The sequence below is a fragment of the Oryx dammah genome, unplaced genomic scaffold (genome assembly GCF_014754425.2).
Source record: "Oryx dammah isolate SB20612 unplaced genomic scaffold, SCBI_Odam_1.1 HiC_scaffold_3, whole genome shotgun sequence".
NCBI classification, from domain to species: domain Eukaryota; kingdom Metazoa; phylum Chordata; class Mammalia; order Artiodactyla; family Bovidae; genus Oryx; species Oryx dammah.
Window position 1 is genome coordinate 10,223,895 of NW_024070187.1, and position 576,716 is coordinate 10,800,610.

Here is a 576,716-nt window from a genome sequence, read left to right on the forward strand (position 1 = left end):
ATAATGCTGTTGCTTTAGCTTCAAGGATTGCTTATACACAAATTGGATAAAAAATTTATCAACAACTTTTACTTGTAATCAGTTCATACCAACTACGCTTGTCACCAGAGCTAAGGATACAAATCTTCCTCCATGTTTTAATGTCATGGCTTTGTGGTCAAAATCACTCTATTTCATACAGCTTCAATAACTGAAATTACTCTGATAAAGTAGAATTCTTTATTGACTTGTGAAATAGAAATATATCAATGGGATAAAATCCTTGAGTAATTTTAAAATGTTATTTTCATTTCTGTATATGTCAGATATATTTTTATTTTTGTTTATGTCTAAACTTGGATAAATACAAAGACGTTATTAGTATGAGAAAACTCCATAAAATGGAAAAAACTTCAATCAGCTTTTAAAATTTATTTCCCTTTGTTTCTCAGTAGTGTTTAGCTTGTTGTTTAATAATAATTACTTTATTAAGATGTTATTGAACTGTTTAGCTGCAATGTATTTATCCATTTTGCATTTTGATGTAAATCACTATGGAAATTCTTGAATTGATCTTCTAATGAATCTTTGCCTTCCAAAAATTCTTAAAGGGTATTTAAGTAATTCCTTGAGTCTTTGAAGATTTTCAAACTACAAATTTTTCTTTAGCATACTTTTAGCCTGTGCACCTGAAAAAATAACTGACACACAATCCATAGTCTATTAATGACAGTATTGTTAGGTTAGGAAATAACAGGTACATAGTCTTTGTAATTTACCAGATTTTTTTCCTATCCTCTACTTAGCATATGCCTAGAGTGTGCTGACCACCTAAACCTTTTGCAGCATAATAACATTAGTAACACTGAATCCATTGCAGCATAATGAAAGGGTCACTGATACTGCCCCAGCAATTCTAGCAGAATTCTTTCTCACCAAAACACAAATATCCCAGAATAGAACTTTGAACCTGAGAAGAGCCTGAAATTCTGTACTCTAGCCTATAAGGGGTCTTGGGCCAAACTGTCATCCACACATTTTATTCCATTAAATTAAATGGTGGAGACTAAATAAAATAGAAACAATAAGAGCCTGAAGAATTAGATAGCCTGGAATGAAGAAATACACTTGAAAGAACTCTATCTTTATCTTGTATGTATTTGGATAAAGAAGTTCAAGAACTTTACATAAAGTAAATAAATACAATTTATATTTTATGAGTTAATATGAGTCAGTAGAGAACAGAAAGCAGGTAATCCTCATCTTATACTGCCAAATAGAAAATGAGACAAAGAGACAACTTTTGTCCATGCTGGGAACAGAACTTCTCCATAATAATTCAGTAATTTACTTCAACGAAACCATTTATACACTAAACACACACACATATGCCTACTCATTTTTTTCTTCTACCATTTGTTATGATCTAAAACATTATCATTAATTTCAGGAATACATAGGTCACTAGGATTTCAAGTTTCCTCCTGCTCATGGCTGGCCTGTGTTGAGTTCATAACTCATGCTTGACTGGCACACACTTACCGCAGAAAACCGTATCTTGAACTTTCCTTTTTTCACCCAATAGAATCTTTGGGTACAGTGTCCTAGCTGCAAAGTGGAATTTTACTCTCGAATTTCATAGGAAATAGTCCAACTGTACAATGAAAGATTATGCAAATCCTCCAGGAGCACCTAATCAATCACCCTGGTGTGAGAGGAATGCAGCTGATCGCTGAATTAGCTACTGTTGGAATGTATTCATGTGTAACATCCCCCTGACTGGATGACATCACAACAGCTCCAGGTCCTTGAAAGTCTTGAGGATGATTAGCTGAAGGAATTGGCTGTTTCTGCCAATCATAAACCGGCTGCCTTTCTAGTTCTGGAGATGTAAGAGAAAGAGGGAGGGAGGGAAAGACCGACTCCAGCTAAACAAGAAGCAGAGCAGCAGTAGCAAGAGTGGAGCGGAGCAGCTGGTATTCTGGTGATTAAATAGTTCTCATAGCCTTTTTGCTGTACTCGGTCCGCTCCCTGGTGTAATTCTCGTGTCCAAGGAGGAAGCTGCATTTTAACGGTGTGCTGAACAGAGGTTTGAATCATTCCAGCTGGCTGCTTGTTTTGAAAAGGACAATGTGTGTATAAATAAAAAGAGACTGCTGGAAGAGTTCAGATACTAGGACTGGAGCTAAAGAGTGCTCTCGGAATATTAAAGCAGATTGTATGAACTGAAAGCTCCTTCTAATTAACCTGGAGCCCAAGGAACCTGAAACACTGGATATCTCATTTTCTAACTCGGGATAAATTCAAGTTAGGAAAAGAGAAAAAAAAATGAAATGCTTCTCTAGGTAAGTTATTGCTTAATTTGTTGCAATGGAGGCGTGTGCATTAAATGAATATATGTTGCTTAGCTATGTAAACAAGTTGAACACAATAAAGTTTTATTTGTGAAAGATTTATGTAGATTTATGTAGTTTTAAACCAAATGCAGTTTCCCTTTTCAACATATGTGCTCTTACCTGTTATTATAAAGTTATATTTGCACTGTAAAGGTAAAATACAGTCCTGCCTAAAAAAAGACAGAACTTGAAATATTGTAAACTATTGCCAGAATATTTGCATAATAAAGACCCCACTTGATAACAGTTTTAGCCTTTTCATATTGAAATGCAAATATTTCAAACTTAACAGCTGAACTGTGGAGTTATAAATGTTTCCCTGAGAAGTATTACTGATAACATGGCATTCAAATTACTCAAGATGGGAACTCCTCTCTTTGGGACCTGAGATTTATGGTCACGTTCTGTCCTAATGGTCTGCTTTAGAGAAACAGCTGTCACAGACATTTGAAATTGTATGATGCAGCCATAAATTGCTTTTAAAGAAATAGATGCTTTTCTACTAGGTCCTATTAGGAAAGAAAAATAAATTCTTATTAGAACAATATATGCCATATGCTATAAGCACAGATTCCCAGGAGGATAAAACCAGCTTTATGTTATACCTGTAAATACCTTCAAATTCCTCATGCACAGAATAAATTGAAATATAAGAGATATTACTTAAAGTATGACTTTCATTCATCTCTTCCAAAATCTTTGATTAGAGAAAGCTAAATATAAATAGAAACTTAAACTTGTATTTTCCTTATAATTTGTCCTCATTTATAAGATGCTGTATTTTTCAGAGTTACTGTCAAGAGTATTTTCAAGTGATATTATATTTTGTTATGATAGGTTGTACTGTGAGTTCTAATATAACTCTAGAAAAGTTTCAATAGTTTATACTTTATTATGTGTTTTTCAAACTCACCTTTTCTTGCTTTCATAGTTTAGTTTATCAGAATATTTTTCATCAACTTAAGATCATAAATGTTTTAAAGTAAATTGCATACAAAGTCATTGATATGTTGCCTTAATTATTTTAGGTATTCAGTTTCTCACCAACTTTATGATTCAAATTCTTTGAGTTTCTTTACACAAATGGAAATACATGAAGACAAAAGTTGTAATTGCCTGGATCTCTCCAAAATTAGGAGGCAGTTTTTTTTCCCATAAAGGTTTAAAAAGACTTTTTTATGTCAGAATAATAATTTAAATTTCTTCTATTAAAATATTCCTGCTAGCTATAGCCAGGTGCCAAGTAGATGCTATGTTGGTCATGGCTTTTTCATGAAACAGATGTGTGTAGAGAATGTAAAGTCTACTGACTAGAAGAGTCTAAGTCTTCAACTGGAATTCATAAAAAATGAGTGATTAGTAAGCAAAATGTATTTGCCATGTACCTTTATCTCTATGCAAAAATGAGAATTTAACATACTTTAATGCCTGCTGTGACTATTGATATTATTATAATAAGGAATCTTGTGAATATGTGTCTTATGCTGATCAATATTACATAGCACCTACATTGACAGAAGTCTCATGATAAGCTAACGGAGATTTCTGAAAATTGCACACTAAGCAGAATCATCCATTTTTATCCATTCTTAATGGCAGTTGGTCAGCGCTAAGATTGATGCTTAGAATATCTTTTGAAAAAATTATATATATGAATTATTAACTATAACTTGAAATTCACCCTTAGAGGGAAAATATTAATGCAATTTAGAAACTCAGGTGTCATTCTTAAATACAAAAGGTAAAACTTCATAAGGATTTTAATATTTGTTTTCCTTTCCATAAACTTGAAAATGTGTGTAAGTTGCATTTTGTTTTCTCCATCTGAAGTTATTATCTAAGTAATGTGTCCATTTAGATGATTTTCCTTAAATACCAAAAAATAGTCAATGGAGACTATTTATATATAAATACATAAAATCGTTATTTGGCATTTCTATATTTGATAGCCAAAATAGAAATACATGTTTATATATGTATGCAAATCAAAGGACAGTCTTTTGTATCTGAATATTCAAACTATTGTACCTATTCTTTTCTCCTCCCTCAAAAAAAAAAAAAATCATTCTTAAAAATTGTAGTCTCTTAGTTCAAATCTAAGTGCTAACCTTACTCCTTAAAAATGCTAGATAAATGCTTCTAAGTCAGTAAAATATTTGTACCCAGTAAGTCTTAGGTTTATATGATTATCTAGCAGATTCTGTTTGAGTGGGAAAGGTTTATTTTAAGAATAAAATCCAAAATTCAAACTTTCTGTGTTTCATATAGTAGCATCTACTCAGGGAGAAGAACAGACAAACATTTAGCATGCCTTGATCAAACTAGAAGATTCTAGCTGGTGCAGCCTCCCCAGATTTGGAAAGCAGCTGGAGAAACTTATAAAATAAAGCTAGAATATCAGTCCTGGCTGGAAGCCAAGGCAGAGAAGCTGTGCACCCAGAAGGTTAATTATTTCTGGGCTGAAATTCATTGATAATGCATTATGCTTAAAATCTAGCCTGAAGTGTTACTTTTTTTTCTCTACTAAAAACTTTGGGATATTTAAAGAACAAATATATTTTCTGAGTAGAGTAAAATTTTCAAATAACAAAGTTATCTTCTTTGTTAAAGGTTGCTCTCATGAAAAATGTAAACAGTCTAGCTGAAACTCCTATAAAATGTAGTTGATACTCAGGAGCAGGAAGAGAAATAAAGATGAGATGCCTTGTCTCCCCATTGTCTTGGGGATGACAGAGTGGTCAGAAATATCACATTTGGATACATGTCAAAAGCAGTGTGAGATTTTCTGAAAGTAACTGGCCTAGTAAGATTTACAGTAGAAGTAGACTTACTAAAACTGTGGTAACATGCATCTTGTGAAGCTAGACAGCAGAGAGAAAGTTAACTGTCATTCATTATGTATTCCAAATCACTAGGAAAAAGGGAAACCATGTTGTCTGTTGATTTATTTTAAGTTTATGAAGTGAGAAAAAATGGGTCAGGTGGCAGACATAATGCTGTTGCCTTCAGCCATCAGGGAATAACATTTAGTCAACCTTTTCTTTAACACTTCAGGAAACTTTCAGCTATACTGTTACAGAGTGTCAAATGCACTCTTTTTAGAAGTTATTTTCAGCAGTCTTCAGAACTTAGAGGTGTCAATTGCAATGTAGAACTTTCATAAATACAGTCTTATTTCCAAGTTTCTTTATCTCAGTTTTCTAAGGAATGCTATCACATTCTAGAGTTGACAAATCTAAAATTTCTTTTGGAATAATATTGAATTGATAACAGGTTTCCCTCAATCCAAAATAGTCTGATAATGAAACCCAAACATATCAATGGTTTCTAGTATTTCAAGACAAGTAGATTTAAAAAAAAAAAGTAAATAGTAACTTATTCTACATTCCTACTGGTGAACATGTTTGCTGGTATAAATTGATGTATTTATTTCATATGTCTTTTTATAATTTGTCTATGTCCATTTATAATCCATATAATTCAGGTCATGACATAGATTATAACAAAATAGCATGTATATAACAAACTAAATATTGGCTTTCAAAGTCACTCATTGAGGAAATTTTCATATTTAGATGACCTTAAAAATATTACCTCAAGAGATATATTTGACACTCTATGAATTCTAAATGATAATCATGATTAGTTAATTGGAATTAAGGAAATGAGAAAAAAAAATCAAAGAGTTAAAAAGTACTGAATACTTGGGAACTTAATTTGGTGATATACTCAAAGTATCTGAGAAAACAAAACTAATGACTCTATTAAGTTCTAGAACAGAAACTTCTGTGCCAAACTCAATTTCTAGACTTCTTAGAAATAAATGTTTGAAATACTTGTAGCTTTCAGTAATAAGGCAACTTTTAATAAGCTAACACACATGTGCAGACACACAACAAAGAGTTCTTTTTTTCCCCGGATTAAAAGAATTTCCTCCATTTTGGAGCTTCCACCATCAGATAAACTTGAGTTGTACTTTATTTCAAGCAGTTAACCTCCTCATTAAAAGTCGTTAATTGTTTTCCACCATATTCTTATGGAATTTGAAAGCTGGGCAGGTTCAGTGTATTCAAACAAAAGGTAAATATAGAAATGTTTCCTTAATCTCTTTTCACTCACCTTGTTCTTTTCTTCTTTCCCTTTCTTCCTCTCTTTTTCTGTTCCTTCCTCCCTATTCTTTCCTTCCTCCCACCCTCTCTCCATCCCTTCTTTCCTTTCTTCTCTTCCCCATTTCCTCCTTTCTTTTGTCTTTGTTTTTGCCACTTCAGCTTAAAGGCTCTCTCGCAAACTTGAGGAGCACACCACTCATGTTTAGTACAATAGCTATTGCTTATCTAATGGCCAAGTCTGAACACAGGAATGGGTAGAAAAATGCACAGAAAAGGGGGGTAAAGATCATTAAACCATAAAAGGTGAGATAGGATGAGAAATTCATGTCAGAGAAGTAGTTATGTCAACTTTAAAATATTGACTACCATCCTACCTATGAATTTTCATTTAGTTGGCTAAGTTCTTTAAGTAGAATCCTTTGCTCCTTTTCTATATACTTCCTTTTCATTGTCAGTGGATTTTGTTTTTTATGCAGCAAATGCAGCTTAGTGGCAAAAATAAAATAATAATAAATGTAAATAATCCTTATACTGGTATTTTAAACTCCCATAAATCATTTTTATATTTAATAGTTTAAGCATAGTAACATTCATATTCAGCCTAAAGGCCGACTGCCATACTAATGGAAGAAAAAGAGAGAAGGGAAAGCTATTTTGCACATTAAGATGCTTTGGCTTGACTCCATTCCTGAATCAAAAATTCAATTGTAGACTGCTGTTCCACAGAATTTGTCATATTTTATCAGACATCTCAAAAGAGTTCTTCTTGATGTACTGAATAGTCTTTCACGCCTACATAAAAATAATTTAAACCTCAGATATAAATATAGCAACACTAAAGATTAATACAAGAAAGGAAACAGATGCAGAGATGCATATGCTCCTGTGAACGCATATAAAAGTCCCAAATCTATTCATTACTCTAAAGTGCAAATGGATAATTAGAATCAGAATTGAATTTCATTTGTTTCACAACCAATCTTTCACTAATAGTTATGTCAATGCACTTGAGATTTCACATACTGTAATATGTAAAATTAAACACAGACAATCATTTAAAAATTACACTTATTAATCCATTTCAAGTATGATGGCTCCTGATATCTGTTTGTGAAGCTACTTTCCTTGGAATAAGGCACTTTTTGAATAAACACAAAAAAGATCACCAAATCAGTCAAACAAAGTTGAACTCAATTTAGTACTTAGATTGTTCTGTTTCTCCATCTAGACATATTTTTCACTTTAAACAGAAAAAATAGCACATCATTTTTATTCAGTGATGTTCATAGTGATAACCATAATAAATATTCTCTCTTATTTTCAATATGTGCCAGATATCATTCAAGATACTAGGGTGAACAAAACAACTCTTAGAAGGCTTGTATTCTGGTGGGAGAAAGCAGGCGTTAAACAAATAAGATGCTATGGGCTATTAAGTACTATAAAGATGAATAAATCAAGGTGGTGGTTTAAAGAGTATAAGTGAAAGCTATAGAACTGGTCAGGAAATACCTTTCTGATGAATTGATACTCAGAAAGCCTATTGAAAAGTTACATGCCAAACTGAGAATATTACTCCATCTTGTAGAAACATGCAATGAGGAGTAACAACTTCTTGTAATATGCAAGCTGCCAAGCTGAATTTGGACTCTACCTGATGATTATTATCCTTGGTTCTGTGAAATTGTCTGGTAAAGCTTAGGACACAGCATACTATTTAGTGTTATTTTCTTTGGAAAATAGACCAATCAATTTTAGAAAATGTAATTTTCAACTTCTTCTCTTCACACTTACAAAGAGTTTAAAAGTAGTATGTGAATAAAAGATCTCAGATTATTGTATTTTTTCCTATAGACTGAAAGTGAGTTCTATTATTGAAATGTTAGCAGCAGCAGAACTGATCGCCTATCTTATTCTCACAAATGGGTGGGTGTAAGAACCAATATTCTTAATCATTACTCACTTGACTGGAACAATGGACTTAACATAATGAAATTACAGAGGGGTAAATGTAATTATTGAATTTTTTAAAACATTTCATCAGTTACAAATGTACTTCAAACAAGAACCCAAAATATAATAAGGCTAATACAATGCTAATGCAAACTTAAAATGCATTAGCAGAATCACAGCATCAGGAGCAAGGAAACAGTGACCCTGGTTAGCACAGGTCTGACATCGTTTACCTGTTCGCCAGTCTCTGGTTCCTCTGAGCTTCCTTTTCCCCGGGGTAAAACCATTGACTCTACTTCACTCTCACAGTTAGATCACAATACCTCTATCTTGTGGTATAATTACTCTGTGTTTATCAGTGCCCGTCCTGTAACCAATAATTTTAATGGCTAAGAGAGTGCCTGACCTGTAGGAGATAGCAAGGGTTTGATAAATGTAAAAGGTGAGGTGGCATCTGGGAAGCATGTCTTGTGAACAATAGTTGAAGAAACAATGATATTTAAGGGGAAAGGACTATGGAGAAACACTACAGTTACCTTTATATATTGCAGGGTATTTTCCTTAATGGAAAGGGGATTGGTTTCTGTGCAATGTTAGAAAAAACTGTACATTCTGGAAATCTGTGAAATTTGCAGTCAATCAAAGCAATCAACGCAGGTTGGAGCACCACTTATCCAGAAGACTTCCATGAAAGGAATGTCTGCCGAGAGTAGGAGATAAATGGTAGCTACCAAGGTGTCTAGTGTTTTACATTGTGTAACTACAAGGAGTGTGGATGAAGGCTTTCATGAACATTCTACCCACCTAAAACCCCACTCTAGCATTTGGTTAGAAGACTGGTCAACAGCATTCAAGTAAATAATGATTACTTACAGTTACATAGAAGAAATATATGTATTAATCAGAAATATGCCCTAAAGCATAAGACCAACTTTTTATAAAAAGTTCATTTTATAAAGTGTGTAAGTCCTCAAAGAAAACATGATAAATTTCTTAATTAAGCAAAGAATTGAGTTTTAAAAATTTAAATATATTGGTTTTAATTCTCTGTTGAGCCAGTCCAAGAAAGAAAATATTTAAAGATTAGATGCATGAGTAAGAAAGATATTTCTGGCTTCTATGAACTTCTACATGATAAGGAATATAGAGACTATTTGACTTGACTGTGAAGTGTAAGCCTTTCTAGAGAAGAGCTGCAGTCATATAAACAAATATGAATTGATTTAAAGATGAGATGGCATCATAGCATAGTAGAAGCCAGGAGGTAATGTTAAATTCCACCAAAGCTAAATTAGAATTTTGTAACATAACCACGAAAAAGCAAATTAACCCTTCTGCACCTCAGATTCATGATCTGAAAATGGCAATAGTAATTATACTTCATAGAATTGCTGGGAAAGTTAAACGTGACAATATACATAAAGTTCCTAGTACAATGTTGGAAACAAGACAGGTGTTAAATTAATAGAATTAAGTATTAGTTACATGCATCAATAATCTGACTTTGGCCTGCAATATAACATTCTGTACTGATTTAAAGAAACTCCTGAGTGATGAGTATTGACTGATTCCAGTCTTCTTCATTTGGAGGTAATGATCTAAATCACATTTTGCACTGTCTTTACTGTATTTTTATCACATATGTGAACATTAATAACATTAAATCTAACTTTCACTAACATTTTAATCTGACTCATCACAGTTTTGAAAATTAATTCACATTCAAATATCTTAAGGAAACCAGACCATAAGCAGAAGAAAAAACTGTCAGTAAAAGATGCCAAATAGTTTATCTTAATTCTTAATTTTCTGGCATGCTGAAGTAAGGAAAAACATGGGGTTGGAAGAACACAAGAAGGCAAAGGTTCAGAAACTGAAACTGGATAGGACTAAAACAAATACAAATGTTACTTCATTTGCAATTTTCTCTAGTAAAACACTAAAAAATATTTCATGTGGTCTATATTGACAAATTGTCTAGAATTATCACAAAAGTTATTTATAAATGGTTTTAAAAGATGCTAGGCACTGAACCAAAATAATTTACTCTGGAAGCCTATTTGGCAAAAAAAAAAAAAAAAAAATACTGGGAGATTATAAAATGTAAGACACTTTATTCATTATCAGAATATATCTGGGGGGGAAAGGATTGGGAAAATGAAACTTGTTTTACATGTGGAAATCAGGTAAACATGTGAAAATTATGCTGTTATGTAATTTTATCCATTTGTTTCCTTGTTATTTATTGAAAAGTTTAACCAACTGCAAAGCAGGCTTTGAGGTGGGCAGAGGGTTCATTATCAACACCCCTGGAGTTCCACAATGAGAAATACGAGAGTGCTTGGTAACTACCATCCTGTTCCTACTCATGGCAGAAATTCTTCCCACAGAATCCTTTTAATAGTGGGTTGAGGTACTCTATATCACTAATGTTGACCCAGACTGAGAATAAAAAGATATAAATGATATTTTAACTTTTACCACAAATGTGTCAGTATCTTAAATTGTCCCATGGTTTTCACATTTAGAGCAAGACCATTTCACTCGACTATTCTTTTCTCCCAAGATATTTTGAAGATCAGCAAAATATTTGACATTTTATAATCTACCAGTATTTTTTTTAATCAAATAGGTTTCCTAAGTGAATTATTTTGGAATAGTGTCTATCATCCTTTTAAAGCATTCATAAGTATCATTCGTTATAATTCTAGATTCTACTCATCAAGTATTAAAATAGGAGCATCTCAAAAAATGTTGCCTCTGACAAGTAGCAAAATGCTTGACATCATTCCAAAGCTCTTCTCATGAGTTTTTCTCATGTTTTTTTCTAAACTTTGAGAATTGTGTATCCTGAATCAGTTTAGGGTGGGAGTATGAAATTTTATATGGGGTATATTTATCTGTGACCAGTCATGTTGTTTCTGCTGATGGCCACACTGGTGTTTTATTCTGCAGTATCTAAAAGTTAAAATTACATAAGCTATAAAGCAACTAAATAAAAAATAGGCACAAATCACTAGTGAAACTGAATGAAGCATGTCTTCCTTTGGCAAAGTACTGTCAGTGGTTTCATGTTGTATAAGATTAAGAATGCTGGGAAGTAAGAGATCTAAGTAAAAGGTAGATAGAAATCCTCAGTTCAGTTCAGTCGCTCAGTCGTGTCCGACTCTTTGTGACCCCATGAAACGCAGCATGCCAGGCCTCCCTGTCCATCACCAGTTCCTGGAGTTCACTCAAACTCATGTCCATCGAGTCAGTGATGCCATCCAGCCATCTCATCCTTGGTCGTCCCCTTCTCCTCCTGCCCCCAATCCCTCCCAGCATCAGAGTCTCTTCCAATGAGTCAACTCTTTGCATGAGGTGGCCAAAGTACTGGAGTTTCAGCTTTAGCATCATACCTTCCAAAGAAATCCCAGGACTGATCTCCTTTAGAATGGACTGGTTGGATCTCCTTGCAGTCCAAGGGACTCTCAAGAGTCTTCTCCAACACCACAGTTCAAAAGCATCAATTTTTTGGCACTCAGCCTTCTTCACAGTCCAACTCTCAGATCTATACATGACCACTGGGAAAACCATAGCCTTGACTAGACGGACCTTTGTTGGCAAAGTAATGTCTCTGCTTTTGAATATGCTATCTAGGTTGGACATAACTTTTCTTCCAAGGAGTAAGCGTCTTTTAATTTCATGGCTGCAGTCACCATCTGCAGTGATTTTGGAGCCCCCAAAAATAAAGTCTGACACTGTTTCCACTGTTTCCCCATCTATTTTCCATGAAGTGATGAGACCAGATGCCATGATCTTCGTTTTCTGAATGTTGAACTTTAAGCCAACTTTTTCACTCTCCTCTTTCACTTTCATCAAGAGGCTTTTTAGTTCCTCTTCACTTTCTGCCATAAGGGTGGTGTCATCTGCATATCTGAGGTTATTGATATTTCTCCTGGCAATCTTGATTCCATCTTGTGCTTCTTCCAGTCCAGCATTTCTCATGATGTACTCTGCATATAAGTTAAATAAGCAGGGTGACAATATACAGCCTTGACGTACTCCTTTTGCTATTTGCAACCAGTCTGTTGTTCCATATTCAGTTAGGAAATAATTTATCAAAAAAAAAAAAAAAAAACACCTCATTTTCATTTCCATAAAGTACTTTGTAAGTCCTGTTTGTGACACTGAAATTCTGCTTCTTGGTATTTAGAGTATGGATGAAGAACAGTGGTGATGGAGGAGGAGATATAGAATTGATCAGAAAATGTGGGTTCATGTGAGTTGTGTGACATTGGACAACTCTCTTCACTTTCCTGTGCACTAACTTCTCCATTCATTCATTATTTGAGTTTTTTAAAATAATAATTGAAATGTATAGTTGTTTATATACAGAATAGAGAATGTCTATTGGAAGAGTTTATTTGTCATTACAAGCAGCTTAAAGTAAGTAGTAGGGAATTTTACAGAGATAATATCCTGATGGTGTGATAACATAATAAAAAACAAACCTACTAGAACTTCCCATAAACTAGATAATACACTTTAGTTATATTGCCCTAAAACAATACATTTTCTCCAGACATTTATGTATTGAGCCTCTAGATGAGAAACTCAGTGGTACACAAGTGACTGTTGAAGTGAATTTTAAGAGATAGTAACCTTTTGTTACTTCTGCTGTAGTCAAATTCTGCTCATAATGATATAGTAATACCTCAGTTCAAAAGAAGAATAATTAAAATATTAAAATTGTAGCTTCTAAGAGGCTCTGGATTTTAGTGTAACTTGTGAACATAAGTATAATGCTATCACTAACACATTAAAGTCACAAATAACAAGCCAGTTGATGTAAAAGTTTAAATAACTTGCAGTTTAATAAATTCCTTAGTGATTTACTGAAATTAAACTTTGATACTAAATACTAGACAATTTTTTCTCTCTCCTATGTTCATTCATAGATCAAAAAGTACCCTTCTATAGTATAACTTCATCCATTCATCTTTATATCTTATAGTTCCCTTGCCTATAAGAATATGAGAACTAAGTGAGCATTTTATGTTTCATGCTTCCATGATTGTCTTCTGAGATAGTTAACAAGGATGCAGATCAGTACTAAATATAATATCATTATTTAGGGAATAATTATTGAGCTAACCCAAAGCAGTTATAAGTGGATGGCAATCATTTTACTACTGCTGGATGTAAGTTGATATTTAATTAAATACATTTTAATTAATGTATAAGGAAATTAATACACTATTGAAACTCTAAAGGCAAAATCGATCATGTCATTCTCCTGCCTGGTCCTGGATCTTATTTTTCTCCTCTGTTTCAAATCTCTTTCCGCCCCCCTAAAAATCCAAATCCTCTCATTCTTCAATGATTAGAACAATTTACTTCCCTCTCTAAGTCCTCTTGTAATAACTTCAATTCACTGAACTCTCTCCTTTTTCTAAAACCTCATAGCACACCCTTAAGAGTTCTCACTTGGCAACAAATTTTGTATTCCTATTAATTCTTTCACTTGCTTTTTACTTGCAGCTATTCTAAACTTGTTCATAACCTACGTCCTTCTTAACTCTTAATTTAATCTTCTACTTGACTTTATGCTACTAGACATTTTGCTCAGGTCACTAAAGTGAAGTGAAGTCGCCCAGTCGTGTCTGACTCTTTGTGACCCCATGGAGTAGTAGTAGCCTACCAGGCTGCTCCCTCCATGGGATTCTCCAGGCAAGAGTACTGGAGTGGGTTGCCATTTCCTTCTCCAGGTCACTAAAGTGAAGGTCAATTTTCAACTGTATTCTTGACTCACATGTAGTATTCCGTTTTTGATCAGACACATTTTTGTCCGATTGATTGTAGCTTTCATGGTTTTATTCATCTAACCATAGTTCAAACAATATCAAAAACTTTAATGGTATACATCTATTATTTTATTCTGTATACTATTCCTTAAGTCTTTCACTCAATATCATGGCTTTTTCTACCCTTTAAGCTACCATTCCAACACAGACCTTAAATTTTGTTATGATACATTCAGCGGGTGGACATTCCTTTTGACTATTTCACAGGGATTTCTAAAAGAATGTGTTGCAGTCCACTCATTTTCTCTTGACACATCTTCTCTGCTTCCATATAATTTTTTACTTTTCCTATTATCATTCTTACATTTTTTTGCAACTGCCTTCTTACTCAAATGTGTCATGGAATAGACTTCCATTGCTTTTGAAAAGAGGCAGTGTTTATCAGATGAAAAATATAACTGGTACTTGGTAAACATTCAGTAAACATTGAATGAATGAATGAATGTGCAAACCTGAAGTGCTTTATTTTTTCCCTCTACCACCAACTCCTGACATTTCTGTTTCTTATGTGAAAGAATAAAAACAATTTATATGAGAATATTCACAACATTGCCCCTGCAAAAAACAGTGTAAAACATTCACCCTTCCCATGTTCCCCCAAAGAGAAGGCTAACTTGCCTTCTGAGTGTGAGGTTAATTGGTTAATATAATAAGGTCTTAAAGAAAACAGATAAGAGAAGGAAAGAAAATAATAATGAGTCAGATGGCAAAATGGGAATTTTGTCATTTGAAGATTTTCAGAGTACCTTTGGAGTACAGGGAAGTTGAAAGGAAAACCAACATTTTAGAAGTATCATTTCATTTTACAAATTATAATTTTTTGATGCTGTTTGGAAAATGTCAGTGAAGAACATGATTTCTTTTAGATAGTTCCTGTGACTCTCATTTTGTGCTCCTTAAATTCATCTGACTGTGGTACCCACATGGAGCTACAAATTTATAGGAGCTAGAAAATGATATATAAATGTTGTGAAGCTGCTTACACTTTTTTTAAAAAAGTAGAGCTTGTAGAGAAGCAGAAGTAATCAGAAAGTATACAGAATTCTCATAAATCTTCTCCTTCAAAATTGTAGTTATTGTTAGTCTCTCAGTCATGTCTGACTCTTTGTGACTCCATGGACTGTAGCCTGCCAGGCTCCTCTTTCCATGGGATTCTCCAGGCAAGAACACTGGAGTCGGCTGGCATTTCCTTCTCCAGAACACGCATACATAAACTCAGCATCCCTCACTACCAATATTCCTTATAACTGATTAACCTACGCTGCCACATGATTGTCATCTAAGTCTGTAGTTTACATTAGGGTTCATTCTTGGGGTTGCACATTCTCTGCAGTCTGACAGATGTATAATACCGATGTGTCAGTGCTTAGAGATCCAGGCGTTCCAACTATTCATCTGCCCTTGCTTCTTCCCCAAGCTGGCAGCCATTGGTCCTTCTAGTGTCTGAACAGTCTTGCCTTTTCCAGAATGGCAGATGGTTGGAATCATGCCATGTGTAGCCTTTTCTGATTGGTTTCTTTCACTTAGTAACATGCATTTAAGATTTATCAATATATTTTTACTGTTTAACACCTCAGTTCTTTTTAACACAGAATGCATGCTTAGTCGCTCAATCGTGTCTAACTCTCTGTGAACCTTTGGACTGTAGTGGACTGTAGCCTGCCAGCCTCCTCTGTCCATGGGATTTCCCAGGCAAGAATACTGGAGTGGGTTGCCATTTGCTTCTCCAGGGGATCTTCCCAATCCAGGGATAGAACCTCAGTCTCCTATGGCTCCTGCGTTGCAGGTGGATTTTTTACCATTTGATCCACTGGGAAGAGCCTTAACACAGACCAATAGTCCATTATCCCATCATTGGATCTGTACCAAAGTTTAATTATCCTTTCACTTACTGGAGGACATCTTGGTTGTTTCCAAGTTTTGGAGACTATAAATAAAGCTGCTCTAATCAATTGTATGAAAATATTTTGTGAGTGTAAGTTTTCAACTCTTTAGTGCAAGGATCTCAATTGCTGGATCATATAAGATTATGTTTAGTTTTGTAAGAAACTGTCACTTGGTCTTCCAAACTGGCTGTACCATTTTTCATTCCCACCAGCAATGAATGAGAGCTCCTGTGGCTCCACATCCTCTTCAGCTTTGGTGTTGTCATTGTTCTAAATTTTAGCCATTCTAATAGGTGGTATCTCATTGCTATTTTAATTTGCAATTCCCTAATAATATATAATGCAGATTATCTTTTCATGTTTATTTGCCATCTGTATATTTTCTTTGGTCATATGTCTGTTCCAATTTTTGGCTCATTTTTAAATCAGCTTATTAAATTCCTTATTGTGGAGTTTTAAGAGTTTTTCATATAATTTGGATGTGTGCCTGCATGCTAAGTCGCTTCAGTCATATCCAACTCTTTGCCATACCATAGACTGTAGCCTGCCAGGCTCCTCTGTCCCTGGGGATTCTTCAGGCGAGAATACTGGATTGGGTTGCCATGCCCTCCTCCAGGGGATCTTCCAGATCCAGGGATCAAACCCACATCTCTTGTGGCTCCTGCACTGCAGGCAGATTCTTTACCACTGAACCACCAGGGAAGCCCATATTTTGGGTAACAATCCTTTATCAGATACTTCTGTTGTAAATATTTTCCCCCAGTCTGTAGCTTGTCTTTTCAATCTCTTGACAATGTCTTTTGACAGAGAAGCTTTTTTCTTTCTTTTAATGAAGTCCAACTTACTAATTCTTTCATTCATTGATCAAGCCTTTGGTGTTGTACCTAAAAAATCCTTAGCCAAGCCAAAGTCATCTTGATTTTCCCTTATGTTATCTTCCAGGAATTGCAAGTTTCTTTTTTTTCTTTAATTTGCAATTAGGTTTCTGATTCATTTAGTGTTAATTTTAGGGAATGGAGTAATATCTGAGTATTTATTATATTTTTTTAACATGTGAATGTCCACTTGTTCCAATATCGTATATTGAAAAAAACTATCCTTTCTTCATTGAATTGCCTTTACTCTTTGTCAGTGACCGTGGACTATCTTTGTGTAGGTTTATTTTTAGGTTCTCTATTCTATTCCATTGATCTGTGTATCTATTATTTTGCCAATACCACACTCTCTTGATTACTGTAGCTGTATAGTAATTCTTAATGTTTCTTAGTGTCAGTCCTGAAACCTTGTTCTGCTTTGGTGTTGTGTTGGCAGCTCTGAGTCTTGCTTTCCATATAAACTTTGCCTGCTATTTTTAAAAATACCTATTTATTTATTTATTTATTTTAGTACTTGGTCTTTGTCTCTTTGTTTCCAAAACGAGAGATGAAATAGAGTAGCTGTTATGAGCATGAACTTGCCGAGTTAAGATTCTAGCTTTGCCACTTTCTAGTCACATTGCCCTTAAGCACACTGCTTAAATCAAGCATTTCTCCTTTGTAAAATAGAGTTGTGATATCTGCCTTCTAGATTTATTGTGATGATTGAATGAAATGTTATTAATAAGGTATATCACATGGTGCCTGGCATAGAGTAAGTCCTTCCTTAGCCATGATGTGCTTCTATATAGGATTGAGACTAATTCTCCACCTTCTCCTCTGTTTTGTTGTTTTAAAGTTCTCCTTTGGCATCCCCACCCCACTGTTTTAAGTATTTAACTGTTGCTTCATGACTTTTTATTCTTTTTCATTATAGCTCATTATTAATGTAGAATATGGAGAAGGCAATGACAACCCACTCCAGTACTCTTGCCTGGAAAATCCCATGGGTGGAGGAGCCTGGTAGACTTCAGTCCATGGGGTCACTAAGAGTCGGACACAACTGAAGTGACTTAGCAGCAGCAGCAGCAACAGCAGATGTAGAATATAATTCCCTGTGCTATAGAGTAAATCCTTGTTGTTTTGCTATTTCCATTTTCCAATGTCTTCATCTGAACTATTGTAATCAATTTTTAATTGATTTCTCCTTTCATGGCTTCAGTCTGTCCTCCTACTCCCTGAAAAAAATTTTAAATATCATTTTCCTTGTCAGTCTTGAAATTAAAGTTTTTCAATAATTGTCCAACTTTCAAGGCAATTGTAAATCTGTAACATTTTGAATAAGATCTTTTTCATCTTCTGGTACCTACTCATCTTATCAACAGAATTACCAGAGAACATATTTAGAAAACATCAAGAAGGCCAGTGGGGTTGTTGAGAGTTCAGAGAAAGAGAAGTGGTACCAAGTTAGAGCTGTAGAGACCACTATGAAATTTACTGTGGGAGCTGATCAGAAGAGGGGCCTAATGTGATGTAACTTGTAAAATGATTCCTCTGGCCAAAAAAAAAAAAAAAAAGACTGATATGGGGAAAAGGCAGAGGCAGAAATCAATTAGATATAATGATAATATGGATTAGAGTGACAGCAAAGAAAATTTTAAGATTGTTCAGATTCTAGCCATATTTTACAGGTAGAGCCAATAGATTGAAAATCTAATGAGTCTGATGGGAAAGAAAGTCAACTAATCCCAGTGTGTGCTTGTGCGTATACACGTGTGTGTGTCCCTAAGCAAATAAAATAATGCATCTATCATTTACATATCTGGGGAAACAGTGAGAGGAATCCGTTTGGGGTTCAGAAAAGTATCAGGGAACTGGATTTGGTCTTTTTCAAAGAATTTTTATCAGAGTATAGTTAATTTAAAATGTTGTGTTAGCTTCTGATGTATGTATAATGTATCTACTCTTTTTTAGATTCTTTTCCTGTATAGGTCATTACAGAGTATTGAGAAGAGTTCCTTATGCTATATAGTCAGTCAGTTCAGTTGCTCAGTCATGTCTGACTCTTTGCGACCCCATGGACTGCAGCACGCTGGGCCTCTTTGCCCATCACCAACACCCGGAGTTTACTCAGACTCATGTCCATTGAGTCCGTGATGCCATCCAACCATCTCTTCCTCTGTTGTCCCCTTCTCCTGCCTTTAATCTTTCCCAGCATCAGGATCTTTTCAAATAAGTCAGTTCTTACCATCAGGTGGCCGAAGTATTGAAATTTCAACTTCAGCATCAGTCCTTCCAATGAATATTCAGGACTGATTTCCTTTAGGATGGACTGGTTTGATCTCCTTGCAGTCCAAGGGACTCTCAAGAGTCGTCTCTGACATGACAGTTCAAAAGCGTCAATTCTTCAGTGCTCAGCTTTCTTTATAGTCCAACTCTCACATCCATACATGACTACTGGAAAAACCATAGCCTTGACTAGATGGACCTTTGTTGGCAAAGTAATGTGTCTGCTGTTTAATAAGCTGTCTAGGTTGGTCATAACTTTTCTTCCAAGGAGCAAGCATCTTTTAATTTCATGGCTGCAGTCACCATCTGCAGTGATTGTGGAGTCCAAAAAAATAAATCTGTCACTGTTTCCCCATCTATTCACCATGACATGATGGGACCAGAAGCCATGATCTTAGTTTTCTGAATGTTGAGTTTTAGTCAACTTTTTCTCTCTCCTCTTTCACTTTCTTCAAGAGGCTTTTTAGTTCTTCTTCACTTTCTGCAATAAAGGTGGTGTCATCTGCATATCTGAGGTTATTAACATTTCTCCCAGCAAACTTGATTCCAGCTTGTGCTTCATCCAACCCAGCATTTCTCATGATGTACTCTGCATATAAGTTAAATAAGTAGGGTGACAATATACAGCCTTGACGTACTCCTTTTCCTATTTGGAACCAGTCTGTTGTTCCATGTCCAGTTCTAACTGTTGCTTCCTGACCTGCATACAGTTTTCTCAGGAAGCAGGCCAGGTGGTTTGGTATTCCCACCTCTTTCAGAATTATCCAGTTTATTGTGATCCACACAGTCAAAGGCTTTGGCATAGTCAATAAAGCAGAAATAAATGTTTTTCTGGGACTCTCTTGCTTTTTCTATGATCCAATGGATGTTGGCAATTTGATCTCTGGTTCTTCTGCCTTTTCTAAATCCAGTTTGAATATCTGGAAGTTCATGGTTCATGTACTGTTGAAGCTTGGCTTGGAGAATTTTGAGCATTACTTTACTAGCGTGTGAGATGAGTGCAATTGTGCGGTAGTTTGAGCATTCTTTGGCATTGCCTTTCTTTGGGATTGGAATGAAGACAGACCTTTTCCAGTCCTGTGGCCACAGCTGAGTTTTCCAAATTTGCTGGCATATTGCGTGCAGCAGTATCACAGCATCATCTTTCAAGATTTGAAATAGCTCAACTGGAATTCAAATGAGTATATCTTTCTTTTCCTCCTTTGCCTTTTGCTTCTCTTCTTGTCTCACCTATTTGTAAGGCCACTTCAGACAACCATTTTGCCTTTTTGTATTTCTTTTTCTTGGGGATGGTCTTGATGTCTGCCTCTGTACAATGTCACAAACCTCCGTCCATAGTTCTTCAGGCACTCTGTCTATCAGATCTAATCCCTTAAATGTATTTGTCACTTCCACTGTATAATTGTAAGGGATTTGATTTAGGTCATACCTGAATGGTCTCATGGTTTTCCCTACATTCTATATAGTAGGTCCTTGTAGTTTGGTCTTATTCTAGTTTGAGATGTAAAGTAGATTTCCAAGTAGAAATACCAACAAGTGATTGAACACACAAATAGAAGCAAGCAAAAGATTTACCTAGAGATAAAAATTTTCTTCAGCTTCTAAATAGTGTTTAAAATCATAAAACAGTGTGAGGTCACCAAGGAAATGAAGGTAAATAGAAATGAGATCAAGTTCAAGGACTAAGCTCTAGGGTACTCCACATTTCAAGGAGAAATGAGAAGGAACCAGAAAATGTGACAAAGAACTTATAGAAAACACAAAATGTTTGATTTCCTAAAAGTTGGATAAAGATAGTTTGTGTGGATGAGGAGCTAGTCAGTAATAAGTGTTTTAGTTTGCTTGTTTGTGGTTGTTCAGTCGTTAAGTCATGCCTGACTCTTTTGCGACCCCATGGACTGTAACCCACCAGCCTCCTCTGTCCATGGGAATTGCCAGGCAAGAATACGGGAGTGGATGGCCATTTCCTCCTACAAGGATCTTCCCAACACGTGGATGGAATGCCCGCCTCCTGCTTTGCAGGTGGATTCCTTACTGGTAAGCCACAAGGGAAGCCCCACATTAGTTTGTTCAATTCAGTTCAGTCCAGTCGCTCAGTCGTGTCCGACTCTTTGCGACCCCATGAATCGCAGCACGCCGGGCCTCCCTGTCCATCACCAACTCCTGGAGTTCACTCAGACTCACGTCCATCGAGTCTGTGATGTCATCCAGCCATCTCATCCTCGGTCATCCCCTTCTCCTCCTGCCCCCAATCCCTGCCAGCATCAGAGTCTTTTCCAATGAGTCAACTCTTCGCATGAGGTGTCCAAAGTACTGGAGTTTCAGCTTTAGCATCATTCCTTCCAAAGAAACCCCAGGGTTGATCTCCTTCAGAATGGACTGGTTGGATCCCCTAGCAGTCCAAGAGACTCTCAAGAGTCTTCTCCAACACCACAGTTCAAAAGCATCAATTCTTTGGTGCGCAGCTTTCTTCACAGTCCAACTCTCATATCCATGCATGGCTACTGGAAAAACCATAGCCTTGACTAGACAGACCTTAGTCAGCAAAGTCCTGTCTCTGCTTTTGAATATGCTATCTAGGTTGGTCATAACTTTCCTTCCAAAGAGTAAGTGTCTTCTAATTTCATGGCTGCAATCACCATCTGCCATGATTGTGGAGCCCCCCAAAATAAAGTCTGCCACTGTTTCCCCATCTATTTCCCATGAAGTCATGGGACCAGATGCCATGATCTTTGTTTTCTGAATGTTGAGCTTTAAGCCAACTTTTTCACTCTCCTCTTTCACTTTCATCAGGAAGCTTTTTAAATCCTCTTCACTTTCTGCCATAAGGGTGGTGTCATTTGCACATCTGAGGTTATTGATATTTCTCCTGGCAATCTTGATTCCAGCTTGTGCTTCTTCCAGCCCAGTTATACAGCCTTGACGTACTCCTTTTCCTATTTGGAACCAGTCTGTTTTTCCATGTCCAGTTCTAACTGTTGCTTCCTGACCTTCATACAGGTTTCTCAGGAAGCAGGTCAGGTGGTCTGGCATTCCCATCTCTTTCAGAATTTTCCAGTTTATTGTGAACCACACAGTCAGTTTGTTAGGGCTACCATAATAAGGACTTCCCCAGTGGTTCAGCTGTAAAGAATCTGCCTGCAATGCTGGAGATGCAGATTCCATCCCTGAGTTGGGAAGATCCCCTGGAGGAGGGCATGGCAAGCCACTCCAGTATTTTTGCCTGGAGAACCCCATGGACAGAGGAGCCTGGCAGACGACAGTCCATAAAGTAGCAAAGAGTCGGACACGACTGACAATGACTGAGCACGCACACCATAATAAAGTTTCACAAAATGAGTAGCTTAAACAATAGACATTTATTGGTTCACACTTCTAGGGGCTGGAAGTTTGAGATCAAGGTGTCAGCAGAGCTGTGCATCGCTGAAGGCCCTAGGGAAGGAGATGTTCCAGGTCTCTCCTGGCTTCAGGCAGTTCCTGACTTGTAGCAGCATAATTTCAGTGTTCACACGACATTCTCCACTTGCATGTATCTGGGTTCTGCTGATTGCTGATTGCTCATTTCTCAGTTCCTAAGTCCTGTTGGACTCTTTGTGATTCCATGGACTACAGCCACCAGGCTCCTCTGTCCATGGGATTTTCCAGGCAAGAATACTGGAGTGGGTTGCCGTTTCCTTCTCCAGGGCATCTTCCCCACCTATGGACTGAACTCACATCGCCTGCATTGGCAGGCAGATTCTTTACCACTGAGCAACCTAGGAAGACCTGTGTTGTGTTGATTTTCTTCTTTTTATAATTTGTCCTTTTATCAGTCAGATGGGCTTAGGGGTCTGCCTTAGTACAGTATGACTTCATTTTAACTGATTATATCTGTAATAATCTTATTTCCAAATAAGTTCACATTTTGAGGTAGTAGGGGCTAAGACTTCGACATACCAGTGTGGAGACACAAATCCACCTACAGGAGCAACTCTCAACTTTGTCATAACATTTCATTCTTTTTTATAGATAGTTTAATTTATAAATACTTTGTTTTGAATCTTTATGCTTTATATTCATGAATTATATTTCCTGTAATTTCCTTTTTATATTATCCCTTCATCAGTTACTGCTATCTAGAAAAAGAGTCAGACAAGACTTGGCAACTAACCAAAAACAGGTTATGTTAGCCTAATACAATGAGGTTGACAGGTATTATTCTTTTTTTATTTTTTTCATTTATTTGACAAAAGATTGTGTACAATTTGTATTATTGATTTCTTAAAACTTTGATTGGACCTTATGGTGAAGGAATCAGTGACTCGAGTGTTCTTTGTGGGAATATTTTTGACTATTCAAATTATTGCATTTTGCTGTATTCATTTAAAGCTTCTTATAAAGCACATTTTCTCAAAAGTTCATTTAATTAAATTCCTTTAAAAGTATTTTTTAAAAGTCATAAATAATGTTCTCATATCTTTTCAATGTCTGAAGGAAAAGTTACTTTCTCTTTCTCATCCCTGTAGCTTATAAGTGATTTATCTCCTTTTAATGTTTGTCAAATTTGTCAGCCTTCTGAAAAGAATCAGGTTTTAGATATTTTTACTGTATTTTTTGGAGAAGAGAATGGCAACCAACTCCTGCATTCTTGCCTGGAGAATCCCATGGACAGTGGAGTATGGCGGGGCTACAGTCCATGGGGTCACAAAGAGTCAGACACGACTGAGTGACTAACACAAACATTGTATTTTTATCTGATTTTATTCAGCCCATTTTGTTATGTCTTTTCTTCTACCATCTTTGTTATTATTTTATTATTTTCTAGCTTCTTGAGAAGACTGTTTGCTCATACTTTTATGAGTACCTGCTTCTAAGATTCTAAATTTGTCTATTATAATAGCTTAATACACAAATTTTCATATGTGTTATTTTGGATATAATTTGTAACATAATGTATATATTCATTTTTTCTTTGCCTTAAGTTATTTAGAATTATGTTTCTTAGATTTCTAATATATGAGAATTTTCTAGTTGTTTGCTATTAGTCTGTAGATTAATTACATCATGGTTATAGTACATTTCTATATGGTGTTTAGTTCTTTGAAATTTATTGAGACTTTCTTTAGGACTCAGTGTGATTAATTTCTGTAAATGTAAGATCAATATGCATTTTACAGCTGTTGACTATGATAGTTTAAGTATGTCTTTTAGATGAAATTTGTTAATTCTGTTTATTAGTATTCTTTAACCTTACTAATCCTCTGTCTGATTTTTCAATGAGTTCTTGGCATATGTCATAAATTCATTCTCTATAATTGGACATTTGTAAATGATAGCTTGTAGTTCTGCTTATTTCTACTTTATATATTTAAGATCATGATATTAGATGCACATAAATTTAAATTTAATGACTTCTAGTAAACTGAACTTTTTACTGTTTTAAAGTGATCTCTGTACCTCTAGTAACTCTTTTGCCTTATATCTAAATTTCTGATATTTATATAGCTTTATTAGTTTTCTTTTAATTAAAATATTTCTGATGTATCTTTTTTCAGATGTTTACTTTCACACATTCTTTCATGTGTCACTTTTAAATAACATATATTTGGATTTGTGAGCTTTTCCAAGTCAGCCTGCCAATCTTGTTCTTAAAAGATAATTTAGTTTATTTATATTTAATGTGATTATCAGGGCTTCCCTGGTGGCTCAGTGGTAAAAGAATCTGCCTGCAGTGCAAGAAACACAGGAGATGAGGGTTTGATCCCTGGGTAAGGGAAGATCCTCTGGAGGAATGCATGGCAAGCTACTCCAGTAATTTTGCCTGGAGAATCCCATGGACAGAGGAGTCTGACGGGCTGTATCCCAGAGAGTCCCAAGTAGTTAGACACAACTGAAGTGACTGAGCATGCAATTTGATTAGTAACATAAACTGACCTAAATATTTTTTGTTTTGCATTAGTCACACCTATTCAGGGGTTTTTTTCCCCCCACTTATTCTTTTTAATTAAGTATTTTTTCTAGCACTTCTTTATTTCTCCTCTACTATTCCTGGAGATATACATTCTGTATTGGTTTCATTAGAAATCAAAATATGCTTTCTTAACAATGTCTTAAGTCAGTTAATATCATGACCTTAATACAGGGTTCTTAGAACATTTTACTCCATTTACTCCCTTCTGACTTCTATTGGTTCTATTGATCTTATTTATTTCAATTGTCTCTGATTTTGTTTTCAATCCCATGAAAATTTATTATTATCATTTCAGATTTTAAGGTCACTTAGTTTAACTTACATTTTATCAATTATTTTATCTTCATTCTGTTCAACAGTTTGAACTCTTCATATGTTTAAAAAGTTCATGATCATAGAAGTTTCAACTTCTTCACATTAGATATCAGATAATTATTTCCCAGCCTCTCTCACAGCCAAGGCAGGGACATGCCAACTGAAAGTGTGTGGAACAGATTCCCCATAGGTTAGGGTGTCTTCATCTCTATCCATGATCCAGAGACACCAACAACAGCAGTTCATAGAGAACTGCCCAGACCTTAATCTTGACAGTGATGTTGCTGATTATGCAATATTTGGTCTGTGGCCACTTTTCCAAAACAGACTTTTATGATTTGCATTGTGCATGCATTGTGCATGTGTGGCCTTGACTATGACTTGAACTGAATGATGTGACTAAATCTAATTAAGAACTTTTTTTTAATTTCATTTTCAATCATCTTGATGTTTGCATTCCAATTTTAGTTTGTAAGCTATGTTACCATCTGATTCAATACTCATTTATGATATATTCTGTGATACTGAACATCATTTCTTAGTCTCTATACTTTAACAAATTTTAATGACTAATTTATGGAAATAACTGGGAAAGTCTCGAAACGTGAACAGAAACAAATTTTGTTCTATGTTTGTACATATTACTCAAGATGATTAATTTCATTGTATGGACAACCTCCTAATGATTCAATGTCTTTCAAATCATCAGCAACTATATACGAACAGGTATCTTTTACTGATTCTCAAGTAAATGATAAATTACAATGAAAACACATAATATAATTCTAAGATATAACTGGTATCACTAGAAGTTGGTATCTAGAAATCCTTTCAAATAAATCACAATTCCATTTTAAACAGAAATTGGGACCACAATTTTAAATTGTTTTGAATAAATTCTTATGTTTTATATTTCCACATAGAACTGAAAAGTAAAGTAAATTGGGAGATGACCTAAATCATTATATTCACATTTCTCTTTTGTATTTAAGTTTTGATTACCATTTATCTTATGTTATTTAGTTACTCTTAAGATTATTAAAAAGAGATAATCATTTAAGCAGATTCAAATCTTCAGAAATCATGTTTTTGGAGTCCAATGGAATTATGGCACAAACAAGATTACATAGTAGAAGAATGTAAAACTGAATGGTAACTCTATTTCACACAAAAACGTATAGCATTCTACCCATTTAAGAAATAAAATTTGTATATCCTAAAGAAAATGTTAGTTGGAAACAAGATGTGGCAAAATTTGTTTTATACATCTTTGAATTACAGACATTATAATTTTGTTCCCTAAGTAAAAGATTTAGATCTTAAAAGTTTGCAAAAATTAGTAAGATGTTAAGAACAGGTGATATTTCATTTATCTTTATCTTTGGTACAACAGCAAAAAATACATTTAATGAAAAAACAGAAATAAGAATTTGGAAATGGAATCATATAAGCAATATAATATTGGTTGTTTTTATTTCAAGTATGAATTAACTAAATGTATTTGGCATAGAAATGTGACATAATTGGTATTTTAATCTTAAGAATCACTAATGTTTCTCCAATGTCAACAGCAAAATGCTTGTCCTGAAAGCAGTTACCTGTGCACTCTGTAATCAGCTACTTAGCATTTCAGCTGTCAACAGAGAGGAAGAGCTGTGATTCTATTTTTATAATAAAAGCAAGAACACATCGCCCTCTAGTGTTGGAAATGATAGAAGATTCAAGTTTAGAAATAAGAAATAATGCATTTAAAAAAACAAATGTCTTATTTTTCCCTTTTCAAGTAAATGTAATATACTAATATTTAAGTTACATCTTGAATCCTAGGAAAACAAATGGCAAACATAACTGATTAACTTATTTGTATGGCCTGTGTTATAAAAAAGGTTAACTAGATTGAGAATAAATTCTTAATATTTTACTTTTTAAATTATATTACATTTTATTATAGTTGTAAGCTTTATGAAAGATGAATTATAATGCTTTATCTCCTAGTATTTATAGTAACTTTACTTGTGTTATAAAAATTAGTTGAAATATTCTTTTAATTGTTAAAAATGTAACGAACACGTGGAAATAGAAAAATAAACAGCTAAGTTTCTTTAGGTTCCCAAGGACAAAACTGAAGCTCAGACTTTTTCTCCCATCCCACAGGTTTCTGGAGAAGATAGCATTTGAGTTATTCCTTGGGGTAGAGAAAAAAGTTAACATATGCAAAATGTGAAAAAGTTGTTGTTTCATATAAGTGACAAAGTCACTTTGCTTGACCAAACTCTAAGCAGGCTTCTGAACCTTCTCCCAGGTTTGCATTTTCTTGCAAAATCTAGTTTTAGCCAGAATCCTGATAACTCAATCTAATCAGACTCCCCACCCTCAATATTTGATCACTCTCAATGTCCAATCAGGTTCCTTATCCTCTACCATACCACAGACAAAGGCTGATAACCCTAGCCTGTCTTCAACAAGAATGCTGTTAGGTAGTTTTAGCTGAAATCTCCCTTACGTATAGTTTCCTTTTCGTAATTTTCCATCCACTGATCTCGACCGTGATCCTTGACAATGAATTCTTGTGTGTGTGTGTGTGTGTGTGTGTGTGTGTATGTGTGTATGTGTGTGTGTGCCTAGTCACATTTGACTCTTTGCAGTCCCATGGACTGTAGCTCACCAGGCTCCTCTGTCCATGGAATTTTCCAGGCAAGAATACTGGTGTGAATTACCATTTCCTACCTCAGAGGATCTTCCCCAACCAGGGATCGAAACTGCATCTATTGCATTGGCAGGCAGATTCTTTACCACTGTGCCACCTGGGAAGCCCAAATTCTTAGTTGCCCATACTGTATTTGGAGTTGAGCCCATCTCTCTGCCCATTGCAGTGGTGCCTATACCTGTCACAGCAGTCCTAAATAAAGTCGGCCTGGCCACCTTGAAGTGTCACTGAATAGTTTTTGCCAACAGGGTGGTCTACAATGTGCTGAAGATTCCATTCTGAATAAATTTACAGTCCCTGCTTCATGGAAATTCATGCATAATTAAACTGAAACTTGTATAAACTAACTTTTGCAAGGCATGGGAGGGAGACTGATTTTCTTGACATGGGTTTATCTAAACTCAACTTTTAAAAGCGAAATAGAGCTGGTCAAACTTAGAAATAGGAAAGACAACATTGGTCATCCGGTACTGCAAATGATTCAAGATGTAAAGAGCAGGAATAACAAGATGAAAGAATTTTGCAAGAGAAAACTTTCAGAAAGTTTGGCTCTAAAGGTGGAGAGAAAAATTAAGACAGTTGCTAGGGCTGGGGTGGGAGGGTAACTGTGATAGAAAATTATATGAAGATGAGAGTGATCCAGATTTGTGAAGAAAATTATGTCTGTAATGCAGCCATGAAATTAAAAGACACTTACTCCTTAGAAGGAAAGTTATGACTAACATAGATAACATATTAAAAAGCAGAGACATTACTTTGCCAACAAAGGTCCATGTAGTCAAGGCTATGGTTTTTCCAGTGGTCATGTATGGATGTGAGAGTTGGACTGTGAAGAAAGCTGAGCACCGAAGAACTGATGCTTTTGAACTGTGGTGTTGGAGAAGACTCTTGCGAGTCCCTTGGACTGCAAGGAGATCTAACCAGTCCATCCTAAAGGAGATCAGTCCTGTGTATTCTTTGGAAGGACTGATGCTGAAGCTGAAACTCCAGTACTTTGGCCACCTCATGCGAAGAGTTGACTCATTGGAAAAGACTCTGATGCTGGGAGGGATTGGGGGCAGGAGAAGGGGATGACAGAGGCTGAGATGGCATCACCAACTTGATGGACATGAGTTTGGGTAAACTCCAGGAGTTGGTGTTGGACAGGAAGGGCTGGCGTGCTGCGATTCATGGGGTCACAAAGAGTTGGACACGACTGAGCAACTGAACTGAACTGAACTGAATCTTTCAAATAAACACAGGCCAGGCAGATAGACTTAAATTAGTGAACAAATGTTGGCAACTAAAGCCATTCAGATATTAAAATATTGTAATTACCAGACAGAATATATGCAAATGCTATTTATAATGAATTACTAAAATGATTATCAGTTTTCAACTATATTATCAGAAAAGAGAGGTTGAAGTTCTAGAAAATAGGTAGGGGCAAAAGAAAAAAAATAATAATAACTTTGTAAGAGATATACATTTTCCACAGAACCAGGAAGCAAGTAAGCAAAATGATTCTTACATTTGGAAAACATTGATGGGAGTTAGTTTGGTTTCCTGGGTGATGTTTAGGTAATGTATCCCTGACTTTCTACTTTCTTTGTAGCATAAATTGGGCCTTCCCTGGTAGCTGAGCTGGTAAAGAATCTGCATGCAATGCAGGAGACCCTGTTTCAATTCCTGGGTCGGGAAGATCCCCTGGAGAAGGGATAGGCTAAACACTCCAGTTTTCTTTGGCTTCCCTGGTGGCCCAGATGATAAAGAATTGGCTCTCAATGCAGGAGACCCGGATTCAATTCCTGGCTTGGGAAGATCCCCATGGAAAAGGAGCCTGGCGGGCTACAGTTCATGGGGTCACAAATAGTTGGACAGGACTGAGTGACTAAGCACACTGTAAACTGAGGAATTAGGTGGTGAGTCTACTTGGCTTACAAAGTTACTGAAATCATCACAATATTATAAATTAGGGGAATGGAATTGAAAAAAAAAAGATGGGTATTAGAAGAATTTCTCAATCATGTTTCCCATTTATTATAACAACTTAAGCTATAATTTTAACTTAAAAGCTAAAATAAAAATTGTTTCTCGTCTAATCACAATTTATAGAAAAGGAGCCTACTTTTGAGAGAAAATTTAAGATTATATCTAAATAAACATACCATGACATTGTATTTCTTTAGTCTTCTTTTGTAGCGCCCATATAAATCGTTTAAATGGTGAGAAAATAAAGTGGAGACAGGAAATGGAAATCCTGTTACATTAGATTGGCTGATTAGTGGCCCCCCTCTTCACATTTAATCCATTAGCACAAGTTTTAAATCCACTGTTTTAAAAAATAAATATCAATGTATGGCAAAACCAATACAGAATTGTAAAGTAAAATAAAAAATAAATTAATTAATTAATGAAAAATAAATAAATAAATAAAGACATTAGAAGTGAAAGGAAAATAGTAAAGAAAAGAAATGAAAAACAGATGAAAGCAAAAGTCAGGCAGGTGTGTTTATTTCTTTACTGATGAGATGATATAGAGCTGAATTTGAAGATACCTGACTACTTGAAAAATAGACTGTTTTTAATAAAATAATTCTTTTTTGGCGTTAGTTAATTGATCACTTAGCCCTGTTTCTTTTTTATTTGATTAAATTAATTTATTTTCATCTGCGCTGGGTCTTGCGCAATCTTTCTCTAGTGTCAGGGAGCAAGTGCTGCTCTCTAGTTGCAGTCAGTGTATTGGCTTCTCATTGCAGCGGCTTCTCTTGTTGTGGAGCACAGGCTCCGGGCTTCAATAGCTACAGCTTGCAGGCTTTAGAGCACAAACTCAGTGGTGGTGCCTAGTTGCCCTGCAGTATGTGGAATCTCTCCTGACCAGAGATCGAACCCACAACCTGTGCATTGGCAGGCGAATTCTCAACCTCTGGACCACCAGAGAAGTCCAAAAAAATAGTAGGCTCTTGATAAAAGTTGGTAGATTTTTGTGTTGAATGCATGTTGGATGAATGCCTTTGCTTCTTACCTTACAGAGAAAACAGGAGGATATCCAAAACTGAATTGATTTTTTGCCTTTCCAGTCCTAGTTTTATTTTAAATGTCTGATTATAAATATTAGGGTTGCCATGGTGGCTCAGATTGTAAAGAATGTGCCTGCATTGCAGAAGATCCACATTTGATCCTTGGATTGGGAAGATCCCCTGGAGAAGGTAATGGCAACCCACTACAGTATTCTTGCCTGGAGACCCCAAATATAGACCAAAATGAGACAGATGACACAGATCTATCCAAAGTCATCCCAAGTTTCTAAGGGAGTTGTCTGGATTTTCGGAGCCTTTAGGAAAGATACAGGCATGCCAGAACTGTTTAATTCTGTTTAATCCTGGACCATACTGGAGATACTATTAAAAGCAAAAATCAATCATGAAATTTTGAATATAAATATGAAACAGAGTTTTACATAATGATTACATACTCACCCCACTTGGTCACAAATAGCATTTCTGCTACTATATCTAGAAATCTTCTATGGCAAATCCAAATAAATATACACTTAATATTTTCCTTCTTCTCAAAGTTCCTATGTTTTTCTAATAAATAAAATAAATATAAATACATATTTGCAATTTGACTTTAATACAAATAGATTTTTCTTTTAGAAAAATTGCATTGTTTCTCTGCTTTAGAAAACAAGTCCTAGGAAAATGGTAAATAAGCACTATATATATATCTAGGAAATGGTGAGAAATCACTGGACATTTGCTATTTACTGAGTTGCTTTCATAAGCTTTTGAAGTGTGAATGTAACTGATAGCTCAGAGCTATGTACCTAGTATAATATAATGTTAGAATATAATACAGTGGTAGTAATAGTATCATTACATTTGAAATTACACTTTTAGGAGTTTTAGGTGATAAAAATGCACACTTTGAGGATTAAAGTAAGTGTATATCATTGAACTCAAGAAAATATGAAATGTCTAAAAGTTAGGTAATAGTCAACTGGTTATTTACAAGGGTAGAAAATATCTTTATTGTAGAAAAGGATAAAATAAACATGCTTCTTTGATTCTGATTAAATATAATAGTTACTCATCACTTTGTACACTCGTCTGAAAAGTTATGTATGAAGCTATGGTTGTTACCAAAAATAATGTCATAATATTTTGTGTCCTGGATGCTGAAAAGAGTACCAAGTGACCAAAGTATCTGCTATCAATCAGTTCGTAGTCTCAAGTTTGGTTAAATCAATAATGGATACTTTCAGGAATCACTTGGAATCATAAGAGACTATTTTCATCTTCAGCTAAAACCTCTGTGTTATTTATAAAATCAGGTTAAATAATTTGGATTAGTTGTTCCTTCCCAAGTAGTGTTACTCAAAACCTTTTGACCCTGACTCAGAATAGAAAATAATCTTACATCGGGATCCAGAACACTCTAACACACACACACACACACACAACCCCCCCACACAAGACACACACACACCCCCAACAACAAACATTTCTTAAAGCACTACTTATCTTTACCCCTGAAGTATATCTGTATTTCTATTCTGATCTATTTCATTTTTCTTTATGTAGTGCTGACCTATACTTTGGAAAAAAAAAAAGAATATCTCTCTTGGAATATGATTACAAATTTTGGAATTCCCCTCTAGAGAGTGAAAGTGCAATTAATAAATATATTTGAATAAATTGTTAAATGTTTACATAACATAGTTTTTAATTAAAGACACTTCTGTATATGAAATATAAGCTGTTTATTATAATCTTAAGGGTCAAACAAAAATCTCATGAAACATGTAGAAATGAGGTATTTGATAAAATATGTTTCCCCCACTATATATCATGAAAAATCAAAAGGGATCAAATTATTGCAATTCTTATGTCATCACAACTTACAATACAGCTTCTTTTGAACTGATCTACTAATAATTCACTTCTAGACATTTTCTGCATTTGCATTAGATATTTTTAACTTTGAATATATGAATTTTTAAAGTTTAAATAAAACTTGCTGATGTCTGAAATTACTTCATTATGGTAACTGCTAAGGTTTTGGTTTCATCTGACTTAATTTTGATTTTTCTTAACAAGTGCTATGGTGAGAAAATGGAACTCTAGCATCACAAATCATGATGTAGCTCAGTCTTTTTCTGATACCCTCTAAATCTCAGTTTCTTCATTTAAAAAATAGATTAATAATGGCTAAACAGGCCATTGAATGCCAAGAATGTAGAATAATGACTGGCAAACAGCAGCTTCTCATGAAATGCCAGTAAATATTTTCTCCTTTTTTTCAATTTCAGCTGAACTTTGAGTCTCTTTGAAGATCTCATCAGATCACCTTCAAGAAAGAAATAATCACGTGTACAATCATTGCTAATCCTAGCCCCTAACTTACTTCTGAATTTCCTTCTTGCCAAAATTCACAGTGACTACAGTAGTACCTGCAGTCGCTTTGTTTGCTGATTTCTCCGCTGCTACCAGAGATTAGTAAAAATTTACGATAATTGAGGACCTGTTGGGAAATGGATTTTGCAGACTGTATTTTAGAAAATCTATAAACACAGTGTGGAAATGAGTCAAAGAGTGATTTAAAAATAGATACACAAAACAGTAATTTCTTCATAATATCCAATTTTAAAAGAGAAGGAAATTCTGATAGATATTTGGTAGATATTCCACTACTATTGATGTGGTAAGTCACACTTGGAAGATTAGAAGTTTAAGAAAAAGGAGGAAAGAAAGGAAGAACGAGAACAAAGAAAGCAGCACCTATAAACCTCCCCCACCCTTTTTTTTTCCCCTCACCAAAATATGTATAGGAATCACATAGCTGGAATTTTGGGATAGATTGTTGCCAAAACAATGAGAAGGTCTCCCTCTCCAAATTTTTAACAATAGACTTATTCGGAAATGTAAAAGGCAGATTTAGCAGAATTGGGATCAAAACCTATTTAACTTGCTTGGTGTGGTGCTTAAGGAAATAGTGCTTCACAGATGCAATTACTCAGTTATCCACATGTGTCCATTCATATTGTAAGGAAAGTTCAACATCATGGTAGAAAGGAAAGAGGCAGAATGCCCCTGTGAGCCTGTTTGTTGCTAACTGGCCTCAGATTCATCCTTCACAATGCATTGTATTAAGGTAAAGTTAAAATTTTAGCCTATCACCTAGACTCCTTCATAAAACACTCTGTGTAATTTTGGATTTTTGGAGCAGCATTTTAATGGCTTCACTATTATCCTTAAAAGAATATTAATTTTATATGATTCATTTAACATATGTATGTCTCTCAGGTGTTCCTCAGGCATTGTCTTTTTTTTTTTTCTTTTTAAGGGTCATGATACCAGATAGGTGTATAGAAAACCTACGTTTCCTGCTGTGTGTTTCTCTTTTACTCTAATACTACCATCACACTTATAATACTTCTGATACAAGGTATGTGAGGTTTTTATCCCCATACCAAGCAGTGCTTTGAGTGTGACACTCGCTGGGTATGTGTGCTAAGTCGCTTCAGTCATGTCCAAGTCTTTGCCACCCTATGGACTGTAGCCTGCCTTGCTCCTCCATCCATAGAGATTCTCCGGGGAAGAATACTGGAGAGGGTTGCCATGACCTCCTACAGGGGGTCTTCCCAACTCAGGGATGGAACCCGCATCTCTTATGTCTCCTGCATTAGCAGGGGTGTTCTTTACCACTAGCCGCATCTGGGAAGCCCAGGACACTAGCTAGTGTCCTACAATTCAAATTGGACTCTAACTGGAGTTAGCACAGACCCCATAGGTTAGGTAGGAATCAGTCCCATAAGACTGCTCCTCAACTCGTATCCAGTTACAAGTCCTGCCTCTGTCCTACTTGGCTATACATCAGAGGTTCCCAGGACACCCCCACTTTGGCTTTGATTACTTACTAGAACAACTGAGAGAACTCAAGGAAACACCTACTTAATTTTACTCATTTATTATATAATGAAGGATACAGTTGAAGAGCTAGATGAAGTGATACATAGGTGAGGGCTGCACGGTCCTGAGGGTGAAGCTGAATCTAACCTCTGTATCCTGACACTGAATCAAATCTCAGAGACAGAGTTTTGGGTGAAGTGGAAAAGAATAGCTTTATTGCTTTGCCAGGAAAAGTGAAGAGGGATGTAGGGTACAGTGGGCTAATGTCCTCAAAACTCTGTGTCCTTACTTGGAGAGGGTAGTGAGAAGTTTTACTGTAATGAGTAAATGTTTCCAAAGAGAGTGGTCAGCTCATGGACATTCTTTTGACTGGTTGGTGTTGAGGCAAATAGGAGACAGCATCATCAATCTAATGGTTCCAATCAGTCTGTTGGCAGCATGCTTTTTGGCAGCATGCCTTCATTAACCCTTAACTTCTCCCATCTGGTGGGGTTTTAGTACCTGCAAAAGAGTTTAAAGATAATGCTGTGTATATCCATTGATGTAAAACAGGGCCTTGCCCCAGGGTTGCACTCCTGTTTCTCTTGACTCTTTGTTTTCTCCATGGTCCTGTATCCCCTCCCTTCCTTAATTAACAACTGCTTGAGCCTGCCCATTAGAACCCAGGGAAAGTCATGGAGTCAGAATGAAGCCTATTTCTTCTAATCAAATAAATACACGAATGCTTTTCTGCCAAGAGCTCCACAGGGTCCTGCTTGGTATTGCATCACTAGAACAAAAGACACTCATATCACCCAGGAAATTACAAGGAATTTAGGAGTTCTGTGCCAGAACCTAGGGGGAGAGGTCAATATATATTCCTGGAACTTAGGGTGGACCATCCCCTAATTTGCCAAAGTGGCATATTGATTGAAAGTGTTAGTTGCTCAGTGGTGTCTGATTCTTTGTAACCCCATGGATTGTAGCTCGCCAGCCTCCTTTGTCCCTGGAATTCTCCAGGCAAGAATATTGGGATCTTCCCGACCCAAGGATCAAACCCAGGTCTCTGGCATTGTGGACAGATTCTTTACCGCTTGAGCCACAAGGGAAGCCCCAGATTAGGAATCTGACTGCCAGTGCAGGAGACACAGGAGGCATGGGTTCAGTCCCTGGGTTCAATCCCTGGAGTAGTAAATGGCAACTCATCCCAGTATTCCTACCTGGAAACCTCCATGGACAGAATCTTGGTGGGCTGCAGTCTATGGGGTCACAAAGAGTTGGACACAACTGAGCATATTGATTTTTTGGAATTAAGTTACTTAAGAAATAACAGTACAAGAACACTCTACCTCTCCATTGTCTCCAGAAATTAGGAAGTAATCCCATGTGAAAGGTATCCTCCTTGCCCCAGGAGGTAGGGAGATATCCTTATCACCAGAGATTGGAAATTCAGGGTGGAGAAAGCTATGTAAACTGCTTAAATTCTTCCCTAAATAGTACCCAAGAGGTTTCTTTGTCTTGTCAATTCTTCTCAAATATATTGTTCTTTGCCTAAAAGCTGCATGCTTTGTTCACTTATTAGGTCCTGTATCTATGAGACCTCCATACATGTGAAAGTAAATTTGATTTTCTCCTGCTTTTTTTCCCCGCATTTTGATTAGTCCAGCCAAAAGAACCAAGTGGGCTAGGTTGGAGATTTTTCCCCCTCCCAGATATATACACTTTGTTTCTTTGGCATCCCAAACAATACCATACCATTTCTTTTCTCAGGCATAGAACATGAGTAAATTTCTTTGTTATATCATATTCTGTTGTCCAGTCTTCCTCACCTTCACTGGTGAATCTTTTCTATGGAAGAATGAACAAGTGGATTGAATGAGAAATATAACTCATTTGATAAACAGACACATAAGTGCAGAGTCAAACACACACACACAGTGGTGGTAATATGCATCTATCATTCTTCTAACTCTGAACATATTAATGTTAAATAAATGTCACATTTAAATTTTATTCTTTTGGATGGCAGATTCTGGTCCCATATGCTTTTTTATTTTGTTTTCTTTTTTACTATTGCATATTAGAATGAGCTGTTCTAATATGCAAAACTGAAATCTCATCCTTTGTATATTCAAACATAAATGCCACATTTTTGATGTCAGAATAGATAAGGATTTAACAAATATTAAGTTGTTACACACTTTGTTTCTTTTCAAATACCTGATTAAATGTATTCTGAAAATACTAAGCAAACCATCAAATTATATAATTAGATTTCTACTTTTGTGGGGTGATGCAAGGTGGAGGTGGGATTGCAACAGATTCTGTTTCTGTAAGTAGATGTTTTAATCAAATACTTGAATTTGGAGAAGTCTGGGGAAAATATGATAAAGACTGCATAATTTTCTTTGGCACATTTCAAATCTCTTTTAATATTTATTTTATACAATTTAATTAGATTTTTATTTTTAGAATTTACCTTATGAACATTTTCAGATAAACATAAAAGTATATGGTAGACCATACCATAATAGTTTTATATATTTTATATCAAACCTAATAAAATATCACTGTATTTTACTTCTTTTCGGTAAAATATAATTTAATTTGTTCAAAGGGAGCAAAACTTTAAAACAATTGAAAGCTTTTGGGGGAATCAAATAGTCACTTAAAAATTATATTTGATAACAGCATATTAGTAAGTCCCGGCATATGGTATTAATTTTCCTTTAAAGTGAATTTGAAATCAGTGGGAAGATTTTTAAAATTGATTCACTCTTTCAAGGGGAGAAATCATGTCTATTTATATATTTGGAATCTGAAAAATAAAAATGTTGGTAGAAATTTAAATTTTTTAAGTTGTTAGCTTTTGAAATTGTTTAAATATTTTTCCAAAATCCGAGGCCTATTATTTTTTAACTTGTTGATTTTTTAAATTTAAATTACTAAGTAGGGAAAAATGTATTTGAGAACATAAAAACATAAAATGGAAGAAATGATATATGTGTAATCATTTAATCTAACAATCTTCCAAAAATCTAATCTCTAATAATCTAGTAATAAATAATATGCATAATTATTCAGTTTATTCAAATAAACAATTTTAAAAATAAACAATTTTAAAAATAAACAAAAAGTTTACAAAGAGATGAATTGTACAGCTCATATTATAAACAGGCTAGTTTGTTCTTTATGACATAGTACATCAATAATACACAACTTACAGTATATGTATCACAAATTAAAAACATAATAAAAACACAAAAATTATAATGGAAAATTATATCCAGTGTGGTGAAACAGTTTGGGAAAATTTTTTTTTAATGCTTTGTATGTATTATTTAAGGCAATGCCAAAGAATGCTCAAACTAGCGCACAGTTGCACTCACCTCACACTCTAGTGAAGTAATGCTGAAAATTCTCCAAGTCAGGCATCAGCAATACGTGAACCGTGAACTTCCAGATGTTCAAGCTGGTTTTAGAAAAGGCAGAGGAACCAGAGATCAAATTGCCAACATCCAGTGGATCATGGAAAAAGCAAGAGAGTTCCAGGAAAACATCTATTTCTGCTTTATTGACTATACCAAAGCCTTTGACTCTGTGGATCACAGTAAACTGTGGAAAATTCTGAGAGAGATGGGAATACCAGACCACCCGACCTGCCTCTTGAGAAACATATATGCAGGTCAGTAAGCAATAGTTAGAACTGGACATGGAACAACAGACTGGTTCCAAATAGGAAAAGGAGTACGTCAAGGCTTTATATTGTCCCCCTGCTTATTTAACTTATATGCAGAGTACATCATGAGAAACACTGGGCTGGAAGAAGCACAAGCTGGAATCAAGATTGCCGGGAGAAATATCAATAACCTCAGATATGCAGATGACACCACCCTTATGGCAGAAAGTGAAGAGGAGCTAAAAAGCCTCTTGATGAAAGTGAAAGAGGAGAGTGAAAAAGTTGGCTTAAAGCTCAACATTCAGAAAACGAAGATCATGGCATCTGGTCCCATCACTTCATGGGAAATAGATGGGGAAACAGTGGAAACAGTGGCAGACTTTAGTTTGGGGGGCTCCAAAATCACTGCAGATGGTGACTGCAGCCATGAAATTAAAAGATGCTTACTCCTTGGAAGGAAAGTTATGACCAACCTAGATAGCATATTAAAAAGCAGAGACATTACTTTGCCAACAAAGGTCCATGTAGTCAAGGCTATGGTTTTTCCAGTGGTCATGTATGGATGTGAGAGTTGGACTGTGAAGAAAGCTGAGCACCGAAGAACTGATGCTTTTGAACTGTGGTGTTGGAGAAGACTCTTGCGAGTCCCTTGGACTGCAAGGAGATACAACCAGTCCATCCTAAAGGAGATCAGTCCTGCATGTTCATTGGAAGGACTGATGCTGAAGCTGAAACTCCAATATTTTGGCCACCTCATGCGAAGGATTGACTCATTGGAAAAGACCTTGATGCTGGGAGGGATTGGGGGCAGGAGGAGAAGGGGATGACAGAGGATGAGATATGGATGGATGGCATCACCGACTCAATGGACATGGGTTAGGGTGAACTCCGGGAGTTGGTGATGGACAGGGCAGCCTGGTGTGCTGTGATTCATGGGGTTGCAAAGAGTCGGACACGACTGAACAATTGAACTGAACTGAACTGATGTATTATTTTTCTTTTGAATGATAGAAAGCAATTTGTTGGATAAAAGTTAATAATGGAAAACAGTTTTAATTCTGATAACAGATATCCACCAGATTTAGGAATATGCTCTGAGAAAAGCATGTCACGATGTTTCTTCTCACCTAGAAGATGCTTCTGGCCTCTTTCATTAGAAAGCTCTGAAGATCCTGTTCCCATTTTGTTCTTTGTACCGTTGCTTCTCTGTCACTTTTCTTCTAATAATGGAGAAAAAGAAATACTTTATTTTGGTTGTTTTGCTGAAGAGGGCCAAGGGTCTCCCTGTATCTTCAGAAAAGAATATTTCTAAAGGGAAAATCCCATAATTATTGTTTATTTGAGACAAAATCATTCTCTTACTTTATAATCCATATACCTAAGTACATACTTAAAAGCATGCTCCAGTGCTCTAAACCCATGCAGATACATGATTTCTTAATTCTATAAGTATATAGTGTTTACCAGAAAGTTGCATGGTATGATCATTATACACTAAAGCTTTTTTCTTACCCTTTTTTTTTGAGATGACTAGTTTGAAAAATGATCTCAATCTGTGTTTCTGTATATTGATATATGGCAATCAAATAGGTAAAATCAAATAGGGTTTTATATTGTTGAGGACATGAAAAATCAACTGCAATCTATGTAGTAAAATAAATATGGTTTTGGCAAAATCAAATAGGGTTTTATATTGTTGAGGACATCAAAAATCAACTACAATCTATGTAGTAAAATCTAGACTGTAAACCTTAGGCTATTAATATTTTAACGTATGAACACACTAAAATCATCTTTGATATGTATATTTCTTATATATCAGCATAGGTATACACACAAATACTTAGATTACTATTTTTGTGTTAGTCACTATATTTTTTCTCTTTTTCAGGTAATGTTTCAAGTACTCTACAGCAATCTTTGGTATTGGACATATTCAAAATCTCTTCAACTTTTTCTTTCCTGGTTCACTGTTCTACTGCTTTAACTTGCTTGAGATCCCATCACACATTTTACGTGGTTTGCAATGGTTACATGAACATTTGGGAAGTGGCATTTGTACCATCTCGTACTTTATTCATGATGGCACTTTAGGAAAGTAGTTTGGAAAAAGCTTCCAAAGCCGCATTTTAAAAAAATGAATCTTATTGTGAAGCTTCGGAGAAGTTTTCGAACACTGATTGTTCTCTTAGTTACCTTTTGCTTGGTGAGCATTGTCATCTCTGCCTATTTCCTCTACTCTGGCTATAAACAGGAAATGACACTTATTGAGACTACTGCAGAAGCAGGATGTACTGATGTTAAAATCCTACCTTACCGGTCAATGGAGCTGAAGACAGTTAAACCTATTGATACATCCAAAACTGACCCTATTGTCCTGCTGTTTGTGGAGAGCCAATACTCTCAACTTGGGCAAGATATTATTGCTATCTTGGAGTCCAGCCGATTTCAGCACCACATGGTCATTGCCCCTGGCAAGGGAGATATACCTCCTCTAACAGACAATGGCAAAGGGAAATATATTTTAGTTATTTATGAAAATATTCTGAAGTATGTCAGCATGGACTCATGGAATCGAGAGCTCTTAGAAAAATACTGTGTGGAATACAGTGTTAGTATAATTGGTTTTCATAAAGCCAATGAAAATAGCTCACCAAGTACACAATTAAAAGGTTTTCCATTAAACCTTTTCAATAATCTAGCTCTAAAGGACTGTTTCATCAACCCTCATTCTCCTTTGCTGCATATTACCAAAGCCCCCAAAGTTGAGAAAGGTCCTCTTCCTGGGGAAGACTGGACAATTTTCCAATATAATCATTCAACCTACCAGCCTGTGCTTTTAACTGAATTACAGACAGAAAAATCCCTTTCATCCTTGTCTGGCAAACAACTCTATGCGACGGTGATTCAGGATCTGGGTCTGCATGATGGAATTCAGCGAGTTCTTTTTGGCAACAACTTAAACTTTTGGCTGCACAAGCTCATCTTCATAGATGCCATCTCCTTCCTGTCAGGGAAGAGGCTGACCTTGTCTTTGGACAGGTATATCCTTGTGGACATTGATGATATCTTTGTTGGGAAGGAAGGAACAAGGATGAATGTCAAAGATGTGAAGGTAAGAACATTTACAAATAGCATCATTATTTTTCTTTCACTAACTCTGTGGTATTGATAAAATATCATTTTGAATATTTTAGATTCCAAATTGCTCAAAAATTTAAGATGCAGTAAGTCTGACAGAAAGTAAACATTAAAAAAAAAAAAAAAACAAAACCTTGAACTAAACCTTAACCATGCCTCCATTCCTTACACACTCCTGAATGCTTCTGAGGGGCATAAAACTCAAATACCCCAAAGTTTCTTTGATCTTAATCACTTGGTCTCTTAGGCTTTGCCTGTTGGAGCTAGTACCCCATAGAACAGCCTTCTTTATTCCACACATGTTGCACTTTGTAGCAATGAGATGAATACAGTCATGAAAATCCATCACTGGATGGATTCTCCCGCCCTACGTGGGTTTGACAAAGCTGCTTGAAATATAAGATCGAGAAGCAGTCCAAGTCTTTTCTATAACAAGTGTGCTTAGCACTTGCCTATATGAAGTGTTCATATACTTGTAAATATAGATATGAAAAAAAATAGTTTTATAGGGAATGTGGTATTAAACTTAGCTTCAGGAGGCTACCCTCTATTATCACATCACTTTAGGTAACAGTGTTATTGGGAGTACTTCTAAATTATGGTCAAGTTGACTGCAGTATAACAAATTCACCCTGTGATTGCTATCAGATAAAGAAAAAGCCAAACATATTTTACTAGTTTGAGCAAATAATTCTGAGAAAAATTCCTTTTTTTTTATTATCTTGATTCAATATTCTCATTTGTGCCTATCTTGTTTTATATATAATTAAATTCATTCTGTGAGCAAATGATTTTAGCAAACATAAACAAAAATAATAGAGCACAGCTTAGAATAATAAACTAACTAGAGATTGTTAAGATCATGTCATCTTTTTTTGAATTTCTGCTACTAGGCGTTTTATCCTTCAAAGATGAAACCTCAATACTACTTCAAAATAACAGCTAATACTTTATGACCATTATAATGAAATATCTTACTTTGGACATTGTTATAAAGAGATTAAGTGATCCCTCTTGAATCCTAGCTAAATTTTCTGTTTGGGGGTTTTTTGTTTTTTGTGTTTTTTTTTTTTTACATTTTGAGTCTTTACTATGTCTTTTAGTTAGTATAAATTCTACTTTTATTTTAAGTTTAAAATCATAAACTTAAGGCAAGTTCATGTAGTGCAAATAGTTTTCTGAGTGATTCCTTTTCTGAAATCCTGAAAACATTTTCCTAATTTTAATCTAATAAGCTATATGAATTGAAAAACTTCTTTATAACTCTTAACAAATTTTCAGCTCTAATTCAACTATATCACTTATTCTCAATAGAAAAACAGATAGCTGTTTACCACTGCTCATATAATTTTCAAGGATTACTGATGACTTTTTGAGTGACATAACCCGAAACAAAATAACAGAATACTGAAATTTGACAAAGTCTGGACAATGCCACAGGCAGATAATCATACAGTGTGTATAACTGTGCATTTGTTTACTATTTTTATGTCCTACATACACATACACTCACACTCACAAGTGCCCAGGGTAAGTGTCACTTTGAAGAAAATGCTCTTTTTTGCCCCTTTGGGTGTTGTATCTGGTTCTCTCTCAGAACAATTAATCGAAGAATATCAGAAACTTGATTGGGACTGAAGTAACATGTTGGGTTACTTATAAGTCAATAAGGAAATGCTGTCTTTCAATATAAAAGTGATACTTTTACTCTTGGGCATTTGATTTCTTCTTTGACTATTATTTTTTGGGTAAAAATGATTTTGTGGCAAATAATCTTGAACTGTCTGTAGAAAAGTTCTGCATTATCCCAGTTACACACTATTATGTGAGGAGAAGTCCATTCTCCCTGAAAATCTCTAAATTTTCCAGAGCGAGGGTATTGGCTGGCTGGTGAGATTTTTCTATATTATTCCAAATTTGAGAGTAGAGCTCTTCTGTTCCTCCACAGGACAGTCTGAGGAAAGCTGGAGGGTTTCGTTTGAAAACTGTTGGTTATGTGTGTGATAGGAGCCTCCCCAGCCACTCTCACAATTAAACTGGGGCATAAAGCTGGGAGTAATTAAGAGCAAATTCAAACACAGCCTTGTCTGTAGCACCACCTCACTCTATGGACAAAAAAATATATTAGCATATTATTATTTCAGCCATTTTTCTCATTTTGAGATAGAGATTCTGGATCAAACTGCTGAAGAGTTAGTATTTTTATGGCATAGAATTTGGTGCAGTGAAAACAATCAGGTTTTTCAGTCTATATTCTTTCTACTAAATGGTTCCGCCAGATAAACTACATAAACTAGGTAAACTACAGTATATCTAGTTGTTGTTCTTTAGAAATTTGCATTTCATTGTGCCCTTATCTGACCAAAGTCACTGCTGCTGCTGCTGCTAAGTCACTTCAGTCACTGAGATAGAAATTAATATGTCCTTTTCTCAGGCAAGCAAAATCAAGCTAAGACAGTTAGAGTAACTGTCATCTGATTGTTAATAAAATTTCATCTAAAAAATAAAAAACTCAAGATATCAGATAAATTTAATGTATAGAAACTTCCAGAAACTAATTGTATTTCTGAAGATTGTGAAATATTACCTATGGATGAAGTCAGAAAATATTGTCATGGTTTGTTTGTATATGGTCCTCAAGGCAATCACAAAGCACTTCCTGTAAATCTAAAGCACTCTTGGCACGCTGACCTTAGGCTTTAGAGGATGATGTCTTATACACTTGAATTTATTGTTTCTTGCTTATGTTTAGTTTCACTTAACGTGGGTCTCCTACATTTCAGGCAGACTCTACCATCTGAGCCATCAGGAAACCCCTTAATTGTGTGTAGATAATGTTCATTACCAAAGTGATATCAGTTAGATGATAATGCAGTTTTTAGAGAAAGGTAAAATAATAAAGGGCCATTCTGATTATTAAACATTTAATTTTCAGTCTTCTTGCAGCCCGCTAACCGATTTCTATGAATATTTTATCCTTGGTTATAAGTGAAGTGAAAGTGAAGTCGCTCAGTCGTGTCCAACTCTTTGCGACCCCATGGACACTAGGCTCCTCCATCCATGGGATTTTCCAGGCAAGAGTACTGGAGTGGGTTGCCGTTTCCTTCTCCAGGGAACTTCCGCTTGATCTTAGTGGCTCAGATGGTAAAGCGTCTGCCTGCAATGCGGGAGACCTGGGTTCGATCCCTGGGTTGGGAAGATCTCCTGGAGAAGGAAATGGCAACCCACTCCAGTACTCTTGCCTGGAGAATCCCACGGACGGAGGAGCCTGGTAGGCAGAGTCACAAAGAGTTGGACACGACTGAGCGACTTCACTTTCATCCTTGGTTATAACACTTGATATAATCATAGAAGGGCTTCCCAGATGGCACTGGTGGTAAAGAACTGGTCTGCCAATGCAAGAGACGTAAGAAATGTGGGTTTGATCCCTTGGTTGGGAAGATTCCCTGGAGAAGGACATGGCAACCCACTACAGTATTCTTGCCAAAAGAATCCCATGGACAGAGGAGCCTGGAGGGCTACAGTCCATTGGATTGCAAAGAGTCAGACAAGTGAAGTGAAATGAAGTGAAATAAGTCGCTCAGTCCTGTCTGACTCTTTGCGACCCCATGGGCTATACAGTCCATGGATTTCTCCAGGCCAGAATACTGGAATGGGTAGCCTTTCCCTTCGCCCGGGTATCTTCCCAACCCAGGGACTGGACCTAGGTCTCCCACATTGCAGGCAGATTCTTTTCCAGCTGAGCCACAAGGGACGCCCAAGAATACTGTAGGGGGTAGCCTATCCCTTCTCTAGCAGATCTTCTTGACCCAGGAATCAAACCCGGATCTCCTGCATTGCAGGTGGATTCTTTACCAACTGAGCTATCAGGGAAGCCCAGATAAAACTGAAGCAAATTAGCGCACACACATACCCATAGAAATTTGAGAGAACTGAGAAGATATGATCTTTTTTCATAGTTTCCTTAAGACAGAATAATTGCTCTTTCTTGATGCAGGTTTTTAAAATCATGAACATGGTGAATATAGGCTTTCACACTGGCAACAAAATGAAACTTATTATTGATGCTACCAATAGTTCTGTTGCTTTCATCAATTCTGTTGACCTGACATTATTTTCTCTGTTGGCAAGCAAACGTCATTATTAGCATTTTTATGTCTTTACATTTATTGAGAAAATGCATCCATTTAGTCACTGGATATTTACTGTATATAAGTTCTAAGTTCAGTCATGTCCGACTTTTTGCTACCCCATGGACTGCAGCACACCAGGCCTCCCTGTCCATCACCAACTCAATAGAGGTCATGTCTATTGAGTTGGTGATGCCACCCAACCATCTCATCCTCTGTCGCCCACTTCTCCTCCCACCTTCGATATTTCCAAGCATCAGGGTCTTTTCCAATGAGTCAGTTGGCCTCAGGTGGCCAAAATATTGGAGTTTCAGCTTCAGTATCAGTCTTTCCAATGAATGTTCAGGACTGATTTCCTTTAGGATTGACTGGTTGTATCTCCTTGCAGTCCAAAGGACTCTCAAGAGCCTTCTCCAACACCACAGTTCAAAAGCATCAATTCTTCGGTGCTCAGCTTTCCTTATAGCCCAACTGTCACACCCATACATGGCTACTGGAGTATATTTAAGAAATTATCAGCCTGAGAAATCCAAATTTATTTTAAAGTCACATGTGATCCAGCTCAATTTACCTTTACAACATATTTGTTCTTGCTACTTCTCAATATACACTATTTGTTAGGCTAGTCCACTGTCTCTTCCTCCGCTGTGGATTGCTTATGTTTAGTTTTCACCTGGAGAAGGCAATGGCAACCCACTCCAGTACTCTTGCCTGGAAAATCCCATGGACGGAGGAGCCTGGTAGGCTGCGGTCCATGGGGTCGCTATGAGTCGGGCACCACTGAGCGACTTCACTTTCACTTTTCACTTTCATGCATTGGAGAAGTAAATGGCAACCCACTCCAGTGTTCTTGCCTGGAGAATCCCAGGGATGGGGGAGCCTGGTGGGCTGCCGTCTATGGAGTCGCACAGAGTCAGACACGACTGAAGCGACTTAGCAGCAGCAGCAGTTTTCACCTCTTTTCACAGCTTCTAAGCCTTGACTAAAATACTTTCCGTGAATCTACCCATATTTCAAAAGGTATCTCAAGTGCAACTTCTCTTTTTTACATAATTATTATTTTTTATTTGATTAATTAATTAATTTGGCTGTGCTAGATCTCCGTTGCTGGCTTTCCTCCTGTTGTGGCAAGTGGGGGCTGCTCTGTAGTTGTGGAGCATGGGCTTCTCCCTCCAGTGCCCCCCTTGGTGTGGAGCACAGGCTCCAGGGCACCTGGGCTTCGGTAGTTGTGTTAGGCAGGCTCAGTAGTGGCAGCTCCCAGGCTCTAGAGCACAGGCTTAAGAGGTGTGGCGCACAGGCTTAGTTGTTCCCTGGCATGTGGGATCCTCTCAGACTGGGGTCAAACTCCTGTCCCCTACATTAGCCGGTGGGTTTTTTACCACTGAGCCACCAGGAAAGTCCCTCAAGTTCCACTGCTTTTGAGAAGGTGACACACGGTCTAATGACCCCAGCAGATGGTGACCTTAAGCTGAAACTGAGTCCCTGAAAAATCAACTATCCTTAACTGTCACTTAGCACTTTTGTGTACATGAGTCAACTCCAAAATTAGGTGGTGAAGCAATTTTTCTGATACATCTAATTATGTCCCAACATACATAAGAGGAAACCTTAGACATAATATAAAAAATATTATACTGACAATTATTATACTGTTTTTTAATTGATAAGTACAGAACTAATTAGTCTCAGAACTGACTTACTATTTAAGACCTTAAAAAACAATAATTTAAGGATAGATATGAGCTTTGTCTCTAAACAAGTTATATGTATATTTTTAATGAGAGACAAAACTAGTGGAAAAAAAAAATCTCTGTTGTAAACCTGAAGTCCAAAATAAGTGGTTAATAGGCTGATTCATTTTACTTTTTCCCCCACATAATGCTTTTAATAGATCTGTACCTAGACTGTTGTTAAAGTTTGATCCAGATAAACCAATTTACTAATGTCTTAATTTAGATTTTTTACACATTTAAATGACTATCTATTTCTTACATTGAAAACCCTATGTTGAAAGATTTATAGCACAAAGGTAATAAATTGTGCAAATTGAATGACTAAAATGGAGAAGTTAAATTAATAGATATAAAGGAACCACTTAATAGAGGGTCTTGAAGTTCAGGGAAATGAGTTTTGATTAGTTCCAATACCTACTTGAAAGCCCTCTTTCAATAAGAAAATGACCTCATAAAAATATTTGAGGTTTCCATTATTAATGTAAATATCTAAATAAAATCCTAGTTCAAACTTTTGTAAGAATTACCATGTTTAACAGAAGGCAGATTACTATGAGTAGGAAAGAAGAAATCTATACTAGAATTTGAAACTTTTGTTATTGCTTTTAATAAGGGTTAGATGAGATGCAGAAAAAAGAATCCCATGATACCTAAAGAAGTGATGTAAGAAAATAGAAAATTATTGATATTATGAACATCTACACAGATTATGAGGGGGCTATATTAGTAATTGAAAAGATTAGCTTACTAACATTCAACTAACATTGAAATGAGTTTGTTATATTTGACAATAGAAAAGCATTTTTAAAAGAATCCTTGATAACTTTAGAGTCACATTTATAAAGAGGAGGCTGAAAGAAAATGTTGGTATGTGGTAGATGGAATCCAGATATGATACATCATCAGGCAGTATAAGTTTAGCAAAGCAGAACAGTCTAGACAGCAGGAACTGGGTCGATGGCCCATCGGAATCAAGCAAGCATCATTTCAAAGTTCCTGGGCATTTTCTAGGCAGATGAGTCAGTGTGCACTCAGCAAGTGTAGCATCAGACCTAGGCAGTGGCTCAGGCAGATCAGGGCAGGCAGTTCTCAAGATACTTCATGGCAAGAATGAGTGGGTCAGGGTTTGTGGGCATGTCTTCTTTCTGAAAAACAAAACAAAACAAAACAAAACAAAAAAACCACATAGGCCCAGGCATAGAGGAAGCGTGGGGTTTGACATCATGGAGTTTAGCAGAGAGCATGACAGAGACCTCGGAAGGCAGCAGCTCAGTCACAACAACAGTCCTCTAACACAGAGAGGGCCCACTAGCAAGACGTGTGAAGCTGCAGCCCTGACACACTCAGACTCTAAATCTCCAGGGAAGAACTCCATTTAGAACTTACTTAAGATTCCCAGGTGCAAAAAAGTCGATGTACTATTCGAAGACACTCAGTTAGCTCAAAAGGAAAAGCGGATACTATCAAAGGTTTATAATAGGAATGGTCCATTTTCTATATGAACATAGAGAAAATTACTGTCAAGTCAAATGTTTTATTTTATTTATTTATTTTTCAGCTGGGTACTTTTCTATTTTGTTTTTTAAAATGCTTATACAGCTTTTTAAAGTTTACTTTCCCTTTACAAGAATTACAAAATTTTGTTTCTGTTCCCCATGTTGTACAGTGCATCATGGAGCCTACCTTATAACCAACAGTTTATACCTCCCACTCCCCACCGTTATTTTCCCTCACTCCCCTCCCCACTGTAAACCACTAATTTGTTCTCTCTATCTGTATCTGCTTCTTTATTTTATATTCATGTTTGTTGTATATTTTAGATTCCACATATACATGATAACATAAAGTATCTGTCTTTTTCTGACTAATTTCAATTATCATAATACCATCCAAGTCCATTCACGTTGCTGCAAATGGAAAAATTCCATTCTCTCTTGTGGCTGAGTAGTTTCCCACTGTGTGTATGTGTCTATATATATATACACATCACATCTACTTTATTTATTCATCTGTTGATAGACATCTAGGACATTTAGGTAGCTTCCATATCTTGGAAGTTGTAAATAATGCTGCTATGAATATTAAAAAAAAGAAAGTGAAATCGTTCAGTCGTGTCTGACTCTTGCGACCCCATGGACTTCAGCCTACCAGGCTCCTCTGTCCTTGGAATTTTCCAGGCAAGAGTATTGGAGTGGGTTGTCATTGCCTTCTCCAGGGGATCTTCCTGATCCAGGGATCAAACCTGGGTCTCCTGCATTGGAGGCAGACACTTTACTGTCTGAGATGCATTTAAAATGTTTTTGTAAGTAGAGTTTGGCTTGACTGGAAAGAGAAGCTACCTATGAATATTTTGGCAAAGTCAATAATGACTTGAGTACTCTCAGAAGAAGGCAGCCACTGTATAGTATATATGTAATAATAATTTTTCTTCCTTCATTTAAAATCTCAATATAAATATCCTACATTTTTTTTTCTTCTGAATCCTTTCAAGTGGCCATACATTTAACTTTGTCAATGGAAGGAAATATTCCAAAAAAAATTCCTTTATGGAAACAAATAGGGTATGTCTCCACTTAAAAAAGAAATCACCCCAATTATGTAAAAGTACATATTTAAATGATACGAATGAAAAAGAGATAACAATATACACCAGTAATATCTCTTCAAAATTGAGTATTCAATTAAACACACTTGCAGTTTGTATATTACCTTAATACACTCTAATTCAGTGCTCACAGCATTTATTTCTCACCCATGAGCTCTGTATATTATTCTTCATTATAGAATTTACACAAATATGTGAAATATCTGGCTCTTGATTTCAGTAGTATAAGTAAGACATTCGTAATTATCAACATTACAAGGCAAAATACAATATATGCCATGACAAAATTACTATGGACAATGAGAACAAAGAAAGAGCAACAATATTTCTTCTAGGAATTAGGGAGATTTCTTGGAGGAGGTGACACTTGAGTCTTCTGTGATGGTTTGACAGAACTGTAGCAAATCAAGATGGGGAAGTAGATTCGTGGCCAGTAGGTCAGCCCAAGCTAAGATATGGCTGAGACTATCAGGACAAATGGCATGTTGCTTGTGTTAGTTGGATGATAAAGTAAATAAGAAATAGTAGTGGAACTAAATGCTGAAGATTTTTTTGTGGCCATAATATGGAGCTCTCTGGGCAGGATGCCATTTGAATCATTGAAGATTTTAAGCCAGAAAGTGACAGGATCAGATCTAGGGTTGGAGAAAAATATATTATTTGAGTCAGGGAGATGCTTTTGAGAAGATCTGTAAAAGAGCCAATTACAACAAGACGGACATAATAATTATTATGCATGTTTTAAAATAGCATTTATTTAAGATATTAAAAGACACTGAGCACTGGGCTAATCATTAACAGGCAGTATATCATTTAACGGGGGCTTCCCTGGTAGCTCAGAGGTAAAGAATCCACATGCAGTGTAGAAGATGCAAGAGACGCGAGTTGGATTCCTGGGTAGGGAAGATCTCCTGGAGTAGGAGATGGCAACCCACTTCAAAATTCTTGCTGGGAAATCCCATGGACAGAGGAGCCTGGCAGGCTTCTGTCCTTGGGGTCACAAAGAGTTGGACACCTCTGGGCAACTGAGCACAAAGCACATATCATTTAATAAAACAACATTGAGAAGAAATATTTTGTATATTTTCTGAATGAATAAAATGAGGCTTAGTAGTATCAATACTCATCTACCTAATAAGTAGCAGAGCAAACACAGACTATTTTGTCCTGAACGTTAAAGCTTCCTTTTAGAATCCAATGCCTTGTTTGGGTTTCATTCTGGGCATCTATTCTTACTAGTCAACCTTGAACATGTTTGAAAACTTATCCAGTTCTCAAATTGCAGATCTGTGTAAACAATGTAAACCAACACAGTTCTCAGAGTTGTCATGAGCACTGAATGAGATAAGAATGGGAAAGTTGCTAGGACAGAGCTTGGCTGGTTAGATTGACACAGCTTGGTGACAGTCAGGATAAAAAGGGGAGAATGGGAGAGACCATGAAGAATTGACAGGTCTTGGACACCTGATCAATGAAGGAGCAGAAAAGAAGGTGCAAATGGGTTTTAGCCTGGGTGTGTCCATAAACATGCAGAATTGGACAGAGGAAATGGTGCTAGGAAGATGAGGAGTTTGGTTTAAGGTCTAGTGACTTAACATGAGACATTCAGATATGAGTCCCCTCAACCTCTCACTTGGTACGGGGAAGAAAGCCTAAAACAGTAAATATTGGTAGTCCTCAGAAAAATTAAAAGAATGCCTAACTGGAAACAACACTGTTCATGCAGCAGAGAAAGCACAATCTTTCATTGGGAATTTGGTGTTTTGAAATTGTTTTTTTCTTATTTATGAACCTTTGATTAACAAGAATTGCAATAGGATCCCCTCCTAACTTGATTGTGACATGTACCAAATGATGCTGTCTCATAAATATCCCTCATAAACATATCATGTGCAATGGTATGTAGGAGTTGAATATTAAATGAACAAAGAAGCTAAAGCTTCATTTTTAGTTATTGTACCCAGAAATTATAGTCTACTCAGAGCATTTTATTTATTTTTTACATATTTATTTTCTTGGTGACTCATTTATTGTGTACATGGCTCTTTTTTGTTAGAAACAAGGCTTTTAGAAGCATACTTTCATTTAAACCTACTTTCAGCATATCAATTATCATTACTTTAAAAAGCATATTAAAAAAAAGATTTACTACCAAGTATAATAATTTTCCGTTTAGGATATTTTTTAAGCTTTTCATATATAAATTCAATTTTAATTTAAAATTAGACATGTCCCAAATTCATTCACACTCAAAACAAGCTAGATCGTAATGGATCTAACACTAACTTGAGTGTTCATTTTGTTAGTTCACAGTGTAAAATAATTACTGAGCAGAGAGCAGTCTCTTGACACACCAGGAAAGTACACAATTACAGTCCATCCAGCTCCATTTTGATGCTTCAGATGTAACAACTGTCTCCATGGGAAAGAGGAGATGTTAGAAAATACTTTGGTGAGGGCAACCAAGCTGGACACCTCCCAACAAAGTAGAAAACAACCTCTATTAGAGCCCTTCAATCTTATGGTTAATGCCTTAAAAGCCCCAGAGGTAAACACAGGGAATGTTTCCTGATTAGTTTTATATATTTTGTCATTTTCTGTGATTATCTAAATAGTGATTAATTAATTAGCTGATTAATTGGTTCAGAGTATAATAAGCCACTTTAGCCTAGGCCACAGTGCTGTTAATAATAATCACTGAAATATACTACAAATGGTTTTATATCTGAAGAGTGACTGACAAGAAAAACTTGCTCCTTTTATACTCCCGGTAGAAATACTCAGTACATTTGGAAATATATCAAATTATCATGGAGAAGAGCACCTTGGTTATAAAGTCTTGTAGCAGGTAGAATATATTATTGTTGTTGTTGTTGTTGTTATTATTCAGATAACAGGTTAAGCTGTTAAGGCAGTCACAGGCATTGTGTTTTATTTTCATTCAACCCATCACTTTTTATGAATACTCTGAGTTTTGCTCTCTAGCTCTTTGCTGGGATTGATAATTTCTACCCACTACTCTTTTAAAAATTCTTCTTTTAATTGAAATATAGTTGACATATAATATGTGAGTTTCAGGTATACTACCTTGTGATTTGATATTTGCATGCTTTACAAAATGATCACCACAATAGGTCTAGTAACCATCATTAAAGTTATGCTTTGCTGTGGTACACAAGCTTTTTATTGAAGTGGCTTCCCTTCTTGTGCAGTGTGTACTCCAGGCACACAAGTTCAGTAGTTTTGGTACACAGGCTTAGTTACTCTGCAATATAAGGGATCTTCCTGGACTAGCAATTGAACCTGTGTCCCCTGCATTGGCAGGTGGATTCTTAACCACTGGACCACCACAGGGAAGTCCTCACATATTCTTAAAATGTGACATTCCAAAATCTTATTTCAGTATGAAAAATGAAAGTTGCTTAGCCATATCCTGCCAAGCTCCTCTCTCCATGGAGTTTTCCAGGCCAGAATACTGGAGTGGGTAGCTGTTCCCTTCTTCAGGGGATCTTCCCAAAGGGATTGAACACTGGTCTCCGGCATTGCAGGTGGATTCTTTACCAGCTGAGCCACCAGGGAAGCTCAAGAATACTGGAGTGTGTAGCCTATTCCTTCTCCAGCAGATCTACCCAACCCAGGGATTGAACCAGGGTCTCCTGCATTATAGGCAGATTTTTTACCAGCTGAGCTACACTCAACTGAAAATCACTTAAAATGCTAACTTAAAGGATAAAATTTGCTCACTTTGTTTATAAGTTATAGTTTGCCTAATTTGTTTAATTATTTTAATGAATTCTTGCCTTTATACATGCTGTATTTGATGTACAATTAAAGGAAAAGTAACATTTTGAGGGTCTGAGGAAACATGTTCATATGAAATATTGCTTCTGGGAAAAAAAAAAAAAACAAAACGTATTAGTCCTTGTCACACAAAATCCCAAATATATACTAGCCCCTGAAACAATATTTAATAGTATATAAGATGGACCCTCACGATTTGTTCTCTGTTTCTCCCCACAATCAAGACATAAAATTTATTTATCTTTTTAAGTATAAATGTATTTATTTTAATTGGAGGTTAATTACTTTACACTATTGTATTGGTTTTGCCATACATCAACATGAATCCGCCACAGGTATACACGTGTTCCCCATCCTGAACCCCCGTCCCTCCTCCTTCCCTGTACCATCCCTCTGGGTCATCCCAGCGCACCAGCCCCAGGCATCCTGTATCCTGCATCGAACCTGGACTGGCGATTCATTTCATATATGATATTATACATGTTTCAATGCCATTCTCCCAAATCATCCCACCCTCTGCCTCTCCCTCTCCCACAGAGTCCAAAAGACTGTTCTATACATCTGTGTCTCTTTTGCTGTCTCACATACAGGGTTATTGTTACCATCTTTCTAAATTCCATATATATGTGTTAGTACACTGTATTGGTGTTTTTCTTTCTGGCTTACTTCACTCTGTATAATTGGCTCCAGTTTCATACACCTCATTAGAACTGATTCAATTGTATTCTTTTTAATGGCTGAGTAATACTCCATTGTGTATATGTACCACAGCTTTCTTATCCATTCATCTGCTGATGGACATCTAGGTTGCTTCCATGTCCTGGCTATTATAAATAGTGCTGCGATGAACACTGGGGTACATGTGTTTCTTTCATTTCTGGTTTCCTCAGTGTGTATGCCCAGGAGTGGGATTGCTGGGTCATAAGGCAGTTCTATTTCCAGTGTTTTAAGGAATCTCCACACTGTTCTCCATAGTGGCTGTACTAGTTTGCATTCCCACCAACAGTGTAAGAGGGTTCCCTTTTCTCCACACCCTCTCCAGCATTTATTGCTTGTAGACTTTTGGATCACAGCCAGTCTGACTGATGTGAAATGGTACCTCATTGTGGTTTTGATTTGCATTTTTCTGATAATGAGTGATGTGGCGCATCTTTTCATGTGTTTGTTAGCCATCTGTACGTCTTCTTTGGAGAAATGTTTCTTCAATATCCACAAATCAATCAATGTAATATACCACATTAACAAATTGAAAAATAAAAGCCATATGATCATCTCAATAGATGCAGAGAAAGCCTTTGACAAAATTCAACATCCATTTATGATAAAAACTCTCCAGAAAGCAGGAATAGAAGGAACATACCTCAACATAATAAAAGCTATGTATGACAAACCCACAGCAAACATTATCCTCAATGGTGAAAAATTGAAAGCATTTCCCCTAAAATCAGGAACAAGGTGCCCACTCTCACCACTACTATTCAACATAGTTTTGGAAGTTTTGGCCACAGCAATCAGAGCAGAAAAAGAAATAAAAGGAATCCAAATTGGAAAAGAAGTAAAACTCTCACTGTTTGCAGATGACGTGATCCTCTACATAGAAAACCCTAAAGACTCCACCAGAAAATTACTAAAGCTAATCAATGAATATAGTAAAGTTGCAGGATGTAAAATCAACACACAGAAATCCCTTGCATTCCTATACTCTAATAATGAGAAAATAGAGAAATTAAGGACACAATTCCATTCACCATTGCAATGAAAAGAATAAAATAGTTAGGAATATATCTACCTAAGTAAACTAAAGAAAACTATAAAACACCAGTGAAAGAAATCAAAGAGGACACTAATAGATGGAGAAATATACTATGTTCATGGATCAGAAGAATCATTATAGTGAAAATGAGTATACTACCCAAAGCAATTTATAGATTCAATGCAATCCCTATCAAGCTACCAAAGGTATTTTTCACAGAGCTAGAACAAATAATTTCACAATTTGTATGGAAATACAAAAAACCTCAAATAGCCAAAGCAATCTTGAGAAAGAAGAATGGAACTGGAGGAATCAGCCTGCCTGACTTCAGGCTCTACTACAAAGCCACAGTCATCAAGACAGTATGGTACTGGCACAAAGACAGAAATATAGATCAATGGAACAAAATAGAAAGCCCAGAGATAAATCCACACACCTATCGACACCTTATCTTTGACAAAGGAGGCAATCTCTTTAACAAGTGGTGCTGGGAAGACTGGTCAACCATTTGTAAAAGAATGAAACTAGAACACTTTCTAACATCCTACACAAAAATAAACTCAAAATGGATTAAAGAGCTAAATGTAAGACCAGAAACTATAAAACTCTTAGAGGAGAACATAGGCAAAACACTCTCCGACATAAATCACAGCAGGATCCTCTATGACCCACCTCCCAGAATATTGGAAATAAAAGCAAAAATGAACAAATGGGACCTAATTAAACTTAAAAGCTTCTGCACAACAAAGGAAACTATAAGCAAGGTGAAAAGACAGCCTTTAGAATGGGAAAAAAATAACAGCAAATGAAGCAACTGACAAACAACTAATCTCAAAAATATACAAGCAACTTATGCAGCTCAATTCCAGAAAAATAAATGGCTCAATCAAAAAATGGGCCAAAGAACTAAAAGACATAAAATTTAAATTATCAGATGTGTTTCAAATATTACATTTCTATCCCATTTGAGTACTTTAAATAAAATTCTAGTTTCTGTTGCATAACTAATATGTAAATTTTGTTTTTAAATTTATCAGACTGTTGGTAATAGTTTGCGTAATTGCAATTAAAGCTTTTATGATGCTTAAAAACTGCATCCTTGACTTCTCAAAGTACACACTTTGTATTTTCACAGTGTAAAGAAGTTACAGTAATATAATGGAAATACCATAAATTGTTCTCTCTTTCAAAAAGTTATACTAAATTAAGACATAAGAATGTCCCTACTGAGAAGTGTTTATTTTGATTTTTTTTTTTTCAAATGGCACAAATAAAGAAATGACCTAGCAAATTCTGCAGAATGAAATAGGAAGACATTGCTCGACAACTGTGCAGCAACATTCTGGAATATAAGTGAATTTCATTTGAATGATTTGTGTACCAAAATAGCCACTGTTACTGTATCATGTTTGTTATTTTTATTGGAGAAGACTCTTGAGAGTCCCTTGGACTGCAAGGAGATCCAACCAGTCCATTCTAAAGTCCTGGGTTTTCTTTGGAAGGACTGATGCTGAGGCTGAAACTCCAATACTTTGGCCACCTCATGCAAAGAGCTGACTCATTGGAAAAGACTCTGATGCTGGGAGGGATTGGGGGCAGGAGGAGAAGGGGACGACAGAGGATGAGATGACTGGATGGCATTACTGACTCGATGGACGTGAGTTTGAGTGAACTCCGGGAGTTGGTGATGGACAGGGAGGCCTGGCGTGCTGCGATTCATGGAGTTGCAAAGAGTCGGACACGACTGAGTGATTGAACTGAACTGAACTGAACTGAACAAGCAAATTTGTAGGATATAAACAACAAAGAAAAATTTTTTAAGGAAATAAGGAATAAGTATGAAAGAAACATCTGACGGAAGACAAGAGCACTTGAAATAACAGAATTTTAGAGGCTTAGTGGGAATAACTCACGGAGAAGGCAATGGCACCCCACTCCAGTACTCTTGCCTGGAAAATCCCATGGATGGAGGAGCCTGGTAGGCTGCAGTCCATGGGGTCACTAAGAGTTGGACACGACTGAGCGACTTCACTTTCACTTTTCACTTTCATGCATTGGAGAAGGAAATGGCAACCCACTCCGGTATTCTTGCCTGGAGAATCCCAGGGACAGGGGAGCCTGGTGGGCTGCCGCTTATGGGGTTGCACAGAGTCGGACATGACTGAAGCGACTTAGCAGCAGCAGCAGCAGCAGTGGGAATAACTCAAGAAAAGACAAGCCAAATAGCTTCTATACTGAAGCTTTAGAGCGAACTAATCTAATAAGGCTGAGTTCTAGGAACTGTTATAAAAGTTTGAAGATTTCTTGTGACTGCTCCTTATGCGCCTTTGTAGAATTTGTTTTCTTGGTTAGTTAAAATCTTAGAAAACTTCGAAATGTTTGTGACTGATTTGCATGCTGGCTCAGACAGTAAAGAATCTGCCTGGAGTTCAGGAGGCCCAGATTCAATCCCCAGGTTGGGAAGAACCCCTGGAGAAGGGAATGGCTACCCACTCCAGTATTCTTGCCTGGAGAATCCCATTAACAGAGGAGTCTAGTGGGCTACTAGTCCATGGGGTCTCAAAGAGTCAGACACAACTGAGCAACTAACACTTTCATTTTTTCGCTTTTCAGAGAGTAAAATAACTATTGGAATGTACCTTTATTTAAAAAAAGAAATTTGGATGAAACACAAAGTAGTGCTAAGTTAGAAAAAGTGGTAAAAGGAGAGAGGGTCTATTTAAAAGTTCTCTTTAGGAGAGTTTATAAGGAAAATCACTGAACTCTAGAGGTTAATAATGTTGTCTATCACTTTGACATTCTTCCAGGGCTGTCTTTGGTCTCTGCATATATGTATTTGTTCTCAGCTCATTGGAAAGCCAAATGAATCTCTCTGTAATTCTCATTGTGAATTAGCACATTCATATATAGTCACATGTGTACCATATGGAACCCCTTCCCTAATGAAGGTAATATAAGGTTTGATAAAGTGAAATAATACTACAGATGTCTGGATGTCCATAGGTATGTGGTTGGGGTTCTGTGAGCAAAGGGGTAAATATGTTTATTTTCTAAGATTATATTTGTCATTTCATACCCAGCTTAATATCACTTCCAATTAATTTCTGATCTCTTCACTTTGATGATGATCAGTTCTTACTGTACTTATTGTTGTAATTAAAAGTCAATTGATTTTTTTTTTTGATTGTTGGGGAGAGGCACTTTGGACTGTTCTCATCATTATACTATTAAGGTTTATTTAATATTATTAAGGTTTTAATAATTTTCTGTTCAGTGCTATGTGCTAATACAAAAAATATATAAATTCTTAGTTCTTGGCCTCAAAAAATCCAATTTTGAGTGTGTACATGTGTGCAACTTAGAGAACTTTGCATAGTGCTGGCTACTCATCTGTTCTGACTCAATGAATCAATTTTTAAAATAAAAAAGCACAATTAACTTTTGCTACCTGCTTAGTTTATGTAATTTAATTGCAAGTCTTTCTTATTGCTTTACTTAAGAAAAAGTTTGGAGTTCCTGTGGAGTATAATTTCATTTTGTATCATTACTACTGAAAAAGGGATTTGAAAGAGATGTTGAAACTGAAACTGCTTCAGAATATGCTACATTTAAACACTGCTGCACTTACCTCAAAGCTGGAGAAATCAGTTCAAAGCTCTGTGTTCTGCTATAGAGAAGCACATCTGCATTTCAATGTTTTAAAATGTAAAAAAAAAGAAAAAAAGATAAAAGAAATAGGTGGTGTGCATTGAGAGGGGGTAAAGTTAAACTATGTTTTAAAATCTCAGAACAAAGTAGTAAAATTTAACAGGAAAGCAAAAAGAATTGTTTCCTATATTGGAAGCAGAACATAGAAAAGATGTATATGTACATAAAACTAGGATAACTAGCTCATTCAAACTTAAAAAGCAGTTATATAATACTTAGCATAGCTTGAAAAACCTTGTTGTAGTAACAAAGCCATCACAAAAACATTGTCAAATATATTGTTTTCCCATTTGCAATGGTATTAATAATGTTGCTCTGCTATTCAAATGCAAGTGAACAAAAAAATAAAGAGAGCAATAATACAGTTTAATATCATTAATGTTATTCAAGCAGTTAAAAAATGTTCTGTTCATCAGTGACAGTGATGGCTCAGGTGAATCAACACTATGAAGAGATGAAAGTATTTCTATGCACAGTAAGGAGGAAAAAAAGAAGGTGTGAAGGGGACCCTGAATATATATTTATTTATATATGAATGCATACATGTGTATACATATAAAAACATACACAGTGAAAACACACCTGTGTTTGTGCGTATATATGGAGTACTGTAAAAAACATTAGGCAGCTGGATAAACAGGAATCTCACATCTGAATCCTGTCCATTCTGGTGTGTGTGTGTGTGTGTGTGTGTGTGTGCGCGCGCGCGAGCGTTTAAATTTGTGTATATATCTGTGTAGCTATGAAGAAAATTTCTACTCACATGAAACATAGCTGTACCTATTCATTCAAGCAATTGATATGTTGTCAGCCAAAGTAATAGCCTTATAGGACTAAACTGAAAAGTTTAAAAGTTTATGCAAAATGTAAACTGCACAACTATATGCAGATTTTTTTTAGAAATAAAACATGATTGGATTTGAAAAATTTGAAATTTCTCCAAGATGTCTTATAATTTAAGCACATTGTATTTAATTTGCTTGTATCACTTGACTGAAAAAGAAAAAGAAATGAAATAATAGAGATGCCACAGTAATGAAAGGGATTGATGTGTTAGAATGGACATTTTAACAATGAAGCAATAGGTTAAAAACCAACAATAATAAAAAGTAACTTTTCTTACTACTGATTCTATGCAAAGTATTATTCTTAGTATTCTACAGATTTTAATTCAGATCCTCAAAACAATCTGAGTCATGGGTGCTTCTATTACTCCATTTTACAGAATTAACAGAAATGGTTTGAGTGTAAAAAATGTGTTCAGAGTTACATAACCGGCAATTAGGAAAGTTATTTGAATTCTAGAAGTCTAAATTCCTACTACTCCTAATATATACTACAATGCCTCTTAATATTGACTTTTGATCTTGAAATTTTCCATTGGTCTTTATATTTACAATTGTTTGCTCTTCTCTGTATAGTTTTATTTGAACAAATATTTTGTAATTAGACTGTCCTTATTAAAAGATCCTAGTAATCCTAGTAAATAAAAATTTAAGATAGAAGTTTTAATTCATAATTTGTTCCTTGGCCAAACTCATCTAATACATTTCTATATTTTAACATATGATGTTGCTGCTGCTAAGTCACTTCAGTCATGTCCGACTCTGTGTGACCCCATAGACGGCAGGCCACCAGGCTCCCCCGTCCCTGGGATTCTCCAGGCAAGAACACTGGAGTGGGTTGCCATTTCCTTCTCTTTAATGATAGTGAAGCTTAAATTAAAAATTATTAGATATAATTTGATCTATTAAATTCCTCCATTATGAGCATTAGATTTTGATAAATCATCCAAACACACATATTATATGTGCATATGTGTTTGTATATTTAATCACATTCATAAAAGTAATTTTTTCCAAACATCTAGATATTTGTCTCTTTATAGCTATTCTGTTCAATTCTTACCATGTAATACTAGAAAGAAGAAAAGCTTTTTAGAAATGTATTTTATTTACCTCAAGCCTATTTTCTTATCTACATAGATATTACTATTAATGGTTTGCTTGGCGTTGGCTATATTTTTACTTTAGTGATCAAACAATAAGTTAATAAAAGTGTTTGTTTAAAACATCAGATATGCAGAATGATCCTGGGTCTTGAAAACACAATTTAATGAAATATGTTAGGTAAAGTTGCAAGAGTTGTTTCATTCAATTTTTCAGCATTTTAAATCTTCAGTGTATTATTGCCAATTTGATTTTTTTAAATGGAGTTGGAAGTTAAGGAGTTTGTAGGAAAACAGGAGCTTTATACCCTAGCTCTTCCATCTTAGGAATTTTGGTCTTATTAAATATTATCCAACTACCAATACTAGTATATAAAGTAAACTACTAATACTAGGATATGAAGTAAAATATTGAAAATATTTTATATGTATATTTATATATGAGCTGATTTGTATACACAGAGAGTCATAGATGATACGGAAAACAGATTATTTTAAAATATCAGAATATTTGTATTTTTTTTTTAATTTGGCTGAAAAAAAACACAAAGTCCAAATTTTTTAATGGATATGGGGTATATTTTTTAGTCTCTCAGCTAAAATTGCTTCTTCTTGCCTTACATGGGTTTATAATTTTCATATCAAAATTTGGATATTCCATTAGATAAGAACTTAAAAATCATTTTAACTAATCAAAAATATGTAAGAGGTGTGTGTGTGTGTGCACGCATATGTACCTGTGTGTATCCTCCCAGTCTTATAGTGCTTGTTAACTATGTAACTTCTTTAAGAATATGAGCAGGACATATCAGCTCCATAAAGCAAGTTTCTGATAGTTTTGTTAAATATGGTTTATCAGTACGTCAACCTCTTTATGTGTGCTTTAAAATTTTTGTAAACTTCCAATAAATAACAAAATATGAAATAGTATATCCTAATGAAATAGCAATAATGCAGAAATATGCCAGAATTATCTGGTGTCTGGCAATGACTGCCAGTTGTAGAGTTAACATTATGTAAGAGATGGTACTCTCTATAGAACTGGCTTAGCCATGATGAGATTCAAGAGAAGCTGAATTCAATCAATAAAATGTATTAATGAAATTCTTACTGCAATCAAAGTGCAATTTTATATGATTTGGGCAAGAATATACAGTAGCTTCTGGAAATTTTGAATAAGATCTATGGTCTGCTAGAGGTAACACGTATATGAAAATAATTGCAATGTGTTATATAATATGACAAAAGAAAGATATAAATAAAAGATGAATTGTAGCTACTAGAATGATGAATTGTGATGAAGATAATCAGAAAAAAATTTTAGAGAGGAGGTGGTATTGAACCAGACTATTAATGATTTAAGAGAACGCCAGCAATCAGAGAATAGGCCAGACAAAAATAATTTCTCAGGGAAATTCTGAGATGGGATGGTATATTTATCTGATGTGGCTGGATCTTATATTTGTGTAGAAAAGATGAAATGGAAAATAAAAAGCTATTTTAGTATTATTTTATGTTGTGTCACAAAGGACACAATGAGTTTAGGCTTCATTCTGCAGCACAATGAAGAACCATTGGGTGTTTTTTTTTTTGGTGTTTTTTTTTTTGTTTTTTTTTATGTTTCAAGAAGGACCAATTGAAGTTCTGACTTAAACAGTGTAGGATAAGCGGGAGGACTTGAGGCAGGAGACAAGCCCCCAGAGACATGGCTCAGGGAATTGTGGCAATGAATTAGGCAGACAATAATAAGACCTGAATTAACCCTATGTCAGTGGAACTAGACAGGAGAAATGGATACAGGGGAAATCCCACAGATAAACATTTAGTACTCTAGAAGAAGGGTAACAGAGGTGGGCATCTCTAAGGAATAGAAGAGAAGAAACATTTAAAAATTAGTCTAAGGATTGAACTAGGGTCTTTTAAATGTTGGATATGCCATCAAGAGAGAGAAGAAACTCAGCATGCATTTTGGGGTCACAATTAGGAAGACAGCTGGAATAATAACCAAGATAAGAAACATACTGAAAGTGAAAGTGAAAGTGAAGTCGTGTCCGACTCTTTGTGACCCCGTGGACTGTAGCCCACCAGGCTCCTCCTTCCATGGAGTTCTCCAGGCAAGAATACTGGAGTGGGTTGCCATTTCCTTCTCCAGGGGATCTTCCCAAGAAACATACTACTGTTTATAAAATAAAAAGACAGTGAAATGTTGAAAAAAGTTAGGTAAGTCTCATGAAGATGCTGGGTATTGATCAAATTGTTCAAGAAAAGTAAAAGGAGAGAAGAAAAGGCTGTCTGTGGAAATTCAATGGGAAAGAAGGATTAAAGAATGATTTTGAAGTCCTTAAGGGGAAGCATTTAAAGTCACAAATTAAATTAGCTAAAGTAAGCTGTGTCTTTAAGTTTATTTGGATTTGCCCACACAAACCTAGGGAAAGAAGTCATGGGGATTTGCCAGGACAAATTTTCAAGGACAGTTGTGGTAAATTGAAGCAGGAAATCATATTCGCATGGAGTTATATCCTGAGATGAATTCAAGCAGGAAAGCAAGGAGACATGCTATTTCAGTGAGGTGTTGATTATGTCCAAGTGGTCACGTAAGAATGGAGAGGAAGAGGTAAACCTGAGATATTTGATGGACAAATCTGCTGAAGCTGGTGACTTGAATCTATGGAACAAAGAGAGGGGAACCATGAGTATCACTTTAAGTTTACATTATGAAATGAGGAAGTGAGGAGGAGATAGTTCCATTGACAAAATTAGGATCGTGGGAGGAAAATCCAGTTTGAGAAGATTTCAATCTAAGCAAGTAGATATGAAGACAAAAAATTCTGAAGAAAATATTTGTCTAGTACCATATTTATAAGTTAACCGAAAGGAAAAAGGAAATAAAAAAAGCTTAGAAAAGCATCTCATGATGGCTTTCCTATTGTTTATTAATAAAGTCAAAATTTATATTTTGAATATGTACATTGTGATTGGTATTTTATATTTCCTCTAATCTCAATATTTTCAAACTGGCTATCATTATACTTAGATTGTTTTCAGGATTTGTGTTAAAATCTGTAGAACACTAAGAATAATGCTGTTTTGTACAGTTGTTATTTAGCTGCTAAATGGTGTCCAACTCTTTTTAACCCTATGGACTGTAGGTCCCCAGGCTCCTCTATCCATGGGATTTTTCCATCAAGAATACTGGAGGGGGTTGCCATTTCCTTCTCCAAGGGCTCTTCCTGACCCAGGGATCTCTTGCTTCTCTTGCATTGGCAGTCAGATTCTTTACCACTGAGTCATGAGGGAAGTCCAGGTTTTTGCACAGAGTAGGTAGTAAATATTAAATAATCTGCTTAAAGCCACAGAGTGAGTGAGTAACAGAGAAACAGAACTGAGCATTCTGTCTCTATATCCTTATTCCCTTTAACACTGCTATATTTCCCTTGATTTTCTCTGAAAACCCTGTAGACAGAACACTTATTTATAACAGATTTTAATGGAGATGTCTGGTTACATAGGAACCAAGACCATACTACAACACTACATGTTAATAACAAGAAGAGTTAGAGTTCAGTACTGCACATCAACTTTTAAAAATCGTTTAGCCACTTCCATATCTGACAATTTCTGACTGACGTTTTCCTGCTAATCCCTCATGGATCTCTATATTGCTAAGACTCTTTCTTTCTCCCCTCCTCCACCCTCTCTCCCTCTTCACCTCCCTCTCCTTTCCCTCTGCCTTCTCATCCCCATCCTCCTCGTCCCCTCTTTTTCCTCCTCCTCCTCTGCTTCTCTTTCTCTTTCCTTCTTTAACCTGCTTAATATTCACCCAAGACTGCCAAACTGATATAATCTTTTATTCAGAACAACTTCAACAACTCTTTGTTCAGCTACTTCTTTCCTTTCAATCCATGCCCTTGGACAGTTAGCACCTCCATTAATGGATTTGCTAACCAAGGACAGCTTATTCCAGAGAAAAGCAATCTCTCTTTCTTACAAGCAGAAGAAGCATCAGCCTCTGAGGTTAAATACTATGGATTTAGTTATACATATATAAGTTACCTTGGTTGAAGTAACTATTAATACAATGCAGTACACTAATACTCTTCCCATTTAGCAATATATTAATACAAAATGTCAACACTTGCTTTGACAAACTTCTCATTTAGCAATACCTATTTATATACATGGGCTTCCCAGGTGATTCAGTGTTAAAAGTATCCACCTGCCAATGCAGAAGGCCTGGGTTCAATCCCTGGTCGGGAAGATCCTTCGGAGAATGAAATGGAAACCCACTCTAGTATTCTTGCCTGGGAAATCCCATGGACAGAGGAGACTGGCAGGCTACATAGGGTCTCAAAGAGTCAGACATGGCTTAACAACTAAACAACAACAAATGCATATACACGAAGCCCTTCCTACTAGGCAAAATGTCATTGGCCATAGTCTGTTTGTCTGATGCTCTTCAACTTTATATTTTTCTCAGACTTAGATCACCAGCAGGTTATGAGGCATAGTTTCCAAACAACTGACATGATAATGTAATTTGGTCTGATCATTATTAGTAATAGCAGTTTCAAGAATAATAGCCTACGATGTTGTAATCCAGATGTTAAGTCTAAAATAATACTTGATGTGGAAATATTTATCGTACATTTTGTTTCAAGTTTTTTTTTTTTTAAAGAAACACTCTCCTTTATTAACAAGTGTGTATGGAGGGGGAGAAAAAAGACTATATATAAGTATTAAGTTAGGGTATTAAAATAATTTAAAGAATGTGTAACTATACCTATACTAATATGGAACTGCAAGACAATTCTATCTTATTTAAGTCAAAGTCTTTAGGGAAATAAATACTGCCTGAAATATGTAATCGATGAGGACTACAATTCCAGTTAAATTGAAATTTTAATTTCTGAAGATAATTTTGCTATAAATATGGATGTGTATGAGGATATGCATGAGAGTAAGAAAAAGGAAGAATAAAAACACACACAAAAGTCAAAATAGTGCTGCTTTTTCTTACAGGAATTTGTTGTTGCTACTTATTGTTGTTGTTAGGACTTACTACAGCTTAGCTTTTGAAACTAAAATCTGATGAAAAGCATCCAGAAACATGGATATCTTTTTCTGTAATTTAAATTTCTTGGAGAATAATTAGCCTTTGGAAATAAAGAAATCATGTTAAGACCCACGGTTTTGAAAGTCTATAAACCATGCTTAAATCATAGAATAAATATTTATTTATTGTGAAATATATTGTGAATATATTGTGAAAGCAGCATTCTATCATAGACTGGGCAAAGGGAATCTGATTCTAAGTTTATTTCCTATGGCCAATAAAATGGTCCTTCAGAATGCTTTATGAAACTACAAATCACTTGAGCTGCTCCCTGGTTGAAAAACTTAAAATTAAATTGAAAAGAAACTCCAAGACAAATCAACGGTTTTTTTTAAACTAAGTTAGTGTTCTTTGGAAGGAATGATGCTAAAGCTGAAACTCCAGTACTTTGGCGACTTCATGCAAAGAGTTAACCCACTGGAAAAGACTCTGATGCTGGGAGGGATTGGGGGCAGGAGGAAAAGGGGACGACAGAGGATGAGATGGCTGGATGGCATCACAGACTCGATGGACGTGAGTTTGAGTGAACTCTGGGAGTTGGTGATGCACAGGGAGGCCTGGCATGCTGCAATTCATGGGACCAAAAAGAATCGGACACTACTGAGCGACTGAACTAACTGAACTAACTCTGTCAACATCACCATCACCCTTAGAAGCTTACAACTAATATAGAAGCCTATAGGGGAGCTTTATAATTTTTAAAAGTATAAGCTAATACTATAATTTTAATGCAATTTACTATGAGTTGTACTATTAGCCATGTCTCTTTTAATGTTTTCCAAATTAGAATGTTTTACAAGTGCCTTTAAAGAAACACACTTATAAACAACAGTGATAATTTAAAACATTTTTATAATATAATAGATATTTAACATTAAACTAAATGTAACCTTGGAGTTTGGATGCAAATATAACTCCCCCAAATCCACAGTTTATATAAAAGCCAAGTTAACTAATGGTCAGTATTAAAATGAACATTAATGTAATGTGACGGAAGACCTTATTGCTTTAATATTTCTCACAAAGTGAGTAATATGAGCAGTGTGAATATGGTACCATCTGCTATGCAGGGACTCATGTAAGTTCAGCATGCTCAGACTTTGTCTTGGCATCAAGAACTCATTTGTGCATCTTCTTGGTGTTTACTTGGTGTCACCCTACCACCTACGTATTAATTATCCCTGTGTCCTCTCTTATTAACCTATGGAATCAAATAAGTATTACTTCGCACAAATTACATTAGACATTCAAATTAGGCATTAACATAACCAGTACTAGACCATAAATTGGAAAGTTAAACAAGTTTACAAAATCTGTTTGGATTCAAGAATTGAAATGAATGACAACTTAAATTCAGAATAAGCTCATTTTCATTTTGGTTTATTTCCAAATTAAAAGAAAACAGAATAAAAGGATTTATACAAGTTAATAATGTAGGCATATCATTGCAGATGTTTACTCATGGTCAAGTGTGGACTTTACAATAGACAACATAACTTTAATGGAATAAGGAGCTCTCCAAGTCAAAGGTGATAAATATTAGTTTGAATGGATGAAAAGTTGAATGAAGTACTCTATCCTGAGTTTGGGTTTTCTGACTTTTACAAAACAATTGGCCAAGGGGTAGGGACCATAACAAGAATAAAGGACTTAAAATTTCCAGTTAATAGTAACATATGAGGAAATTTTTGATATGTAATGGTCAAGTGTACACAATAAGGCTCATAACAGACCATTGATTGCCCTAACTGTTGCTCTCGGTCAGTGGTCTACAAAGGGGCTGGGTACACCCCACTGGAATGCCAAGAGGAAACAGAGTTTCAGCCTTTTAGGTTTTATCTCACCTTTCTAACAATCATATTTTGTAGTATATCTGTATAAATTCATAGAAAATGAAAAAGTTGGCAATCATATTTGTATTTAATATTAAACATGATATATTTTAAGAATATCACTGAAATAATACACAAAATCTTGTATTATGTATAAGACAGACCTTGTATTAGTTCAGTTGCTCAGTCATGTCTGACTCTTTGCGACCCCATGGACTGCAGCACACCAGGCCTCCCTGTCCATCACCAACTCCTGGAGTTTACTCAAACTCATGTCCATTGACTCGGTGATGCCATCCAAACATCTCATCCTCTGTTGTACCTTTCTCCTCCCACCTTCAATCTTTCCCAGCATCAGGGTCTTTTCCACTGAGTCAGTTCTTTGCATCAGGTGGCCAAGCTATTAGAGTTTCAGCTTCAGCATCAGTCCTTCCAATGAATATTTAGGACTGATTTCTTTTAGGATGGACTGGTTGGATCTCCTTGCAGTCCAAGGGACTCTCAAGAGTCTTCTCCAACACCACAGTTCAAAAGTATCAGTTCTTCGGTGCTCAGCTTTCTTCACAGTCCAAATCTCACATCCATACATGACTACTGGAAAAACCGTAGCTTTGACTAGACGGACCTTTGTTGTCAAAGTAATGTCTCTGCTTTTGAATATTGGTTATAACTTTCCTTCCAAGGAGTAAGTGGTTTTTAATTTCATGGCTGCAATAATCATCTGCAGTGATTTTGGAGCCCACAAAAATAAAATCTGCCACGATTTCCACTGTTTCCCCATCTATTTCCACTGAAGTAATGGGACCGTATGCCATGATCTTAGATATCTGAATATTGAGCTTTGAGCCAACTTTTTCACTCTCCTCTTTCACTTTCATCAAGAGGCTCTTTAGTTCTTCTTCACTTTCTACCATAAGGGTGGTGTCACCTGCATTTCTGAGGTTATTGATATTTCTCCTGCAACCTTGATTCCAGCTTGTGTTTCTTCCAGTCCAGCGTTTCTCATGATGTACTCTGCATATAAGTTAAATAAGCAGGGTGACAATATACAGCCTTGACGTACTCCTTTTCCTATTTGGAACCAGTCTGTTGTTCCATGTCCAGTTCTAACTGTTGCTTCCTGACCTGCATACAGATTTCTCAAGAAGCAGGTTAAGTGCTCTGGTATTCCCATCTCTCTCAGAATTTTCCACAGTTTATTGTGATCCACACAGTCAAAGGCTTTGGCATAGTCAATGAAGCAGAAATAGATGTTTTTCTGGAAGTCTCTTCCTTTTTCCATGATCCAGCGGATGTTGGCAATTTGATCTCTGGTTCCTCTGCCTTTTCTAAAACCAGCTTGAACATCAGGAAGTTCACGGTTCACATATTGTTGAAGCCTGGCTTGGAGAATTTTGAGCATTACTTTACTAGCGTGTGAGATGAGTGCAATTGTGTGGTAGTTTGAGCATTCTTTGGCATTGCCTTTCTTTGGGATTGGAATGAAAACTGACCTTTTCCAGTCCTGTGGCTACTGCTGAGTTTTCCAAATTTGCTGGCATATTGAGTGCAACACTTTCACAGCATCATCTTTCAGGTTTTGCAATAGCTCCACTGGAATTCCATCACCTCCACTAGCTTTGTTCATAGTGATGCTTTCTAAGGCCCACTTGACTTCACATTCCAGGATGTGTGGCTCTAGATGAGTGATCACACCATTGTGATTATCTGGGTCTTGAATGTCTTTTTTGTACAGTTCTTCTGTGTTTTCTGCCACCTCTTCTTAATATCTTCTGCTTCTGTTAGGTCCAGACCATTTCTGTCCTTTATCGAGCCCATCTTTGCATGAAATGTTCCCTTGGTATCTCTAATTTTCTTGAAGACATCTCTAGTCTTTCCCATTCTGTTGTTTTCCTCTATTTCTTTGCATTGATCCCTGAAGAAAGGCTTTCTTATCTTTTCCTGCTATTCTTTGGAACTCTGCATTCAGATGATTATATCTTCCCTTTCCTCTTTTGCTTTTTGCTTCTCTTCTTTTCACAGCTATTATTAAGGCCTCCCCAGACATCCATTTTGCTTTTTTGCATTTCTTTTCCATGGGGATGGTCTTGATCCCTGTCTCCTGTACAATGTCACGAACCTCATTCCATAGTTCATCAGGCACTCTATCTATCAGATCTAGGCCCTTCAATCTATTTCTCACTTCCACTGTATAATTTTAAGGGATTTGATTGAGGTCATACCTGAATGATCTAGCGGTTTTCCCTACTTTCTTCTGCATATTGGCCCCAGGTAAATAACACAGGAAGGGAACAAAGCTCTGCCCATCAAGAGCAAATTGGATTAAAGATTTACTGATCATGGTGTTGCCCATCAGCAAAAGACCCAGTTTGCCCCTCAGTCAGTCTCTCCCATCTGGAAGCTTCCATAATCCTCTTATCCTTCTCCATCAGAGGGCAGATAGACTGAAAACAAAAATCATAGATAACTAGCCAATCTGATCACATGGAACACAGTCTTGTCTAACTAAATGAAACTAGGAGCCATGCCGTGTAGGGCCATCCAAGATGGATGAGTCATGGTGGAGAGTTCTGACAAAACGTGGTCCACAAGAGAAGGGAATTGCAAACCATGTCAGTCTTCTTGTCTTGAGAACCCCATGAACTGTATGAAAAGGCAAAAAGATAGAACACTGAAAGATAAACTCCCCAGGTCAAGGTGCCAATATGCTACCTGAGATCATTGGAGAAGTAACTCCAGAAAGAATGATGAGACAGATCCAAAGCAAAAACAGCACCCACTTGTGGATATGATTGGTGATGAAAGTAAAGTCCATGCTGTAAAGAGCAACATTGCATAGGAACCTGGAATGTTATGTCCATGAATCAAGGCAAATTGGAAGTGATCAAACAGGAGATGGCAAGAGTGAACACTGACATTTTAGGAATGGTTCTATGAAGACCTATAAGACCTTCTAAAACTAACACCCAAAAAAGATGTCCTTTTCATTACAGGGGACCGGAAAGCAAAAGTAGGAAGTAAAGAAAGGCCTGGAGTAACAGGCAAATTTGGCTTTGGGGTACAGAATGAAGCAGAGCAAAGGCTAAATAGAGTTTTGCCAAGAGAATGCACTGGTCATAGCAAACACTCTCTTCTAACAACACAAGAGAACTTGTATGGTCACTAGAATAAATCCAATGATTCCAGTTTCAAAAATACCACCTTAGATAAATACACCAAATCACAAAGAAAAGTAAGTCAATGACTTTATGCCTGGCATTCCTTTTTCACTTAGTAGAACTCACATGCAAGTGTGTGATGCCAGTGATTTCCTGCCTCACACTAGATATGAGAGGTTCTATTTCTTTGTCTTGCTCTCCTATGATTCTTATAGTAAAAGAAACCATCTTTGTTTTATCTCTTCATGCTCTTTCATATCTGTTTAGATACTTATTTAAATATTGTAAATATTTGTTTACTATTAAATATTATAGATCTTTATAATAATTTTGGGGTTTTTTTTTCCCTTTCAGAAAACTCGTAGTGACTTATTAGCATTGATAAATTCAGCAGGTAACACATATAGAGATTTCACTAGATACAAGACTCTTGACTGAGAGCTAGTATGATTAGTAACCATTGTGTTTCATAGCTGACATAACTAAACAAAGATATTTTAGATGGTAAAGCAGATAGCCCTCATTGTCAGAGGGACAGTATCATGTTCATACATGAGTGGATACAGGAAGCTATTGAACCAGCATGGTGTTGATTAAAAAGATGAGATGTTCAGAAGCGGTTTGGAAGAGACCACATTATCTAGATTCATATTCCCTCACTCTCTTCATCTGTCTCTTTTACTTTGCTTGACAGTATAAGTGCATGCTAGACAGTACTAATTATTATGACAGCAGTTTTGATAAATAGTACACCTGGTTTTTGCATTCCCAGGAAAATGTTCATGTCCTTGAGTATCATTTTGCATGTGACCATGTTTATTATGCAAGTGTCAGAGTTATTCAAGCATATTAGTAAAGTATTCTGGGAGTACAGAAGACTGAGAATTTAATAGTCAGAGAAGAGTATGGCATGGAAATAGAGACAAAATTAGATCTTAGAGAATAATACAATGTAGAGTGCTGAGACAATTACCTCATTAGTTTTTCCAGCTTTCCAGATACAGTTGGCACATAACATTAAGTATAAAGCATACAATATGTTGATCTGATACATATTGCAAAATGACTACCACCATTCTCATAATTTTTAAAGAATAAGACTATGCATTGAGTATGGTTTCCTGAAATTCCACTGCTAATTCTTTACTGGTGGTTAGAATATTCTTCTCTGGTTACTATCTAGATTTCCCTATAAGTCAGACAACAGAAGTTTTATTTACATTGCCTGTATCATCTACAACTGCTGCTCACTGGCACTACGAGAGATGTGTTTCTCATTCAGTTTTACTTTTAGACAATATATTAACTTCCCATAACATGATGGATCTTCTGTTTATTGATGATTCAGCATATTCTGGCCACCGTGATTTTTCCACTGGGCTCTGCTACTGCTAAGTCACTTCAGTCATGTCCAAGTCTATGTGACCCCATAGACGGCAGCCCACCAGGCTCCCTCGCCCCTGGGATTCTCCAGGCAAGAACACTGGAGTGGGTTGCCATTTCCTTCTCCAACGTATGAAAGTGAAAAGTGAAAGTGAAGTCGCTCTGTCATGTCCAACCCTTAGCGACCCCATGGACCACAGCCCACCAGGCTCCTCCGTCCATGGGATTTTCCAGGCAAGAGTACTTGAGTGGGGTGCCATTGCCTTCTCCCCACTGGGCTCTAGTATGGAATAAATAGGCTTGTGTGTGTGTATGTTAGCCAGTTGGTCATGTCTGACTCTTTGCAACCCCATGAACTGTAGTCTGCCAGGCTCTTCTGTCCGTGGAATTCTCCAGGCCAGGATACTGTAGAGAGTAGCCTATCTCAACTCCAGGGGATCTTCCCAACCTAGAGATCGAACCCAGGTCTCCCACATTGCAGGCAGATTCTTTGCCATCTGAGCCACCTGAGAAGCCCTTATAAGCAATCATCATTTCTTTAAGTAATAGTGACATTTGACATAAAATATTCTTGTTTTTTAACTTCATTTACATCTGTACTTAACTTCAGCATTTACTATGCAGCTTTTCTATACTAGGAATCATGACAAATTTCAAAGTGATTGTCATTCTTTCTTAAATGCCTGTCTCTGGTAGGTTCTTAAAAGTCAAGCTAAGTGGGTTAGAATGAAGCTGATAATGCTGCGTGATAATGCTGCGCAATGTTTATAGGATCCACTAAATATTTGTTTGAATGAATGAAAAGGTGAATGAAGTACTGTATCCTGGCAAAATTCTAGGATGAAAATTTATGTCTATTCCTTTTCTCTATGTGTTTTCTGAGAGGAGTTGGGTAAAAACTTTAAAGGGGATCAAATGCTATTTCAACCTGATTGCCTATTGACAGAGTTAGTTTACAAAACAACCACAGACAACTCTGGTTTTAAAAGAAAGCCTGGAGATGGAAAAGTATTTAGGTTTAGAGTCATGTGAATTTTAAGTCAATCCTTCAGTGTTTGGTAAGCTGGAGACCAGTTTTCACATAAAATTTGCAGGAATATATGCTTTATATGTATTTATGTAAACAGTGTGTAAAGGCTTTGAATTTTAAACTTTTGTGGGATACATTTAAAACTAAACAAAATCATAAAGGCAAGAAAGAATTTAATAAAACTAGAAAATATACATACATAATACTGTCTTGGGGTGGAAAGAAAATATAGGAAACCAGGGAACAACTCCTAGGTCAGTAAATTCTTGCAATTCTAAAAAAGAATTCTGTCTATAAAATGTGTTTAGCTTGAAATTACAAAAGAACAGTCTTATTTAGGTAAGTTCAGAAGTACTTAGAACAATTTTACTAAAATGCTTGCAATCTAAATAAAATGCCGTATGTCACTCTATGAAACCATTTTCCACTGATTAGTCAGAGGATTTGCTTCTGGAATAGCATTTTCTACATTACAAATTCATAATATTTTCCTGTTTGAAGGAGACTTTATATTATCAAGGCATGTATAACCTACTTATTTCTATAGTCATAAGAATTTAATGTAGTGTAACATCTGACATCTCACATTTTCAAATTGTGACTAATAACAGTCCTTTTAGAGGGAAACATGCAAACATAGACTATGAATCTTTTATGACCCTCACAAACTGTGCAAGTCTCCTCCCAGTAGTAGCTGCTATGATTCATGGACACAATAACCAAGCATGATTAGGGTTTACAAAGTATTATTCTACTCAGTTCACTGTTGACAATGAAAACAAAGTTTCCCATAAAATGACATCATTATTTCTTTGAAAACTAAAAGCACTCTTCTAAAGCATGGCCATAACCATAAGTATCACAAATATTTCTGGGCAGTCTCTGAAGTATTTCATTCCATTAAAAACCAACAGACATGTTCTCAACAGTGGTGTGTGGGGGAGGGGGCGGAGGTTGCTTCATTTTCAAAGTAATATATGCCAAATTAGCAGGTATAATTTATGATTAACTATACTCTTAGCTGTTTACAGTGTTTGGAAGGTCATTTTGCAGTATTTATAATTAATGCCTTCAGAAAATGTTTAATTGTGGTGACATATTTACATGTTTGAGTACTGTGGCTACCCAGGGCACAGACATAAGAACAGATCCATCTATTATCAACAGGATCTTTCCTGTATATGGGAGAATAAAACTTTAAGAAATCATTTCATTTGTATTCTGATAGAAGGGAAAAATGTGAACTCTAGAGTTAGTAGGACTATCTAACATGGAAACAAGATATTGAAAAAAAGTCACTTTTGGAGGGATGGAAAAAAATTAATGAACTCGATAATCAGGAAAGTCATATCTTGGTCCTAGTCTTGATAGAATTTTAGGCAAAATTCTCTCATTTAAGGTCACCGGATCTCAGCATCTTCACCGGTAAAATAACAATTTACTAGAGGTGGTGTAATGAGCTAAAGCCTCCTACATGTTAATACATGTCATATGGATGTAACAGAGTATAAAGTATTTTTATAAAACTTCAATTTTAAACTTCCTCCTCTCATGCCATCACCTCATATTTTTTTCTCTATTAAACAAATTCCAACAGTAATTTTACTTTTGTACACCTCCTCATACACATGTTCTCATTTCCCAGTTAATTCACTGCAGGTTAAATTCCTTTTTATACACCCTTCAACCTCTGGCCATAACTCAGGGCAAAGCTCTAGCCCTGTTTAAAATTAACTGTCCTTTTACTCCACTAATGACGCTAACTGTGAAAGTTCATTGGAGAAAAACACACAAACACATTGCTGTTTTTCTTGTTGTTCAGTCGCTAAGTCATATCCAACTGTTTGCAACCTTATGGAATACAGCAGGCCAGGCTCTTCTGTCCTCCACTATCTCCCAGAGTTTGCTCAGATTCATGTCCATTGGTTAGTGATGCTCTCTAAACTACTCATCATCTGCTGCCTACTCCTTTTGCTTCAGTCTTTCCCAGCATCAGGGTCATTCCCAATGAGTCAGTTCTTCGAATCAGGTGGCCAAAGTATTGGAATTTCAGCTTCTGCATCAGTGCTTCCAATGAATATTGAGGATTGATTTCCTTTAGGATTGACTGGTTTGATCTCCCTGCAGTCCAAGGGACTCTGAAGAATCTTCTCCAGCACCACACTGCTGATTTAATTGCTTACTTCTTACCTTAAAAAGGAGCTTAGTCATGTACACAGTACTCTAGCGCTAGGATTTTCCAAACAGCTAGCTGGTGTGCAAATCATAGGACACAAGGACATTTCTAGCAGTAGTTTTATGCTAACCAGTTGCAAAATCCTAACAGTTCAGCAGTGGCCACAGGACTGGAAAAGGTCAGTTTTCATTCCAATTCCAAAGAAGGCAATGCAAAAGAAGGCTCAAACTACTGCACAAGTGCACTCATTTCACATGCTGGTAAAGTAATGCTCAAAATTCTCCAAGCCAGGCTTCAACAGTATGTGGACCATGAACTTCCTGATGTTCAAGCTGGTTTTAGAAAAGGCCGAGGAACCAGAGATCAAATTGCCAACATTCGCTGGATCATGGAAAAAGCAAGAGAGTTCCAGAAAAACATCTATTTCTGCTTTATTGACTATGCCAAAGCCTTTGACTGTGTGGATCACAATAAACTGTGGAAAATTCTGAAAGAGATGGGAATAACACACCACCTGACCTGCCTCTTGAGAAATCTGTATGCAGGTCAGGAAGCAACAGTTAGAACTGGACATGGAACAACAGACTGGTTCCAAGTAGGAAAAGGAGTCCATCAAGGCTGTATATTGTCACCCTGTTTATTTAACTTATATGCAGAGTACATCATGAGAAATGCTGGACTGGAAGAAACACAAGCTGGAATCAAGATTGCCAGGAGAAATATCAATAACCTCAGATATGCAGATGACACCACCCTTATGGCAGAAAGTGAAGAGGAACTAAAAAGCCTCTTGATGAAAGTGAAAGAGGAGGGCGAAAAAGTTGGCTTAAAGCTCAACATTCAGAAAACGAAGACCATGGCATCTGGTCCCATCACTCCATGGCAAATAGATGGGGAAACAGTGGAAACAGTGTCAGACTTTATTTCTGTGGGCTCCAAAATCACTGCAGATGATGATTGCAGCCATGAAATTAAAAGACGCTTACTCCTTGGAAGAAAAGTTATGACCAACCTAGATAGTATATTCAAAAGCAGAGACATTACTTTGCCGACTAAGGTCTGGCTAGTCAAGGCTATGGTTTTTCCTGTGGTCATGTATGGATGTGAGAGTTGGACTGTGAAGAAGGCTGAGCACTGAAGAACTGATGCTTTTGAACTGTGGTGTTGGAGAAGACTCTTGAGAGTCCCTTGGACTGCAAGGAGATCCAACCAGTCCATTCTGAAGAGATCAGCCCTGGAATTTCTTTGGAAGGAATGATGCTAAAGCTGAAGCTCCAGTACTTGGGCCACCTCATGCAAAGAGTTGACTCATTGGAAAAGACTCATTGGAAATCCCTCGCTGGGAGGGATTGGGGGCAGGAGGAGAAGGGGACAGAGGATGAGATGGCTGGATGGCATCACGGACTCGATGGACGTGAGTCTGAGTGAACTCCGGGAGATGGTGATGAACAGGGAGGCCTGGCGTGCTGTGATTCATGGGGTCACAAAGAGTCGGACATGACTGAGTGACTGAACTGAACTGAATTGAACTGAACAGTCCTATGCCCTCCTTCCTGTACTTGATTTTCATGAGAAGGCACCAGAGGTCCTAACAGCTTACTGGTCTTCTTTTCTACTCTCCCTTGCATAATGGTCTTTTTTTCCGATTTGTAAAAGAAAGACAACCTAAAGTATTTTTTTTTATCAAGTTAAATTTTGCCATAGTGCATTTCTAAGTTACAAAAGAAATAGTTTCAAAATTTGAGTGTTGATAGAATATACTAACTAAAGATGAGGCAACAAACCATGTTTCAAGTCAAGTGGTTCTAATTATTGCTTTCAACAAAGGTAACTGATCTTTGAACATCCTCAGTCATTCGGGGGGTAAGGGAGAACACACAGTAAGCATAAAGAAAGTCCCTTTTAACATTCAAAAGAATCATTACTTGTTTATTTATTGTTTATTTTTCTCCTAAAATTTTGATTCCACTCAATTTATTAAATAAAAATTATTATCCTAATGTAATTAATGTAGGGAAATATTTTGTTGTTCACACTCTTACATAACTTTTAACAATATGTAGTAACTTGAAATTTTGTAATGAGTTCTACTTCCTTTTTCTGTAAAATTCTAAGCTTTAAAAAAGTTCTTCTGGATTGAATTTCAGGTATTATCATTAGTAAGAGTTTGATTAAGCTTCAGTGATCTTACAAACTTCTAAAGGAACTAGTAAGCATAACATATTTAATTTGAATTCCCTAGTGGCTCAGATGATAAAGAATCCTCTTGCAATGCGGGAGACCTGGATTCAGTCCCTGGGTTGGGAAGATCCCCTGGAGGAGGACGTGGCAACCCACTCCAGGATTCTTGCCTGGAGAATCCCATGGACAGAGGAGCCTGGTGGGCTACAGTCCATGGGGTTGCAAAGAATCAGACATGACTGAGTGAGTGACTAAGCAGCAGTTTGTCTTAAGGATGTTGATGAGGCCTATTTTTAAGAGCTTATATTTCCCTGAATGGATTTATTTAGAAAAAAAAGATTAGGTCAATATCAGTTCTCTTTCTATATTTTCTTTATACAAATGCTTGGGGGTAGATCTTCATAACCAGACTTGTCAATAAGGTTCCTATTTGACCTAGATTATAGTTCCTCTAAAAGGAAACAGCTGTGAGTCATTAGCAGGCAGCACGTTGACAGTTGAAGGATGGATGTACCTTCTGATAAAGGTGATTTGGACAAGAACCAACAGACCCACTACAACTATCCATAACACCCGATACTTTGCCATTTCAAGTATGAGTAGCTCAACATGGAGTTCACTGCTCACAGACTTTGCTCGAACTATTCTCCCATCTCTCTCCCTCTCTCTACTAGACAAGACTCATCACATCCCCACTTGCTATTTTATCTCCATCTTAAACCAAAATAAAGTAACCAACAAAAGTACTATAGGCAGGGAAGGCACATCCATATCAGGAACATGTGTCATTTATGCAAGGAGGACCAAAAGAGATCTCAAGGGAAGGTAGGGCCCAGTTACTCAATGTCAGTCTCTATAGCCGAGAAGGTCAGCCAGTCAGTAATAGAGACCTAGAACAGCCTTGTGAGTGGGCTCCCTGAATAGTTTTCCTACCTAAAAGCACACCCATGCCTTTCATAGATTATTCCCATGGAAGTCACTAGAGGAAGGTGAGTTGCTCTAAGAAGTCTACACTCACTTAAAATAGTCTCCTAGGGGTAGAATTGTGGTATTCCAGGTGGCACAATGGTAAAGAATCTACCTGCCAATGCAGGAGACTCAAGAGATGCAGGTTTGACCCCTGGGTTGGCAAGAAACTCGGGTAGGAAATGGCGACCCACTCCAGTATTCTTGCCTGGAAATTTCTATGGGCAGATGAGCCTGACAGGCTGTACACAGTCCATGGGGTCACAAAGAGTTGGACAGGATTAAGCACCCATGCAGGAGCAGTATCAGCAAAAGATCATTTTAAATTAAATTAACAGGTGAAGGTTTTGTAAATAACAGTTTGGATGATTTTGAACTTCAAATCCAGTAGCATATCTATTAGCTTATGATTCCAAATTCTTCCACCACCCAAGCAAATTTTCCCTACTGTCTAAGCAAATTTCCATGCTCCTTTAAGAATAGTTGATTTTCACATTACCCTTAGACTTCTTATGTAAAAACCTAGGGTCTTGTTTATGTGAGTTTCTCTTACTAGACCTCATCAGAGGTTTTTTTATGAATTAGAATTGCCAAGTTGTAGGGAAAGCACATGTTGACCTTTATAATTTGTGCCAAATTGTTTTCCAAAATGATTCTACCAATTCACATTCCCACTGCTACCGCTACTGCTATGTCGCTTCAGTCGTGTCCGACTCTGTGCGACTCCATAGACGACAGCCCACCAGGCTTCCCCGTCCCTGGGATTCTTCAGGCAAGAACACTGGAGTGAGTTGCCATTTCCTTATCCAATGCATGAAAGTAAAAAGTGAAAGTGAAGTCACTCAATCGTGTCTGACTCTTAGCGACCTCATGGACTACAGCCTACCAGGCTCCTCCATCCATGGATTTTCCAGGCAAGAGTACTGGAGTGGGGTGCCATTGCCTTCTCCCTGAAAGTGAAAGTGAAGTCACTCAGTCGTGTCTGACTCTTTGCAACCCCGTGGACTGTAGCCCTCCAGGCTCCTCCGTCCATGGGATTCTCCAGGCAAGAATACTGGAGGGGGTTGCCATTTCCTTCTCCAGGGGATCTTCCTGACCCAGGGATTGAACCCAGGTCTCCCCCGTTTCAGGCAGACACTTTAACCCTGGTGGCCTTCTCCCTAAGAGAATATAAAAGTTCCCACTGCTTCACATTCTTTACAGTATTAACATTCCCAGAACTTAATTCTCCCTCATCTAGAGGGTATGAAATGGCATCCATTGTGATCTAACTTGAATTTCCATGATTACTAATGTGTTCAAACATCTTTTCATATGTTTATTAGCCATGTCTGTGAAATTGCCTAGTCACTTGTTTTTGTCTCATTTTACTTGCTTATTTTATCTGTTTGTCCTTAAACATTCATGCATAATTATGCGGTATTATTCATCTAATAACTCCAATATCTGATATTCTAAGTGGTCAAAATCTGTTTTCTTTTCTGTTTTTTCTTCCTTTCTGCTGACTTTTACTCAGTGTGACTTATTTCCTTATATGTGTGAAACATTTGACATTGAGTTGAACCTATGAAAATATGTAGGGCCGAAACTTGAGGGGGCTTCTCGTCAGAGATGATTTGAGTTTTCTCCTGCTACTAAATCAGTATTTATAATTCATTTGGAATATTTTGGGTCTTATCAATGACCCTGATTTAATAGGCAATCTCCATCTGACCCCCCACCATGCCATGACTGCAAGATTTGCTATGTTTCCCTGTGGGACACCCACATGGGCATTTGCCTTAATGGAAAATGTACCAATACCCTCTCTACTCACTAGTTTCCTCCTTATTGCTCCCTGCTCATGGTTCAGCTTATAGTTTTGTGTGTATTTATTTTTCCTAAATCTTCACTCTTTCTTCTGTTAATTTTAGTTAGCATATCAATATGAAACATATATGCTGCTGTAATATATTCCAAATCTTGTAATTTGTCTGGCAATATCTGCAGAATATTTAGCCCACTTACTATCAGACAGAGATAAAAACTCCAGATTGGTTTCTGCCTGTACTTCAGATCAGATTCTTTCAAACTGTGGGACAGAATAAAAACTTTAGTTCACCACCCAGATAATCATGATGGTGTGATCACCAACCTAGAGCCAGACATTCTGGAATGAAAAGTCGAGTGGGCCTTCGGAAGCATCACTATGAACAAAGCTAGTGGCTGCTACTGCTGCTAAGTTGCTTCAGTCGTGTTCAACTCTGTGTGACCCCATAGATGGCAGCCCATGAGGCTCCCCCATCCCTGGGATTCTGTGCTAAGTTGCTTCAGTCGTGTCTGACTCTGTGAAACCCTATGGACAGCAGCCCTCCAGGTTCCTCTGTCCACGGGATTCTCCAGGCAAGAATACTGGAGTGGGTTGTCATTTCCTAGGTGATGGAATTCCAGTTAAAGTATTTCAAATCCTAAAAGATGATGCTGTGAAAGTGCTGCACTCAATATGCCAGCAAATTTGGAAAACTCAGCAGAGGCCACAGGACTGGAAAATGTCAGCTTTCATTCCAATTTCAAAGAAGGGCAATGCCAAAGAATGCTCAAACTACCACACAATTGCACTCATCTCACATGGTAGTAATGATCAAAATTCTCCAAGCCAGGTTTCAACACTATGTGAACCATAAATTTCCAGATGTTCAAGCTGGTTTTAAAAAGGCAGAGGGACCAGAGATCAAATTGCCAATATCTATTGGATCATCAAGAAAACAAGAGAGTTCCAGGAAAATATCTATTTCTGCTTTATTGATTATGCCAAAGCCTTTGACTGTGTGGACCACAACAAACTCTGGAAAATTCTTAAAGAGATGAGAATACCAGACCACCTGACCTGCCTCTTGAGAAATCTGTATGCAGGTCAGGATGCAGCAGTTAGAACTGGACATGGAACAACAGACTGGTTCCAAATTGGGAAAGGAGTACATCAAGGCTGTGTATTGTCACCCTGCTTATTTAACTTATATGCAGAGTATATCATGAGAAACATTGGGCTGGATGAAGCACAAGTTGGAGTCAAGATTGCCGGAGAAATATCAATCACCTCAGATATGCAGATGACACCACCCTTATGGCAGAAAGTGAAGAGGAGCTAAAGAATCTCTTGATGAAAGTGAAACAGGAGAGTGAAAAAGTTGGCTTAAAATTCAACATTTAGAAAACAAAGATCATGACATCCGGTCCCATCACTTCATGGCAAATAGATGGGGAAACAGTGGAAACAGTGGCAGACTTTATTTTTTTGGACTCCAAAATCACTGCAGAAGATGACTGCAGCCATGAAATTGAAAGACGCTTACTCCTTGGAAAGAAAGTTGTGGCCAATCTAGATAGCATATTAAAAAGCAGAGACATTACTTTGACAACAAAGGTCCATGTAGCCAAGGCTATGGTTTTCCCAGTAGTCATGTATGGACGTGAGAGTTGGACTATAAAGAAAGCTGAGTGCCGAAGAATTGATGCTTTTGAACTGTGGTGTTGGAGAAGACTCTTAAGAATCCCTTGGACTGCAAGGTGATCCAACCAGTCCACCCTAAAGGAAATCAGTCCTGAATATTCATTGGAAAAACTGATGTCTAAGCTGAAACTCCAATACTTTGGGCACGTGATACAAAGAGCTGACTCATTTGAAAAGACCGTGATGCTGGAAAAGATTGAAGGCAGGAGGTGAAGGGGATGATAGAGGATGAGACGGCTGGATGGCCGTACCGACTCAATGGACATGAGTTTGAGTAAACTCTGGGAGTTGGTAACGGACAGGGAATCCTTGCGTGCTGCAGTCCATGTGGTTGTGAAGAGTCGAACACAACTGAGCTACTAAACTGAATTGAATTGAAGCAAGAGACATCAAATATAGAAAGCAAATTATTATTTTAAACATATTAAAACTTTATCAGTATAAACTTTATCAGTATAAACTTTATCAGTATAATGTCATTAAAACTTTATACTGTCATAAAATGTAATTTTTTGGTGGGGGGGTCATGGTAAAAAGTTTAAAAGTCACTACTCTAAGCTACCTTCAAAAGCACTCCTGCAATATCTTATTAGACCCTTCAAAATGTACTTTCTCTCTCCACAGATATATAGTGTTTTGATTACGTTATTCATGTAATACTTCATGTAGTCAACTTTTTAACGATATCCCTTCTTTATTTCACTTATTCAATATGTATATGATTAATAATGTGTGCCAAGCAGTAAGCTTTCTTGGGAATCTTATTTAACTCAGAACAAAATAACAGATTATTATTTTCCAGCCTGGATGGGAGGGGATTTGAGGAAGAATGGATACATATATATGGTATGGCTGAGTCCCTTTGCTGTCCACCTGAAACTATCACAACATTGCTAATTAGATATACTCCAATATAAAATTAAAAGTTAAAATAATAAATTATTTACCCATTTTGTAAATGTGGAAATTGATGTGCTAACAGACGCTGGGCAGTTTATTTCAGTAGTTGATTCAGGGTCTAATCCAGATCTCTCATACTAAAAACCTATGTTCTTCACATTATCATGCTGCCTTTATGAAACTCTAAGCAGTGGTTTTTCACTTCCTTTTTTTTTTTTGGTAAAAGGTATGACCCCTGATGAACACATGTATATTACCAATACTCATGAATTTATCTTATATAGATTATATTATATAGATATTATTTAAATTTAATTATATATGTATATATATATGAAATGAATAACTCCTGATGAGCTAGATGTAGACATAATATTTTATTTCCTCCATTCAATAAAATATGTGAAAATGAAAATACACTTTAGTGATAACTTTGAATCACATTTAGGTTGTTTTTAAAATGTGCATCACTCATTGGAATTTTGTTTTGATTTTTAGCTATAATTTTGTTTCTACCTTGCCTTGATTTTTAAATTGATAGAATGTCTCTGGTTTCCTCTTGGTCAGAGTCTGAACAAAGATTAGGTACTGTTTTTAATGTGTAAGCAGCATGTGTAGTGGTTAAACAAGTAAATCGGTATTTCCCAAACTTTGTACCTAAGCTCCTGGGGAATGCAGTAAACGCCCAAGAGTGTCCCAAGACCTTCAACTATTGGAGAGAAACACAGGGGCAGCTGTCAGGTACCACACATGCTGTTAAGTTCAGGAAGCCAAATATGTAATAATGGAACTGTAAGATATTTCTTTTGGCCTAGGAATACCATGAAATAAATTAGTAAGACACTAAAAATGCTGTGAATGGAAAAAATTGGGGAACCTCTGACACAGAATCTGAAACCACCCTCTCTATGGTAGACTCACAAGTCTACCAGTGCTAAACATGTCCAGCATATAATGAGTACTATAAACTGTTTGTTAAATAAATTTAATAAGTAAATCATTTTCTCTCTAGCACCACCCTCAGATGTTGGCAAACAACAGGTACTTAATATTTGATGGCAATGACAATGAATAAATGAGTGAATAAGATTTTTCACAGTAAGTCATCTCTTCATAAGGAAAAACATTACCACCTTTTTCTTTTTAATTTCTCAAGTTATTTCCACAAATATTGAGGGGTGGAGTCTTTGCTGAGTGTATGCTGAGAAACTTCAAACCTATAGGCAGGGACTCAGACAACTCACAAGTATATAATGTGATTTGTCAGAAAAAAATAAAAGAAAAACACCAAATTCTATTGATAATGATCAGGAACATCCTTGGAGTGAAAAGGAGATAGCTATCAAAGCTCTGTGATTAAATTAACTTCAAAACAAGACATGTAATATTTTCCCTTTGCACTCATATTTCAGTGATACACTTTTTTATTCAGAGGTAATCCTTCTCAGAGAATGCCATTAGCCAGCCTGTCGACACAGAGCTAACCAGAAACCACCTAGTACTGTATTTAATATTGAAGATTTTTAAAACCTGTTTGAATTTCCCTTCAGTGATCTGGGAGAGTTCTTCTGGAAGGCTGAGATACTTGATAAATAATTATATATTTAAAAAAAATTATATTTAGTAAATAATAGATGCCTGGATGGCATCACCAACTCGATGGACATGAGTTTGACTGAACTCCGGGAGCTGGTGATGGACAGGGAGGCCTGGTGTGCTGTGATTCATGGGGTCGCAAAGAGTCAGACACAACTGAGCAACTGAACTGAACTGAACTGAATGATACCCAAGTAAAAAAGCAATCATTCATTAAATATTTTTGTCTAAAAGCTATTTTGTCTAAAAACTACTAACATTTTCTGTGCTTTCTATAAATTGAGAATTGGCTCTAGAGACTAGATGAGACTGAGGCTCAATATTTAAATAAAACTCCATCACAAAGGGAATTGTCTTCTTTCATCAGGAGACATATAATATCTGGTTGTCTCTATTTGGTTTTCAGTTCAGTTCAGTCACTCAGTCATGTCCAACTCTCCACGACCCCATGAATCACAGCATGCCAGGCCTCCCTGTCCATCACCAACTCCCGGAGTTTACCCAAATTTACATCCATCGAGTCGGTGAAGCCATCCAGCCATCTCATCCTCTGTCATCCCTTTTTCCTCCTGCCCCCAATCCCTCCCAGCATCAGAGTCTTTTCCGATATGTCAGCTCTTCGCATGAGGTGGCCAAAGTGTTGGAGTTTCAACCTCAGCATCAGTCCTTCCAATGAACATCCAGGACTGGTCTCCTTTAGGATGGACTAGTTGGATCTCCTTGCAGTCCAAGAGACTGTCAAGAGTCTTCTCCAACACCACAGTTCAAAAGCATCTACTCTTTGGCACTCAGCTTTCTTCACAGTCCAACTCTCACATCCATACATGACCACTGGAAAAACCATAGCCTTGACTAGACAGACCTTTGTTGGCAAAGTAATGTCTCTGCTTTTGAATATGCTATCCAGGTTGGTCATAACTTTCCTTCCTTTAGCAACCATTAATGATCAATGCCTAGATCTGTTAATTTATTAATAATTATGAAATGGTGATATTATAATTCCTTCTCTTTTCATTATCTAGGGTACCTCTTCAAAGAGAAATTTCATTATTTGGATATTCATGGTACAGTTCATAAAGCAAAGGTGAAGTAAATGCTAGTTTGTTTTTTAACCCTCAAGTTTTCAAAAGGGTGTGTGTGTTATTCACTGAGTCATGTCCATCTCTTTGCCACCCCATGGACTATATAGCCCTGCCAGGCTCCTCTATCCTTGGAATTCTCCAGGCAAGAACACTGGAGTGGGCAGCCATACCCTTCTCCAGGGGAGCTTCCCAACACAGGATCGAACCCTGTCTCCTGTATCACAGGCAGACTCTTTCCCATTCTGAGCCACCAGGATGTTGGTTAACTGGCATTCTCCAACTGTGAATAATTATTTGCTTTTTGTTTTTTCTATCCTTATGAGCTATATAAGCTGTATAAATATATACATGTATATATTTAAATCCATTGACAATGTTCTTATTCATTATTGATACTCAAATTATTCCCACTTGATTTGCAAGAAACAGTTCAATTCACTATGTAGTTCAATTCACTATGTAGTTTAATAAGATGTTCCAGCTTCATCTTTTTCATTTTCTGGTCTAGAGCTGGATCCAACTATTTTGCCATAAAGCCCTGGTTCTTGTAAGACATATTGCATGGCCACCAACAATGCCTAAAGATGCTTATTGTTTTCATATAAAAAACATCCATTTAAGTGTCATACTCAAGCTCATGACACAAACTGGACCACAAAGTTGCATTTCTGTCTTTCATGTATATCTCATTTCTCCAGTGCTGAGAAGTGTTTCATGACACTGCGGATACTTGAAGAGGATAACTGACTTATTTCCCATATTTCACAATAACAACTGAACATTCCTGAGATAATAATACTAGTGATATTATTGATAACACAGATTTTTTTGTACTTCCTTTAGTTCTTAAGGTATCTTCCAGTAGAAAAGTATAGAAAATTACTTTGATTAAAAGCTTCATGGCTAATACCCTACTGTACACTTAACATACACTAGTGTGACGCTTACTCCTTGGAAGGAACATTATGACCAACCTGGATAGCATATTCAAAAGCAGAGACATTACTTTGCCAACAAAGGTCCGTCTAGTCAAGGCTATGGTTTTTCCAGTGGTCATGTATGGATGTGAGAGTTGGACTGTGAAGAAAGCTGAGCACCAAAGAATTGATGCTTTTGAACTGTAGTGTTGGAGAAGATTCTTGAGAGTCCCTTGGACTGGAAGGAGATCCAACCAGTCCTTTCTAAAGGAGATCAGTCTTGGGTGTTCTTTGGAAGGAATGATGCTAAAGCTGAAACTCCAGTACTTTGGCCACCTCGTGTGAAGAGTTGACTCATTGGAAAAGACTCTGATGCTGGGAGGGATTTTAGGGCAGGAGGAGAAGGGAATGACAGAGGATGAGATGGCTGGATGGCATCACCGACTCGATGGACATGAGTTTGAGTGAACTCTGGGAGTTGGTGATGGACAGGGAGGCCTGGCGTGCTGCGATTCACGGGGTCGCAAAGAGTCAGACATGACTGAGCGACAGAAATGAACTGAACTGAAGTGTGATCTAGTTGGATTCACATTTATCTTCAATTCTTTCATCTTTAAAAAATATTAATGGAATGCTTTTTAAAATTATATTAAATTGCTATATGTTTCCAAAGAAAAGATCACCAAACAAGGTATATTCAAAGAAGTCTAGCTTTTAGATCTGTCTTTCATTCTATTCCATCAATCCCAAGTAGGTTACCTTTTCAAAACCTGGCTTTGACTTATCCTTTTATTTTTTTTATTTTAAGTGACACATATGTACTACTCATATGCCCCTCTTTCCTTAGATACATGATACTAAACACTACAAGCTTTTCTCTACATTGATATTTCTTTTTTCCTTAATAAAAAGAAATTGGAGGTCAGTTCATAGTAGTATAGTGAGATATACAGCACAGTATTAAACTTAGGATCATTGGGCATTGTGAATACATTTTCTTTTAATAGATGAATTAAGCCATTTATATTTATTGATTAATCGATATGGATGACTTTGGTTTTGTTATATTATGCAGATATGTGTGCATACACACACACACACACACATTTTGTATCAATGTGTTTGCCCTGCTTTCATTCCTTGCTTAATTTAGATTCTGCTATTAATAGTTTTTTTCCGCCTCAGTATAGAATTTGTCCACTGTGGAAGCTGCCATTATTAGTTATAAGGTTCATATGGCCAGATCTCTCTAATTACTGCAAGTATTCAGTGTTTCCTTGACTCATCTGTGGAAGATATGTCTGTTCTCAGGTTTTTCCTATACCCTCTTGCTCCCTTTCACTTCCTCCTCTACAGATGCTGCAACTACATTAATCTTTTACCTGAAGGCAGTTTGATCCTACACACTCATTTTGTGGGTTTCATTGGGAATACCTGTTCACCTACTTCTGTTTTAGATGCAGTCTGTAGTTTCTAGTTTCCCTATATTTTTATGTCTGTGGGATATTCAGAGAGGTGTGCTGCTGCATGTTCCCATAGTATTTCTTATAATTTAATTTTTAAAGGGGAAAAGTCACACATTTAAAAAATAGGGCTTCCCTGGTGTCTCAGTGGTAAAGAATCTGCCTGCCAATGCAGGAGACACAGGTCTCATCCCTGGGTCATGAAGATTCCCTGGAGTAGGAAATGGTAACCCATTCCAGTATTGTTGCCTGGAAAATTCCATGGACAGAGGAGCCTGCCAAGCTAAAATCCATGGGAACACAAAGAGTTGGACATGACTGAGCTACTGAGCATGCACACATGCTTAATAACAGGTTATTTAATGCTTTGAAAATAAATGATCATAAGTCTTTATAAGAAGATACAATATTGATATTAGAGATGGGATATTTCAGGATATTTCATTTGTTGAATGTTAAATTTAATAAATGGATTTTAAGTTCTTGGACTCTTTTTTCAGACCTAGGTTTGCTTCTCTGGCTTTCTTTTTGCCGAACATCAGAGAAATTTATGACTTCTTTGGTGTCATTCATCACCTCTACTTTTGCATAGGGTTCCTTTTTCCATTGTCTTATCCTTTCCCCAGTTTTCCTCTTTGTGTTGTCTCTGAAGTTAAAGACAAATCAAACTATAACGATTTTTCTCGCGAATAACCACATAAACAAGACACAGGATAGCAAAAGAAAAAAGGAACGTTAGAGAGGTTATTGGACTTCTAAAATTTATTGTAGATGTTCCTGTTTATAGTTTCTCACTCTTTTATGAAATGGTATAGAAAAGCCCACTTGAGTACATTCAGCCACTAAACAAATATTAATTGAACAGGTATAATGTGTCAGGCACTGTGCTTGATTCTAGGTGCACAAAATGTACAATTCATTCTACCTACATGAGGTTTTGACTTCTGATTTTACCCTTACTTTCTGATTTGCTTCAGATGCAAAGTCAAAATATGTATTTAATATAGAAGTCACCTGTGAAATTAACTGAATTTCCCATCTTTGATGGCACATCTATTCCAAAGATATTCTCCCATCCTCTAGTTGACCCCTTCAGATATTTCCTCATAAATTTATTTCTTCTAATTTAAATGTAGGGTTCTGAAGCTGGCATAATATTGATGGTTTATTTTGTTGAATACCTGAATCAGTAATGATGATTCAGAACTGGCACCAGCTGGAATTACTAGGATCCTAAATTTAACTTTCAGCATTAGCTATTTATTAAGAGTTATTTAAACCAATTATTTATCCCTTAATTCAAAAGATATTTTTTAACACATGTGATGTGATGTTCCAGACACTAAATTTAGCTCTAGAGATATTTAAAAACTCCCTGATCAAAAAGAACATTCTGGAGAAAAAAGCATATAGTTCAGTCACTCAGTCATGTCCGACTCTTTGAGACCCCATGAATCACAGCACGCCAGGCCTCCCTGTCCATCACCATCTCCCGGAGTTCACTCAAACTCACATCCATCTAGTCAGTGATGCCACCCAGCCATCTCATCCTCTGTCGTCCCTTTCTCCTCCTGTCCCCAATCCCTCCCAGCATCAGAGTCTTTTCCAATGAGTCAACTCTTCACATGAGGTGGCCAAAGTACTGTAGTATCAACTTTAGCATCATTCCCTCCAAAGAACACCCAGGGCTGATCTCTTTTAGAATGGACTGGTTGGATCTCCTTCCAGTCCAAGGGACTCTCAAGAGTCTTCTCCAACACCACAGCTCAAAAACATCAACTCTTCGACACTCAGCCTTCTTCACAGTCCAACTCTTGCATCCATACATGACCACTGGAAAAACCATAGCCTTGACTAAACGGACCTTGTTGGCAAGGTAATGTCTCTGCTTTTGAATATGCTATCTAGGTTGGTCATAACTTTTCTCCCAAGGAGTAAGCGTCTTTTAATTTCATGCAGAGAAATTTTGCCTGAACAAGTTCCAGTTTTTGACTTTATGATATTTCTTCACAAAATGCACACAAAAGAAAATCATAAAATCAAAAACCAGAACTTGTTCAGGCAAGATTTCTCTGCATAAAGACTGCGCTAGTGAAAATTCAGAGCAAACTTCTAAGTTGGAAAGAAGAAAATAAACACTTGGGCAAAATTATATGTATATAGAGAATATTTGGAGAGTAGCCAAGATAGCAGACTAGGAAGACTAAGATTACCTTTTCATTGTACAACTATTTACAAAGGAATTATCCTTGAGAACTACCATAAGTGTAGCAGAAAAAATTTCCCACAACTAAAGGTGTAAAGAAGGAACCAAAATGAGAAAACTAGAAAGGGCAGACATGTGGTGTGGTCAAGACCCACATCCACAGCCACACAGGCCTAGGGTTGGCACTAGCCATGGGACCCCCAGGTCCCATATCTAGCTGCAACAGGACCAGGCTCTGCATACTATAGCCAGCAGTCGACTCATGAGGCAGGCCTTGGTAGCCATCCAAAACAGGGATTAGTCTCACCTATTAAAGTGCCTACTCTAGCCAGTCCAGCCAAAGAAGGGCACTCTCAGCTAACATAGGGGGCACTCCTAGATCATCTAACTCTGATTACAAGAGGAATGTTCCAGTGGACCACAGAGGACATCTTTCTACGTAAGACCACTTCTCCAAGATCAAGGAATGTAACCCAGTTACCTAGTATAAGAATTAGACAAAATGAAGTGACTAAGGAATATGTTCTAAAAGAAACAATAAGATAAAACCTCAAAAGAAGAATTAAACAGAATAAAGATATACAGAGTAGAGATATATGCATATAGTCAAAGCAAAGTTCCCTCCAGTAGTCATAAATCGATGCGAGAGTTGAGACATAAAGAAGGCTGAGCACCAAAGAATTGATGCTTCCGAACTATGCCACTGGAGAATATTCTTGGCAGTCCCTTGGACTACAAGGAGATCAAACCAATGAATCCTAAAGGAAATCAGCTCAGTTCAGTTCAGTCACTCAGTCATGTCCGACTCTTTGCACCCCATGAATCGCAGCACGCCAGGCCTCCCTGTTCATTACCATCTCCCGGAGTTCACTCAGACTCATGTCCATCAAGTCAGTGATGCCATCCAGCCATCTCATCCTCAGTCGTCCCATTCTCCTCCTGCCCCCAATCCCTCCCAGCATCTGAGTCTTTTCCAATAAGTCAACTCTTCGCATGAGGTGGCCAAAGTACTGGAGTTTCAGCTTTAGCATCATTCCTTCCAAGAATTCCCAGGGCTGATCTCCTTCAGAATGGACTGGTTGGATCTCCTTGCAGTCCAAGGGACTCTCAAGAGTCTTCTCCAACACCACAGTTCAAAAGCATCAATTCTTCGGCACTCAGCCCTCTTCACAGTCCAACTCTCACATCCATACATGACCACAGGAAAAACCATAGCCTTGACTAGACAGACCTTAGTTGGCCAAGTAATGTCTCTGCTTTTAAATATACTATCTAGGTTGGTCATAACTTTTCTTCCAAGGAGTAAGCGTCTTTTAATTTCATGCCTGCAATCACCATCTGCAGTGATTTTGGAGCCCCAAAAAATAAAGTCTGACACTGTTTCCACTGTTTCCCCATCTATTTGCCATGGAGTGATGGGACCGGATGCCAGGATCTTCATTTTCTGAATGTTGAGCTTTAAGCCAACTTTTTAAATCTCCTCTTTCACTTTCATCAAGAGGTTTTTTAGCACCTCTTCACTTTCTGCCATAAGGGTGGTGTCATCTGCACATCTGAGGTGATTGATATTTCTCCCGGCAGTCTTGATTCCAGCTTGTGTTTCTTCCAGTCCAACGTTTCTCATGATGTACTCTGCATAGAAGTTAAATAAGCAAGGTGACAATATACAGCCTTGACACACTCCTTTTCCTATTTGGAACCAGTCTGTTGTTCCATGACCAGTTCTAACTGTTGCTTCCGGACCTGCATACAGATTTCTCAAGAGGCAGGGTAAGTGGTCTGGTATTCCCATCTCTTTCAGAATTTTCCACAGTTTATTGTGATCCACACAGTCAAAGGCTTTGGCATAGTCAATAAAGCAGAAATAGATGTTTTTCTGGAACTCTCTTGCTTTTCCCATGATCCAGCAGATGTTGGCAATTTGATCTCTGGTTCCTCTGCTTTTTCTAAAACCAGCTTGAATATCAGGGAGTTCATGGTTCACGTATTGCTGAAGCCTGGATTGGAGAATTTTGAGCATTACTTTACCAGCATGTGAAATGAGTGCAATTGTGCAGTAGTTTGAGCATTCTTTGGCACTGCCGTTCTTTGGAATTGGAATGAAAACTGATCTTTTCCAGGCCTGTGGCCACTGCTGAGTTTTCCAAATTTGCTGGCATATTGAGTGTAGCACCTTCACAGCATCATCTTTCAGGATTTGAAAGAGCTCAACTGGAATTCCATCACCTCCACTAGCTTTGTTCAGAGTGATGCTTTCTAAGGCCCACTTGTCTTCACTTTCCACAATGTCTGGCTCTAGATTAGTGATCACACCATCGTGATTATCTGGGTCATGAAGATCTTTTTTGTACAGTTCTTCCGTGTATTCTTGCCACCTCTTCTTAATATCTTCTGCTTCTGTTAGGTCCAAACCATTTCTGTCCTTTATTGAGCCCATCTTTGCATGAAATGTTCCCTTGGTATCTCTAATATTCTTGAAGACATCTCTAGTCTTTCCCATTCTGTTGTTTTCCTTTATTTCTTTGCATTGATCGCTGAAGAAGGCTTTCTTATCTCTTCTTGCTATTCTTTGGAACTCTGTATTCAGATGATTATATCTTTCCTTTTCTCTTTTGATTTTCGCCTCTCTTCTCTTCACAGATATTTGTAAGGCCTCCCCAGACAGCCATTTTGCTTTTTTGCATTTCTTTTCCATGGGGATGGTCTTGATCCCTGTCTCCTGTACAATGTCACGAACCTCATTCCATAGTTCATCAGGCACTCTATCTATCAGATCTAGGCCCTTCAATCTATTTCTCACTTCCAGTGTATAATCATAAGGGATTTGATTGAGGTCATACCTGAATGGTCTAGCAGTTTTCCCTACTTTCTTCAATTTAAGTCTGAATTTGGCAATAAGGAGTTCATTATCTGAGCCACAGTCAGATTCTGGTCTTGTTTTTGTTGACTGTATAGAGCTTCTCCATCTTTGGCTGCATAAAATACAATCAATCTGATTTCGGTGTTAACCATCTGGTGATGTCCATGTGTACAGTCTTCTCTTGTGTTGTTGGAAGAGGGTGTTTGCTATGACCAGTGCATTTTCTTGGCAAAACTCTATTAGTCTTTGCCCTGCTTCATTCCACATTCCAAGGCCAAATTTGCCTGTTACTCCAGGTGTTTCTTCACTTCCTACTTTTGCATTCCAGTCCCCTATAATGAAAAGGACATCTTTTTTGGGTGTTAGTTCTAAAAGGTCTTGTAGGTCTTCATAAAACCATTCAACTACAGCTTCTTCAGCATTACTGGCTGGGGCATAGGTTTGGATAACTGTGATATTGAATGATTTACCTTGGAGACGAACAGAGATCATTCTGTCGTTTTTGAGACTGTATCCAAGTACTGCATTTCGGACTCTTTTGTTGACCATGATGGCTACTCCATTTCTTCTGAGGGATTCCTGCCCACAGTAGTAGATATAATGGTCATGAGTTAAATTCACCCATTCCAGTCCATTTTAGTTCGCTGATTCCTAGAATGTCGATGTTCACCCTTGCCATCTCTTGTTTGACCACTTCCAATTTGCCTTGATTTATGGACCTGACATTCCAGGTTCCTGTGCAATATTGCTCTTTACAGCATCGGATCTTGCTTCTATCACCAGTCACGTCCACAACTGGGTATTGTTTTTGCTTTGGCTCCATCCCTTCATTCTTTCTGGAGTTATTTCTCCACTGATCTCCAGTAGCATATTGTGCACCTACTGACCTGGGGAGTTCATCTTTCAATGTCCTATCATTTTGCCTTTTCATACTGTTCATGGGGTTCTGAAGGCAAGAATACTGAAGTGGTTTGCCATTCCCTTCTCCAGTGGACCACATTCTGTCAGACCTCTCCACCATGACCCACCTGTCTTGAGTTGCCCCGCAGGCATGGCTTGGTTTCATTGAGTTAGACAAGGCTGTGGTCCTAGTGTAATTAGATTGACTAGTTTTCTGTGAGTATGGTTTCAGTGTGTCTGTCCTCTGATGCCCTCTTGCAACACCTACCATCTTACTTGGGTTTCTCTTACTTTGGGTGTGGGGTATCTCTTCATGGCTGCTCCTTACCTTGGATGAGGGGTATCTCCTTACCGCCACCGTTCCTGACCTTCAACGTGAGATAGCTCCTCTAGGCCTTCCTGTGCCTGCTCAGCCACTGCTCCTCGGGTTGCTCCTGCCGGCCCCCGGCCCTGGCCTCGGGCATGTGTGGCTCTTCCCAGCTGCCTTCCCCAGCCTCGGGCCTGGGGTGGCTCCTCAGGGTCACCGCCCCTGGCCTCAGGTGTGAGGTGGCTTCTCCCAGCCGCCCCTGACCTCGGATGTGGGGTTTCTCCTCCCGGCACCACTGACCTCTGACGCAGGGTAGCTCCTCTCGGCTGCCGCCCCTAACCTCAGATGCGGGGTGGCTCCTCCTGGCCGTTCCTGTGCTGTCACAGCCTGGCACTCTGGGCCGCTGTCCCTGATTTCGGACGTGGGGTAGCTCTTGGCCGTGCTTAGTGCACTGGCCCACCGCCGCTGCCTGCGCTTAGTGCGCCGGTGTCAATATATATGTAAATGCATATATACACACACATAACAGTAGTAAGGAAAACCAAAAATTTTGTTACTGCTGAGGATTCACATGATGTATAGATAGATACTTTAAAAGATAAAATTACATCTTTTTCATCTTGCTATAGATTTACGAACTCAACTCTTGATCCATAGATTATCAATTTGTAAGTTCAATTCCAAATTCAAAAGTCACCCATATCTTCTGCTCTTTGGTAGTACATTTTGCTTATTCACCTTGACTTGTCTTACTTGGACTCTATTTCCACGGGTCACTAATCTCTAGCAGTGTTCACGGTGTTACATATTACTCTTGCCTCTCCATCTTTTTCTCTTTCCGGAAGGCTCATTAATGACCACCATCCTTTGAAAAGAAAAATAACCTTCGGCCACAACCTTGTTGATCTTAATTAAATCATTCTGTTTCTCTTCATGAAAGCACTTGTAACATATACATTCTCCATATTCCCCTTACCTTTGTCTCTCTCTTAAAATACAACATAACTTACTAAGTGAGAGCATAAAAAGTTCCTTCCTCTCACATATTATTGAAGTTTTATTCTTATATTTAACTAACTTTTGTTTCATACTTAGCATCTTCCATTTGCTGATGAAAATATAACTATGAAAATAAATATAAAAATATTATATAATTGTGCTCCTTATTTAACATCAAAATAATGTTTGATAAATTTTGTTACTATTGAATAAGGTACTATTTGCCTGTGGGATTTCCCAGACAAGAATATTGCAGTGTGTTGCCATTTCCTTCTTTAGGGGATCTTTCTGACCCAGAGATTGAATCTGTATCTCCAGCATTACAGGCAGATTCTTTACTGAGTGAGTCACCTGGGAATCCCAGAGAAATACCTAGTTTATATTAAATCTGTATTTAAAAGCTAATAGTGTACAGCTATAAACTATTGTGAACAGAGATGTTTTATATTTAAACAACAAGAAGATAAACAGAAAGATCATAGTTTCTTTTAATCTTGTGTTGTAAATATTTGTTAAAGAAAAAGCTCTGTTAAGAAATATTATGTGGTAGTCAACTTAGAGGAGAAAATTTTCTAACCAGATGAAACATTTTTCTCCTTTGAGAAGTAAGATTTTTGAAATAAGAAACACAGTTAACATTTACATTTGTATTAATTCTGTGTTCCCCACTACCTGTTAAAACTATGTCTTAATAAACAATCAAAGAAAGCAGTCTAACTAGTCATTTACTTGAATCTTTGTTTCCAAAGATAATTACTCAAAAGCTTTACAGTCCCAATTATCTTGGTTTTGCATGCAGTGGCGTAAGATAAATCCAAGTTATGGTCTCATTGTCTTTCTGTATCCTTACTGGTAATGACATTTCCATGGTAAGTAGAATTCTGTAACTGACTTTCATGGAATGAGTTAGATTTTTTGACACATCCTTGGTATGCAGCTGACAAAGGAGGAATTAAGCAAGGAGTCAGGAATCAACACATTACTTCTATACCCATATGTGACTTATATTCACTGTGTTTAAACATTTACAATGTACCTATCTATATGTGGGATGTTCTTACTCCTTAACTGGTAGTTATCTTAAAACCAAAACCACTATATATTGTATTTTAAATAACATGGCATGTATTTTCACCTCTAAATTTAATGGTGACTACAAGTTATATTTCCAGAATGAGTTATTCAGTTCAGTTCAGTTCAGTCGCTCAGTCGTGTCTGACTCTTTGCGACCCCATGAATCACAGCACGCCAGACCTCCCTGTCCATCACCAACTCCCGGAGTTCACTCAGACTCACGTCCATCGAGTCAGTGATGCCATCCAGCCATCTCATCCTCTGTCGTCCCCTTCTCCTCCTGCCCCCAATCCCTCCCAGCATCAGAGTCTTTTCCAATGAGTCAACTCTTTGCATCAGGTGGCCAGAGTACTGGAGTTTCAGCTTCAGCATCATTCCTTCCAAAAAAATCCCAGGGCTGATCTCCTTCAGAATGGACTGGTTGGATCTCCTGGCAGTCCAAGGGACTCTCAAGAATCTTCTCCAACTCCACAGTTCAAAAGCATCAATTTTTCGGCACCCAGCCTTCTTCACAGTCCAACTCTCACATCCATACATGACCACTGGAAAAACCATAGCCTTGACTAGATGAACCTTAGTCGGCAAAGTAATGTCTCTGCTTTTGAATATGCTATCTAGGTTGGTCATAACTTTTCTTCCAAGGAGTAAGAGTCTTTTAATTTCATGGCTACAGAGTTATTTAGTAGCCTTCAAACAAATTATATGTGCCTTTTGCTTACCTCTTCTGTGTCCTTTGTCCACACAATTCCTGCCATTCTCTTTCCTTGTATTATCTTATTTTGAGGAACCAGCACGAATACTTTGACCATGTGGACTTTACTCACTCTTTCAGTTACATTTGTGTCTTCCCAATTCATAGCCTTTGTTTTCTGTTTGTTTTTGTATCGTAAAATGAAATACTATCAAATGAAATTTACTTTCTTCTATTTTGCATATTTCTATTGTTTAAGTTAGACACAATCTTGTTTTTATCACAAATATGCAAGTACCTTAGTGGTGTGGACTCTGACTTAAGGAGGTATTAAAGAACCAGGTATAGGAATAACAAGGAGCAGGCCATTTCCCATTTCTGTCACTGTCATTTTAAAATCTGATATGGGGAAAAGAAAACATATTAAACCAGGAAGGGATCTAATTTCTTACTTATTGGGACTGAATTTCTTTCAGTTGCTGAGAACTAAACTGTTGTAACATTGAAAAAGTGAACAAGAAAGTTATAAGTTATACTGGAGATATCACTGGGGTTTAGAGAAACAAGACACAGTAGAGAGGGGGCGATGACGTTGCTAGGGAACTAGTTACATTTGGTACAATTGCTTAACAATTCCTTACCAAGCATGATATCAAGATTTCTAAGCATTCTTGTAATCCTTTTTCTGAATTATCTATTTTATCTAATGTTTCTCCGTTAGATGGTGAGGTCAGTAATTATCATATTATAGTACTGTCCTCAAATGAACACGACACAGTTTTATATTCATCCTCAGTAACATGCTCTTCACTTTGTCTTATAGACATCTTCTGAGTTTTGCAATCTTTGGAGAATTCTCCACCCAACAGAATTTGTTTTTCTTACCTTGCTCTAAAATGTTCATTATTTACAAAGGTATGATCAGAATTATGTTTTTGGCATCCTCCATTCATCTCCTTTGAGGGTTTGTGTGTATGTGTGTGTCTGACCATGAGATAACAATAAAATCTACTTTGTTATTTTTTTTTCTCAAAAACATGACTCCTCTATAAAAATTCTCTTTTTCTCTATTAAACAGTGCAGGAAGTTTTAATAGTTATGTGGTTACTATGACTTAAAGTTTCTGTCAAGATGACATTACATACAAGCTTTTTTGTGCAGAGCAGATTTAAGTTCAAACTAGCAGGTTTTCTTGTTATATCTTCTTTCTGAGTAAGACAATCGTCTATAAATTCCATTAAAGATTTATTAGATGCTCAGCATTAACAGAATAAAAATTACAAAATGTAATTCATGTAAATGCTGCTTCTGATCAAACCATATTTTGTACATTTTCATATTGCAATTTGTGTTAGGAAAATGTCCCTGATATCCTGTGACTTGGTAGTTTCCATCATATTTTGGCAAATGTATCATTTCTAGTTCTCTCTTCATTTATAGGCATTCAAAGTTTATACTTTCAAATTTCTAGTTTATGAATTTTTACACAAGAATACTCCTTCTTCACTGTCTCTCTTCATTATATAACATAAAAGAGTAATGGAAATGAAACCACTCAAAAATATGTTGACTTTTTTTGTTTTAAAAGGAAAAAATTAAACTAGACTTACTTTATGCTCTTCTGAGTTCCTCAGAAAATTATGCCCCACTTCTAACTATACACTTCCACACTCCATGTTCCCTGCAACGCTTATTTGATTATGAACTGTCTTTCCTGCCTTCTCAACTTTCCTACAGAACACGTTTATCTTGTCTTCAGTGAAAACTGGAGCTCTTACAGACACTGCATTCTCTGCAGCTAAAAAGAGACTGGTCTAACTGAGAATTTGGCATTTTCCTGAGGCTTTACTGCTCCTCGTCCAGAATGAACATTTGGGTTGTTTCTGTATCCTCTTTGGAGCATCAGACCAATTGGCCACATAGACCTCAGCCCGTACCCCTGTCATCTGACAACCTCCTAATCACGGATGGAAAACCATGCTCTCAGAGTCCCTTTTCCCACTTAGCTTTCCCACATCTTCACCTACTACTTCGGCTTTGTTTGTCTTGGAGAATTTCTTAGCCCATGATCCCCATGTTTCTTCTGTCACACATACATAACAAAACTCTGAGTTTAATCAATATGAAAATCTGTGTTCTCTACCATTATGAATAATAAGTTTTATGAGCAAATATTTTTCTGAGTTTTGATCTCTCTAATATAATGCTTCTCATACATAAAACATACCTCTATATGCATGTGCCCTCCTTTTCCCCCTAAAATATCAGATGAAGAAGTGCCCCTCTTCCTGGTTAATACCAGCTCCTCAATCTATGCCCTTAATCCCATCACATTCTCTCCTGGAATCTTGGCTTATCAATGAATATCTTTGGTCCCTATGTTTTCAAGCGGTCCTCTCTAAGGCATTCTTTGTTACAGCCTATTAACAACTCCATACTTGCTTATCCTAGAAACCCTTCTTTGAACGCTCATGCCTTTCTGGTTGCTGCTGATATTTTTTCTTTTCCTTCTTACTGGCGTATTTGTAAACAGTAGTCCACTCTCACTTTTAACACTTCCTTTTATCACATATGTGCCAGTATCTTATATGTGACATGTGTCTTTCCAGATCTGAGCTGACCTATATGGGTTATATCACTGAACTACCTTCTTCTACAGCTTCCAATTGAGTTTTGCCAATATGAAACACATGCAAAAGCTTGAAAAAAGGAAACTGAGGTAAAACTATCCCTTTCCCTGTGGGGATGCTGCACTCTGCTTTAGTGTCTTGACCAAAACCCTCACCTCTCTCAGGTGGTCCCTCTACGTAGAAACATTTTTGTCTTTGATCTGGTGAGCACTCCCTCCTCATGACCTCATGACCAGTAAGGTCTGGAAGTGGCAATGAAGCCTTGTGTTTAGGTTCTTAGATATTATATTATCCTTTGTGCTTTTTCCTGCTCCCCATCCTCATTTTTATAAATCACTCCTTTGTAAAATTCCCCTTTAGTCATCTTAATTTTAATGAGGCATGCTTTCTGCAAGCATCTTCACTAATAAATATTATGTTCATTTCTCACCCAATGTACTCTGGCTCCTAGTAAAAGTCTGTAATGCAGTTTTTCTTGCTAAATGTTCTAAGTACCTCTTAATTTCTAATTAGTCTTTTTTCATTTTTATTTTATTGACACTGACACTATATATAGGGATACTTCCTGCAACTTGGTCTATCCAGAAATTCATAGATACAGTAGTCTTTTGTTTTCCTTGTAGCTTTGTGGCTCCCAGCAGTTCCAGCTCAGGCCATTGCTATTTTTATTCTGTAACTTCAGATTTCCAAGGTTGATCAATAGAGTTTCAGTACACATATACACTAATGTATTTTAAATCAATAACTGTGCCCACAAGTCTGTCCGGAGATTCAGATTTTTAATACTAAACCACTTGTTAGGCCCTACCCCTTGGCAGTTCCTTTCCAAAGTGTACCCACAACTCAACCCTTTAAATGATTTTCATCCTGCACTTTTAAAATCATTTTTCTTTATAGCAAGTTCATCCAACCAGATATTGCTGCTAAAGGTTCTGAGAGCCATGACTGATCCTCTCTATCACCTCTAACATCTAATCAGGACTTACTACTGATTATACCTCCTAAATATCCCCTGGAATTTATGCCCTCCTATCTTTCTCTACTACAAGTGCATTCATATAAATCACTGAGATAATAATTTCTTCCGCCCTGGTTATTGTGAGGAGTCAGTGGGTTGATATATGTGGAACTCTTATAACAGAGCCTACTAAAAAAGTTAAATGCTCAAAAATAGTGCTTTAACATAATGGTAAACTTTACATTTCCAACAAGATGTAATAGACATGAAATCACAAAATCAGATCACAGGATGTGAAGGGTTTACAAAGAAAAGAGTCAGAAACTGTGTCCATGATACTTAAACCTTCTCACTCACTAAAAGACTATAAAAAAGATCAAGAGATCAATTTGAGAAAAATTCTTTTAAAAGATCTTGTGAAGTCTCATTCTTCTCCCTAGGAGAAGGTGGCATGTACGTTACTCTCTTTTTCATGTCAAACACACAGAGATTGCACTTCAAGGAGACAACTCAGAGAGCTTAATATGTTTTACCTACAGTTTTGAGACATATCATTCTCAGCCAGAAATCTAGAAATCAATCCATGAGCTGAAAAACTGCTTTGGTGGAGAAGTTAAGTGAAAGCAGGGCTTCGTTTTTCATCACAGATGGCAAAGGATCTATGTATGCTTCAAAGGGAGCAAATGTAAGACTCAGGGTCAGAAACAGGAGTCAGTTGACTTTAAGTCCTGCCCAAGAGGAACTTCTGAAAATATATGTAGACTCCAGCATAGTATGGAGCTGCCCACCTGTGAAACTCACTGAAAAGGAGTGGCCAACAGGGAAATTAAATCCCACACGATGCAGAAATGCAATCTGATAATTCACTGTATTCACAGTACTGGAAACATTCAAGTGAAGTTGCTCAGTCGTGTCTGCCTCTTTGTGACCCCATGGACTGTAGCTTGCCAGGCTCCCCTGCCCATGAGATTTTCCAGGCAAGAATACTGGAGTGGGTTGCCATTTCCTTCTCCAATATTCAAAGAACCTATGAAAACACCCCAAAAGAGAAGGGGTCAGCTAGGTTACCTCTTTTCCCTACTGTCCTTCCTTTGAACCAGTCTGTGAGTTAAAGAGCAACTAAGGAAAATGGGGGAGTCAGCAAAGAAAGCAGATGCTGACTACACCTTCCTTTCAAAGGCAGGTTGTAGAGTGAGGAAGGGAGAGAAGGGAGAAGTCTTATTTGACATAATGATTAATTTGTATTTAATGTGATTAACATTTCCATCTACCTACTTTTAATTTCCGAGTGAATGAACCTGTGAGGAAGCAGGACTGGTTACTATTTAAAATTGAGTAGAAAAGTCTGAAGCCTGCTCAAGTGTTCTTTGTAGTGCAGAGGAACACTACACTTTATTGTATGCACTCAAAAGGACAGTTTTCTTGCCAAAACTCTATTAGCCTTTGCCCTGCTTCATTCTGTACCCCAGGGCCAAATTTGCCTGTTACTCCAGGTGTTTCTTGACTTCCTACTTTTGCATTCCAGTCCCTTATGATGAAAAGGGCATCTTTCGGGGGTGTTAGTTCTAGAAGGTCTTGTAGGTCTTCATAGAACCGTTCAAATTCAGCTTCTTAGCATTACTGGTCAGGGCATAGACTTGGGTTACAGTGATATTGAATGGTTTGCCTTGGAAACAAACAGAGATCATTCTGTCATTTTTGAGATTGCATCCAAGTACTGCATTTCAGATTCTTTTCTTGACTATGATGGCTACTCCATTTCTTCTAAGGGATTCTTGCCCACAGTAGTAGATATAATGGTCATCTGTGTTAAATTCACCCATTCCAGTCCATTTTAGTTCACTGATTCCTAAAATGTCAACATTCACTCTTGCCATCTCCTGTTTGACCACTTCCAATTTGCCTTGATTCATGGACCTAACATTCCAGGTTCCTATGTAATATTGCTCTTTACAGCATCAGACTTTGCTTTCCTCACCAATCATATCCATAAGTGGGTGTTGCTTTTGCTTTGGCTCCATCTCTTCATTCTTTCTGGAGTTATTTCCCCACTGATCTCCAGTAGCATATTGGGCACCTACCAACCTGGGGAGTTCGTCTTTCAATGTCCTATCTTTTTGCCTTTTCATACTGTTCAAGGGGTTCTCAAGACAAGAATATTGAAGTGCTTTGCCAATCCTTTCTAAAGTGGATCATGTTTTGTCAGAACTCTGCACCATGACCCATCTGTCTTGGGTGGCCCTACACAGCATGGCTCATAGTTTTATTGAGTTAGACAAGGCTGTGGTCCATGTGATCACATTGGTTAGTTTTCTGTGACTGTGGTTTTCAGTCTGCCCTCTGATGGAGAAGGATAAGAGGCTTATGGAAGCTTCCTGATTGGAGAGACTGACTGAGGGGGAAACTGAGTCTTCTTCTGATGGGCGGGGTCATGCTCAGTAAATTTTTAATCCAATTTTCTGGGGATGGGTGGAGCTGTGTTCCCTCCCAGTTATTTACCTGGGGCCAAACTATGGTGGAAGTAATGAAGATACTGGCGAGTTCCTTCAAAAGGTCCCATGCTGTACTGCTACACTCAGTGCCCCCACCAATCCACACCTCTGCTGAAGACTCCTTGCCACTCCCAAGCAAGTCTTGGTCAGTGTCTTGTGGGGTCATTGCTCCATTCTCCTGGATCCTGGCGTGCACAAGGTTCTGTTTGTGCCCTCCAAGAATCTGTTTGGCTCTATACATGGATATCACCATATGGTCAATCCAGAAATCAAATTAATTATATTCTTTTCAGCCAAAGATGGAGAAGCTCTAGACAATCAGCAAAAACAAAACTGGGAGCTGACTCTGGCTCAGGTCATGAACTCCTTATTGCCAAATTCAGACTTAAATGGAAAAAAGTAGGGAAAAACACTAGACCATTTAGGTATGACCTAAATCAAATCCCTTATTATACAGTGGAAGTAAGAAATAGGTTCAAGGGATTAGATCTGATAGACAAAGGGCTGAAGAATTATGAATGGAGGTTCATGACATTGTACAGGAGACAGTGATCAAGACCATCCTCAAGAAAAAGAAATGCAAAAAAATAAAAATTACTATCTGAGGAGGCCTGACAAATAGCTGAGAAAAGAGGAGAAGCAAAGGAGAAAAGGAAAGATATACCCATTTGAATGTAGAGTTCCAAACAATAGCAAGGAGAGATAAGAAAATCTTCTTCAGTGATCAGTGCAAAGAAATAGGGGAAAACAGTGGAATGGGAAAGACTAGAGACCTCTTCAAGAAAATTAGAGATATGAAGGGAACATTTCATGTAAAGATGGGCACATAAAAGGACAAAAATTGTAAGGACCTAACACAAGCAGAAGATATTAAGAAAAGGTGGCAAGAATACACAGAAGAACTATACAAAAAAGATCTTCATGACCCAGATAGTCACAATGGTATGATCACTCACCTAGAGCCACACATCCTGGAATGTGAAGTCAAGTGGGCCTTAGAAAGCATCACTATGAACAAAGCTAGTGGAGGTGATGGAATTCCAGTTGAGCTATTTTAAATCTTAAAAGATGATGCTGTGAAAGTGCTGCACTCAATATTTCAGCAAATTTGGAAAACTCAGAAGTGACTTCACGCCTGGAAAAGGTCAGTTTTCATTCCCATTCCAAAGAAAGGCAATGCCAAAGAATGCTCAAACTACCACACAATTGCACTCATCTCATTCACTAGTAAAGTAATGCTCAAAATTCCCCAAGCCAGGCTTCAACAGTACATGAACCGCCATCTTCCAGATGTTCAAGCTAGATTTAGAAAAGGCAAAGGAATGAGAGATCAAATTGCCAACATCCACTGGATCATCTAAAAAGAAAGAGAGTTCCAGAAAAACATCTATTTCTGCTTTATTGACTATGCCAAAGCCTTTGACTGTGTGGATCACAACAAACTGGAAAATTCTGAAAGAGATAGGAATACCAGACCACCTGATCTGCTTCTTGAGAAATCTGTATGCAGGTCAGGAAGAAGCAGTTAGAACTGGACATGGGACAACAGACTGGTTCCAGATAAGAAAAGGAGTGTGTCCAGGCTGTATATTGTCACCCCGCTTCTTTAACTTATATGCAGAGTACATCATGAGAAACACTGGGCTGGAGGAAGCACAAGCTGGAATCAAGATTGCCGGGAGAAATATCAATAACCTCAGATATACAGAAGACACCACCGTTATGGCAGAAAGTGAAGAAGTACTAAAAAGCCTCTTGATGAAAGTGAAAGAGGAGGTTGAAAAAGTTGGCTTAAATCTGAACATTCAGAAAACTAAGATCATGAATGGCGTCTGGCCCCATCACTTAATGGCAAATAGATGGGGAAATAGTGGAAACAGTGAGAGACTTTATTTTTTGGCTCCAAAATCACTGCAGATGGTGATTGCAGCCATCAAATTAAAAGACGCTTACTTCCTGGGGAAAAAGTTGTGACCAACCTCGACAGCATATTAAAATACAGAGACATTACTTTGACAGCAAAGGTCTGTCTAGTCAAGGCTATGGTATTTCCAGTAGTCATGTATGGATGTGAGAGTTGGGCTCCAAAGAAAGCTGAGCACCGAAGAACTGATGCTTTTGAACTGTAGTGTTTGAGAAGACTCTTGAGAGTCCCTTGGACTGCAAGGAGATCCAACCAGTCCATCCTAAAGGAACTCAGCCCTGAATATTCATTGGAAAGACTGATGCTGAAGCTGAAACGCCAATAGTTTGGCCAACTGATGTGAAAAACTGACTCATTTGGAAAGACCCTGATGCTGGGAAAGATTGAAGGCAGGATGGGAAGGGGACAAAAGAGGATGAAATGGTTGGATGGCATCACTGACTCAATGGACATAAGTCTGAGTGAACTCCGGGAGTTGGTGATGGACAGGGAGGCCTGTCATGCTGCGGTTCATGGAGTTGCAAAGAGTTGGACACAACTGAGCGACTGAATTGAGCTGACTGAAAAGGACAGTGGAAGACAAAATAAATTAGAGTTTGGGTTATGTCACAAAGTTTTCACTCTGATTCTCTGGGCGTTAGCGCCCATTATTGTTTCCATTATGACTGTTAATGAGGGTGGTTACTATCTTCCCTTCTTAAAATTGTAACAGCTTCCTGATTTGGCACACTGGTGATGAATCTGCCTACAAGCAGGAGATGAGGATTTGATCCCTTCCTTAGGACGACCCCCTGGAGAAGGATATGGCAACCCCTCCAGTAGTCCTGTCTGGAAAATTTCATGGGCAGAGGATCCTGGTGGGCTACAGTCTATGAGATCACAAAGAATTGGACATGACTGAGTGACTTAGCACGTTGGACACCTACATTGCTGATAATGTAGGATCCAGGAATAGTTGTCAGTGAAAATAAGAATTTGGCTGATTGAATGAATATTGAGACATAAAAAAGAAATAAAAAGAGGAAATGGTTTTGAAGGGAGAGCTTCACCTTATTTTTAATATTATTGATTGACATATAAAATTTGTATTGTACTTAACAGTAAGCTTAATAATCATTTTATAAATTCTTTATTATGTTTGATCCCCAATTGATTTTATAACCATTCTGAATTTTGAAACCTTAAAATAAATAACACATCTGCCACAAACGCCACTTAATTTTGGTTCCTGATGATTATGTAAAACTCTGCCCAGGGTACTAATTGATAATGGAAGGTTTATAGTCCATCTTGCAATTACTCACAAATCACTTATTGAAGAGAATACTATGGAAATACTTTTTAGTAATTTTGATTGAGTTCTTTCATTTTTATCCATTTGTGAAAAAATAAAGTCAAAATAATGAGCTGAGATTATTTACAAATAAAATTTTAAAATATGCAGTTAAAAACTCAGTTGTGTCTGACTGTTTGTGACCCCATCAACTATATAGTCCATGGAATTCTCCAGGCCAGAATACTTTAGTGGGTAGCCTTTCCCTTCTCCAGGGGATATTCCCAACCCAGGAATTGAACCAGTGTCTCCTGCATTGCAGGCAGATTCTTTACCAACTAAGCTGTCAGGGTAGCGTTAGTTAAAAACTCATCAGCCTCCATATTATTAATATTGAAAAGGAGATTTCATATAGAAAATTTATATAACATTTTTCCATATCGTACTGAGGATTTCAACTCTGTCTTCTATGAAGAAATCTGCTACACATCATACTAGTTAACATGGCAAAATTTCTGCTGCCCATGCACAAATGCAAATATTGCAGTTTGGGTTAAAGATACTTGGAAATCAGTATATTGAGAGTAGGATTGGTCGTTGCTCTCAATGGCTATCATTTTTCTATTTTTGAAAAGAAATCAGATGGTAAAGTGTCTGCCTGCGATGCAGGAGACCTGGATTCTCTTCCTGGGTCGGGAAGATCCTCTGGAGAAGGAAATGGCAATCCACTCCAGCACTCCTGCATGGAAAATCCCACGGACGGAGGAGCCTGATAGACTACAGTCCATGGGGTCGCAAAGAGTCGGCATGACTGAGAGACTTCAATTTCCTTTATAGTTATCAATTTTAAATGTTTAGGGTACAGTAGTGTTTAATGACAGACATATGCATGCTTCAACAGCATTGTAACATCTTAAAAAATAATTAGATCTTGAGTAAAATATTTATTGTTTTTCAAACACATATATCCAACCCCCTACTACCAACCCATGATTTCATAAATTTATTAATATAATAGATATACATTAAATTTTCTTCTCCAATATTTTTGTGGAAAAAAAAGTCTCTAAATATTGTAACCAACAAATATATGATACTCTCCACTCCCTACTCTGTCCAAAAGATTATGAATGGGCTATGAAGTTGGACACCGGGAGACTTTGCTTTAATTCTGGATAATCTCTCATCTAAAAAGTTTGAGAAGCACTGCTCTAGACAATAATTTTATGAATGATTGCTTTGTTATGACTAAGTAATCAAGACTTTCTATGATATAGTTAGCACATTTTTACACTGGATTCACCTCCTGTCATCTGAATGTTTTACTATACATTCCTTTTGAAAATAAAATAGAATTTTTTCAAAGAAGTGAATTTGATGGCAAGGGAAAATCAAATCCATACCCCCACCCATTGTTGCCCACACTAACCTTTTCTGTAAGATTTTACTAAGTGTAGTAAGATGATACTGGGAATTTAACTGTGTTTAGGGAAAGAAGGAATTGGCTAAGCAAGGAGTGTTCTGGAGAACAGAGTACTGTATGCAGCAATGTTCCATGAAGAAAAAAAATCTATTATGTGGCTGTTATTTGGGTGATGTGTTTGGTGGATAAAATGAAGAAAAATATATATGTTGAATAAAAATGAAGAGTAACTGAGTTCCGTAGCATTCAAAAGTGACATTAATCAAAAGAAAATATTTTGTAAGATATATAAGGTATTCTTACTTTTTTGGTAGAAGCATGTTGAAACTTTAAAAAAACAATTTGCTTTATTAAATAGTGCATTCTCCCTTAGTAACAATTAGTAATACTCGATGACTTTTTAGTGTTTATTCTGTTTGAGTGACCTAATTGTAATTGAAGCCATTTTACAGTTAAGCCTCAAATAACTAAACAAGCAATAAAAATTATTTCAAAGCATAATAAATACCTACTTTTTGTTAAAGAAAAACTATTTCTTAATTTTAAGATCTTTCAGGTTTTTCAAAAATTGCTCTGAAGTCTGATTCTGACCATTAACAATACTTTTTTTGTATATTTGAAAGTTACTAAGAGATTAGATTTTAAAAGTTCTCATCACAAGAAAGAAAAATTGTAACGATGTGAGGTGATGATATTAACTAAACATATTTTGGTAAACACTTTGCAATATATGTATATCAAGTCATTATTTTGTACACTTTAACACTGTTATATGTCAGTTTTATCTCAATAAATCTGGAAAAACTAAACAGAGAAACAGATTAATAAGATATAGAGATAAGGAGATTGATTTATTATAAGGAATTGGATCACATGATTATGGGAGGCTGAGCAGTATCATTATCTGAAGACTCTGGAGGGCTGATGGTGTAAGATCCAGTTTGAAAGCTGGCAGACTCAAGATCCAGAAAGTACTGACTGTTCCTTTTAGTCTAGAGGCAGGGAGAGACTGATACCCCAACTCAAATAGTCAGACAGGAAGAATCTCCTCTTCCTTTTTTCTTATTCAGATCTTCAACTGATTAAAGGAAGCTAACTCCTAATAGGGAAGACAGTCTACTTTACTCTGTCTACCAACTCAACTCTCATTCAAAAATACCCTCAAAGGCACACCTAGGATAATATCTGAACAAATGCCTGGGTGCCCTGTGGCCTAGTCAAGTTGAGATATAAAATTAACATGGAATTTCAGTTAATTGAGTTATTCATTCAATAAATATTTGAGACTCTACACTAAATGTGGTAAGGTGTAAGCAGATACAAATATTGTGGGCTATTCTTAACTCCAATTGAAAATATAATACATTAATAATATACTTATTGCAGAACGTTACCAAGTGGTTTAAATTATAAATTCAAGGCAGATTGCCCTTAAGCACAGTCCACATGACAACATTGTTTGTTCAGAGCTGAGGAGTTAAGGAGGTCATGGTGACATTGCTTAGGCATAGAGGAGGAAACAATATTTTTAATAGGCTTTGAATTATAGATCCAACTTGAATATGTGAAAATGAAGGATAAGCTGAATGTCATTTCCCAAGGAGAATGGAATACAGATTATGTACATAGAAAATTTCCTCATTTAAACTTCATTTAATATTGTTTGGAGTTGGGCTGCATAAGGAAAACTCTGGCAAGTAGGCTGGGAAAATAATGTGGGAGACATATTTTAGAGAATTTTGTATGCCAGACAATAGCATTTGAATAAACTTTGGTAGATAATATGTAGCCACTGAATATTTTTGAATGGGCTAAGGTTGACAGTGATCTAGTATTGGGTTAATAAGAGTCTGAAGTAGTTAGAGGCAATGAAAAGATTTTTTAAATGGATCATGAAAAGAAAACTCTTAAAGACACAGTGGGCAGATGTTGAGAGACTGGAGCATGACCTTGATATTTTTAGCCTTGGATAAAGCATTAGAAATGATTGTAGCATTAGAGGAAATCAGAAAACTGGAAGGGGTATGATTTTGAAATGGAGATGAATTTTAGATATATTAAACTTGAGGTGATGGAAGGCACTGGACTTGAGAGATTCCCTGGGTAACTGGCAAGTGCACTGTGACAGGAAAAAACGTTCCAGGCCGGACGTGTGTTTAAAAGATGTGTGTAATGTGGTGATAATTAGAATAACTTTACTTTTAAAGTATTTAAATTTTACAGGAGTGAAAATAGTATTCTACTTTGAAAGTTAAGGAAAGCCAATGCAATAGAAAAAACAATAGGGGTAGTAATAGAAGAGATTTACCATATCCAATACCATACAAAGACAGGGAAAGAATTTTTTAAATGTGATCAAAGAAAGTAAAGACAGAGGAAAAGATCTATTCTGTAGCTGTGTGTGTGTGTGTGTGTGTGTGTGTGTGTGTGCTCAGTCACATCTGACTTTTTGCAATCCCGTGGGCTGGAACACTCCAGGGTCCTCTGTCTATAGAATTTTCCAGGCAAAAATATTGGAGTGGGTTGCCACTTCCTACCCCAGGGGGGATCATCTCAACCCAGGGATTGAACCTGGGTATCCTGCATGGCAGGTAGATTCTTTACCAGTGTGCCACCTAGATTTTATTAATAGCAACTGTGTTGATTTTTTAAAATATTACCATTAAAATGAAATTAAAAATTAAGTTTAAATTATGATTTTTAAAATCTGGGCCATATTTAAAGTCTTCATTGAATTTGTTACAATATTGCTTCTGCTTTATGTGTTGGTGTTTTGGCCACGAGGCACATGGAATCTTAGTTTCTCAACCAGTGATTGAACCTGCACCCCTGCATTGGAAGGCAGAGCTGTAAACACTGGACCAGCAGGGAAGTCCCTGTGGTGAATTTCTGATAATGCTAATTCTCGCTAAACTATTGGAAGGAAAAGAGTGGCTTATTTTCTAAAGACTTTGCTAGTAAAAGGACAGGCTTCCTTGGTGGCTCAGCAGTGAAGAAGCCACATGCCAGTGCAGGAGACACAGGTTCAATCCCTGGTCCAGAAGATGCCCTGGAGAAAGAAATGACAACCCACTCCAGTATTCTTGCCTTAGAAATTGAATAGAGGAGCCTGTGGGCTAGAGTCCATGAGTCCATGACTCACTAAGAGTCAGACACGACTTAGTGACTAAACAACGATAAAAACACCATTAAAAGAACAAATGGAATAATACTGAGGGAGCAAGACAGTTTTGGCGTCTTCTTTGCCAGGGTAGAGAAATTCTTCTATTATTTACACATTTAATAATAGTTTTGGAAAATACAAAATAAAACACAAGTTAAAGGTAGGAAATTCCAATAGTTCATTATTTATTGAAGTGCTCGATAAATTCACAAACTAATAAGGTTAATTATGATATTGAAAATATATCTGAGTCAACATTTATATTATAGGAATCATCAGTTCAGTTCAGTCGCTCAGTCATGTCCGACTCTTTGCGACCCCATGAATCCCAGCACGCCAGGCCTCCCTGTCCATCACCAACTCCCGGAGTTCACTCAGACTCACGTCCATCGAGTCAGTGATGCCATCCAGCCATCTCATTCTCTGTCGTCCCCTTCTCCTCCTGCCCCCAATCTCTCCCAGAATCAGAGTCTTTTCCAATGAGTCAACTCTTTGCATGAGGTGGCCCAAGCACTGGAGCTTCAGCTTTAGCATCATTCCTCCCAAAGAAATTCCAGGGCTGATCTCCTTCAGAATGGACTGGTTGGATCTCCTTGCAGTCCAAGGGACCCTCAAGAGTCTTCTCCAACACCACAGTTCAAAAGCATCAATTCTTTGGCGCTCAGCCTTCTTCACAGTACAACTCTCACATCCATACATGACCACTGGAAAAATCATAGCCTTGACTAGATAGATGGACCTTAGTCGGCAAAGTAATGTCTCTGCTTTTGAATATGCTATCTAGATTGGCCATAACTTTTCTTCCAAGGAGTAAGAGTCTTTTAATTTCATGGCTGCAGTCACCATCTGCAGTGATTTTGGAGCCCCCCAAAATAAAGTCCGACACTGTTTCCACTGTTTCCCCATCTATTTCCCATGAAGTGATAGGACGAGATGCCAGGATCTTTGTTTTCTGAATGTTGAGCTTTAAGCCAACTTTTTCAATCTCCTCTTTCACTTTCTTCAAGAGGCTTTTTAGTTCCTCTTCACTCTCTGCCATAAGGGTGGTGTCATCTGCATATCTGAGGTTATTGATATTTCTCCCGGCAATTTTGATTCCAGCTTGTGTTTTTTCCAGTCCAGCACTTGACGGACTCCTTTTCCTATTTGGAACCAGTCTGTTGTTCCATGTCCAGTTCTAACTGTTGCTTCCTGGCCTGCATACAGATTTCTCAAGAGGCAGGTTAAGTGCTCTGGTATTCCCATCTCTTTCAGAATTTTCCACAGTTGATTGTGATCCATTATGTCAAAGGCTTTGGCATAGTCAACAAAGCAGAAATAGATGTTTTTCTGGAACTCTCTTGCTTTTTCCATGATCCAGCAGAGGTTGACAGTTTGATCTCTGGTTCCTCTGCCATTTCTAAAACCAGCTTGAACATCAGGGAGTTCACCGTTCATGTATTGCTGAAGTCTGGATTGGAGAATTTTGAGCATTACTTTACTAGCATGTGAGATGAGTGCAATTGTGCGGTACTTTGAGCATTCTTTTGCATTGTCTTTCTTTGGAATTGGAATGAAAACTGACCTTTTCCAGTCCTGTGGCCACTGCTGAGTTTTCCAAATTTGCTGACATATTAAGTGCAGCACCTTCGCAGCATCATCTTTCAGGATTTGAAACTGCTCAACTGGAATTCCATCACCTCCACTAGCTTTGTTCATAGTGATGCTTTCTAAGGCCCACTTGACTTCACATTCCAAGGTGTCTGGCTCTAGATTATTGATCACACCATTGTGATTATCTGGGTTGTGAAGATCCTTTTTGTACAGTTCTTCCGTGTATTCTTGCCACCTCTTCTTAATGTCTTCTGCTTCTGTTAGGTCCAGACCATTTCTGTCCTTTATCGAGCCCATCTTTGCATGAAATGTTCCCTTGGTATCTCTAATTTTCTTGAAGACATCTCTAGTCTTTCCCATTCTGTTGTTTTCCTCTATTTCTTTGCATTGATCGCTGAAGAAGGCTTTCTTATCTCTTCTTGCTATTCTCTGGAACTCTGTATTCAGATGCATATATCTTTCCTTTCCTCCTTTGCTTTTCACCTCTCTTCTTTTCACAGCTATTTGTAAGGCTTCCCCAGACAGCCATTTTACATTTTTGCATTTCTTTTCCATGGGGATGGTCTTGATCCCTGTCTCCTATACAATGTCACGAACCTCATTCCATAGTTCATCAGGCACTCTATCTATCAGATCTAGGCCCTTAAATCTATTTCTCACTTCCACTGTATAATCATAAGGGATTTGATTTAGGTCATATCTGAATGGTCTAGCAGTTTTCCCTACTTTCTTCAATTTAAGTCTGAATTTGGCAATAAGGAGTTCATTATCTGAGCCACAGTCAGCTCCCAGTCTTGTTTTTGTTGACTGTACAGAGCTTCTCCATCTTTGGCTGCAAAGAATATAATCAATCTGATTTTGGTGTTGACCATCTGGTGATGTCCATGTGTAGAGTCTTCTTGTGTTGTTGGAAGAGGGTGTTTGCTATGACCAGTGCATTTTCTTGGCAGAACTCTATTAGTCTTTGCCCTGCTTCATTCTGCATTCCAAGGCCAAATTTGCCTGTTACTCCAGGTGTTTCTTGACTTCCCACTTTTGCATTCCAGTCCCCTATAATGAAAAGGACATCTTTTTTGGGTGTTAGTTCTAAAAGATCTTGTAGGTCTTCATAAAACTGTTCAAATTCAGTTTCTTCAGCGTTACTGGTTGGGGCACAGACTTGGATAACTGTGATATTGAATGGTTTGCCCTGGAGACGAACAGAGATCATTCTGTCGTTTTTGAGATTGCATCCAAGTACTGCATTTTGGACTCTTTTGTTGACCATGATGGCTACTCCATTTCTTCTGAGGGATTCGTGCCCACAGTAGTAGACGTAATGGTCATCTGAGTTAAATTCACCCATTCCAGTCCATTTTAGTTCGCTGATTCCTAGAATGTTGACGTTCACCCTTGCCATCTCTTGTTTGACCACTTCCAATTTGCCTTGATTCATGGACCTGACATTCCAGGTTCCTATGCAATATTGCTCTTTACAGCATCGGATCTTGCTTCTATCACCAGTCACGTCCACAACTGGGTATTGTTTTTGCTTTGGCTCCATCCCTTCATTCTTTCTGGAGTCATTTCTCCACTGATCTCCAGTAGCATATTGGGCACCTAATGACCTGGGGAGTTCCTCTTTTGGTATCCTATCATTTTGCCTTTTCCTACTGTTCATGGGGTTCTCAAGGCAAGAATACTGAAGTGGCTTGCCATTCCCTTCTCCAGTGGACCACATTCTGTAATAGATGTTATTTTTATATTATATTCTTTACATTAAAAGTCATAGGGCAAGCACTCACTCCGAAATGAAAAGTTTATTTTACTTAATTTGGATGAAGAAAATCCAGTAAGAAAAGATAGCAAGTCAGGTCACAATCTATGGTGTTGGGATTATAGTTTTATTTTGCAACCATCAAGTATTAGCACCATTGATTTAAAGTGACATTGAACCATAACATCAGGTAGTGAAAATTTAAGATGCTGGTTCAATTTCCCATCAGATAACCCAGCCATTTATAAATGAAAGCTCCTATATATCAGTAATAGATATAAAAACAGGATGGTTTACTGGTTGTAAAAAATAGTCTCAGGAATACCTAGCTTTAATAGGCATAATATCTAGATTGTAAAACTGATAAATTATCATTTGTTTTATGATGATAGCAGTGATGGTTAGAACCAATAGTTGCTTTCTTATTGGTTTGTATTTTTTGTTTTATTTTGTTCCCTGAAATAATGGATTAGTTCTAAGACTCCAGTACTCATTCTTGGTGGTCATTAAATCCCCCTTTCACTTTATCCACTTCACCTCTGCCACACACACACACACACAAACCTTCTCTCCTTCATTTTGCTATTTATGTATACTATTTGTAAAGTCTTTTATGAATTATTACAATTCTATTACATTTAATAAACTACATTTTTGAGTGTAGACATGTAAAATTTACACTGGACAATGTATCTGTAACACTATTTATGTAGGATCTTATAATATTAACAATGAATTATGTTATTTCTTATTTCTGTTCTTAGTGATTGGATTCCATACAAAATAGTTCTGTTGCCTTAGGGAGATATATTGACTATTAAATAAAGCAAGTTTTGCATTTCTTCAGAAAGATAAAATATTTTAAAATATTTTGATGGGTGCTATATTGTTTTGTGATTTTCAGATGGGCAGATCTTAAAGAAATAGATTTTTATTATTTATATATTCCTATTTCTATTATACATTAATACTTCCCTTAAAAAAGGTTTGTGTAAGTTGACAGCAATAGGTCTTACAAGAAATGTCAGTTCATAAAGCTATCAATCATTTTAGAAAAGCAAGTATATACATGAAGATTATAGCATTAATAAAAGTGATGATCTGAACCTGTTATAAAAGTAGAAAATTTGATGGTGCATAAAGTATAATGAAAGGTTAAGAAATAGACGTGAATGGAGTATCTGAAGCAATAAGTGATAAGACTTTTCCTAGAGTGTAGAAATATAGATAAGTACCAGAATGGCATGACAGCTGTGAAGTGAGGCTAAGGTAACTGTTTAGTGTACAGCAGACGTGTAACACAGAGATGAATAGAAAGTATTCAACAGACAAGTCATGTAGCGGGATAAGATAAGCACATTGTATCTGACTATTAAGCTTCTGAAGGCAAACTGAATGTAAATAACACGGATGATTTTATCATTGCCCCATTTTTTTTCCCCCTTCAACTTGTAAAAGCCCCATATTGTGGTGATTGTGGGAAAGGAAAAGCATTAGATTGCATAAGAAAATTAAACTCTCATCAATGGGAAAAAAACTACCACATAGGCTTTGATGATCATTTTGTATTATTTAGTTCTGAGTCAGTGATAAACTTCAGCATTTTATTTGATCAAGTGTTTGCAGAATAGTTGCTGGATTTTTGTAAGCAATGATTCATTTTTTGTTTTAATTGAACAAAATGAAGCTTCACTTTTAGAAATAGCTTGGAAGAAATTAGTGTTGTGTTTGAAAGAATGAAGAACTTATATGGTAACTATCTTTCATATCACCTGAAATTCCAAGTCTATATTCAGTCAACCATTTAAGATATTGAGGTCACAAGGAGCCATTTGACAAAATGAAATGCCAAATATAAAGAGATCTATCTTATTTCAAGTGGAGCAACAGAAGAATGAGAATAAGGAAGGCAAAATAAGATATATTGGCTGAAAAGATTCCCAAATTACTGAAAGATATTAACTTCATGTTTAAAAAATTAGGCTTTTAAACAAGAAATGAATACCAAAATAAATAAGTAAATAAAACAAAAGGAAAAAACCTCACTTAGACACATTGTGGCCAAGCTACTGAAAACCAAAGTAAAAGAGCATACCTGTAGGGGACCAGCTATACAAATTATATTGACGTATCAAAAATAAGAGACTTGAAGAATATTTGAAAGACATCTTTAAAATAATTAATAAAATCTGTGTATTAGTCTACTTGGGCTGCTGTAACAGATTACCATAAATTGGACGGCTAAAGCAACAGAGATTTATTTCTCTTAGTTCTAGAAGCTGGGAATTTCAAGATCAAGGTGAAGGCTCATTCAGTTCCTGGTGAGACCTTTCTCCCTAGCTTGTAGAAAGCTGCCTTCTTGGTATGTGCTCACACACCCTTTCCTAGGTGCATGTAAGCAGAGTGATCTCCCTTCCTCTTATTCAGGCCACTAATATCATAAGAGAGCCCCACTTTCATGACCTAATCTCAACTTTATTATCTCCCGAAGGCAATGGCACTCCACTCCAGTACTCTTGCCTGGAGAATTCCAGGCAAGAAGGAAAATTCCATCAGATCTTAAAGCTCATGGGTGCAGGAGCCTGGAAGGCTGTAGTCCATGGGGTCGCTGAGGGTCGGACACGACTGAGCAACTTCACTTTCACTTTTCACTTTCCTGCATTGGAGAAGGAAATGGCAACCCACTCCAGTGTTCTTGCCTGGAGAATCCCAGGGCCGGGGGAGCCTGGTGTGCTGCCGTCTATGGGGTCGCACAGAGTTGGACACGACTGAAGTGACTTAGCAGCAGCAAAGGCCACATGTCCAAATACTATCACATTGGGGGTAAAAGCTTCAACTTATGAACTTTGAGAGACATAGCATTCAGTCCATTGTTCCCTGTGCTTCACAAAATTCATGTCCTTCTCACATGGAAATACATTCATTCTACCCCAAGAGCACCCAAAATCTTAACTCACTGGGAGCAGTAACTCTAAAGTCTGAAATCAAAGTTTTATCTGAATATCATCCAGATCAGACATGGTGAAACTTGAGATCCAGTTCATCCTAAGGCAAAGTCCCTCTCCAGCACTGAACCTTTAAAACTAGGTAAGTTATGTCTTTCTAAAATAGAATGATGGGAGGGCATAGGATAGACATTCCTATTTCAAAATGGAGAAACAGATAAAAAGGAAAGGGCAATGGGTCCCAAACAGCTACAAAACCTAGCAAGGAAAATTCCATCAGATCTTAAAGCTCAAGAATAGTCCCCTTTATAGTGTCTTCAATAGCTGGTCTAGAGAAAGCTAAGTATCTACATGCAAAAGACTTCATCAGAATCAGCCTTAATGTCCATGTTTCTAGTATTTACATAAAAAATCTTCCAGTTTCTACCCATTACCCAGTTGCAAAGCTGCTTATATATTTAGGTATTCATTACAGTAGCACTCCATTTCTCAACAACAAAATCTGTATTAGTCACTCAGGCTGCTATAGCAAAATATTGTAGATGGTATATAAGCATCAAATTTATTACTCATAGTTCTGGAAGCTGGGAACCCCAAGATCAAGGTGCTGGCTGATTTGGCTCCCAATTTGCAGACAGCTGACCTCTCACTATGTCCTAACATGCCTTCCCCTCACTGTACAAATACAAAAATCTCTCTACCCACTAATCCCACTGTGAAGGCCCCACCACTACCTAATCGAACTCTAATGACCTCCCAAAGGCCACATGTTCAAATACCATCTCATTGGGACTTAGGGCTTTAACATATGAATTAGCTGAGGAGCAAACATTCAGTCCATAAAAAGCTGAGTTCTGTACCCTATAAACATATCCTTTAAAAATTAAGATAAAAAATGTTTGAGACAGAATTAAAAACTGAAAGGGCTTGTTTCCAATACATATTGGTAAAGAATCTGCCTTCTAATGAGGATTTGATCCCTGGGTTGGGAAGATGCCCTGGAGTGGAGAATGACAACCCACTCCAGCATTCTTGCTGGGAAAATCTCATGGACAGAGCATGGCAGGCTACAGTCCATGGAGTCATGAAGAGTCACACACGACTTAATATCTAAACAAGAATCAGATGCCACTGAGCATCTACATATAACCTATGAGAAGTGCTAAAATGATGTTTCTGAATATAAAGTGAAATATCATATAAAAGTCAGTATTAGCAGGGAGCAATTAAGAACACCAAAAAGAGGTAAATATCTGGGTTAATATAATTGACACCTTTGTCTTTATTTTCCATACCACATAGTTTAAATTTTTAAAAGCCTATTAATTGTATAAAGTGACAAAATTGCAATATATTTTAGATTTCAGAGCATATGTATAAGTAAAATATATGCCAACAAGAGTACAAAGAAAGAATTTACAGTGTTGTAAGGCTTTCACATTGTCAGTGAAGTAGTGTATTATTTGAATATAGACTGTAATGCTTTAAAGATATATAGTAATATTTAAAGCAATCTTTTAGAAATGGCTGTAGTTAAAGTCAATAGAAGGGAATTAATAGACCATCAAATCTTCAATTTACCCAAAAGAATGCATAAAACTAAGAATAAAGAACACGTAAACCATAAGAGAGAAATTTAAAAAAAAAAGAAAGAAAGAAACAATGAGATGGTTGGTGTAAAAAGTAACAATATCAGTAATTATTTAAATGTAAGTGACTCAGACTCCAATTAAAAGACAGATTATAATATTGACAAATGTAAGGTCCAACTCATTTTAAATATAAATGGTGAAATTAAACAGATAGAAAAATTAGAAGCATGGAAGTGTGAAGTAAAGAAAGTCAATTTATCTAAGTTAATAACAGACAATAAACTTCAGAATAAATGGTGTTTTCAGATATAAACAGTGATTTCCATAATAATAAAAGGACAGATTCATCAAGAAAATGGCATACAAACCACAACCTGAGTTGTGAAATACACTATGACCTTATTGTTAAAAGCAATAGTAAAATATTCTTTTTACTCTTTGTGACCCCATGGACTGTAGCCTACTAGGCTCCTCTGTCCATGGGATTTTCCAGGCAAGAATACTGGAGTGGGTTGCCGTTTCTTTCTCCAATAGTAAAATACACCCATTCATAATTATAGATAGATATTTTAACACTCCTCTCTCAATACTTGACAGAAAAATTAAATAAAAATTTAGCAGTGATGCAGAAGATTTGGACGGTGGTAACAATGGAAGTGCGATAATTGATACCTTTGAAACACTATACTGAACAACTATACGATATTCATTCTTCTTAAGAACACATACACCATTCACTAAAGTATACTATATACTGAGCCATAAAAAATTCTTTCTACAAATATCAGAGAATCAAAATAAAAATGCACTGTTTTAGTTTAAGCACAAAGGAATTCAATAAGAAATCAACAAAAAGATATATGGAAAATTCTCAAATATTTTTAAGTTAAATAGCTTGCTTCTATATAACCCCATGAGTCAAAGAAAAAAAAAATCACAGAAGAAATATAATATTTAAATTGAATGGTCACAAAAATACTACATATCTAAATATGTGGGTTACAGCTAAGCAGTGCTTAGATGGAAATTAGTAGCTTTAAAACCTATATTAGGAACTAAGAAAAGTGTAAATGAATATTTTTCCAGCTTAAAAACTTAGAAAAAGGAAAGAGAAAATTAAACTCAAAGTAAATAGAATTGAAAAAATAGTTAAAAATAAGAGCAGAAATTAAATAGAAATAAGAAGTAAGATAAAATTAACAAAGTAGTATTGACTATCTGTGGAGATGGAAATGGCAATCCACTCCAGGATTCTTGCCTAGAGAATCCTGTGGACAGAGGAGCCTGGTGGGCTGCTGTCCATGGGGTTGCACAGAGTCAGACACGACTGAAGCAACTTAGCATGCATGCATGCATTGACTATCTGAAAAGATTAATAAAACTGATAAATCTCTTGCAAGACTGACCAAAAAAAGAGTGGGGGGGATTAACATTAGGAGTGAAATAAGGATTATCATTACAGAGCATAAAATGTTAAAAGGATAATTATAAACAGCTCTGTAACAATAAATTTTAAAACTTGGATGAAATGGAAAAATCCCCTGGAAAGACAACTTACCATTTGTGACACAATAAATAAGTACAAAATATATAAATTCTAATTGTAAAATGAAATGTGATATATCTATACATTGAAATACTAGTAAATAAAAGTAATGAAACTACATGTTTCCATTGATATAAAATCTTGGGATAGGGTGGCAGGTTAATTTAAAGAGTCATGAAGGAACATTTAAGGCGACAACAATGTCACTAGTGAACTCATTACACTAAAATCATTGAATTGTACATTTAAAATAGTTGTTAGTTTGTACTGTGAATTATACCTCAATACATGTATTTTTTTTTTAATACAAAATTTACGGTAGGGCAATAGAGATAGGATGATATTTCTCCAAAGGGAGGAATTAACTGAAAAGGGACTCAAGAGATCTCAATGCAGAATAAATGTTTTATATCTTGTTTGAGCTAGTGCTTACCTAGTTATCTTCAATTACACAAAATTCATTAGACTGAGCATTTAAGATCCATGCATTTCATTTCATTTAAATTATTTCTCAGTAGAAGCCTAACCTAAAAAATAGCAATTTCAGGAAATCTCTTACTTTTTCGTGTTAGTTTTCAGAACCAGAACTGAAGATCATAGCACAAAAAGTTTTATAATCATCAGTATGTCTTAAAGTACACTGGACTGTAAATATATATTAGAACTCTTTATATTGTGATTCCTCATATCCTTACCTTCTACTTCACCAGTAAGTCATGTCCTTCTCTTGTTTTTATGTAGGGAATTGATTTAAAAATTATTCCCTCCTTTATCTTTGTCCATTTATCAATAGGTTCTTAATATGTATGGATCATTTATTTGTTTTTTAATTTTTATTAACAAGGTTAATCAACTATGCTCCAATATTAATATAAAATAAAACTTAGTTTTGAGTGTACAGCACAGTAATTCAGTTATACATACATGTGTATCTACTCTTTTTCAAATTCTTTTTCCATTTAGGCAATTACACAATATTAAGCAGTGTTCCCTATGCTATACAGTAGGTCCTTGTTGGTTATCTATTTTAAATATAGCAGTGTATACAATGGCGCCCCACTCCAGTACTCTTGCCTGGAAAATCCCATGGGCGGAGGAGCCTGGGAGGCTGCAGTCCATGGGGTCGCTAAGAGTCGAACACGACTGAGCGACTTCACTTTCACTTTTCACTTTCATGCACTGGAGAAGGAAATGACAACCCACTCCAGTGTTCTTGCTTGGAGAATCCCAGGGACGGGGGAGCCTGGTGGGCTGCCGTCTATGGGGTCGCACAGGGTCGGACATGACTGAAGCGACTTAATAGTAGTAGTAGTAGTAATAGTAATAGTGTATACATGTCAATCATTGCTTGTTGATATCTATAAGAATTAGAAGCTGGGACATCATATCTTACACTCGCTTTTAAAGTGAAAAAAAAAAAAAGATCTACACCCTTATGGAGGCAATTCATTAAATTAAAAAAGTAATAAAATGATATTACTTTAGATAAAAAATATAATGTGCCCTAGTACAGTGACACAGCAGAGTAAGTCATCTCACAGGGTGAAAGGAAGACAGGAGGAAAATATACTAGAACTCTATTATCTTGAAGAGTTAATACTAGTTTGGTCTCCATACAAATATTTTAATTAAGAGATTTTGGAGATGAAAGTCCAGCTGCAAGTCTTCCCCTAACTGAGTTCTCTCTCTTGTTTAATTATCTGTATTCAATGAAATAGTTCTCAAGATTTTGAAGAGAGCACATCATATTACCAACACTGTCCTATATATCAATGACTCATTTGTCCAGAGTAGATATTTTAGAAGAAAGTGAGTGGTTAATTCAGTGAATTTTATGAGGAGTTTTTCCCCTAGGAATCCTTACTGGAAGGTTACTCCAGTAAATTATTTAGTAAAGCACTGAAAGAACAAAGAAATGGCTGTGATCTCCTCTCAAAACATTGGATGCTCCGCAGTTTATGGGAGGGCTAATAGGCAAATTGTTTTCTGTACCTCAGAAAACACAGTATACCATCTGACATCCTTATGTGTGACTGCAAGTGTATGCAGTTGCTTGCGGCAAGAATAATAGCAATCCACTGTGTTAACACTAGTATGTACGTGACAATATTTTGGGTCAGTATTATAAAGTAAGCATTTTAGGGCTTCCCTTGTGGCTCAGCTGGTAAAGAATCTGCCTGCAATGAAGAAGACCTGGGTTTGATCCCTGGGTTGGGGAGATCCCCTGGAGAAGGGAAAGGCTACCCACTCCAGTATTCTGGCCTAGAGAATTCCATGGACTATAGTCCATGGGGTAGCAAAGAGTCGGACATGACTGAGTGACTTTCACTTTCATTTTTACTTCCATAAAGCTGCCTATGTCTCTCAAAGACAATCACATAATGTAACTGTCACTTACTATTGCCAAATATATGGAGAAGATAAATTGAGGCAAATGCAACAGTCAAGATTACTATCTAAACTTTTAGTTGAAATCTTGGAAACATCTTGAGTAAAAGATGAGTCTAGGTAAAGGAAAAATCTAAAATATTAAACTTACAGAACTAGACTTAAACAATGAATTTATTCATTGGAGAATCACAAAATCATCTTATGACCTCTTATTAGACATTTGCAACTATATTTATATGGCAATAAGGAAAAGACAAATAGTATACTTAGACATAAAAGTTTTTATTGTGCCCTCTTGAAATATATTACGTCTTATATGTGCATGATGGAAATTCTATAGTTAAGATCTCCTCATCCATCCAGAAAGATCAATCAGAGTTTATATCTCTGAGGCTATTTCAAGGCCGACTCTGAGATTCTTTTCTGGGTCAGAAACCCTGAAAAAGCCTGTGTGCATGCTAAGTCACTTCAGTCATGTCCAGCTCTTTGCGACCTCATGGACTGTAGCCCACCGGGTTCCTCTGTCCACGGGATTCTCCAGGCAAGAATTCTGGAGTGAATTGCCATGCCAGCCTCTAGGGGAATTTCCCAATCCAGGGATTGGCAGGCAGGTTCCTTACCACTAGCACCACCTGAGAAGCCCTCTAGAAAGGCCTACTAAGTTCAAAATATACTCAGCACATATTTATTTAAAAGCAAATAAAAGGAGTGTAACTGAATTATTCTTTTAAGGTAATATAGCACCAAACACATAATAGGTATTCAGTGAATGTTCATAGAGTTAGTGATGAATTAAAACTTTAAACTATTAAATTTTAAGAATTGTATTAAAGATAAGAAATTTAAAGTTGCTTTAATAAGGATTTGATTTAAAAGAATCAAATCCTTATTAAAAGTAGAGGGAAAATTCCCCCATTATGGTAAGACTGAAAAATATTCAGCCTTGTAAATTCAACTGTATTTCAGTTTGATCATGTGAAAATTCAATTTGTTACAGCTTCATTTTCCTGTAAAAGAGGTTAAACTACTTTTCACTTTTTTTCCAGTCCCTAATTTAGAGACAATCCTAGGAACTTTTTGCTCAGTTAGCCCAGAAAAGGATGAAATATTAAGTACTGTGGAAATACCATACTCAAAACCAATGCATCTGTTACAGTAGAATAACTTCCTATTAAATGTTCAAATGGTGCTGTAATTTGGGGTTGACTGAGAAGGGGTGGCTACTGTGACAAACAGCAAGATGAAGATACATATATACCAACTCCATGCTTGAGGCCAGCTTAATTTACAGAATGACAGATAAGTCATTTGTCGGCTACAGCTCAGAACGCTTATTGTATTCATTGCACATAGTGCGCCCAAAGCTTAGGGGTTGCAGAATAAAGTATTGTGGAGTGCCAGCTGCAAAAGTAATCAGCAAAATCCCTTTACTCCCAAAGGAATGAAAACTGAATTGTGCTATTTGGAAGACTATACCTTTTCTAGATCTCTGCTGAAGAATCTCATATATTTACTGTTTTGACTATAAGTAATGCAGATTTAAAGCCAAAATGTCTATCAGCATTGAATGATGATCATGATAAAGCACCTCCAATTCTTTTTGTTTGTTTTAATGGGCTATGACATCGTGTAGTGTGTGTGTGCATGTATGCTCCGCTGCTTCAGTCACATCTGACTTTTTGCAACCCCATGCACTACAGCCAACCAGTCTCCTCTGTACATTGGGATTCTCCAGGCATGAAAACTGGAGTGGGTTGCCATGCCCACCCCCAAGGGCTGTTTCTGACCCAGGATCTTCCTGACCCATATTTTAACCATCATTGTCTCTCACGGAATCCTGCATTGCAGGCAGATTCTTTGCCTCTGAGCCACCAGGGAAGCCCCATGGCATTGTGTTAATACAAATGAGTAATTTTCCACTGTTTCTATTTTTAAATTGAATTTATTTATTTTTAGCTACTTAATTTAAAAAATTAAAATTTAGGAGATTACATTTTATAGAAATAGGCAAAGGGCAGGACATTTATTCAGTGTTGAGAAGTAAAGGCAGCTATAGGTCAGTGAGTAATCTAAAAGCAGATTCTTGCTATAATGGGCTGCCCAGTTGTCAGGGACTTACACAGACTCAGATCGACTCATCAGTCAACCATACTGACCATGTAAACACATAAAATCCATTAAAAATTTTTGTGCTTCATTTATAAAATGATTATAAATAATTAACATTTATTAAATCCATCTACCCATTTTATAATACTCCATTTACATCATTGTATAATAGCCTCACAAATTTAAGGTAGAAGTGATCTATTTATTATTTTTTGCATGTTTGTATGATCTCTAGTTTTTAAAAAATTAATCATACTCATGTATAGCTGATTAACAAGGTTGTCTTAGTTTCATGTGTACAGCAAAGTAATTCAGTATGAAACACAGTTCTAACCCTGCAGGAATTTGTAATATTATATACACACAAGACTAATACATTAGTGAAAAAAGTAGTGAAAACACTTATAAAGATGTAACTAAATTCTAATATAGGGCTCCAGTAAAAGTTACATAATATACAGACCTGTTCTTTGGCAATCAAATGGGATCACTATGGTTATTTTAAGTAAAATCAATTGATTGGAAGACATATGTATTATTAGAAAGCTGAGAAAAAAGTGGTTTTCAAAACAGAGAGCAAGACAGCCCTAATAGTCTAGGTGGGGGAAATTAATGGCCATACTCTACAGCATTGCTTAAATAAGTCAGTCAGCTCTAACCATCTGTCTTTGGGTCACTCCACTGAATAATTAAAATCCTGGAAGAGAGAGTCTGGCTGGTCTAGTTTGTGTGCATGCTCACTCCTTAGATAAAGCAGGCCAGGCATTAAGAATCCCACTATGATGTCGAGCAATGGAGGAAAATTAAGGTACTAGTACAGGGGAAATGAATAATTAGCAAGGAAAATAAAAATGACCACTTTAAGGAGAAAATTACCATGGGTTCCCTGGTGGCTCAGACAGTAAAGAATCTGGCTGCAGTGCAAGAGACCTGGCTTCAGTCCCTGGGTTGGGAAGATCCACTGGAGGAGGGCAAGGCTACCCACTCCAGTATTCTTGCCTGGAGAATCCGCATGGGCAGAAGAGTCTGGTGGGCTATAGTCCATGGGATTCCAAAGAGGCGTACATTACTGAGTGACTAAGCACAGCACAAAAGATTTCAATGAAGGCTTCAGGAAAGATGTAGATCTTGAAAGACAGGATTTGAATAGTTGAATGCAAAAACTTTTGCACAAGGGAAAGACTTTGCATAAAAACTAGCACCATACCAAGATTTTGTACAATACAGATAGAGTTTTAAATTTCTGCTTTAAGGAATTTGGCAGATGTTTGGTTTTACTTTATTTTGTTTTAAAAATGATTGGAAAAAAAAAGATTGGCAATCCACTGGGAATGATGTTTAAACAGAGTTCTCACTGCATACATGGAAAGGAGCTAAAACATTTTAAAATCCTTTATATCTTTGTGATTTATCATTATGAGTTGATTAATGGAGATATTTGATTCCTTAGCAGACTCCTAAGAAGCATATAGTCTCATGAGGCACTATACAAGAAAAAAGAAAGATTAAATTCCTGGGAAATCAAGGAATTTGTTAAAATAAATATACTTGATTTTCCTACATTGTCTATACTTTATGTCAATTAACTTTACCCTCATTTTATCATTATTTTGACTTGGCATATTAGTCAAATAAATTCCCACTAAATGTAAGATGATCTAGCTGTCATGATATTTTAGAAGTGAATTGGATTGATAAACTATAGCCTTAAAGCAATTATAAAATTTGCTATTTTAAAACATAATTTTAACATTTCACATTGTTGCATTACAATATAGAATAACAGATGTTCATGACTATTGATGAAAAAGTCAAAAGTGTATACTTAATTATGTTTTTTTAATATATTCTAGAAAGATGGAAATATTGCCAGTTAAACTAAGATGGCAAAATGAGGATTTTAACTGCAGATCTTTTAATTAATAACTTCTCCCCTTCTACCAAGAGTCTTCCAATACATGTGAATTACGAGTTTATTCAATCTCTTGTTGGAACTGTGAGGTAATATGTACTTCCTAACTGTCTTTACCATGATGATTCCTTCCCTACTGTAGCCCAAACTTCAGAATAATCTTCCTGGAAAACTATGTGCTTACCTGTTGCCTAGAAAATAACTCCCAACATCTTAGCAAGAAGAGAAAAGAAAGGACACTCAGAATATTTTATCATTCCACGAACACACCATGACCTTTGATAATTTCTGTCCTTTTGGCATGCATTTTTTATGCTTTAAATCTTCTCCATTTAGCAGAATCAGGAATCCAGTAGGTTTAGTTCAGTGAATGGACATCCAGAAAAACAATTGTGATGAGTGTTTTATTATAATAATGTCAATCACTTATCTCTCTGTCTTTCTCTCTCTCTCTTTTTTTTTTTTTTTGACTGCACCGGGTCTTAGTTGTGGCATATGGGACCTTTAGCTGCAGCATGTGTTACTCTTGGTTGTAGCATGTGGGATCTAGTTCCCCAGCCAGGGATCAAACTAGAGTCTTAGCCACTGGACCATGATCACTCATCTTTATTGAGTGCTTTCTGTTTGCCAGGAAGCAATTGTAAATACTTTCTATGTAACACCTCAACTATGGCTCACAAGAAGCTATTGTGTAGATACAAATATTAGTCCCATTTTACAGATGATGGAAGTAAGAGGTGAGCTAAGATCCAAATGGTCATACTACAACTACTTAGCAAGCCAGGATTCAAAATTCAGAGATTCTGCAAGTGCTCTGAAGCGATACCACCTATGATTAAATCCAGGCTTCTGACTCATACCAGCTGTTTGACTTTAAGTGATATATTATACTTAACCTCTCTGAGCCACAGATTCGTCATCTATAACATGCAGTAACAGTAACATATACCCAGTTGGTATAGATTAAATGAGTTAATATGTATATATTAATAGTACTTAGCACAGTGCTTACTAAATATAGGTTAGTTTTTATTACCTATTATAATTTGAAAAGCACATTTACAAAAATGAGCAAGTGATTAAATATCTTGGTGAAGCATAAAACTGTCATTAATATGTTAATCTATCCATTCATATGCATACATGCATTTAAGTACTCAGTACAAACCAGAAACTGTGTTTTTCATTGATAATATAGCAATAAAGAAAATAGACATTGACTCTGCTTTCATGAAGCTTCTTCTCTCAATCTTTCATGGTTGTTAACAAGAATTAAGCAAGATACATTCTCAATGTGCCCTAGGAAGCATCACTAATAACAGAACTAGTGGAGGTGATGGAATTCAGTTGAGCTATTTCAAATCCTAAAAGATGATGCTGTAAAAGTGCTGCACTCAATATGCCAGCAAATTTGGAAAACTCAGCAGTGGCTACAAGACTGGAAAAGGTCAGTTTTCATCCCAATCCCAAAGAAAGACAATGCCAAAGAATGTTCAAACTGCCTCACAGTTGCACTCATTTCACACACTAGCCAAGTAAGGCTCAAAATTCTCCAAGCCAGGCCTCAGCAGTACGTGAACTATGAACTTCCAGATGTTCAAGCTGGATTTAGAAAAAGCAAAGAAGCCAGAGATCAAATTGCCAACATCCATTGGATCATAGAAAAAGCAAAAGAGTTCCAGAAAAATATCTGCTGCTAAGTCACTTCAGTCGTGTCCAACTCTGTGCGACCCCATAGATGGCAGCCCACCAGGCTCTGCCATCCCTGGGATTCTCTGGGCAAGAACACTGGAGTGGGTTGCCATTTCCTTCTCCAGTGCATGAAAGTGAAAAGTGAAAGTGAAGTCACTCAGTCGTGTCCGACTCTTTGCAACCCCATGGACTATAGCCTACCAAGCTCCCCCATCCATGGGATTTTCCAGGCAATCTACTTCTGCTTTATTGACTATGCCAAAGCCTTTGACTGTGTGGACCACAACAAACTCTGGAGAATTCTGAAAGAGATGGGAATACCAGACCGCCTGACCTGCCTCCTGAGAAATCTGTATGCAGGTCAAGAAGCAACATTCAGAACTGGAAGTGGGACAACAGATTGGTTCCAAATAGGGAAAGGAAACATCAAAGCTGTATATTGTCTCCCTGCTTATTTAACTTATATGCAGAGTATATCATGCGAAATGCCAGGCTGGATGAAGCACAAGCTGGAATCAAGATTGCTGGGAGAAATATCAATAACCTCAGATATGCAGATGACAGCACCCTTATGGCAGAAAGTGAAGAGGAACTAAAAAGCCTCTTGATGAAAGTGAAAGAGGATAGTGAAAAAGTTGACTTAAAGCTCAACATTCAGAAAACTAAGATCATGGTGTCTGGTCCCATCACTTCATGGGAAATAGATGGGGAAACAGTGGAAGACTTTATTTTTCTAGGCTCCAAAATCACTGCAGATGGTGATTGCAGCCATGAAATTAAAAGACGCTTGCTCCTTGGAAGGAAAGTTATGACCAACCTAGACAGCATATTAAAAAGCAGAGACATTATTTTGCCAACAAAGGTCCATCTAGTGAAGATTACGGTTTTTCCTATAGTCATGTATGGACGTGAGAGTTGGACTACAAAGAAAGCTGAGCACCGAAGAACTGAAGGTTTTGAATTGTGGTGTTGGAGAAGACTTGAGAGTCCCTTGAACAGCAAGGAGATCCAACCAGTCCATCCTAAAGGAGACCAGTCCTGGGTGTTCTTTGGAAGGAATGGTGTTGAACCTGAAACTCCAATAGTTTGGTCACCTGATGTGAAGCACTGACTCATTTGAAAAGACCCTGATGCTGGAAAAGATTGAAAGCAGGAGGAGAAAGGGACCACAGAGGATGTGATGGTCAGATGGCATCACCAATGCGATGGACATTAGTTTGATTAAACTCCGGGAGTTAGCAATGGACAGGGAGGCCTGGCGTGCTGCAGTCCATGGAGTTGCAAAGAGTCAGAAATGACTGAGCAACTCAACTGAACTGAACTGATCTCTAGCTAGACAGCATGTTAAAAAGCATAGACATTACTTGATCAACAAAGGTCCATTTAGTCAAAGCTATGGTTTTTCCAGTAGTTATGTTTGGATGTGAAAGTTGGACTGTAAAGAAAGCTAAGTGCCAAAGATCTGATTCTTTTGTATTGTGGTGTTAGAGAAGACTCTTGAGAGTCCCTTGGACTGCAAGAAGATCCAACCAGTCCATCCTCAAGGAAATGAGTCCTGAATATTCATTAGAAGGACTGATGCTGAAGCTCCAATACTTTGGCCACCCGATGCGAAGAACTGATTCACTGGAAAAGACCCTGATGCTGGAAAAGATTGAAGGCAGGAAGAGAAGGGGACAACAGAGGATGAAATGGTTGGATGGCATCACCGACACGATGGACATCAGTTTGAGTAAGCTCCGGGAGTTGGTGATGGACAGGGAAGCCTGGCTTGCTGCAGTCCATGGGGTCACAAAGAGTCAAACACTACTGAGTGACTGAACTGAATTGATCATTCTCAACTTCATCCAAAGATTAGGCCTACAAGGGAGGGAACAGCAAATCTTGTCTTGTTATGAAGCTTTGTGGTTGAAGTGACTCATCTGAGAAAGGAAAACCCAATTTAAATCCAAGGCTTAAAGCAGATCTTTTAAGCCAGTAAGAGACCCTCCACCAAAGGGCAAAATATACATCATGGGGCAGAAATCACAGCAAACAGAGGCAAGACCACAAAACACTCTATTGATTAAGTCTGGGGTTAAGTTAAAAAAAGGTCTGATTGCAAAGCTATAGTCAGACCACAAAATTTCCTCTATCAGCAGTGTCACTTTGATGATATATCTGAGAGCAATGAGGCTTAGAAGCCTGAATTCTAGCACTTATGTTATGAGGCTGCTTTTAATTCTTGCCCATAGCATGCTTTCTTTTAGAAACGTCTTTTCCCTGAGGCCTTGGTCAGGGGAATGAGGTATGCCCTACTCTAGAGTATCTGCTACCCAAGGAATGTTAATGGAGTTGCACAATATGAGCCATAACCTTCAGGTCTCTGCACTCTGGAGAATCCATTTTCAACTTGGATTCTAAGCTGGAAGTGATTCTTTACATTAAAACAGGTTTCAAAAAACCTCTCTCATAACCACAATATGCCAGGAAAATATCTCCAGCAAAGATTCTACATACAAGATGTTCATTTGGGGGATAGGCAGAGAAAACAGCAGTATGAAACAGCCATTCTTGCATTTAGTAAAGCAAACACTAAGTTTTGTGAACAGTTGCAAGAATTCTAAGACTAGAGAACATGACAGGGAAGCAGGCAAGGGATAAGAGCCTCGAATGGAAATTATTAATCCTCAAACCCTGTTGGTACAGAAATCCAGTCCAAAGCAGAATGATTCCATTAGCCACACTACTTAAGTTATCATCAGCAGAGAAAAACCAGCGATGACAATCACAAGGTCCTGTAGATGCTCACATATCGTAGACTACATATAATTTCCAATATAGAGTGTCATTTCCAACAAATCCTTTAATCCTCTTCAAAAGGATGCAAGTATAAAACCCCTAGAACCAGGGAAATGGTACTTCTCTATTAAAATCAGGATTTTGATGGTTCGAGAGGGCAAAAAGAAAGATCACTTACATAATTCTTCCAAAGTGAGTCATATTTCTCTCTGGATATATTGAGAAATCTAATGGTGTATTCAGTTCAGTGCCATCCAATAGCTGCTGTGTTTGTACTATGGACAGCTCACCGTGCATGTTTGTTTACATAAGAAATATGAAGATAAATAAGATTAAGTTCCTCTGTCCAAGTCCTTGCTATCATGTACGAAATTAAGGAGAGACCCCCAAAAACTACAAGACTGAATCATTGGCATAGCTTTCTTCAGATGTAATGTTATGCCTATATATTCAGATTACTTGTAAATGGAGGTAGGTATTATTTTTACGTACGGGAAAATTAGTCACCAAAAAAATTAGAATGGTGACATATTTCATACCCTTAAAGAGCTGATTATATGAATTTTTGATAATATTATCACCTATTTTACAAATATATATTTCCTTAAGAAACTTGGAAAGCCTATCTTCCTTTTTCACATTTGTTCTGTCTCCATCTATATTAATGACTAAATAGGCTAGGAGAAGTGGAATGAAAATAAAATGGAAAAAGAAAGTCCCTCTGAATGAAGATATAGGAAACACATCATGAAAATTTTAGATTTATATGTTTATTTAACAGATAAGTAATTTTTATACTAGTTAGAGCTGTAGTGAAAGTGAAAAGTACCCCCACATGCACAGAAGCTCGGAAGTTGGAAAAAAGATCATCTTTGCTAAGCAAGGAGTGATTTTGAAACAAGCTGGGACCTGGAAACCTTTCTGCAGTGCTGAGATGCTTGCTTCTGGATGAAAGTCTGCTCCAGCAACAAAATACAAAGGAACTATATGGGACTAAAAATAACTGTATGCATTAGCAATTGGGGTCAATTCTGGACAAAGGATACAAAAAGGCCAAAAAAAAAAAAAAACAACTTCCACTTCTGAAGTTGGGAGCAGAAACAGGGTGTTACAAACAAACGCAGGGTATCGTGCATTTTCCCTGCACTCAACATCACCTAAGTGAGCAAAACACCTAAGTCACACCTCTGGTCTGACCCCTGGATACATCCGCACCCTTACCCCACATATAGAACCAGCTCACCATCCCTTTGGAGAGTGAGCAGGGGAAGCTGTGACTTGGTTTTGCTCCCTTCTACAGCCACAGGAGTTCCAGTAAAGCTTTAATAGATTTCTTGTCTAGCCTCTAGTCAATTTCTATTGATTGGTGAAGGCCAATATATTGTCACCCTGCTTATTTAACTTATATGCAGAGTACATCATGAGAAACACTGGGCTGGAAGAAGCACAAGCTGGAATCAAGATTGCTGGGAGAAATATCAATAACCTCAGATATGCAGATGACACCACCCTTATGGCAGAAAGTGAAGAGGAACTAAAAAGCCTCTTGATGAAAGTGAAAGAGGAGACTGAAAAAGTTGGCTTAAAGCTCAACATTCAGAAAACTAAGATCATGGTGTCTGGTCCCATCACTTCATGGGAAATAGATGGGGAAATAGTGGAAACAGTGTCAGACTTTATTTTTGGGGGCTCCAAAATCACTGCAGATGGTGATTGCAGCCATGAAATTAAAAGACACTTACTCCTTGGAAGGAAAGTTAAGACCAACCTAGACAGCATACTCAAAAGCAGAGACATTACTTTGCCAACAAAGATCCGTCTAGTCAAGGCTATGGTTTTTCCAGTGGTCATGTATGGATGTGAGATTTGGACTGTGAAGAAAGCTGAGCACTGAAGAATTGATGCTTTTGAACTGTGGTGTTGGAGAAGACTCTTGTGAGTCCCTTGGACTGCAAGGAGATCCAACCAGTCCATTCTGAAGGAAATCAGCCCTGGGATTTCTTTGGAAGGAATGATGCTAGAGCTGAAACTCCAGTACTTTGGCTACCTCATGAGAAGAGTTGACTCACTGGAAAAGACTCTGATGCTGGGAGGGATTGGGGGCAGGAGGAGAAGGGGACGACAGAGGATGAGATGGCTTGATGGCATCACTGACTCGATGGACACGAGTTTGAGTGAACTCCGGGAGATGGTGATGGACAAGGAGGGCTGCGATTCATGGGGTCGCAAAGAGTTGGACACGACTGAGCAACAGAATTGAACTGAACTGAACTGAAGAGCCCTGGTGGGTATCAATATCATCAGACTGGATTGATAAAGAAATGTGAGGAAATGTAAAAGTTATACAGGACTCCTTCTAGGGTCCCTACATTCAAACTAAGGACTGCAAGGGCAGTTGAGGCAGCTGCCCCATGGAAACCCAAAATGCCTGCTCAGTTGAACAGGAACACGGATTGTTAAGAATGCGTTGAAGTGAAAACAAGTCCCTATTTCTTCTAAATATGGCTTTCTGGTTTTTTTTTTTTTTTTTTTTGGTTTGTTTGTTTCCCCCCCCATTTTAGTCTATTAGGCCACCTGTGAACACACGAAAGGGTTCTCCAGATCATTTTCTAATTTAGCCTGAATGAAGAATCTCACACTGGCAAGTGATTTGTGTTCTCAATTTAAACCAGTGTACGCTGAATGAAAACTGGATTTTTAATATTGGCCATGTTTAAATAACTTAAGATTGTTGTAATAAAAACAGGGGATGTTTATTTCATTCTAGGCTGATCACCTTTCTGACAGGTTCAGGAGGTACAGCAAGTGTCTCTATAGCTGAGACAGAACTTTGGAAACAGAACTAAGAGATGAAGATTCAGCTCTGAGAATGCCTCTTGCATGTTATTTGTGTTTGTGTCCTTAAGGTGCAAAGGTGTTTTCTGACACAGCAATATGGAGTTAGACATGAATAAGCTGGCATAGTAGAAAGATGAGGGATCAGAAAACAGCATCCCGATCTCTAAGATGAACTTCCTGTAAGAACTTAAGAAATCTTATTATCTGAGTTTTCTATTTCTCCATACATAAAAAATATATGCACAAGGCAGGTTTTCATGATTTGCATCATTAATGACACGACATGCTCACAGCCTCAGTAGTGTCCAAGTCTTTCGCAACCCCATGGATTGTAGCCCACCAGGCTCCTCCGGCAAGAATACTGGAGTGGGTTGCCATTTCCTCCTGCAGGAGATCTTCATTAATTCTTCAAGGTACATCTTTTTATTTCTGTTTTAAGGATGGGAAAACCAAGGTTCAAAAATTTACTGTTAGTTGGCAACTCAAGTTTCTGCTTTAAATCTTTACTTCATTATAATTTTAACACATCAAAAAACCAATAGAAGTTTTTTTTTATGGTAACAAAATAGATTTTAAAATATTATTATTATAGAGAAATTATAAAAGATATTTGTAAAAATCAGATGTACAATATCAATATAGGAAGCAAACAGAAACCAAGGTATTCCGATTAAGATGAATGATTAGGAAGACAATTTTGGAGAATTGAAATAAAATTTGCACAGAAATGTCAGGATTATTTTATATCTTTTAGTCTCCGATCATATATGGTGGCCTAGAAGAAATGTATTGGACCACACAAAATAATGTCTTGTCTACACATGTGTTTAATGTAGACACTCAAATTAACATTGTATTTCAATGTCAGAATTTCAGTAGTGTAATGACAATAGCTATATATAAGAGCGGTCAAAATACTTTCATTTTTATTACTTCTAAGAAAAAATAGCAGAGGTATCAGTTTATTGAAAGTGAATCAGTAATATAAATGATTATGAATCAAATCTTTTAATTCAAATGAAAATATGTTAATATATCATTGTAAGCATTTCATATACTGATTCCAGCTTCACAGTTCCTGTAACAGTGATGAGATAGCTTCTGGCTTCATCTGATTATATCATTAAACACCATTTCATAACTGTATAACTTCCTGCCCAGTTTAGAGGAAATTAGAAAAGAATGAGAAATAATAACTTAAATGCTTCTTTGAGATTCTAGGACAGGAACTGTGTGAATTATAGCAAACAGTTCAGCATACATTTCAGTCCTAAATTTATACTTCTGGTACCACTTCAATGATCCATAATGGTTACAAATCAGAGAGAATGTCAGAGACATCTTGAAATGACCTCTTCCAAGAAAAGCAGGTAATTTATTCAGAGATTTTTTTCTGCTGCTGCTCAAAAAGTCTATTGAGACTTTTATGGTTTTCTCTATTCAGTGCGGTGTTTTCCTGGTTAGTTAATCATTAATACCTACTTGGTTCTAGCTTGTTGATTAATTAAGATTAAAAAAAATGAAAACCATTTTTTTTTTAACTCTAAGGGTTTTATTTTTCACAAGATCTAAATGTTCTTCAAGTTGCAGTATTATTCTTATTGTATCATCTGATTATCTAACCCAACAGGCTCAAATACCTAGCTGTATACAGTGACTCAGAAACTGAAGAAAACATGTGTACCTTTGGACATGACCCTCTATTCATTTCAACCAACTGACAGTAATTGCAACTCCACTGGAAATGTCTTCACCCTAGAGGTGTGAAATGTGAGCACCTACCTCCCAGTAATTGATCTCCATTGATTCCAAATACTGTCATCATTCATTCACTGCATATTTATTGAGCACTTTATGTTTCAGGTACTGTTTTAGCCCCATGGAATATATCAGGGTATAAAGACAGAAAGCTTCTCTACCCTCATTTGAGTGTCGGGGAGAGTTAACATAACTAAGTAAATGTAGACTAGGATAGGTGTACTGAGTGAGGTTTGGAGGAGGATATATTAGTAAATACCACAGTCAATGTTGTTTTAGGGGATATTAGATGGAAATCTTGAAAGAGGTCCCAGAATTAACTGTCAGTATTACTCCAACAAACCAAGGATCCTGTTTATCTGTGTGAAATCAAGAAAATCATTGTCAGCCAAGGAAGATCTATTCAAAATAAATAATTACATGAAATAATGGAATATAACTCCCATTACATTTGAAATGCAAATTATACTGAAATCTTGCCAAGAGTTCCCTTCCAAGAAAGAGAGACTGGGTCACAGTTCTTTTGTTTTGTCTTTAAACAATGTCATCAGATTGATTTCATAAAGTTATAATCTATCATATACTGAAAATGAACATTTTAGAAGAGAGGAAGGAATTTACTAACATATTCCAAAAAGAAATTAAGCTACAGCTGACACAGCAGCCCAACACAGTGAAAGATATCGCATTGAAGACTGATAGAAAAAAGGAGGTTTGAGTTAATGCCAAATAACTCCAGTATATCCGTGTACATTTGATTTTGTGGAACTAACATAATCTCACACATTCTGGAAACTGCGTGGCTCAGATACATTCTTTGTTGTCTTATAACAACAATTTGTGTTTATTGAAATCTTGAAATGTACCACACATTTTTCACATATAGGAGTATTGTATGTTACTTCAATTATTCCTCCTAACATGTCTACCAAGTGGGAAGTTAAGAAACAGAGGCATAAGTGATGTAAGTGGTAGAGCTTGTTTTGAGTGCATACTGACTACTCCGGCTTCCCTGGTGGCTCAGGCAGTAAAGAATCTACCTGCAACGGAGGAGACCCAGGCTCAATCCTTTGGTCAGGAAGACCCCCTGGAGAAAGGAATGGCTACCCACTCTAGTATTCTCGCCTGGAGAACTCCATGACGGAGGAGCCTGGGGAGAGGGGGAGGGGCCTACAGTGCCTGGAATCACAAAGAGCCGGACATGACTGGGCGACTAACAGTTTCATTTTCATACCGACTCCTGATTTCTTAACCGCAGTGTGACCTTAACTCCTATAAGAAGTTTACAAACACTACTCCAGTGTGGATGAATACAAGGCAATTCATTGGCATTTGGCAAAAAAAAGTACTAAGACACTGATTGATAGTCATCTAAAAGAAAGAAAGTTCAGTCAGTCAGTTCAGTCGCTCAGTCGTGTCCGACTCTTTGTGACCCCATGAATCGCAGCACGCCAGGCCTCCCTGTCCATCACCAACTCCCGGAGTTCACCCAGACTCACGTCCAAAGAAAGAAAGATTTGACCTAAAGTATGATTTTGTAGAGATGAACCCTGATGCCCCACTAGGCTGAATCTCAGACAGCGTCCTATCTTAGACCATATGCACAGCATCCTTGGAGGAGAAAGGGAGTGAGTGATACAGTGAACAGCTTTGACAGTAGCAACCTCCCTGCTACTTCAGTTCCAGTCTTTTGTTACATATTGTTTATGAAGTCACATAAAGGCATTTACAGACATGTATGCCCTGGTTTGACTATATTAACCCTCCCAGAGGAAGCGAGTAGTTTGAACACTCTTCCTAGGAATAGACTGCCTTTTAAACATAATACCAGGAACTCAAGCACAAATGAATAGCAAGAAGATGGCACAGCCAACAGTACTCTCACTTTCTGGATACATGCTTTGTCTGTCAAGTCACATTACAGGTTTCAAGCCAGGATCTCTAATCAGATCTGACTTGTTCAGTCACATTTCTTTCAGTTAAGACATTATAATTTTTGTTTGCACCAGAAAAAGGTATTATGCTGTTAACAAATAGAATAAAACATTGAAAATAATGTTCATTTCCTCATTTCTATTTTGCATATTTTATAAAGTACATAAATAATTACAGGAGTATAAGTATTTGATTTATAGATATAAATATTCATGTATTAAGGACATTGGAGAAGGAAATGGCAACCCACTCCAGTATTCTTGCCTGGAGAATCCCAGGGATGGGGGAGCCTGGTGGGCTGTCGTCTCTGGGGTCGCACAGAGTCGGACACTACTGAAGCGACTTAGCAGCAGCAGCAGCAGCAAGGACATAATCTCAAAATATTTACTGACAGTTGTGAGGCCACAGATCTAGATCAAAACAATTATCATTACAAACGGAATGAATTTTTATTATAAGATTAACATTAATTTACATCTGTATTAACATGCAAATTAGTAGACATTAAGTGTCCATACTTACCAACTTTCGAATAATGTCCTTAAATGTCTGAATGAATCTTACTGTTTCAAGGTTACTTTTAACCCTGAGTTTTTTCTGTCCTTTTATAAGTGATTAAATTTGGGACATATGCATGCATTTCTCAAGTAAGTAATATGTTTAATTCATCTTCAGATCATTTTAACTCAAAATACTTAACACTCCATTGGTGTCACCATCCACACCAGTTATTTCCTTTACCTTCAATATCATTCTGTGAGTGGGCTTCCCCTGTCTTCTCAGACACTCAGGCTCAAAGATTTCTCTATTTCCTCTCTATTTCTTAGCATAGAAGACAACCGACAGGTCCTATGTTTTCTTCCTCTGGAAGGCACTCCATTCGTCTCTTCCTTTGCATTTGTGGCTAACACCACACTAAAGCTCTTAAAATATTACTTTAATAACCTCTGTTTTGCTGGTTTCCCCTGTCATGCCCAAATCCCATCTAACAGCCAGGATTGATCTGTCCACACTTGCCAGTTTATTCTAACTTTAAAGATTACAGTTTTTTGAAGAGGGCTTATTTCCAACCCTCTTCAAAAAACCATCCTGAAGTCAAATTTTCCCATCTGGCTCACAAAACTCTCTGCCTCAACTGCCTTATCCTGCACCCTTTGGCCTGCTCATTCTGTATTTTGCCTGTTGTCCTGGTTTAAGACAATACTGTCAAGCCTCTTTTTGAATATTCATAGCACTTTGCTGATAAAATTCTTATGACATTTTTCCTTCTTTTTATAATTACTCAGGTACATCTTTTCCTTCACACTGATTATCCTTGAGGATAATCACACAATTAAAAAAAAAAGAAAAGAATCTTACCAACTTCTAGCACTTTTACATGCTGATACTCAAAATTAATATTTGATGAGCAAAAGTAGTATAAAATAATGCAATATTTTCCTAGTTATTTAGAATGGACTTTAACATATTTCATTACTGTATAGGCCCTAATTACTGTTTACATTTGTCTGTGGGATTGATTTTGAATAACATCCTCTTCGGCCGAACCCACCTGCCAATTTAGGAGACACAGGTTCCATCCCTGGGTAAGGAAGATCCCTGGAAAAGGGAATGGCAACCCACTCCACTGTTCTTGCCTGCGAGATCTCATAGACAGAGGAGCCTGGTAGGCTATAGTCCATAGGGTCAGAAAGAGTGAGACACAACTGAAGGGACTTAGCAATAACACAGGCCCTAATATTCTCTATTTTTCATTGATCAGTGTATTTGACAGAATATTAGCTAACAGAAAGCCACTATGCATGTGGAAGCTACTTAGGGATATGTACAAAGAGGTAAAGGAAATTTGGCAGTATGTCATTTTATGGAAAAGTAAAGTATATGCTGGGTCAGGAAGATCCCCTGAAGGAGGGCATGGCAACCCACTCCAGTATTCCTTCCTGGAGAATCCCGTGGACAGAAGAGCATGAATGGCCACAGTCCATGGTGTTGCAAAGGGTCAGATATGATTGATCAACTGAATAACAACAAAAGTATATTCTCACAGCCAGATATTCAAACTGTGTTATGCCATTTAATTCACATATCTCTAAAATCTGAGAAGGGGAGAAGAAAGATACAATTTACAAAAAATATGATAATGAATAATTCACCTTTGCATGCTCTCTCTCACCTTTCTTAGATTTTTTTTTCCTTTTTTGTACACTAGGTCAGATATGACAGTTTCTTCAAAGATCTGCTTTAAACTCACTTAATGAAATCTCTTCTGATTAACATTATACTGCATGATTTTTTAATTTGGATTCACTGAGTACTTACATCTAGATGCTTCTACTGCAGTAACAAAACATTTTGGCAAACCCAATAACATTCTTTACATGCTGCCTTTTTCCAGCTTTATTTCATTTTGTTTGTTCAATAGAAGATTGCTTCTCTTGGATATAGTGACAATTACTTTTATTTATTTTGGTTCCTGCTAAAACCAAGGAACTGTTTCAAGTACATACTAAGTACTACATTTGTACAAGTTTCTTTGACTGGGAATAAGAATATAATTTTTAACAGGTAAGATACTATATATAAAAAAGGTCAGTACATTCTTTTGGGGCTTACACAAATGTATCTGAACAATTCAGCATCAATCTCTGAACCAAATAGCAAAGTTAAATATGGCTTTCAAAAATGAAACAGATAAAGGATCACAAAGGATTGCTTTGTTGTTGTTCTGTCACGAAATCATGTCTGACTCTTTGTGATCCCATAGATGGCAGCACACAAGGCTTCTCTGCCCTTCACTATCTCTCAGAGTTTGCTCAACTTCATGCCCATTGAGTCAGTGATACCATCCAACCATCTCATCCTGTGTCGTCCCTTTCTCCTTCTGCCTTCAATCTTTCCCAGCATTAGGGTCTTTTTCCAATAAATCGGTTCTTTGCATCAGGTGGCCAAAGTATTGGAGCTTCAGCTTCAGTATCAGTCCTTCCAATGAATATTCAAGGTTAATTTCCTTTAGGATTGACTGATTTGATCTCCTTGCCAATAAACAGTGTCCCTGTCAAGATATGGAATGTAGTTGACCATGTATGAATCATAAAAAGAAAAAAAAAAAACAAGAATTACTAATCTACTTTTACCTACTGAATTGAAGTAGTACAACAAAAATCAGAGGAGCAGTGTCCTTATGGAAGTTCACTTTAAGAACGAGGATTTTCACTTTAAATAACTAGAGAACTCCTAAGCAGATGATATCCTTGATGAGTGCACAGCTTTCCAGAATTCACATACAACTTGTATAGGTGATTGCCTCCATCACTTGGTTCTGAAAACAGGAGCTGGAATGTAAATTAAAAGATTATTTTAAAATTTTTCCTCTGTTAAGAAAGACGTAAAGTACCCATAAATTATCCAACAAAAAACAGATCTAAAAGTCAGCAGAATAGGTATCCCCTGGAAGACATCATCATAACAACTTGGAATTAATGCTGGGACAGAGCTACTTTCAATTGTCTTATCCTTCCCCTGCTCCCACTACATCTAAAACTGGTCTTCTTTAAATCAGACACAATAGCTTGGAGGTTAGAGGGCAAAGAAACAACTAATAAGTTTGCATCTTATTCTATTCTTATCAGATAAGGAAAAAATATGAAGAATTGCATTACTTAGTCAGGTTACTGTCAAAATAAATGAGTCTTAAACCTTTCAAATTGGGTGCAGTTTAGTAGTGGACCCAGATGAAATTCCTCTATCCAAAACACCTCTAGATTCTTAGCCTGTCAATAAGAGTAATGAGCAAAAAAAGATTTTTTAAACTTTCAACTAAATTGTCTAAAAAAATATGAATGCTTTGCAATTTGAGTCTCATTTCTTTGAGATTCCAATAACATACTATCTATAGCACATCATGAAACTGTTATAATTATATAACATTAATTTAAGTACTATTTTGTTTACTTAAGTTTTGACTCCTTCCCATGAAACATTAAATTCTGAAACTAAAGTGGCCATTTTAAGTAGAATATATGTGGTTCAGTGGTAAAGAATCCACCTGCTACTGCAGAAGAACCAGGTTCAATCCAGGAAGATTCCCTGGAGAAGAAAATGGCAACCCACTCCAGTATTCTTGCCTGGAAAATACCGTGGACAAAGGAACCTGGTGGGCTGCAGTCCACGGGTTTCCAAAGAAATGAACATGACTTAGGGACTAAACAATAACAATAATATGTGACTCAGCTAAACTATTCATAGTTGAGCTAACTATCAAAAGTAGATAATGCCACACGTGGAACAGTAGCCATAGGCACTATGAGGAACAAGAGATTTGGAAACATAAGATTCAGATTTCAGAGCCTGGTTGTGTCCCATCATTTTTCAGATGAGTTGCTAACCTCAGCTGTGAAATAAAATATTATAATACCTAGAATTATTTTAAACATTAAGTGAACTAGTATATGACAATATTTCAAAAAATTTTAAATTCTCAACAAACATTATTCATAGTATAACAATATGGTATAATATTTTCTCAATTAAAAAAAAAAGCTTTTGGAGTAAGCCTTCATTTTTAAAATTCTATTTTTTTCCAAATCTAAGCTTTCCCCTCTGCATATTTGGAAAAAGCCAAAGCAAAGAAATTGTCAATGGCAAAATTTATAGCCAATTTTACTGTCTCTCATAACTGGGTATTTGGGGCTTTGTAGTTAATATACATTAATATTTATTGCATAACTTTCCAGCACATAATTGACCACCTTGGATTTCATTTAAGCATATTTAGACAAAAAGCATAAAATTATGTTTAAAGATATATATACAGTAATTTCTTATAATCAACAATAATATAGAACTTTAAGCTCCATTAAAACAAGGAATGGTTCCTATGTTATCTCCTTCCCATCTCATTTACTCTAGTCCAATTCACAGTGCTATATACATAAAAGATGCTCAAGAAAATCTGATGTGACTTTATGAATTGAATCCATTTAGCAAATAAATTTTATTTCAAGCATTATCTATTAAAGAAAAAATTGGTAAGCCGGACTTCAGTAAAATTCAAAACTTCTGATATCTTCTATGGGCTTCCCTGGTGGCTCAGCTGGTAAAGAATCCACCTGCAATACAGGGTACCTGGGTTCCATCTCTGGGTTGGGAACATCTCCTGGAGAAGGAATCAGCTACCCACTCCAGTATTCTGGCCTGGAGAATTCCATGGACTGTATAGTCCCTGGGGTCGCAAAGACTCAATGTCTTCTACAAAAGATACCATTAAGAGAATGGAAAGACGAATCAGAGAAAATATTTATAAAACATATCTAATAAAGGACTTGCATCCAAATATATAAAGGACTGTAAAAACTCAACAAGAAAACAAGCAACCCAAATGAAAATGGGCCAAAGAACTGAATAGATACCTCACCAAAGAACATAAAAAGATGGCAAAGTATATGAAAGGCATTTGGCAGTGTATGTCTGTTTTTGCTGTTTAGTTGCTAAGTTGTGTCCAACTCTTTGCAACCCCACAGACTACTGTCCTTCACTATCTTCCGGAGTTTGCCATGAGTCCACTGTTATGTCCTTTGAGTCGATAATGCCATCCAACCCTCTCCTCCTCTGTTGCCCCCTTAAACTGCTATCCTCAGTCCTTCCCAGCATCAGGGTCTTTTCCAATGAGTCGACTCTTAGCATCAGGTGGCCAAAGTATTGGAGATTCAGCTTCAGCATCAGTCCTTCCAGTGAATATTCAGGGTTGATTTCCTTTAGGATTGATTGGTTTTACCTTCTTGCAGTCAAAGGAACTCTTGAGTCCTCCAGCACCACAATTCGAAAGCATCAATTCTTCGGTGTTCAGTCTTCTTTACAGTCTAAGTCTCAAGTCTATACATTACCAGTGGAAAAACCATAGCTTTGCCTATACAGAAGTTTGTTGGCAAAGGTCCATATAGTCAAAGCATATGTCATTAGAAAATTTCTCATTAAAACAATTAAAATCCACTACCATACCTATTAGAATGACCAAAGCCAAAGTACTGACATTACCAAATGCTGGGGAAGATGTAGAGCACCAAGAGCTTTCAATCATTGCCTATGGGAATGCAAAATGGTAAGTCACTTTGGAAGAAAATTTGGCAGCTCCTTATTTCCCTGGTGGCTCAGACAGTAAAGCATCTGTCTACAATGCGGGAGATCTGGGTTCGATCCCTGGGTTGGGAAGATCCCCTGAGAAGGAAATGGCAATCCACACCAGTACTATTGCCTGGAAAATTCAGTGGACAGGGGAGCCTGGTAAGCTATAGTCCATGGGGTCACAAAGAGTTGGACACGACTGAGCGACTTCACTTCACTTCTGTAAGATTAAACATTCTCATACCCCATACTATCCAGCAGTTTCACTCCTTGGTATTTACTCAAATGATTTGAAAACATGTCCACACAAAAACCTGCACATAATTATTTATAGCCACTTTATTCATAATTGCCCAAATTTGGAAGTAACCAAGATGGCCCTTCAAAAGGTCAATGGATAAACAATATTTGTATATCCAGACAGTGGAATATTATTCAGCAATAAAAACATATGAGCTATGAGCCACAAAAAGACATGGAGTAGTCTTAAATGCTTATTGCTAAGTGAGAAAAACCAATCTGGAAAGGCTACATACTATGTAATTTCAATTAAATGATACCCTAGAAAGGGGAAAACTATGGAAACAGTAAAAACATCAGTGATTGCCAGGAGAGGAAAGGGAAGAATAAATGGAATACAGGGGATTTTTAGGAAAGTGAAACTATTCTCCATGAAATGAAATGGTGGATTCTTGACATTCTATGTTTGTCAAAACCCACAGAATTTACAATGCAATGAAGGAATCCTAACGTAAACTATGGACTTTTGTTAATAATAATGTATCAGTCTTAATTTATCCATTGTAACAAATGAGTGTTCTGCAAGCAGATATAGGGAAAAGGATGTATATGGGAATTTTTGCTAATTTTTTTCTGTAAACCTAAAACTGTTTTTTAAAAAAAAAAAGTGTGACTCTCATAGCCAAAAGGAGCTTAAGGAAATATGTATCTAAATGTAATGTGGTATCCTGAAGCAGAAACAGGATATTAAGGAAAAAGTGAGAATATGAATAAAGTATGCTGCTAAGTCACTTCAGTCGTGTCTGACTCTGTGCGACCCCATAGACGGCAGCCCACCAGGCTCCGCCGTCCCTGGGATTCTCCAGGCAAGAACACTGGAGTGGGTTGCCATTTCCTTCTCCAATGCATGAAAGTGAAAAGTGAAAGTGAAGTCACTCAGTCATGTCTGACTCTTAGCAACCCCATGGACTGCAGCCTACCAGGCTCCTCCGTCCATGGGATTTTCCAGGCAAGAGTACTGGAGTGGGGTGCCATTGCCTTCTCCAGAATAAAGTATAGACTTTAGTTAATAATAAGGTATCCATATTGGCTCATTAATTGTGACAAATGTACCACCCTAATAAAAGATCCCATAGGTATTGGTATATATGAAATCTCTGTACCATCTCTGCAATTTTTTTATAAATCTAAAAAAATTCTAAAATAAGTTTATTGAAGAAAAATATTTATGGGTCATATACTCTTGAGTCAGGAACAACGTTTAGAAACATAAAAAGGAACACAATAGATTTCATGCATAAATGTAGTTATGGAAATCATATGTTTAAATTAAAAAATATATTATCATTGAAGATTTAGGTATTAATTAGGAAGTCATGTACAAGATTAAAATCATTTCCATGTGTGGATGTATGTGCTGTCAGAGCAAAATGAAAATGTTTTTCATTTTAATCTAACCACACTACTTGTTAAGTGCAAAGGTTCCATGTAATTGTTATGCTCTAATCTCTTATTTTGGTTCAAATTAAAATTTACATAAGTAGCAAGTTGTTCCTACTATCTGCTATGACAGGACTATATATTATTTAAATTTACCTTCCCCAGTGGTTAGAGATATGCATTGCCTGCAAATACAAATAACAACTGACATTCCTAGGAATTTCACAGTTTAGCAGCTAAATTGCCTCTGCTTATACATATTCTTATACCTCATGCTAAGCAGCAGCAGCAGCATACATATTCTTATACCTCATGCTAAGCCCACATATCCTATACATTATTAAAAATAGTTCCCCCCAAATACTGACTTGCTTTTGCTTCACAATCTGTGATAAAATATTTGAGATTAGTTTTTCTAGTCCCAATGAAAATGCCATGTTTTCTCTCAACTTCCTAACTCATTCCTCATGCAAAAGACAAATCTTGCTCCTACAGCCCTATTGATCCAGGTGGCCCTTTTGGTTAGGAGTAAAGCCTCTTTAATTACTTTGGCTGACTTTCATTTTTTACAGAGTCTTAGGCACATTAACTGTCGTGCTGTAGAGTTCTCATTTGTCTGAAATTTAAATGCGCCTTAGTCTCCAGAGATTGATTGACTGTCTATATTCTTGAGAAACCACCTCCTGCCCAGTCTATATTAACTCTGCACAGCTTAGAAATCTGAAAGAGCCATCTCTCAGCTTCTCCTAGGGTTTGATAACCTCTTCCCTTTCCTTCACCAGAGGTGTTTTGACCTTTAATTAAAAGGAAAATTTGTTGTCTTCCTTTTAGAAGACAGCAAATAATGAACTCATTAAAATGAGGTTAGTGTTCAGGCCTTAGAGCAATAAGAGTTGAAGTCTCATTAGCAGCTAACAATGCAGAACACAGCACATAAATAAGCCTAATATGGCACAGCAAAATGCCTCAGTGCACTAAATTTGAGCAGAATCAAATGTTTACCATCAGTGATGTCTAGGGCATGAAGTTTTAATGCACTTAATAAAGGAAAGCAAATTGCTTCCTATTAGCCTTGAAATGTTACCACAGAAATGGCCCCAAAAAGTATATTATGTAAATGTAGGATATGTTAGTAATTAACAAGGATATTGTAGAAAAATACCTGTCTTACATAATAGAGGCAGCAATTAGAAAGAATAAAGATGGCTCAAAATCTCTAAAGGTAATTCTAGAGATTAATGTAAAATAATGCAGGATGTGAGAGTAAAAATTTTTTTAAGAGGCTTTATCTCATTCATGGCCCAAGGTGAGAGATATTTGCAGTGTCAAACTAGAGAGTTGGTTAATAAAATGAAGCATTCCTGTAGTTGATTAAATATATTTTAGGAAAGAGATTCCTTAAGAACTTATTTTAAAGAGTTAACTACACTGAATTTATAGAAGTTAAGAAGAATTATTTCAACAAATTCTAATATTTGGTTAAATTTTTTTCTTATAATGCTAAAGGAGTCATAATTAGTAAAATAAGAATTAAGTTTTATTGAGCTTTATTTCAGCAGTTCAGAGAATGGAATGAAAGTATAAATCCTGTTTAATATCTGATATCTCTACCACAATATTTACATAGAATGGTAATGATACGCTTTTCAGTTTACATTGTTTCAGATTCCTTATATAAACCTAGTTAAACATGTTTAAATATATTTTCTCTGCTTTTTTTTTGTCTTTTGGGTTTTTTTTCTTATATTTTAATTTTACTTTCAGAGATAAATTTATTACAGCAGGAAGAGTGAACATCTGCATATTTGTATCTTATATTTTTACATAAAGATTTTTTTATACTGCAACATTTCTTAATTTACTTTTTTAAAATCAGAAGATAATTGCTTTATAACATGTGTTGGTTTCTACCATACAACCACACAATCAGTCATAACTATATATATACATATATATATTTCCCATCCCTCATGAGCCTCCCTCACACCCCATCCCCATCCCACCCATTTTGAAACACAAAGCACAGAGCATCAGGCTGAGCTCCCTGTGCTATACAGCAGCTTCCCACTAGCTATCTATTTTACACGTGTGTGCATGCTAAATTGTGTCAGTCATGCTGGACTCTGCGACCCTGTGGACTATAGCCCACCAGGTTCCTCTGTCCGTAGGATTTTCCAGGCAAGAATACTAGAGTGGATTGTCATGCCTTCCCCCAGGGGATTTTCCCAAGTAGGGATCTAACTGTGTCTCTTGTGTCTCCAGCATTGGCAGGCGGGTTCTTTACCACCAGCACCAACTGGGAAGCCCTCTAGTTTACCTTCTCAATTTGTCCCACCCTCTCCTCCTCCCACTGTGTCTATGAATCTGTTCTCCACATCTGCCTCTCTAGCATATATCTAATATTCATCTTTTAAAAAAAATACTTAGAGCAGTATTTTTACCTTATAATTCACTCCAATATTTTTTCCCAAAATATTTGAAAAAAGCATGCCTTAAGTCTATACTTTTGGTGCTCTGATGAAAACACAAAGAAAACATGTTATTTAACAACAAAAAATAATAGATTAGGAACACCTGCTTTCTGTAGATAAAGCCAGCTCACTAAATGATACTCTGGGGATGTTGACGAGATACTTCACTACCTGAGAATAAATTGGTTGCTAATTTCCATTGTTTATCTGATACACAAAATAGGAGAACAAACGCAGGAGTCATCATGCACCACATCCAATTCTCTTATGACCTGTGGTCAATTCATCATCTGATATTTAAAGTCCTAAATATCTTCAAACTACATCCGAAATCTTAACCACTTTCCTCTTACATTGCCACCAACTCCGATACACTTTTTTCTCAATGAGCATAGTTCCTTCTTCTAAATGTCTTCTTCCATCCATGTCCTCCTTGACGCAACTAATTCTTCATACGATCACCAGAGTTTAAGACGTGATGAACATAATATCTCTGCTTGATCAAAATTCTCCAATGGCTTCTTAGTACTGTCATCCTACTGCACCATTATTTTACTGTTTACTATCTGTCTCACCCACTTGAATATGAACTCATAAAGAAAGGACTTTGTTTTGTTCAAAAACCAAATCTCTAGTATGTATGACAGCTGGAATATATTAGCTACTCAAATATTTCTTAATAAGTAAATACAATAACATATTTCACTTATTTGAGAGTCCTCAAAATTAAATTACAGACAAATTCCTTATAAAAATATACTGTGAAAGGCAGATAATGTCAATCATAGAACTTTAAAGAATATCATTTACATAAAAGATATTTTGAATGTTGCCTTCTTTTGTTGGGAAATGAGAACTGGACAGAAAATTTTACCATTAATACATTTTTGTTTTTGTCAGTCTCCTTTATGAATACCTCACTAGCTTTCCTTTATTTACTGAGAAGTGGAGTTGGTAGACTAGTAGGTGTTTATCAGATGATGTCAAGACTGTTTTGTTAAGAATCTGAATTGTAATTAGACTTTAAATAGAATTGAGCTTGAGGATGTGACAACATCTCACAAGAGCTTTCAATTTTCAAAACTCTTAAGTTTTGTTAGAGGGAGGGAGAGACTTGCTAAAAGATGATTTGTCTGCCAATATAGGAAATATCCACCTTAAAATAATTATACCATGAGTTACGATACACTTAGGTTATAAACAAATCTAAGTAAATAATGACATGTGTATTTCACACTTATTTAAAAAAAAAAACACACACAAATAGATATATCTTTTCCTTACTGGCATTATATTGAGAAGATTCTACTACATATGAATTTAAACAATAAAGGAGATTTAATGCCTCAAATGTATGTAAGTTGACACATGACTTGATACTTAGCTTTTGGAAATGATTTTTTGACATGCATTTAAAAATGTATGTATTTGAATATATATTTGCAAAATATTAACCTATGTAGTCCATGAAAAATTTCCAAAAAGTTTATGGAATTGATCATGAAAATTTTAAATAATCTAGATTTATTCAGATATGGTAAAATAACATGAAAATAAAACACAGAAATGCTTTCACCCATGGACTATGTACTTATTTGCATAATTTTTAAAGGAGCACATTATGTTAGCAAGACCTAGGAGACTGCTTTGAAGATAGAAGTTGTTTGATAAATGCTTGCTGAAGTACAGTTACTTATAAAGTTTTTTGTATTTCCTTAAATCTTTTTGGTGGTTACAAATAGATGTGTTTATTTACAAATAATTTTTTCTCATTTCACCTGTTCAAATAAAGTAACTACTAAATTTATGCTATTACAATGAATAAATGAAAAACTAACTCTAGGTTCAATTCTATTATCTGCAATAACCTTTTACTGCTTGTTTTCTAAGCCATCCAGGGAATGTCCTTGAATTTTTTAATTTGACATTTCTGTCCTTTTATCCAAATATGTTAATATTCTGAAATAATGATACTTTTTAAAAGTTAAGCAAATAAGTTATCATGCACTTAAAAGAGTAGACCCTGATAATAAATAATAAATTTGCTAATAAATGTAGTGGGTTTATTCATCTATATCTAAACTATGTATTCTAAAATAGATATCCTTATTCAGAAGGACAGTGAGAGACTATTTTCTTGGGCTCCTAAATCACTGCAGGTGATGACTGCAGAGAGGGTGGGATGATTTGGGAGAATGGCACTGAAACATGTATAATATCATATATGAAATGAATCGCCAGCCCAGGTTCGATGCAGGATACAGGATGCTTGGGGCTGGTGCACTGGGATGACCCAGAGAGATGGTATGGGGAAGGAGGTGGGAGGGGGATTCACAGGATGGGGAACACATCTACACCCGTGGCAGATTCATGTTGATATATGGCAAAACCAATACAATATTGTAAAGTAATTAGCCTCCAATTAAAATAAATAAATTTATATTCAAAAATAAATAAATAAAACACGCTTACTCCTTGGAAGGAAAGCTATGACCAACCTAGAGAGCACATTAAAAAGTATAGACATCACTTTGTTGACAAAGGTCCATATAGTCAAGCTATATTTTTTCCAGTAGTCATGTGCAGATGTGAGAGCTGAGTCATAAAGAAGGTTGAGTGATAAATAACTGATGCTTTTGAACTGTGGAGTTGGAGAAGACTCTTGTGAGTCCCTTGGACTGAAAGGAGATCAAGCCTGTCAATCCTAAAGGAAATCAGTCCTGAATATTCATTGGAAGGACTGATGCTGAAGCTGAAACTCCAGTACTTTGGCCACCTGATGCAAAGAGCTGTCTCATTGGAAAAGACCCTAATGCTGGCAAAGATTGAAGGCAGGAAAAGAAAGGGACGACAGAGGATGAGACGGTTTGATGGCATCACCCACTCGGTGGGCATTAGTTTGAGCAAGCTCCAGGAGTTGGCAAGCAGCTGGGAAGCCTGATGTGCTGCAGTCCATGGGGTCACAAAGAGTCAGATATGACTGAGTGACTGAACTGACTATTCAGAAAGAAAACAAATATATTTACTGTGGGACATAAAAAATATATATGTGTGTATATATATACTTCATATGCCACCTAATCTACACACGTTATGCAATTTTTTGGTAGCCAATACAGTCAGTGATTTATCTTTGTTCAAATCATTTATAGCATATCAATCTGCTGAATCATTACTGCACACATCTATTTTCACCTTTAAAATCTTGCTCTGCCCCAGTGGTTACGTCAGTTGAGAAGATTACTTCCTTTTAAATTAGTAACAGAAAGTCAGTAAAAATTTAAAATGTATGATTTTCAAGTACAATCTTAATGAAATAACTCTAGAAATAGGAAAAGCTTGATACTGGAAAGACTTACTGATTTTCACTGGAAGTTTATTTGTATTTTGAATAGAGAACAACTGAGTGAAATCAAAGGAAAGATGAGAAGAGACTATACCTTTCTAAGAAAAAGTGGATACAAACCTGCAGACAACTTGATGCTCTTAGTCATGTATCCCTTGCTCCTGTGGGACATGAATGATGGAAATTGACAAGAAAGTTATTTTTTTTGTTTGTTTTTTATTTTGAATGAAATGTCTATAGAGACAAAAATGGTTGATTCCAGGAAATTTTTAGGAGAATTATTATAGGACCAACATGCCTGCCAAAGCTGTGGCAGGAAGCCTGTCTCCAAGACCCTAAAAATCTATCACAGAGTTCAAATGTTTTCAAGGTGCATCCATGAAAGAATGGGGAATTATATAAAACTGAGAATAGAAAGTACACCTTCTGTGCTCAAGAAACACTTGGAAATTGTTACAATTTTTAGTGAAAGAATGATATGATATAATATGGTTAGTAAGTGAATACCTTGCAAGTGGTCAAGCAGATGGCAAGAATGGACATTGACATTTTAGCAATCAATGAACTAAAATGGGTGGGAAGGAGCGAATTTAATTCAGATGAGCATTATATTACTACTGTGGGCAAGAATCCCTTAGAGGAAATGGAGTAGCCCCCATAGTCATCAAAAGAGTCTGAAATGCAGTGAGTGCAGTCTCAAAGATGACAGAATGATTCCAGTTTGTTCCAAGGCAAAACATTCAAAATCTCAGTAATCTTGCAGCTGAAGATGGAGAAGCTCTGTACCTTTCAGCAAAAACAAGACCTGGGGCTGATTGTGGCTCAGATCATGAGCTCCTTATTGCAAAATTCAAACTTAAATTGGAGAATGGCCACTAGGCCATTCAGATATAACCTAAATCAAATCCCTTATGATTTTACAGTGAAAGTAATGAATAGATTCAAAGGATTAGATCTGGTAGACCGAGTGTTTGGAAAACTATGAACAGAGGTTTGTAACATTGTACAGAAGGTGGTAACCAACCCATCCCCAAGAAAAAGAAATTCAAGAAAGCAAAGTGGCTATCTTAGGAGCCTTTACAAAAAATGAGAAAAGAAGAGAAGTGAAAGGATAATCACTGTGGTATGGTAACTCACCTAGAGTCAGACATCCTAGAGTGTGAAATTAAGTGGGCCTTAGAAAGCATTACTACAAATAAAGCTACTAGAGGTGATGGAATTCCAGCTGAGCTATTTAAACTACTAAAATATGACAGTGTTAAAGTGCTGCACACAATACATCAACAAATTTGGAAAATTCAGCGGTAGCCACAGAACTGTAAAATGTCAGTGTTCATTCCAATCCCAAAGAAGGGCAATGCCAAAGAATCTTCAAACTACCATACAGTTGTGTTCATTTCACATGCTACTAAGTTTATGCTCAAAATCCTTCAAGCTAGGCTTCAGTAGTATGTGAACTAAGAATTTCCAGATATACAAGCTGGGTCTAGAAAAGGCAGAAGAACCAGAGATCATGTTACCAACATTCGTTGGATCATAGAAAAAGCAAGAGAATTTCAGACAAATTCTGCTTCACTGACTACACTAAAACCTTTGACTGTGTGGATCACAACAACATGTGAAAAATTCTTAGAGATGGGAATACCAGACCACCTTACCTGTCTCCTGAAAAACCTGTATGCAAGTCAAGAAGCAACAGTTAGAACTGGACATGGAACAATGGACTGATTTCAAATTGGGAAAGGAGTACATCAAGGCTGTACGGCCACCCTGCTTATTAACTTCTTTCAGAGTGAAGTGAAAGTAGCTCAGTCATGTCTGACCCTTTGCAACCCCATGGACTGTCCATGGAATTCTCCAGGCCAGAATACTGGAGTGGGTAGCCTTTACCTTCTCCAGGGGATCTTCCCAACCCAGAGATCAAACCCAGGTCTCCTGCTTTGCAGGCAGATTTATCAGCTGAGCCGCAAGGGAAGCCCAAGAACACTGGAGTGGGTAGCCTATCCCTTCTCCAGGAATCCAACCAGGGTCTCCCACATTGCAAGCAGATTCTTTACCAATTGAGCAATCAGGGAAGCCCTTCTATTCACAGTACACCATGCCAAATGCCAGGCTGGGTGAATCACAAGCTGGAATCAATATTGCCAGGAGAAATAGCACCAATGTCAGATATGCAAAAGATACCACTCTAATGGCAGAACGTGAAGAAGAACTGAAGAACCTCTTGGTGAGGTTGAGAGAGGGAAGTGAAAAAGCTGGCTTGAAACTCAGCATTCAAAAAAACTAAGATCATGACATTGGTCTCATCACTTCCTGGCAAATAGATGGGGAAAAAGTGGAGGCAGTGACAGATTTTATTTTCTTGGGCTCCATTTTCACAATGGGTGGGGACTGATGCCGTGAATTTAAAAGGTGCTTGCTCCTTGGAAGGAAAACTATGACAAACCTAAACAGTACATTAAAAAGTATAGACATTACTTCGCCAACAAAAGTTCGTATAGTCAAAGCATAGTCAAAGTTATGGTTTTTCCAGTAGTATTGAAGCCTCTGGAGAGTCCTTTGGACAGCAAGGAGATCAAACCAATCAATCCTAAAGGATATCAACATTGAATATTCATTGTAATGACTGATGCTGAAGCTCCAACATTCTGGCCACCTAATGTCAAGAGCCAGCTCATTGGAAAAGACCCTGATGCTGGAAAAGATTGAAGGCAGGAGGAGAAAGGGGTGACAGAGGATGAGATGTTTAGATGGCATCACCAACTCAATGCACATGAGTTTGAGAAAACTTTGAGAGATACTGAAGGACAGAGGAGCCTGGGGTACTGCAGTACATGGGTCACAAAGAGTTGAACACAACTTAGTGACTGAACAACAACAAAAGTGAGTACCTTGGCGCTGAAGATTTCCAATTGCATGTGAAAAGAGAATTTTTCTGGAAATGAAATTAGGTAAGTCAGTTACAATGCCAGACGACAATTACTGAATATCTGTATTGTGCCAAAAACTGTTATAAGAGCCCTCAAACTTGCACTGAATGATGAGAGATTAAAGAATTCAAATGGAGATTGTGAACAAAGATAGAGCATGATTCCTAAGGAAGAATGCCAATATCGACCTTGATTAAGACAGCTGCTTTAGAGGCTTGCATTTTTAAGGCCTAATATATAAAATGAGAATTTTGATCTTGAAATAAAACATAATTTTGGTAATGAAAACAATTAATAGTTGATTTTAATCATTTTTCATCAAGATGCTCCAAGAAGTAACATCATATTTATCTAAAGGGGAATTGCTCTTTCTAAGTATATTTACACAGTTTCATAATACTAAGAAATTGATTTTGTTCTGAAGCTCTTGTGGGATAACAAATCCTGGAATAATGGAAAAGAACTCTTTTTCTACAGAATGCACACAGATAGTTAATGCAATTATATAACTTAGTACATGTGCAGAACACATTTCTTATAAAATCACAGCTATTATATTTTGCAACTTGCATTGGATACTAAATAGGAAGCTGTGTTTGATCAAGGCTATCATGACCTCAGGAAACACCTCTACCTACAAAGTATTAACCACCTGTTTAATGTTTTTTTCCTAAGACTGTAGCTTAATATTAGGTAGGTAAGAATGTGCATTGCTGGCAAATAGTTTGGGGGGAAAGGTAAGATAAGTCAGGTACAAAATGTTTCCTACTATAGTCTTTAGCATGTTAATGTGAATTGAGAACTTCCTAAGAGATATAGCTTCCCAGCTGGTGCTTGTGGTAAAGAAATCCACTTGCCAATGCAGATAGATGTGGGTTCAATCCCTGGGTTGGGAAGATTTCCCTTGAGGAGGGCACAGCAACCCTCTCCAGCATTCTTGCCTGGAGAATCCCATGGATAGAGGAGCCTGTAGGGCTACAGTCCATGGGGTCTCAAACAGTTGGACATGACTGAAGCAACTCAGCATGCAAGAGATATATAATAGAGTGTTTCCCAAACATTTTGAACATGGAATTACCTTTCATGGAATTATTAAATTTTACAGACCTAGTGACCCACTGATCACCGTTTGGAAATATGTAATCAGGAACTCTTGTTTCACTGGTTGTTGGCTGTTCTGCAATAAAATCATCCATGATAACCCACTATTGAAGGCAGCCTAAGCTTTAACACTTCAAGGACCCCAGGCTAGCTCTGAAGGTAATGATTCTGTCTCTGCATCAGTGCAGACATAGCAGAACAAAGCATATAAAGTAGGCTCTCCAAAACAGAAGTCAGGATTATGCAGGGTGATTCAAATTACATATTAAAAGTTTCAACCTAACACAGAGAGAATTGGGGTCCAGTTTTGAATCTCTGGAAATATTTTCATTTCTAAACGACTTTGCTCCCATCCTCACCATCCTCTAGGGAAAACCGCTAGACCATTCAGGTATGACCTAAATCCAATCTCTTATGATTATACAGTGGAAGTGAGAAATAGATTTAAGGGACTAGATCTGATAGATAGAGTACCTGATGAACTATGGAATGAGGTTCGTGACATTGTACAGGAGACAGGGATCAAGACTATCCCCATGGAGAAGAAATGCAAAAAAGCAAAATGGCTGTCTGAGGAGACCTTACAAATAGCTGTGAAAAGAAAAGAAAGGAAAGATACAAGCATCTGAATCCAGAGTTCCAGAGAATAACAAGAAGAGATAAGAAAGCCTTCTTCAGTGATCAATGCAAAGAAATAGAGGAAAAGAACAGAATGGGAAAGACTGGAGATCTCTTCAAGAAAATTAGAGATACCAAGGGAACATTTCATGCAAAGATGGGCTTGATAAAGGACAGAAATGGTCTGGACTTAACAGAAGCAGAAGATATTAAGAAGAGGTGGCAAGGATACACAGAAGAACTGTACAAAAAAGATCTTCACTACCCAGATAATCACAATGGTGTGATCACTCATCTAGAGCCAGACATCCTGGAATGTGAAGTCAAGTGGGCCTTAGAAAGCATCTCTATGAACAAAGCTAGTGGAGGTGATGGAATTCCAGCTGAGCTGTTTCAAATCCTGAAAGATGATGCTGTGAAAGGGCAGCATTCAATATGCCAGCAAATTTGGAAAACTCAGCAGTGGCCACAGGACTGGAAAAGGTCAGTTTTCATTCCAGTTCCAAAGAAAGGCAATGCCAGAGAATGCTCAAACTACCACACAATTGCACTCATCTCACATTCTAGTAAAGTAATGCTCAAAATTATCCAAGCCAGGCTTCAGCAATACATGAACCGTGAATTTCCTGATGTTCAAGCTGGTTTTAGAAAAGGCAGAGGAACCAGAGCTCAAATTGCAAACATCCTCTGGATCATGGAGAAAGCAAGAGAGTTCCAGAAAAACATCTATTTCTGCTTTATTGACTATGCCAAAGACTTTGACTATGTGGATCACAATAAACTGTGGAAAGTTCTGAAAGAGATGGAAATACCAGACCACCTGACCTGCCTCTTGAGAAATCTGTATGCAGGTCAGGAAGCAGCAATTAGAACTGGACATGGAACAACAGACTAGTTCCAAATAGGAAAAGGAGTGTGTCAAGGCTGTATATTGTCACCCTGCTTATTTAACTTATATGCAGAGTACATCATGAGAAATGCTGTACTGGAAGAAACACAAGCTGGAATCAAGATTGCCGGGAGAAATATCAATAACCTCAGATATGCAGATGACACCATCCTTATGGCAGAAAGTGAAGAGGAACTAAAAAGCCTCTTGATGAAAGTGAAACAGGAGAGTGAAAAAGTTGGCCTAAAGCTCAACATTCAGAAAATGAAGATCATGGCATCCAGTCCCATCACTTCATGGGAAATAGATGGGGAAACAGTGGAAACAGTGTCAGACTTTATTTTTCTGGGCTCCAAAATCACTGCAGATGGTGACTGCAGCCATGAAATTAAAAAACGCTTACTCCTTGGAAGAAAAGTTATGACCAACCTAGATAATATATTCAAAAGCAGAGACATTACTTTGCCAACAAAGGTCCATCTAGTCAAGGCTATGGTTTTTCCTGTGGTCATGTATGGATGTGAGAGTTGGACTGTGAAGAAGGCTGTGTGCCGATGAATTGATGCTTTTGAAGTGTGGTGTTGGAGAAGACTGTTGAGAGTCCCTTGGACTGCAAGGAGATCCAACCAGTCCATTCTGAAGGAGATCAGCCCTGGGATTTCTTTGGAAGGAATGATGCTAAAGCTGAAGCTCCAGTACTTTGGCCACCTCATGATAAGAGTTGACTCATTGGAAAAGACTCTGATGCTGGGAGGGATTGGGGGCAGGAGGAGAAGGGGTGACTCGATGGACGTGAGTCTGAGTGAACTCCGAGAGTTGGTGATGGACAGGAAGGGCTGGCGTGCTGCGATTCATGGGGTCACAACAAGTCGGACATGACTGAGTGATTGAACTGAACTGAACTCAACTCAAAAGAGGCCTGACGTTGTTTTGTTGTTCATGTGTGTGTTTCTCTCAGCTCTCTGATTCCTTAGATTCCTGAAGCTATCTTTCAGTCATTGGGCTTACAATAACCAGTTTCATTCTACATCCCAAAAGAAGCGCCTAATATAAAATAGTTCTATCTCACTATTCTTTTATCATTTACTTAAACACTTCAGCCTACTGCAAAGAAGACAGTTATTCTTGCCATTACTCTATAAAATCCTTTGAAATAATCATACTATATAAACCATGTATTCTGTTATACATGTATCTTTTTACAAATCAAAGATTCTTTTAGGCCATTATGGAGACTTAGGACCAAAGCAATGGAAAAAATTAAATAATATAATCGAAGGGGAGACTTAAAAGAACTAATAAAGGAAAAACCCAGAAGTTCAAGAGGTAATATCTTAAGGGTCTTACAAATACATGTGTAATTTGAATTTATTTATTTGATTCAAAATCCCAATCAATTAGGTAGAACATGAAAAATATGGAAACAGAAATACAGAGAGCAGGGCATACTCACAGTCTATGATGACCTTGTGGACTGAACCTGAGAATAGTGTTGGAAGAGAAACTGGAGCAGTATTTTACCACCTTTATGAAATTTTTCTGATTCCAGGGAGACAACCAGAGAGCTAATAAAAGAGCAGAAGCAGAAATTATCTCATATACTTCCAGACTGGACTGAAGTCAGTGCCTTAGAATCCTGTGGACACAAATATACTAGATACTGATGACATTCCCCCAATGATCAAAGTATAGGGCACAAGACAAATTCAACCACAGTCACTGGAAAGGGAGTGCGAGCCACATGGAGTACTTTGCTGACACAATCAAATAAAATCTACAATATTCTAAATGCACTTCAAGTTTAATGATTTATATCACTTTCATTGGGTTCTTTAATAATCAGGCAAAAAATGCAAACTCTTCACATACATGACATGAATTAATATTATTTTACAAGGTCAAACCAGTTTTCAAATTTGTCCTTCCCTTTGCCTATATCTTTTAATCAGTATCAATGTTTAACCTTCTGGTATCCAAAAAGCACTCCTGGTATGTTGAGACCACTCCCCTATTAATACATAAACGTCTTGTGCATATTGGTACCTATATGCTATGTGTATTTGAAAGCAATGATGACATAGGACTTTAAACTCTGTTTTTCATACTAGGGATGATTGGGGAAGAAATGTGTAATGTAGCCATGGAAGTATTGATTTTTCCCTCAAAACTTTTCTCAACTTTTCCCTCACCTCCCTGAATGTCAGAATGCTGAATCATTAATGAAATCACTCCACCTCACTTCCCACATCAGTTCATCAATAATTATACTATTTACCTGTTTCCATGCCCAGTACCACCAGTAGAAGTCATGCCTGTGTATTCTCTCTTACTGGAACTACTGCAAAAGCCTCCTGAATGATTTCCCTATTTTCTTTACAGTTTTCCTATGATTCCTTCACACCAAGGAGCCAGGGGAACCAATTTAAACTGTAAATCATATGCTAGGTGAGGTGAAGTAGAGTGTGTATTAATAAATAATAATTAATAAATTTTAAAAATGCAGGTCCACTATTGTAGTTTCAATAATAGCATATACTATTTTAGCATATTATAATAATATAACAATAGAATATACTATATAACATTTGAAAAACTAAGATTATGGCACCTTGTCTCATCAATTCATGGTAAGTAGATGGGGAAACAATGGAAACAGTGACAGATTTTATTTTCTTGGGCTCCAAAATCACTGCAGACAGTGACTGCAGCTATAATATTAAAAAGACGCTTGCTCTTTGGAAGGAAAGCTATGTCCAACCTAGATAGCACATTAAAAAGTACAGACATCACTTTGCTGACAAAGGTCCATATAGTCAAACTATGTTTTTTCCAGTAGTCATGTGCAGATGTGAGAGCTGGGTCATAAAGAAGGCTGAGTGCTGAAGAACTGAGGCTTTTGAACTGTGTAGTTGGATAAGATTCTTGAGAGTCCCTTGGACTGAAAGGAGATCAAGCCTGTCAATCCTAAAGGAAATCAGTCCTGAATATTCATTGGAAGGACTGATGGTGAAGCTGAAACTCCAATACTTTGGCCACCTGATGCAAAGAAACTAACTCATTGGAAAAGACTCTGATGCTGGGAAATACTGAAAGCAAGAGAAGAAAGTTACGACAGAGGATGAGATGGTTTGATGGCATCACCCACTCGGTGGACATTAGTTTGGGAAACCTCTGGGAGATAGTGAAGGATAGGGAAGCCTGGCATGCTGCAGTTCATGGGGTTGAAAAGAGTGGGACATGACTTAGCTACTGAACAACAATAATAATTGTTTTAGCATTAAAAATAAAAAAATCAATTAAATAATTATTTGATTAATTTACCATGTGTTTGTGTGTCTAAAAAGAATGATAACAATACACAAAGTAGTTTTGTCTGTCAGACACTTTCTGTCTCCATAATCTGAGGTAGCTTATTTAGGCTCTTTGTAACTTACTTTTCCCACTTGTAAAATAGAGTTAATAAAAGAATCATGGAGAGACTTGTAGAGATATTTCAAGTGGAGTGCTTCTCATAGTACCTAATAGTACCTTACATATAGTAAGTGCTCAATGATACTAGTTATTGTTGTCATCATTCTCCACTGTGTCCTTAGTATCTAGAAGAATGCCTAAAACAAGAATCAGGGGTCCAATATCAATACTGTTTGAATGGATACATGAGTGAAAAACAGCACAAGGAGGTAGCAAGCCAGAGTTTCAGATTCCTGGCTTCCTGGAGACTTAAGTAAAAGAAGATAGACGGTAGTGGAACACTTAGATGGTGGGCAGAAAGCAACAGGATAATTGCTCTGCAACAGTATGGTGTTTTTCTACCTGGCCAGTTGTTCTTCAAATTGATTCTGATTTCAGCAGAAGGATCCCCAAACCCCAAACCTTTTTCCCCATAAGAAACCCCCACAGCTCTTCATTATCAGAAGACTGCATTTATTCTTCCTTAATTAACTCACCCATTCCACAATCAGAGATAATCTGCCCCACATAAAATTATTTAGAAGACTCAACACATTGGTATAAAGTTTTGTCACAACATAAATTATATCAGACAGTTTTCCTCTTTGAGTAGCAATAAGGGTTTATCAGGAAAAGGAAGAGAATAGATTTCTGAGGGAATGGAGGATTTCTCTTAAGGGGAAAAGAGACGAGCAAGAACCGAGGCGCAAACCGCCAATGACGAACTTCAAAAGCTTCATATTTTAACCCCAGGTCAGACCTATCCATCTTCATTTGTACATTGACAAATAGTCTCTTGCACAAAAGTTCATGAAATTCTGAGTCTGTTTCAACCTGGGTGGCCACACAGACTTACTCTAGTGAGACCTGAAGTTAAAGTTAGACCAAATGTTTAGGCAAACTTGCTCAATTTGGGCACTCTTGCTTTGTTACCTGGTTGGACCATTTAAAATTTCCATGAAGCATTTCCCTCTTGGAAAATAGTATAGATGTAACCTCTCTGATCCAACATCAAGATCGTATAAGGATAAATGTGCTAGGTTGTTCAGTTGTGTCCGACTTTGTGACCCCATGGTCTGTAGTCCACCAGGCTCCTCTGTCCATGGAATACAAGCAAGAATACTGGAGTGGGTTACTATTTCCTACTCCAGGGGATCTTCCCGACTCAGGGACTGAACCCATGTCTCTTATATCTCCTGCAAGCTGATTCTTTACCACTGCGACATCTGGGAAGCCATGTAAGTATAAATAGGACCCCATCTTGATTTACTGAATGTAGTAAAAGACTGTCCAAGGAAGACAAAAACTATCACTCTTTGGTATTTGATTTGAAATTGTGGAAGTATGTATATAGTCATGACTTATTAATTATGTACATGTAGGGAAAGAGTTCAATTCAGATCAGTCGTTCAGTCATATCCGACTCTTTGTGACCCCATGAACCGCAGCATTCCAGGCCTCCCTGTCCATCACCAACTCCCAGAGTTTATCCAAACTCATGTCCATTGAGTCAGTGATGCCATCTAACCATCTCATCCTCTGCAGTCCAAGGGACTCTCAAGAGTCTTTTCCAACACCACAGTTCAAAAGCATCAATTCTTTGGCACTCAGCTTTCTTTATAATCCAACTCTCACATCCATAAATTACTACTGGAAAAGCCATAGCTTTGACTAGATGGACCTTTGTTGGCAAAGTAATGTCTCTGATTTTTAATGTACTATCTAGGTTGGTGGTAACTTTCCTTCCAAGGAGTAAGTGTCTTTTAATTTCATGGCTGCAGTCACCATCTGCAGTGATTTTGGAGCCCAGAAAAATAAAGTCAGCAACGGTTTCCCCATCTATTTGCCATGAAGTGATGGGACCAGATGCCATGATCTTAGTTTTCTTAATGTTGGGCTTTAAGCCAACTTTTCCCTCTCCTCTTTCACTTTCATCAAGAGGCTTTTTAGTTCCTCTTCACTTTCTGCCATAAGGGTGGTGTCATCTGCACATCTGAGATTATTGATATTCCAGCTTGTGCTTCATCCAGCCCAGAGTTTCTCATGATGTACTCTGCATATAAGTTAAATAAGCAGAGTGACAATATACAGCTTTGATGTACTCCTTTTCCTAATTGGAACCAATCTGTTGTTCCATGTCCAGTTCTAACTGTTGCTTCCTGACCTGCATATAGGTTTCTCAAGAGGCAGGTCAGGTGGTCAGTATTCCCATCTCTTTCAGAATTTTCCACAGTTTATTGTGATCCACACAGTCAAAGGCTTTGGCATAGTCAATAAAGCAGAAATAGATGTTTTTCTGGAACTCTCTTGCTTTTTCAATGATCCAATAGCGTTAGCTTGATGGTAAACAATCTGAATGTCAGAATGGCTTAAAATGTATGCAGTATACCTTGAAATTAATATGAACAGTGCACTAACAATATTTTCTGAAGTTCCTTGATGGATATAATCTCTAGTTTGAAGCTATAAGAATCACCGTTATAAACACAGATTCCTAGGCTCCATTCTATTCTCCAATTCAGAATACCCAGAAAATGGGCCTGGGAGGAGCATCCTGGTGATTCATTTAATTTCTTATGGGTGAGCTGGAAACAATTGCTTGACCTTCCTTAAGAACCAACAAGGATCTATAATAAAATACATGTCCTTGAGTCCCATCATAGGCAGATTAAATCAATAATTCTTCAAGTGGGTGCACAGAATTGACAATTTTAGCAGTCTCCTCTAGAAAATATTATGTGTGATGAAGTTTGAAAAACATTGGTCTCTTCATTATTGTGCAGTAAGACAAAGTTGTACTTGCTTTATTAAACACTGAGGAACTCATTAGAAAAATATTAAATCAATGCAAAGTATAAGTATGTTTATTAAAATAATGAATTTTTGCTTTTACTTAAATGTTATATATTTATTCTCTTTAGTATCCAAATGACTTAGTGAGTCCTTCATGAATAATGCAAGGAAAACCTTCAAAGCAGTTAATATATATTTTTATGACTTAGAAAATATTAAAATAACTAAAGTTTATTATCTAAACATTTAATATATTTTATTTTACATATACTTTTAAAAGTTAATCAAATTTGTCCACAAACTATTTTGATAAAATTAATATGTATAAAGCCGTATATTATTTTCTATATTTTATTATTTGATTTTTATTTCAAATTGAGATATATTATTTCTAGTCCATTAACAAGTTTTCCTAAATTAAGAATTTTTTTGCTTTATTATATTTTATTTATTCATAATTTTATATTTATATTTTTCCTGTCTGATATTTCCTGATATTTTACACTTTTCCTGTATTTTAATCCTTTATTTTCCTACATTTCTTCTTTAATTTTCATGATTTAACACTTTTTTCTTATACATTTATTTCTGACTTTTTTTTAAGTTATATCCATTTTATACATATTAATTTATTTGTTTTACTTTTTTTTATCATTGAAAGACATAAAACCATTCTTTCCTTGAATTTTTAAATTCAAACAACATTTAGTTACAATGAAATAGGAAATCCTGAATTTTAGAATTTTCTTCTTTTTATCCATTTGTTTTGTTTTTGCTTATAGAAATTGTTATTTTACTCCAAATTAATCAAGATTACATATTGGGAGGTTGTGACTAGACAACTCGAATTCTATTAGAAATGGAAAAGTCTGTCAAATTCTTCATATAGCTGGTTAGCTCCAGTGGAAGAAAATCCATCTGCCCTTGCCTGTCTTACTACACAATTTACAATTTAAGATTATAAGACATCCATGTTATAAATGTGTGAAATACAGAATCCTATCTATCTCATGTAATGGTATGGCCCATGAGCCATTTTTATCATTTTACCATCAGAAAAAAATGTTTGTAATAAAAATAAATGAAACTAACTCAGTAGGTTGCTGTATATTAATATAGATTTTTATTACATGTTAAATGCCTTCCACATAAATGAAAATATATTTAGCAACATGGCATATGCACAATGAGCAGTAAATGAAAATGATACAAGTCTGAAGAAGAACACTTTAGCTTAGCACTTTGTATGCCTTATACAATGTAATCTTCATAATAATTGTGTGAAACAAGTGTTAAGCACGATCTCATTTCACAGATAAGGGAAAAGATAATAAGAAGTGAAATGACCAACAAAGCTGAGTCGCTAATTGAATGGCTTCCCTGACCACAAGGGTGAAGTGCATTGCTATCTTTGGGATGTTAGCATGGCTGCACAGTGTAAAATAGAATAGAGGAAGGTGGGAAAACCATTAGCAGTCTATAGTGTTTTAAAGCCCAAGAAAAAGACATGTAGGTCTGCTTAAAGTTGGTGGCACACTTACTGGGGAAAAAAATAGATCATTTGAACTTTTTTAGATGGCCCCTAGGAAAGTGTCAAGTGGGCCCACTTCTTCAGTCTGAATTAAATGTCTTACTGCATCTGTCACAACACACTCTAGATTTCTTTTGGAGCTCTTACGATTTGTAATTTTGCATTTGAGGGATCCTCTAGTTTATATCGCTCTCCCTCTCAGTAAAGCCCAAGGTGACAGAGGCTATGCTTACCAAACCCCACACTGTATGCATCTAGAATAAATATTTACTGAATTTAAGAATGGATGGCGGATTAGTAAAAATGGAATAAAGAATGATTTCAAGAACAGAGGTGGAGTGGATGGGGATACAGTTGTGAGAACAGGGGAAGGAAGAACTTAATAAACTTAAATTTTGAAAAAAAAAAAAAACTATTTCAAGGTATAGAAGCTCAGGGATTGTACATTGAATCAAACAAGAAACACAGAAGAAAAAAAAAATCCTCCTAATAAAAAAAGATGCATGATTTTAAAAAAAATTTTAAAACTATATTCCAGAGTATATGCCAATAAGCTCAATTATTTATTTTTAATTCTATTTTTTATTTTCATATACAAATTGTTTTTTGGGGAAACTTTTAAAACCTAGTTACACTAGTATGTCTATTTTTTTTTTCCTTTTTCTATTTAGCTGATGATATTTAAATAAGATTAGCCAGGATTATACCCAGTATAACTGTAATCTTGGATAACCAGGAACCATACAGCTTATCAACCTTGTAATTCTCTTTTTTCTTTATAAATTTGTAGGAAAGCTCTCTTAACTCTTGGGGGAATAAAAAATAAAGTTCACCCATGCTCAAAAGAAATTGTCTAAACCTCTACTCTTTTTTACCTTAAAAGATGGATAGGAGTAACCAAAAAACGATCTTAGTTATATCTCTAGTTGGAAAAAGTTTCTCACTTACATCAGAAGAAAATAAACTCCCTTTTTAAAATTCATTAAAAAAACTGAAAAAGCATTCTGAATCAATAATCAAATTACAATGCCCAAGGATATGAACTCTGAATTATACTACATATGTTGACATAGAAATAATAGCAGTAGAATGATTGGCAGAAATTTTACAGGACTAAGTCTGACTCAAAGATTATTGTCCAGATGTTCTTATCCTGTCTACAAGCAAGAAACTGACCTCTAATAATTCCAGAATGAGAAGTTAGGAAACATTTTCCCATGTTTAGAGAGTATTTCTTTATGTAATTACTGATTTCCTACCTCTCCTTTCCTTGTTCATATCTCAAGGTCTGTAATTAACATCCCATAAAATATAAATTTCCCTTTAATTTGTAAAATAAAAATCCAAGCTTTCAACTCAATAAGTATGCCTTAAAAATGACAGGAGAGGTTGCACAGTTAAATAAAATACTCAATTGGAACTCAAACTAAAGTTATCTTCCTATCCCTTACCAACAAATACAGAACCTGTCTATATCCAACCACTCTGAAAAAATTTCCCCAAGGAAAAGAAGTATAATAATCTAAAATTCAAGAAATGTCTCACATAGAAATGAAAAATGATTTCAGTGCTGTGTGGTTAGAGAATTGCCTCTCAGCAATTTATAATATGCTTAAGACTTAACTGCTTCATAATTTGGTAAACTTCAATAAAAATAATAACAAAAGTGATTATAATACCTGGAATATGAATAGCACATAACAGTAGCTATCAAAACCCCAAACAGCAGCAAAGACCACATTATTTTGTTTCATTCATGCATACGCATTTGAAAAAGAAGCATCCCAAAAGCTTCATATTTAATTTTCTAAAATCATGTTAATTTCTTATTTATTTCAGGCATTACTAGAGACTCAAAATTTACTGCGCACTCAGGTTGCAAATTTTACCTTCAACCTTGGATTTTCAGGGAAGTTTTACCACACAGGTAAGAAGGAGCTTTGTGTTCTCAGGCAGCTACATATAAATAGGAGAGAGAATTTTTAATGTTTCAAAAGTAGGAGAAATAGAATATTCAGATTGATTATGGGAAAAACTTGGGTGCATTATGAGTAGCCAAATCCAAAATCAATGAGACTTGTTTACTTTGGCAAATACTGTTGGAGTCAGGGCAAAACAGAAAGAGAAATGACTTAGTCAACTCAGTGAAAGAAACTGTAACCATTGTTCTAACTGTGTCTATGCATCCTGTGAAACATAGAGACGATGGCAATGAAGAGGATGACAATGAGATGATAATGATAATAATAACAATGCACAGTGTTTTAAAATTGTAGGACAACCTAGGAACACATATTTTTAGTATTTTTTTTTCTTTGGAAAACATATAGTGGTAAAAGAGGAATTTTAGCTTCAAAGAAATTTAATAGATCTTAAGAGTCATCTTGCTTAATTTATTGTCCCTTCAGGATTTTCCTTAAAAATATTACAATGATTTGGCCAACATGCACTAAAACCATCACATTCAAACTTGTATTTCTTACCACATCTATCCAATCACAGTTTCATTTCTTGTCAGTCTCAGCCTTTAAACAAATCCTCAAAATGTGATTGGTGCTCATGGACTACTCCATGTTCTGCTATTTTTCACCTCTTTACTCATTTTACCTCCAGAATTTGACTCTTATTTTCTGAATAGCAGCATTATAATGGCAGGTACTAATTTGGAGAAAACTATGTGAGTGAAAGTGGTTGTCTTAATGGCACAAAATGGTGTCTTAGGGTTTGTATTAGGGCAATGCCTACTATCTGCTACTATTTCTGCATCTTTGGTGAAAGCTAAATGCTTTGCTTAGGGCTTTCCATTGTTGTTACTTCAGAGTATTGTAGTAAAAACATTTCACAGTATTCTCTACGCATGCAATTTATTGACTCATTAAAAGTATCCCATGCAAAGGTAGTCTTTAATTATCATAAATTCAGTTCATTTACCCAAAGAGCTTTTTAATGTTCACCAAAGAGGCTCAGGAGGTTTATTAGAATATTGAAGCCGCAGTGTCATATTGGCTTTTCTTTAATGCTTTTTTCCTCCTGCTTTGAAACATGTAAATCTGTTTAAAGTAATAGAAGGAAAATTGGTATTTAGAACAGTTAATAAATGAAATCACTGCATATTTTAAAAGGATATCTTGCAGTAAAAGATTTGGGTCATCCCATCTACACAGCAAAAGCAATTCTAGCTTACAATTTTGAAAATAGACATGGTTTTATAAACGTTTTTCAAAACCCCCTCAAAAAATGAGTCCAGACCTACGAATCACTGATTATGAAGTTATAAAGCAGATAACTCTAAAGACTATATCTACTGATGCTGGGGAAAAACATGGGATTATTTGGAGTTCACACACAAACAATACTATTTTGTCTTAAACAGCCGTATAAGAAAAGTAAAAGGCATTCTTCTGGCTGAAATATATCTGGATAACTGCACCAGCTTTTATTCACTTTTCATATTCAAATCTACTAAGCCAGTCAGACGTTTGCAGACTTAATATTGACAGCAAGTTATAACACTTCCCTTTTCTTTTTTATAATCCTGAGCATGTACATTACACATCCCACTAGGAAATGAACACACTAGTTAATATCACAGGGACACTTGCTGGAGGAAGAAACCAAACAATAATTTAAAAAAAGATATTTTAATTATATCTCTTAATTGGACCTTATTGACAATTTATGTTGGTACTGACCTAATAAAAATAATGGAAGAAACACTATTCTGATATGCTCTGTGATAATGTGCTTTACCGATTCTGCAATATATATTTGTAAGTTCTGGAAGCTTAATTAACTTCACATAAATATGAAGCTTTATTTGATTGGCTACATTATGTGTAGAATCATTGAAATGCATCCATGACATTTTCCAAGGGTACAATCATGCTATATTAAGTACTTATTTATTCATTTGAGGATATCAAGGTTTCTTCCAGGTTGGAGTTAAATATTGATAGTATTCACTTTCGCTAGGGCATGCCTCTTCCCTATCTAGTCGCTTCCTATATGAAGGTTTAACTATCAGGAGCTTAACAAATCAGAAAAGTTCTTTCCCTATCTATACATTTGATTGTGACAGGTAACCATGAAAAGCTGGCCTTGTCACAATCACCGTCTCAGATTCTGCCAGAATGATCTGATTTTCCAATGCCTGAAAATGCTGATTGATGAGTTTCATTGTTTTGAAGACACTTAATCACATATGCCTAGGGTAATAAAGATAGATCCTGTATTCCTAGACTGCTTCACTTATTTGTATTTTCCATGTATTCTTTCCTGTTCAGTTTCTCTGTCCTTCACATGCTGAAAACAGTCTCGCCCAAAAAGCACATTCCTAAAAGTCATTCACTCATGGGTGCCAAATTGAAAGAGGAAGGACATTCTGCGGATTGAAAGTAAAAAAAAAAAAAATAATAATAATAATAAAAGCATGGAGTTCAGATATAATCTTTTAGTCTGGAAATATTTTAAAGCATGATTGGAATTGCACAATGAAAGCTCAATTGAAAAATGGAGACGTTACAGGATCAAGATGACTTGTAGGGATGGAGAGCTAAAAATATTTTTTGTAGGGCAGGATTTCTGCTGACAATCATTACCAGTTTTTGTAATTGACAATAAATTGAATATGACACAAACAATTACCTTGTGTATAATATTTTCAAACTGGATAAATACATGTCTTTTCCATGAGAGTTCATTTTTATATGTATAAACAAAACAGAACCTATAAAAAACTAACTTTTAAATATAAAAGTAAAAAAGTGTTACATTCATTCTCTTTTGTTTGCTTTTGTTTTACTTTATAATGTATTGCTTCAAAGACTAGACATTGGAAACAACCTGCTTTTGTTTAAATCTAGGTTCTGACATTATACTAGCTATGTGAACATAAACAGGTTCAATGCCTGCATCTCCAAAATGGGAATAATAATATCTCTTATATAGAACAGTACATAGCATGTCATGATATGCAAACATTTTTATTACTAAGTATTTTTATATAAGAATCAAATATTATTTAAAAATAGTGAATTATTCACATGGCTCTGTTTTCCAATTTTAGAACTATAGATAGCTTTTAATCAGTTTTAATCATCAAACAATTCTTTTTATTTAGTATATTTAAGTTTAATTTATTCTATACTCACCTATATGGAAGTGTGCCAGATTCAATACATGAAGAAAGTTAGAAACCTCTTCTGCCATTACAGAATTACAATATTTCACATATAATATAAGACAAACATTTATGCAAAACTGATAAGATTCTCCTTATGGAAACTAATCTACAGCCCAGAGCTTGCTAAACATATTCTTATTTGGCAGACTAAAAAACTTTCAGAGGCATGCTCTTATCATATAACACAAATACTCCAAAAGCAGAAACAAAGAAATGAGTGCATAAATATTTTACTTCTGAATTAAACACTTTTATCTTCTGGGAATCAGGAAAGTAAAATGAGATAAATTTTAAATGAGAATAAAAATTCCATATTTTTAAATTAACAATGATGAAGATTGAATCTCATCAGGTTAGAGGTTCAGTTCAGTTCAGTTCAGTTCAGTTCAGTTCAGTTCAGTTCAATCGCTCAGTCGTGTCCGACTCTTTGCGACCCCATGAATCGCAGCACGCCAGGCCTCCCTGTCCATCACCAACTCCCGGAGTTCACTCAGACTCACGTCCATCGAGTCCGTGATGCCATCCAGCCATCTCATCCTCTGTCGTCCCCTTCTTCTCCTGCCCCCAATCCCTCCCAGCATCAGAGTCTTTCCAGTGAGTCAACTCTTTGCATGAGGTGGCCAAAGTACTGGAGTTTCAGCTTTAGCATCATTCCTTCCAAAAAGGGTCCATTTGAACACAGACACCTGAACAGACTAGAATTTGTGCTCAGTAGTCATGCGGAGAAGGCAATGGCACCCCACTCCAGTACTCTTGCCTGGAAAACCCCATGGACGGAGGAGCTTGGTAGGTTGCAGTCCACGGGGTCGCGAAGAGTCAGACCCGACTGAGCGACTTCACTTTCACTTTTTACTTTCATGCATTGGAGAAGGAAATGGCAACCCACTCCAGTGTTCTTGCCTAGAGAATCCCAGGGATGGCGGAGCCTGGTGGGCTGCCGTTTATGGGGTTGCAGAGAGTCGGACACGACTGAAGCGACTTAGCAGCAGCAGCAGCAGCAGCAGTCATGTATGAACTATAAATTATATTCTCACATGTAATTTAATCATATGTTAGGTATCAAAAAATAAGTATTTACAAACGAGTCAAAAATTTAATATTTTCATTTAGCTGGATTCAAAAACATTTGAAATTCTTCTTTGATCCCTCAGCATGACTTGATATCATATTTTTCATTAAGCAATTCTAAAGTCATCAGCTTGCCTTATGTGGCTTTGAATTATATGACTTGTATAAAAGAAGAGAAAGGCTGATGGGAAATTACTCCATGGAGTGAAAAACAAAGAGGTTTTAAACACCACTCCTGATATTGTGGGGAGTGCTTACAAATTACCACACTTTCTGGTATAAAAATTACCAAGATTTTATGATCAGTCATGCATCTGTTTATATCAGTAGTCAGAAAAATTATCTTTAAATTTGAGTAATTGACCTCTTTCCTGGTCAAGTATGCATTACACACTTCCTGCTGCTTCCAATAACCATCTGTGGAGTTTAAAGTGAATGTAGGCTTTTCTCAGACATTCTATATTCAAAGCACAACAAAACTGTGGGAGAACTGTCAATTCATTCATCTCATGTGACATACAGTAGCTCTTTCTAATCTATGCCCTAGTCTGCTAAATTATGACCACGAGAAACACTTGGTCTATATTAAAAACACTTCATACTTAAAATCCGTCTGAGGGAGTGACAAAATTCTTTACATTTGGATTTCAATATTTGAAATTCTTAATATATTAACAAAGCCAGTGAATTGTAAGTCCATAATACTAATAATTTTGGCTCAAGTTAACAAAATTAAGAATTTTTGTCTGCTTATCTTATTCATAGAACTTTATCACTTTCAAAACTTCTATTTCTTTACTTTGTATATAGTAGCAACTATTATAGTAGTAATAGTGCCAATTAAACTAGTTGGTCTTTACACCTTTTGAGAATTATGGATTATAAGATATATACCAAGAATAACACATACATATAAATACACACAAAAGTTGACATGCACTTAAGCCAATATATGAAGTTTCTAAAATTCAGTGACTATATATTAATATAGACTGAAGTAAAGTTTTCTCTTATTTAACTTCCTGGGGAAGTAGCATGATACAATGCAAGTTAAAAGGATCCAGTTTCAGACTTCAGGAATTTGATAATCTAGGCAAGGCAATATTTTTAAGAATGTGTGAAAATATGCAACTTTAGAACACCACAGGCATAAACCAGTACATACTATTTTTAAGAAGAAAGCAATCTTAATATTTATGAATCAACAATTCACAATGTTAAGCGCTTTAATAAATTGACCTCATTGATTCTTCACAAGAGCCCATAAGACAGATTTTTATACCTCCATTTTAAACCAGGAAACTAAGACTCAAACAAATTAACTTATACAAGATCACATAGCCAAGGATACACTTTAACAAATATATGCTTTAACCATCTCATGGCACTCCATGATTCGTGCTGTCTTTACTACAAGACACTTGAAAAGGTATATTCAAAGAAGACTCTTTAAAAAATTCCTTTAATACTTTGTAAAGTAAACAATATAAAATCATCATAAAACATATTCCAATTTGAAGAAAAAAATTATCCAAATAAATCCACCTCACACTGTAAGCCAGGATTTGTTACTTTGCTTGTTTAGTTAAGTATCCAGAGACCATATAGGAATCAAGTATGTTATTGATTCAGAATATTTTAAAATGGAACTGAATATTATAAAATTGTACAAAAATTGTGATTTCATGCCATGAAAATGTCCCTGGATTGCTGTAACATGGTGAATTTCCTTGGAACTAACTTGCTGATGTTGTTTTCCTTCTCTTATTTCCCCCTCTTGTATGACAAATGGCTTTTTCTATGTGTTAGGCATTGTTAACAAATTTTCCTAATAGAGGATGAAAAATTAATCCTAGTTTTAAATTCTCAATTCGAGTTTCTATTGTGTTAATTGATTTAGTTTACATTTTATTAAATTATTATATAAAATGAGAAATATTTATGTTTATAATGGTAATTCTAAAATATAGGGACACAAACATATTTATACAGTAAGATCTCAACTTTTAAAAAAATAAGTAGGAAAAGAGTCAATGAAAAATACAAAAATGCTTCTACTGGTTAGTTCCAACCATGAGTTTTGGTTTTGGTTTTGGTTTTGTTTCTGAGTTTTATAAATCATTGTCTATGCTTTCTGCCTGTCTTCAATAAGAGTATATTTTATAATTTAAAAATTAACAGACAAAAGCATTTAAATTTAAAATTATTCAGTTCAATATTAGGCTTATATGCATAAATATTTTTAAGAGTAAAAAGAATTATCTTTTATCCAGTTTCCCCTGTGCATCCAATAAAGGAGAGAATTAATAGTTGATAAATTTAAAACAAAAATAAACAGACTAAAACTTGCTCTGTTTTTTAATGTTGTTGTTACCACCATATGCTAACAAATCTAAACAATGTCAGTGATAAAATATCCCTAAAATCTAAATGTAAACAACATCTGCACTTAGCCCTTCCCACCCCAACCCCTAATCCCACTGCCTCTGATGTAATTTAGGCTATGGTCATTTCTCTTTTATTAAAACAACACAAAATTGGATTTAGGTATCAGTAGCAAGAAGAATAATCTGACAAACGTAACCTTTAAGCTAATACAAATTTTTCACTTAAGCCATTTTTTATATGTTTTCCAGGGACTGAAGAGGAGGATGAGGGAGATGACCTTTTGCTTGGGTCTGTGGATGAGTTCTGGTGGTTTCCTCACATGTGGAGTCATATGCAGCCCCACCTCTTCCACAATGAGTCATCTTTAGTTGAGCAGATGATTCTCAACAAGGAATTTGCACTGGTGAGTACATTTTATTGAAGTATTTTTCAGACTATGAATTGCGATATATTATGGACTGTAAAATCAGCTTATTGGGTTTAATCCAATAGAAATAGAATAGAACAGAAAATACAAGAGTGTGCCACAAGTGTTAGGGCTTCTCAGTGGAGCCACGGATAAGAATCCACCTGCCAATGCAGGAGACACTAGAGACGCAGGTTTGATCCCTGGGTTGGGAAGATCCCCTGAAGGAGGGCATGGCCACCTACTTCAGTATGCTTGTCTGGAGAATTCCATGGACAGAGGAACCTGGCAAGCTACAGTCCATAGGGTTGCAAAGACTTGCACACAACTGAAACAATATATGCCACCATAAATGTTAAGTGTACATACTGCTTTGTATTATTTTGTTTCAGGCATGTGTGTGTACATACATATGTATTGGGTCATGATGTGCTATAAAATGTATTCAAAAAATTAAGTCATTGTCAGAAAGTTACCATCTCCTGCTTTCTGAAGGTGTTATACTATGAATAGGGAAAAAAGCACTTTCTCCATTGTATTCCTTGTTCTTGTTCAGTTGCTAATTCGTGTCCAAATCTTTGTGACTCCATGGACTGCAGCACACTTCCCTGCCCTTCGCTATCTCCCAGAGTTTGCTCAAACTCATGTTCATTAAGTCAGTGATGCCATCCATGGGATTCTCCAGGCAAGAATACTGGAGTAGGTAGTCATTCCGTCTCGAGGGGATCTTCTCAACACAGACATTGAACCCGCATCTCTTGCATTCCTGCATTGGCAGGCAGGTTCTTTACAACTGTACCACCTAAGTCAGATTTTTTTTGTATTCTAGTATATAATAACTGTCCCCTCAGAAAGTATCTGTTGCAAGGGTGAATAAATCAGTTCAGTTCAGTCACTCAGTCATGTCCGACCCTTTGAGACCCCATGGACTGCAGCACGCCAGGCCTCCTTGTCCATCACCACCTCCCAGAGTTTACCCAAATTCATGCCCATTGAGTCAGTGATGCCATCCAGCCAACTCATCCTCTGTCGTCCCCTTTTCCTGCTGCCTTCAATCTTTCCCAGCATAAGGATCTTTTCAAATGAGTCAGCTCTTCACATCAGGTAGCCAAAGTATTGGAGTTTCAGTTTCAACATCGATCCTTCCAATGAACACTCAGAATGATCTCCTTTAGGATGGACTGGTTGGGTCTCCTTACAGTCCAAGGGACTCTCAAGAGTCTTCCCCAACACCACAGTTCAAAAGCATCAATTCTTTGGTGCTCAGCTTTCTTTATAGTTCAACACGGACATACATACATGACCACTGGAAAAACCATAGCCTTGCATAGACAGACCTTTGTTGGCAAAGTAATGTCTCTGCTTTTGAATATGCTGTCTAGGTTGGTCATAACTTTCCTTCCAAGGAGTAAGTGTCCTTTAATTTCATGGCTGCAATCAATCTGCAGTGATTTTGGAGCCCAAAAAGATAAAGTCCACCACTATTTCCCCATCTGTTTGCCGTGAAGTGATGGGACCAGATGCCATGATCTTCGTTTTCTGAATGTTGAGCTCTAAGCCAACTTCTTCACTCTCCTCTTTGAGTTTCTTCAAGAGGTTCTTTAGTTCCTCTTCACTTTCTGCCATAAGGGTGGTATCATGAGGTTATTGATATTTCTCCTGGCAATCTTGATTCCAGCTTGTGTGTCTTCCAGCCCAGCATTTCTCATGGTGTACTCTGCATATAAGTTAAATAAGCAGGGTGACAATATACACCCTTGACGTACTCCTTTTCCTGTTTGGAACCAGTCTGTTGTTCCATGTCCAGTTCTAACTGTTGCTTTCTGACCTGCATACAGATTTCTCAAGAAGCAGGTCAGATGGTCTGATATTGCCATTGCTTTCTGAATTTTCCACAGTTTATTGTGATCCACACAGTCAAAGGCTTTGGCATATCCAATAAAGCGGTAATATATGTTTTTCTGAAACTGTCTTGCTTTTTCGATGAATAAATAGATAAATTGAGTCCCTAGAACAATGACTCTAGACCAGTGATTCTCAAACCAAGCATGTATCTTTTTCACTTAGAAGACTTTTTAAAACACATATGCTGGGATTTCTGGTTCAGTAGATTGTCAAACAGGCCTGAGAATTTGCATTTCTGACACATTTACACAGGATGCCCTTGCTGCTGGAACTGCACTTTGAGAACCATTGCTCTGAACTAGGAGTTGGGCTACTATGGCCAATGAGCCATATTTGGCCTGTTACTTGCTTTATATTGTTCTGAGCTAAGATAATTTTTTGGGGTTTTTTGAATTTATGTTTTAAAATGAAAAACAGAGAGAATAATATTCTGTGACATAAACATTACATACAACTCAGTGTTTTAGTGTCTATAAATAAAGTGTGATAGGAGTAGCACCACAGTCTTCTCTTTATACATTGTCGGCAGCTGCTTCTTCATTGCAATGGGAGAGTTGGGTACCGCCAAAAGAGATTGGATGTCCTACAAAGTCCACCTCAAATAATTACTATCTGGACCTTTACTGAGAAAGTTTGCCCACCTCTGTACTAGATAGGAAGTAAATCATCTATCCTTTTAACAATCTACTGAAAGAAATTGTTTTCCCAGAAAAACACTCAGAAGCATATTCTCACATCTTCACACAGTGTGGCAGATGGTCATAAGGGGTATGTGAATCCCCCAAAGGCCTCCATCTTAAGGTCGGTTCTTTTTTTTTTTAATAAATAGTTTATTTGCACTGTGTAATTGCTGATAGATATTTTTTTTTTAAGTCAGATTGGGAGGCACAAACCCAAGGCCTTATAAGTACTAAAATATTTTATAACATTATGCCTAATTATGTTAGTAGATCACCCTTCTTTCCATCTCTAAATCCCAAGACTTATGTCAGATCTGAACGTAGGATCCTCACTAGTAATTGTGGGAGCATAAAAAGCAGTTAAGATAATGGACTCAAGACTGCGTTTGAATCCTGACCTTCCATCAATGGCTCTTTGAACTTGAACAAAAATTACTTAACCTCTGTGTCTCAGTTTCCCCATCTGTAAAAATGAGAATAATCATGACAACCACCTCATAGGACCACTTTGTGGATATGGATAATGTACTTAGAGAGCATACAATCAGCATTCAATGGTTATTAATCAATTATGATCTTTCTAAATCCAGACAATAATGTGGTTATATCTTATTTAAAAAAAAAACACAAATATTGTTCAAAATATGGATTTACAAAAGTTTGATCCTCACTTACTTTTGAGGAATGTCTAAAAAATTTTGTGCTGCTTCATAACATTGGAAAATTAAGTAAATATTCCTTTTTCAAAAGTAAACTTACCTTGAGTAAGCATGCTGAATTTTCTCAGAGCAGTTACCTTGAAAATAAACTGTATTTATCATTTGGCTTGAACCTCCCCTTGCCTCATTCTCCCTCTGAAGCCTTGCTTTTTAGGCATGTAGATTATATTTCATAATGGTTGATTTCACCTGTTTGTGTAAATTTTTTAAAGCCTTGCTGAGAGCACTGGGAAAGACTCAGATGTAATTGGTTTATAATGAAATGTTGAAAGCTATTTAGAGTCCATTCAGTACACTTATATTTGTTTAGTCAGTGTGATTAGAAACTGAACTGAAGCCTATAAGTATACTTTGTAAGAAAAAATCTTATTATAGTTTGCATAATCAAAATATAATAACTAAAGTGAAGTCTGTTAAACACACATTCGGAAATGACATTGTTCTTTTCCTTCTGATGTTGAGCTCAATAAAACTAATCAGGATTCTTCAAGGGGTGACATTAGAACCCCAGCTTTAACTGTAAACATAGGATGACAATATGTGTGTTGTCCAGAGAGTCAGGAAGCATATTTCTTTCTTATTGAATTATTATCTTTCTATATCCAGATGACACTTCAAAACCCTCACTATTGAGATGGGATAGGATAGTGAAAAGCATTATATTGGCAGGCTAAATTTTATCCTTGACTATTAGAAACATGTTCTAATACATCTGGCACCTCATTTAATGTCTTCATGCCTCTGTTTCCTCCCCTGAAATGGTAATGATTCCCTTTTACACTCTCTAAACTACAGAGATTTTAGATAATTAATTTATATCAACTCATCTGCCAACCAAAAGCACAGGACCAGATAATCCACTGATCAATTCCAATTCTAAAATTCTGTGATCGTTGATGATATTGGTCTACAAATTTGGAATGAACATCTTGAAATACTCATCTAGCTACAATCGAAGCAATTATGGAAAAGGATTTTCAAACTAAAAGACCAATTTATATTGAAAAACACCCAAAGTGTTTAAATCTCTTTTTAGTTCCATCCTGACATCACTCCTTGGTTTGACCTTGGCTGGCAGAGGGGTGCTGTGCTTTTATCAGTGAAAAGCACAACTGTTCTCACAACATTTACAAAAATGATTCACATAACATATTAATAGCTTCATATTGATATTTTAAAAATTGTTAAACAATCAAACAAAATGTTTCATTTGTAGATTTTCTCCGAATTGTTTCTGGATAGAGTTTATTTTCTGTTGCAATATGTCTAAAAATCATGAGAAAAACATATTACAAGACTGTTTCTTTACTATTTAATTGTGTAAGAAGAACTATTATTACTGTAAAGCACCATCATTTCTTAATTCACACACACTTGAGTCAGCAGTGTGAATATTTGTGTGTGGGGGCAATGACTTGTATGTCTATGTTGAGTCCCTGACCACATGTGTACGTAGTGTGTGTGTGTGTGTGCATTTTTATATATATGCATGTTTAATCCATGAACTTATATGCCATGTGAGTGTGTACAATAATGTGTATGTTTTTATAGAAGGTGTTAGTCTATTGATTAGCACAGGCAACCCAAATATGGTCACTGTAAGATACGAGTAAGGCAGTAGGGTGGGAGAAATAATTTGGATTCTTTTTTTTTTCTTTTTACTAAATCATACATTTTGCTGTCACTAGATAGAAATACAGATAGAAATAACACTTTGAAGATGGCAACAAAAAATTAAGGCTAAAGAGAATAAGAATATTCAGCTAATATTAAACTACTTGATGAAAAAGTTACCAAAAAATCATTCCTGACTTAACCCACATCTCCTTCTCAAAGGAGAGAGAGAATAGCCATAGCATAATCCTGAATTATTTATTTCATTCCACAATAGATTTGTGGGGAAAAAGTAAGAAATGATGGTTTGTTGTTGGAAGTTTTGTATATATATATTCATTAAAATTTCCAAATGAGAGGAGCTTTTTCATTTACTAACAGTAGCAGACTGAAAATATCCTGAAGGGAAAAAAGAACACTTTTCCTCCTCAATGGTGACTTTTCAAAAATGATGTTTTCTTTTTGACATTTTATCAAACAGTTAGAAACTTTATTCATAAGTAAATAAGTAAAAGATTCTAGAAATAAAGGCACAGGTTTTTTTAATCTGCTTTTAAAACACTACATGTATTTCTGAACTCTATATAACTTGTTTTCATAAGACACAATATTCCTGATATGAAAAATTCTGACGCTAAAATAGTTCTCATAAAAAACCTAAATTCATCAAAAAGCAAATGTGAACAATTGGTAAGTTTCGCAGTGACCTGCACATAAAATCAGCTATGTAGAAATTTCAAGTAAAAAATAAAAGGTATGTGATAGTGGAATTAATGGCACAATTAAATAAAACAGAGACTGTGCTGCCTTTCATTAGCTGCTAAACCTGTGTGTTTACTAAATGATGCAATATATAGCCTTATGCTAAGTCACTTCAGTCCTGACTCTGCAACCCTATGAACTGTAGCCCACCAGGCTTCTCTGTCCTTGGGATTCTCCAGGCAAGAATAATGGAGAGGGATGCCATGCCCTCCTCCAGGGGGTCTCTCTGACTCAGGGATCGACCCAGGGTCTCTTAGGTCTCTTGCACTGGGAGGCGGGTTCTTTACCACTAGTGACACCCGGGAAGCCCCAGTGCTGTATAGCAAATACCAGATGTCAAAAAACTCTGATAATTACAACTGATAGGGTATATCAAAAGCGGGAAATGTAGAGAAGGTAATAATATTTAATCAAAAGTAAAACTGTAAACAAACATTGATTTGATGAAAGTTTTTGTTTTTGTTTTGTGGTTGTGTTTAGTCGCTAAGCCATGCCTGAGCCTTTTGCGATGCCTTGGGGACAGCAGTATGCCAGGTTGGTCTGTCCATGGCTTTTCCAGGCAAGAATACTGGAGTGGGTTGCCTTTTCTCCTCCAGGGGATCTTCCTGACCCAGGGATCAACCCTGCCTCTGGTGCATTGGCAGGAAGGTTCTTTCCATTGAGCCACCAAGAAAGCCCTGATGAAAGTTTACTGTGGAGGAAATAGTATATTTGTAGGTTCAGTGATGTATAAGGCAGTCTGTATACCCAGCAGAGTAGACACATGAGTATGGATTTAGATGAAATATAAAGAAGCAAAGCATCTAGGCATAGAAAAGTTTGAAATATTTTCAGCAATTGCATGAGTTCTTGAGGGATCCTGCAGAAATACATACCCATGTGGTACGAATATCCAAGTGAAATATTTCTAATTACTAATGTAATTGGGTGTATTTGTTATCCTTTGCTTCTCAACAAATTAGCCAAAAACTTAACAATTTAAAACAATGCACATTGATACCAAACAGTTTGTGTGGGTCAGAAAGTTGAATATGACTTAACAAGATCCTAAAGTTCAGGATCTCTCAAGAGATTTCAACCAAAGTGCCAGCTTGGGCAACAGTCATTTCGAAGCTCAACTAGAAGGTGGACCAGCTTTGAAGCTCATTCACGTGGTTGTTGATAAGACTTAGGGCCTCATGGGCTTTCAGGCTGTGGACCTGAGTATCTCCGTTGCTACCTGGTTCCACGCTCAGTTCCTCACCATAAGGGCTCCTCAGAGGGAACTCACAACAAGCAGGTTGTTTGGTTATTTGTGTTCTTTGAATTTCCATAAGAATTGTAGGATCAGATTATCAATCTCTGCACAATGGCCAGCTGGAATTTCAATAAGGGTAGCATCAAAGCCATGGATCGACTTGGGAAATACTCTCATCTTAACAATATTAACTCTTCAAACAGGCTGTTTTTCCATTTACTTAGATGGTCTTTAATTTCTTTCAACAATATCTTATATTTTCAGGGCATATGTTTTGCGCTTCTTTTATTAAAAATATTTCTACTTGTATTCTTTTTAATGCTGTTGTAAATGGACTTTTTATTAATTTCATTTCACATTGTTCATTTTTATGTGTAGAAGTACAATTGTTTTTTGTATATGGATCTTGTAACTTTCAAATTTGCTGCACTCACTTGTTAGTTCAAGAGGTTTTTTAAATGGATTCCTCTGGATAGTCTATATGCAAGCTCATGTTATATCTTTACTTCTTCTCTAGTCTAGATACAGTTTATTTTATTTTATTGTCTAATTTCCCTGACTAGAACTTGCAATATAATTTTGAATAGAAATGGTAAGAGCAGATATCCTTGTCTTATTCCTGATTTAGGAGGAAAAATCCAGTCCTTCACCATTAATCATGATGCTTGTGGACTTTTGAAGATAGCCATTATCAAACTGAAGTGTCTATCTATTCCTACTCAGCTGAGTATTTTTATTATAAAAGGCTGTTGGATTTGTCACATTTTTTTAATGTCTATTCAATTGATTGTGTTTTTTTCCCTTTTTTATTGTGATTATATATTACATTAATAGATTTTTAGATTTTAAACCAACTTTACATGCTTGTGATAAATCTCAGTTGGCCACAGTGCATGCTTGACATATGTTGTTGAATTTAACTGCTTAGTATTTTGTTGAAGATTTTGCATCTATATTCTTAAGGATATTCTTCAGTAGCTTTCTTTTACTATGAAATCTTTGTCTGGTTTTGGTGTTAAGGCAATACCCATATATACTGATGCACTTAACAGTGTGCCACATCTCTCTGAGATTTTATTCAATTTTAATTATTTTTTCCCTCTCTGTTCTTCAGATTGCATAATCTCAATGTATCTTTAAGTTCCTGGATCTTTCCTGTGCTAACTCTTCTGTTGAAATTCTTTAATAAACTTTTTATTTTAGTAATTGTACTTTTCAATTCCAGAATTTCCACTTGATTCTTTTTTATTATTTATATCTTTTTATTGACATGCTCTGTTGAATGAATCGTTGTCATCACACATTTCTTTACATGTGCAAGTATGACTTGTTTCAGTTCTTAGAATACATCTGAAATCATTGTCTGCTATGTCTGGCATCTGAGCCCTTTGACAGCAGTTTGCATTGCTTACTTTACTTTGCTCTCTATGGGTCACACTTTCCAGTTTCTTTGCGTATCTTGTAATTTTCTGCTTAAAACTAGATATTTGGTTTGGTGACTCTGGTTTTGACCCCAAGGTTCTACTCTTCCTTCAAGTCACCCCTGATCTCATTCCCTCTAGGCTCAGGGGTTCTGGAATTTGGAGGAGCTTTCCCTACCTCCCATTCTCTACACCACATACACATACTTAAGAACAAACTAGAAAGGTATGGGTCAAAGAATATTTTAGTGACTTCATCTTTTGTTAATTCAAAAGTTATCCTTGCCGGTACTGAAAAGAAGTTGAGGAGAGAGAAGAAAAGTCTTGCCTTTGTCTCTTCTACCTAAAGGTAAATTGTCTACGTTCTAATCTTATCTTCCACTTCCCCTTTTCCTTGCTCCTTAAGGATGAGACCACTTTTATTTTACTGCTTTTATGATACAGTTCAATCTGTGTAATCCACTATCTTAATTCTCCATACCAAAGCTACCATCCTACTTTTAAATTTAAGCCTTGTGATAGAAATGCAGCTATAATTGTTGATAATTTCCCCTGATAAGCTAGAATTTCTAGACTAGGTTTCCAAATTAAAACCCACAGTATTTTTGAAAATAATTTTTTGTATCAGTATTTAATCCTAAAGCAGGCAAAATGCATATATTTTTAAGTTTGAAAAAAGCATTAAATAAGAAAATCAAATATTAATGGCATTTCCTTGGAAGACAGAACAAATGTTTAGTAAATGGAATATTTGTATAATCTTGAATATATTTATTTAATTATACTTATTGGAAACCTGTAATGAGCAAAATGGTGTCAGACAGAAGAAAATATTAAAAATCACAGTGGGAAGTTTATAGAACACCAGCCAGCAAGCTTGAGGCTCATTATATGAGACATTTAAATGATTTTGTTACTGAATATAGAACATTTATTTATAGATGGCATTTTCCAACTGTTTAAAAGTATTTCCATATATCTATGTGGTCAGTAGAGATATCCTTTCATCATTATGCCTATATATTGTTTTTGCTTTTTATATTATGTATGCATATATTTCTCATATATTGTTCAGAAGTATCATTCACTCCATCACTAATTCCTTTCCTGTGATGGTATTGCCTGTCACAATCCACAATCCTTTGTGCCTTCCTGTTAATACTCTTGTGTTTTATTTTATAATAAAAGTGAATAAAACTTTGTGTGAAAAAATTGCATACTTGTAGATTCAACCTTTAACATATGCTGTATCAAGATGGAATATTGTGTACAGTGTGAGCTATTCATTTGTCACTGAAAATCTTCAGCATTTGAGTGCTTTACTGTTTTGACCATTTCAGAGAGTAACCTTTTAAAATATATAACTTACCATTTTTAAATTGATAAATGTGTACTAAGTACTATGCCACATGTTTCATGATGGCTAAAAGTTTTCATGTTGATTCAGATTATTTTACTATACTCTGTTCTTGCTGTGTTCTGAGAGTCAACTGCAAGTATGTGGATTGTTTGTTCCTAAACTATGTTCATAGAGTTTTTTGAATTCATGTGTCTACTTTTTCTAGTTTTCCAGTCTGTGGTTTGGAATATCAGTAGCTTTCTCTTCTAGCCATTGTCATACTATCTGGGTCTAGCAGCCAGGTTGCCATTTCAATAAAATGAAGTGGTCAAACTAGATGACCCCTGAAGCCCTGATGTCTCTAAAATCATACGAACGTGGATTGCCCTGAGCTTCAAAATCAGAGTAGGCTTCTTAGGCTTGCTTCTCAAGTAAAAATGAAAGCTCTTAATTTCACAAATGAAGAAACTGAGTTCATACATGCCATGTACTTGGTCGCACAGAGAATCCACATTCTGCCTTGGAGTGCCTAATTCAATGCTCTTTCAATTGCGCCACATAGCAACCCAAGCAAGAGCTGATGATTGTGGGAGAACCAGACAGTATCTCTCAAAGGCAAAATAAACCAATTTGTGTGCCCAGTTTTCCTAATGGCTTTTTGTTAATCATGCCTGTGTGCTGTGGGTGCTAAGTTGCTTCAGTCGTGTCCGACTCTTTGTGACTCTATGGACTATACCCCGCCAGGCTCCTCTGTCTATGGGATTCTCCAGGCAAGAATCCTGGAGTGGGTTGCCATGCCCTCCTCCAAAGGATCTTTCTGACCAAGGTAATAAGTGTGACTTCTGCAAAGTTGAATAATTGTTGAAGAACCCAGACCTATCTCCTGTGTTGAGAGTAGATGTTATTATATAAAATTTCAAAGATTAATATGGAAATTTTAGTGTATTAATGGCATAATGACCAATGTATTGCATAACAAGCAAAAATATTTTGACTTCTCTCTCAGCTACCTGTGACAGCAGGTAGGTTTTTTTACTCATTACCATTGGATGATACTATTTAATAAAATTCTAGTTCGTTTGTAAAAAGAGCCGCTAAGATTCCCAATTTCTGTTTTCACCAAACCTATGACATAAAGAAAAGGAAAACTTTTCACCAGGAAATTCGAATTGGTTTTTCCCTAGCTATTAATATTCATACTGCTGAGTAATGGATTGAGAGAAAAGGAGTGGCTTTTCTTGTCATGGTCAGTCCTTGATTTGCCAGGGTAGTATTGACAGGTAGATGAAAGAATTTCCCCTAGGCAGAAAATTTCTGCAATACAGATTCATCTATTTGATATTTTTAGTAGAGGGCACCATTAGAAACCCCCATCCCCCATATTCTTATCTTAGCTGCAACATTTTTTTCTGTAAAATGACTATTTTTTCCCGAACATGTTTAAATTCAAAGGAATAAACACCAGCTATAAAATACACTTTAATACTGAGCAGCAATGATTGAAGGAAAATGAGCTATTTATATATTACTCAGATATATTAACATGAATCTATCAAGGTTTACATCTGTCTGTTCTGAGTATCTTGTTATCATTATTTTTAGTAACTAGAAAATCTTAAATGTCATTCTTTCTGCTTTATGGTTTTTATGTATTTAAATATTTTAAGATTAACTAGAGGAACTCCAATTCTTTTCAGCTGCTAGTACATATATTAATTGCAACAAAGATTTCCCCTAGGAGGTAAGCTGATAACTGTTTAAAGTAGTTGTTAATATTTAATTTACTTGCTTTAAGGTAAACACATATTTCCTCTAAATATTAAGTTTTATTTATAAAATACAGAGCAATAAACTGTCCACAAAATACAAAAGAAAAATTCACATTCCTCTGAAGAAAACAAAAAGTTGGTTATTTTTATACATAAACATCTTTTATGACATGAGTTTACCCATGTGTTTAGCTTCAGATATATCTTGGTTCAAATTGTATGTCTGCCAATTACTAGATGTGTGTCCTTAGCAAATGACTGAAAATTCCTGTGCATTAATTTTCAACATGTAAAATGGGGATGATAATAGTTTCTACCTCATAGGTTTCTATGAGGATTAGATGATGTGTGTACATATTCATATGTGTATAATGCTAAGCTAAGTGCTTGGCACATAAGTGTTTCAAAAAGTGTTTGTCATCATCACCATCATCGTTGTTGTTGTTTAGTCGCTGAGTAGTGTCCAATTCTTTGCAACCCCATGGACTGTAGCCCGCCAGGCTTCTCCATCCATAAGATTTTCCAGGCAAGAATACTGGATTAGGTTGTCATTTCCTTCTCCGGGGGATCATCCTGACTCAGGGATTAAACCCAGGTCTCCTGCATTGCAGGCAGACTCTGCCTTCTGAGCTACCAGGGAAGCTGGAAAGTGTATCAAATTTGAATCATAATGATGGACAGTATTTCTTGAATCCCTAATTAACGCACATCTAAACCTGCTGTACCCTTAGAAATAATGAAATTTGTGGAACACAGAATACATTTAACTCTTGCCCTTATGAATCTCCAAAAGGAGCACAAATAGTTGAAGAAAGGAAGAAAAAATTGATTTGATGTCAGAAGAGGTTTGAGTTGGGAATTAAGAGAAAATGAGATTGTGTGGTTCTTGTGGGGCCAGAATATGCAGGAGCTTTTCCCCCTGGATTTGAGGGTCTCAGGAACCGTAACTCCAGCTGTACTGATCACTTTTGCTTAGAATGCTATCTTTTGACATTCCAACTCTCCAGATTCTCATATCACCTCCCCTAATTAATGTATCCTAATTTACTGCCCTCCTGTAACCTCCTAGATCAGGACTCTTATGTGCCTTTTGTACATAAGATTAGGAAGTGGCCTGCTTAGCAACAAGACAGTGAGAATTCTTATTTCTTCATTCTCATTTCAGGGTACAGATGTCTTTAGTACTTGATCATCACTTCTAAATGCATACTCAGTACCCAGTTTTACACTGTTCCTAGTGAATAAAGCCAAAGTGTGATAGTGGAGCCAAAATGTCTAGCTAGAGGGATGACTTTTCAGCTTTTTATTTAAGGTAGAGAGCATTTGCTATCGTTCTGGCCAATTAGATGCAAGACTATGCTGTTGTATGAAACTTCCAGGAAAGCAGGTGAGATATGGTTGATGTCTGCCCTTTTGCACTCTGCCTTTGTTCCTTTCTCTTGCCTAGTATATTGTCTTATTGGCTGGAAATGACACATCCATCTTAAAACTATGAAGGAAAGGCCAAGAGAATCAGAGACCTCACTTCTGGCATTCTTGAACTTCTGAACCAACCACTTATCTCCAGATTTCCAATTACTCAAGAAAAATAAGCTGCTTCTTCTTCTTTTTTTTAATCCATTGTTTTTTGTTTTCATTTTTGTTTTTCTGATACAAAGTTTGACCATTTCCTATCCAATGCTTTTCCATTGCATTTTTTCTCATAAGTCATTTTTAGATTTGCCTACATCCACATTGCCTCCATTTCTAAAACTTGTACACCCTTCAAAGGAATATTCATATAAAATGCCCTAAATAAGCCTTGGCTTCCCTAGTGGCTCAGTGGTAAAAGAATCCACCTGCAATGCAGGAGCTGCAGAGACTCAGGTTTGATCCCTGAGTCAGAAAGATCCCCTGGAAGAGAACATGGCAACCCACTCCAGTATTCTTGCCTGGAGAATCCCGTGGACAGAGGAGCTTGACGGGCTACAGTCTATAGGCTTGCAAAGAGTCAGACATGACTAAGCAACTTAGCATGCACGCACACAAACATGGCCTAACAGTTTTTAAGAAGTGTTGATGGTGAAAATTTTATGCTAATTATCAATCAATTATTAGGTAACAGTTCTGTGAGTGAATTTTTAGAATATTCAATAATACCATAATTATATTTCACTGATAAATTTTCATTTTTTGCCTCAATAACCAAAGTTGTTTGCAATTAAGTGATTATGAGCTAATCAAAATCTGAAATTTTTAAGATTTTTTCAAAAATTTAACTCCACTCTACTGAGCATACCCTATTCAGACTGAATAATCCATCAAAAGCATTAATTAACATGTGTTTTTCTCTTTTGTTTTTTCAATTTGAAAAATTCATTCAGCTCAATAGGTTTTTTTTGTTGTTGTTATTTTTTTTATTTTTATCTATAGTGGTTGAATGTTTTCATCATTCTGTGATTACCTCTTGAGAGTCAACACTTCAGATCCCTGCAGTCATTTCTCAGTATCCTGACTAATATGAGAATATGAGAAATTGTTTTCAAACATGTTGACAGTGGAAAGAGTTAAAGCCAGTTATTAATACATGAGAATTGGAGTGCTTGACTGAAATTGTTTTGAGATGAAAACTGCATTGATACTTTGATTTCCAAATAGGATGCTACTTTAACATGAGGATAAGAAAATGGAAATATAATACTTGGTATGACAACATGTCTACAGAAAACTGGTAATTTAATCATCTTTATAGGCAGTTACGTAAGTGATCATGATTTGCTTTTTTATTATATAGGCACCATTTGTTAACATAAACTTACTTTTTGTTTGATGAAATTTATTTAACAGGCTCATAAAGTTTCCACAAAATTGGAAACAATCACAGATGGAAATTAGTTTAACTCTTAGAGAAGGTACATAATGTCACAGAAGGACAAAATGTAATGATACCCTGTATTTTGGAGATGGGGGAAGAAATTTACAACCAGAGGAACGTCTCATTCTCATACCAAATGTTTAAAGCATTTTTCCATAAATGCATTAAGCTGACATTAGGCAAAAAATGACTCCTAAGGGAAATTTCAGCATGACTCAAAAATAATATTAGAAATAAATCCCATTGCTCAGAGAAAGTAATAGTTTATGCAAATATATTTCTGCAAAGTGATATGCTTAAGTTAATGATTCCAAATCATCAGCCATATAATTGTGGAAACATCCAAAAATTAGGAAATGTGTACAAAATTTTAAAATAAGGGACATTCCAGCCAGCTTCAAAAAGAACAAGTTGCTCTTCTCAACTTGTCTAACACACACACACACACACACACACACACACACACACACACACGCACCATAGGCATTTCCCTTAAACCAGTGCTTTATTTCAGGAACATAGATAAGCAGGTAGATTTTCTTTCTTTTTTTTTTTAATTTATTTTTTATAGAAGGATAATTGCTTTACAGATTTCTTCTGTTTTCTGTCAAACTTCAATATGAATTAGCCATAGGTATACATATATCCCCTCCATTTTGAACCTCCCTCCCATCTCTCTCCTCATCCCACCCCTCTAGGTTGATACAGAGCTCCTATTTGAGTTTCCTGAGCCATACAGCAAATTCCCATTGGCTATCTATTTTACATATGGTAATATAAGTTTCCATGTCACTCTCTCCATACATCTCACCCTCTTCTCCCTTCTCCCCATGTCCAGAAGTCTTTTCTCTAAGTCTCTTTCTCCATTGCTGCCCTGTAAATAAGTTCTTCAGTACTATTTTTCTAGATTCCATATGTATGTGTTAGAACACAATATTTATCTTTCTCTTTCTGATTCATTCTGTATAACAGGTTCTAGGTTCATCCACCTCATCAGAACTGACTCAAGTATGTTCCTTTTTATGGCTGAGTAATATTCCATTGTATATATATACCACAACTTCTCTATCCATTCATCTGTTGATGGACATCTAGGTTGCTTCCATGTTCTAGCTATTGTAAATAGTGCTGCAATGAATAATGGGATACATGTGTCTTTTTAAATTTTGGTTTCCTCAGGGTATATGCCTAGCAGTGGGATTGCTGGGTCATATGGTTTATTTATTCCTAGTTTTTTAAGGAATCTCTGTACCGTCTTCCATAGTGGCTGTATCAATTTACACTCCCGCCAACAGTGCAAGAGTGTTCCCTTTTCTCCACATCCATTCTACCATTTATTGTTAGTAGAATTTTTGATGAAGGCCATCCTAACAGGGTATGAAATGGATCTCGCATTTTAGTTTTTATTTGCATTGATTATATTCTTTGCAGCCAAAGATGGAGAAGCTCTATACAGTTAACAAAAAAAGCCCAGGAGCTGACTGTGGCTCAGATCATGAACTCCTTATTACCAAATTCAGACTTAAATTGAAGAAAGTAGAGAAAACCACTAGAACACTCAGGTATGACCTAAATCAAATCCCTTATGATTATACAGTGGAAGTGAGAATAGATTTAAGGGCCTAGATCTGATAGATAGAGTGCCTGATGAACTATGGAATGAGGTTCGTGACATTGTACAGGAGACAGGGATCAAGACCATCCCCATGGAAAAGAAATGCAAAAAAGCAAAATGGCTATCTGGGAAGGCATACAAATACCTGTGAAAAGAAGCAAAAAGCAAAGGAGAAAAGGAAAGATATAAGCATCTGAATGCAGAGTTCCAAAGAATAGCAAGAAGAGATAAGAAAGCCTTCTTCAGTGAGCAACGCAAAGAAATAGAGGAAAACAACAGAATGGGAAAGTTGAGAGATCTCTTCAAGAAAATTAGAGATACCAAGGGAACATTTCATGTAAAGATGGGCTCGATAAAGGACAGAAATGGTATGGACCTAACAGAAGCAGAAGATATTAAGAAGTGGCAAGAATACACAGAACTGTACCAAAAAGATCTTCATGACCCAGATAATCACGATGGTGTGATCACTCACCCAGAGCCAGACATCCTGGAATGTGAAGTCAAGTGGGCCTTAGAAAGCATCAATACGAACAAAGCTAGTGGAGGTGATAGAATTCCAGTTGAGCTATTTCAAATCCTGAAAGATGATGCTATGAAAGTGCTGCACTCTATATGTGAGCAAATTTGGAAAACTCAGCAGTGGCCACAGGCCTGGAAAAGGTTAGTTTTCATTCCAATCCCAAAGAAAGGCAATGCCAAAGAATGCTCAAACTACTGCACAATTGCACTCATCTCACATGCTAATATAGTAATGCTCAAAATTCTCCAAGCCAGGCTTTAGCAATACATGAACCGTGAACTTCCAGATGTTCAAGCTGGTTTTTGAAAAGGCAGAGGAACCAGAGCTCAAATTACCAACATCGCTGGATCATCAAAAAAGCAAGAGAGTTCCAGAAAAACATCTATTTCTGCTTTATTGACTATGCCAAAGACTTTGACTGTGTGGATCACAATAAACTGTGGAAAATTCGAAAAGAGATGGGAATGCCAGACCACCTGACCTGCCTCTTGAGAAATCTATATGCAGGTCAGGAAGCAACAGTTAGAACTGGACATGGAACAACAGACTGGTTCCAAATAGAAAAAAAGAGTACGTCAGGGCTGTATATTGTCGCCCTGATTATTTAACTTAAATGCAGAGTATATCATGAGAAACGCTGGACTGGAAGAAGCACAAGCTGGAATCAAGATTGCCGGGAGAAATATCAATAACCTCAGATATGCAGATGACACCACCCTTATGGAAGAAAGTGAAGAAGAACTAAAGAGCCCTCTTGATGAAAGTGAAAGAGGAGAGTGAAAAAGTTGACTTAAAGCTCAACATTGAGAAAACGAAGATCATGGTATCCAGTCCCACCACTTCATGGGAAATAGATGGGGAAACAGTGGAAACAGTGTCAGACTTTATTTTGGGGGGCTCCAAAATCACTGCAGATGGTGACTGCAGCCATGAAATTAAAAGATGCTTACTCCTTGGAAGAAAAGTTATGACCAACCTAGATAGGATATTCAAAAGCAGAGACATTATTTTGCCAACTAAGGTCCGTCTAGTCAAGGCTATGGTTTTTCCTGTGGTCGTGTATGGATGTGAGGGTCGGACTGTGAAGAAAGCTGAGCACTGAAGAATTGATGCTTTTGACCTGTGGTGTTGGAGAAGAATCTTGAGAGTCCCTTGGACTGCAAGGAGATCCAACCAGTCCATTCTGAGGAGATCAGCCCTGGGATTTCTTTGGAAGGACTGATGCTAAAGCTGAAACTCCAGTACTTTGGCCACCTCATGCGAAGAGTTGACTCATTGGAAGACTCTGATGCTGGGAGGGATTGGGGGCAGGAGAAGAAGGGGACAACAGAGGATGAGATAGCTGGATGGCATCACTGACTCGATGAACGTGAGTCTGAGTGAACTCCGGGAGTTGGTGATGGACAGGGAGGCCTGGCCTGCTGCGATTCTTGGAGTCGCAAAGAGTCAGACATGACTGAGCGACTGAACTGAACTGAATAAAGAGCAATGTTGAGTCCGAAAGTCTGTTCTTTACATCTGTGTCTCTTTTGCTGTCTCGCATATAGGGTTATCATTACCATCTTTCTAAATTCCATAGATATGTGTTAGTATACTGTATTGGTGTTTTCTTTCTGGCTTACTTCACTCTGTATAATCGGCTCCAGTTTCATCTGGGTGGTGGGAGGGGGGTTCACGGTTGGGAACTCATGTACACCTGTGGTGGATTCATGTCAATGTATGGCAAAACCAATACTGTATTGTAAAGTAAAAAAATAAAATTTAAAAAAATTAAAAATTAAAAAAAAAGCAATGTTGAGCATCTTTTCCTGTGTTTGTAGTCATATGTATGTCTTCTTTGGAGAAATGTCTGTTTAGGTCTTTTTCCCATTTCGGACTGTGTTGTTTGTTTTTCTGGCATAGAGTTGTATGAGCTGCTTGTATATTTTAAAAATAAATCCTTTGTCAGTTATTTCACTTGTTATTATTTTCTCCCATTCTGAGGGTTGTCTTTTCACCTTGCTTATAGTTTCCTTTGTTGTGCAAAAGGTTTTAAGTTTAATCTTTGTTTACTTTTGTTTTTGTTTCCATTACTCTAGGAGGTGGGTCATAAAGGGTCTTATTTTGATTTATGTCATCTGCGAGTGATCTGCCTATGTTTTCCTCTATAAGTTTTTCTGGTCTTGTATTTAGATCTGTAATCCATTTTGAGTTTATCTTTGTGCATGGTGTTAAGAAGTGTTCTAATTTCATTCTTTTACATGGAGCTGTCCAGTTTCCCCAGCACCATTTATTGAAGATGCTGCCTTTGCCCCATTGTATATTATTTCCTCCTGTGTCAAAAGTAGGTACTTATAGTTGCATGGGTTTGTTTCTGGGCTTTCTATCTTGTTCCTTTGGTCTATATTTCTGTTTTTGTGCCAGTACCATACTGCCTTGATGACTGTGGCTTTGTAGTATAATCTAAAGTCATGAAGGTTGAATCTTGTAGCTCCATTCTTCTTTCTCAAGACTGCTTTGGCTATTTGGGGTCTTTTGTGTTTCCATATGAAATGTGAAATTTTTTGCTCTAGTTCTGTGAAAAATGCTATTGGTAATTTGATAGGGATTGCATTTAATCTGTAGATTGTGTTTGGCAGTATAGTCATTTTCACAATATTGATTCTTCCCACCAGGAACATGGAATATCTTTCCATCTGATAATGTCATCTTTGATTTCTTTCATTAGTGTCTGATAATTTTCTGTGTACACATATTTTGTCTCCTTAGGTAAGTATATTCCTAGATATTTAATACTTTTTGTTGCAATGATGAATGGGATTGATTCCTTAATTTCTCTTTCTGATTTTTCACTGTTAAAGTATAAAGAAATGCAAGTGAGTTCTGTGTATTGATTTTGTATCCTGCAACTTTGCTAAATTCACTGATTAGCTCTAGTAATTTTCTGATACTATATTTAAGGATATCTATGTACAGTATCATGTTATCTGCAAACAGTGAGAGCTTTACTTCTTTTCCAATCCAGATTCCTTTTATTTATTTTTCTTCTCTGATTACTGTAGCTAGAACTTCCAGAACCATGTTGAATAATAGTGGTGAAAGTGGACACCCTTGTATTTTTCCTGATCTTAGGGGGAATGCTTTCAGTTTTTCACCATTGAGAATAGTGTTTGCTGTAGGCTTATCATATATGGCCTTTACTGTGTTGAGGTAGGTTCCTCCTATGCCCATTTTTTGAAGAGTTTTAACCATAAATGGATGCTGAATTTTTCAAAGGCTTTTTCTGCATCTGTTGAGATGATCATATGATTTTTATCTTTTGATTTGTTAATATGGTATATCACATTGATTGATTTGCATATATTGAAGAATCTTTGCCTCCCTAGAATAAGCCCAACTTAGTCATGGTGTATGAGCTTTTGGATGTGTTGCTGAATTCTGTTTACTAAAATTTTGTTGATGTATGGCAAAACCAATACAGTATTGTAAAGTAAAATAATAAATTAAAATAAAATAAACTTTTGTTGAGGGCATTTGTATCTATGTTCATCAGTGATATTGGCCTTTAGTTTTCATTTTTTGTGTTGTCTTTGCCTGATTTTTGGATCAGGATGATGGTGGCCTCATAGAATGGGTTTGGAAGTGTTCCTTCCTCTGCAATTTTTGAAAGAGTTTTAGAAGGATAGGCATTAGCTCTTCTCTACATGTTTGATAGAATTCTGAGAAGCTATCTGGTCCTGGGTTTTCGTTTGATGGGAGACTTTTTTTAATCACAGCTTCAATTTCAGTGCTTGAAATAGGGTTGTTCATAATTTCTATTTCTTCCTGGTTCAGTCTTGGAAGATTGAACTTTTCTAAGAATCTTTCCATTTCTTCCAGGTTATCCATTTCATTACCATATAGTTGTTCATAATGAAAGTGAAAGTTAAAATTGCTCAGTCATGTCTGACTTTTTGTGACCCCATGGAATAGTCCATGGAGTTCTCCAGGCCAGAATACTGGAGTGAGTAGCCTTTCCCTTCTCCAGGGAATCTTCCCAACCCAGGGAAGTTCTTCCCAAACCTTCCCAAATCGAGGTCTCCCACATTGCAGGTGGATTCTTTACCAGTTGAGCCACCAGGGAAGCCCATTGTTCATACTTGTCTCTTATAATCTTTTGTATCTGCCTTATCCATTGTTATTTCTCCTTCATTTCTAATTTTACTGATTTGACTCATCTCTCTTTTTTGCTCTGTAAGTCTGGCTAAAGGTTTATCAATTTTGTTTATATTTTCAAAGAACCAACTTTTAGTTTTATTAATCTTTACATTGTTTCACTTCTTTTTCATTTATTTCTGCTCAGATCTTTATGATTTCTTTCATTCTACTAATTTTGGGAGGGTTTTGTTTCTCTTTCCCGTTGTGTAAGGGGTAAAGTTAGGTTTCTCTTTGATGTTTTCTCTTGTTCCTTGAGGTAGGATTGTATTGCTATAAACTTCCCTCTTAGAACTGCTTTTGCTGCATCCCATAGGTTTTGAGTTGTCATGTTTTCATTGTCATTTGTTTCTAGACATTTTTTTATTTCCCTTTTGATTTCTTCAGTAACCTGTTGGTTATTTAGAAACGTGTTGTTTAATCTCCATGTGTTCGTTTTTCTTACAGTTTTTTTTTTTTTTTTTCGTGTAATTGGTATCTAATCTCATAGCATTATAGTCAGAGTAGATACTTGATATGATTTCAATTTTCTTAAATTTACTGAGATTTCATTTGTGACCCAAGATGTGGTCTATCCTGGAAAATGTTCCATGTACACCTGAGAAGAAGATGTATTCTTCTGAATTTGAATGGAATGTCCTCAAGATATCAGTGAGATCCATCTTATCTAATGTATCATTTAAGACTTTTGTTTCCTTATTAATTTTCTGTTTTGATCATCTGTCCACTGGTGTGAGTGGATTGTGAAAGTCGCCTACTCTTACTGTTTTACTGTCAATTTCTCCTTTTATGTCTGTCAGGGTTTGTCTTATGTATTGAGGTGCTCCTATGTTGGGTGCATCAGTTCATTTCAGTCACTCAGTCATGTCTGACCCTCTGCAATCCCATTGACTACAGCACAGCAGGCCTCCCTGTCCATCGTCAACTCCCAGAGTCTACTCAAACTCATGTCCATTGAGTCGGTGATGCCATCCAACCATCTCATCCTCTGTCATCCCTTTCTCCTCCTGCCTTCAATCTTTCCCAGCATCAGAGTCTTTTCAAATGAGTCACTTTTTCACATCAGGTGGCCAAAGTATTGGAGTTTCAGCTTCAGCATCAGTCCTTCCAATGAATATTCAGGACTGATTACCTTTAGGATTGACTGCTTGGATCTCCTTGCAGTCCAAGGAACTCTCAAGAGTCTTCTCTAACACCACAGTTCAAAAACATCTATACTTCAGTGCTCAGCTTTCTTTATAGTCCAACTCTCACATCCAAACATGACTACTGGAAAAACCATAGCTTTGACTAGACAAATCTTTGTTGGCAAAGTAATGTATCTGCTGTTTAATATGCTGTCTAGGTTAGTCATAACTTTTCTTCCAAGGAGCAAGCATCTTTTAATCTCATGGCTGCAGTCACCATCTGCAGTGATTTTGCATAGTACAATTGTTTTGTCTTCCTCTTGGATTGATCCCTTGATCATTATGTAGTGTCCTTCTTTATCTCTTGTAATCTTCTTTATTTTAAGATCTATTTTGTTTGATCTTAAGATTGTTACTTGAGCTTTCTTTTCCTTTGCATTTGCATGGAATATATTTTTCCATCCTCTCACTTTCAGTCTATATGTGTCTTGAGGTTTGAAGTGGTTTTCTTGTAGACAGCATATATATGGGTCTTGTTTTTATATCTAATCAGCCAGTCTGTTCTTTTGGTGGGAGCTTTAATCCATTTACAGTTAAAATAATTATTGATATATATGTTCCTATTGTTATTTTCTTAATTGTTTGGGATTGATTTTGTAGATTTTTTTTCTTCTCTTGTATTTCTTGACTATATAGTTCCCTTTACCATTTATTGTAAAGCTGGTTTGGTGGTACTGAATTCTCTTAACTTTTGATTTTTTGAAAAGCTTTTTATTTCTCCATCAGTTTTGAATGAGATCCTTGATGGGTACAGTAATCTTGATTGTAGATTTTTCCCTCTCAGTACTTTAAATATATCCTGCCATTACCTTCGGCCTGCAGAGTTTCTGCTGAAAGATCAGCTGTTAAGCTTATTGGGTTTCCCTTGCATGTTACTTGTTGCTTCTCCCTTTCTGCTTTTAACATTCTTTCTTTGTGCTTAGTCTTGGTTAGTTTGATTACTATGTGTCTTGGTGTGTTTCTCTTTGGGTTTATCCCATATGGGACTCTTTGTGCCTCTTGGACTTGATTGACTATTTCCTTTTCTGTGTTGGGGAAATGTTCATCTATGATCTCTTCAAAAATTTTCTCATACCCTTTCTTTATCTCTTCTTCCTCTGGGACCCCTATAATTCAAATATTGGTGTGTTTGATATTGTCCTAGAGGCCTCTGAGACTATCCTCAGCTCTTTTCATTCTTTTTACTTTATTCTGATCTTCAGAAGTTATTTCCATCATTTTATCTTCCAGCTCACTGATTTGTTCTTCTGCTTAGATATTCTGTTACTGATTCCTTCTATAGTATTTTTAATTTCAGTAATTGTGTTGTTTGTCTCTGTATGTTTATTCTTTAATTCTTCTAGGTCTTTGTTAATTGATTTTTGCATTTTCTCCATTTTGTTTTCAAGGTTTTTTTTTTTTTTTTATCATCTTTACTGTCATTATTCTGAATTCTTTTTCAGGTAGTTTGCCTACTTACTCTTCATTTATTTGGATTTTGGTGTTTCTAGTTTGTTCCTTCATTTATGTAGTATTTCTCTGCCTTTTCATTATTTTTTTTAACTTATTGTGTTTGAGTTCTCCTTTTCCCAGACTTCAAGGTTGAATTCTCTCTTCCTTTTGGGTTTTGCCCTCCTGAGGTTGGTCCAGTGGTTTGTGTAAGCTTCTTATAGGGTGAGGTTTGTGCTGAGTTTTGTTTGTTTGCTTTTCCTCTGATAGGCAAGGCTGAGTGAGGTGGTAATCCTGTCTACTGATGATTGGGTTTGTATTTTTGTTTTGTTTGTTGTTTGGAGGAGGTGTCCTGCACAGGGTGTTACTGGTGGTTGGGTGATGCTGGGTCTTGTATTCAAGTGGTTCTTTTGTGTGAATTCTCATTATTTGATACTCCCTAGGGTTAGTTCTCTGGTAGTCTAGGGTCTTGGAGTCAGTGCTCCCACTCCAAAGGCTCAGGGCTTAATCTCTCAATAGTTGCCAGTCCAACAAGCAAAACTAACCACCTGTTCCACATCAGGGGCCAGAAGGACTCTAGAGAATTTGGCATCTCAATCAGGACTTATATCCCCTCCTTCTCATTCTCACACAGAGCAAGAGCGTAGCCAAGAAGGACCAAACTTAAGATGTGCAGTAGTGCATCTGATGTCTAATGTAGGCCTTCCTGCTGCAGAGAGTTTCAGGAGGAGCAGTGAAATGTGAAGCAGTCAGTCTGAATAAGAAACAAAGTCCAAGGATGGCTAGACGTGCTTTCCCAGTACTTGTGGCAGCTTGGGGATACCCAGTTTTTGTGGAAACAGGATTGCCCAGATGGAGCAGGAACCACCCTGATTTTCTTTATTTAATATATACTGTGCATAGATACTTGAGGTGCTAAGAATAGATATATCTGGCAAGATAAATTAGTTATGTTATTACTTGAGATAAAATTATAAATGAACATGTGAAAATTCTTGCATTAAACAGAATTATTTTGAGTACTTTCTTTTTCTCATTTCTGCTTATAGTGACTGTGGAAATGATATCATAATGGGATGGATAATGCTATTGTTGTTTCCATATCACTCAACACATTTACAAAGATTTAGTGTTATTTCTTCCAGGTTAAAAGCACCGTTCCATGTTCTAAATATTTAATATCCAGTGTCACTTCTCTTGTCACTGAGTTACTTCTAGAACTAGATCTTGCCATGCAAACAGAGGCAATAACTAATAGAAAGGTACTAAAAGGCAGTCCTGGCATTTCTGGAGATAACCTGATAACACGTCTTTGCCGCCCCTAACCCTTCACAGGTCTTTGCTTTCCTCTTTCTTCAGCTTTGCTCAATAATCAACTCCTTTACACTTCTTGGTTCATCAAACTCCCTTACCAAGTCTCAACTCAGTTTAAATCCAAATCTCTACCTAGTCCATACCCATACTCCTGAAAGTGAATGTGGCTGGGACTAACACTGGACAGTTCTCACTTTACGAGGACTGCAGACCTCACGTGGATCCTCAGGGCTGCCCAGAAGTTAAGTAGCAACTTTGTTCACAGCCTTACTCTCTGGACCACTCTTTCATACCTTCTCTTTCTGTAAATATACACATCTTGCCCCATCCTCACTCTCAACTGCTGAGCTTCTTATTTCACTGAAAAAAATATATATACATCAATCGGTTGAAAGAGAACTTCTACTTGGCCCCATTACTACAGCTACTACTTCAATGTGAGGATAGCAAAATGGAAATATAGGTTTGATTTTCATTTGCAACATGTCAACCTGTGTAGACAGAAAACAAACGTAAAGATTGTAATAGTCTTCATAGCTAGTGACTCTGGTTGTGATAATTATTTACTACATTTTTTTTGATTATACAGATATATCACTTATTACCATAAATTGTGTTAACATGACTTAAATATACACTGTGGCCTGGCATCCAGAGCTTGTGGGGCGCTCGATCCAGCCCTCCATTCAAGAGCCTCTGCTACGACCCCCCACATTTCAGCCAGCGGGAGCTCATTCCCACGTGGTGGGCAGTGCCTGTAGCCTGTGATGTGTCAGACCTGCAGATCCCGGGTGAGTCAGTCACTCAGTGCTGGGAGATCCCTACCTGCATGCATGCTGCTGCCTCGTTGAGGGCAGGCACGGTGTCTTCCAGCATCTTCCTGGCTCCTGGACTGGGCCCAGTGACCGCCCCACAAAGGTGCTTACCTTGAAAGGCCAGTGGGCGGAGGTGGCATCTACCTTGCCAGTCACTTTGATGGGATCCCGTGCAACATGTACCTGCCATCTCAGGGGACGTGGCACACACACCAGTTGTTTCTTTATGGACCATGCCTTCTGCCTGCTGAAGACAGGCGCATCCTCGCCCTACTGCAACCTCACTCCCAGGGAAGCTGGTGAAGTCCAGGTACTCAGACATCACCACTGAATTCAAGGAGATGCAGGTGGATGCCCTGCTGGAGGCTGGCTTCCACCAGGAAGACACCTAGACACAGGTCACAGCCAACTGCCTCAATGAGCCTTCTGGAAAATGATCCTGCCCTGGACACCAAGCACTAAAGCCACCGGGCTCAGCCGCCCAGCTGCCCACACAGCCCTGGGGACCCCAAGCTTCAGGTACAGACAAACCCCATGCCCCCACTCAGAGCCTTTGTGACCAGGAGTACAGGCTCTGGCCTCTCAGCCCAGGTCCAGACCCACACCAGCTGCTCGAGGTCAGTAAGCTTCCCTAACCTTCTCTGCAACTGGATTATCACTGCCTTCCTCCCAGGGTCTTGAGGATGATACATATATATACACATTTTATATATATATATATATATATATATATATAATGTGTATATATGTATATACATTATGTACATATGTAATGTATGTATATATGTACATACATTACATATGTGTATATATTATATATATACACATTATATATACATATATGTAATATAATTGTATATGTGTATTATATGTGTGTGTGTGTGTGCGTATGTATGTATATACACATAACTCAGGCAACTCCTGCTCTTCTAAAGCATTTACCTTTCTATAAACATGCAGTTATTTTTCTCATCTTCAGAAAGTTCTGTGCTTATGTCATTTCTCCCTCCAACTCCAGCCCCATTTCTTGATCCTTCATTTTAGCAAAACTTCTTAAAATATTTGATATACTCACTGTTGCCATTTCACCTCCCTTATTCTCTCTTAAATCCACTCTGGCTTGCTTGCTCCTCACCACTCCATCAGGTCTTCTCTATTCGGGTTCCCTAAAGGGCACTGAGTCTTAAACCCAATGGGCAGTTCCTAGTTCTCACTGTAAATTCCTGATGTCCCTCCCGTCTTGCTTGCAGTAGTCATTCTGAGTGTATTTCCTGGATTTGTTCTATTTTCTCCGGTTTCTTGATGTTAATCTGTCCCAAAGATTTATCCCTAGGCCTCCTCTTCTGTCAGCATGCTCAATCTGTTGGTGATCTTAGTGAGTTTTATAACTTTAAATAAAATCTATACCTCACCAAACTTAGGTCTCCAGCAGAACTCCTCTAAACACTAGATGTATTTATTTGACTGACTTCCTACCTGGCACATCCAACTGAATGTCTAATCCCAAACATGTGTCCTGTCTTTCTCCCCCTCACCTGTTTGATTTCTAAACTTTGCAGTCTTGCTTGATGGGAATTCCATCCTTCCAGTTAAGCACCTTCTCTCATGTTTCACATTCAATCTATCACAATTTCCACGGCTCCACCTTCACAATATATCCGGAATAAAAATTACTTCTCAGCAGTTACATTGTCCCCACCCCATTCCATGCTATTCTTATCTCTCACTTAGATTGTTATACAAACCTACTAACTGGTTCCTACCTGCCTCCTTACTTCCTTTCAGTCAACTCTCAACATAGCAGCCTGAAGAATTTTGTTTTTAATGATGGTCTAGATTATCTGTCTCTCAAAAATTCCCAGTAACTCCTCCTCTCATTCAAGATAAATAAACATCACCATCCCCATTGTGGCATATTAAGGATTACATGCTCTGCACCCATTCCTTCTTGTCAGCGATACTGTGTCATGCAACTTCTGTAAAAGCATATTCAGTGTGAATGGTGCCCCCTGGAGTTGTTCAGTAAAGAACTTACAGCAATGAGGCCTATTGACATCATCTCTTGCTACTCTCCCCCTTTGCTCATGCTGCTCCAAATATAATTGAGTTCTTATTCTTCCTCAAAAATACATGATGGGCTTTCAACTCAGAGCAATATAGGCATGTACTGTCCCTTCTGCCTGGAATGATCTTCCCCAGGTTACCTGTATGGCTTAATCTCTCACAACTTTTGACCTGGACTCAGAATACTACCTTCTCCATGAAACCCTCAATGAATAATCTATTTATTATAATGTTGCCACCCATACCCTTTGATTCCTCTTCTTTTCTCTGCTGTGTTTTATCTCCACAGCTCTTCCTACCTGGTACATTCAATTGAATGGATGTACCATTCATGTACTGCTCAGTCATGTCTGACTTTTAGTGGTGCTATGGACTGTAGCCTGCCAGACTCCTCTGTCCATGGGATTCTCCAGGCAAGAATACTGGAGTGGGTTGCCGTGCCCTCCTCCAGGGCATCTTCCCAACCCAGAGACTGAACCCAGGTCTCCCACATGCAGGCGGATTCTTTACCTTTTGAGCCACCAGGGAAGCTCTTAGCTCCTTCTAATATAATATGTATGCTCTGTGTGTAGTAAGTTGCTTGAATAATGTCCAACTCTTTGTGACCCTGTGGACTGTAGCCTGCCAGGCTCCTCTGTCCATGGGTGGAGAATACTGGAGTGGCTTGCCATGCCTTCCCGTAGGGGATTTTCCCAACCCAAGGGCTGAACCCGCATCTCTTATATATCTTGCATCGGCAGGCAGTTTCTTTACCCTAGCATCACCTTAAAAAAAAAAAAAAAAAGTGAAGTCGCTCAGTCATGTCCAACTCTTAGCGACCCCATGGACTGCAGCCCACCAGGCTCTTCCATCCATGGGATTTTCCAGGCAAGAGTACTGGAGTGGGGTGCCATTGCCTTCTCCCAGCACCACCTTGGAAGCCCTAATATAATATACAGTTTACCAACTTGTTTATGATCTTGTTCTTACCCCACTAAAATATAAGCTTCCTGCTGGCAGAGATTTCCATTTGCTCATTGCTATATCCTCTGTAACTAAAATGGCTCTAATACATAATAATAAATAATAAATATATGTTGAATAATTAGCAATAAGTGGGAATTCTGAGCACAAAAAGTTAGCAGTGAAAGTGCCTAATCAACTACATTTTATACAGTGTGAATGAAGACTTACTTAGTTTTCCTGTTAGTCATCTTTAAGCAGCTAAGAGATCTTTAGCAGGTCAAGAATACTAAAGACATGTGTCTCAATTGCCCAAAATAGCTCACTTAGAATTGGAAATTTCACACTATAGAAGCAACGCCATTGCTGTGCTATTTCTTTTTCAAAAGAAAAATCCATTTGTAATACAGAGCTCTCCAGAGATTTGTCACCATTTACTAGGCTTCACTCCAAAAAGTGTCAGGACTGACCCAGCCAATTTCCAGGGTCACGCAGTCATTTCTTTTATCACTTATGAAAACAGAAGACAATTTCAGTACCCAAAACACAGTGCAAAAAATCAATGATCCTAGAATCATTCTCAAAGTTGACAATGTGATTCCAATTCCTTATTAAAAGGAAAAATAGATAATGAGATCTGTTTTCTTTGGCACTATTGGCACTCCATAGAAGTTGTGTAATTAGGAGGACAAATCAATAATTTACATTCGAAAGGGTATTGTTAAATGCATTGTCTCTTTACTATGAGTATATTCATTTATGCTTTACAAGTATATTCATTTATGTAATCATCATTTCATTTATTTTTCTTTTATATTCATTTATTAAATATCTGTGATGAATGTATTTAATACAAATTTTTATTTGCTATTTTCTTTAAAAAATATTTATAAAACAAGCATGCTGCTAAGAGTGGGCATATTAAACCATCCTAAAATGTGTTAGGTCTGGTTTCATAATAATAGGGAAAAATGCCTTTTGTCTGACTCTTCTCCTCTCTGTATCAGGACCTCCATCTATTGTTCAGGTTTCTCTTCAGCTATTGTGATCGATAGAGGGAATGTCCCTGGTATGTCCATGAATCCAGATCTCCCCAATCCCATTTTTCTCCTTTTCTCCTCTCTATGGTGTACCAGGTCTTCTAAAAAGTACCTACCAATGATGACAACAAAATTGTTCTTTCTAGCTCTTGTGTTGTGCCTGTAGATATTTTGGCCCATATATTAGGATGTAGTTATCCTATGAAAGGGTATTCCTTTTTTTTTTTTTTTTAATTAAATTTATTTATTTATTTTTAATTTTTACTTTACAATTCTGTATTGGTTTTGGCATAGATGCTGGCACAAAGGTGCTTGTAAGTCGTCAACATTAATACATTAGAGCAATGTTATTTCATTATGATATGGTTTCACCGTGGAGTTAATCTGTGACATTTATTATTTAAAGACTGATCGCATGTCGGTCAGTCTGGTGGCCTCATCCTGCAGTGGTATAACTCAGGGTGTCAGTTCTGGCCAAACATTAAGGTCAGGTTTAGGTGGTGAAGGCATCTAGCCACAAGTCCAGTGGTCAGTGACACAGCCCTGACTCATCAGCTTTGCAGAAGAGAATTCCCACAAAGACTGAAGGTACTGAAATAAGTAAAGTGCTTATTAGAATGAAAAGAGTACAGTTATTTGCACAGGCACAGAGGCAGGCTCAGAGACTGAGTCACGCCCTTGTGGTGATTTGAATCACTTTTATGGGGCATTTCTTCCAGGTTTCCTTTGGCTAATCATTTTTATTTTCCTGGTTCTGAATCTATATTTGGTATATCTCAGGAACCTCCCATGTGTGTACTCATGTCTTAACCAAGATGGATTCTAATGAAGAGGCATATGGGTGGTTGACATCACTTATCAAGAGGTGACACTCCCTCCCTTTTTTACCTCCAAGGAGCCTTTCTGCACATGTGTAACCCAGGAGGTCTCCTCGACTTCAAGAATGAGGATTATGTGGTCTTTTATCTCTTACCTGGGCAGGGCCCAGCCTCTTCCAGCATCCTGCTTTTATAGAGTTTCTGCTATTATGGAGATTTTGTCCACAGGGGAGAAACTGTTCAGCCTGGGGCCCATCTATTTCCTGCCTCGAGACAAGTCTCCTAGTTATTTTCTTTGTACACTAATCACTGGCTGATCAACATAAGATTTAATGTTTTTGTTGTTCAGTTGCTAAGTCGTATCTGATTCTTTTGAGACTCTATGGGCTATAGCTCACCAGGCTCCTCTGTCTATGAGATTTCCCAAGCAAGAGTACTGGAGTAGATTGCCATGCCCTCCTCCAGGGGATCTTCCTGACCCAGGGACCGGACTTGCACCTCCTGCCTTGGCAGGTTGATTCTTTACCACTGAGCCACCAGGGAAGCCCAGGAATTAATAATCATATATGATAGTAACCAGCTAGACAAATAAATGTTTCTCATGTATTAATGAATTTTCTTGAAGATAAATCATTCAATACTTTAGCAAACTCTCTCCACTGACATCTCACCTGAACCCCTTAAACCTTTTCTATTTATTAGAAAGGGGAAAGACCACCTGTATCAGTCAGATTTCCATGACAGACGCAGAAGCCATTTGGAGCTTTTTTAAACAAAGAGAGTTTTTATTCAGCAATTCAAGATTCAAGTACTTCCAAAACTTTGGAAAGGCTGATGGAGCAGATTCTAGGCTGTACTCCTCCTCTGGGACTTGCAGAGCCAGACAGCACTGGCTCCCTAGGGGAGCAATCGTTTCTAAAGTTGCTACTGGAGCTCTGACAGAAGTGTAAGTTTTCACTGCTCCCCTGCAAATGGGCACCAAATTCTGCTTCAGAAAGGATCTTCCATACCAGCAACAGGAGCCAGGAGCTGCCAGGCTTTAGCATCTGTCCACCTACTGCCTTCTGACATCTTTTCTAAGTACTTCTGGTTGACTGAAACTTGTTTGCATCAAAAATGATAGCTGCAGAGTTTGGAAAGTGTATAATTTTGCTTTATAACCCTTCCAAGTGAAAATAGTGGTAGGAGTTCTGATTCAGAAATATATTTATATTAAAATCAGTTCCCTATTGTCAGTAAAATGCTTCTAGACATTACCTGGGAGTGGGGAGAAAGGGTCACAGTAGTAGTAACTGAGTAGAAAAGCAGAAGCAATGAGTTTAGAGGACTTGGGTACAGTTCTAGCTCTGACGGTTGTAGACATGAGCAGGTTATTTGCCTTCCCTGAGCTTCGGTTTCCATATATGATAATAACATCCAGGCTACCTTACAGGGAAATTATGAGGGTAATGCTAGACACGAATGTAAAAACACTTCATAAATATCAGATACTAAGCAGTTACAAGCAGATATGATCAGTAGGAAGGACTAATGTAAAGTTAAATGAGATCATGTTGATTACTGTTAGGTATTTGGCGCTAAATATATTTTATTTTATTCTAGTTTTTGAAAACTGATAACCCTCTTTTTTAATGGTCTATAAATTACCCCATTATCTCATTTTCAAGTCAACTGGGAATTTAACATAAATGGAAAATTAGATCAAGTTAAGCTCCCCATCATTATTTGTGATGTCATGTCATATTATGATATCATAGAACTACTAGATCCTTTAAAAGACATGGTTTTAATAAATAATAAAATAATTTACTCTGTCATTTGTATTTCTAATTTTGTAATCTCAAATGTTTCCTATATTCACATTAGAAAATATTTCAAATTTTTAAATTTTTGTGATCTTGTGAAAATATATTTAGTTCACTTTTTAGTTGACCAAGTCACTGTGAAGTATGTTTTAAGCTCTAGACGGTAAAGAATGAAGGTTTCTACAGCAAGCCCCTTGATAACAGAAAAAAAGCGTTACTAGGGAATTACTTTTCATTTTGCGTTATCATTTAGATGGAAAAAGTATAAACCCATAATTATCTAATGTGATTTACTATTTTGATTGAGCTCCCGTTGTCAGTGTGATAAGATGACTTTATGAGCAGTAGAACATTAAGCCCCCAGAAATCAATAGATATAATAAAATCCTTTTACTGTCCCTTCCTTCCTACTCACCAAATCAATTGCTTTTTACCTTCTGATTTTTTTCATGAAAGTTCTACAATTCATTTTACTACCTGTCAAAAGTGAAATGTCTGTTATTGTTTTTTTGTTTTTTTTTTTGCTGAAGAGATACACTTGTTTAATATTTCAATTCTTTCATGATTTTATTTTCTATCTCATTGCTTCTAGAAGATTCACATACTTATCTAGTGTTCTGAGTCCAAAATTTGGAATAAAGTATTGAAGTGAAAATGAAAGTGAAAGTTGCTCAGTTGTGTCCGACTCTTTGCGACCGCATGGACTATACAGTCCATGGAATTCTTCAGGGAAGATTACTGGTGTGGGTAGCCTTTCCCTTCTCCAAGGGGTCTTCCCAACCCAGGGATCGAATCCAAGTCTACTGCATTGCGGGTGGATTCTTTACCAGCTGAGCCACAAAGGAAGCCCAAGAATACTGGAGTTAGTAGCCTATCCCTTCTCCATCAGATCTTCCCAACACAGGAATTGAACCAGGGTCTCCTGTGTTGCAGGCGGATTCTTTACCAGCTGTGCTACTAGAAGTGATAAAAATGAGGACTAACAAAGTGATTGGTAAAGATGTTAGAATTCATGCCTTGTTGACTTTGTTATTCTTTTAATCATGGAACAAGACTAATACAAAACTTTATGAATCACTTGAAAGAATAATAAGAATATAATAGGTTGTCATCCCCTTTTTTTGTAAATCAGAACTACTTCTCTCAGCACCAGTCACACAACTCTTATTTACCAGACAGAGAGATTTGAACACACTTGATCTTAGACTTCTCTCATGAGAAAGTTTGTTTTTATGTCATACTCAGTGCATTCACATTGGGACTGCTGCATGATACTGATCCTCAGAAGGCTCTGGGACCATTCACTGAGCAACGTGGAACTAACCAGAGAGATCTAAGGCTTTTGTCAGTACATGTTCCCCACTGAGTGTCAGCATAAAAGTAGTTACCTTTTCCTTATGGTAGTTTCCTAGTAGTTTTATAACTAGACTTTGCCAACCTTACTTTATATTGAAAACATAAGCTCCTGGAAGAAGTATTTTTCTTCTGCATGCACAAAGAAATGAATTTTCCCCAGTACCTAGCCAAAGACTCCAGCTCATTTTACAGCATTGATTTCATAGTTCAGTTTTTCTATGGAGCCATTTATTGTAATAGATGTTAGAAAACACATACTCCTAGTGAAAGAGTGGTGAATCTGGCTGTACAGTGAGGGCCAGACTGTGAAAAGAAGAATGAAGGAGACTTGCAAAATCTTTAGGGCCTATCTTCTGAACTGAATGTGGCGTTGACTTAGGCATTATAGACACGTGATCCATTCACTACTTGCTTATTATGCCACACTGAATTCTTTCCCTGTTCTGTCTATCATATAATAGAAAATATATGTGGCAATTGTCAAGTCAACACTTTTTTTGTGTTCTGTTTTTTGATTCAGTCAGCCTTCATGTATTACTGATTATTGTCATTTATACCCTCAGTTGATGAGATTCAACCCTTCAAGGGTTTTAAAGCAGATAAGCATTTAAAGGGAGAATTACAAAGAAGCAGAAATTAGAAGACTACAGGCCAATATCATGTAGCTTACAATATAATACCATCCATCTACAATTTTCTCATATTATTGTTTTAAATTTATCCTTCTTTTCCTTTAGAGTTCACTGTTTACCCAAGACAAGCATCTCATAGTAAACAGTAGGTTTTATAAAAATAAATTGAGCTGCTAAGTTCCAAAACCAATCTTCACTTTTCCTTTACCCACTGTATCCACAACATCACTGACTCTCATATGGCATTTTTTCATAGGCTTTTAATCTGACCACCAACAATCTAGGTTAGGTCCTCACGTTCCCTCTAAACTGTACCATTGCAATAGCTTTCAATGCACAGGCTTGATTTACATCTTCCTCGCTTCTGGTTCATCTTCTCATGTTGTCACTATGTCCTGCTTCCTAAGACATAGAGCAGTCACGACCCTCCATGATCACAGATCTTCCTTGTCTGTGCCATTCAAATCCATTAATTCCCAGTCCCTGATGTTAACAGTAAAAGCTCATCACATTATTGTACATACTTACCTTTTAGGTTGTCTTCAACATCATAGACACACACACCCTACATTGTGCTATACCATCTCTTAGTTGGGCAACTTACACATGTGCCATTTTTTTTGTTGTTGTTCTTTTCTGAGTAAAGGCCATGTCTTTTTGCTATCTTCCTCCCAAACTTTCTGTATTCAAAATTCAGAAATAATTTTAGCTTCCCAGCTGACAGAGAACCCATCTGCTAATTCAGGAGATGCAGTTTCAGTCCTTGGGTCAGGAAGATCCACTGGAGTAGGAAATGGCAACCTACTCCAATATTCCTGCCTGGAAAATTCCATGGAGAGAGAAATTCAGCAGGCTCCAGTTCATGGATTTGCAAATAGTCAGACATGACTGAGCAACATGCCCAACGAATTTAGTATGATTATCATAAGATCATGAGTTACTGAAGGACGAAAATGCCATCCTATTAGTTTTTATGTATTTCATCCTTCACATAGAATTCAATATATCCTAAATAGGTACTTGTGGAAATGATTTTAATTAAATTCAACTGACCACATGGCATATGACGTCATTCTGGCTTTCTTTTAGGAACATGGAATACCTATCAACATGGGCTATGCAGTGGCACCACATCACTCAGGGGTCTACCCAGTTCATATTCAGCTGTATGCAGCTTGGAAGAAGGTCTGGGGTATTCAGGTCACCAGCACTGAAGAGTATCCACATTTGAAACCTGCACGATACCGAAAGGGCTTCATTCACAATAGCATCATGGTGAGTATGTATTGTTGTGTGTATCGAAGGCTCTCAGTACCTACATGTGGAATGAAGACAAAATCTAACTTCCAAAAAATTCTTTTACATGAGTATCATAAATCCCTTGCACACCATGATGGTCACACATTAATATACTGCTTGGCTATAGACTTGCTTTTTAAGCTGTGAGGTAGTTTTGGCAAATTTGAGACAAGCTCAAAATGTTGGAAGCAGGTTTCATGTAGGTCATCCCCTGCAGTTTCTGGATTTGTCTAGGGACCTTATACTTCTGGGGAATTTCTCTAGGTCCATTTGTTTAGCTGGTTCTATTTAGAGTTTTCTAGGCAAAATGTAGGTTCATAAATCAAGAAAACACCTCTCAAATCACTACACTATCAACAGACAGAATCTAACAAATAGTATCCGAGAGCTAAATTTATCCACTCAGTTTATTTTCAGTTTCAGACACTGAAGAATATCTGAGGATAACAGTTTCTCATTATTTTCTTCCTAGCATATTATAAAAATGAAGGTATATATTTTATTTTCAAATATATTAATTGCAAAATAATAATTTGATGGAAGGATGATGCATATGTTCCTATAAATGAAAATAAAACCAAAAGTATATCAGATGGGAATTTATAATTATTCATGAGAATGAAAAAACATTGTCTTGTTTTGCTTTGTGATAAAATAGCTCATCTTAAAACATCCATCCCCACATCCAGTGCCTTAGGTCATGTTCTCATCACTGGTTGCCAAGATCATAAGAAAGGTTTACAACTGTTCTCTCTCCTTTAAATATTTACACCTTTTCAACCCATTATTCAGGTTACTGCTAGAATCATCTGCCTATCTATCTTTCTACCCAGTAAGTATCTAAAACCAAAGAAAAAGTAATAGTACACATGTTAACAGAGATAATACTTAACATTCATTAATCATAAAACTTTATTTTTTTATTGTAAATTGGTACTAGAGGACCTAAAGAAGCCTCAGATTTAATGGATCTATTGAAAATGCAACTAAAGGTATTGATGTCCATAGAAATCCAGCAGATATTAAAAGTTTTACCCTGATATAAATGCAGATCAGGGTGAAAGCAGTTTTTCCTTAATTGAGTAGTGTGACCATTTGACATATTATTAAATAGAAACATTCCTTTAAGTCAGCACTATGTATTTTCATTTACTTTGGTTTTAATAAAAGCTATTATGAAAATTAAGCAAGGAATAAATAGTTATTCCGTGCAATTGAATACATGTCCTCAACCCCATTAGATTATAAGTAGTTTATTATTCAATAAAAAGGTTTTGGAATAAAATTACCTATTTGCTTTCTCTGTTGAACATTCTGAGTTACAACAGAATTAACCACAAGACATGCCAGAAGCAATCATTAGATACTTTGACTATTACTGGGATTAAAACTTTAATTCAGAGTAGTAAAAACAAAACAGAGTGGTGAGGCTGATGAAAACTCATTGTTTTGAATCTCAGAGCCTGAGGACTCTGAGATTTAAGTACATGTAAACTGTATTTCCAAATCAAGGGAAAAAGTGGTCTAATACCATGAAAAATGTAACCTTGGAGAATCTCTATATTTGAATTAAATTAACCCTAAGAAGCCTTTTTTTTTTAACCAGTTCTGTAATATAACTCACCTGGTAGGTGAAATTTACAGGCATGAATGAAAATGTTGTAACATATATGCCCTATGACTTTGATTGGGCAGCTCTCTTAATATTTACATTATTACACCAGTGTCAACTCTTGATTACAGTAAGATTATGGCTTTATCCACTGGGAAACTCCAATAGAAATGATAATGTGCAGACTCTGAAGTCATGACACAGCAATGGAACTTTTAATCAAGTCATGTCAATATGCTGCTTTTTCTTTTTCCTCAGGTCCTCCCTCGACAGACCTGTGGGTTGTTCACACACACTATTTTCTACAAAGAGTATCCAGGAGGCCCCCAAGAATTGGATAAAAGTATCAGAGGAGGTGAACTTTTCCTCACAATCCTTCTAAACCCAGTAAGTATCCTATATATGCTTTTCACGATAACATCAGACCTTTCAAATATATGTTTCATTTTGTTTCTGTTGTCAACCTTCTCACAAGAGTAGATGGTAAATACTAAAGAGAAATTAGACTACATCTCCAAATTACTAAATTCCCTTGAAAAGAAAGTGAAAGAAAGTGAAGTCGCTCAGTCGTGTCCGACTCTTTGCAACCCGTGGACTGTAGCCCACCAAGCTCCTCCATCCATGGGATTCTCCAGGCAAGAATACTGGAGAGGGTTGCCATTTCCTTCTCCAGGGGATCTTCCCGATCCAGGGATTGAATCCAGGTCTCTCACATTGCAGGCAGACGCTTTAACCTCTGCACCACCAAGGAAGCCCTAAAAAATTCCCTTAATAAAGGTCAATCCAGAAAAGCACAGATTTGTGAAGATCCATGTGTTGACTATAACAATTAAATGTAAGATAATATCTCAATGTTGGCTCTTATACTTGAATTCTAGTAAAGACATATATACAGTTGTCTAGCAAGAGATATTGGTTCAAGTGAGTTCGATCTCTGGTTCTCAAAGAAACTCAGGAGAAGGAAATGGCAACCCACTCCTGTATTATTGCCAGGAACATTCTGTGGACAGAGGAACCTGGCGGGCTACAGTCCACGCGGTCACAAAGAGTCAGACATGACTGAGTACAGCCAAAAACATTCACAATACGGTGGTGTGTATTTTGTCTGTAAGTTGAATCTGCTTCTAGCTCAAGTAGTAGTATGTCTATCAGTAGACATACATATTGCCATCTCTAAAAATGATCACAATGAAAAGCTGCATTGAAAATACCCAGTGTGTGTGTTAGTCCCTCAGTTATGTCTGACACCTTGTCACCCCATGGACTGTAGCACTCCAAGCTCCTCTGCCCATATAATTCTCCAGGCAAGAATACTGGAGTGGGTTGCCCTTTCCTTCTACATGAAAATACGTAACTAAGCATTATCTTTAAATACTAGGGTCATCTGAGGTGCTTTTTTTTTTTAATATTCATTAATTTTATTTGGAATCAAAGCTAGAAAATTTGTCCCCTTTAATTGTGCCCTTTGATTATTTACAGTTTTTCAATTTTATTTCCAGTTATGTGTGGAAAAGTATAGCAATATGGGAATATATTGTCAGTAGATAATGTTGCAATTACTTCAGCTTTTTCAATTTTTTCCCTTAAGGATTCCATTTCTGAGGTTTTAGAGAGGCATGTCCTTTTTTTTTACATCCCGCTGCACACAAGACAATGTGAAATAGTGAGTTGTATGCTGTGTCTAACTTGTTTTGGTAAGAAATTTTCATACTGAGAGAAAATGATTCATGCTTTAAACAAAACTAGGGTTCAGGTGTCTCTGGTGAAGCTCCAGGTATGTTTAAATAAATTTAGATAATATATATGCTACTTGTAATCCATGAAGAAAGGAAATAAAAACCTATGTTGTGTATAGATGAAAACTCATAAATTGGGTTGAAAGTGAAAGTGAAGTCACTCAGTCGTGTCCGACTCTTTGCGACCCCATGGACTGTAGCCTGCCAGGCTCCTCTCTCCATGGGATTCTCCAGGCAATAGTACTGGAGTGGGTTGCCATTTCCTTCTCCAGGGGATCTTCCTGACCCAGGGATCGAAGCCGGGCCTTCCAGATTCCGGGCAGATGCTTTAACCCCTGAGCCACCAGGGGGAAATGGGGGCAAAAATGCATGTTGTTATTCAGTCACTAAGTTGTGTCTGACTCTTTGAGACCCCATAGACTACAGCACTCCAGGCTTCCCTGTTCTTCACCATCTACTAGAGTCTGCTCAGATTCATGTCTGTTGAGTTGGTGATGCTATCTGTTGCCCTCCTCTTTACCCTTCAGTGTTTCTTAGAATCGGGATCTTTTCTAATGAGTCAGCTCTTCCCATAAGGTGACCAAAGTATTAGAACTTCAACTTCAGCATCTGTCCTTCCAATGAACATTTAGGGTTGATTTCCTTTAGGACTGACTGGTTTGATTGCCTTGCAGTCCAAGGGACTCTGAAGAATCTTCTCTAACAACACAGTTCAGAAGCATCAATTCTTTGGCACTCAGCCTTCTTTATGGTCCAACTCTCACATCCATATATGACTACTGGAACCACCATAGCTTTGACTAGATGGACCTTTGTGGACAAAGTGATGCCTCTGCTTTTTAATACCCTATCTAGATTTGTCACAGCTTTCCTTCCAAGGAGCACGCATCTTTTAATTTCATGACTGCAGTCACTGTATGCTGTGATTTTGGAGCATACTTCCACTTTTTCTTCTTCTATTTGCCATGTATGATTGGGCCAGATGCCATGATCTTTCTTTTTGAATGTTTTAAGTTTTTAGCCAGCTTTTTCACCCTCCTCTTTCATCCTTATCAAGAGCTTCTTTAGTTTTTTGTCACTTTCTGCTGTCATAGTGGTATCATCTGCATATCTGAGGTTGTTGATATTTCTCCTGGCAAACTTGATTCCAGATTGTGAGTCATCCAGCCTGGCATTTCACATGACGTACTCTGCATAGAAATTAAATAAGCAAGGTGACAATATACAGCCTTGATGTACTCTTTTCCCAATTTGGAAACAGTTGTTCTATGTCCAATTCAAACTGTTGCCTCTCGACCCACATACGTGTTTCTCAGGAGGCAGGTAAGATGGTCTGATATTCCCATCTCTTTAAGAATTTTCCAGTTTGTTGTGATCCACACAATGAGAAGCTTTAGCATAATCAGTGAAGCAGTAGTAGGTGTTTTTCTCTGAAATTCCCTTGCTTTCTCTATGATGCAATGAATGTTGGTAATTTGATCTCTGGTTTCTCTGTGTTTTGTACATCTGAAAGTTCTTAGTTTGTGTACTGCTGAAGCCTAGCTTGAAGGACTTTGAGTATGGGGAATGAGTGTTTTATCTGAGTATGAGTAATCAACAAACTTCTTCAAACTGCAGGACTATTAAAAACAAAACAGAACTGTCTTTTTTGTTGGGGTTCCACTAAACTAGGGAATAGCTTGGATGCTCTACGATTTTAGTAAGAAATTCTGTTTCTCAGAACTTGTTTGCTCTCCTGTAAGACAAACTTATAAACTATACAATCATCAGTGTTCCTCAAAAGTATTCCTTTTGGATATTCCATTTTGTATGTGTTTAATTCAAGCTCACTAAGACTTAAAAGAATCAATAACATCACAAATAATTTTTGAGAGTTGATATATACATGTGAATGTGAATGAAAGCAAATATGAGAAATCTCTTTACTCCTTCCCTCGTTAATTGAGAATTTGATCTTCATAGAAGTAAGGATCACATCTTCATACTCTTTTCACTTTGGGGCTACACTCCCAACCCCAAATCTGCCCTTGTCCTCTCTTCAGGGGAAGGGATAAGCATCAGAACAATGAATCCCTCCCATAAACCTCTAGCCCCAAGGTCTGATTTTTACTGATATTCATGACCTGGGTGCCCATTGGGCTACTTGCCATTAAAGAGATGGATTTATAACTCTGCTTTTCAAAAACTTTGAACTTACATTGCATATATAGCATCATTCAGAGACTAACAGTTGGCCCTTGACGGCAGTAGAGAACACACCTGCCAGTGCCGGAGACCCAAGACCTGGGTTCGATCCCTGAGTCAGGAAGATCCCCTGAACAAGGAAACAGCAACCTACTCCAATCTTTTTTCCTGGAGAATCCCATGGACAGAGGAGCCTGGCAGGCTACAGTCCATGGGGTCACAAAGAGTCAGACACAACTGAAGTGATTTAGCATGCAAGCATGCATAAATCATTACTCAGAAGGTAATAGTTGGTCCTTTAAATAAGATGGAAGACTATTTGGCACTTATACCTGTAGCACTTGCTATAAACTGACAAAATAACACTAACCTCACTTAAAAAGCTAATCATTACCAACCAAAGTTATTTTAATTGCAGGAGAAATAGAACAATGGAAGAGGGGAGTTTTCAGGAGATTTCTAGAATCCAGTAACAAACTGTATTTAATCATTGTGAACTAATGGTGATCTGAAAGTAGGATTCATGAGTAAAGGCAAGAAACCCAGACAGACAAAGAAGCAGCAGCAATGTTAGAGATGATTAACAGTGTGAATAATATGTCATTCTATGTTCAGTGATATGAAGCTTGGATCAGACAAATAGCAGTCCACAAAGATATGGGAGTAAGGAATAATGCTGCTCAAAACATGAACAGTGTAGTCATAGGCAATCCAAGTAGATGCTACTCAGCTCTCTAGGGAGACACACTGTGGGTGGCATTTGACAGAAACCAGATTAAAAAAAAAAAAACAGGCTTTAGTTCTAGAGCTGCATAAGCAGCATTTATCAGATATACTAATCAGAGTTCTTCAAAGAAACAGAACTAAGAGGATGGGTGGAGAGAGATTTCTTACAAAGAATTTGCTCATGTGATTATGGACGTTGACGAGTCTCCAAATCTACAGTGAACAAGCTAGAGTCCCAGGGGAGCTGATGGTATAGTTTTAGTAGAAGTTCTCTAGCCTGAGAACCAGAACAGCTGATGGTATAGTTCTAGCCCCAAAGTCGACAGGATTGAGACCCAGGAAAACCAGTGTTTCACTTCAGGTTTTTTGGCAGGTTAAAAAAAAAAAGTTATCAGTTCAAAGGCAATAGGGCAGAAGAAATTGCTTTTTATTCACAGAAGAGACTTTTCATTCTATTTGGCCTTCAGCAAATTAGATCAGACCCATCCACCTTATCTGCTTCACTCAGTTAACCAGTTTGGCTGTTAATCTCATCCGAAAGCATTCTCATGGACACACCCAGAATAATGTTTGAGCTGAGTAACTTGTGGTCCAGTCAAGTTGGTACAAAATTAACCATCACACCAAATGAGGAAATTAAGATGGAAACAGACAGGAAGGGAGTGAAATAAAATGGGAAACAAAGGAAGAGGGAATGAAGAGATGAATGAAGTAAAGATACTGTAAGCTTGGAGTTTTTGTAGCTGTGTCCTGTTATGAATAGAGAGGCACCAAAGTGATGCATTTCATGCAAAGATGAGCACAATAAAGGACAGAAATGGTATGGACCTAACAGAAGCAGAAAATATTAAGAAGAGGTGGCAAGAATACCCAGAACTACACAAAAAAGAACTTCATGACCCAGACTACCACGAGGATGTGATTACTCACCTAGAGCCAGACATCCTGGAATGTGAAGTCAAGTGGGCCTTAGAAAGCATCACTACAAACAAAGTTAGGGGAGGTGATGGAATTCCAGCTGAGCTATTTCAAATCTTAAAAGATGATGCTATGAAAGTGCTGCACTCAATATGACAGCAAATTTAGAAAACTCAGTAGGGGCCACAGGACTGGAAAAGGTCAGTTTTCATTCCAATCCCAAAGAAAGGCAATGCCAAAGAATGCTCAGACTACCGCACAATTTATCTCACATGCTAGCAAAGGAATGCTCAAAATTCTCCAAACCAGGCTTCAAGAATATATGAACATGTCAATCTATGCCAAAACCAATACAGAATTGTAAAGTAAAAATTACAAATAAATAAATAAGTAAATTTAAAAAAAAGAATAAAAAAAAAAAATACATGAACTGTGAACTTCCAGATGTTCAAGCTGGATTTAGAAAAGGCAGAGGAACCAGAGATCAAATTGCCAACCATTGGATCATCAAAAAAGCAAGAGAGTTCCAGAAAAACATCTGCTTCTGATTTATTGACTATGCCAAGGCTTTGTGTGGATCACAACAAACTGTGGAACATTCTTCAAGAGATGGGAATGCCAGACCACCTGATCTGCCTCTTGAGAAATCTGTATGCAGGTCAGGAAGCAACAGTTAGAACTGGACATAGAACAACAGACTGGTTCCAAATTGGGAAAGGATTCCGTCAAGGCTGTATACTGTCACCCTGCTTATTTAACTTATATGCAGAGTACATCATGTGAAATGCCGAGCTGGATGAAGCACAAGCTGGAATCAAGGTTGCCTGAAGAAATATCAATAACTGCAGATATGCAGATGGCACCACCCTTATGGCAACAAGCAAAGAAGCACTAAAGAGCCTCTTGATGATAATGAAAGAGAAGAGTGAAAATGTTGGCTTAAACTCAGCATTCAGAAAACTAAGATCATGGCATCTGGTCCCATCACTTGATGGCAAATCAATGGGGCAACAATGGAAACGGTGACAGACTTTATTTTGGGGGGCTCCAAAATCACTGCAGATGGTGACTACAGCCATGAATTTGAAAGATGCTTGCTCCTTGGAAGAAAAACTATGGCCAACCTCAGATCAATTCAGTTCAGTCACTCAGTTGTGTCTGACTCTTTGCGACCCCATGAACCGCAGCAGGCCAAGGCTCCCTGTCCATCACCAACTCCCAGAGTCCACCCAAATCTATGTCCATTGTGTTGGTGATGCCATCCAACCATCTCATCCTCCATCGTCCCCTTCTCCTCCCGCCCTCAATCTTTCCCAGCATCAGGGTCTTTTCCAATGAGTCAGCTCTTCACATCAGGTGGCCAAAGTATTGGAGTTTCAGCTTTAGCATCAGTCCTTCCGATGAACACCCAGGATTGATCTCCTTTAGAATGGACTGGTTGGATCTCCTTGCAGTTCAAGGGACTCTCAAGAGTCTTCTCCAACACCACAGTTCAAAAGCATCAATTCTTCTGTGCTCAGCTTTCCTAGAGGCATTGCTTTACTGACAAAGTTCCATCTAGTCAAAGCTATGGTTTTACCAGTAGTCATGTATGGATGTGAGAGTTGGACTATAAAGAAAGCTGAGTGCTGAAGAATTGATGTTTTCAACTGTGGTGTTGGAGAAGACTCTTGAGAGTCCCTTGGACTGCAAGGAGATCCAACCTGTCCATATTAAAGGAAATCAATCCTGAATATTCATTGGAAGGACTGATGCTGAAGCTGAAGCTCCAAGCTCCAATACTTTGGCCACCTGATGTGAAGAACTGACTCATTTGAAAAGACCCTGTTGTTGGGAAATTTGAAGGCTGGAGGAGAAGGGGACAACAGGATGAGATGGTTGGATTGTATCACGGACCTGATGGACATGAGTTTGAGTAGGCTCCGGGATTTGGTGATGGATAGGGAGGCCTGGGGTGCTGCAGTCAATGGGTCGCAAAGAGTTGGACATGAATGAGTGACTGAACTGAACTGAGAGTTGATCTGCTATCTTCACAGACATCCAAAAAATAAGTACTGAGACTGCTTGATTAATGGCTATTTTAAGTTAGGTGGTTTCAGCAAGACTGGCAAAGGAGCCTTCTGGGAGGAAAATAAGGGAAGAAGAAAACAGAAAAAAAGTAATACTGATATCCAGTCTTCTCCTCTGGTCTCTCCTTTTTCTCTAATTTCACTTAATTCTTTGTCAGAGTAAAAAGTATCTCCTTTTTCATCAAAACCACGATGAAGAAAAAAAGCCTATAAATTCATTGATGTGAAAGTATGTTTTCAACATGAGTTCATTAATATGTTGACTCTAAAGACTATTTATATCCTCACAGAGCCTGTTCCCAAAGGAGAGTTCTATGACTGCATTTTTTTTATGTATCAAAGTCCCTTAGGGAGACATGATTTCAGTAGAAAGCATCAACATCCATGAAATCATAGAGAAAGATGATTACTTCTACCTACTGTTTCAACTGATGTTGAACATGGAAAACCAATGTCTTTGGGGCTTTTAAGTAAGATAAGTGATCATAGTGTTAGTACAAACTCTAAAGATTTAAGATCAATCTCACTTTATTTCATTTTTCAATAATGACCTATACTTTCACATCCTGGAAATACTATAAACATCTTATATTGTGGCATCTCTCTTGCATAGTGATTTTCTCTGAGGATTTGTAAATGATCCATAGATTTTTGTCCTTAGCGTTGGGTTTTCAGTATATTAATGAATGGATGGATAAGGATAAGATAGTTGATACAAAGGTGGCAGTGATGGTAAATACATCAGATGATAATGTTAATACCTAGTATAGATAGCACAGTGAAGTAACAGACCAAATCTAGCAAGATGAAATTTAACAGGCAATAATAAAAAGCCCCAAAATTACTTTCAAAGAAAATGGTGCATAAATTCCAGCATTATTTAAGTATAAATATTATATAAATATAGATTAAATCTGCCAGTAAATTGTATGGACTGCCTCATTACATATTTGATTTCTTGTCATTGAAGCTGTATAAACAAAAAATTTGTAAGAATGTCAAATCTATTAGTTTTAATATCTCATCTGATGCTAAAACTGTGTAATTCTGTTCTTATCCAGTTAGACATAGGTATATATTTTTCATTATAAAACATAAAATATATGAAGTTGGTTAATTTTACATACTGCAAACCAGCACTACATATTTAGTTATAATAGGGTCAGAGGAAAAAAGAAATGGTAATTTATCAACATGTAAAAGAATTAATAATCAACCCTGAATATTCATTGGAGGGACTTATGCTGAAGCTGAAGCTCCAATACTTTGGCCACCTGATGCAAAGAGTTGACCATTTGGAGAAGACCCTGATGCTGGGAAAGATTGATGGTAGGAGGAGAGGCGGGCAACAAAGGATGAGATGCTTGGATAGCATCACTGACTCAATGGACATGAGTTTGAGCAAACTCAGGGAGATAGTGAAGGACAGGGAAGCCTGGTGTGCTCCAGTCCATGAGGCTGTAGAGAATTGGACACAACTTAGTGAAACAACATCAATAAGAATTAAGGGTTTCCCTGGTGTTTCAGCGGAGAAGGAAATGGCAACCCACTCCAGTGTTCTTGCCTGGAGAATCCCAGGGATGGAGGAGCCTGGTGGGCTGCCATCTATGGGGTCGCACAGAGTCGGACACGACTGAAGCCACTTAGCAGCAGCAGGAGCAGCAGCAGCAGCTGGTGTTTCAATGGTGAAGAATGCTGCCAATAATGCAAGAGATATGGGTTTGATCCCTGAATCAGGAAAATCCCCTGGAGAAGGAAATGGCAACCCACTCCAACATTCTTGTCTGGAAAATCCCATTGACAGAGGAGTCTGGCGAGCTACCGTCTGTGGGGTCACAAAGAGTTGAACACAACTTAATAACTAAACAAAAACAATAGCATAAGAATTAAAAAATTATGTAAAATAAGAAGATATTCAGTGGCAGATGTATTGAAGGAAGTAGAAGAGGAAATTTCTATCATCAGTATCCTGAAAGAAATATTACTGCCAGATTTAGCAGATCATTTGAACTGATCGAATAGTTTCTGGATTCATTTGTATGTACATATCCTATGAGGATAATAAAAGCTGGGAAGGTATATGAGGGAATATCCTGGAATTTCCCTCTCTAGAGTACTTTAAAATAGAATCAATAGCTATAGAGTTCTTATTGCCTTGAGGAATGGGACTGGATTAAATATCTTGAAAAGTTCTACCTACTTGTTTGTTTGTGTTGTTTTTCCTGGTTTATAACTTTCACAGCTCTGTTCTGCAGTCAAAAAGGCATGAACCACACCAAGACTATCGTAGCTGCTTTCTCTGTCTGGCTTCCACTTTAGGAATTCACGTTATTTTGTGTTTCCCTTCTCTAGAACAGACCTGTATATATTCCGTGCTCAAAAATCTCTAATATTTGTCTTTATGCATGTTCAATGGTTTTTTTAATTTCATTTTGATTCTAGCTGCCATGTTGTTCTCATAGTTTTACACATTTTAAAATGTCATTTTTTTTCTAATACACCACAAAGCAGAAAATGGAAATTGGAATATATTTTTACATCTTGACTCATATATAAACTCCTGTTATTATTTCACATTGGATCTTTTGATTCAGCAAACTGCAAGAATTGGGGTTTTTTGATTTCCTTAGATACCAACTTGTTTTGCCCAGATTAATGTAAAAAATTGAAAATTAAATGACTTGAAAACTGTTTGAATGGCATTTCAAAAGAATAGCTAAGCATCTGTCCACTTAACATTCAGACAACTTTCTCCTTTTTTTTTTTTTTTTAGATTCCATCATGACCTCATCACATATTGATATTTGCCTGCACTGTCCCACACTTGTCAAATGCTAACATGTATTTCCCTAGTGCCGAATTCTTCCTGCATTTTCAATATAATCTTTGTACAGGCAGGAAGAAATATAATTTAATCATGTATGAGGTGAAACAGCTTACACCAGGTAACCCACTATCATTCAAGTCAAGACACTACCCTATAAAATATGCAACAATTGACTGTAGTAGAGGAAGTCTGGAGTCTTATCAGTTGCTGTCACCACTAACTATAAAGTTTAAAATGAATATGCCTTGCTGGATTTAATATTTTTTCTAACTCATTTTAATTTTGTGCTCCACAAAGAACAATATGAAAATAGAATTTTCTAAGTTTTCTTGACAGATATATCTAAATATTCTCTGATTCTAGAAGGCTTTAAAATGGCAATATTGTAGCCATGAAATTCATTACATTGTCCAGAGTCCAGAGCAGTGCCTAGACTTACTAACCTTTGTCTGTTTTTGGCCAGTTGCAAATCCAGGTGAACAAAAAAATATGAGCCTGAAAGAATGGTGTACTTGCAATTGACAGTAGAGTATAATGAAACTGCAATGATATACTTCCCCACTACTGCCTCCTGAACCTTCACACACCTAGGCTAGCTAATGAGCTTTTCTTTCTTGTGTATACCAATCTCCAAATTCATGGAATCTAATAGCAGGTGCAGTACATTATGAATTAGTGCTTGCTTTTCAGATAGATTAAAGACAGCTGCAAGGCTTAGGAAAGCATCAGCATGAACTAAGCTGAACTAAGCTTTAAGTTCTTTTAAATCCTAAAATAATATGGAAGTGGATATGTAAGATAATTCACAGAAACATATGCAGCACAGCAAAATAAAATGCACAAAATATCCACATCTTTTTTAAAGAAAATTATAAAGAATTACAGATTACTAATACTCAAATATTCTTTGATAATTTTTATTTCCTATGAATGCTGTGCTTAATAGAAAATTGTAACCATCAGATATTTCATGTAGAACAAAGCAAATGCATATTCCAAGTGGTAAAGAACTGCACCTGGGCGTCCCTGGTGGCTCAGCAATAAAGAAATCCGCCTGCAATGCCAGAGTTGCAGGAGACACAGGTTCGATCCCTGGGTCAGGAAGATCCCCTAGAGGAGGGCAAGGCAACTTACTCCAGTATTCTTGCCTGGAGAATCCCATGGACAGAGGAGCTTGGTGGGCTATAGTCCATAGGGTCTCAAAGAGTCGAACACAACTGAAGAGACTTGGCACACACACAAAGAACCCACTTGCCAATGCAGAAGACACGGGTTCGATCCCTGGATCAGAGAAGATTCCCTGGAGGAGGGAATGGCAACCCACTCCCTTGTTCTTGCCTGGAGAATCCTATGGCCAGAGGAGCTTGGCAGGCTACAGTCCATAGGGTCACGAAGAGTCAGACACAATCAAAGCAACTTAGCACACACGAACATAAAATGCACTTCTTTACAAAATAATATGTTAATATTTCTAACTCAGGATCATGGAAGATATTGACATATGTTCCAGCAGTGTTTATTAAAGGATAATAAATTAACTTCTAACTGCTCTACTACAGTGAAATGTGCCTCTTATCTGGGCAGGAACTTTTGAAGCAATTAATGGTATTGGAGCTCTGAGGCTTTAGAGCCTGGGAGAACTGCCTCCAACTGTGAGAAGAATGGACTCCTGTAGAGTATATAGATTGTGGAAAATTCTATTTCCACTTACTGAAAGACCTACAGTAACCTCTTTTTTCCCCTTTACCTGTGTTTTGTTTGGCTTTTCTTTTTTTTTTTTTGTTAACTTAAAGATTTGCAAGACTAACTTTTACAAAAGGACATGAATCATCACTTCTGCAATGATTCACACTCACAGTAGGAATGTTGCAGAATATGGAGTCAACTAATATCCATGGCTTCACTACAGATAATACTGTTTTATTTTGTTTTTGTCTACATTGAAAATCAGAATCAGAGTTAGTATAACGTTTTTTGCTTTCTCCCAGTTTGGGAATAGTGCAGGTTTTGTTTTATTTATTTTTTTTTTTTTTTGCAGTCAAATTTACTTAGCAGTTAGTATTTCAGAATGTAAAGTTTGCCACCACAAAAGACCAGAATAGTTTGTATCCTAGCCCTGAACTCTGTCTTCTCATCAAATGAGAGAAAGGCTGCTATTATTGTGTAGACATTCATCTTTCTATACCAGTGGTTCCTACAGGTGCTGATGGGATACAATTTACATTCTAATATATTTCTAGATCATGAACAAATCCATAAAATTGCACTGTTTTTTTTTTTTCAATTCTGTTTCCCTAGAAAAAGAAATGAAAGCAGCATTATTTTATTGTGGGAAGTCTGTTTCACCTTGTGTAACTGGATAATTTTCCCAAAGCATGTTATGAAAGATTGTGGAATAGCTCTTTCACATAAATAAATTTTCAACAGCAAAAAATACAACCTCCTGTTTATGTAAATGTTAGTCGATAGATTTCTCCTCTCTATTTTGAGGCTTACAATATATAAGTATTGCATACATAATGTTCTTAATAAGTAAAGATTCTTTGAAAGCAAAATCAGTGAATTCGTGGTTGTCAAAAATAAATCGCTCTGTATTAGTGTTTATATGATTTGGTGGCTAGTGAGATAATAAGAAACTAGGTGCATTCTGTGGGAGCCCACAGAATTAATACTGATTTATGTGTGTGTGGGGTGGGTTTTTTTTTTTTTTTGGTTTGTGAGTTTTCACCCCACCATTTATTCTCTCTTCTCCTCCACAAATTATATAACACCTAGATATTTCAGTGTCTTGTTTCTTTCTTTAATATTTACTTATTTTTAAAATTTGAAGTACACTGAAGAAAGACCATCACTAAATTTGTTAAATGTTTCTTTGAGATTCATAAACTCTCAAATGTATTAATTGTTGATAAAAAATAATTGGGAATGTGGTGCTTAATTTATGGTGAGTTGTTAGGATGTCATCAGTTGCTTAGAGTGTTAAACCTCGGCTACTATTTTCTATTTGATTTTTTCAAGGAGATCTTTGTGTTGTGTTCACCATAAAGCAGTTCTGTTGTGTGGATATTGATATGTGTGTATAACTCCATCAAGGAAGGCCTGGGAATCCTGTCCAGAGGAGTTGGTATTTGAGCTAAGCACTGTAGGGACTCACAGATGAATGAGCTAGTGAGGTAGAAATAGGGGATGGGAGTTTGCAGCAGTAGAGGGGAAAGATGTACAGGGTCACAGAGGGTAAAATGCTCATGGCAAGTTTGGGAGCTATAAATGTTTGCATTTTGCAAGAGTACAAAATGAAGGTAAAGTCATTAAGAGTAAGTAAATAAAATTATGGAAGTTTTTGTATGACATGTCACAAAAGAAGAGGAAAGGAATTCAAACAAGGAAGTAATAGACCCAAATAATATTTTGATTTATAGTTCTGGCTGACAGGTTAGGGCCTTCATACACACTCCTTCTAATGTCTACAGTACTTTTCTATTCCCATTACTCTCGACTTCACCTCACTGTTTTCCCTCAGACTCTATCTCTAATTTCTCTTCCTCACCTGGATCCCCTTACAGGTCAACTCTCACTGCTACGTGTATATATAATATATACAAAGAGCCACGTGTGTACTACTGCTCACAGTGGTAAATATCTTTATATTTAGTGAATGTCGTCTCCCTCACCTGTGCTGAATGTACCCTCAGGAACAAGTATTCCCTCAACAGATACCTGTTCAATAAGACAATAAGTAAAAATTATATCATCAGACTACCTGTGTCGACTGCATGCCATCATTTCACATGAATTGTTAAAACTGCTTCAGAAGAAAAGGGAAAGGAAAGGAGAAAGAAGGAATACAAAAAGGAACGGGGAAAAGAAATGAGAGCAGAGGGCAAATGTAGAAGAAAGAGAAGGAAAAAGAAGAGTCAAGGATGGAAAGATGAGGAAGCTAGTTCTCTCTCTTTTTATAAAATCAGATGGACAGCAGGAATGTAAATGTATTAACCAAGCTCAGAAATTCTTGTTTTATTTTTCCTGGCTGGCTAAATACTGAAGAAAAAGTTGTATAGTTTCTCTGTGCTTCAGAATTTCTCTGTCCGTAAATGAAATGAGGAAACTAATGTTGGTTCCTTTAGAGAGAGTATGAGATGGGACAAAAACTAGTGTTTGGATTTTTTTTTTTCAGAGAAAATGTAAATAATTTGGACATAATTCTTATTTGAGAAAGTAGAAGTATATATCACTTTTATTATCAAATATATTTGAGGAGTGTTAGCAAACTGCAGACCCTGAGTTTATTTAAAGTGTGAATTTTGCTTGATTGTTTCTCCCTCCTAGAACTCGTAAATCATGTGATAAATGCATTCTCTTTTACAAAGGTATTTATTTTATTATAGGCTTCACTTCTGAAAATGTTCTTGATTGTCACTGTATTGTGCTTTCTGAGCTATTTTTAAACCATAAAATATCTATCATTATTCTTTATTCCAGTGAAGCAAACTGTGTCATCAAATGCGGTGCTTGCTTGGTTGGTCAGGACTATTTTGTTTTTGTTTTTTTAATTTGATTTGTTGCCTACCAAAGTACCTCAGATGTTTTTGCCAAAGGTTTTTGTTTTTGTTGCTGGTGTTTGCTGATTTTAAGGCCTTTGGTTTATTTATTTTTTTATTAATAAGGAGCTCTGCTAGAAACACTAGGTCCATACTTTCATATACTTTATGTTCCAGCACTGACTGTTGTGCTCAGATGAGAAGTATTGTAGAATTATAACAATCTCTGTGTTTAGTACATAAAATTAATGATATGAAAAATGGAAGACCTTCCCATATGAAACATAATTACAGATAATTTAGATGAATGAGTTGAACTTATTAGAAGAAAGAAAACCCAAACCCACAAACCAAATGCAAAACTCTAGACTGACTTTCATTACAAATTACAATGGGAAGATGCTTTTCATGTCTGCCAGCATTGATCCTATAGATCTGTCTTCACTGGACTTCACACCTAACAAAACAGTCAGTGTTATTACCTCTCAGTGATAACATTAACTAAAACGAGAGAAGGATCCAAGAGATTTACTCATCATGAAAGACTGTGTTTTTCAGAACAGAACAGAGTTCATGGGGAGTTTAGCCTTGTATGAAAATTACTAGCTTAAGCAATGTAAAAGATAAGATATCAAGCATGAAGTGTTTCCCTGATTTACGGTTGTCACTTTTAACCCAATTTAAGGTATCCAATAATGCCATTCAAAGTATAAAGTGTAAGTAGCAGAATTGTGCTCCTTCTTGAAGCTGTTATTATAGCCACTTAAACTTTTTTTCACACACAGGTACACCTTCAAATCAAATGTGAATAAAAGATGTGACTTGAAAATTGCCTTTCTCTTGCAATTTCTTTTCAGAAGTCCATTCTGTAGTTCACTTAAGTAACTTGCTCAAGCAATCAGATCGATACAGGCTGCGATGTTATGATCATAAACACAAAGATTTTAGGAATTATGAGCTATTTAAAGAAATAAGAAAAGAAACTTTAAGCACATCATAATGCCCCAAATTGGAATCATTTTCTATTCCATCTTTTGCTGAATACACCTTAAAAAAAATATGCTATAGCTTATAATGATTCTTGAATCTTTAGTAATTTAGATTTTATAAAAAGACAACCATTCATAGGAAGTACAGTGATAGTGACTTACAGTGTGAGGAGTTATTAACTCAATCTAATGATTGACTTTGGAAATGGTTTTGTAGAGAGCAGGCATATTCCCAAGTAACATCAGGAGACATTTGTTTTTCACTTTGATGCTCACTGTAGGTTCTGTTGTATATCTGTTGAATGACCAAATCTATCAATATATACCATCAATTCCACTTTCAAAAAACTGAAAGTGACAAAATTTGAAAGTTGCTTAGTCGTGTCCAACTCTTTGCAACCCCATGGACTATACAGTCCACAGAATTCTCCAGGCCAGAATACTGGAATGGGTAGCCTTTCCCTTCTCCAGGGGATCTTCCCCACCTGGGGACTGAATTCAGGTCTCTCACATTGCAGGTGGATTCTTTACCAGCTGAGCCACAAGGGAAGCCCAAGAATACTGGAGTGGGTAGCCTATCCTTTCTCCAGGGGATCTTCCTGACCCAGGAATCGAACCAGGGTCTCCTGCATTGCAGGTGGATTCTTTCCCAACTGAGTTATCAGGGAAGCCCTCTACTTTCAAAGTATGTTCCAATTAGTGCTTTTCTCTCCACTTCCCAGTGATGGCCCCCTTATCTCTCCTCCAGAGAACTGTTACCATTCTGGCCACCAACTCTGTTATTCCCAAGGGCAGTCAGAATGATATTGTTAAATCCAATACAGCCCATGTTGTGGTCATTCTTAAACCCCTTCAATGGCTTCTCACTTAATCTCAGAATAAAATTCAAACTCTGGTCCATGACGTGGCTTTCTGCTGGCTTCTCTGCATTGATCAAGTTCCACTCATGCCACACCATGCTTGTTTCCACACAGTCCTTTAAAGATGCCAAGATCATTTGCCCTTCAGGGCTTTTGTGCTTCCATCCTTTTGCTTCTAATGGGTTACTTCCAGGAATTTGTTAACCTTGATTTCTCCTGCCCCTCATGTCTCAGGTCAAAAGTCACCACCTCAAAGAGCGGTAGTCTGGCCTTTTTTGCAGTCATTGTCTGTGACTTGTCTGTCTTACTTTTTCATCTTTTAGTTTCATGGCTGCAGTCACCATCCACAGTGATTTTGGAGAAGAGGAACATAAAAGCTGTCACTGTTTCCACATTTTACCCCTCTATTTGCCATGAAGTAGTGGTACTGGATGGGCAAACAGTGGCAGACTTTATTTTTGGGGGCTCCAAAATCACTGCAGATGGTGATTGCAGCCATGAAATTAAAAGACACTTACTCCTGGGAAGGAAAGTTATGACCAACCTAGGCAGCGTATTAAAAAGCAGAGACATTACTTTGTCAACAAAGGTCCATCTAGTGAAGGCTATGGTTTTTCCAGTAGTCATGTTTGGTTGTGAGAGTTTGATAAGAAAGCTGAGTGCTAAAAAATTGATGCTTTTGAACTGTGGTGTTGGAGAAGACTCTTGAGAGTCCCTTGGGCTGCAAAGAGACCCAACCAGTCCATCCTAAAGGAGATCAGTCCTGGGTGTTCATTGGAAGGACTGATGTTGAAGCTGAAACTCTAATACTTTGGCCCCCTGATGCAAAGAGCTGACTCGTTTGAAAAGACTCTGATGCTGGGAAAGATTGAGAGCAGGAGGAGAAGGGGACAATAGAGAATGAGATGGTTGGATGACATCACTGACTCGATGGACATGGGTTTGGGTAGACTCCAGGAGTTGTTGATGGACAGGGAGGCCTGGTGTGCTGTGGTTCATGGGGTCACAAAGAGTCAGACACAACTGAGCGACTGAACTGAACTGAACTGAATGGTACCAGATGCCATGACCTTAGTGTTTTGAATGTTGAGTTTTAACCCATTGTTTTCACTCTCTTTTACACCTTCATCAAGAAATTCTTTGGTTGCTCTTCACTTTCTGCCATTAGAATGGTATCATCTGTATATCTGAGGTTGTTGATATTTCTCCCAGCAGTCTTGATGCCAGCTTGTGTGCCATCTAGCCCTGCATTTTGCATGATGTACTCTGTATGTAAGTTAAATAAACAGGGGGACAATCTATAGCCTTGTCATACTCCTTTCCCAGTTTTGAACCAGTCCATTGTTCCATATCTGATTCTAACTGTTTCTTCTTGACCTGCATACAGGTTTCTCAGGAGACAGATAAGGTGGTCTGATATTCCCATCTCTTTAAAAAATTTTCCATGGTTTGTTGTAATATATACAGTCAAAGGCTTTAGCATAGTCAATGAAGCAGAAATGGATATTCTTCTGAAATTCCTTTGCTTTGTCTATGATCCAAGGGATGTTGGAAATTTTATCTCTGATTCCTCTGCCTTTTCTAAACCAAGCTTGTACATCTGGAACTTCTCAGTTCACATATTACTGAAGTCTAGCTTGAAGGATTTTGAGCATAACCTTACTAGTATGTGAAATGAACATAGTTGTCCTATAGTTTGAACATTCTTTGGCATTGTCCTTCCTTTGGATCAGAGTGAAAACTGATTTTCCAGTCCTGTGGCCACTGCTGAGTTTTCCAAATTTGCTGGCATATTGAATGCAGCACTTTAACAGCATCATCTTTTAGGATTTTAAATAGCTTAGCTGGAATTCCATTACCTCCACTAGCTTTGTAGTAATGCTTTCTAAGGCCTACTTGACTTCACATTCCAGGATGTCTTTTTCTAGGTGAGTGACCACATCATTGTAGTTATCCTGTTCATTAAGACCTTTGTTATATAATTATTTCTATGTATTCTTGCCACCACTTCTTAATCTCTTCTGCTTCTGTTGGGAGGACAGATTCTACCCACGTTCTTTCAGCAGTATAGTTCACTGTCTCTCCAAGTTAGACTACTGTTCAGAATAATAACTTGGGGAAAATCTGTCTTTTTGTGATAGAGTGATTTTAACAGCAATAACTAACGGTATTACATCAACTTCCAGGATTGAACACATTTATGTAATTGCAGATATACATCTATCTCTATCTCTATTTTTGAAAATTCCTTGCCTACCTCTCAGCCGTAGCCTCCTTGATTTGTGTGATTAGTGTGCCAGAGATCTAAGAAGATAAGAGTGCCGTCTTCACAGACTGGTGGAAGAAATAAACATACAACAGAAAATTCGGATATGGATTTTGTGCTATCACAAAAGGCATGGAAATACAGAGGAGGGGAAATTATCACTGAGTGAAAAAAATCAAAAGTCTTCAAGGGTGATATGACATTTGAGCTGAACAGAGTGTGTAGAGTTTTGAGTGTCATTGAAGGAGAAGGTGTTTCATCCTGTGAGGAATCTAATGAGACAGTGAACTGGAGTTATATAAAGAAAAGGGTATGGGAAAAAAACAAATAATGCAAAGAGCAAGAGATAAGAGTAAAGAGAGGGAATGAGGTGAGCAGAGGGCTGGGGCTGCATTGTGCATGTTTTTATGGATCATTCAAAAGGACACTGACTGATGTGATGCTCAGATTTAGAGACAAAGCTAATATTCTTATTTCTTAATATTCAAGCTATTCCATCAAAATGTTCTTCTTTGAGAAAGGATCGCCTTTTATTTTAATCACAGCATGAGTTTGCTAGAACTTTTGAAAAAATTATCCTCATTTCAAAGAGCCCAGAAACCAATCCTGTTAGTCCTTTGCTCACAAAGAAGATGATGGTACAAGAGATGAACAGTGTGTGCTGTCCTTTCTCCCTAGGATGCTTTGCAAAATGAACAACCTCAGAACTTCTGAAGGTTAGTCTTTTAAAATTAATTTTAAAATTGTGTAAAAATGGAAATATTTAATGTTGGGTCCATAGTCTTTGTGGGGTTTTTTTTTCCTTTTTCCTTTCTTCTCTTTCTTTCCTTCTTTCCTCTTTTTCTTCCCTTCCCTCCCCCTTCCTTCTTCCTTGTCTTTTCTACCTTCCCTCTCCTCTGTTTTCTTTAATTAAGAGCTTCAACACATTATTTCTAAAATCAAGATATTATTAGACCACAGAAAACTTGCTGTAATTTTACACTATCCACTGACATTTAATGTCACTTATAATGATAAAAATAATAGATTCCAATTAACAACCATAAAATAGACTTTAAAATGAACTTATATTTAGAAAAACACACAGGCTTTGTAATATTTCACCTAGTATCTTTAATGGAATGTTTTCTGTGTTAAAGAAAAGCAGAAAGAAATCTGTTAGACTGCTACTACCCAAGAAAAATAACTTTTAACTTATAATTTTAATGATAAAAAAGAGGACTTTTTCATTACACATCACAAATGTGTAATTTTTGCACATTTGACTGTTAAACAGATGACTCTAAAGGAATACATTTAATATCTTATGTGTGTGTGTGTGTTCGCTTAGTTGCTCAGCTGTGTCCAACCCTTGTGACCCCATAGACTGTAGACTACCAGGGTCCTCTTTCCATGGGATTCTCTAGGCAAGAACACTGGAGTGGGTTTCCATTTCCTTCCCCAGGGGATCTTCCTGACCCAGGACTTGAACCTGGGTCTCGTGCCTTGAAGGCAGATTCTTTACCGACTGAGCTATGAGGGAATATCTAATATCTTGTGTGTGTGTGTGTGTGTGTGTGTGTGTTTTAATTAGACTTATTAACCTCAATGCATCCTATTTGGTGTCACTGGGGGGAAAACACTGATCCATTAACAAACAAAACCAAACTTAAGTACAACTAGTTCACTGGCTCTGTTATGGCATTAACCAAGCTCTACAGCTTCCCTCTTGGAGATCTCACAGCTTTGTGGTTTGGTCTTTGTTCTTAGAGTACTGAGCAGAGGCTGCCTATTTTTGATTGCTGGAGAGCCCCTGAGAACAGAGGGAGTCTAGGGAGAACAGTTGCCTTCAAGGGAGGTTCATCTTACCAGTTTACTAGAATCTTGCTTTTCGAGTTCATATTTAACACTTTTGCTAAGCAATATCTTATATTCAATATTTTTCTTCATTTTAAAAAATTCATTTGGATGCTTGCTCAGTCGCTCAGTCATGCCTGACTCTTTGTGGACTCTAGCCCACAAGATTCCTCTGTCTGTGGGTGGGATTATCCTGGCAAGGATACTGGAATGGGTTGCTGTTTCCTCCTCCAGGGGATCTTCCTGAAAATAAAGATCAGATCAACATGTGTAGTCAAGGAGAAATTATAGGAGCAGACATAAAAATACCTCTCTTCTCACCTGCCTTCTGTCTGAGTACAAGTTACCTATTCTCTGCCTGGTGATGCCCGGAGTGAAAAATAATCTGATGAAACATTAATGGGAAACAAGCAGTTGCTCTTGCCTTTCAAAAGCTAGTATTGAAAGTGTGAACTGGAAATTTGAGTCTTCCCCATCTCAACTTCCTGATGCTCCAGGATGGTACTAATTCTGAGAAGATGATTGTTCTCTTCTTAAAAAATTAAATGTAGATGGATGAAAGCATGTTTACTGAGATCGGGAATATTGGGAAAGGAGCCAGTTGGGAAAAGGGCTATTAAGAGTACATTTATTGATATGTTGATTTTGATATATACTTTAGGCATCCATAACATTATCTGTTTGTTATTTGGCTACAGCTCAGGAGCTCTGTCTGTAATATCTGTAATAATAAGATGTATTGTCATCAAGTGGAGAAGGCAATGGCACCCCACTCCAGTACTCTTGCCTGGAAAATCCTATGGACGGAGGAGCCTGATAGGCTGCAGTCCATTGGGTCGCGGAGAGTTGGACACGACTGAGCAACTTCACTTTCACTTTTCACTTTCATGCATTGCAGAAGGAAATGGCAACCCACTCCAGTGTTCTCAAAATGACATATAAAGTTATGGGACTGAATAATCTATCTATAGAGCAGTAGAACAGATTCAATAGCATGCAAAATTTCTTTCTCATATTTAGGAATATTATCCAAACTGCTATGTCTTATTAGTAATTGCAAGGAAAATCTCATTTTCTCTACAACAAAGAACAAGTCACTACACACACATAGACACAAAACCCACTCTCTGAATGACTGTCATAATACTGAAATACGATAATGTTTTAGGGCCTCTTTTTTCTTCTAATAGAGGTATTCATTTCCTGAAATGGAAGTGTTGAGAAATTAAGGACATGGATGATTGAGATGAACATTCCAATTTGCTCATATACTAAAGTTTATGCTTCATGGATACCTTTAATTTCCCCCCTATTTCTTCACCAAGCTTTTGAGTGGGTCTAAAGAGAAAGTGCTCTTGCGTATTTAAGGCATCGTGACCCAGGATCTGTACCCATGATCAGATCTCTTTAGCGTCTACAAGGTCTCATAGTATCTTTTTCCCAGATCATCTTTCTTGCTCCCTTGCCATTTTGGACTATAAAGAACCAGCTCATAAATGTTTAACAGACATGATAAGCTAATAAATACAGCTGCAAATACCATCCCCTTACAATAGTCCAAGAATTATCTATCTTAGAATAATTCTTATGCCAACCAAGAAGAGCTCTCTAGAAGCCAGACTGTTTAAGTCAAAATTCAAAACAAAATCTACATTTCAAATGAGATATTAGCAACTCTTCTGGCATTTTAATGATGCATCTTGCTACTCATCTCAATAACCTTTTAATTTCATACTAATGCATTAGATTGTCTTTACTAATGAGTAAGGATTTGCCCAAGGAACTTGGTGTTATCCTTACAAATAAATTTTTTAAAAATATAAATTTATTTATTTTAATTGGAGGTTAATTACTTAACAATATTGTATTGGTTTTGCCATACATCAACATGTATCCACCACGGGTATACACATGTTCCCCATCCTGAACCCCCCTCCCTCCTCCCTCCCCGTATAATCCCTCTGGGTCGTCACTGTGCACCAGCCCCAAGCATCCAGTATCATGCATCGAACCTAGACTGGTGATTCATTTGGAGCCTATTGTAGAGTGAAGTAAGCCAGAAAGAAAAATAACAAATAAATTTTTGAATGGCCATTGAATTAATATAAATTAGAAATGTAGCTTTCATATAAGTCTTAGTGGTTGAGATATTTTAAGACTCTAATCCTGATGTCGTGTCAGCCTATATGTAACAAATTACCTAACCTCTTCATCCTCAACATGCATTATTCATAGTCATCATAATGGTTAAGATAAAACATTAAATTATATATTTATTTAATATTTTATTTTTGAAGGGTGAGATATCCCAGAATAGGAAGAGAAAATTTTTGATAAGTGAATTTTGAAAATAATAAATAAATAAATAAATAAATATTCCTCTATTATAGGTTTGTGTAAAAGCGAGATACTGTTTTGGTTAGAATATTGTGAGAGGAATAATATTGAGGTAATAAAAGAGAATTGGTCCATTTCAAGCATTGTACTTTGTAACATATTTTTGATAAAAGTATTTTTAATAAAGGCATTATTTCATTTAATAAATTTAATGCGAGACATTATTTTTATTTGTTGAAACAAAATTTTAATAAAATATACAAAGACTCCAGTCTTGACAAACGGGCTTAAAAATAAATGCATTACAGTCCCTTCAGAAGGGCTGGATAGTTTCAAATGCAAGTTGATTGGAAGCTTGCCTCCAGTCTAGACAAAGACCAGATTTATACAAATAATATATATCCTCCAGACTTAAAATCAGAAGGTCTATAACAAGATAGACAAAGAATATGATTTTATTCTGCTTCAGTAAACATGGGAAAAACTTAGGAAGTAAGTATTTTACATATCTTGTATCTGTGATGGTATGTGAAATTAACTGAGTCAGGGAGCAGCTGGGTTAACCACATCCATTTGTTTACAGTATTGAAGTTTAAAGATTACATTTATAGTGAAAGGTGTGTTACTAAAGAATGCTTATCTGTAGAATAATCTTCCCCAAATATCTCCTTTCATAACAAGAAATGCTGCTAGAGGTGATAACACGATGGAAAAATTACAGTACAAACATAAAAGTCAAAGGGGCTTTTATCATCCAACTCCAGATACTTGATTAAATCTATTTCTCCCTAACTCAAGCTTTTCTGCACAGTTTTTCTTCCTAAATATGATTCTGTAAGTCTATCTTTCTTTTCAATCTTTTCTCCTCATTTTCCTTCATAATATAGAGTTCCCAAATGAAGCAAAACATCAGGATGTAATGAAAATAATACATTCCTGCTTCATATCTTATAGTTAACTGTGTTATGACTCATAGAAAAATTGATCCCAAGGTTCATAATTTTTCTTTTTCTAATTTCTTATGTTTGAAAGCTGCCTTTCCACCATTTCCTCATTAATGTAAACCAATAGCAGTCCTTGTTTGAAAGCACTTAATCAGAATTAGTCTCAAGTGAGTCAACTGATGGAACAAATGGTAATAAATGAACAGGTGTCAACAAGAGTGCTGTTGAGCAAAAAATTCAGTTACCTTCCAGCATAGACTACAGGATAATTTATTAAAGTGTCAGAAGCAAACCTTTAAGGTAAAAAATGGCTGATACAAAATTCTCTGATTACCCAAAATGAATCTTTAATGTAAGTAAATGGAAAAGAACAGAATTGCAACTGTGCTGTTCACAATTCAAAATTAATTGGAAAATGGTTGGCTTAAAAATATGAAATAGTCTAGCAAACTGACTACATAGTGAATAAAATTAATTCCAAGGATTGTTTACACATAGTAGAGATCCAAAATAAGCAAGTGCTTTGAATCATAAACCTTATTTTTAAAAAGCTGCATCAACTCAGGCAGACAATGGAAAACAAAAAGTCATAAAAACAAATGTATCTCAGTTTCACTACTTCTTTGCAGTTTTTATAACTTGAATTTTTTTAAAAAAAAACCATTCTTAATCTAGTTCATTTCAGTTCAATCGTTACATCATGTCTGACTCTTTGCGACCCCATAAATCGCAGCAGGCCAGGCCTCCCTGTCCATCACCAACTCCCAGATTTTAACCAAACTCATGTCCATCGAATTGGTGATGCCATCCAGCCATCTCATTCTCTGTCATCCCCTTGTCCTCCTGCTGCCAGTCCACCCCAGCATCAGAGTCTTTTCCAGTGAGTCAACTCTTCACATGAGGTGGCCAAATACTGGAGTTTCAGCCTCAGCATCAGTACTTCCAATGAACACCCAGGACTGGTCTGCTATAGGATGGACTGGTTGGATCTCCTTGCAGTCCAAGGGACTCTCAAGAGTCTTCTCCAACACCACAGTTCAAAAGCATCAATTCTTTGGTGCTCAGCTTTATTCACAGTCCAACTCTCACATTCATACATGACCACTGGAAAAACCATAGCCTTGATTAGGTGGACCTTTCCTGGCAAAGTAATGTATCTGCTTTTAAGTGTACTATCTAGGTTGGTCATAACTTTCCTTCCAAGGAGTAAGCATCTTTTAATTTCATGGCTGCAATCACCATCTGCAGTGATTTTGGAGCCCCCAAAAATAAAGCCTGACACTGTTTCCACTGTTTCCCCATCTATTTCCCATGAAGTGATGGGACCAGATGCCATGATCTTTGTTTTCTGAATGTTGAGCTTTAAGCCAACTTTTTCACTCTCCTCTTTCACTTTCATCAAGAGGCTTTTTAGTTCCTCTTCACTTCTGCCATAAGGGTAGTGTCATCTGCATATCTGAGGTTATTGATATTTCTCCCGGCAATCTTGATTCCAGTTTGTGCTTCTTCCAGCCCAGTGTTTCTCATGATGTACTCTGCATATAAGTTAAATAAGCAGGGTGACAATATATAGCCTTGACATACTCCTTTTTCTCTTTGGAACCAGTCTGTTGTTCCATGTCCAGTTCTAACTGTTGCTTCCTGACCTGCATATAGGTTTCTCAAGAGACAGGTCAGGTGGCCTGGTATTCCCATCTCTTTCAGAATTTTCCAGTTGATTGTGATCCACACAGTCAAAGGCTTTGGCATAGTCAATAAAGCAGAAATAGATGTTTTTCTGGAACTCTCTTGCTTTTACCATGATCGAGTGGATGTTGACAAGTTGATCTCTGGTTCCTCTGCTTTTTCTAAAACCAGCTTGAATATCAGGAAGTTCATGGTTCATGTATTGCTGAAGCCTGGCTTGGAGAATTTGGAGCATTACTTTACTAGCATGTGAGATGAGTGCAATTTGCGGTTGTTTGAGCATTCTTTTTCATTGCCTTTTTTGGGGATTGGAATGAAAACTGACCTTTTCCAGTCCTGTGGCCACTGCTGAGTTTTCCAAATTTGCTGGCATATTGAGTGCAACACTTTCACAGCATCATTTTTCAGGATTTGAAATAGCTCCACTGGAATTCCGTCACCTCCACTAGCTTTGTTCATAGTGATGCTTTCTAAGGCCCACTTGACTTCACATTCCAAGATGTCTGGCTCTAGGTGAGTGATCACTCCATCGTGATTATCTGGATCGTGAAGATCTGTTTTGTACAGTTCTTCTGTGTATTCTTGCCACCTCTTCTTAATGTCTTCTGCTTCTGCTAGGTCCCTATCATTTCTGTCCTTTATCAAGCCCATCTTTGCATGAAATGTTCCCTTGGTATCACTAATTTTCTTGAAGAGATCTCTAGTTTTTCCCATTTTGTACTTTTCCTCTATTTCTTTGCATTGATCACTGAGGAAAGCTTTCTTATCTCTCCTTGCTACTCTTTGGAATTCTGCATTCAGATGCATATATCTTTCCTTTTCTCCTTTGCGTTTCACCTCTCTTCTTTTCACAGCTTTTTGTAAGGCCTCCCCAGACAGCCATTTTGCTTTTTGCATTTCTTTCCATGGGGATGGTCTTGATCCCTGTCTCCTGTACAATGTCACGACCCTCATTCCATAGTTCATCAGGCACTCTGTCTATCAGATCTAGTCCCTTAAATCTATTTCTCACTTCTACTGTATAATCATAAGGGATTTGATTGAGGTCATACCTGAATGGTCTAGCGGTTTTCCCTACTTTCTTCAATTTAAGTCTGAATTTGGCAATAAGGAGTTCATGATCTGAGCCACAGTCTTCTCCTGGTCTTGTTTTTGCTGACTGTATAGAGATTCTCCATCTTTAGCTGCAAAGAATATAATCAATCTGATTTCAGTGTTGACCATCTAGTGAAGTCCATCTCAGCGGTGCTCTGCTTCTTAATCTAAGGCAAAGTCAAATAAAACCCTTTATATACCCTAATAAGGACATTCTGATTAAAAAGTCAGATTAAGTCTTCTCTGTGAGTAGTTGATAAGTTGGTAAGAAATACCTATTAACATATTACAGAGATTCAATTTGTGTGTGCTATACAGTGGCTTTAAGAAGAAGCTAAATATTATCTGTATAATTCTATCAAAGATAAATAGACCATTTAACAAGCCTTACAAATTAACAGTGAAGTGGTCTAGGGATGTATAATGTAGAGTTTTATAGGGTGGTATATTAATTAGGTTAAGGCTGTACATATACCACAGATTGATCTTTAAGAGGGGGAAAAAGAAAGAATTTCCACCAGGCCACTGTATTTAGGGAAGGACAGATGAAGAAAGAGACTCAGTTTAAGTAAATTATTATAGCCTGTTTTGTTTGTTTGTCCATTTGTTTTTCATTTTCAGCCTGATTTGATAATGTGGACAAAGTAGCTTTAAGTGTATATGGAAATTTTTGACGCTACAAACCCATTACCGGAGAGTGACAATCATTCTGGGGTCTGGTCTAGTCCTTAATTAACTGTTAATTTATGGATGGGCAAGGATAACAAAGCCTCAAAATTGCTTGATCACCTAAAAATTTCTATAATGGATGTGTAACCTACAGTAATTAGGGGGAAGATAATTGATTTAATACCTATCAGTGTATTTGGAATTGCATATATTTAATAATATTGATATTGATGTATTATATCTTGTTCCTTTTTGAAAACCTCTAGAACTTACTGAAATGATACGTGTTCTTTTTGTCTAATATCTTAGAATTACCAACAAAATTATTTTTAAAATTTCTTTTAATATTTGGCTATTTCTAGCATCTATGTGGCAAAGCAATTGGATAAATATTGTTAAAAGTAAGTTTCAGATACACATATATTTCTTTTATATGCATTTTTATGATCTTTAAGCAATCTGATATATCATGTACACATAAAATGAACATGTATCATTGATACTAAAATTTGCTTGTTAGATGAAATGATTGAAAGTAATAGCAGTAATCATTACTAATAGCTTATTCAATTCTAGAATAAATGAACAAGAGTATTCTGTGAGACCTTCTCTTTCTACACTGATTATCCTACTGTTTTAGATTTTTTCATATTGTAGACATTTATTAACGTGTTAGTTGAGAAAAAATAGATAAGTATGTGATATACGTTACACTAAGGACTTTTTACTTGAGTAAGAAATAGGAATTGAAAAGAGTACTGTTACTCAGATATGAATCAGTTCAGTTCAGTTCAGTCACTCAGTCGTGTCCGACTCTTTGTGACCCCATGAATTGCAGCACGCCAAGCCTCCCTGTCCATTGTTCATATAAAAAAGTATAACTGTTTGTGATTTAGATCTCTCAAATTCTTCTTTCATACTTCTAAATATGCATTAATCAAAGAGCACATATTTTCATATTTAAGTCATTAATATTACAAAAGATACGTGACATCAAGACTAACATTTTTTAAAATATCTATATAGGAATTATAATGCCAATCTCAAAGGAACCCTAAGTCGAACCTTGAAGAATCTTATTTCATTCCATTAGCTTCTGCTTTGGCATCTACAAGTTGAGTGAAAATCCCTGTAAGTATCAATAATCTAGCGATTTTCAGATGCTGGGGAGTTAAAATGGATAACCAAAGTTTAGATTACAAGTGTTTTAAGTTTAAAGATAGCACATGTGTTGTTGTTTTTAATTTTTTTGTTATTGTTTGTTTCTCTTTACTAAAAGTCAAACCAGACTTCAGATTTCTTGTCTGGGATATAAAGAGTTTGGAAGTCACCACTCCATCTGAACAATAAATAAAAAGTTAAACAAACTGAAAAATCAGCTAGTCTTCTTAGGTCAGAGAAGTTAGGTCATTGGGCAAACTCAGTTCAGTTCAGTTCATTTCAGTTCAGTCACTCAGTCGTGTCCGACTCTTTGCGAACCCATGAATCGCAGCACGCCAGGCCTCCCTGTCCATCACCAACTCCCGGAGTTCACTCAGACTCACGTCCATTGAGTCCATGATGCCATGCAGCCATCTCATCCTCGGTCATACCCTTCTCCTCCTGCCCCCAATCCCTCCCAGCATCAGAGTCTTTTCCAGTTCGCATGAGGTAGCCAAAGTACTGGAGCTTCAGCTTTAGTATCATTCCTTCCAAAGAAATCCCAGGGTTGATCTCCTTCAGAATGGACTGGTTGAAACTCCTTGCAGTCCAAGGGGCTCTCAAGGGTCTTCTCCAACACCACAGTTCAAAAGCATCAATTCTTCGGTGCTCAGCCTTCTTCACATCCATACATGACCACAGGAAAAAGCATAGCCTTGACTAGACAGGCCTTAGTCGGCAAAGTAATGTCTCTGCTTTTGAATATACTGTCTAGGTTGGTCAAAACTTTTCTTCCAGGGAGTAAGCATCTTTTAATTTCATGGCTGCAGTCACCATCTGTAGTGATTTTGGAGCCCCAAAAAATAAAGTCCGACACTGTGTCCACTGTTTCCCCATCTATTTCCCATGAAGTGATGGGACCAGATGCCATGATCTTCGTTTTCTGAATGTTGAGCTTTAAGCCAACTTTCTCACTCTCTTCTTTCACTTTCATCAAGAGGCTTTTTAGCTCCTCTTCACTTTCTGCCATAAGGGTGGTGTCATCTGCATATCTGAGGTTATTGATATTTCTCCTGGCAATCTTGATTCCAGCTTGTGCTTCTTCCAACCCAGCGTTTCTCATGATGCACTCTGCATAGAAGTTAAATAAGCAGGGTGACAATATATAGCCTTGACGTACTCCTTTTCCTATTTGGAACCAGTCTGTTGTTCCATGTCCAGTTCTAACTGTTGCTTCCTGACCTGGATACAGATTTCTCAAGAGGCAGGTTAGGTGGTCTGGTATGCCCATCTCAGAATTTTCCACAGCTTATTGTGATCTACACAGTCAAAGGCTTTGGCATAGTCAATAAAGCAGAAATAAATGTTTTTCTGGAACTCTCTTGCTTTTTCCATGTTCCAGCGGATGTTGGCCATTTGATCTCTGGTTCCTCTGCCTTTTCTAAAACCAGCTTGAACATCAAGGAGTTCACGGTTCACATATTGCTGAAGCCTGGCTTGGAGAATTTTGAGCATTACTTTACTAGCATGTGAGATGAGTGCAATTGTGCGGTAGTTTGAGCATTCTTTGACATTGCCTTTCTTTGGAATTGGAATGAAAACTGACCTTTTCCAGTCCTGTGGCCACTGCTGAGTTTTCCAAATTTGCTGGCATATTGAGTGCAGCATTTTCTCAGCATCATCTTTCAGGATTTGAAAGAGCTCCACTGGAATTCAATCACCTCCACTAGCTTTGTTCGTAGTGATGCTTTCTAAGGCCCACTTGACTTCACATTCCAAGATGTCTGGCTCTAGATTAGTGATCACATCATCATGATTATCTGGGTCGTGAAGATCTTTTTGGTACAGTTCTTCCATGTATTCTTGCCACCTCTTCTTAATATCGTCTGCTTCTGTTAGGTTCATACCCTTTCTGTCCTTTATCGAGCCCATCTTTGCATGAAATGTTCCCTTGGTATCTCTAATTTTCTTGAAGAGATCTCTAGTCTTTCCCATTCTGTACTTTTCCTCTATTTCTTTGCATTGATCACTGAAGAAGGCTTTCTTATCTCTTCTTGCTACTCTTTGGAACTCTGCATTCAGATGCTTATATCTTTCCTTTTCTCCTTTGCTTTTCGCCTCTCTTCTTTTCACAGCTATTTGTAAGGCCTCCCCAGACAGCCATTTTGCTTTTTTACATTTCTTTTCCATGGGGATGGTCTTGATCCCTGTCTCCTGTACAATGTCATGAACCTCAGTCCATAGTTCATCAGGCACTCTATCTATCAGATCTAGGCCCTTAAGTCTATTTCTCACTTCCACTGTATAATCATAAGGGATTTGATTGAGGTCATACCTGAATGGTCTAGCGGTTTTCCCTACTTTCTTCAATTTGAGTCTGAATTTGGTAATAAGGAGTTCATGATCTGAGCCACAGTCAGCTCCTGGTCTTGTTTTTGTTGACTGTATAGAGCTTCTCCATCTTTGGCTGCAAAGAATATAATCAGTCTGATTTTGGTGTTGACCATCTGGTGATGTCCATGTGTAGAGTCTTCTCTTGTGTTGTTGGAAGAGGGTGTTTGCTATGACGAATGCATTTTCTTGGCAAAACACTATTACCCCCCAAATTAGAAACACCAATCAATAGGGATAATCACAAGTTACTCGAGTAGAAACCCCCATGCAAACCAGTGGCCAGGTAGGAAAAACCTGAACTGTAGTTGATACGTCACTGGAGGCTCAGTGGGGACAAGTCTGAGAGTTCAACAGGGACATCCAGTCCTAGAGGACCCTCCAAACTTTTGTGAGTTTTACATTTCATAAGGTCAACGAGGAAACTTTCAGTTATAAAATAAGCCACAGAAATGTAATATAAAGCATAAGTCAAAGTGAAGTTGCTCATTTTTGTCCGACTGTGTGACCCCATGGACTGTAGCCTACCAGGCTCCTCCATCCATGGGATTTTCCAGGCAAGAGTGCTGGAATGAGTTGCCATTTCCTTCTCCAGGGGATCTTCCTGACCCAGGGATCGAACTCAGATCTCCCACATTGCAGGCAGATGCTTTACCATCTGAGCCACCAGGGAAGTCCATAGCCTAAGGAATGTGCCCAATAATACTGTAATAACGTCATATGGGAACAAATGGTTACTAGACTCATCATGGTGGTCATTTCATAATGTATTCAAATTCATATCACCATACAGCACAGCTAAAACTAACATAATACTACACTTTGATAATTTTTTTTTTTTTTTAAGAGTGAACATCTGAGAAAATGCTTCTTGTGCTTCCAGCAAGGGGAAGGAAAAAGGAACCATTTTGATATACCCCAGAGCACTTTGTCTTTCTTAACAAGATCTTCTCTTGGGAGAAACTTTTCAACCAAAGCCTAGCCTAAAGGGATTTTATAAGAACCTAATTGATCTAGGAGAAGGAAAACACCCAACTCCAGGCCAATCTAGCCATCCTGTCCCACCTGAATGAAGAAGGTGACTGAAAAGTCCCTAAGAAATTCACAGTCCAAGAGATAGGCTCACCACATGACTGAGAGCTAATCATAGGTCAATAAGCTGCTGCCTCACCTTCTCCCACACCTCACCACCACATCAACACACATCTGTTTAACATAGTCCTTTTTATCTAGCACATCATGTCAGGCTATTAAAAAAAAAAATTAAAGGCATAGTAAGAGACAAAAACACAATTTAAAGAGACAAAGCAAGCATCAGAACTAAACTCAGATACAACAGATGTTGGAGTTAGCAGACCAAGGTTTTTAATACCTTTATGATTAATAAAGACTCTAATAGAGAAGGTATACAACATGCAAGAATAGATGGGCAATGTAAACAGAGAGATGGAAATTCAAAGAAAGCACCAAAAGAAATGATAGAGGTCAAAACCACTGTAACTTAATGCCTTTGATGGGGTTATTACTCATCTGGATATGGCTTAGGAGAGTGTGTCTGATATTGAAGGATTTAAAAAAAAAAAAAACTCCAAAACTAAAAAACAATAATAAAAGACCAGATAAAGAAAAACAGTACATCTAAGAACCGTGGGACAACTAAGACAGGTATAATATACATGTAATGGAATTACGAGAAGAGGACAAAAAAAGGGAAAGGGAAATATTGGAAGTAATAAGCAGTGAAAATTTCCCCCAACTGGTGTCAGATACCAAACCATGGAACCAGGAAACTGAGAGAGTATCTTGTAGGATAAATGCCAAAAAAAAAAAAAAAAAAAAAACCACAAGAAACCAGAGAGAAAAACACCTAAACCTAGAGAGAAACAAACATGAAAATTACATCCAACTTCTTCCCAGAAACCAAGCAAGTAAGAAGAGAATGGAGTGTAACAGCTCAGAGATACAGATAACAAACTGGTGGTTGCTAGGGAAGGAAACAGTGGGGGCTGGGCAAAGTAGGTGAAGGGAATTAAGAAGTACAAATTTCCACTTATAAAATAAATAAGGCTTGGGGATATAATATACATACTAGGGAATATACAACTTTATAGGGTCACATATGGTGATCATTTTGTAAATAAATACTGAATCACTGTGTTTTTAAACCTGAACATACCATAATGTCACTCTGTTATATGTAAATACGTAGGAAAAAATGAAGAAAATGGAGTAAAATATTTAAAATGTTGAGAGAAAAGCATCCACCAAACTAGAATTTTGTGAACTGTGATATAATCCTACAAAGTGAAGGAGAAATAAAGACTTTCTCAGACAAAAATTGAAGGAATTTGTTGCCAGTATACTTACCTATGAGAAATGTTAAAGACATCTCCCTAGAGAAAAATAAAATTATATGAGACATAAACTCAGGTCTACACAGAATAAAAGGCAAAAGTAGGAACAAAGAGTAAGGACAACAAGAAGAAATTGTTGGGACCAGCCCAGTAATGAACCGACCTGAGGGAGCGGTGCCACAGAAGAATAAGGAAAAAGAAGACTCAAAATAAAGTGAGGATCAGGGAGCTGATGCTGTTCACAGGCAAAAGCCCAAATCCTAATCCTTGCATGCCTTTTATTGTTAACTTCTACTTCCTTATTTGTGCTCTAGAGATATCTATTCTTTACAATCTCAGATCAGGGATAAAGATATACAGAACTGACTTCAAGGTAAGAGGTTATCAGGAATAAAAACAGGAATTACATGATAAGGGATCAACTCTTCAAGAAGACATAACAGTTCTCAGCGATTTTATGCCAAATAACAGAACATCAAGCTCTGTCCGACTCTGCGACCGCATGGACTGTAGGTCGCCAGGCTCCCCTGTCCATGGGGATTCTCCAGGCAAGAATGCTGGATTAGTTTGTCATGCTCTCTTCCAGGGGTTCTTCCCAACACAGGGATCCAACTCAGGTCCCCCTCTTTCCAGGCAGATTCTTTACCGTCTGAAAAGGGTACAGACTGTATAATTCCAACCATATGACCTTCTAGGAAAGCAAAAACTATGAAGACAGTAAAAAGATCGGTCATTGCTAGGAGTTAGAAAGGAGAAAGAGATGCATAGTTAGAGCATAGCGGATTTTTAGGGCAGTGAAATTATTCTGTATGATATTATAATCATGAATATCTGTCGTGTGTGTGTGTGTGCTAAGTCACTTCAGTCATGTCCAACTCTGTGTAATCCTATAGACTGTAGCCTGCCAGGCTGCTCTATCCATGGGAGTCTCCAGACAATAATACTGGAGTGGATTGCCATGCCCTCTTCCAGGGGATCTTCCTGGTATCTAACCCATGTCTCTTACGTCTCCAGCATTTGGAGTTAGGTTCTTTACCATTAGCACCACCTGGGAAGCCTGAATAACTGTCATAGGTTTGTCCAAACCAATAATACATACAACATTAAGAGTAAACTCTAACATAAACTATGGAGTTTGGTTGACAATGATGTGTCAGTGTAGATTCATTAATTGTAACAAATGTACCAATATGGCGGGGGAAGTTGATAATGGGGAAAGTTATGTATGTGAGGAAGAGGGGCTTATGGGAAATCTCTGTACTTTTAAGTTTAGTTAATGCCGTGAACCTAAAACACCTCTAAAAAGATAGCATCTATTTAATACATGCATATATGCATACATACTTACATACATAAACCGCTGAATTTAGACGTGGCTGACTGACAAACATTTTGACAATAAACCATAATTTTTTAAAAAACATGACAACAAGAAAAGGTAGTAATCCTAAAAAAAAAAAAAGTAAAATAACTGTTTGCTAAGATTTTCTTGAAAATAATTTGCACACAATCTGAATAATTAATATGTAGTCCAAGTGAGTATTAAGAATTATATATATATATATGCCAATAAGTAGTTTTTTGTCCAAAGAAAATAATTTAGGAATAGGTAATCACAATGGTGTGATCACTCACCTAGAGCCAGACATTCTGGAATGTGATGTCAAGTAGTCCTTAGAAAACATCACTATGAACAAAGCTAGTGGAGGTGATGAAATTCCAGTGGAGCTATTTCAAATCCTGAAAGATGATGCTGTGAAAGTGCTGCACTCAATATGTCAGCAAATTTGAAAAACTCAGCAGTGGCCACAGGACTGGAAAAGGTCAGTTTTCATTCCAATCCCCAAAAAAGGCAATGAAAAAGAATGCTCAAACAACCGCAAATTGCACTCATCTCACACGCTAGTAAAGTAAAGCTCAAAATTCTCCAAGCCAGGCTTCAGCAATATGTGAACCATGAACTTCCTGATGTTCAAGCTGGTTTTAGAAAAAGCAGAGGAACCAGAGATCAAATTGCCAACATCTACTCGATCATGGTAAAAGCAAGAGAGTTCCAGAAAAACATCTATTTCTGCTTTATTGACTATGCCAAAGCCTTTGACTGTGTGGATCACAATCAACTGGAAAATTCTGAAAGAGATGGGAATATCAGACCACCTGATCTGCCTCTTGAGAAACATATATGCAGGTCAAGAAACAACAGTTAGAACTGGATATGGAACAACAGACTGGTTCCAAATAGGAAAAGGAGTACATCAAAGCTGTATATTGTCACTCTGCTTATTTAACTTATATGCAGAGTATATCATGAGAAACACTGGGTTGGAAGAAGCACAAGCTGGAATCAAGATTGCTGGGAGAAATATTAATAACCTCAGATATGCAGATGACACCACCCTTATGGCAGAAAGTGAAGAGGAAATAAAAAGCCTCTTGATGAAAGTGAAAGAGGAGAGTGGAAAAGTTGGCTTAAAGCTCAACATTCAGAAAACTAAGATCATGGCATCTGGTCCCATCACTTCATGGCAAATAGATGGGGAAACAGTGGAAACAGTGTCAGGCTTTATTTTTGGGGGCTCCAAAATCACTGCAGATGGTGACTGCAGCCATGAAATTAAAAGACGCTTACCCCTTGGAAGGAAAGTTATGACCAACCTAGATGGCATATTCAAAAGCAGAGGTATTACTTTGCCAACTAAGGTCCATCTAGTCAAGGCTATGGTTTTTCCTGTGGTCATGTATGGATGTGAGAGTTGGACTGTAAAGAAAGCTGAGTGCCGATGATTGATGCTTTTGAATTGTGGTGTTGGAGAAGACTCTTGAGAGTCCCTTGGACTGCAAGGAGATCCAACCAGTCCATCCTAAAGGAGATCAGTCCTGGGTGTTCACTGGAAGGACTGATGCTAAAGCTGAAACTCCAGTATTTGGCCACCTCATGTGAAGAGTTGACTCATTGGAAAAGACCCTGATGCTGGGAAGGATTGGGGGCAGGAGGAGAAGGGGACGACAAAGGATGAGATGGCTAGATGGCATCACCAGCTCAATGGACATGAGTTTGAGTGAACTCCGGGAGTTGGTGATGGACAGGGAGGCCTGGTGTTCATGGGGTCGCAAAGAGTCAGACACAACTGAGCAACTGAACTTAACTGAACTGAACTGAGTGATACTTTCACAGCTTCCCTGGTGGCTCAGCAATAAAGAATCCACAGGCAATGCAGGAGAAGCAGGTTGAATGTCTGAGTTGGGAAGATCCTCTGGAGAAGAGAATGGCTACCCACTCTAGTATTCTTGCCTGAAGAATCCCATGGACAGAGGAGTGTGGTGGGCTACAGTCCATGGGGTCGAAAAGAACTGGACATGACTGAGTGACTAACACTTTTACTTCTACTTTTAAGGCATCATTCTTATACAAAAGAAGGATAGACTTTATGACTCTTTGGGAAAAAGAATGTAGGAAGACTTGCACAACTAGATACTAAAGCTTATTTTAAAAATATGTATCTTTCTGTATATGAGTTATATTTCAAAGCACAGGATGTAAAAAATTTAGGGTAGAAAAATATAAGTAGGCTAATAGAACTAAGTTAATTATTCAAAATATATACAACTATATATATAGTATTCATTATCAACTCATAAATTCAGTAAGTTAATATTAATTAAGTGATCATAGATATAAATATGCTGGAAAAAATTCAAAAACATCTAAAATCTGTTGCTACCTTTAAGGAGCTTCTAATTTAATAAGATAGATGTTAGGTTATGCTAGGTAAAATTACATGTACTCAACCATTTTTGGCCTACAAAAGGCTAATTTCATATGGATTAGCTAGCATAACAAAACCTCACACGTTATGTTTGATATAGGCAGTAAGAAAAGGATGGAGTGCTACAATTATTCAGAAGGTAAGTTTGAAGAAGGACTAGAATTTCCAAAAGTAAAACAGAGAACACATAAACAAGAGTATATACAAAGATATGGGGAAATAATTGTTATGTTTGAGAAATGGCAATGACATGCAGTTATATCAGAGTTAAGACCTGAGACTCGAGGTTGGGATTACATTGCAAATGGTCTCAAATAGTGTTGAAGTAGCTTCAGCGTTAATTAACAGGTACTGAAAGCAGTGAACATTTCTGAGGGAGAAAGACAAAGTTATGCCTTATGGTAAATAAAGTGGTGGCTGATGCTGAATGAACTATGGGGGCAAAGATAGAAATTCGGACCAGGGAGGAGAGTCTTGCAATAAAGCTAAGGAGAGGTAAATAGACTCTAAATTAAAATGGTGAAAATGCAAATAGAAAGGAAAAATTTGCAGCAAGACTAGTGCCAAGGTAGACTCAATAGTCAAATGACAAAAAGATTCTACACTGATAGAAGTGGTAAAGAGAAATTGACTTGGAGAAACAAATAAGGAGTTAAGAAAACCCTGGGAGGCACATCTCAGACTGTACACATGGAAGTGAACTTTCTGATCTTGAAGGTATTTCTGATTCCCTTACTTTAAGGCAGTTATATAACAAGACCTTTGATAGTATTGGGAGAGGATATTGTATAGCAAGAGAACAGGAAATAAATGATTGTATACAGGACTCCGAGGACTTTTCAAAAAGAGAGAAAGAATCTATAACAGAAAACAAGAAAGTATGACCTGAGTTAGTTATTATGGTGGAAGATGAGCACTGCAGAGGCAAAGAAAAAAGTCAACATTGTCAAGAGGTTGGTACCTCAAGTGGGTTTGATGAAATCCTCTAGAGTTGGCAACGAGAAAGTTATTAGTGACTTTCAAAAGAGAGTTTCTGATATGGAGTTCAAAACCAAAGCCAAATTTAAAGGACTAATGAGTCAGTGCCTAGGGACAAATATGAAAGAATTTGACAAATTCAGTCAGGGGACATAGCAGAAAGTTTGCATAGCTGCTCCAGGGTAGAAGTAAATTGAAGGCTATTTCAGAATTAAAAAAAAAGAAAAGAAACCTAGATGATTGTAGGCAAAGTGGTAGTGGAGAAGTAGGTAGAATAAATTGCAGGAGTTTGACCTAGAACAGAAGAGAATGGGTAATTAGTAGGAAAAATGCCCTGAGGAGAGAAGAGAGTGCCACCAAGATTAACCTTGGGCGTGCCAGCCTAATCTGGTTCTTCTGAGGAAGCAGGAGTGAAAAAGAAGATAAAATTAAAGATTTTCAGAGATATTGAGAAAGACATTGCAGGAATGCTTAACTATCTCTTAGCACTGCTTTTATAAGATAGGAATAACAACTGTTAATATCTGTTTGGAGAAAATTTCTGCAGTAGTCAACTTCCATAATTTTACTGAAAATATTGGTGGTGATGATTCTTAAGGAAAAAGTGTTTTGGGGCTTCTCCCAGGGCCTTCATGAATGAGTCACGTCTCATTACTCGTAAGGTGATTCTATAGGCAAGGCTTTGTGTGTTAATGAAGTTTTATTAGAATGCCCCTAACTCCTGTTGTTATTTACTTAAAAGGGCTCTGACACTTGGGGTCATGTGGCCATGATTTAGCGACTGAACACACAAGCACACAGACACTTTATTTATATTTTGACTTACAGTCTTCCCAATAAAATATATTAGATTTGCAAATATTGTTACCACCTAAACTATAACCTGGAAAATGGTACAAATGTAGACTCTATAAAAAGAGATGCCAAGAGGCTTTAGAAAGAATCAGAACTTTCCACATTTAACTATTCAATTTGTATGTACTTGCTATACAATGATTAAAAGAACTATCAGTGTATAAAACAACAAATTATTTGGTGCTTTAACATTGGAGTTATTGAAGAATTGCTTCAGAAAGTTAGTAAGATTTCTTAAGCTCCATCTCTGTTATTATTGTACTTTCAGTGAACATTCAAAAACACAGTTTTCTGTTCACTATGAACCAAAGTACTTTTCTTCTCACAATAACTTTATGATGTGGGTATGATTATCCCCAGTTTGCAGATGGAGTCACTGAGGTTCTGAGAGGATAAATAACTTCCCCAAGGCCAATAGTTAAAAAATGATGAAGTCAGAAGTCACAGACGGTTGCATCTGGTACGAAGCTCTGTGCTTTTTTTCCTCATCCAGTCTCCCTGGAAAGTGCAGCTGTTCCATTTGAAGACATCACATAACATTTTTTAAAGAAGTTTATAATTGATGTTTGCTTTGACATTTTCTAAAGGTCTTTGTAAACCTCTAAGAGGATTATCAATTTTGCTGCACCTCTCTTGAGCTTTATGCTTTGTTCCAAGTATGGTTTAACTTTAAACACTTTATTACCTAAAGTGAACACAGGTTTTATTATCTCTGCCAGACATCTCATTCAGCACAGTCTTAATATTTGACTTAGTATATTCTTCAAGGTCATTGTCCACCTACTCCCTTAGACTTCTTAATATTTGATCAGAAATAGCCAGTTCTATGATCTGTATATTCATCACCTGCCTAAAGTAAACAGAACCAAAATCCATTTAACGTAAGACGTACTAAAACGAACCACTTCTTGCAAAGGCCATCTGAAAAAATACCTCTATTTTCCAAAGAAAGGACTACAAATTGAAATATCCACTTTGGTGGCAAAGGGGATAGTTGTTCTTTTGCTCAAAAACATGTGCTTTTTTGAGATATAAAAATCTATGAAAATTGGTTTGAAAATGTAGATGTGCATCTTTTATACCATGGAGGATATTATTTAAGAAAGTATGATAATATCCAGCCTGCCTAAATGTGAAGACACAGCAGAGATGTGTGGATGAGAACCAGGAGGTGGACATGACATTTAAAAAAAGAAGAAAGAAGGGAAAAAGAAAGAGGAAGAAGAGAAGGAGGGAAGGGAGGAAAGAGGAAAGGGGGAAGAAATGAAGGAACATAAATTCAAAATAGGAATAAATTAGTGGTTCTGATCTTCAGAGTACCAAAAATGTGCAATGAGAAGACAAATCCAAACACATATGGAATGTAAGATTCAAGAGCTAACTATCATGATCTCTACAGAAGAAATAGGGGCCAATTGTTTTTCTTAGGGTCAAAGTCAAGGGTTTCTCACTGGTCAGGAAAGTAGTAACAAGGCCAACAAAATTAAGGGAGTTAAGGAGGAAATGTTTATCAAATGTTAAAAAAAATAGTGAATTAACAGGAAAATGATATGTTATACATAGAATATTGTTTAAGAGGGTTTGAGAATCATAACTCCTTGCATTTTAAATCCAATCTGTGTTATTGTGTGTGGGTATGTCTCTTAAGTTTTAGTTTCTTCAGAAATTAAATGAGCATGTTAGGGCAGTTGCAACACCTAGAATTTGGTTTGTACGTACTTGTGATTAGACATTTTTAAACTTCAGCTCTCTCCTCTGACTCAATGACTAGGCAAATAAATGCTTTTAAGCTTGAGCCTTAATAAGTAAGCAGCTTGACACTGAACTGATTCTACTTCCCAGGTGTATTATTTCTACCTGTAATTTCCATCACTTGCAGTGGAGTATACTTGCATTCTAAGATGGTACTTGCTGTAATGAATAAGGGGGAAAGCAGCAGAATTAATGTCCAGACTCCAGTAAAATTTGTTAGGATCCAGACAACCAATTATATGAGAAAAATCTTCCTCCCTTTCCACCACAGTGAAGACAATAAAGGAAACCTGAGATTACCTAATGACAGCAAGTGGGAAATTCCTAGGTATATTATCAGTGTCCCTTGCTGACCTGTAGCCCAAAAAGTGAAAAAAGGTAAATTCCATGGGGATAATAAACTAATTAGTAGATGAATGTCTTCCAGGTGAACAAAGATACTATCTAACATTTCAGGGATTTTAAATGCCAAATTACATTTAGCTAGATAGCTTGGGGTTTCATAGAATAATTACAGAGCAGATCTACACATGGATGTCTGTTTTTGTGCCAGCAGGCAGGCAGGAGATGGCTCTAAGTTTTAATCACAGAGTCTCTTCTGTGCAGCTGCAGCTGAATGTCAAGTTACCCTTAGTCTAAAGCTCAACACTAAGCTTTATAGAATTATGTCTAGGCAGAGATTTCCTTAAACAGTTCTTACTTAAGCACTGTACTCTCTCATTCAGGTTTGAAATCTCCTCCTGCATGATTCTTAAAAAGATACGGATTCCATGGTCACAATATTTCCTGCTTTTTATTTCTCTCTTACTTTACATTAAAAATAACATTTAATTTTTGAAGTAAACTAATATTTACAGTAATCCAAGAGTTTGCTGCTGCTTCTTAAAGTAAGGCAAGTTAGATCCTGATATTTGTTGTTGTTAAGTGGCTCTGTCTGGTGTGCGACTCTTTGTGACTCCTTGGACTGTCGCACGCTAGGCTTCCCTGTCCTTCACTCTCTTGGGGTTTGCTCAAACTCATGCCATTCTTAAAAGTTTTCATTCATAAATTGTTTGGTTTCTCCTATGGACACTGATTTCAAATTCAGATTCTTTGAGAACAAAGACTTCAGCACATTTGGGAATACTTGGTTTCACATTTGCCTCTGGTTGCTCTAACCCTGTTTTCTAAGCATAATTCACAGTGGACTCATCCCTATTATGCACCTCTTTAAAAGCACCTACATAGGTCTATGTGACAGATAATATCACATACTCACTAAAATGCATAACTATTTCTTATCTTTTCTGGTTTTCTCAGTTCTCCTGTGAGTTCCTTTGTTTGCAAGGGGTTCATAAATCTAAGCCCTCTGTACTCACATAAAAATCTTCAAAACTTCTGTTTGTTATTTGCCAACAAGCAGGCAAGAGATAAGGAGATGGGGAAAATCCAGATCCGCGTAAGCTGCTGGACTTCTTTCTTTCCATCTTTCATCACATGTTTCTCATTTTCTCATTGAATGAAGTAGCAGATGGTATCTAAGAGTAAGAGAAATAAATTTTTCCTATCAAAAATGTTTAGTTCTACCAAAAAAATACATGGTAAAGAGCAAAACTATAAACTGTAAACACAAAAAAGGTTTGTAATACTTTACAAGTTAGACAATACCCAATAGTATACAACCTGCTCCCTTTTTTAGAGTTCACAACCTGATTGCTTATGTCACAAATATTTTATTTCTTTTGGTCAAGAATTGGCAGTGTGAAATCTTCACACAAAGTGGAGAAAACCCGCAGGAAAACAGTAAAGTGCTATGAGGAAGTGTTTTATGCATCTGTCTAAAGAGCTCCTCAGTGAATCCAGGGACTCATCTCTGTGTTCTGAAGAACTTGATGGACATTCAGTTGTTTGTCTGATTCCAAGAATGAAATAGATCTGCATGGAGCGATACTTCTCTACTACACAGGACAGTGAACAAGCCCCCCATGGGGCCACGTAAGCCTTTATTTATCATCCTATAAATATCTTTCTCATTGCTAATGGCTCAGTGATCTCCCCCATCTGGCCTCAAGCTTTCTTAAGCTATATTTCACTGTCCAGCCACATAAATCCTCTACTCCTGCTGAAACGGTGTGCTCACTGTCTTAGTATGCTGGGGCTGCCAAAACAAAATGCCACAGACCAGTGGCTTCATCAGCAGTTACCTTGTCACAGCTCTGGAGGCTAGAAGCCCATGATCCTGAGACCTCACTCCGTACCTTGCAGACAGGTCCTGCCATGATCTTTGCTCTGTGCTCATGCATCCTTGATATCACTTTCTTCTTTTAATGATACCAGTTAAATTGTCTTGGGGCCAATACTGGGCTTCACAGGTGGCTCAGTGGTTAACGAATCCATCTGCTAATGCAAGACCCACAAGAGACACAGGTTCAACCCCTGGGTGGAGAAGATCCCCTGGAGGAGGAAATGGCTACCCACACCAGGATTCCGGAGTGAATAATATTATTGCCCGAATAATCTCACGGACAGAGGAGCCTGGCAGACTACAGTCCATGGGATTGCAGAGAGTCAGACATGACTGAACTTGCAGACACAGGGTCAGTACTAAAGGGTACACTTTAATGTAATCACTTCTTTAAAGCCTCTGTCTTTAAATACAGTCATGTTTTGACATATTGGAGGTTAGGGCTTCAACAAATGAATTTTAGGGGAACATAACCAGCTCATAAGTTGCTTTTCTCCTATATGTCCCATTTTCATGCTTTCCTTCCTATACAGAGTGAAATAATACTAAATGCTTTCTTCTGAAGGTAGTCAAAATTTGCTTACAGTCAAAGTCTAATCGAAGTTCCACCCATTTTGTAAATTCTTCCTGGACCATGGAACACACTGAAGACCTCCTCTCTGTTTTCAAAGCAAATGTGTTCATCCAACTGCCTTGTAACTTAAAATATTTAAATTAAAGGGAAAGCAATCTTTTAAACTCTGCAAGAACTCATGCAATTTGAAATTCTCTTTGTGCTCTTAATAAGATTATTATTTTAAATAATAATTTTGCATTGCCTGTTTTTGTGATTTTTTACTTTCCTTCTCTGTTGACATTTTCATTGGATTATATTTTCTTTCCGCATAATAATAGTTAATGGTTCCAGGTAAGTATAACTTCAGATACTTAAGTAAAACTAGGAGAGATGTTAGAAGTGTTCTATAGTCTCTTTTTACATCTGTTATTTCCCTATTAAATGATGATCTCATGAAAATATAAGTATTATATGTTAATAATAATTTTATTAAGAGCACAAAGAGAATTCAAATTGCATGAGTACTGGCAGAGTTTAAAAGGCTGCTTTTCCTCTAATTTAAATATTTTAAGTAGCCACATATTGATCAAGCAATACTTCACTTATTTCTTCACAATTTTCTAAATCTCAGTATGGATATTTAAAGTAAAAAATATTTTGGGCTCACTTTCTAGAAAATTCAATGGAAATTCTATTTTACTTGTAATAACCTTACGCATTTGCTTAGCATGCAACACAGATCCCATTATTGAAATTTAGAAATTTCTGACCCAGTATGTATAAAATTGTTTGATCAATATACGGTGGCTTAAAATATTTAAACTAAAGGAAAAACAACTTTTCAAATTTGCAAGCACTCATTCAGTTTGAAAACTATCTCTTTATGCTCTTGATTTATAAATTTGTATAGCCAAAAGAAAGATGAATTGTACTGCATTTTACTTTTGCAACTTTAAACACATTATTAGTAGAATTGTTACCCATTTTATTAATTAATATAAATGTATGTTTTAATAAATGATCACTTTTAATATACAAACAACTAGTTAGTGAAACTATGCTTCAAAATGAGTGGGCTATGAAAATATATTATGTTTTCATGCCCTGCTTTTAGCCATTTACATTGCAGTTGAATGTCTTCTTCAAAGTTTATGAATCTCAACACATGACCTAAATTCAACTCATAGACATGTTTTGTTTAGGAGGAATGTTGTTCACTATTATTTTAAAATGTAAATACATTATCAAAATGTATAGGAAGTTTTAAAAAGTAGTATGGCTATCTACTAGAGAGTAGAGAGCAAAGAATTAGCTTTTCAGTTCAATACTGATGCCACCACCCCTGACTGTCTTGAATGTGAATTCGAGCTTTCTATCATTTGCGTCTTTTGTTTTGCTTTTATAAATCCAAACTATTTTATTATACTTTAACTACTGCCATAAGTTCTTCTGAGTGTGTGATTCCTATCCTTCTTATACCAGGAACTATGCAGAATCCAGGGTAAAGAAATGTATAAAAATGATTTCCCTGCTCCAGATGTGCTCACGATCTAGTGGGGAAATAATTAATTAAAATATAATAAATAAGCATATAAAGCCATATTCAAAATGCTGTGGGAACATAAAAGAAAAAACTTTCATTCAGATCTTGCTTCTTTGGCCTTTCATTGAAGAAATATTACAAAGGAAACATTTAACTCATGTCAGATGTGCTGAAATAAAGACACATGGTATCTATACAAGTACCAAATTAAATCACAGGGACAATTTTCAGCCACATAAATTACTCTGGTTCAGGAGCAAAAAGATCATTAATATGAAAAGTGTTGAATTCAGAGACAATTTGTCATTATTAAAATTAGTGTTCTGTCAATCCAAAAATCTCTGTTTCAGCAATCCTTTTGTGTTACTGCAGCTGTTTATTGAGTTACCAGATCCAAGGGTTCCAGGCGGTCCAACAGTGAGTGTATTATACTGTTAAATCTACAATAGCAGACTGTAGTCTGTAATGGTAGCCTGACAGAGGATGATACATGTTAAACACTCAAATCTCAAAGAACCACTGTAACAGATAACCACGCATGGAGCTGTTTGGGTCCTGAGAAGTGGACACGTGACAGGGATGTTTCTGTTCACAGTGCTATTCGTGTATTTAAAAGCATAGCCTGCTGGCATGCAGATCAGATTTTGACAGCTTGGAAATTATAGAACATTTTGCTAGTTTAATAAAAAGACTGAGGCCAGCGAAACCCATAGTTATATCAATACCCAACAGAGAATGGAAAACATAAAAATGGTAGACAGAGGTTAAAAAAAAATGGTGAAATGGAAAGATACAAATTTTTCTTTGTATGTGATCACTGCAAAACCACAAAGGTCACAAGTCACTGAGATGATTTTCACCACAGTAGGGTCAGCCCCCAAACCAAACTCATTTTAGCTACCTGGCTTATATTAATCAAAATTTTAGTACCCCCTCTCTTTAAATATCTTAATATGTTTTGATATTGTTTGTCCATCATGAGTTTCAGTTGAGGTGTTATTATGATACTCTTCATTCAGCATCAGATGGAGAACCATTCATATCCTTCCCTTTGTTGTCTTCAGTAAAAAACAACAAAGGCAAAAAAAAAAACACCAAAAAAACCAAACAACAGATACTTTTAAATGAGAAACAATACATCTTGAGAGTTCATTTAAATCAATATTATAAATGGGTATAGATTTAACCCATATTAAAAAAAAGGTTTAACATACATATAAGCATTTCCTCTGTTAAAATATATAGATAAGGTAATTTTAAAGATACTATATCACTATGAACTATTAGAGAACCATTATTGGACAATATATGATTATATAAGTTTATTGAGAACCCTCACATGTGCTACATTGAACCCTACTTCCGTCAAGGTAGAGGATTCTGTAGGAGTATCTTAACCTGAATCCATAACTCTCTAGCCACTTTTAGTTATAAGAACATTATAAATATTTCAAGTTGAAAATTGTGATTTTCAACCCAAAGTTTTCTCTGTCTCCCAATGTTGACTGCATCTGCTTGTCTCCCGAGTAGCTTGAAGATGGTATGTGTGTGCATACATGTCTTAATATGGATGTGCAAGGGAATGTATTAATATCTGAGTGCATATGTGCATCAGTGCACATAAGTCTATGAAGAGCATATGTTTGAGTGTGCAAAGTCTGGGGTCTCTTTTTGGCAGTGTGTGTACTCTTAATCCTTGAAAGCCTTCCTGTTCTGGAGCCAAGTCTTCTAAAATAAATGTAGGTACTCTAGCTTTCTTTGTTTCATGTCAGCATGACATAACTTTCTCCATCCTTTTCCTTTTTAGTTGAGTCATATTTAAAGTGGGTAACTTGTAGACAGCATATAGTTGAGTCTTGGTTCTTTAATCCACTCTTGTAATATCTTTCTTTTAATTGGTGGATTTAAATATCTACTGTTAGAGCAATTATTGATAGTTGGATCAGTATCTATCATGTTATAATTCTATTTGCTGTATTTCCTCTTGCCCCCTGCCCTTTCTTTTCTGGCCTTTGCTGGTTTTAACTGAACATTTTAAATTACCCCATTTTATTTTCTCCTTTGGTGTGTCAAATATACCTCATTTTAAAAGATTTTTAGTGGTGGCTCTAGATTTTGCAAAATACATTTTTAACTAACCTGAGACTACATTGAAATAATGTTATACTGCTTCATATGCAGTTCAAGTGACTTGTACCAGAGTATTCACATTCTTTCTTCCCATTCCTTATGATGTTCTGTAGCTATAAGGTGAGTAGTTTAAAGTATAAAAATATACTTTAAAGTTTGAATATGTTGTTAATTATAGAAAGCACAATGAGATAATATCAGTCTCTGTCTGCCAATCATTACTAAGAAATCCCTTGTCCCACTTTGTTTCCATCCCATTAATTTAGCAAGTCCCCAATTCTGGAATAATTTAACTGCTTGCTCCCTTCAGATCTAAAACTGACAAAATGTTAAAGAATATCATACAGCTTGAAGTCTCTATGAATTGATGTGATCTCAACAGGACCCTCAGAGCAACCACAGCGAGAGACTGTGCTTTCCTTTAAACTTTCTGTCTGGTTCTCTATGACCACTATTTTAAGCTTTTGTTTCTCTTAATCTCTTCTTCTATTTATTCCTTTTGGTAAAATTGTTTCAGTATCCATCAACTTACTTAGCCCAGAAAACTAAATGTCATCTTTGATTACTTCTTTGTTTCACTTTTCACATATAATCAAACAGGTCATTAGACATTCATTATTTTTTCCTGTCTTTATAGAGATATAATTGACATATAATATCATGTAAGTTTAAGATGTACAACAAGGTGATTTGATGCACGTACATCACAAAATGATTACCACAGTAAGGTTATCATCATGATTTTGAATAATTATCATGTGGTGTGTGTATAGTAAGAGCAATTATGATTTACTCTCTTGGCAACTTCTGAGTATATACTAGAGTATATACTACAGTATTTTAAGCTATTATCACCATGCTGTACAGAATCTATTCCTCTTATAGCTGGAAATTTATACACTTTGACCAACATCTCCCCATTTCTCCTATCTCAGAGCCCCTGGTAACCAACATTTTACTCCTTGTTACTATGAATTTGGCTTTTCTAGATTCCAGATATAAGTGATATCACATGATACTTGATTTCCTTTGTTTGCTTTATTTCCCTAAGCAGAAGGCTCTCAAAGTCCATTTATACTGTCTCAAATGAAAGGATGTCCTCCTTTCTCATGGGTAAATAATATTCCATGATCTCCACATTTTGGGGATTAGTTATGGGAAGATTATTGTGATTCTTTGGTGTTTTCTTGGACATGGGGTAGCTCCTCTTGGCTGATGCCCCTGACCTTGGATGTGGGGTAGCTCCTCTCGGCAAGCAAAGATGGGCTCAATAAAGGACAGAAATGGTATGGACCTAACAGAAGCAGAAGATGTTAAGAAGAGACAGCAGGAATACACAGAGGAACCGTACAAAAAACGATCTTAACGACCCAGATAATCATGATGGTGTGATCACTCACTTAGAGCCAGACATCTTGGAATGTGAAGTCAAGTGTGCCTTAGGTAGCATCACTATGAACAAAGCTAGTGGAGGTGATGGAATTCTAGTTGTGCTATTTCAAATCCTAAAAGATGATGCTGAGAAAGTGCTGCACTCAATATGCCAGCAAACTTGGAAAACTCAGCAGTGGCCACAGGACTGGAAAAGGTCAGTTTTCATTCCAATCCCAAAGAAAGGCAATGCCAAAGAATGCTCAAACTGCCGCACAATTGCACTCATCTCACATGCTAGTAAAGTAATGCTCAAAATTCTCCAAGCCAGGCTTCAGCAATGCATGAACCGTGAACTCCCTGATGTTCAAGCTCGTTTTAGAAAAGGCAGAGGAACCAGAGATCTAATTGCCAACTTTCACTGGATCATCGAAAAAGCAAGAGAGTTCCAGAAAAACATCTATTTCTGCTTTATTAACCATGCCAAAGCTTTTGACTGTGTCGATCCCTATAAACTGTAGAAAATTCTTCAAGAAATGGAAGACCAGACCACCTGACCTGCCTTTTGAGAAACCTGTATGCAGGACAAGAAGCAACAGTTAGAACTGGACATGGAACAACAGACTTGTTCCAAATTGGGAAGGGAGTACGTCAAGGGTGTATATTGTCACCCTGCTTATTTAACTTATATGCAGAGTACATCATGAGAAATTCTGGGCTGGATGAAGCACAAGCTGGAGTCAAGATTGCCGGCAGAAATATCAATAACCTCAGATATGCAGATGACACCACCCTTATGGCAGAAAGTGAAGAAGAACTAAAGAGCCTCTTGATGAAAGTGAAAGAGGAGAGTGAAAAAGTTGGCTTAAAGCTCAACATTCAGAAAACTAAGATCATGGCATCTGGTCCCATCACTTCATGGCAAGTAGAAAAGGAAACAGTGAAAACAGTGGCTGACTTTAATTTTTTGGGCTCCAAAATCACTGCAGATGGTGATTTCAGCCATGAAATTAAAAGATGCTTACTCCTTGGAAATTTATGACCAACCTAGACAGCATATTGAAGAGCAGAAACATTACTTTGCCAACAAAGGTCCATCTTGTCAAGGCTATGTTTTTTCCAGTAGTCATGTATGGATGTGAGAGTTGGACTATAAAGAAAGCTGAGCACCGAAGAATTGATGCTTTTGAACTGTGGTGTTGGAGAAGACTCTTGAGGGTCCCTTGAACTGGAAGGAGATCCAACCAGTCCATCCTAAAGGAAATCAGTCCTGGGTGTTTATTGGAAGGACTGATGTTGGAGCTGAAACTCCAATACTTTGGCCACATGACGCGAAGAGCTGACTCATTTGAAAAGACCCTGATGTTGGGAAAGATTGAAGGCAGGAGGAGAAGGGGATGACAGAAGATGAGATGGTTAGATGGCATCATTGACTCAATGGACATGAGTTTGGGTAGACTGTGGGAGTTGGTGAAGGACAGGGCGGCCTGGCATGCTGCAGTTCATGGTGGTGCAAAGAGTCTGACACGACTGAGCTATTACACTGAACTGAACTTGGTGTTTTCTTGATTTTTTATATTCCTTAAAGTCTTGCATCTCTGCCTTCACATTTCAAGTAACAATCACCTCCTCTAGTCTTTAGTAACTGACTTTAGGAGAGAAATACCTTCTGACAGTCCTGCAAGGAACTCTGAATCTTTCTCAGTTCTTCTATAAATACATTTGCTTCACAGTCTTCTCTTTTGAGAGAGTTCTTAGTTTTATTTCTTCTCTGAATCCAGCAACGTACTAGGCTGGGCTCCAAGAATCTCCCTTTTGCTTTCCCCGAGGTGGAGCTAAAGTTCAAATCTGTAGCCTCTCAGAGGCCTGCAGAGTTGGCCTGCTTTCCTGTGCGTGCTCACTATTAGTCTCAGGAGCACCACTGCGAGCCCGCCTGCAGAGTTGACCTGGTTTACTGCACATGCTCACTAGCTGTCTGGGGAACATGTACTGAGGACCCTTCACAGGGTAAAGGTGTGTGTGGGTGAGCCGTGTGAAGCTCTGAGGTTTCCTGTGGCCCACTTGAAGGAATCTGCAGACAGGCATACCCAGAGGCTTCTGGATGGGCTTCTTGATGGAATGAGAAGCAGTTCTCATTGAAGGAACTACAACCCTTCAATGCCTCCAAAAGTGTTATCTGCCCCTCTTCCAGCTTGGTCCCATCCACCAGTCATTTAGCTCATGACTCAGGACTCTGGATGGGTTGAAAGACATGAGGACTCTTTGGGAGCATCCTGAACAACTTGGGGAACTGGGTGTTCCCTCACAAGCTTTCACTTGCCGTCTCAGGAGAAATCGTGGCTTGAGAAAAATGTGTCTTGGCAGTGAACTGTGCTGTCCTGGGGGAAAGGTGATATGGGGTAAACTTGAACTCTTTCTCTGATCCTCTCCAGTGCATCCAAACTCTTTCCCCCCCCCCCCCACTGGAATCTGGACTTCCACAAGGGCTCTATCTTCAGTGGGTGATTGTCCAAGATGGTATTCTCCAGGGACCCCTGAACTGAATCCAAGAGGAGCTGGACTCAGTTCATAGGCCACTGTAGGGGTCACAGCAGGGACCGAAGTCTGTATACCCATTACCCTACCCACGGGTGGGATAGACTCCCTACAGTTCCCTTGGAAATGGTCCTGGATCCCACAGCTTTCTCAATGGCACTTTGGTCATTGTTTTTGTTGCTGTTTTTTAGTCACTCAGTTATCTTTGTAACCCCATAGCCTGCAGTGCACCAGGCTTCTCTGTCCTTCTCTATCTCCCAGAGTTTGCTCAGATTCATGTACATTGAGTCAGTGATGCTATTTTACCATCTTATCCTCTGCCGCCCCCTTTTTCTTTTACCTTTGATCTCTCCCAACATTAGGACCTTTTCCAATGAGTCAATTCTTTAAGTCAGGTGGTCCATGAATGTATGTCAAATTGTTATTGTTTGAAGGTGAGACGTAAATGAGGGACATATTCATTCACATTGCTGACATCACTCCTCAAGACTGATTATCTTAACACCACTGTTTAATTTGTATCATTTCCCATGGCTACTGGCCAGGTCATCATTATCTCTCAATCATTTGACTAGAAAAACCTCCTCAATGACTTCTGACCTCCAATCTTCACCTCTTCAAAAGAAAGTCAGGATATATTTCCTAAAAAGCATATCTGACTATACTTTACCCCTGTTCAAAATTTGTCAGTGTTTCTCCATCATTCTTGGGGTAGAAACTCAAACCCTTCAAGAACTTAAAAGATCTGTATGAACTGGTCTTTTCCTTTCTCTTGCTACCTTGCATGGGCTACACTGCATTTTTAGTTTCTTGAATGTAAACTTTCACCAGCTGTCACACACACATTTCTTTCTTCTGGCACGTGGGTCTCATGTCACCCACTCCTACCCCAACCCATTCTCTTACATGAAGTGGTCCTAACTCATCACTTTTCAGATTTTTAACTCCAAGCTTCTTTTTTTTTTTTTTTAATTTTCTAAAGTCCTTCTTTAAGGTTGTTTTTTTTTTTTTTAATGTGAACCACTTTTTTTTTTAATTTGTTACAATATTGCTTCTGTTTTAAGTTTCAGGGATGGAACCTGCACCCCCTACGTTGGAAGGCGAACTCTTAACCACTGCACAGCCAAGGAAGACCCCTTCTACAAGTCTTAGATCAGTGCCCAGCTCCCTGCATCTGTGTGACGTCATAGAGTAGGGAATTGCTACATCACATTGTATTATAATTTTCTATGTTCTTTACTATATCACCACTTAACCCTCAACTCTTCTAGGAAAAAACTATTTATAGTTTATTAATAGTTGTATCTCCAGTCCCTAATTGACTGACACTTAGTAGGCAATTAATATTTAATAAATTAAAATATTAATAAATATTTAATAAATAAATAATCAATTGGTTGACTGAAGAAATAAAAATTATTTCTTTTCCCCCTTGAAAACTGTTGAACTCTGAGGCTATTAGCGCAGCTTATACTGATCACTAAAAGACATGTTTCCTCTTGCCAGGGGCTGAACTGGCCATGATTATTCCTGGGGTTATGAATTTGCACTTCCATGGCTTTTACATAGCATTATTGAAGCATGGCTGGAAAGAAGATCCGATCTTTTGAAAAGAGAGTAATGCTAAGTAGCTCAGATGAGAAGCAGCGTTGGTTGTTTGTCTCCCTTCATGTAAAAACGGTAGTCTTTATTCAGAATCAGGGCACGCTAAAAGACAATTACGGCAACATCTAAAACCTGGATTCTGACTTAACTATTAAAGCAAGACAAAACACAAATATATTCAATAGCGATATGGTTGTGAGCATGTGTTGCCTTTTAATGACTTAGGCCTCTATTAATGTACAAGAAAAATGGAGAGTACAGCTCCTGCTCACTGAAATAGAGCCGACGCCCGCTGGTCTCTGTTAGGACAGCTGCCCTCTTCCCAGCGGCTTTGACGAAGTCACAGCCCAACTTCTTCATTTAGGAAGATAAGTGTTTACACTCTAGTTGGTCTTGAATCTAAATAGTTCTGATTTGTTAATAACTCACTAACCAAATATTATGACTGAAAAACTGGGACACTGGTAAATAATCAGATGCAGAATGGAACTTCTATTGCATTTAGCCTGATAAATGGAAATGGAACAAATAAAAAGTGTAATTTAGCAATTCATTATCTCCTATTAAATACCAGCTGTTTTCAGGGATTTAGGATAGGGTGTTTTGTGTTTCCCCTCACGTTTGGAGAATATAGGGAATAATTGGAAAGCAATGAAGTTATTTCACATTTTCTACTAGCAAAAGTAGTGTATGATATACCAAGGACTCATTTGTTTATTCAATAAATATTTGTTGTGCACCTAGTATTCCCTGACATCTTGCAAACCCAGAGTAGCATGTATGAACTCGGAGAGCTTACATTTAAAATGGGAGTGAGGGAGCAAGAAGCAACCAAACAGATACATAATGTCAAGTGGTGACTGCCTTGAAGGACAAGAGTAGAGGTCTAGGGATACTCTGATTTAGGTACGTAAAGGTGGAGCAAAGCAGACATCAACTCATGGCATTACTTCCCTCCAGTACTGTCTGTCTATGAAATCTCATTGCACTTTGTGAAATAAAACAAAAGATTACATTTAACAATCTTGTCCTATATTGAATCTTAACTGCAGCTGTCAGAAGTGATTCTGGGGGATAAAACTTACATTTATTAAGAAATTGCATGAAGACTACAAAAGTGCTTCATATGTTAGATATCAAACAGTGATTTTTACTCTGGTGTAAATATATCCAACATTTTCTGGTTTGACTAGAAATCACAGTAACTGTCATAAGCATGATATATGCGGTTATTTCAGCAAATCAAAGAAACACCAACTTTGCTTATAAAAGATATTACCTCTGAGATGTATATCAACTAATTAAAAACTATATTTGATATGTTAACTACTCTATAGTTACCTTAATTGAATATGCATAATGGTAATACATTTTATAAAACTGTAATTTATTGTTTCCACTTATAGTAGAAAATTCTGAGATTCAGAGATGTTAATCTATATGGTAGGCAGAGACAGTCCTTAAACCCAGGCATTTTGGTTCCATATTTCATATTGGTACTGTCCCACTGTGTGCAAACCAAACCGATGTGAATTATAACAGCAACCCAAAATCCTTTATGTTTTCTGGCTTAGGCCGTAAAGACTCCCAGGATAATATGTTAATTATTATTTCATTTTTTAAAAAAAAAACTGTTTGATTAGCATTATTTTCTTCATCAAGCCTGCTCCAAATTAAAAACAAAGGTTTAGTTTTTTACATACCCAGGAAAAGTCTTCCATATTATAATAGTCAAGGGTGTGGGATGTTAAAGCATCAGCTGAGAACAGTAATTAATTATAAACGCCTGTGGCGACACTCATCTTACATGAAACCACACTGAAAGTCACAGGGAGCAAAGAGCTCCTCTGCTTAGAGAAGCAGGCTGAGTGGTTGAATCAATAGCTGGAGTGTACTCAGTAGAGATTTAAAGACATGAACTAAATCATTCCTACATTTTTCCTGTCCATCTGCCCTAGAGATGGTGAAATATGCTTGACTCTGGACCTTTCTTTCCTTCTCTTTCTTCCTTTTACTCTCTTCCTTCCTTCCCTCCTGCCTTCTTCCTTCCTTCCACCCTCCCTCCCTTCCTTCTTTCCTTTCTTTGTTCCTTTCTTCTTGTTCTTGTCCTCTTTTTCTTTCTCCTTCTAAAACCAGTTTTAGAGAAAGACATTTTGAATGGTCTTTTGAAATCAATGTTTCTTTAATATTGAAAGTTTGGAGTTACTTTCAATTTCTAGAACATATTTCTATTAGGAAATATGCTAATCTTTCCATATGAAATAGCAATTTCTGTCTTCACTGTGTATTATTTTGAAATGTTCAGAGTCAATAATCAGTTGAAATTGTATATAGTGATATAAATATTGAAGTAGTGACCTATTTCTTTCACTTCTAAAAACATTTAATACATAAATCAAATTTTATATTGGATCAATTCTAGGAAAAGTTTACAAAGAAATGTTAGTTTTGACCTAATGTTGTTACAAATAAAATCTACCAGATAATTAAAATGATAGAAGGAGAAAAAGCAGATAAACTTGTTTCCAAAGTCTCTGGCAGAACCTTGGGTGTGAGCACGGATTCTGAATTCACATACCCAACTTTGAGCAATAATTTGCTGGGATTCCATCTATAATCTCAGAGAGAACACTCAAACCCTTTGATCTTCATGAACCTTTTCTCTAAAACAGGGTGAGTTCTTAGTACTTAATACAACAAAAATGAACATAAAGCCCCATGGCAAAGTTATATAAATAAATTAATATTATGATTCAACAGCATCAAGTGTTAAAAAAATCAATCATTGATCAAATTTCAATATATGATACTTTAAAAAAAAATAAAGTGGTATAATTCAATAGTGAATTCCAAGCTAATGGTGGGCTTTTAGACTGAGTGTCAGAGTAATATAACTGTGTTAGATTTGAGCAAATGTTCCTTACTTTTGGCATCTGAAAACACAGACAAATGCATATACCAAGTAATTAGTTGCCCAGGACTGAAAAGGTAGTATTGGGGTTCCTCTAATTATAATACAAGAATTATGTCATAAGTGCTTAAAGCTGGTAATGTTGGTATAGTGCTTAAAACTTGGTAATGAGTGCTTAAAACTTGGCAATGTTAAGCGTAGTTTAATTCTTAGTATCTCTTGGTGGCTCCAGCCTACGTTCAGAACAAAAAGACATAAGATCTCCTTTTATAGGAAATATATGAGTACAATGCCAAAGCCCATCAGAGGAACCATCAGAGATGCCTTCCCCTATATTCCATCTATCTTCACATTTTATGAGAACTAAAAGCCTAATCAATTATTTAACAAACTAATGGACATATTTTTAAACACAATGAACTCTTTCTGAAGAGCAGCACACTGACAGGGCCACAGAGGCAAAAATGGAAACTAACTGCTAATATTTAATGTTTATCTGTGTTGTGGCATGAAGACAGGGCTAGCTGCCTTAAAACAGGGTACATTTCTTCTTGCTCTGCGAAGTTATTGTATCTTCCTGTATTTGTTATAATACTGTGCTTTTCCTATGAACCCGGTATCTGACAACTCTGTGAACGATTGCATTTTTAGAGGCACTATAAGGCACAGACTTGATATCCAAATATTTCAAGAGTACTTTAAATAAGAATATATGCTCTAAAAATGATTTTAAATTCCAATTTAAGCGACTATACTTGATTTTCTGGTTATGGATATTAGCACCCATACAATTTACGGTGCCATTGTGTTTGTCATACAAGTAGGAAAAGCCAGAAAACTGTTCTGGTATTGGCAGTCTGAAAATATTTTTGCTCAATTTAGAGAAGATTGATGCTTAATTTTCTGGATAAAATAAAGCCTCCCCCCCCCCCCCCCGCCCTTTTTTTCCCTATCCTCTCTACTTAATAAGACAGGCAAAATAAAATGATATACAAAACGATTGCATGACTTGGAGCTAAAGACTCAGAGCTTGCCCATATTTACAGAATAATATTTCGTTTGTCACTGCAACAGACTGTGCTTTTATCCACATTTAAAAATTAGCCTTCCCATGGCTCAGCAGGGGAAGAATTCACCTGCAATTCAGGAGACACAGATTCTATCCCTGGATTCAGGGTAAGATCCCCTGGAGGAGGAAATGACAGCCCCCTTCAGTATTCTTTCCTGGGAAATCCCATGGACAGAGAACCCCGGGGGTTACAGTCCAGATGGTCACAGAATCAGATGCAGCTGAGCACGTGCGTGATGAAACAAAAGGTTATCCTTTAGAGTCCCATTATTTTTATCCAATTCCCTGTTACCAACATTTATACATCACTTGATTTAAAACCTCCTCTTTCTTTGAACAGTAGATACCACCTTCAATGGATTATTCCACAGGTCATGATCTTCCTAAATTTGGTGCGTGTGTATTGCACCTGACATGGAGAAACTGTTTTTTGTTTTTAATGAATAATTAGACTATGAGAGTACCTTCCAGCTTGATTTTAATTTTTACGACAGATTAAAGGAAGAATTTAGATTTCCTTCATGTTTGGTTATAATAGAGTTGAGAGTGTGGAGAGTGAGGGAGAGACATACGTCTCAGAGACAATGACAAGGAGGAGACAGCCCAGAGGCCAGCGTGGTGACAGAAGCCTGGCCTCAGTGACCAGGAGGACTTGCCAACAGGGGGCCTACTGACATTAACATTGGATATCTTATTCTTAAACTCATCCATTGAACATGATATCTATGAAAGGTAAAGCACTGCTCGTCTGAAACCATGCAAATCTCTGAGCTGCCGTATTTCCAGATCCAGCGGGTTTGCATTTGTAAACCATTTGCAACATGTATCACAGTCATACCTTTTCTAGATGATGCTTTGGGAAGTATTGGGCAAAAGTAGTTTTACTATATCCTTAAGGAAATACCAATCAGAATAAAAGCACAGGATAAGTGGAGGAACATATTGTTTAGTTGCAAAGTCGTGTTCAACTCCCCATGGACTATAGCCCTCCAGGCTGCTCTGTCCATGGGATTTCCCAGGCAAAAATCCTGGAGTACATTGCCATCTCCTTCTCCAGGGGATCTTCCTGACCCAGGGATCAAACTCACATCCCCTGCATTGGCAGGCAGATTCTTTACCACTGAACCATCAGGGAAGCCTGCGGTGAACATATATTGTGTAAAAAATAGCAGTAATATATTATGTCTGTAAAAAATTATTTACAGCTATTTTATACTGCATTTCTTTTGACTTTCCTTATTTATGCTTCTAACAACATCCAGTCTTAATTTGTCTTACTCTTCCTCCATGCTCTGAATAGTTTTTTTTTTTTTAATAAACAAGACATGTGGCCAGAAATCCTAAAACTAAAATGTTCTGTCTGCACAATAGGCACTTTTAGCAACTCATATGTGCACGGTTAAGCTGTACTTACAGAATTTTTCTTCTTAAAGTGTAGTCAATTGACCACGTACCAGCACTAATTTATTTCTAACCAGTAAAACGTGTACACATGCTGCCCGGTACACAGCTATTGCAACTGTTGTGGCCAGGTTGCTCGCCTTTTTTCTCAGCAACGGGACATTTAAATGCAGAGGCGTGCCTCAGCTTAGAACCACACAATGTCTGCAGACTGCTTTCTTCCAAATGTGGATTTTCCATTTGCCTTGCATCCATGTTTTACTTCCTTCAGAAAGCACAACTTGTTCTCCTAAGGAAATTCTTGATGAACGACAAAATTAGTAGGCCACAAAATCTTTTAAGAGCATTATGGCAATGCCCACTCTATAGTATATATCTGCTCATGATATAAAAATAATTTTTACCATATTCTCCAAGTAGTATTTTTTATTTATGATTTCGTCAGATTTTAGACAATGACAGGTGCCTTAAAATTCCATCTTAAAATAACAGTGCTAGAGGGCAGGTGGTAGATTTCTAGGACCTTATAATATTTCTTCAGACATTTGCCTGCAGCCTGCCTGGTTTTTCATAATAATTTCAGTCCTGAGGAACTCTAATTATCCTCGAGAATTCTACTTATACTGTCTTATTTCTTAATTACAATAGTGACATGAGATAAATGTACACTTATTTGGATCAAATGCATATTATTTTGTGGTGATTACAAAGACGTTTTCATGACAGCAATTGCAATTATATGGTTATCAACTAGTGATATTATGTTATATTCTAAAAAGTCTATAATTAAGTCCTGCCAAGAGGGCAATTTCTATTTGGAAAAAAAAAAAGAGCTTAAAAGTGAGAGAGAGTTTGACCAATGTAAAGACCCTGTATCTGTTCAAATGATTCCACATGAATCTCAAGATCATTGTATCAACTAACATTTGAGGGATTTAATTTAAATTTCTATCTAAACAAGCTTTGTAAAGAACGTTCTTTAAAATGGTTTTTCTCTCTTTTGACCTTTAAAATAAAAAGCTTTGAATACACCCTGCAGGCTGGGTGGGGGGCAGGTGGAAATGGACCAGGAAATATGATAGGAGTGATACTGCCTTCAAAGATAAATTTGTAGCCTATCTGTAAAATTATTTTCAAATACTATAAATTATTGCCTTAAAAATAATCATGTGAGTCCAAAAATAATTTATGTTCTGTCATTCTGAGTTTAAAAAGAAAATTTTTATGTTGCCAAGATAATACCTAGATTTTCTACTTTCTTCTGTAGAAGTATTCATATCCTTGGTCTTCTATTTTCAAAAAGGCAGAAGTAAAGCAATGATGGATGTCAAACTCAATACATAAAACTGTTTAGGTGAAGGTTTGGGGTATATCATGTATCAGCTTTGCCTAGGTTTTAAATTCTGCTCTGCCATTGAATGTGGGACCTGAACAAATTATTTAACTATGCCTCAGTTTCTTCATCTGTTGAAGGGGACAATAACCATACCTGCCTTATAAGACTGTGGTGAGGACTTAATCATTTCATACATGCAAAGGGCTTAGAGTTATGCTTAACACATAGTAAGTGCTATATACTTGATGGTGATATTGTATGTAATCAGGATTTTGAGGGGAATAGTCCAAGTTCTCCCACTCTCCTCCCTACCTTCAGCCATGGTGAGGAGTATCTTCAAGCAGCTTAGTGGGCTATCCTCAGAAGATCCTTTTCAGCCTTTTAGTAAAGGGCATTCCTTGAATCTGGTACCTTTAACTTACAGCTTATACTACCTTACCAGAGTGCTTTTTTAATTCTTGTGCAAGCTAAAGCTCTATTTTTTCTAGTTTTATTGAGATATGATTGCCATACTGCATTGCTTAAGTTCAAGGTGTATAGCACAATGACTTGACTTAACATACATTATGAAATGATTACCACAATAATTTTAGTGACTATCCATTATTTTATATAGATACAAAATTAAATTAGAAAAGAAATATTTTCTCCTCATGATGAGAACTTAGAATTTATTCTCTTTACAAGTTTCATACATAACATACAGAAGTGTTAATTGTATTTATCATGATGTACATTATATCCTTTGTAGTTATTGATCTTGTAACTGGAAGTTTATACCTTTTGACTACCTTCATCCAATCCCTCCTCCCTCTTCCCACCCCCTCGCCTCTGGTTGCCACAAATCTGATCTCTTTTTTCCGTGAGATTTTATATTTGTTTGTTTGTTATTGTCATACAATTGATGTACCACACTATCTTAGTTTCTGGTATACAACATAGTGATTGGTTATTTCTATACATTTTTAAATGACCACCACAATATGTCTAGTTACCATCTACCACCATACAAAGGTATTACATATTTATTGACTATATTCCCCACGCTGTACATTTCATACCCATGAGTCATTGATTTTGAAACTAGAAGTTTGTGCCTTCTAATCTCCCTCACTTATTTCTCTTCTCCCCTGAGCCCCCTTATCTCTGGCAACCACCTGTTTGTTTTGTGTATCTGTAACTCTTGTTTCTGTTTTGTTCTGTTTGTTCATTTGTTTTGTGTTTTAGATTCCACATGTAAATGAAATCATACAGCATGTGTCTTTCTCTATCTGACTTATTTCAGTCAATATAATACCCTCTAAGTCCATCCATATCATAAATGGCAAGATTTCATTCCTTTTATGGCTAAGTAATATTCCATCATATATATGTGTTCCCATATCTTCTTTCTCTATTCATCTAGTGATCGGCATTCAGGTTGCTTCCATATCTTGGCCATTATAGATAATACTGCAAAAAAGATAGGTATGCATGTATCTTTTCTAACTTGTGCTTTCATTTTCTTCATATATATATCCCAGAGTAGAATTGCTGAATTATGGTAGTTACCTTTTTAATTTTTTTTGTTTTGTTTTTTTTGTTTGTTTGTTTTTTTCTTTTTAATTTTTTGAAGAACCTCCATACTGTTTCTCACAGTAGCTGCACCAATTTTCATTCCTAGCAATAGAGCATGAGGATTCCCTTTTCTCCACATCCTATCCAACACTTGTTATTTCTTGTCTTTTTTTATAATAGTCATTCTGACCGGTTTGAGATGATATCTTACTGTGGTTTTGATTTGCGTGTCCCTAATAATGTTGTAAAGCATTCTTTCATGTGCTTCTTGGCTATCTATAAGTCTTCTTCCAAAAAACATGTCTATTTAGACCCACTGTCCATTTTTTAAGTGGGTTGTTAGGACTTTTGTGGTGTTTTGTTGTTGTTTGAATTTTTCATATCCTTTAGATCAGTCAGCTCAGTTCACGTGTGCAGTTGTGTCCAACTCTTTGTGACCTCATAGACTGCAGCACGCCAGGCTTCACTGTCCATCAACTCCCAGAGCTTGCTCAAACTCGTGTTCATCAAGCCAGTGATGCCAACCAACCATCTCATCTTCTGTAGCCCCTTTCTCCGTTTACCTTCAATCTTTCCCAGCATCAGGGTCTTTCTAATGAGTCAGCTCTTTGCATCAGGTGCCAAACTATTGGAGCTTCAGCTTCAACATCAGTCCTTCCAAAGTATATTCAGGACTGATTTCCTTTAGAATTGACTAGTTGGATCTCCTTGCTGTCCAAGGGACTCTAAAGAGTCTTCTCCAACACCACAGTTCAAAAGCATTAATTCTTCAGTACTCAGCTTTCTTTATGGTCCAACTCTCACATCCATACATGACTACTGGAAAAATCATAGCTTCAACTAGATGGACCTTTGTCGGCAAAGTAATGTCTCTGCTTTTTAATATGCTGTCCAGGTTGGTCATAGCTTTTCTTCCAAGGAGTAAGCATCTTTTAATTTCATGGCTGCAGTCATTACCTGTAATGATTTTGGACCCCCAAAATGTAAAGTCACTCACTGTTTCCATTGTTTCCCAATCTATTTACCATGAAGTGATGGGACTAGATGCTATGATCTTAGTTTTTTGAATGCTGAGTTTCAAGCCAGCTTTTTTACTTTCCTCTTTCATTTTCATCAAGAGGTACTTTAGTTCTTCTTCGCTTTATGCCATAAGGGTGGTGTCATCTGCATTTCTCAGGTTATTGATATTTCTCGCGGCAATCTTGATTCCAGCTTGTGCTTCATCAGGCCCAGCGTTTCTCATGATGTACTCTGCATATAAGCTAAATAAGCAAGGTGACAATACACAGGTTTGACGTTCTCCTTTTTCAATTTGGAGCCAGTCTATTGTTCCATGTCCTGTTCTAACTGTTGCTTCTTGACCTGAATGCAGATTTCTCAGGAGGTAGGTAATGTGGTCTGGTATTCTCATCTCTTGAAGAATTTTCCACAGTTTGTTGTGATCTAGACAGTCAAAGGCTATGACATAGTCAGTGAAGCAGAAGTAGATATTTTTCTGGAATTATCTTGGTTTTTCTATGATGCAACGAATGTTGGCAATTTGATCTCTGATTCCTCTGCCTTTTGTAAATACAGCTCAAACATCTGGAAGCTCTCAGTTCATGTAGTGTTGAAGTCTATCTTGGAGAATTTTGAGCATTATTTTGCTAGCGTGTGGGATGAGTGCAATTGTGTGGTACTTTGAACAATTTTTGGCATTGCCTTTCCTTAGGATTGGAATGAAAACTGACCTTCTCCAGTCCTGTGGCCACTGCTGAGTTTTCTAAATTTGCTGGCACAATGAGTGCGACACTTTATCTTTTGAGTGCAAATTTTCTGGCATATTGAGTGCAACAGCATCATCTCAGAATTTGAAATAGCTCAACTGGAATTCCATCCCCTCCACTAGCTTTGTTTGTAGTGACCTTCCTAAGGCCCATTAGATTTCACATTCCAGGATGTCTGGCTCTAGGTGAGTGATCACACCATCATGGTTATCTTGGTCATGAAGATCTTTTTTGTATAGTTCTTCTGTGTGTTCTTGCAACTTCTTAATATCAGTTGAAAAGGACATCTGTTTTGATGTTAATTCTAGAAAGTCTTGTAGGTCTTCACTGAACCATTCAACTTCAACTTCTTTGGCATTAGTGATTGGGGCATAGACATGGATTACTATGATACTGAATGGTTTGCCTTGGAAACAAACAGAGATCATTCTGTTGTTTTTGAGATTGCACCCAAGTACTGCAATTCAGACTCTTTTGTTGACTATGAGGGCTAATCCATTTCTTCTAAGGGATTCTTGTCCACAATAGTAAATATAATGATCATCTGAATTAAATTCACCCATTTTGGTTGACTTTAGTTCACTGATTCCTGAAATGTTGATGTTCACTCTTACCATCTCCTGTTTGACCACTTCCAATTTGCCTTGATTCATGGACATAATATTCCAGGTTCTTATGCAATATTGTTCATCAGACTTTACTTCCATCATCAGTCACATCCACAACTAGGCTTTGCTTTGGCTTTGGCTCAGCGTCTTAATTCTTTCTGGAGCTGTTTCTCCAATGGCATATTGGGCACCTACCAACCTGGGGAGTTCATCTTACAGTGTCATCTTTTTGCCTCTCCATACTGTTCATGGGGCTCTCAAGGAAAGAATGCTGAAGTGGTTTGCCATTCCCTTCTCCAGTGGACCACATTTTATCAGACCTCTCCACCACAACCTGTCAGTCTTGGGTGGTCCCACATGGCATGGCTCATAGTTTCATTGAGTTAGATAGTAACTCATATTTTAGATAGTAACCCAATAAAGCTCTACTATTTTTCAGGTGAAAGATGTCTTCCTTACATGATATTACTCTTACTTTTCTCATGAAGTTAATGAAATAATTGTATTAGTTGTTCCAAAATATATATGTAAATAGTAAATAGTGAAATGTATTTTTAAAATGCTTATATGTGTATATGAGGTTGAGGAACAAGTACAAGCACTGTCTATGGTAGAAAATGATGAGCTCCCTTTTTAATGAGTTGCATTTGTAATTTCTTCAGTTTAGACCAAGATTATGCAAGTTCTCTTTTATTTGGTATTATTTTTTTCATTCCAGCTGCAACCCTTGATGAGTTGTATATAAGATTATATTTTTAATCACATTCAAATTTTTGTTGCTCTCTCAAGAGCAATCAATCTAGATTTTCACTTTTTCCTAGACTCTGATCCACAATACCCAATTCTACAATATATTTAAAGTTAATCCTGAGGAAGGAAAAGTTATAAAAAAGTAATAAGTATGGAAGAGTAGTTGGCTAAAGGCAATCAGTGGCTGTGCAAACATTAACAGTTTCTTTATTGCAGTAAAAATTCCTTATTAGAACACAAAAAGACAAGTTTTCTTAAGTTTGATTTCATTTCAACCCATATACATATATAGACTAAAAGTTCTGAAACAATTATTTAATTTTAAAACTGGTATGATTCTGGTTCTTTGCTAGTCTGGAAGTTATTAGATTATTGAATTTGATAATGTTGATTCCACAGTGGGGAAAAAGCTAATATGTAAAGTAACACTATACTTTTAATGAACAATGAGGTTGGCCTATCCCAATTTCAATTTTTATTCTTAGAGTGAGTTTAAGAGTGACTTTGAAATAGAAATCAGATGTGTGACTTTCTACCAGTATTAGTCTTTGCAAACTGCCATAACAAGACATCACAGACTGGGTGGTTTAAACAACATACATTTATTTTATCAGTTTTTGAGGTTACAAGTCCATGAAGGAGGTGCCAGAAAATTCAGTTTCTTCCTGACTTAAAGACAGCCACTTTCTGGCTGTGTTCCTAATTGGCCTCTCCTCCGTGCATTGCAAAAGGGAGGGAGAGAAAGGGAGAGACAGAGAGAAAAGGAGAGAGAGGAGGAATGCACTGTGGTATCTGTTTTCTTATAAGGCAACCAGACCATCGAGTTAGGATCCTTATGACTTCATTTAAGCTGAATTACCTCCCTAAAGAACCTACCTCTGAATACAGTCACATTGGGAGTTACAGTTTCAACATGTGAATGTGGAGGGCGGGACTACAACTCAGTCCCTAATACCACCTAAAATGATAATTGTACTTCTCATAAAATTCCACGTTTAGGTGAAGTTCTTCTTAGAGCTTCCATGCCACTTTTTAGCATATGCATATGATATTTCTGGTCATTTTTATTTTTCAGATCAGCATTTTCATGACCCATTTGTCAAACTATGGGAATGACCGCCTAGGGTTGTACACCTTTGTGAACCTGGCCAACTTCGTTCAGAGCTGGACCAACCTGAAATTGCAAACTCTGCCTCCAGTGCAACTAGCGCACAAGTACTTTGAGCTCTTCCCTGAGCAAAGAGATCCTCTCTGGCAGGTAACACTGAACATTCTCTCCTGGGGTGAATCTAGCAATTTATGAGCACTGAATTGATGTTGGCAACTCTGCTGGAAATACTATAGCTGGCATCTAACACAAACTTCTTTTTTATCCAGTAGTTGTATTCTCTTCGATAATGCTTTTTATTTGTTTTATGGATTAAGTATTTGCATTTCGGGTTTGTTTTTCTGCGGGTTTGTTTGTTAGTCAGTTGGTTTGGAAGTTTTGCCTAGAGGATATTGTTTCATTGTTGGTATTTTCTGAGAGCTAATCATTTTGACTTGCATTTAGCGTGGCCACTGACTAGCAGGAAAATGGTTAGGTGTTAGGTATCTAGTGTTGAGGCAGTCCTAGTGCAGGTTGGAAAATAATTTCCAGACATAGACCATTTCAGAAAGGAGGAAGTTTGTTAAGAAAAAACAGCAGAGATAAAGTGGGCACTGCGAGTGCAGTGGGCCAACACCTCCTGACAGGCCTGGGAGAGTCAACCATTTTTGTGAGTTAATAGCCAGTTTTTATAGCCTCAAGACAAAGGAAATTCCTGCTGGATGATTTGCATTAGGTGATTGGTTGGGGTGCTATAGTGTATTTACTGGAGTGGGCGTCTTTGCCCAACTGGGAGTCAGGGAGCTTGTTAGTGATTACCAGGGGGCTTTTGTGTTTTTTTCTTTTTTTTTCCAGGGGGCTTTTGGTAACAGTTACAAAGGGGCTTAGTCAGCTTTGGAGGTGACCTTGGTTCTGGGCTCTGCTTCTGTGGCCTTGGTGCAAGGCCTTGCATCTATGGCCCTGGGGCAGGACCCATCATCTAAGAAGATAGGCTACCCAAGTGGCTCAGCAGAAAAGAACCTGTCTGCAATGCAGGCACCACAGGAGGCACGGGCTGATCCCTGGGTCGAGAAGATCCCTGGAGGAGGAAAGGGCAACCCACTGCAGCATTGCTGCTGGGAAAATCCCATGGACAGAGAAGCCTGGTAGGCAGTCCATGGATAGTGTTGCAAAGAGTCGGACACAACTGAGCATCTGACCACACAGAGCACATATCTAGGAAGACAGAAATCAAGGGCCACCATAGTCTAAATGCCTATAACTAGACCTTGATATGTACGTGTTCAACATAGATAGTCTAAATAGAAAAGGAAAGGCTTTGTACTTCAAGCCCATACAGATTCTATCTTTAATATGTCTTCAGGGTTTTGTTTTTAAATCCAGTCTTTCACTAGGTCAGATCTATTGATAAAGAATTGTCAGTTTTAATTCAACTTTTTGTGGGAGCCACTGAACCTCAGGGCATGAAAATGTAAACTAGCTGCTTCTTACCATTTATCTAGGAAAATGCTACCTTCTTCTCTCTTGGTTCTTTATGCATCAGATTACATTGACCCACGCAATCAATAAGCTGACTGCAGAGAGCGGATCAGATGGTCCCCTGCTAAGTAGTCAGCAGAGGAGTAGCATCCTCATTAATGAGAAATCACTGTGAAACAGGCTTTTTACCATTTTCTCTCCCTCTCTTGTGTTTCTCTTTATTCCATAATTCATGTTACATGCCCTTCTGTGTCTATATGGTAAAAAAAAAAAATCCTCCATATGTTTATTGAGCATCTCCTATGTATAAGGCAAGGCTAATTGCTCTAGAAAATTCAAAGAAGAATAAAATGCAGTGCTTTCTCTCAAAGTCAATAGAACATTTTCTTGTTATTTTTATTCACTGTTACATATTTTAAAATCTGTTTTAAAACAGCTACCATAAGTCATACTTTATTTTAATGATTTATTCAGCAGTTTGGTGTATATGTTAAGTAGACAGATAAATAAAGGCATAATTTTTATAATGTGTATACTCATACTACATAGATGTTGAATCTCATGAAGGCAAAACCTTGGGTCCCATAAATGGTAGTTAAAAGTGCTCACATACTTATAAAATTGATAAATCATTGATAGTAAATCAATTCTTTTCTCACATATTTTTATTTATAAGATATCTATAATTCATGGTACAGGAACAATAAAAAGTAGCCAACTTAACCAAGGTGATAGATGATCTAAAAAATGAGTCAGTGGCCCCAAACTCTACTATCTTCAGAGGGGAAAAAAATGCTTTTCTAAATGAAAAATTTATACATCTTAATGCTGTATGAGTTTTTAAAAATAAATAATTGTGTTCACTGATAGTTTTTCATCTCAGTGACACTACTTGTTTTCTTTGGAAATGAGCATAATCAAAAACACATCAGCTCCAATAAGATTTGGTCAATATTATGGTTTTAAATTTGATGATCAAATGTTAGATATGAAATACTGTGCTAGTTGAATAGGGGTATAAATGAAAATTAGAAAAAGAAAATAGCATTATTCCTTAGAGAACCGCATCACTTTGGAAGACATAAGAACATATGCATACATAAAGAAAAAAAGACATTTGTGAGTGTGACTTATAATTTTGAATAGCATCATAGAGGTAAATTCCTAGGGAGTTCTTAAATGATATAATTAATCAGAAAAGGCATCAGATAGTTCACAAATTTAAGTTGCTGTTTTCGTTTATATTTCTATTATTAAAACATAGCTTATTATAAGAGTATTTAAATAATACTCGAGTAAATGTTTACTAAAAGTCTCTTGTTTTATTACATGAATTATATAATTTATATGGTTACTTTTAACTGAAAAATGAAGTTGTAAACATTTCTTACTAACTAACGTGCCATATGTTCCCAAATGTATTTAAGAAAGAAAACAACGACTAGTAAGGAGAATTGCAGTTAAGTTGAACAGGGAATTATTCACATATATGAGATTTTGAGAACCGTAGACTTATTGAAGCAAAACTTTTCCAGTCATAAAGGGTATCCAGTGAACTAGTGAAGTTGCTCAGTTGTGTCCAAGTCTTTGTGACTCCATGGGCTCTAGGCTACAAGGCTCCTCCATCTGTGGAATTTTCCAGGCAAGAGTATTGGAATGGGTTGCCATTTCCTTCTCCAGGAAGATATTCCTGACCCAGGGATCGAATCCAGGTCTTCCGCATTGCAGGCAGACACTTGACCGTCTGAGCCACCAGGGAAGTCAAAAAACTGCAAATGCTCTAGTGAAGATAAAGGGCAGAATACTTTTGATTTCCTTTCGATGGTGGTTTTCTCTTCTTCTCATTTCATGTTTATAATAGCAAGCAAACAAAACAGCTATAAGCATTACCATTGTGTCCTTTATATAGCATCAATTTAATTTTACAAAACATATATAATCTTGAAATTGAAAGTGTTGCTCAGTCGTGTCTGACTTCTTTGTAACCCCATGGATTGTAGCCTGTCAGATTACTCTGTCCATGGAATGTTCCAGGCAAGAATAGTGGAGTGGGTAGCCATTCCCTTCTCCGGGGATTGAACCCAGGTCTCCCTCATTGCAGGCAGATTCTTTACTGCCTGAGCCACAAGGGAAGCCCCATACGTAAGCATAACCAACACTAATTAAAGGTTTTACAGTCCATCCATCACAACCCTGAAGAGATAAGATCAATCAATATTATGTGTCTCTGTCACTACTATACTTTCTCTAAATTGAATGTTGCAGATACTGTATTATATTTATTATAAACATGCCTTTTTATTTAGGGCATTTCACTTTTAAAAAGTCAACTGTTATCTTTCCTTAGATTTTCAATTCAAGCTTTTTTATTGTCACAAATAAAAAGAAAATGTGCAAAATGATAATCTTAACAGCTATTTAATTTCCTTTGGCTCCTTATGTAGATTTTCATTAGCACCAACTAACAGATATGTGAAAACATCTTTGCCACCTAATTAAAAAGTGCAATATGAATATCTGTCAATGGCCAGCAGGGAAAGTACAACGCAGAATGTTCTCCCTTCACTGGAAGTGGATTCTTTTGAAGTTGTTTAATATGAGAATGTGTACTGAGCACACAAGGAACTCGATCCCTAGAGTACATCCTCCTCAGTGGAGTCCCTGGTGTGTAAGATTCTTAAAATTATACTCATGGATTTCTATTAATTCATGCCCCTTTTTGTTTGGGTGGAATAATCACTATAAAGCATAAAGGAATAAGGTTTCCTGTTTTTTTTTTTTTTTTTAACTCCCATTATAGAAACCCAAACCCCACCATGGAGGCAGTGGGAAGGTCAGATCATTGCACATCCACTAATCGATGCTTTTAGGCTCTCAAGCTGTCAGGTCAGCTCAGTCTCAATCTCCAGTCAGTCACTCCAGGGTCTCACTATCAATAAATGTGCCAAGCGTGATGTGGATTCCTGCTCGCCTGTGTGACCAAGGGAATGCTCAAGGAGCTGCAGCGCCTCTCTTTCCAGGCCAGTGTCTCTACGAGTAAAGAAACAGGGGAACAAAGCCACAGGGTGCTCACCTTAGGAATTAGCACCTTGGTAGATTCTCGCTGGGCGATCCTCTAACTCCCGCTTAGAAATGATGAGATCTGAATGTCTGTGACATAAACAAATCACATGGTCTAGTGATACAAACACTGTAGATTCTATAAGTTGGTGCTGACACGGAGAATTAAGGATTGTAACAGCAGGAGGCAGTGGGACATCTCAACCTATTCATTTTAGACACCTGAGGAGGTACAACGTCTTGTTCTAAGTTACTTGACTTATTAGGGACAAGTCAGAACTGAAGCTCAAAGTTGCCTTATTATTCCTGGAACTCCAGTTTAGTCCCAACCACACCAAGATGGTAGTTTTATGTTTAGAATAATGAATATAATTCTGTCATTGACTGTCTATGTAGAACGAAATATCAGGAATACCTTGTGACTTCAGAAGCAGGGGATGGAGTACTCAGTGTGAATTTATGCAAACAATGCTTTTGAAATACCTGTATAATAAAAAGAAAGGTCTTTGCCTTCATGGAATTTACAAACCATTATAGCTCCTGGTTATGTGAACAAAATGACATCATAAATTTGTCTTCATATTTTCCCCCTTTTTGTTCACTCTATACCTTATTTATGACTCTGTTATTGCATTTACCATATGGCATTGCAGACACTTGAGCCTGTCATATACCAGCTCATGCAAACATTAAAGGGTAAGATGTTCGTAATCTAGAACCTAGCATAGTACCATAGCTACTGTCATTAAAATCTCACAAATGTATCAGCAAACACAGAGGGTGTGTGCAAAAAAGCAATAACAGTGGCACACTTGTTTCTTGGTAAGAGTAGGCATATAATGGGACATGACCTTGAGGAGCACATGTGAGCCAGTCAGGAAAGCTTTGTGAGCTGTCAGAGTAATTTGGGTTTGATAGGCAACAAGTGTGTTCTGAAGATGAGCATGAAATACTTTTTTAAGTGTTGGCCAAAAAAGATTATACCAGAAGTTTTTGTTTGTTCTTTTCCGTGACAAATGAGAACGGGGAGGAGCTGAAGTTAGGTAATAATCTAGATATGAGAGAGGGAAGCGCTGAGTAGCTTCGTGGCTATGAGGGGAAAAAGTGAGCCTTAAAAGAAAAAGTGTTAGAAACTGTGGGTGAGACCCTGAGATTAAAGGAACTCTGATATATAAGTAATTATCCCCATAGCTGGGGAAATAAGAGTTCTATAATTTCATAGTCTTCACTTCCCTTTATTCATCTTTTAGCCTTTCTGGTGAAATAGCCAGAACAACTTTTATCACTTCACACTTAGAGCAGAGGCACAGATTTCATCATCATCTGATACATTTTTCCTAATCACCGTGTGGATTTATGTGTTACAGTACTACATTTCTCTTCTTAATTCAGAACAGTATTTAAACCTTTCAGAAATTCTTCCCAAATACTCAAGTAATTCCTCATGATTTTAATTCTTTTAGTATTTTAGTTATTAATTTACCATGAACCATTTCATTCTTTTGATCACACAAGGCTGTCAGACATTCTGACATCCAGAAATGGTGACGTAAGTCATGGATTTTTCTTTTCCCATCAATCAGTTGCAAATACAATCTTGTCAGGCGTCAAATTCTCCACACAAGTACCTTACTAAGGTTTCATCATGGTAAAACTACTTGCAGATAGCAAAAGAAAAAAAAATGATTATACTTTCATACTTGATGAATCAAAATCATCATCAGATAACTATTTTGAATCCCTAATTCAAGTATAACAATAAAAACTGAATTTTTTGTGTATGCCCTACAGAAATGTCTGACAACTTTTAACATACTATAAGTGAAACATTATATGAGACCAACCTATTAATAAGAGTTTAAAATACAGTTTCTTTCATTGAGTTGGTTATCCAGATTCCCTGATAGTATATCCATAAAACCATAAATAATAATATAAGGTATTGTATGCAAGAGTGTACAGTCATGTTTGAAGATACTCAGAGCTACAGGGTAAACATGTCTCTTCCCCCTGGGGTCAACTGTGCTTTTGAGAATATTTTATGGAAAAATACAAATAGTGTGAATTTATTGAATAAAGATGGTGTAATATGGTAAAGAATGCACAGGTGTTTAGGATAAATCAGAGGTGTTTTGTGCTTAAAGCAATTCTTGTGGCACTATTACCATGATCCACACATGAGCCAGAGGCCTCTTTCACCAATCTCACCCCCAGAGGTGGGCATTTATGCACCTTTGTAAATCAGACTGGGCTTCCCAGGTGGTGCTAGTGGTAAAGAACCCACCTGGGTTCTATTCCTGGGTCAGGAAGATCCTCTGGAGGAGGGCATGGCAACCCACTCCAGTGGCGGGCTACAGTCCATAGGACCCAAAGAGTCAGACACAACTGAAGCAACTTAGCATGCAGACACGAATCTGAGTACTTTAGCAGAAAAGTTTTCTGAATAAGAATCAGACTATTACACAGGAGTTCTGTGGAGAGGGCATTCATTGTGGATCAGTGGCACACAGAAAGGAAAAGCTTTTCCAAGGAGCTGATGGACTCCCTGGCTTATATGATGTGCAGGTAGAATCGAGTCTTTGCAAAGATGGTGTGTGTCTCAGAGTTTCTCCATAAGGATTTGCTGACTGAAGCACTGAGGATACATATCCCTAACCTATTAAAATTCTTCATCAGTGTACGTGGATTGTATTAGGCTTAAATGACTTTGAGAGACAAAACATTGAAAGTCACCAGCTTGTATGATGCAGACTTGGAAAAGAATTTTCTTTTAAGATGGGCACATGGCAAAGTTTAGTAAGCAGAATAAAATTTAAAACAACACACCAAGATGGGTGGAAGCAGAAGAACTTGAAAAACAAAAACACCTTTCGTAGCATTCTCCTTTAAACACTGAGGTCAGAATAGCAGAAAGCAAGCATAGGGAATGAAGAGAAAACCGATAACCTGGAAATGTTTCTAATTAACAAAATAACCCTTCTACCATGAGCACTGGGCAATTTTAATGTTTCGGCTATTAAGGTCTAGAGATCTCCTAGTTATCTGGAAAAGACACATGACCTGAGAGAGGATAATCAGTTCAATTGATAATTCCATGGTGTCCTTTTCAGGGAAAGGTGTGGAGAAGCAGTGAGCAGAATAAATTGTTGGTAAAGAAAAGGCAGGTAGGTTGGAATAACCAGATCTAATGAGAGCAAAAGTTATTTTCATCATTCTATAAAACATGAATTTCAGGATCAGGACAGTGGTGTGACTTTTTTAAAGTATGTGTCTCTAGCTTGATAGTAAATTTGAAATTTTTACTTAATTAGAGAGGGAAAATCTGAGTGCTCATACCCTTCTTAGTAACATGATTTCATCAGAATTTACTGCCCTTTCTAAGTCTGGTTAATCATCTCAGGGAATCTTGTGTCCAGTCTACCTTTATCTACCAAAAAGTAAATCTGCCTCACCTCATCATAGAGTCCATGTACAAAATCTACCTGAGTCCCGTTTAGCTGTGTGGGAGATAGTTCCATGCATTTTCACTATGCTGGCACTGTTATCATATACACTGCCTAAAGCAGCTTTAACTGAGTATTTTTCCAAAGTTTCAGCATATCTATCATGCTAGATACTAAAAACTGAAAATTAGAGTGTGTAACAGTTTCAGATATGTAGGGAACACTTAGATAGGGATATAATTGCTTTATAATTTCTGATCTTTAAAATTAAAACAATAACAATGGCACAAAGTATGAGAAAGTGCATGCAAATGCACCCCTTTTCTTATAATCATTGTAGAATCTTCTCCCCTTGCATCCCTTCTCTCATACACACACACACACACACACACACACACACACACACACACACGTGCAATTTAACAGCAGAGACAACCCCAGCTTTGGATTTCAAATCTGAAACTAATGTCCTGTGTCACCTTCAGCAAGACCTAAATAAAACACCTTGCATCTCAGCTTCCTCAGCTATAAAGAAGGGATAATAATATCTGTCTTGCCAGGTTGCTTTGAGGATTAGAAATAATCTATATCAAGCAAGTGTCTGGAATATAGACGGTGATCAATAAAAGTTAGAAATTATGTTAGCTGTTATTCAGACAATAAAAGGAGAGTCAGGGTAGGAAAAGTCTAAACAAACATTTTCAGAATATAAAATAGGAAATGCAAACATCCTGTTATTTAAGCTGTGATTAACAGAGACAGGAAGGAACATACCAAGAAAAGAGATGAAAGAAGAAATGTGGGCATCCCAATAGCCCTAAAATGGTCTAACATAGAAGGAATGCTGTTAGAAAAAAAGTCTGTCCAGACCAGTGCATACAAATGCGACCAATTATAAAATACCTACAGGAAAAACTGAAGTAGTATAAATTGAATTAATAATAAAAACATTTGGGACAGAAATATACCTGATAAGGAAACAGCTTGGAGTTTCTTCAGGCAAACTTGAAGCTATAGGCTGTTCTACCAAATGATGCAAAGACTCTTCAGTTCAATTCAGTTCAGTCTCTCAGTCGTGTCCGACTCTTGGTGACCCCATGAATTGCAGCACGCCAGGCCTCCCTGTCCATCACCATCTCCCGGAGTTCACTCAAACTCACATCCATCAAGTCGGTGATGCCATCCAGCCATCTCATCCTCTGTCGTCCCCTTCTCCTCCTGCCCCCAATCCCTCCCAGCATCAGTCTTTTCCAATGAGTCAACTCTTCGCATGAGGTGGCCAAAGTACTGGAGTTTCAGCTTCAGCATCATTCCTTCCAAAGAACACCCAGGGCTGATCTCCTTCAGAATGGACTGGTTGGATCTCCTTGCAGTCCAAGGGACTTTCAAGAGTCTTCTCCAACACCACAGTTCAAAAGCATCAATTCTTCGGTGCTCAGCTTTCTTCACAGTCCAACTCTCACATCCATACATGACTACTGGAAAAACCATAGCCTTGATTAGATGGACCTTTGTTGGCAAAGTAATGTCTCTGCTTTTCAATATGCTATCTAGGTTGGTCATAACTTTCCTTCCAAGGAGTAAGCAAAGATTCCTATATAATCCTAATTCAATTTATTTCTGGATATTTTTTCTTCACATTGTATTATATTTAAACATAATCTATATACATTTACTGCTTGCTCAGATGGCTTTTTTAAAATGCTATTTTATTTTAATTTTTTTTAGAAAGCTTTTAATTTTGTGTTGGAGTATAACTGATTAACAACATTATGGTAGTTTCATCTGAACAGTGAAGGGACTCAGCATACATATACATGTATCCATTCTCCCCCAGACTCTCTTCTTATCCTATTTTGGGATATTCTTGCTATTTGGCTACTACAACTCATCCACTTCATTATTTTAGCACTTGTTGTCATTCAGGGTTCAACTCACGTATCACCCCAAGCCAGAGGCCTTCCTTGATGACTAGAGCCAAAGCACTTCCTCCCATTTCTGTCTCTTTGTAAGAGCTTCCTGTCATATTTCCTTCACTGCATTTCAGCACCCAGAATTATTTAAGTCAAGTGTGTGTTTCTAGTAATAGTATGTAACATGCATACTAATAGTTGGTTATATTTCCAATAATTATATTCAACTAGAATGTAAGTTCTCTGAAGAGGAGACCTCTGTCTTCTTGATTGCTGCACTCTAATACATAAGAGTAGCTTGATAATTATGGACTGAATGATTTATTAACTGTGATAGGATGGGCACCATAAACATTTGGTATAAGCATAGGCAAGTTTTGATACATGTTTGAAAACTAATGTAATATAAACTGCGTAGATATTTTACTTCTCAAACACCCACAAAAAATTCAGTCACCAATGATGTTCTTTATGGTGGCCCCAGAAGCTATTTCTTGCTATTTACTCATATGATCACTGTAGAATTTAATCTTTATTTTCCTCATATTATCATTTAACTGAATAATTTACAAAGAAATTTAGTTTTCTACTATATTTTAGATATTAAGCAATAAGAAAGCAGTGTCAATTGCCTATTCTTATTGCATTTCACCATGTATAACTCAACAAAGGACAAATCTCAGAAATAGGTGTTCAGTTCATTTGCTCAAATGGTTTTCTTACAAAGTGGATGAGCAAACTGATTGATTTTTCAGTGCCACTGTTGAAAATCAAAATCTTTTGTGAGACCTCTCTTGGTTCTGTATGTTTGACTAAACCTCTTTTCTTCTTTATCACAATATACATGGCTTTGCCATTCAAATTTCTGCATGCAAAACTGATGAAACAAAACTTTCACAGAAACAGGCAGATTGATAATGTAAGACTTGGAAAGAGTTTGACTCTCACACACAGAACATGGATAAACACTCATCTTGGCAGACAAAAACACTAATTATTTTAGTTGTACTTTCCCAGGAAATTGCACTGATGGGAGTAAACTATAAAATAAAATTGCCTGGTGCTAAGGTGGGCTTTCCTGGTGGCTCAGAAGGTAAAGAATCTGCCTGCAAAGCAGGAGACCTGAGTTCGATCCCTGTATTTGGAAGATTCCTTGGAGAAGGGAATGGCTACCCACCCCTGGAGAATATTCTTGCCTGGAGAGTTCCATGGACAGAGGAGCCTGGTCGGCTACAGTCCACGGGATCACAAAGAGTTGGACGCAACTGAGCTACTAACACACTGGCACACTGGCAAGATGTCGCAGTACTTCTATATTCAAATTTAGAGGAGTCAAGGGATTATTTATATTATGGGCATGCTCCGTCACTCTCTGATTCTGTGACCCAGTGGACGGTAGCCCACCAGGCTTCTCTGTCCATGTAATTTTTCAGGCAAGCATACTGGAGTGAGTTACCACTTCCTTCTCCAGGGGATCTTCCCAACCCAGGGATCGAACCTGTGAGTCCCGCATCTCCTGCGCTGGCAGTGCATTCTTTACCATTGCACCACCTTGGAAGCACTTTAAGTATAATATATGTGAAAAAAAAGAATATCCATGAATAAACTGAATTAGGATTCTATAGGAGTCTTTGGATCATATGGTAGAAGAGTCCATAGCTTCAAGTTTGCCTACATCTCATGCATCCCAGAAGTCTAGCCATCCAACTCTGAGAAGGGTCAGTCACCTTAGTTGCTGGTGCTTCTGACAAGGACCAGGAAGTCAGATCTCAGGATGAATATCTGCGATAAACCAGTCCATCAGCAAGCGTAATCTCTTTCTGCTGCTCCAGTTGCCTAACTAATCTAAACAAAGGGAAAAAAAGAGTTTATGGGAGATTACAGAATAAACTTCCCCGGTGGTGCTAGTGGTAAAGAACCTGCCTGCCAATGCAGGAGACATAATAGACGTGGGTTTGATCCCTGGATTGGGCAGATTCCCCTGAAGTAGGAAATGGCAACCTGGTTCAGTACTCTTGCCTGGAAAATCCCATGGACAGTGGAGTCTGGCGGGTTACAGTCCAGGGGGTTGCAAAGAGTTGGACACGACTGAGTGACTGAGCCCACAGTGAAGTGAAGTTGCTTGGTCGTGTCTGACTCTTTGTGACCCCGAGGACACCAGGCTCCTCCATCCACGGGATTCTCCAAGCAAGAATACTGGACTGGGTTGCCATTTCCTTCTCCAGGGGATCTTCCTGACCCAGGGATCAAACCCAAGTCTCTTGTATTGCAGGCAGACCCTTTAACCTCTGAGCCACCAGGGTACTCCCACTGAACGACTGAGCCCACAGAGTAAGCACTTTTTCTTATAGAGCACAATTTAATGTTTTTTAATATATTAACTCATTTGATGTTCTCAATAACTGTGCCAGGTAAACAATATCAATCATGATTTATTTAATGGATAAGAAACCTGAAGTCCAGAGAGTCTGGGGAAGTTGCTTAAGACACAAGCCTCCTGAGCTCACACTCTTAACTGCGGAGCTCTGCTGCCCCACCAAAATAAGTAGGAATGATTTATGACAGATATTAGCTTCAGTGAGAAGAACTGGCAAGATTTTGACCCTGAATTGTAGGAAAAAAATAAAAGTGTTGCCCAGAAATATAAATAATTCAAAGATTCACATGAGGTTATGAGTATATCTATAATAGTGAATACAGAAGAATGGAAGCTTCTGTTGGTGTTGTCATTTGTTAACTCAGTGCCAGTCTCTCAGTCCTGTCTGACACTTTGCAACCCCAAGACTGTAGCCCACCAGTCAGTCTCCTCTGTGTCTGTGGAATTTTCCAGGCAAGAATACTGGAGTGGGTAGCCATTCCCTCCTCCAGGGGATCTTCCCGACCAAGGGATCAAACCCAGGTCTCCTGCACTGCAAACAGAGGCCCATGAACAGGTTTGAAGTATTTGCTGCCGATTCATCATGAGACTAAAAGATTGTGCCAGCATATAAACAATCTATATCAAAAGCAACCGGTTGCTTCATCCAGAATCTTTTCTTTTTTTCCTGCAGTGAGATGTTCTTGTTGAAGCATGCAGTACAGTAATTCATATTGTGACACAAATTTTTTATCTTCTCGCAAGAATCACAGTGAGAGTATGGCAATGTTGCTCTAAAGATGGCATTCCAAAAATACAAGGGCTAAATAGAAGGATATTTCTCACTCATATAACTATCTGGAAAATGGGCAGGCAGTCTAGGAGAGTTAGACAGCTCTGTTCTACATGGTTATCCAGGGCCCCAGTTTGGCAGGGATTCAACACATACACAGTCTCCACTTCTGAGTCCAAGGCACGTGGTGCAATTGTAACCATATTACAGCTGGCAGTAAGTAGAAAAGGGGAAATCTAGACAGAGTGACTTTAAGATACTTTACATCATTTTGTCTTACTTAAACTGGAGTGACTCATAAGAAGGAAGCTAAATTCAAGAGATTATGAAACATAATCTCTAGCTGGGAAGCCAGAGACTAAACAGAATAGTGATGTTCTGTTACACAAGGAGGAAAAGGAGACAAGATAATTTAGCCTTCTCTGCTATAGCGGAAATTATGTTCAGAGAGCTAAGCTAAAGTTAGACTATGGAGAATCTGAGATTGAATACTGAATTAAAACATTGCAGAAAATAGAAACACTAGTAAAAATAAAATAAATTTCAGTTATTACATAAAATAGATAAGAACTGTTACACTTATTGGCTTGTAATCAACTCCTTTATCAGAGTTTCTATAGATGAATTCATCGACAAATTCAAGATGTATAGGAGAACCTTTTGTGAGGCGAATTCTCACAGATTGCATACATAACTGCCGTTTTTGTATTATGCTGTACTCTTGTTCCAGTGAAAGAGGGCAATGGAAAATGCATCAATTCTATGATAGGGATCTGGTTCATGATTTATTGAGGAAACACTTTCAGGAAAAGCTTATAAGGGAAAATGTGGAACAGGAAAAAGCAGAGCATGATGCCATCTTAGAAAAGTCAGGCCTCGACTGGATGTGCAGGGAGAGAGCTAATCACACAAATTGTCTGACCTTGAAGCAAGCTGGTCAGGCTGTCACACCCCTGAAGCAGTCAATCACTGGACACAGGCCATCTCTGGAAAGTGTCAAGGGACACATGACTTCCTGTCTAGTGGCTTCTATTTGGCAAGGTGGTACTCAGTCTCCACAGCTGGTCAGAAATAGGGTGTTTCCTTCAGTGGAGGAAAAGGCATTCACTCTCTACCACTGCCCCATCCACACCTTGTACCACAAAGCTATACTCGCTTCTCATAGTTCACTCACTCACCCAGGCACAATTTTTCCACAAAACGTAATTCCTGAGGAAACGTATAAGAGGAAGGTCATTAGGAGAAACTGCAGCCTCATTGCTGCAGCCAGTTCCAAAGCTGAAACCAATGAATGTTTTCTCCATATTCTCCCACGTCTATATCCCCTACTCTGGCTCTCCTCCAGCTGCTGGTATGGAAGGTTGACCTGGTGTGTCGAGTAGTTTCAGGACCAACTTCAGTAGCAGTAGCTTTAGTTTGTCCCACTAATTCTTTTCTTGTAATTTTCTCTGGGAATTATGACAGAGGAAGGCTATGCCTGATAACTTATGAAGAACTGTACCAAAAAGATCTTCATGACCCAGTTAACCATGATGGTGTGATCACTCACCTAGAGCCAGACATCCTGGAATGTGAAGTCAAGTGGGCCTTAGGAAGCATCACTACAAACAAAGCTAGTGGAGGTGATGGAATCCCAGTTGAGCTATTTCAAATCCTGAAAGATGATGCTGTGAAAGTGCTGCACTCAATATGTCAGGAAATTTGGAAAACTCAGCAGGGGCCACAGGACTGGAAAAGGTCAGTTTTCATTCCAATCCCAAAGAAAGGCAATGCCAAAGAATGCTCAAACTACCGCACAATTGCACTCATCTCACATGCTAGTAAAGTAATGCTCAAAATTCTCCAAGCCAGGCTTCAGCAATGTGTGAACTGTGAAATTCCAGATGTTCAAGCTGGCTTTAGAAAAGGCAGAGGAACCAGAGATCAAATTGCCAACATTCACTGGATCATCAAAAAAGCAAGAGAGTTCCAGAAAAACATCTATTTCTGCTTTATTGACTATGCCAAAGCCTTTGACTGTGTGGATCACAATAAACTGTGGAAAATTCTGAAAGAGATGGGAATACCAGACCACCTGACATGCCTCCTCAGAAATCTGTATGCAGGTCAGGAAGCAACAGTTAGAACTGGACATGGAACAACAGACTGGTTCCAAATAGGAAAAGGAGTACGTCAAGGCTGTATATTGTCACCCTGCTTATTTAACTTATATGCAGAGTATATCATGAGAAAAACTGGGCTGGATGAAGCACAAGCTAGAATCAAGATTTCCAGGAGAAATATCAATAACTGCAGATATGCAGATGACATCACCCTTATGGCAGAAAGTGAAGAAGAACTAAAGAGCCTCTTAAAGTGAAAGAGGAGAGTGAAAAAGTTGGCTTAAAGCTCAACATTCAGAAAATGAAGATCATGGCATCTGGTCCCATCACTTCATGGCAAATAGATGAGGAAACATTGGAAACAGTGGCTGAATTTATTTTGGAGGTTGGGGGCTCCAAAATCACTGCAGATGGTGATTGCAGCCACAAAATTTAAAGATGCTTACTCCTTGGAAGGAAAGTTATGACCAACCTAGATAGCATATTCAAAAGCAGAGACATTACTTTGCCAACAAATATCCATCTAGTCAAGGCTATGGTTTTTCCAGTAGTCATGCATGGATGTGAGAGTTGGACTATAAAGAAAGCTGAGCGCTGAAGAATTGAAGCTTTTGAACTGGGTGTTGAAGAAGACTCTTGAGCGTCCCTTGGACTGCAAGGAGATCCAACCAGTCCATCCTAAAGGAGATCAGTCCTGGGTGTTCATTGGAAGGACTGATGCTGAAGCTGAAACTCCAGTACTTTGGCCACCTAATGTGAAGAGCAGACTCATTTGAAAAGACTTTGTGTTGGGAAAGATTGAGGGCAGGAGGAGAAGGGGATGACAGAGGATGAGGTGGTTGAATGGCATCACCGACTCAATGGACATGAGTTTGGGTAGACTCCGGGAGTTGGTGATGGACAGAGAGGGCTGGCATGCTGCAGTCCATGGGATCACAGAGTCGGACACAACTGAGCGACTGAGCTGAACTGAACTGAACTTATGAAGTGTACTGTGGTAAACTCTTGTCTGGTGCCCAGCCTAGCCCTAATCAGGCTGTGGTGGCCATGCTTTCTCAATTATAGTTAGAATTGGGCATAGAACCATCAGCAAGTAACCTAGTGATTTGAACGCCAAGGATATTTCTCCCTGTATAGTAGCGGTTCTACTTATGTCGATCAGGGTCAATTGCCCCTGTGAGGATTGTAATTCATTTCCATGCCTGCTGGTCTACGCACACAAGGAGTCCAAAGTGAATGGACATAAACTGAAACATTTAGGTGGTGATCCTCTTCCTGGGCCTCCTGCTTGGGTCTCCCCTCCTTTGTGAACCAGAGCTTCTAGACTCACAGACTTTAAAGTTGTGAGATGGAAAGCACAAATACTCCAAGTAAGCCACTGCAAATGGTGGTGAATGGGTCTACTCTTACATCCACTCCTTAATTCCTGGACACAACTATACTACCCTTTGGAGACACAGAACCAACCAATAGCTTTTAACTTAAGAGGTATATGGTGTGTATCTAAAAGCTGGTACCTCAACTGCCTCTTTCCTGTGGTCTTTCAGCCCTCTGTCAGGTCAGCATCTCTGGATAGTGAGGCATGATAAGACCAGTGACTCCCATGGGAAGAAGCCTGCTATCACACTCCCTTTGTCGGGAGTGGTCCCCTTTAACGAAAGCAATATTATGTGAGCTACCATGTCAGTGAGTTAGACATTCCCTGAGGCCTTGCATAGTGATGATGGCCAAGGCTATGTAAACTGGGAGAAGCAAATTCGTACTCTGAATATGTTCCAGCTGGGATCAGGATGAGTCACTGCCCTTTTCAGGAAGGATGTGTCCAACATAATCAATTTTCTACGAAGTGGTAGGAGAGTGCTGCCTCTGGAACTTAGAAGTGGTCTCTTACTGACAGGTCAGGTACTCGGCAGTGGCTGTTACTAAAGCAGACTTGGGGAAAGGAAGCCCAGGAATGGTTTCCAACTTGCTTTCACAGATTCTCCATTCATATACCCATTGTTTCAGAGCTGGATTGGCCGAGGACAGAGGTTAGTGACATGTGGGAATGCTGGGAACTGGCTAAATAATCTGACTGCTGGGTGGCGCAGCACTTCTACACTGGACACTCTCTGGTGTACATTCATGGGCAATACAAAGATCATCACATTTCTAGACAGCATATTAAAAGGCAAACACATCATTTTACCGACAAAAGTCCATCTTGTCAAAGCTATGATTTTTTCAGTAGTCATGTATGGATGTTAGTGTTGGACCATAAGGAAGGCTGAGTGCTAAAGAATTGATGCTTTTGAACTGTGGTGTTAGAGAAGACTCTTGAGAGTCCCTTGGAGAGAAAGGAGATCAAACCAGTCAATCCTAAAGGAAATCATTCCTGAACATTCATTGGAAGGACTGATGCTGAAGCTGAAGCTCCATTACTTTGGCACCTGATGCGAAGAGCCTACTCATTGGAAAAGACCCTGATGCTGGAAAAGACTGAAGGCAGGAGAAGAAGGGGGCAACAGAGGATGAGATGGTTGGATGGCATCACTGAATTAATGGGCGTGATGTAGAGGCATCAGTGAGACCATGATAGGTAACATGGGGCCTGGGCACTTACTTGTAAAGTTTACTTGTAGCCTTCATATCTTTTTGAAATCAGTTCCAGCTGTATCACTCCATCTTATAATGAATAGCTGCTGGGTATACTTGAACTTATGACTTGGTTGGTCTGTCACTGTTAAACTTACGATAGTGAATTGTGACCACATGATTACTTTGAAAATCCATGACAAACATAATCTCTTCCAGGGCCCAGTAGCATACCAGGAGCTACTGTTTGAATGATGTGCTACAGAACCTTAAGGGTAAACACTGTGATTCTCCTCTGGGACTTGACCAAAACTCTTTGTGGTGTCCTTTTATACCATCGAGGCCATGGTACCATGGGTCTGCCTCAGTGCATGGGAGGACTGCTTAGACTTCAGACTTACCTCTTGCAGGGCTCTTTCTTGTTCTGGGTTCCACTCAAAACCAGCAGGTTTCTGCATCTTTCAATCAGTGACTCAGAGAAGTATTTCCTAGGTCAAAAAAAAAAAAAAAAATGTGTCCAAAACCCAAAGAAGCCTATCAAGCTTTGTGCTTCTATCTTAGTGAAAGTGAGAGTGTTAGTCCAACTCTTTGAGACCCCATGGACTGTAGTCCCCCAGGTTTCTCTGTCCATGGAATTCTGCAGGCAAGAATACTGGAGTGAGTCGCCATTCTCTCCATCAGGGGATCTTCCCAAGCCAGGGATCAAACCCAGGTCTCCTGCATGGCAGTCAGATTCTTTATTGTCTGAGCTACCAGGGAAGCCCCTCTATCTTAGTAGTAGGAATTGCAAAGTACAATACTCACCTTTTACTTTGGAAGGCATGTCACCACATGCTTCAGGCCATGGGGCCTCTAAAAACCAACCAAGTTGATAGGCTCCTGAAACATGGCTGGTTTAGTGAAAATATTCTTCAGAGGAGCTTGGGTGACATACTATTAGAGCAGATATGGATTTAAAAAAATTATTTAAGTACATAAATATGAACCATAAATGATTAATTATCTTATGCCATTTTTAAATTTGAATAGTACATGTAAAATTATAATTGTTTTAATGGTCAACATATGTTTTTTAGAAAGAATTTTGCAAAAATAATTTTTGAATATATTTATTAATTAGATTACCATTATGATAAAACCATTTTGTCAGTCAATAGATAGTTTAAAAGTGGTATCACTATCATTTACCCTTTTTTAAAAGATCATTTACTTATTCATGGCTGTCCTGGGTCTTTGTTGCTTTGCATGGGCTTTCTCTAATTGTGGCCAGCGGGGGCTACTCTTGGTGCAGCGCACAGGCTCTTCACTGCAGTGACATCTCTTGCTGTGGAGCACAGGCTTTAGGGCCCACAGGCTTGAGTAGTTGTGCCACATGGGTTCGGTAGTTGCAGCTCGTGGGCTGCAGAGGACAGACTTGGTGGCTGTGGCACATGGGTCACGTGCTCTGCGGCATGTGGAATCTTCCCAGACTGGGGACTGAACCAGTGTCTCTTGCATTGGCAGGGGGATTCTTATCCACTGAACCACTAGGGAAGTCCTTAGGACTCTTAATTCTCAAGTGCCATGCATTGGATGGTAAATGTGGACCTCTCGACTTGAACAGAATGGAGGCTGGTATAAGAGAGAGTTGAGATGGGGATAAAATTGGATGTGTGGCTATGTTGGGTCATTTCCTCACCACGTCTGTGCAACAGTGACACATACAGAATTTAAATGATTGTTTAGGAGGAAAGTAGGGGCTAAAAATAATGATCTACAAGGTATCTGCTTGTGGAATATGGCCAAATTATGAGATTATCTGGATCAGCAGAGAATAGCATGTAGTGTAAAAAGGGAAGAAAAAGTTGGCCAAGTCCATAGTTCAAGGATGACTTCCCAGCCCTCTAGAGAAAAACAAGTAGGAATAATTAGGGCAGAGCACAGATATCTGAAAACCTGAGTTCAAACCAGGTAGAGACAAGCTAAGGATCAGGTATACAGAAGTAAAACATGAATTCAGAGGTAGGGTGGAATCTCAGAAGTTAGAACACCACGCCAAGCCTGAGAAGAGACTGGATGCAGAGTTCTAGCCTTGAAGGAAAGGAAGGTACCATTTTAGAAGGAAACAATTTGAAAATCAGAACCAGAACAAGGTCTAACTCCTAGCTTAAGGGTATCAGGCAAGAACTGGATCCTGTGGTTTGACAATTTTTATGGAACAGAGCCAGGTATTGATTACACGATAAGATTCCTTATTCTTCCTTCTTGCAGAATCCATGTGATGATAAAAGACACAAAGACATATGGTCCAGAGAGAAAACTTGTGACCACTTACCAAAATTCCTTGTAATCGGGCCACAAAAAACAGGTAAGACTAACCAACTGTGCAGTTTATGGGGTTTTTTGGGTTTGTTTATTTTGTCATAAAACACAGTGTCATATAGTATTTGATTAAGTTTGCCTTGTTGAAATATTTAGACAGCCATTCAAGTTCATTACTGAATTTGTCTTCATCCCTATGGATCATCTTTATGTCATGATCCTCAAAGGGACCCTAAAGTTGCTCATTTAATTAATTAAGATTTATGAACTAAATTTTTAAGTATGAATTTTCAAGCTGTTCAACAGACACATTTTTGACTACTTTGAGCTTATCTGTCACAGTTGTGGTATCTGATTTTTAATTTCTATACTTTTTTGTGGCTTTGCCTACTTAACTGCTGAATTAAGTTATAAAAGAGAACTTTAGCTTCATTCAAACTATTTTATACTGCATATCAACCTTGAATTGATCTTTTTTCAGAACCACTGTCATTATCACCTTCAAATATTCTACCTGTGTGGTTTGTTTGTTTCTTTGCTTGTTTTCAAATAATCTTTATGTATACATATGGTTTGGATTTATTTTCTGATGCACCATAGGCTTATTAGGCAGCTTTTTCCCGTGATATTTTCTCATGTGCTGAAGGACATGTGTATAACAATGCAGTAAAAGAGAGTGACAGTATTTCGCCAATGAGATGACACTTTCAATTAGACTATTTTATACTTTCTTCAGCATGTGACAGCTTTATATACTTTGCTCATGTCCTGATTAATTAAACTTTTTATTGACTTGCTGTATTTTGATTTCACAACTCTGACTAGAAGCATTTTCATCAGTGAGTGCACAAACCATAACACAAAATAAACAGTCACAATAAATAAGCCTGGCCCAGATGAAGATATTTGTAATACAAGCAAGTAGATCATTTTAAAGGTTGTGGGCAAAATTTCCAGACTATTAGATATTGGCTGTTGAAATCTTTTCTTCCTCCAGTAATATAAACTGTGTTGCAACAATAAGTTACACATGTGCAGGGAGAGAAAAAACACAGCACGTATTTTCATATATATCACTTTTCTTATTGTTCTTGTTATTTAAAATATTCATTAATTTTCCACCAACTCCCTCACAGCTATTCTAACACTGGAATGACGACTAAAGAAAGCATTTCTATGTTGTAAAATTATGTTGAAATTTTAATTTAAAATCATATCTTCTATCATTTGTCATTGAATATTACTACTTCCTAGTTCTACTAGAACACTAGTAAGCATAAATCTAGTTTTCCTCTCTGCTGGTTGTATTTATAAAGACAATGACTTATACCTTTAGATTTTCATATTTGACCTACCAATGTGGAAATGATAAATAAAGCTTTTAGCTTGTTTGAGCTTTCCCAAGATGAACAAACAAGTCAAAGTTGGATGATGATTTTTTTATATGCTAAAAAATGAAGTCTCCTTAAGGGCCTTTATCAAATTTTGCCCTGCCATCTCACTAGGAGCCACCATTCTGGATTTCTAGAGGCCCTGAGATCTATAGCTACTTTCTTCATCTACACAGTTCTCTGCAGTCTTTTCTTCCAGATCCTCAGCTGCTGTCATTATTGTTCTGCCAATCCACCCGGGTAGTTCATTCCATGCTCTCCTAGGGTTGGGAAATCCAACAAAGTCTCCTGTGTGCACCACGTTACAAAAAGAAATAACCTTTTCCATAAGGGAAGTTTTGATTTATGAGAGCCAGTCACTACATGGTCCTTCCTGCTCTGGCCCTCAATTTTTGCCTTAACCTAGGTTTAGCTGTGACACTCGTGCCTTCAGTGATGTCATCCACTCAGTGGTTGACATCAGCCAGTCTTTTCAGCCTAGTGCCTCGTTATCAGGCTTGTCAGGGCAGGACAGTCAACTGGCTATCTTCCACAATCTTGCACCCCTCTTTCAGCCTTTCAGGAAATACTTACAGTTTTAGGGTACAATCTTAGAAAATGCTTCCTCCTGGAAGCCTTCCCTGACTGCCCAAGTCTAAATTACCCATTTTCTCCTATATTGGAAAAGCACTCTACTCTTCTCTCATCACGGTAACTCCCTCACCTGTTTACTTGACTCAAATGCACAAATACACTCAAAGTCTACTGAGGCCAGCAAATATGTTTTTCTTATCAAAAGTTATCACCAATCATTACTACAGTGACTTGTTCAGAGTTGCACTGGTCGACATCTGTTGAATAGTTTGATTAACTTTAATTGATTTGAACATAGTATTAATTGAGTTTCAGGTATTGTGCTAGATGTCTTTGATACTTTACCCACTCATCTGACTTCAGCAGGGAAATCTAATCACCCAATTTCTGAATTTCTCCCCTAGCTGTATCAACCTACTTAACTTTGACTATGTACTCAGATTAAATGAAATGTTTAGGTCAAGAGAACCATGAAGACTAATATAAGAACACAAATCATTGCCACATGAAATGCACTTAACTGCTTTTTAAGAAATCATTTTGACACTGGAATGATTTGGTCTTGCATATTACTTTTTTGAGCAAAAATTTTGCTAAATATTTGTCTTAGGACTTCCCTGGTGGTCCAATGGTTACCACTCTGCACTTGCAGTGCAAGGGAGCCTGGATGTAATCCCTTGCTGAGGAAACTAAAATTCCACATGCTATTTCGCATGCCTCCACCCATAATAATAATAAAGTATTTATCTTGTCTTTTATTGCTAAATAACATTTTGTCTCCTTTTTTTTTTTTTTGGTAATAGGAACAACAGCACTTTATTTATTTCTTCTTATGCACCCTTCCATCATCAGCAATCTCCCCAGTCCCAAAACATTTGAAGAAGTCCAATTCTTTAATGGAAACAACTACCACAAGGGAATTGACTGGTAAGAAAAATAACAAAAAACAAAGTCCATTATTAGCACATGCTCATTCATAGATGAGCAATTATAGGTGTATGCAAGGCATCTACATAATTACAGAATAAATTTGTTATGTTTAATTCTACCATAGTGAATTAAAAATTAATTTATAATGATATTTAATCAGTGTTGCCTATAATTTGATTTGGACAGTGCAATAATGATAATATTTTTCAGGTAAATTAATATGATTTAATAAAGAGGATTATGGAATATTTTCATCAGAATTATTCATAAGGATATTTAAAATTCTCCTTAAGCATATTATTATTTCACTGAGTCTAGAGTTTTTTTTTTTTACTAAATACATAATTTGTCTTCACAACAATGCCTGAGAAAACAAATAAATCAAAAGGTTGTTTTCTTTTATACTCTGTGACTTGTATCTTCATTAAACACATAGATGGTAAATGTTGTATTATAATCTAAGCTGATATTTGTCATGCAAATACCAGAGCATTTCTAAAACCATATTAATGCTAGTCACACAAGTGCATAAGAGGAAAATTACTTTGTACTTAATAAGTTATGAAAATTTTAAAATCACAATATTATCCCTAAACTAAAACGGAATAAGCCTGATACTAAAACTGATTTTCACTCTGGTTTTTTTTTTTTCTAGCCATGTCCCAATTTTCTAAGGAAAATATGGCCCTGATTTCCAAATTCCAAGTATATAAGGCAAATTTCCCCTGAGGTAAACTCCCCTCACTGCATACCTGGCTAGCATGTACTGATAGCTCAGTGGGTAAGAAATCTGCCTGCAAAGCAGGGACCAAGGAGAAGTGGGTTGGATCCCTGGGTCAAGACAATGCCCTGGAGGAAAGCACGGCAACCCACTCCAGTATTCTTGCCTGAAAAATTCCATGGACAGAGGAGCCTGGTGGGCTACAGTCCAAAGTGTCGCAAAGAGTCGGACACGACTAAACAACTTAACATAGCATGTAATGTTATGTCAACATCACATGTGAATCTGTCCTCATGAAAAGCTCATTCTCTTAAGATGCAACTAGGGTGAGAGTGGGGCCAAGGCAATGGCAGTGAGCAGATTTGAGTTCCCATTATGAGTATTGACGTGTCCACTCTGCACCTAGGGTAGCACTATTTTGTCTTATTTAAAAAAAACTAAATGAATTTGGAAATTGCTTGCAAGTTACTGAAGGCAGAGCAGCAATTTCCTCTTATCTGGGAGCTCAAATGGAATGCGAATTGTTAAGCAGGAATATAGAGGAGACTTTTCACCACTTCACATTTGGGAAACATAATAACAAATGTCAAAGAGGAAAATAAGTATCTTATATGAATTCTTAATTGCTCTCATTATTTATTTCTAGAGCATTTGAGGGTTAGAGAAGTCGTGAGCTGTAAGGAGGGTTACACACATAATTAATGCCTTGCACTGAATTAACCTCTGAACATATTGAATCTATAAGCTACACAAGGAGGACTGTTCCGACAGCATATGGAGGGGTGAACCTGCCGAGGCTCCACAGGATCAACTGGCAGGAAATATCTCCTTAATGACTCCAGATAGACTATAATGCGTTCACATTGCTATACACACTGCAAATTATGCAGAAGTTAAAAAGGAGGAAAGCAACTATGCCCTAATCTGCCTAGTATTTTATAGCTATTCTGACTTACACATTTTCCTCTTTCGTGCACTTTAATCTCAATTTAAGAATTTAGCATTCAAGTGTGCAAACATAAATTTACTATTTTAAAATATTTACTAGGCAATATGGTGTACTTTGCTGTTTGCCAAGGGTAAACTTAACTTCTTTAGATTTGGCTTTCAGTAGCACAGAACATCAACCCAAATCTAAAGAATTTTCCCTCCGTTCCTTAGCAACCTACCCATTCCATCTCACTCTTTTGCCTGTCCTAAGTAGCCCATTAGAACAGTAATACCTGGGATTGTTTTCACTTTCAGAGTATACAGAATAGTCTCTATTTTAACTATTATAACATCAATAATTAAAAATGTATATAAATGGATGTAAAAATGTTTAAATATCGCTCAGTCGTGTCCGACTCTTTGCGACCCGTGGACTGTAGCCCACCAAGCTCCTCCGTCCATGGGATTCTCCAGGCAAGAATACTGGAGTGGGTTGCCATTTCCTTCTCCAGGGGATCTTCCCGACCCAGGAATCAAACCCAGGTCTCCCACATTGCAGGCAGACGTTTTAACCTCTGCACCACCAGGGAAGCCCTCTCCTATCCATAGTATGGTAGGAAACAATTAGACCTCAAATTAATTAATTGTCTTTCTCTGCCTTCAGGTATATGGACTTTTTTCCTACTCCATCCAACATTACAAGTGACTTTCTATTTGAAAAGAGTGCTAATTACTTCCATTCAGAAGAGGCTCCCAAACGAGCTGCATCTCTGGTCCCCAAAGCCAAGATCATCACCATCCTCATTGACCCTTCGGATAGGGCATACTCTTGGTACCAGGTATGAAGCAGTAAAAAATATCGTTAAAAGCATTTGGTCATAACTTGAATGTAAGCAATGGTGAATTACTAAAGTCCAGATGTATTCAACAGTCAAATGTTAAAAGAGCTGTACAAACAAGCAAAAACTATGAGAAATGAGATCTAATATCTAATTTATATCAATTTGGGCAAGGAATTTTAAGCATAACATGATAGAAAAAAATCAAAACATTTAGAGTTGAACCATGTAAACACACAAAATGTTGGTCTGTCATAATTAACAAACTTAAGTATCCAGGTAGACCATCTTTAGCAATACACAGTAAAGGGCTTAGTTCCCTTAATCTGTAGGGAAAAAAAAAGTTCCTGCAAATTGTTAAAAATAAATAAATAGTAGAAAAAAGAGCAAATAAACAAAAGACATAGATATATGATTTACAAACACATACACACAAAAATCCAACTGCACAATTTCTGTGTAAAAATGGTCAACCTAATTATTTATCAACAAAATATAAAATCAAAATGGTACTCACAAATATCATCCTAGTATCCTGTCACCCTTATTCTCCCTGCTGACAAGGGTGTCACAATAAAGATGCTCAAACATTCCAATAGAAGGATATATATGGAGATATTTTTTGAAAACTGATGACAGTTATCAAACAGTTTTAAAGATTCTTTTGAGGTATGATTCCTCTTCTGGGAGCAGCCATAAGAAAACCTCAAAAGGATTAAAAATATATATCCTTTTTTATTCATCAGGGTACTAATCATAATAACAATAACAAAAGGAAAAGTAAATATCCAACAATATAGAATTGTGTCACACCAAAATGGAGTCTGCTTCAGCATTTAATGCTGGTTTAAATCCATAGAATGATAATTAAAATATTGTGTTCATTCTAATATGTAAATAGTAGCTTTAGTTGATCAGTCCTGTCTGACTCTTTGTGACCCCACAGACTGTAACCTGCCAGGCTGTCCATGGGATGCTCCAGGCAAGAATAGTGGAGTGGGTTGCCATTCCCTTCTCCAGGGGATCTTCTCAACCCAGGGATCGAACCCAGGTCTCCTGCATTGCAGGCAGATTCTTAACTGTCTGAGTTACAGGGAAGTCCTAATAGATATTGATCCAATAAGTATATATCTAATTAGAAATTTTGAAAGCACTGTGAGGAAGCATGGAAGGTGCTATAAGAGCACTCTGGAGAAATAAACTTTAGACTTAAAACCGAAGGACAAGTAGGTATTAACTGAGTGAGGCAGAGGGAGACTGGATGAGAGAGAAACTATGTGTAGTCCGCTGGGTACAAAGAACCACAGCATAGCTAAAGAACTAAAAAAAGGTCCATGTGATTAGAGAGCAAAGCCAAGGAGGAGACCTGCAGGAGAGGAGCCTGAGAGGCACATGGGAGGTGGAAGCCAAGTGGGAGACCAAGTGTCCACCATTCCTTGAGCAATCAAAGGGAGGTGAAAGCGAAAGTCATTCAGCCATGTCCAACTCTTTCCGACCCCATGGACTATACAAGTCCATGGAATTCTCCAGGCCAAAATACTGGAGTGGAGAGCCTTTCCCTTCTCCAGGGGATCCTCCCAAACCAGGGATTGAACCCAGGTCTTTCACATTGCAGGCAGATTCTTTACCGACTGAGGCACAAAGGAAGCCCAAGAATACTGGAGTGGGTAGCCTATCCCTTCTTCAGCAGAATTTCCCAACCCAAGAATCCAGCCGGGGTCTCCTGCATTGCAGGTGGATTCTTTACCAACTGAGCTGTCAGGGAAGCCCTGAGTGATCAAAAGCCGTTTAAAAGTGTTAAGCCAGTGTGTAACTACCAGAATTTCTTTTAAAAAACATGATACTATCTGATCTTTGAAGAATGGATTGGAGTGGAAGAAATGACCACTCAGAGAAATCAATTAGAGGCTGTAGCAATAGACCTGCTGAGAAATGGCAGTAACAAGGACAAAAATAGGAAGTAGAAACTAGGTGAGGCATAAAGTATCCAGAAATCTTTAGGGATTAAAATCAATAGAACCTGGTTATAAAACAGTGTCAAGAATAACTCGAATTTCCAGTCTGGGCAATCAGATGATAACCATATATTCCCATGAAAAAGTACTGAAAAAGGATACAGGCATTGTGTGGGGATGGGGAAGGCTAAAAATGTGCCATAAATGGAGATCAGGAGCTTACGGAACCACTGTCACACCAAAAGCAATAGCAGAGGTCGCTGGCGCTCTGGGGAGAGGTCTGAGCAGGAGTCAGAAATTTGCAACTGAGAGGACAAATGCCACAAAAAATGGTGAAATCATCTAAGGAAAATGTTTAGAGGAGAAAAGTATAGAACAGAATGAGGCAGCCAGAGGAGTAGAAGAAAAAGTCCAGTGGTGTCATGACACCAAATACCAGGAAAAGAGCACAACCAAATGAGGAATCAAACAGCTGCTAAGAAATCAGGCAATCAAGCAAAATAAGGCCTGAATTATTTTCACTCAGTCAAAAGACAGGGGAAGAAGCAAAACCTTTAACAAACAAGAATCCATGCACAGCAGTCTGGATGGGTCAAGGAAGGTGTTTTCTGTGGTGGTGATTTGAATAATAATGAGAAACTTTCAAAGGAAGAGGGCCATTAAAGGCCCACCAGGGGAAAATGGGAAATCAACCCTGGGAGGATCAGAACTCCCGTATCACAAGGGTGAAGTGAAGTGAAGTGAAAGTCTCTCAGTCGTGTCCAGCTCTTTGTGGCCTCATGGACTATACAGTCCATGCAATTCTCCAGGGCAGAATAGTGGAGTGGGCAGCCTTTCCCTTCTCCAGGGGATCTTCCCAACCCGGGGATCGGACCCAGGTCTCCTACACTGAAAGCAGGTTTTTTTTTGTTTTTTTTTTTTACTTTACAATACTGTATTGGTTTTGCCATACATCAACATGAATCCGCCATGGGTATACATGTGTTCCCCATCCTGAATCCCCCTCCCACCTCCCTCCCCATACCATCTCTCTGGGTTATCCCAGTGCACCAGCCCCAAGCATCCTGTATCATGCATCGAACCTAGACTGGCAATTCATTTCTTATATGATATTATACATGTTTCAATGCCATTCTCCCAAATCATTCCACCCTCTCCCTTTCCCACAGAGTCCAAAAGACTATTCTATACATCTGTGTCTCTTTTGCTGTCTCGCATACAGGGTTATCGTTACCATCTTTCTAAATTCCATATATATGTCTGAGGTAGATGAAACTGGAGCCGATTATACAGAGTGAAGTAAGCCTGAAGGCAGGTTCTTTACCAACTGAGCCACAGGGGCAGGAATCAGCTTGGATGGGAGGCAGCACTCCTTTTACAGTCTCACTTTTCTTGTGCTGGGTCCATTCTGGCTGTCAGATGAGTCTATGTGCCCCATTTCAGAAACATATTTTCAAAGTTTTAAACTATATAATATTACAAAGGAAAAAAGTATATAGAAGTATAATTATCAAATCAGTGTATACCAATATATCAGAAGTATAATTATCAAATTTGCTACTTTTAAAAGTAACATCATTAAATGGCAAGATCTAATGTTGGGGGTAATTCTACTGTTTGAAGCAATGATGAGCATAAACAACTTTTGATAGAACTGAAAGACCTATAATGTGATATAAAATAATTGATTATTGGTGGTAAAATCACAGGTACAACTACTAAATTTTATTTAAAAGTTACTTAAAATAAAGAGGCATCTTTTTTTTTTTTTTTTTTTTACAGATCCAAGTTCTAAGGTCCTCTGAATTCTATCAGTGGGTATCTATTAAGAACCCCTGCACTGAAACTTAAGGGAGGAAAAGTATATAAATGTACATGCTGGTAAATTTGGAGGTCTGGGATAGAGAAATTAAACTGACTATGATTGTCTCTTTTATTTTAGAAAGTTGAAAATGAATTAACCTAGGAAAAAGAGAGGGATAATTTGAGAGGCAGTAGTTTGAGGAGCAAAAAGAGAGGGTGTGAATTCTTGGTACAGGAATGAGATAAACTTGACCAGAGAAATGTAAAATTGCTTACTGCAATGAACACCTAATTAAAGTTGATGCTCTTGAGTGTATGGTGATAACAATCTATATGTACTAAAAACAATGAATATGAATGTATACATAAATTAATGCCAAAATAAAGAAGATTAAAAGTAAACATTTAATAACATTTTTAAATAACATGTAATTTTTATTTTTCCTTTTTTCTCTTGGCTTTTCAAAATTTCTTCAATAAACATATGCTGCTGAGAATAAATAGCAATGGGCAGAAAAATATGGTTCTGCAAACTGAGATTGCAAGAGGTTGGGGACTAAAGTGGAACACTTGTCTTGGGAGCAAAATCCAGAAATTATTAGTAGAATCCATGAGTCAGTGACTTCCTCAAGATACAAAAATGTGTCTTTCTCACTTTATAAAATTCATGTTGCAAAGCAAGATAATTTTTTTTAATTGTGCCAAAAATACTGAGATAGTAAGCCTTAATGAAACATTTTGAATGTGAATACATGGGGCAAATTATCGCACATTTTCCTGGCAGAAAGCACAATCACTACACAGAGCAGATTTATATGAATTTTTTTTTTTCCCACATGGATTCAACCGTTTTTTAAAAAGAGAGAAACTATGCCTCTTTTTTCAAGTAAATTCTTTGAACATGCACATTTGAAAGGAATAATTTTTTCTGATAATACTTTTTACTGCTATATTGCTAAGAGTAGGTTTCCCAGACCACTGTACATTTCAAAATAATGCAACCTATTACTTAGCCAGTCCCCTCTCTTCAGTAAGTACCATAAATCTGAAGCTTGACAGGTATAATTCAGAAACTCCTACAAATGTCACCTGCCACTATAATTTCTACTCCACATTTTTATAATGGGCCTCACAGAGGACCTGCAGTGCTATTTTTTCCAGTTCTTTTGTGACTTCTGGTCATATTTTTATGCTAATCTTTTTCGTTGCGTGAATATAAAAAAAGTTGATGCTAGACTGGTGTAAGTCAATATAAAGCAGAATAAGTACAATTCCATATTATCACAGTGTGAAGTAAAAATGTTAGCATTATTTTATTAATAATGCACAGAGTATATTTATATTTATTCAAGTTATGTTGTTTCTACATCTTATATTAAGTAAATATATTATGTAGTCTCTATGTATGTAGCATTTACAGAGAAGGTCAGTAAATATACAATTATGAGAGAGGTTCTAAAGTTTTATTTCTACCCATCTACCACTCACTGCTGCTGCTGCTGCTGCTGCTGCTAAGTCGCTTCAGTCATGTCTGACTCTGTGCGACCCCATAGAGGGCAGACCACCAGGCTCCTCTGTCCCTGGGATTCTCCAGGCAAGAATACTGGAGTGGTTTGCCATTTCCTTCTCCACTACCACTCACTAGTTACTCTTTAACCACCCATCAGTTGATCATCTTTACTTTCTTAGTAGTTTTTATTTCTAACATATATAGGGCCTCAGTTCAGTTCAGTTCAGTTCAGTTGCTCAGTCGTGTCTGACTCTTTGCGACTCCATGAATCGCAGCACGCCAGGCTTCCCTGTCCATCACCAACTCCCGGAGTTCACTCAGACTCACGTCCATCGAGTCATTGATGCCATCCAGCCATCTCATCTTCTGTCGTCCCCTTCTCCTCCTGCCCCCAATCCCTCCCAGCATCAGGGTCTTTTCCAATGAGTCAACACTTCTCATGAGGTGGCCAAAGTACTGGAGATTCAGCTTTAGCATCATTCCTTCCAAAGAACACCCAGGACTGATCTCCTTCAGAATGGACTGGTTGCATCTCCTTGCAGTCCAAGGGACTCTCAAGAGTCTTCTCCAACACCACAGTTCAAGTGCATCAATTCTTCAGCGTTCAGCTTTCTTCACAGTCCCACTCTCACATCTATACATGACCACTGGGAAAACCAAAGCCTTGACTAGACGGATGTTTGTTGGCAAAGTAATGTCTCTGCTTTTGAATATGCTATCTAGGTTGGTTATATAAGGCCTGCTGCTGCTGCTGCTGCTAAGTCGCTTCAGTCGTGTCCAACTCTGTGTGACCTCATAGATGGCAGCCCACCAGGCTCCCCCGTCCCTGGGATTCTCCAGGCAAGAACACTGGAGTGGGTTGCCATTTCCTTCTCCAAAGCAGGAAAGTGAAAGTGAAGTCCCTCAGTCGTGTCCAACTCTGTGCCACCCCATGTATTGCAGCCTACCAGGCTCCTCCATCCATGGGATTTTCCAGGCAAGAGTACTAGAGTGGGGTGCCATTGTCTTCTCCTATATAGGGCCTGCTGCTGCTGCTGCTAAGTCGCTTCAGTCATGTCCGACTCTGTGCGACCCCATAGATGGCAGCCCACGAGGCTCCCCCGTCCCTGGGATTCTCCAGGCAAGAACACTGGAGTGGGTTGCCATTTCCTTCCCAATGCATCAAAGTGAAAACTGAAAGTGAAGTCGCTCAGTCGTGTCCGACTCCTAGCGACCCCATGGACTGCAGCCTACCAGGTTTCTCCGTGCATGGGATTTGCCAGGCAAGAGTACTGGAGTGGGTTGCCATTGCCTTCTCCTACTATTACATAATTCTATCAGGCTGCAATATACTTCCAAACTTATCCTGTAGTAAATTTTCTTTAAGTTCACTTTGAGATATCTTGCAAAAGCAATTTGTCCATTCCCACACACCTCATTCATCTTCACTCAGATTTACTTTAAAGTTCTTCAGTTTCCACATTTATTTTTTTTCTGCTTATCAAAATCTTTCTAGCTACATTTTAGCTCAAAAGCTTCAATCATTAAAAAATACCTTCACATTTCATTCAGAACTGATCACTTATTGGTCTGGCTATCACAGCAAAAAACTTATATCCCTATCATACATACGACTTTATCACAATCTGTTGATTTGTTGCTTTCCATATAAGGATTTTGTTTCTTTGAAGATAGCGTTTTGTCTTACCTATATCTTTTTATCTCTATAATCTATTGCAGTTCTTTGTTCTGGCAAGGATCTTGATAAATGCTTATGACATTATATTGACTTGTGTTGGGCTTTTGAACTTGACCAATGATGGTTGGATGTGAAGGACTCAGAGGATTTGGTACTAAAAAGCAGCCTAGTGAATTCATATTTAGGAATTAGCAGAGTTATGTAGAAGCCCTTGGGAGGGAAAAAGCAAAGTGCCTTGGGCAACATCAACATGAATGTGGCACCTAAACAAGTGTTATAGACACCTGCCTTCTCTGTACCCATGGCATCTGCCACACAGGGATATTGGGGAATTGTCAGAACTTGCCGGAGCGGCTGTAACGAAACAAGAGCACAGTAATGTGGCAGCCAACCACCCCTCCCCCCAGTTGAAGTCTCTTTTCATCAGGTTTGATTCACCTGGTCCCTGACATCTTTTCACTTCTAATCAGATCCATGGAGAAAATCCTTGTACTCTGTCTCTTGTCTTGCACCTAAATATTTTATATGAGAAGACAGCTACAGGCTTCTGTGAATGTCACTTGATATGTATAGAAGGCTTATACTCTATAGAAGCCATATGCCAATGCCTAGGTTTCAATACAGCATGTACTTTTCACCTTGTTTCTCATTCTAAAATCAAGTAATCATTTTTTATTACCTTTCTGGAATAAAAGACACACACACTCATCCACACATCAAACACATACAGGCACACATACGTTTGCAGGCATAAAGATTGATTTTATAATTGACTTTCTTGTTAAAGCACCAAAGGTCACATGAAGATCCAGCTGCCCTGAGGTTTAATTTCTATGAAGTTATCACAACAGGACATTGGGCCCCATCTGACCTGAAAACTTTACAGAGGAGATGTCTAATACCTGGCTGGTATGCAGTCCACATAGAAAGATGGCTCACTTACTTTGCTACTTCTCAGGTAATGTCTTGAAATGAATTTCTTCTGTTTATCGTATCATGATAGTGTTGCACTGACAAACAGAAAATATAAATTAACATTGCCACAGATAGCAATTTATTATCAGAGATGATGATACCTAAGGAAGAAATGTGGAGTTTTGCATTGGTGGTGCAAAGGCAGTGGTAGTACTACAATGTTAAGTGACTGTGAAACACGTTCTTAGGATCTTGTCCTCACACAGGAGGCTTCACGTGCTTCATAGGCAGTAACCAATACCAGAACCGCCAGTTAAATGGATCATCTACTGAACACCATGTGCAAATACCCATGCATCACCGATCGCATGGAACTCTTATGAGAAAAGAAGGTCATGGATTAGACTGTCAAAATGGGAACTACTGTAAAAGCTCTAAGAACCTGGGATAGAACAGGAAATAAGGATTTGAGGAAAGTGTCCACATCCTTTATCTTCTTCATTCCAGTTCGGCTCACAACCAAAACCTGAGTTCTCTGCCATGGTTTGTAAGGAGAATAGATGGATAATTTTCATCTGTATGCCCATTATTTCTAAGCCCTTCACTCTGAAATTAACTCATGGGATTTCATAGTTTGGATAATTACCTGATTACAGAACAGATGGAAAATCGTGTTTCTACTGCACTACTGAATCACGAAAGTGTCAATGTCTATTTCTGATTTACAATCACGTTAGTTAAGGGTTATGAATAATGCCTTTGGCAAACTTTGTTGTTTTATTTGGAAGGACATCAGAGTAGTAAATATGCATATGTATGCTAAAGAGAGCATATTTCCTTTCTATTCACACTGATCTAATTGATTAACATCCTACCAGGTCAAGGGAGGCAGATCAGTCTACCTAATATAGTTTTGTTCTTCATAGAGTGACTATTTTTGACTCTACAGTTGCTAATTATTGATGGACAGCAGCTAAGATCTGACCCAGCTACTGTGATGGATGAAGTCCAGAAGTTTCTGGGAGTTACACTTCATTATAATTACTCTGAAGCACTAACGTGAGTCTATTCTCATGCTTGATTTCATTTCCATTATTTGCCATCATAAATTATCAGTGGTAGGTGTGTATATAGCATCATTAATACTAGCTATGAATTTAAAAAGCAGTCAAAGGAATGTCCTCATTATTCATGTAGTACATCCCTTTTGAATACCAGGATATTTTATTGACATAAGAATATGCCTATAGAACACCTTTTAGCCATTTTATATATCACAAATTTCCCTTTTTGTGAGCTCTTTCCCAACACAAGTTTATGTAAATGTCTTACATGCCTACTCTGTGCAGAAAGTGTCCTAGGAATGGAGGTTACAGAGGTGAAACAGATGATCTTTATCCCCAAGTAATTTACACATTAGAAATAAAATGTTGATGGCCACAGTTAGCCCTATGAAAATGAGTAGTATTTCAGGCAGAACTGGGAAAAGGATACATTCATGTTTTACTCTGTATTTATTACATTGTGTATAACAAAATATAATCATGTATAACATTGCAGTGGTCTATTATTGTACAGTAAACCTCCCAAAACCTACCAGCATGTAACCGTAGCCATTTTATTATGTTCATGGATTCTGTGGGTTTGGAATTTAGACAGGACATAGCCAAGACAACTTGTCTCTGCTCAAAATACCTGGGACCGTATCTGGGAAGACATGAATATCTAGGTATGATTTGAATGGCTGGAGACTGGAGTTTTCTGGAGGCTTCTTCACTCACATCTTTGACTCTTAGACTGGATGGCTCAAAGCTGAGCTCAATGGGAGGAGATCTCTCTGGTTGGCTTTCTTGAAGTGAGCATCTTAAGTCACTTCAGTCATGATCAACTCTTTGGAACCCCATGGACTATAGCCCACCAGGCCCCTCTGTCCATGGGATTCTCCAGGCAAGAATACAGGAGTGGGTAGCCATGCCCTCCTCCAGGGGATCTTAGGTCCCCTGGGATAGAATCTGAGTCTCTTAAATCCCTTGCATTGGCAGGCAGGTTCTTTACCACTTGCACCTCCTGGTAGTGACTGTGTGTTCTGAGAGGGAATGAGATGTGGAGGGAACACGGTTCAAGGCCTTCTCTGACCTAGCCTTGCAAGTCACGCAGCATCACTTACACCATATTCTGTTGATTGCAAGCAAGTCACTAGAGCCAGTCCAAATCCACGGGGACGGATATGAGCCTCCTCCTCTTGCTGGGGAAGGGCAAGGGCGGAGGTGGGGAAGGGTTATGGTTGCAGTCAGCTTGGGAAATAAAATCATACACTTTGGGTAATTAAAAATGGAACAAAAAAAAAAGGAAAGAGGCAAAATAACAAACAAAAACAAAACCTCCAAGCTGTCAAAATATACATTTAAAAGGTCATGTACTTGACTCCTTCACAAGGCCTGATATAAAGCCTATTATGTTTTAGACAAAATTTTACAAGCCTGATTATATAATTTCCCAGTTCATAGCAGATTAGAATCAGCAATTAGACAGTTAGAAAGGGTAATGGAGGGGCAGGAAAAGCAGTAATAAGATTGGGTTTTTCCTTACCCACTAAAACACACCTAATGAAGTTTTTACCTACACATGGAAATAACAACACACACATGGCCCCTGTTGATTGAGGAGACAGAGTGTCCTCTAATACACTTACATGAAGAGTCCTTGGTGTCAGCACGGCCTCCCCTTACGCCCTGCAGTAGTTCAGGGAATGGTTTTAGCCTGTTTACTACAAATAGTTCCTTACGGTTCAATAAACCTATAAAATCATACTTTAAAGAAGAGATTACAAACAAGTACAGAATATATGGTTTTTAATATGTCTCACACATCACAAAAATTAATAACTACAGTGATGTTCAGTGTAATAAAAGAAGTCTTGTGGCAACCAATTCATGTCCTCAAAGTTATCTAACAGTTATTTGAGAAAGCCTTTGCATCTTAATTTCACAATTTCATGCCTGCTAAACCAAACCATAAAACAAGGAATTGATATAACTTAGCAAGAATAAATGCCCTTTGTTAGACTCCGTGTTTATAACATTGTCAATGCAATAAATGATACCAGGACAGCAAAATAATGTGGATTCAAGGTTTTAACAACCCTATCTAAAAGAATGACTTTCAATAGTCTGGATGGTTCTCCTTCCTCAGATCATATTAAGCTCTGCCTCATAACAGCTGTTTGGAGAGTGAGAGAGATGGGAGCCCGTCCTGAGACCTCTGCACACCTGAGAGCAGAGGAGATGCTCTCAGTGTGTATAAATATCTTAACTTGTTTGTTGAAGCTGTATTTTACCTTAATGCAGTTAAACATTCTCATCCTGAGGCAGAAGATGCTGTTTAGAGGCACCATTATGCCACCTCCCCCATTTCATTTTACAGCATGCCAAATCATTCTTCCTCTTGGGAAATTAATGAAAACCAAAGAAAGGCCTATGATAGGCAAGACACAGATTGGAAATGTCCAGGTTGGAAATGACTCTGTCTTCCTTTTATCCATTTAACCAATGATGTATTTAATTTTAATTGATAACATGTACTAGGACAACCTGGACTGTGAGGATCAGGTCTCTAATAATAGATTGGGCAGGGAACTGTGAAGAAAATTTCCCTCTCCCCCTAAATGAGTTCACATATGTGCAGAAGCAAATTGCAGGTGCATCGGTATTATAGGAATGGGCCCAGGGCAACAAAATATTCTGCAACTAATTAACTTTACATCCTAGTCAATTATGCTTCATCCTTCTAAAACATCTGCTGAGCAACAAAAATGCAAACCTTTTCGATGTTTTATGCATGCAGAAATTCCCATAGCAGTAAATCTAAAATTTCCCTTCCTATTTGGTTTATTCTTTCCTTTTTCCTATCTTGTTAGTCCTAAACAAAAATTCTTACATATCTGAGTTTAAACAAATAATTAGATTACACATTCTTTCTTTGGTAACTTTGTGCAGCTAAGGACGCAAAACAATGTTAGAATTTTTTTTTATGAGTATCGAGATCTGAATGACCCAATAGAATCATTCACCTTCAACAAAAGAAATGAAGAGTTGTCTAATGTTCCACTCACCATTTGTATAACCCGTGTCTTATTTTCTCTGGAAAAATATACTGAATTATATCTTTAGCCTTTTAATTTCATCCTTGAAAAGTATAAACATCTTGCACTGTTTTAAAAAATTAGTATTTTTCTTAGCTTTAAAATTCATGTTTATATTCAAAGAAATATGTTTACATTATATTGTCACGTTAATATATACTATTGAATGATTTCAAAGAAATTTGCTAATATATTTTGACAGGGAAATCATATAAATAAAAAAATAAATATTGTAAAGTCCTGTATATATAATTGTAGTTTTGTTGATTCATCCTGGATCTTTTATGGATGAATAGATAAAATATAAAAACCTACTAATTTCATCATAAGAAAAAACTAAATATCCATATGTCCTTTTTCATTACATTAGAAATATTCAAAAATATATAACATATAGTTAATTTCAAATAAATTCTCTCAAATTGATTCAATTAATATTTATAGAATTAAATTAAATCAAAGCATGAGTATATGAAAGTGCATTTCCATTGTAAAATTGGTGAGGTTCTCTTAAAATTCTGTATATAATTTATAATCATTATATCTTTATTTTCATTTATATCTTTGATCTTTTGTAGTTTTGATCCCCAAAAGGGCTTTTGGTGTCAACTATTGGAAGGAGGAAAGACCAAATGCCTTGGAAAAAGCAAAGGTCGAAAGTATCCACCCATGGATCCAGAGGTAATATTTTCCTTATCTTTGAAATTCTCTGGTAGTGTTGAGTCCAAACATGCTTTGCTTGCAGCACAATAGGCCAATGAATCTGAGCGAGGTTTTGGGATGAGGAATATGACTTTATTCCGAAAGCTGGCTGACAGAGAAGATGGCAGACTAACATCTCAAAATAGCCATCTTATCTGGGTCTGGATGCCAGGTTCTTTTATGGATCAGAGATGGGACAAGGTGAGGAAACAACGTAAAAAGGCCATTAATCTTGCAAACATTTACCAGAATGGCAAGCCTCAGGCAGAGAGATGTGTTAATTTCTTCCTGCCATCTACAGGTGGACAGAGTTCTGAACAAAGGCACTTTAACTTAACAGTCAGGCAGAGGGGCAGGATTCTCTGAGGCAGACCACTAATGTATGATTATGATGACAAAAGCAATGGAAAAGAAGTCAAAGAAACAGTTCCAACATGGAGACAGAATTAACCTTTCCTGTTACAGTACAACCCTGTATATACAACTGTTTCAAAATTAGTAGACAATAAATTTTATTCCATTTTCTTGACTTTCTTTGCTATCAATAATTTTATATATTTAGAAGAGAGATAGACCAACAGATAGAGATGATTAGTAGATATTCATGGAAATTGTATGCTGATTGGATGCAATTCAAATATAAATACTGAATAGTAACTTCTTTCTAAATGTGTAAAGGGCTCAAACAAATAATCTAGTAAACAATGATTTTGTATAAAATATATAAGTATTATTGTTACATACTGAATATGTATATCAAGTGCCTATACCATGCATGGTATGGACCTAAGAGAAGCAGAAGATATTACGAAGAGGTGGCAAGAATACACAGAAGAACTGTGCAAAAAAGATCTTCACGACCCAGATAATCACGGTGGTGTGATCACTCACCTAGAGCCAGACATCCTGAAATGTGAAGTCAAGCGGGCCTTAGAAAGCATCACTACGAACAAAGCTAGTGGAGGTGATGAAATTCCAGTGGAGCTATTTCAAATCCTGAAAGATGATGCTGTAAAAGTGATGCACTCAATATGCCAGCAAATTTGGAAAACTCAGCAATGGCCACAGGACTGGAAAAGTTCAGTTTTCCTTCCAATCCCAAAGAAAGGCAATGCCAAAGAATGCTCAAACTACCACACAATTGCACTCATCTCACACACTAGTACAGTAATGCTCAAAATTCTCCAAGCCAGGCTTCAGCAATATATGAACCATGAACTTCCAGATGTTCAAGCTGGTTTTAGAAAAGGCAGAGGAACTAGAGCTCAAATTGCCAACATCTGCTGGATCATGGAAAAAGCAAGAGAGTTCCAGAAAAACATCTATTTCTGTTTTATTGACTATGCCAAAGCCTTTGACTGTGTGGATCACAATAAACTGTGGAAAATTCTGAAAGAGATGGGAATACCAGACCACCTGACCTACCTCTTGAGAAACATATAAGCAAGTTTGGAGGCAACAGTTAGAACTGGACTTGGAACAACAGACTGGTTCCAAAGAGGAAAAGGAGTATGTCAAGGCTGTATATTGTCACCCTGCTTATTTAACTTCTATGCAGAGTACATCATGAGAAACGCTGGGCTTGAAGAAGCACAAGCTGGAATCAAGATTGCCTAGAGAAATATCAATAACCTCAGATATGCAGATGACGCCACCCTTATTGTAGAAAGTGAAGAGAAACTAAAAAGCTTCTTGATGAAAGTGAAAGAGGAGAGTGAAAAAGTTGGCTTAAAGCTCAACATTCAGAAAACAAAGGTCATGGCATCTGGTCCCATCACTTCATGGGAAATAGATGGGGAAACAGTGGAAACTTTTATTTTGGGGGGCTCCAAAATCACTGCAGATGGTGACTGCAGCCGTGAAATTAAAAGACGCTTACTCCTTGGAAGGAAAGTTATGACCAACCTAGATAGCATATTCAAAAGCAGAGACATTACTTTGCCAACAAAGGTCCATCTAGTCAAGGCTATGGTTTTTCCAGTGGTCATATATGGATGTGAGAGTTGGACTGTGAAAAAAGCTGAGCGCCAAAGAATAGATGCTTTTGAACTGTGGTGTTGGAGAAGACTCTTGAGAGTCCCTTGGACTGCAAGGAGATGCAACCAGTCCATTCTAAAGGAGATCAGTCCTAGGTGTTCATTGGAAGGACTGATGCTAAAGCTGAAACTCCAGTACTCTGGCCACCTCATGAGAAGTGTTGACTCGTTGGAAAAGACTCTGATGCTGGGAGAGATTGGGGGCAGGAGGAGAAGGGGATGACAGAGGATGAGATGTCTGGATGGCATCACCAACTCGATGGACATGAGTTTGAGTGAACTCCAGGAGTTGGTGATGGACAGGGAGGCCTGGCATGCTGCAATTCATGGGGTCACAGGGAGTCGGACACGACCAAGCGACTGAACTGAACTGAACTGATACCATGAATGGTACTGAGTTGAGCCACGGAGAGTAAACTGTTTTGATAAACAATTACAACATGTGGTGGGGAAGTTTTTCCATATCACCAAGCAAGGCTCAGATACCAGCTGGGTCTCCACAACTCAACACAATGCTGACACTGTCTACAAAGAAAGAGAGAATGTCAGGTCCCTCAGGGAAAAACAGCAACCACCTCAGATATCCAGATGATACCACTCTAATGGTAGAAAATGAAGAGGAACTAAAGAGCCTCTTGAGGGTGAAAGAGGAGAGTTAAAAAGCCAATTTAAACTAAATATTAAAAAAAAAAGTAAGATCATTGCATTCGGCACCTTTACTTTATGGCAGATAGAGGGAGAAATGGTGGAAGTAATGCCAGATTTCCTCTTCTTGGGCTCTAAAATTACCACAGATGGTGACTGCAACCATGAAATCAGAAGACATTTGCTTCTTGGCAGGAAAGCTATAACAAACCTAGACAGTGTGTTGAAAAGCAGAAATATTACTCTGCCGACAAAGGTCCATAGTCCAAAGGCTATGGTCTTCCCAGTGGTGAGGCACGGTTGTGAGAGCTGGAGGCATAAAGAAGGCGTAGCGCCAAAGAATTAATGCCTTCAAACTGTGATGCTGGAAAACACTCCTGAAAGTCCCTTGGACAGCAAGATCAAACCAGTCAATCTTAAGGGAAATCAGCCCTGAATACTCCTTGGAAGGACTGATGCTAAAGCTGAAACTCCAGTATTTCGTCATCTGACACAAACAGCCAACTGGTTGGAAAAGTCCCTGATGCTGGGAAAGATTGAGGACAGAAGGAAAAGAGGGTGTCAGAGGATGAGATGGCTTGATGGCATCACCGACGCAATAAACATGAACTTGAACAAACTTCAGGAGATGGTGAGGGGCATGGAAGCCTGGCATGCTGCAGTCCATTTGGTCACAAAGAGGTGGACATAACTGGACGACTTAACAACAAAAACAAAAAGCCACCTCATTAACAAAACAAAGTATACCTTTATCATTATCTCACTTAGGAAATTCCAAGTGAGCCTTGCGCCAGAAATGGAGTCAATGACCAACTATATATTTCTTATTATAATTCAAAATGTCACGAATAGGTTACAGGATAAAACAGTTATTACGAGCCTAGATCTATTATAGGAGAGTAAATTAGTTATGGTCACTTGTTTATAAAAAAAATATGTAAAACAATGTCAAACTGCAAAAAGGCAGGGGAGAAAAATCTATCAGTAAAAGTTATGGTATGAGGAGACAGAAGGATTGGGAAACTAGTTACCAATCAACTGAGCAGATATAGTGAGTTATCTCTCCTAAGACAGTGTGGGCATAAGGAAGATGGAAGTGATTAAGTGTTACTATGGAAATAGAAGAACCAGAAGGTTCTCAAATTATACCCTTGAACCCAAAAATTTCAAAAAGGCTTCAAAAATCACGTTGATCTACCAAGAAATCAATGTAACAACTCCACTGCTTCTATAAACATCTTATCCAGAATCTGAAGTGTTCACAATCCACTTGAATGGGAGAAATGTAGTGAAAAACCTAGTGAATGGACAAGAAAAAAAGTAGTTATCTTGAATTCATTTCCACAGTATACAAGTTGCTAAGGGAATTTTAGGAAGAAAGAAACTATTTTGTGCTAAAATACTGGGAGAGGTTTAAGAGAGATGGTATGCTGCTGCTGCTGCTGCTAAGTCTCTCCAGTCGTGTCCGACTCTGTACGTCCCCATAGACGGCAACTCACCAGGCTCCCCCGTCCCTGGGATTCTCCAGGCAAGAACACTGGAGTGGGTTGCCACTTCCTTCTCCAGTGCATGAAAGTGAAAAGTGAAAGTGAAGTCGCTCAGTCGTGTCCAGCTCTTAGTGACCCCATGGACTGCAGCCTACCAGAGATGGTATAAGTTTGACCAAATGGAAGCTGCTGCCTATATTTCACAGGAAAAACATTCACCTCTATTATTTTATCAAAAAGACACAGAACTATGTTCAATGGATTCTAATATGAGATAAGTGACATTCAGAGGAAAAACTCATTAACATTTTTTTTGTCTACTTCAAATAAAATAAACTAAAACCACAGATATATTTCATAATCCTTTTTTCAGCCGTTCATCTAAAAATTGCCAATCACTCCAGCTTGGTTAGGAACATAAGAATCCCAGGAAAGATCACTATAATGACCTTTATAATAAGACCTTATAATATCTGTGAAATAGAAAACTTAAGGGTTTTTTCAAAAAATCTGTTTTTGTCCTAAATAAATATAGAAAGCATTTTATAACGTGGCAAGTTATTTCTTTAATCATGAAATTCAGCTTTTATGGTTATGTTGACCATCTCAATGCTGTGACCCAATTTTACATCAAGTGACCAGTTTCGTAAACAAAGGTGTTTCTTTTCTGTAGATTTTGTGCTGCATCTGGTCTCTGTTTACCTCATTGTTCTTTAGTATTACAGGCCTCTCATCAACCTCTTCATCAGTCCCTCAGTAAAAAAGGGTGCTTTCTATTGAGTGGGACACCATGCCCTCCTCACTGCTGGATGGTATTTAATGTATAAAAATATTGACTCAATGTTGTATACCCAAAACTGACATAATATTGTAAGTCAAATTATACTTCAGTTTAAAAAATTCAAAAAAGCTAACTCTCCAAATGCTCTAGGAAAAATAAGATATATAAGGTATTCCTGGACCCGTTTTTATTTTGCAACCATACTTCTGTCAAATCTTTCCTAAAGGTGAAAATAAACGGCATCCGTGGGAAAATAGAAAGAAATGCCTGTTTTATATGCAGTCCCATTGCCGTAGAATTTCTTAATAAATTTGCACAATCTCATTTAATGAACTACTAACTCCCTTTGTCTTCTTTTTGCTTTCAGTCTAGAACCTTCCTCTCTAATTACTACCGAGATCATAATGTGGAATTGTCCAAACTGTTACACAGACTGGGGCAGCCTCTACCATCATGGCTGAGACAGGAGCTTCAAAAAGTGAGATAGCACTGGAGAGGAGAAGGAAGACTGACAAGACACTGACTTTTACTATGAAACAGAAAAGCAAATTCCCCATCTTTTATCCCTCTAATGCACTTGTGATTGTCAATAGAGGACCATGTGAATAAATCTCCTTCTATCTTTTTCATAAAAATGAAAACTATTATATATGCACGCATTGGCGATTACTAGCATAATTCCTATGTGAGCTTTTGGGAAATAATGTGGGCTTTTATGGCGCTACCCAGCTTGCAGTGTAGGGATCATGACACAACCCAGTTCCTCTGTTAACCATAACATTTTGGAAACTCTGTTTTACTGAGAACCCTGATTATATGCAAGTGACAAGTTGAAATCTTAAGAAAAAAACTGTGATATCTGTAAATGAGGCTGGTAGTAAACCGATATCAGAATTAAGGGTGTACATTTTCCCTTGCTAATTTGAAAACAATTTTGCATCTGTTGTGAATTTATCAGTGTAATCTTATATCCTTATTTTGAGCAGTTATTATTTATTCTATTTATAGAATAAATAGAATACGTTTTCCTCTGTTAATCCTCTTTAGGAATGTCCTTGACTTGCCCAAGTTGTAAAGTTGTAACCTCCCACATGCTTGGTCTGTTTTGATCTTGTAGGAGGATACCATCTGCAATTAGCTCATAACAGTATTTTATCTGGCCAACACTCCATTCTCCATGAATTTTGCATTCTGGTTCTAACACCATCTATCAGAGATTTGGGGGATAAATGAATGTGAAAGTGCATACTTTACATAATATTAACTACTATGTGTAAGGCCACCTTTCCATGGGTAAAAATCTTACCATACTATTAATCTAGGTATTTCCATTTTGATAATGATGTAGTATTTATATATTTTTTTGCTATCCCCAGAAGGAAAAAAAAATACTTTATTGATAAGTCTGGAATGAAAATACTAATATGTGTTTACAGGTAGACTGAGGCACTTGTGCCTCTTATGTAGTATATATCAATCATTTAAAGCATGGACTTTTATTTATGCCAGTACATATACTAATGCAGAAGATTATGTTTTTAATGTCTATTTAACAGAAGAAATGTAACCTAAAATTTACCTCTTTAAACACCACAAATTCTCTAAATTAAAACCTATTTCTCAGCCATGTCATCCAAAAATTAATTTCTGGAGAAGAAATGATACTCTTCCTGTTTTAGAGTTGTAGGTTACTCTCCCATTTGGAAATTATCATGCTAGTTGAATTTTTGTCTCATTTGTCAATGAAGATACGTTAAATCTTTGTTAATCTTTTCAGTGATACATGAGGGTAAAATTTGAGCAGAACAGAAAATCAAAGTAAATTTGGAGCATTACCTATGAATCTATCCTTCCTCCAGAGTAATTTTTCTACAGGCTGTAAATAACATTATGCTTGACATAATTCAACATCTTCAAAGGAAATGGAAGATCTTTGTTTTTGTTTATTTGTTGTTTGTGGTTTTAAGCAAACAATTCAAGTATAATCTAAAAGAGAACCAATAATTTTTACATAGTTTATTCCAGGATTCAACTTTGGATTTATACTTTATTAAGACTTTTGTTTGCTTTTCTTTTGTTTTCCCACTGCATCTAAAGGCTCTTTCTATTTTTCAGAAAATGTTAAGATTTTTTTCTGGGCATGTGTTGATACAAATCACAAACTGATGCTTTTGTTGCGTCTTTTTTAGGCGTGAGGCTTAATTTCTCAACCTTACTGTTACTTAGGTGACCATGTGCTTGATAGCATTCCATTAAGCACACTAAAATCATAACAATTGTGTATTTAGAGCTCTAGCTTTTTTGTTAATTTCCTCCAGTTTGCATTCTAACTTTTTCTTTTGTGAACTAGAGATTAACTTTTTTTCCCCATAGATATTTACAGAAATCAGATGAGATACTTTTCATATCGAGTAAAATTCATGTAATTAAGAGTCCAACTTATCTCTAGATTTTTTTTAAATGTAACTAATTTTCAGCATTTTCTTTTTTAAAAAAATATAAATTTATTTATTTTAATTGGATGTTAATTACTTTACAATATTGTATTGGTTTTGCCATATATCAACATGAATCCACCACAGGTATACATTTGTTCCCCATCCTGAACCCCCTCCCTCCTCCTTCCCTGTACCATCCCTCTGGGTCATCCCAGTGCACCAGCCCCAAGCATCCAGTATCTTGCATCAAACCTGGACTGGCGATTCGTTTCTTATATGATATTATACATGTTTCAATGTCATTCTCCCAAATCATCCCACCCTCTCCCTCTCCCACAGAGTCCAAAAGACTGTTCTATACATCTGTATCTCTTTTGCTGTCTCACATACAGGGTTATCATTACCATCTTTCTAAATTCCATATATATGTGTTACTATACTGTATTGGTGTTTTTCTTTCTGGCTTACTTCAATCTGTATAATAGGCTCCAGTTTCATCCACCTCATTAGAACTGATTCAAATGTATTCTTTTTAATGGCTGAGTAATACTCCATTTTGTATATATACCACCCAAATAATATATACAGTATCATTCACCTATGTGCAGAGAGCTGGGAGCAAAATTCCCCCACATTCCAAGTTTAACTAGTCTCTTATCCCCTGGTTCATTTCAATCAGTGTACATTTTTCTTACTAAGACTGATAATATAGACAACAAAACAAATTTTAATTTAATTATGTAATTCATCTCTTACAGTGAACTAGTTAGAGGGACTCTGGACTGTGAGAATATTATAATAAATCTGAAAACTTTTAATTTTAAGAATATCTTGGTTTCCCCAATTTTCACCGACTGGCTATTGAGCTACTGACTCAAGATTTAACATACATAATTCTTTAACATTCTAAATAAATTATCTTTCTTTTGAATGACATACTTTTTAAAATTTTAAAGAACTTCCTAAAACCTTTAAACAAGCCAATATCTTCTCTTCATTCCTTCTTTTTCTTAATTTACAAATATAATAATTGATTACATTAATAAAGATAAGGGACAATATTTGATGTAAATCTATATCAAAATATGTATGCTTGTCAAAAACCAGTCTCTAAAAATTACATTACAAATCTCATGCAAAAACAAATTTTGTTTGTATTTAACAATGGCCTCAAAATAATTAAGCAACAAGGAAGAATGCTAGAGAGGAAAATATATATTCCTCTAACACTGTATTTTTTTCTTAAAAAAAAAAAAGTTCTTCATCCAATAAGAGATTTTATTTGCCTTGATTTCAACAAACTCATTCACATGTACCTTATGGAGTTTTCGTTCTTCTGTCTCACTGTTTTAATATGACATAAAGTAACCTGTTCACCATGAGTGTTGATTCCATTAGTCAAGCAATTTATAGCCCAATGATATTTTGAAAGCCTGTTTTTGGTGGCTAGATAACGTATTAACTATTTGCTTGATGGAGTTTCCTTGAAAACAATTGTGGTCAATAATTTCAGAAATAAAGAAATCAAACAGTCTTGCATATATGGTTTAACTTCAACTATAGGAACACACCTTGGCCATGAGTACATATATATAGTCTACTATATATATAGATATAGATGTATATATATACAAAGGAATATTTTCTTGTGTGACCCTGTGAGGTGAGCAGGAAAAGCAGAAAGAGAACTCTGCATTTACTGAAATTGTTAAATAACTGATGTATTAATAGTACATGCATAATATATCTTTGGTTCTCATTTCTTCAGAATAAATACTATTGCTGGTATGGTCACTAAAGTAATGTTGTTTCTCCTCTGAAGCCCAAAGTTTTAATCAACAGATGAATCTTTTTCCTTCCCTTTTCCTTTTTTTGCTCTATACACACTCCCTGAATTCCAGACATATAACAAGTGTAACCAGGAAGCTAGGAGAGTGGATTTGGTGTATCTGGGTTTTACATCCCAATCCTGCCTTGAACAAGTTGTGTAGCCTCAAACAATTTGTGGAACTTCTCTGAGTCACAGTTTTTTTTTTTTTTTCTGTAAAATAGAGACATTGGGTCATTGTAAACATTAAATGAGAATATATTTAAACAACTAACTACAATGCCTAATGTAGTTATGCTGAAACATGTTTGTTATAGAAATAATGTATAATATTCAAACCACTCTTTCTTGCTTCATCAAACAAGTATATGTTTTTCTACTCCCTTTAATAATAAAGCGTATATATATCTTAAACATATAATTAACTGTATTTGGTTAAAAAGAGAAATTTTCTTCACCATCATTATCCAAAAATAAATTTTGCATGTCTTCCTGCTATTATTTTGATAAGTATTTAGAACAAAAGTTTTCCATCTCAGTCCATTCTATTAAGGTCTCTTTATCCCTTTCCTCCTACTTACTTCTCCCTCCGTTTATCTAATAGAATATCTCCCTTGTAAATCTCTCTCTTCAAATTTTTCTTTAGCTGGCTTCCATGGTGACTCAGCCAGTAAGGAATCTGCCTGGATGCAGGAGATCCAGGTTTGGTTGGAAAGATCCCTGAAGAAGGAAATGGTCACCCACTACAGCATTCTTGCCACTATCACATAACCTACACCTTTATATTGAAGAGATAAATGCTGTTCCCTCAGATAAGACCCTGAGGACACATGGATCCCATTTCAGCAGCATGGCAAAGCTAAAATGCAACACGACAACAGACTTAGGTAATAACAAGTTATGCCTTTGTCACAGGTAACATACAATACATACAATCTCCAACCACTTCTTCCCTCAGCCAGCTTCAATCAATAGAAATAATAACGTGAGCATTTATCAGCATGCGTGCTAGTCTCTGAAATGAACCAATGAATAAGACCCCCTCGTGATTTCTGTGACAAAGTCTATCAAACTATCTGAATTATTGCAACCTGAAGAAACCCAGTGCATAATGTGGTACATAGATTTCTGAAGCCAGAGTCACAGTTCAACTCCTTGAAATCCCACGGAGGCCTGGCGGGCTGAGATTCACCGGGTCGCCACGAGTCGGACACGACTGAGCGACTGAACTGAACTGAATGCTTAGCACTGTGTAAGTTTCCTTAGGCACATTCCTTACACTCACTGTACTACAACTGCCTCATCTTCACATTGTGGATAATACTAACAGCCACCTCTTGAGGTTATTGTGACAATTATGTGAGTTAAAATACATAAAACAATAGCTGGCCACTGTAAGCATGTTTGCCATTGTTAACTACTTTGTGCATTATCTATTTTAGATGTACAATACTCATTTTAAAAAAGCAAGTCCCAAAAGAGTTGGTTTCATATAAATTTAATTAAGCGCATTCAAATCACAAGAATCCACAGCCACAAGACGGTTATAGGTAATAAGAAGGCAATAACAAGGAATCACTTAAAACATCTCCACATTTTAAAATTCTAATTCTGTCAACTATTTTTATATGGGTGACCGAATCATGGGATTCCTCTGAGCCTCATTTCTTCCTGAATAAAGAACTGAGGATAGAAACCGAAGAAATGCGCATGGGATAAAAGAAACTAAAGTCCAAGAGCAATGAATAAAAAATTATATTTAAACACCGAAATATGCTCGTTAAATTCAAGTTTCCTGGAAGGGATGGATTTATTCATCATAACACTGAGAGAATGTGCAAAGTAGTTCATATCGTCATATTTATAAAAACAACAATATTGTTTAGGCATTATTATTGAGGAATAAGGGAAAAGAGAAGTTCCCATTGATAAATTCTAGAAAATAGCAACCTAATCTCTTTAAATGGCGGGGACAAAAACCCTGTAATCTGTAAATAACAAATCATTGAATGTAACAATATGTACACATGGGTAAGTCTGCAACTATTTTTGCAAAAAATATTCCACAGAAAACTAATTGTCAGGACATAAATCTAGATGAGATAGAATGTCCAAATTCCTCGTGTGATTCAGATACAAACAGTCTCAGAGATCTAAAAGAATACACATATTTAAACTTTTGAGACCCCAAATATATCTAGATTTCAACAAATCCTGTCAGTTTTATCTCCCAAACTGTTTAGACCCTAAGAATGCTGCATCATACCCAAACTTGGCACCCGAATTCAACCCCCACCATCTTCTCAAAGGGAATCAATAACACTTCTCACTTACAAATGTGGGTGCCTGTACCTATTTTCCACATCAATCAGAGCAGTTCTTTGACCACCTTTCCCATCACTTTCCCCTTTCTCACCATCTTCGGTTCACACCAGCCTCCTTACTTTCCTCTGAGCATATGCCACACAGGAGAGCAGAGTTTTCACACTCCCTGTTCCCTTAGCATGAATACAATTTCCCCAGGCACCTACACCCCTCACCCCCCTCCCTCCTTCACGTCTTAAATGTCACCTTATCAGACAAGTCTTTCCAGACCCCACACCGCCAATCTCCCATCTCTTTACCTACCTGATTCTTCTCCCTACCACACTTACAACTGACCTATAAATTATTTGTTCATTTTTCTGCTTCCCCTAGCTATATTATAGGTTCATGAGAAAAGCGCTTTTCTTTTGTTCATAATTGTGATGCCTCCCTGTGCCTGGAGTTCTCTAGGAATTTGTATAAACCCTCAATAAATTGTAGTGAAAATAATAATTGGGCTTCCCTGATGGCTCAGAGGTTAAAGCATCTGCCTGCAATGAGGGAGACCTGGGTTCGATCCCCTGGGTCGGGAAGATTCCCTGGAGAAGGAAATGGCACCCCACTCCAGTATTCTTGCCTGGAGCATCCCATGGACGGAGGAACCTGGTGGGCTACAGTCCATGGGGTCGCAAAGAGTTGGACACGACTGAGCGACTTCACTTTCACAGCCAAGATGCTAAGAGACATAATACATGTAGAGGACATACAGAAACTGGGAATGTCTTAACAGAAGTTTGGGTATTGACAAGGAAAATGAAGTTAGCAAGAATAAGAATAGGTTTCAAAAACGTGTTTGTCTCAAGACCCTGTCACAAAAGGAGATAGAAGCTATAGAAAGGTAAATTTCCTTTTAATAAAAAATTTTAAAAATACTTTTTAGTAAACAGGGCAATTGGGATGATCTTCTTGGAAGAGTAGTAATTTTCAAACATTTTTAAGTCTTTAAAAACAGAATAAATTGGAATTTTAAAGGAAAATAATAAATGAAAATCTCAGCTTTATATTCCCTTCCCATTCTGAGGACTATGATATTAACAGTAAGAGAGAGAATATAACATTTGATGGAGAATGATGGCTAATGTTTGATCGGTTGATTAATTGTGTAGAAATATTTCTGTTTTTCAAGTATTTAATTTATTCCTATATTTAAGAATGCTGCCAAACAATCTTATCTACAGACTAGGAAAGAAACTTGTGAGCAAGGGACTTATCTCTAATGCCAGCCTTAGATAGAAGAGGAGTAATCATCCTCATTTTCAGATCAAATCATCTTCCCTAGTCAGGAAAATACACATGTTATATATATTTATATATAGTATATATATGGAATATACGGGTGTGTGTGTCTGTCTGTCTTAGTTAGTGCTAGTTGCTCAGTTGTGTCCAATTCTTCACAACCCCATGGATTGTAGCCCACCAGGCTCCTCTGTCCATGGAATTCTCCAGATAAGAATACTGGAGTAGGTAGTCATTCCCTTCTCCAGGGGATCTTTGTGAATCCCAGGGATCAAACCTGAGTCACTTGCATTGCAGGCAGATTCTTTACTGTCTGAGCTACCAGGGAAGCCCTATATACACAAATCCATATATAAATGTGTACACATGCATCGTGTGTATACGCCCTGTAGTAATACAGAGCAGTAATCACATCTCCAATATAGGAAGCATGCCAAAATATTATGGTTGAGAAAAAAACCTGAAATGTACCATCACTGGGAATGCAGTACTGTTATCTTTTTCAAGCTGTTTCACTTCTAACAGCAGCAAATAAATACTTTTATTTTGTCTATAGCATTTTATTCCTCACATTATGACACTTATACTACTTATCACCAAATTCTTTCTTTCCAGTTGATTTTACAATTCATCTTCTCCAATAAAAGTTTTATAACAGGAATCTAATGAATTAGATCCTACAGAAAGAAAAGCAAATTGGCCTGTTTCAAAGCTCAAAGCTACAGCAGGAAGTTCTATGGATTTATTGCAGACGCCTCCACTGCTGCAGAGAAGATGCCGAATGAATTGTTTCCTGGCCTCCTTTACACCTTTTTTTAAAAGGAAGAAACTGCTCAGATCTATTCCACTAGAATCATAAAAGACCTGGAATTCACAGAGCAGCCAAATAAGAAAAGTCATCAAAAGATGAGCACTGGAGAAAACAGTGATTGTGTGGGACGCTAAAATACGGCATTCAGGTACTGGTCTCAGAAAGCCTATCACATGAAGAACCCAGGAAAACAAGGAAGGCCACAGAAATAAACCTAACTCTTTGGGGAAACATCAGAGCAGTCCTGGAGGGTAGAACTGGGCAGGTCAGGGCATCCTTGTGACCCAAGAAGCCTAGAAGAGAAGCAGCACCCAGGACGTCAGAGATTGTGGCTTCGTCTCAAAGAGCACAAAGCGAGAAACTTAGAAGAGGGTTATAAAATAAAATCCTTGACTTTATCCGCTGTTAAATTCTAGCAGGGGATTGTCTTTTGTTATTGTTGCTGTTTACCTTGCTAAGGTGAAAGTCTTAGATCTCAGTCAATCGTGTCTGACTCTTTGCGACTTCTTGGACTGTAGCCCACCAGCCTCCTCTGTCCATGGAATTCTCCAGGCAAGAATACTAGAATGGATTGCCATTCCCTTCTCCAGGGCATCTTCCCAACCCAGGGACCCAACCTAGGTGTCCTGCATTGCAGGCAGATTCTTTACCATCTGAGTCACCAGAGACGCTCCTTACCTTGCTAGGAGGAAACCAAAGAGAGCTGGAAAGGTCACATTGTGCTACTCTTAGACACACTGATGCTTACTTATTTGTGCAAAGGCTGCAGGTCTGCTACATGTGTCTTGATGTTAGATTTAGATAAAAAAGAAAATAAAACCTCAAATCATTGAATTCATTGTTAAAAAAAGTTTAAAAATAGGAAGAAAATTAAGCATAGTATTTACATGATTAAGCAAATGGCATTCATTTTAGTTGGTATATAGGTGATAGCTATTTCACATCCATAATTTATCAAGTCATAATTTAGCAACCAATAATTTAAAAGGATTTTGAATGTAAATGGATCAAGTGGAAAGTACAAATGAAAAGTTGCTAAAAATTCTCCATTTTCCTTAACATGCTTATATCATTTTTAAATAAGAAAATAAAGTTAATATGCATAATTGGGATAGTATTTTTGATTAAAATAATCATTGTAAGGTTCTGCAAATGAACAAAAAATTTGGAAACAGTAAATAATAGGCAAACTTTAACATGCTACATTGGTAATATTATATGAAGTTGCACTTTTCTTAGCATTTATGAAGATAAAATAATAACAAAAAATTGTTTGTCCATGACACGCAAATACTTAACAGAAAGTTTTTTTTGTCTATGTGTTATATATTACTGACTGGTCCATATATGATTAAAAGCATATTTTAATTTAGGCTACATTTTTTCATATTGACACTATTCTGCAATTGCACAGTCACCAATTTTATTGAGCAAATTAGCCTCCATTCATATTAATAAAATTGTTTCAAGTGTATTATGTATTATATTACTACAGATAGGTATTAGAGGTCCTTTCTATGTTTGAGAAAAAGTCCCCACCAAATATTAACATGCCTTCTACTTCTCCTGGAGGAATGCTGGTGCCTCATTATCCCACAGTAAACCACTGCTGACGTCTCAAGTGACAGCAGTTGTCCAAATTTCTCTCCTTCCTTCCCCCTACAGACTTAGAGTGCCATTTTTACCAAGTTTTAAAAATGGGCCATTCATGTACTTCTACTGAAATATTACTGCACCAGTATTAAGCTTTATTGATCAATAGAGCTTTTCGTTTATATCGTTAGAATTCTTTTTTCTTCAAAAGTTCTGTTTCTTCTTCTTTATTCTCCAACACAATTTTAGTACTTGAGAAAAGTAAATAAATACATTAATTCTATTAAGGTTTTCAATGGAACTGCATTATATATAAAATGTAATTTAAAACATCATTAAATTGTCCAGTCTTTCCATCAAAAATATTGTGCAGTTGTCTTCTTTTTGTATAAAATTATTATACGTGTAATATAAGATTTTAGACATGCTTATTAAGACATCTGTGTGTGTGCTAAATTGCTTCAGTCACATCCCACTGTTTGAGACCCTGTGGACCCTGCCAGGTTCTTTTGTCCATGGGATTATCTAGGCAAGAGTACTGGAGTGGGCTTCCAGGCTCTCTTCCAGGAGATCTTTCCAACCCAAGAATCAAACCCATGTCATCTCATTAATATTAATTAGTCCCTAGTTTCCACCATGCATTTTATAATTTAGCTGATAGTAAGCACGAGGAAATTTTTTCCCCAGTGTTATTTCTAAAGTAATAGTTTTCATTATGGGGAACCTGGGAGAGTTATGAAAATCTTTTAATTATTTTAGTTTGGTACTATCTGATGGTTTTCCAAAATTTTTGTTTTTTTCAGTTGATTTCTTGAGTTTCTTAGATAGCAATTTTTGAAATAAAACAATCAAAATCATTTTATCTCTTCCCCTCATACGGCCATATGTCATTTTTTATTCCATTACTAAGAACTTAAAAAAGGTTGAACACAGTTTTTTTAATTAATAAAACATGTTCAGTTTGAATAACTTAGGTTTGTACAAGTTTGTTTGTATTTCATGGGGCATATATGAACCTATAAAGTACGTTCAGAAGTAAACTCATTTAATCGTTTTAAGTTTTAAAACTTAATGTAGTTCAGATTTGCTAAATATGGCATTTTATTATATTTAGCAAACTTTATCAAGGTTTAGGCATTAGGGATAAACCCTAGGGTCTTCAAAATATAAGTATAAATAAGAAAGAAACATATCTAAAAGGTTTGTAAAATGTGAGCAAATCATGGAACCATTCCTGAAGGAGCTTGTTAGACCTCTATCACCTACCTACAAAGCCCTGTGAGAGAGTTTCGCATACTACAAACGTTAGAGCCATTCAATATTTCTCCATTACAAATACTAGTGAAGTATCTGTAAATTAATAGATTTACAGAAATAAAAATGTTATCAGGATATTATAGACAAAACTTGCAGTGATAGGAAGAGAATTCAGAGATGCCTGTGTATAGCTAAGCTACTCAGTATGAACAGTGCCAAAACAAATTTTTAATTAAAATGATTAACTTTAACATTAATCATTTGATAGAATAATTTTAAAGCAATCTTCATGGGATTAAATTTAAGAGGAATATGCAAGTGGGATTTTCAAATGTGCTTTCTATAGTATCTTCTACTCTAACAAGGAGACACTGTTATTCATAAGATTAAAAATCATCAAATGAAAAGATAGCTATACCTGGCAAGAAGAGTTAAAGTACTATTTCACTTCATAAATCATGACTTTACACAATGAGATAACAGACAATAAAAACATATATGGTCATGCTGTTTTATTGTTGAACTATATCTAATATCTTTATGACCACTACCATATTAATCTAATAATTTACTCTGTAAATTTAATTTTATTGATTTTTCCATCCAGGATATAAAAATGAACACAATACAATTAATTGATCTGCTCCTAAGATATATCATTTAACTTTCACTAATCAGGAAGCATAAAAATAAGTGATAACATTGTACTTATGAACTTCTTTCAAAAAGCTCCTTGCACTCATGTCAAAAAATAGATCTTCCCTGTAGCTCAAATTGTAAAGAATCTGTCTGCAATGCAGAAGACCCAAGTTCGATCCCTGGGTCAGGAAGATCACCTGAAGAAGGAAATCACAACCCACTCCAGTGTTCTTGCCTGGGAAATTCCATGGATAGAGGAGCATGGCAGGCTATAGTCCATGGGGTTGCAAAGAGTCAGACATCACTGAGAGATTAACACTACACCATTCAGGAAACATAAAAGTAAGTGATGACATTTTACTTATGAACTTCTTTCAAAAAACTCCTTGAACTTGGGTCAAAATCATAGGAATTAACATTTTTCATAATATTGATCTACCAATGCCCAGTCCTATGCATATCCATCTGATTGTTTTCAGATCATTAATTTAAATATGTAAGATGATGCCAACTATTCTCAAATACCCATTCTTTATAATCAGTTGAAATATTTCTTGTATCTCAGACCCTCAGGGAGTCTATATCAGAGATGCTTGAAACTGATGGACCCCTTTCAGATGGATTGACACTTCAGCTGTACCTTCACATACATGAGTCATTCAGTCACTAAATATATATTTATGTGTGCATGCTAAGTCTCTTCAGTCATGTCCGACTGCGATACCATGAACTGTAGCCCATCAGCCTCCTCTGTCCATGGGATTCTCCAGGCAAGACTATTGGAGTGTGTTGCCATGCCCTCCACCAGCGGATCTTGCCAACCCAGGATCGAATCCACATCTCTTATGTCTCCTGCCCTGGCAGGTGGATTCTTTACCACTGGTGCAATCTGGGAAGCCCTTTGATATTTATAGAACTCTTAAAATAATTCAGAATTACCACGTTAATGAAAAAGATACACCTTCTGCCTTGCAGTTTTTTAGAGTAAAGCAGGGGAAGAAACGGAGAAGGCAGTGGCACCCCACTCCAGTACTCTTGCGTGGAAAATCCCATGGACGGAGGAGCCTGGTAGGCTGCAGTCCATGGGGTCGCTAAGAGTCGGACACGACTGAGCAACTTCACTTTGACTTTTCACTTTGATGCATTGGAGAAGAAAATGGCAACCCACTCCAGTGTTTTTGCCTAGAGAATCCCAGGGATGGGGGTGCCCGGTGGGCTGCCATCTAAGGCGTCGCACAGAGTCGGACACGACTGAAGCGACTTGGCAGCAGCAGCCGCAGCAGCAGCAAGGGGAAGAAACATATGACCAATCATTTCAATGCAGAATGTTAGTATTCTGTTAAAACTTTCCATGGCTTTACATGGAGAAATAAGAAGGGACTTGATGGGAATATAAGGTACAGTATGACTGTTATAGATAATAATACTGTATTGCATATTTAAAAGATGCTAAGAAAGAATATCTTAAAAGTTCTTATCACAAGAAAAAATTATAACTGGAGGTTTACAGATGTTAACTAGACTTGTGTTGATCATTTCACAATATGTATAAATATTGAATCATTATATTGTCTACCTGAAACTAACATAATGCTGCATGTCAATTATACTTCAATTTAAAAGATTTAAAAGTAAAAAAAAAAAAAAACAGAAAAAAATCAATAAAAATGTCTTATAAACACACAGACACACACACACACACACACAAAAGGAACTTGACCCAGACAGTAGGTTAGGAAACACTTCCTAGTTTAAATTGATGAGAGAGATGGGAATTAGAGAGGTCAGTAGTGAAGAAAATTCAGAAAGCTCATATTAATGGAATAGGTGGTTATTCAATGAGTGTCTATGCATGCAGTCCTGGGAAGAAATTTGACAGTCATCAATATCATTCAGGTCACAAAATCCCTCTAACCTGTTATATAATAGGTGGTTAGTTCAAAGACAATATTTTTTTCAGGCTGGAATGATACAGAATTTTTTTTTTCTCATTACAGTATCTTTTAAAAAGCTCTACCGCCTCTGCAGAGATTGGTGCACGAGTGAGTAATCAATTGTATCTGACATTTTGCAACCACACGAACCCTCCAGGCTTCACTGTCCATGGCATTTTTTAGGCAAGAATAATGAAGTGGGTTGCCGCTTCTGACTCCAGGGAATATTCCCAACCCAGGAACTGAACCCGTCTCCCATATGTCCTGTACTGGCAGACAGATTCTTTACCACTGTGCCACCTGGGAAGCCCCGCAGAGATTGGTACCACTTTTAAATTCTGGTCTACACACCCCTCACCATTCTGAGGACTAAAACCCAGAAATATGATTCAACTTACAAGGACAGCTGTCACATTAAACATTCTGATTTTGAACAATGATAAGCAGATGACACCACCCTTATGGCAAAAAGCGAAGAACTAAGAGCCTCTTGATGACAGTAAAAGAGGAGAGTGAAAAGTTGGCTTAAAGCTCAATATTCAGAAAACTAAGATCATGGCATCCCGTCCCATCACTTCATGGCAAATAGATGGGGAAATAATGGAAACAGTGACAAACTTTATTTTTGGGGGAGCTCCAAAATCACTGCAGATGGTGACTGCAGCCATGAAATTAAAAGACATTTTCTCCTTGGAAGGAAAGCTATGACCAACCTACACAACATGTTAAAAAGCAGAGACATTACTTTGCCAACAAAGGTCCATCTAGTCAAGGCTGTGGTTTTTCCAGTGGTCATGTACAGATGTGATAGTTGGACTATAAAGAAAGATAAGCACCGAAGAATTGATGCTTTTGGACTGTGGTGTTGGAGAAGACTCTTGAGAGTCCCTTGGACTGCAAGGAGATCCAACCAGTCCATCTTCAAGAAAATCAGTCCTGAATATTCATTGGAAGGACTGATGCTGAAGCTGAAACTCTAATATTTTGGCCACTTGGTCGACATACTGACTCATTGGAAAAGGCCCTGCGCTGGGAAAGATCAAAGGTGGGAAGAGAAGAGGAGAACAGAGGATGAGATGGTTGGATGTCCATCATGTTGATGGACATGAGTTGGAGTAAGCTCCGGGAGTTGGTGATGGACAGGGAAGTCCATGGGGTCACAAAGAGTCAGACATGACTGAGTGACTGAACTGAACTGAACTGAATTTAGGAAACTTGGACAATCTATATAATTCTTAGCTATGAAACTATTAAATGTGTTAGACTCTGAAGCCACAATATTTAACATTTGAAGCAATCATACAAATTTACCAGATATAGCATTAATTTAAAGAAGGCACCTAGAAGTTAGCTATAAAATAGAAAACAGTGTATCTTGGTTTTGTGTTTTTAGAGACCATCAAATTATTAAAATGGATACTTTCCCCAAAGTTTTTCAAAATGCAGAGTTCATTAAATTTGTATGTAAAAAGTCATTTAACCAAAATGCCCAATCAGCTTTAATTTCTGCCATCAATACAGCAGCTGAACAAAATTTTCATAAGCACATTCTAAGTAAGACGTCTCAAGAATAAAGTGAAATGCTTACTGTAACTCATTATAAACACAAATAAATACAGAAATTAAGACACTGGCAGCACAGAAATGATGTGAACCCATAAAAGAATATTTGCATGGTCTAATGCACCATTTCTCCTCAATATATGAAAAAAATCAAATTTTGAAAAAAGTAACTATAACCAAGTAATTTACCTTGAAGAGACATTAAGGAGAATAAGCACAATGTCATAAATAGTATTTGGAAAAATACCCTCCTTAATGGTCATCTACAGCTCATTGAGTGTGGTTTTTCTCTGAAGTTAAGGGCACTTTTCAAATTTAGTTTCACAATTGATTCACGTAAGTAACAGTAACTGCATTTTGGATTGATAAATTTGTATAATTCTAAACAATAAAATTCTACTGCAATTTTTACAAACTGAGTTGCCTTCCAGATGCTCACATGCTCAGGAATGACATTATATTTTTAAGACTTCTTTGTTTCATCTGAAGAATTAAACATGTCTCCACATGGGAGATTACAGCGTGCCCATATATACTGAGTATCAGGTGTATACTTAAAAGAAATATACTCAAATGACTGAAACTTGGGCCTTGAGATGAAAAATGATAAAAAATAAAAGTTTACAGTTTACTACATATTTATTGTAGAATATCCATAAACTAAACATTCATCATTTTAAATGTTTCAATCATTATAAATATATTATAAGCACTTCTACATTTATTGAAAAGAATTAAATTACTGAGTCCAAACACTGAACTGAATAAATTAGTGATACTACTATGTTCTCTGTTTAGCTGATTTGATGAAAAAAAATTAAACTATGGTTTAATTTTTGCATTTAAACTAAATTTTGCATTTAAAAAATTCAAAATGTTAGTAAACCTTTAAAAAAATTTCCTGAAAATAAATAAAAGTAGTTCTTTTGTGTTAAAAGATTAGATTTAAATAAATACCACAGATGTCAATGATATTTGACAAGGAATAGGATTTAACTTTTCAACTCTTTCCTTATTTTTCAAAATTATGCATTTAAAAATAAATCACATATGTCATTTTTGTATACTTATTATTTTTGTATAGTTATTTTGAATTAGTAAAACTTTGTGTGGCATATGTATGAAGTAACAAAAGCTATATTGTTATTTTAAGTACCTAATATCCTAAACATTTTAAGATTACTGCATTAGACAAAGAAATGAAACAGACTTCTGCACATCAGTATTCAAGCTGAGCAGAATGACAAAATGTAAACAGCAAGGACAATGAATGACAAAATGTAATATCACTTTATAATTGTTTTTTTATAATAGTGTATCTAAGGAAGTCATTAAATTAAAGTGAATTCTGTAATTGCTTTCATTGAACAGACAATTGAAAATAGAATTGTATAATGCAGACTCATTTTACATTGCATTAATTTCCTATTTTTAGGAAATTGACAAGATTTCCAAATTACTCATTACATTTCACACTCACTTAAATAGCTATCTATATAAATAATATTGTACATAATATAACAATATGATGTAAGATTTCAAATGCTGTGTTCGTGGCTTGTTATAATCAATCTTAGCTCCAGGCTTTTTCTTTCCCTTTGACTAGTCACAAAACTCTTCCATCATACTACTATGAAACCCAAAATTCCTTTCCTTACCATTTTAAAAATAATAATAATGTGCATATATACATATATATACATATGTATGTATATATAGATAAATATAGAGATATGCTATACCCCTCACAATAGAAATCAGAATCTAGCATGATCTATTATATCAGTGTATCAGTTACTCTCATATTTTTCTTTCTTCCTCATCACTACCAGCCAGGCCCAAACCTTCAGTCAGGTGACACTAGTCACTTAGAAACAGAGAAAGAGAAGCATGCAAATAATTTCAGACAATAACACATCTTGAAATTTAGAGCCTGAATTGATTGCCCAGTTGAAAAATTGGTGAACCTCCCTGGCGGTGCAGTGGTTAAAACTCACTTCCTCTGCTTAGGGAGCAGGTTTGACCCCTGGTCAGGAAACTCAGATCCCACATTCTATGTGACACATCCAAAAAAAGAAAAGAAAGAAAGAAAGAAAAATTGGTAGGACAACAACAGAAGAAAACCAATAATAAGCCTAGCACAGAAGAAAAAATCTGAATGGCTAACAAACCTGTGAAAAGATGCTCAGAATTATGCATACCTCACCGACTACTCAAATCTAGGCAGAAGTATGTTACATTCTTTTAATATATGGGAAAGCCAAGGCTCAGATATGGTGAGTATATTAATTATCAGAGTCACATAGATAACGAGTTACAGAGTTGAGATAAAATCCAGGTGCCACACTACGGAAAGCCTGAATTGCTTAAGATAATGAAGTAAAAACATTTTTTTTAATACACAGAAATCTTTTTACTAAACTACAAAAGGCCAGAAACATATGCAAATATAGTTCAGTTCAGTTCAGCTGCTAGTCGTGTCCAACTCTGTGCGACCCCATGAATCGCAGCACGCCAGGCCTCCTTGTCCATCACCATCTCCCGGAGTTCACTCAGACTCGCGTCCATCGAGTCAGTGATGCCATCCAGCCATCTCATCCTCTGTCGTCCCCTTCCCCTCCTGCCCCCAATCCCTCCCAGCATCAGAGTCTTTTCCAATGAGTCAACTCTTATCATGAGGTGGCCAAAGTACTGGAGCTTCAGCTTTAGTATCATTCCTTCCAAAGAAATCCCAGGGCTGATCTCCTTCAGAATGGACTGGTTGGATCTCCTTGCAGTCCAAGGGACTCTCAAGAGTCTTCTCCAACACCACACTTCAAAAGCATCAATTCTTCGGCCCTCAGGCTTCTTCACAGTCCAACTCTCACATCCATACATGACCACAGGAAAAACCATAGCCTTGACTAGACGGACCTTAGTCAGCAAAGTAATGTCTCTGCTTTTGAATATGCTATCTAGATTGGTCATAGCTTTCCTTCAAAGGAGTAAGCGTCTTTTAATTTCATGGCTGCAGTCACCATCTGCAGTGATTTTGGAGCCCAAAAAATAAAGTCTGACACTGTTTCCACTGTTTTCCCATCTATTTCCCATGAAGTGATGGGACCAGATGCCAAGATCTTCGTTTTCTGAATGTTGAGCTTTAAGCCAACTTTTTCACTCTCCTCTTTCACTTTCATCAAGAGGCTTTTTAGCTCCTCTTCACTTTCTGCCATAAGGGTGGTGTCATCTGCATATCTGAGGTTATTGATATTTCTCCCGGCAATCTTGATTCTAGCTTGTGTTTCTTCCAGTCCAGCCTTTCTCATGATGTACTCTGCATAGAAGTTAAATAAGCAGGGTGACAACATACAGCCTTGACGGACTCCTTTTCCTATTTGGAACCAGTCTGTTGTTCCATGTCCAGTTCTAACTGTTGCTTCCTGACCTGCATACGGATTCCTCAAGAGGCAGGTTAAGTGGTCTGGTATTCCCATCTCTTTCAGAATTTTCCACAGCTTATTGTGATCCACACAGTCAAAGGCTTTGGCATAGTCAACAAAGCAGAAATAGATGTTTTTCTGGAACTCTCTTGCTTTTTCCCTGATCCAGCGGATGTTGGCCATTTGATCTCTGGTTCCTCTGCCTTTTCTAAAACCAGCTTGAACATCAGGAAGTTCATGGTTAACGTATTGCTGAAGCCTGGCTTGGAGAATTTTGAGCATTACTTTACTAGCATGTGAGATGAGTGCAATTGTGCGGTAGTTTGAGCATTCTTTGGCATTGTCTTTCTTTGGAATTGGAATGAAAACTGACCTTTTCCAGTCCTATGGCCACTGCTGAGTTTTCCAAATTTGCTGGCATATTGAGTGCAGCACTTTCACAGCATCATCTTTCAGGATTTGAAATAGCTCCACTGGAATCCCATCACCTCCACTAGCTTTGTTCGTATTGATGCTTTCTAAGGCCCACTTGACTTCACATTCCAAGATGTCTGGCTCTAGATTAATGATCACATCATCATGATTATCTGGGTCATGAAGATCTTTTTTGTACAGTTCTTCTGTGTATTCTTGCCACCTCTTCTTAATATCTTCTGCTTCTGTTAGGTTCAGACCATTTCTGTCCTTTATCGAGCCCATTTTTGCATGAAATGTTCCCTTGGTATCTCTAATTTTCTTGAAGAGATCTCTAGTCTTTCCCATTCTGTTCTTTTCCTCTATTTCTTTGCATTGATCACTGAAGAAGGCTTTATTATCTCTTCTTGCTATTCTTTGGAACTCTGGATTCAGATGCTTATATCTTTCCTTTTCTCCTTTGCTTTTCACCTCTCTTCTTTTCATAGCTATTTATAAGGCCTCTCCAGACATCCATTTTGCTTTTTTGCATTTCTTTTCCATGGGGATGGTCTTGATTCCTGTCTCCTGTACAATGTCACGAACCTCAGTCCATAGTTCATCAGGCACTCTATCTATCAGATCTAGGCCCTTAAGTCTATTTCTCACTTCCACTATATAATCATAAGGGATTTGATTTAGGTCATATCTGAATGGTTTAGCGGTTTTCCCTACTTTCTTCAATTTGAGTCTGAATTTGGTAATAAGGACTTCATGATCTGAGCCACAGTCAGCTCCTGGTCTTGTTTTTTTTTTTTTTTTTGACTGTATAGAGCTTCTCCATCTTTGGCTGCAAAGAATATAATCAATCTGATTTTGGTGTTGACCATCTGGTGATGTCCATGTGTAGAGTCTTCTCTTGTGTTGTTGGAAGAGGGTGTTTGCTATGACCAGTGCATTTTCTTAGCAAAACTCTATTAGTCTTTGCCCTGCTTCATTCCACATTCCAAGGCAAAATTTGCCTGTTACTCCAGGTGTTTCTTGACTTCCTACTTTTGCTTTCCAGTCCCCTATAATGAAAAGGACATCTTTTTTGGGTGTTAGTTCTAAAAGGTCTTGTAGGTCTTCATAAAACCATTCAACTTCAGTTTCTTCAGCGTTACTGGTTGGGGCATAGACTTGGATCACTGTGATATTGAATGGTTTGCCTTGGAGATGAACAGAGACCATTCTGTCATTTTAGAGATTGCATCCAAGTACTGCATTTTGGACTCTTTTGTTGACCATGATGGCTACTCCATTTCTTCTGAGGGATTCCTGCCCACAATAGTAGATATAATGGTCATCTGAGTTAAATTCACCCATTCCAGTCCATTTTAGTTCGCTGATTCCTAGAATGTTGACGTTCACCCTTGCCATCTCTTGTTTGACCGCTTCCAATTTGCTTTGATTCATGGACCTGACATTCCAGGTTCCTATGCAATATTGCTCTTTACAGCATTGGACCTTGTTTCCATCACCAGTCATATCCACAGCTGGGTATTGTTTTTGCTTTGGCTCCATCCCTTCATTCTTTCTGGAGTTATTTCTCCACTGATCTCCAGTGGCATATTGGGTACCTAATGACCTGGGGAGTTCCTCTTTTGGTATACTATCATTTTGCCTCTTCATACTGTTCATGGGGTTCTCAAGGCAAGAATACTGAAGTGGCTTGCCATTCCCTTTTCCAGTGGACCACATTCTGTCAGACCTCTCCACCATGACCCGCCTGTCTTGGGTTGCCCCGCGGGCATGGCTTGGTTTCATTGAGTTGGACAAGGCTGTGGTCCTAGTGTGATTAGATTGACTAGTTTTCTGTAAGTATGTTTCAGTGTGTCTGCTCTCTGATGCCCTCTTGCAACACCTACCATCTTACTTGGGTTTCTCTTACTTTGGGCGTGGGGTATCTCTTCACGGCTGCTCCAGCAAAGCACAGCCACTGCTCCTTACCTTGGATAAGGGATATCTCCTTACTGCCGCCATTCCTGATGCAAAGAAAAGCAAGGGCTAGATGAGATTGAAAAACTGGCTTAAAACTCCATATTCAAAAAAACCTAAGATCATGGCATCCAGTCCCATGACTTCATGGCAAATAGATGGAGAAAAAGTGGAAGCAGTGACAGGTTTCTTTTACTCTTTCGGATTCCAAAATCACTCAGACAGCAACTGCGGCCATGAAATTAAAAGATGTCCAGGTTCGATGCATGATACTGGATGCTTGGGGCTTGGTGCACTGGGACGACCCAGAGGGATGGTACGGGGAGGGAGGAGGGAGGGGGGTTCAGGATGGGGAACACATGTATACCTGTGGTGGATTCATGTTGATGTATGGCAAAGCCAATACAATATTGTAAAGTAATTAACCTCCAATTAAAATAAATAAATTTATATTAAACAAATAAAAATAAAAGGTGCTCTTTAGAAGGAAAGCTATGAACAAACTAGAGGGTGTATTAAAAAGCAGACTTCACTTTGTTGACAAAGGTCCATATGGTCGAAGCTACAGTTTCGCCAGTAGTCATGTACAGATGTGAGGGTTGGAGCATAAAGAAGGCTGAGCACAGAACTAATGCCTTTGAACGGTGGTGCTGGAGAAGACTCTCGAGAGTCCCTTGGACTGCAAGGAGATCCAACCAGTCCATCCTAAAGGAAATCAACTAGTCAATCCTAAAGGAAATGTAGCCCTGAGTATTCATTGGAAGGACTGATGCTGAAGATGAAGCTCCAATACTTTAGTCACCTAATTGGAAGAGCTGACTCATTGGAAAAGACCCTGATGCTGGGAGAAGGGGATGACAGAAGATGAAATGGCAGGATGGCATCACTGGCTCAGTGCACATGAATTTGATCAAATTCCAGCAGGTAGTGAAGGACAGGGAAGCCGGCATGCTGCAGTCCATGGGGTCGCAAAGAGTAAGACGTGATTTAGTGAGTAAGCAAGAACAAATTGCCCAGTGTCAAGCAGAATGACATTCCTACCCCACTCACATAACTTACTTCCTACCAAGACAATTTAAACATTCTGATTCTGAGTTTTTTTCTCAGTCAAATGGGAATAATCATTTCAACACAGATTTTTCTGTGAGGGTTACCTAAGGTAATTGATATGAGAATCATAGTATGTTGGTAAAAGAATAAACCGTCTTTAAATATTAATCTTCTTACCTACCCTTTGCCTCCACTGTTTATTACTTGATTTGTCCTATGTGTGTATGCTGATAATCATGTCATTATATGCTTTTTCTTTCTGCAAAGCGTTGCACTTAGTCTTATAAAAAATGGGTTAGGGAAAAAAAAAACAAAACAAAACCTCAGCCTAGTTATGGTTCCAGGTTATCCATTAATTGCAGCACCACTCAGCTTTTTCAGAGGATATGTTATGTAGCTGTGACCCAGTTTACAGTAATGCTGAGTAGCATTACTTCTTTGTTTCTATATTAGAAAATAGATGTCATGTTTTATTAGTCACACAACTGTTAAGAAGTTCCAGCTGCCTGTGGAAAAACAGAGAAAGTAAGTAATGCTGTTCCTTATTAAGTTTTAGAGGTAATATTACAATGTCTTCTGTGTATTGGATATTAGAGCCTTATAGTTAAGAGCATCAAAACGTTAGAACATGAACACTGCGAAGTCTCATTAAAGGTAGTATCAACAAAAGCAACTGATAAGCTGCCTTCTTAAAGCAAAAATAAATTCGTGATAATAAACCAATCTCCAACCACTGACTTCAAAATCTTAGAAGACACAAAAATGATATTAATGCATGGTTATTTTTTAAAAAGGAAATGCATATCAACCATTATCAGAAGTCTACTAATAAAGAAATGATTATGCATGTTTCATATGCTCCATTCATAATTATAAAGATTTTTTGTTAATTTTCTAGTAGAGATTTTATTATTGAAAGTCTGAAGTTTCATCATCATGATCAAACTTATTTTGAAGATATCTCACTGATTCTAGTGTACATGTAGAAATGGAAAATTCTGTGATAAACTTTAAATACAGTGTAACGGTGAGGTACTCATTAAAGTGGCACTCATATTCCATTATAGTGTTATCCTCCATTTAACACCCCACTTCATAGTTTAAATAACAAACCTGCTCTAGAGAGCAGAGACCCTGAACTTTCCCATTTCCAGTTCAGGAGTGGTATCAGATGAATTTCTAATGCTGTCTCTTTATGACCACCTGGCGTGGATGTAGTTTAAGTCATTTTCTTCATATATGTGTGTGTATATATATATATTTTTTTTTCCTTCTTCTTAAGGCCTCAGTTTTCCCATTTGTAAAACTGATGTAAGAATCAGATTTGAAAAGGTAGGTAAAACATCTGAATAGACTTGTTTTCCAAAAAAATATAGGTATTTCTTCTTCACATCCCTAGTTTCTTTGTGTAAATAACTGCAGAAAATCAGAGGTAAATATTTGGAGAGGCTCAATAATAGGCCCCAGTAGGCTTAAGTGTTTGGAGTGGAGGAGGAATATTAGAAAATGGATACTAATTTTTTTGCATCCATATGCAGTAGAATATAAACACATACATGAGAAATATACACACCACCCTGTTACCTTGGGCTTAGATGTATTTGTAATATTATATTTTATTAAAACATCTAAATCAATATAGCAAATAGTAACAGTTTCAATCTTGGTAGTTATGATTTTCTGCAGGTATGAAACACATCAGAAGTGGGGAATTGAAATTCCTCGCTAATTATCTCAAATGTTACAAGCACAGTGAGCTGGGGAAAGTTTCAACATACTATGGTGCCTTCTAGAAAATATTTCTTTTCTTTAACATGAATATAGATTCTATATCTGAGAAAGACATGTGAGTTGTTAGTATTTATATTTCTGTGGATTCTTTACTTTTCAAGATTTAACAATGAAGCAAAAGCTAAAGAGGGGGAAAAAATGTGGAGAATTTAAAGGGGCCAGGATGTGAAATGATTAGTGTCATTCCTCCGTGTTCTGCTGTAATTCCTCCACATTATGATATTGTTCTAGCCAGAATATTTCTAACTTTCTTGAAAGTAAACCATGGCTTATTTTAATCACTGATTTCCTTGATAAGAGGATGGGGGAGGTGTGTGAGTGGGTGCTAATTATAGGGTGAAAAACTCCTTGTAAATGTAACATGAAGCTTTTCCAAAAGTGATTGGATACTCACAATAAATGAGTAAATAAGTGACTTTCTGAGCAATGTGGATATAGACAGAGGGCAGCAACACTAGGAAGAATGTACTCACTAAGGGAATATTATAAAGGACATAAATTATCTTTTCTAGTATAAAAGCATCTAACTTATTTTCCCTGTAATATACTCAGTTCTTACTATTCTCATCTCTCAAGTCAGAAAAGCATAATTGCTGTGAGTTATGTGGGATACAAGAAATAGCCTAGTGCTGAGTCCTTGATTTGCCTGCGAGTTTAGAACTGAACGGAGAAGGCAATGGCACCCCAACTCCAGTACTCTTGTCTGGAAAAATCCCATGGATGGAGGAGCCTGGAAGGCTGCAGTCCATGGAGTCGCTGAGGGTCGGGCATGACTGAGCGACTTCCCTTTCACTTTTCACTTTCATGCATTGGAGAAGGAAATGGCAACCCACTCCAGTGTTCTTGCCTGGAGAACCCCAGCGACGGGGGAGCCTGGTGGGCTGCCGTCTATGGGGTCGCACAGAGTCGGACACGACTGAAGTGACTTAGCAGCAGCTGCAGCTGTTTTTCTGGAAAAGGCAATGGCACCCCACTCCAGCACTCTTGCCTGGAAAATCCCATGGATGGAGGAGCCTGGAAGGCTTCAGTCCGTGGAGTCGCTAAGAGTCGGACACGACTGAGCGACTTCACTTTCAATTTCACTTAGAACTGAACTGGGCTGGGAGAAAGACAAGCCCTGGCGCTAGTTGCCTGGTTCTAGGAAACACAAAGGATACCCAGGGATAGGCTGAGAACAGTGACAAAATCAGGCAGGAGCCAGGAGCCGAGAATAAATTCCAAGTGGGGCTGACTCAGTGGGGGTGAGAGTTCCTTCTCCCTTCTACACACAACTACTAGGAGATGAAGCTTGAGGAGATAAAGTGGATATAGACAGGACTTCCAATTTCTCGTCTATTTCTACTGTTTTTCAGTGTTTGTGTGGAGTCCTAAGGAAGTGTTTCCTTGACTCAGGGTAAATGGTTTAGGAGAATGGCTGAAAAGGTGAGCTGTAAATCCAATAATCCTCTTCACCAAAGCTGTTTCATTTTTTTCATTAACTAATTTTTTTTTTTATTGAAAAATGATTGCTTTACAGAATTTTGCTGTTTTCTGTCAAACTTCAACATGATTCAGCCATAGGTATACATATATCCCCTCCCATTTGAAACTCCCTCCCATCCCACCCCTCCAGGTTGATACAGAGCCCCTGTTTGAGTTTCCTGAGACACACAGAAAATTCCTGTTGGCTATCTATTTCGCATATGGTATGTTACTCTTTCCATACATCTCACCCTCTCCTCCCTTCTCCCCATGTCCATAAGCCTATTCTCTATGTCTGTTTCTCCACTGCTGCCCTGTAAGTAAATTCTTAAGTACCACTTTTCTAGATTCCATATATACGCGTTAGAATACAATATTTATCTTTCTCTTTCTGACTTACTTCACTCTGTATAATAGGTTCTAGGTTCATCCACCTCATCAGAACTGACTCAGATGTGTTTTATGGCTGAGTAATATTCCATTGTATATATGTACCCAAACTTCTTTATCCATTCATCTGTCAATGGACATCTAGGTTGCTTCCATGTTCTAGCTATTGTAAATAGTGCTGCAATGAACAATGGGATGCATGCATCTTTTTAAATTTTGGTTTCCTCAAGGTATATGCCTAGGAGTGGGATTGCTGGGTCATATGCTTTTATTCCTAGTTTTTTAAGGAATCTCCATACCGTCTTCCATAGTGGCTGTATCAGTTTACATCCCCACCAACAGTGCCAGAGCATTCCCTTTTCTCCACACCCTCCCCAGCATTTATTGCTTGTAGACTTTTTGATGATGAACATTTCGACTGGTGTGAGGTGAAATCTCATTGTAGTATTGATTTACATTTCTCTAATAATGAGCGATGTTAAGCATCTTTTCATGTGCTTGTTAGCCTTTGTATGTCTTCTTTGGAGAAATGTCTGTTTAGATCTTTTCCCCACTTTTTGATTGGGTTGTTTGTTTTTCTGCTATTGAATTGTATGAGTTGCTTGTATATTTTGGAAATTAATCCTTTGTCAGTTGTTTCATTTGCTATTATTCTCTCCCATTCTGAAGGTTGTCTTTTCACCTTGCATATAGTTTCCTTTGCTGTGCAAAAGCTTTTAAGTTTAACGAGGTCCGCTTGTTTACTTTTGTTTTTATTTCCGTTACTCTAGGGGGTGGGTCGTAGAGGATCTTGCTTTGATTTATGTCATTGAGTGTTCACCAAAACCATTTATATGGACTTCCATCTAAGAATTGATCTGTCAAAAGATTCCTGAGACACAGAAAAGGAGCAAATAAAATTTCTATTTTTATTAAATGACAAAATTTATATAATACAGATAAAATAAATAAATTATGTCTCTCCACAATGGCAGAATATGAAGGGAAATAGTCCAGGTATTTGTCATAGTAGACTGACACTTTAAAGATCTCTATAATACTACAGAATGTTACTTTTTTTTTTAACTTTAAATTTTCTGTCTTTGTAGAATTAAGTTAATCAAATCCTTAAGCTTATAAGCAGAGGTTTTAAAGGAATGAAAGGAATAAAGTAGTTTTGTGTTGTACAGAATGTAAATGTACAGAAATTAATCCCACATTGGAGAATCTATTAGAATAGAGATGCTCACTGTCCTTTTAAACACCTGCTTAGCAGGTCAACTGGTCAAAAAGATATAGGAGAACTAAACCCTTGAGTATTCCCCTTACCTTTTGGTGAATGCCTGATCTTTCTAGTCCACTGCTCCAAAATGTAATTTTGTCATCCTTCCTGTCTTGACTATCCAGATCTCAGAAATCCCCTTTGGAAAGTCTTTCATATGCTGTAACTGAGTCCTTTTGCTCACTACAGATATAGGACTGTTTGTGTCATTTGTAACCCATAACCCATTTCTTTAGTATCCCTCCTGACTACTCTGAGATATATGTAGTGTGGAACAAGAAAAAGGAACATTATTTCTCCTCCTAATTCTGTTAACCAACTGTATAGCCATCCATAAGCCTCCATGAGATTGTGTTTCCTCACTTGAAAATGAAAGTTTATTCCATGGAATACGATTTCATTACAGATGTTAATAAGTTTTCAGAAAAATATTCAGTTCAGTTCAGTCGCTCAGTCATATCCGACTGTTTGCGACCCCATGAATTGCAGCACCCCAGGCCTCCCTGTCCATCACCAACTCCTGGAGTTCACTCAGACTCACGTCCATTGTATCAGTGATGCCATCCAGCCATCTCATCCTCTGTTGCCCTCTTCTCCCCCTCCCCACAATCCCTCCCAGCATCAGAGTCTTTTCCAATGAGTCAACTCTTCTCATGAGGTGGCCAAAGTACTGGAGTTTCAGCTTTAGCATCATTCCTTCCAAAGAAATCCCAGGGCTGATCTCCTTCAGAATGGACTGGTTGGATCTCCTTGCAGTCCAAGGGACTCTCAAGAGTCTTCTCCAACACCACAGTTCAAAAGCATCTATTCTTTGGCGCTCAGCCTTCTTCACAGTCCAACTCACATCCGTACATGACTACTGGAGGAACCATAGCCTTGACTAGACGAAACTTAGTTGGCAAGTAATGTCTCTGCTTTTGAATATACTATCTAGGTTGGTCATAACTTTCCTTCCAAGGAGTAAGAGTCTTTTAATTTTATGGCTGCAGTCACCATCTGCAGTGATTTTGGAGCCCCAAAAAATAAAGTCTGCCACTGTTTCCCCATCTATTTCCTATGAAGTGATGGGACCAGATGCCATGATCTTCGTTTTCTGAGTGTTGAGCTTTAAGCCAACTTTTTCACTCTCCTCTTTCACTTTCATCAAGAGGCTTTTTAGTTCCTCTTCACTTTCTGCCATAAGGGTGGTGTCATCTGCATATCTGAGGTTATTGATATTTCTCCTGGCAATCTTGATTCCAGCTTGTGCTTCTTCCAGTCCAGCGTTTCTCATGATGTACTCTGCATAGAAGCTAAATAAGCAGGATGACAATATACAGCCTTGACATACTTCTTTTCCTATTTGGAACCAGTCTGTTGTTCCATGTCCAGTTCTAACTGTTGCTTCCTGACCTGCATATAGGTTTCTCAAGAGGCAGGTTAGGTGGTCTGGTATTCCCATCTCTTGAAGAATTTTCCAGCTAATCTTAGAATGTAATATCTGTAATGCACACCTAAGTTCTTGTTTTTGCTTCAGGTTTTTCTTTCTGTTCATTTTTCAATAACAGCTTCTCTAAGATCACTCACACTCCATAAAATTTTCCTTTTGAAAGTGTACAATTCAGTGTTTTTATTATATTCACAGAGACATGTAACTCTCATCATTCTCAAAGTTTAGAATAATTCCATAGCCCTCTAAATAAATTTTGTGCCAAGTAGTTTGCAGTTCCCATTTCCCCCTTCTTCCCAGCTCCTGGAAACCACTAACCAACTTTCCTTCCTTATGGATTTGCCTCTTCTAGAAGTATGATATAAAAGGTCCTATTCAGTATAGGACCTTTTCATGTGGATTCCTTCACTTAACACAATGTTTTCAAGAGTCATCCTTATTGTAGCAAAGATTAGTACTGAATTTCTTTTTATGGAAGAAAAATATTCAGTTATACAGATATACCACATTTTGCTCATCCATTCAACAGTTGCTGAGCATTTAGGCTATTTCCCCTTTTGGCTATTATAAATAATGTTTGTATACACACTAGTTACAAATTCTTATGTGGACATATGTTTTCAATTTTCTTGAGTATATACCTAGGAGTGGAATTGCTGGTCTTATGGTAACTATATGTGTAACATTTTGAGGAGCTGCCAAACCGTTCTTCTAAGAGAGAGCAGCATGGTACCTTTCTGCCAGCTGTGTATGTAAAGTCCACTTTTTCCACTTCTTCACCGACACTACTTATTCTCTCTTTTTTTTTAAGCATTGTGAGTATGAAGCAACATTTCATTATGTTTTTGATTTGAATTTCCCTCATGACTAATGACATTGAGTATCTTAACTTGCTATTAGATAATTGTATATGTCCTTTGGAGAAACAAGCCCCTTATCAGATATATGATTTGTAAATATTTTATCTTATGACATGAGTTATCTTGGAAGCACAAAATTCTTCATTTGTATAAAATCCAATTTGTCTTTTTCTTTTTTTTTTTTTCTGGTCACTTGTGTTTTGGATGCCATATCTAAGAAACCATGAAGAAGGTTGACTTTTCTTCTAAGAATCTTATACTTTCAGTTCTTACACACAGATCTGTGTTTCATTTTGAGTTAATTTTGTGTATAGTATAAGGTAGACAATCTAACTTCATTTTTTGCCTTTGGATATCCAGCTATCTCATTACTATTCATGAAAGGCTTTCTTACATTTTAATAAGTGAGAATTTATAAATAAAATCCAAATAGAACTGGCCAAATTGCTCAGAAATTTCCCTTTCAGATGTAAACAAAAACCTGAGATAGTGCGGGAATTTTAAGGGAGTTTGTAACAGAAAAGTTGGTGCTCATCTATACTGGTCAACATGAAGAGACCTGGTGGTACATTAAATAGTTTCATGTGTAAATCTCTCACAAACTGATTTCCCACTGGCCAGTAAACTTGTTAAATTCTTAGAATTTTAAATATAGTAGTGAAAACCCACATTTACTCCTATCATAAAAAACAGGCATCAGTTCAATCACTGAATCTATTCTATGAGCCGAGTGTCAAGTAACAGCCAAGTGCCAGAGATTCTGCAGTGAGTAAGGCATACAAATAAGGGCTTCCCTGGTGGCTCAGAAAGTAAAGAATCTGGCTGCAACACGGGAGACTCCGGTTCGATCCCTGGGTTGGGAAGATTCCCTGGAGAAGGGAATGACTACCCCTTCTAGTACTCTTGCCTGGAGAATTCCATGGACAAAGGATCCTAGCAGGATCCCTGGGGTCAAAAAGAGTTGGACACGACTGAGTGACTGACTAACTGAGGCAGATGCAGGCTCTGTCTGGAGAGACTCCAACCAGCATTCCTCACAAAGCAATATGCTGAGTGTTTTTTCCCCTCTAAAATGAGTCTCTGTTTCATCTCTTTTCATACATTTATTTATTCATCTATTCATTAACACAAATTTCCTACTATGTGTCAGGCACAAGATAGGAAAGAATAATACAACAATAATTAAAAATAGATACTATTCTGCTCCCATAGGACTTTAAACCTAGTGATGAAAATCCATATTAATCAAATAAACTGCACGTCAAAGACACAATACCTTCTGGGAAAGAAAGATTCACAATGTGGTGAAATTCTCTAGTGGAAAGAAGGATTTGACCTGGTCAGAAATTAAAGAAGATATTCTCAACAAAATACCACTTTATCTAGGATCTGAAGATAGAATGGTATTGAAGAAATTGGAATGACCTGAGGAGAAAAGAATCCTTGTTCTTCCCAAGAAGAATAAAGTATTATCCAGTAGGCCAGTATATTTGCTTGCTCCTAAGTCCGTGTGAGATGACGGGATGCTCTGCCCGCACTGAGAGCATGCTTATGTCTTTCCTTTTCACTCTCTTCTTTGCTCTCAGCCTTTATATATTTCTGGGTATTTGTTTCACCTGTACAATTTTATGTTCCTTCTCTAGCAACCTGCCATTTGTAGTTAAACTACTAGATAGTTCTATGACATCGTGGTGAGGTCTTCCTAACCCAGTCCAATTATACTCCTTCAGAAGACTGTCAGAGCCCTCAGAGGTCTGCTCTGAGAAAATTACTGGCACAAGGCCAGGATTTCTGTCTTCTCGTCTCAACTCTAACAAAACAAGTTATAAGACCTTGAACAAATTTCTTTGTCTTACGTAACCCCAGTTTTCTCAATAGATGGTGATTATTGCCCCTGCTAGTTATAAAATTAGAAGATGCTTCTTTTGACAACTTTCTACATTTCCTCTGAACTTGAATCTGGCCACCCTTCATACCATTCCCAAAGGCACTTCAGTTTATCCTAATGTTAGCTTTTTTCATAAAGTAGCCCATGCAAAGACGCTGCTTGCATTGGAACACTGCATGACCGTTTGCAGCATGGTTCAGCAGAATTTCTGAAATGCCCAAAACAGAGTTGACTTGAGAAGGGAGAAAAGAAGTATGTTCAAATGCATCTCAAGAGTTGACTCTCCTCACTCAGTGTAAATTGTCATTCACCTCCCGTGAGTGGGCAAATGACTATTTACAAAGCCATTAGAGGACTCATTAATTGTCATTATTATTCACAGCTATCACTGCAATTACCAGAGGGCCTCTGTGCACTTTACCTTGGAGTTCTCTTTTTTAATTAGTCATATTGAATGTAACTGGCTGACCTCCTTGCATAATGGATAAGGCAAAGGAAGTACGCAGCAAAGTGATGAAAAACTGGGTCTTTGTTGTAAGGAGGGGATTTGTGAGGCTCAATCAGTCGCACTTCATCACCGTCACCACGCACTGCCTGCAATTTTACCTGCACAACGACCAAGAGAAATGACATCATTAAGCATGCAGACTAACGACATTTTAATGGACCTCCCCTCCTCCAGGGAAGGAGAGGAGAGACTCTCTTTTCCAGAGCCTGGAAATCAAGAATTAAATTGCCAGCAAGAATCCTATCATCCTGTTATTTAAACATTTAAGCCAATGCCCTGGTGAAGCAAGATTAACAAGAAACCTGCTCGGGTATCAATTTATGTTGATGGGACATATTGTCAAGTGACACAAGCACATTACAGACTCGCAATTTATTATTTAGGCTGATTTGTCTTTAAGGTTCACTTGAATGCAAAGATTGGTATGTTTAGCTTTATCTAGCAATTCCTAATCCAGAAAGCAATGATTTCTGGTTTACTAAAATAATGTTAGGAATACTATTTCAAAGAGGGATTTGTATTTGCTATATTATACAACACTTGCTACTCATATGAGTCAGTGAAAACTATTATTGAGCGCCTACTACAGTGTGAAAGTGAAAGTGTTCATCGCCCAGTCGTGTCTGACTCTTTGTGACCCCGTGGACTGTGGCCCGCAAGGCTCCTCTGTCCATGGAATTCTCCAGGCAAGAATATTAGAGTGGGTTGCCATTCTCTTCTCCAGGGGATCTTCCTGACCAAGGGATTGAACCCGGGTCTTCTGCATTGCAAGCAGTTTCCTTACTGTCTGAGCCACCAGGGAAGCCCCTCTAATACAATGTGGTAGTTGTTACAGTGAAAGAGAAATAGTAGCAACGACAAAAGTGGAATTTGCTGTTACAACGCGTACTGCGGCAAGTTATCAGGGATAAATTTTAAAGAGAGAAGAGATTATGACGGCTAAGGCTATCAGAAAAATTTCATGGCAGAAATAAAGATGGAATTGGACCCAAGAGTGTATCTTGACAGATGTATACAACAGAGAATGATAATTCAAAGGGAAACACCACACAAAAATATACAGGTGGGAAGACTTTTATTGTATTTTTAGGTCAGGGAAAACTTCTAATGGGTTAATTTTGAGAAGCAGCAAAGAAATGTGGAATAGGAAACAAACAAAAAAAAACGTATAGAGTTTCAAAAAGTAAGAAGAAGTTATAAACTTAACATGTGATAATAAAGCTGTGGCTCTTGACAGTTCTTTCAAGTTTTCTCACAGTGATAATCCACAGTGGGCAAGCCAGACACTGTCATCATCCTCATTTAGAAGATGAGAAAACAGTTCTCCTGTAACTCAGGGATGAAGAAGTGGTTTCCACAGTTAGTCAACATGATCTGACTCTGGAGGTAGGAATCCGACAAGGTGATTGTGTCAGTCCAGGGAAACGATTCTTACAGCACATTCAGGATGGATTAAGGAGGTGAGAAGCCAGGATCAAAGTCACCTGGAATGAGACAGCAGCGGCAATGCCTCCTTTGACTTAGATGGTAGGATGGATATGGAATCCTCAAAGGAAAAATGTGATGAACCAAAGAAGAATAGTTCAGAAAGGGGATAATAATGAGAAACTAACAAAGATTCAGTTTTTGGTTAGATAGACTTTGGAAGGTAGATTTAAGGAAGTATGGAGTTCATGAGTTCATATTCAGATTTGGATATTTGAATATAACATTCAAAAAGAATTACAGGTTCTCTGTGAGAGAATAAGCATAAAGATATAGTTAGTGTGAGGGACCTCCCTGACAGGTCGGTGGTTAAGATTCCACATTTCCAATGCAGAGAGTGTGGGTTAGATTCCTGGTGGGGAACTAAGATCTCATATGCCCCGTGGCACAGCCTCCCCACCAAAAAAAGATAAAGTTGGACAGAGGAGCCTGGCAGGCTATAGTCCATGGTGTCACAAAGAGTCAGACATGACCAAGCAACTAGCACTTTCACTTTTCACAAACCATGGAAGAGAGGAAGTGAAGGGGCCCTGCAGAAGAAGCCCAGGGAACGTGGAGGCCTTCCCGTTGCCCTGACCACTGTCCCCGATACTCATTCTTCAAGGCTTGGCTTATGCAGTACAGACAGTAGAAGTCCTCATTCGCCCGATTCGAGTTCTATTCTGTTATACCCTATATCCAACCACACCTAAGTCATGTGGGACTTGTTGATGTACTTGCATTTCCCCCTGACAACTAGGCTGTAAGCCTTGTGACAACATCTAGTTCATCAGTACACAGCAATGAATTGCAATGCCACAAGAGAAGAGAAAGAGGCCAAGGCGGTTTGCAGATACAAGTGGTTTTTTACATCACACCCCCACCTCCCTACCCTGGCAAGCTCAGATTAAGGTTATTCATCCATTAAGTGATTTTTATTGCCTTTGAAATGAGGGCAAATAAGAGAGTTTTGAGGGAAAGTAGAGCATGTTTGATAAAGTTATGGAAAACAGGAAAGGAAGTTGCTGAGCAAAACAAGGCAGCATGGTCAGGTGATATTATTAATAGAAGACCAGCTAATGTTGCAACTGTACTTTCAGTGTGGTTAATAAGATCTCTTGGGTTTTATTGAGAGGAAAGCAGTATTTCAAGAAGATATTCACCAGGATAAAACTTTGTGAATCGTCTGGGGCAATGCATGTTGACTTGTAAACATACTGCTAAAGAAAAACAGAAAGGGAAATGGAGATTATATGGAAGTATTCTAGACCATCGGATTCATTCTTGTCATAAAGATAAGAAGCCATTGGCAACTTCCAAATACTGAGAAATTCTTGGAGTTTATTTAGCTAATAAGCATTTTTTTCTTTTTGTTCAGTTGCTAAGTTGTGTCCGACTCTGCCATTCCATGACCAAGGAGTTGGATACAATTTAGTGACTGACCAAAAATCAAAAGTGATTATAAGCATGCTGCTGCTGCTGCTAAGTCGCTTCAGTTGTGTCCAACTCTGTGTGACCCCATACATGGCAGTCCACCAGGCTCCCCCGTCCCTGGGATTCTCCAGGCAAGAATACTGGAGTGGGTTGCCATTTCCTTCTCCAATGCATGAAAGTGAAAATGAAAGTGAAGTCGTTCAGTCCTGTCCAACTCTTTGCGACCCCATGGACTGCAGCCTACCAGGCTCCTCTGCCCATGGGATTTTCCAGGCAAGAGTACTGGAGTGGGCTGCCATTACTCCCGAACAAATTTTCACCTGCTAAAAGTCCATCTTAGAGAGAAAGAAAACCACTACTCCAAGCCAATAAGGATGAACTTGCATTAAAGTGAAATTAGCAGGAATCAGATGGATGAAGCCACAGAGAATCTGAAAATAGAGAAAATGAAATTATATTTGGAAATGTGAACTATTAACACATAGGAACTTATAGTAGAAACAGGCAAATTTACTTTGGGGAGTGTGAGACAGCAAGGAAATATTTTTGTTTCTGTACAATTAAGGCTTTCTGAGCAAATCTTATTGAAATTTGGAACTTGGATTAAAATCAAGATTTTGCAGGTAATTTGTGACCAGGAGCAAAAACAAAAACAAAAAAAAAACTGATTTGGGAGCAAAACATAAGAGATACTTAGTTTTTAATAAGGAGATAAATGGCTTATAAACAAAACTGTTACTTGATTCAGTGAGCTAATATATCTAATAAAAACTTTAGTGCATATGATAAGAAATGGAGGGAAACAATTGGGAGAAATCATACTTCCAGATGTCAGTAGTTGTTTTGGGTGTTATCCAGGGCCAGTGGTCTAATCAACTTCAGGAAATTTTTCAAAATTAAGTAGGCTATGGAGCTTCTTATCTTTCCTGGTAGCTCAGTCGGTAAAGAATTCACCTGCAATGCAGGAGACCCCAGTTCGATTCCTATGTCAGAAGATCCCCTGGAGAAGGAAATGGCAACCCATTCCAGTATTCTTGCCTGGGAAATCCCATGGACAGTGGAGCCTGGCAGGCTACAGTCCATGGGATAGCAAGAGTAGGACATAAATTAGTGACTAAACCACAACTGCCTTCTATTTGTTATGCACAGAGACTCTTGAAAATACTTAAACTTCTAGGAACTTATTCACATTGATTTCAGAACATTTACTGTAGAATTAAAAATTATTTTCATTATGAATAATTCCTTAAAATAGTCTGATCTTTATAATTCATTTTTTATAAATCTACAGATGAAAACCAGAAGTAAACTATAGTCACAGAACTAATAAATCCCCAAAACATATTGAAAGTCTAGAATTTCTAAACAGTAGTGTGAAAAACATTCATATTTTAATATTTTCCTCTTGCAAATGTTGACGCATCATGCTTTCAAAGAATGATGCTCCAATGATTAAAATCATCCAACTCATTTTAATTTATCTGATTTCATGATTTTAGATTGCAGTTTGACATTTTGTGCACATTTGACTACAGAGGAAGAATAAGCTCATCATTTAATGCAAATATCTACATGTCCTGGTTGTAGATTTGTTTGTATAAATTCATAAGTTGTCATGTTTTTTATTTTATTTTGCAATGTTCTTGACTAGTTTTGCAGCGAGGCAAGTGACCCTGCATACATTAACAATTATATTTCCAAGGCAGCAAATCTTGAATAAAATCCTGAACGTGATCATAAATCATTTCTTTTGAAAGATGACTAGCTTTCCTCAGGTGGCACTATTTCTTCTCATTGCAAAAATGAAACAAGGACAAAGAAACTATGTCATTTTAGAGTTTATAATAACTGAAAAGATGAAGACATGTATCCTTGAAGGCAGAAATCCAAATATTTAGGAAAGAGATAGTATTGATCTCATGATATGAGATTCTGTCATAGAAAATGCTTAGAGGTTCTTAGAAATATAATATTTATTTTTTCAATCATAAATGATTCTATTGAGAAAGATAGAAGAAGATACCTAAAGAATGCCAGGAAAATTACATATTGTGTGCTCTGATCAGCTCAGACTTTAAAATCCACATCCAAAAGCGGAGAAAATACTTAGAGATAAATAAGAAGATGACACATAGCAAGCTGATCAATGTCCTTGCATCTAAATCTCCTAATGAGTTTAGGCTTTGAAAAATTGCCCTTAACCACCATGTTTATCCTTTTGTTTAAATGCAAACCAGAAAAGATGATGAAATAGAAAGGCTTGCCTTCAGCAGCCGGTGATGCGCTATTGATGGAAAACGTGAGGCACATTTCCTCTGTTATTGTGTTTCTATCTCCCCTCTCAAGCAGAATGATTTCCAGCCTGGCAAGGAGAAAATACCACCTAATATGAACAAGGAGACTGTTAGAGAATACTCGGGCTGTTGTAAATGAATTAAGTCCTCATGGTGAGAGGATAATTATATATCAGGATATAGGGAAATGTGTAAATGAGATCAGTGAACTACTGTTAGAAACCTTTGAAGAGTTTGGAGGATAGGAAAGATGCCAAAGTGCTGTGGAGAAATAAATGCCACAGCTAATTTAAAAAGAGGAGAGAAATAGAATCCTTCATCTATTTATCATTTATATGTCTATTTTTGTCCTACTAATTTCATAGAGGGTTTGAGGGGATTTCTACAAAAGTGTAGGTTAGATGGTAAAGAATCTGCCTACAATGCAGGAGACCTGGGTTTAATTCCAGGAGGATCCCCTGGAGAAGGGAATGGTAACCTACTCTAGTATTCTTGCCTAGAGAATTCTATGGACAGAGGAGCCTGGTGGGCTACAGCCTACAGGGTCACGAAGAGTTGAACACGACTGAGCAGCTAACACTTTCACTTTTCATACAAAAGTACTGCAGACATGATAACAGTGATGATTAAAATATAATAGAACAAATAATCAAACAGGGCTGAGAGAGGAGAGCCCTGGCTGGTGGTGTGTGAAGTACAGAGAATATCTCCTGTCTTCTCAAACGTGGACTTTTTCCCACTGGCTACAGTAACTACCACTCCAGGGTTAAACAGCTAATCAACTTTGGACTATTCAGATTATTATTTCCAGCAAACAGAAGGTCAGAATTAGGTAGTATGAAGGCTGGTATTCGTTGGAGCTGTATTACATGTAATGCTCTAGATATGAGATTAAGAAAGGACCTGCCAGAATCTCCCAGCTGGCCTGGGTCCTTTGCTTCCTGAGATCCTCTCATCGAACTTGTCTTCTGATACTTTCCTCTACAGACTTAATGTTGTAAACAAGAACCCCCACATCTCAGTGGCTTACTACAGTAAAATGTGTCTGCTGCTCATACAGGAGCTCAATGGGTTTGGTTGGGTAAGACGGTTCTCCTAGGAGATGTCTTTCATTTAACAGTTTGTCGACTTCAGCAGCTTCTTCCATCTTGTGACTCTGCCTTCCTTGAAGTCCTCAGAACTGAGCGAGTGAGAAATTAAGTATTTTTATGGTTCAGCAATGCATGTGTCAGAATCATTCTCATACCATCCATTGGCTGGAACCCAGTGCAATGGCCTTACACTACTTGCATATCATTAGCTGTGTGCCCAGGAGAGAGAGGAAAGCAGTTTGGTGACCAACTAGTCAGTCTCTGCCATAGTCAACCCTCTGGTCACCAAATGCCTTTTGTTCTTCTTATACAGAGAACATTCTTACCCCGTACTCAAGAGATTCTCCAGACACCACAGTCACTATACCCAGTTCATGTTCCCAGGAAAAGGCAAAAGCTTGGTGTCAAGTCTCTATCACAGCTTAAATCCTATGTCTAAGCTAGTAAGAGTAGATTTATGATGCTTGCAACCAAAAGTGTTGCCCAATAAGCAACAATTGGAAACAGACTTTTAAGGCAGTCTTTTTTAATATGTGTTGGATCTTGAATTACTTAGAGAGGTTTTTTTTTTATTTCATTTGTTTGTTTGTTTTTCTTAATACAAATAGACTCTGCCTTCAAAGATTCTGATTTAATTTAACTAGGTCTGGATTTCGGCACTGGTGTTTTTTAAACATTCCCCAAATGAGGGTAATGTTCATCTGGGACTGAGAACCATTTATCTACGAGAAAGTTGAAGAGACAGCAGCTGCCTGTATAAGTAACCACTTCTACTAAATAAACAGAACCAACAGGTTAGGAGAAAAATTGTGCACATAGAAGAAATCTGCTAATTTTCTAAACCTTGTCAATAATCATCTGAATAATGAACTTTATTATAGCCAACATATGAATATTAATTTTTTATTACCAGGGTTACATATCAAATAAAGATTTTTTTAAAAATGTTATCTGAAAGAATTTGCATTTTGACTTGAATAAAAATGATCACAGAGCTGAGAGACTACAAACACCTGAGCTAGAGAGAAGACAATCTGGCTCGAGTGCTGTTCAGTGTTTGAGAATTAAATCTGTCTCCTAGGGTATGTCATCTTAGATACCACCATGGTTTCCCTCCCTGTGAAAAATTCTTCTTTTTGATTTTTTAATAACTACATTTGAGATGAAAGAAAAATTTAGGCAAAAATTCACCAAAGGAGTTGTTTATAGATACTAGATTTCCTGTCCCTTCCCTTCATGGAGTCCTTTATTTTGCTAGACTTGTTATCTGCTTCCATCTCCCCACATCCAGTCCTGTAAAGGTAGGACTGAAATTCTAGCTGCACTGACGGAGGTAGGAGCTTCAGGCAGAAAAACCCTATAAGCCACTTGGGTTTGGGACTTAACACTAAATTAGGGAGCTCAGACTGATATGCCATCTGCACACAAATTGCTTCTTGAATGTTGCTATAGGATACAAACAGGCATACCTTATAAAATCACCTTAAGATTTCAGATATGAAAACAGTGGAAGTAAACATGAAGGAAAAGTACATTCTCTTAAACAATGGCTTGGATTTAGAAGAGTTTGTCTAAAGTGAAGTTTCTTTGAAGCATCAAACTCAGAAAGGGTAAGGGTTGTGACATGTGGATAGACTAATTTTACTCAAAACAGACTGCCCAATTTTCAGCTATGTGTGTATGGGTGAACATGGTGTAAATGAACCCTCAGAAATTCTACCTATAGACATGCAAAGGTATTAGAGTACAGTAAAATATTTTATCTAAGTATTGAAATATGACACAATGGGATGTTTTAAAATCATATGCAGTTGCTAAGTGATTTTAATAATTTCAAAGAGCACATTTAAATGTATGGATATTTCTCAAATTACCTATTTCTAAACAGAAAGGTATCAATATAAAGAAAGACTTGTTTCTTATTGCCCTGCCAACTCAAATTCAGTATATGTGTGCAACATCTCTGTTCATTTAGAGTCAGAAATAACAACAAAATGTAGCTGTTGTTCAAAATTGATCATGTCCAGAGTTGATTAGCTGTAAATAAGGTATTTTGGAATCTTTGTCTCCAGGTGTCTTCTATTTATTTTTCAAAATCACGTGGGCTAAAATTGAACCACTTTTGATACACGTATAAGAGCTTGAATTTAGAGCTTGTTTCAGGCTAATTGGCCAAATATGATAAGACAATTTTTCAAGCTACTTTATGTATTTCCATTTTACACTCATTTTATTTTTAATTTTCTGCCCATCACTCTCTTTCAAACTTATCACTTAGTCTTTAAAAGAAAACTGATTATAATGTCTTGGGAAAAGAGCTCCAAATTGCAGACAATAATGACAGACAGTTTCTGAGTCTTCAGCTTGGCTCCAAAAAAAGGCTACCTACACTGAGGACAGACATTGGATTAGAAAATTGTAGACAACAATGAAAATGAGACACTGATTGGATTAGAATGTAATACGGTGCTAAATTGTTTGCTTTTTGCAATTTTATGTAATGTAAAGGCTGCAAATGCTTCTTGTGCCTGTTTTTATGGGAAATAGTTATAGGTGCTTTTGGTAAACTGCGTAACTCCATCACGTGATGACATTAACTTTTCAACGTCATTTGCATTGTCTTCATTATCAAAAGATGTTGCAGGTAAATGCAATGCAATCCTAAGGATTTTTTAAGGGTGTGCTTGGGTTATCAGCTCTTAATGATTCTTGTTGATAAAAACTATGAAACTAATGTTGTAAATCAATGTTACCTCAATAAAATAAGTGTTTTAAAAACACTTTTATTTGATAATAACGTATTTTGCATACCCTAATTAAGATAAATTTGCATTGTAGAAGTCAAATGCTTTGTCATAATGACAAACAAACATTAAAACAGGAAACCTATTAAATGTTAGGACAGTCAGTGGCTTTCAGACATCATAATTAATCTAGGGTGAAGATTGTGGAAAAAATAGTCTGTACAATATGAAAAGTAAAGACAGGCTTTTTGTTTTTACCCTAGGAGATATATTGAAAGCTGAAAAGAAATATTTTTATGTTTTGTGTCCCAATTGAGAAAGTGTATTTTCACATGATATAAAGTGACACTTTCTTGTAAAACAGATTAAAATTGAACCCTCTAAATTCAATGTCTCTAACTCACAGAACTCTAACAATTGAAAATGTCATTTAGTAACCCCTCCTTCTTCTGGTGGCATTACCCCTCTCCTCTCCAGCATAGAAAATTAGAAAGAATTTACAGGTGAAAGATTTGTTTTAAGATCCATGAAATGTTGCACCATTTGTCTAATGATTCCATTAAAGAGAAGAAAAATGAGAAGAATAAGGAACAACTGAAGTCAGATATTCTATCTTCTGAAAAGAAACGATCTCTTTTCATTACAGTACAGAAATTTCTTTTAAGAGGAGTATTCCTATTACTGACATTTTAAGTCCTTTTTGCTCAAAGTTAACATATTCTTTCCTTAAACAAACATGTTAACTGAAAATGGAATCAGGAAACTAATCATTTATGTGGAAATAATTTCAATATACAGATTCTAGGTTGAAGGCTTTGCTTATTCGGCTGTGACTGGTGGTTTGGTGTAAATTACCAAGAGCAGGAAGAAAACCCTCACACAGGTTTGTTTGATTTTCCCAACTTCAGTTCCTCTGGTCTGATTTGGTTTGATGTTGTCTCTCATCATTCATTGACTCACTAAATGCACTGATGACTAGAAAAATCGATGTTTGGCACACTTAAATTTCCTCAGATTGCAGAATAGACAATCATAAACTAGGTTCCTTTTGAACCTGAAAACCCCTTTCCTTCTCTATACTGCCTCTCTATGGCAGCAACCCACACCCCTTGGCTCCCAAGGAAAACTGGCGCTAGCAATCCCATCAACAGGGACAAATTAAAATGTGTCCCAATTGCTGAAAGAGAAAAAAAGGAAAGGAGGAAAGGAGGGAGAGGAGGACAAAGGGAAAGAAGAAAGGAAAGAAGGGAGGGAGGAAGCAAAGCCACAATGACCAAGGTTTTTTCCAGACTGTTCCCAAGCTTTTCATGGGACTGGATGTTTCCAAATGTAGGTTCTAAATTTAGAAACTGTACTGAACTAAATTTAAGTAGGAAAGATCTAGACTACAGTCTGCCTAGAAAATTCTACATTGTTCCTTTAATATTTTATTATGATAAAGTTCATATGTTGCTATTGTTGTTTCACCCCTATGATGTCTTGCCCAACTCTTTGAGGCCCCGTGGATTGTAGCCCACCAGGCTCCTCTGTCCATGGGATTTCCAGGCAAGAATACTGGAGCGGGTTTCCATTTCCTTCTCCAGGGGATCTTCCCGACCCAGGAATAGAACCTATGTCTCCTGCTTGGCAGGGGGATTTTTTTTACCACTGAGCCACCTAGAAAGCCCTCGAAGTTCATATATAGGGCCTTACCAAAATTAATACTCACATTTATTGAGCACGGTGAAGAAAGCACATGATGTGCAAAGGATTATTGAATGTATTACGTCCTCAGAACAACATTATAGGGTAGATTTTCTTAGTTTGCAGATAAGAAAATTGAAGCTCAAGATATGCTGTTTAGTCTAAGTATTAAAACTAAGAAATTAACCCTCAGTCTTTCTCTTTGTATAGGTATTGAAACCTTGGCACATTTTACTGGCTGCAGGGGGTAGAGTAGAAGTCTAAGTGCTTCCACTAGCTTTGATAATGTTTGGGCAGACATTTAACACTTCACTTGCTGTCTCCTAGTTATGGCTGTGAGTAGGTCACTCCAACTGGCCTTCATTTGTTCTCTGAATGTCTCCTTAGTAGCATCCATCCCAGACTTAGAGACTGTCATAACAGTGAAATAAATCAGAAAGAGAAAAACAGTTGTTGTACATGAAGGCATATATGTGGAATCTAGAAAAATGATACAGACGATCTTACTTGCAAAACAGAAATAGAGACACAGTTGTAGAGGACAAACGTATGGACCCCAAGGAGGGAAAGAGGGAGGAAGATGGGGACTAATTGGGAGATTGGGATTGACATGTATACACTACTGACACATTTTATGGTATGTAGCTCAGGGGACTCTGCTCAGTGCTCTGTGGTGACCTAAATGGGCAGGAAATCCAAACCAGAGAGGATATATGTGTACACATAGCTGACTCACTTTGCTGTACAGCAGAAACTGAATTGCAAAGCAACTATACTTCAATAAAAATTTAACTAAAAAAGAATAAGAGTCATCCCACTGGTATCAATTTGTGTGATGTACCTGGGCCCCTCTAGATTGCAAACTGCCTGAGGGCCCTGTAATTCTGGAACTCTTTAAACTTCCACAGACTGATATAGCGCTAGGCATGCAATTGAGACTCAGGAAATGGTTGCTGAATTATTGGTTATAAATTATTACAACTTACTGTGATCTCAAAGTACTTGGGGAAAAGATAAAATTCTGTGCAATCGGTAACCTTCCGACAGTAGCTACTTAAATGATTAACTGCTGACATACTGTCTCATAGTCCAGTATTTGCCTCTCTGGTTTGAAACAAGCTAGGCAACTCAACTTGGAGGAAATTGGGTGTCCATCACTGTGCTAATATTTGATTCAAATTTCATTGCCGAGCAAAACCCCTACTATTCATTGTTAGAAGGAGCAGAATGGAGTTTTCTCTCTATTTATATGTGGATGAGAGCATAACTATATCCAGAATAACTGATTCCACTATAGTTGCAGGAATAAGTCTAAACATGTTACTTAAAATAGGAGGTTAGAGAAAAATGCTTCCTTTCATAATTTCTGACTGGTAGTGTATAAAATTCATTCTTTTCCAAATGCAAAAGAAAGACAATCACCTTGGGCTAAGAGTGCTGAAAAAACCCTTCATTTATATCCATCATCCCCCTTGGCTAACTACTCAGGTAATTTGGAAGTTCTGGCACAATAACTTGCCATCTGAGAAAGAGAATTATTAATAGCAAGAAAACTGTTGAATCTTACAGTGTGCCTGGTCGAAGAAAAAACATAGCAAATATATAATTACAGTGCATTAAATAATTTTGCTAGATTGGGTAAAAACAATTGATATACACAGACATATATTTAGACAATTAAAAGAAGCAAATGGAGCATGTCATTGTTCCAAATTGGAAATTAAAAAAATAATAGATTACTCATAAAGCCATCCAGAAACACAGAAAAAATTGGTCACGGTGGAAATTTTAACTGTGAAAGTTTAATTGGACATCACTCTGAATAGCAAGATGATACTCAGGGCAATCAAGAACAGATTCAGAATCTGAAACAAAAAATTGAAGAAGGCACCATCCACAGTCATATTTCTGAAAATGTAGACAGGCAATGTGCATTATGGCTTTCAAGTAAAATTAACAATTTCATTTGGCCCATAAATAAAACATTTTGTTCACCAAGTCTATGTAGCACCTCCAGACTTCTGAAAGTCATTTGTGCTCCACTGAACAAGGGGCTGTTAAACTCAGGCTTAAAATGCATGCAATGCTATTCTGAAATACACCTACTTTTCATGTATACAATAGTTAAACAATCTCTAAAACACTTCTACCACGGATCAGGTAATAGAAACTATAAGAATGTATGGTCCTTGCCCTCATGATATATATGATTGCTCTAAGTAATGAGTTGTGAGGGTCTTATACAAAGTGCTAGATAATCCAAAAAAGAGAGCTACTATAACTCTCTGGAATTATTAAAGAATTCAGTTTGGCCTGTCTTTCTAAATAGAAATTTGCTATGTAGAGAGAAGGAATAAAATAATCCAGATATGGAAGATCAAGAAGGGGGGGAATCTCTTTAGGTATTTCTGCTACAGTCTCCCTAAGAAATATTATACCCTATGAATGTATTATCTCATGAGAAATACTACTTAATTAAATGCACACACAGCAACTTTGACACTTCCGTGTTATATAATCTTGGATAAAGATGCAAAATTGATGTTTCTCCACAGAAATCCAGACTGCACTTATTCATGCCACACTGACTAAGCAGTTGTAATATGCTATCACTTAGCATTTGTGTAAGTCCTCCCCTTTCCACATGATATGAAAAAGTTGGAGATGAAGTAAATCCATGAAGAAGTTGTATACCTTTCTTAAAGCCAACATAAAGCTCGAGAGTAAAGTATATTTGTTAAAAATTGAGACTCTGGAGTCAGACTACTTGGAACTGAATCCTTGCTCTGACATTTACTGGCTTCAGGAAGCTGAGCAGATTTTTTTTTTTTTTTAATTTTGGAACCCTAGTGTTCTCTTCTGTAAAATGTAAACAATAATACTACAACCTTTTAAAGTTTGCTGCGAAAAGTAAATATGATCATGCCTATTAGTGCTTTGCCTGGTTCCTGCTACTGAGTCAGCATTTAATAGTCTAGTTATGACCATCATAACTATAATCAAAGCATAATCAAGAGACACACAGGACTGCCCTGTGGTAAAGTGGATAAGAATCCACCTGCCGATGCAGGGGACACAGGTTCTACACCTGGTCCAGGAAGATTCCACACACCGCAGAGCAACTAAGCCCATGTGTCCCAACTACTGAAGCCTGTGCTCTGCAACAAGGGAAGCCACTGCAATGAGAAGCCTGCGCACCACAGCAAAGAGCAATGTCCCCTTGTCACAACTAGAGAAAGCCTGCACAAAGCAACAAAGACCCCATGCAGCCAAAACTAAGTTAATTAATTTTTTAAAAAGTCACACATGTACATGCAGAAAAAGAAGGGACTTTTATATATATCTTGAAAAAAATTAACCAGAATTCGCTGACAGAACCAAGCCTCTATCTTCACCTTGACCATCCTTTATTATATCTTTTGAATTTTTATTGAAACTAACAAAAATAGCAGTGGACAATGTGCTTCTCACCTTGACAGTGCAGCTTCCTTAGTTATCACTAAGGCAGCTTGTTATATGAACAGCTAAGAGAAATAATAAGGCTATCTCTTCAATATGATATACTGTTTACACTGTTAGGTGACTTGTCTTTTAAAAATTATTTTCTTTTTTTTCTGCTACCATTGTTACCATTTTCTTTCTGTAATATTTTACTCTCTTTATTTTCTATTATATGTAACTCCATCTTTTAGTCACCTGAGTCCTTACCTACTACTATAACTGTCACTCTTCACATAGCCAATTGGCAAGTCCTTCTGGTTCTTCCTTTACAAAACTCTCTCTTCCTTCCATTTCCACTGCTATCAACCTAACCCAAGTCCCAGTCTTTCATGTGTGACCTATTATAATAGCCAACTGTCTTCCAGGTTGTAATCCCACCAATTGATTCTAGAGTTCATAGACAGAACACTCCAATGCTCAATAATCTCCAACAATACCATTATCTCTAAGATAAAGTTAAGATTACTTAGGATGAAGGAGCCTGGTAGGCTGCAGTCCGTGGGATCACTAAGAGTCAGACACGACTGAGTGACTTCATTTTCATTTTTCACTTTCATGCACTGGAGAAGGAAATGGCAACCCACTCCAGTGTTCTTGCCTGGAGAATCCCAGGGACGGGGGAGCCTGATGGGCTGCCGTCTATGGGGTCGCACAGAGTCGGACACGACTGAAGAGACTTAGCAGCAGCAGCAGCAGCAGCAAAGTGTTCAGGTGGAAAATTCAAAGAAAGAAAATTGCACTAAGATTTTTTGAATAGGCAGTAGGTTAAAAGATGGACACAAGGAAGAAAGGAAGAAGGGGAGGGATGGAGGGAGGTAGGGAAGGAGGAGCTCTTAGACTTTATAGGTCAAGATCAAGCCTAAAATTTAATATGATAATAGAGCAGTAACCCTGAATATCTTGGTTTGTGCAAGATGAGTGAAGCTGCACATCATGGACTCTGACTATTGCAAGATCACTTTTCAGATATATTAACTTAAAATACTGATTTTTCCTTAAAAGTTTTCATTATTAACAAAATCTATAAAAACAAAATGATTATACTATTCAAAGATATGATTTCAAATCATAGTTCTGTTTTAAATAATATATTCAGTGTATTGTGCTGTACAATCATTCCTTCCTATTATATTACATATACTTTTTGTAGTCTCATTGATCACTATAGAGAAGTACAACTCTCCCCTTGCTAACTGTAAGAATACAGTATCCTCTAATTAAAACAACTTATTATCTATATTTTGGCAGGAAACTCCTCTCAAGAAGTCATAAAACTAAAAAAAATTTCATCCTACGATCAGCCCCAGAGGCTCTGTCATGATTTATTTGTGCTGCTAAACTAATTTCCCAGATATTTTTAAGTTTCTTTGTCCTAAAAATTCATCAAGATTTGAGCACACTTTTAAAAAAGGGAGCATCAGCAAAAGCAAAAGGTAAATGATGAATTTCTTGTGTCTTTTAATTGCATTTCCAGTTTTAAGTTAGATAGGCCCCAGGTAAAAATCTAGCTTAGGTAGCTCAATTGATTCTGTTTTATTTGTTAAAGGTTACAAGTTTTTAGAGTTTTTTTCTCTAAAAGAAAAAAGAAAACCTTTCCACAATTTTCAACAGTGGTTCAGAAACCACTGCCCTTCTTCCCTTCTTTCAAATTCTATCTGAATAAATTTTATCTGAGCTCTGTTTAATCATGGGGCTTTCTGCCATGTTACATATAATATAAATTTTGGAATGTATGCATGCCTGTCTCCAAGTGTTCTATGAACTATCAAACCACCCCATGGTTTTCCCCATTCCCAGAAGCCAGAACAAATTTTATGAATTCCCTTATAATCTTCAAAATGGCACACACATACCAGAAGTAAAATTGAAGCTTGTCACTTCTATGTGGATGTTTTGGCTAAATATCTTTTAAAAAGTGAAAATATACATTGTCTTTGTCATAAAACCAACTCAAGCCTCCATGCTTCTACTAGCAACCAATCCCATGTGCCTTCAACATTACTAAGATATTTTGGGAAAAATTCCTTCATACCTCTTAAAGCTATACCTATTATTTAAAAGAAAAGTATCTATTAACTATTTTGAAAGTGTCATTAGAGCAAAAATAAGATTATATGCCTATGCAGAGCAATTGTAAGACATCTCGGCCATTGCAGTTTTAGATGATCTGGCAAAAATGATAGCACATTTGTGAATTAGTGAAAAATTTTGTGGTTGGTTAATCACTGCAGATGGTGACTGCAGCCATGAAATTAAAAGACGCTTATTCCTTGGAAGAAAAGTTATGACCAACCTAGATAGCATATTCAAAAGCAGAGACATTACTTTGCTGACTAAGGTCCGACTAGTCAAGGCTATGGTTTGTCCAGTAGTCATGTATGGATGTGAGAGTTGGACTGTGAAGAACGCTGAGCACTGAAGAATTGATGCTTTTGAACTGTGGTGTTGGATAAGTCTCTTGAGAGTTGCTTGGACTGCAAGCAGATCCAACCAGTCCATTCTGAAGGAGATCAGCCCTGGGATTTCTTTGGACAGACTGATGCTAAAGCTGAAGCTCCAGTACTTTGGCCACCTCATGCGAAGAGTTGACTCATTGGGAAAGATTCTGATGCTGGGAGGGATTGGGGGCAGGAGGAGAAGGGGACGACCGAGAATGAGATGGCTGGATGGCATCACTGACTTGATGGGCGTGAGCCGGAGTGAACTCTGGGAGTTGGTGATGGACAGGGAGGCCTGGCGTGCTGTGATTCATGCGGTCACAAAGAGTCAGACACGACTGAGAGACTGAACTGAACTGAACTGAATCAAACCCAGAGCAAGAGAGTCACTTCTTATTTACTCTGATTTCTAACGTGATAATAAAGATTTTAAAAACAAAAGAAAATAAAAAATACTTTGGGCCAGAAAAATTGATGTGAAAATGAATACTTCAGCAATAAGCAATCATGGCTGCAAAGTCCTACGTGACAGCTTTAGAATCCAAAGAATCTACGGAACTGGCTTGTAACTCCTCCTCTAAGGTTATGTTTGACTTACTAGTCCCCCTGACACCACCCAGAAATTCATTACCTCCCTCTCAGCCAGATGTCATAACACTTACCTGCTCAAAGCTTTTCAATGACTCCAGTTGCCTTTAGCGTAAAAGCTACATTTCTTTGCAAAGCACTTTGTGATGTAGCTCTGCTTATGTGACCGTACTTCTCCCCATTCCCTTGCTGTGTTCTCCATGAATGCTGAAAACAAAAGCTGTAGCTCCCCCAAGCGCATCATGAATTTTACTAAGATATTCTGTCTTTCTGATTCCTCTCCTCCATGTATACTGCCCCTTCTCATTCAGAAATCAGCTCAAACATTAACTTTTCTAAGAACCCTTCCTTCACCATTCACCCCTTCTGCCCCGGTGGAACTCTAGGAATAGTATTCTTCATGTTCATCTGTACTTACTTAGGTGTATCCTCTCCATCAGATGGTAAGCTGAATGCTATCTTTCTCATGATTGTATCCCATACATGGCTTACTATCTATCACAATAAGAATTGGTCATATTCTGCATTCATTCGTCTATTATATATGGAACAATTTGGAAGAACACTCTTAAAGGGCAATCAGTTCAGTTCAGTTCAGTCGCTCAGTCATGTCAGACTCTTTGCGACCCCACGAATTGCAGCACGCCAGGCCTCCCTGTCCATCACCAACTCCCAGAGTTCACGCAAACTCATGTCCATCAAGTCAGTGATGCCATCCAGCCGTCTCATCCCCTGTCGTCCCCTTCTCCTCCTGCCCCCAATCCCTCCCAGCATCAGAGTCTTTTCCAATAAGTCAACTCTTCGCATGAGGTGGCCAAAGTACTGAAGTTTCAGCTTTAGCATCATTCCTTCCAAAGAAATTCCAGGACTGATCTCCTTCAGAATGGACTGGTTGGATCTCCTTGCAGTCCAAGGGACTCTCAATAAAAAGCACAAAAAGCCTTCTTAACTAACCCAAAAACATTAATACAGAGAGTTGACCTCTACTCTATTTGAATGAGCAAATTTTTTAGATCTAAAACCTTCGGAAGAGGTCTTCTAAAATGTAGAAGAAAACCATAAGGCTTTCAAGTCTAAAAAATAATGATGCAGATAGTGATCACTAGGTTCATGAATGCCAGATGTCAGATTTGATGTGTATAAGTGCCTATTCACTTCTCATTACCTCATCTGCCATAAATATTATACCACCTCATGCTCAGCAAGCTCAATAGAATTTTAATTTAATTTAAAGCTATTAATTTAAGCTTTTCAAGGTTTTGGATGGACTTTGCAGGTGGCTGAGGTGGCTCTTTCCTTAATAAGGATATCCTCTCCTTAAGGATGGTCCTCTCCTTAATAACAAGTAAACCAACTCAGAGTATCTGCCACATATATAACTTTATATTCAAAGAACAACGGTGGTAATAATGAAGTTATTAATAACAACTGAAGCAAAACAAAAAACAAGCAATTGTTGAACAACTTGTTCAACCAGGTATTGTTTGAAATGCCTCACAAACAATGTTTGATCCCCACAATATCCTGTACCCCCTTAGGAAAATGCTATCCTTTCACAGATGAAGAACGTGAGTGTCTGACTCTGTGAGACCCCATAGACAGCAGCCCACCAGGCTCCCCCGTCCCTGGGATTCTCCAGGCAGGAACACTGGAGTGGATTGCCATTTCCTTCTCCAATGCATGAAAGTGAAAAGTGAAAGTGAAGTCACTCAGTTGTGTCCCACTCTTCGCAACCCCATGGACTGCAGCCTACCAGGCTCCTCTGTCCATGGGATTTTCCAGGCAAGAGGACTGGAGTGGGGTGCCATTGCCTTCTCCATGAAGAACCTGAGGCTTGGAAAAATAAAACATCTTATCAAGGTCATGTAACTAGCAAAATCAAAACACTGGGATTTGAACCCAGAGAGCCAAACAGCAATACCTGTGTGATTAATCACTCTGTGATAGCCTAAGTTTCAACTTAATACTTTACCATCACAATCTACACTATCCATAGTTATTAATCATAATAGCAAGTTCTGTGTCAACCTCTTTCATCCCCTTAGATTATATAAGAAATAATTCTCACCAATATCATCTTTAGTGCTAGAATTTAACACATAATTTTGATTAAGATAGGTAATAGAATGCATATGAATTTGCAATCAACATTACTGAATTTTGAGTTGCTGAGATGTCTTTAATAGTTTCAGGAGACATGTGGCTTGCAACCTCCACTTTTCTCAACCACTGCTGGTTAGTCCTCCAGTTATACAGCTTTCCTCATAATGCAAGCAGTTATTAAAAAAAAAATTACATTGTGAAGCCTGAAATACCAGCCAGTTGAAAGGAGAATATCCAGCAGAGCTCTTTTTATATATGTTTGAGAATTTAATCATGTGCTGCTGGGTGGATTTTTGGTCTGTAAAGGTTACACAGTGGTCTCTTAAACTATATTAGTAAAGTGCTGGTACTGGAGGAAAGATCTGACCAGCTGATGAAGCTTCCAACCTGGGCAATTATTTCAGCAAATCTCCATACCCTGGACTTTTTAAGCCACATGACCCTTTTCATATCCTTATGTGTATTAATTGGAAACAATGTCATACAGGAAAAATAGCTCCTTCAGTTTTCTTCCTTCTCTGATCCTAGCTGAAGGGAAAGCTATTAAAAGCTCCTGGCCCCTTCAATACACCTAAAATTCAAGTAGCTTTCTGGATTTCGCACACGCACACACACACACACAAATATTTGCTTATGTAAAAAGTGGTAGAAGAATAAAATTTTATTGTGTTCAGCTGCCCCTGAAAACATCTGTTTTCCTCTCTTATTTTTGGAATTTGCCAAATATACAATATCCAGAAAACTCTTTTGATCTCCTAGCTAAGCATGCAAGTCATAACATCATTTTTCTGCAAGATGCCTTCCTTAAGAGTGTTGGTGAGTTACATGATCCCAGTATAGCGCCGAAACACTTGATTATACCCTTGAAAAACCAACATGGGCAAGATGGGCAGCCCGATATTAAAAATCACTCTGAGATTGTCATCATGTCCATTTGCGGTCTGCCTGGGACTAAGCAGAAATTTGAAATGGACCCTGGGAATAAAGTCAGTTTTGTGGCATTTGTCAACAAAGCTATATTACTGTTTTGATCTGGATGACTCTCTAGATAAAAGAGAGATACCTGTAAATCATACAATGGATATAATTTCAGAAGTGGTGAGCAAAAATGGCCCTGAGCAGCAAAGAATACTATGACTTTTTTTTTTTAATTCCATGGATTATTAGTATTGCATCCTTCACAATTCTCCCCCGTTAGTTCTATCAGCTGGGAAAACACCTCTAGCTTTGAAAACGGACAAGAATATCACACTTAGCAGCACGAGAGTCCTGCTGAGTGGGAGTGGTAATCATTGCAGCGGCTTCTCTCTGTGAGACCTCATAGGATCCTCCAATCCAATTTACACTATGAAATTACCAGCCCTTATATGGTAATGAAAAAATATTTTTTGCAATGAGAATGTTCATTTCCAAAAATTTAGGACATTTCCTCTTTGAATGAGCAAGAAATAGGTTTTATTACTATGCTAGTTGCTACCAGTCTTATTCTTCCCTTATATTGTATATTTATGGACTTTTTTTTTTTTTTAATTAACCTTAGCACTGCCCTGGGAATCTGTTCTATTATTCTGTTCTTTCTGAGATAAAGAATTTAAGTTGACGTCAGCAAGGAATGTGTACTGAAAATCACTGGCAGATTAGATTCAAAAGTCAGCTGTTGTGACTTCAAGTAGTTACTATTAGAACAAGCATAAGGAGATACTTCTGGTTAGACATTGTTATCTGATTACTTCTGTTCTTATTAAATTTTTTTGAGATTGGATTTGGCTTGCAAATGTCCTGCTTATTGCACACATATACAGTTTTTCCTAAAGCAAATAAAATAATTCTAAATATGATATGAAGATATGAAGATTTTATTATGATATAAAATACTGTCTTATGTTGTGGCCTTTGTCTAAGAACAGATAATGCTGATGAACAAACTAGTAGATCTTTTTGTTATTTAATCTGTTCTCTGTTAATATATGCTTTGCTCACAACATCTGAAATTTCATTTTCTGAAAGAGCACATATTGCATTTTTTAAAAATATCTAATAAAAAGAAGTTTTTATAGATGTTTATTATTTTTTTACACAATGATTTTCTTCTCAGTGCTAAAAACTTAAAATCTGTTCATGGTGAAGCAGTACTGTATGAACAATATTTGTTCACAGGGACAGAGAGTAAGATAGTAAAAATAACTTTGTTTTGCTTTCAAGCAAACAGCTCACATCAGTGACGTGTCTTGAGGAAGTTACTTTCTTCCTTAGAGATTCATTATCCCCCTTTCTGATAAAGAAATTAATACTAATACCTGCCTTATAGGATGGTTAAGAAATCAAAAGCACTGGAAAGTGTCTACTGTCTGATTTAGTAAATTCAAAGAAAAGGCAGGATTACTAAATGATTTAATTAAATAGTTTTTTTAATTGTAATGAAACAGTTTTTTTTTTTTTTCCCTCTGTGACTTAGTAGCGCTTTGATTTTTGTTTTACTGCTGGTCAGATCATTAATAAATCTTCTAATAGTACCCTCTGATAGTTTTATATGCATCTTCCTGACCACTGCTGCTTATTAATTCAGAAATGAACTACTCTGTTTTCTTTCTCTTTCTCCAGTCTTAACATACTTCTTGGTGACTTTATTGTGAAAAATAAATTCATTCTTTCTTCCTGGCTTTCATTTTGTCTTTAAAAACATATCCATCAAGTGAAACACTGTCCTACAAAGGAGATATTACAGTGAACAGAGCAGGCACTTTTTCCGCCTTCAAGGACCTCACACTACAATTGAGGAGCCAGCCTTTAATTCAATAATACTAATTCTGTCCTCTCAAATGTATTAATAATTTTAGTCTTTAACAAGGGAAGCCACAGAAGTGTTTTTAAGAAATAGTAGATGACAAGATTATATTTGCATTTTTAAGTTGAACTTATATATATATATATGGCAATATATATGAACATATATATGGAAATATAGCCAATTAACAATGTTGTGATAATTTTTGGTGCACAGTAAATCTACCCCCATACATATACATGTATCCATTCTCCACCAAACTCCCCTCCCATCCAGGCTGCTGCATAGCATTGAGTAGAATTCCCTGTGCTATATAGGTTCTCGCTAGTTATCTATTTTATACATGGCATCAATAGTATATGTGTGTCAACCACAATATTGGCATTTTGAGAGATCTCTCTGAATGCTATTTAGAGCATTAAGGGCCTCAGAGCATTTCAGTTCTACGTGCCTGCACTTCACCTGCAGATGTTTTTAAGGCCGATTTGATCCAGTCCATCTAGGGTGGGGCCTAAGAATCTGCATTTTTAACAAATTCCAAATGACACAGTGTCTGCAAGTCCACAGACTGTGCTTTGAGTAGCAAAAGTTTAGAGAAAGGAAGTATGGATAAAGTAAGATGGGGAATGAGTTAGAAAGCTAGTCTTTGACTCACTTCATCAATATGCATTTAGTGTTTACTAAGAGCCAGCCTCAGCCCCTCCTCTAGACGGTGGGAATAGAATGATTAACAAGACAAAGGCGTCTCAGTTTTTGTAAGTAGCATACATGCTGGTGGATGCTGCAGTATACAGGTAAAAGATGACAGAAACCTGGACTAGAATAGTGACCGCCAGAGAGTACAGTTAACAGATGTTGGAGATACTTACATGGCAAAATAGGATGAGAGAGACACTGGCTTTTGAAGGATGAGAAAGAAGATTTGACAAGGCAAAATTCTAGGCTTTAAGTTATCTTTGAGATGCCCACATATAGCACACTTTTAAATCTATGGATTTAGAGCTAAACATAGAGGTCAAGGCTGTCGGGATCATCGTGAGTCAGATTTTCTATCAGTTGAGTGGATGATGCCCTGAGTATATTTCAGTGTGGGCGTTGGGTGTCCTCCAGTCACGTGCACTATTGCAAGCTCAATCGCACTTGCCTCCTACTCGTCTGAGAAAAATAAGGCCATCAGACGTTTTTCTGTTTCCACATTCATATTTAGCTGTAACTCAACTAACAATCACTTCTTTTCTCCAGTGTCTGAAGAGCGATAGCTCCTTTTTGAAATTAATCTGAGTCACATTCCTTAAGTTAATAATTTATGTGCATTGTGTCCTTTTTCTCATGTGGCATTCCTGTTCTACTCACTATGATATAATTCAGCCTTAGCAGCTCAGTCAATCAACCAACTCCATCTACATTTTTTAAGTTCTCAACTTGTTTTTACTTCTCTGCCACAGTATTGCCCATGTCTGTCTTGTAGAAACTCTCATCCCTTGGCTTCTACTACATACAGTGCAAATGTTTTCCTTTTATCTTTCCAAGCATTCCTTCTAATCGCTTCTGATGGTTGGTCTTCCAGAAATCTGTTTAATGTTGACGCAGCCTAAAATTTTGTGCACTCCCTCTCATTAAACACTAACACTTCTCATTAAACACTTATCCCAGTGATTCAGCTGCTACTTACATGCTTGAAAACAGAATCACTAATCCGTTCTTTCCTGTGTTCCAGATCCATATAACCAACTGCCTATAGGACATGCCACTCAGGTAACCCCAGACACCGTAAAGCCAACATACCTAAAATTGAACTCATCTTCATTTACTGAAATGGTTCCTACTGTTTTACTGTTTCTGGTAAATATTCTTGGCAGAAAGCTGAGATCCAGTCAAGACTTATTTAGCCTTCTCCTTCCTACCCTCAAACCAGGAGATGATCAAAATCTATCGATTTTTCCTCCTCTCCACCGTACCTCCACTACTGATGGCCTTTAGGACCTCTTCAGTCCTTCCAGGCATCACTGAATCAGTCTCCAAAAAAGTCTCTTTATGTCTTTACTCTTTTTTCTTCCACTTCATCTTCAAGCCCTTGCTAGTGTGATTTTCCACTTTGGGGCTTTAAATATCTTTACCAGTTTTCTATTCTCTATGAGAAAATGGTAGAGCATACTAGCATCCTGGTAAGCTTCTTCCTGATCTAGATGTGTCTATTGCTTCTGTTTCTCATAACAATTTCTCTTTCAGTCCAATAGTCCTGCACTTCTGGCATTTAAATTTGCCAAGTTATTTCATAACAATATGTCTTTCAATGTGGAATGTCATGGGATCCCCCTACCTGAAAGGCCCTTCCCTAGTCAATTTGGAAGAAATACATTTATCTTTCCCAACTCAGTTCAAGCATCTCCTTCTTTTGAGAATGTTTCCTGGTCCTGCCCCTCACTTTTGTGTCTATACTGTACACAGGCACGTATTTCTTTCATGAAAGGGCAATTTATCTATGTATTTTTTAATATGCCTAATATACTAAACTGTGAATTACTTTAGGAAAAGATTTTATAACTCTGAATTTCCCCACCCAACTCATTGTAGTAGTATAAAATATATTTTATATTCAATACAAAATGTAATATATATGGTGATAACTCAGTTTTCAACCCATGCCTGCACAGTGCCACATCTTGTCCCATGCCACTAAGAAACCCACTGGCCTACTGCTCTTGAGTTTACATGGGGTCATTTCTCCCCCATATCTTTTCCTTTACACATTTAGGCAGTATTTCAAAATAATCTCCCTTCACGACAACCAGTAGTAGGAAACCCACTCCTTTAGCTCTTTCATAACAAGTTTGGATGCCTAAGCATCTGGCTTAGATCTCTCCTTATTCATCATAGGCATGGATTGTCATCCTTTCTTGGAAGACATATCTTGGTCCACTTTCCCACATCCATTTTATACACATTAGTTGTACAGTTGGACCATTTTGGAGAATTTTAACACCCTTATGCTTTCCTGGTGGCTCAGTGTTAACGAATCTGCCTGTCAATGCAGGAGACACAGGTTTGATCCCTGGGTCAGGAAGATCCCCTGGAGAAAGAAACGGCAACCCACTCCAGTATTCTTGCCTTGGAAATCCCATGGAGAGGAGCCTGGTGGGCTATAGTCCATGGGGTTGCAAGAGTCAGATACAACTTAATGACTAAAACAGCAACAACACCCCTATACATGGGGATAGAATAACATTAGGTTGGAAAAAAAGTTTGTTTAAGCTTTTCCATATGATGCAACAGAAAACTCTAGATGAATTTTTGGGCCAACTCTCTACAAATTATCTTGGACAGTTTCTTCTGGATACATCCTAGTTTATTAATTTTAACATTAAAAGGATTCTAATTTTTATATGTGGCTTGAAAGTGAAGTTGCTCATTCGTGTCCGACTCTGCGACCCCATGGACTATAGCCCACCAGGCTCCTCTGTCCATGGGATTTTCCAGGCAAGAATACTGGTGTGGGTTGCCATTTCCTTCTCCAGGGGATCTTCTTAACCCAGGGATTGAACCCAGGTCTCTCGCGTTGCAGGCAGATGCTTTAACCTCTGAGCCACCAAGTAAGGCTTAGATACTATAAAACAGGACTTTTCTTTGTGAAGCTGCCATTTATCGAGCATTTCTGAAGTGCCAGATATTCTTCAAAATGCTTTGCTTGTGAAACAGGAACAGTAGGAATGGTTCAGTATCAAATCAGATAAGAGAGAGAGAGAAAGGAATTCTTCAATAGGTAACAAAGCTAAATTTCCCTATAAGATCCTGCTTCTGTTTGGCACTAGCTAGTGTTGCTACTTACAGTCACAAATCAAAACAGACTCAGAGTTAGGTGAATATTTAATTTATTAATGTAGTATTGTTTCAGCCAACGCTTACCCGTCCCTCTCTGATCTTCGTCCAATTCTCAGAGGTCTTTCCCTCTTATGCCACCTGTTTCTATCATTTAATTTCCCTCTGTCACTCGTGCCAGGAGCCAGGAGCAGCAAGGACAGAATGAAAGTATCGCTCATGGTTGGGTGCCCATCGGCATCATTGTAGGGAGCACGTCGTTTCTTCAGCTTCATCTGCTCCTCCAGCTGGTGCAGGTAAGTTACCGTCTCTTGGCATAGAGAGCTGTGAGGTTGGCTTTTACTGTGCAGTCATGAGAATGACCTTCACATGCCCATATGGCCCTCTAGTAGCTTTCTCACTTGGGTACTTATCTAGAGGGATGGTGGAAGCTTCCCTTTTTCATCCCCCATGAGTGACCCACCCTGCAGGGTTGCGTGGTCATTGGGCATGCTGGGCTCAGAGATATGTTTTATTCCACCTCCAGCCTGCAGAAACATTTAAAAGAAAGAATATAAAAATAAATTTTATTTTTCTCACAGCTTCGTGCAATGTGCCAATTTGATCAGCATGCCTTATTAATTGAAGTAAAGTTATTAATTGAAATCATTGAGTATTACTGTGGAGAGAATAAAGCTCGGAGACTTCATGTTAGCTATCTTTTCATGCTAACAGCTCATTAAATTTTTAACCTTTGAATCCAATTAATCAACTCCTCACAATTCTACCTAATTATGCCAGAAGCCATCCCTCATTCTCATCCACAAAAATGCTATTAAAAGCTATTGTCAATGTCTTACAGAAAATCAGGATCTATGTGTCCAGAAAATTCTCTGGTACACTTAAGCAAAGAAAGAAGGAGGAAGATTAAAAACTAAGAGGGAAACTAAGGAAGGAAATAGGGTGGAGGGAGATATGGAGGAAGGAAATAAATAAGAACAAAAGAAAAAGAAAAGGAAGAGAGCCTCTCCTGATTGTCACTCTGTTCACTGAGGGCTGTAGTGTTCACTGCGATCCTATTCACAGATCAAGGGCTTATTAGTCCATCCTATTATGTGGGAGGTTTTATCATGATTAAAAAAAAAATTATAGAGCATTCAACCCAAAGACATATCTGAAGAAAAAGCAGAGCATTGATGTTTTGTTTCCCAGTTTCAGGGCTGATACTCAGCTCTCTCTGTCTCTCTTCTTCCTCACTCCCCGCCCCTTCCTCTGGCATGGCTACCCTTATAATTCCATTAATACCACCAAGGCATGGAAACCTGTAAGGCATGGACAATCAAAGTTTGTAAAAGGGCAGTTCTGTAGATTTGGGGGAAATTGCTTTAGGCTCACCAATCTGCAGTAGATAATCTATTCTGTCTTCTATTTATTGGAAACCAGAATGTTATTTTCTGCCTTCAATTTTCTAGTGTCCTTCCATTTCCCACAACTCCTCAAAATGTATTAGCAGCAGACATGTGGCCATCTCTTCCCCAAGTTCCCTTGGAACCGAAGATACAATTTGTCTGAATGGTTTCAAGCACCAGGTCTACTCTATAAATTATCTCACCTCTCTCACAGATCAATCCCCACCTGACAATATGGGCTCTCCCCTCTCTAGCTGAAGGATCATTTCCTCTGACAAAGTAGCTAAAACTTTGTGAAGTGAAGGAATCCTGTTTATCCCCCTGTCGTCTGTTAACATTATACCATCTGTCCCAAGCAGCAGGTTTCTACTTACTTTTGCCTTCTACTTGCTTTTAGCACACTTGAAAAAGCCCTTTGGCACAGTTGACATTTTTCTGAAGCCACATTTTACTCAGGGTTATACATTTCCTGATGCAATTTATACAAGTTTGCAACACTTTTAATATTAATGTCATTAAGGCCATGTCAGCTAGTTTCCATTCTTGTGCATGATTAATTTCACAATAAATCAACAGAATCTAAGTGTTAGTAGATGTTCTATATTATCAACTTGAACTCTTCAAAATTCTCTTTCTGAAAAGAGCAATGCCTCTATACTTGCTCCCCTTCCTCAACTTTTACTCATTCATGTTAGAATCTTTCATTATTAAGAACTCTTTGTTTTTCAGTTATCTGTGCTTAATTGTTCAGTCCTGTCCAACTCTTTGAGACCCAAGGCTCCTCTATCCATGAGATTCTCCAAGCAAGAATATTGGGTATGTTGGTAGCCATTCCGTTCTCCAGGGGATCTTCCCCAGGGATCAAACCCTCATCTCTTACACCTCCTGCATTGGCAGGTGGGTTCTTTATCACCAGTGCCACCTGGGAAGCAACGCCAATATGAACACCACTATATATAAAGGTAGACAATGAATGAGAACCTACTATTTAGCACAAGGAACTTTACTCAGTGATCTGTGGTGACCTAAATGGGAAAAGAATCTAAAACAAGAGTTGACATATGTACATGTATAACAGGCTCACTATACTGTACAGCAGAAACTAACACATTTTAAAGCAACTGTACTCCAATAAAAATTAAAAAAAATAATAATTTGTCTTCCACTCATAATTTATAGTTACATAAAGGGGGGAATAGATTGGGTATAACATATACATATTATTGTATGCAAAATAAATAACAAAAAGGACCTACTGTATAGCTCAGGAATCTGCTCAATATTCTATAGTAACCTAAATGGGGAAAGAGTTAGAAAAAAAACAGACACATGTAAATATATAAGTAAATCATTTGCTGCACATCTGAAACTAGCACAATGCTGCTAATTTTTTAATATAAAATGAACATTAAAAAAAAAAAAACAATGTGTCTTCCAGATAAATCCTCATGAGAAGAAACTCTCATTACTATAGGAACTGGCATATTTCCTTTGTTAGCTATTTTTATTTTTATTCTTTTTTAGTTTTCCTAAAACCCATCAACCACTTTCTTCATCTAGCTGGAAAGTCTTACCTCTACATAAATTTTACTTTCATTTGTTTATTGCTTGGTCACATTAAAGGGAGGATAAATATGTTTCTGGATACTCTTTTTTTAATTGAAGGATAATTGCTTTACAGATTTTTGTTGTTTTCTGTCAAATCTTGATATGATTCAACTATAGGAATATATATATCCCCTCCCTTTTGAACCTTCCTCCCATCTCCCTCCCCATCCCATCTGGCTAGGTTGATACAGAGCCCATGTTTGAGTTTGCTGAGCCATACAGCAAATTCCCACTGGCTATCTATTTCATATATGGTAATGTAAGTTTCCATATTATTCTCTCCATACATCTCACCCTCTCCTTCCACCTCCCCATGTCCATAAGCCTATTCTCTATGTCTGTTTCTCTACTGCTGCCCTTTAAGTAAATTCTTAAGTACCATTTTTCTAGATCCCATATCTGTGCATTAGAATACAATATTTATCTTTCTCTTTCTGACTCACTTCACTCTGTATAATTAGGTTCTAGGTTCATCCACCTCATCAGAACTGACTCAAAGGTGTTTCTTTTTATGGCTGAGTAATATTCCATTGTGTATATGTAACCAAACTTTTTATCCATTCATCTGTCAATGGACATCTAGGTTGCTTCCATGTTCTAGCTATTGTAAACAGTGCTCAGTGAATAATGGGATACATGTGTCTTTTTAAATTTTGGTTTCCTCAGGGTATATGCCTAAGAGTGGGATTGCTGGGTCATTTGGTGCTTTTATTCCCAGTATTCTAAGGAATCTCCATACCGTCTTTCATAGTGACGGTATCAATTTACCTGTATCAGTTTATATTCCCACCAACAGTGCAAGAACGTTCCCTTTTCTCCACACTCTCTCCAGCATTTATTGTTTGTAGATTTTTTGATGATGGCCATTCTGACTGGTGTGAGGTGATATCTCATTGTGGTTTTGATTTGCATTTCTCTATAATGAGTGATGTTGAGCATTTTTTCATGTGTTTGTTAGCCATCTGTATGTCTTCTTTGGATAAATGTCTGTTTAGGTGTTTTTCCCACTTTATGATTGAGTTGTTTGTTTTTCTGGTATTGAGTTGTATGAGATGCGTGTATATTTTGGAAATTAATCCTTTGTCAGTTGTTTCATTTGCTATCATTCTCTCCAATTCTAAGGGTTGTCTTTTCACCTTGTTTATACTTTCCTTTGCTGTTGAAAAGCTTTTAAGTTTAATCAAGTCCCAATTGTTTACTTTTGCTTTTATTTCTGTTACTGTAGGAGGTGGATCATAGAAGATCTTGCTTTGATTTATGTCATCGAGTGTTCTGCCTATGTTTTCCTCTAAGAGTTTTGGTCTTACATTTAGGTCTTTAATCCATTTTGAGTTATCTTTGCACATGGTGTTAAGAAGTGTTCTAATTTCATTCTTTCACATGCAGCTGTCCAGTTTTCCCAGCACCATGTATTGAAGAGGCTGTCTTTGCACTATTGTATATTCCTGCCTCCTTTATAAAAAATAAAAATGTCTTGTTCCATTGGTCTATATTTCTATTTTTGTGCCAGGACCACACTGTCTTGATGACCATAGGTTTGTAGTATAATCTGAACTCAGGAAAGTTGACTTGTCCAGCTCCATTCTTCTTTCTCAAGATTGTTTTGGCTATTCGGGGTCTTTTGTGTTTCCATATGAATTGTGAAATTTTTTGTTCTAGTTCAGTGAAAAATGCCATTGGTAATTTGATAGGTATCACACTGAATCTATAGATTGCATTTGGTAGTATAGTCATTTTCACAATATTGATTCTTCCTACCCAGGAACATGGAATATCTCTCCATCTGTTTATGTCATCTTTGATTTCTTTCATCAATGTCTTATAATTGTCTGTGTATAGTTCTTTCATCTCCTTAGGTAAGTTTATTCTTAGATATTTAATTATTTTTGTTACAATGGTGAATGGGATTGATTCCTTAACTTCTGTTTCTTTTCAATGCAAGTGATTTCTGTGTATTGATTTTGTTTCCTGTAACTTTGCTAAATTCACTGATTAGCTCTAGTCACTTTCTGATACTATCTTTAGGGATATCTATGTATAGTATCATGTCATCTCCAAACAGTGAGAGCTTTACTTTTTCTTTTCCAATCTAGATTCCTTTTATTTCTTTTTCTTCTCTTATTGCTGTAGCTAGGACTTCCAGAACTATGTTGAATAATAGTGGTGAAAGTGGACACCCTTGTCTTGTTTCTGATCTAAGCGGGAATGCTTTCAATTTTTCACCATTGAGAATAATGTTTGCTGTAGGCTTATCTTATATGACCTTTACTGTGTTGAGGCAGATTCCTTCCATGCCCATTGTTTGAAGAGTTTTAACCATAAATTGGTGCTGAATTTTGTCAAAGGCTTTTTCTGTATCTATTGAGATTATCGTATGGTTATCTTTCCATTTGTTAATATGGTGTATCACATTGATTGACTTGCATATAATTAAAGAATTCTTGCTTTCCTGGAATAAACCCAACTTGATTATGGTGTATGAGCTTTGGGATGAGTTGCTGAATTCTGTTTGCTAAAATTTTGCTGAGGATTTTGCATCTATGTTCATCAGTGATATTGACCTGTAGTTTTCTTTTTTGTGTTGTGTTTGTCTGGTTTTGGTATCAGGGTGATGGTGGCCTTGTAGAATGAGTTTGCAAGTGTTCCTTCACCTGCAATTTTTTTGAAAGAGTTTTAGAAAGATAGGCATTAGCTCTTCTCTAAATGGTTGATAGAATTCTCCTATGAAGCCATCTCATCCTGGGCTTTTGTTTTTTGGGAGATTTTTGATCACAGCTTCAATTTCAGTGCTTGTAATTGGGTTGTTCATAATTTCTATTTCTTCTTCACTCAGTCTTGGAAGATTGAACTTTTCCAAGAATCTATTCATTTCTTCCAGGTTATCCATTTTATTGCCATATAGTTGTTCATAATAGTCTCTTATAGTCCTTTGTATTTCTGCATTTCTGTTGTAACCTCTCCTTTTTCATTTCTCATTTTGTGGATTTGATATCTCTCTCTTTTTTCCTTGATCAGTCTGCCTAAAGTCTTGTCAATTTTTTTTATCTTCATAAAGAACAAGCTTTTAGTTTTATTAATCTTTACTACTGTTTCTTTCATTTCTTTTTCATTTATTTCTGCTCAGATATTTATGATTTCTTTCCTTCTACTAATTTTGGGGGGGGGGTTGTTTTTTTTTCCAGTTGTTTTAGGTGTAAAGTTAGGTAGTCTATTCAATGTTTTTCTTGTTTCTTGAGGTAAGATTATATTGCTATAAACTTCCCTTTTAGATCTGCTTTTGTTGCATACCATAGGTTTTGAGTTGTGTTTCCATATTCATTTATTTCTAGAAAATTTTGATTTCCCTTTTGATTTCTTCAGTAACCAGTTAGTTATTTAGAAACATATTGTTTAATCTCCATGTGTTTGTGTTTCCTATAGTTTTTTTTCTCTTGTTTTCTAGTCTTGTAGTGTTGTGGTCAGAGTAGATGCTTGACACAATTTCAGTTTTCTTAAATTTACTGAGATTTGATTTGTGACACAAGATGTGGTCTCTCCTGGAGAATGTTCCATGTGCACTTGAGAAGAAGGTGTATTCTTCTGCATTTGGATGGACTGTCCTGAGGATATTAATGAGATCCTTCTCATCTAATGTATCACTTAAGACTTGTTTCCTTATTAATTTTCTGTTTTGATGATCTGTCCATTGGTGTGAGTGGGGTGTAAAAGTCTCCTATTATTATTGTGTTACTGTCAATTTCTCCTTTTATGTCTGTTAGTGTTTGTCTTATGTATTGAGGTGTTCCTTTGTTGGGTGCATAGACAGTTACAATTGTTATGTCTTCCTCTTGGATTGATCCCTTGATCATTATATAGTGTCCTTCCTCATCACATGTAATATTCTTTATTTTAAGATCTATTTTGTTTGATCCGAGGATTTCTACTCCAACTTTCTTTTGCTTCCCATTTTCATGGAATATATTTTTCCATCCTCTCACTTTCAGTCTATATGTGTCTTTAGGTCTAAACTGGGTTTCTTGTAGACAGAATATATGGGTCTTGTTTTTGTATCCATTAGCACTTAATCCATTTACATTTAAAGTAATTATTGATATATATGTTCCTATTGCCAATCTCTTAGTTGTTTGGGGTTGATTTTGTAGATCTTTCTTTGTGTTTTATATTTCTTGGTTATAAAAGTCCCTTTAATATTTGTTGTAATGCTGGCTTGGTGGTACTGAGTTCTCTTAAATTTTGCTTGCCTGAAAATTTTTATTTCTCCATCAATTTTGAATGAGATCCTTGCTGTGTACTGTAATCTTGGTTGTAGATTTTTCCCTTTCAGTACTTTAAATATATCCTGCCATTCCCTCTGCCTGCAGAGTTTCTGTTGAAAGATCGGCTGTTAAGCATATGGGGTTTCCCTTGCATGTTACTTGTCACTTCTCCCCTGCTGCTTTCAATATTCTTTCGTTGTGTTTTTTCTTTGTTAGTCTGATTGGTTTCTGTCTTGTTCTGTTTCTCCTTAGGTTTATCCTGTATAGAACTCTTTGTGCCTCTTGGACTTGATCGACTCTTTCCTTTTCCATGTTGGTGAAATTTTCAACTATAATCTCTTCAAAAATTATCTCATACCCTTTCTTTTTCTCTTCTTCTGGGACCCCTATAATTCAAGTGTTGTTGTGTCTGATGTTTTCCCAGAGGTCTCTGAGACTATCCTCAGTTCTTTTCATTCTTTTTACTTTATTCTGCTCTTCAGAAGTTAGTTCCACCATTTTATCTTCCAGGTCACTGATTCATCCTTCTGCCTCAGCTATTCTGCTATTGACTCCTTCTAGAGTATTTTTAACTTCAGTAATTGTGTTGTTTGTCTCTGTATGTTTATTCTTTACTTCTTCTAGGTTTTTGTTAATTGATTCTTGGGTTTTCTCCATTTTGTTTTCAAGGTTTATGATCATCTTTACTATCATTATTCTGAATTCTTTTTCAGGGAATCTGTCTATTTCCTCTTCATTTATTTGGACGTCTGTGTTTCTAGTTTGTTCCTTCATTTGTGTAGTATTTCTCTGCCTTTTTATTATTTTTTTAAACTTATTGTGTTTAAGGTCTCCTTTTCCCAGACTTCAAGGCTGAATTCTTTCTTCCTTTTGGTTTCTACCTTTCTAAGCTTGGGCCAGTGGTTTGTGTAAGCTTCATATATGGTCATATTTGTGCTGAGTTTTTGTTTGTTTGTTTGTTTTTCCTCTGATGGGCAAGGCTGAGTGAAGTGGTAATCCTGTCTGCTGATGATTGGGTTTGTATTTTTGTTTTGTTTGTTGGTTAGATGAAGTATCCTGCATAGGGTGCTACTCGTGGTTGGGGATATTTAAGTGGTTTCCTCTGAGTTCTCATTATTTGATACCCCCTAGGGTTAGTTCTCTGGTAGTCTAGGGTCTTGTTCCCACCCCAAAGGTTTAGGGCTTGATCTCTGGTCAGGAATAAAGATTTCACAAATGGTTTGTTATGGCATTGAGACTAAAACAAATATTCAAAAATGAGAAAACAAAGATGAAGCCCAGACAAATGGCAGTTACAAAATCAGGCAAATAATTAAAATAATGGAATATCCACATATACCTATACCCCCAAGAGCAAAGTTAAAACAGTCCACAAAAATAAAGTACAATAGATTGACCTGGCAAACAAAGGAAATAAAAAATTATATTTACCAGTTAAGAACAAAACTAACTAAAGCACCGAGTGGAAAACAAAACTAAATCAAGGTGCCAAGTGGAGAATAAAGCAATGAAAACAAAACTAATAAATATGTTGAGAGAAAGGAATGAAAGAAAGAATAGTTATGCAAATTTAAATAGAGGTAGATAAAGAAGATTTATACACATTAAAGCTTAGCTGCAAGGGGAAAAGAACAGTAGGAAAGGCAAACAAAGGAATAAATGTAGAAAAAATATAATAAGTTTTTAAAAGTTAAAAGTATAAAAAAGAGAGAAGAAAAAAATGGAAGAAAGAAAAAAGGAAAAAAAAAAGGAAAACTCCACAGAACTGCAAAAGCCCAACGTAGATGCAAAGGTTTATAACCACAATAAAAATTGTGAATGAATATACACATATACATATACACCTATAAGAAAAATCAAAACAGTCCAACAAAAATAAAGTATAATAGATTGATCTGGAGATCAAAGGAAACCAAAAATTATATCTACCAAAACAAAACTAACTAAAGCACAAACTGGAAAACAAAACCAAAGCCTGGTGCCAATTGGGGAATAAAGCAATGAAAATAAAACTAACAAATATGTTGTGAGGTAAGGAAAGAAAGAAAAGAAAGAATAGATATGCAACATTAAATAGAGGTAGATGAAGATTTAGATACATTAAAGATTAACTGCAAGGGGAAAAGAACAGCAAAGGGGAAAACAAACAAAGGAATAAGGTAGGAAAAATAATAATAGTTTAAAAAATTAAAATTAAAAAAATGAGAAAAGAAAATAATGAAAAGGAAAACTCCCCAGAAAAGCACATATGTAGAGGCAGAGTTTCATAAGAGCAATAAAACATGTGACTGAGAAAAAAAAAGAAAAAGCTCAAAAGCTTAATTAGATTTCATAGTGCCATTTAAATCAACAACTACAACAGAGCTGGAGAGGGGGTGAGAAAAAAAATCTAAAAGAGTCTACAGAACAATTCAAAACATGAGAATAATAAATGTTTTCTTGAATCACTGCTGTCAGAGTCTTTTCCCTCACTGGGAGTCACAGTCCATCTCACCTCCCTAGGATGCCCTCCAACACTGTGCTGATCTCTGGACTTATTTGTGGGGGCAGCTCAGATTCTAATCTGGTCCCGCTCCTCTGTGTTCTTGACTCCAGTGTCCACAGCTATCAGAACTAATGTGTTTCTTTTGTTGGAGCTCTCAATGACCTTTCATATATTCCATAGAGACAGAGTCTGCCTAGTTGATCATGTGGATTTAATCTGCAGCTTGTACAGCTGGTGGGAAAGTTTTGAGTCTTCCTTAGCCACACTGCCCCTGGGTTTCAATTGTGGTTTTATTTCCACCTCTGCATGTGGGGCATCCCCTGGGGTTTGCTCCTGAGGCTGCCCTGGAGGGCTTGGATTTGCCCCTGTGAGGGCCAGGTGTGGAGGTAGTGCAGCTGCTTGGATGGCAGAGGTTCTGGCAGCACCAGGTACCCCGGGGGGGGGGGGTGCCAGCCAGGGCAGCAGGAAATATAGTGCTCTAGAAGTATTCTTGCCTGGAGAATCCCCCTCCCTGACAGAGGAGGCTGGCAGGCCACAGTCTACAGGGTTGCAAAAACTCGGACACTACCGAAGGAACCCTGGGCACATAGGTACAAAACTATTTTTTTTTGCCTGTGGCTGCTCTGCCCCAGTGAGAGCTGAGCATGAAGGTGGCGCAGCTGCTTGGCTTGCGGGGATCCTGGTGGTGTCGAGTTTGCAGGGACACGGACAGCCTCCACCACAGAAGTTATGGCCCTATCGGAGTCTTCTTTCGAGCCTCTTGTAGCTGGCGATCAGAAGGGGTCTTTGGCCAGTCTTTCTCTGTCGCTCTGCCCATTCAGTCATTTAGAGGCCTCCCTTGCCTGGGGTCCTTCTCTGTTCTGCGCGTCAGGCACTTAACGAAGCACCCTGGGTGAGGTCCTACTCTGAGTTCAGTGCCTCAGGCATTTGATGGGCCAGCCTCTCTACTGTTCAGCTGCCAATGCTGGCATGTGGGGGCAGAGAGGCTATGGTGATGGCTCCAGCCCCTATACGTGACTTAACAGTATCGTCTTGCTTCCGTGGCTGCCCCGCTTTCCTCCACAGGCATTTCTCACCACAATCTCCTCCATCCTATCCCCTCTCTGCAGTCAACAGCAGCCCTTACCCTGGGACTGCTCCACAATCCCTGGGGGTCTACGTCTCTGTCCGGGGTATGGACGGCTGTGGTAAGGACTCTGATTCTCGTTCCATTAGGCCGCCACAGATCAGCTGTTTCACCCTCAGCCTTAAATGCTTCTCCTCTGACTCAGACAATTGCCCCGCCGTGGGGATCGGCCCCTGCCTCAGCTCCCCCACCCCTGGGGGCAGGCCCAGTCCTACCAACAGTCCTGCTTTTCCCTCTAGTTCCTGCATCCTACCCAGTTTTGTGTGGGTCGATATATTCTTTTCCACCGGTCAGGTACTCCTGTCCACTCTCAGGGGTGTTCTGCAGGCACTTCTGTGTCTGAAGGTGTAGTCCTGATGTATCCGTGGAGACAGATGTACGCCACGTTCAACTGCTCTGCCGCCATCTTGTTCTCCCCTTCTTGATACTCTTAACGTTTTCTTTACCAAATTTCTTGGCAGTTTCTCTGATTGTCACCGATTTATGTCAGCAAGACAGAATACTATTCAAGTCCATATGCTCAAGGAGACGGCAATAGCAACCCACTCCAGTACTCTTGCCTGGAAAATCCCATGGACAGAGGAGCCTGGTAGGCTGCAGTCCATGAGATTACTAAGAGTTGGACACAACTGAGCGACTTCACTTTCACTTTTCACTTTCATGCATTGGAGAAGGAAATGGCAACCCACTCCAGTGTTCTTGCCTGGAGAATCCCAGGGACAGGGGAGCCTGGTGGGCTGCCATCTATGGGGTTGCACAGGGTCGGACATGACTGAAGTGACTTAGCAGCAGCAGCAGCAGCTCAAGGAGACAGAATATTGATTTTATGTCTTTACTAACAATATGACCTTGACCAAGATTTTTAATATCTTCAGGTCCCAGTTTTCTAATCTACATTTGATGATTTAATTAAAAAAAAATCATACCAAATGAGTTAGTGGAGATGATTAAACAAGCTAAAGCATGGAAGAATCTTAGAACTTATAGTGTACCTTACTGCTGCTGCTGGTAAGTCGCTTCAGTCCTGTCCAACTCTGTGCGACCCCATAGACGGCAGCCCACCAGGCTCCCCCGTCCCTAGGATTCTCCAGGCAAGAACACTGGAGTGGGGTGCATAGTGTACCTTAAGAACTCAATAAAATGGAGTTCTCATAATCTATGTAACTCTAGTGTTTTGGTTTTCATATAATAAAAGCATTTTTTTCTCTTCCTTTCCTCTCTCTCCTTTTAGATGAAAATCCCACTAATTATGTTGGCAATGTCTGGGTCACTATTCTTTGTCCCCACCAAGTAATTCAATCCAAATCAAGGACACATTCTCATAGATTAAAACAGGTCAACGAAAATAAATCCTGTTCTTCCACAAAACAACCATTTGCTCACTCCCAATTTTCTTTCTCCTCTAAAGTTATGATTGTCTATTATAAGAGGAGGTAAAAATCAAATATATCTTCAAGCCTTTTACTTTCCTACCTGAACATCTATTGTTCCCTAGAGACCCCTTGCCAATTGATCTGGCCGTGACATTTGTTCCAATATAGACCAAAAGAAGAAGGTCATTTCAAAATTTTTATAAGATCCTCTGTCCTGTAAACAATAATTGATATGTGAAGGCCGACACTCTTCCTCCTCATAATAGCCTATCCACAGAAACTTGCCATAAACTTCAGTCATCAGCCATTAGCTTCCTTGGGTCTTTTTCTTAGAGGCCATCCACAGGTTTGCTCAAATCTGTTAGTGACTAAAAATCCTCTTTATTGTTAAGGAAAACAAAAGCTGCATTTCCTCTTTAGATATTTCAATTCGGCTCCTGTGAAAAGAAAGGATTTATAGCACTGTTGGTTCACAGTTTCTCTTCTTTCTCACCAGTTTTTTCAGGCACTTGCAACGTTTTGCTGATTTTGACTGGCTTCAGCTTCCTCACACTATTCCTTCCTCACTCTTACAATTTAGGTTATTTCTTATGTGCAGTTGGAGAAGGCAATGGCACCCCACTCCAGTACTCTTGCCTGGAAAATCCCATGGATGGAGGAGCCTGGTGGGCTGCAGTCCATGGGGTTGCTAAGAGTCAGACACAACTGAACGACTTCACTTTTTCTTTTCACCTTCATGCATTGGAGAAGGAAATGGCAACCCACTCCAGTGTTCTTGCCTGGAGAACCCCAGGGACGGGGGAGCCTGGTGGGCTGCCGTCTATGGGGTCGCACAGAGTCGGACACGACTGAAGTGACTTAGCAGTAGTAGGAATAGTTCAACCCCAATAAAGAAACCTTCCTCAAATACACTCAGGTTCTTTCCATTCTTTCACCTTCTCTTTTACTTGAACATGCAGAAGTTCATAATAATTTGCCTACTGATTAGCACTAGTCCTCTAGCTATTTTTCAATCACAAAATACAAACACAGATGTAATCAGTCATATCACAGAGAGCATTACTAGATTTTTTAGACAAATTTTTGCTTTCTTAAACTTTTAAAAAGTCTGCTTCTCTCCCCTCTTTGGCAGACGTTTAACCATTTTCAGACTTAAAAAAAAAATCAGGTACCAATATCAATGAATTAAATCAAGAAAAGGCTTCCTTAAATTTGTTATGCTGCATTATCAACCAAAGACAGTCCTGACCCCAAATCCTTGTTTCCCACTTTTCTTTCATTAAAGGCTGCCAACTGTACAGTGATTTAATAATCCCCTTTTGGGCATGGGGAGGAGTGCAAAAGAACGTTTGGAAGAGACAAGAAAACTCATTATTCATATCAACCTAAAATGTGATCCTGTGAATTCTAGTGGTGAGAGGTTAATGGTATAATTCACTAGACTCCTTTGAATTTTAATTAAAATTATTAAAAAGATTTTGAATTTCAATATGAACTGGAGCTTTCTATATTGACTATCAGATATATCATCACACCTAAATCTCCTTAAGCAGTTAATGAAGAACTCTGACAGTATTTCTCATTTACTTCTCATGAATTTTATTTTATAAATACATCAGATTATGCATTTCAAATTATCATTATATTTATCAGTGGGCAATACTTCATAATATCTGTCAATAAACTGTATACACCACATCCCAAGAGCCAGACTCTCTGAATGATTTTGTATATTTGCAAAATATACACTATGGGTCAAACTTCAAGTTTCAAGTATTAAGTATTACATATCAAGTATTAAACTTGAAACTTTCAAGTTTCGAGTATTCTTTATTTGTTGCATGTTCTCTTTTTGCTGTGCCATGTTTAATTGCTTTAGGTCTTAAATGGGACATTCAATGTCACCTACAGTAAAGCCTTTAGGAAATTAAATTAATCTTCCCTTTTATTATTAAATGTCAAAAGAATTTATCTCTTTGGGAGTCATGTTACACAGCACCATACTAATAATGTTGATAATAGCAAATAAGTTGGTAACAGCACATAACTATATAATGGTTATGCTGTTCTAGGCACTACTGCAAATGTTTTATATATATTAACTCAATTAGTTCTGACAATAATCTTATAAGCAAGTACTATTATTACCCTACTCTTCCAGGTGATAAATGTCCAAGCCAGGATTCAAAGCTGGGTATTTGGAACTAGAAACCACAATTTATTTTAAATAAAATCACTTATTGTCTCCAGATCTACATCTGTAATGAATCCTGATACTGAAAACATGAAGAATTCTCCATGTAAATAAAACTTTATGCTAAATATGGTATATAGAATATTATTAGATACCATGATGTGATGTCAAACATTGTGATTTTGTTTTCATACTATTAAATACAAAAAAAGAGAGAGAGAGAGAGAGAAAGGAATCAGGATTTCAAAATTCAAAAGGTGGTTTGTTAGGTGCTTGGGAACACATACAGTAGAGGAAAAAGTGTTAACTGAAACCACTAGAAAGTCTTGACTTGTAGCGGGTTCTGTCTTTTTCAGCACATGTATTGTGGGTTTTATTCACCAATACGCTATCTGTTTTGGAGCCAAATGCCATGTAGGAGACTTCCATAGTTAGAATTGTTAGATATTTCAGTATTATTATGTGCATCACTGCAGATTCACGTTGTGTGTATTCATATCAGTTCATTGAGGAGATATATATATATATATAAATTCACTTTTATTATTTTTTCCTCAAAGATGGTAATAAATAATGATTTTTTTTTTACAATAGCTTTCTTATAACCAACCTTGCTAGAAAACAATGATTCCATTTGATTGGGTGTGCTTATATTCATAATTACAAACTCAAAATTCTCAAGATAATTCTGAATTATCAAGCCTCATTACACTGCTTATACTAAAGATTTAACTTATTTACATAATAGGTATGCTATTTAAAGCATATATTCCATATGCTTTAGTGAGAAAAGTTCATCATGTTTTGAAAAATATTTCAAAAGTGATCTCACTGTCTGTATTTTTCTTTTACGAGCATCTTTTAACATTGCCAGTGAACAGACGGATGTAGAAACAATTAACAGCAGAAAACAACAGACAGAATCTGAACTGAAAGATTTAAACCAGCAGGTAAAGATGGATTCATGGTTTACCAAAGCTCTATCCATAGTCTGAAACAGCAGGTAGAAAGAAGACATGATTCAGGAAAAGGGGATATTTTTATTTTAAAGAAGTGGTCAATCACACTAGAAGTATCCTTGAATTAATGATGAAAATGTACTACACTGACTTATTTAAGAGAATCAGTTGGTGTGTTTTCAGTTTCGGTTTTGCTTTTCTTTCCCCGCCTTCCTAGAAGCATGAAAATCCAATTCTTTTTAACCCTGCTGATTTTTTGACATTTTCCATTTGGCAAAAAAAGGAATTTCTCTCCCTCTCTGGTGTTTCTAATGGACCTGAAACCCGTGTGATTACATGGCTTCCTTCTTCACACTAGGCTTGGCATCAATAACGCTTTCAGAAATAATGTGTAGATCTCCTTAGATCAAGTGCTAATTCCTGCAAATCCTGGCTAAAAAGCTTTTATTCTTGGCCTCCCTTATTCAACCTGAGATCTAAGAAGAAAATACTTTTGCTGATTATGTTTTTGCCTTTACATTATTCAGAAAATTAAAATTACGTTAATGGAATGTCAAGATCAAGTTATAAGATTTTTTTCTTTGGGGGGCACAACTTCCACTGGCTTAGAACAAACAGGCCATGTTTCAGGGTTCCTGACCAAACTGCCTAGAAGAATCATCCAGGAAACTTTCAAACTAAAAAATATCAGTACCCAGATTCCAGCTTCAGAAAGGCTCGGACAAGAGTTCTGGACTAGCACCTGGTATCGGATAATTTTTAAATTTCTCCAGGTTAATACTAATGTACATCAGGACTTAAACCATTTGCTTACTCTACCTAACATTCATATAATTGAAACGTTAAAAAAAAAGATTGGTGAAATTGATGTTTTGAGGTGAAGTCACATGAAATATTCCCATTTAAACAAAAGTTGTTTACCAGATTAAGACAGTCACGCTTGTTTAACATTTTGTGCTTAGCAAAATTCAACTTCATGACCAAAGTTTAAAATCAGTTCTGGAAAAGTAATCCTTTCTGTTAAATCCCCCAACCAATTTATCAGTAAGTCAAATATTCAGAGAGCTTGATCTCTTCTTACTGACCCCACTCCAACCACACTTACCCAAGCACCATCCTGTCTTACAATCCAGGTCTGCTAACTTGTCATTGCCCTTTCTTTCTTAAATGTCACCTTCTCAATGAGATCTATCCCAATCACCCTGTTTAAATCACAGCTGCCCTCCCAGCACTCCTTAAGTTGTTCTCCTTTTTGTCTTTCTACAACACTTAAATTTTGAAAACTACATAATAAGATAATTTATCATTTTTATTGTATAGCGTTTCCTCCTTTTAGACTGTGAGTTCCATAAAAGCAGAGTCCTTTTCCTGTTTCCTTTAGTGATCTATTTTAATGGCCTCAATGTGTGTGTCACACAACATTAATAAATACCTGTTGAATGCATAATGTGTGTAAAGTGACAATAAATAACAAACAGCAACCCTGTGGGATTGATTATGTTTTTTTAATTGTAATTGATACTATCTTTACAGTATGGTAATATCTTATTTTTGTAGAACTGTTAATATATTTCTAATTAGTTCTTCATGTCAAATGTTATGTACTATTTTGAGGGCTTCAACATCCTGGCAGCGCCCCCCCAGGCCCTCAGATAATTTTCACACAGGGACACAGATATACAAAATAATCTATTAAAATATTAAGAAAGCTTTTCCATAAAACTATTCCCTATCCCTAAAATCATTGTCATACCATTCATGTGGATATAACTTTCTACTTCATCTTCATATTATTGTGTAAAATCAACCAGTTCCATTACATATCAAGCAACTTAATTGTCTTCCTATTATTCTTCATCAGGATATTGGCATCAGGATACTTTATCAGGGCTTTAAGTGATTTCTATATTGGTAATTTCACCAATTAAAAGAGATTCGATAATATACCTAACTTGATTCAAAAGCTTGTGAAAGAAGCTAACAACTTCAAACACAAATAAGTGCTGCATCTCCTCTCCTTCCTAATAGTAAATGTAATTCTTTTGTTTTTGGCTGACGTTTCTCACTTGTCATTTTATTAATGCAGCAAATACTTTGTACTGCCTGTCTCTGTTCTAGGAACTTAGTTCAGTTCAGTTCAGTCGCTCAGTCGTGTCCGACTCTTTGCGACCCCGTGAATCGCAGCACGCCAGGCCTCCCTGTCCATCACCAACTCCCGGAGTTCACTCAGACTCATGTCCACCGGGTCAGTGATGCCATCCAGCCATCTCATCCTCGGTCGTCCCCTTCTCCTCCTGCCCCCAATCCCTCCCAGCATCAGAGTCTTTAGTTTACAATAAACAAATCACACAATGATCCCTCCTTGTAAGCTCACACTCTCATCTTTTGATTCAGTGACAACTCAACAACTGGTTTCATCTGAGTGCTAAATATACCTAGTCTGCGGAAATCTTGAGGGGCTTCCCTGGTGGCTTAGCCACAAAATATCCACCTGCCAATACAGGAAACATGGGTTTGAACCCTGGATCAGGATTATCCCCTAGAGTAGGAAATGGCAACCTACTTCAGTATGCTTGCCTGGAGAGTTCCAGGAGAGAGGAGCCTGGTGGGCTACAGCCCGTGGTGTCACAAAGAGTCGGACTTGACTGAGCCACCAAGCACACACACGCACATGCAAATCTTGATTAGACGCATCATTAAAGATATGTGGACACATTTTAAAATAAAGAATAGCAAATGCAATACGAGCCTCCTGCTAATGAACATACTTGCTCTGCCTTGGATTCTATTGCCCTGAGAATTAGAAAGCTTGTCAGCGTTGGAGACATCAGACCTGCAAATCCATCTTTCAACTCCATCACTTCCTGCTCATTTGACCTGGAAAATGTTACTTCAGTTCTGTACCTCTCACAGTTTCTATATCTATCAAATGCAAAGAGCACTTCACAGAGTTGTATCAAAATCTTATGAAGTTGCATCAGTTTACATTCCCACCAACAGGGTATGAAAGTGTATGAAAGTCGCTCAGTCCTGTCCGACTCTTTGTGACCCCATGGACTACACAGTCCATGGAATTCTCTAGGCCAGAATACTGGAATGGGTAGCCTTTCCCTTCTCCATGGGATCTTCCCAACTCAGGGATAGAACCCAGGTCTCCCACATTGCAGGAGGATTCTTTACCAGCTGAGTCACAAGGGAAGCCCCAACAGTGTATGAGGGTTCCCTTTTCTCCACATCTTCTCCAGTATTTATTGTCTGTAGATTTTTTGATGGTAGCCATTCTGTCTTGTGTGACGTGATACCACATTTGATTTAGTCATAAGTTCTCTCTAGAGTAAAGGGTATAGAATTTCAACCCTAACAAGGAGACCAGTTGCATCAGAGATAATGTTCTTTGCTGGGCTTCCCTGGTGGCTCAGCTGGTAAAGAATCTGCCTGCAATGTGGGAGACCTGGGTTCCATCCCTGGGTTGGGAAGATCCCCTGGAAAAGGGAAAGGCTACCCACTTCAGTTTTGATTTGTACTTTTCTAATAAATAGTGACGTTGAGCATCTAGAACTCTACTCAGTGCTCTGTGGTGACCTAAATGGAAAGGAAACCCCAAAAGAGGGGATATAGGTATGCATATGGCTGATTCACTTCACTCTACAGCAGAAACTGACACAATATTGCAAAGCAACTATACCCCAATAAAAATTGTTAGAAAAGTCCTGTGAAGAATCTACAATATTAACCAATAGTAAGTATTCACCAAATTATAGTTATTGTTAAGTTACATATAGCAAAGGAGAAAAAAAAGAACCCAATACTCTCTAGCTATAACATCAGGAAATTGAAAAAAACAATTTTCTTGAAAATAAAGACCCTGCAAAAGCACTTTACTAGCAAGGAAAGTGAAAGCTGCTCATTATACAGTCCACACAGTCCACACATTCCACAGAATTCTCCAGGCTAGAATACTGGAGTGGGTAGCCATTCCCTTTTCCAGGGGATATTTCCAACCCAGGGATGGAACCCAGGTCTCCCTCATTGCAGGCGGATTCTTTACCAGCTGAGCCATGAGGGAAGCCCAGCAAAGAACATTATCTCTGATGCAACGGAGGGTTCAACTTAGGGTTAAAATTCTATATTCTCTACTCCAGAGAGAATTTATGTTATGACCTTATCAAATCAGGATGAATTCCCTTACTCTGGTCCCATATTAAGTCGTGTTTTCCCTTCCCTACTTGTCACAGTCATAATTACGTGACTCACATTGGACTCTACCACTTTACTGCAAGCTGCAATATAGCAGGAAATGGGTCTTAGCATTCTCTAGCATAGTCTCCTTCCTACTGAATGCCTAGCACACAGGGCATGAGACACAGTTAGGTACATGATGACATTTGGATTTAACTGTAATGCAATCTCACAGTTCCCTGGTGGTCTAGTGGCTAGGATTTGGCCACTGTGGCCTGGGTTCAACACCCAGTCAGGGAAGGTGTGTTTTTGGCAGCTTCCCAAATGGTGCAAGTGGTAAAGAACCTGCCTGCCCAGGCAGGAGACATAAGAGAGGCAGGTTTGATCCCTGAGTTGGGAAGATCCCCTGGAGGAGGGCATGGCAACCCACTCTAGTATTCTTACCTGGAGAATCCCACGGACAGAGGAGCCTGGTGGGCTACAGTCCATAGGGTCGCAAAGAGTTGGACATGACTGAAGCAACTTAGCATATAGTGCAATTAGTGAGAAGTTTGTAATTTGCCTCATAGAGGTCTGTTTAAATTTTTTTTTTTTAGTGTAGCTGTCATGTTTTAAAAATGTGGGTGTCAATATCCTGAGAAACAAAGCAGATGCCTTGTAATAGCTTTTATTTTTATCCATAAACTTGTCTTATCTGTTCTGATTTTTATTGGTTTTCTTACTTTCATTTTATTTTTCAGAGAATTGCCTCCCTAGAAACTATTATTCCCAGAAATACTGAAGAGCAGTCTGCATCAGCTGAGAAAAATGAAACTCTTATTCCTGAAGAGAAAAGCCAGGTACGGTCACAGGGGGATTAGGAATACGCTGAGAGGAGAAAGATGCAGTTCCCAGGGCAGCTGACCAGTCTGTTTGTGTGCCATTGTTTGGGATGTTCTAGGCCAAGTCCTTCCCTGACATACATATGTTGAACCCTCACCATGACCCTAGGTGGGCCTCCTATTAGTGCTTCCATTTTGTCGATGAAGAAACATGTCTCAGTTGAAGTTTAGAATTCTCAGAGGCAGATGCTGGTAAGAAGACAAGATGGGTTTTCAGCCCAGGGCTCCCAGACCCCTCGTCATGACAGTCCTGAATGTCTCATGAATGTCCTTTTGTAATCTTGATCCTGGGTTCAAATAAGAACAGTTTTACCTATCCTACAAACAAAAAATACTTATGACTTAATCAAAAGCTAAACAATGGGTATATTTTTTTCCAATTTGCAAAGAGAAAAGAAAAAAATAAAATAACAGAGAACAATTTAATAATTACAACTTAGTTTCAGAGAGCAATTTCTTTTTCCAAAATAGTAATGTTGAGAAACTTTATCTCTACAATTAGAAGGAAAACATATATCCTGCAATATTATAAATTAACATTCAGTAGTGAGCTTGCTTAGGACTTCCCAAAACATAGAAGAAAATAAAATTGCGTAGGGAAAATGACTGTTAGCAGTTGACATCTGGGAAATACTTCCACATTGTTTGCAGTATCTTCCTGTCATGTACTGCCGCTGCTACTACGTGTGCTCACTCCTGTCTGACTCTGTGATCCCGTGGACCGTTCCCCTGGCCTTGGGATTTCCCGGGCAAGAATTCCGGAGGGAGTTGCCACTTCCTCCTCCAGGGAATTTTCCCGAACCAGGGATCAAACCTGCGTCTCCTGCGTCTCCCGCACCTCCTGCGCTGGCAGACAGATTCCGTATCACCGTGCCCCCTGAGAAACCCCTCCATCATGTACACAGACAAATAATTGGTAAACGAAAACTAAAATAGGTACATTCATCTATTCAGCGTTGTAACTGATACACTAATAAAAATGCTAGATTAAGTTGAATGCAGTGAAAAGCTTCTAGCCAATTTATCGGATGGTGTGAAAAGTGCTAGAAGAAGTTGACTATTTAATTACATAAAGTCTCTAGTTTTAATGACTTCACAGCAATTTGCAAATTATAATTTTAGGTATTATCAGTTCTTAAGACTATAGCAGAGGGATATTATGTTACATTAACCCTCATGTTCTTGGGAAATAAATTGAAACAGGAGCTTATCTAAAACACAACTTACCTAAAGTGGCTCCAATTGCCAATAGGGCCAGAAATGCGAAAAATATTCCTTTTTGCAAAATGTACCCCACATTCCTATCCATCACATGCATATATCAAAACCTTTGCCTCTTATCACTATACTACCAGGAGGTTCTAACTATTGAAACTGTGGTTAAATGGTACTATCAAAAATAGATAGGTTGAAATTTTGTTTAAAGAGTGGGATGACATCAAATACATGAAAAAAATCTGGGGAAATAGTAAAATAATGGAAATCTGAGAAGAAAGAAGGAAATTATTCTTTCAAAAATGGTGCTGCAGTCATCTTTTAGAGTAACAGTTTTCATTTCCTTAAAACCTATGGTCTGTTAAATATTTTATTTGTGATGACCTTCAACATAAGAATTATTAATTCATACCACATTGCCACAAGTAAATGATGAAAATTAATTTCTTGAAGATGTAGTATCAAGCATAATAAAGCAACACATTCATAACTATGTTTTTGCTCAGCCTTTATATAGTACTACTGATCTGAATCTCGCTTTATCACTTAACATCATTTTGTAACTCAGCTGGATACATTCAGTTTATGTGGTGGGGTGTGTGTGTGTGTGTGTGCACGCGCGTGCATGTGTGTGTGTGTGTGTGTGTTTTCCAGAACACTACAGCCCAGTTCTAACCTTGGCTGTCCTAATGTTCTTTCTTTTGGATGTACTTTAGATTAAAACAATTGCAAAGCACAAACATGGTTTGCCAGTAAAGTTGACCTTTCTTTAATACTGGATTACAACCTGTTTCTATAAAAATGAGTATTGCTGTCCTAAATCTTGGTTCCAAGAACCCGATGCTTCTTTAGCTTATTACTGGTTAAATGAACTGAAGTGAAAGTCTTTCAGTCGTGTCCTACTTTTGGCAGCCCCATGGACTACACAGTCCATGGAATCCTTTAGGCCAGAATACTGGAGTGGGTAGCCTTTCCCTTCTCCAGCAGATCTTCCTGACCCAGGAGTCGAACCCGGGTCTCCTGCACTGCAGGCAGATTCTTTACCAACTCAGCTAACAGGGAAGCTCATTACTGGTTAAGACAACTTTTAATTAGGCATTAATTAGGGCTGGATTGAAGAGTCTCTGTTGGTGCAGAATATCTTTATGCTACTACTGCTTCGGGTTTCCACGGAAGAAATAACCAGTTATGGGTATTCATGAAGAAGAACGTCGTTCTACACAGACAGGAGATGTTCGACTCTGCCAGTTCATGTGGTCCGGCTGACTGTATTTAGAATCGGGTGGCCTCGACCCTTGATTTCTCAGAGAACGCTAAGCAGGGTTGATGCCTGGTTTGAAGGGCTGACAGCAGTTCCGCCAGGTTCCTGCTCCATCGGCTCTGCGGCCAGCTGCATGCCTGTGCTCCTGCCAGCCCCGCGCTCACCGCTGCTGCCTCCTGGTGCTGCCAGCTGCCGGGAGACAGCCCCTGCCAGTCGCACGCTGGGGCCTCTGCCGGCTCCACAGCCGTTCCTCCTGCCACATGGCAGCCACTGTACCCCTGTGACAGCCCTGCTGTCACCTGCAGAAAATCAGCCGACGGGTTGCCGAAAATTAACTTTCCCGCAGAGCCGCCTTCCCTGAGCTCCTGTTTTGAGTGAGATGTGGTTTAATTTTCTCCTTTGAGACAGTGAGCATATTTCATGGGAAGGGATTCTGGCTGATGCGGGATGATCTCTGTCTGAGATGCTCGCAAAACGTGTTTGCTTCTCACACATTTACTACAATTTTCTTGCACTTAATAAGGTCACTGGGCAGAAACAACTAAATTTGAAATCTGGAATCCAGATTTGAAGAAAGGAAAGGAGCTTTAAATAATCTTCTCCTAATGTATAGACAAAGTCATAAACTTCAGAATTCATAGCTTCCATGCTTTTCATCTCCCCAGTATATATTAGTTTGGGCAGAATTCTCAGTCTTGAACAAACTGCTACCTAAAACTCTGTACATTCTTTTAAAATAGTGGTCAAATACCTACTGTGCTCTAAGGTATTAGAACAGATGAAGAGATATAAAAATGGGTTCCAAAAAATGGTTTCTGTTCATAAGTAATTTTGAATGTGTTTGGGGATCCCAATAACATTATACAGAGTATTTGCAACATGAGAAAGTCAGCTCTCATTTAACTACACATTGTATACTATGGCCTATGTACATACACAGCGCCAGGGGTTTAGGGGAAGGTAACTGGTTTCGACATTGAATTGTGAAACCTGAAGGAAATGGGCCTTGAGTTGGGATGTATTGACTAGATCAGTGAATCTGTGGTAGACAACGCTGTGCCCAGATTGTGAAACCTCTTGAATACCCAGGTTATGGACCCTGGATTTTATGATATCAGTGATAGGAAGTGATTGAAAGTGACCTGGGTAGAAAAGTAACATGATAAACTTTGGAACAGGTTGAACCATATGCATTTCCCCCTTTTTTTTCCAAGTCAAAAGCATTCAGTATCTGTGCTTTCTTAACGTTCAACCTAATATAAAAGACAAGATGAAGAGAAAAGAACAGAGAAATTGTCTTGTCTCAATAACACATTTCTGCTCTATCAACACATTTGCCAAATTACTCCCTTTACCAGTGTCTACTTTCTAAAACAAAGAGATGAAAAGAATAAGAAAAAAAAAAAAAAAAGATTAGAAGATAGAACCAAAGAAGGAAACAAAAAGGCAGAAAATTAGGAAAAATCATGTAGCATCTTCAACTATGTTCTTGGAAAGTTCCTAAGCAAATCTGCACACTCTTGTTAGGTCACAAGGAATAGAACAGCTCTGTTAAATCTATACAAGGGTACATTTTGAGTTCAACAAAATATAATTTGAAGGTTATATTTTTCCCCTTCCTTCCCCAACTAACTGTTATTTACTTTTCCTTAAAAAAATTCTCTTTTTCAGGCTCTAAAGAAACTTGTTTTTTAATCCACTGCTTTAAATTTAAAGATATCAGAGGATATCTATTTCCTTGCATTGTATTTAGTGGAAGAATTGTATTTTCTACTAAACTTCAGATGATGCAATTTTAATGCCAAATATTTGACTTCACAGAATATAAGCCCACTGTCCTGCTGCCCCATAATCTTCACAGCTGGCATCATTTAACTCTCGGTCCACACTCCAGGACCTTTCACCTCCACAAGAGAATCTAAGGAGCCTAGTTCAGGCATGGTATCAGCAAGAGTATTCTTTTTGTTGATCATGTATAATACCATGCAGAGCCTCCTGCCATGATGAACACCCCACACTGACTTCCAAATCCCCATTCATCTGGCCCACATCTTTCTGCTTCCTTATTCTCTGCAACTATTCTTCTCCCAAAGGACATTTTCTCTAAGGCCATTACATAAAGGAATGCTATTTCCCTGTCCCTTCTCTACTTTTCTTTCTCTGAAACAGCTAGAGGGAAACATAGAGGAGATAATATAATAGTCAATGGTAAAATTACAAAGACAATACTAGCTTTGAGAGTTGTAATAGTCATTCAGGTTCTATGCAAATAAACTGGATCTAGGCATGCTCCTAGATGGACACGCAAAGAGTGGGACACGACTGAGTGACTGAACTGAACTGAACTGAGGCATGCTCCTGTCTACATTTTTACCTTGTTCTTTCACTGGCATAATGTTCTCCATGAAATTTGGAGGCTAATAAAAGCGCTCTCTCTTTCTTTCCTAGTAAACTACTGATTTTTCTTTGTTCTCTGACAGGAAGCACCAATCTCAGACTCTGCAGTTCTCAGACAGAAAAGAAAACTGATAAGGTTTTGACTTTGTTAGAATAAATAAAAAGATTCATTTACAGGAGCCAAGGTCTCTACCAATAGCCTGTATGTTAATCTTTGAATTTTTATTGATTGGCTGTACCAGTCTTTGCTTAGAAAGACACACCTCATCTTAGATTCACATTCCAAGGGTCAAAACTCAAGTTCCTAAAGAGTCCAGAAAGGTAATATAAATTAGTGACACAGAGTCAGGTGTAAGAAAATAAGAAGTGACAGAAACTGTGATGATCTGGAGGGCTTGTGCCCCATCTTAAGGGGACCACACAAATAAATCAATATTTGCTTTGAAAAAGCAGGGCCAGTGTTTTCAGATCTTTTTACATTTTTTGCAAATGGTTTTAATTTGAAAATTTAATTTAAAATTATTTTAAACCTTATTAAATCGAATGAAAATCTCTTTACAAATGTACCTTAAAAATATTCATTTGCATCTCACAGAATAAGGCCCAAAATTCTCAACATGGCCTTTGCTCTCCGTAATCTGCCTCTGCCAACCTCTCTCATCATATTTCTTTATACACTCATTATTCATTGAGCTCTAACCCCATTTTAGCATTCTTTGTAAACTGCAAGAACTCTCAACTTGGGGCCTTTGCAACTGGAATTTTCTTTATTTGGAATTCTCTTCCCTTATCTATCTTCAGCTCTTTATTTCCTTCATGACTCTGCACAAATAGCACCTTACTGGAGTGATTTTGAGTTTTTCCTGTTAAAAATAGTGCCTTCAATTCTTACCCTAGCTTTCTTATTCTGCTTTATTTTCCTACCGAACATTTATTACTATTTGACATATTACATGACACACGCAGTGAAATATAAGCAGCACGAGAACAGGTATGTTATTGCTTTTATTTTTTTGGCAAAGAAGCCAGTGCTGTTTTTTTATATTATTGCTCTTTTGATTGCTCTAGCCAAAGCACTTTCACTAATGCTGGATGCATTGTAGACACTGAATAAATGTTTTTGAATAAATTTATCACATCTATCCAGATTTTATGCATATTTGCATGTATTTCTGACAAATTTATTTTGTGTGTGATACTCTGTGGCTCTAAGTAATGTATTTCTAGAAATGCCAACCCCTCTCATCAGGTAGATTCTAAGTGAATTCCAGGGCAATGTGACATATTAAGACCAAACTCAGTGGTTTTCAAAGTGTGTAATTTGTGAGGCTACTCTAGATAAAGATATGAGGACAAAGTTATAAAGTGACATGAGCCAAAGGGTCCTAGATTAGGGTTTAGAAATAGAAGCCAAGGTGTAGGACTTGGAAAAGCAAGGGAAAAAAAGCAAGTATAAATACTGCTTGTGCTTGTGTTAGTCACCTCCGACTCTTTGCAACACCATGAACTGCAGCCCAACAGGCTCCTTTGTCCATGGAATTCTCTGGGCAAGCATACTGGACTGGGTTTGGGTGGCCCTTCCCTACCCCAGGGAATCTTCCCAACCCAGGGATCAAACCTGGGTCTCTCACATTGCAGGCATGTTCTTTACCATCTGCGTCACCAGGAAAGCCCCACTGAATGAGCCTATTTAACTCTGGCAACACAGATTGAGTCTTTCCTCTGTGAACCTGTGCTTAATGGCTGAGCGAGTGTGATCATACTACACAGCAGATAAGGTCACCACCCAATCAGTATCTTCACAGAAGAAACTCTGTTTTACAAACTTGTATAATCTCAGTGCTTAGCAAAGTATTCTACATATAGTACACACCTAATGAGCATGTAAGAAAGCTGAGAATAATAATTCTTAAGATAGGAGACTGACAGCCCCAAACTATTAAAATATGTGCGAGGTTCTCAGCAGGTGAATACTTTCAGAAATATATTCCTTTATCAGACAAAGCACTTTGCTTCCATTCTGTTTCCCTGTTGAAGTACAAATCACTGATTGCCAGCTAAACTAACTGGAGAAACAATCTTTGTGTCTCTTTTCTTGGAAACAGTTGTGAAATATGTATAGATGTCAAAGAGAAAAGAGGATTCTTTTTTAGGATCTCCCCAATAGTGACGACAACCTTTCAACATTGTGTTTATTTAGTATTCTCATATCTGTCATTTTATTTCTTTCAGAGAACACACAATCTCACCTTTACCTTGACAGGTATCTTCTTGTCTTCATGCAAATGTTATAAAAAACTCTGAAATTTCTCTATTGTCTCAATAGCGCAAAGAAGCTGATTGGTATCTGGGCATATGAGCAACTTTGTCCTTACCACATTTGTAAAATTATTCAAACTACTGTTCTCCCTCATCAAAATTAAATTCTCAATGAATAAATATCTGACAATTACCATTTTAATGGATTTTGTTTACATATGTCATACACATCATAAAATCCAGCCAAGGCAAATTTAGCTTTATCCAAAAGACAGTGACTGATTAGGTGGAGGCTTTTTGTGTTAAATAATATATCATTTGATGTTTATATGTCATTGATATAATATTTGGTGCTTCAAGCTTAATTTTCTGCAACCCAAGCCTTTGCAGCTCACTCAAGAGAAAATAAGTAAAATAACTTAGGAGGAGAGGGGCACTTTTCCAGTGACTGTCCTTGAAAGTGAAAGTCACTCCATCATGTCCAACTCTTTGCGACCCCATGGACTATACAGCCCGTGGAATTCTCTAGGCCAGAATACTGGAGTGAATAGCCTTTCCTTTCTCCACAGGATCTTCCCAACCCAGGGGTGGAAGCCAGGTCTCCCCACTGCAGATGGATTCTTTACTGGCTGAGCCACAAGGGAAGCTAACGAATACTGGGGTGGATAGCCTATCCCTTCTCCAGCAGATCTTCCAGACACAGGAATCAAACCAGGGTCTCTTGCATTGCAGGAGGATTCTTTACCAACTGAGCTATCAGGGAAGCCTATTTATCTCTCTAGTCTCCATAATTAGTAATAATGCCTCTTTCATTCAGAAAAGTGATTGGATGATTAATTACATAGTAGTCCTAACCATACAACTACTTCATGATATTGATATTTCTCTAAGCACTTTTCAACTCCTCTGCTGAAACTGTTTTCAAGGTCGATGACTTGAACTGGAATATTAGAACACTGTGTCATAATCAAATGGTCAAAATAGTATTATAAAATGCAATCACTTATTTTAAAATAACTAAAATGTTTTCAGCTGTTTCTAACAATCAAGAACAAGCTCAGGAAAACAAGTATCTGTCACTGAGAATTTCAAAAACTATCTTAGCAAATAAAAGGTAAAAACAACTGCAGTAGTAGGAATAGTAATAGTGGCGATAGCAGCAGTAGCAGTAAAAGAATAATAACTACTATTTATTGGGTATTCACTGTTTTTCATTATGCTAAGTACTTTATATAAGGTGGTGTATATAATCTTCATGTCAGCCCTGAGAAGCAGGGGTTATTATCCCTATTTTATAGATGAGATACTAAAACTTGGGCTTAGTAATTTTAGCTAACTTGACCAGGTTTCATGGACAGCAAATTGTAGAGCAGCAATTCAGGCCTGTTTAAGCGGACTCCAAAATCTATGACCTTCAACACTGTGCTATCAGTTCAGTTCAGTCACTCAGTCGTGTCCGACTCTTTGTGACCCCATGAATCACAGCACGCCAGGCTTCCCTGTCCATCACCAACTCCCGGAGTTCACTCAGACTAATGTCCATCAAGTCAGTGATACCATCCAGCCATCTCATCCTCTGTCATCCCCTTCTCCTCCTGCCCTCAATCCCTCCCAGCATCAGAGTCTTTTCCAATGAGTCAACACTTCGCATGAGGTGGCCAAATACTGGAGTTTCAGCTTTAGCATCATTCCTTCCAAAGAAATCCCAGGGCTGATCTTCTTCAGAATGGACTGGTTGGCTCATTGCAGTCCAAGGGACTCTCGAGAGTCTTCTCCAACACCACAGTTCAAATGCATCAATTCTTCAGCACTCAGCCTTCTTCACAGTCCAACTCTCACATCCATACATGAGCACAGGAAAAACCATAGCCTTGACTAGATGGACCTTTGTTGGCAAAGTAATATCTCTGCTTTTGAATATGCTATCTAGGTTGGTCATAACTTTTCTTCCAAGGAGTAAGCATCTTTTAATTTCATGGCTGCAATCACCATCTGCAGTGATTTTGGAGCCCCCCCAAATAAAGTCTGACACTGTTTCCACTGTTTCCCCATCTATTTGCCATGAAGTGATGGGCCCAGATGCCATGATCTTCATTTTCTGAATGTTGGGCTTTAAGCCAGCTTTTTCACTCTCCTGTTTCACTTTCATCAAGAGGCTTTTTAGCTCCTCTTCACTTTCTGCCATAAGGGTGGTGTCATCTGCATATCTGAGGTTATTGATATTTCTCCCAGCAATCTTGATTCCAGCTTGTGTTTCTTCCAGTCCAGCCTTTCTCATGATGTACTCTGCATAGAAGTTAAATAAGCTGGGTGACAATATACAGCCTTGACACACTCCTTTTCCTATTTGGAACCAGTCTGTTGTTTCATGTCCAGTTCTAACTGTTGCTTCCTGACCTGCATACAGATTTCTCAAGAGGCAGGTTAGGTGGTCTGGTATTCCCATCTCTTTCAGAATTTTCTACAGTTTATTGTGATCCACACAGTCAAAGGCTTTGGCATAGTCAATAAAGCAGAAATAGATGTTTTTCTGGAACTCTCTTGCTTTTTCCATGATCCAGCGGATGTTGGCAATTTGATCTCTGGTTCCTCTGCCTTTTCTGAAACCAACTTGAACATCAGGAAGTTCACGGTTCATGTATTGCTGAAGCCTGGCTTGGAGAACTAATCTTTCATTCCAGGTAGGTCATCGGGACATGGCTGAGGATGGGATGTCCTCGGAATAGTGGTGATCCTGTGCGTCTGGAACCTAAGATAATGATGGGAGTATGATACTGCCACTGCGGAGCTGCCTTATGAAGGACTCAGAAGTCAAGTTATGACATCTTCACTGTGGTGCACATAATAAGGATTTAATAGTGTTTCAATCAGAATAGTGAAAAGATCAAATATGTTTCAGAAACTCAAGTTTGAGGAAAAGGAAGAAATAAAATTAGAAATGAGAGAGACTAAACAAAGTCAGTCCAGTTAGGAGGCTGATTCTAGAAAACAGATAACAAGATCCTGAATAAAATCTTTGACAATCAGAGTGGGACTGAGTGAATTTATGTGAGAGATATTTAGGAGCTAAAGAAGGCTCTAGGACTGACTGGATGAAGTAAAGGAAGATGAATAAGAAGGGAAGGAGGACTCAGGTATGACTTCAGTTCCTAAGCAAAGGTGCTCTGAGCTAGGAGAAGACTATAAGTTATATATCAAAGTTTTTGGAAGAGTGAGGACAGACGGAAATATTAAGAGGTGAGTTAACAGTTGTTAAATTTGTGGTTCCTGGTGTCCTGATAATAAGGGACAAACTGGAGAAGGGGAAGTTTAGACCTACTGTGCTAGAACAGATCATGAGTTAAATACTTCAAAGATGAATACAAATGATTAAGGCATCAAAGAGAATGTGAAATTTAGGCTATGGAATTTCATACTAACATTTACCTGTCTGGATTTCTATCTTACATCAGAGAACTCAGAATGATTCTTTGGTAATCCTCTTACAAGTGGAAAAATAGTCTCTTTTTCTTTTTAACTGGTATAAAGTATAGAGGACATTAGTTAAAAACCTAGATAGTTGGTGCATTGATATCTTTAAACCAGAAATAGTATGCTTTTATGTTGAATGTAAGCATGGTTGTCTTATCAGCTTTTAAAGCCACATTAACATTTTGAAAATTATTTTTTTTTTAAATCTATCTTTATTCCCTACAATAGTGAATCGTGGTCTAACTTGCCCACAGCAACAAGACAGGGAAATAACAAACAGAAAACTCTGAAGGTGTTCCACTATTTCCAGTTGTTTGGTAAAAGAAAATGAGGAGAGACAAAGTAAAGACTTCTTATTTAGTAGCAACAGATGGCTTTAACTCCAAGTAATAGTATATTCTTTTCACCTCCATCTGCTTGCATTCTCTATATATTCAATTGCAGACCATAGGCAATAGTATAGGCTGGGAAATTGTAATTCTAGATGCATGTTTTATTGTCTTATTGTAATAAGTATGTGACTCGGCTAATCTCGTTCTTTAAGCTTATTTTTGCTTAAAATGGTAACATTTCAAAATACCATGTGAAACTCAATAGTTAAATCTTGTAAAAGTTAATCATGTATACGAAGGATATAGGCAACTTGACATAAACAGGATCAGGCATCTATTAACTTGTTCACAAGTACAACGAATATCTGGCATTGTCATTTAAAGGTAATCAGCTGCTGCTGCTGCTAAGTCGCTTCAGTCGTGTCCGACTCTGTGCAACCCCAGAGACGGCAGCCCACCAGGCTCCACCGTCCCTGGGATTCTCCAGGCAAGAATACTGGAGGGGGTTGACATTTCCTTCTCCAATGCATGAAAGTGAAAAGTGAAAGTGAAGTTGCTCAGTCGTGTCCGACTCTTCATGACCCCATGGACGGCAGCCCACCAGGCTCCTCCATCCATGGGATTTTCCAGGCAAGAGTACTGGAGTGGGGTGCCATTGCCTTCTCCAAAAGGTAATCTAGGAAGAACTTAATAGCTTTACTCCACATGTTAGGAAAGGATGCAGAAAAAGATGCAAACATTAAAAATAAGAGGCCTTGACTATTAAGTTCATGGCATTTGGATCCATCTTATTTGCCTTTTGGTTATCAAACCCCATCATGTTACCAAGAAATATAAACAGAATGGATCTGATGATAACATTTTCTCTAAAGTGTTTTCCATCCAGAATCGATGAGCTATTTCTTTTAAATCTATGGTCTTGAAAGAGACACATGTACCCCAATGTTCATCGCAGCACTGTTTATAATACCCAGGACATGGAAGCAACCTAGATGTCCATCAGCAGATGAATGGATAAGAAAGCTGTGGTACATATATTCAATGGAGTATTACTCAGCCATTAAAAAGAACACATTTGAATCAGTTCTAATGAGGTGGATGAAACTGGAGCCAATTATACAGAGTGAAGTAAGCCAGAAAGAAAAATACCAATACAGTATACTAACACATATATGTGAAATTTAGAAAGATGGTAATGATAACCCTGTATGCAAGACAGCAAAAGAGACACAGATGTATAGAACAGTCTTTTGGACTCTGTGGGAGAGGGAGAGGGTGGGATGATTTAGGAGAATGGCACTGAAACATGTATAATATCGTGTAAGAAATGAATCGCCAGTCTAGGTTTGATGCAGGGTGCAAGATGTTTGGGGCTGGTGCACTGGGATGACCCGGAGGGATGGTGTGGAGGGGGAGATGGGAGGGGGGGTTCGGGATTGGGAACACGGGGACACCCGTGGCGGATTCATGTTGATATGTGGCAAAACTAATACAATATTGTAAAGTAAAATAATAATAATAATAAAATTTAAAAAATAAAAAAATAATAAATAAGTCTATGGTCTTTTCACTACATGCATACAACATCTATAATGAAAATAAAAGTTTTGAGAATTCAGTCATTGTAGATATATCTGATTCATACTCTTGGTATTTTAACTACTAAGGTAAAAGTTTAAAACTTTAAGGAGATGACTGAGAAATCATATAAGTCATACCTGAACCAATCCAATGGAAACTGAGCTTTGTGTATAAGTTGTTTTCTGTTCATTTATATCAGGTCTGAAATTAAATATTATTACCTTTCTCCCAAATGGCTTTCTCTCACATCTGGAATTTATTTGACAGAATAAAAGTTTCTATTTGGACATAAAAGACCAAAGTGGTGAGAAGCCTTTGCAAAAGTCTAAACTGACATCTGAACAACCCAGACACAGCACATGCCCAGAAAAGGCCTGATACCTTACTCTGATAGAGTGGAGATTGGGCACTCAGATCACTGGGGTTGTGAATAATTGATAGGTTAGTGTAGGAATAATTAAATCCCTTCTTAACCTGAGAGGACTGGGAATAAAACTCTCCATTAGAGTATCTTCTATTCCTTTCCATCAGGCTTATGGCATTATTAGGATTCCAATAATGTCCAATAATGTCCAACTGACGTAGATAGATGAATGATGTGTTCTATTTATTCCAAAGCTGGATCTGCTTTAATGAGGTTTACTTTAAACTATATTTTTAGTTTGATATTTCTTCAATATATATTCAATACCTATAAAACATTTCAGTATCTTTAACTATATAAGATGACAATATATCTCAATGCAAATAATTTTGTTCATTTTGAAACCATCTGTTCTGTCTGAGGTGTGGTAGAAACAGAGAAATATAAACTCCTTCCCTGTATAGTTTAGTGTCAAGAAGAGAAGACTGCTGTGCAAATTAATAATTATAAATGAATAATGTAAAGACAATCATATATATATACAAAATTCTTGATTAATCTATAGAAGAGAGTAAATGACTGCTCAGGGAATTAAGAAAAATGTAGAGAGAAATTGAGATTTGAGACAGGTTTAAGATTGGATAGGAATTTCCGGGTGGAGAAGTCAAGGAGAGATATAGCCAAATGACTAACATGCAGTCAATGGAAATATAAAGGAAAATGGCCCATTTATTACTTAGAATAAATGCTACGTGCTATCACAAAAAGACTCAGGATAGACAGAAATAAAAACAAAAGTTTGCCTCTCACTCATATAAAGTGGATATTCCTGGCTGACATGTGGCTTTTCTCCAGGCAGTAATCCAGGAATGCAGGCTCCTTCCTTCAGAGTCTCTGCTGTCTCCTAAGGTACCATTACTTCTTACATCTTCCTAACAGAGTGAGAGATCTTGGAGGGTCATATCTACTGGCCTGCAAATGACACACTGTGCATCTATTCCTATTCCATTTGCTAGAACACAGTCACCTCTCTGACTAAGGGAGAAAAATTCAATGAGGCAGAACTTAAATTTAATCTGTTAGATGAAAAAGGCATAAACATACCTACACCCCAATGTTTAATGTGGGGCATATGTAAAAGGTCTATGTCCTCAGTCACTCAATCATGCCCAACTCTTTGCAACCCCATGGACTGTAGCCCACTGTCCATGGAATTTTCCAGGCAAGAATACTGGAGTGGGTTGCCATTTCCTCCTCCAGGGGATCTTCCCAACCCAGAGATCAAACCCACATCTCTTGCATCTCCTGCATTGGCAGGCAGATTCTTTACCACTGCGCCGCCAGAGAATCCTGAGGATGAGATGGCTAGCTGGCATCACCAACTGAGTGGACATAAGTTTGAGCAAACTCCGGGAGATAGTGAAAGACAGGGGAGCCGGGCATGCTGCAGTCCATGGGGCTGCAAAGAGTCAAAGAATCGGACACAGTTGAACAGCAACAATAACAACAGGCCTATGGCCACAATTAACTTTAAGGGGAGCTAGGAAGTCTCCAGCTCTGGAATTCAAGTGTATTGGGCAGGGGAGGCTAACCCTTATGGGGGGGTGGTGGAATTCAGTGGCTTATCATAGTAAATGTTTGCTTCTTGCTTGCACCACCGTGTAATAAGGATGATCAAGAAGGCTCTGCTGCAGGCACTCATTCAAGCTTTCTTCCATGCTGTGGTTTGACAACATCCTGGGAACTTAATGCTTCTTCCTGACCCTGAGCAGTAGCCAGAAGACAAAGGGAGAGAGAATCATGTAAGGGGCCTGCCTGACGGTGGTGGTTGGCATTTCCACCCTCAATGCTGTGAGCAGAAAATAGACATACCGCCCCAGCTGTAAAAAAGGCTGAGGAGTAATGTCTAGCTGTTTGCCAAGTAAAATCGATGTTTATAAACTAACCAGTCTTTGACACCCCTGTGTTTTGAATATGCCCTTGCTCTCTCCACATAGAGAATATCCTTGCCATCTCCCCAAAAGGATAGAGCCAGAGTCTCATTCAGTCACTGCCTCTAACCCAAAGTCAAAAATCTCCAGGAGATGTGCAGTCCTCAAGTGCAAATGCTGTTCCTGATGATTCTATGCATAGTAAGAAAACAAATTCATTTGGATGATATATACAGGTATGTACAAGCATGCTCAGTCACTTCAGTCATGTCTGACTCTTTGTGACCCTATGGACTGTAGCCTGCCAGGCTCCTCTGTCCATGGGCTTCTCTGGGCAAGAATACTGGAGTGTTAGCCACTCCCTTCTCCAGAGGATCTTCTTGACCCAGGGTTCGACCTACATCTCCTACATTGCAGGTGGATTCTTTACCACTGAGCCACTGGGGCAACCCAGATATAGATATAAATATGGATATGGATATAGAATATGGAGCAGGGACAGAATAGCCACAATAAATATGCTCATTTGAAGAAGGGAAGAACCAGAGTTGTATTGAAACTGCATTGATTCTGAAATCCTATAGGATCAATCTGGTGAATGAATGTAGGCACTTGGTTTCTGAATCAGACCTGCTTCTGCCTTCTGGGAGGCATTCTTCATTTTTCACTGTTCTTCATGGCCCCTGACTCAACTTCTCAGATGGTTCCTCATTTGCTATCACTCTCAACCGGAAGAATGCCATCCTTCAGGGGTGTCCAGTTTTCACAGCTCATTTTCTCTTGGAATAAGCTTGGTGGCCTGAAATTTGTTTGATAGCTTGAACATTCAAAGGTTCTTTCTCATTGACACTGTTTCATTGACAACACAAGTCAACTCCAAAATGTCCTAACAGGCTTCTGCTCACTTTGACTTTCACATGCCAGGAACCACACGTGAAGTACTGTCCTAGGTCTCATTCTGTTCCTGTGCTTTCTCACCCTTAAACCCATCTCTCAGCCTAGTGAGCCACCTCCACACCAGGTGGGACAACAGACCGAATTAGAAGATGCTTTAATTTGATTTGTGTCTGGGCCTGAGTAACTCACTTCACCTGAAAAGTCTCACTGGGTTTTCAGTATTCAAAGGCTTTTTTTAATCTTATCTTTTATATCTCTCCCAATTGATTGGTTTTCCTACTAATAGCCAGATCATGAAATCTGTTTATGCCATGATAAAGAATTGTTTTCCATTCTGAAGTCAGGCAGAATCTATTTGAGATTATTTTTCACAGTAGAATACCACAATCAAATCTGCATTATAGAAAGACTACTCTAGAAATATAAGAGGAAGAAGGAAACTAACATTAATTGAACATCATTTAACACCTTAAATGAGCTAGGTTCTTATCATTTAATTATAACAATAATCTTGTAAAGAAGGTAATTTTTATTGTATCCCATTTTGACAGGTGAGGAAAGCTTAAAATCTTAAAGCTTTAATTATCTTTTTTCTTGTCCAACAATAAGTTTCAAAGTCAGTATGCAGGCTAGAAATATCTGATTTTGGAATCCATACTCTTTTCACAAGCTAAGCTGGTTAATGGGAAGTGAGACTAGAGAGGTAAAGGCATTTAGAAAATCCTTTAATATCTCATGCAAGTAATGGAAAGAGGGTATGTAGTATAGGTCAGCAGTTGTGAGGGTAGAAAATGGAGACTTGTTTGGAAAATAGCTTGAAAATATAAAGAATCTACCTGCAGTGCAGGAGCCCCTGGTTCAATCCCTGGGTTGGGAAGATCCCCTGGAGAAGGGAAGGGCAACCCACTCCAGCATTCTTACCTGGAGAATCCCATGGACAGAGGAGCCTAGAGGGCTACAGTCCATGGGGTCACAAAGTCAGACATGACTGAGCAACTCACACACACACATGCATACAAGGCAGAACCTGGCCCCAAAAAGTGATTCTTTCTTTCCAACAGCCTCCAGAAAGAAGCTCAAGCTTACCATCACCCTGATTTTAGACCAATGAGACGTATTTTGAAACTGTAACATCCAAGATCATAGCACAATAAATTTGTCTTGTTTTTAATTGCTAAGTCTGTGATTTGTTACAGTAAGAGTAGGAAACTAAGGTGTACTCCAACATCAACAATCTTTTAACCCCAGAAAAAACAATAATACTTTGATCATATTACATTTTCACTGCCTCCCACTGACCTCTCCACTTTACTTAGTCGATTCACCAGCTTGAAATCCCTAGCCAGTTATTATAATCATTCCCCTCTCTTGTTTTATGACATTCACTTAGCAAAACCCAAACACCAGCTCTCTACCCACTCTAGGCCTGCATTTAGATGATAGAACGTGTTCAGGACAGCGCGTGCAGATCACAACCACCTTAAATCCATTGTGTCTTCCATCAAGTGGCTCCTTAACACTGACCTGCTAAAATACTGCATTTCTCTAGTCCATTTATTAAGCCACTCTTCTGCTGACATTTCTATACCTATTTCTCTCCTCAAAATCTTCGCATCAATTCCCCTATTACCTTATTTCACTAAATGAAAGGAAGCAATCTGAAGATTACACCTACCCACTTACACCCTTACATCTACCCATCTGCCCATGTCTGTGCCCTAACATTTCTCTCATTACTATGGCTGACTTGCCTGTGCTTTTAACTGAAGTCAAATCTTTCATTTATATACTAACTTGAGCCTTCTTGTTTTTTTTCATTTGTTTGCTTTTTAAGAACTTAGCTGGTTTGTTTATCTGTTTATTTTCCGCTCTGCCCCAGGCATGCAGGGTCTTAGTTCCCTGATCAGGGATGGAAATACAGCCCCTTGCGTTGGAAGTGGAGTCTTAACCACCAGACGGCCAGGGGAGCGCCAGCCTTGTTTCCTCTTATCTATTTAATCCCAGAATTTCTCCTGTGTCTCTCAAGCTTCAACTTTCCCTACCTACTGACTGTGCCATTCTATACGTGAACAGACTGCTGTTTCCTCTACCTGAAGACTTGACTGAATTCTCTTGGTTCTCCCATCCCTCTCCATAGTTGTCCCATTTTCTTCTCTAAGGTAGACTTCTCAAAAGAGTTCCCTGCACTTTTTATCTTCTATTCCTTATCTCCACACACCTCAGGCCCTCTTGAACCCCCTCCACATAGGTTTTCCTCAAACACTATAAAAGGACAGCTTTTGTTAAGATGCCAATTACCCTGTATTCCAAAAATTAAGGTAAATATCAGTCATCATTTACTTGATCTTACAGTTCCATTTGATCTTGTAGCTCACATTCTCTTTCTCAAAATGCTTTTTTCACTTTCTTCCCAGGTCACCATCATTTCTTGGTTTAACTCTCGGCTCAGTGATGTCTCCTACTTCCTCTTCTTTGCTCTTTTCATAGCATATGTACAATCTTTAAAGAGTGAAGTGTCATTGGACCTCTTCTCAGCACTCACTTATTTAGTGAGCTCATTCAATTTAATTGCTTGAGATGCTATGCTGACAATTCTTAAACTGATGACTACCCATGAACTCACCTCTGAACTTCAGCCTGTTATGTTCAAGACTTTCTACATAGCATCACCATTTGTACATCTCAAACAAAATATCCCAATTGACTCCTCCTCTCCCTGACACACAAACCATGGACTGATGTACTGAGAAAATAAGGCAAAAGACCTTAACAAGCATCAGACCAAAGAAGATACACAGATGGAAAATAAGCATATAAAAAACACACAAATAAGCATTAAGATGCTCCCCATCATATGCCATCAGGGAAATGCAATTAAAACAATGAGATACCTGTGCACACCTATCGGAACAGCCAAAATTTGAAACACTGAAGACACCAAACACTGGCAAGGATGTGAAACAATAGAAACTATCATTTGTTGCTGCTGGGAATGCAAAATAGAAGAGCTACTTTGGAAGACAGTCTTGTGATTTCTTATAAAACAGTCTATGTCTGATGCAGGATATGACACGCTTGGGGCTGACGCGCGGAGATGACCCAGAGAGAAGTTGTGGGGAGGGGGGTGGGAGGGGGGCTTATGTTTGGGAACGCATGTACACCTGTGGTGGATTCATGTCAATCTATGCCAAAAACAATACAGAATTGTAAAGTTAAAATTAAAAATAAATAAATAAATTTAAAAAAACTAAATGTACTCTTTTCATATGATTCGGCCATTACACTCCTTGATATTCACCCAAAGGAGATGAAAACCTATGTCCATACCGTGATGGAATGATAATACATTGGGGAAGCTGTGCATGTATTATATTAGGGTATGTGGGAAACTTCTACACTTTCCTCTCAAGTTTGTTGTAAACTGCTGTTTAAAAAGTATGCATCTATTTCTCCCCTTTCCTCTAGTAAATAGAGCTCCCAAACAAGGCATCCCGCATAAAAAGCCTTCCCCATCTACCCTGTTTATAACTGCAATGGCTCCTCTCTCCACTCCCACTTCACCAGAACTCCCTTTCTCCCATCTTGACTTATTTTTCTCCATTGCATGTTATACTTCTCACCTATTGATTTTGCTTATTTTGGTGATTTTCTCTCTCCCTGCTCTAGGATTCAAGGTCCATGAAGATAGGCAGGCGGGTCTGACTTGTTTACTATCGGATCCCTAGTGCCTATAAAAGTGCTTGATGTAGAAGAGGTGCTCCATTATTTCTTGACTTAACTATATTTTTGAAGGAGAAAATCTAACACATTTGAAACATAATGAATATGATCACTCAGAAAAAAAATTTTTTAGTGAAAAAACATAGAGCAGAAGAAACAAGGAAAGAATGGAAACAAGGAAGGACAGTGAGAAGGAATGGTTCAAATCATTCCTTCCAGCTTGATCCCAGCTCGCCAGACTCAAAAGAAATCAATTGCTTCCTGTGATGAAGTAAGCCATGCTAATGATTCTTGAAGCCGTCAGATTATTTCTAACAAGGACTGTGTGAGTGTGAGTGTATGTGCACACGTGATGGGGAATTAAGAGAGGGGAAGAGATGACTAACAAATTTAGCCTTAGAAATGTTTGGAAATTCATTCCAAGTAATGGCTAGCTTGGAAAACCTCAGGCTAGAGTAAACTGAATAACCAATGCTCAGTTTTATTCTTGTTTGTCTTTTCTCTGATTGCTGTGAGTCTCTCACAAAGTACAAAGCCGCGAGTGGTAGAAATATATGTCAACAGCTCAAAAATCAAAGCAAACAACACTACGTTTGTTAAGCAAAAAAAAAAAAAAAAAAAACCCTTTGCCTTATCATTTTCTAACAGAAGATCTAAAATTTAAACTGCACTGACTTTACCAAAGTTTTATTCCTTTGCATCCACGTATCTTCCTGGTGCTGAATCCTTTTAGTTGGATCATAACAGTCAATGACACAGAAAATGTTAGAAACTAAGTTTTTTTAAAGTAACCTTGCTTTTTATGCTTCCCTGTTGCTCACCTCACAGGACATCTCCTCTCTATTTGAAGGTGTTCACAAATTGAATATGCCCACTACACTGGAACTCCATGAGATGAAAGGCAAAATCACCCAGCTGCAACATTAAATGCATAATTTATCAGAGGAGTTTCTTTCTATAGAAACAGTCATGAATTCTCTGTTCTATAATGTCAGTTCTCAGGTTTGTGTTATTGTTCATTGTCAACTTGCTGAAATCAATTCTAAAAGCATGACTCCCCATCCTGTGACATTGGATTCCAACTGCAAAAATACTAATTGCCATGAACAGCATGCTCTGGCTGTTGGTTCAGATTGACAGAATGTTCTAGCCAGGTCTCTTCCTTGCCCTTCCCATTTGTCTAACATTTGTCCTGTTCTACTAGCCAACTTGTATGAAATTAATTTCTCAAATGGCCAAGTGATATTTAAATTATACGGAAAGCAACTCAGCAAGTATTTTTCCATTTAAAATTGCTTACTAGACAAACATATTGTGAAAGAACATTTGGGGACAAATGGCAAAGTTTGATAGGGGACTGGGGACTGAGGACTGGATGGCATTAAGAAGTTTTTATTTTCAGATGCGGTGATGTTATTGTGGGTGTATATGTGCTCTTATTTTTGTAAAGATGCAAATTGGAGGTAGTTCAAGATGAAATGTAATGATGTATGTAATTTATTTCACAATAGCTCAGAGAATAAAAAATGAAGTTATAAAGTGAAAAATAAAGCTATCAATTCCCAAAACATAATTGATGATTTTCATTAGCTCTCATGTTGGCATATATTCTTCTAGTCAAAAGGTAAGTGTTACTACATAATAGTTATAGAATGCTTGTTTTGTGCCAGGCACTCTCATAAGTATTTCATACGCATGATCACATTTAAGTATCCAACAAACTTGTTTCTGGTAGATAATAATATTTCCATTTTAAACATGGAAACTGTACTTCAGAGAGATTAAATAATTTTTCTAGATTATACAGTTTTTTCAGTTACTCTCCAATGTGTATACTTACACACACAGAGATATACACACAAACACACATCTTGAAACAAAAACATACATACCTCCCCAAAAGCTTTCATTCAAATATGAACTTTGTTTATTATGCATATGCCTCACTATTCCCTAAGTTTCTTAGACACAGACTTATACACCTTCACCTGGGTAAGCCTCCAGAGACATCTAGGCTTGCAGCTCCAAATTTAGACAGTGTGTACATGTGCAGTCGCTCAGTCGTGTCCAAGTCTTTGTGACCCCATGGACTGTATCCCACCAAGCTCCACTCTCCATGGAAGTTTCCAGGCAAGAATACTGAAGTGGGTTGCCATTTCCTCCCCTGGGGGATCTTCCCAACCCAAGGATCAAACCCATGTCTCTTGCAGATTCTGCACTAGCAGGCAGATTCCTTACCACTGAGCAACCTGAGAAGCCCAAATTTAGAGCAACAGTTTTGAAATTTTCTTTGCAAAGCTGTGGGTTCCATGGAAGACATCATGGTTCCCCATCTCAGTCAGGAGACTCCCTTTGAGTGGACTCTTCTTTTAATCCATCTTATTTATCAGGCTGCACATAAAATCTCATTTGATAAAAAATATTCTGCTACTAGAGCTTCCCAGGTGGTGCTAGTGGTAAAGCATCTTCCTGCCAATACAGAAGCGTGAGAGAGGAGGGTTTGATCCTTGGGTCGGGAAGATCCCCTGGATGAGGGCCTGGCAACCACACCAGTATTTCTGCCTGAAGAATCCCATGGACAGAGGAGACTGGTGGGCAACAACTGGTGAGATTGCAGAGTTAGACACCACTGAAGTGACTTAGCATGCATCCACGCTTATTCTACTACTCAAAAAAAGGTTGAACATGCATATCTAGATAAACAAGTAGATAATACCTTCATGCAATCCTTTATGACTTATTATTTATCTCAACAAAGCTCTTGAAAGTTATTGAAAGACAAGCCAAGAGTATACCCCTGGAAAGGACAGTGAGTCCAGTAGCTCCCGCTGTGGGAGTCCAGTGCAGCGCTGTCTGCTACAATAGGCTGGCGCGATGCGAGCAGGCCCACACCCTCCTATAAATCATTTAAAAGGGGCTGATCTCCTCTGCTCCTGGGTGAGCTGGGTGACACCCTCAGGTGAGACTAAGATTGTCATCAGACAGCAATTCTGAGCGTGATCTTACACAGCAGTACCCAAGCAAGCTGGTCTTCACAATTCCAAGCCACAGCCCCTGCCTGAATAATTTTAGCTTGGAACACATTTATAGGGTTCTACCTATTGCCCCTTAAACCATATGAAAGTGCCCAATGAACCATACAGAGCACAGGATGAGCATCTATATACGAATCTGCAGTAAATTGTAAATAAGCCGAATATTTTACCTACACTAACTTTCGCTTTAAGATATTTTATGTGTACTAAATGACTCTTTTCTTCTGCCAGCAAATATATAACTGGAGCTAGCTTCTATTAAGACCACTATTAGATCCTGGTAATAAAATGAATTCATTTTCATTTAAGAGAATGCTTATCGTTCAATTGTCTGGAGCAGGGACTATTCATCTAGAGAGATAAAATATTTATGAAGTGTGTAGAAATGGGCGGAGAGAGTGACCAGAACACAATTCCTTCCTCTTGAAGGCATTACATGATACATCAATAACCCATCCCCACTGACTTAATTCTCTCAGTATTATAACATAAATCTTTATACATTGTTAACCAGTTGATGTTAATTAGTGTAGTGCAATCCTTAATAATAATCTCTGCCCACAAATTTAAAGACAAGAAAACTTGGGTGAAGCCAGTTTTAGATGACCCTAGACATTTTTGGCAACAGAGTAGCACAAAGTGTGACAGTGGTTAGTCCTGGAATTGTTGTTGTTTAGCCGCTAAGTCGTGCCTGACTCTTTGGTGATCCTAGAATGCTGCTGCTGCTGCTGCTGCTAAGTCGCTTCAGTCGTGTCCGACCCTAGAATAGCAGTGTGTAAATGCAGCCTGTATCCTCTGGAATGTTGGTTTGAAATATTTGCACTTGTATTAAGCAAGAAAATAGCACACACTTGATATTAAAATCTTAATGAGTTCACAACTTGGGAGAAATAAAGAGCTGCTTTTTAAAAAAATAGAATGGACCATATACAGAGTGATACCAAAGGGGAAGATAGTGACAAAATCAAAAGAACCATGAAAAGTCTGTATACAGTCATGAAAGAACCAACTTCCTCACCCTGCAATCCACTATTTGGCCAGATTTTATTATTTTAGCTCAATTATAATATATGGCCCAATCACAGAGTAGCTAAGAATATAGCAGTTAGTATTGGTATGTTTTGATTTAGGTCATACCTGAATGGTCTAGTGGTTTTCCCTACTTCCTTCAATTTAAGTCTGAATTTGGCAATAAGGAGCTCATGATCTGAGCCACAGTCAGCTCCCAGTCTTGTTTTTGCTGACTGTACAGAGCTTCTCCATCTTTGGCTGCAAAGAATATAATCAATCTGTTTTCGGTGTTGACCATCTGGAGATGTCCATGCGTAGAGTCTTCTCTTGTGTTGTTGGAAGGGGGTGTTTGCTATGACCAGTGTGTTCTTTTGGCAAAACTCTATTAGAATTTGCCCTGCTTCATTCCATACTCCAAGGCCAAATTTGCCTGTTACTCCAGGTGTTTCTTGACTTCCTACTTTTGCATTCCAGTCCCCTATAATGAAAAGGACATCTTTTTTGGGTGTTAGTTCTAAAAGGTCTTGTAGGTCTTCATAGAACCATTCACCTTCAGCTTCTTCAGCATTACTGGTTGGGGCATAGACTTGGATTACTGTGATATTGAATGAAATATCAATAACCTCAGATATGCAGATGACACCACCCTTAGGGCAGAAAGTGAAGAGAAACTTAAAAGCCTCTTGATGAAAGTGAAAGTGGAGAGTGAAAAAGTTGGCTTAAAGCTCAACATTCAGAAAACAAAGATCATGGCATCCAGTCCTATCACTTCATGGGAAATAGATGGGGAAACAGTGGAAACAGTGGCAGACTTTATTTTGGGGGGCTCCAAAAACACTGCAGATGGTGATTACAGCCATGAAATTAAAAGACGCTTACTCCTTGGAAGAAAAGTTATGACCAACCTAGATAGCATATTCAAAAGCAGAGACATTACTTTGCCAACAAAGGTCTGTCTAGTCAAGGCTATGGTTTTTCCAGTCGTCATGTATGGATGTGAGAGTTGGACTGTGAAGAAAGCTGAGCACCAAAAAATTGATGCTTTTGAAGTGTGGTGTTAGAGAAGACTCTTGAGAGTCCCTTGCACTGCAAGGAGATCCAACCTGTCCATTCTGAAGGAGATCAGCCCTGGGATTTCTTTGGAAGGAATGATGCTAAAGCTGAAACTCCAGTACTTTGGCCACCTCATGTGAAGAGTTGACTCATTGGAAAGACTCTGATGCTGGGAGGGATTGGGGGCAGGAGGAGAAGGGGACGACGGAGGATGAGATGGCTGAGTGGCATCACCGACACGATGGACGTGAGTTTGAGTGAACTCTGGGAGTTGGTGATGGACAGGGAGGCCTGGCGTGCTGTGATTCGTGGGGTCTCAAAGAGTCAGACACGACTGAGTGACTGAACTGAACTGAACTGAACTGATTGTTATGTTATACTGAGAAAATTAAATCCCTCCTGTGTGAGTTTTTATGTGAGCTTCATTAGCTTACTTACCAAGTTCATATGTGAATGGTATGTCAGCTTATCTATCCATCCTTCTTTTCCTGAATATATCCACCAAGTTGGGGTCCCCCCACAGAATGACTTGTAACTAGGTTGTAAAGTAAACATATGCAGTTTTGCATTTCATCAGATTTAGTGTGACCGCTTCCAATTTTTGTCTTTCTCATTATCTCACTAATCTGGTTAGAAATTTTTCTATCCCCTAATCTTTGCAAAGAGTTGATACTAAACCAGAAATTTCCAGTTTCCTGGGACATTGTACAAATTAAATACATGTAGATTGTTTATTCTCTATGGTGTGAAATGAGAAGCTCTCCCTCAAATGCTAAGAGAGTTTTCAGTGGTCTTCAAGTAGCAGCAAATCTCAAATACAATCTGAAAGAACTTTGTTCCTCTTAGCATTTTCTTTGGTTCCCCCATCTTTCTCAATTCAAATATGTGTAGTGAGAGACCCAATATTGTGGGGAGAAAGTGCTAACTAAAATGATGCCTAACCACCCATTATCAACTATACCTTGAGAAAAAAATATATAAAGGAAAAAATGTAAAAAAAAAACACCCCCAAAACACCTAACCCCCTTCATCTGTTCCTAGCTCAAATAACTGAGCATAGATATGTTTTATTTTTCTCAAAATTAAAAAAACAAATACTTTTGCACAGTCCCTAGCACATAGTAAGCATTCAATAGTACATGTTGAATAAAATCTTTGAATAAATGAATGAAAAAACGCTGTTAGTTTCCACATCATGTCCATCGTGGCTCCCTTTTGAATTTATTTTTCCAATATGGTGCTTGAATTCTCAGTTTGGACTATTAAACTTATCTGAGTCGTAAGAATCCATTCATTCCTCTTGGGCTTTCTGCTGACAGGAAAGCTACAGAGCTAAGGTTCTGACTTCCATTGGCATCAGCGGCATTTCAGAAAGATTCATTCACACAGGCTATGGCTTAATACATCAGCACTAGTGCCTCGTTCGTGTTTTTTAACTGTTAAAGCACATCTAAGCATGTAATATCAGAAAATCAACCAAACATTGACAGGCTAATCATACCAAATTATGGAGGGAAAGCGGACAATAATTAGCTCTTGTTAGGATGAGTAACATGTTTTATAGGCTTATTTTAATATCGCAAGTGTAATTATGTATAAGCAAATGACAGATATTTATAAGTACCTTCCTGTAGCAAGTTTTCAATAATCAACCACAACCAAAAGAGATTACAACAGAAAACTTTTGGCATATTTATCAATCTATATTAATAATAGATTCCCAGGTGGTTCAGTGGTAAAGAATCTGCCTGCAATGTAGGAGACCCGGTTCGATCCCTGGGTCGAGGAGATCCCCTGGGGAAGAAAATGACAACCCCTCCAGTATTCTTGCCTGGAAAACCCCATGGATAGAGGAGTCCATGGGGTCGTAAAGAGTCAGACACAACTGAGTGACTAAAACACACTTATTGATAATTATTGTTTTAAAGGGATGATATATGAGGAGAAGGCAATGGCACCCCACTCCAGTACTCTTGCCTGGAGAATCCCATGGACGGAGGAGCCTGGTGGGCTGCAGTCCATGGGGTCACACAGAGTCAGATATGACTGAAGTGACTTAGCAGCAGCAGCAGCAGCAGCATACATATATGAACTTGCATGAGCTGAAACCTAACGTATTACTGAATGTAATCAATTTATTAGAATAAACAATTCTTTTCTGTCTTGTCAAAGGAAATGAACAAGGTTCGGTTTGTCTCTCCATTGGATGCCACTATTGCACCCCTAAAATATCACTGACACCTTTACCCTGCTAAAAGAAATTAGTCTTTTCAGGAGAAATACAAAAATTAAACAGCTTCAGGTAATTTTACCTGCAATCCAACTAATGATCTCACTGTTTCTGCCTGGTGTACCGCCTTTGTGAGGCTTCTTTTAGCAGCTACAGAATCCTGTTGGTTCCTAAATACGCCTTCGAAATATGACTTGAAAATGTCACCACCACTTTGAATAACCTTCAAAAATGCTTAGAGGAGGTCAGTATTCTGTCGAGGTTGGTGTGTAAGTGAGGATGATTAATTTTTTAAAAGGCTAATAATTCAATTTTAAAGATACACAGTTACTCACCTTGAGTGCAATAGCCTATTTGTTCATTTCGGAGGTGGTTGGCAGGAAGCTACACAATGATTTCTGAAACTGCAAATGGAGGTATATAGCATATCATAATATATTTATTAAGGACTAATGCAAACCACATTGAGTTATAGGAAGGAAAACGTATTCCCCAGTGCTGAGAATTTACTGAACATGAAGAACTCAAATGAGATTCTTTACTGAGAAGGAGGAGAAATTTCCATCCCTACCTCCCCAAACAAATAAATCACTACTTATGTCCTGGGAATGTTTTCCAAAATACTATGCCTAGTGATATGAATAGTATTAATAAGTGAGTTTATATTCACATGTCTTTTCTGCTTTGCTTTTCAAATGTATACTTCAGAGTAGGACTGCAAATATTTTATGCTTAGGATATAATAAAGGATATCAAGTCAGTTATTCTTGCATTGTTCTCTTGGGTTTAAGGCAGCAGCAGAGTTCCTTCACTGAATATCTAACTTGTATTCATCCATAAAGTCCTCAGCATAATGTCATGCAATAGCATAAGAGCATCTTTGAAGTCATTTTTATTCCAGCCCAGAAAATAGGGTCAGTAGGCTAAACAGAAAAAAATGGAGGCTTTCTTTCCCAGATTTGTTATCTGTTCATGCCATTTTGTTGAAATTTTGTCTTTGTTTCTGAGTCAGTGTTTCGCTAAATGATCAAATGTTAAGTGATTCACAAATCGTCAGGCATGCATCTTTTCTTGGAAAAAAAATGCTGCAACAAAACAGTGAAACTGCATTTTCAGAAGTCTTCACATGAAATATCTGATATCAAACATATTTAGAAGACATTTGAACAAAATTGCATTGAAATGAGCAAAGGAATAAAATGTAAAAAAACAGGTTTGATGTCAGAAAATCCAAATGCCAGTTTGCTTATTGGCAGACCTCACAGTAAAAATTGTAACCATCATTCAACGAGTATTCATCAAGGTCCGTGATGAGCAAGACATGTAACAGGATGAAACCTGAGCGAGACAGAAAATAGGCATCTTGAACAGGACACAGACATTGGTGCTGAGAAAATCTTTCACGTGACCAAAAACAACCAAATCAGAGCGAGCAAAGCACATAATAATAAGGGCAAGAATTATTGTTTATCAACTGGGAAGAAACTCAGTTCAGGCAAGTATCACACATTAAAACTAAAACTAATTTATCTTGATTAAAAACTAAAATGCTCAAAATAAAACAATATACAACTAATAGAAATTAAAGCTAAATATTTTAACACTCTAGAGTGACAAACATGACTTTTTAAGTCTGAAAACAAGTGAGTGAAAGTCGCTCAGTCGTGTCTGACCCTTTGCAACACCATGGACTATATAGTCCATGGAATTCTCTAGGTCAGAATACTGGAATGTGTAAGCCTTTCCCTGCTCCAGGGGATCTTCCCAACCCAGGGATTGAACCCAGGTCTCCCTCATTGCAGGCAGATTCTTTACCATCTGAGTTACAAGGGAAGCCCATGAAAACAAGGGAAGAACTCAAAAAAGAGAAGAGATTAATTAACCTATTATCTACAAACATTAAAGGCAAAGAATATAGTAGGATATATATTTGTCAAAAAATATGAAAACTTATGGAAAACCTAAAGAAACAATTAAATACTTACATATAGACCAGAAAATGTACACAAATATCTTTTTCAGTGAAAAAATAAAAATTTAAATCAAACTGAGACAGAATTTTCACTGGGCAAACGAACAAAAGAAGGAAAAACAAGTTTAACTCTTAATAATGATGCATGATAGGAAAACAAGCACTAATGATACTGTAAACTATTGAAGGTTTTTTGGAAAGCAGTTTAACATTGCCTACCAAGAGCAATTAAATATTCTTATTCATTATCAGTTTAATTTCAGTTTCTTGGGCTCTGTTATAATAAAACAAGCAAATACATAAAAATAACAAACGGAGATATTCCTGAAATCATTTTCTTAATAGAAATCAATAGAAAGGAGATATAAAGCAAAAAATTATGTATATATATACACCCGAGGATTAAGCCATGACGTTTATCTTCTGATGGACTATTACACAGGACTACAAATGTAAATATAATCCTTAACTATGTGAAAACATGTATATTTTGCAATGTCAAGTGAAAAAAGAAACAGAAAAAATATTCATACACTACCATGATTATGCTGAAGAGAAAAGTTATAAATCCTTTAATGAAGACAGAAAAGAATACTTGGAAACAAGGACGTTCTCATTTGGAGATTGAGAATCTTCCTTATCCATTCATTCATTCATCCTTCAATAGACATTTAGGTTGTTTCTATGTCTTGGATATTATAAATATTGCTGCAGTGAATATCTTTTCAAATTAATGTTTATCAGCTTCCATTTCTTTACATTTAAAATCATGTGTGGGAACTACATAACTCGAGCAAGGCTGGATGCTTACTAGGGTCTCAATTAGAGTTGTGGGATTTGACTCCCATAACCAAAGATGCCAATTGCAGCTTTACAATCTATAGATATTTTTTTTGGAAAAGGACCAAAAAAAAAAAAGCCATCATTTCTGAAAAGACAATAGCCCAAGACTCATACATGATGCCAAACCAGAGGAAAATTAAATACTACAAAAATACTCCAAAACAAAGGCAAGGGCTTTGGTTTCTTCAGCCTGGATGTTCAGAATAGTCAGACAACATTAACAAACTCCTCTCACAAGCCTGTAAAAGTCCTGATGAACCAGCTGTAGGCTCTTCCTCCCACTCACCTAAAGGTCAGAACAAAGGAGTGAAAATAGCGTTGTTACAGTGACTTTGAATTGCCTCTGCTGTTAAAAAAGTAAGCTTGTGACTCACATGGTAACTGATCATACCCGACAATGTCTTTAAAGTCTGAATTTGAGTAAAGCCCTCACGTCTGGTTCCAAAAGAAAAAAAAAAGGTAGACTAAAATAACTGATAAATCTTTGTTTTGGAGGCATCTAGGAATAATGGCAGAGAAGGCATTGGCGACCCACTCCAGTGCTCTTGCCTGGAAAATCCCATGGATGGAGGAGCCTGGTGGGCTGCAGTCCGTCTGGGGCGTTAAGGGTCAGACACAACCAAGTGACTTCCCTTTCACTTTTCACTTTCATGCATTGGAAAAGGAAACAGCAACCCACTCCAGTGTTCTTGCCTGGAGAATCCCAGGGGCAGGGAGCCTGGTGGGCTGCCGTCTACGCGGTTGCACGGAGTTGGACACGACTGAAATGACTTAGCAGCAACAGCAGGAATAATGGATAAATATATACCTTTTTAATATGCATCTTAAATTTCCTGTCACAATTAGGGTCTCATCATTATGAAGTCCCGTAGGATTTCACAAAGCTCCATTTTTAGTTCTAAATTCTGTCAGTACCAGTTTTCTCAGCCAGACTGGCCACTCCGTGAGGACTTGGGGCTGCTATTCTCCAGTCTCCCTGAACGTAATGCCCTTGGCAAATAGTAGGCAGTCAGCAAATGTTTTCTAATGAATTAATAAAACAAAAATGACTGGTCCTAAAATTCTGACCACATATTTCAAATATTTCCTTGTTCATTTAGAGTATGACTAACGCAGTGGAGCTTATCTAGTGTAGAGAAAACATGTCTTTCCACTGAGAAACTACAGTAGTTTACATTATTATATACTGTCTCATTATTTCTCTGTCAGTTCACAGAGCTAAATCAACACAATAAAGTGCAGACTAAACATTTAATTTAATCAATATAGACACATTAATGTAGGTAAATGAAGCTGTGAAAAATTGAGTTTGGCCTTAAATGCCTAAAGTAATTAAATTAACTGGGTAATTAACAAAAACTCCAATTCCACTTGTAATATGTAGACATAGCCTTCAGAAGAATGACTGTGAATTTTTTTTTTTTTTCCTACTCTTTGGTAGAATTTTGTTCCAAAGAGTGGATAAAGCATAAGTGCTGTGCTTAGTCGCTCAGTTGTGTCTGACTCTTTCCAACCCCATGGACTGTAGCCTGCCAGACTCCTCTGTCCATGGGATTCTCCAGGCAAGAATACTGGAGTGGGCTGCCGTGGCCTCCTCCAGGGAATCTTCCCCACCCAGGGATCTAACCGGATCTCCTGCATTACAGGCAGATTCTTTCCAGCTGAGCTACAAGGGAAGCCCAAATAAAGCATATAGGTAGTCATACAAAAATTAAGTAAGACTGGGATTCAAGGGAGCTTGGAGTTTGTCTTATTTTCATTCTGAAAATAAGCTGAAGCTTAAAGATATTAACTGATTTCCCCCAATTTGTGTTAGTAGATATACAGCTGAATACAGGCTCTGTCTTCACACTGTATTTTTTGACACTTAGACATTCTGACTCAAGCTCTAAGTGAGTTCATTTGTTAAAAATATTAATCATTTTGTGCCCTATATAGCCGAGTAAAGATCTAAGACTTCATTGTTTGGCAGATTCTTTTGCTTAAATAACACAAATTATAAACCGAGGTTAACAAAATTTGTGGTCACCAATTATAAGGACATCTCTACCCCATCATCCTAAAATATAATGATAATAAATATGGTGAATCCTGGTAGATTAAGGAAAATAGAAAATAAATACATGGGCTCCATCTGATATCTTTTAGAAATCCACATTTCTGGGATTTGCCCAGAGTAAGTAGGTGTGGTAAGTCTACTCAGAATTGGAACATATCTACATCAGGAAAACATAATTGAAGAAAATATATACATATATATATTTATTTATAATATAAGCTGGTGAACAAATTGTTTTAAATGTTATTCTGTACATAAATTTCTCACAATAAAAGGTAAAAATCTAGTAAAAGTTTCTTTTATTCTTTTATACTTTACTCTTTGCTAGTAACCAGTTTTAAGTTACTTTTCTGAGGAAAATTAGTTTACTAAATTTCTCCATTTTTTTCCAGTCTCTAAATCTATCTCTCAAGATTGTATTCAATTATCAGTATCCTGAAAGTGAGAGGGAAAAAAAGAATAGACAATTCTACATTTAACCACTAGATGTCACCAAAGGCTTGTTTATTATTATAGTACCTACCCAGATTTAGCTCTTGGATTACCAGCTACTGTCACAAAAATATTTGTTCTATTTCTCAGCACAACCAGGAAACTACTTAAATAATGTGTTTCTACATGCAATGCAAAATAATTCAAGTACATATTAATACAGTAGTCACTGTTTATCATTTCAAAGTTTTTCAGAGACCCAGCGAACAGGTGTTGTCAATTGACAGTTATATGTATGTCAATATAATCATAATAAATATATATCAATACACATGTCCTTCTATATTTTCTCTCCAGTTTTCTCTAGAAAATAACATAGGTTGGCCTCTCTAACCCATGAGAGACCTCATTAATGTGAGTAATTACAGACTATTTGCAACTGAAACTGTTCATATTATTATGAACATCATAATGAACCCAAGATGAAAATCTTGCAATTAATTATACATGTTTAATTGCCTTAAATAATTCTAAAATCAATCTTCTCATTTACTGGATTTATTTCCACAAGAAGTAATAGGGGATTATTTGCTTCCTAAGATTTTATGGTAAATTCGTTCACAGAGCAAACTTCCATGACATATGCACAATTTTATTTGAAAAATCCAGTCTAATCGTCTCTATTCTTCGTTTATGGTGAGAAAGGTAAGGTTCACTTCATGGGCAGACTTTTAAACCTAGAGAAATGAAGAAGGAAAAATGGAAAATTATAATTTAAATAATGAATGTTATTTTAAATATAGAATTTTTTCTTTTTAAGGTACTACCAAAAACCACCTTTGGGTGGTTAAATGCTTTCCTTAGATGTGCTTTGCAGCATCTCTTTTTTTATGCCATAATTTAATATAATTTAAACTGTTTATCTTCCTTTAAATACTCACTAACTAGAGCCAGACATCCTGGAATGTGAAGTCAAGTGGCCTTAGAAAGCATCACTATGAACAAAACTAGTGGAGGTGATGGAATTCCAGTGGAGCTATTTCAAATCCTGAAAGATGATGCTGTGAAAGTGCTGCACTCAATATGCCAGCAAATTTCGAAAACTCGGCAGTGGCCACAGGACTGGAAAAGGTCAGTTTTTATTCCAATCCCAAAGAAAGGCACTGCCAAAGAATGCTCAAACTACCGCACAATTGCACTAATCTCACACGCTAGTAAAGTAATGCTCAAAATTCTCCAAGCCAGGCTTCAGCAATACGTGAACCGTGAACTTCCTGATGTTCAAGCTGGTTTTAGAAAAGGCAGAGGAACCAGAGATCAAATTGCCAACATCCACTGGATCATGGAAAAAGCAAGAGAGTTCCAGACAAACATCTATTTCTGCTTTATTGACTATGTCAAAGCCTTTGACTGTGTGGATCACAACAAACTGTGGAAAATTCTGAAAGAAGTGGGCATACCAGACCACCTACCCTGCCTCTTGAGAAATCTGTATGCAGGTCAGGAAGCAACAGTTAGAATTGGACATGGAACAACAGACTGGTTCCAAATAGGAAAAGGAGTATGTCAAGGCTATATATTGTCACCCTGCTTATTTAACTTCTATGCAGAGTACATCATGAGAAATGCTGGGCTGGAAGAAGCACAAGCTGGAATCAAGATTGCCGGGAGAAATATCAATAACCTCAGATATGCAGATGACACCACCCTTATGGCAGAAAGTGAAGAGGAGCTAAAAAGCCTCTCGATGAAAGTGAAAGAGGAGAGCGAAAAAGTTGGCTTAAAGCTCAACATTCAGAAAACGAAGATCATGGCCTCTGGTCCCATCACTTCATGGAAAATAGATGGGGAAACAGTGTCAGATTTTATTCTGGGGGCTCCAAAATCACTGCAGATGGTGATTGCAGCCATGAAATTAAAAGACACTTACTCCTTGGAAGGAAAGTTATGACCAACGTAGATAACATGTTGAAAAGCAGAGACATTACTTTGCCGACTAAGGCCTGTCTAATCAAAGCTATGGTTTTTCCAGTGGTCATGTATGGAAGCGAGAGTTGGACTGTGAAGAAAGCTGAGTGCCAAAGAATTGATGCTTTTGAACTGTGGTGTTGGAGAAGACTCTTGAGAGTCCCTTGGACTGGAAGGAGATCCAAACAGTTCATCCTAAAGGAAATCAGTCCTGAATATACATTGGAAGGACTGATGTTGAAGCTGAAACTCAAATATTATGACCACTTGATGCGAAGAGCTGACTCATTTGAAAAGACCTTAATGCTGGGAAAGATTGAGGGCAGGAGGAGTAGGGGCCAACAGAGGATGAGATGATTGGCTGACATCACTGACTTAATGGACATGGGTTTGGGTAAACTCCTGGAGTTGGTGATGGACAGGGAGGCCTGGCGTGCTACAGTCCATGGGGTTGCAAAGAGTCAGACATGACTGAGCGACTGAACTGAACTGAACTGTTATGTTTTAGGAGATGTATTTTTTACTTATATTTAAAGAAAGGACACATATACCAACAGAGAAACTATATGACTTGTTCTTGATTGTTCCCACATATTATTAGAAATATCCCCTCTTGAACCTTCATTAATTTAACACTATTTATTTAACAAGTAGTAGATGCCAGGCATTGCTCTGCTCATTTAGGACTTAGCATTGAAGAATATCCATGCTCTTGTAGAGTTTGCATTCTTATTGAGAAAAATAAGCATAAACAATTCAATTCAGTTCAGTCGCTCAGTCATGTCTAACTCTTTGCGACCCCATGAATTGCAGCACGCCAGGCCTCCCTGTGCATCACCATCTCCCGGAGTTCACTCAAACTCACGTCCATCAAGTCCGTGATGCCATCCAGCCATCTCATCCTCGGTCGTCCCCTTCTCCTCCTGCCCCCAATCCCTCCCAGCATCAGAGTCTTTTCCAATGAGTCAACTCTTCGCATGAGGTGGCCATAGTACTGGAGTTTCAGCTTTAGCATCATTCCTTCCAAAGAACTCCCAGGACTGATCTCCTTTAGGATGGACTGATTGGACCTCCTTGCAGTCCAAGGGACTCTCAAGAGTCTTCTCCAACACCACACTTCAAAAGCATCAATTCTTCAGTGCTCAGCTTTCTTCACAGTCCAACTCCCGCTTCCATACATGACCACTGGAAAAACCATAGCCTTGACTAGATGGACCTTTGCTGGCAAAGTAATGTCTCTGCTTTTCAATATGTTATCTAGGTTGGTCATAACTTTCCTTCCAAGGAATAAGTGTCTTTTAATTTCATGGCTGCAATCACCATCTGCAGTGATTTTGGAGCCCCCCCAAATAAAGTCTGACACTGTTTCCACTGTTTCCCCATCTATTTCCCATGAAGTGATGGGACCAGATGCCATGATCGTTTTCTGAATGTTGAGATTTAAGCCAACTTTTTCACTCTCCTCTTTCACTTTCATCAAGAGGCCTTTTAGTTCCTCTTCACTTTCTGCCAAAAGGGTGCTCTTGTATAAGCATAAACAAGGAAAAAACAAATGCATAAATAAGGCAATTTTAGGTAATGATGTGTGAAAAAGCATGTTATGAAAAAGTAAGAAAGAGTGATTGTATAAGTGCTTTCTGAGCAGAAGGCATTTGGACAGAGGGCTACATGGTAAGGAAGGGCATTAGATGAAGATCTGAAGGAGGGGGCCTTTCAGGGAGGGAACAGAGTGCAATCCTTAGAAGAAAGTGAGAAACACCGAGAAGCACAGAGAGCCTAGGAAGGCTGAAGCTCAGTGAGAGTGGAAAGTATAGTCTAGCTGGTTGAGATTACAGGTCATGGTGAGAAAAGCAGGGTCAGGTGGGCCCCAGTGAGACCTTTGGGAAGCCCGAGGGTTTCAACAGGGCGGTGACATGGCAGAATGTGTGCTTTCTTAAAGGGACTCTGGTTTTGCGTAGAAACTACATATTAGAAATCCAAGAATGGAAGGTGAGAGACCTTTTAGGAACTTCACGCCACAGGCTAGAGGTCATCATGATTGTGGTGGAGAGAAATGAAAGTTTTCAGAAAAATTCCAGTGGCAAAGCAATAGGACCTCATTGTTTGGTTGGCATATGTGAAAACTAGTCATCAAGGGGTTTAAGTAACTGGGCAAGTATTAGCCCTATACATAAAATGAGAAAGTCACAGGGGGAAACTAAAGCTTCCAGTTTTGACATTTTAAATTTGAAGTGCTGTTAGACTTAAAAGTGAAGATGCCGAGTAGACAGTTAAGTTGGAAACTGTAGGGACAGGTAAGAACAGAAGATATACATTTGGGACATCAACATATGTATGACAATCAGAAGCATGATCCTCTGTGCGTTCATATAGGGAGAAGTTCTGATAGAAATAGAGGCCCAGGACTTCAGTTCTGGGGGGTGCCAATATTTTAGAAGTCTGACAGCAGAGGGGTAGCCGGAAATCAAGCCTAGAAATGGTCACTGAAACAGAACAGAAAACACAGTAGGGCATCTTGGGAAACACTAATAGCTTTCATTTACTGCAAAATATTACGTCAGTTACCGTCCTAAATTCTGTTCCTGTTAGCCCCCCAACCCACCATACGACACAGGTGAAACACAGATTCTATGTTCTCCTTTAACGAAGAGGAAATAGAGGCAGAAAAATTAAGACGGTAAATCATTCCAAGGCAGAGGGAATTATGTCAAATATTCTGAAAGGCTGAATTTGAAATAAGACAAAGATGAAAAATGATCCTTGAGTTTAATGAGATGGAGGTCATTGGAGGTCTCGGGAAAAAAAAAAAAACAGTTTAATAGAATGATGAGGGAGGAAGTCCAGCAAAAGTGGATAATATAAAGAATGGGGGAAATTCTGTGACAACTTTTGCAATTAAAGGGAAAGTGAAGACATAACTTAATCAGAGGGAAACACAGTGTTGAGATCTCCTCTCTCTCTCTCTCTTTTTTTTAAGATAGGAGATGCCAAGAAGTATTTTTATTCTGCTGGGGATATACCTGGAGAGAAATTAATGCACAGGAAGATGGTGAGTAATTCCTGCAGTAAAATCTTGGAGAATCAGAATGGGCTCCATATAGCAAGCAGAGATGGGAACTGACTTCTGATGGGAACTGAGGCATCATGCATTTTAACAATTATTAAGACAAAAAGAACAGATACAGAGGCAAAGAAGGCTGGTAGATTTGGTGCAGAGTACATGAGGAAGGTCACGACTATTTCTGTTTCCTGAAAGGAGTATGCTGCGAAATCATCCTCTAAACCCAAGGAAGAGGAGGGACTGTAGAAGGATTAATAAGAGAGAATATTAAAGTAGTAAATTTACTAAGAAAGAGTACAGAGAAGGGTGGCCAGCGCTGACAGCTCTGTTAAGATTGGGGCCATGAGTTGGTGAGAGACTGACCAGGCACTGCAGTTCCTCTGGCAACATTCAGCTGTTCTGGGGTTGGTGTGGTGCAGGGAAATGAGTTTTCCCAGGCGAGTTAAGTCGAGGGGATTGGTTTTGCCCAGGAGAGTCTGATGAAGATCCACCTCTGGAAGCTGGTGCAGAGATTAACCTTGTGTGCATACCCAGCAATGGGCCTTTGCTGGACCAAAGTGAAAATTCCTGCTGTCTTCACACCCTGCTCCTCTCTCTGAGTAGGAGAGCTTCCACTTTGCTTGTAAGATGCTTTTGGAGCTATCTCGCTCACCAAGTCCAGTGTTGAAGCAGTGTTGTGTTTGAAAAGTTTGGGGCTTCAACTCATGTTATGAGTATTTGTATGGACTCATACACATTCATTCTCAAAGTGAGTTGCAGCAACTTGTCCCTTCCTATTCTCTATGAGGTCATGCTAAGTCATGTCAGTCCTGTCCAACTCATCGTAACCCCATAGACTGTAGCCCTCCAGGCTCCTCTGTCCATGGGATGCTCCAGGCCAACATACTAGAGGGGGTTTCCATTTCCTTCTCCAGGGGATCTTCCCAACCCGGGGACTGAACCCTGGTCTCTTACGTCTTTTGCAGTGCAGGTGAGTTCTTTACCTCTAGAGCTGCCTGGGAAGCCCTCCTATTCTCTAGGACCTCCAAAACTCTTGGAGATCTACCACTCTCACTGCAGAGTGGAATCTTCCAAATCATGCCATCCGACATTTTATTTTTAGTCAGAATTTCTCTTACAATCCTTGAATGGCAGCAGCTGCCTGCCATTTCTTGAGCTACCTGGAGTCATTCTTTTTCTGTCTCTCATGATCACCAGGGCTATTTGTTAAGAGAGTTGGTTGAAACTACATTTGAGAATACTAATTATGCTACAAGTCTCAACCTGGGCACTTTCTACAACATCACACTTGGAAAAACCTCTTGCTGTCAAACATTATTAGACAGTAGAATCTTTGTGTGAAAGACAATGTCTTATTCAACCTGGTATCCACACACAGAGTCCTGTGCCTAGCACAGAGTGGGCGCTCAACAAATGTGTCTTTGAAAAAAACAAAGAAGTGGATTATCCTGCTGAGGAGCCTGAATAACACACACAGACAAGCACTAAGTCAAGAGGGGAGAAGGAAATGAAACATTAACCTGTGAGAACACATAGGCTTTTCATTGTGCTTATACCTGAGGAGTGTGGAATTAAACATGCTGTTCCAAATCACTCGCTGAGATGATTATAGAGACATGATTTGGATCCACATTTCATTTGCCTGGATATTCTACACCAAGTACATGACTATTCATTTTCTCACATTTCTTAGACCAAAATCCCTGACTGTTTGCTCTCTTTAAAAAAGCTGTTCCAGAACCAGCATCACAAGATCCTGAAGATGTAGTAGGTTCTGAAATATTGAATGAGAAATCCAAGAAAACCATTTCATTCATAAGGCCTCTTACAGGTAAGTCTTACTATTTGATGTAAAGCTGAGGGTCCACGCCTATCACCTGGAAAAGATTCAACAAGTAAGAAGCAGTTTGTCTCCAAACCACTAGCCTTAGTTTTTGTAACATCCATCCTCTAAATATGAAATGTCAAGATTTTGATTACATGTACATATGCTATTTCTTTGGCCAAAACATTCAATATATTTTTGTATGCTGCTGCTGTGCTATGCTCAGTCATGACCGACCCTTTGTGCTCTGTAGCCTGCCAGGCTCCTCTGTCCATGGAATTTCCCAGGCAAGAATACTGCAACGGACAGCCATTTCCTCCAAGAGAGGATTTTCCCAGCCCAGGGATCCCACCTCTCCTGCGTCTCCTGCTTGGCAGGCAGATTCTTTACGAATAAGTCACCTGGGAAGCCCATATTTTTGTATATTTATCTCTAAAATAACTCTAAGGCTATGGATGACAAGTATAATTTCTTCATTTTGTCCCGCAATGCTATTCTCTGTAGTTTATTCTATAAAATAAAAGCAAAAATTACGTGAATTCAAAGGATTAGTGACTATTGTCCAAATTTTAAAAGCATAAAATGAAGCCACAGTAAGACTATGAATGAAATTTGTCCAACTATAAAAACTTCTGATGAATTCTATATTTTCTGGATATTTATGAGTAACCTGTTAATATTAATTCATGAAAAGATAAAGTCTTCCAACATGGGGGAAATGATTAAAGAACTTAAAATGCCTGTAGCTTGCTTGCTTTTCACATGGCTGAAATTGTTATTTTATTTTAAGCTTTCCACTTGGGTTAAAATAATATATTTGCATGATTTTTTTAAAAAACAGTATATTTACTGAGATATAACTCATATGCCACATACTACAACACATAATTATATATATAATGTATAAAATCATGGTAAACACAATATGTTTATTTCATGTTTTCCACTAAGCATGGGAAGTCAGGGTGTTTAGGTCTTAATTTGTAACATCTATAAGTTAATCAGGGCAATGAGAAAGGAAGGCAAATACTACCAAAACAGATAGTGTCCAAAATAAGGCTATCTTTACAGGATCAAGAACAATGTGGACTCAAGAAAAAAGCAGAGCCTCTCCCACCCTTCCCCTAAACTTCCTCCTGAAGGGAATTGATTAATTAGTTAATCCCACAACCTCTGTTGAGCAACTGTGCTGTGCGAGACACAAGCTGTACATCCATGAACAAGACAGAAGTAGTTCTTGTGATGCAGGAACTCAAAGCTCAGGAGGGGAAAGGAAAATAGTGTGATTAGTGGTACAACACAGCTAGGAAGGGGGTCTTACTTGAGTCACAATGTAACAAGGTAATAATTATTTTGTCTCATCATACATAAACCCAGCCCTACTCCCATCCTAAGTTCTCATGCTGTTTCCTAACATACTGATGTGGAAGCAGTAGGACAAAAAAAAAAAGAACCAGAATGCTCTTTCAATCACTCAGTGTACACTTTGTGTGCACTTCCCAGGTCTCAGGTCTGTGCTGTGTGCTGGGAAGACAGGTGTCAACGTCTCTAACCCAGTGTCTGTGGTGGAGAAACTGATATGCGAACAATTATGATGAGCAGTTATGAAATCAGAAAATCAGAAGAGAAATTGAGGGAAAGGGGCATAACTCACATTGAGGTCTTGAAAGAAGAGATAATATCTGAGCTGAGATTTGAAGAGGTAAGAGTTAGTCAAGGAAGGGTGAGGACAGAACTGCAACGAAGAGGAAGAAATACTAACACTTACATTTACTAGAGAGTATAATGCAGGAGAAATTACCAGCAGTTCCAGTTGACTGATGAGATGGTATAATAAGTGGCAAGAGATAACTTTGGGGATGGTGTCAAACACCAAATAATGAAAGGTCTAATGTTCCAGTCTAGGTTTTATCTTATTATAAATAGGGAGCTATTGAAAGACGGAGTAATAAGAAGTAGTGTGACCAAATGCGCATGTTTAGACAGATCATTCTTTAAGTAGAAGGAAGAGAGTTTGTAGAGAAAGAAATCCAGAAGCAGGAAGAACAATTAAGGGGGATGTAGTAATAAATCAAGGAAGAGATAACCATCTGAGGCAAGACTGTTGTGAAAGACTAAAGATCCAAGATATACTGCTGCTGCTGCTAAGTCATGTCAGTCGTGTCCGACTCTTAGCCACCCCATGGACTGCAGCCCACCAGGCTCCTCCGTCCATGGGATTTTCCAGGCAAGAGTACTGGAGTGGGGTGCCATTGCCTTCTCTGACCAAGATATACTAGGGACATAGAATTAGCAAGACTTTTTTTACGGGAAGGAAGTAAATGAGGAAGAAGTCCAAAATGATCCAGAGTTCATGGCCTGGGTGATTTATTTAATGACAATGTAAATAAAATTGCCAATAAAAGAGGCAATAAGGAAGAGCAAGTGATTAGGGAAACAGGAACAAGAAACAGCTGATATTGAGTGCATTCTACGTGCTAGGGACGTTTCTTCTGCCATGACTTAATTCAGGTGGTGTTTGCTGCTGAATCCTATGTCTCTCTCTCCAGCCATGCTTTATTTCCTGAGTTCCAGATCTGTATGTTCAATCCTAGATATTTTCACTTGCATATATTGATGTCGTGATGAAACCGAAGAATTCCTAAGTGAAGTCTAGATAATGAAATTAAAGACACTAAGAGAAAATTTGTGTGAATTTTGTTATTATTTGTTTTTTTAGGTTGTTATATTTTTCACTGAAACTATAGAAAGGAAAAAAAAGGAAGACATGGGTACAATGAGTTAGGAGAAATGGCAAGATGTAAAGGAACAGTGGATTATGAACACCATTTTTTTTCAGTAAAGTAAAAGCAAGACTATCCACCAGAACCAATGGGGGTAAATTAGAAAGCTAAAAGACTTGAAGGAAAAATTATGAAAGTTTGAAATAACTATAGAGACCCAGGGAGTGGAAACGGAACAAATAGAATGATGAGTAGCTATCACTGACAGTCCAACTAAAATGAAGAGCCTGCCTTTTTAGAAACATCAACCTACTGGCTATTTGATTTTTGCCCATATTGCTTACCAGTCCAGGTATAGGGAGAGGGAACACATGTGGTTGGGTTGATACAGGATTGGACTTTGCTACATGGATGCAGCAGGAAGGTAAAGGCAAAAGTCTGTCAGTATAGACAATGGGAATTTTAAGTTAGGGATCAAAGTCCCAGACTTATTGTTACAGAAAATACTCCAGGAAGAACCTTTTAAATTGAGAGGGAAAAAAATGGAACAGTTATGGAACTGGATACCAATAAAGTATAGTAAAATGGGTACTGGAATAACAGGAAGCTAAGTCAGAGAGTGAAGTACTGGAGTAGAATATTTCAGAAGTGGAGAGTTTCTGAGAGGGTAATAGGCAGGAAGGCCAGGGGTCTCCAAACAGAGGAAACAGGCTGGAGGTGTCAGACATTTTTTATCTCTTCCTTAAGCTGCAGGAGGAAATCAACTACAAGTGTCAGATTTTTCTTCCTTCTCTATACAAAATTAAAAGGAGGTTTCTCTTAAAATTCTGTGTTGCCATGACAACACCTGGTTCCACCTGAACTTAATTTTTCTCAGACCTTGAGCTCACCAATTCATTTTTCTTATGGAAATGTTTTTCTTAAGCTATGTTAATGACAATATGTATTTTCTTTGGAATTTGCCTTTCTTCAAAATGGTTCCACCAAAGACCAACTTTTTTCAACTTTTTTCTTTTTTTCAAACCTTGGGCTGATAATAGCTCAACAAACCAGTATTCATATCAATTGTTTTATGGCTGGCGGATGACACAGCTCATGCTATCCTATCTCAAAAATGCATATTGTGGAAGAGGGGCCTGTTGAAACTCCCTCAGCCTTGAGGTGTCTCTCTTATCTGATTAATAGCTTTCTAACAGACATAAAACATCCGGCTAAAGACTAGCAGGGGGGCACTCTTTCTGCCCACTTCTGATGTCTATGTCAGAAGCTTTGTCTATCTCTTTTATACTTTAATAAAACTTTATTACATAAAAGTTCTCAATAGAGTCTTGTCACTGGCCCCAGATTGAATTCCTCTCCTCTGGAGGCCAAGAATCCTGGTGTCTTTCACTGCTCAGCAACAACATTTCAGTTCCATGATTAAAAGCCCAGATTTGGCTGGAGGTGATGGCTGAAGGGGAAGAAATGATCAGCTGCTTTGAGAACACCAAGCAAATATGATACTCTTTTGTTAGATGGTCTGCACAATATCTGAAAAAGCCTTAAAGACTACTAATCCAACCTTCTTAAACAGAAACTTATATTAAGCATGTTGTTGTTGTTTAGTGGCTAAGCCACATCTGACTCTTTTGCAACTCCAAGGACCATTTTCCAGGCTCCTCTGTCAATGGAATTTCCTAGGCAAGAATACTGGAGAAGGTTGCCATTTCCTTCTCCAGGAGATCTTCCTGCCTCAGGGATCAAACCCACATCTCCTGCTTGGCAGGTGGATTCTTTACCACTGAACCACCAGGGAAGCCCGTATTAATACATTACCTTCAATAAATATTGGCCAAGTAGCTGTCATCCTAAGCATAAAGCAATGACCCAAGATAGAACATCGTCTAGGAATGATTTCACTCACATCCTTTAAGATGAGTGTAAAATAAAATCAGTTATACTTTTTGTTTGGCTAAAATTAATGATTTGCATACAGGAGTTAGTATTTTTTTCTTTATTTTCAGAAGAAATCATTAACATGATGTGGAAAAAAGGAACTTTTGGTTCTCTCTGAGTCCGACTTGAACAAAACTTCTAGTGGAAGAAGCAGTCAAGGATGTAACTAAGGTTCTCTGTGAGTTGACATTTAAATTATTTCTCATGCACAGGCATGAAGCCAGTCTCTGTTTTCCCAGCCCACTTCCTGTTGTTCAGGAAGTTCTATTATCTTAAATACCCAGCTTTGGCAATATATCAGACCGCTAAATCCTATTTTTTTAACCTTTATATAAATGCATCCCTGGACTCAATATAGAACTAAACATAATTCAAAATATCAATACTTATCCTTGGAGTTTTAAATCTACTAAAAGATTGTACCACTATCAGCCTCTATAGAAAGAAAACTTAAGACTGCTGGCTTCCGCAGGCTCTTTTTCACATTTTCTTTCCAAAAAATGAGTCAAGATCAAGGAAAAAAGTTTATTTCCCCTTCCTCCCTGAGGAGTGTCACTTTTTGCCAGCTGCAAAAGGCTGAAAAAGGCTTGTTGAGTTTAAACAAGCTAATCAAACCTGAGTAAGAAGAACTGGGCTTCCCAGGTGGTGCTGGGAGTAAAGAACCCACCTGCCTGCCAGTGCAGGAGACACTAGAGATGTGGGTTTGATCCCTGGGTCAGGAAGACCTTCTGAAGGAGGGCATGGAAACCCACTCCAGTATTCTTGCCTAGAGAATTCCCATGGATAGAGGAGCCAGGCGGGCTACAGGCCATAGGGTCTCAAAGAGTCTAACATGACTGAAGCGACGGAGCACGCATGTTTAAGAACTAGAAGATATGTGCTGCCGCCGCTGCTCCTGCCGCCACTAAGTCGCTTCAGTCGTGTCCGATTCTGTGCGATCCCAGAGACTGCAGCCCACCAGGCTCCCTCGTCCCTGGGATTCTCCAGGCAAGAACACTGGAGTGGGTTGCCATTTCCTTCTCCAATGCATGAAAGTGAAAAGTGAAAATGAAGTCGTTCAGTCGTGTCCGACTCTTAGCGACCCCATGGACTGCAGCCCACCAGGCTCCTCCATCCATGGGATTCTCCAGGCAAGAGTACTGGAGTGGGTTGCCATTGCCTTCTCCAGAGGATACCTGCAGATGCCTCTTAAAATGTTTCTGAAACCTTTATTAATCTTATAGTTTAACTATCTTCATCCATTGGTAGAGAAAAGTTATTGAATCTGAGAAGAGACCTAACTATTGAATTGAGTCAGATGCCATAATTGCTTCATTTACCACACGTGGTTCTTTCAATTGTGCTGGAGTGGGGCTTAGCAATCCTTCCATTCCACAGTTTTAGGAAGCTTTAGAAGCCACAGCTGATCTGATTCTGGGACCTGAGTTTGGTGTTTGGAATACAAGCTTTTCTGAAATGGAGACTGATAAAAAGAGTAGTAACTGCTCAAGCAAAGCCCAAAACTGTAGGAAAAAATCCAAGTGCTATTTGGATAATATACATGGCTTCATTTAAAAGCTCTAAAAATTGTAATATATAACATTCAGTTGTTATATTTCTTGCATTATACTGTTGTGGGCATAGCAGTTTCTCTTTTGTTCTCAGGGACATTATGTCATAATCTCCACAATCACATTTAACCCATGAATTGCCTAGATAATCATAATGCTTACTCTGTTACTGTCATTCTCGAGCACTCTGTCAGTCAATATTCCTAGGCATTTATTTTTCTTTACCAAGTCAAGTAAAACATAATTTATAAACTGTTACTTTTGCCAAAGCCTTTCATTACCAGAACATATTCTTTCCTATTTTAAGATGAAAAAATTCCCATTTCTTTTTCTTCAAACTAGTTAAGAAGCTGGAATTATTACAACTATTTTGCAGATTGCCTAAGTACACAGGTAAACTGAAGAGTGTTAGAGTTTGGTCTTCTACAGTTTAGCATAATAGAATGGCCTTTGCATGCTTGCATGCTAAGTTGCTTCAGTTGTGTCTGACTCTGTGCAACCATACGGACTGTAACCCAACAGCCTCCTCTGTCCATGGGATTCTCCAGCAGTGGGTTGCCATGGCCTCCTTCAGGGGATCTTCCCAACCCAGGAATTGAACGCAAGTCTCCTGCATTGGCAAGTGGGGTCTTTTATCACTAGCACCACCTGGGAAACAGAATGACCTTGACATTATGTCAAGTGTCTAATACAAGAAACTTAGCAACAACAGTGGTGCAACTGTGCCATGAAACCAGGCATTCAGCCCTCAGGCACAGACACAGGCTTCTGGGGCAAGCTGCTGCCTAGCTAATGCAATGCAGACTATATTTGAGAGTGATTAACTGAAGATCCAAAGGGAAGAGAATTGTCAGAAAATCACTTTCCTCAGTATAGTGGTCCTCCCTTCTTCAGAACGTCCCAGGTGTCTGAGTGGTAAAAAATCCACCCGCCAATGCAAGAGATAGAGGTTCGATCACAGGGGTGGGAAGATCCCCTGGAGAAGGGAACGGCTACCCACTCCAGTATGCTTGCCTGGAGAATCCCATAGACAGAGGAGCCTGGCAGGCCACAGTCCATGGCGTCACACAGAGTCGGACACCACTGAGCGCACACACACACACATCCACACGCCTCCCTTCTTCACCCCATATCCTTCTGTTAGAACAAACCACTTGTAGCTTCTTTTTGTGCCACAGTTCTCCGTAAGTCATGATCCACCATAGAATCATGCCTTCCAAAAATTATCTCTACTTACTTATCTGCCTCTTGAATGTCTATTCATTCTTTGTAATTCAACTAAAACAAGCCTAGGTGGAACACTCCCTCATCCTTCTCTATGCCCCAACAGCACATTTTCCGAGCGTACATTACAATATATATTCCACCGCTGACTGAAGCTGCTTGCTTGTGGGCTTTGTCTCCTTCAAGTCTGGGACTGTGGCTCCCTCATCCTTCCATTCCCAGGGGCACATACAGTGCCTGGCACTTTAGAAACACAGAAAACAATGTTTGATTGTATTTTAATAAAGGCAGTACTTAGAGCAGTGAGATGGAGGATAATAAGAATACTGACAAAGGAATGTTATTTTGTGGTGTTGTAGATGAAGATACAACCTTTGACTATGTGTAAATTAAAGTAAATGTTATAGATTACATCCAATTTAGCATTAGAGATGTCAGTATGGTCAGAATTGATAGCAAAAAAATTAGGCTACCTGTGATGTAACACTAAGAAGTGTTAGAAAAATAGGAGGTAGAAAGTGAATATAAGCAAATAAGTCAAGGATTTTGTATAAAAAGATAATTACAGTGTAGTCAGATGGATGTTTTTCATAACAGCTTTAGTAAAGATCTTCGGACACAACTGAGCAACTTCCCTTTCACTTTTCACTTTCCTGCATTGGAGAAGGAAATGGCAACCCACTCCAGTGGTCTTGCCTGGAGAATCCCAGGGACGGGGGAGCCTGGTGGGCTCCCATCTATGGGGTCGCATAGAGTCGGACACGACTGAAGTGACTTAGCAGCAGCAGCAGTAGCAGCAATAGATATATCAAATGTTCTAGTATACATGAAGCAGAATATTTCATTAAGATGCTTATATTAATGAATGAGGCAAATAGAAAACTATAAAAACATTGAAGTTTATGGTTTAATTATAAAACAGTATGAGAACACAGATATCAGAAGGGAAGCATTAATGTAATGAACAGATATTTCAGCAGAATGAAGAGAAGCGATAAGCTGGTGTTAAAAGGAATATAAGGAACAATTGATTTGTTAAAGAGATGTACAAAAGCCCAGGTGAGGGTAAAAATGACATAGATATATCTGAGGAACAGAAACAACAGCCTAAAGAGGAAAAAGCACTGTTCTGATGGGTGGCAGATGTTTGAGTTAACACCAAAAATCTGAGCTGGAATGTATGAAATCTTTCATCTCCGTAGATCTTCAGATCCTTTTCTATGGCGCTGACCATGAAGCCAATGGATTTTTGACTTACAATGAAATAGAGTCTACTAGAAGAAACAGCAGAACAAGAGCAATTGGAGCTATTTAATGCTGATAACAAGGTGTTCTCCTATGTTGAACCAGTAAGAGAATTTGGACTGACTGGTAAAGGGGCATCAAGGGCTGGGCCATAGGCGAAGGCCCAGGGACAGGTAGCCTTGAACAGTGTTGTGTATTACAGCTCAAAACTAAGCAACCTGCAACTTAAGATTTTTAGTTTATGGTTGGATCCAAAAGCAAAGGTTAAAAGAAAACCTTGGAATTAGCAAATAAACATGGCATCCCATGCCAAACGCAGTGATAATGTAACAAATCAGTCAATCTAATTGCATGAGTAGAGGGTTTATATCTTCTGGAGGTGAAGGAAAAGCATAGTAATGTCTTCCTCTGTACTCGCTTAAAGGATTTTAGAATGACACTTTTAAGAGTAGAACTTAAAGCTGAGTAGTATAAAGAGATGAGGTAAAAACAAAACTAGAAGGCTACTATTCATTTTATAGAATAAAATGTTAAGGCAATATGTTACTACATAAGAAATACTAGAGAATCTAAAACACCTTTTAAAATTAGACAGCTTCCCTCGTCTGCTTTTCTATTTAGTTTTCACAGACTCTGTGGTGTAAGGAATTTTAAAATGCAGTAAATATCTAAGGGTAGTTTCTTAACCAGTGATATGAGCAACAGCAGAAGGAAATACAGATGGCTACGGAAAATAAGTATTTGATCAATTAAATGGAGGAAATTCTGATGTGACAAAGGGAGACTTTTTTTTTTTTCAAAGGGAGACTTTTTGTGTTATTAATTCTTTTGAAGACATGTTAGAGCTTACATTTGAAGCTGGGAGATTAATACAACATACTTGGCCATGAAACAAAATTCCATGTAATCAAATGCCGAACTTAACCTATTTACTTTTAAATTGTGTGTGTGTATGTTCAGTTGCACAATTGTGTTCAAATCTCTGCAGCCACATGGATTGTGGTCCACCAGGCTTCTCTGTCCACAAGATCCTCCAGGCAAGAATATTGGAATGGGCTTCCCTTTCCTCCTCCAGGAGATCTGCCTGACCCAGGGATCAAACTCGCATCTCTTGCATCTCCTGTATTGACAGGTGGATTCTTTACCACTGTGTGCGCCACCTGAGAAGCCTACTTTCAAAACTGGAAAATAATAAATTATAAAATTGCAGTCATTTCCCTCATTTGAGAAAATAATAACCAGCAGAGAGATGCTTTGCACCTCTCCATCTGGGCATGGACACACAGGAGCTGACTCCCAGTGCGGTCACCCACTCTCAAGGATCACACCTGCTGCACATGGAAATATCTATGAAATAACAGGACCTGTACGGCTGTAGATGCCTGGATACTGCAAAGTCCTGCATTGTTGGCCAAATCCCCTTGACTTCCCTGGGTCCTATATTCAAGACTTTAAAGATCTTTGCTTGATTTTGCCCCTTCCCAGCTTCATTTTTGCGAAGGAAAAAAACAAAAAAGATAGGCTAACATTCCAAAATACAAATTTCATGGTTGGAGGAACCATTCACCCAAAGCATGGGAGCCATTCTGAGGTGGATTTGGATCTGAAAATGCTGCCTCTTTCCCAGGTCACCTTTGCTTCACTCACACCTTTCTATTGCTCCAGGGAAAATGAACACGCTGCCATCCTAGGCTAAGTTGTTGAATGGCTGCCTCCTATCAGGCCTGGTCCTTTCTCTGTCTCTAACCTGACAGCTGGCTGCAGTTCCAGCATCTTGTTCATATCAGGGACACGAGTGATGCTAAATAAGTGAGAGTTAGAGAATCAGAGATAAAATGCATCCTGGTGCAGAAGATCCTTTTAGAAGTTCCAGTAATGAAATGAGGCAGGCTCTCGCTGGGGAAAGATCAGGTCTCTATTTGTACAAACCAGTTGTATTAAAATTTTGATGACCAAGTAGGAGGTAAAAAAGGGAATACATGGCTTGACAGTTTAAAAGATCACTAATCTATGCCCCAAACCAGTTCACAGGGCCCCTGGCTGTCCCCTGCTCAGAGCAGCATTCCTCCCAATTCCTCCCAAACCAAAGACAAAGCACCATCTGTATATTCATCGTTTTTGATGGAAACTACATCCTAAAGGACATTCAGCTATTGCAGGCAAAATATTTTTTAACACAGTTGAACATTTTCTCAATTTGGCCTTCAGTAATGTGGAATGCTTGAACTTCCAATTGGATTTCCATACTCCGTTGAAAAACACATTATTATATACATAAGCACAATCTATGCACCATAAACTGGAAACTGCTAAGGCAACTTAAAAAACATTGAACAGCAGACAACCCAAGAGAGGAAACTGAAAGACTGGAAGCAAGAAGATGGGAAGCAGGAAAGGGAAGAAGGCAGATTGTATAATACGTAGTATGAAATCTGTAACTGGAAACCAACACACTCCACTCAAAAGTTAATTATGCTTTCACAAATGGCAAAGCTAACTTATCCATTCTCCTGGATCTATGAAATGGATTCAGAGGTACATGAGTAAACTTCTTTTTCATCCTCATCTCCTCGAGATCCCAAGTGAAAAATTGTCTGTGTCCGTTGAATTCATTGTAAAAGAAAACGTTATAACTAAGATCTAGTTTAAACTTCTAAATCTCAAAATATTTTTATTCTAGAATAAATAAGATGGAAGTTCGAGAAAGAAGACTATATTCAGAGCAGTAGCTTGATTTTATTTTATAACTATTTCATCCTATTTTTTGCAATATTTTAGCCATAAGTTTTACAGAGGTACATCTGACTTAGATGCTAAAATGCCCTACTTCTTTTGACTATGATTCAGTTTCAAAGTTTTTGTTTTTTAAAATAAAATGTTTAAAATACTTTTATTTAAAAAAACAGATGAAGAATTATTGTTTGAGTTCATTTTTGTATAATCTAAAGAATTGTTTAGTATAATTTAAATGTTAACTACACAAATGCACAGAATCTTATATATTTTTCCATGTATATAGGCATTTGTATTTGCTTTTTTTCTATTGACCAAGCTTTAACCAGTTGTTCACAGTGGCATATTTAAGTATCTAGAACCACCTGCTTATTCATAAGGTGGTAAACTTATTATGTCCAGAGTGCAGAATCAGAATTGGAAGCAGAATTGATGATTTTTATATCATAGCCTTGGGCTTTTCTTAATGCCTGCTCTCTAACTACCAGCTCTTTCGATTTGAGAAAAAAAATGTATAGACATCAATCAGAAATATAACACCACATATCATCAATAATGTGAAATTTGGATGTTACATTCAATTTACCTAATATGTTTATATCCAAAGTCACCATTTTCTGCTAAAAGGAATACTCAGTCACAGTCCCATGAGGGTAACTAAAGCAAAATTAGCATAAATACATAAATTTGTTCCTTTCTAACATATTAGTAATTTACATTCTAATGCAGCGCTGTGCTAAGAGTAATATATCCTTCAACAGCAAAATTGCTTTCATCTAGGATCTCAATAAGTAACTATTTTCTGTTGTGTTGTGTTTTGCTTCTGCCCTGGATGGAAAATTGATCTTAATATTAGGACTAATATGACTTGGTAGAAACTACCTTTTAAAAGTGTAGATATTATATTGAATTCAAGGTAATTCTCCCTTTGTAATAAGAAGTGATCACTTACTGCACAAATATATTACTGAAAGAGTAATAACTAATTGTAAATGGAAACTAACATAGCAATAAAATATTTTTGGTTGCATAAAATTCTGTGAGGACTTCAGATTTTATGATTTAATACATGAAAATGCTTTGTAATACCTGAGATATTTAATGTTGGTGCTAGGCTTCTTAGAGTAGATTTACACTATAATTGGGGCCTCTCCTGGTGGCTTAGTTGGTAAAGAATCTGCATGCATTGCAGGAGACCAGGAGACACAGGTTCGATCTCTGGGTGGGGAAGATCCCCTGGAGGAGGAAAACGGCAACCCACTCCAGTGTTCTTGCCTGGAGAATTCCATGGACAGAGGAGCCTAGCGGGCTACAGTCCATGGGGTTGCAAAGAGTCGGACACAACTGAGCGACTAACACACACGCACACACATTAGTGCTTTGGCGTAGTAATAAATATGTGAGACCTTTTGTTGGGAAAAATAGCTGGCTAAAAATTATGCTCTCTCAGAAGTAAGAAAGAAGCTCTTTAATAAAATTCATATAATTCCTAAACTTTGTCATATAAGATTTAAAAGCTTTGTTTCAAATTGTTTTTGATAATAGCAATTGCAAATAAGCATTCTCTCATGTGATATAATATTTACAAACCAGCTGAATTAGAGACTAGAATAAAAAATAACACTTTCAATAATAAAACAGATGACTTGAAATTGTTTTGTCACTTCAATTTGGTTTTCTCATGTTTAGACCTTGTCAACGTGGAGCCATTCCATTTCAGTGGCACATTGGAATCTGGTGCAGAGTTGGGCTATGAAGAGAGAGGATACGATGTAACTGTGATGGCCAAATGCACACCAGCAGGTGAACAGAAGCCTTAAACTAGTTGGTGGATGAATGAATAAGACATGTTTTCTGAAACAATAACTTTCAAAACTGAAGGCACAATAATATGAAAGAAGTTCGTCTATTCAGTATGTGTGTGTGTATTTGTTAGTTGCTCAGTCATATCCAACTCTTTGTGACCGCGTGGACTGTAGCCCACCAGGCTCCTCTGTGCATGGAATTCTCCAGGCAAGAACACTGAAATGGGTTGCCATGTCCTTCTCCAGGGCTGTTCAGTATATCCATGACTAACACTGTGGATTTGAGGGCCCATTCTGTGCTGGCCATTATGCTAAATGCTTTCAACACACAGTGTTTTAAACATTTAGTATAGTGGGCAGAACAGAGCGTGTGTGTGTGTGTGTGTGTGTGTGATATGTATTCAAGATAAGCCCATGAGGTAACCATTATACAAATAAGAAATTAAAAAGTTAAAATTAGTAGATGTTGGGGTAAGCTTGCAAAGTCAGGACCCTCAGACAATTAGAGCTTGAGTCCAATACATGATTCAAAAACTAACTAAATTCATGAGGATGTTCCCGATGAGGCAATTCATGGACACACTGTATTATAAGACAAGCAGTAGTGAGTGAACTCTTTGGTGCACACAAAAGCTTTTTTGACACGTACTCTTGCCCTCTGAGTGTCCCCACAGAACCCTGCACATATATTGACTATAGGTGCCAGTATTTATAGTTACTTATATTCCATGTCTTCCAATAGACCACAAGCTCCTTGAAGGAGAGACTGTCCTTATCATCTGTAAATTCCCTTGGTATCCAGCTTATTGTCTGGAACAAGGTAGCAACCACAGAATAGCAAACAATCTCTACCCCTACCCCTTCATGGCAGCTCCTAAGTTCTGGTGGATAAATATTCTTTCAATTCACTACAGTTGTGTATTTCAGAGGAAGTTCTTACCGTTTATAAATAACAATGGTCCACAAAATTTTTACAACAAGCAACTGAACGTTTTTCATGTTAATTTCACTGCAAGTTTTATGTTCCACAATGTTTAATTATAATGTCTAATATACTTAATTATTGGGCTTCCCAGGTGGCTGGGTGGTAAAAAATCTGCCTGTCAATGCAGGAGACAAGACACAAGAGAGGCAGGTTTAATCTGTGGGTCAGGAAGATCCCCTGGAGGAGGGAATGTCAACCTACTCCAGTATTCTTGCCTCAGAAACCCCACGGACAGAGGAGCCCAGTGAGCTACAGTCCACAGCTTAGCAACTGAGCACGCAGGCGTGTGTATCTAATAACAGGTAAAGCTGGGAGTAGGGTCCTGAAGCAGATCCTCTGGGCATAAATATTCTCGTAGTTTTGGCAGAAACAGGATATGGGTGGAAAAAACCAAGAGGTTTGTCTCGTCTCAGTAGCACCTCACCACTACTGGTTCCTAGCAGGGCAGGGCGCCAGGGACAGGTACCAGATCACATGAAGAGGGGTTTTTTTTTTTTTTTTGGTTTGTTTTTTAATTGGAGTCCTCAAGAGGATCCAGTGTGGTGGACTCCAGTACAGCTGGAGAAGGGTGTTGCATATCACAATATGGAAAAGGGGTGGTGGTAAATATGTGGTTGGGCAGGAGAGTTTCAGAGGTGACTCTTTTTAAAAAGGACAATACTCTCAAATCTAAGTTGATAAACATCAGTGGAATCTTTACCAGAAAATACCAACTTTGTACTCAGGTATCTGGGAATGTCCCCAGATTGTAATACAAAGTATCTACATCTTCAAGAAAGAATCTCCAGCTTTTTTCAATCTTAATCATATACCACTGCTTTAACCCAAACATTGCTTCCCTCCAATCCTGGACATCCAAACTCTGCTTCTATGTCTATGTGGAGGGATACTGAAATTTATGGGTCTAGAGGAAAAATGACTGATGTATTAATTCTCATTTGCATTTGACAAGATGACGACCAGTTATAGAAACACTTGCAGAAGCTTTTTTAAAAAATAAATGAATAAATACCTTCATGAAAACTTTACTTTATTAGAGAATCTAGCCCAAGTGTGGAAAATTTAAAATCACTCTATTTACCAAAACTGGCTAACAATAAGCTTACTAAAAAAACAACAACAACAATGATCAGTAAATACCTACACTTAACATTCTTAATTATGGGACAATTTTATGATCCATGTTGGTGTATTTGTAAGGTAAATCCCTCTGTTTAATAATAATTAAAAAAAACATTCTCACATGTAACACACTGTTTCCACACTCATATACACATATAAAAGATGGGAGACCTGTCTCAGAAACATGTTTATAATGGATATACATAATATTGTGAAATAAAATCTGAATAAAAATTTTATTCCAACAACATTTCTCTATTTTTAAATCATGTTTATTGTTTAAGTTCTTATGACAGTGGAGATTAACTTATGCTTAATTGTCCAGTGAATGCCTACTGTCAACTTCATCCAATTCCAAAAAAGCAAAATCAACTCAGTCATACACTCTAAGTCCTGTTGCCATCCCACCACTCATTGCCTGCGTTTTTCTTTCCCTTTAACGGCAATATTACAAGATTGTGAAAAGGTATAATAGGCATATATATGTAATACCATTTCTTCAAGTATTCAGAGAGCAATATATTTGCCTGCATTGTACATTAGAAAACTACTTGTGACATTATTTCTAAGTACAGGGGAGTGGCTCCTGGTGGGAGTGTGATGAAGTTTTATGTCATAGTGTATGACAAGGATTTACAGCATTCTAGAATTTTCACAACTCTTCCCCTGTTAGTGAAAGCCATTAGGTAAATGCTGTAGTTTTCTCCTTTCAGCCGTCAGACATAAGATTTCGAACTACAAATAAATAAAGCGTACACTCAACAAGTGTAGTGCAAATGCTAAGTAAACAGAATGACGTGGAATGAGCTCCTAGATGCCAGTGAGTGTATGGTTCAGTGGGGAGGTCCTGATTTTATGATGTCTGTGACTTGCACCCCATTCTCAAACGAATACTGTCACTGTCCCACGTCAGCCACAACGGATCGAAGAGCCAGAGCAGACTGAAGTGAGGTGAAGGGAGTGACGAGGAAGTGGGAACTCGTCTTCACAAACAAGTGGTATAATTTCTCTGTCACTTCTGTATGTCATGGAAAGTTCGATTTGGTAACCAGATCTCAAACCTCTCAGACAAAGCAGGTACCAATATGGAGAAAAGCAAAAGATCCAATGAAAAGAATTAAATGTTGGCACCTATATAAGAGATTGTGTGGCCCAGACACCAAAAGGGGATGAAGAAGGTGGTTTTTTAGTTAAAATTTTGGAAATATCACATCTGAACATTCAAAAATTACATTATAGAAAAGTCATCAAACAATGGCCCTGTTTAAAGATGCTATATAAGAAGCAGTCTTCAGTATTTTGAACAAAAATTAGAGCTTTGTTGCTTTGTCTGTATTATATAGTTAAGATAATGTTATTCATTAAAATGCAATAGAAAAAAACTATATAATTCTCCCAGAGGCAAATTATTGGTAGGTGGGAAATAAAAATAAACTATGACAACCAATTTATACATTTACTTAATTGTACATTCCCTCCCCCTAAGAAGAATCCAATTGTTAAGAAAAAAAAAAAGAAAGAAAGAAAACAAATTAAAAAACCCCAAAGTACAAAAACAGGTGCCATTTATCTTTTGCATTTTTTCCCTCTGCATTCACTTTTAAGGAAAAAAAGTGTTCTTTCGTGGTACTATTTCTGAGTTCCCATATATTAAGTTCTAGAAGAGAAACATCTGGATCCTAACTGTCTTTCTATTTCATTCTTAGATGTGTTGTACCGTCAACAAATATAACAAGCAGCTGGCTAAAAGTCTCTCATTTAGGAAACATACACACACACAGACATACACACATACACACACAGACAAACCTTTCTAAGAGAAAATAAACCATTCCTCATCTGGGACACACATATATCAAGACTTAACTAAAGTCTGACACAGTCACTTAATTGATTTAAATAATTAAGGCTTCTAAAAGGTTCAGTGCCAAAACTACCTGTATCAGTATTTGGATAAAATACATTTTTGCATTTTAGGTTTGTGCTTTTTACAGCCATCTTAATTCCACAGAATTTCATTAATAAGCTCAGATAAGGGAGTGTTAGAATTGTTTACTGATGTTTTTGATTTAGTAGTTGTTAGACTAACTTGTAGCAATAAAAATTCAATGACTGGATAGATTTGTTACTCCCAGGTGGGCGGTTGGCTCACTTCACCTTCTTTTCATGTTTAATGTGGCCGTTTCTTTTATACTTGCCATTGAGGATTCCATTATGGTAATGTCCATTCACTGTGCTATGCTTATTGCTTGACCACAGACTTTTGATTCTTCTGCAGATAAATTTTGTCACCCATGACAAGAGGAAGTAAAACAAGGCAGCACCAAGCAAAAGCACGAAGACAATATCCAGTAAAAAATACTGATAGAAAGAGATCTGATGGACGGCGGCTCGTAGGTGATGAGCTCCATCGTGACGGAGAATGTAATCGATCCAATAGACAGTCCGGTTGACGGGGTGACCAGGTTGATCCTTGTGGATTTCTGAAAGCTTCTGAGCCCTCTGACGGTAGCTATGGAGTACAGGCAAGACACACATGTCATTTTTTGTAAGAACATCATATTCTGCAAAACACTGTACTTTTAAAGCCTTGATGTACTCCAATACTTTGGCCACCTGATGCAAAGAACGGACTCATTGGAAAAGACCCTGATGTTGGGCAAAAGTGAAGGCAGGAGAAGGGGATGCAGAGGATGAGATGGTTGGATGGCGTCACCAACGTGATGAACATGAGTTTGAGCAAGCTCCGGGAGTTGGTGATGGGCAGGGAAGCCTGGTGTGCTGCAGTCCATGAGGTTGGACACGACTGAGCAACTGAACTGAACTGATACTTTTAAAGGACTTCCCAGATGGTGCTAGTGGTAAGGAATATGCCTGCTAAAGCAGGTAGACGCAAGACACCTGGGTTCCATCCCTGGGTCGGGAAGATCCCCGGGAGAAGGAAATGGCAAGCCACTCCAGTATTCTTGCCTGAAGAATACCATGGACAGAGGAGCTGGGTGGGCTAAGTCCATGGGGTTGCAAAGAGTTGGACACAACTGAGCATCTGAGCACAGTTTTAAAAGGAAAGCTATAGAACACAGACGAAGGGGTCCCCTACTCCAACACCTTGGATGATCAAACATATTGCTCCAAGTGCCAAGAATTACAACCAAGACCGTAGATGCTCTAAGGGGGTCAGTGCATAAAGGCTGCCTCTGAGCCCACATATGGCAGCATAAAGAACCCCAGGACACTTGAATCCAGTCTTTTACATAGAAGAAACATTATTTTATATGAAAGAGTTTTTCTTTATTGTGTGTTCTTAGAATATGGCAATATTTCTCAATCCAGTGTTATGCTATATACCCTGGGTATTAAGAGGAAAAGCTCACACATTTCCAGACATTAACGCCACTTGAAATGCAGGATCAATTAAATGTCACATAAAAATGGGAAAACTTACGCTTTGTTTTAAAACTATGCAGGCCAACTCTCGACCGTTTGAGGCTCAGTTGTGAACTGCATTACCTCAAGACACATCAAGAATTTAAGAAACAAAATAAGATAAAATATTCTGACCAAGTCATTCACCTGAGTAAATATATTTTGGCATTTCATTGACGCCCAGTGCTAGGGAAACCCAGCACCCGGCAGTATCAAGAGCACCTGTTTTGAAATCAGACAGTCTTGGTTCAAGTCCCTACTCCAAAGCTGTATAACTAGGGGTGTATTACTTAAGCTCTCTGAGTTTTAAGTGCCTCATCTCTATAATGGAAATAAGGAAAATGGTGATATAAAGTTTTATGAGCATGAAAATGATGTAAAGGACACAAAAATTGACAAACTCTAAGGACCCAAAGGTTCCATGGTGGTTTCTTCCCCAGTTTGGCAAACTGTGGTGGAATATTATTCGAGGTCATACATGGCTGACCAAATGATTGCTATTTTTATTTTTCAAATGACAGAAGCATGCACAAAGCATTACACACAGGAGTCTAAAGGATATTTCTATATTTAGTTTATTGACGACATACTGGCAATTATCAGTTACTGACAATATGCTGTGGTAAATATAGTTTGCCTGCTTTAACAGCAGTTGAAACCTTACCTGGGGTTATTGATAACTTTCACTAGTGCTTCATACAGCTCTCCTTCAGTCACTGTCTTCCATTCCAGCAGTATCCCCATGCCTTTTGCCTGTACCCGGGTCATAGTATCATAATGGTCTCCAAACAGTGGGATTCCCACCACAGGCACACCATGATACATAGTTTCAAAAATACTATTCAAACCACCATGGCTCAGGAAGGCTTTAATATTAGAATGCCCTAAAGAAGGATTAAAAAAGAAAACCACTTAGAATATTGTCTATTATTCTAGGAAGATGTTTTCCAGAAATCTCTTAAGAGTTGACATTATAATAAACATGCATTTTCAGATATAAGATTTTTAAAGACACAGTTTCACTGATTCCTACACTGTGCCAATTACAATGTTTATTATAAACATAATTATCAGATGTGTATATATCAATTAAAAGCCATTTTAAGTAGTTAACATTTATAGTTTTAAGAAGTATATTACAATATCTTCTCCCAAAACACAAATACCAACTGCATTCAAATAGCCAGTAATTAATAAGAGGTCAATGAAAGCAAGGAATAACCAAAAATACTAGAGTATAACCACATTCTACTAAACGCAGATATCCACTTCTGGCTACTTCAACATTTATCTATATTAAAGTCAAACATACTCTGTAAAAAAAGAAAGTTAAAATGTGAGGCTGGACTCCAGATGTCCAAGAAATGTTTCTGTGCTTATCCAAGGAGGAACACTGCACAGTGCTCAGTATTCACAACATTCAAGTCATGTCTGCAGCATCTACGCTTCTCAATTTTAGGGTCTAATTCTACATTTTACGAATAAAAACAAGCAGGGACAGATAAATACAAAAATTAGTTCTAAGAGATAGGACATCATGTAACATCTGGTTGTCATGGAGATAAAAGAGATAATTTATCAAAGTTAGTGATATTTCAAACTCTACATCTCCTTGTGAGCAGAGTGACTTGCATAAAAAAACATAAGACAAAAAAACACGGCACTTGAGATGGGTGTTAGATGGCCAGAAAGAAATTACAGCTTGCAAAAACACGAGCATTTAAAATAAACACAAGTCACGTAGGAACCTAGGTCTCAGTGGGGCTCCAGGACTCTCCACCCCCAACATCTAGCAGGCTGCTCACTCGGTGTCTCTTGCCCTGACCCACAAGGGGCTTCTCAACTCAGCCCAACTAAGGAATCTGCCCTACAGTAGATTTCAAACTTTCTTTTCAGCAGTAGAACTCTTTTTCTTCGAGTGAAACCTGACCACCAGCAAGGCCAGCTGTGAAAAAGTAAAGAGAACTGGTGTGTGGAGAGCAAGGGGAATGCACTGAGAGAGGAAGGAACACTGATTTGGTTCCTGCTTCTGTGCCTGGAGGAATCTTCTGAACAAAGTTAGAAACCAACAGAGGATCCACAGAGGTCACGGCTGGAGTTGAAAAGGATGCTAATCTCAGTAAAGGCGGAGAGCTGAGATTCTGAGGAACCTGGAGGAGCTGCGGAATTGGGAGGCCCTCTGGGAGCAGCTACACCCTGCTGTATAGCCTCAGAGACAAATGGCATGAAACCAATTCCAGTGATCCCAGACAGCAGTGTCTGCTGCTGCAGTGAGATGGCTGAGGGCCAAGATGCGGAGGCATTTAAATTTCCTGCTTCCTTCCTACTTTCTACGGCATCTGACATCATAACAGTAAAGATAAGAAACAGAAAAAAATGCAAATATCAAAAAAGGTAAATTGTCTCTTTCCCCATCATTTTTATAATTATAGAATAATATTTATAATAAACTAGATGAAAAGGAATTATTTATATTTACTGTTTTATAGTTACAAGAGGGTCCATTTAGAGAGTCCATTTTAGAGAGTCCATTTAGCTTCTAAAAGATACTCTCTAAAAGTCTCTTTTTAAGAATATAACTTTCACCTAATTTCACATAATCTGTTAAGATTAGTACTATTGAACAAATAAATGAGTTGATATTGCCAAAATCAATAACATTTTTATAATTTCCTTAGGAAGTAATATCTTAAAGGATAACATGGCATTATGTTTTCCTAGAGATTTAATGAATAAAGCAACTTACATTTTACTATCTCTGCTTATCAAAGAGAATTAAATTGTTTATATTCAAATCTTGAGATATGCATATAATTGGCATTTTAATTTTGAGTTGAGGATCAGAACCCCAATAAATAAATAAATCAAAAGAAATAAAGTATTCAAAATTGCCCAGTGATTTGGGGGTAAATTTAGTCAGACAATTCAAATAAAGTTGAAATAAACTGACTGGTTTTTGGCTTTCTGCTTGACTGTGGTTTCAAACAAATGAGTAACTTCAACTTTCTCTGGTTTCTTAGATACAGCTATAGTAATAGTATAATACAAATCTAAATTTTCACTGTTTTTAATTTGACTACTTTTAGCTGATCAGTCTAATGAGATATAGCTTTACTCCTACTAGTTTATGCAGTGTTAAGTATATTTTTCAGAAAATCAAAATTTGTGACTGGTCTGAAATTTATAGGCCTAAATGATTACTTTAAAATGATTTGCCAATAACTGAAGATCTGACTTGTTGGTCCGAAATCTAGGACTTAGCACTCAAGATAACATAATGATTCTATTATAAACCACACGTATACTATATAAGCCACTCAAGTGTAAAATTCACATTTACACAATTAAAATCAAGCCAAGTAAGCACCCATGGGTCACTGACTTACCAAGCAGGTCATTTTGCGGTAACCATTCTATGAGCCTGGTGTTGTTTCCCAGATTCTTTGGTTTGGTTCCAGAAAATCTGAAATGTACACCAGACAATGAATCAAACTTGACTCTTGGTATGAACTGTCTGGTCAAACTTTTAGGTTTAAAATAAACGTTACATGATCTTTTGTTGATATTCAACAACAAAAATTTTAGTTACTTTTTCACATTTTCATTGATTGAGGGACAAATACAAAACATTCTGGATTATCTTGAGATCCATGTTCCTTCAGCAATTCTCACAGAGCTGGGGAAAACAGCAACCATATGAACCTCTGCTAGAAAGTCAACTTTCTACCAGCATCCAGAAGGTGAAAGAGGAAGGCAGGGAGGGCCACCACTGGGCAGCCCCCACTACCCATCTGGACACCCAGAACCCAAACAAAGGCTCGAGAACTAGGAGAAAGCAGGAAGTATTCTTCTCCAGCTGGGCCCCAGGGATGGTACTGTGGGCTAAGGATGCAGGCTGTTTCCTGCCTTGGTCTTTGAAACACAAACCACAAAGTGCTCATCAACTGAGAGGAAGGCAAGAGCCTGAAATGGGCTGATACAAACCGGCCCAGGTAATTAACTGAAGGGGCACTTTCTGGGTTAAGCCTGAAACAGGAAACCCAACATCCACTTCATAGCTTAGCCGGGAGAAAAAGAAAAGTGTTAGCCCCTCAGTCGTAACAACTCTTTCTAACCCCATTGATTGTAGCCTCTGTCCATGGGATTCTCCAAGCAAGAATAGTGGAGTGGGTTGCCATGCCCTTCTCCAGGGGATCTTCCTGACCCAGGGATTGAACCCGGGTCTCCCACATTGCAGGCAGATTCTTTCCCATCTGAGCTGCACCAGAAGTGGGAACTAATTTTGCAACAGTCTGTACAAGGGAGAAAACCACATTCCTTACAGCATACTTGTAAAGGCTCGACACTGTGGGGCTGACCTTGTTCACTTCTGTGTCCCTAACACTCAATGGTGGGGGCAGGTACTAAATATATAAGCACTCAGGGCCAAGTTCAGACACTGGGTTAGAAATTCCAGAGACCGGACTGCCCCGATGGTACGGTGGATTAAGAATCCACTTGCCAGTGTCGGGGACATGGATTCAATCCCTGGTCCGGGAAGACTCTACATGTCACGGAGCACCTAAGCCCGTTCACCACAACTGCCACAATGAGAAGCCCGAACACCACAACGAAGAGATGCCCCCGCTCGCTGCAACTAGAGAGTGCCAGAGAGCAACAATGAAGCGCGAAACCAAAAATAAAAATAGGTAAATAATTAAAAAAAAAGAAATTCCAGAGACAGACACGTGTTGGCCATGCCTCCCAAAAGAAGTGGGGTCTGTTTTGACCAACACTAACTGGCAAGTCACTGTCTTTTTAAAGGCCTGGTCTCTTGGATGAAAGGAATCGAAAGCATTTATAAACAAAGTGGGAGCCCCAAAGGTTCCATGAAATATTTTACCTATTTAATCATTCATCTATCAGTTTTTAATCTCATTCCAACACTGATTTGAAGGAGTATATAGAAATGGCTTCTCTGGTGGCTCAGACAGTAAAGAATCTGCCTGCAAGGCAGGAGACCTGGGTTCGATCCCTGGGTCAGGAAGATCCTCTGAAGAAAAGAATGGCAAACCACTCCACTATTCTTGTCTGGACAATCCCATGGACAGGGGAGCCTTGTGGGCTGCAGTCTATGGGGGTGCAAACAAAATGAAAGTATTATATAAATTATATATATTAAAATTTCATATATATTAAAGAGTATTATATAAATTATTTTATTTATATCAGAAATATAAATTATTTTATAACATATAAATTATAATATATAAATTAATTTATATTTAATATTATATATTAATAATATATAAATTGATTTGTTATATATTAAAGAGTATTATATAAATTATAGAGTATTATATAAATTAATCCCTACATTTCAACACACTAAGAAACAAAATGAAAAGTCAGGGCATCCTGCTAATGTTGCCAAGGTATCAGTGTGTTGTGGTTATTTACACCTGCAGACTAAGCAAGAGGATACGGAAAATCAGTGGTGAAGAAACAATCTATATTATTCCTTTACCTCCAAATCACTTTCTGGGGCAATCTCCCCAGAGCGCCGGCCAGTTTGGTAGCAATGTCTTCAGACAGATACTTGACGCCAGCTCCAAAAGACACCAGGACAAAGCCATGCTCATGAGCACCACTGACCCACCTTTGGAGGTCCTACAATTCAAAACATGGCAGTTAATTTTATGACGGAGTAATATAGCTTATCATCAGTGTCATCACAGCTCTGTTTTTAAAAAGCACTCAGATAATTTTCTTAAACAATTAGAACCTGAAGAGGATATAATATTTTCCTTTAAATGCTTTTCTTTCAAATATTTCACCTGCTGATGCTAACTAAAATAAGGAGAACAGATAGTTAATTCGCTAAGATTAATAAACAACAACAAAATATCAGTAATTAATGGCCTAAGACCTCAGACAGAAGTAAAAAAAAATTGAAACTTATGTTTAAAACATGGCTAGAGATAAATCTGTATGAGGATATACCTAAAAGATTAGACATATGACAAAAATAAAAACTACTACCACAACACCCACCCAGGGAGAAGCTCCAGTACTCTGGCCACCTGATGCAAAGAGCTGACTCACTGGAAAAGATGCTGATGCTGGGTAAGATTGAAGGCAGGAGGAGAAGGGGATGACAGAGGATGAGCTGGGTGGATGGCATCACCGACTTGATGGACATGAGTCTGAGCAAGCTCCAGGAGTTGGTGACAGACAGGGAAACCTGGCGTGCTGCAGTCCATGGGGTTGCAAAGAGTCAGACACAACTGAGCAACTGAACTGAATTAATCTGAACTGAGGCTGATTTTATCTTGGTCTAAGCATTTCTGAAAAGCGTACTGTATTATATGACTGAGAAAGAGAAGGACTTAGCTGATAGGGGCACAGAACCATAGGCCTAACAAGTTTTACTGTTTCTCTAATTATTTATTCAACTTCCACTCACACAGAACAGAAATCATACGTACTGTATAGAGAGGCATCCCAGGGTTTTGGAAATCTCCGAGCAGAAGCTTTCCCTTGTTATGTGGAAAAACACTAAATTCTCAAACATGTCCATCTACAGCTAATAGATACAGGGACACAGCAAATCTGAGATTAACTAAGGAAACTGCCAAACTGCAGGAATTACTCATTTCATAGGAAGACACGTTAACACCCTTCTGCCAGCATCACTGACTTGTGCTAAAGATGAAAGCAGTTTCTTTTAAGGAACACAACCCTGCCAGCATTTTATTCTGTAAGCACCAGCTTGTTTTCAGGGTAACTCATCCCTCTGACTAAGTCTTTTGTCAAAGTCACTGAGCTTCAGTTTCCCATATGAGAATTCATAAAGCCACAGTGCTTTGAAGAACACGTAATTCTACTGTAAGGAAAACAAATATACTGTCCACTGGCAATACCTATGCCCTATTACAGTCATGGAAACAGGGGACGGTCCCACGTTGTAGTCACAACAGGCAGAGTGAGCTGTCTCAGCTACGGCTTGCAGACCTGGGAGGTCTCTGGTTCAGGATGAAGAAGTTATTGAGATGACTGTGTCGCCTGTGCTTTTTCATGGCACACCACTTTCTGGCATAATTGAGCTGCAGCTGAGAGGTAAGAAGTACAGTATGAAGTACCATCACAATGGCATCACCATGTAGCTGAATATGAAGTATTTATATGGAATGTTAGGCCTCTTTATGTCTTGATTTTCTCTGCTGTCTTTCCCGCCTCTCACTTAATGAGATCTGTGTTAACTGGCTCTATTACACTTTTTCTTAGCAGGGAAGAGAGGACTACATTTTATGCCCCCAATGAATTAGTGAATAGTGTCATTATGTGACCAAGAATGAAGATGGAAAGGAAGTACATCCTTCCAGCTACTGAGTAAGTAAAATAGGCTATCATTATTTGGGAGGGAAGAAAATCTTATCAAAATACCTCATTTTCCAGGAAACTCTACTTATTAATGAATATATAAAAGAAACAGAATATATAAACTGTAGATTAACGCTTTTAACTTATATGCTACCACATTTATCAAGAATATCACATGTGCTAAAAATTTAACAGTGAAATTTGAAGATTCAAAGTAAAAAACACAACAAACTGATTGAGAATTTTCATTTTATAAACAGTCTTAAGCTAGGTGTACTTAGAACAAATATAAACATAGCACAGTAGAATGATCTGAATACATATGGTGGTTTCTCCCTATGGTTTGTCTTCAAATAATTTATCACCAACTATCCAATTCTCTAAGCCAAAGATTTCAGGACCCATGCTATTTACAAAATGTTTACATTCAAAAATACTAACCCTTATAGGAAGAATAATGCAAAAAAATAGAGGAGAACAATAGAATGGGGAAGACTAGAGATCTCTTCAAGAAAATTAGAGATACCCAGGGAACATTTCATGCAAAGATGGGCAGATACAATAAAGGACAGAAATTGTATGGGCCCAACAGAAGCAGGAGATATTAAGAAGAGGTGGCAAGAATACACAGAAGAACTATACAAAAAAGATCTTCATGACCCAGATAACCACAATGGTCTGATAACTACGAACAAAGATAGTGGAAGTGATGGAATTCCAGTTGAGCTATTTCAAATCCTAGAAGATGATGCTATAAAAGTGCTGCACTCAGTATGCCAGCAAATTTGGAAAACACAGCAGTGGCCACAGGACTGGAAAAGGTCAGTTTTCATTCCAATCCCAAAGAAAGACAATGCCAAAGAATGCTCAAGTGAAGTGAACTGTTAGTCACTCAGTCATGTCCAACTCTTTGTGATCCCATGTACTGTACCCACCAAGCTCCTCTGTCCATGGAATTCACTCATCTTACACACTAGCAAAGTAATGTTCAAATTTCTCCAAGCCAGGCTTCAAAAGTACATACATGAACTGTGAACTTCCAGATATTCACACTGGATTTAGAAAAGCCAGAGGTACCAGATATCAAATTGTCAATATCTGTTAGATCATAGAAAAAGCAAGAGAGTTACAGAAAAATATCTACTTATTGACTACGCCAAAGCCTTTTACTGTAGATCAAACAACAAGTTGGTGGATCAAAACAGTTTGTGTGGATCACAACAAACTGGAAAATTCTTAAAGAGGTGGGACTACCAGAACACCTTACCTGTCTCCTGAGAAACCTGTATGCAGGTAAAGAAGCAACAGTTAGAACTAGATATGGAACAACAGACTGGTTCCAAATTGGGAAACAAGTACGTCAAGGCTGTATATTGTCACTCTGCTTATTTAACTTACATGCAGAGTACATCATGTGAAATACCAAACTGGATGAAGCACAAGCTGGAATCAAGATTGCCAGGAAAAACATCAAGAACCTCGGATACACAGATGACACCACCCTTATGGCAGAAAGCAAAGAGGAACTAAAGAACCTCTTGATGAAAGTGGAAGAGGAGAGTGAAAAAGTTGGCTTAAAACTCAACATTCAGAAAACTAAGGTCATGGCATCCAGTCTCATCACTTCGTGGCAAATAGATGGGGCAACAATGGAAACAGTGACAGACTTTATTTTGGGGGGCTCCAAAATCACTGCAGATGGTGATTATAGCCATGAAATTAAAAGACGCTTGCTCACTGAAGGAAAAGCTATGACCAACCTGCTGCTGCTAAGTCGCTTTAGTCATGTCTGACTCTGTGCGACCCCATAGACGGCAGTCCACCAGGCTCCTCCGTCCCTGGGATTCTCCAGGCAAGAACACTGGAGTAGGTTGCCATTTCCTTCTCCAATGCAGGAAAGTGAAAAGTGAAAGTGAGGTCGCTCAGTCGTGTCGGACTCTTAGCGACCCCATGGACTGTAGCCTACCAGGCTTTTCCGTCCATGGGATTTTCCAGGCCAGAGTACTGGAGTGGGACGCCATCGCCTTCTCCGATGACCAACCTAGACAGCCTATTAAAAAGCAGAGCCATTAATTTGCCAACAAAGGTACATCTAGTCCATCTAGGTTTTTCCAGCAGTCATGTATGGATATGAGAGTTGGACTATAAAGAAAGCTGAGTGTGGAAGAATTGATGCTTTTGAACTGTGGTGTTGGAAAAGACTCTTGAGAGTACCTTGGACTGCAAGGAGATCCAACTTGTCAATCCTAAAGGAAATGAGTCCTGAATATTCACTGGATGGACTGATGCTGAAGCTGAAACTCCAATACTTTGGCCACCTGATGCAAAGACCTGACTCATTGGAAATGACCCTGATGCTGGGAAAGATTGAAGGCAGATAGAGAAGGGGACGACCGAGGATGAGATGGTTGGAGGACATCACCAACTCAATGGACATGAGTTTGAACAATCTCCAGGAGTTCATGACGGACAGGGAAGCCAGGCATGCTGCAGTCCATGGGGTTGTGAAAAGTTGGACACAACTGAGCAACTAAACTAATGGGAACAACATTATTTAATTTTTGTCTCATAAGAACTTAGAACGTCTTTAAGTTTCAGCTGACTCTATGGATACATATAGAATTACAGATACTTCTTCAGTTGTTCTCTGCTTTGCTTGATACACAATGAAATCATAAACCTATTTTCCAGCTTTTCCTATCATAGTCATTAGCCATAAACAGAATGTATTCAAGTATATTGTCTTTATTGGTATGTAAGGGACTAGAAAAACTTTTATTCATTATGGTTCACTCCCTCCATGGGAAATACTCAGCATTTTTAGAAGGTAATACCACACTTGGCTTGTGATTTCCAGGTGGCATTAGTGGTACAGAACATTTTCGTCAAAACAGGAAACATAAGAGACACAGGTTCAATCCCTGGGTCAGGAGGATCCCCTAGATGAGGGCGTGACAACCCACTCCAGTACTCTTGCCTGGAGAACCCCATGGACAGAGGAGCCTGGCCGGCTACAGTCCCTGGGACTACAAAGAGTCAGACCCAAACTAAGCGACTTAGCATGTACGTGCACCGCACTTGCCTTAATGTGGGTACCGAGGCCCAGGGTGATTTCCCAACTCTCTGTCCTGAGCTGGAGGCAGAAAAGGAGAGTGAGAGACTGGAGTCGAGAGAGCGGGGGGCAGAGGCCACCTGGCCACGAGGGGACAGAACCCCTCCCCAAGGTCTCCAATCTGCCGCGTACATTCAGAGAAGGTTTGGTGTGACTGATGTCATCCAAGTATGCAGAAGCAGCTGGGTTTGGGGTTTGGCTGGTTCAGTGACCCTCAGGTAATATGAGTAGATGCAGGAGCTAGACGCCAAGGGGGTCTAGAATTTGCTCAACTCATGGTGAAGACTCTGGAACTGAAACTTCACTGAAAAGTGTGCTTAGGTTGCCAAAGAGCTAGGAGGCCAGACAGCATCTCAATTCTATGTACACGTACTATATCTTCTAGAATTTAAGACCCCATTGGTTATAAAGTGTAAATTGTTTTCATAACAGTTCTTCACAAAACCCTCTCCACCCTTCATAATAAATGCAATTAATGTAAAAAAGATTCTCCCAATTCCAGAAACTTACCATTATTAAAATTATAGATACTTTAGAATCCCCCTGCCCCGTGGCAAACATTAACTTAAAAAATTGGACTGAAAAAAATAAAAAACCTCAAGATATCAACAAAGATAATACACATTTAAGAGTTAGAGTGAACTTATTAATAAAATATATAAAATCCACAGAAAGAAAACAAGAAAACTTTACTGAAGGACAAAAACAAAAATCTGTTCAAACAGATGTAACATGGGCTGGGAAGGAAACATCAATGTTATTAAGATGCTGATTTTTTATAAAATTTAGTTCAATGCATCCTCAGCCTACATTCCAAAAGGATTGTTACAGAACTTAAAAATCTGAGCCTACAATTTATCTAGAAAAGAAAATGTATAAGAAAGGCCATAAAACTTTTGAAAAACCAAGAGTTTAAATATATTAAAGATATTAAATGCTTCAAGATATTAAAATGCACTGTAGAATCTAGAAGCATCACAATTCATGTCTTCAGTATTCGGAAGAGAGAGAGCCGTGAGGTGGCAGACAAGACGGACTGCCTCGTGGAAAGGAAGTCAGCATCTTTATCAGCACAGAAATGAGGTCTCCAGCCACGGGTCCAGAAAAAAGAGTGAGCTAGATCCTTCCGCTAACACAAGTCAGAGAAGGCTTAAACAGTTAAACTAAATTAAAACAGATGAAGTACTTGAAAAAACCCCAAAGATAATTTTATTGCATTTGGGTGGGGGGAGACCTTCCTGAGCCAGTCACATACCCCAGAAGTCATAAAGAAAAGACCAACAGATACGATCACAGAACAATAAACATCTAGAGAAGGGAAGACGTTTTATCAATAAAAAGCAACAGAACCATAAGTTGATGCAGAGTATTTGTAATACACAGTAAAGAATTAATACATAGAACAAAATAATGAGGAAATGGGTAACCCACAAGAAGCCACTGTACAGCGCAGGGAACTCTGCCAGTGTTACATGGCAGCCTGTGGGCAAATGGACATGTGTATATGTATGTACGGCTGAGCCCTCCGCTGTACACCTGAAACTATCACAACTTTGTTAACTGGCTATACTTCTAAACAGAATGAAAAATTAAAAAAAAACAAACTTAAATAATGAGGAACACCCCCCCCCCACGCCAAACAGCTTGAGAAAACACCTATTTCACAGAAGAAAAGCAGAAGGCATAACACAGAAGCTATTCAGCCTCAGATGGATCATCAGGGAAATACAAACTCAAACTGTTTTCATCTCTCGTTCTCCAGTAGTCTGTGTGGGACTCTATCAGATGCTCAATGCAGTATCACCTGGTTCACTTCAGCTTCAGAACTGAATGTGGCATTTCCCTTTAAGTATTGTTGCTTTATAATTTTCTGTCTACTATTTTTTTTTTTTTTTGGCCAGAAGGATAAATGCCTTTTCCTAAGTGGTCTCTGAGTTTATTCTCAAATTACTTAGCAAACATTTCCCACTTTAAGATTACCTTTTAAATAGTTCTACTTTATTTTATATTGTTTCTTTAATTTTTAACCTTTCCTCATCTAGACTTTTTTTTTCTTTTTTTGAGGAAAGAATGAGACTGAGATCCATTTAAACCAAATATTCAGCCTTTTCAACACTCCTAGGTATTTCATCTGGTTCTCATTTATTTGAAATGTCACTTTCTCAGCCAATTTCTAAATTCTTTTTTTTTTTTTTTTTTGGCCATGGGTTTGTGGGATCTTAATTCCCTGACCAGGGATTGAACCCATGCTCTTGGCAATGAGAGTGCAAAATCTTAAACACTGGAATGCCAGAGAATTCTCTCTAAATTCTATTCTGTTCCACTGAGCTATCTATCCGTTTCTGTGCCTGTGTCAAAGAGCTGTACTTATTGGTACAAAACATTTTAATATTTGCACTAAATGTCTCACTACTTTCCATTTACGGATTTGCTTTTTTAAGACATCAATGCATGCAATGCAGGAGACCCCAGTTCGATTCCTGGGTCAGGAAGATCTACTGGAGAAGGGATAGGCTCCCCACTCCAGTACTCCTGGGCTTCCCTTGTGGCTCAACTGGTAAAGAATCCACTTGCAATGCAGGAGACCTGGGTTTGATCCCTGGGTTGGGAAGATCCCCTGGAGAAGAGAAAGGCTACTCACTCCAGTATTCTGGCCTGGAGAATTCCATGGACTGTCACATGGAGTCCATGGGGTCTCAGAGTCGGACACCACTGAGCAACTTTCACTTTCACCATTTATCAGCAGTACCATTTTTTATGAATGTTTTTGGTATTTATGCATCTATGCACAGCATAAACACATCATTTCACATATCGTATGAGTTTAGAAACGCATTCGGTCCTCTATACTGAACTGAACAGCACCGCAGCATCCCAGGTGGCACTGGAGGCAAAGAATCCCCCTGCCAGCGCAGGAGATGCAGAAGGCTTGGGTTTAATCCCTCGGTCAGGAAGATCCCCTGGAGGAGGAAACGGCAACCCACTCCAGTACGCTTGCCTGGAGAACGCATGGACGGCGGAGCCTGGTGGGCTAAGGTGCACAGAGTCAGAGGAAGCTGGGCGTGGCTGGAGCGCCTTAGCAGACACACGACCAGCGCTGCATCTGCGCTGCTCCACTAGATGGCGGGGCAGGAGCAGAGCCGGATGTCTGCGCTCAGCAAAGCTTCCCGGACTCTCGGCCATCGTCACAGGCCCGAACCCACGGCCTATCTCTGTGGTTTTCCCTGCTTATTGTCCAGGGGAAGCACTCTGTGATTTCCACAATGTAAGTAAGAGCAAAATCCTTATAAAGTGAAAGTGAAGTCGCTCAGTCGTGTCTGACTCTTTGCGACCCCATGGGCTGTAGCCCCCCAGGCTCCTCCATCCATGGGATTCTCCGGGCCAAGAGTATTGGAGTGGGTTGCCATTGCCTTCTCCAGGGGATCTTCCTGACCCAGGGATTGAACCCAGGTCTCCCGCATTGCAGGCAGACACTATAACCTCTGAGCCACCAGGGAAGCCTTCACAGTACTAGGTCAAATACTGAGCAGAAAAAAGCAACAACAGTCACAGGTCTCACTATATTACTGTGTGGTGGTTTAGTCACTAAGCTGCATCCAACTCTCTCGACCCCATGGACTGTAGCCTGCTAGGCTCCTCTGTCCGTCTGGGCAAAAATACTGCAATGGGTTGCCATTTCCTTCTCCAGCTATATTACCATGAATAATTACATTTCTATGCAATTTAACCAATTTAGATATATACTTATATTTTCCTATAATTATAATATACAATATATTAGCTTTTGAAAAGACAACCTTACAATAAGAATAATCATATTATCTTCCTGTAGCATTAAATAGGGAAGGTGTCTTAAACTCTTTGTGGAAAAGGGTAGCATAATAGGGAACTATAGATAATATATTTATCATATTCAAGTGCTATATATTAACATATTTGCTTTTTTTTAATAAAAGACCATTACTGCTACGCATGAAGTGTTTTCTGTATGGCCAGATTCCTTTCCCTAGAATAATTATACACCACGTGCCTTGATTTGGTTGTCAGACGAATAAGGCAACACAAAGTATATTGTCCTCCCCCTCCCCACTTCCCTCGGTGGAGCGCTGGTCAGGACGGGCGGGTACACAGCCTGGCCCTGCGAGACCGCAGATGGGTGTGCAAGAGAAGTACCAGTGTTACACTGAGGCAGCAGATGCTCCCAAAGTGTAAAAAGTCCAACAACTTCACATAATGTCTTGACATGGTGAATGTCGAGAAATGAGGATAGTGGACCAGTGGAACGCTCAGAGAGGGAGCAGAAAGCAGACTCTGAGACTTCTAGAGAAGGCAGTCACTGAGTGACTCCTTTTTTTATACAGTCAGGCCTCCTATCCAAAAACAATGAGAAACTACCTCTTAACTGTACGTATGGAAAACACACCCCAGTCTCAGAAATGTAAAAGTAGATCTTTAAGAGATGGTCACTTCAGAATCAACGGAAGACCATCCAGGGAAAAGGTGGACGGTGCAGGCCCACCTCTATCCTGTCTCGGCTTCACTGGAACGGTGTGGAGAGGCCCCCTCCTTCCTGGGGACAGACGGGGCTGCTGAGGTGAGGACCAGATCTGTCCTGACGGCAGCCTATGACCCAAACCTACTCCCTTCTCCCCACAAAATAGGAGCCTTGAGAGGGGGCCAGCGCAGTGGAGACACCAGAAACACTGCACCCTTTGTCAGCCCCATGCGTTCGGAGGCAAAGAATGCCTGGACTGTGAGAGAATCCCACACAGAGATGGTGACGGGAGAAGAGGGGGGTGGCTGTTGGGACTGCTCTTCTTGTTTCCAACACCACTATCAATAGCTCTCTTTTCCCATTTTAAAGGGCCTGATACAAAGAATGTTCCGATTTGGTCAGGTGGGCTGCACAGAATTGAAATATTCATTCTGCAAAATCCAGTACAGATAAGATAATATGGAACATTTCTGATATAAAATGTTTTAGAAACCATGGGACATCAAACGTGATCTTTGACTACTGCTAAGATAGTTAATCAAGACGTAGTAAACAAAAAATAACAAAAAAATACCACTGAGAATACAGAAGATACCATTCAAAATGGAAATGCACCAACGATTGCTGTCACGGAGTTAACTGGGAAAGCATTTGGTTTAAACCTCCAATTCCACGGTTTGCCGTGTAATCTCCATCCAGTGCTCATTCTCTCTGAGACCCAGCTCTCTCTTCTCTAGAAATTCTGATAATACTTCATAGGAACATTGTAAAGATTAAATGAGGTTAAATATATAAAAGTGTTTTGTCACATAAAAATTACAGTGTCATTTTCCCAGAGCAGGAAGTCTGAAAAACAATGTACAGATGATAGATTGAAATGATTAGCTACACTGAGAAAAGGAAGAAAAAAAGTCATTTGAATGAACAGATTTTCTCTCAATTATATTACTCTCTTCATCATGTTTTTTATTCTTCAGAATAAAGCTGATTAATACAAATACATAAACGAGAAATAACACAAAAATGTTTTATATCTAGTTGTCAGATTTTTCAGAATATTCAAGTGATTTCTAAGATGATCCAAAGGGGTTATGTCACAACTAACCTGAAGAATGACCAATGTCAGTGACCAATGTCAAGGTGATGGTTCTCTTTAAAAAAAAAACGAAAAACTCTCAGAAGTTGCCTTCATTAACACAGTGAACATCCAGGAGAATGAAAGAAGTACCTAGAAGGGTGTACTCATTTCCACTGAGATTCTGCAGTATCTTTTTTCTTTCTCATAAGGCTTTTAAATTTTTGCCATTACAGTTACAATGAAAAGAAGTAAGCAAAATTTGAAACCCTGATTTGACTGTGGGAAGAGAGTTAAGTTTTCAAGGTTCTTAAGACCTTCAAGAAACCGCACACAGTCAGGATGTCCCCAGGAAGCGATTATGGCAAGGGACTCGGGCACTATGTACATGTACATTTTACTGAATGTAAAAAGATGAAAATCTCACCTGAAAAAAAAAAATCAGTCCCCAAAAATGACATCTAAATCTTTCTTAGGTTACCAAAGGAAATTAAGAATGCAGAGGTTTGAGGCGAACGAGAGAGATCTGAGCATGATGATCTGCAACAGACCAAGAGGACAGGCATGTGGGGAGGGGGATGAAGACACAGGAAGAGGAGATACTTTTCCTTGCACATGCGAGCGTAGTGTTCAGATCTGTGATCCTGGAACATTCTTTCCAAAACAATCTGCTGTCAACTAAATATTCACATTTCTGCTGAAAAAAAGGGGTGGGGTGCAAGGCTATCAAATACTTGTTTATTAAATAAGTGTCCCAGCAAGTAAGGTGGGTTTCAGAGTCTATTCATGGATTCAGTAAATATTATTGAGGACCTGCTGTGTACCATACCTGGCATTCTTCCACATATTTGCAACCTATCAAAGAATAAAATGTATGACCAAAAATTCCTATCTAGAGACTTTACATTCTTAACAACATGGCCATAACCTAACTTTCTACCCTCACCTCCATCAGGCTTCCACACCTCATCTACTCTTCACTCCTCAGATACAGCCTGCCGCGGGGTGCTTGCCACTTCCTCCTAAGCCCACAGGTACTTGTCAAAGTCATGACAAAGGATGGGCTTCCCAGGAGGCACTAGCAGGAAAGAATCCACCTGCCAACACAGGAGGCATAAGAGACGTGGGTGCGATCCCTGGGTCGGGAAGATCCCCTGGAGGAGGGCATGAAAACCCACGCCAGTATTGCAGCCTGGAGAATTCCACGGACAGAGGAGCCTGTGGGCTGTAGCCCATGGGGTCACAAAGAGTCAGACACGACTGGGGTAACTCTGTTATCTCTTCTGTGAGATGTGCTATCTCCCAGGACACACAGCGCACACCCTGCAGGGTGTGACTTTAGGTACAGGATTTTCTGTCTTCCAGGGCTGTGGGACACAGTAGGTGCTCACTACTTATGTCTTTGAATAAATCAAGAAAGCCAATAGTAACCTACAGCTTCAAAGGATAAACAATAAATAGCTTTATTTTTTTTCATTCAGTAACACTGTCCCTCCTTTAGAATTTGAGCTAACAGAATGTTGGGTATTTTAAAATCAAGTTTAACTACATGTCCTGCCTCAAGAAAATAAAGGTGGGCTTGCCAGCCGGTGTACCTGACTGCCTTCTCTTCTTGGAAAAATAAAGTGAAACTTTCTTTGTGATAATCATCATACTATGCCACAAAAATCAGAACTCCTTATTGCCAAAATCAGACTTAAATTGAAGAAAGTAGGGAAAACCACTAGACCATTCAGATATGACCTAAATCAAATCCCTTATGATTATACAGTGGAAGTGACAAGTAGATTCAAGGGATTAGATCCGATAGACAGAGTGCCTGATGAACTATGGACGGAGGTTCATGAAATTGTACAGGAGGCAGGGATCATGACCATCCTCAAGAAAAAGAAATGCAAAAAGGCAAAATGGTTGTCTGAGGAGGCCTTACAAATAGCCGTGAAAAGAAGATAAATGAAAGGCAAAGGAGAAAAGGAAAGATATACCCATTTGAGTGCAGAGTTCCAAACAATAGCAAGGAGAGATAAGAAAGCCTTCCTCGGTGATCAATGCAAAGAAATAGAGGAAAACAAAAGAATGGGAAAGACTAGAGATCTCTTCAAGAAAATCAGAGATACCAAGGGAACATTTCATGCAAAGATGGGCACAATAAAGTTCAAGATAAAAGATCTTCACAACCCAGATAATCACTATGGTGTGATCACTCACCTAGAGCCAGACATCCTGGAATGCAAGGTCAAGTGGGCCTTATGAAGCATCACTATAAATAAAGCTAGTGGAGGTGATGGAATTCCAGTTGAGCTATTTCAAATCCTAAGAGATGATGCTGTGAAAGTACTGCACTCAATATGCCTGCAAATTTGGAAAACTCAGCAGTGGCCACAGGACTGGAAAAGATCAGTTTTCATTCCAATCTCAAAGAAAGGCAATGTCAAAGAATACTCAAACTACTGTACAATTGCACTGATCTCAAACACTAGCAAAGTAATGCTTAAAATTTCCCAAGCCAGGCTTCAATAGTATGTGAACAGTGAACTTCCAGATGTTCAAGCTGGATTTAGAAAAGGCAGAGGAACCAGAGATCAAACTGCCACTATCTGTTGGATCATCGATAAAGCAAGAGAGTTCCAGAAAAACATCTACTTCTGCTTTATTGACTATGCCAAAGCCTTTGTCTGTGTGTATCACAACAAACTGTGGAACATTCTTCAAGAGATGGGAATATCAGACCACCTGACCGGCCTCTTGAGAAATCTGTATGCAGGTCAGGGAGCAACAGTTAGAACTGGACATGGAACAACAAACTGGTTCCAAACTGGGAAAGGAGTATGTCAAGGCTGTATATTGTCACCCTGCTTATTTAACTTATATGCAGAGTTTACCATGAGAAACGCTGGGCTGGATGAAGCATAAGCTGGAATCAAGATTACCAGGAGAAATATCAATAACCTCAGATATGGAGATGACACCACCCTTATGGCAGAAAGTAAAGAGGAACTACAAAGCCTCTTGATGAAAGTGAAAGAGGAGAGTGAAAAAGTCATGTATGGATGTGAGAGTTGGGACTATAAAGAAAGCTGAGCACCGAAGAATTATGCCTTTCAAACGTGGTGTTGAAGAGGACTCTTGAGAACCCCTTGGATTGCAAGGAGATCCAACCAGTCCATCCTAAAGGAAATCAGTCCTGAACATTCATTGGAAGGACTGATGCTGAAGCTGAAACTCCAATCCTTTGGCCACCTGATGTGAAGAACTGACTCACTGGAAAAGACCCTGATGCTGGGAAAGATTGATGGCGGGAGGAGAAGGGGATGACAGAGGATGTGATGGTTGGATGGCATCACTGACTCAAAGGACATGAGTTTGGGTAAACTCTGGAAGTTCGTGATGGACATGGAAGCCTGGCGTGCTGCAGACCATGGTGTTGAAAAGATTCAGACACAACTGAGTGACTAAACTGAACTGAGTGATGCCACAAAGACACAAGGAAGGAGGCAAAATTCACGTCTAGTATGAAGGCCAGGAACGCTAGGGTGGGCAGGCTATTCCTTCTCCAGCAGATCTTGCTGACCCACGAATTAACCTGAGGTCTCCTGCATTGCAGGCAGATTCTTCCCAACTGAGCCGTCAGGGAAGATCCTAGTGTGAAGGCAGAGGAGGGAACTGGCTGTTGTAAAGTGAGGTTCACACAGGAGAAGATTATCCCAGGACATTTCAGAGAAGATGGGAGACAACAGTGAGCAGACTGGGAGGGGACGAGGTGAGGGTCTAAGGCTGAGAAGAGGAAGGAGTGGGTGCAGGCGGGTGTTTATTAGAAGGAAAGACTTGGTGAGGGGTTGGGAGAATGTGGGGTTAGCATGATTTTCAAGTTTCTGGCTTGGAGTAACTTCCTAATCCACCAAGAGAAGTAACCTATAAGGAGAGGCAGATCTGGGGGCGAGGGGGAACAAGAAGAGTTTTTATTTGGGCATAATGAATCTGAGATGTCTATGTAATATACATGTGGAGCTATCTAGAGAGCAGAAAGAAACAGAAAATTGGGGGAAGAAAATGGGGCTGCAGATACAGCTTTGGAGAGCACTTGACTACCTCAGGGGAAACATATCAAGATAACGGACAAGTGGTGACCAGTGGCCTCTTTAAAGAGAAGCGAGAGACAGAGAGTCTGGGTCTTGAATACAGACAGAATGAATTAGTTACAGTTCTGCTCAGAGCCCGAGTCAGAATGTGGTCCCCCAGTTCAGTAAGCAGCAGGCAGAGAGTTCACAGCACCCCACCCAGGGAACCCCACAAGAGCGCAGTTGGGCCCTATAGTCAATCTGGTTCCTTCAGGGAGGATCCCAAAGCAAGTCAAAGACTTGGAATAACTATTACTCCAACTCCAGAATGAGTCCTCCTTAATCTGCTGGCTTTAATTCTCTGGACGTCTCTGCTAGGCTCTCCAGACCCTCTTCAAGCTGAGAAGCAACTGGGCTTACCTCTAACTCACTGAATTCAGTGCTGATAAGGAAGGAAAAAACACAATGACTTCCTGTTGAGCAAAACTAGCACCTGGACTAAAAGGAGACGACATAAAACAAAATAAGGAAGTTTGAGAAAGGGAGTCCCTGTCTATTTTTATTTTTCTTAGAATGATTTTTCATTGAGAAATTCCTGAATGAGATATCTGTATAATTCCCTGTGCTATCACAAAATATAGCTTAGGACCATAAAGAAATAGACATGGTGGCTCACTGACAAGTACGTCTTTGCTATACACCTAAATGAAGATAAAACTGATTTATATTCAAGGCAAGAGAAAAGTGAAATAGCATACAGCAAAAAGAAACAAGAAAAAGTTCCCTAGAAGCTGAGTATTCATTATTTACTTGTGCAAGAGAAGGATGGGATAATTTTATCCCTTTTACAATCAAATATTATTATAAATCCTAACTGCTCTTCAAAGTATTAACAAACCTGTAACTGCCTCACTGGGAAATACAAAACAAAAATTCTAGATAATCTAGTCATTTTTATTTTTAAGTGTAAACTTCCCTCCATCAATTTCAGTATCTGATCAACACGTGCTTGTGTGCTAGATTACTTTAGTCGTGTCCAACTCTTTGCGACCCTATGGACTATAAGCTGTCAGTCTCCTTTATCCATGGGATTTCTCAGGCAAGTATCCTGGAGTGGGTTGCCATTTCCTATTCCAGGGGATCTTCCCAACCCAGGGATTGAACCCGCGTCTCTTGGGTCTCCTGCACTGGCAGGCAGATTCTTTACCATTGTGCTAACCTGGAAGCCCACGTGCTTTCCGAACCTCACTACTCCCCATCACAATGGGGCTGTATCCACACCCCTTGAACTTGGGCAAGCTTGTGACTCTCCTGATCATCTGATATAGTAGAAGGTCAAAAGATACAGATGTCACCTGCTTCTCTCTTGGAACAATCAACCTTGATGCCCAATCACCATTCTATAATAAATCCCCATCACATGGAGAGGCCACAAGTAGGTGTTCTAACTAACAGCCTCAAGTAGGGTCTCAGCCACTCACCAGTACCAAGAGCCAAACATGTGACTGACTGTACCTACAATGATTCCAGCTTCCAGTTTTCAAGGTGTCCAGCTGAGGCCACAGAAAATGGAAGCCCTGGAAAGCCCTTCCCACTATATCCTTCCTGAAGTCCTCATCTACAGGTTCTGTAGGCCAAATGAATGGTTGTTTAACTGCCACTAAGGTTGTCCTTACACCTCCAATAACTGGAATGTCTCAACAGATCTTCATTTGGTTAGCTTCTCCAGAGTCACAGGTAGATTCTAAAAACAGGGCTAAGAGATCCACATGAAGTTCCTGGCATAGCATTTTTTTTTTTCTCAGAAAAGACTGGGAGAATAGGAATTAACTATCCATCACTGAATACCTACTCTGTGATTATCAACCCATCTAAAATTATTTCTAAGAAAAAGAGATAATGAATAAAGGTGAGGCCCAATAATAACAAAAGAACCTGTTTCTGAGCCATGGACTTGTGGTACTCATCAATAGTTCAACTGAAAAAAATATATTTGCCTTGTATTTTTCCAAAATAATTCTTACAGCCACATTCCCATTTGATGTGTATTGATACTGACAAAGGACTGGGTGGAGTGCCCTTAACTAATCTGCAGGCATATTCATGTCAACAATAATTCGGTAACAGGTAAACCATTACTGACCACTTTCTATACTACAAGTAACAGGGGCCAAGAATACAAAAAAGGAAGATATGGTTCTCTACCCAGAACATCACAGTCCAGGGCAGATTCGTGGACTTCATTCACTGCCTTTACATGACAGTGTTCATTCATTACATGAATACAGCCTTTGCCCCATGTCTTCCCTCCATGCGGGGGAAACGGAGACTCAAGAAATAATTTCAAAACATTCTTTTACATTAAGTTTCTGTAAATTATAAGTCAGTTTTCTCTTTACTTTAGAGTTGACTTTTCAATGGAAGAGTGTGGCAACAAGCAATGAAAGGCTGTATGCTAACAATTTCAGTAGAATGGGAAAGATGAGAGATTTCTTCAAGAAAATCTGAGATAGCCAGGGAACATTTCATGCAAAGATGGGCACAATAAGGAACAGAAATGGTATGCTCCTAACAGAAGCAGAAAATATTAAGAAGAGGCGGCAAAAATACACAGAAGAACTATACAAAAAGATCTTTACAACCCAGACAATCACTATGGTGTGATCACTCACCTAGAGACAGACATCCATGAATGCAAGGTCAAGTGGGCCTTAGGAAGCTTCACTACGAACTAAGGTAGTGGAGGTGATGGAATTCCAGTTGAGCTATTTCAAATCTTAAAAGAATATGTCATCAAAGTGCTACACTCAATATGCCAGCAAATTTGGAAAACTCAGCAGTGGCCACAGGACTGGAAAAGGTTTGTTTTCATTCCAATCCCAAAGAAAGGCAACACCAAGGAATGGTCAAACTACCGCACAATTACACTCATCTCACAAGCTAGCAAAGTAATGCTCAAAATTCTCCAAGCCAGGCTTCGACAGTATGTGAACCGTGAACTTCCAGATGTTCAGGCTAGATTCAGAAAAGCCAGAGGAATCAGAGATCAAATTGCCAACATCAAATTGCCAGACTGTTCTGGAACAAGAGAGTTCCAGAAAAAACATCTACTTCTGTATTACTGACTATGCCAAAGCCTTTGACTGTGTGGATCACAACAAACTGTGGAACATTCTTCAAGAGATGGGGATGTCACACCACCTGACCTGCCTCTTGAGAAATCTGTATGCAGGTCAGGAAGCAACAGTTAGAAGTGGACCTGGAACAACAAGACTGGTTTCAAATAGGAGTACGTCAGGCTGTATATTGTCACCCTGCTTATTTAACTTACATGCAGAGTACATCATGAGAAAGGCTGGCTAGAGGAAGCATAAGCTGGAATCAAGATTGCCAGGAGAAATATCAACAACCTCATATATGCAGATCTGCAGATTCTACCACACTTAAGGCAGAAAGCAAAGAAGAAATAAAGAGACTCTTGATGAAAGTGGAAGAGGAGAGTGAAAAAGTTGGCTTAAACCTCAACATTCAGAAAACTAAGATCATGGCATCTGGTCCCATCATTTCATGGCAAATAGATGGGGAAACAGTGGAAAACTTTTTTTTTTTTTGAGCTCCAGAATCACTGCAGATGGTGACTGCAGCCATGAAATTAAATGACACTTGCTCCTTGGAAGAAAAGCTATGACCAACCTAGACAGCATATTAAAAAGCAGAGATATTACTTTGCCAACAAAGGTCTGTCTAGTCAAAGCTATGGTTTTTCTAGTAGTCATGTATAGATGTGAGAGTTGGAATATAAAGAAAGCTGAGCACCAAAGAATTGATGCTTTTGAACTGTGGTGTTGGAGAAGACTCTTGAGAGTCCCTTGGACTGCAAGGAGATCCAACCAGTCCATCCTAAAGGAAATCAGTCCTGAATATTCACTGGAAGGACTGATGCTGAAGCTGAAACTCCAATACTTTGGCCACCTGATGCGAAGAACTAACTCACTAGAAAAGACCCTGATGCTGGGAAAGATTAAAGATTAAAGGAGGAGAAGAAGACAACAGAGAATGAGATGGTTGGATGACATCACTGGCTCAATGGACATGAGTTTGAGTAAACTCTGGGAGTTGGTGATGGACAAGGAAGCCTGGTGTGCTGCAGTCCATGGGGACGCAAAGAGTCAGACATGACTGAGCAACTGAACTGAACAGTTTCAAAACCAATTGGAAATACATTGATAGTTCAATAAAATACTATGTCAAAAAAAAATGCCTTGGGAACTAAAGAATCCCTTCCTAAATAAAAGAAAAAAAAATCTACCTTTTTCTATTTTAATACTGATATTAATTTCCAGATTATAAACCTAATAAAAGAACAGTAAATGCAAATACTAGCTAAAACCAGTCTAGTTCATTTCAGTTTCAGCATAAATCATTCAATTAGATGATAGTATCAGAGTGCACTGGAGTCAGCTCCTCCCAAATGCTTAAAGAAATAGGAAGATAGACAAAAACCAACATATGCAATAAGCTGCAAGTAGTACCTAGTGGATATTTCCATTAACTCCTGTGTCTTTCCATGCTGACCATACATGGTTCACATAGCCAGAAAGAAGGCAGAAGTTTTTGATTTACTTTTGCTGTCAGCTTGGGGTAAGAGACTATACAGAATAGAAAACTGAAACTTCCCACCTCTTTCGGTCCGTCTCTTTCCCCTGTAGATAATCTATTTCTATAACTCATCAGGAAGTACGTCTCCCTCTATGCAACAAAGCCAATGACCCAGAAGGGTCTGGGCAACAGTGCATTGATCCTTGGACGAGGAGGTGAGTCATCCCAGGGAAAGCATTTGTACCTGGGGCAAAAGCATGCAGAGCCGTGGTAACAGTGCCTGCTAGACTGTGTAATCTTCCACGTACTTCCATGTACTACCCTACATAATAGCAATTTACAAAATAAATCTCACCCTCTGCTTGGATAGAGAACAGGAAGATCAGAATAAGATGAAAATCCTGGCTGGGCCCAGCAAAGGCTAAACCAAAGAAGGAAAATCAAGAGAATGCTCAGTAGGGTTGCTCTGCGTCTCAGCCTCCCTCCAGGCACTGCTCTGACAGAAGCACTCCCCCAGATCAATTCTGTGGAACAAAAACTTGGATTGATCTGTTTGTCTAATTCACCAACGTCATGAGTTCCTTCCACTGATACAGTTAACTACTGGGCTTCTAGAGAAGCCTGCAGTGGAAATCTTTGAATCAGTTCAGTTCAGTTGAGTCGCTCAGTCGTGTACGACTCTTTGGGACCCCATGAATCGCAGCACGCCAGGCCTCCCTGTCTATCACCAACTCCCGCAGTTCACTCAGACTCACATCCATCGAGTCAGTGATGCCATCCAGCCATCTCATCCTCTGGCATCCCCTTCTCCTCCTGCCCCCAAACCCTCCCAGCATCAGAGTCTTTTCCAATGAGTCAACTCTTCGCATGAAGTGGCCAAAGTACTGGAGTTTCAGCTTCAGCATCATTCCTTCCAAAGAAATCCCAGGGCTGATCTCCTTCAGAATGGACTGGTTGGATCTCCTTGCAGTGCAAGGGACTCTTAAGAGTCTTCTCTAACACCACAGTTCAAAGGCATCAATTCTTCGGCGCTCAGCTTTCTTAACAGTCCAACTCATCCATACATGACCACTGGAAAAACCATAGCCTTGACTAGACAGACCTTTGTTGGCAAAGTAATGTCTCTGCTTTTGAATATACTATCTAGGTTGGTCATAACTTTTCTTCCAAGGAGTAAGCGTCTTTTAATTTCATGGCTGCAGTCACCATCTGCAGTGATTTTGGAGCCCCAAAATAAAGTCTGACACTGTTTCCACTGTTTCCCCATCTATTTCCCATGAAGTGATGGGACCAGATGCCATGATCTTTGTTTTCTGAATGTTGAGCTTTAAGCCAACTTTTTCACTCTCCACTTTCACTTTCAGCAAGAGGCTTTTTAGTTCCTCTTCACTTACTGCCATAAGGGTGATGTCATCTGCATATCTGAGGTTATTGATATTTCTCCCGGCAATCTTGATTCCAGCTTGTGCTTCCTCCAGCCCAGTGTTTCTCATGATGCACTCTGCATAGAAGTTAAATAAGCAGGGTAACAATATACAGCCTTGATGTACTCCTTTTCCTATTTGGAACCAGTCTGTTGTTCCATGTCCAGTTCAAACTATTGCTTCCTGACCTGCATATACATTTCTCAAGAGGCAGGTCAGGTGGTCTGGTATTCCCATTTCTTTCAGAATTTTCCACAGTTTATTGAGATCCACACAGTCAAAAGCTTTGGCATAGTCAATAAAGCAGAAATAGATGTTTTTCTGGAACTCTCTTGCTTTTTCCATGATCCAGCGGATGTTGGCAATTTGATCTCTGGTTCCTCTGCCTTTTCTAAAACCAGCTTGAACATCTGGAAGTTCACAGTTCATGTATTGCTGAAGCCTGGCTTGGAGAATTTTGAGCATCACTTTACTAGCATGTGAGATGAGTGCAACTGTGCAGTAGTTTGAGCATTCTTTGGCATTGCCTTTCTTTGGGATTGGAATGAAAACTGACCTTTTCCAGTCCTGTGGCCACTGCTGCGTTTTCCAAATTTGCTGGCATATTGAGTGCAGCACTTTCACAGCATCATCAGGATTTGAAATAGCTCAACTGGAATTCCATCAACTCCACTAGCTTTGTTCGTATTGATGCTTTCTAAGGCCCACTTGACTTCACATTCCAGGATGTCTGGCTCTAGGTAAGTGATCACACCATCATGATTATCTTGGTCTTGAAGATATTCTTTGTACAGTTCTTCTGTGTATTCTTGCCACCTCTTCTTAATATCTTCTGCTTCTGTTAGGTCCATACCATTTCTGTCCTTTATCGAGCCCATCTTTGTGTGAAATGTTCCCTTGGTATCTCTATAATTTTCTTGAAGAGATCTCTAGTCTTTCTCATTCTGTTCTTTTCTTCTATTTCTTTGCATTGATCTCTGAGGAAGGCTTTCTTAACTCTTCTTGCTATTCTCTGGAATTCTGCATTCAGATGCTTCTATCTTTCCTTTTCTCCTTTGCTTTTTGCCTCTCTTCTTTTCACAGCTATTTGGAAGGCCTCCCCAGACAGCCATTTTTATTTTTTTGCATTTCTTTCCCATGGGGATGGTCTTGATCCCTGTCTCCTGTACAATGTCACGAACTTCCATTCATAGTTCATCACGCACTCTGTCTATCAGACCTAGTCCCTTAAATCTATTTCTCACTTCCACTGTATAATCATAAGGGATTTGATTTAGGTCATACCTGAATGGTCTAGTGCTTTTCCCTACTTTCTTCAATTTAAGTCTGAATTTGGCAATATGGAGCTGAGCCACAGTCAGCTCCTGGTCTTGTTTTTGTTGACTCTATAGAGCTTCTCCATCTTTGGCTGCAAAGAATATAATCAATCTGATTTCGGTGTTGACCATCTGGTGATGTCCGTGTGTAGAGTCTTCTCTTGTGTTGTTGGAAAAGAGGTGTTTGCTATGAGCAGTGCAAATCTTTGAATAAGCAACTCCAAATTCCCTTTCTCACCAATTTTTTTTTTTTGTCCTAATACCTGGGCCCTCTCAAAAGTTTTCTGCCCAACCTGAACCAGTATAATTTCAAGGTATTATACAAATACTCTTCATCTAGTGCTCAAGTTCTCACTTTCTCTTAACTTTACCCATTAAGAAAAATCTTAAAATTGTCTTTGACAATGCAAGGCCAATCTGTTTCTCACTTCTAACATTGAACCACATCATATCATTCCACATTCTCTTAGCTTCTTCCACCCTGCTCACACTGGTAACTAGGTTTTCTGTTTTTGCTGCATCAGGGTATTTTCATTTATCCAAATTCAGCATATCTTTAAGGGTCAGAACAATTGTCACCTTCTACATCAATCTTGGATCTTGCCAAGTTTAAGAATTTATTCTTTATTTCTCTTCTTTGATAATGCTTTATATCTCTGGTATGGTACCATCCATATCTGAACTTGTTATAAAATTATTTGTATATATATGCGGACAAGGCAATGGCACACTACTCCAGTCCTCTTGCCTGGAAAATCCCATGGACGCAGGAGCCTGGTAGGCTGCAATCCATGGGGTCGCGAAGAGTCGGACATGACTGAGCGACTTCACTTTCACTTTTCATTTTCATGCATTGGAAGGAAATGGCAACCCACTCCAGTGTTCTTGGCCTGGAGGATCCCAGGGATGGGGAGCCTGATGGGCTACCATCTATGGGGTCGCACAGAGTTGGACACGACTGAAGCGACTTAGCAGCAGCATATGTCATATTCTTTCAGTTCAGTTCAGTCGCTCAGTCCTGTCCGACTCTTTGCGACCCCATGAATCGCAGCACGCCAGGCCTCCCTGTCCATCACCAACTCCTGGGGTTCACTCAGACTCACGTCCATTGAGTCAGTGATGCCATCCAGCCATCTCATCCTCTGGTATCCCCTTCTCCTCTGCCCCCAATCCCTCCTAGCATCAGAGTCTTTTCCAAGGAGTCAGCTCTTCGCATGAGGTGGCCAAAGTACTGGAGTTTCAGCTTTAGCATCATTCCTTCCAAAGAAATCCCAGGGCTGATCTCCTTCAGAATGGACTGGTTGCATCTCTTTGCAGTCCAAGGGACTCTCAAGAGTCTTCTCCAACACCACAGTTCAAAAGCATCAATTCTTCAGCACTCAGCTTTCTTCACAGTCCAACTCTCACATCCATACATGACCACAGGAAAAACCATAGCCTTGACTAGATGGATCTTAGTCGGCAAAGTAATGTCTCTGCTTTTGAATATGCTATCTAGGTTGGTCATAACTTTTCTTCCAAGGAGTAAGCGTCTTTTAATTTCATGGCTGCAGTCACCATCTGCAGTGATTTTGGAGCCCAAAAATTAAAGTCTGCCACTGTTTCTACTGTTTCCCCATCTATTTCCCATGAACTGATGGGACTGGATGCCATGATCTAAAGTACCTAAAATAGTGTATTTCTCATAACTTATCTAAACTCAATAAACATTCATTGAATATATATCCATCTGATGAATTACATTATATTTTCATTACTGTTTTCTTAAATCAAACCCATGCACACATCCATTGGCTTATAAATGGGTTTATTCTTAAGGTTCATTTAGAAATCTTTTTCTGAAATCTACCGATTTTCACAAAATGCTATTGTTACAGGCGGTAATTTAGGATAACTGAATTTGACTTCAGTACTTCAAAGATAGTATGGATCAATTATTCATTTACAAGACAGTTGGGAGATACAGAAAGAACCTAGCTGTGATGGATATCATTTTCCAGTGGGAATTTTGGGACAACAAATTTACCTTCTCTATTCCTATTCTGGGGCATCAGTGACTGACAGACTTGCTGTATCTGTTTAAAAAATAATAATCTCTGTGTATATTTTAAAAGTAAGTATCTTAAAGAGTTTATGAATCTTAAATATGTTTGTAAGAGAGGAGACATAAAGGAAAACCATAACAGCATTTCAGCAAGAGAGCAGAAATGACATATATATGGAAAATCATCCAGTTCTTGTTTATAATTTTGGAACTGTCTCAAATTTTACATAAAATTAAAAGATGTGATACTTTTATCTTATGAAAGAAAAACATAACTAAAGAAAAGGGGTTAAGTAATATTTCTCTTAGATGTAGGTTCTTCTAGCATTCTCAATTGAGAAAAGATGGAAAGAATAAAGACTTGCCAAATCTTTTAAGGCAAATTGTTCACAGATTTTCCTGATATACATGATTTAGTTAACTATGTGACTCCAAAAGAAAACTTGTATGATGATTATCTACTAGAGTGAAAAATTAGAAAAGGGGTAAGCAACTTTTTCCTCCAAATTAACAGCTTCAAGGAAGTTTGCTGGCAGAGATCTCAACTATCTCATCTAGGTCTAAGGCTGGGCAAACTGAGAAAAAAAAAGTACAGAAGAAATGCTGAGTAAAGCAGAGATCAGGTTTCTCCAGGATTAATCAAATCATATTATGATGAGTTTATCCTGGATTCCTGTTACCTGACAGTTGATTCTGACAAACTGAATAACCTTCAAAATAGATGAAAAACCAACAACCAAAAGTCACAAAACAACAAAAATAAGACAAAAACACCAAGAAAGAAACTATTTTCATGGAACTGGAAATCACAGTCATTTTGTGTGTGTGTGTGTGTGAAGTCGCTCAGTTGTGTCCAACTCTTTGTGACCCCATGGACCCCAGGTTCCTCTGTCCATGGGATTTTCTAGGCAAGAGTACTGGAGTAGGTTGCCATTTCCTTCTCTAGAGATTCTTCCCAACCCAGGGATTGAACCCAGGTCTCCTGCATTGTAGACAGATGCTTTACCGTCTGAGCCACCAGGGAAGTCCATCATAGTCATAATATTAGACTAAGTATGACAAAAAATGAGAATATACATATATTAATTTTGTACACCCATGGCTGATTCATGTCAATGTATGGCAAAAACCACTACAACATTGTAAAGTAATTAGCCTCCAATTAAAATAAATTAATTTTAAAAAATTACAACAAACTTAAGGGGAAAAAAAGGGCGAATTAACTTTAATTGTAAGTAGTAGCTGTATACAGACAGCTTCAAAGCATATCATCCTTAAGAAAAAAGTAGCTCATACATAAGAGAAATGTGAATGTGGGGATATTACCAACAATTGTCATTTGTAATATTGCAATCTGCTCCAGGAGAAGATGTAGATAAAGTGATAAGAAAAAGGATTACAAAGTTGGCCAACTGCCACTCATTTGGAAATAATACAACTCCAGAGGTAACTGACATGACCACATAGCTGAGTCACAGTGAAGAATTCAGCAGCTGGGAGAAGAGGAACCAGTGGTCCCTAAGCACATCAGGTCCTCAGGGCAAATGCAATCTCCAGCTCAGCATGGGAAAGATCTCTGCATGCCAACCCAGTGAGGTTAAAAAAAACACCACCAACCAAAGTCAAGACCCACTGGTCCAAAACACCGCTGCTTTTAATTAACAGTCCACGTATCACTTTAAGTCGGTGTTTACTGAATTTAAATACTCACATACAAATCTGTACTTCTCAAAGTGAGGAAATACCCAGGTGTAGGAAGGAATACACACATCATAAAGTCATAAAATAAAAACGTCATGGAATGTTAATTTTAATCACAAATAATATTAACTTTTTTAAAAAACATAAAACAAATGAAGGTATAAAACTGTAGGAGAGACTGCTAGTTGCCTAGCAATATCTATTTTGACAACTTCCTTAGTAACAATTCCCTGATATTAGCTGGGCATATTGTAGCCCAAGTAAAGACGACACTTTTCAGCCTTAGCTGAAGCTGAGCATGAACAGGTGAGCAGCCAATGTTCTGGACACTGAGATGTACGTGGAAGTAATGGGTCTGCCAATGGCTGGCATACGGCTGGACTACGAGGACCAGAGCCGCACTCCGGGATGGCAGAACGAGGGCTGGATCCCTGCTGACCTCTCACAGTTGCCAACCTAGAGATTCCTTTTTGTGACACAAAAATAAACTTCCATTGGGTCTGTATATTTGTTTTCTGCTTTTGCATTAAACTATAATTAAAATATAATTCTTAAGTAATGTAATTATGAAAAAGGATGCAAAATAGGAGACTTCAAACAAATGTCCATGCTTCTGGCTGACTGCATATGCTTTTTCAGCATCACCCAGGTGCACAAACTCATGACTGTGGCGTAGGTCTGAGAAATAGTGCAGTACAAATTATTAGAGAATGCTCATTTCTGGATCTTTGGGTTGCTTTAAAACTAGAATGCTCTACCTGTACTATATTATCAGTCTCTCATACCACAGTGACCAGGAGTTGCACCTGAAAATCAAACCACGCCAGCATCATAAAGTCTGAACAGCAAAAACTCCTGTTGTCCTGCTAAGCTATTTTACAACTAAAGAAACTGAAGAAAGACATAAACCAATGGCAGGAAATCAGAAGCAAGCGGGAACTGAGTCCCAGCCTTAAGTTCTAGTGCTCTCTATTGTAAAATCGTAGCATGGCCATTTATTCTATGAGACAATGCGAAGACTATTTTAAATTCCTCAGAAGAATAATATTATGTAAATCAAAGGTATTAATCCAGGGAATCCATAACAAATTTTTTTTACTTGCTCAATGAAAAGATACAATGCTGTACTATGTTCTCCAAACCTGCATTTTATCTTCCCTTTTGCGGTGCACTGGAAGGCAGTGAAAAACAGGAAATGAAAAAAAAAAAAAAAAACCACTTTCATTTTGCTACTGGTAAACACCGTGTTTCTTATTTTTCACTTTTAATTATTTTTTTTCTTTAATTTGTTTTGGCTTTAGTGCATATGTATTAATCCACCTGAAGCACAGTCAATGAAGCTTTTCAAAATGTGCCAACTGCTTCTTCTTCATAAGAAAGGGAATTCCAAAGAATGTTCAAACTACCACACAACTGCACTCATCTCACATGCTAGCAAAGTAATGCTCAAGATTCTATAAGTGAGGCTGCAACATATGTGAACCAAGAACTTGCAGATGTTCAAGCTGGATTTAGAGAAGCCAGCGGAACCAGATCAAATTGCCAATATCTGTTGGATCAGACAAAAAGCAAGAGAGTTCCAGAAAAACATCTACTTCTACTTTATTGACTATACCAAAGCCTTTGACTGTGTGGATCACAACCAACTGTGGAAAATTCTTAAAGAGATGGGACCTGCCTCCTGAGAAAACTGTATGCAGGTCAAGAAGCAACAGTTAGAAGCAACAGTTAGAACTGGACCTGGAACAACAGACTGGTTCCAAACTGGGAAAGGACTAGATCAAGACTGTATATTGTCACCCTGCTTATTTAACTTACATGCAGAGTACATCATATGAAATGCCAGGCCTGATGAAGCACAAGCTGGAATCAAGATTGCCAGGAGAAATATCAATAACCTCAGATATGCAGATGACAGCACCCTTATGGCAGAAAGTGAAGAGGAACTAAAGAGCCTCTTGATGAAAGTGAAAGAGGAGAGTGAAAGAGCTGATTTAAAACTCAACATTCAAAAAATTTAGATCATGGCATCTGGTCCCATCATTTCATGGCAAATAGATGGGGAAACCATGGAAACTGTGACAGACTTTATCTTCTTGGCCTCCAAAATCACTGCAGATGGTGACTGCAGCCATGAAATTAAAAGATGCTTGCTCCTTGGAAGAAAAGCTATGACCAACCTAGACAGCATATTAAAAGGCAGAGACATTACTTTGCAGGCAAAGGTCCTTCTAGTCAAAGCTATGGTTTTTCCAGTAGCCATGTATGCATGTGAGAGTTGGACTATAAAGAAAGCTGAGTGCTGAAGAATTGATGCTTTTGAATTGTGGTTGTTGGAGAAGACTCTTGAGAGTCCCTTGGACTACAAGGAGATCCAACCAGTCCACCCTAAATGAAATGAGTCCTGAATATTCATTGGAAGGACTGATGCTGAAGCTGAAACTCCAATACTTTGGCCACCTGATGCGAAGAACAAACTCATTGGAAAAGACCCTGATGCTGGGAGAGACTGAAGGAGGGAGAAGAAGGAGATGACAGAGGATGAAATGGTTGGATGGCATCACTGACTCAATGGACATGAGTCTGAGTAAACTCCGGAAGTTGGTGATGGACAGGGAAGCCTGGCGTGCTGCAGTCCACAGGGTTGCAAAGAGTCGGACACAACTTAGGGATTGAAGTGAACTGAACTTCTTAAGTATTATCTTGGATTTGATTTGACTGAAAAGTTTAAAGAGTACAAAACAGGTTATCTGTGTGCCTGAAGATATGTGTAAGTGATGCTACTAAGCATTCAAGTTCATGACACCATCCTGCTTCCTCACCAAAGATATGAAGTGCATACCCTTCCTTTTCATATCCTGTCTTATATGAAGATAAATAAGGGAATCAAACCAAGAAATGTTCTGTCCTAAATGCCCAGGTATAGAATAGGCAAAGGACTTTGGAAGAATAGTTAAATTCATTATATTCTATATTTTTGATGGTAGAAAACTTCCCCAATTGGCAAATCAGTGACACAGAACTGACAGACCTGTAATCGTAAGAACATTATGCTCTACATGACCTGGGCTATCTGCTTGTTTTCATGTTCTCCCACAGTTCTGTCCTGAAATAAGCATGAAGATGAAATGATGGTGCCTGTAAGTCACTCAGCACCATGCCTCTTCACAGTAAGCCAACACCAAGTGACGTCGACCAGTATTATTTTCAAGCAAACTTGGTAGTGAAATTCTTGATGTTTATTCCCATTCAAGAAATTCTGCAATGGTTTTCTTAATAATTTTGACCAATTCACAGACTCGTTAATTTAACTGCTCATTAAATTTAATTGCTCATTAAGTTTTTTTCCTCTATACAGTCTGAATTCCTCCCACAAAGTCTCCTTTTTCACTTTCAATTCTTAAAGATGGTTAGGAAGCCTGTATCTCTGAGCCTTGTGTATTCTGCTCAGTTGCTCAGTTAAGTCTGACTCTTTGTGAACTCATGATCTGTAGCCCACCAGGCTCCCTCTGTCTATGGGATTTCCCAGGCAAGAATACTGGAGTGGGTTGCCTCCTTCTTCTCCAGAGACTTGTATATAGTGGGTGTTTTATAAACACTTAATTATAGTAGAAGCTGAACATGACTTTAATGAGCTAATTACCACATTAGCAATATTAATATGTAAATATGTGTTAGTTGCTCAATCATTTCCAACTTTTTGTCACCTCATGGACTGTAGCCCACCAGGTTCCTCTGTCCATAGAATTCCCCAGCAAGAATACTGGAGTGGGTTGCCATTCCCTTCTCCAGGGGATCTTCCTGACCCAGAGATTGAACCTGAGTCTCCTACATTGCAGGCAGATTCTTTACCATCTGAGCCACCAGGAAAGCCCATATGAATTATGTGTTAAGTCTCAACAACTAGTTGTTTTCATCTAAACAACATAAAAGTTACAAATGCATTCACACATCCAATGGAGATTCACTGAGGCCCTACTGTGTGCAGGCCAAATACTGAGCTGTCAGAAGGAAATAAATTTGAATGATTGATCTGTTTCTGAAATGGTGCATTATTCTACAATAATGTCACAAAGAAGCTGTTTAAAGGTCAAGAAATATTAACTTCACTCAGGAAAATCTGATAACACTTTTTTCTAAGCCCTACAAGTACCTTTTTATCAGTACCAAATGGAATACCACAAAACTACTTCTACCTGTTATGATATGGCTTAGGACTTTCTTTTGCCCCCAAGAATTTTCTCACCCAATTGTACCAACTGGAGTTAGGTGTCACCTACCTTATTTAGGTGCTTTATCACTCACCAATACTGTGTAACTATTAAACTTTAAACTTCACGTTTAGAGTATTTGTCTCCATCCTCTGGAACACAGGTGCCTAACGGCCTAGAAGCTGCTTTCAATGCCACTGCCATCATCTTGCATCCAGAACTGTTTTTACAACTTAATGTTTAAACCAAAAAGAGAGAGTGTGACTGTGCATCTTAAGTACCGGGTCCTGCCATTTCACAGTTTTTACCTTGGACCTTAAGCCAAAATTTTACAAACCAAAACACCATTAAAAGAGAAAGAATGAAACCCAAGCTTCTTTGTTTTCCTTTTAAGCACCCCCGCCTCAAATTGATTTTCCATTTTGGAGGAAAAATAACCCTTTAAAGGGCTAGCTGCTTCTAATTTCATTCTGATTAAAGCATGATGCTTATCAGAGATCACATCTCATCTCAGAGGTACACATGTAATATACAAAAAAAAAAGCACTATATTTTTCATTAAAAGTAATTTCTCTAAATGCAAGAGGAAAATAGTGACTTTAGAGAATTTCATTCTATTAATTTTTTCTATAAGTTATCTTTTTGCGGGACTTTAAAACAGCGTTTGTTTTTTTTTAATAAATACATTTTTCTCTTACACCAACAGAAAGTCAAATAGCAAGCTTAGATTCTGTTGCTTGCAAACTAAAGTAGCTTTGAGAAAAAGAAAAGAGAAATAAATAAAATGATGTTTTATTTACTGACTTGTTGAGTGCTAGTTTATTCAGCTGTCCATACTGGGTGAGTCATTACAGCTGTTCATTCAACTGAAAATAGAAGGGTGGATTCAGGAAGCAAAATATTCATAGTCTAATAAGTTAGTAAAAAGAATAGGTTGAATTAAAGAATCTCATATTGAAAAGAACACATCAATATAGTTCAAACTAAAAATATAACAGAATATTTTTCTTACTATGGCATTAAATAATGTGCTTTACCTACTCTATTGCCCTATTTAAACTGCAAAACCTAACTGTAAGGTAAACAGTTTCCCCTTTATACAGACGAAATATGTGCCGGCTCAAAGTCCCAATATCTCAAAGATACAAATGGCTTAAAAAATTCCAACAAAGTTAAAGTGAGATTTGAAAAAGTTCAGGAATATTCTGCCAGCCCTCAGTGTACCTGATCTCACAATTCTATTTAAATCCATGGGGCCTTGTTAACAATTGGCTACTACTCAGCATAAAGGTACCAGTAACCCTCATATAGACTACTTCATAAGACATAATGAGTCCATTTCCTCCTCTTATTGATGTTTATTTCCCTTTAATAGAAATTACCATATACTGCAAAACTATTAAATTTAATCTGACAACATTTCAAGTCCACTTTTTAAATAACTGGTCATGTTGTAATACCTTTCACTGCACAGACGGAGGGAAAATGACTATGAATTTTTCCTTTTACTGTCAAATGCAAATGAAGATGGAAAGACTGATTTAGGCAATGGAGAAATTGAGACCCTACAATTTCTTCAAGTTTAACTGCATCTATTTTAGGTTCCAAAAATCTAAGAAAATTCCAGGTATGCAAGGCTGGTTCAAGATTAGGAAATAAAATAACCCATCACATCAACAGGGTAAAATAAGAAAAAAAAAATCACAATGAGGATATCAATATATGCAGTAAGACATCTGATAAAATTTAGCACCCATTCATGATAAAATTAGAAATAGAGAAGTAAGTAGAGAAATAGAGAAGTACCTTCTCAACTTAAAGAGAATAGCTATAAAACCCCATACAGTTAATATCACACTTAATTGAAAGAAACTAGAAGCTTTCCAACTAAGATCAGCAACAAGGCAAGGATATCTCCCCTCATCTCTCCCTTTTCACACTGTATGGGAAGCAATGTGCTAAGATAAGAAAAGGAAATAATCACATTAATTGGGAAGGAAGAAATAAAACTGCCTTTGTTCCTAGATGACATGATTAGAAAATCCAGAAGAGTCAGTAACAACATTAAAATAAAAACTCCTGGAACTAATAAGTAACTATATCAAGGTTTCAGGATACAAGAGTAATACACAAAAGTCAATCACTTTCCCATATACCAGCAATGAACAAGTGGAATTTGAAATTAAAAACAAAATATTTTTAAATTAGCATCTCCAAAAATTCTTTGGTATAAATTTAACAAAATATATACAAGATCTAAATGAGAAAAAGTGCGCACCTCTGATGAATGAAATCAGAAAACTAAAGAAATAGAGCGATATTGCATGTTCACAGACAGATAGACTCAATATTTTCAAAATGTTAGCTATTCCTAACTTAATCTAGATTCAGTGATATCCAATCAAAATTCCAGCAAGTTCTCTTGTGGACAGCAACAAACTGACTCTAAAGCTTATGCTGCTATTGCTGCTGTTTAGTTGTTAAGTCGTGTCTGACTCTTTGCAACTCCACGGAGTGTAGCTCACCAGGCTCCTCTGTCTATGGGTTTTCCCAGGCAAGAACACTGGAGTGGGCTGCTATTTCCTTCTCCAGGGCATCTTCCCAACCCGGAGATCGAACTCAAGTCTCCTGCTTTGCAGGCAGATTCTTTACCGCTGGTGCCACCTGGTCTTTATTCTGGTAAAAGACCCAGAATAGCCAACATATTAATAACATTAAGATGAGGAACAAAATTGGAAACCTGGTTTCCCAGTTACTGGGAGCTTACTAAAGTAAGTTCCCAAGACTTACTTTAAAAGCTATAGTAATCAAGACAGTATGTAAAACTCTTAAAGGAGAACATAGGCAAAACACTCTCCAACATATATCACAGCAGGATCCTCTATGACCCACCTCCCAGAATACTGGAAATAAAAGCAAAAATAAACAAATGGGACCTAATTAAACTTAAAAGCTTCTGCACAACAAAGGAAACTATAAGCAAGGTGAAAAGACAGCCTTCAGAATGGGAGAAAATAATAGCAAATGAAGCAATGAACAAAGAACTAATCTAAAAAATATACAAGCAACTCCTGCAGCTCAATTCCAGAAAAATAAATGACCCAATCAAAAAATGAGCCAAAGAACTAAACAGACATTTCTCCAAAGAAGATATACAAATGGTTACCAAACACATGAAAAGATGCCCAACATCACTCATTATCAGAGAAACGCAAATCAAAACCACAGTGAGGTAGCATTTCATGTCAGTCAGAATGGCTGTGATCCAAAAGTCTACAAGCAATAAATGCTGGAGAGGGTGTGGAGAGAAGGGAACCTCTTACACTGTTGGTGGGAATGCAAACTAGTACAGCCGCTATGGGGAACAGTGTGGAGATTCCTTAAAAAACTGGAAATTGAACTGCCTTATGACCCAGCAATCCCACCACTGGGCATACACACTGAGGAAACCAGAACTGAAAGAAACACGTGTACCTCAATGTTCATTGCAGCACTGTTGATAATAGCCAGGACATGGAAGCAACCTAGATGTCCATCAGCAGATGAATGGATAAGAAAGCTGTGGTACATATACACAATGGAGTATTACTCAGCCATTAAAAAGAATACATTTGAATCAGTTCTAATGAGGTGGATGAAACTGGAGCCTATTATACAGATTGAAGTAAGCCAGAAAGAAAAGCACCAATACAGTATACTAATGCATACATATGGAATTTAGAAAGATGGTAACGATAACCCTGTATGCAAGACAGCAAAAGAGACACAGATGTATAGAACAGTCTTTTGGACTCTGTGGGAAAGGGAGAGGGTGGGATGATTTGGGGGAATGTCATGGAAACATGTAAAATATCATATAAGAAACGAATCGCCAGTCCAGGTTCGATACAGGATGCTCAGGGCTGGTGCACTGGGGTGACCTGGAGGGATGGTACGGGGAGGGAGATGGAAGGGGGGTTCAGGATGGGGAACACGTGTATGCCAGTGGCAGATTCATGTTGATGTGTGGCAGAACCAATACCATATTGTAAAGTAATCAGCCTCCAATTAAAATAAATAAATTTAAATTAAAAAAAAAAGAAAAAAAAAGCAGTATGGTATTGGCAAAAGAATAGACCAATAGGTCAGTGTGACAGAACAGACAACCCAAAAATAGACGCACAAAATGCTCTTTGACAGAGGAGCAAAGGCATTACAATGGAGCAAAGACATTCTCCTTAACAAATGGTGCTGGAGCAGCTGTATATCCACATGCAACAAGATGAATCTAGATACAGACCTGACACCATTGGCAAGCATTAATTAAAAAATGGATCACAAGCATAAATGTAAAGCAAAGAAATAATAATTTTAAAAGAAAACTCCTAGATGATAATATAGGAGAAAACCTAGACAATCTTTTGGTATATTGATGACTTTTTAGATACAACAACAAAAATATGATCCATGAAAGAACTGATAAGCTGGACTTCATTTAAAATTAAAATCTTACAGCTCTATGAAAAACAATTTCAAGAGAATGAGAAGACAAGCTGCAGCCTAGAGAAAAAGGAAAAGACACATCTGATAAAGAACTGTTATCCAAAATATGCAAAGACTTCTTAAAACTCAGTAATACAATGACCAATGTGATTTTAAAATGCAACAAAGACCTGAACAGATACCCTACTAAAGAAGATTTACAGATAGCAAAGAAGCGTATGAAAGGACGCTCCACATTACACTATCAAGGAACTGCAAATTAAACTATGAGATACCACTACATGCTTATCAGAAGCCTCCTCCAGGGGATCTTCCCAGCCTAGGGATCGAATCCAGGTCTGCCACATTGCAGGCAGATTCTTTACCATCTGAGCCACCAGGGAAGCCCTCACCAGAAGCCAGACACTGGCAATACCAAATCCTGACAAGGAAGTGGAACAAAAAGAACTCATACTCATTGCTGGTGAGAATGCAAAATGGTACAGCCACTTCGGAAGACAGTTTGGCAGTTTCTTATAAAACTTAAAATATTCCTACAACTGAATCCAGCAACTGAACTCCTTGGTATTTACCTAAAAGAGCTGAAAACTTATAACCACACGAAAATCTGCATATAAGCATTTATAGCAGCTTAATCACAATCCCCAAGCTTGGAATCAAACAAGCTGTCTTTCAGTAGGTAGGCGGATAAACAAATGGTGGTACATCCAGACAAGGGAATATTACTCAGCATTAAAAAAGAAATTCTCTGTCAAGTCATGAAAAGACATAAAAGAATATTAAATAAATATTCTCAAGTGAAACAAGCCAATTTGAAAAGGCTACATACTGCATGATTCCAACTATTTGCCATTCTGGAAAAGGCAAAATGATAGAGACAGTAAAAAACAATCAGTGCTTGCTAGGACTTGGTGGGGAGGGGTGACTAGATGCAAAGCATAGCATTTAGGGCAGTGAAACTATTCTGGGTAACACTACAGTGATGAACACACTTCATTATACATTTGTCAAAACCCACAGAACGTGCAGCACCAAGAGTAAACCCTACTGTAAACTGTGGACTGTGTGTGATTATGACGCGTCGAGGTGACCCAAGGCTCATCAGTTGATATAGATGTGCTACTCTGGTGCGGGATGTTGATAATGAGAGAGTAAGGGGCTTATGCAAATTCTCAGTTTTGCTGTGAACCTAAAACTGCTCTTTATTTTTTTTTCTTTTTTGCTGTTTTCTTTTTTTTAATATAAATTTGTTTTAATTGGAGGCTAATTACTTTACAATATTGTATTGGTTTTGCCATACTTCAACATGAATCTGCCATGGGTGTACATGTGCTCCCCATCCTGAACCCCCCTTCCACCTCCCTCCCCATACCACCCCTCTGGGTCATCCCAGTGCACCAGCCCCGAGCATCCTGTACCATGAAACTGTCTTTTAAAAAGGCAGTAATTTTTTTTCTCCATCCTCCTCTCTCATTTTCTATGAATTTACTTCAGTGATTAATCTCTCATTTTATAAATCAGTAAATACTGTCGAAACACTTGAGGTCTTCCTCTCATTGTAACACCAAACACATAAATGGCCAGCAAGGAGATCAAACCAGTCAATCCTAAAGGAAATCAACCCTAAATATTCATTGGAAGGACTGATGCTGAAGCTGAAGATCCAATAATCTGGCCAACCTAATGTGAAGAGCTGACTTGTCAGGAAAGACCTTGATTCTGGGAAAGACTGAGGGCAGGAGAAGGGGGCGACACACAGTGAGATGGCTGGGAGGCAGCATGGACTCAATGGACACGAGTGTGAGCAAACTCCGGGAGACAGTGAAGGACAGGGAAGCCTGGTGTGCTGCAGTCCATAAGGTCACAAAGAGTCGGACAAGACTCAGGGACTGAACACGCGAATAAAGCTATAACTAACCTCCGTGGGGCTTCCCTGGTGGCTCAGTGGTAAAGAATCTGCTTGCCAGTGAGTAGACTTGGGTCCTATACTTGGGTTGGGATGATCCTCTGGAAAAGGAAATGGCAACCCACTCCAGTATCCTTTCCTGGAGAATCCCATGGACAGAGGAGCCTTGCAGGCTACAGTCGACAGGGTCACAAAGAGTCAGACACAACTCAGTGACTAAACAGCCACAACAACAATATCCACTGAGGTTTGTACACACCAAATATTATTTTTTTTATTCTTTTTAACTAACTTTATATTATGAAAACTTTCCATACCAAATATTTTAGATAAGACATAGCTTTCTCATCACTCATATGAATTGGAATCCATGACTGGGTCATGGAGAACAGTCACCAGACCAAAATTTAATATAATCCAAATTCAAGTTTGTTTATAGCAAGAGAAATGAAGTGAGACTGAACAAAGAGGGAAAGATTTCTTACATGGTCAGAAGAAAGGGAAGGAATAAACTAAAAATGATGCTGTATTTTAAAAAAACATTATTACCTATGAATATAATCTCACTAACAGTGGGGTTTTGTGGTTCCTTTTTAGTAACTAATTATCATCAATGATTCATTGCAAATTTTTAGTTCAAACTTCATCTTTAGCTCTCTCAAAGGCTATTAACTTAGCTTTTAAATTTAGAACTTTGCCTGTCGTGTTTGAACACAGTGACAGTCAAACGTTTACCCGAATTTCTCCACAGAAATTACTCCAAGATTGACAACAATGATTAAAGTGCCAGAAAAAATCAGGGCTTCATTTTTAAGGTAAGAATATCCTGTTCTTTTGGTGATATTTTCTAAACTATATCTGTGAATTAAATAAAATCGAGAAATATATGACTCTGAGATATTGTATAGATAAATATATTTATATAATAAATAATTATTTAAATTTTAAAATTATTTTGAAAAATATTTTCTAATTTATTTTGGATGGCAGCTAGCAGCTACTGGAGTAAATAACTATAAATGTATTCATCCTGAAGAATGTCACAGATGTAGAAACCTGAGGAAAGTTTCTCGTCTAAGGAAAACTCTTAGGAAATCTTCTAATATCTCTTTCCATGAAAATGATCAATCTATGAGATCAAAACAGTGAAAACCAAAGTGCAGCAAATGCCACATGAAAGCACAGTCGCCCCAGAAATCCTAGGTGACCTTGGGATGGCAGTTTAGGAAGATCTTCTGCAATGAGACGTCGAAGAATGGCAGCTGCACCCGAGGAAGCATGGCTGTGACCTGTAAAGCTTAGTGAAACTGAAAAACGACAAACAAGCAGCTAGTGGGACGGAGTAACTTTCCAATCAGCAGAGAACACTCAGCGTGAACCAAAGATCAGAATGACCTAAAATGTCAGCCACAGTGGTGTTAGGAGGAGGTCCTTGCTCCCTGCCAAATGAGATGAGTTTTAAAATGGGCCTCACACACGGTGACCTTCAATAAATTACTATGGAAAGCATGGCAGAGGAAGGAAAAGAGGGACAGAAGGAAGGGGGGAGGCAGGGAAGAAGGGAAGAAGAAAAATGCCCCCAGATTTGCTACTCCTTAGAAAAAGCCTTAGTTCTGGGTTCCCTGAGGGTCTTATTAAAAGTCAGTGACTATCCTTGGCACTTCCAATTAAAACGCTCTTAACAGACACTATCTGCAATTCCTAGGTTCTAATGCCACACTCTTTGGGTCCCTACCCATGTTTTCCATCATAGCACTTCCAAATGTCATTTAAGGTGATTAGAAGTTTAGTATCTGTCTTCCCATGGCACTTAAGTGCCCTGAGGGTACAAGCTCACTTTGCTAAATCTTCTATTCCCAGGAGCTGACAAGCTCTCTGGATTTAAGAAAGTGCTTCCTGTAAATTTGTTAAATAAATGAATGCTGCTGCTGCTAAGTTGCTTCAGTCATGTCCGACTCTGTGCGACCCCATAGATGGCAGCCCACCAGGCTCCCCTGTCCCTGGGATTCTCCAGGCAAGAACACTATATTTATAACTTAATTTCCAAGTCCTAAGACCTTAAAGATAAATGTTTTTTTTTTAGTGGTTTTATATGAATAAAGCAAGTACTGCATGTCATCCTATGTCTTTTATCAGATATATTCTGTGGAAAAACTGATTTCAAGAAATGTGGCTATTTTAAAAGGCACAATATTATTCTGATAGAAGAGATACATGAAGCTACATGTTTTAGCCTGTAATTTGAAAGATTAGTTTAGCCCAGGCTCTTCATTTTGCAAATGAATGTGCATGCTAAGTTGCTTTAGTTGTGTCTGACTCTGTGAGACCCTACTGGACTGTAGCCTGCCAGGTTCCTCTGTTCATTGGATTCTCCAGGCAAGAATACTGGAGTGGGTTGCCATGCAACCCTAGGGGATCTTCCCAAGCCAGGGATCGAACCCACATCTCTTCATCTCCTACACTGGCAGGCAGGTTCTTTACCACTACTGCTACCCGGGAAGCCCTTGCAAATGAATACACTGGGCCTATCTTGATGAAGTAGTTCTGGATCCCTTAACCTAAATTAATACAAACTATCTGAAGCCTGTTGTGAATTTGCATCTTTCTGAGTATTTTCATTTACATGATAGCTAAAGCATATTGTTGATGGATGGACTCATAAAAGGTGCTAGGGACACTTACTCTTTGCTTATACAGCGACTTCTATAACATATGAGCTCAATTATGCTTTTGCATCACTATAACAGACTGGTGTCCTGGGTCTGCAACACTAAATAGCCCAAGGGGGCTATGCTCTTGGAGTTATTTATATTCTTCTTCTAGTTATTCCAGAAGGGTATCCTTTTTCTATCAGATTACTTGTTACTTTTCATGATTTTTGGCATGCTAACATGAAAAACTTACTTGCTTTTTTAATCTTCCAGAGTCTTAGAAATAAAATAACTAAACTGTTTCAAAGGTATATAATTAGAATGAATGCACTGTGAGGGAAGAAGGTCTAAGGGCATCTACTGTGAGTCAAATACATGAATTTTAGTTCCTGGACATTTTGGCATTTATTGTGGTTTCCCAAATGTCTTTTTGACTGAGATTTTAGCTCCTGGTTCTCATCCAGATAAGCAATACTGCCAGAAAAAAAGCCTGTTTGTTACTGAAGTTGGTAGGAGCAATGGCACTAAAACTCTGATCTTTGGGTTTCTACTAAATGTTCTCTAAAAAATGCAGCTCATCTTAATATATGTTTTTTTTTAATTCATAATGTATAGTTCCTACATAATATCTCAATTATCTTTTACTTTTATATAATACTCTGTCATTTGTAGAAAACAAATACTATTTCAACAGATCTTCAATGAACATTTTTTGATACAGACAAAAACATTATCCCTCTCCTTTTACAAACAAGATAAGTGCAGCTGGCAAGTTTGGGTGACAAGCCCCAAGATGACAAAGTTAGTAAGTGGCAGACATGGGACACTTCAGTCTCTCGAATCCCAGAAGTCTTCTGTTACTACAAGGACATAGGTTTAATAATGTGAATTACTGGAGCAGCGCTGGTCTACACCAGCTCAAAGCAAACAACCACAAAAAACTAAGAAATCGGTATTTGCTGAACTTCAGACAATCACTACTTCAGTACTTTCCCAAATGCATGGAAGTGTTTTCCACAAAATCTGTGCCATTTAAACATTTTCAATGCATTTAAATATTTTCTGCACATCTTAACTTCTTCACATATTATTTGTCTGGCTTATTTAATCTGCGGAAGCTACAAGAGTGTTAAGCACCCGTTATATAAGCACCATGTCAGACCCCACAACATTCCTATTACCTCTTAACTCATAAGGACTGTGAGATCTGATGCCATAAAAAGCTAAAACTGCTGCATTGCCAGGGTAAGTTAGACCCTTTGAGAGCATAATCACCCATGGGAGTGGGCAATAAGAATTGGTATTAGGGACACCCAGAGTGCACCCTCTTGTTTTCTGGAACCATTATCTTCCCCTTTTCCTAACCAAACTAATTATGCTGCTGATATTGATTCTTCTGACGTATGCCTTACTGCCACTAGACCTTCGATTTCAGTATAAAATATTCACTACTCCTAGAAAGGTAATACGTTAAATTGCTATCAGCCATTAACACAGCACTGAATAAATTAGTCCTCCTCCACACTACAGCTAACTAACTGCACCTAAGGTCTGCAAACAAGGTGGCTTTAACAAAGACAAGAAGGGGATTTGGGAGCGCTGGGCAACCTGAGTCTGAGGAAGGCTGCCCGAAGGGGCTGCAGTGAGATTCATATTAAGGCAGAAGGGCAAAGGGGAGCACAGGAGAAGGTCTGTGTCCTTAGTGCAGGGTGGGTGTCAGGTTGGGAGGGGTTGCTGCTGAAAGGGAACAGAGTAAGGAAAGAGAAGAACTGAAAGAGGAGTCGAAAAGCCACATGTAAGCTTGACAGTCCTGACTAAGGCTGGCCATATCCTACAGAGATTACCAAGAAAGGGTGATACCGATAAAGCATTCCCAGCGGGTTAAAACATTTTGCTAAAGATCACCTACTTTCCATACTCTGCACAAATGCTTATAATGAAAAGACTACTGCGTAAAGATCATTTATTTATGTTTCTCAAACAAAAATGGTATTGTCTCAGCTCCACTGGGTTCGCTTTGTCCAGTGTGATGTTCTAATTAGCAATTCTTAGCATGATTAAATGCTAAACACACAGCTGTGTGAGGCTTCAGCTGGTAGTAACCAGTAGTGCCTAATACTGATTTTTAAAGAGAAAAACAAAAGTACTCAAATACTGAATATAAAACTTTTGAGGCCCTATTCAGCTGAAAGAAGTAAAGTTATCAATAAAGGCACTGATTATGTACAAGATGTGCATAAAGCTAATAGCCATGTTATATTTTTCATCTCTGTTAAAAAGCTATTTGGACTAGAAAAAAAAAAAACAAGCCTAGGCTAGGTAGCTGGCTTGATTTAACCCATAATAACATACTATATATGATTTCCATTAAATCTTCATGGTTTAAAAAAAAATTTATTCCTAAGGAAGCCTAGAGGGATAAACTATCTATATTCAAAAATTATTAGAGGAAGCCCATATATTTTTTGATAAAAAATGAACTTTTCAGCATTCAACTAAAAATGAGTTGCACATAATAAACTAGTAGATAAATAACTTCACTTGTTATCTTTACCCAACTTTAGTCCTCATAACATCTAACACTTTTCTAAAAGAGTTTAAAATAATGGAGACTTTTCTATAACAGAAAAGTGATCCAAACTGCATTTCAGCATAAATTTCTACCCTTTTAATCTGTAAAGATCCATTAAGTAAACTTCATTTGAAGTTTCAGTCATGAAGTAAGTTACTTTAAAAAAAAAATCAACTGAAATAAGTTGTAAAAGAAATAAAAACTTATTTGGTGAGGCATTTTTAACAGAAAATAAGTTTGTGTTTCGTGCCTCAGATGACTGATTATTAATCTTATATATATGTCTACATATAACTAACTCAGGTTTTCATGCGTCTAAGTTTTGGCAGCAAAATGGCCAAATTCCCTCATTTTACTACTCTATATAATATTCAACTAAATATGAACTTTACCAAAATGAAATCAAGTTGCAAAGACCTTCAACATTTTCCTATCATTTCAATTTTTGCCTTTGAGAAGAATATTTTACAAAATCCATTCACAAATTATCATAAAAAAAACTAAAAAAAACTTTGAAGCAAGAAAAAAAAATTATGTGCATGGTTTGAGGCATTCTAAAATTCTCCTTAAGATTCCAGTTTGGGAAAGTATTCTTCAATAAAAGTGGCAATTCAATTATATTCCCAAGGGAAAAATGCATCTTGTGTATTATACAAAATAAAACCAAATGATGATTTGAATTTTATCAGTTTTTTTATTTTAAAAATTTAATCAGTGTTGAAAAACACAAAAATTATTTCTCTTAGTAACTATTCTTTATGATTTACCAGAAAATCAAAGATTCACCATATGTAAATTGTAATTTCAATCCTCTTCTGTACCTATGCCTCATCCATTCTCTGCAAGCCTCCACTTTAATGAACTAAGACTTAAAATATGCCCATAGACAGGTATGCTTGACTTTGATTCTGTCAACATTAATTGCACCAAAAATAAAAAAGTTTTAAGTTAAGAATATAAGTCTGGATTTTAATGTATGTATGGTGCTCAAAATGTTCTATTCCCCACCATCACTGAAGTGGAAGAAGACCTTGAAGACCAGTTCAGCCCTCATCCACTCACCCACCCACAGCTTGGTGATACAGGAAGGGGAGCCCACAATGAGAAAGTGACCTCCCCAAGGCCTAGCTGGACGCTGAATAGTCAGCTGACCTCTGACCCGGAGGCTAGGGGTGCCAAACATTCCCTCTGCCAATAAGACCAGTATAATTTATAGTTAGCGCTCTGTAATTCTGATTCCTCCCCGTCGGGCCATACGAGGAGCCACCCAGTTCAAACTCCTGTTGTTCAAGGGTCAGCTGTCTATATTCGTCTAATTCCGAGGGGTGCCCTTTCAACTGTACCAGTGGACTGATGTAGCAGACGTGAGGCTATTAAAGATGAGCACAAAAAGTACTTTGCTGCTATTATCTACTTGTTATTGTTGTTGTTTAGTCACTAAGTTATGTGCGACTCTTTGCGACCCCAAGGACTGTAGCCCTCCAGGCTCCTCTGTCCATGGGATTTCCCAGGCAAGGATACTGGAGTGGGTTACCATTTCCTTCTCCGGAGGATCTTCCCAACCCAGGGACTGAACCCACATCTCCTGCACTGGCAGGCGGATTCTTTACTACTGGGGAAGCCCCAAAGAGATCATAGGTTCTTGTATATTGATTAAGCAATTATCTACTTAGCAACAACTAAAGCTGTCCAGTGATATATACGACCACATGCACATGCTTCCAACTAATACATGGGAACACCTGATTTGGTAGCAATGATAACTGATGGACTTCCCTTCCAGAAACACCCACTCCTTGGATCCTAAAACATGCCTTTTTCCTGGTTATGCTTCACATCTCAGGTGCTGACACTTCTCAGAGTTCCTGGAGGTTCCTATGCCTTTAACCAACCTGTACAAGGTCGAGGCCCAGGGACTCAAACCCAAGTCCTCTTCTCTTTCTACTCCTCTCTATTAGTAACCTCATTTTTTCCCACCGCTTCGGTACAGTCTTCTTGAAGATCATCCCCACATTTGAACAGCAAGTCTGGCCTTTCCCGTCAAATCCATGTTCAGAGATCCACAGGTTTCTCAAATTCAGTACGTCCCAAACCGAACAATGTGTTTTCCCTCAAAAATCTGTTCATTGCCTAGTCTTTCCATGCAGCAAATGCCTCCTACTGGGTTATTTAAGCAGGAAACCTGGCTGTTTGAAAGTGTCCCCACTCCCCAGATTGGACCTTAGTTAATTCTACCCCCCAGTGCACCTGGAATCATCTCTCTCTCACGACATCCACATTCATCAACCCACCTCCCTGAGCTACAGCCACATGCACTCAACTGGTCCTCCCAGCTTCTCGCTTTCTCTTCTATAATACTATCTTCACAAAGCAACCAGAGGGAGTCTTTCTAAATGCAAACCCCATCAGGTTTTACTCATTTGGTGAAATCCACTGGCTCAGATGGTAAAGAATCCGCCTGCCAATGCAGGAGACCCAGGTTTGATCCCTAGGTTGAGAAGATCTGGAGGAGAGCATGGCAGCCCACTCCAGTGTTCTTGCCTGGATCATCCCATGGATCGAGGAGCCTGGTGGGCTGCAGTCCATGGGGTCGCAAAGAGTCAGAAACAACTGAGTGACTAACACTTTGACTATTCAGGGAAATCTATACCCCTTGTAGTGACAGGCTCTTTGCTCACCTCTCCAAACCCAGCTGAACCACCTGCCCAAGCCTCAGGCCTTCAGCTTCGCTGATCTTTCAAAGTGCAAGTGTCTCCCTACCGGGGAACAGGTGGGTCCCCTGCCAGGAAAGCTTTCCACCCTGTGGCTTCACCTTCTCCTGAGACCCTACCCAGTCGCCCGAGAAGACTCCCTGTTCTCTATCATTGCGCCCCACTGGTTTCCTTGCTGGTAGTTTAGCATCAAAATTGTCCATCTTATTATCCACCTACATCTTTTCTAGTCATTTCTCCCCTTAGACTATAAGCAGTGCTTGATGAAGGTAAAAGAGGAGAGTGGAAAAAGTTGGCTTAAAACTCAACACTCAAAAAACTAAATTCATGGCATTCAGTACCATCACTTCATGCCAAATAGATGAGGAATAAAATGGAAACAGTGGCAGATTTATTTTTTTGGCCTCCAAAACCACTGTAGACGGTGACTGCAGGCATGAAATTAAGACGCTTGCTCCTTGGAGGAAAAGTATGACAAACCTAGACAGTGTATTTAAAAGCAGAGACATCACTTTGCTGACAAAAGTCCGTATAGTCGAAGCTATAATTTTCCTGTAGTTATGTAGAGATATGAGAACTGGACTGTAAAGAAGGCTGAGCACCAAAGACTAGATGCCTCTGAACTGTTGTGTTGGAGAAGACTCTTGAGAGTCCCTGGGCTAGCAAGATCAAACCAGTCAATCCTAAAGGAAGTCAACCCTGAATATTCATTGGAAGGACTGAGGCTGAAAATGAAGCTTCAACATGTTGGCCACCTGATGTAAAGGGCCATCTCACTGGAAAAGACTCTGATGCTGGGAAAAATGGAGGGCAGAAGGAGAAAGGGGCAACAGAGGATGGCATCACTGATTCAACGGGTATGAGTCTGAGCTAACTCAGGGAGACAGTGAAGGACAGGGAAGCCTGGCGTGTTGCAGTCTGTGGGGTTGCAAAGAGCTGGACACGACTTAGCAACTGAACAACAAGCATAAATGAAGAAACTATGATTTATACTTAACATTGCTAGCCTGGTGCCAGGCACATACTTGGCACTCAAAAAGCATGCACTGAAAATATAACTCAAGAGCTATCTATCCCTTCTATGAGTGGGCATCCCTTTGTGTTTTACAAAACGTTTGCCCTGCCACACACAAGGAGAAGTTCTCAATGGACTTTGCACTGAAAAAGAAAACCTTAAGTTGGTTTAACTGTTTCTCACACTGGGCTAACAATGCTAGGCAAGGAAATTAACTATTAGCCTCAGGATTTTAATAATATTTATCAAGCCATTCGAGCTGCTTTTTATAAAAGCTCTGGGAATTTATCATTTAAAAACATTTTACCCCAGTTTTGCTAAATAACCTGGGCAAATGCATCAGCTTTTACAACTTGAAATTATATTAATTCAAAATATATGTTTAAGGGCCTATGCTTTGCAAAGCGCTGCAGAACTAGGTATGAAAGTGGGTGGGATATAAATGATGACTAAACTGGGAACCCTGTTCTCAGAGAGTTTCTTCCACTACTCTTTCTGAAAGGTCTTCAGTTTTTCAGAACCTAGTGATTTTTTTAGAGATCTATGCAGCTGAAATCTTTGCAGATACTATCAAAAGGACTCTTCTCTAGATCTAATTGAGCATAAAGCAATTCGAAGCAACAGACAATTATTAAGTAGTTACTATATTCAAAGAAGTATAAAATCAGGTCAGCCTATTTTGCCAGGTTTATTCTTACTGGATCATACATCTAGGGGGGAAAAGAGAGAAGCACATTGAAGGAAAATATTCATGACATTAAGTTTTCCCCTCTTGCATTTGAACACCATAACTCTTCCAAAAGACACTCTGACAAAAAGTCATCCGTATGAAATAATCTAAGAAAATGACTTTTTAATAGGCACTCTTCTCTTTCAGGTGGACAAACATTTTAAGGAAAAAAGCAGACAGGCTTTCTCTGTCTCATGCCTCTCTCTCTCTCTCTTACAGCACTTTCTAAAACAAATGCTCGCCAGTCTAGGTTCGATGCAGGATACAGGATGCTTGGGGCTGGTGCACTGGGATGACCAGAGAGATGGTATGGGGAGGGAGGTGGGAGGGGGGTTCAGGATTGGGAACACGTGTACACCCGTGGCAGATTCATGTTGATATATGGCAAAACCAATACAGTATTGTAAAGTAAAATAAAGTAAAAAAATAAATAAATAAAAATTAAAAAGTAAAACAAATGCTCTGTTAAAAGGCTAATTAACTGACTGCATTTATACTGACAGAATCAGAAATCTTGACCTTCCTACTAACAACAGTGATTCCTACAACAGCGATAAATGCTGCTTTACAAAAATACACCTTGACAGAAAGCCGAAAGAGGACAGTGGAGGAATGCGTATCGCGTTCTGATCCAGGCGGCGTGCGGCTGGCAGCACAGCTGGGTTTAATTGTGCAGAAGGTCTCCTGGGCTGTTGCTGCTGCTGCTGCTAAGTCGCTTCAGTCGTGCCCGACCCTGTGCGACCCCACAGACGGCAGCCCACCAGGCTCCCCCGTCCCTGGGATTCTCCAGGCAAGAACACCGGAGTGGGGTGCCATTGCCTTCTCCAACTGCTTCATTATCAGGGTTTAAAGAACAGGCCTCCCAGCACCAACATGCAGCGTTCTGGTCTCTACAGCTTCATCACTTTCCCTTTGGCGCCCAGTTCCTGCCATGAATATAGGCACTGTGGGAGCTCTTGCCACACTTTTCCCTGCGCTCGGCGAATGACGCTGAATCATCCGCACTGTGTGAGGAGCGGTTTTCTAGATACTATGACTTCAGGGGAATAAGAATATATTCTGGGTTAAGAAGTACCTGAAAAAGTCCACCCCACTACTTCAATGCCTGTTTCTCTTTGGCTATCTGTCCTGTTTTCCTGCTACAAAAATATCCATTATAAAGCCACTCCTGGCCCAGGACAACACTGGGTTTATCAGGCAGGGACCAGTTTTGGCTTATGTGCATGCTCAGGGTTTGCTGATTTATAAGAGAGATGCCTTCAAAGTAAAAAGATAAAAGTGGTTGTCACAGTGTAAAAAACACAGGTTTCCCTTGAACAACATGGGTTTGAACTACATGGATCCACTTACACACTGATTTTTGCAATACTAAATACTACCATAGTACATGACCCATGGTCAGTTGAATCCACAAATGAGGAAGTTTGAATAAAGAGGAACTGTGTACACAGATACTACTATAAATTACACGTGGATTTTGAGGGCACAAAGGGTCAACATCCCAACCCCTGTGTTGTCAATGGTCAGCTGTATTTTCTGAATAAGCAAGATAATATAAAGACTGACTCTAAAAACCAAACCCTCATTTTATTTATAAGAGATATATTAACATCTTATAAATACAAAAAATGTTTGATTGGTAGTGAGCATTTACAGAATGCTATATAGTAAATACGGAGAAGGCAATGGCACCCCACTCCAGTACTCTTGCCTGGACAATCTCATGGATGGAGGAGCCTGGTGGGCTGCAGTCCATGGGGTCGCAAAGAGTCGGGCACGACTGAGCGACTTCACTTTCACTTTTCACTTTCACGCACTGGAGAAGGAAATGGCAACCCACTCCAGAATTCTTGCCTGGAGAATCCCAGGGACAGAGGGGCCTAGTGGGCTGCTGTCTATGGGGTCACACAGAGTCGGACATGACTGAAGCGACTTAGCAGCAGCAGCAGCAGCAGCAGCATATAGTAAATAACACCCTGCTTGTTACTAGATTTTGGACAAAGGATTGCACATAAAAGCTAAAAGTACCTTAGCACATGACTTCTTATAATTTGAGAAAAAGGCATTTATGTAATATGACTTTAAAATCACAGCCTGCTTTGATCTCATGCTGTATATTAATCTGAGATAAAATATCTTCAGAGTGTTATTAAAAAAAGACAGTGCTGCAGATGAAGGAAAATAGTGAGAAGAGTTGAAGGCTATATGAATATGGCTGCACATGGATGTTCTATTTAGACCTGCTTCCTAGAGCAAGGGCTGACACATCAACAGCATCATCATAATTTCTCAAAACAAAATGATAAGGCAATGAGTTCTCCAGATATACAATGGAACCCATGGCTCTCCTAGTCCTTGAAATCTAGATACGTATATACATTTATGGTGGTACAATTTATACTGAAAGTAATTTTCTAGAAGAGAAAAAACCCTATAATGATGAGGAAAAAATTATTCTCAGACAAAATATATTACATGCTGTAATTAAAATGTATAATTTGTGCAGACCGTCTGAATCTAGGTCAGTGGTTCCCACAGTGTGGTTAGTCCTTAGACCAGCAACAGCAGCCTCACCATGACATAGGAACTCGTTACAAATGAGTAAGGCCCATCTCAGGCCTCCCAACTGGCCCTACAATACACTTTTAACAAGAATGTAATGGGATTCTGACATAAACAATACTGTGGCGAGTGAAAGAATCAGACAGAAGCGACAGCTTGCGCAGATGACAGAGATCTAGGCAGAAGTAAGGACAAACACTGAAGTTGACTGCAGAGTCTGCACTTCAGATCTTAGAAGAAAATGTCAAACTTTTTTTTTTTTTTTTGAAGGTCCTATCTGACTTTTTGTGACCCCATGAACTACAGCCTGCCAGGTTCCTCCATGGAATTTACCAGGCAAGAATACAGGAGTGGGGAGCCAGTCCCTTCCCCAGGGGATCTTCTCAAACCAGGGACCATACCTGGGTCTCCTGAATTGCAGGCAGATTCTTATCATCTGAGCCACCAGTACAGGGTTATCTAATCTAATAATCTAGTGCAGCAGGGTCACAGTGTGGAGGAGAATCTGGGTAGAATCTCTGGCTAGGAGGCAGGTATTTATTCGTTTGGAGCATCTCCTTAGGTCCGACAGGAATGAGAAGCACAGAGGAGGAGAAGGAACAAGGATGGAGCCCGCAGAACAGGGCTGGAGTCGCTGCTCCTCCATTTAAAGGACTGAAAATCCACAGATAACATCACTGAGCTTAAGCCAGCATCTGGAAGCACCAGGAGGGCACTCCCTGAGCAGGACATACCTGTCAGCTTCTGCTCATTTCTTAAGGCTCAGATGTCTAAACCCCATATAGTTTGCTTGCTCTTTTGCTTCTACATCAGTGAGAAAGAGGATGAAGGAAAGAGAGATAAACATCCCCAAGATGGAAGGAGAAGGACCAAGGGCCAGCCCCTGGAATGAGCAGGGGTGATGCCACAGGCACTTCCTCCACCTCTGAAACCGTTCCTCTTGTTTGCCAGGTGGAAGACAGCAGGTGAAAGTGATTTAGTAACCAGAGCTCATCTTCAGTAATGAGAATTATTGGAATAATAGTAAGAACAAGAACTATCCCCACCAGGCATTGCCACGGCTCTCATTCCCCGAAACCCTCTGAAGTAAGCACTGCCATCCTCACTTTAAGGAGGCTGGCACCCTCCCTCTCCAAGTCTTATTAAGGCCAAGATTAAAGCCCAGGGCCATTTGGCTGAAAAAGCCCATGTTTTTCCATCTGGCTACTGTGCCACAGCCCCTGGACATTTTGGTATAAAAAATTCCGTAAACAAAACTATGAAATGGGTAGCTTGTCTCCAGAGCCACCACTTCCTCAGAAGCTCAGGCTCACTTGGTCCTTTCTGTCAAAATCTGCACTCAGGAATAGATCTGACAAACTCATGGACAGTAGCGATTTCCGTTCCAAACTGTTTGGCTTGGAATGAGAGTATTTGTGAAAAATATTATTCTAAAAACTGGAGCAACTATTTAATTGTGAGAATTACTATTTGTAAATATGATCGGTTAAAAAATATTTTCCTTGACATTGCCACTGTCTAACATCTAAATGAACAACTCTGCTGGGCATCTTAAAGTTTAAATACTCAATAGAAGAGAAAGAAAGGTGTTTAAAAATTATGTCAGACTTCACTTTCAATTATATTTGGGTCTCTAAAGGTATCAGAAAACTCTTGCAAGCCTATAATGCTTACAGAAGCAACTGATAAGCTATTCAAAACTACAGTGCAGCTTAGAAAACCTCCGTATCAGTGAACTAAACAGTAACTTGTCGATAGTTGCAACACTGCCCAATTTACTTCCTGGAACGATTTACGTAGTCAGGTAATCTGGTTTCTCACTGCAAAATAAAGACAAAATATATGATCCATGTACAAAATTTCTGCAAGAAATATCTGCGACACTTCACATTACTGAATTACCATGGTGGTGCTGAGTGCTCCTTCACTTAGGCCTGCCCAACTCTTTTGCAAAGTTATGGACTACACAACCCACCAGGCTCCTCTGTTCATGGAATTTTTCCAGGCAAGGATACTGGAGCGGGTTGCCATTTTCTCCTCCAGGGGATCTTCCCAACCCAGGGACTGAACCTGTGTCTTCTGCATCTCCAGTATTTGACAGGTAAATTCTTTACCAATGAGCCACCTAGGAAGCCTATAAATTCCCTTATGCCCAACTATCATGCTGTGGTGAATCTTTCAGCTAAGAATTAGTAGTTGAAATTAAATCATTCATCTCTTCCAAATGTTATAGTTCTCAATCTTCTGATCCCTGCATAGCTACCAATAGAGCACATGAATAAAGACACCCTAAAAAATTATTTGTAGGTGATGGTATCCAAAATTAAGGACCAACTATAAAACATATAGATTAAATTATACTTACTTAAAAGAGGACAATTTACTTAAAAATTATTTGTAGGTGATGGTATCCAAAATTAAGAACCAACTATAAAACATATAGATTAAATTATACTTACTTAAAAGAGGACAACTTACTTAAGAGGAGATATACTGATATCTCTAGCTTTATATTTCAAGAAATAATTTATAAGCAACCTACTATTTCAATAGCCTTCAGTTCAGTCGCTCAGTCGTGTCTGACTCTTTGTGACCCATGGACTTCAGTATGCCAGGCTTCCCTGTCCATCACCATCAGTTCAGTTGAGTCGCTCAGTCGTGTCTAAATCTTTGCGACCCCATGAATCGCAGCACGCCTGTCCATCGCCAACTCCCAGAGTTCACTCAGACTTGCGTTCATTGAGTCAGTGATGCCATCCAGCCATCTCATTCTCTGTCGTCCCCTTCTCCTCCTGCCCCCAATCCCTCCGAGCATCAAACTTTTTCCAACGAGTCATCTCTTCGCATGAGGTGGCCCAAGTACTGGAGTTTCAGCTTTAGCATCATTCCTTCCAAAGAAATCCCAGGGTTGATCTCCTTCAGAATGGACTGGTTGGATCTCCTTGCAGTCCAAGGGACTCTCAAGAGTCTTCAACACCACAGTTCAAAAGAATCAATTCTTCGGCACTCAGCCTTCTTCACAGTTCAACTCTCACATCCATACATGACCACTGGAAAAACCACAGCCTTGACTAGACGGACCTTAGTCGGCAAAGTCATGTCTCTGCTTTTGAATATGCTATTTAGGTTGGTCAGAACTTTTCTTCCAAGGAGTAAGCGTCTTTTAATTTCATGGCTGCAATCACCATCTGCAGTGATTTTGGAGCCCCCCAAAATAAAGTCTGACACTGTTTCCACTGTTTCTCCATCTATTTCCCATGAAGTGATGGGACCAGATGCCATGATCTTTGTTTTCTGAATGTTGAGCTTTAAGCCAACTTTTTCACTCTCCTCTTTCACTTTCATCAAGAGGCTTTTTAGTTCCTCTTCACTTACTGCCGTAAGGGTGATGTCATCTGCATATCTGAGGTGATTGATATTTCTCCCGGCAATCTTGATTCCAGCTTGTGTTTCTTCCAGTCCAGCATTTCTCATGATGTACTCTGCACAGAAGTTAAATAAGCAGGGTGACAATATACAGCCTTGATGTACTCCTTTTCCTATCTGGAACCAGTCTGATGTTCCATGTCCAGTTCTAACTGTTGCTTCCTGATCTGCATATAGGTTTCTCAAGAGGCAGGTCAGGTGGTCTGGTATTCCCATCTGTTTCAGAATTTTCCACTGTTGATTGTGATCCACACAGTCAAAGGCTTTGGCATAGTCAATAAAGCAGAAGTAGATGTTTTTCTGGAACTCTCTTGCTTTTTCCATGATCCAGAGGATGTTGGCAATTTGATCTCTGGTTCCTCTGCCTTTTCTAAAACCAGCCTGAACATCAGGGAGTTCACAGTTCATGTATTGCTGAGGCCTGGCTTGGAGAATTTTGAGCATTACTTTACTAGCATGTGAGATGAGTGCAATTGTGTGGTAGTCTGAGCATTCTTCGGCATTGCCTTTCTTTGGGATTGGAATGAAAACTGACCTTTTCCAGTCCTGTGGCCACTGCTGAGTTTTCCAAATTTGCTGGCATATTGAGTGTAGCACTTTCACAGCATCATCTTTCAGGATTTGAAATAGCTCTACTGGAATTCCATCACCTCCACTAGCTTTGTTCATAGTGATGCTTTCTAAGGCCCATTTGACTTCACATTCCAAGATGTCTGGTTCTAGATGAGTGATCACACCATCGTGATTATCTGGGTCATGAAAATCCTTTTTGTACAGTTCTTCTGTGTATTCATGCCATCTCTTCTTAATATCTTCCGCTTCTGTTACGTCCATAACATTTCTGTCCTTTATTGAGCCTTCATCTTTGCATGAAATGTTCCCTTGGTATCTCTAATTTTCTTGAAGAGATCTCTTGTCTTTCCCATTCTGTTCTTTTCCTCTATTTCTTTGCATTGCTCACTGAGGAAGGCTTTCTTATCTCTTCTTTCTGTTCTTTGGAACTCTGCATTCAGATGCTTACATCTTTCCTTTTCTCCTTTCCTTTCACTTCTCTTCTTTTCACAGCTATTTGTAAGGCCACCCCAGACAGCCATTTTGCTTTTTTGCATTTCTTTTCCATGGGGATGGTCTTGATCCCTGTCTCCTGTACAATGTCATGAACCTCATTCCATAGTTCATCAGGCACTCTATCTATCAGATCTACGCCCTTCAATCTATTTCTCACTTCCACTGTATAATCACAAGGGATTTGATTTAGGTCATACCTGAATGGTCTAGCGGTTTTCCCTACTTTCTTCAATTTAAGTCTGAATTTGGTAATAAGGAGTTCATGATCTGAGCCACAGTCAGCTCCCGGTCTTGTTTTTGTTGACTGTATAGAGCTTCTCCATCTTTGGCTGCAGAGAATATAATCAATCTGATTTCGGTGTTGACCATCTGGAGATGTCCATGTGTAGAGTCTTCTCTTGTGTTGTTGGAAGAGGGTGTTTGCTGTGACCAGTGCCTTTTCTTGGCAAAACCCTATTAGTCTTTGCCCTGCTTCATTCCACATTCCTAGGCCAAATTTGCCTGTTACTCCAGGTGTTTCTTGACTTCCTACTTTTGCATTCAAGTCCCCTATAATGAAAAGGACATCTTTTTTGGGTGTTAGTTCTAAAAGGTCCATCACCTTATGGACCATTCCCATATTTGCTGCAACCCTGGATCAGTCTGTTAGCCCCAGTGACTGTGGTCCCATAACTCAGCCCAGACATTCATTCACTCTTGGGGAAGCCAGCTTTCCATTTCCATATGTAATAATAAGGAAAGGCTTCCAGGTGACTCAATGAAAACTACATGTAAAAAGCCACTGTTTCGCTCCTCAGTTTTATTCTTCTTCTCATGACCTGATCTGCTCACAAGTGGGTTAATCTAATGAATCTGGTGCCCTATGTCTCTTCCCCCACTCCTCCTCCCCCAGACCTTTCTCTGTGAGGGAGTTCTGGCAAATGACAGAATGAACAACAGCGAGGATCTCATGACCCTGTCCTTGGCCTCTGGCTCTTTCTTATCTCTGTTCATCTTTTTATTTTATCTGTGTCTCTCTCCAGGACTGTTTCCCTAATTTAAAAGAATGTCTGTACAAATGGTGCAATGAAAATGCCTTTCACACCCCTAGCCTGGCAATAAACCAAATGAGGGTCATACCCTCCCAAGCCATCTTAACACAGCAATAGTGCCTGAGTACCACTGGTCCTGTTCACATGCATATCTGGAACACTCTAGGGACCATTTAGCTCACCAACTGGTGAGCAGTGAGATGATCACCTTTTCTCAATATTGTATCATTAAGTAGCTATCCTAATTCACTACAAGAACTTGGAATGTTAGGTTACTTAATGGCTGCAATGGCATCTGAACATAAATTTGGAATAAACAAATAATGGTCATACTATCAACAATATTGTTATACTCACTGAATCACCTATTTTATGGCAACAATTTCTATTTGATGCATTTCATTTAATTTTTAACAGTTTTTGAATGACTACCATTTTCCAGGCACTCAGGGTACAAAGGTTATCCACCTTGTTGTCCACCCTTTAAGGCATCCACACCCTAGTAGGGGAGAAAACCATGTGAAAAACCAATAATTAAGATACAATCTGTTAGGTGCAATGACAGTTCAGGGCTGTAGAAGGTGAAAAGTGGCAGAGATCAGCAGCTTAGCAGGGTTAGACCACTTTCTGCCAATGGGAAAGCATGTAAAATTTATCACCTCAAACATGTGAGTTTTAATAATCAAAAGACTCCCTAAGTAAATGTACTATTCTTTGGGAGGATTATTGTTATTATCTCCTAGTCAAACTACTAAAAGCTATAGTCACCCCCTATTAGATATTATTATTTATTTCATCCACATTTAATACTTGAAGGATCTAGTCAAATGGGGGACTTTTTACAGACTTCCTTCCTGGTGGAAGTAAACCTTCAAAAAAAAATTGTTTCTATGTTCTCTACCACACTGTAATGATAGAGATAAGCCACAATATGGATACAGTCCAATCTAAACCTCTTCCTCTAAAGGTCCTTACTCCTACTGTAGGCAGTCGGTAGTAAATAGTATGAGTCAGGCACATGCATTTAGAAATCATTATCAGTGTAGACAATTTCTTCACTCTACACCAAGACAACATTTTGTAATCAGAAGGCTTTGGATTCTGGCTGATTTCTATCATTAAATCTCTGAAACACAAGTGTTAGTCTCTCAGTCAGGCGCGACTCTTTGCAAGCCATGGACTGTAGCCTGCCAGGCTTCTCTGTCCATTGGTTTTCCTAGGAAAGAATACTGCAGTGGGTTGCCATTTCTTTCTCCAAGGAGGGGTACAAATGGCGTGACTTTACTGTCATATTAAGTCCTCATAATCTTTGAGCTATCAAATAAAGATGAATGAAATTGTCTCTGCATAGTTTTCAATACGTTGTGCTTAGTTGCTCAGTCGTGTCCAACTCTTTGCAAGCCCGAGGACTGTAGCCCACCAGGCTCCTCTGTCCATGGGCTTCTCCAGGCAAGAATACTGGAGTGGGTTGCCATTCCCTTCTCCAGAGGAACTTCCTAACCCAGGGATCGAACCCAGGTCTCCTGCATTACAAGCAGATTCTTACCGGTATGAGCTACAGGAAAGTTCCTTGAATATGCTGCTGCTGCTAAGTCACTTCAGTCGTGTCTGACTCTGTGCGACCCCACAGACGGCAGCCCACCAGGCTCCCCCGTCTCTGGGATTCTCCAGGCAAGAACACTGGAGTGGGCTGCCATTTCCTTCTCCAATGCATGAAAGTGAAAGTGAAGTCACTCAGTCGTCTCCGACTCCTAGCGACCCCATGGACTGCAGCCTTCCAGGCTCCTCCGTCCATGGGATTTTCCAGGCAAGAGTACTGGAGTGGGTGCCATCGCCTTCTCCGAATATGCTATAAATGTGTAAATGAGTAAAATGTGTAAATGAGTAAAATGAGTAACAAGAGATGCAGGCATCTTGACAAAATATCTAATTCATAGGAAAACAATCCATGTTTCACCTAGCTGTGCCACAAATTGTGTGGCCTGGATAAGACACTCAGATCCTTTTAATCTCGTATGTGACAAGTGAATGGGTCACTTCCTGTATTTTGAGGTGGAAAAGTGGAGCTGAACTAGACCCTCTCTAGAGTTTCTTTAGGCTCAAACATTGTGAAAGCTTCTGAAAACATGTCATTTAGACATTTTCTCTACCTTTTTATCCCAGGCTGTGAAAAGAAGTCTCACTGTCAAATCATTTCTAGACATCTGGAAAACTCAATCCACTGCCAGTGTAAGACACCAAGGCAGTTAACAATTAAGCTGTTATTAGTGAATCATGTATTCTAAGAGGCCACTTGCTGGGCTCTATTATCTTACTGTCACAACTGTGACCTATAAATAATACAGGCATTTGAGAAACTCATTAACTTTTAGAACGCTGAGGTACAGTTTATTGTATCAAACAAATCCACTAGAGAAATCTCAATAGAAATGCACGTGTTCCAAAGCATATAAAACCTCACTAGGGTAGGGAACATATGAATGAATAAGACCCACCACTCTTCAAAATTCTCCCTATTGAAGAACTCTGTAAATGGAACACTGAAGTGAAAATGGCCCTTCACACTTTATAACCTCACAGATTTTCAATGATACTAATATACTTATTCCTGATGGTTCAGTGGGTAAAGAACCTGTCTGAATACAGGAGACACAGGAGATGTGCGTTCGACCCCTGGGTTGGAAAGACCTCCTGGAGGAGGAAATGGCAACCCATTCCAATATTCTTGCCTGGAGAATCCCAGCAATAGAGGAGTCTGGGGGGCCATAATCCAAGAGGATGCAAAAAGTCAGACATGACTGAGCACACACACACTCATCTAGGTTCACACACCTAACACATACTCCTGCCAGATGTGTATATTTCTGAGTGTGACACCTCTCAGAGCCAAAGCAATACTTGTAAATAAGGAGCTGCTGCTGCTGCTGCTAAGTCGCTTCAGTCGTGTCTGACTCTGTGCGACCCCACAGACGGCACCCCACCAGGTCCCCCTGTCCCTGGGATTCTCCAGGCAAGAACACCGGAGTGGGTTGCCATTTCCTCCCCCAACGCATGAAAGTGAAAACAAATAAGGAGCACATACTCAAAAGAATAATTACAAAATGCCCAGAGAGGAAAAAAAGAACAGGGAAGCCCACAAATTGGGTCAAACTGGTGCCAAACTAGAAATCATGGCAAGTCAGAAAACATCCTGGGTAATAACATTATAGGAAATTCCAAAAACCACGCAAAAGATGCTTTTAAAGCAAAACAAAGTATACAGTAACCCAGTTTATCCACATGGCATATGTTCCAAGACCCCCGGTGGATGCTCAAAATCTTAATAATACTGAACCCTATATATACCAAGCTCTTTCCTACACATACATACCTATGATGAAGCTTAATTTACAAATCAGGCACAGTAGGGGATCAATAATAATGACTAAACAGAAAATAGATCACAATACACTGCAGTAGACATTATGTGAATGCGGTTTCTCTCAGTATCTTATTGGGCTCTACTCTCCCTTCGTGCGATGACATGAGATGAGACATGATCAGATGGAGTAAGGCCAATGACTCGGGCGTTACGATACGGAGTTAGGCTACAGCGGGAGCATCATCTGCTCCAGGTGACGCTGGATCACAGAGCCACGATGATGCCGTTGGCTGGAGGTCAGAAGCAGACCACGTGGACGGATGGGGATTCAGGGCAGCACGGAGCAGGGCCGAGATGGACCACATAAGATATCGTACTTCACTACTCAAAACAATGTACAATTTAAAACTTACACATTGTTGATTTATGGAATTTTCCAGTTAATATTTTCATATTATAGTTGATCGAGGATAACTGAGCTCCAGATAAGGAGGGCCTACTGTAATGAAGCCATAAGGACATATGCTATTTTACTAAGCATACAATGGTGTTCTGTACTTACCGTTCAAGCTGCTACAACACAGCAAAAATGAACATCACTAATTCCTTCTTCCGTATAAAGAGGGGAGACAGTATTCAAACAAAATTTCAAAGGAACGGGCAAAACGGCAGTGCTCTGGTTGGGAAAAGATGAAGACTTGAAGGGAGCAGGGCTGATATGCCCGACATTAGGAATGGCTCAGTTCAGGTAGAGATAAACTTGATTCCGGGACTTCTAGAAGCTATTTCTGAAGTTTGATTTTAGATACTTTTAGGAAGGGGGTAATGCATCACACAGTGACTCTGAAACAGACTAATTAAATTTTCCAAGTGGGCTTGATAACGGCTGAGACAGCCTGAGATTAACCTTTATCCTTTACAGCTGGCATCAGAAAGAACAACTGCTATCTCTCACCGTCTTCAACAGCGGCAATCTAGGGTTTATGGGTCAAAGATCTGGCAAGTTCTATCTCATCATGTCACAGGAAATATATCAAAGTGTTATTTATTAAATGTGCTTCTAATGCAGGTGTGAGAGAAATCTACAGGCTATATATCCCAATCACCTTATTTCCCCAAGAGAAAATTCTGCCAGAGATTGTGCTTATGTGACACGTATAGGAGAAAACCTAGCCTGACTCTTCATCAAGACTCTGGCAGATTTCTTTAAATGTCGTGACCAGAGTTGGAAATGAACACTTTGACTGTTGTTGTGAGTGGCTGCTTTAAGAATTTTAAGAGTAGAAACGGTTGCAGTAGAGAAAAACATAGAACAGGCCCTACACTTCTGATAAATGCCATCAGAGGTTGAGTTTAAATCCAGAGTCAACCTGAGGCTGGAAATTCCACCACAACAACAGATATGCAATGTGGCTCCTATAGGTTTTGAGATACCTAATTGAAAAAAAAAAAAAAAAAACCAAACTAGGATGAATAATAGAACACAAGTGTATCTGCTGACAGCTCAGCCAGAAAGAAGAAATCAGGTTTGACTCAGAGAGTAAACAGGTTTTGTAAAAATGTAATTAATTCCATCTTTTTCAGGAAATCACAGCGAGACATGATTTCTTTAAATAGTTTTACTAACTTAAAATCAGCATCCTAGTCTGATGGAAGTTACTACCTCATTTTCATTGCTGGACATAAACTTTTTAGTGGTCATGACTGCTGAAAGAAGAACCACTACTAACATTGTTCTGCTTATTTGAGTTCACAGGACCTAACCTGGACATAGAGACTTGTGTTTGTGCTTTCTGGGGGAGATCAGAAGGAACTCTGTGTTTACTTAAAAGTGAAATCACTTACACTCACTAAAATAAACTATCTAACTCCATTCCTCTCAGAGTTATAACTTAATCAAAAATCTGCTTCTCAGTCAGTCTACTGACCATATGGCACAGTGGCCTCTTGGTGTTACGGAAACGCTCATTCAAAGCAGGAATGCGTTCCAGAGGAGTGGGGCACCCACAAATAAAAGGGTCTTGGCAGGTTCTGTGTCTTAATCACTTTTTAGAATAATAGCATCTATTATCCAACAATACCCAATCCCCTCTCTTCTAAAAATCCAAACTGGCAAACTGACATTTATATTAAGAAAAGATTACCAAGGAGTTCACCAAACCTTACTTCTGGCAGTGGGCTGGCCGGTTTGGTTAGGATTCCTCCTACATAAACAACATTAGGCAGGGTGGGTCTCGGGAACTCCAGGGCTACGTCTGTACACAGCATCCACAAGCTGGACCCGTGGACCAAGTCATACATGGACTTCTCCGGCAGCAGGTTGTACTTCTGCATGATCCTTTCATATTTGGGAAGAACCAGAAAGCTGATCCCTATTCTGGAAATGAGGTAAACGCCGGTGTTCTTCATCCTCTGCAGGAGGTTCATGTGGTCTGTGAGGAGTGAGTTAAACTCTGGGACGTAAGCCAAGGGTGCAGGAGCGCCCACTTCAGCGGGATACCAAAGGCCGGTTGAAAATACAGCATATTTAACCCCCAAGAGATGAGCTATCACAAATCCACACATGTCATTAGGGTCCACCAGCAGCAGGTCAAACTTCTCCTTTTTCAGACCCTGAATCAGGGCGTGGTTGCCAACCATCATGTCACAGTTCTTGGTATAGTGATCCAGTATGTCTAACAGTTCGATTGCTGTCAATCTCCCAGAGAAAATATTCCGCATTTTGGACTGCAGGAAAGCATCCGAGGTGGTACTGTTGAAGATCCCTGGGTAGCGCTGGAGGCTATAGTGATTAGATGGCGCGATGTCTCTGCCTTCAGAGAGGAGGAACACTGTATGGTGGCCTCTCTCGTGCAAGGCCGAGGCTAGTGTCTTGAAAATGTACATATGGCTTTCGAACATAATTGGCGGCACGATGATGATTTTGGCAGCCTTGGCTATCCCAACAGCACTCCATAGGAGCATGAAATACAGAGTGTAAGACTTCATAGCTGAAATGACAACCAGAAAACGGCTTAAAACAGACTGCAATCCACACCATTCAAAACCATCACAAAGATGCTTTCTCACAGGATCTGATGATCCAGTACTTTGTCTAAGGATGGCTTAAAAAAATTATCCCAGTATATGTTCTGTCTCTTCAATTCTGAAAGGTGTCTCCTAAAATATAGAATTGACAGTAAGACTGCCATAAACTGATATATATTTAAAATGTATCAGCTTTGGAACAATAGAGAACTCTTTTTTTTTTTTAACTTGAAATGAAACCTGTAAAATTGAATTTGAAAAAAAAAAACTCTCTTCATTGAATAAGAGCTATAAGCCATCTATGAAACCTTTGTTTATCTTTTAATTGAACATCAATGTTAATCCCAGGAAGAAGAGCCAAGACTTCTTATTTTGGGGTATATCAGCATGTATGTCTCTTTTAAAATCATTTTGTCACAGCAGTAACATTCCCCAATTATGACTAAAGCATACCAAAGAAAGACTGTGTATCAGAAAATCATTCTTTCAAGTAGTAAGTCTATAGAAAATAAGCTTTTCCACAGGAGAGAAAAATGACCTTTAATGTGACTTTCTCCTTTATCTAAATACCCTTAAGTATCCTGGCCAACTCTGTTTATGTAATTTATATCAATTGGCTGACTCATTTCAGGGCATTATCTAAAAGAGAAACCTTTAATACAAAAGTTCAAGCGGAAAAAAAAAAAAAGTTCAAGCGGGCTAACTGGATCTCAGTAAATACTTGTAAAAGAGATGGCTGATGAGTGCCTGTGTCCTTGACTATACTTCCTGTGTTGTACTTGTAACTCAGGTGCAAAGTACAAGTACACAGGATGGCTCATGTTTCTTCTACTCTTCTGCTTTACTAAAGTATATACAATAGTTAGAATCACCTTCTACCATTTTTTTAGAAATACCTATGTGGGCCACTGAATATGGAAACTTGCCCTACCTACCCAATATAATTTACATTTAGATTCTAAATTAGCCTCCAAATAGGGAAAGACCTAAACAATAATTACCCATGAGAATTGGACTTTTCTACTTCAAGGAACAACTCAAAATAGATTTACATGCAATCACCAAATCGATACCTGTGTTTACCCATCATATATTAACCATCCTGCTTATACAAATTCCTGCCATCTAAACGCAGTTTAAACAACTATACCTTCTCAACATTCAAACACTGCAAGAAACCTTAAAAAAAGAAAAAGTCAATAGCAGGCAAATGATAGATTCTTCCAACACCAAGATTAAACTATATTTCCAGATGCTTTTCAAACCAATTCCAAATGATACTATCATTAAGTTATCATTACTATAACAGTAAACTGAAGCAATATGTGTTATAAACATATGAAAGCCTATGTTAAATGTTGCCTGAATTAATGTGAGGCCTTTAAAAAAATAATTTGGAGCAAACATTGTTTCTATAACAATGAAGTTTAATCTATAATTACAATGTCAATGAAAGAAGAAAATTAAATAGCCAATTTTGGAGCAAACTTTGCAGGCCTTTATTCTCCTGTGTTGTCTCTCCAAATGTGTCTCTCTGATGTAGTCTTCTGGCAATAGTGGCGGGGGTTTAGTTGCTAAGTCACGTCCAACTCTTGTGACCCATGGACTGTAGGCCGTCAGGCTCCTCTGTCCATGGGCTTTCTCAGGAAAGAATACTGGAGTGGGTTGCCATTTCCTTCTCCAGCTTATTTTGCCAACCCAGGGATCAAACCCGGTTCTGCAATGCAGGCAGATTTTTTACCAACTGAGCCACCAGTGAAGCCCAGCCTTCTGCCCTTGCCAAGACAGGGAAAAAAGAATGGGAATTTTAAATAGACAAGTTATTAATTCTGAGAATGAGATCTATACAGAAAAGTTATTTCAGCTGAACTGTCCACTGCTGTGACTAATAGTGCCTGTTACTATTGGCATGTTCAAGAAGACCAACATCACGATGGACCAATGTTAGGCAACTGCTCTGCCAATTGTATTTCGCATTTAGCTGAGCAGATGGTGGGCATACTCCTTCAGCTGTAGTTGTAACTGTTACTTTAACATAAATCACTAAGAAACAAAAGATAACAGTAGGGAAACAAATGCTTTCACTGCATTTCTTGATTTTTTCTTTTAGTATTTTAGTAATTACTGCAAAGTAAAAAGAAATCACACAAAATGACTGTTTAATCACTGTTTAACTGCTTATGTTCTAGAACCACACTGTCCAACAGAACTACCTGTGATGAGGAAAATGGTCTATCTCCTTACCAGCCAATATGGGAGCCTCTAGTGAGCAATTCCCGGAGAAGGCGATGGCACCCCACTCCAGTACTCTTGCCTGGAAAATCCCATGGAAGGAGGGGCCTGGTGGGCTGCAGTCCATGGAGTCACTAGGAGTTGGACACGACTGAGCAACTTCACTTTCACTTTTCACTTTCATGCACTGGAGAAGGAAATGGCAACCCACTCCAGTGTTCTTGCCTGGAGAATCCCAGGGATGGCGGAGCCTGGTGGGCTGCCGTCTATGGGGTCGCTAGGAGTTGGGCGTGACTGAAGTGACTTAGTGGCAGCAGCAGCAGCAGCAGTGAGCAATTCCAAAGTGACTAGTGTGACTGAGGAGCATCTAAACTAGTATTGCACTGCATGTGTGTGTGTGCTGGTACCTTAGTCATGTCTGACTCTGCAACCTCATGGACTGTAGCCCAGCAGGCTCATCTGTCCATGGGATTTTCCAGGCAAGAATACTCGAGTGGGGTGCCATTCCCTTCTCCAGAGGATCTTTCTGACCCAGAAATTGAACCTAGGTCTCCTGCATTGCAGGCAGATATTTGACCATCTCCGCCACCAGTGGCTGTTGTATAACAAAATGAGGTTAGAAAAGGTACATAGACTCTGTACATGTAAATTATAAAACTATTCAGAAATGCCAATGTTCATATGATAAAATATCTTCTAAAAATAATGTCTACTAGGTCATCATACGTTTTCACGAAAAAGAACTGATTACCATCAAAGAAGCAGCATTTGCACAAGTGGGTTATTCACTATTCAAATACAAAGTTAATTATGAAGGATTACAATAGCACTTTAATCTCATAAATGTCACAGTTATGGATAACAGAAGGACTAACACAACTACCAATAAATGGTATGATCCTTGCTAATCCAGAAATATCACTCTGTGACAACTGAAAAGTTGGACTTCATTAATATTAAAATCTTCTTTGAGAAAGACAGTGTCAAGAGAATGAAAAGATAAGCACCAGACTGGAAGAAACATTTGCAAAATATATATATATATAAAAGGATTGCTACCAAGATATGTAAGGAAGGAACTCAAATCTCAACAATAAAAAAATAAATGACCTGATTTAAAAGGGGCTAAAGATCTTAACAGACATCTCACCAAAGAAAATACAGATATGAAGTAAAGCGATGAGAAGATATTCCACATCATATGTCATGAGGGCAATGCAAATTAAAATAATAATGACGACTTCCTTGGTGACTCAGTGGTAAAGAATCTGCCTGCCAATGCACAAGAGGTGGGGTCAACCCTGGTCCGAGATCAGAACAACTAAGGCCGTGCATCACAACTATTGAGCCCGTGCTCTGCAGCCCAGGAGCCACACGACTGAAGCCCTAACAGCCTGTGCTCCCCAACAAGAGAGGTGATCCCAATAAGAAGCCCGTACACCAGAGCCAGAGAAAAGTCCGTGCAGCAACGAACACCCAGCACTGCCAAAAATAAATAAATAAATAAAATTACAAAAAAAATAATAAAGCAACTATACTGCAATAAAAAAAAGTAATGATACCACTACGCAACTATTAAAGTGGTCAATATCCAGAACACTGACACCACCAAATGCTGAAGAGGGTATGCGGCAACAGGAACTTTCACACATTGCTGCTGGAGATGCAAAACAGTACAGACAGTTTGGAAGACAAATCGATGGTTTCTATAAACATACTCTTACCATGTGACCCAGCAATTGTGCTCCTTGGCATGTACAGAAAAAAGATGAAAACAGATGTCTGCACAAAAATCTGCACATGAATGTTTATAACAGCTTTATTTATAATCACCAAAACTTGGGAGGAACCAAGCACACCAGCTAAAGTCAGCTGAATAAATAAAAAAAAACTGGTACATCGCTATGGTGGAATATTATTCAGCACTAAAAAGAAATGAGCTATCAAGCCATGAAAAGAGAAGGAGGAAATTAAAATGTATATTTACTAAATGAAAGAAACCTATCTGAAAAGGCTACATAAGGTATGATTCCAATTATATAATGTTCTGTAAAAGGCAAATCTATGGAGACAGTAAAGATATTCATCATTGCCAATGGTTGCAAGGGAGGGAAGGATGAACAGGTGGAGCACAGAGGATCTTTAGGGCAGTGAAATTATTCTGTAAGACTCTACATTGGTGTATAAATGTCATTATACATTTATCCAAACCCAGAGACGATCCAAACACCAAGAATGAACCCCGTAAAGCAGGGATCCCCAGCCCCTGGGCCGAGGACTGGTGCCAGTCCACAGCCTGTTAGGAACTGGGCCACACCAGGAGGTGAGTGACGGCCCGGTGAGCAGGTGAAGCCTCATCTGCTGCTCCCCATCGCTCACACAACCACCTGAACCATTTCTTCCCACCTTCAGTCCTTGAAAAAAATGTCTTCCATGAAACCAGTCCCTGGTGCCAAAAAGGCTGGGGACCACTGCTGTAAAGTATGGACTTGAAGAGATGCTGATGTGTCAGTACAGGTTCATTGATCATTAACAACGGACCACTGTGGTGCAAGATGGTGATAGTGGAGGAAGGTGTGCACCAGTGTGGGGGAGGATATGGGGACTCTATGTACTTCCTGCTGTGAACCTGAAACTGTTCTAAAAATGAAAGTTTATTATTTTAGGGAACAATTTAAAGTAGCCTGAAAAAATGAAAAGAAAATAAACCAATTTTTAAAAAGGGATGCGGATGCATCAAACGTGATGTAAATATAATTAAATGGGAAATTATACCCTAGAAAAACAACCTGCAACATACATAATAGACACTTAACCTCTATAAGCATTTTCATGAAGCCACCGTTTAAGGCAGGAGAAGACTGCTACTAAGTGCAGACATTTGGAGACACATTAAACCCCCGACAATTGGAAACTGGTTAAAGTAAACTGTGATTCATCCATACAACAGCCCCTAAAATAATCTTGTAAAAGAATATTTAATGGCATGAAAAGACAGTCAAGATTTACCATTGATTAAAAATTAGGTTACTAAGCGTTATCATGTAATGTGCTCATGCTCAGTTGCTCAGCCATGCCCTACTCTGCAACCCCATGGACTGTGGCCCACCAGGCTCCTCTGTCCATGGGATTTTCTAGGCAAGAACGCTGGAGTGGGTTGCCATTTCCTCCTCCAGGGGATCTTCCTGACTCAGGGATCAAACCCCAGTCTCTTCCATCGCAGGCAGATTCTTTACGGCTGAGCCATCGGGGAAGCCCGCCATGTGAAGTATCACTTTACGTAAGACAGATACGAATAAATATTATACACAGAAATGATGAGCACCAAAAGGCAGTGCTTTTTCCTGGAAGCCCACCATGTGAAGTGTCACTTTACATAAGACACATACGTATAAATATTATACACAGAAACGATGAGCACCAAAAGGCTGAAGTATCATGGTGATAAGACACATACGTATAAATATTATGCACAGAAATGATGAGCACCAAAAGGCAGTGTTTCTTCCTGGATAGCAGAAATTATAAGAGATTTTACTTTAACTTTTTCTACATTGGTCACATTCAGTTCAGTTCAGTTGCTCAGTTGTGTCCGACTCTTTGCAACCCCATGAACCACGGCACGCCAGGCCTCCCTGTCCATCACCAACTCCCCAGAGTTTACCCAAACTCACGTCCATTGAGTGGGTGATGCCACCCAACCATCTCATCCTCTCTCGTTCCCTTCTCCTCCTACCTCCAATCCCTCCCAGCATCAGGGTCTTTTCAATGAGTCACCTCTTTGCATCAGGTAACCAAAGTATTGGAGTTTCAGCTTCAACATCAGTCCTTCCAATGAACACCCAGGACTGATCTCCTTTAGGATGGACTGGTTGGATCTCCTTGCAGTCCATTACTCTTCTCTTAATAAATATGACTTATTTTTAAATAATATGATAAAAAAGATCTCATTCACAGTAACAATAAAGTACATAAAATACCTTTAAAATTAACTAAAAACCATATATGTTGGCTATTCTAAGTAAGGCAAGTCTTTCTCTGAAGATACACATGAAAAGAATACTAAGTGTGCAGCAATACCATATTATTTTAAGGGAATATAATATTCTAAAAAAGTCAATCCTTTCCATATGATAAATAGACTGAATAAATTCATCTTAAAATTCCAGTGGATGGCTTTGTTTTGTCTGGAATTTGACCAAACTATACCCATGTTACAGCAGGCTAGAAAGGAGATTTCACTTTTGAAAATGATACAGTAATGACTTGGGACAGAAAGGGAAAAATTTTGTAATTAAAACACTATCTGGGCCTCTCCTGCAGGGTCAGCCCACCTTCATGCCTCAGGGGTATACCATCTTGTGTTGACCACATAAAATTCTGAGCTGTAACAGAGCTGTAAAAAAAAACAAACAAACTATATCTATCTATCATCTATATATGTATGTATGTATATATATGTAGCACATATATAAATAATGGAAATGGAATAGTACTCAGCCATAAGAGAAACACAAAATAATGCCATGTGCAGCAACATGGATATAACTAGACATTATCATACTACGTGAAGTATATCAGAAAGACAAATACCATATGGTATCATTCACATGTAGAATTTAAACTGTGATGCCAAGGAACCTACCTACAAAGCAGAAACAGACTCACAGACATAGAGAACAGATCTGTGGTCCCCAAGGGAAGGGGTAGTGGGAGAGGGATGGAGTGGGAGGCTGGGGTTAGCAGATGCAAGCTATTATATACTGAATGATAAAAAAGGTCCTACTGTAGAGCACAGGAAATTATATCTAATATCCTGAGATAAACCACAAAGGAAAAGAATATGAAAAAGAATGTATGTATGTGTACACACACACACATATATATATAAAACTGAATCTCTTTCTGTACAGCAGAAATTAATACAACATTGTATATCAACTATACTTCAATTAAAATTAAAAAAAAAAAAACACTATGGAACTCGTCCAAGAATCTTAATTCAAATCAATGGTAGCCTGTAAGAATTTCTTGAATATAACATGAGATGAAGGAAGTACCACAAGTAAACGAGGAAAGAACTCACTCAATGTGAAGTCTTATAAAATGGCTCTATATTGGAGAAAGAAAATCACTAAAATTTTTGCCTTAGACTTTCCTCAAAGTAAATCAGACTGATGATTGTCAAAAAAAACTTTTTTTCTAATAAAGTCATTAAGAGTTTTGAGCTTTAAATGATCTCTGGAAGGAAAAAGATAATTTTGAGTATAAAGCAAAGGAAAAAAAATCACTATTATTAGATTTTATTACATAATCATTAACTATTTTTGGAATGTTTAGAACATCTGGAGCAGAAGTTTCCAGTCCAGGATGACTATCTGAACACAGGGGTCTCTAGTCCTTTCTTCCTAAAGCTCCTTTGGTATTACAGTAAAATGTATTAAAGGGAACAAATACCCCAAATCTGAGAACCGACATGAAGAAGTGAGGTGTGGGCAAGACAACAGTCAACAGTGGAATGGAGTTTGGACACCGTGTCAGTAATCTAACAAATGCTTATTGAGGGATACAAAAGGATGAAAGAAGTCGCGGCCCAAAACACAGAGAGGAAGCTGCAGGAGAGATGAAAATTGCTTCCAGATGGCTGAGAGCTTAAGAGGACACTCCAGGAGCAAGAGATGAAGGGGGCGTGCTCCCAGGGCAAAGCAGGGGCTGTTGCATTTATCCCCCAAAGTAAAGATGAAGACCAGTTCTCCAGGAAAACTGGATCCTCTGCCTAAAGAGGAGTTAGAACTGATGACTAAGGGTGAAGCCCTCCTAATGTTGGCGTGTGGTGGTGGCAGAGGGCTCCTGACCCGTGGACCCCAGAGGCAGCATCAGCACTAGACATGCCACCCCGCCACGTGCAGTCTGGACGCAACCCCCCAGTCAGTCTTAAGGAGCTCAAAACTTTCTGAGCGACTGAAAAAATGAGACTTTTTCCTCCATGAAATTAGCAAGCATGTAATTTTTAATGATAAGGCTCAGTCCCTGCAAAAGTACAAAGTAGTTGAATGCAGCTGGCATAAATGTGCTTCGTGCTCAGTCGCTTCAGTTGTGTCCACCTCTTTGTGACCTTATGACCTGTAGCAGGCCAGGCTCCTCTGTCCATGGAATTTCCCAGGAAAGAATACTAGAGTGGGTTGCCATTTCCTTCTCCAGGGGATCTTCTCAACCCAGGGATTGAACCCATGTCTCCTGCATTGTCAGGCAGATTCTTTACTACTCAGTTCAGTTCAGATGCTCAGTTGTGTCCAACTCTTTGCAACCCCATGGACTGTGCCATGCCAGGCCTCCTTGTCCATCATCAACTCCCAGAGTTTACTCAAACTCATGTCCATTGAGTCAGTGATGCCATCCAACCATCTCATCCTCTGTTGTCCCCTTCTCCTCCTGCCTTCAATCATTCCCAGAATCAGGGTCTTTTCAAATGAGTCACTTCTTCACATGAGGTGGCCAAAGTATTGGAGTTTCAGCTTCAGCATCAGTCCTTCCAATGAATATTCAGGACTGATTTCCTTTAGGATAGACTGGTTGGATCTCCTGGCAGTCCAAGGGACTCTCAAGAGTCTTCTCCAACACCACAGTTCAAAAGCATCAATTCTTCAGCACTCAGCTTTCTTCACAGTCCAACTCTCACATCCATACTTGACTACTGGAAAAACCATAGCCTTGATGAGATGGACCTTTGCTGGTAAAGTAATGTCTCTGCTTTTTAATATGCTGTCTAGATTGGTCATAACTTTCCTTCCAAGGAGTAAGTGTCTTTTAATTTCACAGCTGCAGTCACCATCTGCAGTGATTTTGGAGCCCAAAAAAATAAAGTCTGCCACTGTTTCCCCATCTATTTGCCATGAAGTGATGGGACCAGATGCCATGATCTTCGTTTTTTGAAGCTTTAAGCCAACTTTTTCACTCTCCTCTTTCACTTTCATCAAGAGGCTCTTTAGTCCCTCTTCACTTTCTGCCATAAGGGTGGTGTCACTGCATATCTGAGGTTACTGATATTTCTCCTGGCAATCTTGATTCCAGCTTCTGCTTCTTCCAGCCCAGGGTTTCTCATGATATACTCTGCATATAAGTTAAATAAGTAGGGTGACAATATACAGCCTTGATATACTCCTTTTCCTATTTGGAACCAGTCTGTTGTTCCATGTCCAGTTCTAACTATTGCTTCCTGACCTGCATACAGATTTCCCAAGAGGCAGGTCAGGTGATCTGGTATTCCATCTCTTTAAGAATTTTCCAGTTTATTGTGATCCACACAGTCAAAGGCTTTGGCATAGTCAATAAAGCAGAAGTAAAATATCAATAACCTCAGATGTGCAGATGACACCACCCTTATGGCAGAAAGTGAAGAGGAACTAAAAAGCCTCTTGATGAAAGTGTAAGAGCAGAGTGAAAAAGTTGGCTTAAAGTTCAACATTCAGAAAACGAAGATCATGGTATCTGGTCCCATCACTCCATGGGAAATAGATGGGGAAACAGTGGAAACAGTGTCAGACTTTGTTTTGGGGGGGCTCCAAAATCACTGCAGATGGTGACTGCAGCCATGAAATTAAAAGACACTTACTCCTTGGAAGGAAAGTTATGACCAACCTAGACAGCATATTAAAAAGTAGCGATATTACTTTGCCAACAAAGGTCTGTCTAGTCAAGCCTATCGTTTTTCCAGTGGTCATGTATGGATGTGAGAGTTGGACTGTGAAGAAAGCTGAGTGCCGAAGAACTGATGCTTTTGAACTGTGGTGTTGGAGAAGACTGTTGAGAGTCCCTTGGAATGCAAGGAGATCCAACTAGTCCATCCTAAAGGAGATCAGTCTTGGGTGTTCATTGGGAGGACTGATGCTGAAGCTGAAACTCCAATACTTTGGCCACCTCATGCGAAGAGTTGACTCATTTGCAAAGACCCTGATGCTGGGAGGGATTGGGGGCAGGAGGAGAAGGGGACGACAGAGGATGAGATGGCTGGATGGCATCACCGACTTGATGGACATGAGTTTGAGTGAACTCTGGGAGCTGGTGATGGACAGGGTGGCCTGGTGTGCTGTGATTCATGGGGTCGCAAAGAGTCGAACACGACTGAGAGACTGAACAGAAGTGAGATATTTTTCTGGAGCTCTCTTGCTTTTTCGATGATCCAACAGATATAAGCAATTTGATCTCTGGTTCCTCTGCCTTTTTCCAAAACCAGCTTGAACATCTGGAAGTTCAGGGTTCACGTACTGTTGAAGACTGGCTTGGAGAATGTTGAGCATTACTTTACTAGCGTGTGAGATGAGTGCAATTGTGCAGTAGTTTGAGCATTCTTTGGCACTGCCTCTCTTTGGGAATGGAATGAAAACTGACCTTTTCCAGTCCTGTAATACTAGCGCCTTATAAAAATGTAAATAGGCACAAATGTTCTGAAAAACAACTGGCACATTATTTTACATTTACGAAACAATCCAAAATCAGAATTGCCAACACGAATCTACAAAGATAATTTCTGTATTTACTTCTGACAGCTAACAGCCAGAAACCACTAAGAAGCCAGCAGTAAAGGATTGATCAAAGTATAGTGCATTTTATAGAGGGATGGTATGGGGTGGGAGGTAAGAGGGAGGTTCAAGAGGGAGGTTCAAGAGGGAGGAGACATAGGCATACCTATGGCTGATTCATGTTGATTTATGGCAGAAACCATCACAAATTTGTAAAGCAAGTATCTTTCAATGGTGGATTCATGTCAATTTATGGCAAAACCAATACAGAATTGTAAAATAAAATAAAAAATAAATTAAAAAAATAAATAAATAAAATAAAAATCAATTAATTTGAAAAAGTATAGCATATTTTACTATGGAAAACTCTAGCACCATCAAAAACCATGCTTTTAAAAACAATTTTAATTTGAGAAAATGCTTATAACGTAAGAAAGTAAGAAACAGAATGTTATATACATATATACATGGACTTCCCAGGTGTTGCAGTGGTAAAGAATCTGTCTGCCAATGCAGGAGATACAAGAGACACGGGCTTGATCCCTGGGTTGGGAAGATCCCCTGAAATAGGAAGTGGCAACCCTCTTGAGTATCTTGCCTAGAAAATACCATGGACAGAGGAACCAGGCATGCTACAGTCCATGGAGTCACAAGGAGTTAGACACGATGGAACGCACACACACATACACATATATATGTAAACATAAAGTGATGATAGGGCTTCCCTGGTGACTCAGAAGGTAAAGCATCTGCCAGCAGTGCAGGAGACCTGGGTTCAGTCCTCGGTCGGGAAGACCCCCTGGAGAAGAGAATGGTAACCTACTCCAATATTCTTGCCTGGAGAATTCCATGGACAGGGGAGCTCGGTGGGCAATGAGGTCCATGGGATTGGAAAGAATCAGACACAACTGAGCAACAACCACTTTTACTTTCACTTTCAAAATGATTATAGTAACAACAAAGTCAATATAAAAACTCTTATCAGTAGTAAATATGGCTTGTCAGATTGAGTGACTTTGTCTTACTTTCCTAGTTACATATTTCCGGACTTCTGAAGGTTCCTACTGAAACTACGTAATATTTATTACACACTCATTCAACATACATGCCACGAGCATGTCTTACTCTCATTTTCCCCTTGGAGTCAAGTGTCTTAAAACATCAATCTCTATTTATTGGGCCCCACTTATTTCCCAAATGATTACAGTCTGCCACTGACTCCACCACAACTCTGCCTGAACACTCATTGTCAAGGGCATTAAATATCTCCTATCTGTGTACTCAGTTGCTCAGCTGTGTCCAATTCCTTGTGACTCCGTGGACTGTAGTCTGCCAGGCTCCTCTGTCCATGAAATTTTTCAAACAAGAATACTGGAGTGAGTTGCCATTTCCTCTTCCAGGGAATCCTCCCAAACCAGGGATAGAAACCTCATCTCCCATGTCTCCTGGACTGGCAGACGGATTCTTTATCACTGCACCACCAGGGAAACCAAAATATCTCCTAATAGTCACCGCAATACCTTTCCTTCCCAGTACTTATCTGACTGGGCTTTTCTTTCACTTGAGATACTACTGAGCTCCTACCTGCTCCAAATTCTCTCCTGGCTTCTAATATGCAACTATTACTTGACTGTACCACACTGCCAGAATACTGACAAAAATCCCAAATTCAAAGTCTTTAAACAAACTCTCAATCCCCAACCCAGGGATGGAACCCAAGTCTCCCGCACTGCAGGCAAATTTTTCACCATCTGAGCCAGGAGGGAAGCCCCAATGGACGTGAGTTTGCGCAAAACTCTTGGAGAGAATGAAGGAGAGGGGTTGGGTGTGCTGCAGTCCGTGGGGTCACAAAGAGTTGGACATGACTTAGCGACTGAACACAACAAAACAAATTTCTTGTTGCCTATCACTCCACCCTTCCTTCTTTATATAAAATTTTTTATATAAAAAATTATTTCTAGGGCCGTATTCAAGATAAGAAACAATGCTAGTCTTAATAAGTGTGCCTACCCCTCACCATATGAAAACCATTCAACATTTAAGTATGAATTAATTTGGGCAAAACAACAGGAATATCTGGGTGTACCTATGTGTCTGTGTGTATGTGTGTGTGTTAGTCGCTCAGTTGTGTCCAACTCTTTGTGACCCCATGCATTTTAGCCCATCAGGCTCCTCTGCCAATGGAATTCTCCTATATGTTGCCTCTACAAAACAATCATTTGCAAAAGTGATCCCTGCAAGACCCCATGTTTGTAAACCCCTTAAGAGCACCAGAAAAAATTATTAATAGCTCTTTTGTTCCTGCTCCTAAGCAACAATGGTTAACAAAGGCAGAAATTTAACTCAAGAACACCCCATCATACCACTAAGATTTTAAAAGATAAGCAATAGACTTTATGAATCCATATTGCTCCCATTTTCTCAAATATCAGAGTATAACACCATGCTAGACCTCCAGCAACCATCTACTTATTTAAAAAGAAAAAAGGAGGGTGCCTCACTTTTGACCACTACTTGAAAGAATCATTTCTCTGTTTGTTTGTTTGTTTTCTATTTGAAGTTGGATCATTAATAACTCTGAACTAGACATACATGGAGGATGAACTCTATAGGAAAAAACTATGAAAAACACAAAACAAAATTAGAACTCAGGTTTTGACAGCCTACCATCTAACATTCTGAACAAGAATTAATCAAAATCTTTTAATGATAATGGAAAAACAAGGGCTAATGGGAAATTTAAGATCATGTCTGTACGCAGTGAATTGGGCTATTTAGAAAAACAAAGTGAGTGACTGGATCCTCAATGCAGGTCACATAGTCTAGCAAGCTGCACAGCAGAATTTCTTCGTGCTTTTAAGTTCCCTTGGCATTGAGGATTATGTGGATGGCAATAAGAAGAGAAAATGTATCAATCATGACTGCCACCACAGGTTGACTTTGGTATTATATGAAATACTGTCGAGTAATTTCATTCTCTTCTAAGCACCTTCTACAAGTTAAGCCTCAGAAAATGCCATCCAATAAAATAAAAATAAGAAAATTAAATCCAGCAAAGTAAAAACTAATTGGGAATCATTAATAGGGCTTACTCCTTGGAAGAAAAGTTATGACCAACCTAGATAGCATATTCAAAGCAGAGACATTACTTTGCCGACTAAGGTCCGTCTAGTCAAGGCTATGGTTTTTCTTGTGGTCATGTACGGATGTGAGAGTTGGACTGTGAAGAACGCTGAGCACCGAAGAATTGATGCTTTTGAACTGTGGTGTTGGACAAGACCCTTGAGAGTCCCTTGGACTACAAGGAAATCCAACCAGTCCATTCTGAAGGAGATCAGCCCTGGGATCTCTTTGGAAGGAACAATGCTAAAGCTGAAACTCCAGTACTTTGGCCACCTCATGCGAAGAGTTGACTCATTGGAAAAGACTCTGATGCTGGGAGGGATTGGGGGCAGGAGAAGGGGATGACAGAGGACGAGATGGCTGGATGGCATCACTGACTCGATGGACGTGAGTCTGAGTGAACTCTGGGAGATGGTGATGGACAGGGAGGCCTGGCGTGCAGCAATTCATGGGGTCGCAAAGAGTCGGACACGACTGAGCGACTGAACTGAACTGAACTGAACTGAATAGGGCTTTTAAATAAATGCAAATTTATTTTAAAAGTCTATTTTCCTGTAGCAAAATTTAAGTTCCAAAAGGGTAGAAACTGTAGTAGAAGTTGATAACTGTTTTATTCCTATGGCTTGACCATGTGGTGCTCAATAAAGATTTATTAAATGAATGACTGTGACTGTGATTCTGAACCAGGATACATAGTTGGACCACATACACCTCCACAATGGACTCTTTTTTGTCCTTTAATCTGAAATGAAATGAACTTGTAATTATATTTATTGCCTTCTTTCTGAACAAAATTCTAAATCAAAAGCTTTGCCTGAGGCACTGGAGTTAGCTACCCACTTCAATTATGAAGAGAATTTCTGGGCTAATGGGTACTGCAATTGGAAAAAGTTATCAAGTCAAAGAATAGATTTCATTAGAGCTTTTCCTTAAGTCTAGGGGTCTTTTTTCATGTTATTTGTTAACTTCCTACACATTCACAACAATGTTGTAAATGGCCAAGCAAATAACCATTTATTAAATAATCACAATAGGAAAGGAAACTGGATGCCATAAATAGGCATATAAGAGATAGTCGTGGCATACATTTTTCCTTCTCTTTTCTACTAATGGAATCCTCTACGTTAGCTTGGCTCATAGCCAAAAAGACTAAAGCCATTTCCCAGCCTCTCTAGGAGCTAGTTTAGCCACAAAAGTTAGTTCTAGTAAACAGGATGGGATAGAAGCAGAGTGGTAGTGCAATTTCTCATTTACACCCTTAGAGCTTACACTTTTGGTCTTTCTGCCCGATGGAATGAGGACTTGGTAATGATTAACATCCTGGACCACAGGACAGAAGCACAAACCAGGAAACGTGTAAGAAGAGAGACACTTAGCACTGAGCCACCTAAGTATCAGCCCTGTCTGTTCTGCCCACTGTAACCATTATCCACGAGGAAACTCCTGATACTTTTCTGAAGTCATTGTCATTCCCAGACTGTTTCCAGCAGTAGGGTGACCAACCACCCCAGAACTGAGGGCATTTCCAGGATGTGGGACTTTCAGTGCTAAAACTGGGAATGTCCTGGGCAAACCAGAAGGAGCTGGTCATGCCACAGCTTGAAACCTACACCTTAACATAAAACTCTCAGTAAACAGCAGCTCGTAAAGTTGTACTGTGTACTATGTACCTTCTCTGTATCACAGGCTTTATGAGTGTTATCTCATTTTATACTGAGATAAGGACAAAAATAGTTGTTCCCACTTACAGATGAAGAGAATAAGACTGAGACAAGAAATTACCTAGTATATTGCAGAGCTTCATATCCATTTTTAATCCACTTTCATCCCACCATTCAAAGACAGGAAAAAAGCGAAGCTGAAAAAACATATTGTGACTGTGGATAAACTGGGGGAATACTCAGCTTTATTGCTATAGAGTTGTTAAAGAGCCCAGGTTTAAACATTTCTCTCTCATATGTAAAAAATATCTTGTGTTCTGAAGTCAATTATGACCATCTATTACAGACTGGTTCCAAATAGGAAAAGGAGAACATCAAGGCTGTATATTGTCACCCTGCTTATTTAACTTATATGCAGAGTACACCATGAGAAACACTAGGCGGGAGGAAGCACAAGCTGGAATCAATATCGCCAGGAGAAATACCAGTAGTCTCAATATGCAGATGACACCATCCTTACTGCAGAAAGCAAAAAAGAACTAAACAGTCTCTTGATGAACCTGAAAGAGGAGAGTGAAAAAGTTGGCTTAAGGCTCAACATTCAGAAAACTAAGATCATAGCATCCGGTCCCATCACTTCATGGGAAATAGATGGGGAAACTGTGGAAACAGTGGCTGACTTTATTTTTCTGGGCTCCAAAATCACTGCAGATGGTGGTTTCAGTCATGAAATTAAAAGACGCTTACTCCTTGGAAGGGAAGTTATGACCAACCTAGACAGCATGTTAAAAACAGAGACATTACTTTGCCAACAAAGGTCCATCTAGTCAAGGCTATAGTTTTCCCAGTAGTCATGTATGGATGTGAGAGTTGGACTATAAAGAAAGGTGAGTGCCAAAGCATTGATGCTTTTGAACTGTGGTGTTGGCTTGAGAGTCCCTTGGACTGCAAGGAGATCCAACCAGTCCATCCTGAAGGAACTTGGTCCTGAATATTCATTGGAAGGACTGATGCTGAAGCTGAAACTACAATATTTTGGCCACCTCATGCGAAGAGTTGACTCACTGGAAAAGACCCTGATGCTAGGAGGGATTGGAGGCAGGAGGAGAAGGGGACAACAGAGGATGAGATGGCTGGATGACATCACCAACTTAATGGACATGAGTTTGAGTAAACTCTGGGAGTTAGTAATAGACAGGGAGGCCTGGTGTGCTGCAGTCCATGGGGTGGCAGAGTCAGACACAACTGATCAACTGAACTGAACTGATTTGCAAGTAAACTACTAAAGAAAGGAGACTCCTAAAATCACACTGTGAAATGGGAACACCATGGCTTGGGGTGGGGGCTAGGGGGAGATAATTCAGAAAATTAAGGCCACTTGGTTTTGGTTAATGATCCCTCCCACCACCACCACCCCCCAAAAAAAGCAGTGATCTGAAGACAATCTGGCCTCTTTAATTAATTAAGAGTGCAATCTGGGTGAAAATCCTATATTTGGTTGGCAACTGGCAGTTAATAAAGAGAGGTAACTTTCAGATTTTCAAAGTCTGCTACTTTATCAAATTTATAGTTTTGATTCATACAGAAAAATTCATGAGAAATGCTGGGCTGGATGAAGCACAAGCTGGAATCAAGATTGCCAGCGGAAATATCAATAACCTCAGATATGCAGATGACACCACCCTTATGGCAGAAAGTGAAGAAGAACTAAAGAGCCTCTTGATGAAAGTGAAAGAGGAGAGCGAAAAAGTTGGCTTAAAGTTCAACATTCAGAAAACTAAGATCATGGCATCTGGGCCCATCACTTCATGGCAAATAGATGTGGAAACAGTGGAAACAGTGGCTGACTTTATTTTGGGGGGCTCCAAAATCACTGCAGATGGTGATTACAGCCATGAAATTAAAATAACCCTGTATGCGAGACAGCAAAAGAGACACAGATGTATAGAACGGACTTTTGGACTCTGTGGGAGAGGGAGAGGGTGGGATGATGTGGGAGAATGGCATTGAAACATGTATACTATCATGTACGAAATGAATCGCCAGTCTATGTTCCATACAGGATACAGGATGCTTGGGGCTGGTGCACGGGGATGATCCAGAGAGATGATATGGGGTGGGAGGGGGGTTCAGGATTGGGAACTCATGTACACCCATGGCAGATTCGTGTCAATGTATGGCAAAACCAATACAGTATTGTAAAGTAAAATAAAGTAAAAATAAACATTTTAATAAATAAATAAATAAATAAAAGACGCTTACTGCTTGGAAGGAAAGTTATGACCAACCTAGACAGCATACTGAAAAGCAGAGGCAATGGACTGGGAGGCCTGGCGGGCTATGGTTCATGGGGTTGCAAAGAGTCGGACACGACTGAGCAACTGAACTGAACTGAACTGATTTGTCTGGATATGCACAGCTCAACTACAGAAATGCAAACTACTCAAGGAAATAAAACATTAGCAATACCATTCAAAAAAACCAGTCCGGCCCTTAGGACTCTGATGAGCATCACAAGAGGTACAGGAAAAACCCCCTCTTGAAGGAGAAGTTATAAGGAATGTTTTTGTGGTCCTTTATCGTTCTTGTTGCTGTTATAGCACTTCAAGCTAGCTGCACTTACCACTTTCTTACACTGTCAGTACCTGCAGTTATCTCTTTCCAGACATCTATAGTACAGGTGGTGAAGCTGTAATGAGAAACCCAATGCTGTTTGCTTATCAGTGATAGCTGGCCCAGATGCACCTGGGCTCCCTGTCTGAAATCATCAGGTGGGAAACTAAGATTAAAAAAAAAAAACAAGAAAATAAAGAGGAAAGAAAAACAGGATAGTACAGATACCAACAGACGTGGCACTCAGTACCTAGTACAATAGACGTATTCAATGCTCAATGATGGCAATTAAATTTAACTATATTAAACAAAATTGAATCCTCTAATGAAATGATTCTCAAATGTGTGCATCCAAATGAAACACCTACAGTGCTAACTAAAAATGCAGATTCCACAGTCTTTTCAATACATAAGCTATTATGAAGTCTGGGGGAAATCCCCAAATCTGCAATTTTAAGAAGCAGCTGGGGTTTTTGAGGAATTCAACCATCAGATTGAGAGACAAGGATCTCACACTTAATCCTTATCTGCAATAAGAGATATACAAGTGATGCAGTGGATGTATGGATTTGAAATCTAAAGATCTGATAAAGCTCAACTCTCCTGGGGATGTGGAAAAGAACGAGGCCCATCCCCTGTTCCTGAAGAACCCAGAATAAACAAATAAACACTCCCCAAACATTTTAAATGTCTTGTGATAAAGTGCCCGCAATATCTCAGGAATGCATGGATACAGTTTTAGTAATTTATAAGGACATGCATTACCTTTCCATTTTCATTAAGTTTAATATCACATATTCTACTTTCCCATCACCACTAAATTACACCAATTATAATCTGAAATATTAGTTTATTAGTAAAGTATTTCAATGTCACTTTAGATATATAATTTACATAAATGTCAATGTGTATTTAAAATTTTGGTGTTTTGAATATGTGTCATATTTGAGTAACCTGATTGTCTTTTCAGGTGGTTCACATTTCAAGTTGTTTATATTATGATAGTAAAATTGTTGTAAGTGACTCTATTATGATGTCCCTACAATTAAAGGAACACACACACACACACACACACACACACGGCAAGCAACTATGGATGCCCCAATCCATAGTCTTGGTAATTTAAGCCATGTCACTTAATTTCTCTGCACCTAATTTCCTTCACCTGCCAGTGAGGATATTAAATTAGATAGTCTGGAAAACCGCTGATAGTCTAAAGCTTATTGAAAAATGAGGTTAAGAATAGGTTTAATGAGACTGAAATGATTTGAATCATAAAAATACTTAAGACTAGATCAATGGATGCTGAGGGAAAAACAAAGAAAAATGCAATTTACCCAGACTTTAAACTTTATGTTCTAGAGGATCTTTACTGTGAAGACAAATTTCATAGGGATACTGTTAAAATGCAATTATGATTCAGCACGTCTGGTGTGGGGCCCCAGATGAGTTATCTCTGACAAGCTCTCTGGTGACACAAGAGGCTACAGGTATGTGCAGTGCACAGTGAGCAAGCAAGGATGTACAGTGAAGCCAAGAGGCAGAATGAAGAGTAATAAAGCACCATCAATAAAGCGGTCAGTGAGTCAACACCACCAATAACCTATTGGAAAACAAATTATTTTTTAATCACACACAAAAGACAATTTGCTTAAAACAATTAAAGGACCGGAGGAGCCTGGTAGGCTGCAGTCCATGGGGTGGCTAAGAGTCGGACACGACTGAGTGACTTCACTTTCATGCATCGGAGAAGGAAATGGCAACCCACTCCAGTGTTCTTGCCTGGAGAATCCCAGGGACGGGGGAGCCTGGTGGGCTGCCATCTCTGGGGTCGCACAGAGTCGGACACGACTGAAGCGACGCAGCAGCAGCAGCAGCAGCCTAATACACATTTTTTTTTAAGGAACTGATATGTGTGGCAGGGAGCCAATCTCCTAGCACAGGGCGACCCTCCAGTGTCTCTCAACTGCGAACGCACATTATAGTCACAGGGGAGCCCAAGGAAACCAGAGACACCCAAAAACCTGCCACCCCCACCCTACATCAGTTAGAATTTCTGGAGACGGGGCCTACCTCGGTCTTAGCGTTTTTGGTTTTCTGCTTAATGCTCCCCAGGGGATTATGCTATTGAAAGCCACTGGGTTACATTTACACAAAGTCACAGTAAAATACACAAAAGTAAACTAATCCAGCCTACTTTCTTTTTTTAAATTAACTTTTAATTGGAACATAATTGCTTTATAATATTGTGTCAGTTTCTGCCATGTATCAGGACGAATCGGTCATGGGTACACACATGTCCCCGCCCTCCTGAACGTCCCTCCAACCTCACACCCCATCCCACCCCTCTAGACTGTCATAGAGCACCAGCTTTAGCTCCCCGTGTCATATAGCAAATTCCCACCAGCTACCTATTTTAAATATGGTAGTATGTATGTCTCAGTGATACTCTCCCAATTTGTCGCACCCTCTCCTTCACCTTCTGTGGCCACAAGTGTGTGCTCTATGTCTGTGCTGCCATTGTTGCCCTGCAAATAGGTTCATCAGTACCATCTTTCCAGATTCCATATATATGCATTAATACACGATATTTTTCTCTTTCTGACCTACTTCACTCTGTATAATAGGCTCTAGGTTTACCTACCCCATCAGAACGGACTCAAATGCATTCCTTTCTATAGCTGAGTAATATTCCATTGTGTATATGTTCCGCAACTTCTTTATCCATTCATCTGTCAATGGACATCTAGGTTGCTTCCATGTCCTAGCTATTGTAAATAGTGCTGCAATGAACATTGGGGTACATGTGTCTTTTTCAATCATGGTTTCAATTAAGGTATAAGCCTAGTAGAGGGACTGGTGTGTCATATGGTAGCTTTATTCCCAGTTTTTTAAAGGAATTTCTATACTGTTCTCCATAGCGGCTATATCAATTTACATTCCCACCAACCCACTTTCTGGTGTTGTCTTTTGATAAACTGAGGAGCTTGTGTGTGTGCGTGTGTATATGTGTATGTTGGCAGAACCAAGAATACTTGAATATTCCTAAGTAACCAGTTAGTATATAAAATACAATACCATGAATTTAGGTTTTAAAAACTAGCCAGGAAGTGTTAAGCAGGAAAACATTTTGAAATTCGTATTGGATTTTTCTTTTGTCCATAAAATGACTAGAAATTTTTCATTACATGAGAAAACTGGAAACGATTATATTTATTATCATAGATCAGTGGTTCTCACACTTTAGCAAGCAGCAGAACCATTTGACGAGCTTGTTGTAACAGACTTACTGGCCTGTCCACCGTTTCTGTTCCCAGAGATCTGGGACGCACATCTAACAAATTTTCAGCAGATGTTTCTACTGGTCCGAAGATCATTTTAAGAATCATTAATAGAGGGAAAAGTTTGCGATTTTACACACACACACAGATGCAGCGTGGGTTTCTTTCGCTGCTAGGCTGCACAGGTATCTCCATGTCCCTGTACCATGAGCTCAACACTCAGCCAACAATAAGGAAACTCTTTGTTCTGACGCTGTTCCCATCCTTAAACAGATGAGAGAAGTTTCATACATCATACAACTGGTTCTGTGTGAGGCTTTAAGTTCCAATAGGTATTTGCTTTCTTAAAAAAAACTGATGTTTGATTCATGTTCTAAAATGTTTCATTAGGGCTTTTATTAGCTCTCATTCACTGGGATTTTAATTAGCAGAATACCACAGTCAATGTGGGGGAAACGCAGATCAAGTTTTCATCTCCTGCCACAATGGGACAAAACCACACGTTGGGGAAGAGAGCTTTTCAATGCACCATCACCTAGAGAATCTTAAAGTTTCAGAAATGTACTAGGTTCACAAAAGATCATGGAATTTTTTTTTCTCCTACTTATTAATAATATCCTTTCTTTAATATCACTAGTTTAAATTGTAAACATTATCTACATTAACATTATTAAGAGTCAAAAGATAAACCCCTATGTGATATTTTTAATATGTTTTCAAATAAAAAATGCCTGACCGAATATAACCAAAAACAAATTTAAAATAACTCTGGATATTTCCCTATTTAACTCCTTGAAAGTCCTGGAGAATGAGCAAATAACACATTTCCCAACTGTAGTCTCATAAAACACTAGTGAAGTCAGAAAGAGAAGTTTGTTATGGAGTATCAGATAAAACTGCAAAGTTGTATTAGTCCCCAGAAGAGGAAGATTTTCATAGGTTCTACAGAAAGACAGAATGCATTCTCTGAGACTCCCTTGTTAACAAGTGAAAATGTAGTTTTGTGGCTTCTTAGCATCTAGGATTAGACCTGATGTTCAACAGAATGAAGCAAAGCCAGAGAAGGCTTTTGTATATCACTGCCATTGTTAACAGTCTTGAAAACATAATATAAATATGCTTAAAACATTGGTACTTAATACATTTGTTATGAAATGATGCCAAATATGTTTTTTAAATATGTACTTCATATTTTACAAAATAAATCAAAGTCCCAATTTCAAAACTAAAGATAACCGAGTCCAAACCCTTTCATTTGTAGAGAAAGGAACAAGGTCTCAGGCGGTGGTTGCCAAGCATCACTTGGCTAGTTCCTAGTTACTCATTGGCAGAGTCGGAACTAGCACTCAGGTTTCCTGGGTCCTAATTCAGTATCTCTTACCTGTACCATAAAAAGACTCTCTGAAGTTGCCACTGCCACATGTCAGATAATAGGCTTTTTTTTTTTTAAATTCTGGGGTATACAAAGCAAATCAGCAATGTTCAAAAAGCCTTTCAATGTTATACTAGATTTTTAAAAAACCACTGTATATTTTGGCTCTAAGGCAGAAGACATCTAACACATAATAGGCTGCTTGTGAACGAATGGTTGGATCAGTTCTTCTCTGCTACAGATGCTCATCTCACAAACCTCCTGAAATTCAATATGTCTGGTTCAAAATGTCTCTCCCCTTCCATGCCCTTGTGAGCAGAGTAGGGATATAGGAATAGGGCTGCATTTGCTTAGTATCAAAATGGCAAGCTGAGTGATCTTTACTGGTAAAAATACTGATGAGAAAGCGTAAAGCATCTGGGCTTATACAGAGGCTGGACAACTGCTACACAGGATGATTTGACTAAAACGACCAGATCCTACTCTAGAAATGGGCAGACTCCACCACCCTCCCCTCTCCACACACACCTCTATCCGCATGCTTACCTGACAATGTGTAAGCCGATCCCTGGGATCACTCTTCTGAGCTCACCACAAAGACAGGAACATCATCTTCACAAAGGAAGACGATGTAATCGGACAGAAAGAAAAAGTGGGACAGCAAAAAGAAGATGCAGGACAGCCAGAGGACCTTGTTTCTGCACGGTTTTCACCATTTAGAAATTGAACAAAAAGTACATTCTATTCTCAGGCATATGCTCAGTGAAAGTCGCTCAGTGTCCAACTCTTTGCAACCACAATCCATGGAATTCTCCAGGCCAGAACACTGGAGTGGGTAGCCTTCCCCTTCACCAGGGGATCTTCCCAACCAGGGATCGAACCCAGGTCTCCCGCCTTGCAGGCAGATTCTTTACCAGCTGAGCCACAAAGGAAGCCTATATGCTCAGATAAAGTCTAACTGATCAAAACAAGATTACTTCTTAAAGCTCACATGAATTATTTAAAACTGGCAAATAACAGAGTCAGGCATCAGTTCTTATTAACAGTCTTAGTTAACCTGTCAATTCCCTTTTTTGTTGTTGCTGAGGAGATTTCTTAAGATCTAGTCTTATTCCATTGCTACTCCTACTGCCGTGCCCATAATGACATGGAAGACTTACACTTTGAACCAGAAAACTTTGGTATGAGGGAAAAGAACCCATGCTGTGCTTCTGGTTAATTGATAGAAAAGGTCTTATCAGGGGGTCAGGGAGAGAGGAAACGATTTGATTGCTTCAAGTCACAGCTTCCTAATATGTGTAATCATTTTCTCCAACTACTGTTTCTTGACATCAGACATGTCTGACTCGGTCGTGTCTGACTCTTTGTGACCCATGGACCGACCGTAGCCCATCAGGCTCCTCTATCTACAGGATTTCCCAGGATAGAAGACTGGAATAGGTTGCCATTTCCACCGCCAGAGGATCTTCCTGACCCAAGGATCAAACCTGGGTCTCCTGCATTGCAGGCAGATTCTTTACAGTCTGAGCCACCCGGAAAGTCCATATTCAAATATAAATACAAATTAAAAACTAAATACACTTAATTATCTGTGTCATTACTTCCTCTTATTAGTCTTTCCTAAAATTAGCTGTGAATGTACTTCCAGCCATTAGAAGCCCTGGGTAAATTTTAAAAGAAAAATCTACCAAACCATTACATATTTTATAATAAAGAGTTCAAAGACCTATAATATGATCTTTCTACAGACCAAACCTTTTTTTTTTTTTTTTTGCTGTCATAACTAAATAATACAGCAGTCTATGCAGGATGATTCATTTACAAAGAAAGAGAATGTTTCCAGTTTCAATGATATATTTAAAAAAAAAAACAGGAAAAAAGTATTAATATACATACAGCATTTTAGGGAATTTACCTCCCTTCCTGCTCTGAGTCACAGAAGGTATCATTCAACCATGTTTAAATATCTTATCTCTGATTAGTATATTTGTCCAAGGCCTTATGGGGAAACCCAGAGCGAAAGTCCACCCTCTGACTGCACATACTCTTTTCAGAGGGAGAATTAACATAACCAAGTATTCAACTATCACAGCCAAATACAGAAATGAAAGGCAAAGGGAAGTAATGGAAACTGGGACACAGCAGTCTGAGTTGGGACTTGAGTATCGAAACTATGAAGGATGACAGTTTGCAAGCCCAGAGGGAAAAAAGCAGAACCCAGAGCCATTCAGGTAGGGGATATCCTGAAGCAAAGGCCTAGAGAGACAAAGGGAACCCAGTGAACAGAACTGTGTGGGGGACAGGAGGAAGTAGATAAGGAGGATCAGAGGGGAGCCCGATAACAGGGAGCTCTGAAAGCCAGCATTCCCAGGTGAAAACGAAGGGCCAGGAGCCCCGGTCCAAACATTACGCCTGTCCTGGTGACCTCGGAGCGCTGTGTCTCCATGGTTCGGAAGATGTGCTGACCTACTGGACGGGCTTCCCCACATGGCACAGTGGTAAAGAAACTGCCTGCAATGCCAGAGACCCAGGTTCGATTCCTGGATAAGGATCCCACAGAGAAGGGAATGGCAATCCACTCCAGTATTCTTGCCTGGAAAATTCCACGGACAGATGAGCCTGGTGGGTTACAGTCCATGGGGTCACAAAGAGTCAGACACGACTGTGTGACTAACACTACTGGACAGGCAAGAATGAGTATAAAATGATAGAGGGTCAGAGTAAGCAATGTGCAAGGTACAAAAAAGCTGTATGAATGTAAGATTTTACTACTGCTCAAAGGAACTGAGTATTTGCAACATAAAGGTAGTGTCTGAGATGGTAGCTACATTTGGCCACCAATGTTCCTAGTAAACCTCAGCCCTGACTGAGCCAGTAATGTTCCCTCTTCTGAACGTGGAGGATCACAGGCATTGGTTTTTATTAAACTCAAGCTCAGATCAATACTATGGTTTCCTGCCATGGTGCTCCAGATTCACACAAAGCCCATGTAGGCCACTGAAACACTCATTCTCTTCTGCTTTTTTTTTTTTTTCCTTCTCCTCCAATATAATCTCCTTTCCCACTCTCCATCTTGCTCTAATTCCCTGTTTCTTAGCTACTTCTCCTTCCAGTTTCTCTTCGGATCACTTTAGCTCCATTAAGGTATTAATATATCCTCACAAATGCCACTGAAGTATTTCCAAAACCAGGAAAAAACAGTCAGTGATTAGCATTAATATTCCTTAAAATAGCTTCACCCTTGACTTTATGCACAATTTTGCTGCCACCCCCAGCTCCCCGCTCCCCCCACCCCTTTCTAAATAGACAGGCAAACCTGTCTGACTAGTTTTCTTCTAAGTCCAGCTCTCCCAACTGGATGACAGTACACATGAACCACAGGTACAGCAGCACAAATGCAAAGGCTATGTAAAGCGTATGGCCTTCAGAAGAAGCAGCCACAGCTAGGGCTCTGCGCCATCCATCCAGTCTCAGGGCAGCTGTCTCAATGCAGGAAGGCAACATCACTGAAGGGCTCACTCTATTGCTAGTTAAAAAAAAAAAAAATTCCTGTCTATGCATTCTCTTCTGAACAAGGGATATTACAATGTGGTTACGATTGAGAATCAGATTAAACCTTTATCTGACAAGTTTAAGATGGTGGATATGACTGTTATTTACAGTGTGGTACAAAGGTGTCCTTGCGGTTTGTTGCTGTTGTGTGTGTTTGCTTAAGTCCATTAGCAAAGTATGAGTTTGCAAAAAATCGGAATGAGATTTTTTTTTAAGAGAGAGATGTACTTTGAGATTGCTTGGTATGTGTGTGTGTGTTAGTCACTCAGTTGTGTCCGACTCTTTGTGACCCCACAGACTGTAACCTACCAGGCTCCTCTCTCCATGGGATTTTCACAGCAAGACTACTGGAGTGGATTGTATTTCCTATTTCAGGGGATCTTCCCAACCCAGGGATCAAACCCATAAATCCTGCATCTCCCTCACTGGCAGGCAGATTCTTTACCACTGAACCATCAGGGAATCTGAGGTTGTTTTAAATGGGTACATTTTAAACATGACATGCTTTAAAATCATTGTCCGTATTTTTTTGGACTGTCAACTATTTCAAACATATGGAAAAGTATAAAATTAATATTAAAAAATCTGTATACCCATCATCTATATTTTAAGAGTTTAAATTCTGCCTTACTTTCAAGTGTTTTGAAACTTTTAAATTCTACAAATATGATTCAATTTATAAAAACTAAATTTTATATAACTTTTCAGGAACATATTATAAAAATCAAGGCATGTCTCCACACTTGATTCTATTGTTTAAAATTTTTTTTAATCCATGAGAACATTTTGTTTAGGCTAAAACATCTCACGTGGAGTAAAATCAGCCCCATGGTTATTATTAAAGCAAGTTATGGCCAATATACAGCTAAAAAAATATAACTTGGTGTCTCGAAAACGTTTCAAGTATTAAATTTCTTTAAAATCTAACTGAAAAGTGTGAAGCAATTTTACATGTATGTTTGTATTCATAATATTCTCAAATGAGGCAAATATTTACCAAAGCAGTTACAATATAAATTTATTTAGTGAAAGGGAATACCTCTAGGTGCATTTCTGTTATTTCAATCAAGTCAAGGGAAATAATACCTCCAATACAGTGATTGTTTCCATTATTAAAAATTCAGACAAACAGAAGAGAGTTATTAGAAAAATACACAGTATCTGTGAAATGTTCCCAACTACATGTTCTTTCCACCTAATCCAAATGTTTTACTGCTTACAGCCAGAGACTCAGAACTGACCCGGCTGTCCTATACACCCTGCCATTCACAAACCCAGAAGTTCCGTTTTCATCGGGGCTCTGAACCCCTAAATGCTGACCTCATGTCTAAGTCAATTTCAACGTGGCATCGGTCATCTCTGTAAGGGAGTCCTGAACAGGACAGTATAGAGTCCAAAGCTGAGTTTGTGAACATACAATATGGAACTTTCAGAAGTCTGAAAATCACCTGCACAGGCCACTGTGGTTTGCAAGGGTGGGACCATACACAGAAAGGGAGTTAGCACAACAGACCAAAAGTCAACTCCAAAACACAGAGGTCCCGAAAACAAAAATGCAGGTAAAGAATTTCAGGAAAAGAAGGTCATCACAGGTTAAAAACTACATACATAACGGACTTCAGTTCATCTTAAAAATACTGAACATTCAATTTCATTTTACTCAAAAAACACTTATTGGGTGTCCCAAAAACTATGTACTATTCTTCATGCTATATAAACAAATGATAAGGAATAAATATTGATCAGTATGTTTTGAAACAGACTTCTTAATTTGAACTAAAAATAATAATAATTAATTAATTAACCACCAATATGCCTAACAACCACTTGGTAAACAGTATACACTATGTTATTGTTAATTGGCTCCCAAACCAGTTCATATATGTAAATATTTTTTTAAATACCCACTAAATACATGGCAAAAAAATCCATATACATATTAATATAGAAACCTAATTTCAGATGTTTCAAATATAGAGCACTATTTCATCCAAATAGAGAAAATCCTAAGGAAAAAAGGAGATATTTTAAAATATTACTATGGTCAGCTCAATTTTTTAAGAAATCTACGCATCAGTCCCTCCTCTACTACACAGGTTAATACCTGCTTTCCACAATGTTGATTTTTAAGACACCATTTGACATGGAAGTGCCATCTGAATCAAACATTAAATTATATTTTGTTGCTTTAATATCACCTATCTTTTTTGTTTGTTTTTGTTTCCAGAGTCTCTTAAAATGAATCATCTTTGGCCTTAGTGGATTACCTGAGAAATTAGAACTCACTTAAATTCACTTAAATATCAAGAAACTTTAAATAAAATGTTAAAAATGTTTATGATTTGATTACCAGAGGCTTTTAAAAAGCAGCAAAGTTGCTATGGACCCTCCAGGCTGGTGAGAACATGGCCTTCCCTGAGGACTCTAACTCCTCTCCAGAGCTCCTGACCCAACCCCACCCACACCCTTTCAGGAACAGGTTCCAAAGTTCTCTCTTCTCCCTTCAAAAGTTTCAATTGCCCCTGTTGTACTGGCTTCTTCCCCAAAGGTTATAAATATAATAAAGTTTCCATCTTAAAGTGAAAGAGTATTCACTCAGCCCTGTCTGACTCTTTGTGAGCCCAGGACTGTGGCCCCCCAGGCTCCTCTGTCCATGGGATTCTCCAGGCAAGAATACTGGACTGGGTTTGCCATGCCCTTCTCCAAGAGATCTCCCAACCCAGGAACTGAACCCTGGTTTCCAGCATTGCAGGCAGATTCTTTACCATCTGAGCCACCAGGGAAGGCCCTTTCACTAGATCTTTTAATCAACCTCCCTAAACCCTGAAAAGGAGTGCTGCTAAAAGCAATAGTATCTACAGACCACTCAATCACCAAATCCAAGTTCTGCTTCCATAAAGGGCTTCCCTGATGGCTTGGACGGTAAACAACCTGCCTGCAATGCGGGAGACCTGGGTTCGATTCCCAGGTCGGGAAGATTCCCTGGAGAACGGAACACTGGCAGCCCACTCCAGTATTCTTGCCTGGAAAATTTCATGGACAAAGGAACCTGGTGGGCCACAGTCCATGGGATCACAAAGAGTCCAACATGACTGAACTTTCCATACAATCAACTATTGAACACTTATTGAACACAAACCAGTAACCTTCCAGTCACTGAGCTTGATTTACCTCATTTGATCCTCACAGTAGCCCTGGGAAGTCACACTTTGATCTTCATTATGTAAATGAGGAAAGGGAACTAAGCTCTGAATTCAAGGTCACAGACATAGTCAGGGGCAGAACCAGGACTGTCTAATACCGCCCCCCCTCCATCTTAGTACTCAGCTTCTCATATCTTGAAATTCTTCCTTCCTTCAGTTGCTAAAAACAACTCTCCCTTAATTTTCCTCCCAACTTGCATTTTACCTTCTCTTTCTTTGCTGCTGCTGCTGCTGCTAAGTCACTTCAGTCGTGTCCGACTCTGTGGGATCCCATAGACAGCAGCCCACCAGGCTCCCCCGTCTCTGGGATTCTCAAGGCAAGAACACTGGAGTGGGCTGCCATTTCCTTCTCCAATGCATGAAAGTGAAAAGTCAAAGTGAAGTCGCTCAGTCGTGTCTGACTCTTTTCGACCCCATGGATTGCAGCCTACTAGGCTTCTCCGTCCATGGGACTTTGCAGGCAAGGGTACCAGAGTGGGTTGCCATTGCCTTACTCCCTATATCTTTACCAACTCTTAGATTTTAGGATCTCCCCAGGCCTCTAATTCCCTCTTACTCTGTGAACCTGCCCTAGAAGATCTACTGACTTCCTTTTTTTGGCAACAAGCTGTATGTTGAAAATGGCTAAAGGAGTCCTCCCATTCATCCACCCATTTACGTACCTACCTATCTCAAGAGAAGACTCTTGAGAGTCCCTTGGACTGCAAGGAGATCAAACCAGTCAATCCCAAAGGAAATCAATCCTGAATATTCACTAGAAGGACTTATGCTGAAGCTGAAGCTCCAATACTTTGGCCACCTGATATGAAGAGCTGACTCATTAGAAAAGACTCTGATGCTGGGAAAGATTGAAGGCTAGAGGAGCAGGGGATGACAAAGGATGAGATGGTTGCATGGCATCACCGACTCAATGGACATGAGTTTGAGCAAACTCCAGATGGTGAAGGAGAGGGAAGCCTGGTGTGCTGCAGAACATGGGGTCGCAAAGCATCAGACATGGCTGAGTGACTGAATAACAACAAATGTAGCCCAGACCTCTCAGCTCAGAACTTCTGTGCAATGATCCATTGGACACTAATTTCCAGCTGGATTTTCTATGCTGCTGCTGCTGCTAAGTTGTTTCAGTCGTGTCCAACTCTGTGCGACCCCATAGACGGCAGCCCACCAGGCTCCACCGTCCCTGGGATTCTCTAGGCAAGAACACTGGAGTGGGTTACCATTTCCTTCTCCAACGCATGAAAGTGAAAAGTGAAAGTGAAGTCACTGAGTCGTGTCCAACTCTCAGCGACCCCATGGACTGCAGCCCACTAGGCTCCTCCGTCCATGGGATTTCCAGGCAAGAGTACTGGAGTGGGGTGCCATCGCCTTCTATAAGCACTTCTTATTCTACATTTCCAAAACTGAACTCTACCATCCTTGGTCTTCGAACCTGCTTCTCCTTTAAAGTCCCTATCCTGTCCTCCCATACCACCCACCATCTAACCAGTCATCTAATCCAAGAGATTCTACCACCTTAACATCCGTGTGACCAAGCCCTTTTCTTCATCTCACTGCCACCATATTGGTATAAGGTCCTCAACTTCTCTTAACAAGATCACTTCATTACTTTCTGACTTGTTATCCCCGTCTCCCACCTCAGATCAATCCTGCTAGACAGCTGCGACTCTTTAGTTTAAAACAACATTGAAGAGAAAAATGGTCTATGCATCTTAGGATGACAAACAGTCCTCCATGATCTTGCCCTTAACTGGTTACCTTCTGATTGCCTTGTCTGGTTAACCTCTGCTGTTACCTTCCCTATGAAGCCTCTCTAATGTTCTGTCCTCATGTAGAACTGGCCACGTCCAAATGCCTATTTAGGGCACCCTGGGTATCTCTATCACAGCACTCTCAGAACATACGGCACTATATTAAAACTATATTGAAACTAACTTGTTTTCTGTCTATCTAATCCTCTTAAATCCAGAGTCCTCCCATAGTCTTTATGTCTGCATATCCCCAATGTACAAGACCACAGTGCCCAATGCATAGTATGTATTTAATAAGCATTTATTGAAAGTAATAAGTATTTATTGAAAAAAAGAAGGATGTTTGTAAAATGCTTTAGATTAGGAAGATATGATTACCACTGTTTTCAAGACTAACTAAAACAACTTTATTCAAATTCATTTGATTATGTAGTCCCTCCGTACATGGGTATGCAAAACAGTATTGAAATGATTCACATAGCTTCAAGTATGGGAACCAGGATTATCAAATCACACTATTCATGGCTTACAGAGAAGAGAAATGTGGTCAACATTGTGAACAGCTAGTCAACTTCAGTGGCAGGAAGTAAGATGTAAAATATCATCATACATGTATCCTTACACAAAGATAACCTGGGGCTACCATCAGAAAAGTACTCTTTTATTAAAGGCTTGCTTCGATTTCTCAGAAAAGCAAAGATCTTCCAGAAGACTGAATGTCTGAAATTAAGACACCCTTCTAGAGATCTCATATACAAATTTTCTATTAAAAAAAAGAAAACACTTTAAAACCACTTATATAAAAGCTACCTGTCTAGGAACCTCAGCAGCTGAGCTCACTATATAGCCCAGAAACAAAAGATGAGAACAGCATGTATCTGTCACAAATGACACAGGCTTTATACCAGAGCAATAGCCCACATCATCTCGGAAGCCAAAAAAAGACAACAGCTACAGCAGCAGGGCCCGCTTACAGTCTGACAGCAGTAGAAAGTGATAGCTGATAACAGAAAGAGGGCACAGAAAAACCACAAATTAAAAAAAAGAGAGAGAGAAAGGAAGAGAATAGTACTTATGTCTCCATTCTAGTATTTCAACTGGGCAGGCTGAGACCATTTACCATAAACAAAAACAGCTCTATACACCTCAAGAAATAGCACTATTCAATTCTTTATGAATTCGTGTTCATAAAGACAATCTAACAAAAAATTTAGCTTACATCCTGGGGACCAACTAAGAGGGGAACATTTAGACACTGCTTGTTTTAATAGCTAAATTTTTGAAGTTTCAGTAATGAATGGTGTGAGTGGTCAGCTATTTAGAAAATGTGCTTATGTAAATAAGCAACAACCCAGATGGTGTCAAATAAATGCAGTTTCATTACATATTGCAAAAACAATCCAAAGTGTCTTATTCTCGATGTACTTTGGAAACTTAATGTGAATTAAACAGCATCAAGTCAATATTATCTGATAAACAGGTACATAATAACCTTGAAAAGGAGTCTAAGAATTGAGAGTGAGGTTATTTTGTTCCTTGGCCATCAATATTTACATAGTAATTAAGCTGATAGTTATTTATAAGATACTATGAAATGTTTTAAGTAATTTAAATCAAATGTGAACTATCAAACTCTTTACATACAAAAAAAGACTTTACAAAAGACAAATTCTGTTATAAGTATTTTTATTTACTGAATTGGTTTACTTATTCTAATGTGTGCACCAGGCATTAACACCATAAGCATAAAGCTCTGGAAAGTTTAGATATAAGAGTTTGATCTCTATAGTAGTATCATCAAGAGAAAGTCACAAATACAGTTTTTACTCAATTACACCCAAGCTACTCACATACTATCAGGCTATTTTTAAATGTCAGGGCATTCTGCTTCATTGTAGTTTTTAAACACTCCTATAGCAGTAAATCACAAAACATAAGCAACACAAATAATACTCTAGTGTTTTTTTCTGGAATTATCTAGACTAGTTGAACAGAGACATTCCAAAACCAAACCTCAAACTGCCTGGAGATAAGTTTCTACAGGAGAAAACTAGTCCACTGTTTCTCTGAGACAGAAGAAAACATAGACTGATTTATGATTGGATTCAATGAATGCAAAGTGCGGATTCCCTCACTATACAATATTGATGTGCGTGACTCTACAATTAATTTAAAAATCTCCAGGGAATAAAATACAATTACTTCTAATACTATTAAAATACCATTTTAAAAGCACTTTCCCTCCTTTCTTCAAGTGTTTTTTTTTTTTTCCCTGAGAATAAGTGGAAATAAAGCACACCAATTACACCAATTCTGAGTGGAGACGTTTTTCTTTGAACACGAAATTATCAGATATAGAAACAACAGCACTCTTGGCAGCTAGCCAAACTACCACATCTTCATGTCATTAATCTTGAAAAACTCATTATACAAGATGACAGCCTGAGGGAAACAGAAGGTTTAGAGTAGCGTTTTTTCTACCTTTTCTGGATAGAAGCCACCTGAAATAAAAGGCTGCCTCTATCACTAACACTGATTCATAATAGAGGTGACTCTTGGGTCATGCCTAGTTGAAAATAAAAATGCTACCCACTCCTCACTCTTGTGATACGCCCTCTTCCCCTTGAGGATAACTAGTTAACACAACCCAGCCGACTGAGTTAGTCTGCAGACTTTCAAAAGTTCTCTCACTTTCTTCCCTCCTCGCCCCCAGAGTTGCTTTAAGGTGATGGGAACCAGCGGTACAGGTACAGAGGTGGTCCTTTCTTAAGGAAGTGCTGCAGGGGGGCACGTTCCGGTACTCAACTTCATAAACCCTCCATTAAAGCAGTGAATTTACACATACAGACTGAATAAACCCCTCGCCACCCGTGACCGTCCTTCTGCCGGGTCGCACGGCTTAATCCTGCGCCCCCCTACGCAGTTTGCCCGGTACAACTCCGAACCGCATATCCCAGGCCCCCTCACCGCTCCTCCGGTCCATGGAAGGCGCCCTACTTCCTGCAGCGCGTCCTTTCTCTCGACTCCTCTCTCGCCCGCACCGGCTTCCCTAGAGCGAGGGCACGCCATATGGTCCCGGCAGCCGCGCGTAGACCCTGCCACTACTGTGCATTCCCCAGGGTCGCACAGGCTTGCGGGCACTGAAAGGTCCCTGTGTCGCTGTCCCCAGCCACGCCCTACCCCCAACGCACCCAGGTCTAGTTCCCTCTCGAGGAGAGGACGAAGTGGAGGAGAGTTGGAGAGTTTCCGAAGAAGCACCTCCCGGGGGCCCCCATCCCTGGCAGCGGGCTATGGCCTTGGGGTTCCGCGGTGCCCAACCCTCCAGGGTCAAGTGCAAAGTCCTTGGCCAGATCCGCGCCGCGTTATGCCCTCTCAGCTTGCACGCGCGAAGCGAGAGGACCCTCAATCGAGAGCCATATGGGAGGGAAGGGCGCACAGGCGTGACTGGGGCAGCTTGGAAAGATCTCCTTCACACCCCTCCGCCTCAGCTCACCGTCTTCCTTCCCACCCACCCCCAACCCTTAACTCCCTCAGCCCAACCGCAACTGCACTTTCGGATCCCTAACCCCCACCCCGGGATCGCAGTCACTCGCCCAGCACTCACCTCCGGGATCAAACAGCGCCCCTCTCCTCTTGCCAAACAGCGCCCCCCCCCTCCCGCCCGCTCGAACCGCGTGGTCCCTCCGCTTACCTCGGCTCTTGGCTGCTGCGCGTGAGTTTGAGTGTGTCTCCGCCGCGTAATTGTATCCGGGGACAGAAGGGACCCGTGTTTGGGTCCCTGGATCAGGTGTCGCCGCCTTCGGTGGCTTGGGGTCGTGAGGGAGGCTGCAGAGTTAGCGCGTTAGCTTAGGACGGACTTTCTGGACTCGGAATTGATGGCAAAGCTTTAACCGTGCCCTCCCTCGGGTCCGCAGCGCGCCTGCTCCTCCGCGGCTCCCCGCAGGCGGCCGGGCCCCCCCAGCAGCCGCGCCCCGCCCCGCGCGCTGCGAGCTGAGCTGGAGTGCGCCCCTCACCTCCCGCGCCTGGCTCCGCAGGGCACGACGCGGGCCGCCACGCGCTCAGCCTCGCATTACACGCCTGGGGCTGCGAGCGCCTCCTGCTCGCGCGGCCGGGGCATGGATGGCGACGCGCCTTCGTGCCGCGCGCTCGCGGGCTGAGCGAAGCGCAGAGTCCCAGGACCGGGATGCTCGCGGGCGGGCGGCGCGGCGGGCGGCGGGCGGGCTGGGGCGCGCGAGCCTTCGGGTGCTGCGGCTGGGAACCCTGGGACTGGCACGTGGCCCCGCCCCCGTCCCCTGCGGGGCGTGCCCTGTGCCCTCGCTGCCACCTCCCGACTGGTCCCCGTGCCCGCCTTTTGCCGTCACACCAGCGCCGCTCGAATCTGCGTGGTGTGGTGGGAGCGCGCCTGCCCTAACTTCCCCGCCTGCTAGTCTGCCTCCTTCTTTCCGAACCCACGAAAAAGTTGAACTTGGGCTGGGAGGTGAAGGAGATAAGTGGGAGAGGGGCGGTGCTTAGGTGATCAGCCACCTGCCTTGTAAGTCAGAAAGGGTTTAGAAAAGGCGAGTTGGGAATCTTGGAGGAAGGAAATGGGGTTGCTGGGCTCAGGAACATCCCTCCTCACAGACTCGTGCTGAAAAGAGCCATTTATGCTTTGCTTGGTTTAGTCTGTGGCGACTTTATCCTGACTGATCTGTGTTTGCCAGCAGCAGAGCTTCGCCAAGTTGGCGTCCAGGCAAGAAAGCCAGGAAGCAGCTTTGCATACCCAGGCCTGCTGTGGTACCTCACCTTCCCTCACCTCTTCCCCAGTCAGAGGCCAAGTACCTTTAAGAGTCTGATCTTAGAGTGCCGTCCTCCCGGGAACCAGGAAAGTCTAATAGTTGTTCGCTTTTCCTCTGAGCATGATTGGCTATGTATTCAATGTGTATATATATGACATAGCTTTCAGAAAAGCTAAAAATCATGTGGGGTGTAAGCTGCAGAAGCTAAGATGCCGCCGCTGTACGTACGTTATACGTTTAAACACCAAACACGGGAATTAAAAAAAATGCCAAGTCAAGCCGTTCTTTGCTTGCTCCAAACAGAATTTCAGAGATAGGCTGGGATTTTGTGCCCTTAGAAAAGAAAACGGAAACTATGTTTTATTGTGCATCGTATTACTTAACATTAAAAGGGGGGGGAACTAACATACATTGCTATTAGCATTTTATTTATGCTCCTATGTTTAAGTACCAGAGTCCAAAGTTCACTGATAGACTTCTAAACGTGGATTTCAAAAAAGAATGTGTTTACCTTCTTTGCAGATTAGAAATTTGGAATATTGTGAAAACACAGGGGATATTTTCTCAGTCTTTGTGCCTGACCAAAGGAGTTCACTGACCTCTATAATCATTTTCCATTTAATTTCATTAGAAAAACCTAAAAATGTAAACACGGATAACAATCTGACATAAGAGAATTTAAGCATTTACTTTAAAAGCTCCCCTCTCTCAACTGTCAAGCTTTAAGTAATCGTTCAAGCAGTTGCAAGCTACTTTTTGGATAATGCATTTGTAAATTCTTGGTTAAAAAAAGTACTAGAAATTAAGCAAAAATACTCAATTTTATGAAAAATTTTTAAGAATTTGTGTCACAATCCTTTGCTTAATAAAGTCATGTAAACTGACATCAAGTAATATTTTTGTCAGAATTTTGGAAAGAAAATGTGTTGCTCTAGTATGTGGGGATATATCCATGTTTATTGTTTCTTTGTTTTATCTATTGCCTACAACACTCTTTATATAATGATTATTTTCTCACATCTCTGCACACAAAAGACATCCCATAACTTAAAATATGTTAAGTCAGTCATTGTATACATACTTGAATTGCATTTTTGGAGCTTGAAATTATTCAAAAAAATCAGTGAGTCTCTTTCTCTCCTTTTTAAGGATCTACCAGCACTTAATATTATTGACTGAATGGCTGGATAAAGTAAATGATGAAAGCATTTGCTACTTCTCTTGAAGGATGAATGCATATTTCTCATATTTAATCCATTTCCAAGTTCCCATCCAGATTCACATGAAATTCTGCTCATTAGCTTTAGTTTATAGAATGTTGAATAGCTCGTCTGTAGTAAGGAAGTTCCAGCCACCCTGAAGTATGTTATTAAAATTCCCTCATTATTTCAGTAGACAAAGTGTATCAGTATACTCAGTTGTTAATTTTTTTTTTTAATGTTCATGATTCTTCAACCAGTTGGGTCCACATGATTTTATTGGGAGATTAAAAAAAAATAACTTATGAAGGATGCTAGCTTAGCCTGGTGATCATTAACCTTGAACTGTGGAATTTTAATCAGTTATGAATGGCACAGTTTATATCATTTGTCCTTGTAATGTAGATGATATAATATAGACTATAAAAGAATAGGAATAAGTTTAATCATGGGGAGAAATATGATGGCTGTACATTCCAACATTCCCTTGCTAATTGTCCCAAATATCTGAATATATCACAGTGGGGTATCATATGAGTTAAAATATCACTGACTTTGCAAATTAGATGTTTGAGCTCTGCTGAGTTCCTAAGAAATGTGACCATCTATTTTAGAGCTCTGAGGAATTCAGAGAGTCTGAAGGTACATAAAAACTCTTTAGGCTTAATTTGATCCTGCACTCCATAATCTTAATAATAATAATGATTATTATGGTTTCTACTTGAGTTTCTAAAGTGTAATTTCAGGCACAATGCTCAGTTAACAAGACTGATCTCATGTAATCCTCATAAGAATCCTGGAGGTAGATAATATCATTTTCCCTGTGGAAGGTAGAGTGGTAGAACGTTGGGGAGTCAAACATGCAAGCTCACAGAGGGAAACTGGCAAAACTGGGAATTGAATTCTGAATCAAAGATCATGCCCTGAGTCACTATGTCTACTCAGACTATCTCATAGTGCAGTTTTAAGATGTGGTCGCAGAAAATGTTGAAGAACATAAAGGCAGCCTGGCCATTTGGGGAAATCTCGGAATTCAAGAAACACGTAAACCCAGTCTGTCTTGCTGCATCTCTTTTACCCCAAAACAGCTGCTAATAGGCAATCACACTGCAAACATACCTAGCGATGAGAGAGGTTTACTTTTCTCTCTATCCACTTTGAAACTGTGGCCATTATTTTGTTTAATTCCTATTTCCTATGGACTCTGACTTGCTGTAAAACCACTAAACCTGAAGGCAAACAGAATGAAGATCATGCAGAGTCCATATGATAAAAACAGGCACACTCTCACATCTTCACCTTCTCCTTTTGGCTCTTTTTCCTTTCTCATCATCTCCTATTTTCTTGCAAACATCTGCTTCCTGCTTTCAGGTTTAACTATACACTCTACTTAGTGTCATATCCCATTTTTAAAATATGTACATTTTTTCATTTTTTATAAGCTTAATACATGCAATTTTCATCTTAATTCTGTTTTATTATGCATTATAGGCTTCTTTAAAAAATGCCGATCTGTGGGTCAAATTGTAACAAAGAATGATTGGAGGAACAAAGAGAGATTTCTAGAACTGTGGAAGTGATGGGGAACTTCTCTTCTCATAAAAAAAATATATCTTTAAATTGTCTTAAGGAATATCCAATATAAGGGCAAGTCAAAAAAAAGCTGATACTTTTAGTAATTTTGGTTACCTGATAGACATCATCGGAGAAGGCAATGGCAACCCACTTCAGTGTTCTTGCCTGGAGAATCCCAGGGACGGGGGAACCTGGTGGGCTGCCATCTATGGGATTGCACAGAGTCAATAACTTATTCTGTATGTCCTTATTCATTGTTTATTTTATGTCTTTTTAAAGCAACTTTTATTTTCATGATTAGAAAATACCTTCAATAAAACTTTGCTTTCTCATCTATGTTTATTGTTGTTTTAGTCATTTAGTTGTATCTGACTCTTTTGTGATCCCATGAACTGTCCATAAGGACTTCCCAGGCAAGAATACTGGAGTGGGTTGCCATTTCCTTCTCCAGGGGATCCTCCTGACCCAGGGATCGAACCCACAGCTCCTGCATTGGCAGGTGGGTTCTTTACTACTGAGCCACCAGGGAAGCCCTCTCTAACCTATACCAGTCAGTTAAAATCTTTTAAAATAATTTCTAACACTTCATGATGATAAACTCCGTTCAAAGTTAGTTGTGGAAAATGTATGGAGACAGAATATCTCTTTTAAGGCCTTTGGCCTTTCGGAACTGGGAGGTTTGCTATTCTGTATTCCTGTGCTGCTGCTGCTGCTGCTCCTGAAGTCGCGTCAGTCGTGTCCAGCTCTGTGCGACCCCATAGACGGCAGCCCACCAACCTCCGCCGTCCCTGGGATTCTCCAGGCAAGAACACTGGAGTGGGTTGCCATTTCCTTCTCCAATGCATCAAAGTGAAAAGTGAAAGTGAAGTTGCTCAGTCGTGTCGTATGGAGCCCTGTATTGAGTCTCTGTCCGTTATACCAACCAAGATTTAAGAGAGAGAATCAGGTGATGCTACATGACAGTAAAGCTAAGCCCGTGCCACAACAGCTTCCTTCCCCATTCATCTTGCAGGCATTAATTTTTACAGCCATTCTGAATATGTCTAAAATATATCCCCCTGGTACCATGGTCTGTGAGCTTCCCAAAGTAAACATTAATTTATCTGCCTAGTCAACTTGCATTTACTGAGAAGGTTAAAGAACCCCAGAATCAAATTTTTTTTAAGGACTTATATCCTCTGCCTTTTAACATAAAGAACCAGTTATTTTCAGAAAAGAAATAAGGGACTTGCCCTGGCAGATTGATATAAGCAATATTTTGTGACCCTTATTTCATATGGTTATCTTAAAATCGTGGTATTTAAATTGTCACTTTCTCAGGTCAGGCTTTAACTCTCAGATGAAACTATTAAGACTATTAAACTATTGTTCATAAGTGTCAACCCTAAGTGTAACTCTCCCAAGGTCTGCAAAGAAAGAGGGTTTCTGTATCAATGCAAAACAAGAAACACTAAGGACTTTGCCCCTAGTGCTCAGATCATTACATTATAGTGTGTATTTTATTTTATGGTTGGAATCCTGTTCTGAGTATCTCTTTTCTTGCCTTATTTTCCATTCATTGCCTCCCTTACTTTTGTGTCATAAAGAACCATAGTATAATAAATTGTCTGATGAAGTATCCCTTACAAAGCCAGGTAGGGAAAAACCTAGTCATCGACAGTGCTATTTCTATAGTGTGAAGATATGAAGATTGTGTGGGTCTTTCCAGAGTAGAATTAGAAATTGAGGCTGTTGCTGTAAAGCAGGTATAGACTACTTTTAAAATTGTTTTTAAAATGTGATGGCAACATTTTAAATGCCCCTAGTTGTATTGACCAATTCCCTATCCTTTCACACTAAAAATAATCCTCTTCTTTAACCATCTTCTCCAAGCCATTTAGTTAAATACTTCTTTACCATTAAAACATACCAAGGTTTCAAAAACCTGTCCTAACCCTGATAACGTAGACATTTTTGATGGGGTAAGTTAGCTTTGTATATTTATCCTTTTGCAAAACCTCTCTGTTACAAACAAAAACTTACACCTGATAGAATATAAAAGGACAAAATACCTGATAGACATAGAGGAAGTAAGGAACAAGGTAAACATCTTCCTGAGCTAGTGAAAGAACAGAAATGCAAAGCAGGGAGCCAAGCTGGGGCCAAGAGTGTCTTCTGGGGCCAGACATCGATGGTGGTTTGGGAGATGAAGGTGCTTGTAGTAAACAGTCTCCAGGGTGACCCATGATTCTCACTTCCTGACATCATGCTGTCTGTAATTCTTTCCCTTTGTGTATGGCTGGGAGCTTGACTTTCTTCTGGTCCCTATAATATGGCAAAGAAAGTGAAAGTTGCTCAGTCACGTCCAACTCTTTGTGACCCCATGGACTGTACAGTCCAGGGAATTCTCCAGGCCAGAATACTGGAGTGGGTAGCCTTTCCCTTCTCCAGGGGATCTTCCAAACCCAGGGATTGAACCCAGGTCTCCTGCATTGCAGGTAGGTTCTTTACCAGTTGAGCCACAAGGCAAGCCCATAAATGGCAAAGGTAAAGGGATTTTAAAAATGTAGTTAAGGTCCCAAATCTGGTGATGTTGAATTAATCAAAAGGGAGATTATTCTCTGTGTGTATGACTTTAAGTGTATCAGGGGAAAACTCTTAAAAGAAGTAGAAGGTCCTTCTTGAGAGGAGAGACCCTGCCTGCAAGCCTGATGAAATAACCAGCCATGTGGAGGAAATCCTCGTGGCAAACAGCTGAGGGCAGCTTCACGGACCTAAGAGTGGCTTCCAACCAACAGCCAGCAAGAAGCCAGGGTCCTCAGTCATACGGCTGCAGGAGAATGAACTCTGCAGACAACCTAACTCTCCCCCTTTGTTTTAACGCAGTCTAAAGAAACTGATTTTACCTATTTATTTACTTTAGATTATTTTAACTAGAGTATAGTTGCTTTTGAATGCGCTTTAAAGTCTTCTTCCCCAGCCAAAAGGCTACCTGGCCAATGCCTGCTGTGTAGCCTTGAGAATCCCTGGTCATAAGACCCAGGTAATTGGTCCTCACATTCCTGACCAACGACTGTTAGATGGTGTGTCTTGTTGCAGTCTGCTGAGTTTGCAGTAAATGTGCGATCCAGGAATAGATAACTAGCTTAGTACTCCATTCAGGAAGAGAAACTAAGGGCGAGGCCAGGACTCCCACACAGGTGAATGCAATCTGAATGAAAGGCTGAAAACCTGGCCACATAGAAAACAATAGCTAACCCGGGTGTGGACTCCAAACTGGGAATCAAATCAAGCTGCCCACTAACTCGTTGCATAAAGTTTGTACCCCCAATATCTCCCCAGAGCAAGAAGCTTAAAGTGCTGTTATCAAACTTGGGTCTGGACTGGTGGTTCAAGAGTGCCAAGTGAAGGCAAACATAGGCACCTGAAAACTTAGACAAGAAAGGCCAGACCAAGGGAAAAAGCTGTCCTTCTCCAGTCTAAATGTATACTAAAGTCACAGGAAGAACTCTAAAGTTAAGAAAACCTCAGTGCTCCAAGCATGGATTCTTTGTAAATTATATTAATTACATTATATTATAATGTTAATTTTATGGAATTACTTGACAAAGCTTTTAAAATAAAAATTACAAATTCATTTCTAATTTATAAGGCAAAAATGTCTCAAGAAAAGTTTGAACATGAAAAAGGAAAAGAACTCTTGAAAGTTCATTGTGAGGAATAAATTCTACACATTTGTGAAGGGAAATTAGTAAATCTAAAGATTGTTCTGAGAAATTCAGGATGGAGGAGAGAAAAACAGACACATATTTGTTCTGAGAAATTCAGGATGGAGGAGAGAAAAACAGACACATATAATGTGTATGCCAACATTAAGAGACCGGGAGAATATATTAACTCAATTTTACCTGTAACTAGAGTTTCAGAAGAAAAGAAAGGAGGAACTATAAAAAGAAATAAGAAATAATATAACTAAGAGTTTTCCAAAAACTGAAGAAAATAGATTCTCAGATCTTAATCCTTAACTGATATCTGATTGTTACTAAACAGAGCAAATAGCTCTGAGAGAAGAGACAATTTAAGCAGTGATCGAATCCTGAAGAGGTTTTGAAAAATTCTCATGTATGATCCACACAATTATAAAAAAATACAGAAATGTATATTTTAGAAAATCTTTAGTCTTATTTTCAAATCTTATAACCCCAGTTTAATCAGGAATAACACATTAGTAAGCATCATGAAGTAACCTCCAATAGAGGGACATTCAAAATACTTGGCATTTCTCAAAACTGTAAAGGTCTTGGAAAAAATAACCTAAGAAACTACTATAGAAGAGAGGAGCCTATGGAAATATGATGTTTAAATGTAATGTATGTGCTGGATAGAGTCCTGAAACAGAAAAAAGACATTAGATAAAAAATAAGAAAACTTAAAAAGATTCCAATTTTATTATTTTAAAGATTTAATTTTGATGTGAATCATTTTTAAAGCGTCTATTCACCCCACTCCAGTACTCTTGCCTGGAAAGTCCCATGGATGGAGGAGCCTGGTGGGCAGCAGTCCATGGGGTCACTGGGAGTCGGACACGACTGAGCAACTTTATTTTCACTTTTCACTTTCGTGCGTTGGAGAAGGAAATGGCAACCCACTCCAGTACTCTTGCCTGGAGAACCCCAGGGATGGGGGAGCCTGGTGGGCTGTCGTCTATGGGGTCGCACAGAGTCGGACACGACTGAAGCGACTTAGCAGCAGCAGCAGCAGCATTGAATATTTTACAATATTGTTTCTGTTTTATGTTTTGGATTTTTGTCCACAAGGCATGTGGATCTCAGCTGACCAGGGATCAAACCTGCACTCGCTTCATTGGAAGGTGAAGTTTTAACTATTGGACCATCAAAGAAGTACCTCCAATTTTATTTTGATCACCAGCTAGATTCAGAATTAATTGATTATTTTACTGTTTTATAGTACAGATGAGAAAAATGAGGCAATTTGATTGTAGGCATTTGTATAGTTCTAGTAATTTTAGAGATAATAGAAGTTTTAAAATTACTGTAAATTGTGATTACAAGTTTCTATGAAATATCTTAGAATTAACCTTGATTTGAATTCTGTAGTTAAAATGAAATAGTAACAATATAATAATTGTAGCTAGTTACAACAGATGCCTATTATCCTTAAGGGTGTTGGCACTCAAGAAAATTATTCTAAAGTCCATCTGAAAGAATGGACATAGGAGAATATTCATATGTGAAAACTAATAATCTTTAAGTGTATTGCTCAAACTTGTGCTGATGTTCATTTTAATCATATGTTGTGGTTGTGGTTTAGTTGATGTCATGTCCAACTCTTCACGACCCCATGGACTATAGCCTGCCAGGCTCCTCTGTCCATGGAATTTCCCAGGCAAGAATAGCAGAGTAGGGTGCCATTTCCTTCTCCAGGGGCTCTTCTCAACTGAGGGATCAAACCTGCAGACCTGCACGCCCTGCACTGCAGGCAGGTTCTTTCACTGCTAAGCCACCAGGCAAACCTTATTCATATGTATAAAGCTGAATTCATGACCTTTAGGATTGACCTGCTTGATCTCCTTGCTGTCCAAAGGACTCTACAAGAGTCTTCTCCAGCACCACAGTCCAAAAGCATTAATTCTTTGGTGCTCAGCCTTCTTTATGGTCCAGCTCTCACATCTGTACATGACTACTGGAAACACCATAGCTTTGACTATACAGACTTTGTCTGCAAAGTGATATTGCTGCTTTTAACACACTGTCTAGGTTTGTCATAGCTTTTCTTCCAAGGATAAGTGTCTTTTAATTTTATGGCTGCAATTACTGTCCACAGTGATTTTAGAGCCCAAGAAAATAATATCTGTCACTTCTTTAACTGTTTCCCTGTCTATTTGCCATGAAGTGATGGGACCGGATGCCATTAACTTAGTTTTTTGAATGTTGAGTTTTAAGCCAACTTTTTCACTTTCCTCTTTCACCCTTATCAAGAGGCTCTTCAGTTTCTCTTCACTTTCTACCATTAGAGTGGTATCATGTGCAGGAATACATGTGTGTGTGTGTATATATATATAACATATATAATATATATACATACATACAACATATATATATATAACATATATAATATATATACATACATATATATATACATACATATATAACACATCGCTCTGGATGTGTCAAAGTGATGTATTTTTATCACAAGGACTACCACCCCACCCCCCCGCCAGGTTCATGTCTTTCTTCAAATTGCTTAACACAATACATTTAATACCATATAAATGTATGAAGAGCTGGAAACCATACTAAACTGTATATTCCTGAGGAACTGTTCTTTACTCCTACTTCTCAGAAAGGCTGCTTGGCACATGCTTATTATTTACTGATTTAATCTGGAAGGGGAGAAAAGTATGTTCTCTTGACCATCTATTTGTTTGACTTTGTAAAAATAACTTTCCCTTTCTGAGTCTTTTTTTCTCATTTGATTATTGTACAGTGTATGGTTATTCTGTGTATCCTATAATTAGTGTCATTTTGCATGTGTGTACTCTCTACTGAAATTAAGGCATCAAGAATCTCTGTGTTTTCCAATTATTCTCCCTAGAGTGCATTTCTCCTCAAAACACACATACATACATATATAGAGACATTTATATTTCATTATCTTTTCCCTATTGATAGAGAATATTATAAAAATAGTCTGATGACTCTAAATAAAGTTTGAGTACACAAAATATAAGGATTATCATTATTTCTCATTTGTGTATGGATGCATTCTTCTATTTAATGCTAATTTCATGCAAGGTACTTTTCCACCAGAGAATACTAGACAGCTTTGAAATCATTGTTTCACTAATCATTTGTAGAATTCTTAGAGGTAGTTGATGATAAACATCACATGTCTTTTGTAAAGAAATAATGGTCTAGCACAAGGCATGACTTATTAGCTCAGAGAATAAGAGATCATTAAAGTCATATCGGAGAAGGCAATGGCAACCCACTCCAGTACTCTTGCCTGGCAATACCATGGACAGAGGAGCCTGGTAGTCTGTAGTCCATGGGGTTGCTAGGAGTCAGACACGACTGAAGCAACCTAGCAGCAGCAGTAAAGGCATATCTGCAAGGGAACTAAGAGATCTAGGTTTTCTGGCTAATGACATTATACAACAAATAACATCATACATGAAAATTAAAAACATAAAATTATCTTTTATAATCAAGGTGTTGTTTCAACTGTAAAAAGAAGTCAGGATGTCTAGGGTCATTTCACATTGAGACAATAACTCCACCAAGATGTTCATACCAATAGTTCTTTGATCTCTGTCACACAATGGATGTAAAATCAAAACCAGGGACCAGGAAGGAAAAAAATGTGATGCAACAGCCTTGGCTGCATCACTGTATCACTGTTGTGTGTAGAAGTACAAAGCTATCCATTCATAGATGGCTCAGACAGTAAAGAATCTGCCTGCAGTGCAAGAGACCTGGGTTCCATCCCTGGGTTGGGAAGATCTCCTGGAGAAGGGTAAGGCAACACATTCCAGTATTCTTGCCTGGAGAATTCCATGGACAGAGGAACCTGGCAGGCTACAGTCCATGCGGTCGCAAAGAGTCAGACACAACTGAGCAACTAGCACTTTCACTTTTTCATATATAATAGAATTCTAAAAGAATAATGTATGCATATATATAGTAGAGATATAAACTGGATTATTCTTAAATGGATTAACAGAATACAATCCACTTCCTTCCCCAGTTTGTAGTTCTATTCTAGTATGTCAAGATACTCAGTTAATAATTCAAAGCCCCAGTGGAAAAGTAAAAGTGAAAGTCACTCAGTAGTGTCTATACAGTCCATGGAATTCTCCAGGCTAGAATACCGGAGCCTTTCCCTTCTCCACGGGATCTTCCCAACCCAGGGATCGAACCCATATCTCCTGCATTGCAGGTGGATTCTTCACCAGCTGAGCCTTCAGGGAAACCTAATAATACTGGAGTGGGTAGCCTTTCTCTTCTCCAGTGGATCTTCCCAACCCTGAACCAGGGTCTCCTCCATTGCAGGCAGATTTACCAGCTGAGCTATTAGGGTGGGTACTAGTTTCACCAGACAGACCCTGAGCCATAACAGTACAAAACCATAGAACTGTACTTCCTAACAAATACATTTTGAGCTTTATTTACTCAGCACTGCACTAAATTCTCTAGAAAGACTGAATAAAATACATGGCATTGTCTTAAACCTTTCAAGAAACAGGATTAAACATTTTCACTGTGCAATCTGAAGATCTCATTATGTTCCAAAAGCTAGCTTTTGCATTGGTGTGAAACCTTTTGCTTGTTAAGTTCTTTATTTTTAACTTTATAAAGTATATGGAGTGCCATGTTCCCTGCAAACTTTGCCTAGCTAACCTACTCGAGCCTCAGGTTTCTCTTCCTTAGAGAACATCCTCTGAGACTTTATTGAGGTTCATTACCCATCTCTGTCATATCGCTATACTTCCCCTTTCCTGGCCTTTATGCTACTTTGTTGTAATTGTTCAGCTCTCTCCGTCGTCTCCTAAACTATAAATTCTACAATGATGGGGACATGGCACATAATAGGAAGGTTACAAATTAATGAATAATGGTAGATACACATTCAGAATCTTACTTCTTGAAATATGCATATTAATTTCCAGGTGCATGCATACTCAGTCACTTCAGTTGTGCCAACTCTTTCTGACTCCATGGACTGTAGTCTGCTAGGCTCCTTTGTCCATGGAAGTTTTCCAGCAAGAATACTGGAATGGGTTGCCATGCCTTCCTCCAGGGGATCTTCCCAGCTCACGGAAAGAACCTGTATATCCTGTATCTCTTCCATTGCTAGCAGATTGTTTACCACTGAGCCACAAGGGAAGTCCAATTTCCAGGTATGTTACTACAAACACAAGCCTTCTCAGGTATTGAAGACTCATAAACCATTGAAAACCACTAATCTGTAGTGTACATCAGAAGTTTTTAGTTGGAATATACCATTATATATCTTGCTATATAATACAAATATAATTTATAATAGCTAACATTTGTCACATACTCATCTGAGCTTGTATGATAAGCAGTTAACCGCGTTATTGAATTCACTTCTCACAACAGTTCCTAGATGTTAACACTGTTCCTGTTTTATACCTAGGGCAAATTAATCTATCAAGTATAAGGAACCAAAGATCACATAGCTATTAAGTGATGGGACCAGGAACCAAATTAGGGCAACCCATCTGTCTCCTCTCATCTACCATGCAACATTTAATGCTGTGCTTTTTTAAAAAATTTATTCTTTAATTGGAAGAAAATAGCTTTACAATGTTGTGTTGGTTTCTGCCATACAACAAGGCAATTCAGCCATAATTATACATTTATTACTTCTCTCCTGAGCCTCCCTGCCCTCCCCCCACCTCACCCCTCTAGCTCATATTTGCAGGGAAGGAATGGAGACATCAATATAGAGAATAGACTTATGGACACAGTTGGGGAAGAGAGGGAATGAATGGAGAAAGCAGCATAGACATACATACACTACCATGTGTAAAACAGAGAGCTGGTGAGAAGTTGCTATATTACACAGGGAGCCCAGCCTATCAGTATGCTTCTTCCACCAGTTATTAACTTATCTCTTGATCTTTGTTCTCTGTGCTTTGTGGTTCTCAGGCTGAACCCATGTTTCTGTATCTCCAGCTGGATCTGTATTAATCTCTGCCAAGAGGGGTGTGTGAGGGTGACTAGAAGGTTGGATGAAGGGGAATGTTTTCCTGTTTCCTGTGGGATTCCTACAGTCTTTTTGTCTGCTTGTATGTGCTATGGACTTTCAGTTCAGTTCAGTCACACAGTTGTGTCCGACTCTTTGCAACCCCATGGACTGAAGCACGCCAGGCTTCCCTGTCCATCACCACCTCCCAGAGTTTGTTCAAACTCATGTCCATTGAGTCAATGATACCATCTAGCCATCTCATCCTCTGTCATCCTCTGCTCTTCCTCCCTTCAGTTTTGCCTGGCATCAGGGTCTTTTCCAATGAATCAGTCCTTTGCATCAGGTGGCCAAAGTATTGGAGCTTCAGCTTCAGCATCAGTCCTTCCAGTGAATATTAAGGACTGATTTCCTTTAGGATTGACAGATTTGATCTTCTTGCAGTCCAAGGGACTCTCAAGAGTCTTCTCCAACACCACAGTTCAAAAGCATCAATTCTTAGGAGCTCAGACTTCTTTATGGCCCAACTCTCACATCCGTATATGACTATTGGAAAAAGCATAGCTTAGATTAGACAGACCTTTGTCGGCAAAGTAATGTCTCTGCTTTTTAATACGCTGTCTAGGTTGGTCATAGCTTTTCTTCTAAGGAGCAAGCGTTTTTTAATTTCATGGCTGCAGTCACCATCTGCAGTGATTTTGGAGCCCAAGAAAATAAAGTGTATCAGTGTTTCCATTGTTTCCCCCATCTATTTGCCATGAAGTGATGGGACCGGATGCCATGATCTTAGTTTTTTGAATGTTGAGTTTTAAGCCAGCTTTTTCTCTCTCCTCTTTAACTTTCATTAAGAGGCTCTTTAGCCCTGGGCTTTAGCCTTGAAGGTTTCTCACTCCATCAGAAGTGCATTCTCTATCTGTGTGAAAATCCAGTTTGTAATTGTGCAACTCTAGTAGAACTAGATTCATTAAGCCCCTCTCCTCAGAGATCCTGGTCCCATGCTCGTGAGGTCCTTTCCTCTATGGTTCTAAATTTCAATAACTTTGTCTCTTTTCCTCCCAAGTACATTTAGAGATGAGGGCTGCTTGCAGTACTTGCAACCTCTAAGAAATTTAGAGTTCTACTTCCTGTAACTTAAATAACAACTTCACACTTCTGTAACATTCAAGCTTTTTTGCTGTTGTTTAGTCACTAAGTCCTGTATGACTTTTTAGGACCCCATGGACTGGAGCCTGCCAGGCTCCTCCATCCATGGTATTTCTCAGGCAAGAATGCTGAAATGGGGTGCCATTTTCTCTTCCAGGGATCGAACCTCCATCTCCTGCATTGGCAGGCGGATTCTTTACTGCTAAGCCTACTTTACCAGGGAAGCCCACTGACATCCTTACTTTCCCTAATTTTAGGCCATGTTCTAAAACCTAAGTGTCTATACATAGTTAAGTATATTTGCTAAGTTGTTTTCAGTCACTAAGTTGTGTCCGACTCTGGGACCCCTTAGGCTGTAGCCCACCAGGCTCCTCTGTCCTCCACTATCTCTGAGATTTTGCTCAAATTCATGTCCATTGACACAGTGATGGGGATACAATATCTAACCATCTCATCCTTAGCTGCCCTCTTCTCCTTTTCCCCTCAGTCTTTCTCAACATCAGAGTCTTTTTAAAGTTGGCTCTTTGCATCAGGTGGCCAAAGTGCTGGCTTTCAGCACTCTGCCTTCCTTATGGTCCAACTCTCACATCCATACATGATTACTGGGAAAAAACCCTAGCTTTGACTATTTGGACCTTTGTCAGCAAAGTGATGTTTCTGCTTTTTAATATGGTATCTAACTTTGTCATAGCTTTTCTTCCAAGGAGCAAATGTCTTTTAATTTCATGGCTGAAGACACTGCAGTGATTTTGGCACCCAAGAAAATAAAATCTGTCACTGCTCCCACTTTTTCCCCTTCTGTTTGCCATGAAGTGATGGGACCAGATGCCATGATCTTGGTTTTTTGTATGTTGAGTTTAAAGTCATATTTTTCACTTTTTTCTTTTGCTCTCATCAAGAGGCTCTTTAGTTTCTCTTCACTTTCTGCCATTAGATTGGTATCATCTACATATATGAGGTTGTTGATATTTCTCCAGACAATCTTGATTCCAGATTGTGATTCATCCAGCCCAGGATTTCACATGATGTGCTCTGTATATAAGGTGCAATTTCATTGACTCATGAGTCATATTTACCTTTCAGTGTAAATGTGTACAGTTCTCACAACCCACACATCAAACGCTTTGAAAAGCTTTCTTTAGTATTACTAGAGAGTGGCTGAGTTTGACTGTGGGAAAGGTGCTGTGACTAGAGGAAATGAGAGCAGGGTATTATTGGCTCTTGTGCTCCCATAACTCATTGTCTTCTCTTGTTCTCCATGCCATGTGGGCATGCTCAGTTGCTAAGTTGTGTTTGACTCTTTGCTATCCCATGCCAAGCAAGTTTTAATCCTGTTGTCTGCAACTTTTACCCAGACATCACCCAGGAGGCTTAGAAATGCAAATTTCTGAGTTGTTAGTGTATTGATTTTTGAACTGCACCTTCCCAGATTCATTCAAGAGGTCTGGGGTGAAAGCCCACTTGGTCATGTTGTATGATCTTTTTAATATGTTGTCGGATTCTGTTTGCTAGAATTTTGTTGAGGATTTTTGCATCTATGTTCATCAGTGATACTGGCCTAAAGTTTTCTTTTTTTGTGGCATCTTTGTCTGGTTTTGGTATTATGGTGGCCTCAGAGAATGAGCTTGGGAGTTTACCTTCCTCTGCAATTTTCTGGAAGAGTTTGAATAGGTTAGGTGTTAGCTCTTCTCTAAATTTTTGGTAGAATTCACTTATGAAGCCATCTGGTCCTGGGATTTTGTTTGTTGGAAGATTTTTGATTACAGTTTCTATTTCTGTGCTTGTTATGGGTCTGTTAAGATCTTCTATTTCTTCCTGGTTCAGTTTTAGAAGGGTTATACTTTTCTAAGAATCCATCCATTTCTTCCAAGTTGTCCATTTTATTGGCATATAGTCGCTGATAGTCTCTTATGATCCTTTGTATTTGTGTTGTCTATTCTGATTTCTCCATCTTCATTTCTAATTTTGTTAATTTGATTCTTCTCCCTTCGTTTCTTGATGAGTCTGGCTAATGGTGTGTCTGTTTTATTTATCTTCTCAAAGAACCAGCTCTTAGTTTTGTTGATTTTTGCTATAGTCTACTTTGTTTCTTTTTCAATTATTTCTGCTCTGATTTTTATATCTCTTCCCTTCTACTAACTTTGGGGTTCTTCATGTCTTCTTTTTCTAGTTGCTTTAGGTGTAAAGTTAGGTTATTTATTTGACTTTTCTCTTGTTTCTTGAGGTAGGCCTGTAGTGCTGTGAACCTTCCCGTGAGCACTGCTTTCACTGAGTTCCATGGTTTTGGGTTGTCGTGTCTTCATTTTCATTCATTTCTGTGCACATTTTGATTTCTACCATGATCTCTCGGTTATTCAGAAGTGTATTGTTTAGCCTCCATATGTTTGTATTTTTAATAGTTTTTTTTTCCTGTAGTTGACATCTAATCTTACTGCATTGAGATTAGAAAAGATGCATGAAATTATTTCAATTTTTTTGAATTTACCAAGGCTAGATTTATGGCCCAGGATGTTATCTCTCCTGGAGAATGTTACGCATGCCCTGAAGAAAAAGGTGAGATTCATTTTTAGGGGGTGAAATGTCCTATAGATATCAATTAGGTCTAACTGGTCATACAACATGACCAAATGGGCTTTATCCTAGGGTTGCAAGGATTCTTCAATATTCACAAATCAATCAATGTGATACACCACATTAACAAATTGAAAGCCAAAAACCATATTATTATCTCAATAGATGCAAAGAAAGCCTTTGATGAAATTCAGCACCCATTTATGATAAAAGTTCTCCAGAAAGTAGGCATAGAAGGAACATAATAAAAAGCACATATGATAAACCCACAGCAAACATTATCCTCAATGGTTAAAAATTGAAAGTATGTCCTGTAAAGTCAGGATCAAAACAAGGGTGCCCACTCTCATCACTGCTATTCAACATAGTTTTGGAAGTTTTAGCCACAGCAATCAGAAAAGTAAAAGATATAAAAGTAATCTAGGTTGGAAAAAAAAGAAGTAAAACTCTCATTGTTTGCAGATGACATGATCCTCTATATAGAAAACTCTAAAGACATCACCAGAAAATTACTGAAGCTAATCAACAAACATAGTAAAGTTGCAGGATGTAAAATTAATACACAAAAATCTCTTGCATTCCTATACACTAACAACGAGAAAACAGAAAGAGAAATTAAGGAAACAATTCCATTCACCATTGCAATAAAAAGAATAAAATACTTAGGAATAAATTTACTAAAGAAACAAAAGACCTATATATAAAACACTGATTAAAGAAATCAAAGATGACACAAATAGATGGAGAAATATACCATGTTCATGGATTGGAAGAATCAATCTAGTGAAAATGGGTATGCTACCCAAAGCAATCTATAGATTCAATGCAATCCTTATCAAGCTTCCAATGGTACTTTTCACAGAACTAGAACTAAAATAATTTCACACTTCGTATGGAATCACAAAAAAAACTCAAATAGCCAAAGCAATCTTGAGAAAGAATAATGGAACTGGAGGAATCAACCTGCCTGACTTCAGACTATACTACAAAGCTGCAGTCATCAAGACAGTACAGTACTGGCACAAAGACAGAAATATAGATCAATGGAACAAAGTAGAAAGCCCAGAGATAAATCCATGCACCTATGGACACCTTATCTTTGACAAAGGAGGCAAGAATATACAATAGAGAAAAGACAATCTCTAACAAGTGGCTCTGGGAAAACTGGTCAACCACCTGTAAAAGAATGAAACTATAACACTTTCTAAAACCATACACAAAAATAAACTCAAAATGGATTAAAGATCTAAATGTAAGACCAGAAACTATAAAACTCCTAAAGGAAAACATAGGCAGAACACTCTCTGACATAAATCACAGCAAGATCCTCATGATCCACCTCTGAGAGTAATGGAAACAAAAGCAAAAATAAACAAATGGGACCTAATTAAACTTAAAAGCTTTTGAAGGACAAAGGATACTATAAGCAAGGTGAAAAAACAGCCTTCAGAATGGGAGAAAATAATAGCAAATGAAGCAACTGACAAAGAATTAATCACAAAACTATATAAGCAGCTCAATATCAGAAAAATAAACGACCCAATAAAAGAAATGGGCCAAAGAACTAAACAGACATTTCTCCAGAGAAGAGATACAGATGGCTAACAAACACATGAAAAGATGCTCAACATCACTCATTATCAGAGAAATGCAAATCAAAACCACAATGAGGTACCATTTAACACCCATCAGAATAGCTGCTATCAAAAAGTCGACAAGCAATAAATGATGGAGAGGGTGTGGAGAAAAGGGAACCCTCTTACGCTGTTGGTGGGAATGCAAACTAGTACAGCCACTATGGAGAGCAGTGTGGAGATTCCTTAAAAAACTGGAAATAGAACTGCCATATGACCCAGCAATCCCACTGCTGGGCATACACACTGAGGAAACCAGAATTGAAAGAGACACGTGTACCCCAGTGTTCATCACAGCTCTGTTTACAACAGCTAGGACATGGAAGCAACCTAGATGTCCATCGACAGATGAATGGATAAGAAAGTTGTGGTACATATACAGTATGGAATATTACTCAGCTATTAAAAAAGAACATATCTGAGTCAGTTCTAATGAGGTGGATAAAACTGGAGCCTATTATACAAAGTGAAGTAAGTCAGAAAGAAAAACACCAATATGGTATATTAACACATATATATGGAATTTATATATGGTAAAGATGACGCTATATGCGAGACAGCAAAAGAGACACAGATATAAAGAACAGACTTTTGGACTCTGTGTGAGAAGGCGAGGGTGGGATGACTTGAGAGAATAGCATTGAAACATGTATATTACCATATGTGAAACAGATGACCAGTCCAAGTTTGATGCATGAAACAAGATTCTCA

The 576,716-nt window shown here is 38.1% G+C and overlaps 2 protein-coding genes across 3 annotated transcripts; one reads left to right on the forward strand and one right to left on the reverse strand.

Moving 5' to 3' along the window:
* Window positions 1–40,972: 40,972 nt before the first annotated feature.
* Window positions 40,973–320,496, forward strand: LOC120861699 (bifunctional heparan sulfate N-deacetylase/N-sulfotransferase 4). Of its 2 annotated transcripts, XM_040237406.1 has the most exons (13): window positions 40,973–41,950; window positions 167,458–167,545; window positions 174,505–174,659; window positions 209,764–209,949; window positions 211,844–211,972; window positions 276,940–277,122; window positions 296,922–297,018; window positions 299,740–299,863; window positions 302,182–302,356; window positions 310,090–310,260; window positions 311,167–311,276; window positions 314,937–315,039; window positions 320,377–320,496. In XM_040237406.1, exons 1-13 carry the CDS (start codon window positions 40,973–40,975, stop codon window positions 320,494–320,496), a joined length of 2,619 nt encoding a protein of 872 aa, XP_040093340.1. The 2 variants fall into 2 exon arrangements, with proteins under 2 accessions (XP_040093340.1, XP_040093342.1); XM_040237408.1 differs by lacking the exon at window positions 310,090–310,260.
* A 133,830-nt stretch (window positions 320,497–454,326) lies between these two features.
* UGT8 (UDP glycosyltransferase 8) lies at window positions 454,327–557,341 on the reverse strand. Its single transcript, XM_040237409.1, has 6 exons — window positions 557,089–557,341; window positions 521,233–522,056; window positions 461,661–461,803; window positions 459,541–459,617; window positions 456,819–457,038; window positions 454,327–455,240 (listed from the first exon to the last, which is right to left on the reverse strand). Exons 2-6 carry the CDS (start codon window positions 522,052–522,054, stop codon window positions 454,877–454,879), a joined length of 1,626 nt encoding a protein of 541 aa, XP_040093343.1. The 5' UTR covers window positions 522,055–522,056; window positions 557,089–557,341; the 3' UTR covers window positions 454,327–454,876.
* Between the last annotated feature and the right edge of the window lie 19,375 nt (window positions 557,342–576,716).

Excerpts from the sequence above, each read along its gene's own strand:
- LOC120861699 (XM_040237406.1), top strand. The coding sequence starts at position 40,973 with ATGAATCTTATTGTGAAGCTTCGGAGAAGTTTTCGAACACTGATTGTT. Across the intron at positions 277,123-296,921 it reads AAAGAGATCCTCTCTGGCAG|AATCCATGTGATGATAAAAG; the intron begins GTAACACTGAAC and ends TCCTTCTTGCAG. Across the intron at positions 299,864-302,181 it reads TACCACAAGGGAATTGACTG|GTATATGGACTTTTTTCCTA; the intron begins GTAAGAAAAATA and ends CTCTGCCTTCAG.
- UGT8 (XM_040237409.1), bottom strand. The coding sequence starts at position 522,054 with ATGAAGTCTTACACTCTGTATTTCATGCTCCTATGGAGTGCTGTTGGG. Across the intron at positions 457,039-459,540 it reads ACCGCAAAATGACCTGCTTG|GGCATTCTAATATTAAAGCC; the intron begins GTAAGTCAGTGA and ends ATCCTTCTTTAG. Across the intron at positions 455,241-456,818 it reads AAAGTTATCAATAACCCCAG|CTACCGTCAGAGGGCTCAGA; the intron begins GTAAGGTTTCAA and ends TGTACTCCATAG.